This window comes from Apostichopus japonicus, chromosome 8 (assembly GCF_037975245.1).
Source record: "Apostichopus japonicus isolate 1M-3 chromosome 8, ASM3797524v1, whole genome shotgun sequence".
Classification (NCBI taxonomy): domain Eukaryota; kingdom Metazoa; phylum Echinodermata; class Holothuroidea; order Aspidochirotida; family Stichopodidae; genus Apostichopus; species Apostichopus japonicus.
This window is the reverse complement of record NC_092568.1, coordinates 965,623-1,542,338: the sequence shown is the minus strand read 5'-3', so window position 1 is coordinate 1,542,338 and position 576,716 is coordinate 965,623. Positions and strand designations below refer to the sequence as shown.

General features: G+C 37.8%; 17 protein-coding genes and 4 long non-coding RNA genes across 41 annotated transcripts; 15 read left to right on the top strand and 6 right to left on the bottom strand.

Moving 5' to 3' along the window:
• Positions 1-24,803: 24,803 nt before the first annotated feature.
• Positions 24,804-34,025, top strand: LOC139970462 (uncharacterized). Its single transcript, XM_071976193.1, has 6 exons — positions 24,804-25,264; positions 27,318-27,433; positions 28,049-28,105; positions 28,279-28,423; positions 29,403-29,863; positions 31,048-34,025. Exons 1-6 carry the CDS (start codon positions 25,201-25,203, stop codon positions 31,126-31,128), a joined length of 924 nt encoding a protein of 307 aa, XP_071832294.1. The 5' UTR covers positions 24,804-25,200; the 3' UTR covers positions 31,129-34,025.
• On the bottom strand, positions 32,004-59,592 carry LOC139970460 (molybdenum cofactor biosynthesis protein 1-like). Of its 4 annotated transcripts, XM_071976192.1 has the most exons (12): positions 57,065-57,228; positions 55,503-55,681; positions 51,908-51,927; positions 51,678-51,835; positions 49,902-50,069; positions 47,112-47,276; positions 46,512-46,645; positions 45,798-45,950; positions 44,895-45,005; positions 43,951-44,071; positions 41,603-41,650; positions 32,004-39,256 (listed from the first exon to the last, which is right to left on the bottom strand). In XM_071976192.1, the coding sequence occupies exons 2-12, from the start codon at positions 55,665-55,667 to the stop codon at positions 38,247-38,249; spliced, it is 2,253 nt and encodes a 750-aa protein (XP_071832293.1). In that variant the 5' UTR covers positions 55,668-55,681; positions 57,065-57,228; the 3' UTR covers positions 32,004-38,246. The 4 variants fall into 4 exon arrangements, with proteins under 4 accessions (XP_071832293.1, XP_071832291.1, XP_071832290.1 ...); XM_071976190.1 differs by lacking the exon at positions 57,065-57,228 and adding an exon at positions 59,288-59,592 and having other exon boundaries at positions 51,678-51,927; XM_071976189.1 differs by having other exon boundaries at positions 51,678-51,927.
• A 3,330-nt stretch (positions 59,593-62,922) lies between these two features.
• LOC139971210 (uncharacterized) lies at positions 62,923-71,572 on the bottom strand. The gene is made up of 4 exons (XM_071977488.1): positions 71,135-71,572; positions 69,320-69,438; positions 68,827-68,894; positions 62,923-67,869 (listed from the first exon to the last, which is right to left on the bottom strand). The coding sequence occupies exons 2-4, from the start codon at positions 69,405-69,407 to the stop codon at positions 67,117-67,119; spliced, it is 909 nt and encodes a 302-aa protein (XP_071833589.1). The 5' UTR covers positions 69,408-69,438; positions 71,135-71,572; the 3' UTR covers positions 62,923-67,116.
• A 3,025-nt stretch (positions 71,573-74,597) lies between these two features.
• LOC139971207 (protein farnesyltransferase subunit beta-like) lies at positions 74,598-88,017 on the top strand. 2 transcript variants are annotated; one of them, XM_071977481.1, is made up of 12 exons: positions 74,598-74,833; positions 75,811-75,890; positions 76,168-76,332; positions 76,536-76,585; positions 77,598-77,694; positions 79,018-79,101; positions 79,721-79,807; positions 80,698-80,827; positions 81,947-82,118; positions 82,558-82,627; positions 83,581-83,695; positions 84,444-88,017. In XM_071977481.1, the coding sequence occupies exons 1-12, from the start codon at positions 74,726-74,728 to the stop codon at positions 84,534-84,536; spliced, it is 1,251 nt and encodes a 416-aa protein (XP_071833582.1). In that variant the 5' UTR covers positions 74,598-74,725; the 3' UTR covers positions 84,537-88,017. The 2 variants fall into 2 exon arrangements, with proteins under 2 accessions (XP_071833582.1, XP_071833583.1); XM_071977482.1 differs by lacking the exon at positions 74,598-74,833 and adding an exon at positions 74,983-75,094.
• Positions 88,018-89,635: 1,618 nt separating this feature from the next.
• On the top strand, positions 89,636-108,158 carry LOC139971211 (protein max-like). 2 transcript variants are annotated; one of them, XM_071977490.1, is made up of 4 exons: positions 89,636-89,776; positions 100,537-100,644; positions 102,574-102,697; positions 107,023-108,158. In XM_071977490.1, exons 1-4 carry the CDS (start codon positions 89,738-89,740, stop codon positions 107,274-107,276), a joined length of 525 nt encoding a protein of 174 aa, XP_071833591.1. In that variant the 5' UTR covers positions 89,636-89,737; the 3' UTR covers positions 107,277-108,158. The 2 variants fall into 2 exon arrangements, with proteins under 2 accessions (XP_071833591.1, XP_071833590.1); XM_071977489.1 differs by having other exon boundaries at positions 100,537-100,646; positions 102,567-102,697.
• A 441-nt stretch (positions 108,159-108,599) lies between these two features.
• On the bottom strand, positions 108,600-114,195 carry LOC139971215 (uncharacterized). The gene is made up of 2 exons (XR_011794336.1): positions 108,784-114,195; positions 108,600-108,697 (listed from the first exon to the last, which is right to left on the bottom strand). It is a non-coding gene; the product is annotated as an uncharacterized lncRNA (long non-coding RNA).
• An 18,080-nt stretch (positions 114,196-132,275) lies between these two features.
• LOC139971204 (solute carrier organic anion transporter family member 5A1-like) lies at positions 132,276-157,706 on the top strand. 4 transcript variants are annotated; one of them, XM_071977470.1, is made up of 10 exons: positions 132,276-132,427; positions 143,982-144,649; positions 150,488-150,820; positions 151,387-151,551; positions 152,180-152,408; positions 152,738-152,894; positions 153,469-153,665; positions 154,350-154,414; positions 155,297-155,511; positions 156,360-157,706. In XM_071977470.1, the coding sequence occupies exons 2-10, from the start codon at positions 144,010-144,012 to the stop codon at positions 156,402-156,404; spliced, it is 2,046 nt and encodes a 681-aa protein (XP_071833571.1). In that variant the 5' UTR covers positions 132,276-132,427; positions 143,982-144,009; the 3' UTR covers positions 156,405-157,706. The 4 variants fall into 4 exon arrangements, with proteins under 4 accessions (XP_071833571.1, XP_071833573.1, XP_071833572.1 ...); XM_071977472.1 differs by lacking the exon at positions 132,276-132,427 and adding an exon at positions 134,977-135,456; XM_071977471.1 differs by lacking the exon at positions 132,276-132,427 and adding an exon at positions 141,574-141,735.
• Positions 157,707-161,990: 4,284 nt separating this feature from the next.
• LOC139971212 (uncharacterized) lies at positions 161,991-166,966 on the bottom strand. Its single transcript, XR_011794331.1, has 4 exons — positions 166,386-166,966; positions 165,387-165,563; positions 164,563-164,720; positions 161,991-163,233 (listed from the first exon to the last, which is right to left on the bottom strand). It is a non-coding gene; the product is annotated as an uncharacterized lncRNA (long non-coding RNA).
• A 280-nt stretch (positions 166,967-167,246) lies between these two features.
• On the top strand, positions 167,247-210,721 carry LOC139971203 (solute carrier organic anion transporter family member 5A1-like). Its single transcript, XM_071977468.1, has 9 exons — positions 167,247-167,404; positions 177,705-178,440; positions 179,464-179,811; positions 181,056-181,220; positions 200,515-200,716; positions 206,246-206,417; positions 207,274-207,476; positions 207,751-207,815; positions 208,502-210,721. The coding sequence occupies exons 2-9, from the start codon at positions 177,753-177,755 to the stop codon at positions 208,708-208,710; spliced, it is 2,052 nt and encodes a 683-aa protein (XP_071833569.1). The 5' UTR covers positions 167,247-167,404; positions 177,705-177,752; the 3' UTR covers positions 208,711-210,721.
• Positions 210,722-211,910: 1,189 nt separating this feature from the next.
• On the top strand, positions 211,911-222,234 carry LOC139971202 (uncharacterized). Of its 3 annotated transcripts, none has more exons than XM_071977466.1 (6): positions 211,911-212,091; positions 213,883-213,912; positions 214,518-214,799; positions 215,450-215,524; positions 217,616-218,012; positions 219,450-222,234. In XM_071977466.1, the coding sequence occupies exons 2-6, from the start codon at positions 213,897-213,899 to the stop codon at positions 221,419-221,421; spliced, it is 2,742 nt and encodes a 913-aa protein (XP_071833567.1). In that variant the 5' UTR covers positions 211,911-212,091; positions 213,883-213,896; the 3' UTR covers positions 221,422-222,234. The 3 variants fall into 3 exon arrangements, with proteins under 3 accessions (XP_071833567.1, XP_071833566.1, XP_071833568.1); XM_071977465.1 differs by having other exon boundaries at positions 211,912-212,082; positions 219,450-222,233; XM_071977467.1 differs by lacking the exon at positions 211,911-212,091 and adding an exon at positions 212,109-212,295.
• A 4,124-nt stretch (positions 222,235-226,358) lies between these two features.
• LOC139970769 (netrin receptor UNC5A-like) lies at positions 226,359-237,239 on the top strand. 3 transcript variants are annotated; one of them, XM_071976741.1, is made up of 6 exons: positions 226,359-226,386; positions 228,810-229,288; positions 230,175-230,404; positions 231,261-231,407; positions 232,041-232,199; positions 233,973-237,239. In XM_071976741.1, the coding sequence occupies exons 2-6, from the start codon at positions 228,823-228,825 to the stop codon at positions 234,660-234,662; spliced, it is 1,692 nt and encodes a 563-aa protein (XP_071832842.1). In that variant the 5' UTR covers positions 226,359-226,386; positions 228,810-228,822; the 3' UTR covers positions 234,663-237,239. The 3 variants fall into 3 exon arrangements, with proteins under 3 accessions (XP_071832842.1, XP_071832841.1, XP_071832843.1); XM_071976740.1 differs by lacking the exon at positions 226,359-226,386 and adding an exon at positions 226,415-226,589; XM_071976742.1 differs by lacking the exons at positions 226,359-226,386; positions 232,041-232,199 and adding an exon at positions 226,415-226,589.
• A 657-nt stretch (positions 237,240-237,896) lies between these two features.
• LOC139970770 (malate dehydrogenase, cytoplasmic-like) lies at positions 237,897-244,945 on the bottom strand. The gene is made up of 8 exons (XM_071976743.1): positions 244,786-244,945; positions 244,163-244,261; positions 243,471-243,567; positions 241,909-242,084; positions 241,497-241,619; positions 240,904-241,080; positions 239,902-240,015; positions 237,897-239,282 (listed from the first exon to the last, which is right to left on the bottom strand). Exons 1-8 carry the CDS (start codon positions 244,786-244,788, stop codon positions 239,070-239,072), a joined length of 1,002 nt encoding a protein of 333 aa, XP_071832844.1. The 5' UTR covers positions 244,789-244,945; the 3' UTR covers positions 237,897-239,069.
• A 1,839-nt stretch (positions 244,946-246,784) lies between these two features.
• On the top strand, positions 246,785-253,568 carry LOC139970888 (uncharacterized). Its single transcript, XM_071976947.1, has 8 exons — positions 246,785-246,963; positions 247,910-248,000; positions 248,492-248,594; positions 248,917-249,049; positions 249,832-249,953; positions 251,115-251,278; positions 251,485-251,689; positions 252,367-253,568. Exons 1-8 carry the CDS (start codon positions 246,921-246,923, stop codon positions 252,460-252,462), a joined length of 957 nt encoding a protein of 318 aa, XP_071833048.1. The 5' UTR covers positions 246,785-246,920; the 3' UTR covers positions 252,463-253,568.
• Positions 253,569-254,671: 1,103 nt separating this feature from the next.
• LOC139970887 (SUMO-activating enzyme subunit 1-like) lies at positions 254,672-260,848 on the top strand. Its single transcript, XM_071976946.1, has 7 exons — positions 254,672-254,865; positions 255,937-256,108; positions 256,821-257,077; positions 257,804-257,997; positions 258,893-259,037; positions 259,212-259,281; positions 259,462-260,848. Exons 1-7 carry the CDS (start codon positions 254,777-254,779, stop codon positions 259,552-259,554), a joined length of 1,020 nt encoding a protein of 339 aa, XP_071833047.1. The 5' UTR covers positions 254,672-254,776; the 3' UTR covers positions 259,555-260,848.
• Positions 260,849-263,730: 2,882 nt separating this feature from the next.
• Positions 263,731-269,856, top strand: LOC139971224 (small ribosomal subunit protein uS5m-like). Of its 2 annotated transcripts, none has more exons than XM_071977501.1 (8): positions 263,731-263,878; positions 264,921-265,046; positions 265,688-265,813; positions 266,194-266,421; positions 266,905-267,030; positions 267,618-267,785; positions 268,043-268,179; positions 268,761-269,856. In XM_071977501.1, exons 1-8 carry the CDS (start codon positions 263,830-263,832, stop codon positions 268,977-268,979), a joined length of 1,179 nt encoding a protein of 392 aa, XP_071833602.1. In that variant the 5' UTR covers positions 263,731-263,829; the 3' UTR covers positions 268,980-269,856. The 2 variants fall into 2 exon arrangements, with proteins under 2 accessions (XP_071833602.1, XP_071833603.1); XM_071977502.1 differs by having other exon boundaries at positions 263,799-263,875.
• Positions 269,857-271,211: 1,355 nt separating this feature from the next.
• Positions 271,212-283,554, top strand: LOC139971114 (ribosome biogenesis protein NOP53-like). The gene is made up of 13 exons (XM_071977316.1): positions 271,212-271,411; positions 271,999-272,069; positions 273,073-273,166; positions 273,366-273,565; positions 274,029-274,108; positions 274,876-274,971; positions 276,176-276,283; positions 276,544-276,747; positions 277,313-277,488; positions 278,165-278,231; positions 278,831-278,907; positions 281,826-281,879; positions 282,542-283,554. Exons 1-13 carry the CDS (start codon positions 271,284-271,286, stop codon positions 282,546-282,548), a joined length of 1,362 nt encoding a protein of 453 aa, XP_071833417.1. The 5' UTR covers positions 271,212-271,283; the 3' UTR covers positions 282,549-283,554.
• A 4,326-nt stretch (positions 283,555-287,880) lies between these two features.
• LOC139971471 (uncharacterized) lies at positions 287,881-295,060 on the top strand. The gene is made up of 7 exons (XM_071977977.1): positions 287,881-288,102; positions 289,147-289,270; positions 290,048-290,183; positions 290,614-290,710; positions 291,567-291,634; positions 292,135-292,285; positions 293,023-295,060. The coding sequence occupies exons 1-7, from the start codon at positions 288,016-288,018 to the stop codon at positions 293,173-293,175; spliced, it is 816 nt and encodes a 271-aa protein (XP_071834078.1). The 5' UTR covers positions 287,881-288,015; the 3' UTR covers positions 293,176-295,060.
• Positions 295,061-298,439: 3,379 nt separating this feature from the next.
• On the top strand, positions 298,440-422,724 carry LOC139971200 (serine/threonine-protein kinase MRCK alpha-like). Of its 4 annotated transcripts, XM_071977459.1 has the most exons (39): positions 298,440-299,368; positions 321,009-321,100; positions 323,682-323,765; positions 334,667-334,762; positions 347,247-347,489; positions 353,124-353,180; positions 364,316-364,459; positions 377,764-377,929; positions 378,771-378,933; positions 383,975-384,114; positions 386,946-387,074; positions 387,882-387,969; positions 389,629-389,769; positions 390,960-391,095; positions 391,506-391,616; positions 392,644-392,796; positions 393,120-393,326; positions 393,638-393,762; positions 394,507-394,612; positions 395,588-395,733; positions 396,751-396,854; positions 397,265-397,353; positions 398,044-398,127; positions 398,925-399,099; positions 399,530-399,601; positions 400,104-400,308; positions 401,234-401,315; positions 401,813-402,029; positions 402,503-402,658; positions 403,293-403,613; positions 404,024-404,134; positions 404,648-404,728; positions 405,342-405,439; positions 406,282-406,375; positions 407,184-407,256; positions 408,275-408,380; positions 409,884-410,142; positions 411,982-412,033; positions 414,859-422,724. In XM_071977459.1, the coding sequence occupies exons 1-38, from the start codon at positions 299,182-299,184 to the stop codon at positions 412,011-412,013; spliced, it is 5,073 nt and encodes a 1,690-aa protein (XP_071833560.1). In that variant the 5' UTR covers positions 298,440-299,181; the 3' UTR covers positions 412,014-412,033; positions 414,859-422,724. The 4 variants fall into 4 exon arrangements, with proteins under 4 accessions (XP_071833560.1, XP_071833559.1, XP_071833558.1 ...); XM_071977458.1 differs by lacking the exon at positions 411,982-412,033 and having other exon boundaries at positions 417,340-422,724; XM_071977457.1 differs by lacking the exon at positions 411,982-412,033.
• A 5,243-nt stretch (positions 422,725-427,967) lies between these two features.
• LOC139971201 (sodium/calcium exchanger 3-like) lies at positions 427,968-576,113 on the top strand. 3 transcript variants are annotated; one of them, XM_071977463.1, is made up of 7 exons: positions 427,968-428,230; positions 437,613-439,793; positions 487,780-487,865; positions 498,018-498,163; positions 561,722-561,821; positions 567,359-567,643; positions 568,972-576,113. In XM_071977463.1, the coding sequence occupies exons 2-7, from the start codon at positions 437,965-437,967 to the stop codon at positions 569,349-569,351; spliced, it is 2,826 nt and encodes a 941-aa protein (XP_071833564.1). In that variant the 5' UTR covers positions 427,968-428,230; positions 437,613-437,964; the 3' UTR covers positions 569,352-576,113. The 3 variants fall into 3 exon arrangements, with proteins under 3 accessions (XP_071833564.1, XP_071833562.1, XP_071833563.1); XM_071977461.1 differs by having other exon boundaries at positions 487,780-487,877; XM_071977462.1 differs by lacking the exon at positions 427,968-428,230 and adding an exon at positions 431,035-431,053 and having other exon boundaries at positions 487,780-487,877.
• On the top strand, positions 517,757-521,733 carry LOC139971214 (uncharacterized). Of its 3 annotated transcripts, none has more exons than XR_011794335.1 (3): positions 517,794-518,397; positions 519,829-520,004; positions 520,236-521,733. It is a non-coding gene; the product is annotated as an uncharacterized lncRNA (long non-coding RNA). The 3 variants fall into 3 exon arrangements; XR_011794334.1 differs by having other exon boundaries at positions 517,794-518,401; XR_011794333.1 differs by having other exon boundaries at positions 517,757-520,004.
• On the bottom strand, positions 549,937-556,092 carry LOC139971213 (uncharacterized). The gene is made up of 3 exons (XR_011794332.1): positions 555,533-556,092; positions 552,700-552,798; positions 549,937-552,260 (listed from the first exon to the last, which is right to left on the bottom strand). It is a non-coding gene; the product is annotated as an uncharacterized lncRNA (long non-coding RNA).
• Positions 576,114-576,716: the final 603 nt, after the last annotated feature.

Sequence of the window (576,716 nt, the reverse complement as noted above, 5' to 3'; positions counted from 1 at the left end):
TACTAGTTGTCAAACCAATGCGATCTGTAAGTTCGACCTGTAGAAATGTTACACTAGAGTCACATCCCACCCCCCCACCCCCTCTCACTGGATAGCAGAAACGTTCGCCATTTATGGTAAATTCCAAATTTTTCCGTATCATCATTTTATATTATTTTAGCTACGAGAGCCCCAATTTGTCGTAATTTGTAAACAAGCCTATTTATTCACCATTGACCAAATGTTCGCACCACATATACTTCCATGCATGCGCTACAACATACACGCCATGAAAAGCCCAACTAATAGTTGGTAGCATATCGTCTAAAATGATGTAAACCTGTTGCTTTTTCTTTTTCTAAATGTTTCCTTATAGGGAGAACAATCAGGAGTTTTGATATCGATTTGATATACTATATACTACACCAGACTACTATATTATATCAGACACCAGAGTACGCACTCGTATTCAGGGACGATTACCTGTTCTTGTACTCGGCCTGATGGATTTGAATTCGTACTTGAGGCATCATAGATTCTAGTGTACACTCAGATGTAGGGCAGATTTAGGTACTCGTCGCAGCTCTTAGAGCATTGTACCCTTTTTTGTTTTCATAAAAACGGGTATATATTATACTCATGCTAGTGTAGTCGTACTCAGGCTGTTGTACTCGTACTCATGCTGGTGTACTCATACCCACATTGTTGTACTCGTACTGATGCTGTTATACTTGTACTCATGATGTTGAATTCGTACTCATGCTGTTGTACTCGTACTCATGCTGGTGTACTCGTACCGATGCTGTTGTACTCGTACTGATGCTGTTGTACTCGTACTGATGCCGTTCTACTTGTACCCATTCTGTTGTACTCGTACTCATACTGTTGTACTTGTACTGATGCTGTTAAACTCGTACTCATGCGGTTGTACTCGCCATTAAACATATACCGTATATCAGACAATCCAGCAGCACGTATATGGATTTGTATTCCCCCCATCTCAAAGTTGGTGGGGTTTCTTTGTTGCAGTATATAATCGTCAGGTTTTTGCAGGATGCAAACCAGACTGAATGCCTTCAATAGTGGGTGATGTGGTCGATACCATTTTCATAAAATTGGAACTTCCCACCTATACCAAGTACTATACTTTTCTTTAAATCTGAAAATATCTGAATATATATATGCGACATGACACATAAGTTTACATATTAGTAAGATGTATAAGGCGAGGTTTTTTTGCTGACACCAACCACGCAATATTTTTGCAATAATGGCAACCTATATATTGTCTGATATGTTTTTCAATAGATTATATATATCATGAAAACAACGACGGAAAGTCCCGTCATTACAAACCTAGGAATAACATTCCTTGTACATGATAATGTTAAATGTGTCATTAGAGTACGCTGCCACATCCCTCGCTGTTTGACCTATTGTGTGAAACAACGAGGTGTCGACCAAGAAAATACATATCAATCGATCTCTGTCGTGTATATAACCACACATTTGCCGGTATTACTTCCAATCAATCACTAATTTCATTTTTGTATCTCATTCGAGATCCAGCCGTTTTCTAAACGACGGAAAATCCCGTCATTGCAAAACTAGGAATAATTCCAGTTTAAGCGTTTGAGTTTATATATATATATATATATATATATACAGGCGCGTATCCAGGATTTTCAAACCCGGGGGGCGCGAATTACTATCTAAGCGGAGCGCCACCATCGGTTGGCGCGCAGCGTACAAGAAAATTTCTTGTTTTGAAACCCCCCAGATCACCGGAAACGGCACTTCTCGGGCTTGAAATGACCAACCAGATGTACACTTTTTGCCTGAGAACCAAGTATTTCCTAATAGTTTTTTTTGCCATCCATAACCTTTTTGAAGATTGTCAACCCGGCACACATCATGTTCGACCTGATCGCATCTCCTGTGGGTCTTTGCTTTTGTAGGTGATTCTACGTCGCGGCCCACAATACCCGTCAGCCCCACTTTTCAAGGTTTTAAGCCCCATATTTGTTGAGAATTTGAAAATTCACATTTCTCGTGAATAAACTCACTTGAAAACATACCTATAATGTTGTACAAAATTTCATCTATGGACAACCAATATAGAAAAACTTCCTTCAACCCCTAACAGACCGGTCAAAATTGCACGAGTAGAGGGAAGTGTGATGCAGAATGTTGGTCAGAAATTTTCTAAACAGGCACAGTTAATTTATTGGTGTACAAATATTGCAACCTCTTATAACGGCTATTATAAAAGTTGGTTGAAGGAAATGAAAAAATAGCAGATATTTCCTTCAACCGAACACTACACACATAGGCGTAGGAGGTGCGGCGGCAGTGGCGGAGCTAGGGGTATTGGTCAGGAGTGGCGAGAATGGTCTGTAGGGGCGCTTTCGACACTATCTAAGCGGAGCGCCACCACTGGTTGGCGCGTAGCGTACAGACAATTTTTGAGTAAAGATATACTCCCTAGATCGCCGGAAATGACCCTTTCCGGGCCTGGCTAATTTGCAGATAAACGAAGAATAAGGTGTCATCGCCAAATTACAGCAAGAAAATGTGAGAAATGTCAATAAGTAGATGAGAGCGCAATAAAAAAGTCAATAATCTAGAATAAGTAAAAAGTGGTTAAGAGCCGAAAAAGGCGCCAGCAGTCCATTTGAGTCCGTCAGGGGGGGCATCGGCCCCCCTGACCGTATGGACGCTCCGCCACTGCGCGGCGGGGGTGCAGCCCCTAATTCGCCATTACTAATGTAAAAGAGAGTTTTGACATAATTGGACCTCCATGCTTTTTATACATCTACATGAGACATTTCGTCGTTGTTTACATTAGCATCCCGCGGTATACTGCACAATTTGAACGGACCGTACGGTACATGATGGCATGCGCTGTAATAACCGATGCTTGCTTATATGGTATTGACATGAACACGTTGAATGCGCGCTTCGCGCGCGAAAATTTTTGGTTATTTTTTCAGGCAAGTCGGACAATTTTGAGGCTTTTCATCCTGGAACGCCATTTTCATGCTCACTGATATGATGTGATATCTGCTGTTTGCGTTACAAATTCGAACAGGCGCGTAGCGAGGAATTTGCCAAGGGAGGGGCGAAGCCTGTAGGCAAATTATCTAAGCGTAGCACCACCATAGGTTGGCGAGAAAGCGTACAAGAAAATTTTGGCCGAAAATGCCTCCCAGATCGCTGGAAATGGCACTACCCAGGACCATTTGTTAGCGCGAAGCGTACAAGCAAGTTTTGGCCGAAAATGTCCCCCAGATCGCTGGAAATGACACTTCCCAGGCCTTGTAAGTTGCCTCTAAGCACTTTCTATTTTGAAATTACTTAGCGATATCATTTAAAAAAATGCTGAATGGGGGGAGGGGGGCGGGCGGTTGCCCCCATCCCAAAATGCGTCATGTTACCCGACGACACGGTCGAGTTCGAGACCAGCCACAGTTGGTTTCAGAGCACAATTCTACACACGCGTTATGATAGACCATATATAGTATATATATAGATCATTAGTGAGAGAGGAAAATGGAAACGTCAAAAAATGGAGTTGTCGGTGTAAGGGGTAGGGTGAGTCACACTTTTACGAAATCATTGATCCGTCACTGGCTACCCTTCAGCGCTGTAATGATGTCACTGTTCCTCTTTCTCTTCCCGGTGTCTTCGCGTTTTTCTTTTACTCCCTCCTTTTCTCCTTTTTCTCTCTTTCTTCTTTTTCTTTTCCCTTCCTTCCTCTCCTCCTCCTCTTTTTTCCCCTCTTTTTTCCTTTTTTCTTCTCTTTTTTTCTCTCCTCTTTTTCTTACCCGGGGGGCGCGCGCCCCCAACGCCCCCCCCTGGATACGCACCTGATATATATATATATATATATATATATGTGTGTGTGTGTGTGTGTGTGTATATATATATATATGTGTGTGTGTATATATATATATATATATATATATATATATATATATATATATATAGGTATTTTGATAATCCAACTTGTACTACTTTGACGCATCGACGAAGTGTCACAAACGAAAAGATACCAACAAACCCACGGCTCACACCATACACTGCCGATGAAATATTTTATATATACATCGTTATATATATATATTGTTTGGCAACTTCGACGTTTGACGACACATTTGACTCCTATGACGTCATTTGTGATCCTCGTCAGTATCGTTACTGCTTCTCCTTGTGATATCATATAATCGGATATCTGATGTCACAGTAAGATGTCACTATGGTGATTCTGTTTACGTCTCTTCCAATTGCGATACAGTTAATATATCATCTTCCAGATTATGGATTTGTCAACGAAAATGACACAAAACGAGAGGCTCCCAAGAAACCCACCGCTGACACCATTCACTCTCACTCGGTGTCAGTAAGCTTACTTTCGCCTTCTACTTTAAACTATTGGGCGCCAACCCTTTTACTGCAGTCTTGTGGCATTAGTCTTGTGTATGCCACTGAATGTTATACATTATTCGAACATTATAACACTATAATTAGACTGTATATATTGCATAATTTATAACGAAAGTAACGTTGTGCGAATAACATACATAGTTCACAATAAAATAAAGCAGAAACTTAGTGTTTTTCCTCCTGACTTGTAGTGAGGACTCGTATATTCTTCGGTATATATTACTCGTATATTCTTCGGTATTCGTATATTCTAATTAATCGTTGACTGTACCAGTATACTCTCCGTCATAAATTTGTACTCGTATTTCAGTGTACTCACACAACTCGGAAATCTGGTATTAGTTACTATAGTGTAATATTAAATTCTCGTACTCGCAGCTAGAGCTTTGTACCCCTCGTACTCGTACTCGTACTCATATCAAGGGGAACTCTATACTTGTATAGACTTTACTTGTATATACACTCGCACTCATCCTGTTGTACTCAAACTACAAGATATGTTATCCTCATTCTAATTATTTTGATAACATTTGTCATCTTTGGTAAATAATAAGAGTTACTTCGATAGCCCTTACGGTGTGCAGAATAGTAAAGACTTATCAGCACTGTATGTCACCCTTCCTTATCCTATTTCCTTTCCCCGACCCCCCCCCCCCACCCCCGCACTGTCGCCCCTGCAAATCAGTTGTTATTATACTGAATTATTATCTGATATATATTAATGACAATAACACTTTAGCCACATAATAGCCCTTCCCTCTCCTCCCAATAAGAGATCAGTGCCCTGGTTAAAGTCATCTTTACAAGTAAACCGTTATGTCACGTAGGGGATTCCTATGATGTTATACACTCAGTGGTGATGTAATGTTAGGATATGACAGGACAATACCTTTTTTGTTATATAATGTATCGCGCACCATTTCCTGCATTATGATCTCGCATTCTCACTTTCGGTATATGCAGTGATGACTTATTTAAGGCATTGTTGATAAGTTGTTTACATAGATAGCTCCTCCTTCCTTTTTTATTTGTTGTTTTTGCTTGTTAATGTGTCTCATACAATGAGAATATAGCTGTGACTACAGTCACCTTGGTAGATATAACAAGTGGGCGAAATACAACAAAACACAACAATGCACTGTTCAGTCATAACTTCCTCGGTTGACTATTATCTATATTATAAACAGCCAAATCGCAACTTAACAAGTAGAACTCTGTATGTTATATAGACAACAGAGAGAGAGTGAGAGGTGGAGAGTGAAGAAGAAAATATAGTATTAAGTGAATGTGACGAATATGTAGAATATATTAGATCATTGTGTACAATTGAATAGTCGTATAGAAACAACACACAGAGATTATATGGCTATCAATATTCATGATGGCTATCAATATTCATGACGCCATATACTGATCTCAGTTTGACTTTCCATCGAGTAGACGCGTGACATCTTTTGAAATTAATTTCTAACTGACATTAAATCCTCATCGCGAAAGGCACGGTATAGAACTTTATCGTTACTGCTTGTTTTATAATCGAGAGATCTATGGAATGTGGGGGAGGGGAGTGGTGTGTTGGAGGGGATTGGGGTGGGGCGTTGAGGGGTTTATAACTTGCTAAAACGCTTTCAAAAGTACCGTACATTCTGATCATTCGGACAGGTTGTGATATATATAAATATATGGGTGGGTGGTCGGATGGGCGCATGGGCGGATGAGCGGATGGGCGGGCGGGGAAATGCTCGCCCATACGCCCCTCCCCGTCCCCCTACCTATCTACCCTTTTTAGCCCCAAAAGGAGAGGCAGTAGAACATTTCTTCTAGGTAAACTGAACGTTTGATGAACAAAATCTCCACTAAAACAATTTCAAAGAGTTCCAGGCAATCAAATGATCAATCTCGGTTCATGTTAACCTCAAAATTACGAGAGAAAGTCAAAATGTCAGCATAAAAAGTCGAGATTTTTCAATAAAACACTGCGAGAGCGTTCGGCTGGGTAGTATGTGGAAAGTTCATCCTAAATAGTCACAATTTCGATAGAATTCTGAGATGAAAAGTCGAAATTTCAAGATAGTTACCAGATGAAGTATAACATGACAACATTAAAAAAATGTTGAAATTTCAAGAACAGCCTATATTTTGAGGGGAAGCAAAATGTAGATGAAAACAGTTGAAATTTCCAAAGACCAATATGATCAACCCTAGAACCTGCAAAAGTAGCATCCATCTGGGGTATTTACCCGAGCACCTTCGGTTTTCTGTACTCCCCCACCCCCTCCCTCGTCCAACCCCACCCCACCCCACCCCACCCCACCCCACCCAACCACACACACTAGCTGCTCACACACACACACACACGCATTTATTATCTTCATTTTAGCTCTATCTGAATTTGACTTTTTTTTTAGTTTACTGTGACTTACTGTAAGTTTTGATGTTTGTTGATGATTGTTGTTCTTGGTGTTATTGCTTTACCGCGGTTCTCGAAGATGTTCTTCTATAGTTGGCACAGACGGCTTTAATTAATCTCAGGGATTTATATAACACAGCAGCAACTTCCTTTTCTGTATCCCCCTCCCCTGTTTTTAATTCTTCATGATGTAATAAGGAAATGCTAGAAATGAGCATTCCTGTCATATGGAAACTTAAGTTATCAGGTGATCATGGAGTAGTACATGCTACAAACATTGCTTAATTTCCGAGGAAGTACTTTTACCCTAACGTTCCATTTCTGTTAATTTGACAGTTTTAGTTTCTCTTTTTACGCTTCAGTTTGAAGACATTTGTTGTCGTTGAAATCGATAACGTTGCAGTGTACGTATATTAGATGTACCGTCAATCTTTTATAGCATAGGCCACTGACACAACATTGTAATGTATACACGTAAATATGACTTACGTACAGCACAGGTCATACATTGAACCACATCGGTCACATGTAGGTCTCGCACGACAATTAATTGTTCCATTGACTTACACACTAAACTCGTGACTTTCAATACCTGCCTAAATCAGAGATAGAAGTTTCCAACTGGCATATCCTACCCACCAAATGATAGCTGAGATCTTGGTCTATCATGGAACTCATATCATGACCGTTTAGATTCTGAGCTAGAAGAGCAGTGACGGCGCCAGACATTCAATTTGGTGGGGGTTGGGGGGGGGGGGTGGGGCACAGCCCTTAACTAGGGGGTACAATGTTTATTTTTGAATGCCGTCCTGTGAGAGGGGTCTAAGGAGAGGGGTGTAAGAATTTGTTTTATCAATTAAGGGTCCTTAGATGCAATCTGGTGCTTTATTTGCAACTTGAAGTAATACTATGTTCATTAATTTTCGGGCTTAGTCTGTCCGATATTTATGTTTTAATTGGGGCGAATAAAAAAGTTATACAAAAAATAGAAATTAACCCTTTTGCTTTGATAATGATTTTAAATAGGAGTGTTTAAAATTGAAATTGAAATTCATGCAGGGTAGAATAGTGAAGTTTAAGCACTAGCGTTTCACGCCGGGCCTCTATGACCGTGTTATAAACAACTGAATATTGTGATGTTTGGTGGAAAGAAGTTTTACTGAAGAATATAATACGTTTCGTCATTTGTAAACAAGTTTTTGTTTGAGTAATTTTATTTAACACTACAAATCGCATCTGGGGGGCTTTTTTTTTGGGGGGGGAGTTTTTGTTTTTTGTGAGGGCACGTGCCCCCCACCCAGCCCCACCCCCTGGGCGCCGCCACTGTAGAAGAGGAGCCTGCAAGTTTAACATACTGAAACCAAACCCTTCCAACTGCTCGCTGGAGTAATACCAACAATTAACGAAAGGTTTTCTAAAATGGTTTATATCACCTTCAATTCTCCATATTTTCACACCGTGTATACTTTAAATTATGTTCTTGCACATAAAGGCAGAACAAGCAATGATGGTACTTGATAATATGCTAAAACAAGCCCTCCTCCCCCCCCCCCCCCCTTCCCACACACACACAATGGTTAAACCTTGCGAGGGGACGCACTGTAATTGTGGTGTGGTTCCTATATCAGTTCCGCGTAAGTAAAATTAATTCTTTGTATAATCAACTTTATTAACATTGAAGAGTATCGTATAATGAAAGTAACTTCAAGAATTAACCTCCAAATGCGATAAATAAAGTACCCCAGAGAATTGAAAGATATCTCTAGTTCGACTTGACAATATCTAAATTATTTCAATTAACAGTATCTGGAAGTGACAATGATTTCCAATAGCAACTGAAAATATCTCTATAAAAGCAATTGGTTAGAAAATAAAGGTATTACTAGATGGAACTAAGGGAGATACCTTTAATTGCAATGGAACATATTTATATCGAATTAAAGACATCTTTATTTTACTATTAGAAATATCTTTCTAATTGAGCTGGAGATATATTTAAATAAAATTATCGATATCTCAAATTTACTTAAACGGTATCTTGAATTTAAAACACATTTAATTCCTTAACTATAAAGACATATATATAACTAACTATATATAGATAAAGATATGTAATAAAGTTATATCTCTAATTCATTTAATATATTTTTTATATATTTCATTATAAAATTATATAAATCTTTATAACTTGGGGAAAACATATCAAACGGCTTGCTATATGCATGAAATACATGGGCGACATGTATTAAAATATTCAAATAAGGTGTGGTGATATTCCCTTTTTTTTGGATAACTATCAACAGGAGGGTAAAGAAAGGCACGATTGTGTAGATTGGATGTACAAAAGACCGACATTAACAGCTCAACGTTTCATTTCATTTCATATTATGGGTTTCGCAGAATTGTACATGACCCTTTGTAAATAAAAACCAGTCAAGCAAAACTTCAGCGTCGTCAAATATGGTACCTTCATAAGTTTCGTTATCGGTAGGACGGAAAGTCATGTGGTTTTAAAGGCCATATTATTTACGAAACATGATCGAGAAATATACTTGTATTGGCCGCGGTGGGTTCGGTGATATACTGCAAAATAAAGTGCACACGTAGGTATACAATATACAGCAAACAAAGTACACAGTGTTTGGACAACATTTATAAGATATCAACAATTATAATAGGGCCTATATAAATAACTCCAAATAGTGGAACTTATCAAACTTTGACACTTTGAAAACGAAACACAAATGGCTTGCCATGTATATGTTCGACAAGGTGTGGCATAACTTAGTTGCTTATAAGACAATGTGTGATTATATTCCCTATAAACGGCAAAATAAAGTTTCTTTTAAACACCAACAGTTTCAACAGGTTAAAAATAAAGATATTTGACCAGAAGTGGGGTGAACAAACGACCGAAAATTCCAGTTCCAAGTTTCGGTTCTTTTGTTGTTGTTTCGTTTCCTTCGAATTTGTAAAACAAACAGGGGAACAAATATGGCATCTAAATTAGTTTCATTATCGGTATAAGATGAACCACCAATGATTATTACTAATGTGAACTAATTGAAAAATAATTGTATGGGTGTTGGGAGGCTTTGGGGATGTAATTAAGCACACAAAAATGCACTATGTACAGCAAATATCTTGCAACTTTTATATGCCAATGTTAGCATACTACGTTCCTAACCCCTCCCCCCCCCACTTCCCCAACCCTCATCTAAAAGGGAAAATGGAACCAGGCTCACCTTCGGGTTGATTACATAGGCGTTAGTTCCGTGATACGAAGCCTTCATATCACAGCTTTGAGAAACCAAGTAAAACAAATTGATATCTCTGTATATGATGTCACGCCCTTCTCTTTGTCTTAAATAATGTAGAATTATCGAGGTTAAAGTAATCAAAGTTCAATCCGAAGAAGGAGGAAAAAGGCCGTTACTTGAAAGAGACCCAAACCCAATATTGCCATCCTTAACTTATAACGTTTGTGACGCAGATCATTGTGATGCACGGAACCGCACTTCCAAACAGCTGAGATAAAGCTTGCTCCACTTGGAAGATATCCTATGATATATTTTAAAAGTCGTATGTGAAATGGGCTATCAGTTTTTTTTTTTTTTTAAACTTGATCTGTAATGCCACAGGATCACTATAGGATCTGAAACAGTTTACTTTTCTCCAATTTCTTTTTTATTTCTTTTTCTTTTTTAAGGCAGAATGTAAACAATGTTGACAATGAAGCAAATGCCATAATCATTAAGTCATTTTTAAGAAGTTCGATATTTTAAAGTCAGTATTTACAAAACCGAACTCCATTACAAGAAGATAGGATAAACATTTTAATGAATAAATGAAGAAAAACATAAATAATTGATGCATGCATGTGGTTCTATGATGATATACTCAATTAGTCTTCAGCCTACTTGTTTGTGAAAGTAAACAAAAAATCAGATTACCTGTGAAATCTCCCATATGGAATAAATTGTTCTTACCTTCTTGGGGAAGTTGTTCTCAATTACAAATTAAATCCTATAACCCCCCACCTCTATATTATTCCTATTATTAACATGCCAGAACTGAACACTTGTACTAAACGCATGTAATTAAAATAATTTCACTGGGAGCAACAGTTTGCACCTTTTTGCCCTCATTCACAGAAAAAGTTTCTCACCTCGTTAAGTTCCCCCCATCCACCCCCCCCCCCAACCCATACACCTAATAATAATAATGGAACTTGGCTATACGGGCCTGATGATCAACTCTGGCATATACGTAACAATTATATATAGAAGGGAATCAATCCCCTTAGTAGCAACTTTTTCAACCATTCATGGCCGGTGTTTGCACACAAACGCTTAGAAATTCCATACAACCCACAAAACTTTGCCACAATTGTCTTTTTAACAATGCATTTATTGTGGAATTGTACAGGAAGTCAGTATATATTTAGTTATTTGTATTGTGAGGTTTTTATATCTGGCGCATCGTCTATATAGGCCTGACCGCCCATACCATCATGCAGATGAATGTATCAGTCATTGATTAAATGTAAGCATATTTACTTTGGTGGTGTTCTAGCGAGAAAAGAGTTATTGCTTAAAGGGCTGGGTGTGGCTGACGAAATATACTAATTAAGAAAGATGTATTTGTTTACAGTTGACAAATATGACGTCAAATGTTCAAACGGTAGTAAAGATTGTTAATATCGTTTAATTAACGATCTATTTTTTTTTTGGATGGGAGGAGGAGGGGGCGGGACATTTCACACAATATTGTAATGTCATAACTAAAAGACAAGGCTTCTAACAATCTACTATACGTTTTGTAACCATTACAAAGGTCAGGACCAAACTAGCACAAGATACGACCAGTGAAAGTAACCGCAGGTTTCAAATGAAATCATGGAAACATTGCGACATTCTCTGTAATTGATTTTACGTAATACCCTGACTTATGAGGAGCAGCCAAATAGATGAAGGATAACTTACAGTGGCAGAAGTAAATGAGGAGGGGTTTGGAGGGGAGGGGGAGGGGAGGGGGAGGAGAGGAAATATATAAAAGTAGAGTCAACTTTAACAAAATATTGCATGTATTGGCAGGAAGGTTGTAAAGTTACAGCCCAACTTAAAATGTAGCTTATAAATCGTTGATAATATCAATAAAGGCTCTAGAAGCTTTCATTTGACTCCCTTCCAAGTCACTGCCACCCCCCCCCCCCACCACTTTGTTTAAATGAAGCTACTCGCAGCGCCCCTATTACCCGTTCATCTGGCTATGCACGATACGTGTGATTGTGATACATACAGAAATAACGTAAATCATGTAATGTTCAAATTGATAGTATACGTAGCCTATACCTTGTTGAGTTACCGAATCTTTAGGTGATTTTTAGCCTATAAAATCCCATTCATGTATATCCAAGTAGCCATCCCAATTTCCCAATACTCTTCCCATTTGTTCTTGAAAAACCCCAAACCCCTCACAATTACTCTAAATATAGTACTGATACAAGAACATCCGAGTACAAGTACAATGCCCTTTGCATGAGTACTTTATACGTGTATAAAATGTATGTCTCGGATTAGTACCTAACTTAGCTTTCCAACTTGCGAAGAGTATATGGGTACGCGGAGTACAAATCAAATAGGACGGGTACAAGTTCAGGCAACTATGCTAGAATATACGAATACGGGTATGGAAGACTCAACTACAAGTCTGCACGAAGTATACAAATCAATCTTAAATATCGCCAACTGTATTGATATTTGATACGGTCTGTAGACACGTCTCCATATCTTCTTGCCATTGTCATTGTCGCTACCCTTCCCTCTCCTCCATCTCCTCATCCACTATACTTCACTCCCCCACCCCAACACCACCCCAACAAACCCCCATGTCGTTGGAAACGTTACTGCGTGCATTCATCGTTGTCATGAACAGGTGTCTCTTGAAGCTTCCGTTGTCGCATGCCATTGCATGGCCAATGTCTATGGCAAGGCATGTGGGACAAACACCGCATAATATATCCGCGTATTAATTCGAATATGTACGCGTATTAATTCGAATATACATGTGTTGTACATGTGTAAAGTTTCGCTTTTTGAAGCGATCTCGCGAGCCCGCCAAAACATTTATCCTTGGTAAATGTACACAGCAAGAGCGGAAATGTTTTTTTTCGTGTATATTCTAATTAATCCGTGCATATATTGGATTTAATACCCATATGTATTTTATTTAATACGTGTATATATTCGAATTAATACGTGTATATATTCGAATTAATACGCGGATATATTTAAGCCATATGATTGGCTAATAATATATTCGAGTATATATTCCATTTAATACGCGTATAAATTCCAATTAATACGCGGATATATTATGCAGTGTTTGTCCCACATGGCTTGCCATAAATGTCCCGTCCTTATTTATACACTCCCTCTTTCCATTTAAGAAATCCTCAGAATGCGGTTATACCATTCTCGATAATAGTGCATGGTTAACATTATATTGTGTTGAAGTCGGCTGCTCGAAACTGATTTGACAGCACATGATACCTGCCAACACTCAAGGGTTTTACAGTGAGACTCGTGGTTTTGCGTATCTTCTCATGGTGGGATCTCCAAATCTCACATCAACAAAATCCTACTTGATAGGTTTGTTTGTTTGTCTGTTTTAAGAAAAGTCACGAAATATCATAGAGCGTGGGCACGAAAACCATGGAAGTATCACTTCCATGCGAAAACTTAGCAACCACAGTGGTCACCTTACATTGGAACAGCGTAAACATGCGATCATAACGGTGTTTCGTCATCATTAGACCGGTGCTGTGGCCGAGTGCATAAAGGCGGTGGCATATGAAGCAATGAGGTTTAGCAATCGGGAGGCTCGGGGTTCGATTCCCGGCCGGGTCATATAGTAAGGTGGGTTTTCATCCAAGAGAAATCTACGGTTTTCCCCATCTGAAATGACTTTCTAAATTGAAAAGGTTCCCAAAATGAGTTTAAAATGTTGAATTGGAAACCACCCGACGTGAAAGTTGTTATCCATAAGCCCTTGCGGATTTTCCCCACATCTGTGATAGCTTAAGCGTCGTTAAAATAACTGCTGATTATTACTATTATTATTATTATCTGAAGTATCTACTGGGCGCCATGTGTTTTCAAAACTATCCAAATTGACATCGTTATGTCCAAATTTGAGATTGTGGTATCGAAAACGAAATCGACATGTCCAAAATGAAATCGGAGTATCGAAAATACTATTCAGTACAACAAATTTTGGACAAGTCGATTTCATTTTTTAAATGGTCGATTTCGTTTTCGATATGTTGATGTCACTTTGGACTGATAACGATGTCAGTTTTGGATACTTTTAATACAAACGGCGCTCCGTAAGTGTCTTCGGAAGGGAAATAGATATAATATATATACATATATGGTCTTGGTCAAAGGTTAAGAAGCAATATAACACTGTGTATTAAAAGAATGTACCCCCCCCCCTTTCATATTGTTACTTGGTTACAAATCAGATATATTGCCAGGTTGCGGTCATTAGCCAATATAAGTCCCCCCCCCCCACCTCTACCCAAGTATTAGTGCTATGAAAGCAGAGGATTAATTCTGGATCGTAAACTAGCGAAATGTGTCAGAGAGAGTTTCTAACTTATACCTCCGACTGGAAATGATGCATAAATGCGACTTTTTTTGTATGATATGACAGTGAACCACCGAATGGATCTCATACTTATAAGAAGTATGGAACTCGATTGAACTTTCTGTGGCCATCATCGAAGTGGTGAATACACTTCCCCCTTTTTGTTTTATTAGAAATGTTATTTAGAAATGCGAATCGAAGAACTTGTCATAACATGATTGTATAAGAAATATAAGAAACACGGATGCCAGGGGAATCCCCATATAAATTTTGAACGATTACGAGAGAAACTTAACTCCAGCATGACATTGTAGTTATGTCAAGGTCATGATATCTAATCGTACAGAGTTTATATCATTTTACTTGAATTGGCCGTTTATGCAATCATTTTTTCTTCAGATTATATTGCAGCCAGTATTGGACAATTTGTCTAATGCTAATATACCAATCTATATACTGTGCTCCCATACCATGCTTCAAGACGTCGTATATACTGTCCTCTGATATCATGCTTCAAAGCACCCCCTACTGATAGTATAAACAGTTCCTAACCTTTATCTGATAGAAAATATGATTTTCACTGCTCATATACTATCAATACGAGTGCTTTTAAAGTGTGACATGAAAATATATACAGTTTACAATAATATGGCCCCATCATGAATATTTACATAAGTAATATATAAATATTCATGATGTTATAGTACCGTTAAAAAGAAATGCTAGATTTTGATACTACGATGTTTTAAAGACATTCTAACGAAAATACCGCTATCTAGATATAACAGCACTAAATGGTATATATTTATCGAATCTTCATTAAACGTAGACGATCATGGCAACGTTTAGTTTGAAACTATATCAACTTCAGTGTGTCACATAGGCATAAAGGCAGGCCGGGCACATGGTGCCGTACTTCCTCTCCCACTACCGTATAGAATACTGTTCTCCCAATCTGTGTTTACATCGTGTGTACAACAACTGCACAAGTTACAGGCCACTAGCAACTCCACAAGTTACAGGCCATATATATATATATATATATATATATATATATATATATATATGTACCATACAATATCATATAGGGACAGTTTTTTCGATAAATTTAGAAAACAGTATACACGAACAAAACTATATTTATTCCTAGCAGGAGGAAATTTCCCCTTCTCTATATAGGCCTAATTAGTGATACAATGGGATTTTAATTAATAGAAACTGAAAGGATGGCCTCAATTTTAGTGTTGATATGGAAGAGGTCAACACGATTTATCCTGGCCATTTACAAGGCATTTGAAACATGTGATTTGAGGCTATATCAAAGTTTTGTTTTTCTTTTGACTATTGTATTCGATATCAAGAACAATATCTAATTAGCTGATGTGTGTTAGGCTCTGCAGTAGTCCGGTCAAATTTAATTAAGGAGTTTCATTTGTTTGGGACATTTCGAGGAGAGAAAAGTGAATAAAGGATGATAAAGTTAAATTTAACGTTTCAAAGGTTTACAGTATTGTGTCAAGGCCTTGCAAGGCCTTCTCAGACTATTTTCACAATAGTTAACCCTGCATGGTCTTTGGTAGCCTAACTTGTCCCAACCACACACTGGCAAGTGTGCACAATTCAAACAGTCGCTTTCGTGAGTGGCGGCTGTGGGACTTCCCATACATAGTGTGCAGCAAAACCAGTGCGCCCAACAATATATACAAGTTACTTCGCAGGTCCCAATGTATACACCTGGTGAAGAGAGGCAACGTATCTGGCCAGGACTCGAAACCGCAAGCCTTAAGGTGGCATACTCCTATTAGAGTCTGTATCAATCCGCCTGGATGTTCTCCTTCAGTACCAAAATGCAGTAGGAGAACATCTTCTTTGATATGTTATCAGTCAGGATTTTTTTTTTTGTGGCTTGTATGTTAAAGAGCCTGAATAGAAGTACACGTGGTGCAGAAATTGGGTCAATTGAGGCAGTTTTAGACCCCCTACAGGTCTCCCAGGAGCAGCTTACGAAAATTGTTTACATTATACTGAGTGAAAAGGTTTGTTTACAAGTGACGAAAACTTCAGGCTCTGATAGCACTAATATCTTCACGGTGATGATACGGAAAAAAAATTGATGGTGCCATGAATGGCCAACTTGTCAGCTATCCGGTGATGCCGGGTAGCGTTTAGCTAGTGAGAACTTCTATCTAGACTTAGAGACCACATTACTTTTGTGATTTAGTCTGAAGTCAATGGGGTTTTATTGGGCGTATGCTAGCTTAGATTGCAAGTCAATGGCCTTAGCCATTTTGACCACGACTCCCTGGTAGTGTTTCTTAACGGTCTACTAACAGTATACAATATGTTCAAAATAAATGTTGTGCCCGAAATCATCTCCTTCAAGGTCATATTTGCCCTGTCACTAATATATATATGCCATTGTATAGTATCGAGTCTTGTGGTTTGTTTGTAAATATCCGAATCAACAAAACACTCAAGCTTTTACACATTTCTAATCATTTGGACGGTAAAGAAAACATAGAAAGTGTGAATACCGTGTGCAAGCCGCCACATTTGAAAGCGACATGCCACCGAAGTTTACACATTGGTAAGATGTATAAGGCGGGGCTTGTTTGCTGGCACCAACCACGCAATTGGTTTACAACCATGGCAACCTATATATTGTCTGATATGTTTTACAATAGAGCATGAATATCACGAAAATAACGACGGAAAATCCCGTCATTGCAAAACTAGGAATAATTCCTGTTTAATCGTTCCTTTTAGATGATCATTATAAATGTGCCATGAGAGCAAAATTAAAGTGATCAATTCATCAACTTTCTGCAAACTGTCAAAATTCAGCTACAGTTTTAGCCTCGGTTAGCAGTTTCCAATTTGGCTTATAAATAGTTCAATTGCTTTGTGAAATGTGTAACCCGTAATCATGATCAAAACTAGAATAGCTCCCACATATTGAGAAATATCATTAACTAACTTTCATTACTGTAAACTTGATACTTATAGAAAACGAAAGCCAATAAGTGTATGCAATTTGAATCATTCCGAAATTTCATAATAAAAGATAAAAGGGGGAAAAATATTATAATAATTTCTTTTTGGTTTTGAACAAAAATGGAACTGTACGGGTATATAATAATGTATAGCATTAACATCAACAAGCAGCCGTTGAAGAAATAAGAAGAAATAAGGTGAGGATTAAAGTAAGAATGTCGTTAAAAATAAGATGAAACGAAGAACAGAATATACCTAGCACTGTTCGGGATACCTATATGATATGCACGGCACGCTCAATGGACTTTACCCTCGTGAAGTGTCCCCTACTGGCTTCAATTCATCGGTTAACGGTTATACGTCATGATAATGTCGCCTATTTAGGTGTTTTCCGAGAGTTAAAAAAAATGTTCAACAAAGAAACGTTGAATATGACTTGGGTGGGAATTGATTCAGCGTCACAGTTAACACAACATAGACTATAAAATAAATATTTGTGTCTGTTTTCACGACACGCCCATGCATGCAACCATTGTTGCTGATGGAATATATAAAATCATTTATTAAATATAATGTATGTACCTTTTAAAGTATATAGGCTACACAAGGGAAATTCCATGCTTAGCATGGTCGGCAATATAAGACAACTTTTTTTGCGTTAGTATATAGACCAATGAGACTGGTTCATCTCTAATGCAAAGACCGTTGACATTGTGTATCGCTGTAGTAATATTTAACCAGTTGACGGGTGAAGCAAGGACAAGTTAGGACGCTTCGGTAATACGACAAAATGACTTCAATCAAGTCTTATCATTTTCAAATTTTCAAACAGGCATAGTATGATGCTTTCGACGAAAAGGGCGAGAATCTGAAAAATAGAAATAAATTCGACAAACCAAAGTTTCTGTTACCACCATTTTTTACACAGTCAATGCAGAATGTATAAGTTTGGTTTACCAAATTGCACTCACCGAGTTTAAGCATGGTAGCAAATAAAACATATGTACTTCATTTGTATTGTGTATCAATAATTATTCTCCTTTTACAAAGGATAAAAATGATGGAACAAAAAGCTACAAGTATATACATCAAGACGATATTTAATGTTTATTTTTATTTATTTTAGGGACTGATTAGTAGCAGTGCAGCCTATGCTTATAGATCTTTATTTACTGCATTGGCAGCAAAGGAACGGATGATATGGTATAGGCCTATATTGGAAAGGTCAATTCATATAAAATGACAGGTTAATATAGGCGTAAGCGGTGGTACGGTGGGTGCATGAAGAACCTTAGTTATAATCGTATTCGCAGAAAGACTTGGTAATTGTCACACAATTAAAATACAACAAGGGTTTGGCTCTCTAGTACAGGGCCAGCTAGGCAAATATAAAATACAGTTGCTTCCGTTACCCGATACGTTGTTGACCCAATTCACTATTTCTATGGACGTGTAAAGACTTGTCGATTAAAGTCAGTTCACAGCAGACTAGTCTTGTAGTGCGAGTGCGACAACATGAGTAGAAGAACGTTTGGAGTACGACTGCACTGTACACTTGACATTCGCAGCTCTCCACAACCCCCCCCCCCCAACTCCCCTCGTCGATGTAGGAGTATTTACTGGTGTCAAATGGAGCATTCTAATTTCTAGGCATATTTAGATAATAAATAATTATAATAATACCAAACATTTATATCAGGCGCGATAAGCACCGGCATCAATGCGCTTTACAAAAATATAATAGATCTTAAAAACTACACAATTAACACATGATTAAAATTACACAAGTAAATACAATGGAAAGACCGGAAGGTTGTGCTTGAATTGTTTTGTGAGTTTAAAACGTGTATCGGTATTTCTCGGTGCCGTAGTAACCACCATGAACACAGAGGGATAAGCGCCCTCACATTTTCCCATAATCCAATTCTCATTATTTCTGTAAAGCTTGCGCGGTTATTCAAATCAGATATATTGCCAGGTTGCCACCTCCCCCCCTTTTTTTATGACATGACAGTGAACCACCGAATGGATCTCATACTTATAAGAAGTATGGAACTCGATTGAACTTTCTGTGGCCATCATCGAAGTGGTGAATACACTTCCCCCTTTTTGTTTTATTAGAAATGTTATTTAGAAATGCGAATCGAAGAACTTGTCATAACATGATTGTATAAGAAATATAAGAAACACGGATGCCAGGGGAATCCCCATATAAATTTTGAACGATTACGAGAGAAACTTAACTCCAGCATGACATTGTAGTTATGTCAAGGTCATGATATCTAATCGTACAGAGTTTATATCATTTTACTTGAATTGGCCGTTTATGCAATCATTTTTTCTTCAGATTATATTGCAGCCAGTATTGGACAATTTGTCTAATGCTAATATACCAATCTATATACTGTGCTCCCATACCATGCTTCAAGACGTCGTATATACTGTCCTCTGATATCATGCTTCAAAGCACCCCCTACTGATAGTATAAACAGTTCCTAACCTTTATCTGATAGAAAATATGATTTTCACTGCTCATATACTATCAATACGAGTGCTTTTAAAGTGTGACATGAAAATATATACAGTTTACAATAATATGGCCCCATCATGAATATTTACATAAGTAATATATAAATATTCATGATGTTATAGTACCGTTAAAAAGAAATGCTAGATTTTGATACTACGATGTTTTAAAGACATTCTAACGAAAATACCGCTATCTAGATATAACAGCACTAAATGGTATATATTTATCGAATCTTCATTAAACGTAGACGATCATGGCAACGTTTAGTTTGAAATAATATCAACTTCAGTGTGTCACATAGGCATAAAGGCAGGCCGGGCACATGGTGCCGTACTTCCTCTCCCACTACCGTATAGAATACTGTTCTCCCAATCTGTGTTTACATCGTGTGTACAACAACTGCACAAGTTACAGGCCACTAGCAACTCCACAAGTTACAGGCCATATATATATATATATATATATATATATATATATATATATATATATATATACCATACAATATCATATAGGGACAGTTTTTTCGATAAATTTAGAAAACAGTATACACGAACAAAACTATATTTATTCCTAGCAGGAGGAAATTTCCCCTTCTCTATATAGGCCTAATTAGTGATACAATGGGATTTTAATTAATAGAAACTGAAAGGATGGCCTCAATTTTAGTGTTGATATGGAAGAGGTCAACACGATTTATCCTGGCCATTTACAAGGCATTTGAAACATGTGATTTGAGGCTATATCAAAGTTTTGTTTTTCTTTTGACTATTGTATTCGATATAAAGAACAAAATTTAATTATCTGATGTGTGTTAGTCTCTGCAGTAGTCCGGTCAAATTTAATTAAGGAGTTTCATTTGTTGGTACATTTCGAGGAGAGAAAAATGAATAAAGGATGATAAAGTTAAAGTTAACGTTTCAAAGGTTTACAGTATTGTGTCAAGGCCTTGCAAGGCCTTCTCAGACTATTTTCACAATAGTTAACCCTGCATGGTCTTTGGTAACTTGTCCCAACCACACAATGGCAAGTGTGCACAATTCAAACAGTCGCTTTCGTGAGTGGCCGCTGTGAGACTTTCCATACATAGGGTGCAGCAAAACCAGTGCGCCCAACAATATATACAAGTTACTTCGCAGGTCCCAATTTATACACCTGGTGAAGAGAGGCAACGTATCTGGCCAGGACTCGAAACCGCAAGCCTTAAGGTGGCATACTCCTATTAGAGTCTGTATCAATCCGCCTGGATGTTCTCCTTCAGTACCAAAATGCAGTAGGAGAACATCTTCTTTGATATGTTATCAGTCAGGATTTTTTTTGTGGCTTGTATGTTAAAGAGCCTGAATAGAAGTACGCGTGGTGCAGAAATTGGGTCAATTGAGGCAATTTTAGACCCCCTATTGGTCTCCCAGGAGCAGCTTACGAAAATTGTTATACTGAGTGAAGAGGTTTGTTTACAAGTGACGAAAACTTCAGGCTCTGATAGCAATAATATCTTCCCGGTGATGATACGGGAAAAAAATGATAGTGCCATGAATGGCCAACTTGTCAGCTATCCGGTGATGCCGGGTAGCGTTTAGCTACTTCTGTCTAGACTTAGAGAACTTCTATCTAGACTTAGAGACCACATTACTTTTGTCAGTGGCGTAGGAAGGTACTTTTGAGTGGGGGGGGGGGGAGCTGAAGACTGATGGCCGGCCTGGGGGAGGGGTTTAAGGGGAGGGGTGTCCCCCTCCCCTTTGGATTTGTTTGCATTTCCAGGTGGCCTCAGATACAATTTGGTGCAATATAGCACACTTCAACATCCACTCCATTTTGTAAACTTAATTTTGTATTTTCACCTGGCCTTAGATGCAATTTGGTGCTCCAAATGAGATTTTTTTTCTCATTTAGAAATGAAAAAGGGGTTTTCTGACTTGCGAACCGGGGGGCGGAATGATACTTCCGCCCCTCCACATTTTTCACTGGGGGGCTGGCGCCCCCCAGCCCCCCGGTTCCTACGCCCTTGACTTTTGTGATTTAGTCTGAAGTCAATGGGGTTTTAATGGGCGTATGCTAGCTTAGATTGCAAGTCAATGGCTTTAGCCATTTTGACCACGACTCCATGGTAGCAGTGTTTCTTAACGGTCTACAAACAGTATACAATATATTCAAAATAAATGTTATGCTCGAAATCATCTCCTTCAAGGTCATATTTGCCCTGTAACCAATATATATATGCCATTGTATAGTATTGAGTCTTGTGGTTTGTTTGTAAATATCCGAATCAGCAAAACACTCCAGCTTTTACACATTTCTAATCATTTGGACGGTAAAGAAAACATAGAAAGTGTGAATAACGTGTGCAAGCCGCCACATTTGAAAGCGACATGCCACCGAAGTTTACACATTGGTAAGATGTATAAGGCGGGGCTTGTTTGCTGGCACCAACCACGCAATTGGTTTGCAACCATGGCAACCTATATATTGTCTGATATGTTTTTCAATAGAGCATGAATATCATTAAAACAACGACGGAAAATCCCGTCATTGCAAAACTAGGAATAATTCCTGTTTAATCATTCCTTTTAAATGATCACAGTGACTATAAATGTGTCATGAGAGCAAAATTTAAGTGATCAATTCATCAACTTTCTGCAAACTGTCATAATTCAGCTAAAGTTTTAGTCGGTTAGCAGTTTCCAATTTGGCGTATAAATAGTTCAATTGCTTTGTGAAATGTGTAACCCGTAATTATGATCAAAACTAGAATAGCTCCCACATATTGAGAAATATCATTAACTATAACTTTCATTACTGTAAAATTGATACTTATAGAAAACGAAAGCCAATAAGTGTATATGCAATTTGAATCATTCCGAAATTTCATAATAAAAGATAAAAGGGGGAAAAATATAATAATAATTTCTTTTTGGTTTTGAACAAAAATGGAACTGTACGGGTATATAATAATGTATAGCATTAACATCAACAAGCAGCCGTTGAAGAAATAAGAAGAAATAAGGTGAGGATTAAAGTAAGAATGTCGTTAAAAATAAGATGAAACGAAGAACAGAATATACCTAGCACTGTTCGGGATACCTATATGATATGCACGGCACGCTCAATGGACTTTACCCTCGTGAAGTGTCCCCTACTGGCTTCAATTCATCGGTTAACGGTTACGTCATGATAATGTCGCCTATTTAGGTGTTTTCCGAGAGTTAAAAAAAATGTTCAACAAAGAAACGTTGAATATGACTTGGGTGGGAATTGATTCAGCGTCACAGTTAACACAACATAGACTATAAAATAAATATTTGTGTCTGTTTTCACGACACGCCCATGCATGCAACCATTGTTGCTGATGGAATATATAAAATCATTTATTAAAGATAATGTATGTACCTTTTAAAGTATATAGGCTACACAAGGGAAATTCCAAGCTTCTCATGGTCGGCACCATATGACAACTTTTTTGCGTTAGTATATAGACCAATGAGACTGGTTCATCTCTAATGCAAAGACCGTTGACATTGTGTATCGCTGTAGTAATATTTAACCAGTTGACGGGTGAAGCAAGGACAAGTTAGGACGCTTCGGTAATACGACAAAATGACTTCAATCAAGCCTTATCATTTTCAAATTTTCAAACAGGCATAGTATGATGCTTTCGACGAAAAGGGCGAGAATCTGAAAAATAGAAATAAATTCGACAAACCAAAGTTTCTGTTACCACCATTTTTTACACAGTCAATGCAGAATGTATAAGTTTGGTTTACCAAATTGCACTCACCGAGTTTAAGCATGGTAGCAAATAAAACATATGTACTTCATTTGTATTGTGTATCAATAATTATTTTCCTTTTACAAAGGATAAAAATGATGGAACAAAAAGCTACAAGTATATACATCAAGACGATATTTAATGTTTATTTTTATTTATTTTAGGGACTGATTAGTAGCAGTGCAGCCTATGTTTATAGATCATTATTTACTGCATTGGCAGCAAAGGAACGGATGATATGGTATAGGCCTATATTGGAAAGGTCAATTCATATAAAATGACAGGTTAATATAGGCGTAAGCGGTGGTACGGTGGGTGCATGAAGAACCTTAGTTATAATCGTATTCGCAGAAAGACTTGGTAATTGTCACACAATTAAAATACAACAAGGGTTTGGCTCTCTAGTACAGGGCCAGCTAGGCAAATATAAAATACAGTTGCTTCCGTTACCTGATGCGTTGTTGACCCAATTCACTATTTCTATGGACGTGTAAAGACTTGTCGATTAAAGTCAGTTCACAGCAGATTAGTCTTGTAGTGCGAGTGCGACAACATGAGTAGAAGTACGTTTGGAGTACGACTGCACTGTACACTTGACATTCGCAGCTCTCCACCCCCCCCCCCTCCCCTCGCCGATGTAGGAGTATTTACTGGTGTCAAATGGAGCATTCTAATTTCTAGGCATATTTAGATAATAAATAATGATAATACCAAACATTTATATAGCGCGATTAGCACCGGCATCAATGCGCTTTACAAAAATATAATAAATCTTAAAAACCACACAATTAACACATGATTACATTACACAAGTAAATACAATGGAAAGACCGGAAGGTTGTGCTTGAATTGTTTTGTGAGTTTAATAGTGTGTCGGTATTTCTCCGTGCCGTAGTAACCACCAACCCCAAAATGAACAAGATGATAAGCGCCCTCACATTTTCCCATAATCCAATTCTCATTATTTCTGTGAAGCTTGCGCGGTTATTCGAAAACCAAACTACGTCTCCGATCAACAGTATAATATACTGGATTGTATATGTAGGTGTTTATCGCACGAGCTTCGAAGTTAAAACGATTAGATTATAACCAATTTCGGAACCACGCAATGACTGCTGTATTTTGTTCGTAATATCCACTAACTGTTCAGAATAGAATTTTAAAATTAAAATTTTTTAAATATCTTGAAAGTAGCATTTTCTCTCTAAATTATGATCCAAACATGGTGTTTCCATTCTGGCTTTGAAAGTCCAGGCCTCGTCTGAAAGCTGCTTTGAGTAGTTACCGTATTCGTTTAGACATTTATAACATCCTTGTCTTCCACTCTTCATACGCGTACGTACTACATGTACAGGATCTGCCTTCGCGAAACTGTATGAGTGCAACAACTAACAAAGTAAATTTTATTAAAATTAAGTAAGTTTTATGATAATGCCAGCAAAAAGACGCCAGAAAACGAAGGGGAAGTCGAAGCATGTTAAAAAGAAAGGTATAGAAAACGCAAGGGCTGAACAGTGTTGGCTATAATTGTACAGAAGTGCCAGCCTACAGTTGGCCTAACTTAGCATATAGGCTAGGGCTATTCCAACACCATCAGTTAGGATGCACAAGGACTAACGTTGAGTCTTACAGTTACTCTACAGTAGTATAACCCCCCATTCCTGGCATACTTAGGCTATGTTGAAAGTACATATGTTACTGCTTATCATTTACAAGTTACATGGCCTACCATTATTGAAGGTGGGGGAAGGAGGGGCAGAATAGGCCTCCCGCAACTGTAAGGCTCTGTTATGGCGAAGCTCCTTGGCAGTCATTTTGAGAATGACACATTCTAGGCTAGTCCTACCTTAGTACTGCTACAGTGCTATAGCACTGTAGCACTAACTATAGCCTAACTACTAACAGCTAGACTAACCCACCTAGGCTGGTACTGTGTGAGGCCTAACTTAGGGCAGGTAGTGCAACATGGAAACCTGAGTTTTTGTATTAAGGGGCCATGAATAATTCGGATCAAGTCCATAAGTGGTTGTCATGTCATTGTCAATGAACGTACCATTGCCAACTAGGTGTGCAGTAAGTGCCTATGACAGCTTAGGGCTTCACAATACTCTTAAAATAAAGAAGGTACACATTTGTATCACTTAATCACATATTTACTTCGCAAGTGATCATATTCTGCTGTAATTCCATACGCACATACTGAACACCTAGTTTGTATTAATGGTGTGTTCATTAACAACATTTGGCGTGATGACCACTAATGGACTTGATCCCATTATTCCACCCATTTACCAGAATTATACTGCATGCACAAAGTTAAGGACATTTCTCCATGCTTCAACTATTTTTGACTCATGGCACTGTCTCTTTCTTGCAGAATTAGATCAAAGTATCAATGAAATCACATAGTATAAGGAGAGAACTAAACCACGGAGCAAAATCAACGATATCATCGTTTCCTTTGGTTCGCTTAGTTTAGTATTGCTAGCCTAAAGCATGCAACATACCCTACAACTTGCAAGAATTTCAAACATAGGGAAAAGATTGTTGTCATGTAGTTCCATTCTGGTTGTCTGGAAATTCAGTGTATTTTATCATTATGATTTCCATATAGAAGTTTTGTTGTTGTTGTAGTAGTAAGACCTATATCAAATTAACTTTTTCAAGTATACTCATGTGCATTGTACCTATCAACTGACAATAAGTGATCAAGGAAGCGTGCATAATTTTCTTTAGTTGTGTACATGCAGTGATGTTGGCCGAGACAGCAGAGAGAAAAGCAGAGCTACACAATAACGCATGCTTCTAGCCATAGTAGCATGTTTGGGCAAAATGTAGCCACTCAATGAATGCATTCACTTCGTACATAACTAACAAATATATGGTATTTCCATAAGAATTTGGAGAAATTGATCTTTGATGCAACTCGTGTTCAAACTCTTTTATCATTAGTTAACAGCACTGATATTGGAAACATCTTATTATTTTGTAAACAAGTTGTATTTTCACTTTTGTCTTTGTCATATTTTGCTAGAAGTGACAGAAAATGCTATCAACACTGCTATTCTTATATTATCAAGGATATGTCTTTCTTCACAACTAATTATGAGATTCAGATAAAAAACAGCAATCACAATTTGCTAAAATTAGAATACTTGCCTGGGAACGCAAATGGCTACTGTACAACTAAAATGAACAATTTCCTGTGTGGGCATGCACACCTTACTGGGAGGAAATTTGCTGATATTGTTGTCAGTTCTATTGCTAAGCACTGATAATTAGGTAGCCTTAGTGTGAATCTCAATTGTATGCCTACATGCATAACTCAAATGGCAGTACAGCAGGCCTATGTTGACAATTTCATTTTTTACGCTATACTTATTGAAGATTCAAACAAATATTTGTTGTTCTAGTACAGTATGTCTTTACTGGACCAACATCTTGCTAGATCACAAGAAATAATGACTGATGAATTCAAAATGATCATAACGTTTGATGTATTTCATGCAAGTTTTGGTCTCCTTAAATCATCTTCTTGCTAGGCGCTCCATCGGAAGAGATGGATTCTCAGTCAACGCAAGATTCTGAAAACCAAGATGCATCAGCTAATGAAGAAATGTCCATTGTTCTAACCAGATTATCAAAAAGACACCTTTTGGTAAGATTTTGCATGTGAAGAGATCATCTTTCCTTCTATTCACAACCTCCCATAGCACAATTTCGATCAAGATTCCAATATGTACAAGCTACATAATAGTATTTTAAACCTGATGCTATTGACTGAAGTCACAGTTTTTTCTAACTTAACATTGTCAGTTTACACTACTGTACTGTGACCATTCCCTTCAACACCATCAGGTGTCTCTTGGACTCTTCTAAGTTCTCCCTCTCAAGTTCCAAGTAGGATACATATAGGAATTTCATCTGTTTCTTGCAACAGTGAAAACACTATTTTGTGTACTTTAGAGGTCTAGATTAAAATCAGGCGATAACTACTTCCAGTCCTCGATTGCAAAATTCTAAATGTGTGAAAACTTTCAACTGTAACCTACATCAGGATATATTCAGAACATCACTTTTAAAGAAGGTTGACTATTTTACCCAGTTCTCCTACGTGGCCTTGAACTTTTTTCTGAAACAATACATATTAAGAGGAAATGCTCATTTATTAATTATCCTGAAAATGGGTTATTTAAAAAAAAAAATTTTTAAACATTTTTATCTGGACTGTATACATATTTAAACTTGGCAAACCCTTCATTTCATTTTGCAGAATTCAAGTTCAGAAGCCTCAGACTATTCTCACAAAGAAAACATTCCAGCAAGAGTGGTAAGTGAACATTTCATACAAAGTCTTGGAACTTAGACCAGGTAAAGACAAAAATGAACACTTTGTTTAGCATTTAAAAGTTAGCATCAGGTACATAAAATCTAGTAAAGCTTGTTGGGGTTACCTGGTATCAAAGAATGACTTTAAGCTGGTTGAGTTTGCTTCAATGACAGGGTGATCCTTACGATGCAGACCTGGAGACAACAGATGCAGCATCAACTGCCGGGGAGAGTGATATGGAATTCTCTGCCGGTCATATCAAAGGGATTTTATCCCCATCCAGGTACTCCAACCGCAGAACCAGGCAGAATTCAAAAGGTATTATTGAATTTCATTTTCAGCTAGATTTAATATCCGATACAGCTGTGCGAGAAATAGAACCAGTGATGGTTAAAAAATATCCCTTCCGGCTTCCATGTCCAGAAAGGTAGCCTACTCTCACATGAACACATTGCAGTTGCTGCTGTCCCAAACAAGTAGTCAGGAACATCTTTAGTATTGTCATTTTCGTTAGCCTCAATTGGGCTTTTTTTACTACTTTTTCTCTGATATCATGACATGAAGAATGGTTCAATGTAGCAAATTAAATGAGAAGTGGATAGCGACTGATTTACTTTTCATTTCTTTGTGCTCTTCGACATCTTAGGATTGTCAGTTCTCCACCTCTCATAATTAAATTTGTTTAATACAATATGGTATGGTAAAGTCAGGCAATCTTAAATTTGTTTCTAAAGAAAGTGAGCTTGTTGCTGTTCGGAGTGCTGCTAATGACAAATGACATGTGGTATTTGTGCATCATTATGTTTATAATAAAAACCAAGCATCTAATGCATTTTTCTATCCTATTAAAACTTTGCATGTATATATGTAGCTGCTGACCTAGAAGACTCAAGATGTTTGATCGATAATGTAGCACTTTGTTTCCATTGTCCATTTCCATTGTCCATTTCCAAACATTTTCCATTGTCTTCAGCCTCCTTTGATTGACACTGTTACCAGATATGTACCCTTCAACATGGTCTAATCTGTTCATTAATTTAATTAACTTGAGACATAAAAGTTTAACATGATGCTTCTCTCAACTGACAGCTTGTGTAAAATATAGTGAAATAAACTTCTCCACACACACAGACTACACTGGACCACAATATCTAACCTTTGTCAGTCACAGCATTGGCTGTATAAAGTACGTAAAATAAAACTTGCAAACATGTGTTGAGTTTATTACATCATCTCACCTGACTTTTTGTTGTAAGAATGTTAAAAGCCATTAAAGCATCACTTCCGTCATTGGCAGGCATTAAGAAGAAAGTCGCCATAAAAGAGGAAGCTGGGAAAGATGAGGACTCCTCCACCCCTAAAACTGATTCAGCTTTATCCTTGGACACGAGTCTGAAACGTTGCTTCCCGAAGCTGTACGCATCCGACACTTCGACGCCGCAGTCCGCCGGAAGCGAATCCAAATCAGAACTGAACGACTCTGCCTTTGGCTTCGACGGTCTTGCCGCTCATGAAGACCTTCCATTTTCTCCAGTCCCTGCCTACACCCCAGATTATCAGCAGAGTGTATCCTCCTCTGCCACCTCGGGCATCTCGTCCAGACAGAGCTCCCGAACCGTCTCCTCATCCCTGTCGACCTCGGACAGATGCCACCAACAGAAGAGAATGTACACAGGGAACCTTAGTTGTCTGGTCGGCAGTGATGATGGCAGCAAAAGAAAAACCAAGAAGAAAAAGACTGCCACCGCCCGGGAAAAGGTACAAATGGCCCACATATTGTTCGTTTTTGTTTTGTTTTTCGGTGGGGTTACTCCAAAATAATACTAGTAATGTACAGTAATGCCTCACAGCTTGCAAAGCCCATTGGCCCTGTCTTACAGTGGTTGCTGAAGCGGTCCAAGAGCCAACCTGGCTGCAAAATTAATATGGGTGCATTTCAAACATGTCCTCAATAGTTTTATGTTTACTACTGTTCTTCCACATAATGGTTCATTTTGTGATAATCTTGATTGTCAGAATAATAGTGTTATCATTTATGATGTTGCTATGCACATACACATGTGTAAGTACAATGAGACAGTGATAATATGAATGTTTGATTTCCCTGAAAATGAGGACAAGTATGTGTATGTCATGGAACATTAAACTGATTGTTTGAGATTAGTATGCAGTATACAGTAACTTGTATTATAGTGTATGTCATGGAACATTAAACTGATTGTTTGAGATTAGTATGCAGTATACAGTAACTTGTATTATAGTGTATGTCATGGAACATTAAACTGATTGTTTGAGATTAGTATGCAGTATACAGTAACTTGTATTATAGTGTATGTCATGGAACATTAAACTGATTGTTTGAGATTAGTATGCAGTATACAGTAACTTGTATTATAGTGTATGTCATGGAACATAAAACTGATTGTTTGAGATTAGTATGCAGTATACAGTAACTTGTATTATAGTGTATGTCATGGAACATTAAACTGATTGTTTGAGATTAGTATGCAGTATACAGTAACTTGTATTATATTTACTGTCCAAAACATTTGACTAGATTCGTCGGGGGTGAAAAGCAGTGGTGCAGTATTCACAGTTTGATTATTGATTTGAAGGTTGTTTCGATGCATACCATGGCTAACTGTTGTATGATCTGAAGTGTGCATGCACAAAGGTGATACAGTATTTTATGTCACAGACAAGGAGGGTGACTGTAATCCTGAAATATGACAGGAAAAAATATTGAGAGTCATAAATACTGTTCAAACTTATGTCTCATTTTTTAGCAAAGTGGTGATTTGAATAGGAGGAATGACTTTTATGTAGGATATGTGAGTTGTCATGACAACAGCTCGAAGACAAGGCTGAATTAGTGAATTACAATCAGGACATGTATAAAACACAAAACACTTTCCTTTTCTTTCTTTTACAATAAATTACAGAAAGAACAGGCCGAAGACTGGGCTTTGAAAATAGGGGCAGAGTTCAACGACATTGAGATGCACGAACTCAGTGTTGAGTGAAGCAAACTCTCCCAGAGGAAGTTTTAAGATGTCCCCAGCATAAGAGCTACCATTTGGAATCTTCAATTCAATCCTTGGAAGTTAGTTTATGTTGTGCAGGACATGGCTTGCACGGAAAAACTGGATGAAAATAGCGCCATATTGTGTCCCTCATATGATAGCTGAAACCACGAGGAAAACGCAATAATGACCCTTCCCCGTTGAAAGTGTATCCCGTTGAAGGTGTATCCTGTTTGACGGTGTGGTGTATGCACGGTGTTACATATATTCATTGTGACAAAGTGAAGTGTGCATCATGAAGTGAAGAATTACATCATGTAGCAAGCTATCGATAATCGTTTATTTTCCGTTGTGCTTTTATTATGTGTAAATGCACATGGCAAGTACTTCCATGCCATGCCTAATGTGTATCAGTTTAGTTACACATTGACTTGTTTCTTACAAATTGTAATACCATATTTGAAACTGCAACATTTGGTTTCAATGGTCAGTTAAGGGAGACCTAAAGTATTACTGTTGAAAACAAAAGAACATGGAATGGTGAGGATGAGCCCATTTGTTGGGAAAAACCTGGAGTGTTTATTTCATCTATAATCCCCCACCCCCCCCCCCCCCCACAAGAATGTTTCTCAGTCTGTGATAGTCTAAAAGTATTAATCATGTTTGTTCATACAGCTCCAGTTCTTGGAATCATGTTCAAATTCTAGTCATTGTGTTAGGTGTCTTTTCATGTTCCTTGTATGATCAAACTTCCAAAACCCAGCAATTATTTTGGGGAACACAGTACCTCGTTTTTTTACATTTGAATCATGTAACTGAAATTCAAATTTTAGGCGGATTCCAAATGAAAAGCAAACTTATTTATTACATTCTTGCATTGATCTAATTTTTTTTTTTTTTTTTTTCTGTCAGTTTGTTTTGGATCACAGTGGATAAAAATTAAACAGGTGACTCAGTTTTATTGGAGAAATCAAAGTCCAACAGTTGTTTTCATCAAACCTTTCCAAAAGATATTAAAGCAATGTAATTATTTGTATTGAAATACCATGATTTATGACATAAGGTCTGTTTGTGGACGAAATTGTGATTTTTTTTTTTTTAATTTGTGGACGAAATGTCAGTTGTATACAGAAATATGTTTTTTAATTTTTTTTATTTATGGTTTGATGAATTTACAGTCTGACCTTTATGTATACATTGTTAATAGTTTAAGGCAAAAGTATTGGATGTGGTAAATGGATGAGTAGTAGTCATTTCATCAAGAAATCCAAATCTCCAATAAGCTAAATTTTGCGAAATGAGTAAATGACCATTGGGAACCAAAAAAACCCAGACCAATGGGCATTTTTTGTTCGTCATTAAAATCAGTGACTTATCTGAGGTTAAATGTGATACTTATATTGTCCTTCATTGAAGTGGGATTCTTTTTTTGTAGTTTGAGATTCCTGAAATCCAGATTTCATAAATACTGATAGTGGTCTGAGCTGTTTTAATTAAAATGAAATTTTTTAGAACGCTTCAGTTGAAGGATTAGATTTTTCATTTATAATCCGCAGCTTTGTTAAGCCGAATGCTTAAATTCAGAGCAAATTTGGATCATAAAGTTAATAGCAGTCATAGTACCTTCCCTATCTGCTTGGTTTTCAGTGGTTAGCAACAAGCATTACACCCTGAAATTCATCATCCATCTTGGCCAGGGGTTTTATTTGTACTAAGATGGCTGTTGATATGTCTAACTAGTGATGGGAGTTGATTTACAAGGTTTGAACTTCTTCTGTGACACGTAACCTGGCAGATGGTGATTCGATGTGTCGATACTTCCCGTTCCTCTCGTGGTAGTACTGTGCAGTGCAAGACTGACACTCTGGAGCCCGGAAAAACCACATATATGCCTCCCACTTCACAATTTTAATAGGTTTTTCAGGTTCAAGCCAAAGTAGGAAGTCATTGTCTGTTGCCAGGAAGTAATTACAGAGGGCCCCTTGACCTTAAGCATTTATAAGCTCATCAGTCTGTTGGATAACCTGGCACTGCAGTATAAGTTGCAGTGTAAGCTTGTGTCATAAAGTGAAGATATCCTGTTGGGACATGTATGCCTTGACGAAGCATTATTTAAGGTTTAAGAATATGAACACAGTGTGGATCGAGTCTCTGCCTTAAGTTAAGATTATATGCAGTATCTATTCTCTTCCCTAATCTCCTGATATTCAAACTTATTTGATTGGTACCCATTTTCACCTACCTTGATCTTCTGGGCGACCCCTCCAGTGGCACATGTTGTGACCTAGGAAGGGGTCTGCTAGGAGAGGTATCCCTCTGCCATTTGAGATGATTTGTTTCATGGTTAAGGTTGTGATGGGGGAAGCTGTGGGGGGGGGGGGGAGACAAGCCTGATTGAGCTGCAGGACGGCAGAAATAGAAAGGAGGAAAACTAGAAAAATGGTGCAAAATAGATGAGCGGATTATTCATTGTGGTACTTCACGTTTAGACTTTTTTCCTTACAAAATTTTTGGCATATCTGCAAAATACTTTGAGGATTCTTCAAATTATTTGGGACACCCAGAGTATACTCATGTATGATATATCATTGGACCTAACACAATAGGGATCACATGGTTACGGTCCCGACCCAACTAGACTGCAAGTGGATAAAAGGTGTCGCTTTTGTTTTGCTCGTGCTCTCTATCTTTCTTTAAGAATTATGTAGTTCCCTTTGACCGTCATCACTGAATGTAAAATGTAAAGAGGTTTAATTTATTCCTCATTTTTGTTGTGGTTCAAAATGTTTTACTTAACTTTATTATTTGTGTATAGATATATTTCATCCTGTATGTTACATACCACCATTCACTCCAAGTGAGTAGATTGACACTGTAAATAAAACTTGTTCTCAGTATCATCTTGTCTTTGAAGTCATATTTGAGGCTGTATTATTAGCAGGCAGCAAGTGGTGGGGGGGGGGTGTCCGTGTCTCGATTATGTCAGCAGTGGCCAAGGACTTGTGTTGTGTTTGTTCGGGGAGTGGCTGGGGTCACATTTGTGCTTCCCTTTCCCACAAAATGCAGTCACAAAATAACAACAATACATTTTCTCCAATTTAAACCCATATATTGCTGTAGATAAAAACAAAATTTATATAAAATTTTCTAATGATAACTTCAGAATGAATTACCACATTTTTGAATAAGGCTCATTATTTTGATTTTTTTTTTACTGGAGCAGAAATGCCCTGTTTGCATCTTAATGCCTGATTGGTTATCAAGGATCGTTAAAGATCTGCTTTATTGGCTCCAATTATAGCGTGCTATAGCTAAGAAAGTTTGGTGATTATGTAATCGACCTGCCATGGTCGTAAATTGACCTCTGGCTACACAATTAGCCTGCATAGCTTCTTAACACCATTAGACTCTTTGTGTAAACACTGTGGAAATATGTTCATATCTACAGTGTAGTAAATCACAGTGTTCACACAAAGACCCTCATACAAGAACAAATATGTGGCAGGCGTTGCAGACTAATTGGTAAAAAGAGGTCATTTAACGACCAAGGCAGGTCAATTACGATTACATGCCACCTTCGTATATAACCAAATAACAAATCAAAACCTTACAATTTAACAAGAAACACCTACAAACATAACCCTGTAATTTGAAAAGTTGTAAAAATAACATTACCCCAACTAATCCACATTATGTTAGTAATAAATGCATGCTTATTCTATAGTCCAATCACTCTTTTACAGGGCAACAAGTTTTGTGACATTTGCAATGTATATTTCATATTGTGCATTTATGAATACCTTTAGTATCTTTCACAAAATGCTTTAGAGTTAGAGGTATTGAAGACTCGCCCCAAATGGCATGCCACCCTCTGAAAAAGTTACCTTTCCGTAGCTTGCGAGTGAAGTTTTTTTCTTGTCGCTACAAAATTCAGACAGTAATGAAACGTGATACCTTGTTATCTTTTATCTAGACCTGAGATGTCCATCGCTGCTATGTACACTGTGTAGTGGGTATTGACCGCAGCTGTATGTACTGACTGTACACTAGTGTCTAATTACCGACGTAACGGTAGCAAGCTGTGTGTGTATTTTCTGGGATCGACGGTGGTGTTTAACACTTGTTTCACCTCATTCGAAACTAGGTCAGATTACTGGCATCAGATATGTCTTTGTGCGCGAGTCTTCAATGCCTCTAAAACATCCCATTTTCATCACACAAATATACTGTACAAATGAAACTATTACTGTTACAAATAATTGGAAGACTTAAACACAGTACTGAATTATGTAAACAATTCTTCTCCTTTTCTAGCAAACAGAATCAAGACCAATTTTGTTTGAAATATCATATGGCATATGCAGTTAAAGTATGCAGTGATTCACCAAAAAAAAATTATAATGGTATATTTCAAGCATAGCATAAGCTGACAACAGATTCAACCAGGCCATACACAGATAAAACTTCATGGTAAAACCTAGATTAATTTGTATATTAACTTCTCGTCTGAAATCTCATTGCGTGTATTAATAAATTAACATAATCGGTTGAAACCAATGCCCACACGGGGTGGAACTTTACATTTCTATTTGACTTCAAAGGCAACGGTGATAAATTGTAATGTCAATGACTTTTACTTAAATGAATGTCTGAAGGATGTGACCAAATGTTGGGGTGATTTAAGTCCAATAACAAACAGAACTTCTTGTCATTTAATTTTCTTGCAATTTTGCATTGTTGTTTTGTAAGATTATAAATGAAACTGCATCAAAACCAAGATTAAAAAATTTAAGAACAATATGAGGTAACATCAGTAATATTGCCTGCAACATAATGGCAACTTTTTATATAACTGGTATAAAAATAGTAGAATTCATCAGAGGTGAAAAGATCTTGTACTAAATGTCATAGATAGCATCATTGCAGCTCGAAACCAGAAAGCCAGCAGGCTTAGTGATTCCTTGCATCATAAGTTTAATTTGTGTATGGAATCACCTGATTGATAGAGCAAATGAGGAAAATGTGTCCTGAAGTCAAAGTACCAGAATATCATACCAGATAACTTGATCATTTCAAAGGTATTACCCTTCTGTATGTTGATGACAGATAACAGTCATTAGTGAGAGTGGAAAACCCTCTCAGCCACTGAAAAGAGGAAACGTCAAATCCTATGACAGTGAGTGACACAGAAACTCATTCATCATAGAAGTAATTGAGTTTGCAAACCTACAAGGTTTCCAGACTTTGTCCTCTGTTGCATTCAAATGACTGGAACTTGAATGCCAACTATGAAATGTACCTCATTTATCCTTCTGAAGTGAAGAGCGTTTACGAGCAAGTGTCACATACACACACGCCATCACCATCACATAGCATCACCTAGCATCACCATCACATAGATTCCTTCTGCCTTCGGCAAGAAATAACTAAATATTAAAATCGATTTGATTAAATAAATAAGATAAAATAAAATCTTAAACCATAACAGGATGTTTGCTCATAAAAGCAGGCGTAAACCTTACCACCATGTTAATTTATGGAGATAAAAAGTCTTGGAGATTTGAACAAATATATGATGCCAAGCTTGTGAAATGAATTAATTGGCCCAACTTCAGGCTTCATAGCTTCTTTGTTGATGAGATATAAAATGTCCTATTTCATCATTTTAGTTTGTTATAGAATAGTTATCTGTAACATTATTCTCTTGTTTTCCAATTTAGATTGAAATGAGTATACAATTGTGGGAAATAAGTCTTGTTTAATACCTTACGTTGGTAAGGTATAACTGTGGTTGGTTATCACTTTCATCAGTGAAAATCAAAGAGAGATTTATTTGTTGTCTGTTAATAGTGATATCACAAATGAATTCTGTTAGTGACATCACAATTGAATTGTACTATGTACTCAATATGAAAGTTAAAAAAAAAATGAATACATTTCAAAGGTTTGCATCTCAGAAAGTGAACATTGGTATCTTGACAGGAATGAGTTGGACCCGTGTGTTTCTTTGATAGTGACTGGATTACACAATTTTTGAAAATCTTACACTTTAATAGCTTTACTGACTACATGTGATGATGGTGAAATGCTCCCTCAAACAGCTAAGCTTCATACTTCCACTTGAGCAGTTAATCACACTTTCTGACAGGATTTAAAAAATTAACAGAATGATCTTAGAGCCAGTAGTGCCAGACCTTTAAATGTTATTCTTAGTTCATTATCTTTGAGTGTTTCTTCCGTACATGGAAGGAATGTCAGCCAAATTCTGAAGTTCTCATAATAGCTAGGTTGACATTGGTTTTCATTCCATGACACTCTCTCCCTCTGATCTACGGTTAGCAGACAACAGTAACCATTCAATTCATGGTGGTATTAAATGACATCACACTGCTTTCCTCCCCTCCCCCTCCCACCCACCCTCCTTCCCCCTTCATATAGTTCTCAGCACATCTTCAAACAGTAAAGAAATATAAATTATTCAAAGGTTTTTTGTCTTATTGTGGTATCTTCTTCATTCCGTGTAATAATGATAATAATCTTGGCAGTTTATGAATGATAGGACGACAGCTGCGTATTTTATTCCCATCTTATCTTAGACTACCATAATTTCTTTTGACAGATTACTTTCTTCCAAGAAGGCGAGATAAATACAATGTTGTTATGGATATTTGGTTACCGATAAATGAATACAATGCCTATAGATTGTTGCAAACTTAAGTTATGATGAAAAATACAAATGATGATGATTACAATAATTTCTCTTGATGGCAAAACGGTCAGAGAAACTTAACCATTTTAGCAACATTCGTAGACAACGTAGCAGTCTGGAGATATGTAACACTTTTAAGAATGTTAGAATTGAAAGCAGCATACTACTCATTCAAGTGGGAAATATCAGTTTTAAATAATGGAAAAAATGATCATATTGTTAGCAATCAAATATGTGATGACATGAAATAATACAATACCCTAGGCATGAAACAGATACACTAAAACATGTGGGTTAGCGATGCACGTACTCTTTTGGGCTGCTGGCCAAGTTTAGACTGACCTTGCAGTTGCAGTCCACAAACAGCTTTGCTACCAGCAAGAACAAACAATTCTATATTAGTTTTGCATCACCTCACAGGGTTTGGGGTTCTTGTAAAGTCTGACTTGCCCCCACATTTGGAGATGAGTTTCACGTCGGTGATTTCGATATCGTGGCTGACTGCTTTGCACATGTCGTAAACGGTGAGAGCAGCCACCGTAACCGCGGTCAGAGCCTCCATCTCCACGCCGGTCAATCCGGTGGTCTTGACCATGGACGTGAGCTTCAACTGCCTCCCCTGCCCGGAGACTGCAACCTCTAGACTCACATTGCTGATGGGAATGTTATGACAGAGTGGAATGAGTTCGCTCGTCCTCTTGGCACCGGCTATCCCGGCAATTTGGACGATGGTCTTGAAGTTCTTGTTCAACTCCCCGTTCTCCACCACGAGGTGGTAGACCTCTTCTCCCAGTACCACGGTAGCAGACGCTGAGGCTATTCTTTGGGTCGGTGTCTTCTGGCTGACGTCCACCATGTGAGCGTCTCCTTGAATGGTTAGGTGAGTCAGCTTCAGGGGTTCTTTACCGTTTGTCTTTACCTTTGAGTCACCATTTACCTTGTCATCCACACTGCTAAAGGGTCTGACCGATTGTACATTAATCCCAAAATGACGGTTACCAAAATTACTTGTACGACAGCCGACTGCATGCCAATTGAAGAGAGCAGGCAATGCAACCATGTGCATCTTAAAAGCATTCTTTTTATTTGCCACTGGGCGTGGGAAAAATTTAAGTTGGCCCCTTACAGAACCTCTTCTGTGTCTATAATTCTTTTGCACATAACATTCAAATCTCTTAAACTGATCTCTTACATATTTGAAGACATTTTGGAGTGGAAACCTCCTCTGTTTAATCTGATCATAAGTTATATTCATATAGATACACCGAAATTTACACTCAAGATTCTTCCATAGCATATATGAATTATACAGGTAAAATATATATATAGCACTATTGGAGTTGCACATTCGTATATTATCTTTTAAAATTGATATAGGGTACCCATTGGTTAGGAGAATCACACTGCTGGATGGCAATCCTGCAATAAAGAAAGCAAAAAAAATATATATAAATAAATAAAATGAAGTATGTAATGCAAAGACACCTTCATGTGTACATACATACATACATTACTTATATATACATACACACACATAAAAACATGCATATATTTCGCTAACATAAATACATACATAAATACATGCAAACTTATTTTTATTGGTTATGATGCCGAAATTGTCGAAAAATAGTTTGTGAACACCATATGTCAACAACCACAAGTTGAATCAATGTGATACCTTGGGAATATATGCCCCATGAAGAGTAGATGTGACCTGTGTTGCTTGGTTCAAATCTCATGAATAATAATGAGTGGGTGGGCTTAATATTAAATTTGGTTCAATACTGGTATGGTGATGTTCTACATAATAAGCACATTTTCATTTTATGTCATTAATATTCATCTAATTGCAAGAAATGGCTTTAAACAAAAGACAGTCCGAATGAAATGTTCCATGATTTTCTCTTTATTAGGTTTATCACACCACATTCATACAACCAACCGTATTAGTTTTTGTGTGCATATCATGAATATTAATCAGGGACCATAAAATTATTAATCAAATATCTCTGAAATAGTATGTCTAATCAGCTTTATACATGTAGCTGGATAATACAATGTAAGTATATAGATATATGCTTACGAGATCATAAACTTTGACTATGTATATAAACTATGTCACTAAATAGACTTTGTCAACTTTGATAACTGAATCTTGGTACCTTCATTTATATGTTGCTGCATTAGTCAATAGATAATCCTCTTCAGTTTGGTGTGTACAAGGTCATGAATATTAACATGTACAGCTTAATACCAAATTATAACTATGTTTAGGCATCGGAACCACTAAATGATTTCTGGTTGAATTAGCTACATCCGATGACATTTCCCATTGGTTTAACCCTGTGTTTGGACAACCAATGACTACAGTTCACTAGTGTTCAATAATTGGTGACAGGTCTACACAAGTACAAACATATCCATAGATACAAAAACATGCAAAAACATGCAAAAATCATGCAAAAAAAAGTACAACCTGTGAACATTGTTATGGTTGAAAATAACTGCTGTATATACTGTCAATGAATCTGTTCACCGCTAAACCTGGTGGTGCAAACACTAATGTAGAAAAAAATGTTAAAAACAGAAAAAATGAAATAACACCCAATTGATAAAGAAACGTAACAAGGACCTCTCTGTGATGTCATTTTTGTGGCCTTTTCAGGAAATGACTGAGTTCATGACACATATGGCATCAATGGCCTCAGCTGGGTTGTTTTTCATTCCATTTCTGTCTGTTTCTCCCAGAAACAGATTTGTTAAATCTAACAAATTCTGCAAACAAGTTTGTTTAATGGTCACCAAGTATGAACCCTTAAATATGCCAGAGAAGCCAAACATTTCAAAGCATCTTTGATCCCTGAATTAGTTGACCCCTGAATTAGTTGACCGTTCAATTTATAACACTCCGCTACGTCTAGCAACGACACAAAACATTAGATCCCTTGCTCACCAAAGAAAAACAAGGACCTTTGGAAAAACCTATCTGAAACTAATACTCACACATGGCATTGCTTCATGCAGAAAAAGTTGAAGTTAACTACCCACTATAAATTTATTTGGTGAGCTGTTTTGAAATAGGAATATTACTAAGACTTCGATTCTTCCCTTATTTTCTTCAATTTGTTTGAGTATAAATAAGTAAATATTGTTTGAGTGTATATATATATGTATTCCTACCTAAATTGTTTGAGTTTATATAGAGTATATATTGTTTGAGTATATATAGAGTATATATTGTTTGAGTATTTATAGAGTATATATTGTTTGAGTTTATATAGAGTATATATTGTTTGAGTTTATATAGAGTATATATTGTTTGAGTATATATAGAGTATATATTGTTTGAGTACATAGAGAGCATATATTGTTTGAGTACATAGAGAGCATATATTGCTTGAGTATATATAGAGTATATATTGTTTGAGTTTATATAGAGTATATATTGTTTGAGTTTATATAGAGTTTATATTGTTTGAGTATATATAGAGTATATATTGTTTGAGTATATATAGAGTATATATTGTTTGAGTATATATAGAGTATATATTGTTTGAGTGTTTATAGAGTACATATTGTTTGAGTATATATGTATGTATTCCTACCTAAATTGTTTGAGCATATATACAGTATATATTGTTTGAGTTTTTATAGAGTATATATTGTTTTAGTTTTTATAGAGTATATATTGTTTGAGTATTTATAGAGTATATATTGTTTTAGTATATGTATATATATTCCTACCTAAAACTTAACTTCACCCACCGATCAGAATCATTGGTCTGTTCTTCATCTGTGAGATGTTAAACATACCTGCGGCAGGTAAAGAAGACAAGAAAGTTAAACAGGTCACAAATAGGACAAAAAAGAGAGAGAGAGAGACTAAGAAAAGAATACGGGATAATGTTTCAACGGCTATTTCAATTTACATTTGAAAAACAGTTATGTCAAACGATGCTCCTTGACGGCTGATTGGATGATGACACTGGGTATTCAATCCAGTATTCTCAATCCAGTATTCAATCCAGTTATAAATAACAATCAATTATTATTCCATGGTTTTATCAAATTCTGTTAAATCAACAAGGAAATGTTTTTTAAATTTGTTTTCTTCATATGAGCAATAGAGCACCCATAGATCACATTCAACACAATATCCATTTTAAACTAGAAAGCCAATAGGCTGGAGTGATTCCTTGCAATATACTTTCAAATAACTATCTGACTAATGTGGAGCAAGTGAGTGATTTTTTTTTTTTAAAGAATTAAGTGACAACAAGAAAAGATCAGGAATTTCCAGCTCTTATTTGTAGCACTCCCTTGTGGGCTTCAACCATTTCATTCACTGGTAAGGATTTTACAGTAAAGAATTTTTATTCAAAAATGTTTCAAAATCCAGAAAGAACAGTCTTCCCATGTGCAATATAGACAAATATAGATATATATATATATATATATATATATATATATATATATATATATATATATATATATATATATATATTAATAAACTAAGCTCTGCCACCTTTAGTAGTTATTATTAATGAATGAGAGGTCTACATGACATTGTTTATACACTGTGAAATATTTTCACAACTTAGCCAAAACAAAAGTCACAAAGTATAAATCATAAAGAATATGGCTAAGTTTGAGTCCATTTGAGATAACCTGTTGACTCCTTAAAACTCAGAGGGTGAAAACAGATAACGGCCTGCTAAGTGTCTTAATGAGTCTGTTAAAGATTATCAACAGATTGAAGCAAATTTCATTTCCTGGATGACTGTATGTTTTGTTGAAGAATTATAGAGCCCCTTCACAAAACTAATCTGAACTGAATTTGAATAAACTATGTGCACCAAAAGAAAATTATAGCACTGGAGAATTCACATTTGACATCAACATGCCAAGCATAAGATTCATCAAAGCCTCTCCACTTGAGATATAATATTCACAATGTTTCCATAGTTTGACCTCTGGTGACCTAGTATGACCTTTGATCCCAGCCAAAAACAATAGCAGCCAAGAACTCACTATGTTGCATACATGTATATGCCAAGTTTGGAGTCCATCCAACTTATTAACACTAAGTGATCATGTTTACAAACCTTTTACAAGTCACCTGGTATAAATCACAAAACAAAAATAGCCAATTGGAGGCCAATTGAGATATATCCTTTTGACCCCTTGAGCCAATTTTTCCATCAGAGGATGAAACTGAGTGTGCTTGAGTGTGCTTAAAGCATTACTACATATAAACTTTCCTTTTAACTTTCCTAAATGACTGTATGTTCTGTTAAAGACTTCACAAAACTGAACTTTGTTAAAGCCCCTTCACAAAACTGAACTGAAATACGAACAAACTATGTTCACCAAAAGAAAATTGTACCATTGGAGAATTGAAAGATTTATTGTAGTTTGATTTTTGGTATTATCGTGTTTAAAAGGATTCCAAGCTTTTGACACCTGTTGACCTCCATCAATTTCAATCATGGGGCATCTATCTACCAAGTATGACATTGATTGAACTTATGGTTCATGAGATATCGTGTTTACAAGCTGTTATTGACTATTTACCATTAAACCCCCAACTCATGAATATTAATGAGGTAAATACTGTTGTTGCAAAGAGCACATACTTACTATGTAGTTACATCACCATACCAAATATGAACTAAAATCAGATACACTATTGAAGAGATATTGACATTTTAAACATATTTTGTTAAGCCGGCCCACTCATTAATATTCATGCAATGGGAACCACACACAATAAGGCACATTAACGGACATCTACCTACCAAGCATGACATTGACTCAAACTTGTGCTTCTTGAGATATCATGTTTACAAGCTTTTCACTGTGATAACACCCCTAGCCCATGCCCATTCATGAATAATAATGAGGATGTAAATTCTTGATTATATGACCATGTACCTATTATCAACTGACATCAACATGCAAAGTATGAACTAAATCGGACATACCACTGAAGAGATATTGCCATTATAACAACTGTACATAAATACATTAATATTGACACTATTATATCTTTCATACAGATTAGACCTTCACTCTATGCACATGCTGAATAAAAGTAGAAAACCAACTGATACCTGCATGCTGCTTTTTCTTCCGGTTAACAGCAGCGCCAATAATTTCAAGCAGCTCCTGGTCCGACGCACCGCTACGAAGAACATCTCTGAGGGACACCTCCGCATTGCCGAACAGACAGACCTGAAACATAACCAAGCAATACCCAGGTTGGTTCAATATGGTCATGTAAATTTACAGTCTGCATTAGTTCCCTTGAGTCACACGACTGAATGTGTTTTCAAGAAATACCAAACAAAGATTCAAAGTTGCCCATTCAGTTTGTAAAACAAGGTAATACAAAGATAATTGCCAGGCAAAACACCCATGTAACGCTTGCATGTAAATACGCTTGCAAAATTTTTGTTATAAATATGTTCTTGACTAGGCCCAGCAGAGTGACAAAACGTGGTGATCACACACCAGGGAATAGTTTATCCGATCACTGCATCATAAAGTGTTATACAATGTGGGCAAATTGTATACATATACAAAGTAAAGACTTGTACACAGAAACCGTGATACTTTAAATCAGACACACTTCAGAGAGTTCAAACTGCTACACAAGATTGGAAAACTACATTATTCCTTTCAAAACCTGAATATTTGGTGTGAAGAAATAACAAACTTGCAAATCAATTTTCTACAAAACCAAAGTGTAGTTTAAAAAAGAAAATGGTGGCAACACAAACTGTCCAAATCTGATAAACCCTTTGAAGAATTATTCTTATAAATAATTAACCCCACAAATAACCCCATAATTAACCCCATGCCTGTAACAGAAGTCTATCTAACTATAAAATAGAACCAAATTTGAAGACCCTTGTGAAAAGGTTCTGAAAATTTAAATTCTGCTCTTTAAACCCGCAACGACCCAGATAATGATTGTAAATAGTACAAGCCCTACGTTACTTTACAGAGCACTTAATATTGAATTCATTGATATATCAGCTAATTTAAGACTGACCTTTAAGTTGCCATCGGCTGTCAGTCTCACTCTGTTGCAGGTTCCACAGAATGGTTTGGTCATTGAGGCGACGAAACCTACTTGTCCTGCAAATCCAGGGACTCGGAAGGCCTGCCAAGAATGAATCAGATAAGTAATTTATGCAGGTAGGCTGATATTTGTATTCCATGCAGCATATGCACAGAAAATTATTTATAAATATATTCCCGGCTATTCGATTTAATATGCTGCTAGTTGCACAAAACAAAACCCTTAATTTTTATAGTAGGACTCAGATGAAAAAAAATTCTTGAAAATTAAAATTACTTTTGTCAACAATAACACCATCAAGGTGAAAACGAGGGCCACAAGCAAGTTTAAAGACCAGCAGATAAAGGACACTTATCGAGTGTTTAATGCGCTGGGTGTTACACTAGTTCAAGGTTCCACTTGTGCAGTTTGGCTGAATGAAAAAAAACAGGCTTTAGAAAAACATAAAAGGTGCTTAAAACAAGTAGTTTGACCTGAAATTTAAAAAAAAGATCTCATCTTGCACGGTAACAAATGAAATTGTCATGGTAAAGTTATGATGTACAGTCAGCGACTGCAGCATGTCAAGTTCTGTGGAACTAGATACGACCAATCTGACTGCGCCGTCTGTCGATTTGAGGCGTAGCTGGAGAGTGCCATTTTGGTTTGATCCAACTTGTCAATGTCCGGTCAGAAGCCATAGTACCTTGGATACCATGCACACAGGGACCACACCCCAATTTAATTTGAAACAACCTTGAAAGCTGCTGGGAAGGCATTTCAAGAGAAACTTTCAGGAATTTTGTTTTCAATTTTTGGTGAGTTCTTTGCTCTTTTGATTTATGTACTAGTTATATGAGAGTTTGATTATTCTGCAACTAGGATCTTACTTACCCTTGAGGTATCATTTGGCTGATCTGAAATTCTCTGAATGTCCGGCCATCTTGTCTTTATGTCTGAGATCATTTTATCAAAACTGACCAATTTTGAGTCCTTCCACTTGTTTCCATCAAAAGGCATGTACTCGATAAACCTCACATCGATGGCCTGCGAAATGTGGTATAAAAACTGTAGTACTATTTTTCCCTGTGCGATGGAAAATTGTATACACAATACTTTGTACGTACACAGTTCAAGATTAAAAACAAAACTACCCTTTACTTATCGACTTTTATTCACTGAAAAGAAATTGTATTTTGATAGCTTTACGATCCAGTTGCACCAACCTCTTCTTCTACTTTATTTTATTGCACAGTATTGAAATCAATGCAAAAAAAAAAAAAAAAAATTGCTTTAATTCCATATAAGTTAACCTGTCTTCTTCAGTGTAAACCCTATTTAACAGGACCCATTGCCAACAGTGGGGTAAAGGTTAATGGGAGCCAATGATTAGATGGGCCCAAAAGCAAGCAAAGTGAGTCCTCAGGCTCCACTGCCCCCCCCCCCCCCCACTCATACCACCAACCTTTACATTGGTGACAAATTTCACACCTTTCTACCAATTTGTTCGAAATTCATATAAGATTTCCCACAAAGGAACTATAAATATGAGTTCTCATTGAAGACCGAGAAAGAAACAACATCTAGAAGCTGTAAGCAATGACCCACCTTATGCTTTGTGAATTCAACAAAATCGCAGATTTCATCGTCATTGAGTCCTTTCATGATCACACAATTGAGCTTTAAGGGTTTAAAGTTCATATCCAGGGCTTTGTCTATACTTCTCATGACATGTTTATAACCTGTAATGAGAGGAGAAATATCACTTAAAGCAGCTTGTTGTCTTAGCAACAAAGTATCTTCTCTACCCTTTCTTCCCTTCATATATTTTTATCAATATATGTGTTATCAATTTAAACACCCATACAATTGCATTAAAAGTACAACACCTATGTGATTATGACTCCACTCACTAGGCTTCAAATACAAATACAATTCTCTAAGCATGAGTACAAGTACATATGTAAATCCTCTAAGCATGAAGACGAGTACAAATACAATCCTCTAAGAATGAGGTCAAGTACAAATACAAGTAGGCTGCCCAGTATTGGCGATGTTCTAAATACTGACCACCCTCACTCCTTCACCCCTCAGTAGGCAATTTTGAAAACTACTGGTTGCTGTAATAATTAATATTGCTGAAAGAATTCAACAGGCGCTTTGGCAAATATTGGACTCTACAATATGTAAATTCAATGCTTCACTCACCTTTTCTTCTGGTTATGAATTCAAACTTTGCAGGTTCTAGTGTATCAAGGCTGATATTGATGCTGTCAAGTCCAGCATCTTTCAAAACTGGTAATTTCTTGGCCAAGGTAATCCCATTGGTTGTCATTGAGATAGTCTTCAACCCTTCCAATTTCTTTAGCTCTCCTGAAAATGATCAATGTTGTCAAAATTGTCTGAAAAATTCTGAAGTTTAATTAAATGATGTCAAAGCTAAGAAGAAAATGATACACTCTGACTGTTTCCAAAAACTGTCTCTGTTAAAGAGGTGATTTCAAGCACAGAACTAATTTTAATATGTCGTAAGTACCGTGGAATACGGAGAAGGAACTATACTTCTTAGCAAGCATTCCATCAAAGTCTTGGTAAATAATCATAGTAAGAGTAAAGTACTACACACATGGGTGAAATAGAAGCTTTTGGAGTCTAGGAACCACTTTCTGGGAAAAGTGGCTCCTCGCTTACAGGTAGACCTAGGAGTCACTTGGCAGGGACCAGGAGCCAGTGTGTAATTTAAAGGCATATGTGTGTAGGTTGAACATATCAAAGGACAGCAAAAGTGTTTCAAAACTCCTCAAATTTTGTACATTGTGTGAAAAATAACAACAATCATGTAGAAAACATCCTAAACAATCATCACTGAGATGTTTGGCCACCTCTTGTGGATTTGTATGCTGTCACGAAACTTTTTCCTTATTCACTATTTTTGTGTTATCAAACCAAGTTCTATCCTATCATTAAAAGTGTAAGTCACAGTGAAAACCTAACCAACTCAACATTTTTCACGTTTCGTTAGGTATTTTTTTCATTGTGGCCATTTACCAAACGCTGGGAAAATACAGTTAGCACCACAACACGGCTCATTTACCCGATCACAATCGACCAATCATATTGTCAGCAGGGTGGGAATTTTACGGTACGCTAGCGTACTGGAATGAAAATATGGCTTACCAAAATAAGAAAATCAAATGGGCCTAGTACTACACACCCTTGTAATGAGCGTACCAAAAATTCTGACCGTAAGTGACTGCATCGGACTGTAGTAGGCTTACCTGCAATCTGCTTCTTAGTTACGGAGGATTAATTTGTCGCGCAGCTAGAAAAAAGCACCAACGAACAGGCCGCACACAGCTGGCTGCTAGCTCAGCGATCGTGCCTGGACCGTCACAATACCTACGACTAACTGTGTATGCATCGCAAATTATTCCAACTTCACACATAAACTAGTTCATACTGTACATGTGCTCAGAATTTTCCCAGGTACCCTGCCAAACAACTGTGCGCTCATCCCCTGTCTAACACCTGTTTGTTAACATTTTTCACTGGCACGTTTCCAAGAAACGTTTCATGGAGTATTCCCCATGATACACGAGGCACAGTTCATACACGCAGCACAAGATATCAAGCTATGGCCATCTTTGTGAAAGTAAACCTTGTAATAAAATATGTTTTAGGCCACACGGCATGATTAACTAATGCTTAAAATTATTTCTATGTTCTTGTAGAAAACATCAAGTTCGCAAAATACAATTAGTTGTGTTTTTGTTGTTACGTGAGATCCGTAACAGACGAGGTGGTTAGGCAATTTGCTATACACTTAACTATGGTAGGACATTATATTTTCCGTATTTTTGGAAATTCTAGAAAATACTTCCCCCCCCCCCCCCGCTTAACACCAGATGTGGTCTTACGGTTTATTCATAAATGGGTGTACTAGAGCCTTGTTTACATGACATTAGTTGCATGTAGCACGATATGCCAGTTTTGCGTGAATTTTTCGAAAGTGGTTTGCTGGATCTTTCGTAAAATTTGAAAGGACCGAACTTACTTTTCGTACACAATTGGTAATTTCTCTACTGATTTTCAGAGTTTTTTTTACGATCTCCAGTCGATACATTTCCTTTGATCATGTATTTGAATAACTAATACCAAGTCGAGTATTCGACCCGGTATTGTCTGGTCGGAGAGTTCAACATGATGGACAGGGATTGTAATTATTTCGATCGAACATGCATTGACTGGATTATCTGCGCCGCTGTCGGCTCGATATAAAGTACACTTGTGCCGCGAATCAGGAAGTTTTCACAAAAGGATAACAGCGTTCAGGTCATTGTGCTGTGCTTACCGATTCATGAATTGTGCTTTCCAACTGAGAAATCTTGGCTCATGTTGGTAAGCACATTTCATCAAAAAATGAAAAAATGCTTACCAACTTTTTTTGCCAAATTCCCATCCTGATTGTCAGGAATGTATGACATAATTGTATGGCCCTTTTAACTGCATGGTACTGCTTAGATACAGCTCGGTTATATGTGCGAGACTAAAATAGCTCACATCACGCATTACAAACGGTTCGTAAGTTAAAGATCATGTTAAAGTTTACAAAAGAATTTTGTCAGAATTGTGGGTGCCATTAAGTTGGAAAGAGCTGCGCCTAGCCTATCAGTTATGACATGATTATTTGGACACCAGTTGGGAAGCTACGGGCGCTGTTTGGCTGCTGGCGCCAGCATAGTTTCACATCCTTACAGTAACATATATCGGCTGATAGGTAATCTTGAAGTGGTCACAAAGTTTCAAATTTTGCAACACAGTTTCACATCTTCCATTGCTAATGATGAGACACTGAGCATGGGATTCTTCCATCAATTACGTACCATCAAGCTATGCTTCGGTTTGCTACACTCTTTCAGTTCCTTAGGCTTTAATAAGAACAGTCATCTTTTTCACTTTCTTGGAGGGTTATTTTGTAATATATTTTCAAATTCTCACCAATTATTTCTGTCACATCTTTTCTAACCAACGGTTCGCCCCCGGTCAGTCGGATCTTGTCCACCCCTTCCTGGACAAAGAGGCTGGCCAGTCGAATGATCTCTGTTGTGGACAGAAGACGTTGAGTGGGCGTGAGAGGGACTCCTTCTTCTGGCATGCAGTACTGACCTAATAGTGTCGATAAAAAACATTTACAAAATACACACGGTCCCAATCACTGCAAAAATATTACTCAAAAGTAAGTGTACCGTATTGCCATTGACAGATGTTTGAGGGAGGGGCAAACCAAAATTAAGGTGGGATATCTAAGGCAAAGAATTAGATTACAAGGCAAAGCATGTGTGACTACAACAATGTGAAAGATCTGGGACATTAAGACTAATGCGGTGGGAAAGCTAGGCAAAAGAAATGGGGTAGTAAGCTAGCAGAGATTGCTGCAAAACAAGGTTGGAAATATGGAAGAGCTGGCAAATGCAACGTGGGATAAACAATCTGTGAGACAAAAGTACAAAATCTAGGCTAAAGAATACACAGGAGAATCAAGAGTTGTGCAAAGAATGGAAGGATGCTTACACAAATTAATTGGAATCTTTACAAAGAATATAGGAAAGTGCCTGTAGGACACTGGGGGGGGGGGGGGTGTAAAAGATCAAGGTATCTATGAAATTATTTTAGTATGGTTGTTATCTAAATCATTAATTGTTTTACAATAAAACACAGACAGTTATTATCTGAAAATTACCAGATCATACCAATATTTAGCTTGAGGTACTGTAAGGCCAGAAAAAAAGAAAAAAACAATGGCCTTTGGTTCATTGCTTCAACTAAATTTGATGTTATTGGAATAGCTACAAATTGAATTGCAGATATATAATACAATATAAAGGAATGCAAACAAATTCAAATCTAAAAATAAATTTATTCATCTAATAAATAATCATATTCCTGCCTTTGCAATTTAAAAAAAAAAAGAAAAAACAGACAAGAGATAACAGAACAAGGACAATACCAAAAAAGGTTGAAGCACTTATAGGTCAAACCACAAAGCAAACTATATCTACTTTATAAAATTGTTCTTGGTCAGGTTTTATACAACATACTGTAAGATAAGTATGAAATATATAATAACTTGACCCCATCTAGCAGCAACAAGTCACGTTTCAGCTTCTTCATTATTTGAACTACCTAAAAACCAATATTATTTTAGCGCAGGTACTGACTTTATAGTGAACCAATGCCATGGCGTACCTAGTGGATTAAGTCAGGGAGTTATTAAAAGCAACACATCTAGATCTCAGTAAAATTGTGGAATATAACACTGGACAGGTAAAGTAAGGTACAGCAGCAGCAGTTCACTGTTTTCTCATCTAAAGTGCTCTTCTAAAGTTACTAGTAAAGTAAAAAAAATTCCATCCACACTAGCATCCAAAATGAGGTAAAACTTGTTGGATTTAGGTAAGACTAACCCTTCCATTTCCCAGGGTACACATATGCAAATGAAATTTGATTCATTATGGCGATACAAAATTTGAACTCTAAGGGTGTTTTTACACTAGCTCCGGATCTGATCTCGACGTTGAGATCAAGACTGTAGTTTAAATGTAATTCAGAGCCGGTATCAGATCCTCTAAGCTTGATGCTGGCTATGACCAGGATCTGATCTAGCTATAGGACAGTTTACGGGCAAAATTCCTTTAAATTCTGCCACATCTTCCCAGACTTTATGCAAGCTTCTGTAGATTACACATAAAGGTCAGTGGTCTGCGGTATACTTACAACGTAAATTACATTTCTCTGTCAGGGAGATTCTCAGGTAGTTATGTTGCCTTCCAAATGAATCTGTCAGGAATGCAGAGAATGGCAATATCCCCTCCTTAGCAGACGGTGGTGGGTGGCTCAAGATCCCCTCCTTAGCAGACGGTGGTGGGTGGCTCAAGATCCCCTCCTTAGCAGACGGTGGTGGGTGGCTCAAGATCCCTTCCTTAACAGGCGGTGGTGGGTGGCTCGACGACGACACCGAGCTGGTCTGTGAAAAGGAATAAGCACACAATGGACTATTGACTGACATTCATTGAGTAGATATACAATATTCTTATATATGATATCCATTGAGTATTTATACAATATTCTTATATATGTATCCATTGAGTATTTATACATTATTCTTATATATGATATCCATTGAGTATTTATACAATATTCTTATATATGTATCCATTGTGTATTTATACAATATTCTTATATATGATATCCGTTGACTATATTCTTATATATGACATCCATTCAGTATACAATATTCTTATATATGACATCCATTGAGTATACAATATTCTTATATATGACATCCATTGAGTATTTATACAATATTCTTATATATGTTGAGTATATACAATATTCTTATATATGACATCCATTGAATACAATATTCTTATTTGACATCCATGATTGAGTATATTTCTTATTTATGATATCCATTGAGTGTATACATAATACAATATTGTTTTATATGAAATCCATTGACTATATACAATATATGACTTCATCCATTGAGTATACAATATTCTTATATATGACATCCATTGAGTATGTAAACAATATTCTTATATATCCATTGAGTATTTATACAATATCCATATGTCATACAGTATATAAGATTATATGACATCCATCATTGAGTATATTCTTATGATATCCATTGAGTATCAATATTCTTATATATGACATACTGTACATTGAGTATATATATATACTTTTTATATATGACATCCATTGAGAATATATATACAATATTCTTTTATATGAGTATATGAATATATTCTAAGAATGCTTTACCAAACATTAGTTTTCCCCCATTTTTCATATTGCTCTATTATCTGGCACCTATCATGTTTATCTTCACCCTATTGAAATCCTACAAAAGAAAGTCGTTCGTCATGTAAACCATTCTGAATATCTTGAACACACCAGCTCACTTTTCAAATTGCTCAACTTATTAAAATTTAGGGATATTATTAGGCTTGGAATGGCTTACTTCCTGCAGCCTTTCATGACTTCTTTACTAATAACAGTGCCAAACATAGTCACTGCACTAGAAGTGCCGGTCAAGCACACCACAACTTATTTAATACAACATTTGGTATGTTTAAGTTTAAAGAATCGTGCTGTAAGGACATATAATTCTCTTACTGCACTCAAGGGCGGCAGAACCGACCACTTTTCCTCAGGTTAAAAATGTGCCCTTTTCTACATAAAATTTGAGGTGTCTGAAGTTAGCAAGAGGTCAGGGAACCAGAATGAACACTCGGGAAGGGCCGTTTCCGGCCATCTGAGGGTTTTGTAAAACCAAAAATTTTCTAGTACGCGCTCAGCGCCAACCAATGGTGGCGCTCCGCTCAGATAGTCGTGCATAAATCTTTGCAAATCCTGGCTACGCCCCTGACTTTTAATGAATTTCTGTTGGTCAAACTCAAAGCTATTTCAAATGGAAAAAATTTGTTAAGATATTAACAAGAAATAAACTCTAATTCGGAAGATTCCTACATGAGCAACTAGCATGATTTCACCTCATTTTATCTCAAAAGAAAACTTGTTCCTTGTTCCCCAATTTGCGCATTGGATATTGCAGTGCTAGTATGCATATTTTCCTTGGGGGGGGGGGGGGGGGGGCGTTGATGGAGTGATGTGTATATGCAAACAAGATAATACAATAAGAGTTATAAAGGGTACTAAATATAAGGCTGCATCAGTCCAAGCAAATTTCTGCAAAGTGCCCTTTGATGTCGGTGCCCCCCCAGATTGAAAGTGCTTCCGCCGCCCTTGACTGCACTACTACTGTATAAAATCTAAACCATCTAAAGTAATTTACAAAAACGCTAAAATAGAAAGTAATTTCACCGAACTGATACATCGTTTATATTGTATGTTATAAATTATTCCTTATTAAGACATGAATTATTTTTTCATTTAGGTACAGTATATACTTTTTTTTTTGGGAGTCCTTTTACTTTGTTAAGCCTGTATTGGCTTAGGACTTCCCTCCACATTTATATATTTATTATCTGTGGAAAATCAAATAAACAAACAAACAAACAAACATGTATGTACAGTATGTTTCATCACTGCAGCAGGACGATAGGTTTGACAGTACTCACTATTCATATCATTTACCTTCATTTACCTTCATTTACCTACAGTTACATTTACCTAATCTGACAGCACATGTTGGAAAGGTTTGATTCCATGTATTCACAAGTGCAGTCAAAGGCCTAACATTAAAGCAAATAATAGACTTAACACAAGTCACACTTCTGCTCAAGTGCAAATAATGACTGACTATGACACACATGGTATAGTCTGAACTGTTTCAGCTCAGATTGATTTCACATTGTACAGTAACATATAAACTATATGCACAAATCATAATGTTGAGCTGCACATTGAAAACTTGATTCTCTAAGCCTTTCTTCACATCTGGACAACCTCTGATGACAATGTGTCTGGAAATTACAGGTTTTTGACGTCTTGTTTCTTGAAATATAATTTCCCTTTAGCCTATTATACTGTAGGTATGGCAAAGTGACAGCGAATGCTTTTCAACTGTGAACAGATGACATGTAGGTACTCCACATGCGACAGCTTGTTTTTCCTAAGTTTGGAACGGGACTAGAAGCCTTTAAAACAGTCTGAGCAACTCAGTCACTTTTATAAATTATAGTACTAGAGTAGAGATGATGTTTCTTTTCTCTAGTGCATTTGAACTTCTTACCCATTGAAGTGGACTTACCTAATATTTTTAACCTGGAACTCTAATATCACATATCTCAAGTAGCCGGTGTTCTGAATCTCATTCAGGAGAACTGTTAATAATATATCCCTATATGGAATGGCAAGCCAATTAAACCTGATCTGCACCTTGTGTCAGTTTGTTTGGATTCTTGATACTTCCGTTTCCAATGTATACATTAGTGATCGCGGGGCGCAAGTCAACGTAAATCCTGCACCACAGGGCACAGAGACCCACCCAGCAGCTGATCAGATTTGAGCTTTATTTTTTATTATTTAGTAAATTTGAAGAGTCAATAGAAGAGTCATTCTGCTGCAGTAACTGCTGCCGAAAAAAGTGTACGTTAACGGAAATTGTTCTGCTGCAGTAAAGACTGCAGCATAATGAGTAAGATTTACGTTAGTCTTTATTTGACAATGATATTGCCGCGTAATTAGTTTATTTCTTTCTTGGTCATTATGTGACTGTAAAGATTGCCGCATAATGACTAAGAGTCATTTATGCGGCAGTAAAAACTTCATAATAAGGACAATATCAGTTTTGTCCAAAATGACGACCTTTCTGCTGACACACTGGCCAATAAATATTCAAGCCTTGGTCATTAGGCTGCGTAAAAAGAACCTCACATAATGACTTTTAATTGTTTTTCTCAAAATGTGGCACAAAATTTACTACCGTAGAAGGTGTAAAAGCAGCATGAAAAGTTACTGACTAATGTCCATTTTGGCGTTCCATACTCAATGACCTTTTGAAGCTTGTACACAGAACTAAAATTTTGGATGATTTTATTGACAAATGAAGGCCACGATGAAACCTACCTTATAAAAGGAACGTTGCTGGATTATGTGTCCATGCTCGGCTGTCCACAGTCCACCAAATCGGTGGGATGTTCGAAGAGAATTTACAAGTGAACTGCTACGTGCGCCATTGAAAGCTTTGGACGCTGTCGTCAAAGCACACTTGTTGACACCAAGGCTCTGCATAATGACAGTTGAATCTAAGAGGGAAATATCAGACCAAAATAACATAAGAGTAAATGACTTTCAGTTGGTGCAAAAAGTTGATGGTTGGTTGGTTGGTTATAAATCATATATAAAATGCACAAGATCTATTTGCAAGCAAGATATGTCGCAGGATAGTAAAATCCATCCTCTCACCGATTAATTTCATTCAGGTTATACTCCCTGGTTCCAAAAAAAAATGGAATGGCTTTGATACAATCCCACTATTTAATTCTTGATCTTAGATAAGTTTAATTCAAAGTCCAAACATCTATCAAGGTTCACATATTTGTGCAGCCGCAGAAATTTATTGAACTTTCTTTCAACTCAAGGGTTTGCAGAAAACTGGGAGCGAGCAATAGGGCAATGAAATCAACACTGTAAGAGATCTTTTGATTATTTAACAAGAAATTTCTGAAAACTAACATAAATTTGTGCATACCTCCACATGAAATGTGAACACAAAACACCAACTTGGCTATGTATAGTTTAAACTATATGTGTTATATATTGTTGGACTGAACATTTGTAAGAAGTTGCCAAATAGCTTTGGAATCACCTTGTTCTTAGAAAAAGAATCTCTAAAATAACTTTTTTTTTGCCCATCAAATTAAATTAACAACTTTGTTTCTCCAGAATCAATGTCTCTGGATTTTTAAATGTTGACAAATTCCTCATTTTAATGGCAAAGTTATCTCAGCATGGAACCACTTGGATGGATTTTTCATTTTGACCCTTTTCTTTGGGGGCGGAGGGGGGGGGGGGGAGGACACACTATGTAGAAAAATATTTCCCCAATTTTCTAATGACCGATTTGTATCTGCTACAGGCAAAACAGATTGAGAAAAACAACTCCTAAGTTCATTCTTCAATGCATTTGCATCTCATTTATTTGTCACACGATAGCCCGTCTTTATAGATGTTGGTTGGTGTGAGGCAGGGTGTTTCCAAGTGAAATATATCAGGTGACGGTAACTCAAATTAATTTTCTTCAGTTAACTTCAGTATTGGCAATTCGACTTTCCTTAAGTCGTATAAATATGATCAATTAATGTGCAAGATGAATTAGTTTCTCTAGTTGGTACCTTTATTATTTGCTTCAAGTTGTACATCTCCATCCTCCATCAACCTTTTGTAACTACCACGTAATAGATTAATGTTTAAGTCAGCAGACCTACTAACGTTAGTAACATGTTTATGTCATTAGGCAAATAGTAGTGTAACTGTATCCCTAACGTTACGGCTATATGAATTAACTATACTGTCGGGAGATGTAGGTAAGAGACAAGTCGTTAAATTGGGGACTAGTACTAGTACGGTTGTCCTAACTTAGTCCAAAGTACGCTAACGAGTGCCAAACCTTAATTACAACGTTTTACCTTCTTAGTCCAGCCGACACTGTCTTATGGTGTTGATAGAGCATGACTAGGTAATAAACTAAGTGGTTCAAAGTCAAAGAAGATCTGGTAACTGTCGACTGATCTCAGCCTGGTAATTATGGCGAAGGTCTCCATTACGTAGCGTTACGCATGTGTTTGTCTACTGGCTACACTGAAGTAACATTTGAACTATATAACGTTAGAATACCATATAATTTGAACTCAATATATATGGCATCAACTATCATCGTGGAAGTATAATATAAAATCCTATGGGGTGGGATCAGTGACCCTTCCCAACGGCAAAACTCATGGATTCATTAACAAAACAAAACAAATACTTTGATACTTTGAATAGTGTGTTTAAAACATCTAAAGCAGTTCATGTGAAATGAACATTAAAACACTCTAAAGGGCCGCTAACACTGAAAGTTGCCTGTGTATGTCTCAGCCCCACCCCCACCCATCATCACCACTTTTGTTACTACAGATACACTTCACGCCATCCTGGATCTCAGCTCCGAGTGCCAAAGTATTTCATTAAATTTCTACAAAAAGTCCAAATTGGTCGACATACTATACGCTAAGTCACAATAAATAGCAATTTTTGGTATGTCGACTTAAAACATGTATTCTTGTAATGACTATATGAGTCTGCAAGAAATACCTGTCCGGACTGTAGCTGTTATAATATCCTGTGCCCCAGGCATTTGCCCATGCAGAAAGGGGAGCGAGTGGCGGGGCATTGCTCACATCATTATTTAAAGACGATGTGATCCTCATTAGATATGTTGATAAATTTCTGTGGTTGATTACATATTTATTTAGGTTCACTTTAATTTTGGAGAATTTTGGAGCCGGGGTATCGGGGGGGGGGGCTGGGGTCAAGAAGCGTTAGGATATTTTGATGGAAATGTTGTACTGGTTTCAGTGGTTTCACAAATTGTGTTTTCTGTGGCAGTGTAAAGTTTTGCCTTAACATCCCTAGTTATATTACCACCGCCAAGCTGCTTGTAGCAGCAAACACAATCCCTCTCTTTGAACGACTTATTGTTTCAAACCAAACATATTTAAAAAAAAAACACCCTAGCTAGGCTCCTCGACCCCCTAATTCAACATCTCTTAGTACATACTTTATGAAACTTACTCAAGAAATGCTTTCGATATAAAGTAGTTTTTAACGGGGAGGCTCTCCCAGACTTCGGCTCTGGTAGCTGGGGCCAAGCTTCGGCTCTTGCAGAGGGAGGCGAACCCTTGTTTAGGAACCCGGTGCAGCTAGAGGAATTGTGGGTCAAACTCCGGTAGAATAGCTATCTTCCGGAGAACAGCCCAACCGCTGGGAATTGGTTTTCCTTTTGTCCCGTTTTCTTAGCTAGCATAGGCCTAGTTCCCATCCGGGAGGGTGGGGTTGTCGAGTCTGGAGCAGCCTCATAGTATTTAAGTTTCCCACGTTGTAGTTTTTAAGCTTCCACTCTGTGTATATATTGCTTGTCTTCTCCCACCCCCCCCTCTCCCGGCTCCTGACACTAGGTACCTTGGGCCCTCACTTGTTTTACGGCCCTTCAACAGTTCAAGGAAGTTCTAGGTGTTATCAACTTTGGTATAGTGCGCATTTCAAGTGTGCAAGATACTGCTAAATGCAGAAAGGAAGTTCCCAAAATCGTTGGGGTAGAAATTTGACGGGGTTGGGATCCCGTGGAGGTAAATTTTTGTATTTGCCCAACAATGGTGGCAAAGCCGAAAGGGACACTGGAAATAAAACACACCGTGGTTACAGACATTTCGAACTTTTGTTCTAATTATGTCGAAATTTTACCTCAACATTTAATCGATATAGAGATTATAGAGATCAAGAGATCTCGATCTAGAGATTTTGATGTTTTATTTCGAAATCTGTTACAAAGATAATATATAATTGAACAAAATTATCAAGTTCCCCCAAAATAGGTAACTTTTTGAGTAAGGGGATTTCAATATTGTACAGTTTGCCATAAAAATGGTCAATTATACAAAACAACTCAAGAGTGAATAATTCTTATTTTGTTAGCAAAACCAAAGACATTTTGGGGGTAAATATAGTGACCTTCCCAACTCCCTTGGCCTGATTAAAACGGAGAACCAGACAAGGGGTCCAAACTGTTCCACAGTATACGTATACCACATACAGTAGGTTATAGGCACATGCAGATAAACGTAGAAAAAAAGAAAAAACGAGGGCTTTACCGTCAGTTACTCCGATCTTCCAAATGTCTCCTTAGTAAGTTAGTATACCGAAACAAGTGGATTCCTTGCAAATATCTCGATGACAACAAACCGTCAGCGGTATATATATAGTTATATCTGAGTCGGGCGTTCGTTTCTATAGGCTTGTTATCGTGGACAGAAGCCTCCGCCCTTCGTTGAGTTTAAGTTTAAGGCAATAAGCGGGTACATGTATTTTACACTCGTTAGTAACGGTAGAGTGACACTCGTTCTTGTAAATTAAATCAGCATTTTGAGTTACTTTTTGTACGTTTAGATGGTTTCGACTTGAGTTTATTCACAAGGTGAAAGCCATGCCTGGCATTACACAGGGACCACGGTGTCCAAGTACGTAAACTTGAGAGCACCAACGGCAGTGAAGTATAGGTATTTGAAGCTATCAAAACATGGGTGGGGGGGGGGGGGGGGAGACGATGGAGAAAGAAAACCGGTGCAAGTTTGGGTATTTTCGCTAAAGACGAATTTGACTTTTGTTGATGCTACGGTAGCCCAGATGGAACATAGAATAGTTTCAAAATTTGACTATTTCATCTCAAAAGTTCGGTTTTAATTTCGAAGTTTTGACTTTTTGTCTGGCAGAATTTCAATCTGCTATACCCAAATTTCTGCTTTCAATCTCAAAATTTCGATTTTGGCCTTTATTCCAGGATCCAGCTGAAGCATGCAGCAAATGTCTTAACTTACAGGCCCTCTTATTTAACGGTTAAAGGCAAGGTGATTTTGCCAATTGCTATTAAAAAAGAAGAAGAAGAAGAAGGAGAAGAGAAAAGGTCATTTTTCTACCAATAGACACTTTCATAACATAAACTGCAAAAACAACACAAGAACTGATGTTTGAAAGTCCAAACTTGATCTTAGCAGTTGCATCATTCAATTCAAGCTGCAAAAATTGTGAAATTCTAAAATTGTGCCCAGAAACGTAATTTTGCCGCTTTTAAAGCGGGGAGGGGGGAGGGTCGGGAATCGTAAAAGCCCCTAGGTCCTCTCAACGTATTCCACTACTGCACCAACGGCAAACATTTGAAAAAAAGATAAAACTTGAAGGAGAAATGACATCATTTGGTAGGAACTGTGGTAACTGAATTGAAAGAAGTATAAACATGTAATTAAATAAGGGAGGGATCGCTGTATTCAGAACGGTAGGCCTATCTGAAACACTTATGAAACTCCAAAATTAAATTCTGGTGTCTATACGCAAACATATAGAACTGACTGTACTTAGAGTGAGAGTAATTCAATAGTCTTTCTGTGTAAATCGCTTCCCGGCCTTTTGGTTATGATCATGTGTAGTATCTGTTCCCTTTCGAGGGGAATGGTGATGCACACCTGACGATGATCACACAGTCACAGTCCCGATGCAAGGGGACTGGGGTTGAGAGCGGATCAGTCGTTCGGTCGTTTGGTTTTCGTGCCCAGGTTCTTTCCTGGGCGAATTGTTCTTAAAAAGTAGTAATTCAATAGTCTTTCTGTGTAAATCATGCAGGAAGCTGATTCTTGGCTCGTATAACAATGGTTTTCTGGTAAAAAAAAAACTATACAGCTGAACCAGTCTGAATTAACAATTGTTTTAGCTATGGTACTGTTACTTAATTTCCGTGCTAAACCATAAACAATTTCATAGATTAGATTTATGTAAAAGCATGTGGAATTTAGTCCGTTTCGATGAAAATGTGAACACATGCATGCTGCAAAACTAATGGTCTCAGTGGCGTAATCTGGTAAGTCGGAACCTTTATGAAGCACACAGACTAAGGAAAATTGTCTGCAATTCTTCATTTTCAAGTTAGTGTATTACGTGAAATATGAGATGTCTCTGGCAATTCTAAGTGCTCGGGATAGGATATCACATAAAATGCATCTACACCAACAAAAGTTGGTTCATAAAACGATATAACACAGACTACAACAAACATTCTAAGTGCTCGGATGGAATGTATAAAGCAGCACGGTATATAAAAGAGTTTCTGCAAAACTTGTTCTGTACTTTGGCAAGATGTGGGGATTTCTTACATTTTTGTTCGATTTGTGCAGGAGATTTTTTAGTACAGTATATAAAAAGTTGTTCTGATCACTGTTAATATTTTTAGCCACTCTTTTTAACTCAGTTCTTGCAGCAGCATTTACCCTTTCTGTTGTAGAATAATATTATTGAAAACACTTTCCTTGGCATTTTGGTTAAAGAAAGACACAAACGTAAGCCACGCGAAAAGGGCAAACTTATTTCGTTGTAGGCTAAACCATGCAGCTATAAACAGAGCTTCATGCCTAAACTAAATTTGTTGCTGCTGTTTTACCATGCTGTTGCTCAAACTCAAGTTGGTGTCTAAACTTAAGTAACTTACGTCGTTGTCTAAACTTACGTCGTTTTCTAAACTTATGTTGTTGCCATCGGCGCTGTTCAAAAATTGCTCAACCACGTGATGTAAAAAAATAACTTCCAGCAGATTAGCATTAGAGGTAGCCTTACAGAAGCTTATTTAAGACCCTTACATCAAGCCTATTTTTTTCGATAAGTGTTCAAAGGATAACGAGGCAGCGGTGTGCATTCGCTCCCATTCCTGCTCCCGGGACCGGACAAGAGTTGATTCCCCAACATCTGACCACTTTTCGTCGTTATGCAAAAACGCATGGACCTTAGACAAATCGTGTTACTGAGTGGTTATATGACGAAGGTACTATTCGTCAGTATGTGAAAATGAGAGTGGGCCTTAGGTGGGCATTCGTTAAAAAAAAAAACAGTCAGAAACATCTCAAAGACTAGACCGTTTTAGAACTTCTAATCCGGCCCAATCGATTCTTCACCCTCGAAACAGGTAAGAACACTATTGAACTCAATTTCGCCAGAAGTGCACATTCGCCACTATGCGAAAACGGGGACGATTTGTAACGCATCATTAACGCTCCATTGAATTGAACATGATTTGAGTTTAATGATGTTTTCAAAAAGTCGGAAAATGTTAATGTTAAATGTTTTTGAAACGCGGATGGATGTAACGTGCAGACAATTGCAGTGGAAATGGCTTTTCAATGGTGGGAAAATTCCCAAAAAGAGTATTCCATAGGTCTCATTGTTTTGCCGTTCTTGACTCCCGTGACTATCTTTTCGCTATTATTTTATGAAACGTCGAAAAGGAAATGTTTTATGTTTTTTGCTTTCTATGCTGTCTGTTTATCATGTTTTCTCTTTTGCTGTTGTCGTCTCCTTTGATGTTGTTGTCTCCTTCAATGTTGTTGGCTCCTTTGATGTTGTTCTCCTTTGATGCTAGCGGCGCTGTTCACTTTTATGATAACAGACAGCATGGAAGTAAACAAACATAATACATTGCCCTTTCGGCGTTCCATATCATTTGGCTTATATAGTCCTGTTGGATTGTTTACATTTCCAACTGCGCAAACGTAGGCCTACATCTCACGTGAAAGAGGAGAAGTATGGTAATTCTTTTACTCACCACACCAGGATTAACAGCTCTGTTTTTAGCACTAATGAAGACACGCTAAACTTGCTACAAGTCTTCAAAATTGAATTGGAAAAAAAATAGGCACTACATAACAAAAAATCTTTAGGTTCAATGGAAAGAGGGAACAATTCCAGAGGGGTTTTAATGAATCATATTTTAATTTTCAGTTAAAAAGTTTTACAATAGTGCACAATGTACAAGAAATGAACCAAAACGACCCAGGGCCATATACTGGCCTGTGATTTAAATAAGATATTTCTCCGATAGCTGGTGGGTTAAGAGCAACTTTTAGTTGTTGAATTTGGTAACCATATTCTTTTGATACTTTTGAACTAACATCCGATATTATCAATGCAATAGGCCCTCATCTAAAGAAAGGTTAGGGCGATGGAATCTCAAAATTCCAAGCCAATTATCCCATTACTAATTAATTTGAAGGAAACATTAAGCAATATGTTTTAGTTTGTTTCATCACAATTTTATTTCGAACAACACTCGGGAGTATTTTGTAGAAAAAATACAAATCCAACAGTATAATCAATATGAGGAAGTCCCATTAGGTTTCACTGTTGCATGTCTTTCATTTATAAGGTTAATCCAAGGTACTTAATATGAGATACTGCACAAAATATATTTCAGAAATTACCTTTTACCTTGACATGGATAGCTTTGCAAGCATTAAAGGGATAAGCCAGTGACAGACAATACAACACTTATCTTAAAGAGAATGTTTTTTTTTTCATATTGTTAGTTGAACTTCAAATATTATCTGTATTGAAACTTTCACCAAACAAGAGCCCAATGGGCACTATGGTTCCTTGCTTAGAGGAAAATAAATGTGTTGTATATGTCAATCACTCAATATTATCAGCATACCAACTTTAGTTCACACATGGTCAGGTATATAACATTTTGTGCCTAAATGGTCCCAAAATCATTTGGCATGGATTAAAGATAGGCCTGTATTTGCCAAACAATTGAACACCCAAAAATGTGGACCCAAATTGTTCCAAAAATATTGGGCCCCACAAATTTGGGCCCAAAGAATGTGTCCTAAAATGAAGATTGAGATGGATTAAAAATTGGGCCCACCCAGGACAAAAATGTTTTGGGACCCAGATGGCCTACATGTGCTAGCAATTAACCAACAACTGTATACCAAGTTTGGCTACAATCCAACTAAAGGTTGCAGAGTTATTGCAATGTAAAGAAAATATGGGCCCAAAGGGTCCCAAAAAATTGAGCCCCAGAAATTTAGGTCCTAAGATTGTGTCCTCAAATGCATATGAGGTTGATGTAAAATTAGGGCCCATCCAGCACTAAAATGGGGCCAGGATGTTTGGGGCCCAGATTGTCCCCAAAAAAACTGTATACCAAGTTCAGATACAATATGGTTTGAGGTTGCAGAGTTCTTGCAATGTTAAGATTTCTACGTTTAACCTCATAACCTCATTAATACTGATACGGTCATCATCAAAACACACACCAACCTGACAGCATAGGTTCCTTTGCTTCCAGCAAGGAATCAAATATGCAACTTTTATGTGGAAATATTACTTTCCTTCTTTGATAAATTCAAAAATATAAAGAAATATCAACATTTAAGATTGAAAGTACCAGATACATTTACAGAATATCAGCAAAAGGGAAAAAATGGTATCTTCTCCATACAAAATGCTATGAGGATGTAGTTGTTATGCAAAGACCTTCAGCCAATGAAATATCCCTTAAACTCATAACAACTTATGTCAAATTTGCTTTTATTTGGCACATGTTTTAAATATCCCACTACCCCCCCCCCCCATTAGGTAACATTTCTGATGCTCTTTGCCACTTATCATAAGGGGGCACATCCACTGCTGGATGAAGATGGAATGGAACACTCTCCCAAATTTACTTGAAATAGTACTGAATCCACAGCTTATAATGTATTACTTTTATGTGGAGGAGATAATAACAAAAAGGAGAGTGGTACCCAAAAATAGTTGACCTTTATAATGTAAAGTAATTATCAATTTACTACGTAATTGATCAGAAATGGTTCTCAATGACTACACAGATAATCCTTCTTTCAGGCACCAATTAAACAACACATTTCAGTACCAAAATACTCGGGAACTGCTCCCCCCCCACTCCACCCTACTTCCTCCCCCACACAGTATTATGCCACTGGTCTATGCATGTAAAAACAGTACAACATAAAAATTCATAACAATAAATCATAGTTTTCAATTTTCATGAGATCTTCATATTCAAATATCTGAACACTACTTAAGATGATATGATACTCTGAAACAAAATCTCAATATTTAAATATTTGAACATCTAGATATTCATATACAAAAATCTGAATTGTTAGTTAACCAGAAAGCCCACAAGTGATTCCTTGCCAAAGTTGATATGAGAACATGATTTCATGTAAACTGTGCACAACAATCTTGTACTTAATGAAGTAGAATCATATACCAAGTAAGAAGTGCATCTACTATGCCAAATAAGAAGTAAACCTGCCACGTCCGTTTTGCAGTATCATGTTTAGAAGCCATGTTGTCATATACACACATGCCATCACTTATAACATACAGTAGATTCCTTTTACCTTCAGCAAGGAATCAACAATGTGAGCTTCAGGAAATCACAATATTAAGATACAAGATTTGTAATATCCAACTATTTATTCTATAAGTAATTAATCCATCCCTTGTCTACTAATCCCCTTACATCTTTTTCTTTGTGTTCACCATGCCCATTAAAGACCAACTATGGAGACTTTTCGATGAACATAAAATCCCACCATTTTGCATGTACGTAATCCTTAACTCACTCCAATTACATTGCTGTAATTAACTTTACCAATTTCGGACGTTAAATACGTGAAAAATGGGAAGAAAAGTCAGCTTTTTATGAAACCTGTTTCAGACATTCCTGAAACATTCCGAAGACATCAGGTGACCATGTGACGTCACTGTTTGTATACCTCACTCACAACAATACTTTTAGTGTGTAAAGTTGTATACTTGAGCTGCCAAAAACATCAACGATATTACTCCTTTTCCCCCGAAATGCCACAATTCTGTGTTGTTGGAGGTTGCAGTTATACCTCATCCAACAAAAGCATCAGCTCTTTTAGATTTCCGAGTAAAAGAACCGATGTAAAACGCCGCAGACTTTGGATCAATTTTTGAGATCCAAGCGGAAAGATTTTTCAGCACCCGGAGTATCTCATGTCCATGAGTCCACATGCATGACCCTGCCTCTGTGTAAGCTGCAAATGTCTCATTCTGCGAAAGTTATATTCTGTCGATGGCTGTGTCGGACCATGGCTGGACATAGCTAATGTGAAATTGACCGTAAACAAGCTCTGGACGTCCTTACATGTAACATTATATCACGCAATTGACAGTATAATATTTACCGTAAGAGATGACCATGTATATACCATGCCTATAGGGTAGCATTGTTAGTACATGTACAGTATGGCTCACAGCATGTGTAAATAGTCATGCTATAGGATTTCATCGCATTTATCTATTTCCTTTGTTGTATTCCAGTACCGTGAGTTCGTGATACATTGTGTTATATTGTCCGTTATGTTTATTCCGGCATCTGCATGGTCCAAGGAGTTGAATAAAACGGTTCTATGTAGCGATCAGCGTTTTATTTCAGCTTATAATTGTCTTAAAACTAGTTGTTAACCTTCATGTGTTCTTGTTTTAAGCTAACAGCTTTTCAAACGCTCGAAATTGGAAGTCAAAAACAGTACAATTGATCGCTATCTGTGTACAAACAGTGCCTATATCAGCGTTTGATTTTCGCGGTATACAAACAATGACGTCACACGGTGACCAGAGGCTCCTTTGGGTCAATCTCTGTTTTCAGACATTCCAGAGGTTCATGTCATGTGACTACCCAAAATGTCCATTTTCGTGGTCGTTTTTTGATGGGTTATAGTAGGTTTTCGAAGATTATTTTTTACACATGTAGATTATGGGTATGTAAACTCCTAAATTAATGGAAAATCCCCCCCCAAAAAATTTGCCTCCATAGTTGGTCTTTAACCTGTCTGGATGCTGTGTGTGTTTTTGTTCCTTCTGTTACTGTTACTTGTCATTCAGCCTTTGAAGAAGATCCTGCTAGGATCGAAAACGTCAGGCCAACTTACTTTTACACATATAAATAATTAACACGCAACCTCTGTTTCAACTCTTGAATTGCCCGTCAATAGATTAATATTCAGATACAAGATTTCAAATATCTAACTATTTCTTCTATAAATAATTAATATGCAACCTCAGTTTCAACCTTCCAATTGCCCATCGATAAGATTACATCTCACGGGGCTTTACTTGTCTCCGATAGTATTGTAGTCAAATTTTGCATTGCTTCTTTGGTGTTTTGACTTTTCTCAAAGTTTGGATTCTCTTTACACAGTTGTAACATTTGGTTGTAGGTATTTGATGTCTCTTTCCGTAGGAGCATTATCTGTTTTTGTACCTGTCTGTTCTTCTCCATGAGTGAGGCTGTCTGCAGTGTTATTTCCATCAGCCCGCACTCGCGAAGCGCAGTGAATGTTCGGTAAAAACGTTTCCTCTTCCGCTCCATTTCTTCATCGCTGTCGAAGGCGTCGTCTTCGGGCCTGTACTTATCTTGCGTTCTGTGAAATGCCCTCTTAAGGTTAGCGTGACCCCGAGAGCTGTGACGCGATAGCCTCGACGAATGACCAAAGTTGGTGAGAAGCTGCTGAGGGGTCACTTGGTCAGCTTGCCCTGAGGAAATACCGGTGTCGCTACTCGAGTTCTTTTGGGAAACAATGTGCAAGGGAGTTCTCTTTTGCTCGACACGCATCTTACCCTCATGTTTCATATGTAAAGGCATTTCCACACTGCCAGAGCTTGAATCGGATCCACTGTCGTCCTCCTTGCTACGTTTGCGTTTCGTTCTAATGTGCTGCCTCTGCATCGCATCCAACACCACTTTGTCAAAGACAGCTTTGGTTTTCTCCTCTTGTTTCTCCCGGTCGCTGGTTCCTTCTCCCAAAGAATTAACGTAACCATTTGAACAGTTGGAGTGAGCATCTCTGAGAGTCTAGAAAAAGAATGCAAGATGAAACGTTGACTAGAGATGATGATATCTCACCTCACATATTAAACATACAATGGATGTCAAGGAGGAGATGGCAAGGAGGGTGAGGTGAATTGTGGGAAGGAAAGGGAAAGGAGAGAGCTCATTTGCCTGTGATCAAACTCAACCAATACCCCAAAAAAATGTTTGCAGTAGTAAGGAATACACTGGGGACTGGAGTTAATACTAGAACCAATGAATCACCAGCATACTGTTCAAATTCATTTCTTTGGACACATGGCTTTGACTATCTTAGAAGGATCTGGGCATAAAGTAGCAACATTCCATCAGTAAATGCACATACAGTATATATTTTCAAACAAATTTTTGTGCTGATTTAGAAAGGTAAGTTTTTTTCATACTTTCTCTTCTAAAATCCTCGGTATACACACTTCATGACCTCAACTAATCTGATACAAATAATGATGAAGAAGCCCACAAATTTGGAAATTTATTTATAGGTCTTCGACTATATGATGAACGTTCATAGACAAACAAGTACTGGCGACAAGGTTTTCAGACTGTAAAACATTCATAACTTCCCCGTTCGATGTATTTCTTGGTGCTAAAGCTATGAAAGTGCTGTAGTTTTGATTAACTGAATCTCACTTTGAGCAACACCATGTACAATCCATAGAATCAATTAACAAATTGTTTCAAAACGGTTCTTGAAAAGACTGCTCCAAAAGTATATGTTTGAAAGCATGACTTAAGGCACAAATAATCTGCTATGTTGCAGACTGATAAAAAGCCACTACCATCTGTCATGTTGGCACATTTTTTGAGGAATGACCCTTTAAGCAGTTGCGGCTCATCAATTAAAGGGACTGGACTACAAATTCTAAACAAACAGACCCACAGTAATTTATAATCTATAGATGCCTCCGATGCAAAAACCTGTTTTTGATTGATTGCTCTTACCGTTGAGGTGTTCCCTTGACTGGAAGTTGATATTGAAGAGGATTCCTCACAATCAGATGATCCATTCTCTGATGAAATAAATAACCACATGAAGATGAATTTTGAAATTTATAAAACATAAACATTCAATACCACATTGAACGCAGGAAAGGCAAAGTTATGTCTGCAGCAAAGAGAAGAAGTGGTAATGGTGACTAGGTAAACTTGTGGTGACCACGCAAACCTGTGAAGTGATGAGGTGAAATCCTTATCATCACGTACCCTTTCCACTGCAAATAAGTTACAATCACCAAATTAGTTTGTCTTACCACATCACTTGTTTACTGTTTACATCAATGGTCACCACATTATTTCACCTCATTTAAAACAATAGTTTGTGTAGGCAAAACTGTGTATTCATGAATGTTTACATTTATATCAACAAGTAACTAATTACTATCGTTAAACAAAAAATATCTTAATTAATGCTTAAAATTGCAAATGTTAGACTCACTCATTCCACTGGCAGGTGGTGATGGACTGGGTGATGTGCTTGGTTGATGTGGGAACCCCGCTGGGGATCCTGACTTTTCAGATGACATTCTTCTTATTATGTGGTACAGTAGCTACCATCTGAAATCAAACAGAGATTCAAGTAAACACAATGTTCTTCGACCATCTAAACGGTTCCCCTTCGCAGGCAACACAGTATCAGGGGGATTATTTAATGTTAATATTTAATATTTGAATAATTAGTGTGGACAAACATTGCAGAAAAAGACCATGTGTATTGTGTAAACTGCTACTGTTATCTAGATGTGCTTTGTGTAGAAATGAGATCAACCTGCAACAAATAACAAATGATTCTTAACAGCACTGTCTCTCTTGGTTTTTGCACAAACTCATATGCATAAATACAGTTTGCTATTATTTTGCATTTGAACCTCTTTTTTCAATTTGTGAAATGAACACCGTTTCCACGCACCAACTTCACATTATAGCTTCTAAACTATTGAATACAACTACACTGGTGTGATACATATATATTTTATATCAGAACCCTCATCCCCCCCCCCTCAAAAAAATTGTAGGGCTACAGTACTAATGATGTTATGTCACTGATCTGTGGTTAACATCAAACAGGACCGTTGATCAATTGATCTGATACAACTGTAAACAATTGTTTAAAGAAATATTCATGCATAAGATTACTTTAAATTTCTCTGTTCACCAGTGAACCTCTTAAAAAAAGTAAAGAAGTAATACAACCAGGACAAATGACAAAAAGATATGCAATCACAAGGTGACCATCAGAAGAGCTCTCTTTGAATTGTCATTGTCCAACTGTTTTAATGGGTATCGACTTCTTCATGATCACAATTTCTAACAGACCTGTACCAAACTTATTGTGTTTGTGGGGCTTCACCTTGCACAGTAGTTTACAGAAAGGACAGGTACTATGCAACTTTTGGAGCAAATTTATACAGTATGTCACCTGAAGAGATTTGCAACACCTGCTTATTAAGTCCTCATGGCAATATTAACTCTTTATACTGTCAAGATTAGGCTTCAGGGCAGGTCTTGCATAATTTCCTTCCAATTTCAATTTTATGACAATTACTGCCGGAAAACCACACCTTTTCACAAGATCTATTTTCATTAAAACTAATGATTTCCCCCGTTACTGTTAGGAAGATATGTGTCATTCTCAAGTGCTTAAACAAGTTATACAGGCCTATCTATTATGATTTCCATGCTGCGACTCCCGTAAAATAATCATGTAGGGAGGTTGTGTCATTCTGCAAAGCGTTAATGAAGTATCATCATAGGCCTAGAAATATATCAAATGATGATTTTCCCACCTGGCCTCCAACTTCATCAAAAAATATGCTTCTGGAAAATATGGGGTATTCTATGATTACTTCGCTTTCTACAGTTGAAGTCAGATGAGATATAATTCTGGGCTAATATATTCTTAGACAATAGTGACTAGCCTACTGGCATTGAACTTAATCGTCTAGGCCTTGCCTACCCTAGGTCAAGTGTTCAACCAAACACAGGCGCCTGTGGAGTGTGGTCTATCTTAACTAGTCTAACATTAGCAACGTTGTGTGGTAGTATTACTTATTAGTCTATAAAGCTGAAGGTACAGTATTAAGTTATGGAAACGCGTACAAAAGGGCAATTTATTTATTTATGTCGATGATGGCTCTCTTAAGCCTGGTAGTGGTACTCCATGGCACTGGTACTGTGTTAATTGTTACTTGTTTAGGACCAAACTTTTCTAGTAGACCAAGCCTTACTTTCAAAATTTAATTTAAAATCTTACCAACAATTCAACGATGTGCTTTTAACATATTGTGGAATCCATAGGAAGTCAGAAAGGGTTTCCGGATCATAAAATCACTTGTTTGCCGTCTGCTTAGCCAAAACTCGAACTGCTAGGATTTTTAACGAACTAACAATGGTAACTGGATGAATACAAGGCAGCGACAGTTAAAGATAATATTATTAACGCTAAATAATGTTGATATCTTTCTCCTGCGAAGTCCAGAATTCCAAATATACTTTCTAAACGGGAAAGGCTAGGCGATCAATGGTACGAAAGTATCTGCCGACTTATGATCGCGAAGTATATACGTACCACTGAAGTTCATTTGAAGAAGTGTTGTTGAGACATGAGACTCATATCGGTGAATATTTTATAACCGGTATGCTTTCTGCACGTACGTCACGCCGAGTTCGAGCAACAACATGTGAGGGAACGTGACTACGGAGTGTATGTACGAATGCCCGTGCACTTACACGTGACCAATATAACTAATATTGTGTTGATTCCCTGGGATTTACATAGGGATTTATAATAGGGATTTGCATACGTCTAAAGGCTAGTACAGCGGGACTCTAATATTGTGTTTTATTTCTGTTTGACGTGCAGATAGGTTGACTCTGTCGTTCATGGTATGTACGTTATAATATTGTATATATCGGTGTCTCGTCTGTTTGCGCTCCGGTGCGGCGATTTTCCCCCAAACAGGTTTGCAATTACGAAGTTTTCAGCCAATCAGATTGCCCGTGACGTCAGCATCAATAATGGCCATCGCTTGGAAGTTGGACATACGTTGAATCAGAAGAATGATAAGGTCCATAGGTCATAAATATCAAACACGAATGAGTTCATTGACGTCACTGAAGCATGGTGCTTGTGCTGAACAGATTATTTTTTGTTGATTGACCTTTGACACTTAGATAAGTCTAGTTACGGGGTTTCATTCCAAACGCCATAACTTTACACATTCTACTAACTTAAAGCAGGGAGTTGTTATGTTCCATAACAACTCCCTGCTTAAAGGCATTAATCCCAAACCGCTTGCCGTCGTCTGAGAAAATGAACTTTCCGTTGCTTGCAAGCGAAGTTTTCTGCTTGTCGCTACAAAATGCAGACAGTAATGAAACGTGATACCTTGTTATCTTTTATCTGGACCTGATATGTTCATCGCTGCTATGTATGTGTTGTGGGTATTGACCGTAGCTGTATATGGACTGTACACTAGTGTCTAATTATCGACGGTAGCAAGCTGTGTGTGTATTTGCTGGGATCGATGGTGGTGTCTAACACTTCGGTTACACCTCATTCGAAACTAGGTCAGATTACCGGCATGAGACGTTTCTTTGTGCGCGAGTCTTCACTTAATTCCTTTAATTATGATACATACGCTACATTCCATTGGGTTAGTGTTTACGTTATCCAAAATTCGTGAGCCGTTTTATTGAAATGAGTACTCTCGTTCGTTTCTTGGAATGAGTACACTTAAATCATATACATATATATATAAAAAAGAAACCACGTCAGGAATCTATAAGGGTTGAAAACTTCAATAATTGATTATCCTCGTCTCAAAATTCCAGGGAACCCTTCAGCATGGCGATTCCCCCAAATATATTAATATGCATACCTATACTTCAATTCCTATGGTGATAACTCTCTGTGAAATGTTCAAAAGGTCCAATAAGGCTCAAGATCACAGTTAACCAAGTTAAATCGACACACTGAGTACCAGCATGGTATATAGTTTAGTTTTGAGACCCAAAGATCAGGAATCCTTACAGTAGTTTAATTATTTGAGACACTATCCCGATCCGTGTTTGATTGCCCCGGGATGAACACCGGCGTATTTCAAGCCTTGTCTTTGCGATTAGTGTTCAGATGATATCGAGGCAGGGGTGTGAAATTGTGAATTCGCTCTCATTCCTACTTCTGGCACCGCCAGGGGCGGCGATCTGTTTCAAATATTGGGGGGGACACTTGCTTGGATGCAGGCGAATTTCTATCGAAGCGGAGCGCCACCATTGGTTGGCGCGCAGCGTACAAGAAAATTTCTGGTTTTGATAGCCCCCCACCCAGATCAACGGAAATGGCACTTCTCGGGCTTGAAAATGACCAACCAGATGTAAACTTTTGCCTGAGAACCAAGTTTTTCCTAATATTTTTTTTTTCATTCATAACCTTTTTTCAAGATTGTCACCAATCACACATCATGTTCGACCTCATTGCATCTCCTGTGGATCATTGCTTTTGTAGGTAATTGTAGGTAAGGCCACACAATACCCGTCAGCCCCACTTTTCAAGGTTTTAAGCCCATTATTTTATTCAGAATTTGAATAATATATTCACTTCAAAACATACCCATAATGTTGCACAAAATTTCATCTATGGACAACCAATATAGAAAAAACCCCCTCAACCCCTAACAGACCGGTCAAAATTGCACGAGTAGAGGGAAGTATGATGAAGAATGTTGGTCAAGGAATTTTCGAAAATTCAGACACAGTTAACTTATTGGTGTACAAATATTAAACCTCTTATAACGGCTACTATAAAACTTCGACATCATAGAAAATTCCAAAATAATATGCTCGAGGGGGAGGGCGGTCTCCACCCTTCACCCCCCCCCTCCCTTGGCTCCGCACCTGCGGTTAGAAATCTTGTAGGAAACAGGCAAAATGGAAACCCAGTGAACTCATATCGATGTGGATCATAATGATTGTACGTATTTACACTCATACAAAAGATGCAAACCAAATTTCATTACAGATGCGGTCCGTCTAGCTATTCATTTCGAGAAAAAAATGTAAAAACTATTTTCGGTCATATATAGTAACAAATTGTGACACGGTTAGACAGGCGCCTTGCGAGGAATTTGCCAAGGGAGGGGCAAAGGTTGTACCCAGACTTTGTAAGCGTAGCACCACCATAAGTTGGCGCGAAGCGCAAAAGAAACTTTTGGCCGAAAATGTCTCCCAGATCGCTGGAAATGGCACTTCCCAGGCCTTGTAAGCTGCATCTAAGCATTTTCTATTTTGAAATTAATAGCGATATCATAAAAAAATACAAATCATATGCTTAAAAAAAACTATGACACCAAATATTGGGGGGATATTAGATACTATATCCCCCCACCAAAAATATTGAGGGGGATATGTCCCCCCGTCCCCCCCCCCATGATCGCCGCCCATGGCCGCACCGCCATTTATAGAGGTCCCTTTCCGACGGACGAGAGCGAATACCCCATCATCTGACCGCTTTCTCAAACACTGAGTTAGGCAAAGGCACTACATTCGACATCACATTATATTATAGCTTACAAAACATGTTCTCGTCCGACAGTTCATTCTGTTCCTCCAAGGGCGAGCTTGGTCCATAACATGTAAACAACCGTTACACGGTAACCGTCCTATCCATATTACAATCATTTGATAGCACACTGGCTCTCCTGACTATATAAGCAAGGAGTTGTTATCGAAAACTCCCTGTACTCGTGAAATGTCCACTTCGTAAAAGCCGAGTCAACCGCCCTGTTGTGAACAAGAAATTAGTAGCAGATTTACGTACCTTGTTTGTGGTAACCTAAATAAGGTTATGAGAGTTTTCAAAATGGCAGCGCCCAGGTGTGTTATAGATTTAGCTGCTTTAACGCGTCAAAAGTTTGTTGACGATGGCGTTAGCAGTCACTCTGCCGACGAACAGGTATCACTTAACGAAATATATTATGTTTAATGTTTCGATACTGTCGGTATTTTCTTGTAGGGTGTTTTTTCATTTAGTCCCCGTGAAGAAAGGTAATAGCCTATGTCAAACAACCCTGTTGTTAATGTTACTTGTTACTGTTACTGTGTTAGCTTAACGGTGAAGGCCATTTGCTAACAATGAACATTAGGTTGAAACCAATGTTAAGCCATGGGAATGAAAGTGTTATATTTGCTTCCGAACATTTTCAAATGGCATGAGGTATTTTTTCACAACCAAAGAATGCAGCGCCACTTGAATGATGTATCTGAGCATCCGGTTGCACTGATGCCCAGCCTACTGTTGTTTTCCCATACTGCATCTAGGCTAGCCTAGTTCCTACATAATATTTATTTGGCCTAGCCTACTGTAGAATGAATTTTCTCTACTCCCCATGCATCTGCTTCAGGATGTTAGTCATGGACTTAGATGCCGTTAAATATACAAATGAATGAACAGTTATGAGAGATTAATGTTGGGTTGTTATATCATTTAAGCCAAGTTAGAGTTTTTAGATTGATTCAATGTACAAAGAGAACTTTATATGCTAAAAGCTGCTCCCTTTTGATCATGATTAGCAAATGATGTAATAGTTGATACACATCCCTCATACATTCTTCGTACATCTTATACCTATGTGGTTATATACTTAAGCTAGTTATATGTATGGTATTGCCACAGTTGAGACATGGATATATTACTACTTTAGACTAATACAATAAAAGAATGCCAAAAAGATGATCTGGATGATCATAAATTATGCAGCTTTCTGTTTAAACTATTTTATTTCTAAAATTCTTGCATAGTACATGCTCTGAGCAAGTACCAAGTTGAGTGTGCAGACATCATATTGGATAAAGTAAGATTTCCTTTCAGTGCTGGGTTTCCCACTAATTTTTCTAAGTAACCTTATTTTTCACTATCTCTTTTTTTAAAAGGAAAATGTTGAAGCCTCTGTGGAACAGAAATTTAATATCTTTCACCAGTGGGCTGAAAAGGAACCGGAAGAGTTCAAATGGTGAGTGACTGAGAGTATTCTCAATAGAAATAAAATAGAATATTTTATTGTTGTAATTTCAAAGATCAAACTGTGATTATAAGTTGTGGTGACAACAGTCATATTTGGGGTTCATGGCTCTTTGAATGCCCCGCCCCCCCCCCATGCACCGAAAAGTTATTGATGAGGTTAGAACACATTTAGCCTGACATTATGTAGGTCATCATTAGAGTGTAGGCTACATAAGAAACCCTTGCAATGAGATGCATATTTCAATATCTTGGTTCATTGCTTTCAGGCCCCCTCTAAACAAAGAAAAACATCTTCGCTACCTCCACAAGGGTCTCCACCACCTTCCAGAGAGTTATGAATGCCTGGATGCTAGTCGACCCTGGATTTGTTATTGGATCCTTCACTCTCTATATTTGCTGGGGGAGAAAATACCAGAAGAAGAAGCGTCCAGGTAAGATTTGTATAGATTGCCAAAAGTGATTATTTCAAAACAATACAAGAACATCCACACTGTGAGTCCTGTACGGGGTTGTACTGTACGTTTGGCAAATACTGAGTGAGATCTAGAAATTGGTGATCACTTGAATTGCATAACATGACCAAATATGAGAACCGATATTCTTCAATTTTCTAACTTTTCATTTTCTTTCACAGAGTTACACAGTTTATCGGTAAATGTCAGTGCCCTGATGGCGGGTTTGCAGGTACTTAAGTGTTTCTTGTTGGTTTATAAGCTTGTACATCAAACAATCCTGCATTGACGCCCTTTACAATTGGTATGTCTACCCTTGTGTGTGTGAATGTATGTGTGTTTGTATGTTTGTGTGTGGATGTGTGTTGGTGTGTATCGTATACATGTGTGTTCTCTTTTATGTGTCATGCTGCACGTGCTGTAAGAAAGGAAACTTTTGAAGAATTGTTCTAACTTCTATTTTGACCTGTGGTAATATATTGTGAATACTCGTGTGTACAAAGAATTGACCTATTTCAAGTTAACCTCTAATCAGTACCACATATACTGATAAATACTGATAACTTCTTTTCAAAATTAAGTTATCATTTCATCAATATTTGACTGATAACTGATGGCAAACAAGACATTTAACATTTGTGGTAATAAATCTTTCATGAAGTGGATTAGGGCTATGGCTGGGTGAGATTGGAGCAATTATAAGTCCCCACTGGTTCAAATCAAAGGCATATTACCCTCTGAGATTTTATTCTTTGTGAGCTTTAGGTAACTGTCTTTGAATCAGCTTTTTGAGTTGATTTTGATAAAATTCTTCAACGCTATCGGATGTAAGATTTGCATGACAACTTAGGTCAGTAACTTGTGATATTTCATTTGAATTTATACAGAAAAAGCCAAAGATTTTCAATTTGCTTTTCCATATTTACGTGTGTTTAATAAGAGAATGGAAAGTGATTGGGCCACAAAATACTGAGGATCATAGATTCATTAATTACTTGTTCACTAAGCTTTTTCTTAAAAAAAAACAAACACAATAAACCAGGAAATGACTGTTAGTGTCATTAAAATTTGATGTTGAGTAATTCTCAGTAGGTTTGATAAAATTTCGAAACCAAATGTAATTTATGGCTGTTTCAACATTCATTAAGCTTAGTCTGACTGAGAAATTTCAACAAATCAGTGCAAACAGTTTGCATGCTACTTAAATATCCTTCACTAATTTAGCCTTTAATCCTGTTTATCAGGGAGTCCTGGTCAACAGGCCCACCTGGCTCCAACATATGCTGCTGTACTGACACTGTGTACGCTCGGAACAGAAGAAGCATACAAAAGTATTAACAGGTGATGTTTAAGTTTCTTTCTATCCCTAACAAACTTGTCAGTGGCTGTGTCATCTGTTGATGTTTTACTGCAAAACATGTTTCAGTGATGGTGCATCACTGGATGGTTGTAACCATAGGCAGAGGAGCCCAATTTGATTTGGGGGGCTGTAACAACTTGCCCGTAAAATATAACCAAAATTTTTCGCGTGCTCCGCATACGTTCAACATCTCAATATGCATATCCTATAGGCATGCATCGGTTATTACATCGCATGCCAATAACATACAATAATTTGCAGTGTTATGAACCTTCCATATTGGTTATAATTATTGGGAAGTCGTTACAATAATAATGATATGAGTTTAGCCATTGAAAAACCCATTGCAAATTATTTTACTTTCAGTAGGTGCCTGAAAAATTCACAGCATATTGCCCAAATTTTCACAACATTTTTTTAGTTGGGGGCCTGCAGCCCCCCCGCCCCCGCCCCTCGCCTTCTACACCTATGGTTGTAACAACCATCTTACCAAATACTAATAAGGTGATAGTCAGTTGAGATGGTGAAGCAAGAATATGTTGTTGTTTCGTTTTGACTTAAAACTACATTCACTTTACTCCAGAGAACAAACAAGGGTTTTAAACAACAACTTTTCTTAATTCTGCCTGATACTTAGATTAACCTGATATCTACATATTTGTAATATAGGAGAAGAGAAAAAAACAGATGAAATGCAAAGATGATGGGGGGAACAAGGGCTTGTAGAACATATCACATTTTCATGAAAATGTTTTCAAAGTTACTGGGTTAATGTGTAATGATTGGTCTCCTTCCACAAAAGCCTAAGACAACTAAAACATACGTTTCATATGGAATTGCATCATTGTCACATTTAGATATTAATGTTTGTCTTTTAATACTAGAAGAGCAAGATAGTTCAACATTTTGCCTTCTATAGATGTGCCACACTTTGATGGCAGATGTGCCAAGAACTAGCCTGGACTGAAGTTGTTACATTCATGGAATAATAAGGCTAAACTACAATCTAATTGTCACCATTCTGGGTCAGAATAATATAAGTTTGTCATATTCGTCCTGCATAATATGCTAGCCACTTGTAGGAAAACCATTGGGCTTTGACCGGAAATGCAATATGACTGAAGTGATGCTTTAAATTAAGACATTGTTAGTTTAAAGATAAGATGGAATGAAATTGTATCCGACTGATTTATTGTGTTCCACAGTTAGGTGGTTAGTTCATGTTCTATGTATTTGGCCTTTGATATGACGTTGACTTTTTGAAATTGACTTTTGAGATAATTTGATCTTTGTGTTGCATAAAGGGAAACATTGCAGTCGTTCCTGGGCAGTATGAGGACGACCAGTGGGGCCTTTACTATGCACAGAGGAGGAGAGGTTGATGTCAGGTAAACTCTTGCGATGAATTCAACAAGTTTCTGATTGCCTTGAATAACATTTGCTTTCTTTGTTATTCGTGGTTCATGTGACATTTTTATGATGCGTTGTCATTTCTGTCAAGTTTTACTGTTGGAGTGTGAGTTGGGCTGTCTGGGAACCAAAAGACGGAAAGAGGATTTGATTGAATTATTACAAAGAACTTTTACTAAGGTGACGTAGGTGTAAGGTTAATGTGCCGCAGGAGTATACTTTCTAAAATATCTGTATATAAAGTACTTCATTATTGAATCTGGATCATGGCCAATTGGGGTAGAGGAGAGTTGGTTTCTATTAGAGATGGTTGAGGGGGGGGGGGGGATGGCTGAATGTTTCAGTTGTAGTAGACAAAAATTGACCCAAGAAAGATTATGCTATACTCATTAGAAAAGCTGCAGAAAATTTACAAATGTTTTCTTGTGTGCCTTCATTTCCTTAACACAATCCTTGAACATTTCCTTGAAATTCCTGAGTCCCCACTTCCCCCCACTCCCTTCCCCTCACCCCCTGTCCATGACCACATTGACATTTATAGTGAACAGTTATAATACAGAATCCAGTTTTAACAGTCCTCACTGTTGTCTTTATCAGAGGAGCTTACTGTGCTGTCGTTGCTGCCAGGTTGACTAATGTTTACAAACCAGAAATGTTTGAAGGAACAGCAGAATGGATAGCCAGGTAAGTTGCATATGTAGTTAGGTATGACAATTTGGGAAATATCATGTAATTCTTTGTTTCTATTCTATTTATATTTCCCCCTTTTTTTTGCAAATTAAGGTTGCATTCATTTGTAGATTTAATAAAGATTGACAAATGTTTAAAAGAAAAAGGCTTGTAGTCATAATTTGTTTTTGCTTTCTTTATGTCAAATGTCAAACTTGAATAAAAGATTCTGTTTGAGCCAATCATAACTTTGTCTGTTTCATATAAACTTTGGTAGGAATTTTGTTTGAGAAAGTCTTATGAAAGCGATGAAAAAGTTATCTTGACAAAAGTATGAACTTCAGTTTTCAAATTAATAAATCTTATTAATTTTTGTTTTAATGAAAGTGTCTGTTTCATAATTCAAATTCTTGTTTGCTTACTTAATTTCAGCCTTTTATTTCAAAATTAACTGTCTAATCTGCAAAATCGGAAACTATTTCATTTGTGTCTTTCCTAAGTACCTGGTCTCTATCTGTACTATGTATATTGCTTTTCTCATACCCGTTTTGTTTAATATGTTTTTAACAAGTAGCACCGATACTTGTTTGCTTTCCATAGTATTCCTTGTTTCTTGTCCCAAAGAGTCTCATTTCTACTAATGCACAATCTTTTGCTCGTAATTCTTGGACACATTCTCCTATAAAACACATAGTTTTATTTCTTTGATATATATTTTTCTCTCCAAAACATGTTTCCCTTCACTCAATGCCTGGTCTCTTCCCTAATATACCTAAATGTTTCCTCCCAAGTAACCTATATTTTGTGTCCCAAGCATATCTCGTTCCTCTGAATGCCTAGTTTCATCCTCCGACTCCTTTCCTGGCTTCTCTCCATAAATACTTGGTTTCTTCTCTCTTCTGTAGTTGTCAAAGCTATGAAGGAGGGTTTGCTGGACAAAGTGGTATGGAAGCTCACGGTGGTTACACATTCTGTAGCATAGCAGCATTGGTTCTCCTTGGCCATGAACGGTTATGTGATACCCAGGCCCTATTGGTGAGACACAATTCCAGACTTAACAGTTGTATGTACAGTATGTATGTATTGTAAATCCTCCTGCAAGCAGGAAACGTGAAGAAGCCGTCATTGGCTTATCAAAGCCGCAAGCTTACCGAAGTCAGCCTCTTAGATTCATATTTAGTGTCCATGATTATGAATTGTCAATTGTCAACAACTCTGTAACTGGACGACATACATTAATCTTGGAGTGATTCGAACTCGGGACCTTATGATTGAAAGGCACCGGCATTAACCACTGAGCTATCACTCCTAAAAGTTGCTGTTATGTAGCACTTGTACTTCATTTTAAAGATGATGACAGATGTTAGGAACTGGTCGATACTTTCCATCGAAACTAAAGAGAGTTGATCGGGTGGATTGCGGGAAAAGCAACTTTTTAATGGCTGTCCTAGACAACCAAATTCCTGTTAGAACAACCATACTCAGCTTTGGAGAGGTCACACGGCAGTCGTCCACTGAGTTGTTTACCCCAAGAAGGGTCAAAGGATTAAATTGGCATCCATTAATCCATCCCTTTGGAGATAAATGAAATAACAACAACAATAACAAAATAGTCGGTAGGCCTATGAGCCACAAGCTGGTGTTCAATTCACCAAATCCTGCAGTGGACATATAGGTCATTCTTTGTTATATTGCAACTATTTTTCAGACAACCGACAATCAAAATGTAAAATAATCGTGCACAAGTTGCCCTTGGGGATAATGCCAGGGTGTAACCAACATTAGATTAGAGATGGAGCTCTTACATGTTCAGCCACTGAGCTTACAGTAATGAAATACAAAAGGCCAATTATTTATTGTACTTCTTCAAGGACACTAATAAAATTGAAAAGTAAATGACATGTACTGAGATTACCATGCAAAATATTTTGACCTCTGTTCCTTCCGATGGTCACAGGATCAAATAATGTTCTATCCAATAATTTGCCCGCACTTTCAAATGTAGACTTTTTTTTATCATTTCCCATATAGTGTTTTGTTTATTATTTACATAGAATGTATAAAATAATGTTCATGTTTTTTTTCCTCGTATTATATTTCATAATTTTTTTGGACACTGCCTATATTCTTGCTTGCTGTGTTTACTTCCTGCAGAGGTGGCTAGCTCAAAGACAGATGCGGTTCGAAGGAGGCTTCCAAGGTCGTACGAATAAACTCGTAGATGGCTGTTATTCGTTCTGGCAGGCTGGAGCGTTTCCAGTAGTTCACAGCGTGCTCAGTAAACAGGACACCAGCCTTGATTGCACTTCCTGGATGTTCAATGAAGGTGTGTGTCTTCTTCAGATTAAAACAAGTGATTTCACTGAGCTTTGAGTATCATTCCCAGAGGCTAATGACATAAGAGTCACCATATTTAACGAGAGTAACATTTGTACTTTAACGATAGATATTGCATGATCATTAGCTGTGTGATACTGGTGGACTGAAGTATTAACAGATTATGTGTCCATGTATACACTTATGTTTTGCTTTAAGGGTAAATCACCGCTCCCCCAATTTTTGGTGAAGTCAACTCAAATAGTGCAGAGCTCTATAAAGTGTTATTGTGAGTCATTAGGGAATATAGTATTTCATAAAGTGTCAAGTCCACTTCAGTTCTGACCTCGTCTCTTTCTTATGACCAAGAACCGAGCAATCTCTTTGAAAGTCTTTTAACATTCACTTCTCTCTTGTCTCTCCTCTCTCTCTTTTTTTCTCTCTCACAGAAGCATTACAAGAATATATCTTAATATGTTGTCAAAACTTAAATGGTGGGCTTGTAGATAAACCTGGAAAGTGAGTATGAGGTTCTTTATGCTTAAATTAATTGTAGCTTTTTGCCATCTGTAAAAAATTGTGAAACTGATCAGAGACTGCCCCGACTGAACAGGACCTGACTCAACTCGACTGTTGTGGCCTAGCTTTTGATAGTCGTCAAGAAAAAATGGACTTACGACTACCCCTGTACACATTGAACGACTGATCAGCACACGCAGATACTGTTTTCTGTCAACAGTCTGGTGACTGTTAGGTCGAATGCAGATTTACATTCCTGTGATTGGTTGGATTTTTTTTTAAAACCAAGCAGTTCTTGTGCCATTTGGGAAACACTCCAAACAGTTTACCAGACTTGAAGACAACAGGATTAATAAAACTGGCAAACTGTCGATCAGTCGTTGGCTTAAGCATGCCCACACTGTCCACCGTTCTACACTTGACAACAGTCGAGTCGAGTTCAGTCATGATTAGTCAGGCATTGTGAGGTGAATTTTAGGGTTTAAATAAAACAGGTATAGTGACCATTATTGGTATGATTTATATGACATGTTGCTATCTGATCGTAAACAGAAGATGTCTGTACAATTTTTGCTCTCTTGCCGTTAGCTTTAGGAAACATCACATGTTGTGTGGTGCAACTTGGCTTAACCTCAAGATATTTTTATGTTTTTTTAACTATTGTGAACCTTAATGTTTAAGAAACCCAATTGTGATGCTCAAAATTAATCTATTAATTTCATAAGCAAAAAGCAACAAAACCTTTGGTAGCAGATGTAACTCACTTACTGTTGCATGTAAGAACCGTGGCTGAAGTCGATACTGTAGTTAGCTTTTAAGACTTGCTATGAGCTAACTGCACTTCTCTCGTGGAGGAGAGAATACCCTCAAAATGGAAATACGACCTTTGGCCCTTAGAGTTGAAAGAAATGTCAGATTTGAAAGTGGTTTGTTATTTTGTTCCTCTCTTTCAGACCTAGAGATTACTATCATACATGTTACTGTCTCAGCGGTTTATCATTATCTCAACATTATCTCAATGAGCATCACAGTTGCAATTATGTGATGGGTGGACCAGAGAATGAACTGGTAAGGAAGAAATTCCCAAATGACAATTTCTTTTTTATAATTTTTTTTAAATGTATGACATTTGTTTATGATGTGAAATGCAGCAGAACAAAGTGAAACTTTTAACCTGTTTATAGATCATGAGTATGGAGTTCCATATATTTCAATTCATGTCATATACTTTACATATGAACATGTACTTGGATCATTAATTTGTACAAATGTAGATGTGAAAGGCAGTGTCCTAGTAAGCGTTTGGTGAAATCCAGTGTTCTTACAAAGTAGAACTCTCCAATAGAGGAAAGGAAGGACAGAAAACAACTAAAAAAGAATAGTAAAAATCATGGTGCCTTTAAATAACAAACACAAAAATAATGCTGTAACAAAATACAGTAATCAGACTATATTGATAGTGTAAACACAGCCAATTTCAGGCAATAATAAACTTTTAAACCAGACTTGAACTAATACAAAAGCCTGAATCAAATGTGGTCACCTTTTTCCAACCACTGATTATGACAGGCCTGTATCATGGGTGTGATGGTGTCACCATCGATATTAGCAAAAATTCTGTAACTTGTGAAGGTACAGCCACTACAGCGCTACACTGTTATACTTATGGTGCACCAAATCAAAGCGATGTGTTCCCATAAGGCAAGCAATGTACTCTGCTATATTACAGGCCATATTCGATAGCTGCTTTAAAGACAGACCTTTTGAGACTGATAGGATATTTTAAGATTTTGAAGATATTTCCTCTTCCTTCCAGCAAGTGATTCATCCGATCTTCAACATAGGCTTAGACAGTGCAAAAGACGCTGTAGCATATTTCAGTCGGCTACCCGTGCCAAACATCAGGTGAATGTTGAGAGGACTCGTTTAGGCATCGCTGTAATAATCAAAGGAACTGTGGATAACTTGTAAATCATATTTTTTATTTTAATCCCAACTGCTTGCAAGAAATGTTGTCGTCTAAGATAGAAAGAAACCCGCAAACAATCAATTATTGATCTTTGTGGCCAGATGCATTACGTTTTGACATTGAAGACAAGCAGGATGGGATTGAAGCTGAATGGAGAATTTGCAGGGGTTTTGTTCTGACGTGCAGCTATGGATCTGAACGGTATAATTCATAACTAAAAATTTTTTTTTTTTTTGTATTCAAGTGATGCTTTATCAGGGGGAAGAAATGTCTGTATTCTTCAACTGCATGCAAAAAGTAAAACAAAGGTCAAAATTGTGTATTTGAACTTGATATCAGTGTTTAAAGGGATGAAATGTTTGTTGCTGTAATGAAAGTCACATCTTGTTATATGTTGTGTGTAACATGTTCTCTTCTTCATTATCACTCGTTCCGGTCTTTCGATGTCATTGTGTAATATGCAGCTTAGTCTCACGCAATCTGAGAGAGTCATGCACATGAGGAGGTGGCCATCCTACTGCCCAAGGGTGCCATAAAAGTCCCCTGCCACCGGGGAAATCTCTATTGTCAAAATATTGTATCATTCAAATGCTTTGTTGACAGAATTATGAAAATTTAAATTATGTTATAATTCTCTATGACACTTAATGACAGTTAACACCAGTCTTGAGCTGGGAACTCAAATATACTATTGGGTAAAAGTGGTTTTGTAACAAGTCATTTGTAACAGAGTCAAGTTATTTATGGTGAAGTGATGCAAACAAGCTTCATGAAGGTTATGTTCCCTAAAGATAACTGATATTTCCACTTGAATCTGAAAACTTTTCTGTTAAAGCTCTATGTATTACAACAGCATTGTGCTGTCAGAAAGCACACTATCCAAGACACAAGTAGGTTAATTTTGTGCAGATTTGATGCACTGTCTGCAATCACTTTTGAGCATCGAAAAAGGGCCCTCCAGTTTGGAAAAATTGTCCCACGTCAATTAGGATGATGTTCGTTTTAGCTCATCGAATGTTTTTTATTCTGTGAATTGCTACCAAAATAAACTTCATTCCTTCAAAAGTCTTATCGTGTTAACATTACATCTTCTACTTCATTTATTTAATTAAAGTTATACCTCCAAAGATAATGGAAACATTTTGCACTCTGTCTTTTTGCCAAAGATAACAACTGTGAAATCTCACATTCCTGATTTTCAAAGTTACTATTGAGCCCTTGCAATATTTTCTTTTGGTTTGGTTTTGAAAGAAGAGGAATTTGTGCTTGGAAAGTTCCTTATTCCATTCCTCAAATTGATGTCTAGAAGATTTTCCTTTTTTTGTGGTTAATTTCAAAGTTGAGTGTCAACTTAGCTCTGCTACTGTTTGATTTATTGTTATTAACGTTTTTCATCTTATGTCAACCACAGAATTCATATCATGTCAACAGTTGTTTACAAACAATCAAATGTAAGTGGCATTTTGAGTTAAATCTCAATACTGATATTAAAATGCAACTCGTTTAGTCGAATGCTGTATTTTACATTCGGTAGGATCTTTGTTTTTTCTTAACAAACTATGCACGCATAATTCCAAACCCCTCAATCTAATTAGAGATTTACATTATGACAACTGATTGCATATTCCTTTGTTAGGAGGTCATCAGTACAACAAATTTTATCCAAACAAATTTATGTAATCAACTCTCTGTGCAACATTTATTATTAATTTCAGGTGAGATTTTGATTTCAAATGTTGATTTTCAAAGCAATATTTGTTTTTTTCAGGTTTCAAATCTTTTTCTGTAAATAGAGGAGTATGGTTATCACCAGACTGCTCAAATTCCACTTTCCAAAAAAAGTCAAGAACACTTGTTATTATTTGAATCATTTTTCTTTTGGGGGTTCATGTCAATAAAAATACTAAAGAAACAAAAGTATTTTGGTGAATCTGGTTTTTTTTTTCCAGAATGACTTAGAACCATGATTTAGTCACAGATTAGTGTCCCTTTGAGTGAAAAAAAGATAGGACAGTGTCTCGTTTAGTTTACTAAGCTACAGTCGCATTTTTAAACTATGTTCTCTGTTTTGGTGAGAAAGTTACTGCCAAGAAGCCATCAGACTTAATATACTGTTGAAATGAAATGGTTTGTTTATAGTAATAATAAGAAGAAAAAGAATAATGAATGTATGTTCACCATGTAGTTGATGTGATTGTAAAAGTAGCATTTTAACTTTTAGCAGACATTTTATTATTAGTAATTATTTGTTAGTTTTTGTTCAATTGTTTGTGACTGGTCTTCCAGTTGCTCATCTGATGAGGTAACTTTCATATTAAGCAAATGATACATATTTTTCTTTAATACCTTGATCCATTATGTAACTTACCAGTAAGATCTTCTACCTTAATTTCCACCTTCTGGGTTTCGTGAACCTCATATTGTGAGAGAAATGTCAAATTGCAGTTCGTTAGTGATCAACTGTCATAGGTGACGACACTCCCTGAGCGTTACTTTATAAAGTGATATCAAATTTGGAAGAAATGAGAATCTCTTTCCAGTAACATTTTATATCGAAAAATATGGCTTTTAATCTAAAATTCTGAGCAATTTTCTGCAGCCATGCTATCCCTTTGTAATTCTATTTGGATGGTGTTTGTAAGAAGAAAAATGTAGCTCAGAGGAGTGATATAGAAAGCAGAGAGTAAAAGAGATCATTGTAGAAAGATGCAAAGTTATTGTTAGTAATGTTAGTGATCAAGCCAGTATGAAACTATTCATTCAGCTAGTGGACAATGGAAAGGAGGCAGGGAAAAAAGTATAGGGGAGTTATGTTTTAAAGAAGGAAGTAGACCTTGACCCAGGTATGAAGATTGAAACTCGACACAGGTCAGTAAGAACTCTGTTCCATTAGCTGTGTAAAAAATGCATTATTTACCACTGGTAGGGTGGTGAGAGGATGGGGCGGGGGGGGGGGGGGGAGATGGGGGTTTAGGGTGGCAGGGTTCGATTAAGTGGCCCAGAAAAATATGGAGGGAACCCCGAAAACTATGGGATAAGAAACAGTGTATTCTTATTTCCATAAAATATTGAATGAAAGTGAAGGATGTAAAAGCAGGGCCCAGTGACGTTTGTGCCCAGGGTGGACCTGGCTTTTGACCTCTCTGGCCACTGGGTAAAATTTGCAAAAGAAGTTGTTAAAAGCGCTGTTAAATGATGTGTTTAAGATCTTATTGAACACCAAGCAGCTTATAGCAGAGCTTCCAGTTGACCTTCAACGGTGGGGTTAGACCTGCATACCATGTCGCCAACCTGCAAATAACAGTCTAAATCCCGGCATGTGCGGTCAGCAAGTTTTTGGAGCTAAGTTATAGTGGTGCTGAAATTAATACATACGCTAAAGAGAATGAACAAAATATATTCAGTTTTATTGGAACAGAAATGGTTTTGTCTTTCTATCATAAATGTTCTTCTTTAAGGTAGCGTTTCGTATTGTTAATGTTGCATACAGGAGAAATAAGAACAAAAGTATAAACAACAAAAGAATTTTTGTGAAAGGAGTTGTTTGAACATATAACAATTAGAACAGTACAAATAGATCATCCTCACAGAGTTTCTCATTAGCTTGTCCAGGTAGTGTGCCATTCTGGCAATTATTTATTTGAGACTTGTTAAGGGAAATTCTGATGACCACAAATTGTTGTTTGTGACCCTCGGACATACGATTAGCATGCTAGAAATTGTCAAAAGATATCAAAATGTCATTTCTTTATTACTTTAAGAAATGATCAACCATGGTCCAGGAAACTGATGAGGTTCAATTTGTGCCTAAAGTCACAAGTTGATGTTCTCACTGTGAGCATGTGTTAGCTGCCGTTAGCAGCTATGTTTGGGTTGGAATAATTCTTCTTGAGGCTGACTGATTCTCAAATCGATAGGTTACTAAGCCGGACTAATAAGTGGAGTTGGCATTTTAACTCTGAATTATGTCAAAGGTTAAAAAAAAAACTAAAAATGTTTATTTCAACCATGAAAAGTGCAATGGGATAAATAATTAATTTCTCTATTAACGCAACACATGACATAAAAAAAAAGCTTCTAACTCTTTAAATTTTCCGGGTCAGCTAAATTGTACCACTCACTGGCAGTGGCAGACTAAATGTGGACTTCAGGTTATCCTGAAAGGAAAACATTTATTATCAAGTATCAAAGGATTAATATAAATAAATATAAATAAAATTAAGACTCAGAAGCGGATATATCATCACTGAGTTTTTCCAATATGTTGAACTACTGCATATCACCGAAATTTCTGTATAAGGCTAATTTAATTTAATAGTTTGAATTAGACTTAATTTTTCATTCCTTACAATCCGCACAACACATCACCTACATGTACCCCCCCCCCCCCCCCCCACCCCTCCTCAACAGCTTTCCCACCTTGACACGGCATATCCAGTTTTGGGTAGGCATATTCCACCAAATAGTTCAGCTTTGATTCATAAAAGTGCAGGCTACAATTAAAATCCTGTTTGGTTTATTGATATTGTTAAATTAAGGATTTGGAAGACGTTATTGCATGCACACAGTGTGAATGCGAAGACTATGGTGAAACTAACAATGGCTTTGCAATAGGCCGAGAGTTCATAGGTCAATTTAAACTACGCATGTTCGCACATTGTTTTCTTTTCTCTTTTAGCAAAACTTCAGTCAGCGATACGTTTGTTTACGTTCTTATTATAATGTAAGTTACGATACTTATCACTTTCTGACTCACAGTTTGCGAGTCAACATTGTATAGTATTACCTTATTACGTACGATCTAACATGTCGTTTGCGTAAGCCTCAAGTTTTATGAAAGATCGTTTATAAAGAATAAATGTAAAACAAAAGTTTTGTTTTGGATGGAAGGCCCCGCCCCTAAAAAACACGTGTGATTGTCATTGCGCGTGGCAACTATAGCTATGTACTGTGTGTGTAACCACACATTGTCATGCATAGCGTGTGACACTGACTGTACATACAATATACGTGCGAAATAAAGCCATTGGATAACAGTACTACGGTACGTACGTTGCGCCATATTTACAATCAGTTGAAAATATAAACAATAGTCAATACACAGTCTGTTGGAATATTGTTTGTAAATAATAACTTTAAGAATGAGCGACGATGACAGAGATATAGACGTTGAGACAACTGTGAGTAAACATGTTGAATATCCAAACTTTAAGACCTTAACAATTCTTAGCGTGTAATTGGGGTAATTCCCTACATATTTATGCATAAACCTAACACGATTAACGTAGCCTAAGTGAGGCCAAGTTAGATATAACCTAACACTAGGCTAATGATTACATACAGCTTAGGCTAAGTACTGTACGTCCTGGAACATTACGTGCGTTCCATACTAGCCTATGTAACCAGAATGAAGAATAGAGACTAAGGAGACTAAGTCCCCAGACCTTTGTTATGCATACATAAGAACCTAACATCTTAAGGCTAAACCAAACTTAAATCTAAGTTATGTTAAACTAGCCTAATAAAATGTTAAGGCCCAAGGGCAAAGTTAGGGCAAGTGTTAGTAATGTTACTGTTAGTGTTACTTGTTCAATGTTAGTGTTACTAGTTACTACTAGTGTTAGGGCCCCTAGGTCAAGTTTCTAAGTAGATCTACTGGCCTGGCTAGTAGTCATAAGTAGTTGCCGCATGAATTGTTGTTATCCGAGGTACATTGATCTTTCAGGGCACCTCAGCAAATTGGGTAGAAATATGTTGGTTTTAATCTTATATATAGCCTGTAGGTCCATACTCTGAAGCTATGTATGTGTCTATATAGCTTAGTTAGACCTACTCTTGTTTTCAAAGCAACTGCCCATCTCTGGCTCCCTATGGTTTCTTCCCAGACAAATATGTAACTCCAATATAATGTTCACCTATTTATCAGTCGGGCAAAAACTCCATCTTCTGATAATAAACAATAAAGTTTATGGGAGTTTATTAAGATGGAAGTGTATTTAGATGATGTCAATAGTAAGTCCTGTGATACCCACTTTTAAGCATTCTCTTTGTTTGCTAACAGTTTTGTTTTATTTGAATAGATAAAACCCAACAAATGCAATCATTGGTTTAAAAAAAGGTACTGTACAAAGGTATTGAATGCAAATATTATTAGGATGCCAAGTACTATATTAGTGCTGATAGTCGTAATGGATTAATTGCCAGTTGTTGCAAATTCACTTTGGAAGTTTGATTAATCATGCTCAAAACCTAAGTTGCGATTACTCGACTACATCTAGCACAACACGTAATGTGCTTTTGAAAAAAAGCCTAACCTATCAAAAACAACACTAAAACAGAATGTCAGCAAATATTGCAAAAGTACAGATTCTCACAATGCTATGCTAGAACTGTTAATGATGTTAATGTTAATGATCACAAAGCACCTGCTCCGGTTAGATTCATGCTAGAGCCTAGCCTAGAACGTTGAACGTCCTGCTACAGGAAACTCTTGCATACTAATCATCACACCGCTACAAGGTGTTACATCTATTTGTTGTTTGAAAGTTTGCTTTTATTAGTGCTAGTAATTGTAGTAGCCTCCGTAGATTCATTCGAAAGTTTTTATTAACTTTGAAGGATTTTAAGAAAAGTTGTAGATTGAAAGTTGTTCACAGGTTTTGTTTGGTAGATATTTTAACATGATTTCGACACCACACGTTATAACAAGAAAGAACAATAAAGACAGTGCACCATGGAGAACGATTTGTTTTGACTCTATTTCTGCAATGTAAAAATTACAGTGATGCCGTCATAACTGTAACCGAGTAATCGAAGTTATCGCAGGAAGAGCTAAGCGATTAATCGACTACAAAAGAAAGAGTCGACTATCAGCACTAATATTTATGTTCCTCTTTCATCACTCATAAATTAATTTAATCCTAGATTATCCCGCTAAAGCTTGCATCATATTTACATCAAAATAATTCATGCAAGGAATGGATCAGTCTGTTTAAATAGTTACAGAAAGAAAAATATGGAGTACTTAACATTTCAAAAGTTAGTGGCTTGTAAGGAACTTTAGGAGTGGAAATGTCATTCCTGACATTTTAAGGATCAATTATCTTGTGGGAATGAAAACAGAATAGCTAAAGTACAAGTATTGGTAAATGTTTTTATGATTTGTAACAATGAGTGTTACAAGATCAACATAGCAATATTCATTCAAATAATGGAGAGTTACAAATGTAATACCATTTTAAAATTTGCTTTTCTCATGTGATTAAATATTTAAAGTTGTTGTGATGACAAATTATGTAAATTCAAAGCAGCAGGTACATTTTGGTAGTTGTAGGTGTTTTTTAGTATTTCCTTATAGTTACAAAGCCAACAGATGTCTTTTTAAACCCCAACCTTGTGATGATCCTGGATGAACACCATATTACTGTATATCAAGTCCTCTCTTTTCGATGCATATTAAGATATTTACGAAGAAGGCATGTACTTGTCGCACCTTTTCCTTCTCCCAGCACCGCCAGTAAACGGACAAGAATGGACGAGAATTCACATTGGCATCTGACCCACTTTCTGAAATACTGTCAGTGAAGGCACCCCATTCATCATCAATGCAGTGCAGTAATGATTCACAACAAATTGTATTTGAAACAATTTAAACAACATAACCTAACCCAAGTTCCAATTCCATTCCAATCCCATTTATCATTTTTCCAGTTAGGCCATAACAGTGATGATTCTGAACTTAGCGAACATAACTGTAGACTGTGCAATTATCCTTATCATTGTACACAGTGTTATGATGGAAGAGGATAAGAAAAGTTAAGGAGTTTCAAGTGCTCAATAAAATGTAGTGCATCTGTGGAGGTCCCTAAGTTTAAGTCCTGTTGGGCCAAAGTAAAATGGGTTTCACTTCTTGAGCAATCCATATTTTTCCTCATCTGAATACGTATGCCTCTACAAGTCTTGTAAAAGTAAATGTAAATTAAAAATGAACTGATATGAACTGTTGTAAATGAATTGTCCTCCAACATTAACATGCCATTGGGCTTATCCCCCTCCCCTCCCCCCCCCCCCCTCAGAAGAGAGTGTACAGGTTGTCATCCTTAGGATTGGTATAGAACCATCTTTGAGGTCAGACTGATTATTTGTAGAAGGACTATAGCATACTTGCTCTGCCATCCAGTAATGCAAATTTCAATATTTTGCACATTTGCATTGTCCTGGTTGATAGGAAAATTAAAGCTTTATATTGTTTGCTGGGTTGTACGGTGTTTTCATCGCAGACCAAGTCCGGTGTCACTGTAAGTTACTTACACGTACAGTAACTGTCAAACTTAAACTATGCTTGTAGTTGCAACAATTTCATCAGCGCTTAATTAGCAAATTAATAACCATTTTATGCAATATATATCTATTAAAAAAGAAACTTCAAAAATAAATTTCTCTCAAAAATCAATTTATGTTTTACTGTTTCATTAACTTTCAGTTGCTTCCAAACTTTGTGGAATTCAGTAGTTCCTGTTGCCAATTTAGTGTACTACACTGTAAGGAGAAGAGATTATGTTATTCATCTCTCCTTTTGCACTCAAGCATTGGTCCATCAATTTGAGACATACTGACATATTAGTTTGTGATAGTTCCTGTTCCCTGTTGGACTGAACTGCAAATTAAATGACCCACAGTACATGAAGAAGCTTTTTATTTCCATTGAATAATAAAACTATTGTGTTAGAAAATCCTTTGTCAGTGGTGGATGACTTAGATCCAAGGATTTCTATTTTTATGTTTTGCAAGTCAGGAAATGTGGGATTTATTTTGTGGTCTTTCATTGGCTTGAAAACAATTTTATTGTAGACATTGTAGTTCCACTATCCCCAGTTACTGAACTGTATTTCACATTCCTTTGTTTCATAAAGTGACACTTGTCTTGTTGATGATGGTGACGTTATAAAGTGCTGGTACTGTAGGTAACTATATACTTGAATGTGTTAAGCATAGGATGTTAGGCCAGACTGATCTTGCAAGAGAGACCACTTCCTCGACAAGGATAAACTCATTTATACATACTGTAACACTAATAGAAACATGTGGAAAAGGTGAGGTTATAGTATTTGATAGATATTTGGTACAAGCTCTGTATTATAACTAGGCAGGGACGTAGCCAGGGGGGAGCAGGGGGAGCGACTGCTCCCCCCCTTTCAGTGTCGATTTTTTTTTTTTTTAAACTGTCTTTTTTTAACATGGTATTTTGTCAGTGCTCTTTTGATCTTGAATACTCGTCAGCTCCGTTAACTCGATTATAATCGTAGTAACATTCACGCCTACTGATTCAACTACTTACTAAGTTTGGCATATGCAATTAGCTAAATTTAGCCTATAGCCTATTACAAGCCTACAGTTGGCCACTGCGTAATAAAATACATATTGCCTACCTAACCTCACTCTATGGAATGTCACGAACCGTATGCACAACAACGTCGACAACGTTCGTTCTCATCCTTTCTATGATTCGTCCTAAGTTGTTGCACGAACAGCATGTTATGAAGCTAAGCTAGCAATTGTACGTGATACGCACTTCCTATAAATAATTATTACACTGCTAATACACTGCAATAACGATATTTGTTTTTAGGCCACTGCGTATCTGGCTATATTACAAAATATGAAAGTTTATATTGTCCATCAGTTAAGTTCCTCAAATGTATTAAAGTCCAGACATTGGACAATAAACAAGAATCATCCTACTGGAAAAATTGTAAAAGAGCACTATGTTTGTCTTCTGATATATTATGTAAAAGAACATGTGAAAGAATTCAAACAGGAAACAAAATCTGCTGATGATATCATATCATATGATCAGGGGCATAGCCAGTGTGTAGCACTGTAGGCCCGGGCCTACACTCTTTGGGCCAAGTTATCTTTTTTTTTAAAACACCCGTAATTCAAATCCATAAGCTTGCTGGACGAGTTTAAGAGTCTAGACAGGGAAAACTATTGAAATGAACGTAGCAAAAATATGGCTAAATTAGGTGACCTATACTTCTGTCATCATACTCTACCCGCCGAAAAAGACTAGGATCCGATCTTGTCAGTTTTTTAACATCTAGTTAAGAACCCGTTAACGCAGATAATATTTCAGTTGAGAAAACAGTTGAGAAATTTGCATTAGATGGCAATCGTCGGATAGCTCTCGCCTTCTCTTATAAGCCAACTTAAACATTTACTAGCTACAGTTGTATCAAAGACAATTACTGGCTATAGTTGTATCAAATACATTTCTGGCCTATCTTTGTATTTACAAGTATCAGAAGTTGAAAATTAAGACTATACTCTGTACATGTACCTTGCTAATTTTAAATACATTATGTAGTATTGAATTACATACTATTTTAACTTGTTTGTTTTGGGGGTTTAAAAGTTAGCAAGAGGCCAGGGAACCAGAAGGAACACTCGGGAAGGGCCGCTGGCCATCTGGGGGGTTTGTAAAACCCAAAAATTTTCTTGTACGCTCCGCGCCAACCGATGGTGGCGCTCCGCTCAGATAGTCTTGCCTACAACTTTGAAAATCCATATCAATCGCAAAAAGTGCTCCCCCCCTTTCAAATTCCTGGCTACGTCGCTGTAACTAGGGGAGTAACCCACATATTTGCCTAACTCACAAGTTAGGTTTCTCTCTTACTGTACAATCATTTGACTCGTACAGTAACTGATCTTTGATATATATTTTGTAAATGTAACTTGACCCGGTTCAGATCTAAGGCGTATTTTGCCTCTTCTCTTTTCCCATATCCTTCCCCATGCCTTCTCAGAAAGTAGCTCTGTTTACTATAGTGATTCCATCACTACCAAATGATACATGACTTTCCCTCCCACCCCCCCCCCCCCCCTCCTTCTCTACCTTCTCAGAAGCAAAACAACTGTTCTCGTAGAAATTCCATAATTACAAAACAGTATAATAGGACTTCCCTCTCTCCTCTACCTTCTCAGAAATGTAGCAACTTTTTAAGTACTGTTAGCACAATTTCTGAATAGTAAAACATGTTCCCCACCCCCCCCCCCCTCCTTTTTGTCCCTTCTCAGGAACAAAGCAGCTGTTTGCTGAATTTAATTCTTTAACTTCAGAAAAGTATAAATTGACTCACTCTTCCCCCTCCCTGCCCCTTCCACTTCCTCAACAACTCTCTATAAGAGAAACATATGTAGCAACTATTACTTCAGTGATTCCATATTTACAGACAAGTATACTAGACACACACTATACTGTATATATGCAATACATACTGTACAGTATGTCAATACAAAAGGCAAATGAACTTTTTGGGTTTTGTGTCCATGGATGAAAGGTTAATCTACAGTATAACTACCTTCTTAAACATACAGTCAATGCTGTGTTGGTACACCACCCTCTAGTACAGAGATGAACTCTGTGATAACTCTTGCTTGTCCAATACTTGTGTTGACCTTTGGTTTCCTTTCTGTTCTGACTAGAGGGTTTAGCATTGGAGGAGATGTGTGTCATAGTTATTTGTATTGTTGTTAATGGCATCTTGTTTTCTTCTCTCTCTTGTTTTAATAGTTATTTCACAAAAAAAAAAAAACATGATTGTTTTTATTTGGAGGGGAATGGCAAGAAAATGTCTAATTTGTCTGCATATTATTATATTGGCCTAGGAATTTAAGGTAGCCCGCTCTAGACAACTGTACTGCAACTGTGAAAAATGTATACAAATATACTGCCACTGTTACAGTAACAGTAATAATATTTGGACATCAGCCATACTGGCTTGTTGAAACTTGAAAATTAAATTTCCAAACAATTGCTTTTATCCAGAGAAAACCTTTGCATTAGATATACCCTAATATGTCTCGAACACTGTTAAGATACAGCAAATCATTTTCATGAATCTAGAGAAATAGGTGAATGTTGAAGCACTTCACAGGAAGATTGTTATAACACATTGTATATTGTACCCTTATGATATCATACTACAGAACTGAATGCTGGGAAATTCTTTATGGTTGTCAGAGATGAGCAAAATTATGTTCAGATTTCCAAAATCAGATTTGAAGGTGCTCTGATGGAAGACTAGTAGTTATGAATTTAATGTATTTATAAAGTGCATACATATGCACCGATAACGGTGCTCTAGGCCCATCACAATATTAACCTGGTCAACAATATTAAACCTGTCAAACATAGAGACAACCCCTCCAAATGGCAGTAGCTAAACAGCTCCCAACTGAAAGTCTATCTCACATTCCCTATTTATCCACCTGGGTGAAGATAGGCAATGGAGATAAAGTGCCTCGCCCAAGGACACAACGTAATGATCAAGTATTCGTGAACATCAAAGTCAGATAAGCGTTGTAACTCCAATACACCCCTGGTGTTCTATTCACCAAACGTTAACATCTCTACTACAGTGTACAAATAGGTCATTAGTACTTAGCAACATTTGCTGTTGGGAAATCAAGTTTCTGTTCGGACAACCAAGAATTAAGGCCTGCTTGTCCGAGCGACAACCAGAAAGAACCCCAACAAATTCTCCCTGAGTTCAGAATATGTCAGTATATTCAGTAACTGGTCTTGTCCAATTAATCCATGTTGTACTGCACTGGGCTCATTACACAGTATACTGTATCGATGGGCTACTGGCATGTTGCACTGAACTGGGCTCATTACACAGTATACTCTATCAATGGGCTACTGGCATGTTGTACTGATAGTAGTATCCATCACGCTGTTTACCTTGAACCTTGTTACAATTACTGGATTGAATGATAACCCGAAGAAATACACTGCATACGCAATGCACATGTCACACCAATGCAATTAAGTCCTTACACTGTGTGTAGTCAGCTATTTGATGATTCTCTGGGTAGGAAATCAATGTTAGCTTAAAAGTATGAAAGAAAACATTTGTGCCAAAGGCGAGGAAGCCTTTTAATATCTCAGTGCCCATGACGGATGTGGATTCTTGAGGTGTTACTGTAGATGCTCTTAGATTACCCTATTATTTCAGTCATTTAATGGTGTCAGTAAATACTATATGCAACCGGTCACTTGACAAAGTTTTGCCGGTTGTGAAAAATTGAGAAAGTTTGCTGGTTGATCAACCAACACACACCATGAACTTTTACAGGACAGTTGGCCATCTGACTAAAGTTTATTTTGCATGGTATACTAAAAAATGAAAATATTTACATAAACATGTACAAACTGGTCATCCCTTGGCCACAGGCAACCTAAAGTGTACCGTAGTCTTGGTTGACAGAGAAGTACTAAGATCATCTCAGACATGAATACGGTACTTGTGGTAGAAGCAGATTTATAGTTGAGTTTCACACAGAAAACTTGCTTTATATTTTAAGCCTTTGTTAATTTCCAGGTTAAGTTTGGCTCATATTTACACTGTTTTTTTGAAGAAACAATGAAATACAAAGTAAAATTAACTGACTTGTAGATGGGTTAAGTATCAAAGCGTACAATCAAGTGTTCTACTGTATATAGTGAACTCAAAATAAATAGGGTCATCCCAGCCCAAGCCTTTTGTGTGCAAATAAAATACATGCAATTTGTATGCATGTGTATTTTTAGCATTAAGTGTACTGTACCTTTGTTTCTCCCTTCCCTTAAATCCCCATTTTTCATAAACAAGAAAACAGAATAGATTTGTCTCCAGTCACCTACCTACCCCACCCCTCTGCAATCCCCCCTCACCTTCAAGACTACAATCTTAAAGGTCAGCAGTTGATGCCTGTAACTAACAGCATTCTAAAATTTGCAACAACAACAAAATCTTTGAAATTATCAATATAGTACTTTTCAAGAGAGTTCAATTACTCCAACATACTCCCAGGCATTGAGGAGTACAGTTAATTTGAGAGTAAGTTTATATCTGATAGTATGCAAATACATGTATGTAGTTGAAATTTGAACTTTAGGGACCATTTCTAGCAAATTTGAGGACAATAGTGATGACCTTGGTTACACAAATTTTTACTCAGTGACTGCCTTGTCTCCAGAGATTGAAGGAAAAGTTAACTACTGTAGATCAAAAGCCAACTGTTCTCTTCACCCTTTTGTATCATAGAACACATCAATTGTATCTAGCCCAATTATCTGTACAATTTTGGGCACAAAAAAATAATACCATATCCTGTTTTTTTCCCCCATTAATTTGGTTCATTGCCAAAGGGAAAGAAAAAAAGAAATGATATTATTGGTGAGCTGCCAGTTATTGTATTCCTACTAGTCTGTTTGTTGTCAATCATTTAGTAGCTCCCCCTAATGTCATTGCCTGGGGCTTCTTTGACAAATTTATGGTTGTTTAATTTTTAAAGTTGAAATTATGGAACTTTGGATGAGTTGACCTCCCCTCTAGGTAGTATGGCTACAGATGAATTGTGTCATCACGTAACAACATACCTTAAATTACACTCACCCATACCATCTATGTACGGTAGTATAGCACTCCTGTGTATACTGCGTTGGTGCCCCCTTTATTTTGATTTAGATTGGATTATACTCTGGCAGCACTGTCCTACTACTACTACCACTACTCCTATTGATCTACAGTGTTATGTACAACCCCACACAGGATAGACTACAGTACAGGTACTGTACTGTAGGTACATATAGTATTGCAATGTTCAGGGAAGAAATGGAATTGTGCAAGATGATTCTTCGTACAGTTGAATAGAGAGGATTGCAACACATTGTCCGCAAATATTTAGGGAAGTTTTTCTGTTGCTAATTATGGAACTTGGCTGGTAGCTAGATCTGTCAGATGTACAGAGATAGTGAACTTGCCTGTATTTACAGAGTTAGTGTATAAGTATAATATACATGTTTATATAACACATGTATATGCAAATAGAGCATTGTACAATGCACAATGTAGCTCTTATCTTCATACAATAGTGATGAATATGCATGAAGTGTACAGTAGACTTGTACAGTACTGGATGTATGCTTCATTGTGACTTTGAGTAATGCCCTTGTTTGTGTTGAAAGACCGGGCTGCTACTTCCATCTGTTTACATGAAGTGAATGTAAACAGATCTATAATGCTGCATTGGGTAGCTCAGCTGTGTGATTTGTTACAGTAGCTTTTGGCATCATGTTACATCCAAGATGTGAAGTCATTTTGCTTGACATTTTATAAGGTCCAATTGGAATTTAAACTATGATTTAACACTTGGACATCACTTCAGCAATGTTATGAAAATAGTGGTAGTGTTGCACAACAGTCTTGGGTGTTTATCATTTGTAACAGATATAACAATAGAAAATAGTTTCACATACAACTGGCTAGTCATACATATCCAGAGAAAATTTAAACCATGTAATTTAACACCGTTCTTCAATCGTAGCTTATAACCATGGAGCTATTTCGTTAATAGCTCCATGTTATAACCGAACCTTCAAGTTTTCTCCAAGCCAGCCTGATTAATTTCAAGTGCTGTCATAACCCTGTACAGTGTGTTAAAGAGTGTATAAATCTCCAGGTGGTAGTCAGGTGCAAGAGTGGAAAGCAACTTGACTTTTGACAAAGCTGCAACTTTCCAATTGTTCCGTGGATGTCGATTAGAGTGGGCAGGAGGCAGACCAGTTATCAGCGGTGTTAAAATTCATGCGCGCATCACGCCCGTGTGCAAATTGGGTCGTCCCTCCCGATTGACATTTTGCTATGTAATACCCAAGTTGGTAGTTTCAATATGTACAGTAGCTGCTTATTTTTCAAATTTTTTGATTCACTTCTCACCAGATTTTGTCACAATTTGGGAGTAGTGATGACCTGTACAAAATCTATGAAGCTTTTCTATTTTATTAGAAAGATATCTGTCGATTCGTTTAAATTACAGTAAACACGATTCTGGACAATAAGCTTGATTGTTTCATTGTTTCATGTTTTTCTTTTCATTCATTTTTTCCCCTCAGGCTGATAAGAGAGCTCATCATAATGCCTTGGAGAGGAAAAGGCGTGACCATATCAAAGATAGCTTCAACATGTTGCGAGATTCAATACCAAACCTGGAAAATGAAAAGGTCTGCTATGTAAAGATCTGTGTGATTTTGTAAACAGCACTAGCCGACACTCTGTTGGTTGAATCTTGTGTTGTTGGTGTTTCTGTGATGACTAAGAAAGTCCGGCATTTGTCCGAGCTGTTGGATGTGCCGCTGACAGAGTAGAGGGAAGATGGAAGGGGAGGCGGGGGGTGGGGGTTCATGATTAGAGGGACATTTTTCTCATTAAATATTGCTTGATGATAACCAGTAACTATAGCACATGTGACAGCGTACTCCGCTATACTTTCCAATCCAACGAAGTTATCAGCAAGAATCGTTCAATGATATGAACTAATTACCATTGAAATTATAGCAAATTATCAAACGAAGCCCCTTCTGAGTTTAAAGACTGCTCCACATAACTTACTTCAATTATTTCAATACCAGGAGTTCAATACACACCTCACTTTCCTGCGTCTGTTTCGTGACTTTTGTCACTGGAGACGTACTGTACTTTCATTGACTTTACCATGGCCAGCTTTGATTTAATACTGTTGTCATATATCACAGTGTATTGTGTCTTTTGTCTTCAAGTCTCTCTCAAACAATCACCCTAGTGGGCCCTTCTCTGAAATTCCATTCAACTGGTTTGGTATTGATTTCATTAATTCAGTATGCTGCCAAACAGCTAAAGGGTCGCTTTTGAATACTGCACGGATTGTCTCATTCATATCCTGTGTGAAAAACTTATAGTATTATTGTTTGTTGAAATTGTCATGAAAGAATAACAGAACTGTACAGTACTTCGTAGAGCGAAACTACTCTACACGAAAGCCAAAACTAAAGGAAAGGTAGAAACCTAAACAGCGATGATAAAACCAATCTCAGTGATAAACATACATGGTTTATATTCAGTTTCTGGCATTTGGATGTGTAAAATAGTGAATTTATCAGTTTCAGTATTAAAAGTGCATGTAGCAATAATTTTGTGAAGGATCATTAAACTGCTTTTGTTCTCTCTCATCATAATTTGGAAATCAGTATATTAACTTCAACCGCATCGGTATCTCTCTTCTTTCCTGTTTTGTTTCTTTCCCAAGCCCCCCCCCTCCCCTTTCTTTCTTCCTTCCCTACTAGAGGATGTTAGGATGTAATCAAGTTTATATTGAGAACTGAACAGTGACTATGATTGTCAATGAACCCCCCAAATGAAGGCGGAAGTAGAAAACGTTTGCCTTTAGTCTCCATTTTTAAGAATTGTTCAGTCATCTTTTCGATTTCACAAACAACCAAATGTAAATTGGCTGGGCCTTGGGAATATTTTTTCGTGGGAAAAGACTCTACACTGCATTGTGTAAGTTTTGAATAGAATTGCAATATAACATACAAAATGAACATGGCTGAGCTGTAAGAACATTAGGAGCCTCCTGTTGACATGGTTGATAACTCTTAACATTTGTGATCTGTGTCATACTAGTACTTTTTCTTCACACGATAATGTCATTGATTTCTGGGGTTGATGCTGACATTTTTAGGATCTGATGTTAAAGAAGGATGTTGTACTAAATATGTGTAAAACTTTTTGCAAAGTTGATACCACCATACCCACTGTTACTGCTTTCTCTTATGTAATTACTATCATAAAAAAAAAACGTACCCTTGGTGAAAAAGTTTGGCCAAGCAGTATTTAGTGGTTTAAAAAATTCATAATATACACATTTGTTTTACAGGTGAAAGTAGCAATGTACTGTAGTGTACAACTGGCTTCTTTAATGTAGCCACGGTACCATTTCCTTGGTACGTGCTGAATCGTCTAGTTTCATCGGCTACAAAGTTGCTGGTATGGATTATCTGAAGGTGATACTGTATATGGGTTGGCTTTGAAATTTCGCAATTGTATTACACACAGTTTATACTAAAAGCTGATACTGACTGTTTCTCCCTCTTTCACGTTTACATGTATTAAAGGCATCCCGGGCTCAGATACTGAACAAAGCAACAGAATATATTGAACATATGAGAAAGAAAAATAATTCCCACCAATCAGACATTGATGACTTGAAGAGACAGAATCATGTGCTGGATCAGCAAAGTAAGTACATCATTCTGAAGTAAGTACAGTATTCTGTACTAAGTACAGTATTCTGTACTAAGTACAGCATACTGTACTAAGTACAGCATCTGTAGTAAGTACAGCAGTCTGTAGTAAGTACAGTATTCTGTAGTCAGTACAGTATTCTATAGTAATTACAGTATTCTGTAGTAAGTACAGTATTCAGTACTAAGTACAGTATTCTGTACTAAGTACAGCAATCTTACGTAAGTACAGCATTATGTACAAAGTACAGCATTCTGTACTAAGTACAGTATTCTGTAGAAGTACAGTATTCTGTACTAAGTACAGTATTCTGTGCTAAGTACAGTATTCTGTAGAAAGTACAGTATTCTGTACTAAGTACAGCAATCTATTGTAAGTCCAGGATTCTGTAGTCAGTACAGTATTCTGTAGTCAGTACAGTATTCTGTAGTCAGCACAGCAGTTGATAGTAAGTATAGCAGTCCATAGTAAGTATAGTTAGTAGTCTATAGTAAGTATAGTGAGAGCATTGTGGTCGAGTGGTTAGGGCAGTGGACTTGTGATCTAATGTTTGCAGGGTTCGAGTCCTGGCCAGATCATTACGATGTGCCCTTGGGCAAGGCACTTTATCTCCATTGCCTCACTTCACTCAGGTGATATTGTGATGCCCAGCACAGTTATCGGTGGATGTGCTTGCGCTTCATAAACCCTCATTATTATAATTTACATTGTAGTAGTCTGTAGTAAATATTGTAGTCTGTCCCATGGAACATGGTAAACCTTGTGGATTGGTATTTAAAATGATGAAGGAGGAGGGTGTATATGTGTCTCGCAGTCTACACCCCACCGGGATAATTCGGGATCTTGGTGTGTATATGTTGTGTAGAATTAAATACTAGTTGAGTACTCATCAAGGCACCAGGGGCGAAGGATTAGATGGGGCCCCTAAAGCGAGCATGGGAATTAACCCCCCCTCTGAACCCGCTGTCATTACACCCCTGTTGAATACCAGCTTGAACAGGGGGAGAGGGGGAGGTACACAAATGCATGCCCGAGTATTAGAACAACATAGCTAATAGATTTTGATATCATTTAATTTCATGCAGTTCATTTAAGTGAAAGGGGAGAATATACTCCGGTAATGTATGTTTCTTAGAGCACAACACAGACATGCATATTGGGGTTGGGGGGATTTGGATGTTGCATTGCAGGCTGGAATCAGGATTGAGAGGGTCAATGCAATTTTTTAAGGGCAAATTAGAAAATTGCATTTGATTTTCATTGAAATTTCATAGTAACAATGCAACTGTTAAACTTTCAAAAGGGGGTACCTAGGCAGTTTTCAGTAATGTTCAAAGGGCACCAAGGCCTTTTTTTTTGGGAGAGTGAGAGAAAACAGATACAGATATGACAACAGAGAAACAGAATTGGTTCACCAGATCATTTGTAAGACTATGCAACCAGCAACTGTAGCAACATATTAAATACCAGCATCCTGCTAAAAATATTGCTGCAGTTTGGGACTAACTTTGAGCCTGTAAATGATAGAGATGAATATGCGGGTACCAACGGCAACTGTCTGTTGACAATTGATGACTCGTTAAGGGCAAGCAACTGGTAGGGACACCATCCTCAATTTACCATCTGTGCAAATGGGTTAAATCAAGCCCTTGAGCATATGTGTTTTACAGAACTCATTAGCTGCATAGGTAGAATTGGATGGGGGTGCTGTAGTTTCATGATCCTAGGGAGGGGTAGGGGTAGGGGTGGTGGAAGGTGATGGGATTAGGTAAACATGTTTGATAGAATGGGTCAGCCTCTTGCGTTAGGATATTGGGGCAAGTTGCTGTAATTTACACAATAAAACAAGTAAAAGTTTTGCTTGGAGAGGGAGGAAGAAATAAGGCCACATATATCTGTTAAAATCTTTCATTGCATCACATTGGAAATGGAAACTGTGTGTTGTAATGATGATAGTGTTGGAAGGTGCTTCAAGTGTGTCCATTTTGAGAATTTATTGGATTTGGATGGACAAATTTATATCTCAAAGAAACAATCTATAGCTTGGATGGCAGGGGGGGGAGGGGTGGGACATTTCTTATTGAGCCTATGACCCTCATGAATTGAGACACCATTGCATGTAACATACACAATATCAGCTTTGCCAATCGGCATCACTGCTCTGTCGAGTTACATCACACAAGATGAAGCCGAGTGAAGATAAATCTTAGGAGTATGTCCCGCACGAGAACATTAAGACTGGAACGACCAGTTAGAAAAATGTGTCATCAGCTCATCATTTACTGTTAAGAAGGTTCAAAGCTTATTAAAAACCAACTCCAGATATTCATCAAAATTTGGGTTTCTCTATTTCGAGACCGACACAGTTTGATAGAGCCTTGCAATAAATGTTTTTTTCAAAAATTTCAACCACTCATTAAAAGAGCAATCAAGAACAGTAGGACAAGTACTAGATGAAAGAGAAGCGTTCCCCTACTCTTGGAGATGAATACACAATGTTAGTGGTTTCTGTTAATTATTTATCAACTATGCGGCTGAGAAGATTGTCCTTAGGGGTTTTCTAGTAAAGTACCACACCATCAAGGAGTGAACATAGGGTACTTTTGTGCCAATGATACACTAGAGTAGGTTAGATTTATCAAATATTTTATGGTTCTTCTTCAAGATTAAATTGGATTGGAACCTATTGCGTATTTTGCAATATCTAGACAAGTGATCGTAAAACAGACTCTGTGGATTTGTTGGAGAATTATCAATATTGATAATAGAGTGGGACTGTAAGAGTTAAATGTTTCTATTTTGTTTGACGTTCGTGGTTTTGTGTTCAAACAGTTTGACGGTTGAAACAAAAGATAGCTTAGAAAGAAATGTGTTTGATACAGTGGTATGGGTTGGATGGGATCGCGATGACAGTCTCCAATGTTGAACAGTTATTTCTGTTGCAGAAATTGATTTCCCTCCTTTTCTCTGTATTCCCACCTGAAAACTGCATTAATGCTTGATGTCTTGTTTTATCGGGAAGATGTTAATTTGTAATGGTTCCCATCAGGGAATTCTACTTAGGCACTCTGTCAAAATGAAAAGCTGCAACAGCTGCAAAATCCAACCATCAAACAATTCTATGGAATCCCAATTCCTCAATCACTATATCTCTGCAAGCTAGCCGTGTCTTTGCTCTTTATGAGTAAAATTACGTTGGGACGTTTCGATTTTAACAGGATCTTCCTTAGAGGCTTAATGACAAGTAACAGTAACAGAAGGGACAAACACACGCACAGAATACAGACAGGTTAATTAGCATTGTGAACACACAGAGATGGATATAAGTTGATTAGTAGACAAGGGATGGAGAGAAGAAAGAAAGAAACCAACAGGGGAAGAGGAGAGATAAGAGATAAACAGTAGAGGGACAAAGAGAGGATTAAGGGAATGAGGTAGGGAATAAACTAGAGAAGGACAAAGACAGAAAGGTGTGGAGAAAAAAGGGTAGAAGAGAGCTATCAGAAGTGGAGTGACAGATGGGGGAGGGGGGGTGGGACTTTACTCTTTATTGTGAACTATGAAGCATTTGTAAAAGGTAATGTCCATACAGCTTGGCTGCAGGGATGTTAACCTTTGACACCCGGCCTAATGTATCTGGCAAAACAGCAATGCACTGTCAAGATATATGGTAAACTAGTTTTATAGCTGAAAATGTCTTTCTTTTCCTTACTTTGCACAAATCATTCCACCCCAGATGAGAAGGGTAACTTTCTTACAAAAAATGATTTTTGCAGTTGATGGCACCTTGAATTACTGCAAGGTTACATTTAATTTTACAGCGGGGCAAACATTTGCAAATTTCATACTTTGAAGGAGCCAGTGGTTTATGGTATCTGGCAAAGTAAGTAACTGTACTTTCAGGTAGCAGGAGCTAGATTTAGGAACAGAATATTTGATTCTGCTCAATAAAGGCGATGTGGAGTAGTTTTTTACTGCTCTCTATAACTGTGCCCCAAAATGTGAAAGGAGCTTTCTTTGGAACAAAGGGTTTCATTTTACAAACCATTGGCTGTGGTCTCTTTGAAGAAGCTTGACTTTGCTTCATACTTTGATGGCATCAAAGGTTTATTTGGCGGCCAACAAAGTCTCCTTCGGGTGCCAAGGCCAAATCAAGCGTTAGGTAGTTTTTGATTTTCTTTTTCTTTTCTCAATAATAGGGATGAGGAATAATAACCTTATTTTCTGGCCTCTCTTTACAACACTCCAAACTTGAAGGAGCTCTCCTCAGTAGGTATTGTCTAAGTTTTACCGTCTTATCCTACTTTGTATCTCTTCAGTTCGACTGTTGGAGAAGACTGCATCCGTTCCGGGTGGCAACGAATTGGAAACCACACAGCTAGTCAAAAATCCCAAAGGTTCAACGGTGTCCGCCTTCGATGGGGGGTCAGATTCCGAATCGGATTCATCAGACGGACCGCAGACCAAGAGGCTCAAGACAGACAATGCACAACAAGATCAACCAAACACCATTCTGGCGGGTACAGAGGGGTCAGTCGAAACCATAGGTCAAACACAATCTGGACATGAATGATGAAGAATCACACACTGACTAGGACGGTCAGACATAGTTTGTTAACCGTTTGTATGCTAACACTCTCCAGTTGGTCACGAAATATGTGTTTTCATCACCCAATTTTTTTTTTTTTGTATACAAAGTGTGTGGGTGTACCTGTGTGTTGTTGTTGTTTTTTTTTGTTTCTTTCATTTGTTTGTTTGTTCTCGTTGTTTTTTTTCTGTTGTGAATATTGTTTTGTCATTTTGAGGTTCGAATTGATTGGAATGTTAAGTTATCCGTGAGGAATTTTGTACTTTGAGGAGCAGGTCTGTGGAATAGATTCAAAGAGGAGATAACAAAATGCATTCAATGCATTCAAAGTGAATAATACCGAGTACTTTCGAAACGTAACCAACTTCGAAGGTTTGTTTATCACCATGCCACAAATGAATGCTCAATTTCCATTGGCCCAATGCTACCACCAAATATTCTCCTACGGCTTTATCTGCATCTCCTCTTGCATCCTCTAATTTATCCTTCATCTAATTTTATTTTTATTATGTGTCGTGTTGCTCTGGCTGTCTCCCGACCATCTGATCCCCCCAAGTGAGACCGGAAAGCGACTTGCAAGTCTTTTTTTTGTACAATTTGAATAGAAGCAAGTTTAATCGATTTAAATGGTGAAGTTTGATAAGTTATGTTAACTTAAAATATATATAATTTTTTTTGTTTTTTCTTTAAATTATGATTCATCTAATGCAGAGGACTATTAATTTCTCCTGATATGAAACTTATTTTAGTTTACATAGTCATCTAAAAACTTTGAGGAGATACATCTGCAATCATCATCTTAACTGTTAATATATGATAGAGATGCTATCAATGAAGTACTCAGAAAAATTAATAAAATGCTCAGGATATACGTTTTATAGATATCAAAAGTTAAAGACTGGTACTGGACTGGTACAGGGTCCAATGTGTGGTGGCCGTAGTGCTACCTGGACTGGTACCGGGTCCAACGTGTGGTGGCCGTAGTGCTACCTGGACTGGTACCGGGTCCAACGTGTGGTGGCCGTAGTGCTACCTGGACTGGTACCGGGTCCAATGTGCGGTGGCCGTAGTGCTACTTTACCGGGTCCAATGTGCGGTGGCCGTAGTGCTACTTTACCGGGTCCAATGTGCGGTGGCCGTAGTGCTACCTGGACTGGTACCGGGTCCAATGTGTGGTGGCCGTAGTGCTACCTGGACTGGTACCAGGTCCAATGTGCGGTGGCCGTAGTGCTACCTGGACTGGTACCGGGTCCAATGTGCGGTGGCCGTAGTGCTACCTGGACTGGTACCGGGTCCAATGTGCGGTGGCCGTAGTGCTAGCTGGACTGGTACCGGGTCCAGTGTGTGGTGGCCCTAGTGCTACCTGGACTGGTACCGGGTCCAATGTGTGGTGGCCGTAGTGCTACCTGGACTGGTACTGGGTCCAATGTGCGGTGGCCGTAGTGCTACCTGGACTGGTTTCGGGTCCAATGTGTGGTGGCCGTAGTGCTACTTGGACTGGTACCGACCCTTTGACTTTTGTCATTCTTTCATAGCATCTCTATCATTAAAGATATAATGACGATTGTAATTTTAACATGTCCTTTATTCTGATTGTGAAAAAACAATTCAAATAACAAGCAAGCAATGAGTTTTTTAATATGATATTTTAACTTTTATACCTAAGTAATGCCCCCCCCCCCCTTTTCTTTTAAAATACAGTCTGTATTTTTAGTAGTAAACTTTCACTTGCCAGTTACCAAAAACATTCCGGCCCTAGTGTAAGAATTCAGTATAATAGCTTGATTGCCACGGTATAATCTCTTCTGAATAAAATTGATTGTTTCTTGCCCCCCCCTCATTTAAGCCTTAAAGAGATTTAGTTTTTTGAACCTGTCACCTTCCCCCGCTCATCATGAAATGTGCAAACATATCTTGACATGTGTCCCCCCTCCTCTCCCCCCCCCACCAATGGCAAATATTGCCTGCCACAGTTGCCTGCCCATAGATGTGCTCTTCAGTTATTAGAACAAGAATGAAGGGAAAACTTCATTTTCATATTTGTCACTTGTTCAATTATTCGAGTTGAGAAAGTCCAAAATTGGTGTTTCTGCACTTTATTGAGAGTACAATCATGTCACTTTGCTTTAGCAGTCAGGGAAACCTGAATAAGATGCCAAGATTCCATGGTACTAATCAAAACTGGTGACAGTTTTCACTAAAATGTGACATTGTTGAAGTGTACTTCTATGAACAGGAAAGAAAACTTTTACGGAGTTAAATCGACGATTAGGCATTCGAGGTATTAAACTGAGATCTGAAATCCTTTAACAAGTTGTTAGAATCTATGAAAGATTGATGGAAAAACAAAGTCAGCTGTTCAGTTTTGCAGCAGATAAATGATCAATGCAGTTAAGAGTTCTTTTAAGATTGATCAATATTTGAATATCTATCAATATGATTGATCAAGTAAGGAGGACCGTTGAAGGTTATTTACCAGTTGGGTTATAGAAGGTTTGTGATGGATCGATTAGTCCTGATCGATAAGGCCCTGTTCCCCTTGGCATCTGGATTGAACCCACTGACGTGTGTCCCTACTGAATATGACACCATAGTGGGTGGTGTTTATCGTGTCTTTCCATTGTATATCTAGAACGCTTGCTGGAATGTGACAAGAAGTAACGATATTGTCGTAAAGGGTATGTGATGAACAAAACTACTCCGTTCAAGAAGCTATGAACAAGTTGTGTAGAATTATTGATATGATGGTTTTGAAAGTATAGGCTTGGTGTAACAGCCGTTTGTTTAGGCTGCAATATGCACCTAATCATTCAAGCGATCACACTCCTCGGGAATTAAAACGCTTCATGTTTAGACAATATTCTGCACTATTTCAGATCACTCAAACAGTTTTTTGCTTTACATCGCCTAGTATTGACCAATACATGGTACAAATATAAATGAAGAGGCTTCATGTTTAGATCCAGGGGTGTCCTTTTATACCGAGAGAGTTTAGATCCGGGTGTGTCCTTTGATAAGATAAGGTTTAGATCTGGGGTGTCCTTTGATGCTGAGAGTGTTAAAGTTGAATGTATCCTTGGCTACTGATAGTGTTAACATACGGTGTGTCCTTTGATACTGTTTAGATCTGGTGTGTCCTTTGATAGTGAGAGCATTTAGATCTGGGGTGTCCTTTGATAAAGATAGCGGTTAGAACTGGGGTGTTGAGCTTGCTGCTGTAGGAGCACGGAGTGTATATATATAAATATATATACTGGATGTTGTTTGGCAAGCTTATTGAAATGTTAACAACTATACAACAGTTTATGGTTTGTCAAGTGTTAACATCAGATGAGAACCAATGTCAGTCATGTTTTTGTTCGATATACAAGATTCTTTTCAGTGTTTTCATTTAACCATTTATGAGTTCCTTTTCATGGTTCCAGCTTTACCTATAAAAAATGTGTACAGATTTGACATGCTGAACCAACAGGCGAACTTTTTTTGTCATGAAAGATGGAATAAGTTTTCTGGAAAACTGTTTTGCAGTAGCTGATCAATTCTATTTGTGATCTTCTCTGCAGGTTATGTGTGATATAGAGAGTGGACAGTTGGTCAAAATAGCCCTGATTTTGGATTACTTATTTAACAGTAAGGGTAGTATGCTAGACGATTGAAGTTGATAGGGATTTGCATGTGGTTTATATGTTTGTAAGGTGATAAACTAGTTTTTGATGTCAAGGCTCTTCGACAAATGTTGCTAAAGTTCAGTACGTAGGTCATGATGGCGGCCTCATGGTAAACACAAAAATAAATAGGAAAGGGTAAGGTACTGTAAGTTCATAAATGTATATTTCATTTGTGTGTTAACTTAGAGGCCAAATTTGAAGCCCAAATCATATAATAACATGCTCACAAAATATAGAATTTTTAGGAAGCAAATGGGTGTGAATGTGATCATCTTTTGTTCGTTTAGTAAGCAGGTCTGACAGTTTATGCATATTTGCAATATTTGCAAATCAGAAACGGTGACCGCGCTCGACTTTTTCCTCCCTTTTGTTCTCTTTCCTTTCTTCCAATATTTCTTTCTTTATTCATAGAACTATCAATATATCGAGACAAAACTGTCATCTTCTTCTTCTTCCTCCTCTCGTATCCAATCTGTCTACGGTAAAGTTTGCAGACAGTAATCATTCAGGTTAAAAAAAGAAAAATCTGTTTTGAATGCATCAATGATAGATTGGTCTACTTGTCTCATTTTAAAGGGAAAAGTTGATTTTTGTCGTCATCAAAAGTGACTAAGGTCTGATTTGGTTTTTCTGTTATTTCATATCTGATAAACCATGTGATACCACTTAAATAGTCTTTACATAATGCTGCATTTGATAAACTTCTGGTGAATCGTCTACATATCTTTTTCTCTTTTTTTTTTTAATTTTTTTTTTATGATTTTGCTGTGTTGATTTACTCTCTTTGATCTGCTTCTAAGCATTCCAAATATTGTAATACCCATAAATATGGTAATAACCATGTCAAAGTTCATTTTATGAATATGCATGGCGATTGTGTTACACAAACAATTATGATACATCATGCAAGTCCTATCTCCACACATGATTTGTATGCTGCACTTCACACTAAAAAAACAAAAGGAAGCCTTGTTTATAATTATCAGGTTTAAATTAATCACTTTAATTCATCGGTATTGTTCTAATGTGTATCCATTATTTTTTGTCAATTTTGATTATATATATATATATAAAAAAAAAATTAATGAAAACAACAGTACATCTTGATTAAATATTTGTTGCTCTAAACTGATAAGAGTGTGAAAACTCAAAATTGTTGGTAAAAGAAAATATTAACTAATTTGAACCCTGCTAGTGACTATGCAGGATTTTATGATGGGAGAGTGACCACGTTTTGACAAACCAAATAAACTTTTTCAAATGTTTACCCACAGCCGATTTATGGCCATATCTCTGACTTCCATTATGTCAATATCTTCATTGACATGTTCTTCATTGTACCTTAATTTAATGAAACTTTCAAAATATCTATTAATATATTTTTATTTTTTTTTAAATAGGAAAATATTTGTTACAATAGCAGTATAGCACACAATATTTGTCAGGAAGGAAGATGTTGATTTGAAGAATCCCGAGCAAAAATGAAATCTCGAATTTTAACAGATTGCACCATCACATTTATTACCTCAGTCAGTGGTTTTTATACTTGACGACAAATGCAAGGTGACGTTACTTTGATTTCATGCTCTCGCCTCTGTCTCTCTCTCTCAGATTCTTCATCTCTCCATCTCGGCTGACTGTAAAGACTACTAACGTGCAAACTTGATTCTCTTTATTCTTTATTGTCTTGTACAGTAGTTCTTTCTTCTGCCTTTTTTCCCACTGTTTGATTTTGTTTTCTATCATTTTTCTTATTTTTTTCCCCCTTCCATGTCAGATAGAACAAAAATTTAAATATTTGAGGGAGGAGAAAGTTAGATTGGGTGGTTTAAAATTTGGCAAGACATTTGTATTCTTGTAGCTTGTGTTTTCTACCTGTTCTTGTAATATGAACCTGTAACATAATAAAATATAGTTAGGACTTATCATCATTTTAATGATTCTTCTTTCCTTTTCTTTTTGTTTAATTCATTTTTGTTTTGTTAAATTTTCTTTTTCGTTACTTAGTATACCTTGTTTTCATGCTGTGTTATGCTCTGCTGGAATATGCCAATGGGCTATATAGCGGCATGGGGCACAACCACATATACTTCTGAGGGGCTTTAGCCCCTCCTCCTCACCCATGCAATAAAACATCAGGGAAATCACACACCCTTCACCCTCCCCTCCCCCTCCTTCCACTGACAGCCATACTTAGTGTACAGCACATAAATATATAACATGTATATGTGGTACAACCTAAACAGTCAAAAAATTCTTCAACATAATTTCAAGATAAAGAATAAAAAATAAAGCACCATTTTGAGTCTAAGCACCCTCCAATTTGCCAAAATTTCTGAAAGGTGACGGACCACCTCTACCTTTAGACCCCTCTCTTGGAATATCCCCCAGTCCCATCCCTTGTTCAAATATTGTGGTTGTGTCCCTGATAGATGTTAACCTTTGACCCAACCAGAATGCATTTAGGTTGATGCTAGTATTGCCCAATTGATGTACTTTACAGGCACCAGTTGAAGCTTCGAGACGGCTATAGCCATCCAACCAAGTGACTTCATTTGACTAGTCAATTTCGGCAGAATATGTTCCACAGTCCTACTTGAGTAGGCTGTAAAGAAGGAACACAAACCAATTCTGGTGGTCCAAATGTGGACCATTGAAAAACCTTGTTTTTAGAGAATCATTATTCGAGATAGGAATACACTAGAGAGCTTCCCATAGCTTTATTTTGCACATAAGACAGCCTGCATCAATAAACAAAATTTTTCCGAGGGGGTCACATGGTCTTTTTTTTTTTTTTGTCTTCAAAGATTTGTTTACATTCAAAAAACCGGTCGTTTTGACCTTTTTTTCAAAAAAGTATTGAGAACAGTGAAAACTTTCAAGTCAACTGCCCCTATTTCATACAACTAGCTAAGACATACAAGGAATCAAATCAGGAGCCTCACAGGCATATGTAGAGGGATGGCTCTATATTTGGAGAAAATATGTCAAAAAGTACATTTTTTCGGTCTAAATTAGGGCCAAAACACGGAACATTTTCCGGAATTATTTCTCCAGAATGCCTCACCCTACAGAGTAGATTTTTAGCTCTCCAGAAGCGCCACACTGAAACGCTGGGCTACATAGAAAAAAATTAGCAATAGCGCCTCCACTTTGTGAGAAATCCATAGCAATTCAACTCGAGCATTTCTACGGTATAGAATTTCGGTCAGCCACAGTTAGGGTCAATGCAATCACTCACGATCTGGCTGAAGTTGGCGAACAATAAGAGCGACCAATAGTAGCGAACAATAAGAGCGACCAATAAGGGCGACCAAAAAATGCTAGAAAGTGCAAATGATACTACGGAGTTGTGTAGTGGCCTTCGTAATGGGCCATGTGGCAAAAATGATGTGTTTAAAGCAAATTGAATGATCGAATGCTTTCAATCGATTGCAATTAGGAGGGAAAGACAGGCTTTTGGACGTTCCATGCATTAAATAATTTATTATAAGAGATTCAAACCCGACAAACTCGTAATTATGGAACGGGGTATAAAATATCCCCAAAGTCAGGGTATGGCCTAACTCATTATCATGGTAAAGCAAAATTATAGCTCTTAAAATATCAGACCTGCCCCGAATATCAGCGAAAAGCGTAAGTTTAGGGTAAAAGATAATACATTTGGAAACAAAGCTTAATGGGAAACATGAAGAAGGGTGGGGTGAATGTTAAAGCTGACATTACACTCTACCAAATTATGTCAACAACCGTGAGGGACGATGTCGGGCAGGGGGTTATTAACAATTAACTCGGCAACTAAAAGTAAAACGTAGCATATATATACTGTTATTCAAAACCACATCTGGCAAACAAATAAAATCTGTAACTCAGTATCATGGGGAGCAAAAACGTAGCTGACGTCACCAGCTATCACCCCATACCAACAAACCTCGGGGGACGGTATCATTTAGGGTGTTATAAAACACCCAAACTCGACGTAAAGTCGCACTTACAGTTTAAATACGGTTTTTGAACACATTTTTTGGCTAACAAATCCAATCTGTAACTCAGTATCATTGGGGTCCCCATGGTAGCTGACGTCACCCTCTATCACCCCATACCAACAAACCTCGGGGGACGGTATCATTTTAGGGTGTTATTAACACCCAAACTCGACGCAAAGTCTCATTTACAGTTTAAATACGGTTTTTCAACACGATTTTTGGCTAACAAATCAAATCTGTAACTCAGTATCATTGGGGTCCCCAAAGTAGCTGACGTCACCCTCTATCACCCCATACTAACAAACCTCGGGGGACGGTATCATTTAAGGTGTTATTAGCACCCAAACTCGACGCAAAGTGGCATTTACAGTTTATATACGGATTTTCAACACGATTTTTGGCTAACAAATCAAATCTGTAACTCAGTATCATTGGGGTCCCCATGGTAGCTGACGTCACCAGCTATCACCCTATACCAACAAACCTCGGGGGACGGTATCATTTAGGGTGTTATTAACACCCAAACTCGACGCAAAGTGGCATTTACAGTTTATATACGGATTTTCAACACGATTTTTGGCTAACAAATCAAATCTGTAACTCAGTATCATCGGGGAGCAAAAACGTAGCTGACGTCACCAGCTATCACCCCATACCAACAAACCTCGGGGGACGGTATCATTTAGAGTGTTATTAACACCCAAACTCGACGAAAAGTATCATCTACAGTTTAAATACGGTTTTTCAACATGATTTTTGGCTAACAAATCAAATCTGTAACTCAGTATCATTGGGGTCCCCATGGTAGCTGACGTCACCAGCTATCACCCCATACCAACAAACCTCGGGGGACGGTATCATTTAGGGTGTTATTAACACCCAAACTCGACGAAAAGTATCATCTACAGTTTAAATACGGTTTTTCAACACGACTTTTGGCTAACAAATCAAATCTGTAACTCAGTATCATTGGGGTCCCCAAAGTAGCTGACGTCACCCTCTATCACCCCATACCAACAAACCTCGGGGGACGGTATCATTTATGGTGTTATTAACACCCAAACTCGACGCAAAGTGGCATTTACAGTTTATATACGGTTTTTCAACACGATTTTTGGCTAACAAATCAAATCTGTAACTCAGTATCATCGTTGAGCAAAAACGTAGCTGACGTCACCAGCTATCACCCCATACCAACAAACCTCGGGGGACGGTATCATTTAGATTGTTATTAACACCCAAACTCGACGAAAAGTATCATCTACAGTTTAAATACGGTTTTTCAACACGATTTTTGGCTAACAAATCAAATCTGTAACTCAGTATCATTGGGGTCCCCATGGTAGCTGACGTCACCCTCTATCACCCCATACCAACAAACCTCGGGGGACGGTATCATTTAGGGTGTTATTAACACTCAAACTCGACGAAAAGTATCATCTACAGTTTAAATGAGGTTTTTCAACACGATTTTTGGCTAACAAATCAAATCTGTAACTCAGTATCATTGGGGTCCCCATGGTAGCTGACGTCACCCTCTATCACCCCATACCAACAAACCTCGGGGGACGGTATCATTGATGGTGTTATTAACACCCAAACTCGACGCAAAGTCTCATTTACAGTTTATATACGGTTTTTCAACACGATTTTTGGCTAACAAATCAAATCTGTAACTCAGTATCATTGGGGTCCCCAAAGTAGCTGACGTCACCCTCTATCACCCCATACCAACAAACCTCGGGGGACGGTGTCATTTAAGGTGTTATTAACACCCAAACTCGACGCAAAGTCTCATTTACAGTTTAAATACGGTTTTTCAACACGATTTTTGGCTAACAAATCAAATCTGTAACTCAGTATCATTGGGGTCCCCAAAGTAGCTGACGTCACCAGCTATCACCCCATACCAACAAACCTCGGGGGACGGTATCATTTAGAGTGTTATTAACACCCAAACTCGACGAAAAGTCGCATTTACAGTTTATATACGGTTTTTCAACACGATTTTTGGCTAACAAATCAAATCTGTAACTCAGTATCATTGGGGTCCCCATGGTAGCTGACGTCACCCTCTATCACCCCATACCAACAAACCTCGGGGGACGGTATCATTTAGGGTGTTATTAACACCCAAACTCGACGCAAAGTGGCATTTACAGTTTATATACGGTTTTTCAACACGATTTTTGGCTAACAAATCAAATCTGTAACTCAGTATCATTGGGGATCAAAAACGTAGCTGACGTCACCCTCTACCACCCCTTATCAACAAACCTCGGGGGACGGTATCATTTAAGGTGTTATTAACACCCAAACTCGACGCAAAGTGGCATTTACAGTTTATATACGGTTTTTCAACACGATTTTTGGCTAACAAATCCAATCTGTAACTCAGTATCATCGGGGAGCAAAAACGTAGCTGACGTCACCAGCTATCACCCCATACCAACAAACCTCGGGGGACGGTATCATTTAAGGTGTTATTAACACCCAAACTCGACGCAAAGTCTCATTTACAGTTTAAATGAGGTTTTTCAACACGATTTTTGGCTAACAAATCAAATCTGTAACTCAGTATCATTGGGGTCCCCATGGTAGCTGACGTCACCCTCTATCACCCCATACCAACAAACCTCGGGGGACGGTATCATTGAGGGTGTTATTAACACCCCAACTCGACGCAAATTCTCATTTACAGTTTATATACGGTTTTTCAACACGATTTTTGGCTAATAAATCAAATCTGTAACTCAGTATCATTGGGGATCAAAAACGTAGCTGACGTCACCCTCTACCACCCCTTATCAACAAACCTCGGGGGACGGTATCATTTAGGGTGTTATTAACACCTAAACTCGACGCAAGCTATCCGATTTATATTCAGTGTAGAGAGAATGTGTCTCACATTATAGAAAGAAGAGAAATTAATTGAGAAAGCCGTAAATTAAAATGAAGCTATTAGGAAAGCTATGATTTTTTTACGGAATACCGTTTATTATATACAAAGATACATAAGTAAACTTAAAATGACCCTACTCATATAGAATCGTTGAAATGAAATAACAAGAAACTTCCCCGATCAGTATATTCGGACCAATTCGGAATAGATTGTAGTGTCAGTGTACAGTCACATTTCACCGTATTACAAGAGTTAGTCAAAATATAGTTAATATGTCTCCAAACTTCATTCAGTATGTGTGTAGAAGTTTATCGATATGCAACCGCAATGGAGAATAGAATTCTTAGCGATGTTGTATTCCTTTTAAATACCAAAGGAATTAATCGCCGTGAACTAAAGATGGATTTATTTGACAGACAACAAAATCAAGTCGACAGTATAAGTAAATTGTGAAAGTTCAGGCCCGATTTTCCTAAAATGGGATCCATAGAACCAATTTGAGATAACATGTGATGGGTAGTCTTATGACAATGATCCAACTGTAAATTTGGTTTAGACAAAACATATCATATAAATTGGTTAGCGATAAATGTTATCATGGCATTTTTCTCAAATTGTCTTCAATCAACCTAATTGCATATAAGCATGTGAAATGTTTTAAGACGTTGGACCACCGAGTTGCAAACACGATGATCAAATCCATGGTTTTTGGTTATTTCTCTCAAATACGTTTGCGTTAAAGCATCAATTCCGTCACAGGATATGACGTATCTGACCTCCTTGTTCAAATTGTGCCGAAAAAACTTATTTTATAAATGACTGGTTAAAGTGAATAAAAAAGAATAAACGGCTCATGATTCGAAATACATGAATTAACCTAATATATTGACTCGATATCTGGCATTTAACATTGACAGCACATATACAATATGTTTCTTGTATATAATAAGGGGAATGTATATATCAAGTATGGCTTTCAATCAAGGTTTACTTACTGTATAAGTAGTTGAGATTTTTTCATATTTTCAACAATGTTGATTTGATTGTGTACCAGTTTTTGCAATCAAACGCATAACGGCCAAAACTACGTGAAAAGCAGCTGGGCTGATATCTTTTCAAGTTATACGTACATTTCATGAAGTTTTAAGTTGCATTGACTTTTTTAGTTACACATACACACAACAAACAAACAACAAACAAACGAAGACAAACTCCACATGAATCTTCATAGATCTTCCGGCATTCAGCAGTAAGCTGATAAGAACCTAATTCTTCAATAGACATGCAACAAACGACAAGTAATGAAATTAATATCTAAGTAGAAGAGAAGAGAAAAGACCATGACTTTTTAAGCAAATTACAGGGTATACTAATTATGGATTACCTTCTTGAACTATAAAAAATTGAAAGTTTATTGAAAAATTTAGTCATATTTCTTTTAAAAACAACTTTTATTGCTGAAGAAAATCACAGTGTTGTACACAAAATCGCAAATTTGGGCCCCGGATGACCGTTGGCCCCAAATTCTTACCACTACTGTTCAAGTAACACTATGACCAACATTCTTCATAATCCAATGCAAACTGCACGAAAAGAACCTTCGGTAGTTACATACAACTTACTGCAAAAGATAAGTAGATGATCTTTGACATCCATATGTTGAACTCACCATAATTATGTCTCCATATTAAGTGAACACTATGCCCAGCATGGTGATCACCAGGGTTGTCACCACGCCGGGCGGCGCCGGGCGGTGCTACCCAGCTCTCAAAATTTCCGCCCAGTACTCAAGGTCAATTTCAGCCTTACCGCCCGGCACAAATTAGCCTACAGTACCGCCAATCAGTAACTTGGTAAAGATTAGCGCGATTCAGTGCAAAACGCAGCTTATCTGTAATTAACCCCGCTCCAAATAAAGGAACGCTACTTTCCCCGCACTCCAAATAAAGGAACGCAAATTCCCCTCGCTCGCTATTCACCACCGACACAATGGGAGTGAACCGATCGATACAACGCTATTCATAGCGTGGAGGTAGCGTAAATAGATCGCTTGTAACCAAGGGTACACGTTGTCAGTCCGACACGTTTTCAGTCCGAAAATAAAATACATGTTTTCAGTCCGAAAAAACGAGTTTTCATTCCGACACGTTTTCAGTCCGAAAATAAAAAACACGTTTGTAGTCCGAAAAAACGAGTTTTCAGTCCGACACGTTTTCAGTCCGAAAATAACATACACGTTTTCAGTCGGAGCTTAAATATATACTGTTCATTTTATATAGGCCTATATATTATTATATTATCATTATATATAAATATATATATATATGACTCACAATTGACAAAAAAATAGTAAAGTTTTAGAAAATATATTGGAATTTTCGGTCCCCCTGGGACCTTCGTCAGCAATACTTGGCAGTCGAATGAAAAGTACAAAATGTAACACAATGAAAGTATATGACGCTAGGTAAGTGTAAATTGCATTGATGGAATTAGAACCAAATAAACCATGACTATACAGGAAGCGGATTAAGGAGCAAAGAACGGATTACATATATGTTTGTAGAACTGGTAGTTGTTAAGGGGTCCCAAGTCTTTGTTGAGGCCGGTGATGTGAGACTTAATACGAAAGATCCAATCGATTTCTTTACTATCAGTTCGCACTATCAGTTGCACTATCGCACAATCGCACTATAAACATTCATCAATTGTATACTATCGTATTGTATTGTTATTATCGTGAAGTGATTGTGATATGATGACACACGCCCTATATCTGCCTTTAAGTCTAATATGCGCCGTATTTCATTTTCGGGCGTGTACTTAATTTTCGGACTGAAAACGTGTATTTCATTTTCGGACTGAAAACTTGTCGGACTGAGGGGTGTACCCCGTAACCAACACACGTTATATGCAATTGTTTATTGTAAACATCCAGAGTAGGCCTACGAGCACGAGTACGAAGTTTACGAACTTTGACTGAAAGAAAGTTTTAAACGAGAATAGTTTCATGTTGAAGGGCAAAACCTTTTTATACATGTCTATTTTATTCCCCGATATGTTCTGGTTACCAAAAGTAATACAGGCGCGTATCCAGGATTTTCTAACCCGGGGGGCGCGAATTACTATCTAAGCGGAGCGCCACCATCGGTTGGCGCGGAGCGTACAAGAAAATTTCTGGTTTTGATACCCCCCCCCAGATCACCGGAAATGGCACTTCTCGGGCTTGAAAATGAGCAACCAGATGTAGACTTTTGCCTGAGAACCAAGTATTTCCCAAAAGTTTTTTCCATCCATAACCTTTTTGAAGATTGTCACCAGTCACTCATCATGTTCCACCTCATTGCATGTCCTATGGATGATTGCTTTTGTAGGTTATTCTACGTCACGGCCCACAATATCCGAATGCCCCACTTTTCAAGGTTTTAAGCCCATTACTTGTTGAGAATTTGAAAATTCATTTTTCTCGTGAATAAAATCACTTGAAAACATACCCATAATGTTGCACAAAATTCAATCTATAGACAACCAATATAGAAAAACCTCCTTGAAGCCCTAACAGACAGGTCAAAATTGAACGAGTAGAGGAAAGTATGATGACGAATGTTGGTGAGGAAATTTTCGAAAATTCCGACACAGTTCATTTATTGGTGTAGAAATATTGCAACCTCTTATTATGGCTATTATAAAACTTGGTTGAAGGAAGAGAAAAATAGGAGATATTTCCGATATGAGGTATATCGAAACCGAACACTACACACATAGGCGTAGGTCCCGTAGGAGGCGGGAGCTGCAGCCCCCCCCCCCCCCCCCAATTGTTTTCCGAATTTTTCGGGCACCTACTGAAAGAAAAATAAATAGCATGAATAGCTTAAAATGATCTCCTTGGTAATTGAAATAAAGTTGTAAGCTTGGCCGACATTACTACTGTAAAAGAGAGTTTTGACATAAATGGATCTGTATGCCTTTTCTCCATCTACATAAGACATTTGGTTGTTTACATTAGCATCCGGCGGTATACTGTGCAACTTTGACGGACCGTGCGGTACACGATGCCATACAATGTAATGAGCGATCTTGCCTATATGATATTGGCATCGACATGTTGAATGCGCGCTTCTTGCGCGAAAAATTTTGGCTTTTTTTCGGGCAAGTCATTACAGCCCCCAAATCCAATCTGGCTCCTACGCCTTTGACTACACACATTGATAGTTTTTGAGGCTGTTCATCGTGGAACATGCATTTCAATGCTCATTGATATGATGTTATATCTGCTCTTTGCTTTACAAATTCGAACAGGCGTGTAGCGAGTAATTGCCAAGGGAGGGCGAAGCCTGTAGGCAAACTATCTAAGCGAAGCGCCATCATGAGTTGGCGCGAAGCGTACAAGACAAATTTTGGCCGAAAATGCCTCCCAGATCGCTGGAAATGACACTTCCCAGGCCTTGTAAGTTGCATCTAAGCATTGTCTATTTTGAAATTACTAGAGATGTCATAAAGAAAATTTGCTCGGGGGGGGGGGCGGTCGCCCCCTTCCCGAAATGCGTTATGTTCCCCGACGACTCGGTCGAGTTCAAGTACATTAGTGAGAGAGGAAAAACGGAAACGTCAAAAATGGAGTTGTCGGGGTAAGGGGTAGGGTGAGGCGCACACCCCCTCCGTAATCCTTGATCTGTCACTGGCTACCCTGTGTATATAATAGGGATCTTTCTCTTCCCGAGGTCTTGGCTATCTTCTACTCCCTCCTTTTCTCTCTTTTTTCTCTTTCTTTTCCCTTCCTTCCTCGTTTCCTTTTCTTTTTCCCCTCCTTTTTCCTTTTTTCTTCTCTTTTTTTTCTCTCCTCTTTTCCTTACCCGGGGGGCGCGCGCCCCCAACGCCCCCCTGGATACGCACCTGTAATAAAAAAGCAAGAAGGAAACTTCGTGCCTTATCCTTTCGGGGTTACATATCATTTTTAGTAGTAACATTAGGCCTCGCGTTTTGTGTGGACTTTAGGCACATTAGGCTAGGAAACGTTGCACTGAGTACTGTTCGAAAAACATGTCGAGACAAGACTCGGTGCATTGGATACTGTTCGCTGTTTAGCTATGCATGTAGAGACGTTCCACTGCCAATCGTTTCTTGGCGATTTGCCAAGTTTAACTAAGAACACGTGTTTCACGCACATTGTAAGAATGTTGTACAGTACGGTAGCATGCAAATCATCAGACGACAGCCTGCTGTACCAATGATTTCCCGCGTACACTGCCGTACAGGTAAAATGTGAATTCCTTTTTGGGGGGATTTAATGGTCATGCATACTAAATGAGAACAATGTGCATTTGGAACAATAACACTGGGGTGAGTGATGACGGGCTCTAAATACAAAAAATACCAAAAAAGATCCCAGGAAAATTCAGTGATCCACATGAAAAAACAAAGGTATCTCAGAAGAATTTTGAGGATCAAAACCCTTTCTAAATGCCACCATTTTGCATGTAGGCACCATCAGGATTTGAAAATTTTTCAAAAGGGGAGGGGGACACCCCCTCCCTTTACACCCCTCCCCCAGGGCGCGGATCACTGTCACAAATTACCCGGCTCTAAAACTGGTCTGGTACGTGACAACCCTGGTGATCACCCATATAGGAGAAGCATTTTGAGTGTGTTCACACAATTAACCCAGATGACCTCTGTATAACCTTTGGCATAAACTTACTAAACACCCATATGACCCACTACTCAAGGACACTATGATCAAGTTTGGTCATCTTTCATTGATGTGTACACATGCTCTAACTTCACTGGAATGAAAATTTAAAAAATAGCTCTTTCGACTTTTAACTATTGGTATATCATTTAGAGAGACCTGAATCCAGGTCAACAAAACGTACCTACACAATTCTGTGTAATCAACAGCCGATGAAACCTCAAGTTTTTTGTTTCAGTCACTATCGGTTTAATCCGTACTATACCGTTAACCAACTCCTTTAAAGGGCATAATCAACAGGCATGCAGTTACCTAAATCTTGTTTTCTATCGTCGGCTAAATTCTTCAATCTCCTTTTATGTTCCAACAAAGGTACCCTCGTGATGTTTCAGAAGACATATATTGGATATGAAGGGATCAACTTGTATTTTATAAGTTACAAACATCATATAATGAACAAAGGGTGTATGCGTGTTCCCTTTAAAGTGCACTCAACCAATGATAATGTTTCTCTACCACAGATCTAACAACTGCTGAATACAGATCTGATAAGATACACTCACCATCAAAAATACAAAAGTAGGAGCACTAATTCAATTAGTACATTTGTATCCATGCATGATAAGGTTTATCCCAGGTTGTGATGATCACTCTTGTTCCATGTTCTGAAGTTGCCCTTCATGAATTTTGAATATGTATTAACCAGGTAATAACGCCAGGGTTCTCGCCAGTCCGATTTAACCGGGCGGGGCTCCAGGTTTGAATTTGATTTTGGCTCTCGCCGATCGGTTCGAAAGTTGTGCGCCCTAGCTGTTTGAAAGTTGGGTGCCTGGTTTTATAGCTGTTATAAATGATCAACGTTAGCTAGTACTACTGAAACATTTTGACATTTTTAATGTGAATAAAACCATCGATTAAATATTCACACTTTTCAGTTCACTCTTCCTATTCCCAACTGCAACCACGGCAAATAACACATTCCAGGTATCACGTAAGCGCTTCAGTATAGTGATATCGCGACACGAACGATCCCTGCTTTTACACAGCAAAAGGTTGCGAACGAAGTTTGTGTTTTCTGGGTACTGAGAGATGCCAGAATGTTTGTATTTAAACATCGTACATAACCTAAACCAGGGCAGGAAAAAATGAAGTCACAACTGAATCACCGTGACACACAAAAAATAAATAAATAGTCATTCAGTTTATGTAGCAGTTTATGTAATGTTGACTCTAGTCAATGGTCAGCTGACTATTTTTCTTTATACTGTAGAGTATAACTAACAGCAATGTCCAGGTTATTGCCATACATTTGAAAATTTAAGAAATCATAGCTTTGTAAAGTAGTGCGAATTTCAAGTGGCTTGGCTGCTGGAAGAATCACCAAGACCAGTTTATTTTGTCTTTATTATTCGGCAGTCATGTATAACTCAAAGTTATTGAAAAAATATTTGAGCATTTATAAATCATAGCTCGAAAAAGTCAATTTCAAGCAGTTTGCCTACTTAGAAAAGACGAAAATCGCGGAGCTTCCGGGGACTTAGCCCCTTGGACCCACACAACGAACTTTGCCCCTTGACCACACGCCGAGAGTGCGATCGCTACGCTACGCGATCGCACGGATACCTTTGGCATCCGAATTGATCATCGGCACTTGAGACCTCCCGGTTTGACAAAAAAGCGGGCGAGAACCCTGCAGGTTTTAATTTTAATGAGAAATTCCAAAAGTAAGATTGATTTGTAGGCCAAAAACTGTGTTGAAAAACCGTATACTAACGGTAGATGAGACTCTGCCTCGAGTTTGGGTGTTAACACCCTAAATGATACCGTACCCCGATTTCTGTTGGTATGGGGTGATAGAGGGTGACGTAAGCTACCATGGGGACCCCTATGATACTGAGTTACAGATTTGATTTGTTAGCCAAAAATCGTGTTGAAAAACCGTATATAAACTGTAAATGCGACTTTGCGTCGAGTTTGGGTGTTAATAACACCTTGAATGATACCGTCCCCCGAGGTTTGTTGGTATGGGGTGATAGAGGGTGACGTCAGCTACTTTGGGGACCCCTATGATACTGAGTTACAGATTTGATTTGTTAGCCAAAAATCGTGTTGAAAAACCGTATATAAACTGTAAATGAGACTTTGCGTCGAGTTTGGGTGTTAATAACACCCTAAATGATACCGTCCCCCGAGGTTTGTTGGTATGGGGTGATAGCTGGTGACGTCAGCTACCATGGGGACCCTAATGATACTGAGTTACAGATTTGATTTGTTAGCCAAAAATCGTGTTGAAAAACCGTATATAAACTGTAAATGCGACTTTTCGTCGAGTTTGGGTGTTAATAACACCATAAATGATACCGTCCCCCGAGGTTTGTTGACATCGGGTGATAGAGGGTGACGTCAGCTACCATGGGGACCCCAATGATACTGAGTTACAGATTTGATTTGTTAGCCAAAAATCGTGTTGAAAAACCTCATTTAAACTGTAAATGAGACTTTTCGTCGAGTTTGGGTGTTAATAACACCATAAATGATACCGTCCCCCGAGGTTTGTTGGTATGGGGTGATAGCTGGTGACGTCAGCTACCATGGGGACCCCAATGATACTGAGTTACAGATTTGATTTGTTAGCCAAAAATCGTGTTGAAAAACCGTATTTAAACTGTAAATGAGACTTTGCGTCGAGTTTGGGTGTTAATAACACCTTAAATGATACCGTCCCCCGAGGTTTGTTGGTATGGGGTGATAGCTGGTGACGTCAGCTACTTTGGGGATCCAAATGATACTAAGTTACAGATTTGATTTGTTAGCCAAAAATCGTGTTGAAAAACCGTATATAAACTGTAAATGCGACTTTTTCGTCGAGTTTGGGTGTTAATAACACCTTAAATGATACCGTCCCCCGAGGTTTGTTGGTATGGGGTGATAGCTGGTGACGTCAGCTACCATGGGGACCCCAATGATACTGAGTTACAGATTTGATTTGTTAGCCAAAAATCGTGTTGAAAAACCGTATATAAACTGTAAATGCGACTTTTCGTCGAGTTTGGGTGTTACTAACACCTTAAATGATACCGTCCCCCGAGGTTTGATGGCATGGGGTGATAGAAGGTGACGTCAGCTACTTTGGGGACCCCAATGATACTGAGTTACAGATTTGATTTGTTAGCCAAAAATCGTGTTGAAAAACCGTATATAAACTGTAAATGCGACTTTGCGTCGAGTATGGGTGTTAATAACACCATAAATGATACCGTCCCCCGAGGTTTGATGACATGAGGTGATAGAGGGTGACGTCAGCTACTTTGGGGACCCCAATGATACTGAGTTACAGATTTGATTTGTTAGCCAAAAATCGTGTTGAAAAACCGTATATAAACTGTAAATGCGACTTTGCGTCGAGTTTGGGTGTTAATAACACCTTGAATGATACCGTCCCCCGAGGTTTGTTGGTATGGGGTGATAGAGGGTGACGTCAGCTACTTTGGGGACCCCTATGATACTGAGTTACAGATTTGATTTGTTAGCCAAAAATCGTGTTGAAAAACCGTATATAAACTGTAAATGCGACTTTGCGTCGAGTTTGGGTGTTAATAACAACCTAAATGATACCGTCCCCCGAGGTTTGTTGGTATGGGGTGATAGCTGGTGACGTCAGCTACGTTTTTGCTCCCCGATGATACTGAGTTACAGATTGGATTTGTTAGCCAAAAATCGTGTTGAAAAACCGTATATAAACTGTAAATGAGACTTTGCGTCGAGTTTGGGTGTTAATAACACCTTAAATGATACCGTCCCCCGAGGTCTGTTGGTATGGGGTGATAGCTGGTGACGTCAGCTACCATGGGGACCCCAATGATACTGAGTTACAGATTGGATTTGTTAGCCAAAAACCGTGTTGAAAAACCTCATTTAAACTGTAGATGATACTTTTCGTCGAGTTTGGGTGTTAATAACACCCTAAATGATACCGTCCCCCGAGGTTTGTTGGTATGGGGTGATAGCTGGTGACGTCAGCTACCATGGGGACCCCAATGATACTGAGTTACAGATTTGATTTGTTAGCCAAAAATCGTGTTGAAAAACCGTATTTAAACTGTAAATGAGACTTTGCGTCGAGTTTGGGTGTTAATAACACCTTAAATGATACCGTCCCCCGAGGTTTGTTGGTATGGGGTGATAGAGGGTGACGTCAGCTACTTTGGGGACCCCTATGATACTGAGTTACAGATTTGATTTGTTAGCCAAAAATCGTGTTGAAAAACCGTATATAAACTGTAAATGAGACTTTGCGTCGAGTTTGGGTGTTAATAACACCCTAAATGATACCGTCCCCCGAGGTTTGTTGGTATGGGGTGATAGAAGGTGACGTCAGCTACTTTGGGGACCCCAATGATACTGAGTTACAGATTTGATTTGTTAGCCAAAAATCGTGTTAAAAAACCGTATATAAACTGTAAATGCGACTTTGCGTCGAGTATGGGTGTTAATAACACCATAAATGATACCGTCCCCCGAGGTTTGATGACATGAGGTGATAGAGGGTGACGTCAGCTACTTTGGGGACCCCAATGATACTGAGTTACAGATTTGATTTGTTAGCCAAAAATCGTGTTGAAAAACCGTATATAAACTGTAAATGCGACTTTGCGTCGAGTTTGGGTGTTAATAACACCTTGAATGATACCGTCCCCCGAGGTTTGTTGGTATGGGGTGATAGAGGGTGACGTCAGCTACTTTGGGGACCCCTATGATACTGAGTTACAGATTTGATTTGTTAGCCAAAAATCGTGTTGAAAAACCGTATATAAACTGTAAATGAGACTTTGCGTCGAGTTTGGGTGTTAATAACAACCTAAATGATACCGTCCCCCGAGGTTTGTTGGTATGGGGTGATAGCTGGTGACGTCAGCTACGTTTTTGCTCCCCGATGATACTGAGTTACAGATTGGATTTGTTAGCCAAAAATCGTGTTGAAAAACCGTATATAAACTGTAAATGAGACTTTGCGTCGAGTTTGGGTGTTAATAACACCTTAAATGATACCGTCCCCCGAGGTCTGTTGGTATGGGGTGATAGCTGGTGACGTCAGCTACCATGGGGACCCCAATGATACTGAGTTACAGATTGGATTTGTTAGCCAAAAACCGTGTTGAAAAACCTCATTTAAACTGTAGATGATACTTTTCGTCGAGTTTGGGTGTTAATAACACCCTAAATGATACCGTCCCCCGAGGTTTGTTGGTATGGGGTGATAGCTGGTGACGTCAGCTACCATGGGGACCCCAATGATACTGAGTTACAGATTTGATTTGTTAGCCAAAAATCGTGTTGAAAAACCGTATTTAAACTGTAAATGAGACTTTGCGTCGAGTTTGGGTGTTAATAACACCTTAAATGATACCGTCCCCCGAGGTTTGTTGGTATGGGGTGATAGAGGGTGACGTCAGCTACTTTGGGGACCCCTATGATACTGAGTTACAGATTTGATTTGTTAGCCAAAAATCGTGTTGAAAAACCGTATATAAACTGTAAATGAGACTTTGCGTCGAGTTTGGGTGTTAATAACACCCTAAATGATACCGTCCCCCGAGGTTTGTTGGTATGGGGTGATAGCTGGTGACGTCAGCTACCATGGGGACCCTAATGATACTGAGTTACAGATTTGATTTGTTAGCCAAAAATCGTGTTGAAAAACCGTATATAAACTGTAAATGCGACTTTTCGTCGAGTTTGGGTGTTAATAACACCATAAATGATACCGTCCCCCGAGGTTTGTTGACATCGGGTGATAGAGGGTGACGTCAGCTACCATGGGGACCCCAATGATACTGAGTTACAGATTTGATTTGTTAGCCAAAAATCGTGTTGAAAAACCTCATTTAAACTGTAAATGAGACTTTTCGTCGAGTTTGGGTGTTAATAACACCCTAAATGATACCGTCCCCCGAGGTTTGTTGGTATGGGGTGATAGCTGGTGACGTCAGCTACCATGGGGACCCCAATGATACTGAGTTACAGATTGGATTTGTTAGCCAAAAATCGTGTTGAAAAACCGTATATAAACTGTAAATGAGACTTTGCGTCGAGTTTGGGTGTTAATAACATCATAAATGATACCGTCCCCCGAGGTTTGTTGGTATGGGGTGATAGCTGGTGACGTTAGCTACCATGGGGACCCCAATGATACTGAGTTACAGATTTGATTTGTTAGCCAAAAATCGTGTTGAAAAACCGTATATAAACTGTAAATGCGACTTTTCGTCGAGTTTGGGTGTTAATAACACCTTAAATGATACCGTCCCCCGAGGTTTGTTGGTATGGGGTGATAACTGGTGACGTCAGCTACCATGGGGACCCCAATGATACTGAGTTACAGATTGGATTTGTTAGCCAAAATTCGTGTTGAAAAACCGTATTTAAACTGTAGATGATACTTTTCGTCGAGTTTGGGTGTTAATAACACCCTAAATGATACCGTCCCCCGAGGTTTGTTGGTATGGGGTGATAGCTGGTGACGTCAGCTACCATGGGGACCCCAATGATACTGAGTTACAGATTGGATTTGTTAGCCAAAAATCGTGTTGAAAAACCGTATTTAAACTGTAAATGAGACTTTGCGTCGAGTTTGGGTGTTAATAACACCTTAAATGATACCGTCCCCCGAGGTTTGTTGGTATGGGGTGATAGCTGGTGACGTCAGCTACTTTGGGGATCCAAATGATACTGAGTTACAGATTTGATTTGTTAGCCAAAAATCGTGTTGAAAAACCGTATATAAACTGTAAATGCGACTTTTTCGTCGAGTTTGGGTGTTAATAACACCTTAAATGATACCGTCCCCCGAGGTTTGTTGGTATGGGGTGATAGCTGGTGACGTCAGCTACCATGGGGATCCCAATGATACTGAGTTACAGATTTGATTTGTTAGCCAAAAATCGTGTTGAAAAACCGTATATAAACTGTAAATGCGACTTTTCGTCGAGTTTGGGTGTTACTAACACCTTAAATGATACCGTCCCCCGAGGTTTGATGGCATGGGGTGATAGAAGGTGACGTCAGCTACTTTGGGGACCCCAATGATACTGAGTTACAGATTTGATTTGTTAGCCAAAAATCGTGTTGAAAAACCGTATATAAACTGTAAATGCGACTTTGCGTCGAGTATGGGTGTTAATAACACCATAAATGATACCGTCCCCCGAGGTTTGTTGACATGAGGTGATAGAGGGTGACGTCAGCTACCATGGGGACCTCAATGATACTGAGTTACAGATTTGATTTGTTAGCCAAAAATCGTGTTGAAAAACCGTATATAAACTGTAAATGCGACTTTGCGTCGAGTTTGGGTGTTAATAACACCTTAAATGATACCGTCCCCCGAGGTTTGTTGGTATGGGGTGATAGCTGGTGACGTCAGCTACCATGGGGACCTCAATGATACTGAGTTACAGATTTGATTTGTTAGCCAAAAATCGTGTTGAAAAACCGTATATAAACTGTAAATGCGACTTTTCGTCGAGTTTGGGTGTTAATAACACCTTAAATGATACCGTCCCCCGAGGTTTGTTGGTATGGGGTGATAGCTGGTGACGTCAGCTACTTTGGGGACCCCAATGATACTGAGTTACAGATTTGATTTGTTAGCCAAAAATCGTGTTGAAAAACCGTATATAAACTGTAAATAAGACTTTGCGTCGAGTTTGGGTGTTAATAACACCATAAATGATACCGTCCCCCGAGGTTTGTTGGTATGGGGTGATAGCTGGTGACGTCAGCTACCATGGGGACCCCAATGATACTGAGTTACAGATTTGATTTGTTAGCCAAAAATCGTGTTGAAAAACCGTATATAAACTGTAAATGCGACTTTTCGTCGAGTTTGGGTGTTACTAACACCTTAAATGATACCGTCCCCCGAGGTTTGATGACATGGGGTGTTAGAAGGTGACGTCAGCTACTTTGGGGACCCCAATGATACTGAGTTACAGATTTGATTTGTTAGCCAAAAATCGTGTTGAAAAACCGTATATAAACTGTAAATGAGACTTTGCGTCGAGTTTGGGTGTTAATAACACCATAAATGATACCGTCCCCCGAGGTTTGTTGGTATGGGGTGATAGAGGGTGACGTCAGCTACCATGGGGACCCCAATGATACTGAGTTACAGATTTGATTTGTTATCCAAAAATCGTGTTGAAAAACCGTATATAAACTGTAAATGCGACTTTGCGTCGAGTTTGGGTGTTAATAACACCTTAAATGATACCGTCCCCCGAGGTTTGTTGGCATGGGGTGATAGTGGGTAACGTCAGCTACTTTGGGGACCCCAATGATACTGAGTTACAGATTTGATTTGTTAGCCAAAAATCGTGTTGAAAACCCGTATATAAACGGTAGATGAGACTTCGCGTTGAGTTTTGGCGTTATTATCGCCCTCTCTGATGACATCTTTTCTCAAGGTGGTTTTGATGGGGTGATAGAGAGGGTTGCCAGCTATTACTTGCACAATTTGAAAACTTTTATTGTCTGATAACACACCCATGACTCTGTTAAATAAGTGTGTCAATTAGTTTAGTTTTTAAAGCTTTACTTTTCCCCTTGTAACATTGGAATTGCCCTTAAACTTCTCCGTAGTATCATTTTCCCCTTAGTGTTCGCTCTTATTGTTCGCTGGTAATGGTCGCTGGTAATGCTTAACGTTCGCTGCTATTGGTCGCTGTTATTGTTCGCCAACTTCAGCCCGATTCACTCACGTAATTGAAACGGTAACTATTTAGCACATATTATCATGGCTAAATACTTCTAAGAGGCGTTAGACCTTCTTTTTATGGGCAATTTGAACATCCAGCCGTTGGAGAAGAAGATTCTGACGATGAAATTCTGATACGGTAAGCCGCATAGTTGCACACTATGTATTGTGTATGTAGCGCAATTGGTATAGTCAGTATTGCGAAGTTCGCCATACTGCGAAGTTCGGGCACCCTAAGAAATACACGATTTTCACCATGAAAACCTACAGGAAGAGCCAAATTTCACCAAAAAGTACGAAGCTACAGTTATTTTCTCTCCAAAATGACCCGTGAGCAAGAAATTACTTACATATTTGTCAATAAAATGACGAAGATCTATGAAGTCTGTTATAATTACTGAAAGAGCAACAGCGCCACCAATTTTTACCAGCGCCACACTGTAGGTTGCGTGGCCGAACTTCGCAATACTCTAGCAAAGAAATACCAGTTCCACAATCACGAAGAATTTTCTTGGAAAACAACGTGAAAACAGTTTGCAGGAAAGAAAGTTTGGCCGTGTATCGTACTAAAACACAATTCTCCCACCATATGAAGTATATTTTCTGTTGATTTAGACCAGAAGATTTAGTTTTGGGGTTTTTTAAGTCTTAAGTGGCCGAACTTCGAAGTCACCATCCCATATATAGACTTACCGTTACGCGTGGCTACCATTGTATTACAGAATACATTTGTTTGTTTGGAGGGGGGAAAATCAGTCATATTCCTCACATTCAAACATCAAATTATATTTTACTTATGAAATAACATGTCTTGAACTCATCAAACTATCAAAAGTCCAGCAAATTTCATCAAAATAATTTCAAATGGGCAAAAAAAGTACGGTTTGTATCATAACCTCATTTGCATATTTACATATCTAATTAGCTTAATTATAAAAAAAAATTAAAAAAATTAAAACCTCATTTCAATACCTATCTGTCAATACTAGGGTCCCTATTGACAAAAATGAAAAGATTTTAAGTAATTACAATGTGTAAATATTTTCCCCCAGGGGTCAATGATATGGGGGGGGGGGGGGACATGGTATACAAGGAGGTGGATTCCAAGTTGAATCCACCAAAGTTAGTCAATGACAGTCAACTACAGACTGGGTATCTGCGGACCTCAAAATTTAAACCCCTATCAATTTCAGAAGTCTTTTCTACTGCTCACATGCAAACTATCTGCTTAGGGACACTGTCATCAAACGTCTTCTTGGAGTCGTGAATATCTGATATTCACATGTAAACTGTTGGGTGCTTCAGTCCATGTTTGTGTTCATGAACTTTCGCAACCTGCAAACTTCCACACATGAGGGCACGTGAATGCATAACTTACAGGCAGGTCTGGTGAGAGGGAGGTTTAGATTGGGCACAATATCCCGGATCAGTTAGTGGGCCTAGGTCAGTTAGGGGCCCGGGTCAGTTGGGGGCGGGGTGGCGGCGTATATGTAAGGATGGATCAAGTCAGTGCTTGCAATCACCCCCCCCCCCAAAAAAAATTGAAGTTCGCCCATGAATGTACCATGAATTTATGAAGACGTTAATAAAGGTGCTACGATTACTTATTTTACCCGGGTCCTGACCTGGATCCCGACGCTCATGCATAAAAGATTCCATTTCTCGAAAAAAAGGAAATCTTAAATTCATCGTCACGGCCATTCCCACAAGTTCAGTCGAAGTTTGCTGCAATACCGCCATCGCATAATCTAACCAGGGTTGACCTGACGTTCTATGGCCTCCTACTTTTTGTTTCCATGGAACATCCGACCACCATCTAAGTGCAAGTATGGGAGGACTTCGGTTTTACTGGCAGAGACATCGAGAGTCAAGATCCTGGAACAATTATGTCACCAGACCCTCTTTTGCACGCTTCGTGTTTCCTTACAGTATATTATGAATATGATAATACACAATTCTTTATCCCATATTATATTGGGCCCCTCCAAATTCTCCCAGGCCCCTTAATTCACCTCGGGCAGTATCCCCCTCTACCCGCTCCCTTCTCTCTCTTCATGCCGTTTGGGTCGTTTTTATCTCTATAATAAGGGCAGAGGTCGTATTCTTTTTTCTATTGGATCAGCTGAACGATGAAAATACCAAGTGCTGTTCGGTTGGATTTCAAATTATTTTACATTTCTTCGAGCATTGCTTAACTGGTCTTCGAAGCTTCGAAAGTTGAAGCTCTTGCCAAACATACTCAAAGCATATTCTCATACATCTAGTGATTTCTTTTGTGAGTTGTAACCAGTTTCTAATGGTAGTACCACTCGTTACTTCAAAGCATTTGCATTAACAATGATGAGATTTCGAACTTACGGTAATAGAACAGCTTATTCATACTTAATATTCATACCTTCAACATTCATAATTCTTATGAGATGTGTCATAAAAATACAGCATACTAAACAATGTCTCGGCTTGGTGGATTTCTGTGTAGTGATTAAGTTCATACTACAGGATTTTCTTAGCGTCGGGATACCCTTCTAATGCTGAGAGGAGAAGCGCCGAACATCACGGTCGACCATGGCTAAGCATCTCTCACACACTGTTTGTTAGTTCCATCATCTGTAGCTGTTGGTAATTTATGTGTGGTCGCTTCTTCGATTTTCGTTAATTAGACGTCTGAGCCGGAATGCGCTTCGTACAATGTAGGTACTAGAAGAGCGAAATAAGTACGAGAGTACACGGAAATATAACATTTTGCTTGAAAATAGTTTGAAATTTTATCTGGCGAGTAGAAAAGATGAAGTTTAAAGTATAGATATGGAAGTAAAGATTTCAGACTTGGTGGTAATTCTGTCTGTAGTTGGGAACTCGACCCGGAGTATTACGTAAGTGTATGATGGGTATGTTATGACGTATAGGCATACGTCTTATTTAGATAAAAATTGCAATTTCTCTCGGATCGACGAAAAGAAATAGGCGAATATTTAGGCTATATTTAAAAACTCTTACACCGGATTCCGCTGTTCTATCCGTTCTATACGAAAACATTGGAAAGCACAACATCGGCGCATGAAGAAAGACATTTTTAAGGTGACAAGCCGTTCGAAAAGACAAGAAATTAATGTCATTATTGTATTGGACACTCAATCGTTGCATTCGAAACTCAGAGGTCATGCAAAGGTACGTATCTTTATGTTTGTATGCGTTTGTTGTCATCCAGTCGTATCAGTTTAGTCGGTATGTAAAGTGTTAATTAATGAAATGCTTACCTTTCCTTTACATAATCCGCTTCTTCTTTAGTCGGCGACCGAAGTCAAGTCCATATGTGGAGGACAGTAAGGGGGCGGGGACGAGGGGGCGAGGGGGGTGGGGCACAAACTTCGTAGTACTCGGACTTGTAACTTGATTTGAATGAAGCAAATCGCCAAATCAGGCTCAAAATATCCCGACAAAAATGATCCTCTGTGCAAGTTGGTAACACAGCTTACAGTATTTGGTTTCGTTTCAACAACTCAATATAACTTACCAATTAACCCTTCTTTTGTTGTTTATTTTCAACATTTTTTTAATTATCCAGTGCATGCAACTCTCCACGTCAGCATGTCAAGTCTTGCTGACTGTGCTGCAAAATTCAGTTCGTATGTTCATATATAGATGCTTATTCAATAACGTTCGTTTCAGTATGTTGTAGTCAAACTTATTTCATATCTAATAACACGGAAATAATTATTTGTGAGTTTGTTCTCATTCTTCTGTTCCAATGGGAAAAAAAGGGATCCGCCACTTGGGTCACGTTAGTGACCCGTCACAACTACATATTCAGCTGACTGACGCGAAGAAAGTAAAATGATAAAACAACGATGCATATGTAAATCAGGACGTTAAGCTATAATTAACTGATTTACAGGTTGACATTAGGCAGATGAAACTACTGCTATTGGTCCAGGCTGTATCTCTTTGAAATGAGAAATGCCCTTTGAACAGCTGACGCTCCTCAATGAAAGTGACTCTGGACTACTTAGTCTAACAAAAAGACGTAAAATCAATCTCGATTGAAAATAATATGTTGTATGACCTCCAATGTACGGAAGCGTATTAATGCCGCACCAAAAAAAAAAAATCCGTACAAATGTATTACAACTTTCTATGGATGTCACCCAAAAGTGATTTGTCGATTTTCAAGTGAAGATACAATAACATTTCAAAATGCACTCCCATATGCAAAGTATATACACTCTTTACGTTGTAGAAAATGTAATTTTCAGAAGATAGTCCAATCCACGGTTGGTAAGACGTATAACAGTATCGAGTTGGCAAATTAAAATAATATTCCTGTCCTCTTTATATGAATACTAACATATTTTGTTCAAACACACTAATATCATATACACTTAGCTATAGAAGCATGAATACACACCAATATTATGTGCACGGTTATTCGGATACTAAGCAAAGCTATTAATTGAATAGCACTCCAATTTTTATGAGGGGGGGGGGGAGATATAACATATCAAGACTATATTGCTACCTTTAGCTATGCATCTATAGTGCTTCAGAGAATACATTTATATGAATTATATGGGGTTACATGGAGGGGGGGGGTGGTGATGCGGCGTCGCCGGTGGTTGAGGGTGCAGAGAACGATGTCTGGTAAGGTAAATGTAAGTTGGTTATCGTGACTAACCTGGAGTGCTTGAATGCACATTCTATTTGTAGAATAGATTTGTACATTTCCAAGTCACTTGGCAATTAGGCTACGATTAGGTTTAATAAACAGCAGCAACAACACAACAAAACAAAGAGGAACTAGCAAGGTAAAGCGTTCAAATAACCTGTTACACGAGAACATGTTTGTTGTATGCACATCGTATCAAACAATTGGATTTATTCTTACAGACACGCATGAGCAATTTCGTAATAGATTTCTTGAAATTTGTGAGTCAGTGCACTTTAATACTGAAAAACAATAATACAATTACTGTTTGCTCGTAAACTGCTTTGGAAACGCAAAATTGATTCTTTCGTGGTAGGAAACCACATCAAAGGATGTATTCCATTAAGCAAAGGTAAAGTCTATTATATATTTGCTAATGGCAAAAGGTATATTCCAGTATAAACAACACGAAATGACATTAGCCAGGTATTATTTCGGAAAACAAATAATTTCCCACAGCGAAATATATACGAACGCATTGAGGGGAGGCTTTGAACGGTGAATTTGAGGTCCATACATTTCCCATTAACTTATGATTTTGAATCATTATACAAACAAGAGGGAGGGTGGGGAGGGGCGGGTGGGGTTTGGAGGTGACTGAGGAATTGGTATCGCCACTGGTTTATCCCTATCGACACCTTTTGTAGTGCTTGAGAGGTCATAACCGCCTTAAATGTATAGGCCTAAATCACTGTGTGAAACCCAAATGCGTATCTAACTTGATAGCATGTATGTTGTTGTTGTAACTTATACGCTGTCTATGTGGTAGCCTAAAGGCCTATGTTGTATTTGTGATAGATTATATGTTGTCTATGTCATAGCATATACGTTGTCTATGTGGTAGCCTAAAGGCCTATGTTGTATTTGTGATAGATTATATGTTGTCTATGTGGTAGCATATACGCACGATGTTTTTGTGGTAACGTACATGTTGTCTTTGAAGTATCCTTTATGTTGTCTATGTGGTAGCATATAGGCCTATGTTGTATTTGTGATAGCCTATATATTTTCTTGTTGTATCCTATGTGTTATCTACGTGGTAGCCTATATGTTGTCCTTGTGATAGGGTATATGTTGTATATGTGGTAGCATATACGTTGCTGTTGTTGTAACGTATATGCTGTCTTTGTGAGTAGCCTATATGTTCCTGTAATATTCACAGAAATCGAGTATAGTGCTCAATTAGATAATTCAATGTCTGAAAAAGGTAATGCTACTTTGGAAGTGGCAGTGACAATGCTTGATGCTCTTAGTGGAGCACGAGTGACCATTTTTTGACTTTCTAGCATATCCGGGGTCAATACCTACAGCATTTTGTGAACCGATATATCGATTTTAGTACAACTGATAATGTGGGATATGCGAAAGAAAGGTGCACTTTCTATGACGAAATGTCACCACCAAACAAATCGTCCCAATTGCATCTTAGAGAGATTTAATGCTTCTTGGGCACATTGTTATGTAGCAGCTTTTAAGTCCGGATAATCTTCAGGGTCTTAGTCGTATTAACTAAAGGTTCACTCATTCATGTGAATTTTGGTCTCGGTAATTATTTTGTAATTCACTCAACTAAGCACCGTCCATTTCCGAGAATTTCTTTTTTCATATTATCCCTTATATTCTCCGCGGTGTGTTTTAGTGTGTGATGAAAGGGGTAGGCTGTGTCAACCGCAGGCCATGTGATAATAATGTATGAAACGCCAAAAGGGACAATCATATTCATATACTGTTGACCTTTGTAGCATTCTATACTGATGGGACCCGGTCACCCAGTACACACGGTGATGTACAGTTACATGTCATCCGACTGACTGTTCCTTACTATATAGATACATATGTTTGAAATTAACTTAAAAAGTTGCCCAGACATTAACTTTTTTAGATTAGATTAGATAAACTTTATTAAACCACGAGGGTAATTGCATGCTCGTATGAAACAGGATATGAGGTACAAACATTAAAATATAAAAACCTAAAACGAACAGTATCAAACAATTGTAAGAATATGAAAACATAAGACATTTTAAAACAGGATATGAGATACAAACATTAAAATATGAAACCTAAACGTACAGTATCAAACAATTGTAAGAATATGAAAACATAAGACATTTTAAACATGCAGTAACACCATATACAAAGCTCAGTACCCATAACATGGTTTAAAGTGATTGGGAATGTGGCATATTGCAAAAGTACCTAAAACGACCGAATTGGTCGGGCGCGAAACACCCCCTCACTCCAACTCTTTGCCCCTCTCAGCCCCCCCCCCCCCCCACGATGAAAAAGTTTGGTTACGCCACTGAGTCTACGATTTATGTTATATGTATGTGTGTATATATACCGCCGATAATGTGATGACAGGTAAAATTTGTCAACCGATGAATGTTACGTGCTAAATCGGTGACCTGTGAGGACCGTAAATTGTCGATAACTTGAAAGAAAGTGAATATTAATATCTCAATATTAGATAGAAATATTACGTGATGTAATTTGATCATAGTCTCAGTATACTATAAGTCGAATGATAATGAAAACAGGAGCAGCACCGCTGCAGAAGGTCAGCTAAGCTTCTATTTGAGAAATATGTTTTGATTGACAAAATGTCTGAGCAGTTTATCTAATTGTTTGTGTGGAAAATAAAAGACATAGGCGGGATAACGGTGTCATATCCTTTCCTCCTATCTCCCTTTCCCTTGCCTTATTCTCCTTCTTAGCAGACAAAGTTTGTTTCAATGTTAGAAAGTTGTAGACATTTGTTTTGAGGACATAAAGAGACATAAAGACAAATGAAATTTGTTTTTATTGAAATGAGCAATGATAAAAGTTTGATATAAGCTTGAAAAGTCAAATGGCTGTTATTACTTATAATTACTTGTAATATCTTTAAACCAGAATACAAAACTTGATTGAGGTTTGATGATTGCCTTCCTCGTAACAGAGTATGAGCCAATTTTATACTTAATAGAAATCATGAAAAAAAGTTTAGTTTATATGAGTTCTGCAGACACTGTTGACCCTTTGATGAATTTTGACCTTCACTAATATCAATACATTTATTATCAAAATGATACCCTCTCATGGAAGTAGACTTAGCTATGGTGGTCACAACGTTTACCCCCGCACACCCCCCCCCCCACGCCCTTATCTCCCTTTCTTCGAAATAACTACAATTTTAGACGTCCAAATGGGGTATTCTGTAGCATATTAGATCTATAATTAGGTGATTTGCTGCGATAATTATCGATAATATACAGAAATAATTCAATTAGCTTAACATATGTTTTAGGGTATGTTATATTTTCTATTGGTATGCTTAAACCGTTAAAAACTCTGCTATCACTCCGGGATGTATTTCTATAACACTTTGAACTTGTTGGAATGACCATCCGAGGTTTTGAACCAATGAAAGTGGTTGGTCAGGACAATACTTAGTCTGACAGAGAATATGTATATGATCAGTTTAACAAAACCCTCAATAAGAAAACCTAAGAGTTGTATGACCTCAAATAACCTGTTTTCAATGCATTATCAATATATCAATGGCAAATTATGTTGTATACCATCCAATTGGGTGCTCGTTTGAATTGAAATGATCATGTTTTTGGTTGAGTTATGGAAGTAATAAAACAACGGCATATCATTAACAGTAACTTTCGAGTTGACGTCATCATCAATTTAGTCTGAAGGGATCATTTCCAGAGATGGAGCATATTTTAAAGGTGGATATCATGAAAATCGGATAAGCTGTATAGAAACATTATAGCACTTAACCTTTTATTCTCTTGTGTTGGACTTTAGCATATCACCACTAAAATTCTGCATAAAGTTATGATCCTATAAATGTTTTCCAAAATTTGTTTCAAGCAATGAACTGTAAATTAAACACTTAAATTAGCTTAATTATTATTTTGTTATTATTATTGTTTTTTGCTTTGTGTTTTTTTTCAATTTGACTATTATGCGAGAGATACACACTAAAGGCATGATATGAAAAAGTGTCTGGGCGATGTAAAAAAAAAAGATCGAATTCAGTTCAATATTCGCTCAAGAAATTTCGTTTGATGACTTAAGAAAACGTATGGGAATTGGACGAAGAGTAACTCAGTATATACCGGTAGCTCGGTTGGTTCGTTTTTTTTTATATATTTGCCGACCAAACGCCATTGAAAATGCTGCTTCAAGTAAAATAAGTAACCCGATAACTTGGTCCGTGAATTAGCTTTTCCTTTGTGCTGATGTTTTCGTTAGCGTTATCTCCACCGTGAGCTCCGTGGGGTTGGGCGCCGAGATCAATGGGGTTAAGATATGTTCTGTGCGGCGCAACCATGCAGCTGGTGTCTGGCAAAAAAAAAAAAAAACACATATGGAAGCTACATTGTCCCATTGGGGAAGAGAAGGAGGAACCTGTCGACCTGGCATGTTGCGAAGGAGGTGCATATGTATATGTATATATACATATATATACACACATATATATATATATATATATATATATATATACACGCATGCGCTGAATGGATGCCGACCTATATCAAACATAAGCATACATTTTGAAGAGCTGCATGCGTGTAGACCGTTGTAAAGAAGATCTGCGCGCCTCGGCGTGACTGTGTTTTTTGAGGAATATTTGAAGGTGATTCGGTCCATAAACGCATATACTAGCGTACCCCTGTGTAGAACAGTCACCGTAGTAAGCTTACAGTCTTACAAAGTCGTGTGAACCTTGAGCTGCTTGTTTGTTTGTAAGTCTTTACACGCGATGCTTTATATTTAAGCAATCAGCTGATTGGTAGGTCTTACTATTGTTCGATCTCGTGTATCGTATACCATAGTTTCTGCTGTTACACAACTGGGACATGTTTTTTGTGTCTGTCTAGCTGTTAGCACGAACACTAACTAGTACTATACGGAATATGGTTTTGTCTGTCAAGGCTTAGCGAGAAGGATTGATTCATAATACATAATACTGGACCGTGACAACATGTGCAAAAAGTGATTTCCTTACTTCTTGCATTTCATATCAGATTTGTCAATAGAGGATATATAAGAATCACTGTGTGTTTTTTCTCTCGTGAAAAGAGGTAAGGGGAGCATTTCTTGTTCTTTATTTGCATTGATTGATGTCGGGCATTTGTTTTCTTAGAGTAGGCTATGCATAAGTCTCAGACTGAACTTAGAAAACACAATGTTTAGATTCGACACTTGACGTTATCTAGTGGGAGGGAATATCCACATATGGTTCGATCATATATATATTATGACCTTCCTTACCGGTTTCGAACCTCTGAACATACAATCAGCGTCCATAGCCTAGTGGTTTGGGTGTCCGCGTATAAAAGCGGGAGGCCCGGGTTCAAATCCCGGTGGAGGCTGGAAGTTTGAGAGAGTTCTGTGGACGAATCAAATATTCTATAGCACCTATTAGCCAAAATGACCTTCTCTATACCTTGTTCTTAGAGCTAATGTATTGTTTTAATGTAAACTATTACTAACCGAGAAATCCTTCCTTATTCCATGACATGGATATTAAAATGTCCTTGAATAGCTTTACTTTCCTACTAATATGGTTCTTGCGTAATCCTTCAAATTTGATCAATTTGAAATGTTTGCTTGATTTTTAATGTTAATCAATATGCATATTTTTGTAAGATTATTATTTGTGCTCAGTGAATCAATCATTTGGGAAATATTGCCAAAAAAAAAATACAGAGACATTTTCTGCTCGGTTTCCACAATGACATTACTATCTCTAATGTGGCCAGATGCATTCATCAAAGTTTCACAAATGAGCTCCACTAAGCAATTGCCATAAGGACGATGTTATGACATTTCCAGCAATAGTTTGTTAAACTGTGAATATCAACCACCGGAAATCCATGTAAACGGATTGGGAACAAAAACACAGACAACAATAGCGTTGTTGCTATACGGTATATAATGACAATCAAGGAACCGGTTGGATGTGGTTCAAACCACAGCCTGCAAAGCATCAGCCAATTAAAGCACCGACCCGGACCAACAACCAAGGGCGTAGGAACCGGGGGGCTGGGGGCGCCAGCCCCCCCCCCCCCAGTGAAATATGTGGAGGGGCGGAAGTATCATTCCGCCCCCCCCCCCCCGCTTCGCAAGTCAGAAAACCCCTTTTTCATTTCCAAATGAGAAAAAAATCTCATTTGGAGCACCAAATAGCATCTAAGGCCAGGTGAAAATACAAAATTAAGTTTACAAAATGGAGTAGGTGTTGAAGCGTGCTATATTGCACCAAATTGCATCTGAGGCCACCTGGAAATGCAAAAAATTCCAAAGGGGGACACCCCCTCCCCTTAGACCCCTCCCCCAGGCCGGCCATCAGTCTTCAGCCCCCCACACAAAAGTACCTTCCTACGCCACTGCCAACAACAACAACAATAACATGTAACTACATTTTAACCTATAAACCTAGTCACGGATGAGTCTGAGCGTTTATCCGCGAGACGAGCCTGAAAAGGGATGTGTGTAATGATGGGGGGGAGGGGGGCTACTCTCATGGGGTACAGCCCCTCAAAATGTGCTCAAAATGATTTGTCAGTGTATGCCCCCAATTACCGTTATATGAAAAAATTGTGGGTAAAGTAAACCGCTTCGAAATCTATCACGATCACCCCCCCCCCCCTACCCCACCCCAACTAAAATCTCCTCGCTCCAGTCTATCGCACATATCACAAAGATGGTCAACGGTATGATGGTTTTAATTTTTAATTTTGGTGTTTGTGGCACCCAGTAGAGATTTGCAAGTACCTTTCGGTTTAGCTCGGTACATCGGAGAGAGCACCAACAGAACTTCTGGAGCATTTTTTATTGAGGTTTGTTTAGGCTGGGGACAACCTGGTCACTGAAATTCTGTGCGAGGAGGGCGTGGTCCTGCACCCCACCCCCTTCCCCTAACCCGTAAACAACCGGGGATGCACCATTTCTTAACGGAGGATTAATCTTGCTTTTCGTTTCGCAGGTAAGCCAGTCCTTTGGTTCGCATCAAGATGTCTCAGAAGAAAGGTGCCATCTACAAACCAGTGGGGGAGATAAACATCCAGGAATGTGATGATGTTATCCCGACAACACGTCGAGGGTTGTTCAACAGCCCTGTTTTCTTTGCTGTAATATCCATGATCCAATCGGCCTTAGGCGTAGCCTCCATGGCCTACTTCGGCGCTTGTATCAGTACTATCGAGAAACGTTTTCAACTCAAAAGTTCCCAGTCCGGTATAATCGTCTCTACTAATGACGCGGTCGGTCTCATTATCCTGTTGTTTGTGATTCATTACGGTAAATCGAGACACCGGCCTAAAATCATCGGTGCTCTGTACGTGATGGTGGCGTTGGGCTCCCTCGTTCATATCATACCACATTTGATCTACGGTATCCCCTCATCCCTCGGTAAGGATATCAGCAGTGATGGGAACGGGGATGCATACGAAGCAGGTCTGTGCGGTGATGGGACTTCCAACGAAACCAATGTATGTACAGCTAATGAAGTAGAGGAGTCCGGGTCTCTTCTTAACCAGGCTGGTTGGTTGTTCGTCGGGCAGGCTATGGCGAGTTGTCTAAGCTGTACGTATCCACTGTACATCACGTATCTCGATGACGGGGTGTCTAAACGAGCACTGGCTGTTTACATGGGTAAGAATTTGATTGTTTGATTAGTTGAGTTTCAATTTGAAAAACAAATATTGGTTTTTTTCTGAGGGTTGTGAAATGCTATAACATGAAAGTAACTAGTTAATAATAACAAGGTATTATATTTGCTCAATTGTATTCGAATCTACAGTATGCACCAGAGACAGTAGAATATGTTTCGATCTACGTGGATGGAGAAGGGGGGGGGGGGCAAAATTGATCCCCGACAAATAATTTGGACCTTTTGTGCAGTCTTTAGCAGAAATTGTTGTTTTTGATTGTGTTTTAACAGAAGGTCACTTTCTAATTACATTCCTCGTAATCTCTCAACCGAAAGACAGACAAATTACAATACGCAGTTTTTCGTTATGAAAGTGGTTAAAAGTACGTTTTATTTGCAAAAGGGATCCGTCTTATTTATGAAAAGTAGCGCTCTTCAGGATTTCCACAAAACGGGGGACACCGATGCCCCGACATCCCTGGAATATGTGACGATTGAAGCTTTAAAAGCTGTTTACTGTTGTTGTTTGCAACATAGGATCACATAAATAATTGGGCCATAATTTGATACAGGTCTATAAATAAAACAAGATGATATTAGACGGTGTTTTTGCATTTAATCAAACTGATATATACGTCATAGAGCAAGGGATGTATACTTAGTTGATCCTGTCTTATTCTCTTATGTCACGTATACGTGTACAAAGACTATATACCAAACCTGCTCTGCATTCATGCATGCTGAACTTACATTCTGTGGAACCTTTACAAAGTACACCACGATTAGAATAAATGCAGTGATGGGGGATTAAACGCACCCTTGAAATATGTTTAGAAATATCCACAGATTCAGTCTTTAGTTAGTTTGTCGTTCTCTGATCACCTAACGTACCTTTCTTGCAGCTTTATAGGTATGACCTAAATCCGGTCAGTTGTGTGTTCCATTGTTGTGTGCAGTGTTAGTATCGTGCATATGTGAATAGTTTTGTGCACAATAATATGAACAGTAGTATTGTGGACATAATTGTATACTTGTTCAGTACTTGTGTACAGAATTGTGTATAATATTATGGATAGTATTGTGGACAGTTGTTTATACATGTTCAGCATGTATTGTGTACACTGTCTTGTGTAGTATTGTGTTACAGCATTAGTATTGTACATTATTTTGTATAATATTGTTTACAATATTATGTAGAGGATTATATACAGTATACTGCGTACATGTTCATTTCTTATTGTATGCGTTATTGTTTCAGTATCATGTGCAGTATTGTGTATAGTATTTTGTGCTGTATTGTGGACAGTAATGTTAACAATACTGTACACTGTATTGCATACAACATTGTGTATATTATTGTCTACAGTATGATGTACAGTATTGTGCACAATATTTTATGTATGTTCAGTATTTTGTGTACAGTGTGTGTACATTTTTGTGTACAGTGTGTGTACAGCAAAGGTTTATGAACAGTAATGTGTATAATATAGTGGACAGTGTCGTAGACAGTAATGTGCACAATATTATGTATAATATTGTATATATCTTCAGTATTTATTGTGTATAGAACAGTGTACAGCGTTAGTATTGTGTACAGTAAAGGTTTGTAGAAAGTATTGTTCATTAATTGTTGTGTACAGTATTTGATACAGGTTTGTAAAAGTTGTGTTCAGTATGTATTGTGTACATTAGTGTGACGTGTCTAACGAATTAGGCTAATTATGGTCGAATTTCGTCTTCAATAACAACTTTCTTTATATAGTACAAAGAACTTGCCACCGTGAATTTTAAAGAAATAAGGAAAAACAATGAGCTCTCAAAGTGATATTTCTAGTCCTCACATTGATGTTTCTATAATTTTACCATTTTTCTGTTAATTGCATGCACCATCACATGTCAAGACTTAACCTCTGTCTAAAGTTTTCCTTCAAAATCTATCATCTAAAAAGTCACTGTCTGGTTCAAGTATGATTCAACGTACACCTGTAACAATAGCGAGCGAAATGCAGTTTCCGTTCAATTACAAGGTTGGCAAAATACTTGCGTAAAATGTATTTTAGACCGTAAGTGTTACAAAGTGTATTCAAGAAACCTTTTGCGCACAAATCTGTTCGGGCACGGGCATTGTATTCCTTCATGTATTCCTGCATAAGAAAGTGTATTGTTGAAAGATTTAACCTGGAAAATTTAAACCCTGGATAAGGTGTGAAATGCAAACTTGTAAATTGTGGTAGTATTGTGTTTCATAACTATACGTATGGAACGCCGAAAGGGCAATGTATTATGTTGTTTACTTCTATGCCGTATGTTATCATGTTGTTGTCTCTTTTTATGTTGTTGTCTCCTCCAACGTTGTCTACTTTGATGTTGTTTTGTCCTATGATGTTGTCTCCTTTGAGGCTGGCGGCGCTGCTTACTTTTATGACGTCAAAATACGTATACAAATTCAAAGAATTTAGTGCTTCAGAACTAGCCAAAATGTCCGAGAGAGACCGACTAGCCCATCTTATAGGGCTAGGTTATGAGAACAAATTGATAGCAGAAATGATGGAAATCTCTGTAAAATCAGTGAAGAACCTACGAAAGTCTTTCTACCTATAACAAAAAAGAGATACATGTGGTCAGATTACAGGCACGGACCTAGCCTAACGTTAGGTGTATAATATATAGCCTTAGTATAACCATAGTAGTATTAAGTATATTATTATTAATATTAGTTTAGGTCCAACTGCAGCGAATATGAGCCATATTGGGCTTTGCTATCCTAGAACAACTCGAAAAGTTTATCGAGCTAGCGACCAAATGAAGCACAAAGAAAGACAGTGAAAAAAAAGTAGGAAAATAATGAAGAAGAAGGAAACTTACGTAAGGTCAGTGTAAACAAGAGAAACAGTACTTTAGCCTGTATAATTTTAAATGAAGTGATATCTTTTTAGACCCCTCCCCAAACACCACAATGACTCATGAGGCATGCACAGAAATGGGATAGCAAAGCCCACTATGGCTCACATTCCTTGCAGTTGCACCTAAACTAATATTAATATTAATATACTAAATACTACTATGGTTATACTAACTAAGGCTTCATATTATACACCTGACGTTAGGCTAGGTCCGTGCCTGTAACTTGACCACATATACCTCTTTTTCTACAGTTGAAAGACTTTCGTAAGTTTTGCACCGATTTTACAGAGATGTCCATCATTTCTGCTTTCATTTTGTTCGTATAACCTAGCCCTACAAGATGGGCTGGTAGGTCTCTCTCGCACATTTTGGCTAGTTCTGCAACACTAAATTATTTGAATTTGTATACGTATTTTGACGTCATAAAAGTGAACAGCGCCGCTAGCATCAAAGGAGACAACAACATCAAAGGAGACAACAACATCAAAGGAGACAACATCATAGGAGACAACAACATCAAAGGAGCCAACAGCATCAAAGGAGACTACATCATAGGAGACAACAACATCAAAGAGACAACATGATAACAGATAGCATAGAAGTAAACAACATAATACGTTGCCTTTTCGGCGTTCCATATGTACCACTTCGTGCGTGATTGCCCTACTGCCTTAGCATTCTGTATATAACATTTCGAGCACGAGGTGGATATAATTCTATGTGCTTCTCGGCCTTTTGGCTAAGATCATGTGTAGTATATGTTCCCTTTCGAGGGGAATGGTTATGCACACCTGACGATGATCACACAGTCAGAGTCCCGATACAAGGGGACTGGGGTTGAGAGCGGATCAGTAGTAGTTTGGTAGTTTGGTTTTCGTGCCCAGGTCCTTCCTGGGCGTATTTTTCTTAAAAAGTAAATTCTATGTGCACAGATGTATACGGAAGTAGACAGCGTGGGAATCTTGACATCGCGGACGCATACAATTCAAATAACATGAATGTAGCATTGTATAGTGAATTAGGAAAAGAGAAAGGTCGGGTAGCTTGGAGGTTGTCTTAGAATTTTTTATAGAACAATTGAACAAAACAAACAATTCCGACAATGACCGATTGATTAAAAAAATAATAGCAACCACTCCCTTCTCAAACACTAGACTTCTCAAAAACCGCTCCCTTCTCCACAATCCTCAGTACTTAAAAATTCCTCTCCTTTAGAAATCCCTCCCAAATTGGCTCTTCGACTCCGACCTCGGATATGTTAATGGCTATCTATACAATGTAATTATATAAGACTTCATTTACCAGCAATTCCCTGACTGAACATAGAAAACTTTTCCAAGAAAAAGAAAAAAAAAAGTGTCCATTCTATAAAACCACACTTGTTATCCCGTAGGACCTCTCGCGGTTTCGACCAGGGTTAAACTCATTTTGATTTGAAAGTGTGTATAATATATATGTGCACAGATGTATACAGAAGTAGACAGCGTGGGAATCTTGACATTGCGGACGCATACAATTCAAATAACATTAATGCAGCATTGTATAGTGAAGGAAGAGAGAAAGGTCGTGTAGCTTGGAGGTTGTCCTAGAATTTTTTCTCTCTATTTTTCTCATTTTTGTTTCTAGAAGTAGTTTTTCTAGAAGTAGCGATTCAGTGTTTTTATTATCATTATTTCAACAACAAAAAATTCTTACAATATTTGGGTACTTCATTGCCTAACGTTAAGACTACGCGTAAATAGCAGTGTAGGTTGACGCTTTGAGGGGCGAGATGTTGGTCTTCAAATTGCAGCAACCGACAAGCCGGAAGTAGCTTCTATATATGTGATCAAGTTCTGTGAAATCTGCATACAAAGTGCAATAATATAACAATACATGGGTTATTTAAAGTGACAGTTTGTCTCCGGAATCACGTAATACAGCATCAAACAGAAAGATGCATGTATTGAGACTACACACCGATGTGGCTTTACACGTTTACGTCTGTCATTTTAAGAAAGTACTTTGATTTGTGTAGTTTGTAACGTGTAATGAAATACACACCTTGTAAATTTGTATTACGCCCTCCCCCCCCCCCCCCCCTACCTATAGAGAATTTGAAGACGCAATGCAAGCGTGTTTTATATTACTCGTTTCATGTGTAAATACTAAATAACGTCACCTTAAGTTTTCCGCGTCGGCGCTTATACTCGCAACAGATTTGATATAGCCTAATGTCCAGATTTAAGACCTACTTCAGCTCGTTGTAACTGGGTTTGACACAGAAACCCATCTGAGCATAAATGATAAGACTGTTATATTACCAGCACTCGTGTAAACAAAACGTATATATATGTGTATATTTAGCGACCGTACTCTTGTTTTGAAGCAAAGGCGTGCATGAATGACGGGCGACACCTGTCCATAGAGTAACACTACTTAGAGAAAACAAGGCTTGGTCAAGACAGCATGCATAACGTTTTATGTGGTGAAGATATTTTGTGAGTGCACCTGGCAACAGTAGAATGAATGATGTCACCATGGAAAATGAGCTAAAAATGCTGTTGGTTTTCCTCTTCAAGTCATTTTCACACATAGAAGAATATAATTTCTTTTTACCAAGACCTTACATTTTGATAAATCTCTACAGAAGCTATTCAAGGATTACTCAAGAGGAAGATTATTATAGGAAAGTAAAACTTTTGAAGAATATCTAAGCCTGTCAAAATAAGTTACGTTCAATAAACCGTAAATCCAGCTGTGGACAGGATATTGATATTGGATATTCGACTAAAACAAAATTGATTACATTTTTCTCTTTTAAAGAGTTACGATTCAGATCATCACATGACGCCTTGATGGAGAGTCATCTTTGTAAGACGCATACTCTTGACAAGCTCCGCGAAATTATTTCCCTATATTAAAAATGTCCCTCCTTTTTTTCTTCTCTTCTACAGGTTTCTATTTTTCAACATTTGCCGTAGGCGCAGCGTTAGGTTTCGGCCTAGCAACAGTATGTCTCTCTTTCCCAGCATACATCAGGAATGAAGCCTATGTCAGTTCTGTCCAAAGCAACAAGGACCCCCGCTGGATCGGGGCCTGGTGGTTGGGCTTTCTGATCATCGGTAGTGTACAGTTGATATGCGCCATCCCTCTGTTTTGTTTCCCTAAATATTTACCAAAAGCCAAAGACGCCTACGACGATTCTAGTGGTAATGAATATTTAGCAGCTACTACCGAGGAGATCCACATTGTGCAGGAAGAGGCTGGATTAATTGGCTTTATGAAAGGTACACCCATGGTGTGTTTTGTATTTTTATTTTTTGGCTTGTCGAGGCAATTTGTGGGAAATTGGTGTGATGAAGGTGTCGGGGGATATCGATATCCACATTGTGCAACAACAGGCCTAGAGTGATAAGTTTTATGAAGGAGATCTACGATATGTGGTTACAATAGGCTGTGTTCTCTTGGTAAGCGCGACTTAAGCACCGAAAATTGTGTGTCCCACACATGTAATGTATCATTTTCTTCAGGTTTCCTTTGAAACCTTTGAACTTTATTCCTAACATTCATTTCTTCTAGGGGGCGGGTTGTGGGGTATTTCGAGTCGAGTATTGTAACGAATACAACATGCAACTTTCAATGACTGGAGTGGCGGAAGGTATGTGTGTGTGTTCGTGTTTGTATATGTCCGTGTATGCTTTAAGCTAATTGAGTTAGGTAAAGATGGCCAATAGAACTTAACAAACATATCAGGTCCCTCACCACCATTGTTGAATTCATAACTTAAACAATTTATTTTAACCTTTCTCTCTCTCTATCTCTCTCCTTCTCTCTTCATTTCTCAATTCTCCAGGTCTATTAAAGTCAGTTTGGCGAGTATTTACAAACCCGACCATTTTCTGTCTCATAATCTGCTTTATCTTCCTCTCTGGATTCATCTCCTCATTTCCCCTCTTTGGTACTAAATATCTCCAAATTCAATTTGGACTCAGACCGGAAGTAGCTGCTGTCGTCTTTGGTAAGATTTGATATTTTATGAAAATTTATGGAAATACCTGCAGCAAACAACGAATGAATAAGTATAACAAATAATGAAGGAGACGTGAGGGTAGTGTAGCAGCAAAGTTAACTGTTTTTAGATTATTCGACCCCGCGCATATTGTTCAATGCATCATGAAAAATCTACCCTCTTCCCCTCCTCATCCCTCTTTATAACCCAGGGGGGGGGTGTGTTTTTTGTTGGTTGCCTGGTCTTGATAAGCTCTGCTTCTGCCAGGTCTCCCCCACTTCACATCATTTGTATATATCAATTGATTAATTCCTATGGAATGTATTTGTATTGTATATTTAAATGTTATATGTTCACTTTGTTTATGTTATGGTGAAGTGGACATAAATTTAACAACAGGCGTATATTGAAATATTACCAAAGAAATTTCAAGTGCAAGGAATTATAAGGGCGGAAAAATTATATATATATATTGGGTTACTGTTATCTTCATAAGCTGGAACCTGTCAATTCACCTAGCCATTAGACATACCCATACAATAGCTAGAGACTGCAATATCCAGTAACTCTGTAATAGTCAATTTGTGTAGTCTCAGTCATATCTATTTGTATACATTTTTTATATTCCAACGTATAGGCGCAGTTCTCCTTCCTGCCGGGGTTTCTGGTAATATTTTCGGTGGTTTCTTGATTAAACGGTTTGCTCGAACCCGTCTACAGCTGGCGACCATTTTGTTGATTATCAGTACAGCTTGTGTCATGGTGGATCCGTTGGCTTTAGTACTGGGCTGTCAGAATAAGGATATTGCTGGCTTAACTGTACTCTATCCAACAGAAAACATCAATGCCAACATCTCAGATCTGGGGTAAATACACTGAAACCTTCACCTTATTGCCCGTTATTCCCAGGGGTGTCGGGAGCCATTACTTATTCATTATCCCATATGTTTCCTTGGCCCCATTAACGACCCTGGCTCCGGAATGTAGCCTCCTCGTCACGCTTGCTTATTCCATCTCCCTGGTAGGCACAGGGATTAAGTAATAATCAATGTTTAATCCGAAATGAAAGTGAACTTTAAAGAAACACATGTAACTGGCTATAGGGTCACTATATGCAAATTTAAATTTTGGTTTAAGTTTACAAAAAACTCTATTGAACATCTTAAGAGGACTCACATTTTATTCCTCCCTGCAGCTCACCAGATGGAATTGATTCGGCCTGCAATGATGACTGTGATTGCCCTGTATCGTATAATCCTGTATGTGGTGCGGATGGTATAACATACTCCACTCCCTGTCACGCAGGTTGCCAGGGGTCCTCGATATTATCAGAAAATGGCACAGAAGTGATTGTGAGTATATAATGTTCACACCATTTAATATCTCGTAACGTTAGGAATCATGTACGGACATCACGCGGATTAAAAAGAGAAATATAGTGGAGAATGCCCTAGCAACCATTTGAAGTCATGGCCTTGGGGTTGCGTCTGGCCCTTCTCAGTAAGGCAAGTTTCAATGGCTCGTTGCCTGTCGATTAGGAATTGATCGAGGAAAATAACAATGAAGAATCACTCAATAAGCCAATACTTTGATGTCGTGTGTTTATTCGGTCAGTGATTTGATCACAATCGGTTGAAGGTTAATTTTACGCATCTGCATCTGCATAATCATAATCAGGTTGAAGTGCAATCATACAGTGGATTTGTGATACACTGAACAGAGGGTGAGGAATGTAGAAGGGGGGGGGGTGGGGTGGGTAAAGGAGGAGGACCGAGTGAGGATATGGTGGGAGAAAGAAGATGCTGCATTTAGAATATATGAAATAAATTATAAATGGCAATTGTAGTTGTACTGAGCATGACGTTGAAATATTATGTTTATCTTTTCTTTTCTTTGTTTGTTCTTTTGTGTTTTGCTTTCACACAGACTTACATTAACTGCTCATGTATCACCCAGCGGTATGTCGGCAACGAGGGGAGTCCCCATTTAGGTGATGACGTAGCAGCCATTCACGGAGAGTGCAAAAAACCTTGTAATCTGTTCATACCGTATCTTGTTTCATATTTCGTTATCATGTTCCTCGGCCCGATGTGCGCTAACCCTGCTACACTTCTGAAGCTAAGGTAACTCTTTTTCTATCATCTTAGGTTGGGTGTGACTTCGAAGGTATGGGCTTGGGAGGGGCGTGGCTGGGGGGGGGTGCGAGGCAATTTGCTTCTAGATTGATTTTATTTGTATCGACTGATTGGGTTAAACCAAATTAAAACGATGACATCATCAAGTATACATGAGGTATAAGCTGAGTTTGCAGGAACACGAAACTGAGGAAAAGCACGAGAGGTATTATTGTTGCAAGCAATATCTCAATATGATGTTTCATTTCGTTGACTTCTGCCATTAAATAACAACGATATACATTTGATAAATATATTGTTATGAGGCAGCGGACCGGAGTTAAGATAAATTTTTGAGTATGGTCTCTTAAAGAGTAAACCGAGAGAAAAACAATGAAATATTAGATAGAGAAAAGAAAACATCAAGTAAACACATAGAAGAAACACACACATAGGGGTTTAACATATCTGGGCAAGGTAAGATTAATACAATGCTCATAAAAAGGCAGAACTATACGAAAATTATTCGTTGAGTAGATAATGTATAAGATGTCTTTTATAATATTTTAAAGTAGAAAATTCTGGAGGACGACACCAGAAGATATTACTTGAGAATGATGTGGAATTTGTTTGCACTTGTTTCACGAAATGTCTCGTAATTTCATTATCTTGTTTTGTTTGTTTCTTGAACAGATCAGTTGATCAATCCGATCGATCAATGGCAATTTCTATATCGGATATAACTGGCAAAATATTCGGTGAGAATGTCTTTTTTTCGTTATATACTATAACAACACGTATTTAATGATATTAATTATGGGGAGTGTCATGGGGGGGGGGGAGTAACTGCATTAAAAGTCCTTTTTCGTTATGACATAAATGAAGCAAAATTAAAATGACCCATTTATTGGTATATAAACGTTGTTAAATATATAACGTGTTAAACGTTGCGGACATGGTGGGCGATGGGGTTAGGGAAGGTGTGAAGAGATGGGTAGGGTATGATGGAATGAAGGGTCGAAATAACAGGCTTTCTTTGGATGTTTCGTTTACCGTCAGTAATTTTGGCTCTGGTGTCGCATTTGCTTCTTTATTTTAACTAAAATGATGACAAGGGCGGCACATCCGTTTGGGTGGGGGGGGGGAGGGGGGAATAGAATCACAAGATAAAGTGCTCCCAAGTTTTTTTTAAATACTTTCAAATTTGCCCTTTTCCTAGGTGAGCGGCCTCTTAGGTAATAAAAGACAGCCTGCTCTATTTCAGTAATTAGAAAGTGCGCTATCTCTAAAGTACAAAAAGAAAATTTAATTCGTGAGTGGCCTTTTGCTGCAAAAATGAAATGGAATTTGTGCAACAATTTTTAAGGTAACTCTGTGATTTGCCCATCAAATCAAGTCACATGCCCCTCGACTTTGTGCACACCCTACATATCACCGAAACCCCTCCCCAATGAAACCTTTTCCACCAACAAGAACGTTTGTGTCAAAAGTCATTATGATACGTCCATCATTTATACTTTGCCAAATGTACACGTCTAGATGCCTTCAATGTTGGTATACTCTTTATTTTTTTCCATAATAGTTTGATTTTGCTTATTTAACTATACCATTCCCATTTCGTTCCTTTTCACCGTGGACAGGATTTATACCGGGTCCTATCTACTACGGTGCTGCAATCGACACCGCATGTTTGCTCTTCCAGTCTTCGTGTGGCCAATCTGGAAATTGTTTGGTTTACGATATAGAGAAGTTTCGTTACGTCTTTAACGGCATAACTCTAACGCTCCAAGTGCTGGCCACTCTAGCCGTTTTTGCATGTTACTTAACAGTAAGACTAGACAGGAAGGATCGAAAGGTAAACCATTTTGTTTTTCGTCCCAAATATCCTACAGAGAATATTCATATATATATATATATATATATATATATATATATATATATATATATATATATATATATATATATATATATATATATATATATATATATATATATATTTATATATATTTATATATACATATATATATATATATATCTACGAATTAACGCCCGCCTCGGCTTGTTTAGAAAGTTGTTATTGGAGGACTTTTGATTACACCATCCCTTTTATCAATGTTTGTGACATCATGCATGACAGTGATAATTGTGGTGGCGGTGTTGATGGCGTTTGGCGATAGTGTTACGGTAGGTTCCATTTGGAATTAAAGTTGTGATATAGTGTGGCGGTGATAGCGACAGTGTTACAAGATTACATATATGGGATGGTGGAGGGCGTAATCATGTGAGTTTGTATGTTATAGATTTGCAAATGTGTGTTCACGTGTGTGTTTGTGACGTCAAGTTAACAACCACGGTAGCTCAAGAAACCACCGAATCGAAACTTAAAAGTACAGCATTCTTTACAATTTACCAATGTCTTCTTCACCTTTCGTTCGGTAGTTATTTCGACATTTACCGATTCTTGCCACCACCTCACCGCCAGACCAATTTCAAGAAATCCTAGATCCGACTGACATCTGTATATGTAACGACAAAGTTATCTTTGTATAATTTGTAGCTTATTCCTCGAAATCGTCTTATCTCCCTTAAACTTTGAGATCTTCTTGACATATTTACTACTTCATAGAGATCAATTGCCATTGATCATAAAAGAATAGTGAAATTTAATTGGTTGAGCCTCTTCTCTTTTCATTTCCTTCATAGGAAATAGTGGAACCAGTAGCTCTGAAGAAAGACATCGTAGATTAACACTAAAGCAACAGTCCTGAACCAAAGGCATACGTTGCCATGGCGATCTCGACGCAGTCGTCCGGGAACAGCGATCCAACTTGTTCAAAGTAGTTTTCCTGGTCCTGGTCAATTTAACCGTGTACGAACTCAACTCTGCGTATGGTTTGATGGCTTCGTTTAGCTTATATTGAAAAAGTTAATAAACTACGCATCTACCCGAAAAAAATCTGAAGGAAAACTTGAGTAAAAAACTAACAGCAAAGACGTCATGGTTTGTTTACTAAGAGCCTAATTGCTGTCTTCTAACTTTACCTCTTATGCTACTATTTTTTAATTTGCTTTTTAATTTGAATTCTTTTGGCTTTTGGTTCACTGCAGGTTCAGTCACCAATTCTAGATAATTTTTATCCCAGCTATCACTTAAGCAATTAATGTTAATTTATTGCAATTTTTAACAAATTTCATTGCTTCAATCATTTTGTAAAATGTTTGAACGTGGGTGACCAGTATTCGACTTTCTAGCATATTTTCGGTCATCCATATACTGCAGGACATTTTAGTGTATCAAATTCGGCGGCACAGTTTACAGGCATAAATATATTGTCACATCAACAGTTGAAACGAAATCTCGGCTTAAGTTTAATAAGAAAATAAAGCAAACACTACACAGAGAACCATAATATATTTGCTGACAATGTAGACCATATAGGCCAGGGCTTCCCTAACTGGGGTGCATGGACCCCCAGGAGGTGCGTGAGTCCATCCCATGGGGTTCGTGAGACGTTTCTGAAAGTCAAAACTAGAATACTTTTTGTTGAACTAAAATCTGATATATCATATAATTTAGTAATGTACAAAATTCGTACCATATGCTGCCATAGTAGTACCGTACCATGCATGTGATACTTGATCTATTACGAAGCACTGTTATGCATATTATAGTATAATAATGACTCAGATCGTGTCTCGAAAAGTTGGGGGTTTGTGGACAACTCTGACATCCACAGGGTGTTCGTGGGGGGGGGGGGTGTATAGTTAGGGAAGCCCTGATATAGGCATTTGCGTAAATATGCTTATTTATTGTGTTTGGATTCCTCCATGCGTTATGTTTTGTATCTTATCTATACGTTAGAGCTACTCGGACACAGTGTATTTCAAAAACCAAACTATTATCTTTGCTCTTTTTCATTTTCTCTAAAGTTATATGAAGTCGCTAAACTTTTGTATTCGATGTGTATACACTATATTAAACATGTAATATATATATATGGTTTGAATGATTATACTCCATTATCAATAAAACAGCTTTGCTAAAATGCAGTTTTAACATGTTTGTGTCGTCATTCAAGAGAAACTGTTTCGTGACATCACTGGGTATATTTTCGAACTAAATCAGTTTTTTTTTTGTATTGTGCATATACGGGCGTGTATATGAGAAGCCATTGTGGGTGAAGGGGAGGGGGGGTTGGTAACAATTAAAAATTTCTTCCGAGGACGGGAGACATATCCTATTCCTTTTATATACCTAATATCGAAACCCCACCCCATCCCCCCCCACCACTTCCTCCCATCGCCACACCAAACACATAGTCCAATCATTATATTTTAAAGCTTTTAAATTGGAACCGTGCCTTTTGCGTCTGCAGAATGCGTATTAGATGAGCTGCATTACTGAATGACACTACAGTGTAACACAATGTTAGGGAAACTATTAATAAACCACGAAATATACCAGCATTGTACCAAATTAATATCATCACCGGTTATGAACGCCAACAGGTTCACATCAAATTCAAAATTTTCAGCTTGAATAAAACTGTTGAACATATTCTTGACATAAGGGGCCGATTGATATTGAGTTATAACATCTTGATATTATTTCTGATATTCTGGTGGCGAAACATAACTGATGTTACATGCTGCTATTTTCTGGGAAACTGATATTTCTTCCTATCATTTTAACACAGATGGCGTTCCATGCTCTATATGAAATCCAATAAAGCAAATCCGTTTTCAATCACACATGAAAATCATTACCCCTCTAGTTTGCTTGGTCCTCGCATTTGGCTTCCGATTTTCTGCGCGCCTCCATGACTTTGGTATCGTACGTGTTTTGTTATAGCGCCACCGCTAAATTGAAGTTCTCGTTTGTACGGGAGGCGATTGTTTTTCATAGTACAACGCGGGAAGAAATGAATTATTCATATATCCTTGTTTGGGGTTCACATTCATAAGGCTGTAGGGAGATTTCTCATTGTTATGGTTAGCAAACTAGACTACACTGCAGTAGGGCCCAGCATTAGTACTAGTATTAGCAGTTCAACTATACCTCTAGAATTATGCTGACCATAGTTGCAACTATGTTGAAGGTAAAAATGTACATTTCCATATAATAACTGTAGAAATTTATACATTTCTCCCGCTACTAAGCTGACTCAATTCGTACTCTTCGGGTGTGTTCGGTTCACTCAAGTCACGACAAGTGAAAGTACGGTACGTAACCAACGATAACGTAACTAAGGCTACAACGTGTTATAGTCAGTAGCAGTCGCAGTGAGAGAATAACTGCCATGTAATGCGTATAGATGAATGCCACTGTGTCGATGTATACAAATATGTTTATAGCATACTCAACAATGACAAATTTAGATGAGATTTTTCCAGCCTTAATCTCTCACTCAGTACAATTGAATCTGTGAGGGTTACTATAGTCGAAGTCAATTGAAGTTTCTTGTCGGTTTGAATTAAGCTGGGAAAGGGAAGGGACGGGGGATGGAAGGAAAAGGAAGGGGGATGGAAGGAAAAGGAAGGGGAATGATACATAACGAGGAAATTGAAAGGAATCAGGGATTGGGACAAATATCGAGACGACTTTATTAAAACTAAAGATTTCAGCAACATCAAAAGTGAAGTTTTGGCAAACAGATGTATTTCTCTGCGTAGGAATCGAGATTAAGGACTGGGTACACCAGTTAAAAAAGTTCCGAATCCAAATCTAAGCTTTTTTTCTCAAATTTATCGTATATAAATGCCCGTTATAGTGGCGTTCTGTTGTCTACGGAACCCTAATCTCTTCGAACTGACAAAGGGTTAAATAATATGTTAGCAGCACATGGGAGCACGTCAAATGACCCTCCATGGTTGTTACGTTTTCGTACTGTGGAGTGAGTGATCCATCCAGTCATCTTAAATTCGATGGTCGGTGTAGGGTCAGGACGTATACAACTAAAGAATATTCATCGGGGTTAAAAATATGCTCCTAAAATCAATATTACATAAAGATGTCCAAAGCAAAGAACGACAAATATTATCCTTGTAATGTTCATATCGGACAATTCGTAGAAATGTAGATATCTTCAAAGTCTCACCGCTTCCTATCTTTTTTCATTCATCTAATGTTTAAAGTCCTAGGCTAGTAACGACTCTTCTTATGAGTGTTGAGACACTAAATCAAAGTCATGGCACTGACGATGGAAGCAAACAATATGGTAACTTCTGCATCGAAAAAAATACCAAGAACTCTCTGTAATGTCTTTCGGACTTAAGATATGTATATTGTATGGTTCGATCGCTGAAGGTTATAACATCGACACTTACATTGTTATTTGCACTTAACCTTGATTTTCTTTCCCATAATAATTCTTGCCCAGTCACGTTTTAGTACATCGAAGGATATGCCTATGCACATACAACGCTTAATGGTGGTTCTAATGTGACTGGTCAATGCTGATCGAGTCACCCAGAATGACAGTAAAAAATCTCCTAGTACGCGAGCACCTATTTAAACCAATTTGAACCGCCAATATATGCTAATCCAAGCCCCGACAGTGCAGTATACAAAGCTGCAACTTTCTAAAAGGGGACAGGGAGGGAGGATGAGAAAACCTACGGGGGTTTAAAGTCCCTTCCTCAGATAAACCTTATATTTGCAGTGTATAGGTGTCAACTTGAACAAGTAAATTTAAGCCCTCTTTTTACGTTTGAGTGAGCCTCTTAATTTATTGTATATCTAGTATATGATACTTCAAGGATCATGAAGTTTATGGATCTGTGATTGCCTCAGGTCTCTCGGTTTGTCAATTCAAAGGATCCAGCTAAATATAATGCCGAGGGTATAATCCAATTAAGAAAAGCAGCAAGGGAAGCTGAAACATTCTCCTGCTTAGTCACGTAAACGTTCTCTATTTCCCGGCCTCGTCATCCCCTTGCCGGTGTGACAGTACAGAGTGTCCCCCTGTACAAAATGTCTCCGCGGACACTTTGTACCAGCATATTTAGTCCGGTCGGACATTATCTGCTGAAAATTGTGTCCCACCCTCACAGCAAATATAGTCCCACCGGACGAAATGTCCTGGTACAGAATGTCCGCAAATACTTCATAGCATATTTTGTCCCGCATAAAATTTAAGCATTTCGATATTCAAAAGGCAATTGAGTTCATTATATCAATAATTAGAGCAGATGCATACGTCAGAGTTAAATGTTACAGGAAATAAATGAGACGTTGTGCGTTGCTGCAAAACAAAAAATAGAACGGGAAAAAAAAAGAAACAAGTCTTCCATCTGTAGAAGATGTTAATCATGTTTTTGTTGTGATTGCTGCTATGTTATCCTCCGTATATGTTGCATTTTGTATTCGGCAACTACATTGCGTTCATAGTCATCTTTACAGAGGGAGAGATAGTATAAACCTAACTTCCTCCCCAACGGAGGGCTGGTACGGGATAGGTAATGCAACAGCTACAACAAAATATGATAATTGCAGAGGTAAAATATTACGAACTTTAGGAGTCCAAACTTCATTTTTTCCGTATTTCCCTAACACACAGTGGGTAAGTTTTGGCAAGTATGGTAACTGTACTTCATGGGTCTACGAGAGTTGCCTAGCCAATATGAAATTTCATCCGTGCGTAAAGCTCATTATAGGACGGGAAGTTACCGAGAGTGTTTTCAAGTTACATCCTAAATGAAATCGGCAACGCTGTATACAAAGCTCAGGCCCATACACATAATTTTGAGTGCAAGGATAAGGGGGGGGGGAGTTGGGATGGTAAGTTATCGAATTTGTGTCATGGGGAGGGGTCTTCTTAAGTCTGTGACCTATCTGTGATGAGTTCCAAAATATTTTTGTTTGCTAATAACAACCGTGAATTAGCTGGAAGATACTTCTCTGACCTTGAAAATGTCAACACTGCCCAACCCTCTCCGTATGGGCTTGACACCTATTTATTGACTTTCATTACTACTTTATTGTTTACTTTTTAACCGTTCCTTATTTTTGTCACTCAATCGTCGAGTCAAGGTTTTCTCCCTCTCAACAGGGTGGAAGGCCATTCCCCCACCCCTGCCCCCTAAGCCCATTGTGATGGCCATGCGCGAAGCAAATATTCATATGTATAGACAAATGGCATTCCAGGCAATTCCAGTGATAAAGGTTCGTTGTTTCTTATTATGAAGGTTTCTTATTGGACAAAAGTGGTTCAAATTAGAAATGATGTATTAGACAATATTCTCTTCAAAAGAGCTGCAAAACATACAGGAAACAAAACAAAGCCAAACAAGGGAAAGAATAAAGCAAATAGGACAGAGCAGGATGCAATATGCTAGATTTGTTGTCTCATCATGTTTCTCACACTTTAAATATGTCATTCTTGTAGAGAAAAGTTTGTTTAAAGAAAGTTAATATAGTAAAAATCAAAACATGAAATTGGATGATAGTCATGCACAAACACAATATTCTGAATCTATATCAGACTGGGCAAAGAGTGAAAAAATGATTATACATGGGATCAGGGAGGCAGGAGCCGGGGGGGGGCACTGTCTGTACATACTATTTTTAAAATGGCATCCCATATCTTTTTATAGCAAGGTTAACAATAAACAATCTCAATAAATAGTATTGATAACATACTAACACATCATATATATTTAAGTGATATGGCCGGTGTGTATCGGTTTATAGCATAACGAGTGGTGGTTGTGGAATGAGAAAATGTCCCTCTGATGTTGTGTGCCCACACCCACTTCCTACCCCCTGCATGGGGAAATTTAACTGGAATGATGACTCTCCCTTTGTAGCTCTGATGCAACTAAAGATAATCCATACTTTCTAGAGCATCCTTCAAGCAGGGAGGTATTGCTTGGTTAGAATGATATACTACTGTCACTCTTCTTCAAACAATATGTACTTGAAACTCTCATAATCCACATGAAGAACATCCACTTTAGAGTTTGGTAAAGACCTCAATAAAACCATGCAGAAGTTTCCCTATTAGAATCCCCCCTTGAACTGCTTTCCACAAACAGTAGGATTACCTATAAAATGCTTTAATGTGCAACTTGATACCGTCAAAAGTTAAATCTTGATTGTAAATTACAAAATAAAATAGCTGATTCTCATGTATCCAACAGGTTTTTCGTTAAGACTTACACAGAAATCCATAACAGCAAAAGTTACAACAGGAAGCAGAATATGGTCGGTTATATGTTTTACTATGAGAACTTATCTTGAACACATTTTCCAGAACCAAGAAACACGCCTTCGTATTTTTTATTTAATGAAGTAATGAGGTGATAAAGAATTTCGAGCGTCACAACCCTTCAACTTGAACTGCAAATATATGGATTTCCACCGAACGACTGGCAGTGAAAAGTCAATGGCCTGTCTTTGCTTAAACATATAGCAGCCGACAAAGTTTTCTCTGATGATATGTTAGAGTGAAAGACAAGATTATTGTCGGTAACAAGTTAACTGCTAAGAAAATCGTCTAGACATGTCTTCTGTTAACTTCATACATACTCCCTCCATTGGTGGTCATGCAGAGATGAGATATCAGTACAACCAAATCTGTGCAAAATAAAAGTTGAAAGCAATATTATGAGTAGTGAATGCCACACTGTAAGTCATATATAAAATAAATTATCTTCTTGAAAGGTTATGTGTAAGCTCCACTACAAAGATAATTAACATTCACCATATTGGTTAAGTGTAGACTGTATAGTGTACAACTGAACTATGCTTAGGCATTGAGTTAATTGGATGATCTTTTATTGTGACACTTACATGTTTATGGGAATAGTGGGTCCATTTTTTTAATTGGAGATTGCATGTCATAATTTTGGCGCTATATTGTACAGTTCACTACCAAACCTGAAAAGTTTTAACCACATGAGCCAATACAACATTTGTGACATATTAATGAAATTTAATATCAGAAATTTATCAAATTAGCTTAAGCTAGGATACAACAGAAGTTTGATGCCTTTTGGTGCTCTATTGATGTATGTGTGCATGGCATGACTGTTTAATGCCGATCAAACATTAATTATCCTGAATCAGGATCCATGGGGGTTTAAAACACCCTCTCTATGACCCAAATGCAAAACCAAATAATGCTAGCTAACCATTATTATGGTAAAATGTACTATTATACATCATTTTGCATCAAGAGACCTAAACATTGCCCTATTTTGCCAAAACTGAGGGTCCCTCTTCCAGGTTTCAGGAAATATCCCCCCACCACACACACAAACACATTTAGCAATTTTCCACAACGGACCTAACAGAGAAATGGTACCAAAACTCAGTTGATACATTATCTCTCTTATCTTGTCGAAGTTCCTGTCAAAACAGCCAATCAGTAATAAGTTCACACTTTCTAAACAGAAAAGTTCCCTGTGGTTACAATATCAAACTGTCCAACACCTTTTTGAAAAACAACACACAAAAGGTGGTGTCTAGCTGTGGAATGTGGTCTTAATTATTTACTCATCATTTGTTTGAACAAATAAACTGTGTCTGCTGCAGTGAAACATGTCCAGCCAAAATCACTTTTTTGGGATGTAAATTAAATGACGACAATTGTCAGGCTATATGCTACTTAAAAACCAGAGGTGGAACCTTTGCAAGTAAATATAGGAACAAAAACTACTTACATATAAACTTGTTAATGGGGACTTAACCTGCAAAGATTTACAGTACACTTTCTCGGTTCTCACCTACCTTTGTGACCTTTCTGTATGCTTAATACCTATTTGGAAATGAGTTATACTCAAACACAGCATTCTGCCATGCACTACAAGTTATTTGCATGGTACAAATAACAGATATGATGCCATTCATATTGGAACTAGTTACTAACTACAGAAAATTGTTCACTTTTTAAGACATGCTTACCTCATCATCACATCAGTAATGAAATAAGAAGTTGATGCTGCAGTCTTGTCAGGCACTGCCTTAGTCTCAGGCCACTTTGAATATAAGTCAGACAGTGTTATCATGTACAGTCGATTGGCAGCTGTCACTGGTAGAGGACCAATAAGATCAACACCAACCTGTTAAGAAAGAAGACAGCATTTAGGTGCTAATTTAATTTTTTTTACAAGTTGTAGGCTTTGCCTTGACTGTTGTTCTATTCCATTGCTTCATGCTGTACACAGATCTAGATAAAAACAGTGGGATATCTGATCGAAACAGGGTGTTGGTGGATTTAGGCCAATTATTTTTACCTTGCAAATATGAAAATGTAACTTACACCATACTGTACCATATATTTACAATCGCTTCAACCACTAAACCAGTAAAATGATACGCCACTTTTTGCAACTTACAATTACATGCCTATATTGCTGGTTGCTCTGCAGTTAGGCCAGAGTGTGGCTTAAAGGTTTGCTGTATAGGCCCTAAATATGCCAAATTTTCACTTTGGACAAAATTCTGTAAGTATGTTTATATCCCTGAAGGAAATTTACCTCACTGGGACATTCAATCATCTCGTGTCATCATTTAGAATGTCTGAGCACAATTTAAAGGGTTATTACCCCCAGAAAAGTACTTTTTGAAAACTTCTAGCAACTAAAGTGGCCAAAATTTAGGGCCAATACAGACTACCGTTAAACTTGTAAATGTTTAATTTGTCCAGAAAGAATGACATTAACTAAACTAAACCTTCACGGCATACTGCGGACATCCTGTGCAATTAAAACAGATTGAATATTTACCTGTTTCCATAATCCAGTTACAGGAATGCTATGGAGACTTGTTCGTAGGTCTACATGACAATGACGCTTTGACATCCTGTTGAACATAACTTGTTACATCAACGTTGATAGTTTTCCAATAGAATCTAGACAATAGACATACTCTGTTGTCTGGTTTATCTATGCAAAGATGAACACCTTCAAAGAGATAAGAAAATTCATGATCAAAGGAGATATCATGTTTTTTTGCCCCCCCCCCAAAAAAAACCCACAAACAAACAAACACACACAAATATATGGGCTGCAGAATTGGTAGTTCTAGCTGAAGTGCCTTAAAATTGAATTACAACTCTATATCAGTGTTTGAAATGGAATATTCCCATTATTGTACACATTGCTTGGCCACAATTGGGGTCTATAGATATTTAAGAAGTTTTCTTCTGCAGTGATGTTTGGCATGTAGAGAATATGCCACACCTAAAAAAAGTACTATCAGGCCTTCAATATCTGTTCTTACCAACCAAAATTAATGAACGTGAATTTATTATGTACAGTATTAGTGCCACTTTCCTCTAGAAGTAGGCTCGGCTATATGCTATAGTCCAATAACTGCATTTTATAGTGTCCCATGCATGCAAACCAGACTAGCTCTCTAAGCTTTAGTAATCTGTTGTTATCTTTTATGCTAGGCAGGGCGATTAAAGGTGGAAATTTATAATAATTGTCACAAAAATTTGTTTGGGTAAATTTGTTTGGGTAAACAATTGGGTAAACAAAACGAAAAGAAATAGGCCCTAATAACTTTGCTCAAGCATACAACTGATTATAATGTTGCACAAGCAATTGCTTGACTTTTGCGAATGAGTGTTTACAACTAACCAAACGTGGTAAAAGAATATCATGATTTGTTCACCAAAAAGATCCTAGAGGCCTGGTTATAGTTTAACTGTGGAATGGCCGTTCGCCATTTAACAACCAAAGGCATATTGTGTATCCTATACTGTAAGTTACAGACATTACCTTATATATGTCACTAGTCAGTGTGAGCTGCTTCGATTTGGGCGAGTTGAGTAGCCCTAGATAGCAACACTTTCCTTCAATTTCGGTACGCAAGAGTTCCATTTTCAGCCAGTCTGAAAGACTGACTTTGTCTCCGTAAGATTCTTCTCTGTTTTATTCTTGTAAACCCACTTGGATAGCTCTCATCTCTTAGAATATCCGCAATTTGTCTCACGTTTTCTGCTAGCTTTTCCGTTTTTAGTTGTCGCACGACTTTACTGCAAAATATACGGAAGCCGAAATGCGACAATTTGCTAATAATACGGATACTGCCAGAGTCCATTACTAATTAAATTTTTGCTACTCAGACGTACATGCTACGGCGGACATTGTGTTCAGGGGGACACAATTTACAACAAAATATATGACCGTCAAATAATGTCCCCCTCCGTGTAACCATAGCATATTCTGTCTGGGGAGACAGTCTGTACCAACTGGCCTTGTACAATAGGTCCGGGGAGACCAAACGTACTGGTAAATCCAGTATAAACTGTCCTGTGGGACCGGGACAGTTTATACTGAATATGGAATATTTGCGACAGTTTGTACTGCTACACCGGCTGTTCCAACGCCTACCATCACACGATCCACTACACATACTAACCAAATCCTTTCATATAAATAGCAAGAGAATACCGCAGGCATAAACAAAAGTACAAGTCATCTTGTTGCAATCTGGCATGATATATTGTATAATACTTGTACTGTAGTCTATATACCCGGATCCATTGTTTACTACCGTCGCTCAGCGATTTCAAACGTTTGGAATGCACACAACCTATTATACACTGCTATTGTAGTATAGGGGCCCGAGTAAACAACAGTGCAGTGTTGAATAGCCATCGATATATATGTTGGATTAGCACAGGCGAGTTCATCGCTTTCAATAACAGATTAAACTGTATACGGACGTGAAAAGAAAACTGGTTCCAGAATATACCCGAAAATGCCATGAGTTGTTAATATAGACCACGGTTCTGGTAAGTTGTTTTTTATCCATTTACCGTTTTTAAAGTGTATCCATTTAGAAACCATATCTGTATGGTATAACGTATCGTTTTCTAATGTTCGCTGAGCGGTATAATATGCTATACAAATGCACACGTGTATGGTTGTTTAAGGTGGGTGAACAGGTTAATTTCGGATATCATATCTAGTTCGGGCTACTAACAGTTCGGTAGTATAGTTACTATATATAGGCTACCTGCCACATTATTAGAGACAGTGAATGAAATGAAATGTCAAGAAAGACTTTCGGCTGAATTTCATTGATGATATATGTCATGATAGTCCGGCAACAAAACATGAAGATTTGAGTGCTAGTATAATGTACCTAGGCCTATATGTAGCTATTTCGGTTTTCAACTTGATGACTATAGCCTACCTCTCATATAGATGTAGATAAATATAGAGATATAGAGATAAATTATAGATAAATATAGAGAGATACCTCTCAATAAATGTGAGGATTGCTCCTTCAGTTCAACTTAGGCTAAAATCAAGAATGACGTTTATTCTTCATTCCACACCTAAAGGTTTATATGTTAGGCCATTATTTTATCAATTATAATCTATCAATTGAAATGTTTTTTTCAAACAACATTACATTTACGGATAACATATAGGCCGACCATCACAATAACCAGTTGTTTTCTCACTAACAAGGTTACAGAAGCCCTGGCGTGAATCGCTAGTGTTTAAACTTCGCTACTACTAAATTTCTCAAAGGGAGGGGGACACCCCTCCCCTTACATCCCTTCTACAGCACGGCATTCACAAATAATTATTGTATCCCCACCCCACCCCCCCCCCCCTTATTAAGTGCTGTGCCTTCCCTGTGCCCCAAGATTGAAATATCTGGCGACGCCACTATATATAAGAGCGGTGCATTGTCACGTAGGCCTACTGTTGAAAATTATAGAAAATCCGGATAATATATCATCGTGTTCTGCCCATGGTGCATTGATTCTGACCATGGTGCATCGGCATCAGTTTACCGCATAGTCTCACTTACTGAAACCGTAGAAGTTTTCGTCAACACCGGTATCAATCAAAATCACATATACATACATACATACATACAATTAACCGACATGGCTCTATAAAGTACACGTAATCGGAAATTAGAGGGAAAAGATAGCGTTTTTAATAATCCAGGTCGTGTTCAATTTCAATAATGTTCTACACTTTCCTCACTTACATGTCCCCCCACACTTTTTTCTTTACTGTACTTACATACAGTGATCTGGTGTTACCTTTTTTATGCCCTGCCCGGATTTAATACAATTCTTATATATATTGTACTTAATTTCGAAATTCATGTCTAAATCTATAAACGCTGTATCCTGGAAGTTACAAATACAATTGCATACAATACATTTAGAAATTGAAACTATATTAACCTAATAACAGCATTTTAACTCAATTTTTTTTATTTTAATATTGTATGCTTGTCGATAGTAAGAATTGTATAAACATTCTATATAGTAATGTATATGTCATCATATAGTTTGAACATACTCAATTTGCACTCTGAGCAATACATTGACAATCCAAAACTTAGTTTGCTTCTTCTTTTTTTTTAATTCGATTTTAAAAATGTATAATAGTTAATCATGAACAATATTTACATGTGAATGTCAACTATCTATTATTTGTTTTTCGAGCTAAGGCGAAAACAATATGTGTTTGTCTAAAAATCGACCTATACGTTTCACCCGTTATATATGGAGGTAACTTTGGCTTACATATAGTTGAGTTTCACGACTGAGACCGAAACGTTTAAATGAAACATCAAAGCGGTGTATATGGGGCCTATAGCCTATGTATTTATGATTATTATTATGATTATGATTATTATTATAATAATTATTATCATTATTATTTTCATTATTATTATCATTATTATCATGATTATTATTATGATTATTATTATAATCATTATGACGGTTATGATTATTATGACGATAACGACGACGACGTTGACGACGACGATGACGATGACGATGATGATAAAAAATAAGAAATAGGGGAAAAGAGATGGGTAGATCCTATAGAATCGTTTTAAATGAACTTCGAGACTTTATGTACATACGAATTGTAAAGGTTAACTGCGAAATTGAAAGAAAATATTTCGATGATCTGAGTGTATCTTTTTCAAACGTAAATTACATATTGCGAAAACGTAGAACTTCATACGGGTACTATTGTCTTTTATAGCCTTTAGTAGCGAGAAAAAATAAATTGACTTGACGCTATGCATACGCCTATTAGAATCTAAAAAGATAAAAAAGCAAACTTGACCTAGAACGAGAACGAGAAAGATTCGTGAGACATTCAAGTTGATGTCATATGCAGTCATATATATAGTGAGATTATGATTTACACGAGGTCAAAGGTCAAAGTCACGTAGGTTAGCTGAGTGTAGAGTTTTACAGTGAATCTCAATACTTAGGAAACTTAACAGTATAGCTTATTTAAAACCCTATTGTAAATCAGCCGTTTGTAAATATTAGCATGTAATGAGTATCGTACCGTCCGCTTAGAGTCACGCTCGGAACAGTAACCATGTATTTACTGCAGAAAAGTTCGTTGACTGAGTAAGACATGTCAATCTATCTATCGTATGTACACCTATATTGTTCGTTTTCTGGCAATTAAGCAGAATTAACTAATTTGTGTATTTTCAAGAGCGGAGGATAATATTCTACAGAAAACAACAACAATAACAAACAAACTGTAATTGGATGAAACCTTGAAATCATTTCATCAACTCACAATGAAACATGATGAAGTGAAACCAAAGCTTTCGAAGAACATTTCCACTGAGAATATCACAGACCACTCAATATGTTGCTATTCTCGAATGGTTTGGTTTGGCCACAATTTAAATATTTTCAATTTCATTGTCACTATGTCTAGTGTCACGAAGAACAAAATGAGAACGTGTTTTCAAAACCTGGCAGTAAAATGGTGAAAAACAGACCTTACTTCTCTCACCCTATCCACCAACCCCTATCACACCCTTCACCCTTCACCCACCCAACCCACCCACCACCGTAAGTGTCACATTCTCGCATTCTGCTCTCATGTATATATATGTTATATGCAATTGTCTGTTGTTTTCGATAACGATGGTTGATGGCATACACTTGATAAAGGGTGCAATTAACTAAAATACATCTGACTGGATTTAATGGATCCGCGCAACAGTTGTTATCAAGTAGTTCACTGATATTAACTGGTCGTGGTCGATATAGGCACATAATTGTTATCATATCACTTCCCAAGGTGAGTTCATTGTTCCATATATATACTAAGAAGATCATACCAGTGTCCAGTAACATGATACAGTAGTGACATTTAATTAACTAGACATAGTTAAGCCTACAATTAGATGTTTTCTGCCTTCATACTGGTATAGAAAGTTCACTGATGCAAATTGAATCATGACACATGCAACCACCGTTGCCAGTTTGTCGTTTTAAACGCTCAAAGTGACAAATTCGGCGTTTTTTAAATGTCATTGGTCGAAGGAAAAATGAAAGTTAGGGCCTAACAGGGGGAGGGAGTGAAGGTAGGGGGCGTTAATGGTCTACTAAGTTAAGCGGTTTTAATTGCCCCAGACAAAACTGATTTCAACCATTTCATATTTGTTCAGTCAGACTCTCAACGTTGCATATATACCTATACACGTCGTCGGTGAGTGCTGATAAGTGACTTTCAAATTTAGCTGGCATTAGGCAGGACCAGGTCCGGCTATACAGTGCACTTTTCACCATCCTTCACGATCTCACACCAGATAAATGAGTTTGTCTGGTATTTCACAGAAAAGGATATGAAGTAAACCTTGAACACAAAAACTCTGTGTTCGATATTTGGCATGGTTCGTGACTATAGAAGCCTATCATCCTTGCATGCAATCTCATAGCTTCGTTGATGTTTGCAAGCCCGGTGAAGGGAGAAATATGGGATAAATAATATGGGTATAGATCTTAAGGCCAAAATGAAGAGCACAATAGGAGGCCAAAGTGACCCGGAGGACCAACCTGGCCCTGCATGGAGGTGTGGCATCCAGTTTGATGGCATGTCAGTGGCCACCTATGCATATTCTCCTATATAGTTACATTTGTTATGGAACTGTTATCGATCTAGGCCTATTTATATTCTGAGTCTCTTGTTTATTATATTGTTTTGAAATATAATGGACTTTTCCCGTGGCATGCACTCATGATCTTGAAAACAACTTCAACCCATATCACAGCGTAAAAACCGCATGTGTTGTAGACATTTCTGCATGGCAGTATATGCTTTATATGTGAGTGCCTGCAGAACCCAGCATCGTTTGTTTGTTTGTTTGTTTATTTGATTTTCCACAGATAATAAATATATAAATGTGGAGGTGAGTCCTTTAAAAAACCAATACAGGCTTAACAAAGTAAAGGTACTCCCAAGGGAAAAAAAGGATATACATAAATGAAAATATAATTGATATCTTAATAAGGAATAATTTATAACATACAATATGAACGATGTATCAATACTGAGAAATTACTTCTTCTTTTTAGCGTTTTTCTAAATGTTACTTTAGATGGTTTAGATTTTATAGTAGCATTAAGATAATTAGATGCCCTTATAGCACGATTTTTTTAAACTTAACGTACCGAATGTTGTATTAAATAAGTTGTGGTGTGCTTGACCGGCACTTCTAGTGCAGTGACTATGTATGGCGCTGTTAATAGTAAAGAAGTCATGAAAGGCTGCAGGAAGTAAGCCATTCCAAGCCTAATAATATCCCTAAATTTTAATAAGTTGAGCAATTTGAAAAGTGAGCTGGTGTGTTCACGATATTCAGAATGGGTTACATGACAAACGACTTTCTTTTGTAGGATTTCAAGAGGGTGATGATAAACATTATAGGTGCCAGACCAGATACTAGAGCAATATGAAAACTGAGGGGAAATTAATGTTTGGTAAAGCATTCTAAGAATATTCTGAGGAAAGAAATGTCTCAACTTAGAAATGATACCAACAGTTTTCGCCACAGTGTTTGCAATGTTTGATATATGTTCACACCAAGTAAGTTTACTATCAATATATAATCCGAGAAACTTAATACCGTATGTACATGCTCGATTGGCTCACCATCCATTGAAATATTTTTTTCCAAGAAAAAGATTTACTTTTATTAAAAACAATGTAACTGGTTTTTATTAATATAGCTTATTAGTTGCAAACCAGTCATAAAATGTCTTCAACTCCATGGATACTATGTCATGTAAAGTATTCACATTACTGGATTCGAAAAATATACTAGTGTCATCTGCAAATAAAATAGTTTTTGCAATATTAGAGATATAGCAGATGTCATTGATAAATATAATGAATAGAAGTGGTCCTAATATTGAACCTTGAGGAACACCACAGCGGATTTCAGCATAGTCAGACATGGTGTTCTTATAGTGTAAACGTTTCGATAAGTATAGCTGTCCATCCAGTTTAAGGTTGGTCCTCTAATGCCGTAACTTGTTTAGGAGAATACGATGGACAATGATATCAAAAGCTTTTGATATAGGTCTAAGAATATACCAATACATGTTTTCAGGCTTCTTATCAAGGATATATCGTATCATTTATAAATGGCATCTGCAAGGACAAGCTCAGTTAAATACAAGATGTATAGTGAAAGGTTCGATCTCTCATGATCAAACTCTGTCAGCCGACTGTGTTTGAAACGGTTTCATAAATCAGGTTAGGATAACGTCAACCACTTGAAGTGTTTGTCTCTCTGTAATATACGTTTAAAAGTTCGTTTCAAAACAATCGAGATTCCATGTACTTAACTAAATGGACGGCAATTACAGTGAGTGAAGGGTGTACCATAATAAATGTCCATATAGATGTGTTTTAAGGTAAAACGAAATCAAGTCTTACACATGGCTAAAATATTCGCACAGCGGTTAATTATACACTTGAAATGTACAATAATACAGGGAGTGAAGGGTTGCGAGATCGGAGAAATATGCACCCAAAAAAATACTGAAAAGTCTTTCTTATATAAGGAGCAATAAGTAGGGTTAATTGATTTGGAACTATCATTTGACCACGTTAATAACATGTTAAATATGCATGTTTTTGTTATAATTATGTAGCATATAACATGTTAAAAACACACTACAAGTTAAAGGAAATCACACGCGTATTATGAGTTAATTGATTTGGAACTATCATTTGACCACGTTAATTACATGTTAAATATGCATGTTTTTGTTATAATTATGTAGCATATAACATGTTAAAAACACACTACAAGTTAAAGGAAATCACACGCGTATTATGAGTTAATTGATTTGGAACTATCATTTGACCACGTTAATTACATGTTAAATATGCATGTTTGTGTTATAATTATGTAGCATATAACATGTTAAAAACACACCACAAGTTAAAGGAGATCACACGCGTATTATGAGTCAATTGATGTGGAACTATAATTTGACCACGTTAATAACATGTTAAATATGTATGTTTTTGTTATAATTATGTAGCATATAATATGTTAAAAACACACTGCATGTTAGAGGAAATCACATGTGTATTATGACTGAGTTAATTTGGAACTATCATATTGACCACGTTAATTACATGTTAAATATGCATGTTGTGTTATAATTATATAGCATATAACATGTTAAAAACACACTACAAGTTAAAGGAAATCACACGCGTATTATGAGTTAATTGATTTGGAACTATCATTTGACCACGTTAATAACATGTTAAAATCTGACATCACACTGTTGTAGTACGAGTATAAGTACAATTCCCTTGACATGATTACGCATTCGCGAGTACAGAGCTATGTAACCACGAGTACACTATTGTACTAGTACCTCTATACCTGTGTTTAAAATGAGTACATGTTTATGCGAGTACACATGCCCTGAGTACTGAGTACCGAGTACAATTAAGTCTGAAGGAAATATAGAAGGTATTTATGAAAAGAGTGATAAACCAAAATCTCCCATGCAGGAAGAATAAAATCATGGCTTATAAACTTACATGTCAGTCACAACATGCAAAGATAAAGCATTCCATGGACATTTTGTGTGACACAAAAATATTATTATGTACCGTAGCGGAAAAGGGGGAGCAGCCAACTAGTTGAAACTTCATATAGGCTACATCTCTCAGTCAAGCTGGATGTGTTGTTTACCAAATGTGTGTGAATATGACATATCTTATGTCATACGTTATTGTATCATGGTAAACTTGCAGTGTGTGAACCAATTAATGTGACTTTTAGTATAACGTGCACCGTTCGTGCCATGCAAAGTAGTGATATATTCATGAACATTTGACAGTGAAGCCGAGTGCAAGTTTCATACATAACGTCAGTGAAAGGCTGTATTGATCCATCTGTATCATCATTATATTAAAAATTAAATTAAAAAAATTAAAATAAATATCATTTTCAATGTCATGCCAATGCCAATTTGTACCCTACTATATGTAAAGTTCGAAAACGTCGAAGCCTGCATAGTTTCCATACAGAGAGGTATCACTCTCTCCTCGCCTTACTCACGCCCCTTTCCATCTACCCCCCCCCCCCCCTCCCCCAAATACATACTGCAGCTGAATACAACTACATTGATAGTTCATAGAAGCCCTTTGCAAAGACGACTGTCGAGTGAACTGACTGTGACTTTATTTTGTATTCATATTAGGAAAGAGATTTGTAACCATCTTTATACCTTGGACGCGTGACCATTTGCACTTGTGTGACATACTGTGATCGGTACAGTTGTAGCTGAATACACTTTATGAAAAGATTGAGGTTTTCATTTTTGGTGATGTCATTTGAAGGTCATCAGGAAATACCTAGAAGGTCAGAGCTGCCACCAAAATTGATAGCAACAAAGTAGATAGAAATTCATCAGTGTCGCTGCCAAACTAGCTAGAAATTCATCAGTGTTGCTGCCAAACTAGCTAGAAATTCATCAGTGTTGCTGCCAAACTAGCAAGGAATTCATCAGTGTTGCTGCCAAAATATAGCTAGAAATTCATCACTGTTGCTGCCCAAATAGCTAGAAATTCATCAGTTTTGCTGCCAAAGTAGCTAAAAATTCATCAGTGTTGCTGCCAAAATAGCTTGAAATTCATCAGTGTTGCTGCCCAAATTAGCTATAAATTCATCAGTGTTGCTGCCAAAATAGCTAGAGAGTTACGCAATGGGAGATTTCATCGTCTAATTGAATACTATTCATGTTAAAATATTAAAAGATGTCCACTTTAGGCGGACTGTATTTATACTGAATCTTTGTGTTATGCGTAAGTGTTGTTTCTTTTAGTTATGTGAACCCTCTAGTAATTGCGTTTTCACTGTTACAGATTGTCTAAGCGCTGCGGGTTCTATACGCACTGTAGCATGCCGATGAAGTTTCATGCCTGTAATTTCATGAAAATAAAGTTATGTACAAGGTATATAGGAAGTAATGTGACATCGTCTCTAGCCAGTTAACCGCTAAGATCCAATGCCTCGCCGACAATTAAATATCAGTTTTCGTCATCACAGGTTGTTGTTTAGGCTGTACAATTTGAGTTTATACTTCCCTTTCCCGATGTGTTTTGTAGCTAAAAATAAAAGGTTCACTGCCAAGTTAAGTAAACCCAGAACGTAACGTTGATCACAGTGTCTCTTGCTGTAAAGTAGGCGGTGTTGTTTTAGAGATACCGCCAGGAATTTCGATATGGTAGAACAAGTTTGAATACGTTTCCTTTTACAAAAGCACCTCAGCCCATACACAAACTATTGTGCCGTCAAGTTTTTGTTACACTTTTGATTAATTGAAAATCTGCACGTATCATGCCAGTCATCATGAGGTGCGCGTTATGCATACATTATCTGTTGTTGTTGTAAACAATGGAATAAATATGTACCCCCCCCCCCTCCAAAAAAAAAACTGCTTAAAGAAAATTTAGCATTTTAGTTTCTGGCATCACACCGTGTGATAACCTATAATATAAACGTCAGGTTGGGCCTGTTTCTCCTGCCACAGGAATTAACACCCCCCCCCCCCTTCATATTGCGACAAGAAATATACGTTAAAGATAGTTTATATGTTAAACTGTTGCGTGTATGTACGTTTCACTGCTTGCCAAATGATATTTTACCTGAATAAATATTTCTATTTTTAATAAGACCTAGTTCACGCTCAACGGAAAGATTAAAAGTGCCAGTAACGTCCATTAATCAATTAGGAGAAATCCTTATCAAATTGATCTCCAGTTCTTCGAGAACTATACTACTAATATTGGGATAGCATACGTTGATATTTCTGAAGTAACGTTGCACACTTCAAACCATTAATTAACAGGTTTCATCTCCCCCCCCCCCCCTTAATTTGACCCATATGACCCACATTGTGTGATCGCGAGTCAACCAACTATCGGACAGAAAGAAAGAAAAACATTAACCCAAAAATTGCTTGATACGCTAACAAAGTCAACAAGAGAACACTGCCCGAATAATACTTTGGCAATTGGAGAATATAATAATATATCTATGCGTTCACGCAGTTCAGTCTCTTATTTAGAAATGCAGACTGTGAGCAGCGCAGCCTTTCATAGTGGAAACAGTAAAAGAGGGCAGGGCGTCTTTTTACTTTGTTAAATTTCATTATGCGAAGGAATTACTAAGTCTTTGTAAAGGTCATGTTAGGTTCGGTATCAGCCACATAATTTAACGCCCAAAACTCAAGTATAGTTATTTACATTTCAGTCAACAGGGCTATACAAAGCAATGATTATAAAAAAGTCTGTGGAAAACAAAACATTCACATCCGGTTATTTTGGAAGGGATTTTCCCCAGTGTTATATATAATATATATATATATATATATATATATATATATATATATATATATATATATATATATGTATATATATATATATATATATATATATATATATGTTGAACAACTATGCTGCATTTAGAGAAAGGCTGGATCTCGAGTGAGATACAATAATTAAATTAGGTAAGTGATTGGAAGTAAAACAGCCAATGTTTGTTTTTTGCAGAGCTTTCGAGCAAAACTAGCTCTTCTGCAGTGCATGATCACCGCAAGAGACTTGTCTTAAAGCAAATTCTTACATCATCCTGATGTATTAAGTACCACACTGGTGTCAGCGGTGGGATCGATTGTAATGTGGATACTATGCTATTAAAGTGTTTACTTACAACATACCAGTGTTCTACTTTTGATTTTTTTTCTTCTACAGATCCTGGTTTTTTATTTGTTGCTTTGAATAATTGCACTGAATCACAAGATGAGTTCGGCCAGGGATTACAACTCGGTGCCGTCACATGGCAACGAGAGCGACGCGACGGGTGGAATGGATTCTGGATTCCCTAACAAGAAGAAGAAGCCATCCGTATCATCGGTGGAGCAAAAGTCATTCTTCGGAAGCCCGGTATCATTTGCTGTTATAGTTATGTCAGCGTCGGCTCTATGGCTCGCGGGACTGAATTATCTTGGCGGTACTCTAAGCACAATTGAGAAAAGGTTACAACTCAAGAGCTCCGAATCAGGATTATTTCCAGTTACCAACGATTGTGTCGGCATTTGCACACTACTCTTTATCATTCATTTCGGCCAACCAAGACATCGACCTCGTATTATAGCAGTCCTTTACTCAATTGCAGCGTTAGGGTTCGTTTTACACGCAGTTCCACATTTCGTTTACGATTTGCCGTATTCGTTGAGAGTACCCGACTACGATAACGGTAATTCAACTGGTAGTGCGCAGTTGTGTCGTCCGACAGAACAGGGGGAGGGGGAGCTAGAAGGGATGGTTTGCAGCGAAGAACAACAGTCAGAATCTGGTCCGTTGTGGGGCGAAGCTTCCTGGATCCTGATTGGCCAGGCATTGTGCAGCTGTGGCACTCCAGTCTATCCATTGTTCATTACCTACGTTGACGACGGGGTTAATAATCGAGCTATGGGGTTGTACTTAGGTAAGAACCCCCCCCCCCCTAAGTACTGCTTCCAGTATATAGGTGTTCTTTATGCCACAAGTAATTACCCAATTGACTTACACACTAAATTCGTCACTCTCCTAGGCTGCTATAGCAGATGTATAGATGTTCTCAACCTGACATGTCCTACCCTGACCACATGGGATAGCTGATAGCTTGCACTATCAATTATGACATTTACAAAATGTACACACCATACCCGTTTAGATTTTGAACATTTTTAGAATAGTTCTCCTAAATCGACCGTGCATGTCCCAGCTTCCATTGAGGAATCTATATATCTTACTGAATTTTTAGACTATCAGCTTTTATTTCATACTCATCAACATCCAAGTTTGAAAAATTTGTTCGTAATTGAAATCATATCAAAAAGATAAGTCAGTAGGACAATAAAGGAACTTCATCTCGTGGATGTCCACTACTCTAATTGTGGTTTACGATACCAATGATCTCTATACTACCAGTGTGCAACTAGCAATATTGTGCTGAAGTACTTTTTTTTGTACTTAACTGTTATGTAGCACAGGGAGAGGGGTGACCCATAACCTTTGAAAAGGTTTGGTAACATGAAGGGTGTTTTTTTATTTTATGAAACAGTGTTGAAGAATTTTCGAATTGTTAGGTTGTATCCGGCGGACACACATGTTATATTTTGATGTACTCTACACTAGGATGTGTTTGTAATAGTCTGTCTGCCAGTTGGGAGGGGGGGGGGTAATACCCCCAGTGGTATACGTGGTTACACCCCTTCTCTACTAGCTACAGGTAGCAGTCCTGGTTGAGTACTTGCCGAAAGGTGATCATGGCAGCGTGTATATGCGTGTGCGTGTGTATGTACGTTTGTGTGTGGGAAGGTTGAAGGATGGGGACGGATCATTGGTGACCATTTTCAAGATGAAGTCAGTTTAGGGAAGCGACCTTCAGCTCTGTTGAACAGGTCTTCCGGTGTGAAATGATGTACAGTGTTGCAATATTATTATCGATTATACATTTGGTTTACAGGTGCACTTTTTTCGACAATCACCATTGGATCGGCGATGGGGTACGGCATTGCCACTCTGTGCCTCAGTCTGCCAAGTTATTTGATATACACAGATGCTTATCTGCCTACGTCTCCGGATGATCCAAGATGGCTCGGGAACTGGTGGTTAGGGTTTCTCATCATCGGCGTTCTACTTTTCTTCGTCAGCATTCCTCTTTGGTTTTTCCCTCGATTTCCTCGAAAGACATTCGTCGACGAGGAGGAGGAAGATGGAGATTGCAAAAGCGACAGTTCCGATGATTACGTCGAAGCGGTGACTCAGGGATTGAAGTCACTCGAAAGCGAAGCAACCCACGGATTTCTACATGGTAAGACTGATCGATTGACTAATTAATTGATTGCATAATCCTTTGCTGAATTTATCGACTGCTTGCTTAATTGATTGACTGACCGTGAATCACTGATTATTGTGCAATTGATTGAATCGATTGACCAAAGTGTCGATTGAATGGAATATTGCTTGATTGGTTGATGGATTGATCGGTTTCTTAATTGATGAAGTGATTGAAATAATTGACGATCCACTTATTGGCTCCTTGATTGATTGATTGGCTGATTGAAGGATAGGTTGAATCCTTGACTGCTTGGTTGATTAAGCCATTCATTGATTGATCAGTTAATCAAGGAATTGCATGGTTCATTCATCGAATTCATCGATTGAATTGAGCGAACGATCGATTAGTTGACTGACTTGCTTCTTGATTGAGTTCATTCTTGATTCATTCAATCATTACCATTTGTTTGTTAAAGCTTAAGCGCAGGTTAAATATTATTTTGAGAATATTATCCAGTAAACAGGAATTGAAATATTGACAGTTGGATGTAATATTTTGGTGAACTTCATCACTCGACTAGGCCGTATATACTGCCACGAGATTTAAAATGTAAACTTTAAGTCTTTGCCACTTTGACATTTAATGACAATTCTCTGCAAATCCAGTCATTTTGTTTGTCCATTTTATCTCGCATTATCTCTTTGGTCTCCGAAACGTGCAACTTTTGGGCTAAAATAGTTTGTACTGTTTCTGAGTAGGCTGCATTTGACACTTTTAAAGGGTGTGAAGACTCGCGCAAAAAGAAACGTCTAATGCCGGTAATCTAACCTAGTTTCGAATAAGGTGTAACAGAAGTGTTAGACACCACCATCGAACCCAGAAAATACACACACAGCTTGCTACCGTCGGTAATTAGACACTAGTGTACAGTCAATACATACAGCTACGGTCAATACCTACAACACACATTACATAGCAGCGATAGAAAGAGATAATAAGGTAACACGTTTCATTACTGCAGGTCTGCATTTTGTAGCGACAAGAAAAACACTTCACTTGCAAGCAACGGAAAGTTAACTTTTTCAGAGCGCGGCACGCGGTTTGGGGCGAGTCTTCAATGCCTTTAATTGAAAATGGACGATCCTTTGCGTGCCATGTTCATATATTGTGGTTATAGTTATACAAATATGCAATTATTCCATTTCCATTCATTTTTGGTTTTATCTGTATTTTCCTCTTATAGTTTTTGTTTTGAATCGCATTTATTTTGTTTTCAGGTTTAGTTTTATCAGTGGGAAGGATCGTCAGCAATATCACCGTCGTATGTCTTATATTAGCATCCACTGCTATAGCAGGCTTCATCGCCGGATTTCAGTTATTTGGGGCTAAATATATCCAGTACGAATTCTCTTTCGATCCAGACTTTGCTTCCATCCTTTTTGGTAAGTTTATGTCAATTATCCTGTTTTTTTCGAGGGCTGGGGTGGCGGGAGGGGGTGGTGGGGGGGGGGGAGGGCGTGAGTGTACACGAAGATGGAGTTGGTATGGTAATGTTTCATGTAAGACGAAGCGGTATAATTATAATTCATCGCTTAAAAGTGATCGGATCATCCACTGGCACCAAATGTTAGCACAAAACTTGATAGAGCCCATATAAAGTAAACTTTTTGGCTTTGTCGATGGTTCAAATTATTCATTCCACAATGCAGAGAAATTGGTAAGATGATGATGATGATGATGATGATGATGATGATGATGATGATGATGATGATGATGATGATGATGATGATGATGATGATGATGATGATGATGATGATGATGATGATGATGATGATGATGATAATAATGATAGTGATGATGGTGGTGGTAGTGGTGGTGGGTGATGATGATGATGATGATGATGATGATGATGATGATGATGATGATGATGATGATGATGATGATGATGATGATGATAATAATGATAGTGATGATGGTGGTGGTAGTGGTGGTGGGTGATGATGATGATGACGAAAACGATGACGTGACGATGACGACGACGATGACGACGACGATGAAGACGACGATGACGATGATGATGATCCTAGAATCGTTTTAAATGAACTTCCAGACTGTCTGTACAATTGAATTGTAAAGGTTAACTGCGTAATTGAAAGAAAATATTTCGACGGTCTGAGCGTATATGTTTCAAACCTAAAATATATATATGCGAAAACGTAGAACTCCATACGGGCACTATTGTCTTTTTAGCAGAAAAACAACAACAAATTGACTTGACGCTATGCATACGCCTATTTAGAATCTCAAAAGATATAAAAGCAAACTTGACCTAAAACGAGAACGAGAAAGATTCATGAGACATTCAAGTTGATGTCCCTATATGCAGTCATGTATATAGTGAGATTATGAATTACACGAGGTCAAAGGTTAGTTGAGTGTAGAGTTTACAGTGATATTCTCTCAATAGTTAGGAAACTTAACAGTATGGCGTATTTAAAACGCTGTTGTAAATCAGCCGTTTGTAAATATGAGCATGTAATTAGTATCGTACCGTCCGCGTAGGGTAATTCTCAGATCAGTAACCATGTATTTACTGCAGAAAAGTTCGTTGACTGAGTAAGACAATTATCTATCGTAAGTAGACCTATATTGTTCGTTTTCTGGTTCTCTAAATAGACCTGTATTCGGGATCGCCGAAGCGAGAACATCATAAGTAACTACCTGTTGAATCTGCAAAGTTTAATTAAATATCTATGCGTAAGCGACTTATAGCGCCTTTATATTGAAATAACTTGAAATGACTGGTCGGTTTTTTTTTTAGTTTTTTTTTTAAGTTCAACTGTAATGAAGGTTGCTTTGCTCCCTTTTCAATCAATCCAAGTCAATGATGAATTGAAAGTCATAACAGATTTGCATATAATTCAAACTGTGTGAATTATTAAGTCAGACAAGTTCAGGGTGAACCTGCTGCTTTGTATTTCAAGTGATATATATATATATATATATATATATATATATATATATATATATATATATATATATATATATATATATATATATAAATATATATATATATACATATACATATATATATATATATATATATATATATATAGACATAGACATATATATATATATATATATATGTATATATATATATATAGACATATATATATATATATATATATATATATATATATATATATGTATATATAGACATATACATATATATAAGTGATATGATATGATATACGGTAATAGTTACATGTCTTGTCACACCTATACAACAACCGCAGTCTATATAGGCAGAATTTAATTCTCTTCACCAATTGGGTACACGCACGCCGTAATGTTCTTATCTTTGGAATGTACGCCATAGCGTCTAAAATCAACTAAAAATTATCTAAAATGACCTAATAAAATGCTTGATTTAGCATATTATCACTTTTCGTCGCCTTTACTGCTTATGTGTGAACGAGCATATAAGGAGGACTGAAGGTGATATAAATCAATTTAGAAATTCTTTGGTTAAATGTTGATATAACTCCGAGCGAGCAAATGGAAGGGTTGGTCGTAGGTTCAGTATGCTAAAGTTGCTCCTCTTCTAGCTCAAAATCTAAACGGTCATGATATGGAAATTTGCAAGTACCATCATGTCAGGCCATGTAAGACCTACGCTATCATATGGTGGGTATAATGTTTAGGTCCCTAGTGATACACGCCGTATAGCGCGTTCTTTGTGATTTACATTAACTGTGCCTTATCTCAGGCTCTTCAATTAACTTTGAGCAATTCTTCCAAAGCCTGTATGATTATTGTGCTGTGTGTGTTTTCTCTACCCACCATAACAACAATTACGGTAAGTAAGCATTCTCCTCAGAATTTCATAATTGACTCAATTAAGCCATGCGGGTCTTCCAGAGCTAACGCAGAATCACGTACCATTACGTATAGACGATAACTTCTATGCTATTTCACACAGAAACGAAATACTGAAGTAAATAGCACAACTCACACCCCCCTCCCCCCCAAAAAAAACCAGAACAATACGCCATTCTATATAGTTACCACGTGTAACGTGGTACACCCACTTTGTATTGCTTACATCAGACACGGATATGCCTTAACAATCTCTTTTGCAGAATCATCCAAAACAGTATATAGTTATCATAGACGAGGTTAGAGCATGCAGTTGTTATGGATATAACAACTCCCTGGTTAGAGTGTGCAAAATCAGCCTATGTGTCACAAAACCTACTATTGAACAAAATCCACACACAGGCTTTCATATAGGGATATACACTGTATGGATATTACAGACGTTAGGTATAGGCCTATATACCGTGCAAAGTTCCATTGTCGTATTTGGTCAGTATATGATATTATGATGTATACAGCACGTCATATAATCTTGTAAAGCTAGGCTGATTTAATTGTTATTATTATCATCATAATCATCATCATCGTCGTCCGACCTCCTCCTCCTCATCATCATCATCATCCTCCTCATCATCATCATAAAATAATAAAATAATAATACAATAATAATAAATAAAGTAATTATTATTAAATAATAATAAATAAAGTGCGAAACCAAAACATGCTCAAGAGCACTGTACAAAAGAACCACTACCTGGAATATAAAATTATCAAACTTAAAAAACCTAAAAGTAATAACGACAGCAATAAAAGTAAAAAATGATATAAGACAGGGTTATAAAACACGATAAAGAACATAAAAATAAAAATATACACAAAAATCATCATCATCATCATCATTATTATTATTAATATGGCACATTGCCTTTCTGCCTATATGGTTAAATATCCTATGACAAGAAGGCTCTGTAAATACAAACAACTCTCCAAAGAATTGCAGATAATCAAGTTTTCCTGACAAGAGTCCGCGTGCCGCATTAGTACGGGTTTGAACTTTTGTCCCCGGCGGCCATATACTTTGCCCGCTCTATCATGTATCTGCCATACAGGTTTTACAGGTCCAGTACTCAGTGATTTCAGCTAATATATATAGGTCAAAAATTGTTAGAAAAGTCACAAAAGGACATTAGGGCAACACAGTTAGTCATCGATGAAGGTGTGAATTAATGCACGAAGCTGAGAACGTGATATGTTTAATCTTTGCTGTGTAAGGTGTGATATTATTGAAGGTGTGATACTTGATAGTGCCCATGAGCCGGGAATCCCCTTCTACAGAAAACCACAGACGTAAGTGAAGTATAATAATATACATAGCCTGTATACTATCACTGTTGATCATGAAATGGTTACACCGTAACGCTGCTTTCATATATGCATTTGCAACACCCACCTGAAGTTAGCAGGATATTCTGCTAGCAGGATATTCTGTGTACAAAGTCAACGTGGAAATTTGGGAGTTGCAGCGTGTACAAAGTCAATGAGAAAACTTTTGTTGCCAGGGTGACCAGCGACATGTGACAAATAAACGCTAGATTTGCAAAAATAAAACCACAGAAAACACTAACTTGTGTACTGTTTCAAATAATACGTAGCACTGATTCATATGATGGGTGGTCAAGTGATCATTTTTAATAACAAGTTATAACGGTTTATCATGAAATTATCATGGCTAATTAGAGTCAAATTGCATAAGCTTAACATATTTATGCCGCACCAAACATACTAGAATTTGATAGATACGACCACTGGCTTCGTAGCAGGAAACATTTTGACCCCCTCATTGCCGTCCGTATCCCCAAAGAGGGCCCTATTCTCTCGATAGTCGTAATATCAGTATTGTACTAAGACTGGCTAATTATAGTCAAATTGCATAAACTGAACATATTTATGCCGGACCAAACATACTGGATTTTCATAGATACGACCCCTGGCTCCCTAACAGAATACATTTTGACCCCCTCATTGCCGTCCGTATTCCCATAAAAGGGCCCTATTCTCTCGATAGTCGTAATATGAGTATTGTACTAAGACTGGCTAATTATAGTCAAATTGCATAGACTGAACATATTTATGCCGGACCAAACATACTGGGTTTCCATAGATACGACTCCTGGCTCCCTGACAGGATACATTTTGACACTCCCATTGCCGTCCGTATCCCCAAAGAGGGCCCTATTCTCTCGATAGTCGTTATATCAGTATTGTACTAAGACTGGCTAATTAGAGTCAAATTGCATAAGCTTACCATATTTATGCCGCACCAAACATACTAGAATTTGATAGATACGACCACTGGCTTCGTAGCAGGAAACATTTTGACCCCCTCATTGCCGTCCGTATCCCCAAAGAGGGCCCTATTCTCTCGATAGTCGTAATATCAGTATAGTACTAAGACTGTCTAATTACAGTCAAATTGCATAAACTGAACATATTTATGCCGGACCAAACATACTGGGTTTTGGTAGATACGACCCCTGGCTCCCTGACAGGATACATTTTGACACTCCCATTGCCGTCCGTATCCCCAAAGAGGGCCCTATTCTCTCGATAGTCGTAATATCAGTATTGTACTAAGACTGGCTAATTATAGTCAAATTGCATAAACTGAACATATTTATGCCGGACCAAACATACTGGATTTTCATAGATACGACCCCTGGCTCCCTAACAGAATACATTTTGACCCCCTCATTGCCGTCCGTATTCCCATAAAAGGGCCCTATTCTCTCGATAGTCGTAATATGAGTATTGTACTAAGACTGGCTAATTATAGTCAAATTGCATAGACTGAACATATTTATGCCGGACCAAACATACTGGGTTTTGGTAGATACGACCCCTGGCTCCCTGACAGGATACATTTTGACACTCCCATTGCCGTCCGTATCCCCAAAGAGGGCCCTATTCTCTCGATAGTCGTAATATCAGTATTGTACTAAGACTGGCTAATTATAGTCAAATTGCATAAACTGAACATATTTATGCCGGACCAAACATACTAAATTTTCATAGATACGACCCCTGGCTCCCTAACAGAATACATTTTGACCCCCTCATTGCCGTCCATATTCCCATAAAAGGGCCCTATTCTCTCGATAGTCGTAATATGAGTATTGTACTAAGACTGGCTAATTATAGTCAAATTGCATAGACTGAACATATTTATGCCGGACCAAACATACTGGGTTTTGGTAGATACGACCCCTGGCTCCCTGACAGGATACATTTTGACACTCCCATTGCCGTCCGTATCCCCAAAGAGGGCCCTATTCTCTCGATAGTCGTAATATCAGTATTGTACTAAGACTGGCTAATTATAGTCAAATTGCATAAACTGAACATATTTATGCCGGACCAAACATACTGGATTTTCATAGATACGACCCCTGGCTCCCTAACAGAATACATTTTGACCCCCTCATTGCCGTCCATATTCCCATAAAAGGGCCCTATTCTCTCGATAGTCGTAATATGAGTATTGTACTAAGACTGGCTAATTATAGTCAAATTGCATAGACTGAACATATTTATGCCGGACCAAACATACTGGATTTTCATAGATACAACCTCTGGCACCCTAACAGAATACATTTTGACCCCCTCATTGCCGTCCGTATCCCCAAAGAGGGCCTTATTCTCTCGATAGTCGTAATATCAATATTGTACTAAGACCGGCTATTTACAGTAAAATTGCATTAACTGAACATATTTATGCCGGACCAAACATACTGGATTTTCATAGATACTCTCCATGGCCCCGTATCAGGAATGATTTCGACCCCCTCATTGCCGTCCGTATCCCTAAAGAGGGCCCTATTCTCTCGATAGTCGTAATATCAGTATTGTAATAAGACTGGCTAATTATAGTCAAATTGCATAGACTGAACATATTTATGCCGGACCAAACATACTGGATTTTCATAGATACGACCCCTGGCTCCCTAAGAGGATACATTTTGACCCCCTCATTGCCGTCCGTATCCCCAAAAAGGGCCCTATTCTCTCGATAGTCGAAATATCAGTATAGTACTAAGACTGGCTAATTACAGTAAAATTGTATAACTGTACATATTTATGCCGGACCAAACATACTGGGTTTTGGTAGATACGACCCCTGGCTCCCTGACAGGATACATTTTGACACTCCCATTGCCGTCCGTATCCCCAAAGAGGGCCCTATTCTCTCGATAGTCGTAATATCAGTATTGTACTAAGACTGGCTAATTATAGTCAAATTGCATAAACTGAACATATTTATGCCGGACCAAACATACTGGATTTTCATAGATACGACCCCTGGCTCCCTAACAGAATACATTTTGACCCCCTCATTGCCGTCCATATTCCCATAAAAGGGCCCTATTCTCTCGATAGTCGTAATATGAGTATTGTACTAAGACTGGCTAATTATAGTCAAATTGCATAGACTGAACATATTTATGCCGGACCAAACATACTGGATTTTCATAGATACAACCTCTGGCACCCTAACAGAATACATTTTGACCCCCTCATTGCCGTCCGTATCCCCAAAGAGGGCCTTATTCTCTCGATAGTCGTAATATCAATATTGTACTAAGACCGGCTATTTACAGTAAAATTGCATTAACTGAACATATTTATGCCGGACCAAACATACTGGATTTTCATAGATACTCTCCATGGCCCCGTATCAGGAATGATTTCGACCCCCTCATTGCCGTCCGTATCCCTAAAGAGGGCCCTATTCTCTCGATAGTCGTAATATCAGTATTGTAATAAGACTGGCTAATTATAGTCAAATTGCATAGACTGAACATATTTATGCCGGACCAAACATACTGGATTTTCATAGATACGACCCCTGGCTCCCTAAGAGGATACATTTTGACCCCCTCATTGCCGTCCGTATCCCCATAAAAGGGCCCTATTTTCTCGATAGTCGTAATATGAGTATTGTACTAAGATTGGCTAATTACAGTCAAATTGCATAGATTGAACATATTTATGCCGGACCAAACGTACTGGATTTTCATAGATACGACCCCTGGCTCCCTAACAGAATACATTTTGACCCCCTCATTGCCGTCCGTATGCCCATAAAAGGGCCCTATTTTCTCGATAGTCGTAATATGAGTATTGTACTAAGATTGGCTAATTACAGTCAAATTGCATAGACTGAACATATTTATGCCGGACCAAACATACTGGATTTTCATAGATACTCTACATGGCCCCGTATCAGGAATGATTTCGACCCCCTCATTGCCGTCCGTATCCCCCAAAAGGGCCCTATTCTTTCGATAGTCGTAATATCAGTAAGTACTAAGACTGGCTAATTACAGTCAAATTGCATTAAATGAACATATCTATGCCGGACCAAACATACTGGATTTTCATAGATACTTTCCATGGCCCCGTATCAGGAATTATTTCGACCCCCCGCCCCATTGCCGTCCGTATCCCCAAAGAGGGCCCTAATCTCTCGATAGTCGTAATTTCAGTATAGTACTAATACTGGTGTAATGTCCATGATATACAATGTGCTACCCCTTTAAGTAACTGCAGCTAGGCTCATTTATAATCTGTGGTCTCGTTGCTGTGGCCTTTTGACCTCTCTCCCTCCAGTAGTCATACTCTTATCTTTATACTTAAACAATGTATGATTCACCCTGTTTGTTCTCACTGTATTAAATTCATGTACATATTATTATTAAGAAGTAGAACTGATTTAGAAATAGAACCAACAAGTCGAATACAATATACTGTCAGTGCATTTTTTTGGAGTAGAGAACTTTACAACTCGCAAATTACGGTCAAATTGCATAACCTTAACATATTTATGCCGGACCAAATATTTGCACAATGCTGGATCAAACTGCTCCAACGTTTAATACAGGGGATTTTGAAATGCAGCGTTTGGTCAAGACAAATTGGTGAAAACGCGGAATACCATGTCCCCACCACTGAAAAAGTTGATGGGGACGCGTCCCGCTGTCCCCACCAGGATCTGCGCCCATGTATATAACACCCGTGCATATATTAGCACCCAACAAAGATTGGCTAATTGTTAAAGTCTGCATGCAGGTGCATCGCTGGAACATTTTCTATGGGTGTAGGGTATCATTTTGCCGACTGAACTTGAGTTATGTGCCGACAATCCGACAATGCGCGAATCGCCAACAGAGCGCGAAGCGCGACGTCGACAACGTGGGTGCTGGATTCGGTTCTATCACCACTGGTGGAGTTCCTGGGCGATTAGGATGATTAGTTCCTTAAAGAGGATTCCTTATTATAGGCGGTTACAACTGTTGAATCTCACCACACTGGAGCTTAGGAGGTTACGTGGGGACTTGATCCAGGTTTTCAAGATTGTGTATGGTTTCGACAATTTATCCTTTACCGACTTTTTCATGTTTGCTAACAGTAGTTGTACTAGAGGTCATTGTCTTAAACTCCAAAAGTCGCATAGTAGGATTAATATTCGGCATAATTTTTTTTCTAATAGGGTTGTGAATGAGTGGAATGGTTTGCCTGAGAAAGTTGTACTTGCAAGTATAGTGTCAATGGGTTTAAGAATGCTTTGGACAAGCACTTTAAGCATTGTAATCGGGTCTGAGTGTTTGTGTCTTCAGTTTTTTTTCCTCTCTCTATAGGGTCCTTGATGGGGACTTAAGTGTCCCTCCTGATCCTTTTTTCTACTAAACTAAACTAAACTAACCAACTAGAATAAGTAAACACAACAAGCACCGTGGTCGAAGGTGAACACATTTAAATCCTGACTGTGGTCTAGGGAGCATACTACTAATAACATCACTAACATCATAATGTAATAATATGATAATATAATATAATAATTATAGTTTCCTAATTGCATGATAGACAAAATAATATCAACGTATTGTAGCGGGAAAATAAATGTTAATGTTATTTATAAGGTTAAGGCTACGCGTAGCTAAAAAATTACTCAAGTACCGTATACGTAGTGTAAGCACTGACATGTGGAGAGAGTGTAGTCGGCAGTTCAAATGGTCATTGAAGGCCGGTTATTGGGCGTATATGCGTACAAGTTGACTTTGTTTGTGGTCACTCGTAGACAAATTCGGATCGAACCGCTGTTTTAGAAAGAGGTACTGGCAACATTTGGGAGCACTCATCCAGATGGGCCCGTGGAAAATGTGTGTCCGGCATGACGTAACTGGAAATTATAATGCAACCAAAGGTATAGCTTACCAAGTGGTGGCCAAGGGCATGTCCCTACTAGATGCTCACAGCAACCTCGCTACTTTAAAGGGTTTTACGTCGTACAATAAAACATAGTGATATGATGTTACTGGTTTATGGCCCGGTTGTTAATTATGCCAAATAATTATAAGTAGTTAAATAGTAGCAATTAAATATAAGTAGTTTTTTTTATCCTACATACTACATGCGTGTCGTTAACTGTGTACATATTGAAGTATATCATGTAGTATAGACAATTACATCCGACCTAGCTTATAAATGTTGCGATAGTATCGTGTATTTGGACCAATTTATTTATGTATTATAGACCATTGGCCCAGATAGTATGAAACAACAAAACTTCGTGAGCATATACTGGTACTCCAAGGTTTAACTTATGAGGTCTTTATTAAACCTATGGTAGTTTTTACTGAAAATCAAGGTAAGCCATTTCGACAAATCATCATAAATTGCCAATCACAATGTAAGTAAGTACTCAGAACTTCAGATCCATAACCAGAAAGAAGAGGTCAAAATAAAGGAAACGAATCCTCATTATTTTTTAAAATTTATTTTATGCACAGATCTGGCTTGCTCTTAAAAATTGGTCCCGTTTGGCGTTTACATGACCCTCTAAACCAATTTATGCTGAATAGCAATACTGCACGATTTTGAGTTTTCTATAATACTAAAGATCTTAAATGAAGTCATAGTGTATTTCCAATGTGTTCCCAAATGATCACCAAGGCAGTTATATTTTGTTCAACGTTGACTGTTAGCACCTATTGAGCTATACCCAATTCCATTATAAAGTACGTTAGGGCAAATAATATAGTGAGGCGGTGCAATTAAAATGAGACCATATCTGCCTATAGCATCTACCACGACGAGATGAATTTTATGTTACCATATCCCTGACCTTAAATAGCACCCGTTCAATGTCCCACCGTTGGGCTCCACGAAAGTTACTTAAGTTAATAAGATAAATGGATGAATAAACAATACAAAGAGATATATTACTTGTATGTTTGTTTCTCACATTTTTTTAATCGGTGTCGAAGGCGAACTGGCGAAAGGAATCTATGTAGTCATGATTGTATGTGTGTGCGTGTGTATGTCTGTGACGCTGCTTCTAAACACGATAAGTAAAGAACGCAAATGTCTACAATACCTGACATGTATGTTGCCCATATTGTTCTTAGTGCTGTTCCAAGGTCATTTGGGGTCAACAGATTCAAACAATGAAAACCTTGTAAACACGTGAACTTGATAAGACAAGGTCATTAGAGGCTCATATTTGGTATGTAAGTTATGAAAAATTTGGATGTAATCGGCAGCCGCTCTTAAGTTAGATTTATACTATTATAACCATCTTGGAAAGAATGGAGCCTTCTTTAGGGATATAGACGGCAATGAGGGGGTTGAGTTGTTCCGTATAGGGGGCTATAGGGGTCATATCTATCAAACTCCATTATATTGGCTCCGGCATAAATATGTGCAGGCTATTCCATTTGGCTGTAATCGGCCGCCAATCTTAGACTTTTACTTATATTACCACTATCGAGACAAAAGGGCCTTCTTTGGGAATACACACGGCAATGATGGGGTAAAGATATGTCCTGATACGGGGCCAGGGGTCGCATCTACAAAAATCCAGTATGTTTTGTCCGGCATAAATATGTTGAGGTTATGCAATTTGGCTGTAATCGGCCGCTAATCTTAGAGTAAAACTAATATTACCAATATCGATAGAATAGGGCCCTCTTTGGGCATACGGACGGCAATGAGGGGGGTCAAAATCATTCCTGATACGGGGCCATGGAGAGTATCAATGAAAATCAAGTATGTTTGGTCCGGCATAAATATGTTCAGTCTATGCAATTTGACTGTAATTAGCCAGTCTTAGTACAATACTGATATTACGACTATCGAGAGAATAAGGCCCTCTTTGGGCATACGGACGGCAATGAGGGGGGTCAAAATCATTCCTGATACGGGGCCATGGAGAGTATCAATGAAAATCCACTATGTTTGGTCCGGCATAAATATATTCAGTCTATGCAATTTGACTGTAATTAGACAGTCTTAGTACAATACTCATATTACGACTATCGAGAGAATAGGGCCCTCTTTGGGCATACGGACGGCAATGAGGGGGTCACAATGTATTATGTCAGGGAGCCAGAGGCGTATCTATGAAAATCCACTATGTTTGGTCCGGCATAAATATGTTCGGTCTATGCAATTTTACTGTAATTAGACAGTCTTAGTACAATACTCATATTACGACTATCGAGAGAATAGGGCCCTTTTATGGGGATACGGACGGCACTGAGGGGGTCAAAATATATTCTGTTAGGGAGCCAGAGGCCGTATCTATGAAAATCCAGTATGTTTGGTCCGGCATAAAAATGTTCAGTCTATGCAATTTGACTGTAATTAGCCAGTCTTAGTACAATACTGATATTACGACTATCGAGAGAATAGGGCCCTCTTTGGGCATACGGACGGCAATGAGGGGGTCAAAATCATTCCTGATACGGGGCCATGGAGAGTATCAATGAAAATCAAGTATGTTTGGTCCGGCATAAATATGTTCAGTCTATGCAATTTACTGTAGTTAGCCAGTCTTTGTACTATACTGATATTTCGACTATCGAGAGAATAGGGCCCTTTTATGGGCATACGGACGGCAATGAGGGGGTCAAAATGTATTCTGTTAGGGAGCCAGAGGCCGTATCTATGAAAATCCACTATGTTTGGTCCGGCATAAATGTGTTCAGTCTATGCAATTTGACTGTAATTAGCCAGTCTTAGTACAATACTGATATTACGACTATCGAGAGAATAGGGCCCTCTTTAGGGATACGGACGGCAATGAGGGGGTCAAAATGTATCCTGTTAGGGAGCCAGGGGTCGTATCTATCAAAATCCACTATGTTTGGTCCGGCATAAAAATGTTCAGTCTATGCAATTTGACTGTAATTAGCCAGTCTTATTACAATACTGATATTACGACTATCGAGAGAATAGGGCCCTCTTTGGGCATACGGATGGCAATGAGGTGGTCAAAATCATTCCTGATACGGGGCCATGGAGAGTATCAATGAAAATCAAGTATGTTTGGTCCGGCATAAATATGTTCAGTCTATGCAATTTACTGTAGTTAGCCAGTCTTTGTACTATACTTATAATTCGACTATCGAGAGAATAGGGCCCTTTTATGGGGATACGGACGGCAATGAGGGGTCAAAATATATTCTGTTAGGGAGCCAGAGGCCGTATCTATGAAAATCCAGTATGTTTGGTCCGGCATAAAAATGTTCAGTCTATGCAATTTGACTGTAATTAGCCAGTCTTAGTACAATACTGATATATCAACTATAGAGAGAAGAGGGCCCTTTTATGGGGATACGGACGGCAATGAGGGGGTCAAAATGTATTCTGTTAGGGAGCCAGAGGTCGTATCTATGAAAATCCAGTATGTTTGGTCCGGCATAAATATGTTCAGTCTATGCAATTTGACTGTAATTAGACAGTCTTAGTACAATACTCATATTACGACTATCGAGAGAATAGGGCCCTTTTATGGGGATACGGACGGCAATGAGGGGGTCAAAATATATTCTGTTAGGGAGCCAGAGGCCGTATCTATGAAAATCCAGTATGTTTGGTCCGGCATAAATATGTTCAGTCTATGCAATTTGACTGTAATTAGACAGTCTTAGTACAATACTCATATTACGACTATCGAGAGAATAGGGCCCTCTTTGGGCATACGGACGGCAATGAGGGGGTCACAATGTATTCTGTTAGGGAGCCAGGGGCCGTATCTATGAAAATCCAGTATGTTTGGTCCGGCATAAATATGTTCAGTCTATGCAATTTGACTGTAATTAGACAGTCTTAGTACAATACTCATATTACGACTATCGAGAGAATAGGGCCCTCTTTGGGCATACGGACGGCAATGAGGGGGTCACAATGTATTATGTTAGGGAGCCAGAGGTCGTATCTATGAAAATCCAGTATGTTTGGTCCGGCATAAATATGTTCAGTCTATGCAATTTGACTGTAATTAGACAGTCTTAGTACAATACTCATATTACGACTATCGAGAGAATAGGGCCCTCTTTGGGCATACGGACGGCAATGAGGGGGTCACAATGTATTATGTTAGGGAGCCAGAGGTCGTATCTATGAAAATCCACTATGTTTGGTCCGGCATAAATATGTTCGGTCTATGCAATTTTACTGTAATTAGACAGTCTTAGTACAATACTCATATTACGACTATCGAGAGAATAGGGCCCTTTTATGGGGATACGGACGGCACTGAGGGGGTCAAAATATATTCTGTTAGGGAGCCAGAGGCCGTATCTATGAAAATCCAGTATGTTTGGTCCGGCATAAAAATGTTCAGTCTATGCAATTTGACTGTAATTAGCCAGTCTTAGTACAATACTGATATTACGACTATCGAGAGAATAGGGCCCTCTTTGGGCATACGGACGGCAATGAGGGGGTCACAATGTATTATGTTAGGGAGCCAGAGGTCGTATCTATGAAAATCCACTATGTTTGGTCCGGCATAAATATGTTCGGTCTATGCAATTTTACTGTAATTAGACAGTCTTAGTACAATACTCATATTACGACTATCGAGAGAATAGGGCCCTTTTATGGGGATACGGACGGCAATGAGGGGGTCAAAATATATTCTGTTAGGGAGCTAGAGGCCGTATCTATGAAAATCCAGTATGTTTGGTCCGGCATAAAAATGTTCAGTCTATGCAATTTGACTGTAATTAGCCAGTCTTAGTACAATACTGATATTACGACTATCGAGAGAATAGGGCCCTCTTTGGGCATACGGACGGCAATGAGGGGGTCAAAATCATTCCTGATACGGGGCCATGGAGAGTATCAATGAAAATCAAGTATGTTTGGTCCGGCATAAATATGTTCAGTCTATGCAATTTACTGTAGTTAGCCAGTCTTTGTACTATACTGATATTTCGACTATCGAGAGAATAGGGCCCTTTTATGGGCATACGGACGGCAATGAGGGGGTCAAAATGTATTCTGTTAGGGAGCCAGAGGCCGTATCTATGAAAATCCACTATGTTTGGTCCGGCATAAATGTGTTCAGTCTATGCAATTTGACTGTAATTAGCCAGTCTTAGTACAATACTCATATTACGACTATCGAGAGAATAGGGCCCTCTTTAGGGATACGGACGGCAATGAGGGGGTCAAAATGTATCCTGTTAGGGAGCCAGGGGTCGTATCTATGAAAATCCAGTATGTTTGGTCCGGCATAAAAATGTTCAGTCTATGCAATTTGACTGTAATTAGCCAGTATTATTACAATATTGATATTACGACTATCGAGAGAATAGGGCCCTCTTTGGGCATACGGATGGCAATGAGGTGGTCAAAATCATTCCTGATACGGGGCCATGGAGAGTATCAATGAAAATCAAGTATGTTTGGTCCGGCATAAATATGTTCAGTCTATGCAATTTACTGTAGTTAGCCAGTCTTTGTACTATACTTATAATTCGACTATCGAGAGAATAGGGCCCTTTTATGGGCATACGGACGGCAATGAGGGGGTCACAATGTATTCTGTTAGGGAGCCAGAGGTCGTATCTATGAAAATCCAGTATGTTTGGTCCGGCATAAATATGTTCAGTCTATGCAATTTGACTGTAATTAGACAGTCTTAGTACTATACTCATATTACGACTATCGAGAGAATAGGGCCCTCTTTGGGGATACGGGCGGCAATGAGGGGGTCAAAATATATTCTGTTAGGGAGCTAGAGGTCGTATCTATGAAAATCCAGTATGATTGGTCCGGCATAAATGTGTTCAGTCTATGCAATTTGACTGTAGTTAGCCAGTCTTTGTACTATACTGATATTACGACTATCGATAGAAAAGGGCCCTTTTATGGGGATACGGGCGGCAATGAGGGGGTCAAAATATATTCTGTTGGGGAGCTAGAGGTCGTATCTATGAAAATCAAGTATGTTTGGTCCGGCATAAATATGTTCAGTTTATGCAATTTGACTTTAATTAGACAGTCTTAGTACAATACTGATATTACGACTATCCAGAGAATAGGGCCCTCTTTGGGCATAAGGACGGCAATGAGAGGGTGAAGATGTGTCCTGATACGGGGCCAGGGGTCGCATCTACAAAAATCCAGTATGTTTTGTCCGGCATAAATATGTTTAGGTTATGCAATTTGGCTGTAATCGGCCATGTATGCATACACAAAGGTTCAATTACCTAAAAATATATTAAATACAAATTTGGCCTTTTTTTTTGGTCCCAATTTGACCGACAATGTATCCGGAAAACTGGCAACCCTGCTTCAACCAAATATCCTGCTAGCAGAATATCCTGCTAACTTCAGGTGGGTATTTGCAACGCAACATTTCCACCACTCCATAGATAATTATACGCGTGGACACCAGGGACGTAGCCAGGGGGTGCAGGGGAGCGACGAAAAAAATGTTAAAACTGTTGTTTTTTTAGCATGGTTATTTGTCAGTGCTCTTTTGATCTTGAATACTCGTCAGCTCCGTTAACTCGATTATAATCGTAGTAACATTCAGGTTAGCCTATTACAGGCCTACAGTTGGCCACTGCGTTATAAAATATATATTGCCTACCTAACCGCACTCGATGGAGTGTCACGAACCGTATGCACAACGACGTCTATGGCAAGCCACGTGGGACAAACACTGCATAATATATCCGCGTATTAATTGGAATTTATACGCGTATTAATTCGAATATATACGCGTATATATTATTAGCCAATCATATGGCTTAAAAATGTCCGCGTATTAATTCGAATATATACACGTATTAATTCGAATATATACACGTATTAATTCGAATATATACACGTATTAAGTCGAATATATACACGTATTAATTCGAATATATGCACGTATTAAATAAAATACATATGGGGATTAAATCCAATATATGCACGGATTAATTAGAATATACACGAAAAAACATTTTCCGCTCTTGCTGTGTACATGTACCAAAGATAAATGTTTTGGCGGGCTCGCGAGATCGCTTCAAAACGCGAAACTTTACACATGTAGGCTATACAACACATGTATATTCGAATTAATACGCGTATATATTCGAATTAATACGCGGATATATTATGCAGTGTTTGTCCCACATGGCTTGCCATAGACGTCGACAACGTTCGTTCTCATCCTTTCTATGATTCGTCCTAAGTTGTTGCACGAACAGCATGTTATGAAGCTAAGCTAGCATTCGTACGTGATATGCACTTCCTATAAATAATTATTACACTGCTAATACACTGCGATAACGATATTTGTTTTTAGGCCACTGCACATCTGGCTGTCTTACAAAATATGAAAGTTTATATTGTATATCAGTTAAGTTCGTCAAATATATTAAAGTCCAGACTTTGGACAATACACAAGAATCATCCTACTGGAAAAATTGTAAAAGAGCGCTTGGTTTGTCTTTCTGATATAATATGTAACAGAACATGTAAAAGAATTCAAACAGGAAACAAAATCTGCTGATAATATGATATCATATAAAAATGATGAAACTAGCAAAAAATTGCACCAGATCGCATCCAAGGACCTTCAATTGTTCAAAAATATCTCAAAGGGGAGGGGAACACCACTCCCCTCAGACCCCTCCTCCCATATCAATCGCAAAATGTGCTCCCCCACCCCTCCTCTCAAATTCCTGGCTACGGTGGACACAAATTCCACACCGTATATTTTCGGCCATACGTCGATATATTCTACATGCCTAATCCGTTACATTACAATAATATTACATAAACGCTAGCTTGCAGAGGCCCGCAACCGTCAATTGGCCTATACAGGCCAAACCTAATGTGCATGTATATATGAAACTATTGGATGAAGTTATCACATCAGTGTCCGAATTAACCGAACGGATTGCAAAATTGACAGGTTCGTTTGTAACTATAATTATGATGGAGAGATCTCTTCAAACACTTTCCAAACGTTCTCATCATTTCTTTTAAGCGCATTAAACTTCTGCGACACTGTACTACGAGTTGGCACAATGTTATCATATCCCAGCCGATTATCCAGTAATTATATCCATACAAGACATACGGCGTAAAATATACGTATATACGTATATGATGTAAACAAAATTCAACGGCAAAATTGTTTGCGGTAAAATATTTTCGCAACTATAATTTTATTGAATAAATTAGGGCTCAACTGTACCATACATACGTGCGCCGGAAGCATGATAACACAATTCCTGAGGAAATCAGAGATAAGAAGGGGATATCATCGCTACATATATATAGGCCAATACGTGTATCATACTACAGCTTATATACCCTGTATACTCCAATGATAATCCAGTGAGACACTACTAATAATAGAATGTGCAACATACAATAACAACAAAACACTTGGAAAAGTATCATGTTCCATTTTCGAATTTATACCTGCTGTGAGTATACCGCCCGTCTTTCAATGTTGTGAAAGGAACTGGTTTAATAACGCAGGTTGACACACTATAAGCCTGTTCTTGCAAATCTCCACTGGTCATATTTGCACAAAAAAACAAAAGAAGACATTTCACTTCATTTCGCTAAATCCAAGGTACCATGTCTGTAAATTTGATACATGAACCCATGACCTACATGCAGATAAACACATGATGTTTTGCGAAGGTATGAAAAATATATATGGTGTAGCCAATTCTCATTGAAGGAATTTTTCAGACTTTTAAAAAAAACCCATATAAACAAGCCGACTAACAACAGTTTCCATGATATATGATAATGCTATGGCACGTAATTAACGGTATATACGCATTCAAGGATAGTTTGTTATACCTTATGTTATGGTTATTTGTTTATCATATACATACACTTAGTTGGACTGAAACGTATACAGCTAGGTGTAGGCTGTACGTGATATATATATATATATATATATATATATATATATATATATATATATATATATATATCACGTAGTTGTTACTCCGATTTTCACGCGTTGAGCGATCATCAGACAACTATATAAAAATATATAATTTGTATGTAAACGTCACACAGTGTATTAGAACTATTACAGGTGGTTCGCCTATATGAAACTTAGATAAACAATATAAATCGATGATAGAGGGCGCCAGGGTATTCAATTTAGCCTTATATTTATATGAAATAACTGTCTAATAATTGATTTTTCGTATTTTAGATGGTGACTGAAATATTGCTCTTTAACACCAGCTGTTTGTATAAAGATAAAATAAATAAATTGTGGGGGAAAAAATCTTAGATCACGTGATTTGGAATATATATATTTTTCATGAAAACTAAAAAAAAAAAAAAAAATCTTACTTGAGCTGACTTTTACTGATCAAATATGAGCTTTGGAACAATCTCCATCTACATCCACCTCTACCCACCCCAATACCAACCCCTACACCAACACTGCCCAACCCTTCACAACCCGTCTCATAATACTTTTTACGTGGTGTCATTTAAATTGTTGTAATATGTGTTCCTCTCTCACAGGTCTTCTACTGGTACCAGCTGGGATATTGGGCAATATTATGGGTGGATACCTCGTCAACCGTTTCGCTCATGAACGAAACGACATGGCCAAAATGGTTGTTACATGTGCCGCCGTATGCCTTATCCTTAGTCCTACTTTGCTCTTCTTGGGTTGCAAAAATAATCAAGTTTCCTGTCTGACGAGCCTTGATGATAAGAACAGGTAACTAAATCTACCTATCTATAGATAGATAGATATATCTATCTATATCTGTCTGTCTGTATATCTGTCTGTCTATCTGTCTGTCTATCTGTCTGTCTGTCTATCTGTCTGCCATGTTAAAGAATCCCTAAGGCAATGGTGTTGGCAGTGTTTGCGGATGAAAGTTTCATTTCATCGGTTCAACTTGTGACGATAATTTCGACGCAAACAACATGTACGTTCTCAACATGATGGAAATGTGTAGTCATGGATAATGTACGCTAACTACAGCGGAAAGGGTTTTAGTTTCTTTGTAGGTATCAAAACAAATTGTGTTAACGTATTAAAATAACAACGCGTTATGCGGATGCCTTATACATATATGTTTAATTATAAGGGGGAAATTCAAATGATCTTTTGAGAAATTTGATATTTTCAGGGAACTTCATCGGCTAGCAGTTCACTATAGTTTAAATATTGCGACGGGCGGTATATATATATACAGTTCACATTTTAAAGGTAACATGTGCGACATGATTTGCGTTCAGTGGCATTGGTTTGTGATGTGTATCTATAGGTACAAGTGTTTGTTCGCTTGTGACGCCTTTAGTCGTAAACAAAAACAATTCACCGTAGACCTGCTAGAGTACTGGACCAATGCTGGTGAACAGATCAGTCACAGATAAGAATTCCTTCCCTATCTATTGAAAAAGAAATCAATTTGCTGCTTAACTATGTTTCGACCCCTCGAGGATCCTTTGCAGATGTAATCTAGTTGCATGTCCACAGACAAACCTGGAAGCGCAATTTTCAAAGAAACACTTTTCATCTAGTTACGTCCGTATACTATGTGTTTGATGCTGTTGACCCATGTATAGTCAAATCTCTAATTTGTACCTCCCCCTCCCCCCGCTCCCCAACCGGAAGATTTAACTTGGCTATATTTTTATTTAGCCTAATAGCAGCATGCTGCTTTATTTCAGGCGCGTATCCAGGATTTTCTAACCCGGGGGGCGCGAATTACTATCTAAGCGGAGCGCCACCATCGGTTGGCGCGGAGCGTACAAGAAAATTTCTGGTTTTGATACCCCCCAGATCACCGGAAATGACACTTCTCGGGCTTGAAAATGAGCAACCAAATGTACACTTTTGCCTGAGAACCAAGTATTTCTCAATTTTTTTCCATCCATAACCTTTTTGAAGATTGTCACCAGTCACACATCATGTTCGACCTCATTGCATGTCCTATGGATCATTGCTTTTGTAGGCGATTCTACGTCACGGCCCACAATATCCGAAAGCCCCACTTTTCAAGGTTTTAAGCCCATTATTTGTTGAGAATTGAAAATTCACATTTCTCGTGAATAAAAATCACTTGAAAACATACCCATAATGTTGCAGAAAATTCAATCTATGGACAACCAATAGGGAAAAACCTCCTTGAACCCCTAATAGACAGGTACAAATTGCACGAGTAGAGGAAAGTATGATGAAGAATGTTGGTGAGGAAATTTTGGAAAATTCCGACACAGTTAATTTCTTGGTGTAGAAATATTGCAACCTGTTATTATGGCTATTATAAAACTTGGTTGAAGGAAATGAAAAATAGCAGATATTTCCGATATCAGGTATATCGAAACCGAACACTACACACATAGGCGTAGGTCCCGTATGAGGCGGGGCTGCAGCCCCCACCCCCCGCCCCGCAACCAATTTTTTTCGGGCACCTACTGAGAGAAAACTAAATAGCAATGAATAGCTTAAAAATGATCTCCTTGGTAATTAAAATAAAGTGCTAAGATTGGTCGACATTACTACTGTAAAAGAGAGTTTGACATAAATGGATCTGTATGGTTTTTCTCCATCTACATAAGACATTTGGTTGTTTACATTAGCATCCGGCGGTATACTGTGCTACTTTCACGGACCGTATGGTAGACGATGCCATGCAATGTAATGACCGATGCTTGCTTATATGATATTGGCATCGATATGTTGAACGCGCGCTTTGCGCGCGAAAAATTGTGGCTTTTTTTCGGGCAAGTCGTTTCAGCCCCAAATCCAATTGGGCTACGCCTTCGACTACACACATAGACAGTTTTTGAGGCTGTTCATCGTGGAACAGGCATTTCAATGCTCACTGATATGATGTTATATCTGCTCTTTGCTTTACAAATTCGAACAGGCGTGTAGCGAGTAATTGCCAAGGGAGGGGCGAAGCCTGTATGCAAACTATCTAAGCGAAGCGCCACCATGAGTTGGCGCGAAGCGTACAAGAAAAATTTTGGCCGAAAATGCCTCCCAGATCGCTGGAAATGACACTTCCCAGGCCTTGTAAGTTGCACCTAAGCATTGTCTATTTTGAAATTACTAGCGATGTCATAAAGAAAATTTGCTCGGGGGGGGGCGGTCGCCCCCTTCCCGAAATGCGTCATGTTCCCGACGACCCCGTCGAGTTCAAGACCAGCCACAGTTGGTTCCATATAGCACAATTGTACAATTGTTTAAGGCGTCCATACACACACACGCGTTATGATAGACCATATATAGTATTTATATAGATTCATTAGTGAGAGAGGGGAAAACACGTCAAAAATGGAGTTGTTGGTGTAAGGGGTAGAGTGAGGCGCACACCCCCTCCGTAATCCATGATCTGTCACTGGCTACCCTGTGTATATAATAGGGATCAGCGCTTTAACTATGACTGTTCCTCTTTCTCTTCCCGAAGTCTTGGCTATCTTCTATTCCCTCCCTTTCTCCTTTTTCTCTCTTTTTTCTTCTTCTTTTCCCTTCCTTTCTCTCCTCCTTTTCTTTTTTCCCCCTCCTTTTCCCTTTTTTCTTCTCTTTTTTTCTCTCCTCTTTTTCTTACACGGGGGGGGGGCGCCCGCCCCCAACGCCCCCCCTGTATACGCACCTGTATTTGGTAGAATTATACACTATTGATGCCAGATAGCTTATTACAGTCTATCTCGAAGTCACAACCATCTTTCAACGTTGAAGCTTTTTCTAGACTGACCTTAAGGTCAACTTCACGGCCCACGCCTTTTTAGCACTTGAGCAATGTTAACTGACATCAGCAGGTGACAATGTATGAAAACTGTCGAAACATACATAATAAGCACTCAGAGGCACGAACGTGACATACAGACATGTAAGTGTCAGGGTAAGGGGACGTAGCCTATATGGTTCCGTGGATTAGTGCAAAGTATGAAATTATACGTGTGGAGTCAGTCTTACTAGTAAGCTATAAGTTTACCACGTTGTCAAATGGACTGAAATGGGGACCACTTGATCCAATCAGGCCTGACGTGAGTGGTGTGGGTCCGAAAATTCTTCCTTTTGGGGGGGGGGGGGGAGGGGGGACGGAAATATATGTACAGTAAAAGAGGAGGGGCAGGGAGGTAATTGTCCCGCAGACCGACCTGATTCACAACGCTCCTGTTTCCAATGCTACACTTCGTCCATAAAATGACGTATGATGTCGATGTAGCGGGAAAGTATGTTGTGTGGAAATGCATACTGTGCGACAATAAACCAGGTCACCAGAGAAGACCATCAACACGAATGGTCACACAAGCAGTTTGATGCCACCTATACAGCATTTACTTCTCCTGAAATGTCCTGTATGAAACACTTCAATGTTTCGAGCTATAATTATGGAAAAAAATGAATATGTAGCGAGTGGTATGGTATGGTAGATATATATTGCATAATATCTAGTAATAATGTGTATTTGTATATCTCCGAAGTTTGAACGTTTTCAAAATTAAACATTTAGCAACGAGAAAAGTGGATTGGGGGAGAAATAGTGGGTATAGCCTATGTACAATTTTGTGGAGGAGTTGATGGCGTGTGAGCTGTTGGGTGATATGTGTGTGCATTCGTGCGTGTGGGTGCGTGCGTTCGCCTTTGTATGTATGTGTGCGTTTGTTTTGCTATCTGACCGAGGACTTGAACAAAAGAATTTCAGGTCCTCGGTTGTGATTTCTACAGAATCACCACGTCCTCGGAAGAATTCTATTGTATGGGGTATTGTTAAAGTTAGGGTACATGGATTTGAACAATGGAAAATACAATGGGGTCCTCGGTCTGAATGAAACACAAACATGTGTGTGTGTTTGTGTGGCTGACACTGATGACGATGATAATACTGACCAATGGGTGGAAGCGGTGTTCATCGCAAAGATAAAGGTATATAGCAGGATACGATGTGTGCTGGAAAGTATAGTCACCGAGGAATGCACACCGCCCCCTATACCTCAGTCACACCGCATAGTAACTCCACGTGTGTCTTTTCACTTAGTTTCAAATCGATCAATGTCAGGAACAGCCATTTCCATGTACACATAAATATCAACGTATACCAACCGATAGGTCCTCGTCTTGTATTACCAACCGATATATAGCAATCCCACTGAGTTTTCTGGAAAAGTTTGTTGACACTGATCCAAATATAACCGACGGTATACTTACGTCTGTGATTAATCTCTCAGCTCTTGACTTCTCCAGTAAACCCTTTGACCCGAGACCGTCTGAAGATGATCCGTGGAGAGAAAAAAAATCAGTCGTAAAATCACCTCTGTACCATGTTTTTATTTTCTTTAAAATGACTGGATAATTTCATAATTACTTTGGGAGAGGGTTTCTGTCATCATGAATTGAAAACAGACTGTCAATTTCACAGCATGTTCTGGTTCTAATAGATTGTCTGGAATGGATGACCGAGGGGGACGGGGAAGGGGCCGGGGCAGGGGAGTGATGTGCGAGAGAATAATGAAGGGCAGAGAGAAGCCCATGTGTGGACCGATGTAAAGATGAGGGCATAGTTTGACTATAGACACTGAGTATAGGACGCTAATTTTTAGAGATATATGTAGGACTGCAGGAAATTGCAAGAAGCTTAGACGAGTTTGCTATGGAAAACTGCAATTGCTGTCAAGTAATCGAAAAGGATTAGGATCTCATTAAAACTAGCAGTCGTAACTGATAACAGAAACTACGCGTCTGTCTTCCGCTTGCAGTTCACTCAGGTGGAAGGGTAAATTGTAAGGAAGGCGAGGAGGAAGGAAGTGGGAGGAAGGGAAGTAAGGGCGATGGAGGTACTCCCCATGAAATACATGAGTATAATAAAAACAATGAGTTTGAAAATGGTACGTTACATTTTCACTCTAAGAACTCCCAACGTCCACCCCTTCGCACATGAACTGAAAACAAAGACGTCTTGTGGATACAATCCTGTAAACAATGGTCGTTTTTCAATTTTTGTTTGTGCCTGAAAAGTTGGTCTTTGCATGTCATGATGGTGTTTGTATTCTATATATTTATTAATAAAATCTGTGAATCTGTGATAAATAGTATATGCATTAACCCGATTCATATGTAATGTCCAATATTTCTACGCTGAAATATCAAAATCAAGATAACGTGCAAAACTACAACTAGAACTCAGAGTTTAACAGACATTTTGTCGGTGAAGTCTACATCGGGCTATCAGTGTGACAAGAAAACCACTTTAAGAATCCTACTTTTTTGTAATTTTTCCATTTCCAGTACTCAGACACCTTGCGTACCGCAGCTGACTTCTCCGTGCAATGTCCAATGTCAATGTCCAGTGATTTACGACCCTATCTGCAACGAAGATAGCCAAGTTACATATGTCTCTCCCTGTCATGCTGGGTGTACGGAATCATATACAGCTGTAGTCAATGGAAGAAATAAAACGGTCAGTTTGTACAAAATTACAATATTATGCGGGAAAGTCATCTAAGATAGAACCTGAGCACGTTGAAACCTCAAAACGATGTTGACTGTGTTGATACTATTTTAGCCCACTCTCAGCCCATTCTCAGCCCACTCTCAGCCCACTCTTAGCCTCCATGCACTCTCAGTTTTCACTGGGTTGTGGGTCCATGATAACTTGTCGAGAGCATACTGTAGGTCATAAACACAACATGGACAGAAATAGAATAGATGTGCTGATTATGTATATTCCAAAGATATAACCCTTAACATCAAAAAGTTATCGTTCCAAGCAACTATATATAAAGTCACAATCTGTTCATGGGGAGGGGTGGTCGTAAGCGGATTTTGAAATTATCATAACAGCTGGGGAAGGGGATGGTGACATGTTGGACTCTGACTTCCTAGCTACTTGTTTGCCCTTTGAGATCAATTCGAAAAAGAGTTATACGGTAATTTGCCGTTTAGGCCTCCTTGTTGCTCTTTATACTAAAGTTGGTTGTCATAAATTAAAATCTAGATTCCCCTCTCTTTGAGTCATGTTATGTATCTCTTTATTCAATCATCATGTCACTCATTCTTCCTTCCAGTCACTTATTCATTCATTCATGCACCCAGTCACTCATTCATTCATCCAATCACTTATTCATTCATTCATCCATCCATGTAATCGATCCAAACATACATTCATTCATCCATCCAGGCAATCATTCTTTCATCTAGTCCCTCGTTCATGCTTTCATTCATGTATCCATCGATCCATACATTCATTCATGCAGTCATTCATTCATTCATCTACATTCATTCATCGTCTCCCTTTTTTGTCTACTATTCTTTAGGTCTACAGAAATTGTGCATGTGTTACCCACGAAAAAAATGCATTATCCCCCACGTCAGGGTCCGCCATCCAGTTTCAATATGACGCAGTGGAGGGTGAATGCTACACTAACTGCGTCCTCATCGTTCCATTTGTGATTGTCATTGTAGCAGTTCTAACCGCTGGGATTATGTGCGCTAATCCTGTCATTCTCCTGGAAATTAGGTAAGTATAAAGCCGAGAGGGTCAATATTGATATGTTTGGAATCATTCAAGTTTCCCCCTAAATCTTAGAAGGTTGCCGTTCCTTTGTGTATGTGCTTAACACTTCTTGTTAAGTTGTTTCTTCTTCTGCAGCAAAATGGTTTTTATGTTTTTAGTTGCCGTATATAAGCCATTCTTACAATGTACACATGACAATGTGCGTTTCAGTATACTAGAAGCATAATTTGGAAAGATTTCTTTTCATGAATTTTAATATTATCTTTATTTTTGACAGGTCCGTAGAGCCAAGAGATCGATCGATGACTATCGCAGTTGGAAATTTTCTTGGAAAAATCTTCGGTGGGTCTGATGTTATAACTTTATGGTTACAACACAATGTCACTTAGTAACGCTTATGCAAGAATATCTTACCCAGATGACGTCACATACCATGCACATACCGTGACACACCTCTGGGGTTAAAGATCATCAGTACCGGCCCATACATATGAATACGCTTAAATTTGCTAGAAAGTTTTCAAACGTATACTTTCCTAAAGGCCGCATTGATCATGTGAATTGTTCCCTGACATTGAGGATTGTTAGAATTAGACAATTAAAATACCACATTGTGGATGATTACTTACAGTATACATATGTTTGTTGAAATTTGAGCATGATTCAACAATAACTGATATTCTAGCATATTTGGGGGCAAACTGATGAGACAAGTAAAGTCGGTCAAAAAACATTACGTTCAATCGACCATAGCTCGGGTTAGGGACAAGATATTGATATCAATGGATATCAACTATAACAGTGTAGAATATTTTTTATCTTAATGCAAGGTTTACATTTTGTGAAGGCGGGTGAGGGGAGGGGTCACCAGAATATCCCTCGAATGAATGTGCAAATAGGAAACATTATGTTATTCATTTCACTCTTATCTTAAACTAATTCTTTCAAACATTTGTCTGCTACAATTATATCTGCATAATTAATCCTTAAATTTAATTTATTTTTTATATCATTTGATCTTATTTCAGGTTACATCCCGGGTCCTTTGTACTATGGTGCAATCATAGACACAGCTTGTTTACTCTTCCAGAAATCATGTGACGAGACAGGGAATTGTTTGCGATACGATGTCGTCGCATTACGGCATGCCTTTAGTGGTATCAGTGTTGCTCTACAGTATGTTGGTATATTCTTCATCTTTATCGCATTTTATTCCATTAAATACCGATCAGGATGAACAAACCTGTTTGATTCATAGGCGAGTAACCACTATCTGCAGAGTTGGTTTCAATTTCATTTTTTTTTTACAGTTTAATTTTGATTTAAAGGAGACAAGTAAGTAAGTAAGTATAACTTTATATATCCCAGAGGGAAACAATAATTATGGTTGGTGTTTTTTTTTCATTATAAATATGATTATTAAACAGCGTACCCATAGGCGTAGGAGCCTAATTTGATTTGGGGGGGGGGGGGGGCTGTAACGACTTGCCCGAAAAATATAACCACAATTTTTCGCGCGCCCAACATCCTAATGTGCATATCATATAGGCATTCATCGGTTATTACATCGCATGCAAATAACCGATAAATGCCTATGATATGCGCAGTAAGATGTTGAACGCACGCGAAGCGCGTGAAAAATTTTGATTATATTTTCCGTGTTATTACCCTTCCATATTGGTTATAATTATTGGGGAAGTCGTTACAATAATAACGATAATAATAATATCAGTTTAACCATTGAAAAACACATTGCAAATTATTCTTCTTTCAGTAGGTGCCCGAAAATTCTCAGCATATTGCCCGAATTTTCACACAAAAAAAATTGAAAAACACAATGCAAATTTTTCTTTTTTCAGTGGGTGCCCGAAAAATTCTCAGCATCTTGCCCGAATTTTCACCCAAAATTTGGTTGGGGGGCTGCAGCCTCCCCAGCCCCCCGCCTCCTACGCCTATGAGCGTACCCAGAACGACGAGAAGTTTCAAAAATGTATCCTATAGTTAACGTTTTTCGTTGACTGGAGATAATAGTTAGGTGCATGGGTGAAATATCCATCATTTACTTGCAGGAACTTAAGGTTACCAGTGACGAAGTTAGATTCAACCTGTGACGTCACAAGAGAGATATGAAAGATTATGACGCCAGGTGGTTTGTTTGTCAGTCCGAAAAACGGCGGACCATGATTTTCGCCGTCTTAAGTTACTGTGACAAATGCAAGGACCCCCCCCCCCCCCCATCCCAACCAGGCTCAACCTTTCCTTCATATATTTTCTCAAAGAAAGGGTGTGTGTGTGTCATGTGTGTGTGTGTTTGTGGTGTTGGAGGATGGGGTGGTGTTAGAAACTATATTTAGAAATATTTTAAATATATTTGACTCAGTCCATTGTATATGATTTGTGACGTCACAAACAGTGACATAATTTCAAAACTGTCTTTGTCTTTTGTCGTCTTTCTTTAATAGAAAATAGGATTTCTTCAAACTTTAATCCACTTTCTATAAGTTTGATGAAATCACTGGATCATCAATGGATCATTATACCTTTCTAACATAAAATAACATACAGTTGAATGGACTTTAAATATTTAACAATCATTTTAATCTTAAAAGGAAACAAAATCAGTTGTTGCTGTTGTAGCATACGGTGGCTCTGAAAGGACGGTAAAATAAAACTGTAATTTTGATTTAGCAATTTATTTTCTTTTTCTTTCCACGTCGCTCCAGAGCCACCGTAGTAGCCCATGTATATGACATGGTGAACTTTTGCGTAGTGTACTCACCTACGCTAACGTGAATAACATGTAAAATATTTCATATATCATGAACGGGAGTTAGAGTTGGATCAAGAAGTTTCAACCCGCTCTGTAATCATTTCGTTTTTCAATTTCATACTTTGTTTTAGGCGAATACTTTGCAACTCTAAAAGTACCATCATATCCAGAAAAACTTCCAAATTTTGAATAGGTATCAACAATGCTCGTATTTTTAGATGGCTTATTTTCATGAAAAATTTCAACCAAAAGAGTTTAAACTGCAGAATATTGAATAAAAACCGAAATATGGGTATTTCTTCTATATATATTTAGTTTTAAGTTGTACTTTCTACTTCATTAGTTAAAGAAAAAGAGAGCGATATTATATTTTTTTCCTTCTGTTACAATTTTGTGCAAGCCCTATATAATCATATTTTTCTACAAACGTGATATTCGGATTTTCGAAAATATAATAAATATTCAGAACTTATAACAATGTTGTGTTGCGTATTCATTTGTTGGTCAGTTTTATTTTTAATTTCGCCCCATGACACATGTTGAGATTTTGCCTCAACAAATATACCTCGGCTACGATTTCATAGATTGACGATCATTTGTGAAAGTGTACTTAAAGGGAAGGCCTGGGTCAGGGGTTGGCCTGGGTCAGGCGTTTTACAGCCCATGCCAGGTAGGCTAAGAATTTGATGGTCACGAAATGAGTAAAAGAATTGTTGCTATTTACGCGACTCACCCAGCGGAACCAAACAGTACTACGATTCTCACAGAAAACTAGACGACAGCAGTAAACAACACTACCCCCCCTCTCTCCCCTACCCTACCCAAATAATCTAATCAACAGAATCTACCGTAAACCATTGACGCCAAATATAATCGTCCCCAAGAAGAAAAAGTCCGCTTTAGTGATAATTTGCTGCAAGAATATGTTGCCACTCGTAGTGAGGGCTTTTAACTGAAACATTTTTTCCTGGGGATGACCATGATAATTGGAGATTTTGCAAACTTGAATTCTCTCGCAACTAAGGCTGCCACCTCAACAAGTCTATTAAAAGAATAGTCCAGGTCAAAATTTCTTTTTGATATTTTAAAGAGAAACATATTCTAAGCATTCTAGTGAAATTTTTATTCAATTCCTATGCACCGTTTTTGAGATATTGACAGTTGAATTTATCTGATATTCTACCAAAAGTGAACTTGAAGCAAACAGGTGTGATATCATAGTTTCACACTGACAAATAATGTTTTGTTTTTTCTTTATTTTTCAGTCTATTGATTTGATCTTGGACTGGATAAGGTTACTAGTTTGTCTAAAGGGAATGTGAAGTTTATAAAGTACCAATATCTATGTTACATTCACATTATGGATGCATCCAATTGTGGAGTATGGAAATTAGACGTAAATTGTAAAAACAAAACATTATTTATCAGTGTGCAACAATGACGTCACACCTGTTTGCTCTAAGTTCACTTTTGGTACGAAAGGAGGCAACTTCAACTGCCAATAACTCAAAACGGTTCATTGGAATTGAATGCAAATTTCACCAGAATGCTTAGATTATGTTCCTCTTTAAAATATCAAAAATGAGTTTTGGCCTGGACTAATCTTTTCAGCCGAGGTACGGGTATGCTCAGTACCATATTTCTTTGGCTCAGTACGCAGTTACAAACGTCGTCTGCTAGCTGCATATGTCAACACAATATCCATAGGTCAAATATCAGCGACACTGGCGATACGTTACAGTACAGAATACATCCCAGTACCGGGAAATACACATTGTCTAAGTTGAGTAGAAATGTTCCGACCATCGCTTACGAGCTGAAGTTGTCATCACTTTGAAAGTTAGTTTGGCGAGTATTCACCCTACTGCACACAATTAAACATTCAGTTATGTCTTTGCATTCCTACTTTACATACACCTAACACGTAACAGACAATTCTTCAGCAGTCTAGAAACGTTAGGTTAGGACCGTTACTTACATTATCTTAGGCTAAACCCATCGCCTAAGCTCAACTTGTCTACGTTAGTGGGTTAGCCATTTAGGCCTCACATAGTAAGTAGCGCTACTCGTAACATAGCTGAGGACGTGCGTTTTAGGAACGTTAGCGTAATCTAATATATTTACTTCTACATTGTTCGGGTAATGAAGATTGGAGGTACAAACCTTGTGCTCAAAACTAGTTTATACATTGCTTTAAAACATTCCTCCTACAACTTAGGCCCAACATAAGTTAGAGATGATACCAAAAACTTACCGCAAATCTATCACTTAAAGATGGAGTGATAACAATTATATTTGGACTGTCATTTTAAAATTGTCAATGTGATCAGTGGGAATAGCCTTGTCAAAGCTTACAATAATCTGTTACTTCTAGAACATCTGAGCGTTTAGTACCTCACATATCAATGATCATGTACACAATTTTATCAGCACCCACAGTAATCCTAGTTTGCCCGGTTTGAGTTTGCTTTATTTGGATATATCTTATTTGTTTTAATATATTTGATCATTTCAGGTGCCTTTTCATATTTATTTTTTACTCTTTACTGAAAACATACGCTTAAATTAAGTATGAATATATACTCTACTAACATTCCATTAGATTTTCTAGTGAACCTGCTATCTTGTAAGCACAACTGTTTTGTACATTTGACTGACTGCATGAATCTCGTGATTGGAATGCTTTATACCATAACATAATCTCTCTTCACATGAGTACACAACATTTATGAGAAAGATTGCATCAAACGAACCCACAGATAACCTTTGGGCAGGAGGAAATATAAACATTCTTATGAGGGGGATGCGTATTGGAGGAAAGATGTATTACAATAGCCACTGCTGCTGAATTGCAATATTTGACCTATCTCCTGTAGTTATCCCCCAAATATTTCTTAACTGCATTTTTAAATATTCTACCCTTCTAAAGGAGCACCTCTTTTAGCTAATCAGACTAGAGACTTGCTTGTAAAGGTTAGAAATTAGGAGCAATATTCAATTTTGATCTTGTATACTTCATTAACACTTTAAATACTTGCAGTTTATGAAGTTTGCCTATAAAGTAAAGAACAGTTAAAATTAAGGATATGTTTAGAAACACTGACCTTCCTTTCCTATTCCTACCGACTTTATCAATTTTCATAGAGTGTTTTTTTGAAGTTCTATCAACAAATTATTCTCAGTACCTTTTCACCCTCCAACTTCTTTCAGTCTTCACAATGCAATTCAAAACTTATATAAGAGCTTGTTAAGTACATCAAAATGGCCTAAGTATTTTGAGATCATCGAACTTCTGCTGTTTTGCAACTTGTTTGTCATTATTTAACATCACAAGCCCAGCCTACATTGGTAGTTAGACTCCATGGAGAATTGTTTCCTACTATTTGGATTAGTCTATTCAATTGTAACATGTCACATGATCAGATGTGTTGTGTCATGTCTGTGACAGATTTTGTCGATGTCATCCCCTCCCAAACCCACCCTAGATCTATGTTGATGTTTCATTGTCAGTGTCGGGCTCTAGCATAATGTTATAGCCTATTAAGCGGTATGATCATGTTCCAAGGGATGCTTAAATGTTATATGCCTGGAAAACTAGATTTAATGCACAGATTATTCTGTTGTTTTGTTTTATTACAGAATGCAGCACACAAATGGAGCCACAGGAAGGTACAGTTTTATCCTTCTTCAAATAGCCATTGGACTGTGTGTATAGCTGTGTGAAGTATATATTACAATAACAGTCAGCCTTAAAAGCAGTAATGTTTTAATCACAGTAAGCAATCACATAAACATGTCAGGAAAATTGAATGGCTTGTTGCTTCCACTTCTTACAGGTGACCATCTTCTTAAAACATTTTCAGTTCACATTGGATTTGTTTTTCAAAGTTTGGAATAAACATTTGAGGTGGGCATCTTGTATTGAATCATAACTCTTTGTCACACTGGGCAAGCTATGTCATCATACCTCAAATATAATTGAATATTACTGAATCTGTCTAAGAGATGTTTGTAACCAGAATCATATGGCTGTTTCTATTACCAAGTCTAATATATACCATATAACCCAAAGTGGAAAAGTTTGTCCCACAAAATGCAACATCAGTTCTCCATTTGATTTTCATCTTCTATGGTGCGATTTGGGTGGACTAAATTAACATGATACGTTCAGTTGCCTAACTTTTCCTTTATAGCTTGTGCAAGGTATCTTTGCTGTTTTGTTGACGAATGCCAAAGCAACTTGTTTAGAGAAGTATCGTTCTCATTTCCTGCAGAAAATGAAATCACTGTAGCAGTGGAAGCTTTGAGAGATTTAAGAAGTCAGAATAACGAAGGATTAGACTCTTCAACCACAGATAGAAAGTTTGTACCTACAAAAGAGAAGGCTAGTGTACCTACAACAGAGAAGGCTAGTGCATTGGCTTCTGTGCCTACAACAGAGAAGGCGAATGCACTGGCTTCTGTATCAGATCATAGAGATGTTATTGTGCCTGGAGTCTCATCACAGACTGTTAGCAAAGACACAACCACCACAGGGGAAGTCTCTGGTCAAGCAGGTAAGTTTGAAGATATGTCGCATAACTGCCATACAATAGGATATTGTAATGCATACTTAAAGCGAGTGCTTTTGTTATGCAAGGTAACATTTACTCTTGTCAGGTAGACATACTTGATCTTGAAGTATGTTAGTTATTATGTTTCTGTCAGAGGCTTTGAGTTTGCTTATATATATATATATATATATATATATATATATATATATATATATATATATATATATATATATATATATATATATATATATAAATATATATATATATATATATATATATATATATATATATATTAGGGAAGAAGGCACCCAAGGAGCAAATCAGCCTATTCTCTGCAACAAGACGTTCATAATTAGAACCTCTGCAATCCATAGCTGCTGTGACCGAAAAATGACTGATATTACATGCAAGGGAGGGTTAAAGTGAGCAGCGATAGGGAAACCGGGTAAATTCTTGTTAATGGAGCAAAAGTTCGGTGAAGCGGTTAGCAGACTTGTTTGCGTCTTGTTAGTTGTATTCTTGACAACAGTTTGACAACAATTTGAAACAGATGACATTGCCAAAATTTATTTGAATCTTGTTGTCATTTTTGAAGGTTTGAGACTCAGAAGCTTAATCAGCACAATTGCTATTCATTCTGTTTCTGTCAACAGTGTCAGATGGCAGTGGAAAGAAACGTAAAATTGTGGCCAAGAATGCTCTTCATAATACAACAAAGACTCTGAAAGGTTAGTCCTTTAGAAAGCTATAAGATACGGTAATAAAATTATTGTGTGATTAAACACTAAGGAAATAAAAGTGCTCACCTAGAGTTGAAAATATGTTATGGGCAAAGATGCAACATGGCATAGTTTTAAGTTATTCTGGAAGCTCTGAAGTTTTCAACATAATCACATGACTTTTGAATTTCTGTTGATCTTTGTGTGAAGCAAAGCAATTATTTTGATATAGGGTCATTGGGATGAATTATGTGAGGAGTTAATGTGATCATCATCTCAGCATTAAAAGGAGTATCAATGACCTTAAAGGATGACATAGTCCAAGAAATAAAAACAATTCGATAGCTAGGTTATGCTGTATCGCCTGAAACCCCTCCGTCCCTAATGGTACATTGAAGATGACTATGGCACCTCAGTGCTGGCCTAAATGTTCAATATGTATGTATTGTATGTATTTTAGATCCTCCTGCTAGCAGGAACTCGCGAAGAAGCCACAATGGCTTATCAAAGCCGCAAGCTGACCAAAGTCAGTCTCTTACATTCATATTTAACGTCCATGATTATGACTTGTCAATTGTCAACAACTCTGTAACTGGACAACATACATTAATCTTGGAGTGACTCGAATATTAAATCCATTGTTTATAAATCATGTAACAAAACTCTTGGAGAACATGTTCTTGTAACTTGTGTGAACAGAGCGCCATCGGATGACTTTCAACACCATTGGTCCCGGACCAATTTGTAACGTATTGTAAAATGTTGTTTCAGGCCATTTGAAGAAACTCTTATGGGTTCCCATTTAGTTTTGTGTTGCATCTGAGGATCTGAGCTAATGCTGTGTGTATAGACTAACTAATGCAGCCACTATTTAAATTTAAAGGATCATTTCTCCCAAAAAAAAGTGGTTTCGAAATACAACCTGGACTGCTAGAAGCTGTCTACATCATATTAAAATTAAGTTTGTCTCTAAAGTAATCTTTAAACATCTAGTTTAATGGTGAATGTCGTAAATCCAACAGTTAAAACAGATATAGACAGATGAACAGCACAAATTTGTGTTGATAATATTGGTAGGCCTGTAACATGACAGAATCAAAATTCTGCTTAGTATCATTCTTAAAGACAATTGGTGTGTTGCATTGCATAACGATGTATGTAGCCTAGCCTACTTCGCATGGAAGAATTGGGGCCTGAAGCTTTTACTATGAATAATCCATATCTACTGAGAATAATAATCCGCTACTTTCTTGGGTACCGTGAGATAAAATAATCATAGAGTTTGTAGAGACTATTGCTCTAAGTATTAAATTGAGTGAATATTGTGGGTATCGGGAAGTGAAATGCTGTCAAGAAACTCAATTGATTGTATTAAACATTCTAGTGGTTTGATACATGTTGATATGAACATGAGCATTTTGCAGACATGTTATTGTGAATTTATGTGCAAGTGCTGATATACTGTATGCAGCAAGATCATCCTTACTTGATCAGCTTTTTATATCGGGATATAATTATAATACACATTCACAACATTAATTGTAAACAAACCCCAGCCCGCTCTATTGTATTGCGTACTCGACCAATCCATCAGGATTCACATACCTACATACACACTTATAACACAGCTCACTTAAGATAATTATAACAAGGAAAATACATTGGTGTGGGAGTAAAAAGAAATGATAACAAGGCCGAAAATATGAGTATGATTAATGTGACAGAGTATTAACGAGGCACTAGTACATTATTTCTTCTTTCACCGAGCTCTAGTTGTGTGGTGTACAGAAAATTGTACTAGACTTTGAGTACTGATCTAAGTACTGCAAGCCGGGTAGAATAGTTATAGCAGAGACCACATGTAGTATGGTTTGTTGGTCTGTTAGAATCCTGGCAGTGGAGAGAAAGCTAGCTACCTCAGAAGCTTTGCTTTCAAATTTTGAAATTTGCAGTAAAATTGGGATAAATTTGCTACAAAGGCAGCGATTTGCTCATCGTTTCATGCTGATATCAAATCTATAGCACGTTGCTTTACAGGACTTATCACAGTCTGTGCCAAGCATAAGTTTCCAGCTTTGTTTTTCTCTGTTTTTTTATCAGGATTGTCCCTTCCATCAAATCTGCAAACTGTTTCTTTAGCCTTTCCTCTGCGGGATTCACAAAAGAAGCGAATACTGCTCCCCAAACCGACTGCAAGTTCTAACGTTGTCAGCATTCCATTGTCGTCCATAATAAGCCAGACCATAGGCGTGCCACAAGGAGTCCATTCCAAGAGCAGAGATGCCCCAGTGTCAGTTGAGGATACTCTCCACGGCAACCGAGAGAAGGAGATGAAAACAAAGAAAAGCAGGGAGAGGAGCTTTGCTTGCTTAAGATGCAGCACAAAGACCACAACTAGGCAAGCGTTATGGAAACATAAGAGAAGGTTCCATTCTCATGAACCACAGGAAGGAAAAACTGCTGAACGTGTGTCCTGCGATGAGTGCGATGCTTTCTGGTAGGTCTCTATCCTTTATACAACACAGACATCAAAATTGTACATCAAGGTGTTACATACTGCATACTTCTTGCATAATACTGCATAAACATTTCGATTCCTTGCCAAAGGCAAAAGGAATGTTTGTGATGGTAATAGTGTGTGTATGTGGGGGTATATATGTGTCTTTTGTAAACACTGTACTTTCAATCATGGTATGTGGATCTCATCATCTGCCATATTGAGTACAAGAACCCTTCGTTCTATTTAATTGTATGTAGGTTACAGGTGTTTCAAACAAGAGGTGGTGCTGTTAAAAGAAATATTGAATGCTGACTTTCATGACTTTTTTCTTGTACTTTCAACCTTGTAAACCTTGAATTAGACTCATCATCCATTGAAGGAACTTGGTTCTGAAAGCATCTTAATTAAAGCTTCATTCCAGTGGCCTATGATGTAACACTTATAGGGAAGACTATTCTACGTTGCTAGGGGAAATGCCACGTGAAGGCAACATATTTCTCGCTAGATAAACCCTTTAATACTCAGTGAAATGGATCACAATTAGGTGGTCAGTAATGTTTTGAGAAGCTTCATTTCTCTTGTATGATATTTGGTTGATCTGGTTAAAGTGGAATGTTCCCTTAGCTGTCAGTGTACACTGACTTCAAAGCTTTTTCAAAGTGCTATATAACCTTTCAGGAATGTTCTTTTCTTCTTCTTTCTCGGAACGTTTTGCATTATAAAGAGCGGAAAACATTTCCAACTCATTCACCAAGATGATGTAACTCTATCTGCTGTGGCCAGATATGCATAACTCTTCATAAAATTTAGAAATTCATATCTTTAAGATTAAACTTGCTTTCAAGGATTTCACCTCAACCTTCAAGTGTAACCAAATTTCAACATTATTCTGAAACCCAATGCTGACCACCAGGTTGTTGTTTAAAATGTAAGAGAAATTACGTAGAGATACCTTCATGTATAGAAAAAGTAATTGGAGGACCTGCAAGGCGTTTGAAGCCTCCCACCCCTCTCCCACCCCTTTTCCATTGGGTCAAACCTTTCCCCCAATAAATAAACGTTAACTATCTAGTAAGTACTATACATCCCTTCTTCAATGAATCACAGATAAGAACTACACTGTCTTAGATGTTAACCAATGGGGACCTGTATAACACGTATATTGATAGTTAAATTTTCTATCCCTATCCATTCAAAGTAAGTAAAATGGAAATGTAACTTCTTGTCTTCAATAGAGGCATATCATAGTTGGTTGCTACTAAAGTAGTAAAATCAAACTATGTCAAATTTAAACACTCAGTTCATTGTTTCTTTCAGTCCAGTTGATCAAATACAACCTGAACAAACTTTCACAGAGGTTTTGTTTTGCAATCATGTACTTGTAAAATTCCTACATTGAAGAAGTGATTGATTTAAATCTCTTCTCATTTTCAGTTGCAAAACCTTGAAGGAATTATTAGTACACTACAACAAAGCTCATGGAAAGAAACTGAGGGTTCTCTGCAAGGAGTTTGCTTCCAAGAGAGACTTTGAAGAATGGAAAAAGCAAACGGAGAAGTTGTGCGGCTCTTGGTTTGTATTGTCCAACGGGAAGAAAGTCTACGAGAACCATACGACCAGATACTATTACTGTAATAAGTCTGGCTTCTCCAAAGGGAAAGGAATAAGAACTTCGAGACGTGCCGCCAAAATTGAAGGTAAATGTTGTGCTTACATGAGGAAGAAGCAGGACAGAAATACTGGTCAGGTGACAGTAGAGTATTCATTGGATCATATCGGACATATCACAAAATTAGATCTGTCCCTCCTTCCCCAGGACATCAGCGACGTAATCAAAAAGTGGCATTCTAGCGGCGCCGACGTCGATACCGCGGTGAGTGAAATATACGCCAAGGCTACGGGTTTGGTTCCTGCCACAAGGCACCTTCCAGAAAGTCTAGCGTATCTCAAGCAGAAACACATACCAAAGGATCAGCTAGAGAGAGATGTACTGACTAGAATGGTGACAGAGCTGAGGAGCAGAAAAGATAATCCGGTCCTCATTTACAAACCGGAAGGAGACGTTGAATATGAGATGAGCAGCGAGGACTTTGTAATAGGAATACAAACACAATTTCAGAGAGAACTGCTCAAAAAACATGCTAATAAGATGATTTGTTCTCACATTAGCCAAGGCAACGAATCTTTCTTAATGACCCTGCTAGTCGTTGATAAGGATAGCAATGATGTCATACCAGTATGTTGGCTGCTCGGAAGTGTCCAAGAAGACAGACTTTTCCGACCCTTCTTGGAGGCTCTGAGAGCAAAGTGTGGTAATATAGAAACAGACCTCTTTGTTACCAATCTCAGTAGCGCTTTGTACCACGTTTGGGCCGACACGTTTTCTAAACCGTGGAGGAAACTCGACTGCTCGTGGCACGTGGATGAAGACTGGAGGAGCAATTTAAAAATTTACATTCCTGACAGGGAAAACCAATTGATCGTCTATGCCTACCTCAAGGCATTGCAGTACGAAGGCGATGAAATTCACTTTCGGAAAATTTTACAAGAATTCATGGCATTCCTTGGGGAGGCATCCTCTGAATTTAAATGTTACTTCAGTAAAAATTACCTGCAAGGAGACAGGTGTTCCCATTGGGCCCTTTGCTTCCGCAAGGGGCTGTCTTACGAGAATCACCTGGATGGAGCCCTCTATGAAGCTATCAGAAATGTCATGTTACAAAGTTTGCAATATCTAAAAACAGCAGACCTGTTGCTTGCTCTGTTGAAAGTTTCATGGGATATATCGGCAAGCCATTTTGCCAGACACCCAAAGAAGGGTAAGGGTAACCAGACAGCCAGAGAGATGAAATCTCATCATTCAAGGTCTGCTGCGATTCACAGCGATCACTTCACCATAGGAGATGGAGAATGGAGCGTCTCATCTTCTTCCGATCACTCTGTCAACTTCCTTGTAAGGAAAGTTCCCGGGACCTGTCACTGCAAGTCACGATGTGAAGTCTGTGGAGTATGTGTCCACATGTACTCTTGTTGTTGCTTTGACTTCTTGTTGGGTTATTCAGGGTGTGAACACATACATACAATACAGATGGCCAACGAAGGAGGTGCCACCCTAATTGAAGACTCATCCTCGGTAGTCGTATCGCAGGAAGGTGGAGAAACAAGAGCTTCCTTACAACATGTTCTACAAAATGATGAAGGTAATAGTGAACACTCGCTTCAAAAAGAAGTCTTGAAAAAGCTTAAGGAGCTAGAGAAATGCCTTAAGAATATCTCAGAAGATGATATTTTACACAAAATTCATAGTCAGATAAACGTAGCGTTAGTTACAGCTGGAGAGTCTCAGGAGCTTGATCAGACTGCAGTCAGCCTAATTCCTAACGTCTTGAATTCATTGGATCAGTAATTTCTGGCAGACTGTTTTAAAGGATGACTTCAGGCACAATTTGGAGGCTGTTAATGCTGTGAGTCCAGGTTGTACTTCTATACCATTTTTAATGTTCGAGAAAATGATCCTTTAGACATTGAAGTTCATCAAGTAAAGGCATTGAAGACTCGCCCCAAACCGTGTGCGGCCATCTGAAAAAGTTAACTTTGACGTTTTGTTTGTGTCGCTACAAAATGCATACAGTAATGAAACGTGATACCTTAATTGTTGTCTATAGCTGGACCTGAGATGTCCATCGCTGTATTGTTTGTATACTGTGCTGTGGGTATTGACCGCAGCTATATGTACCGACTGTACACTAGTGTCTAATTACCGACGGTAGCAAGCTGTGTGTGTATTTTCTGGGATCGATGGGGGTGTCTAACACTTCTGTTACACCTCATTTGAAACTAGGTCAAATTACCGGCATTAGACGTTTCTTTTGCGCGAGTCTTCACACCCTTTAAAGTGGCTGACTTCTTAGGCTAACATGTGTACGATAAGGTCAGTTCCTTGAGATGCAACACAAAAGTCAATTGGCAAACATGATATTTTTGTGGCCACAAATAACTGATATAGTTATGATGCATTACAACTTTGTTACCTACGAATGGTGTTGAGTGTCACCCAATGGTGCTCTGTTGTTCATGTTTTGGGCCGAGTTACTATAGTTGATCAGACATTGGATTAACGTTAACCTTTAGTCCTGCTCTGAGGAATTCACGTCATCATTTATTTAACCTAAAAGCAGCAGTTCAGAAATTTACCATATTTTATTGGTGAATATCTTGAAAAAAAGAATAGATATAGAAAAAAACTAACCACTCATTTGTTTTTGTTCTTTCTGTTATGTTGGGTTATATGTATAAAAACGAAAAATTCTGACTAAGTTATTCTTTTATAAAGTAAATTGCTACATTAAAGACACTTGCTGGTTTTGTGAGTATAAACAATGTTTGGTAGTTTACCTGTATAAGCTTTGCATCAGATCTATGATTTTAATCATTAAAACTTCTACTTGACCTTCATTGACAATAGTCAGTTCTCACTTGTTAAGTTTTTTTCTATGTCAATATTTGCCCCTCCCCTCCTCCCACCCCTCTCCAATCTTGTATTCAAATTAGATACTCTATAATTGCTTTAAAATATTCTTGTATGATTTTATTTTTAAAGTTTGATTATGTAGCAGTTTTTCAAAACATGATAATTACATTTTCGTTGTCAATCAGGCTTATTTAGGACTTTGAAAATCGAGGAAACCAAAACCCTTTTTATTGGGGGGGGGGGGGGTTGTCAGCAACACACAAGTTTACAGTGTAAAGGGCTCCTAGTATTCTCATATCATGTTCCTATTGTGGTCTCTTTTAAACATTGCCTTACTTTTCTCTACAGGTTTTCAATATTGGCCAAACTTTTGTATCATGCGAAAATTGCTGAAAGTTTACTTTCCTGAAGATTCCAACTTTTCAAAATTATTGCCAGATATTAGAGTTTGTCCGTTTAGACAATTAACATGTCTCAGTTTGAAAAGAATGCTATGATGGTTCCAGTAAAATTCTAAAATGAGTGTTTAAGATTGAGAATGAGTGACCATTTCTTGGCTTTCTAGCATAATTGATGCCAATACTGTTGGTTGCATACATGTACTGCCTACATCTTTTAGTATGAAGTTATTCTATCAACTACAGTGAATCACATTTCTGTATATATACAGTGTCACTTATGCTATCACAACTTTCAACAAAACCGTCATTATTTGCACATGGTTAAAGCTTGTGCCATTTTTTCCAGGAAAAGTTCTGTTCAACAGTAAGCTGCAGAATTAGGTTCATCATAGTAAGGTGTATCAAAATAGGTGACTGGAAGTGTTTTTGCAGACTTAGACCTGGTTACTGTGTACACAATATGGCCCATTTGTGTATTACACACTGCATATTGAAATCTCTAAATATACATCTTAACGGACCGAAAATGCAAAAATTTCTGGTGTTGTTTACATTGCGAAGACTACAAAAAGTTTCAGTTTGGATTTTTTTAAGAAAAAAAATCATCTGTTACTTAAGGTGGCATACTCCTATTAGGGTCTATATCAATCCGCCTGAGCGTTCTCCTTCGGGAAAAGTGCCAAATGCAGCCGGGGCACACCTTTCTTGGTATGTTATCAATCAGGATCTGGTTTTGTGGCTTGGATGTTGAAGAGAATGAATGGAAGTACATGTGGTACAAACATTGGGTCAATTGTGGCAAATTTTGAACCACTTGAGTCCTCCCAGGAGGAGCGAACGAAAATCGCTTACTACTGAAAGAGTTTCGTTTACAAGTGACGAGAACTTCAGGCTCTCATAGGGAAAAAAAATCTGCAATGAGTTTTCAAGTGTGCTCTACTACTGAGCTTGTTATGTCATTAAGATATTTATGTATTGTATCTTTGCCGGGTTTATTCGTTACTAATACAGCATCAAACCTCATTTCTTTGTGTAATTGTCGCACCATATCGTGGTGGGTAGTGTTTAGCTAGTGAGAACTTGACACTTAGAGACAACATTATTTTTATGATTTAGTGTATAAGTCAGTGGGGATTTTAATTGCGTATGCATTATACTTGGTAGACGGCGGCAACGATCGTAATACTGATCTCTAAATGATGACGAGATCAGTGGTTAAGCACAGAAGTTAATACATAGAAGCCACGGGCTAGTCGCTTGCAGCAAATTGAAGATCAACTGCTCACCCAAATGCGTCAACCTACACTGCTACTTTGTGTAGAATCTTTTAACGTTAGGCAATTCAGTGCCCAAGTTATTTTCCAGATTCTAAGAAAATCTTAAAATTAAAAAATATACAGAATTGTGAGACACGTCTAACGGTATATGTATGCGGAATGGACAGCGAATCATAACATCTCACAATCATGAAATACTTCACAAGTAAAGTAACAGCACATGATTATTGTGGCCCTTCTTTTGTTATTGGTGCCCCTCCATCAATATTGTTGGTGCCCTCCAACTCGGAGTACCTGCTCCCTATAGGGGCTCAAATATTTCTGTAAAGCCGTCTCCCCAACATTTTGGTCTGACATTTGCATGTTGCTAATTGTAGTTGCTCCAGAGGTCATTGTCTTAAACTTCAGAAGTTACAAAGTAGGATTAATATTCGGAATTACCTTTTTTTGGTGCTAATAGCTGGTTGTGAATGAGTGTAACGGTTTTGCCTGAGAAAATTGTACTTGCCAGTAGTGCAAGTGAATGAGTTTCAGAATGATTTGGACAAACACTTTGAGCATTGTAATCGGGTCTGCTTCTTTGTATCTTCAGTTTTTTCCCTCTCCTATAAGGTCCTTGGTGGCAACTTGAATGTCACTCCTGATCCCTTTTTTTCTACTAAACTAAAGTAATAGACGATATAGACGGCTGGGCATTTGGCAATGTATCTAATTAAGAGTCTATAACGTAAGATTGTACAACATTTAAGAACATGCTATAGGATTTTCTTCAACCAGTAAGAACAACTCTGTAAACAGTGGCTAAATACCCGGGAGTTGTAATTCGAGCTCATCTGGTGCATCAAGTGTTTCTATATGTGAAAATGAAAGATATTTGACGATAAGATCAGGATTTCATCAAAACCTCGTTACGTACTATAACGTAGGCACCGTTTGCGAGAGTCATTGTTTAGGTGTGACAAGATGGCGCCAGCGACCCTCCAAATAGATGCAAAGCGTATTGTTGTCAGCAGGTGTGGTATGGCATCCTTATAGGTATACGTCCTGACCTAGTACGGCCCAGCAGAGAGAGGCTGTGGATGCAATGCCTTCGGCCCATTCAACCTCATGGGCTCAACATTCATGAAGGACATGACTAACCTTCCTTCTGCCCCTCCATCCCCCATTGTTCCCCTCTGTCACCCCTCTCTTCCACATCTTTTTTCTACACTTTCCTGTCTTTGTCATTCTACAGTTTATCTAGCTCATATACCTCTCCTCTTCCTCTGTTGGTTTCTTTTCTTTCTTCTCTCCACCCTTTGTCAATTTATCCTCTTACATCAATCTCCTTTGTGTTCACCCTGCTCATTGACCTATCTGTATTCTGTGCTTGTATTTTGTCCCTTTTATTTTCTGTTACTTGTCATTCAGCCTCTGAAGAAGTGCCTGCCAGGATCGAAATGTCGGGCCCACTTACTTTTCCACATATTTATTTCTGTGTTAGTGAGTGTTCACATTACACAAGCATAGAACAAAACAATATACATTGACGACTTACACATATTGCAAACCTGTAAAAAGCTGAAAAATTACCTTTATCCCCACTTTCTGGTCAATGTACCCGAAAATCTAGTTTATACCACTTCATACCAATACTAGTTCTGGTTACTAACAAGCAAATGCCTAGTGCAATGAAGTCATCGAAACCTCAATGCATTTTACATCTGGTTACACTAGATCATAGCGGTATTTTGTTAAAACTTTTCTAGCGAACGTTTTGTTATTCAGATTTGGCAGAGTCTATCGCTTTTCGCCCAAAATTGGTAATTAACAAAATAAGTTCTAGTTTTCTTTCGAGACCAAATTACCAGTTAGCACTGACCCTATAAAATCTATTTATAGGTTTTCGTGCAATTTACACTACAATACTGTGTAAACTGTATTCACGGTTTTTTATTAGGCCCGAATCGGTCCGTTTGTTAAACCCACAGATAATTTTCTTTATTTCCGGATTATGATAAACTGTTACAACTTGTTATTAAAACTGATCACTAGAGTACCTATCATATGAATCAGTGCAACGAATTATTGAAAACAATACATAAGAAAAGAAGTTAGTCAAAAATGATATCTAGCGTTTTCTGGGGTTTTATTTTGGCAAATCTAGCGTTTTTATATCAGGTGTCGCTGGTAACCATGGACGTTAGGTGAGATAATTTTATTCCCCGATCCTGCTTATAACGGTAAGTGCGAAGAAGGGCGGTAAGTTTAATATTGCCCGTACTAGATCGGCGCACGCGCGTGTGATGTATGATGCATACTGTCTGCGTAAGAAGAAAAAAGAAGATCCAAAATATACCGGGACATTTTCCTCGATCAATAACTAGAATTAGCCGAACAACCCATCTAGTGAAATATTTAGGCTTGCTATCAAGTTGATGCTAAGGTATAAATTGTCATGTCAGTTTGAACAGGTGTAACTGCTAGCCATTATTTTTGTATAAGTTAAAAAGTCCCTTTAAATTTTGCCCGGACAAGGCTAATGGCGTAATGCAACTTCGACCTAGCCTAACTTAGGCCCTAGCCTAATTGCTGTAACATACAGTAGCCCTAACTTCTAAGTTCTAAAGTCTAGCCTAGGAATAGGATAGCTGTAATTTCCCTAGGCCTAAAGTTGGCTAGTAGTAGTACATTTAAACTTTTATAATTGCTACCTGTAGATCATAAAGCAGTTGTAGGTGATTCCAAAATAACAAGTTCTGCTGCATTTCATCTCAGAGGCATCTACAAATTACGAAAATATTTAAATGATAAGGCAACTGAACAAATCGTACATTCTTTTATCACTTCAAGGTTGGATATGGGCAATTCCTTACTCCTCGGTCTTCCACAAGAACAGATTCATAGACTCCAATTAATCCAGAGCTCAGCAGCGCGTATTGTTTAACTCATTCTCATAAGTATTGTCATATCCACCCTGTCTTAAAAAACCTGCACTGGCTACCTGTAAAATATCGTATTATGTATAAAATTCTCCTTTTTGTTTATAAATCACTTAAAGGACATGGTCCAATGTATATTTCTGACTTATTACATATTTTTGTCCCCTCTCGTAATCTAAGATCCAGCTCTCAATTTTTATTATCTGAAATTAAGTCCAAAAATTCTTGGGGGGGGGGTAGGTCTTTTATTATTTCAGCCCCTCGCTTATGGAACCAACTTCCCTTATAAATCAGACAAACATCTACTCTCTCTAACTTTAAGAAGAGCATAAAATCCCACTTAATGACAAAAGCTTTTATATGAGTTTTTCTTCTGTCATTGTCTTGTATTATTCTGTATTATTTGTATCATTTCTAATTGTCAATTGCGCCATGAACATTCTTTGAGTGGTGTGTGCGCATAATAAGTTGTATTATTATTATTATTGCATTGCTCAAATTTGGTTATTATTTGGAGAATTCAGAATATCAGAAAGTTTCTGTTATTGTTCATGAAAAAGTGGCAGTAGGCCTCGGCTGCTAGTATTCAACATCCTGAAGTAAAGCCTGTGCATTTGTGTTAGACTAGTAGTAACTGCAACTTTTGCACTACTAGGCCTTATTATTCTGTGTGTTAGCAACATACATTACTGATGAAGGGCTTGAAATTAACAGACAGCAGTGGATGCATGGCAAACGTTGCTATCATGCCCCTTTTTTTGCCATGGGTGTCACCGCCATCTTTCAGAGTTGTACATGCATTCTGAGAAGTAGCCTACACAAAGTTACACTATAGATTAGGCCAAAATTGTTGAACTGGTCATTTGGTACAGTAAATAAGCACTAGGGCTATGTTAGTGCAATGCTCAGGTAACCGATCATGGCTAAAATGAGCATTGTTGTAGTGCCTATTGAACTGATCTTCAGGAGGCATAGCTAGTCACTGCAGTGCTCATTTGTGATCTTCCTGTTAACAGGGTAAGCATTGGTTGTCATTGATTGTCATTAATTTATTGAGAAAAGAAGAGGTGAATATCCTGTGAAGTTCAATTGAACAATGTATGCTTACTATCGTGAAAGACATAGAAAAGTAAAGGTTTAGAAACATGTCTACCTGAGCCAGGTGGATTGCATTTTCGACACTTCCTGCAGTCTGATTTAATACATCTGAGAAAGTTACCTCATGCATGCATATATTTTCTACAGTGAGACAAAAGTTACCCTCAAGTTATAATGCCTAATCATGGTTCCACAAAGAAAATGTGATTACAAAGCTCTATTCCTACTACTGTAAAACTATACCACTAATTCTAAAACTGTGTGATTTCGGTTTAATTCTATTGTGTGATACATCCATGGTTTGAATTTTCCGCATCTGTTGGCTCACTGATTGTGTTGGGCAGAATGCCATCTTTATTAAACTGACAATCAGGCAAATATAATGAAATATCCGCAACACAAACTTCCATTTTTCAAGTTTTAGAATACTTCATCATGAAAGAGGCAAAGAAATTGGCTTGTTTTAATCCTCTATGCAAACTATTAGAACCCTAAAGCCATATATGCTAGGCTTTGTCTACAGACAGTACTGTTGGATCTCAATAAACTAAAATTTATAAAAATGTACTGTATGTGAAAGTGTTACCTATAGATAAGAAAGAACTTAAATCCTGCTTTCATTACAGTTTTACAAACCCAATGGATTCAGAGCTAGACAAAGACCAGAAGTCACAGGACCGCAGCTTTGGAGAAGACTCTGGTTTTGGATCAGCAGAGCCTCGCTCACTCCCAGATCATCCTTCAACCCAAGACCTGCCAGATGCTGATAGCACTGCTAGCAACCATGACTACTTCGATGAAGAGGGCGGTAAGCTTTTCATACCAGAAAGCGATACACATCTCACCATCCCACCTGGAGCATTGGCTTGTAGGCAGTTGATTAGGATAACTCTAATGGATCCTGCTGCAGAGGGCTGTCCACAGTCATCTGAGACACCAAGAATTACACCAGTCGTAAGATGTGAACCTGATGGAACAGTATTCAGGAAACCTGTAGTTCTCAGTATTAAACATTGTGGCAGAATAAAAGTTGCTAGTAGTGGTACTGTGAAGCCTCCAAAATACCAGGTGGAGGTTTACACCAGAGGTCATCCAGGGGGGAAGGGTAATGTACACTTTCTGGACAAATTTAACTAACTTGCTCTACATTAATCAGATACTGTAGCTATGTGGAATTTTGAAACAAATTGTATGGCAAAGCCAACTGGCTTTATGTTTTCTGGTTTCAATGATTATGGTAACCTTTGTAGTCATGCAGGCAAATGAGTGTTTGCGTGTGTGAGTGTCACCAGGGGTCAAACTGTGAAAACGATATAAACATGATATCTCAAGAAGGGAAGCTTGGACCAATCTCATGTAGTATGTAGTTGTGACACATTGAGTTCAAGGTCCCTATTGTTTTTGTGGAGGTCAAAGTTTACCAGGAGTCAAATTGTGAACACATTGTTAACACGATGTCTCAAGAAGGGAAGCTTGGACCAATCGCATATTTAGTATGAAGTTGTGACATGTTAAGTACAAGAAGCCTATTTTTTATGTCATTTGGAGTCACCAAGGGTTTAGTTGTGGAAACCTTGTTTTATAATCTACAGTATTCCCACCCACCGACCAGCCTATTAGATAACATATGTGTTACGCCTCATTAGAATAGGAGAGGCTGTTGGCAATTAGAGATTAGCCTAAGGGCATCCGTGGATATGAATAAAGAAATCTCGAACCAAATCTCCATGGACTTAAATGTGTTGGTAACTTAAGTCGCTGCATACATGCCAGTGCACAAAAGTGTGTAATACTAAAGAAAGTTGTACTGTTTGTACATGCTTAATGAATTGGTATCGACGATAACATTATGAATGGTCGGTATTATATTTTGGATTCCTTAGTTTTCTGTCATATTTTTTTTGGGGGGGGGCGGGGAGGAGGAGCGTGAGAACTCATGTCACATGTAAAGCATCACTCTTTCAAATTCCCTTTTTCTTCTGTATGGTCAGATTCAGTATGGGAGCGAGATGAAAAAGCATCTTCTGAGTCGACCCTTCATGAGACGTCCTGCAAAATATGGCTGACTCATTTTTCTGACGTTGATGTATTTGTTAAGGATGGAACCTGTGTTATTGGTAAGATGCTGCGGGCATTCCCACTTCTTTACCAAATTGATGACCCTGAGGATGACCTTATCATAAAATTGTGGATGTGCAATAGTGACAATGATATTTACAACGTAAGTTGAAATAAATTTTGTGTATATTTGGCTCTTAATTGCTTTTCAGATCAGGTGATAGAAGTCTTTTGCACTACTTTCTATACTGTTTATGAATTATGAATATCATTTAAAATTTTAGCTGGCTAAAGTTGCTACTTTATTTTCTTAGAGCCATGTTATTCCTGGAAATTTATTAGTTTTCTTTATTATTAGTGTTTAACTAGAGATATACTGTACAAAGTCAGTAGCTTAGTTTGGTCAAATGCTTTGAGTTGGTAAAAGGCATTACTGCAAATGAGTGACACTACAATATATTGACCAAGCTACTTAACATTAAGGATGTCACCATGGTACGGTTTGCGTGCGACCGCTCTCTACTCTGACGATCGTCCAACCATCGTCCACTAAAGATGATAATTAGCATCGTAAGCCCCGAATTAACCATGGTCCGACCATTGTTCAACTAATCATTTTAGCGTAAATACTGACCTCGGCTGGAAATCCCCGATTACATATATTATACTTACAACTCAAAACCCTGCAAAACATTGTCAAAACAGTTACCCTTGACCAACCCACCGCAACTGCTCATTATAGCTTTGCAAAAGCAAAATTAACTCACTGATGCAGTTGTCTGTGAATAATAATGAGCCAAATATATAACAAAGTTGTGTGAGTATGTGTGACCGCTACCAAAGTTAGTTTAATATGGTCGGACTATAGTTAAGAAACGATGGTCGGAAGATGCAATTTTATACCGTACGTGTGACCGTGGTCTCAACTTCATCAGTTACCAAAGTTGTTTAGGTTTGATGATCGTAGAGTATTCTTTTACAGTGTCAAATCATTCATTGTATTTTGCTTTTGTTTACAGAGATTACTTGCACAACAGACAGCTGACGGAAGTAAGGTGCTCTTAGATGAGAGCTACAGGGATTACAAACTTGACAAGTCTGGGAAATCCGTCACAGTCCATTACACAATTCACAGCAAGCAGTGTAAAATAGTGATTTTCAACACGGTAAGTTCATGAAGCTAGTATTAACAACCTCAGACGCAATGGAGGAAAGTCATCCATTGAACACTGTTTGTTAGCATGTCTGTTGTTAGTTAATTGAATCTTGAACATTTACTCCCAGTGCACACATTTTGGATGTACATATCCATGGTTAAAATGGACTTTCTCACTACACTACACTTCACATAGTACCTTACTATAGCCCTCCCATCTACCAAACTGATACAGACTTGTAGTAATTTCTATCATGTTATACCATTTTGTTCCTTAACTGCATTGACTTTTATATTCTTGTTTGTTTGTTCTTTCCTTGGAATGGTGAATTTCAGAGGGCATTTTGTGTCGTATTAATTGATATACCCTGCTCTTAGCAAAGTTCTAAAAATATCAACACTGCTGTTTCCTATAAAGGCAATTGCTGAAGATTACATGGCAACTAATTCAATGCTTCAAACAGGAACAAGCTGGGTCAAAAAGTTGGACATAACAGAGTTATTTTGTTCATCGTTGATGCACTCAAGGCTGGATCATGCTGATTATTCACCAGGCATACTGTCGTGTAATTATTAAATTAACCGTCAACATTCAACACATGAGAACACAGTTTCACTGAATCATTGTCTGTTCAACCATTAGGAAATAGGTTATGAACAGTTGTGGTTTGGAACCCGAGGTGCTGCTATCATAAGGTTGAAGAGGAATAGCAGCTCGACTAGAGATGAAAAGTTAAAGGGCACACTGAAAGCTCAACAAGAAGACAATAGGGAGAGTATCTCTTTTGATTTCCAGAAGAAAGTAAGTCCAAAGACCAATGTAACTGAATGTCAATGGGATAACGTTGACATTTCTACAGAAGTTGTAGCCAATGTTGTACAAATTGTAGTAATATACTTGTGGTCGAATGTGTCATTCATTGCTTTACCTGCTAGTTTAGATCCACACTGTTTCTTTGTTCTATATTTGTGAGTTAATTGCAGAGCGAAGCCAGGGAACGTATGTATTATTCACACATAGTGTCTCTTTTATGTGGGTATGTATAGACATAGCGGGATGTAATCTGATTGCGCACACTGTACTGATGGGATGAATGACATACTTGTATTACATTCTCCCCGTAAAAGCTCTGTTAAATCTTTGTATGTTCGGTTGTATTACACATTCATAAATGCCTGTGGCTCGGAACCACTTCAAAAACTGCTCATTCTCAGGCCCAGTAAACGTTTATTTGAACGGTTCATCTACTGACCAGAGATAGACGAGTTCTACTCAAAAGAATGTAAGCAACAGACAACGTTGCTAGCCTAACTGTTGTAGCGTTTACGGACTTTCCAGAACACACACAACTCAGCATCTGTTTATTGCGCAATTTGACCTGATAGGTCAAAAAAATGTTTTATCTTTAGAAATTTGTTCATCTGTTCTTATTGAATTTGCATTTCCCTCCATTTTTTAGTATTTGAATTGATTAAAGTACAAAAATTTAAGACCAAACGACACTGCTTCATTCGTATTTTTTCACTTTTTAATGTTCGTCGGATGAAAATGCTGTTTTACAAGAGGTGACTATTAAGTCATTCAGGAAAAAGATCAAGGGAGGCATAAGGAGAATTAAATACAGATCAGCAAAATTAGCGAAAAAATGCCGTTTCCTAACATTTGTGAGGGTCATTTATGATTGGGGATAAAAACAAGGGTACCCCGTATTAAATTTGATTTGAGACCTCTGATGACGCTATCGCCTCGGTCCGCTCAGCCTCCTCAATGACGTCATCATCGGTCTCAAATCAAATTTAAGACTGGTTCCCCTCGTATTTATCCCCTAAGTAGAATTCCCACAGTGAACGGCCATTATCTAACAACAATATCAGTGAAAGAGTTAGTGTGTTATGTTACCAGGGAATTCTAGGGTATGAGTGTCATTATTTGATTGAATGTTCTTATTTCTTTAGTGTAAGGAGTAACCTACTACTGTAGTAATTTTAGGTCAGTTTTTAGTTCTTCTTGTGTATACTTTCATGCGTTATACTCGCAGGTTGTTGTTGTGTCTTTTCTTTCTTTCCTTTCTGGTATTACATTGTCTTGTTTGTAATTAATGTATTCTATGAATGTTATTTGATATCTGTATATTTCATTGTATTCTCTTTCACTTTCTTTCATTTCATTGGAGGATATGAAGAGACATTATTAACTGAAACTGAACTAAAAGCTGCTATGTATGTATATGCCTCTAGATGGCTTCTTGGTTGCTGTTGTCTGTAGGTAGCGATCAGTGGTCAGCTTACATCTGGAACTCCTTACCTTATGGGCAATATACTTATGCATTTTCAAGTGCATAAGTATATTGTCCAGAAGGTAAGTCGTTCCCTCGTATGTAGCCCCACTAACCAAGTGGGAATAATTTAAGTCATGAGTGGTTAAATTAAGTATGTGACCACATAATTGTGACAAATCCAGTACAAAATGCAGTTCAGTTCAGGTAAAGAAAATCTTGACCTACTGTAAGAGATTTTACAAGGCAGATAACCTTATGCTGTTTTACATTCATTTTTGTCTCCCCCTTCATTGTAGGTGGCAGATTTTTTCCTCCCACATCAAGCACGATATTGCTCTGTGAAGGAACTGGATGCAGGTCAATCTCCAACATGTCCACCGTTTCTTGACAGTTATATCATAATGACAGAACTATCTAATTGCTTGGACATTGATAATTCGTTAGGTAACAACTGGAAATTGCTTGCAGCTGAGCTAAAGTACACTTTAACCGAAATTGACGTTTTTGAAAAGCGCAGCAAGTATCACACTTCTGCTGTTTTGACTGATGCTTGGATATCAAAAAGGTTGAAAGGTCTTGATCAACTAGTGGCAATCTTAAAGAAAATAAAAAGATTTGATGCAGTAAAACTCATTGAAAAGTATTTAATCCAACTGCCTGAAGGAAACAACAACCATGGTTTGCAGGAAATGGATGGAGCAATACCTGGATCATCTGCAGTGGATTCCACTAAAAGATCATCTTCCGAGGGCAACAAAGCAAGTTCAAGTGAAGAAGGACTTCCTGAATACATGGATACCACATCAGAAATGGAAAGCAACGGCATCATGGATAACGACAACCAAAGTCAGGATGATTTCTCCCATCCTGTTTTTAGTTCTACGCCAACCAGGCAAGACTCCAATCTTTCCCAACAGTCTTTGACTAAATCAACTTCAGAGCAAGATTTAGACGACTCTGGCTATCGCAGCATCATTGATCCTTGATCCTGACCTAGGAGATGTCAGTTCTGTAGTTTCTACCTTTCATCAATTCTCCACACCTGTTGAAGACTCAGGCATCCAGTAAGAAATGTTTTCGACTAGCCTGCAGAATAGGTGTGCTTGAGGTTTTTTGAGCACCATAAGGTGACCATAATGTATTCTGTTCAATTCTGAAATTGGTGCACTGCAGCTACTTGCAGCAGTTTTGCAGGTTCCTACACTAGAGATTTAAACCAATGAATGAACATCCTTATTTTAAAACATTTCGTATTCCCTCAAGCATAGACCTGTCACACAGTTGGCACAGCATGCAGTCATTTTCTGTTACATTGCTTTAACCTGAACAACAAATAAGGTAGACAACTTGGTATGACCTCTGTGTCAAGTTCATGACCAAAGGGAGGGGTCAAGCAGATTACAAAAACAATATTCATTGATTGGGAGTGCTCCCATCATCCCATGCAAATTGGTGGCACCTGAACTTGCTAACAGCTAAACTTCAGCCAAACCTTCCTGAAGAGTGAACTAAGTTTACCTTGTAGAAGCCTAAACTAATGAGTAACACATGTATGTTAGTTAGTATCTGTATTGGATGTAAACTGTTAGTACTATCTACGTCACTGAGTTTATACTTGCCAACAGTGTCTATCACCAAGTGCCTGTAGTCCTCCACAAATAACTCCCAAAAACTTTGTCTTCTTTGGGGGTTAATAATTTTCTCAAGAGTTACCGATTTCATATTTTCTCATCGGCAAAGAGTAACAAAAATTTCATCGAGTAATAAATGATCAGGGCAGTAATTAGTAAATTTGAAAGAGCTTGATATGTGTCGACCATTTCCACATTGTCAGAGTTCCTGAAGATTCAGACTCTCCAAATTATGCACAAACAATAACATGTGTTCAATTAAACAATGATATAACCAGTGAAGAAGCAAATTGCTGTGAGTGTCACTGCCGTCAATGATTTAACAAGTTCAGTTTAAGATTTCTCAGTTTTTCTCTTTATTTTTTCTATAGCGCATTTCCTTCTGGCAAAAATAATTTGATGTCTTTTGATGTTCAATATGATGTTTCAATGCCGAAAGTCAGTAGTGACAGTAGTGTTTTGGACGATATCTCATTGACAGCTTGTAAATATTATAAAGTTAGTAAAACACATCTCTGTGTTGGAATGGTGACATATTTCATGTTCATGCAGGTTTTGCCAAATGTATCATATTTGCAACAATTTTTGTCTTGCCTTTATATCACTTCTCTCTCATTCTAGCATATGACAGAGTGTTACTGCTTTGCTTGAATCTAATCATGTCTTTGCAATTGATTTTAAAGTTACTTTCACATGCATGTTAAACATGTCACAACTACTGTAATATATTAATTGGGCTTCCATTTGTAAAGTCATCCATCTAATTGTCCTGTTGTGTTGACAGGACATTTATTTTTTAGTACAAAACAGTTTTATTCTTAAGTTTTTTTTTCACAAGAGACAACATTATTTTAGATAATTATCAACCGTTATCTGGTTCCGTTAGACTTAACAGTTACAATGAATTTATTAAAAGCACAAACTGCACTGTAGAGCAGCGTTTCCCTTTAGAACTTATCTCCCCACGGACCCCCTGTGGATGTCAGAGTTGTCCACGATCTGAGTCATTATTATACTACAATACGCATAACAGTGCTTTGTAAAAGTGTAATATTGTAGAGTTTTATCGATAATGCACGACTTTTGTACATAACTAAATTAAATGATATATTAGATTTTAGTTCAACAAAAAGTACTCTAGTTTTGACTTTCAGAAACATCTCACAAACCTCCTGGGATGGACTCACGCACCCCTGGGGATTCATGCACCCCACTTAGGGAACTCCTGCTGTAAAGTAATACCAATGGTTCCCAGAATCCACAGCGAACATCAAAAACGCTTTTACCATGGATCAATATGTTCCTGAGAAGACACATTTTTTGGATTTTTCCATTGGCAAACCCAACATTAACAATTTTGTAGGGGCTGTCATTGGTGAAAGAAAATATCTTTACACTTCAAAAGTACAAAGACTAGGGGCTTCCAATTTGTATACAGAAGGATGCAGGTAGTTTTGTCAGCTCTATCATGGTTGCTAAAACTTTCTTGCCAAAAATACCTTTGTGCTGTGATTCTATCAAGTGTAATTTATGATAGACTATTGATAGACTATATTCTGAAAATCCAACACTGTATGTGTCACAATTAATATAACACATGTAGTATTTCTTATATTCTTATCTTTTAATTGACATATCATTGTAAATTTTGTAAAGAAATCAGCCAAAGTATCAATTCACCTTTATTTGAGAGAATAATCTAGAAACATTATAATTGTTTGTACAATTATGAGTTCCCACAGACTTGATGTTTATGTTGGAACAAAATGTAAAAGCCTCATCATCAGGCATTCCATTATGGCAATCTAAACATTCTCTATTGGCGTTAATGTGGTTAGTAAGCTAATCATGCAATCATGCTTTTGTATAATGTTCCTTTTTTGCTAAAACTGTGGTCTCTTCATTGAGGTCAAATGAATCGAAAAGTCCAAATATCTTTGTCCTGTGTTTTGTTACAATTCTTCACACAAATTTTGGTTAAAAAAGTGTTTCCATATTGCTGTGTGGTTATTTAGTACATATTAATGCCAAAGAAGACTACGGGGCGGTAGTGATGGTTATTAGTATGGTTGTGTTTATAACAGAATGCATAACAAGCCTTTCAGATTGGATGCAAACCTTCTATGGAGCTAGTACATATCTAGGATGATTGATGTTTATTCCATCTTTAGTTTGGTCTTGTTGCTTGAAATAATAACACTTTTGATGCTCAAATGACCTTAAACCTGCACCAAAAATATGAAGGTTCTTATGAAGATTCTACGCAAAACATCAAACAGGCAATATATCTGTGGAAGTAAATCAAAGGGTCACACTTTGGTGACCTCAAAAGACCTTTCTAAAAACAATATGGTTTTCTTGTGGAAGCTAATTACAAAATATGAGATGAGCTTCTAGTTGATATCATGTACACAAGCTATGACATTATGCACTGTATTCCCATTGACTGGATAGGATATATCAATATAAAGAAGCTGTTGAAAAAGCCACACATTGACAAATATATCTGCAACACATGAAAGGGTAAATCCATGAACAGGTAAATCCTTTCACCAATGAAAAGAAACAAAAGAAAGGAAATTTTACAAATTTCATTATCAGTCACCGTTTATTCAACAGCTGCAATTGGAAACGACAGACAACTCATTTCTACTGTAAATGTTTAAAGGCTCTGTGAGCAACTTGTTAAAGTGTCGAGATGAGATCATCAAATGATCGTTCGATACGTTAATATTCAGTGATATTCTTCTTAATAGATCATGATCACTTGATCATTTAGATAAATAAACCACAATCAGTTTGACAAGAGGTTTGAAAGATACTGCATCAAGATTCAGAACAAATCTAGATTCAAATCAAGATTTAGATATCAATTCAGATCAAGATTCAAATCAAATCAACATTCAGATATCAAAGATTAAAGAGAGCCTTAGAAGAATCTTTGCGTTTAATCAGTATTAGCATCTCATTACATGAGAGGACATAAAATGAATAAATTTACTATCAAAGGAGGAGGAAAATAAATTAACACTACAAATTGGCTTTTTAGAGTTGAGAAATATGACAAGTAAAAGGTAAGGCAAATAGGCTTTATAGGAATGGATGAACTTTAAAGATTATACATCACAATGTGAATACTATATCGATGGCAGAAAAACATCCACTGTTAAATGGTTTTATTGTAAATCTTCTGAGATCATTTTCTGCTTTCGATCTGCAAAAAGTTCCTTTGATTGTGACAGATCTTTATTATTGAAACCCTGCATTTTACTTTCAAATACAAATTAATCACCCGGAAAAATATAGACTGTTTCATATGAAACAGAGGAAAAAGGAAAAGATAACTACTTTACTGGTAAAGGAAATAAGCTCATGCTGATATTGCTAATTGAAATATTACAATGACTAATTAGGAGACGATATCGGAAGAGAGAACCTGTCAAGTTTGAGTGGGAAGGGTTGTGGATGGGGGGGGGGGGTGTGAATTTGGGTAATTCTGTGGTTTCAGCTAAACAAAGACATGGAAAAGAGCTCTAAATGCTGTAAACAAATCAAAATCCAGTTACTGAAAATGAGCTGAGGGTGTACAGAAACGAGGGACAGATGCTGACAGAATATAGAGGCTTCTGGAGTAGAACATCAGTTAGGTTGAAAGCAAGACAGTTTTAAGCAGATAAATCACAGAAGAGATCAAACTTAATTTATCAAAGAGGAACCTCAAATCACTCAGAGCTTTGACACATTTCCTTCACCGGCAAAGAGTCAGGCGTTCAAGAAGTCCATCGCCATATCCTTCTCCTCTGCCAGTTCTTTTGCAGAAGTGTCCATCTTCTTGCGTGAGAAGTCGTTGATTTCCAGTCCTTGCACGATAGTCCACTGCTTGTTCTGAATGCAGACGGGGAAGCTGTATATGAGCCCCTCTGGAATTCCATAAGTGTTACCATCAGAACTGACCCCCATTGATACCCATTTATCCTGTGAAAAGGTGAAAAACACAGATTACATGAACATTGAAAGACTGTTTAATAAGCATGCGTTTCTACAGCCATTTCAATTATCTTCATTCCATCGTAAATATATATATTTTTTTTTTGGGGGGGGGGAGGGGCAATAGCCGCAATACCCATAAAACAAAAATTCCAATTTTTTACAAACATCTTCAAATAGCCGGTAACCTCTTGCCATTCTATTAATCTTGAGCATAAAATGTAGTTTCAGTTTGTTTTAGTTAAAGTGTCAAATCAGACATATAGAATCAACAGATAAACCCAGACTTAATTATCTATATGTAAACAGGAGTAGGTCGTATCTAAGGTGAGCCTACCATACCCTTACATCAAATGTATCTCGGTTAAACTGTCGCCCTACTTCACAAGTACATGAATCAGAGTCGACTTGTTGTCAGTCACTGGTAGGTACCGGCTACATGCGCCTTCTCTGCCTAGAATGGATACTTTATGTAGCATTTATGCAGAACACAGAACTATTCAAGTGGAGTGAAAATGGTGGGAATTGGAATCGATCTGGATATATTAATCAAATACGATCAGCTGGTTGAATACAACATCACAGTAGACAAGATAAGACCACTTACTCCTTGGGTGCCGAACCACCAGTCTCTCATATGGTCGCAAATGGCCTTTGCCGCCGACATGGCGCTAGAAAGCTTACGGGCAGCCAGGACTGCAGCACCACGCTTCTGTACAGTCTGTAAACGAAGAAAGGAAGAATCGCACGATTGAATATAATGCGAATAAAATAAAACATAATAAAATAACACGACCGTTAGCAAGAAGCAAGTCTGAAATCAACACAAAGAAGGAGAGAGATATTATAACTCACAACAATGAAACAGATTTACAAATGTTCCTGTTCACTATTAAGTATTTAAAGAAATGGGGGTTCCAATAAGTTGGTTAAGTAAACAAGAAAGCTCACTGCCAAGAGATTCCCGTGAGATGATTAACTTTCTTCTTTTGAGCTGGCACTGGTCAGACCATATTCATAAAGTTGACTATTGTTGAGCCAATTGTGAGCCTTTTTGTCCATCTTAACTGGAAACTATTATCTCTTATGACCTCTTCAAACAATGGACCCTTCAGACTTGTAGTACAAGTGCCGCCCCCATAAGCAGACGTAGAAGTAGAATTTCCCATTAGATTGGTACAAGTACAACGATCTAAAAACGAGTACATAATTATTGAATTAGCTGCTATGCTACTACGGAAAATGCCCACAGCATGATTACATATCCAAAAGTTGGATTACGAGTACAGGTAACTATGTTAGAATACTAACTCACTATAGGTCTGGGATCCATACACTCACTCACAGAGGGACCTACTACGTGACATCTAAATTACAACCAAGTTATACGTGTAAGGAGTTATTGTTAGCAAGCATTAGCACACTTGACTTTGGTTGACTTAGTATGACCTTTGACATCCATCAACAACATTCTCTTTTGCCAAATTCCCCATCCCTCTCCAAAGGTACTCTACCGCCTATTGATAACAATACTGCTTTCACTTCCTTCTTATGCCATATTCTATATGCTGGAGGTCTTTAAACTATCTCAAATCAGACGTGGTTTCACCTCAATGAAAGGTCCAGTCAGCCAGGCATCGTCCTTTACTGCTGCAAAGACAGGCGTAGAGACACCATCTATTTCTGCTTTAGCGTGTAAAGCATCAGGGTACTGTGTGGTGGAGTGGTTCCCCCAGATGGTTACATCACAGACCTTGTTGGTGGGTAAACCAAGCCTGTCGGCAATCTAAATACAGAATAAACAAACATTTTTAACTTTCTGCAACATATCCAACTTGTTTTTGTGCCAAGGTCAAGCTAGGCTTGACTTTAGTCTTTTCGCTTCAGATAACGGATTCGTTATCTGAAGAGAAGACATTACTGCCACAACTATGAAGAAGGAGTGTTTTATCCATTCAGTTTAAGAGGTTGTTTTGATAATTCTTTTGTCAACTGCAAGCACAACTTAACAAAACTTTTGGGTGTTGAATGTGGTTAATTTACAATTGGACTGGATTCTTAACAATGATGCTGCAGTTGCCCACCCAAGGCAAGTAACAAATAAAAAGGAGCGAGTTATTAAGTTGAAGAAGAAAAACTAGCTAAATTAAAGATGGGAGTAGGAAACGGCAACACATCCTCATAGGGACGTCAGAGCTTTACCTGAGCCTGGGCACGGTTCTGATCTAGCCGGGTAAGGCAGGTGAAGTTTTCTTTCGGGATGGACGGAGCAGATCTCTGGGCTATTAAGCAGTTGGTATTGGCAGGGTTGCCAACTACAAGCACCTAGAAAAATAAAAGAGATACAGTCAATAAAACCGTTCACATCCTAGCTTTTACCATGCATGAACACTCTGCCTACTTAAATATGTGACTGAGATGTCACCAGAAAATGGCATGGTAACAGAAGACCCATCTGCTTAATCCATATGGCCACAACATTTGCCTGGAAAAGAATTATGAATCAAATAGTGACACTTTTTATGCCCCATCACACTACCATCTCTGTGTCGCCACCACCTTCCATGAATAAACAAACCCAAAGAGTTCTTGAAAAAATAAAGAAATAATGTACCTTGATTGTCTTCTTGGCAAACTGGTCCATTGCTTTGCCCTGAGCTTGAAATATTCTACAGTTGGCTTTGAGGAGATCCTTTCTCTCCATGCCAGGCTTTCGTGGCATGGCACCCACCAACATGGCTGCATCAGCTCCCTTGAAGGCTTCATCTGCATCAGCTGTTGGGGTTAGAGCTGAAATGAAAATATTGAAATGACTTACCCGTGTGACAACTAAGAAAGTGGTCAGCGGAAGTAAACATAAAATGAGATAATCTTATAAACTGTGCTACATCTTACGATTCACATAAGTTTCCAATGGTCATTTTATCAGCCGTAGGTTATTTATATATAACATGAACAGGTCAGGACAGTACAAAGGGCAACGAAGGTCTACATTGGAAAATGCTGTATGTACCTTGTTAAACACATCTCAAGTAGGGAAAGGTTGTGATACCTTGTACTTGACATGAGGCTTTACGAATCCTACAGTTTTTGTGCTGTTGGTCTCTGGCATTTAGGCAACTTTGGTGAACACAAATATATTTCACATAGGGAAACACTGGTGTTATTTTATTAACAATTATTTTGGGATGGCAAATCACTACAGATGAAAGTTTCAGACCAAGGTAACATACTTGTTATAGGTTATAGCTTATTATATATATGTATAAACATACTTTGATTTGATTTCCTTGCCAAAGGTAGAAGGAATCTATGAAATTGTGTGTGTGTAGTTATATATGTTGGTGCATAATATGACTTAGCTTAAAAACAATGTACACCAAGGGTACATTGTGGTTCAACTTCATAATAATACACATAATTAGAAAAACCTTCGTATTATATCTTTGAAGGTCATTTGAGGTCACCAGTGGTTAAAGTCTTAGAAAGTTGTAATCATCAAAAAAGCAAAGTGAGTGCAAGACTGTGATAGTTTTTGTAGAACTTAAAACTTATTTGAGATTGTATAAAATACACTAGATCAAACTCAAAAAGTGCCTGTTGGTTCAACTCCATAATATGCTTTGTGGGTCCACCTCAATGAGTACAAGAAACATGTTGCATATTGTGGTCTCGTTAGGTCATGATGTACAATTCTATTGTCTGTGTTGTTTAAAAGAGACCTAGACAATATATGATGTCATCCACACACCACACAAAGACTAATGCCATAAGAATCAAATTGGCAACCTTCCAAGAGGTTGATCGCAACAAAATTTTGGCATTCTGTGGCATTCAGCTAATTTATAACACTAGATAAAAAAGAAAAACCCATATGTTAATCTCTATGGCAATACTTGGTCCACCATATCTTCATTCTTAAAAATCCAGTGTCCACCACCAAACAAAGCCAGTGTTCACCAAACATATCCAGTGTCTACCACCACCAAACATATCCAGTGTTCACCAAACATATCCAGTGTCTACCACCAAACATATCCAGTGTCCACTACCAAACATATCCAGTGTGCACTACCAAACATATCCAGTGTGCACTACCAAACATATCCAGTGTCCACCACCAAACATATCCAGTGTCCACCACCAAATGCTCCCAATGTGAGGCTTTTGACTTACAATTTACGAGAGGTAGAGAGCAATCCTGGAGTTCCATGATGACTCCATCAAGTATAGGAAGCATTTGTGGGATGTCAAGTAGAACGAGGTCCAACCTCTGTGTTAAGAAACAGTTAAGTATTAAGTGACTTGATAGAGGTAGAGATAAAAGAAACAAGCTGAAATAAATGAAACGTCTTTAATAGCAACTCCATGAACAGGAAAATTTGCTTGATATTAAATTCAATACATTTCCATGTATAATTATAATAGCTTTTGCATACAAAAACAACTTCACACAACACTTACACAAACACTGTAAAGAAAGGAGGTACAACACAGGCAGCAAACTATGCAGGGAAGCAGTTTTGTTACAAATTAAGGTGTTATTGCTGAGAAAAGCTTACTTTTGAAGTTTTATGTACACATGCATTTTAACTTTTTACTCAGTCGTACATCATCACCTCTTTTATACAACATTTTTTGTACTCAACAAATTCACTTTACTATAACTTACATGTTGGTGGCAAGCAAATAATTTGAAATATTTGAACAGAATATCTGGGCTGACTGACTAATTTACAAACAAGAATGGCCAAAATACTGAAGTTACTGATAGGGTATACATATCCAAATAATGTCTCAAGTATCCCCAGACTGATGAAACATATATATGATGACTGGTTATGCATTTGAAATTCTTAATGTCTCACCTGGTCTGATCCAAATACATCTCCCTTGGCGATGGAGTACAACAAAGCATAAGCAATTTGGCCTGCAGCGCCACTCACTACGACACGAATAACATCAGCCTGTTGGCAAATATTGTAAATGACACATTACATCAACCTTCAATATAAGCATCATAACATGCAAAGTGCAAATTAGATTTTGTACAAAAAAAATCGACTTTATACTTGTTAGCCTAGCTAGGCAAGTCTGAAACCTGCTTGCAGTGTATTCTCAATTGTCAAGAGAGCACAGCAGAGTGACCTTGATATTGACACTTGAATCCTAACCCCATTAAAATGACAAACTTTCTAAGAACTTGCTGTCATCCCTATTGAAATCCCATCAACTCCTGCTTTTGTCTATCCACCACGTTCCACACCCGCTAACGTACTTAACGCCTCTGTCCGAGTCTGACTGACTCTAAATACCAGCACAAATTTACTGGGCCTAGCCTACGTTGGTTACATAGCCTGCCCTAGCCTAACAAGTAATTATACCCTAATGAATGTCGGACCTGTACTCAGACACAGGTATTTAAACTAAAAAACCTGAAACTAGCTTTGGCTAAATACTTTGACTCAAATTTAGTACGATCGTTCCTCACCATTTCTGATAGGTATATGTTCTGCTAATGCGTATAACTACTTGGTTTTCCTGGTAGGATACACGTTTCCCAAACTCTTACTCCCTGACACAGGCCACACAGATGAATTGAATTTCTACGTACGTACCCGGCCTCATAACGTATACATCATCGCATGACAGAGACGCGTGCACAATTTTGTACATGGCCAGGGGTGAAGTACCCTGGCGAGGTCAAAGGTCAGTACAGCTACCCGTTCGATACATTGTGACCCTAAATAGTTCAGATTCTTGGCCGTAGTCTAAACCTTTCCCATCCCTCTAACCCCATACTACTCGAACAAACTTTTGCCACCTACCCAACCCCTACACACCTTTACCCAGCCGTCGATGAACGTTATTGAACTTACATCTTTCAGGAAATTTGTTGCCTATGCTTATAGTGGGCCTTTAGTTTCGCACCTCCTCAGTGAAATCTATCTCAACTTCCCTTAGGATCGATGTACGAGCAGTTCCCCAAGACAAAAACTGACTTTGAGGGTTACGGGCATGGGCTGAGATGGAAGATCTTTCCTTTAATCGCAACTTGGAACTTAGTTTCCGAAAATTAAGAAAGAAAATAAACCTATAAAGAAACTCAATTCTCTGCATTTATCGTTTATCATTCTGCTTTTATCATTAATGACCGAGGAACTTAATCCGCGCACTGAATCTGTAAAAGGGCGATCAAAAATAAACTGAAGTTGTGTAGCACTGTGTGTCAGCTATACTGAGCAATTTTTGTTAACGTCAATTAAACTTTATTTACTTTTTATCATTGCAATTGGCAAGGAAATCCCCTCCACTCCCAGGACTATCATTAGGCAATCTTTCCACCAATAAAAAACGACCGAACATGTCGACATATCGAATAAATATAGTTTAGATAACTTATAATCGAAATTTTCATATATAAAATGCTGTCGGAAATTCCATAAATTTCCATAAATACATGTAGAAATTTTTAAATGGCTAAATAGAATATCTAAATTGGAAGTCATTAGTCGAAATTTCGACATATAACACAAACGTTCGACTTTCTATATCGAAAGACAATCTCCTCAAACCTCGCCCTTTTTCACCTCGCCCTTTTTTCGCCTCCCCAGCCCCTCGTATAGTTGTGCACACTCTTTCATAGCTCCCTGCATGCCGGTGTCAATGCATAGTTGCAACTTCCCCGGCCAGCCACAGATATTTTTTTTCACATAAATATTAGGGTAGTCTTCTGAAGAGCCTATACTGGCTTTAAAAAAAAAGAAGACTCCAAAGAAGAAAAGAGAGAAAATATAGGAGGGAAAACAACAATAGTAATAATAATATAATAATAATAATAACAACAACAATGATGATAATAATAATACGTATATGTTACAACTATACTGTTATATTGAAACTTCGCTCCCACAACGTTTTTTGGTCCCATCAGTCATTGTATTCATTACCCTATTTGTTTCTTCAGAATATTTCATTTCTCTCAAATTATATACGAGTGTTTTGATCATCCAAAACATTTCACTATAGCCGCAGAAGATTTACGTGCGGAGACATATATACATATATATATATATATATATATATATATATATATATATATATATGCGGTGGGTCGTGGCCCCGCACATTCCTCACATATGGCAGGGGAGGAATCCAGGATTTTAAAAAGGAGGGACGAGGTCGTGAGGTGGTTGAAGCATAATCCCATGTAGGGCCCGGTATGTATGTGGGTTCTCGGCCCTTAAAATATTATATTAAATTTTATACTGGAAAATCGTGCATTGTGCATGAGGTATACCGTATTTTAGACTATAAAATAGGTATATAATTAGGAATACACAAAAGATTGTACTACAAACTACTTTTAATTTTAAGGCGCGCCAGTGTGGCACAGAAATGTATTAACTTCTGGGTTGTGTCGTCACGTCAGTCTGCATGACTCATTAGCATTTTTATCGGCTATTGCAGTTGAACATAGCAAGTGCGATAACCTTGAAAATGGTCTCTGATACGCAAATAATCAACTTCATTTTCTTGAGTTATGGTGTTTAACTTCTTACCTTGCATGATCAGCGGTTAGCAAACGGACTTGGAATCAAGAAACACCTATCAAAACTCCAAAGTATGAGGGTTGTGGTTCAAAGAGTTACGAAAGCGAGTGTAACAGGTAATTGATGTAGCGACGCATGTTCATTGTTCAGCCTAATTGTCCTAATGTGGCCATACCGCTGTAGGCCTACCCAGTACCTGACCAGTGTAAAGTAAACAGTACCACTGTTAACAGTTTCAGTAAACACAATAAATATAACACTAAAGTAACCGTTTGAATAATACTGCTGCTTCCAATTGACAGACCCGCTAACTAGTAAGGATTGCTAGGTCTTAGAAAGTGATACGCAAATGCTTGATAAAAAATACAACACTCATGGTTGAAATTCTGCCTGGAATCGGTGCAATTTCTTCTCGTTTCTTGACAAAGGAAAGGCATAAATATTTTATGTATATATGCATTAGTCAGCCAATTAGACCAAACCAATTGTTAAGTTTTTGCTAAAGTTAAAACATTTAAATGGCTATTGAACCCGAGCCCTAGCTGTAAAATTAATTTCTTCCAAATACTTTTAAGTTTCCTTTTTACCATAAAGTTGATCTGTGAATTTTATTTCAGGGATTTCGAAGAACGGTTTATGAACTGTGGTTTGAGTGTGAGAGTGTATTATGTGCAATGCTATGTACCTACCAACTGGGCATGGTAGGCTGAATTTGTACATTCGCGAGTGTACATGTATAATATATAATAGGCAATCACCTATGGTGTACACGGGAAAGTGTATTTGCTGCTGTAAAGTGAATGGTGACAGATGAACATACCAGAGATGATAGAGATGATAGAGAAAGGACAAATGAGAAATGGGGATGTTACTTTTAACGCATAGACTTTGCTTTCTACAGTTCTGTATGGTTTCATAACTTTACTTATATATGACCTATTAAATGCAACAGAGACAATATTTTCATAACCAACTGCAGACATCAGAAATTGCTGGATATTTACTGTATATATAATCTTAGAATTTTGTGAACATTTTCACTTGTTTTTAACTTATTTTCAGTTGGTGATGAATTGATCAGCTCCATTGGCAGAGGACTATGTGTCCTTGTTGGAATCTGTAGAGATGACACTCCTAAAGAACGAGAATATCTGTAAGTATCGGCTAAGATTGGAATAATTTTTCACGGGTGTATCACATTTCCGCCATCATCACAGGAAATTCATGTAATCCTTGGCAGCAAAACCTAAAAAACAAAAATGTTCCATTACTGCTTGATTGAATCATAATATAAGTCTGAGATTCCAAAAATAAATAATAGAGATATTTTGGAATGAAGTACATTCATCCAACTTTACAGGTTTTTTTTTCTGTTATTGAGTGTTGCAGTTTATCCAGTTAAAATTGCATGAGTGCATTGCACAATAATGAGATGATTTCATGCTTGATAAAAAAATATTGTGACATGCATATGGGAGTCAAATAGGAGTCACATTCAATGATCCCGAACTACTATCCTAATTTTTAGAAATTTGTATTGGCCTACAGCTTGTCCATAAAAGTTCAGTAGCATTGCCAGAAATATAGGGCCAAGTAATTAAAAAACAATGTTTTAAAATTTAATGGTTTCTTCCCTTTCTACAGGGCAAGAAAAGTGCAAAATTTAAGAGTGTTTGATGACGAGAATGGCAAAAGATGGTGCAAGAGCGTGAAAGACAAAAATTTTGAAATTTTATGCGTGAGTCAGGTGAGTACAACTTTGACAGCAGTCTATGCTCAATAAAAAATTAACATCCCCAGAAAAAATAATAGTATTTTAAATTTTCATGAAATCTATATTTTATGTGCTGTAGTTTCTTTGGTACCTTACAAAAAATGAAAAAGATTATTGATAAAAGGTAGCTGTTCATTTTACTGCAATTATACTGTATTAAATTTGTCCATAAAATTGTACATTTAATAAGTGACCTTACCCTGTCCATACCCTGTCCAACTTTTATTTCTGGCACTGATTGGTAATCATGATTAAATACTTCAACATTATCAACTATAAATCTTTCTCTTTCCAGTTTACTCTGTATTCGGTGATGAAAGGTAACAAACCAGATTTCCACAATGCCATGCCTGGTGAAGAATCTAAACAGTATTATGATGACTTTCTTGCCATCTTAAGGAAAGGTTACAATTCAGAAAAAATAAAAGGTAAATTCCTTGAGAATGTTGGAAAAAGTACTCATATTTATCATATATTTTCATATATTTTACAGTCTAAATCAGCTCTTCATTGTAGAGGCGGCCTCAGTCGGTGAACTGAGGCTTTTCTAGTGCTGATGACCTGATGTGTGCCTGTCTCAGATTCTAGGTCAATGCAATAGCCATATCAAAAGCTCTTTGATGAAAATTCAGCTACAGAAAATTATTCCTGTATAGCAGGAATCCTCAGTTAAGTTTATACTAGGACCGTGAAAAACTTTAATAAGGGCCAGAGAGAACCAAGGATTCCACTACACATACATTGAGCGATACGTAAGGTAAGCCAGTACGGTGCTGGGGGTACCAATTTGTTTCACAGGCAGGACTGAAATCTTTCGACGACCAGATTTTGCCCGTGCACTGCATATTGAGAACCCCTGCGGTATATAGCAAGGAAGATAAAGTGGTAGAGGGTCTATCTGGGAGGAAAATATCTGCATGCTATTCCAACTAAATGACCATAGCTAGAGATTTTGTGTTTCTGTTGTCATGATTTAATAAGTGGGGTGGATGTTTGAAGAGAAACAAAAGCAAATCAAGTTGAGTGGGACATATTTCTCCTCCCTTACCAGTCTCCCACCCTTCCCCCCCCCCCACATACACACCACCACCACCTTTCTTTTCAATAACCATTCTGTTCAGAAGTAAGAATTTAACTGAATATATTGGTTGAATTAGTTAAATAGTCGAGCTCCTACAAAAGACTGTCATGACATCTTTCATTATTACAGATGGCAAGTTTGCAGCTTACATGCAGGTACATATACAGAACGATGGGCCAGTGACGATACAATTAGAGGCTGTTCCAGATATCCATTTCCAAATTCCAGAGAGTAGAGTTGGTCCCAGAGCTGTAAGTACTACAGTATTAAAAAGGTATTCATCAGGATCCCTTAATAAAGTACTACTGACACCTTGCCAATTTGCCTCATATTCAGTGCGTTTGTTGTGTGTAAAAATCACCTTCAAAAAGCTTCTTTCGTTTCCAAGATTTACACATTTGAAGTTTTGATAATTGGAAACTTGTTAAATATGTGCAAACTATGACGTGTAGGGATGCCTGCATCGAGATTTCTTATGTTAGCCCTTAATAAAGTTAGCCCTTAATTACAAGCCAACATATATCTTTTGAATAATGTGATGTTTCTATTAACAAAGAAGACAACATAATATTTCAAAAAATCACCTTTGGCCACAAACTTGTGTTTAGCATCCTTGAAATGAAGGTTTTATATACAAAGGAATATTGCATTACAGAATATTAGGCAGTCACTCCCTTAACATCGTCAATGTGCATAATTAGCTAATGTTCATAAATAAAACTAGTATTAAGGTAAGACTTTTTAAATGGTCAATCTTAGATGGATTTGATGGGAGTTGCAGCTATTTTCTTGATTTCTAATGCCCATTAAAAAATATCCACATACCTGGTAAAGTAGTCTGGAATGTTTTGTGAAAGATACCTCATGGTTTATAGTCCTGTACAAGTTAAGTCCCACCATTGGCTCATCAGATTTATATAACGTAATATATTATAAACAATATAAAAATTGTTGGAAAATTCCTGTGTTGCCAATGTACGTGTTATGTAAATTCCCAGCAGACCACATTCATGTTTTATTTGTCCAAGCTACTTGGTAAACCAAGCTGGTAGCAGATTTTTTGTTTGCAATTTTGTGTAAATCCTGCCTCTTTGGAAGTTTTAAATATTCCTTGACACTTTAATGCAACAGACATTTGCAATTGAAGAATGGTGACAGGAAGACAGTTTCTCACCAGATAGAACATCTTGCCACTAGTGCGGTCCCTACTGTGCCTGGTGTATTGATACCTTGACATGGTCCCAACCATTTCCTCTTCTTCACTTTCCTAAAGTTAAGGGAAAAGAAGAATAAGATGTACTAAAGTTGTTAATACCATGTACCTTCTTCAATCATAGTTAGTTTCAGATAAAAAAGTATGAATGTGATTTTGTTAGTTTGGTATAAATCCCTTCTTCTTATCACCCACAAAGGCATCAGGGAGTAAAACACCAGTAGCAGTTGTAAGAGGCCAACCCCAGGACAGAACAATTGAAAAGGCTACAAGTTATATTGCAATATTCACTTCTGCATTCAATGGAGAAACTTCTAAACAAGAGGAATTCTTAAAGGTACTTCAGGAGTTCACACAAGGAAAGTAAGTACAACTCTCCCCCCCCCCTTTTATTTTTGTTGTTTCATGTCTGTTTGTTTGTTTTAAACTTTTTAGTTGACATTTACAAATGACTGTATGAATTTTTTTTTCTAAAGAAATGACATGTGCATTTTTTTATGCTAGGAGTATCATCAAGCCATTTATTTATATTAATATAACGTTGTTGTCTTCATTGTCTATTTTGCCAGCATCCATCACATGCCAGAGCTAATTCTCTCTGCTGTTGATATTCTTCAAGAGGACAGGCAGCTGCTATGTGGGTTTTCAGGATTTTTACCACAAGGTTTTAGTATATTCTTGGAGAATGAAGATTTAGAGCAAATCCGCATTCGGTGTCCCGCTGTAGAAGATATGTCGATCAAAGAGTTAAGAGATCATGTAGAAGAATTAAAGGTAAAGTTAATCTTTCAATTGGGGTGAGTGAAGGGGGTCGGGTGGGGTCAAGATGGTTTTTATCCGTTATATCGAATACAAGTTCAAAATGTCTTCCTTTTGTCTTGTAAAAATAAAACAATCTTGTTGCAGTAACCTGTCACCAATTGCTATATAATGTAAATACCAAAGCAAAGTGTCTCATGAAATATCCATACTTTGAGATACATCCCAAAAATTTTCATAACAGTACCGATCAAAATATCCCTTTCTAATTTGCATCAAAATCTTCTTTAATTTGTGACAGGCCATAGATTGCTTTACTCTATGGTTAGGACGTATTCTATAGAGCAGCACATCTATAAACTGCAATTTTCCTCTCATGACCTCACATGACTGTTTTTCCTGATTGTATATAGTTGTGCAGGTGAGGGTAGGGAGGGAAGTTAGGAGACAAATAGAAGATGAAGGGAAGTTGGAGGAGGGGGGGGGGTGTAAGAGAGGGGGAAGTTGAGTGGTGATAGGAGATGAAGTATGTAACTACATGCACAACCATGGAAGGTAGCACCTCTACTTCAATTAAATATCAATTTTAATAGAGATATATTTGTTCGGTACAATACAGGATTAGATATCATTGCAATACCAATATATGTTAGGGGCAAAATAAATGAGTGGCATATACTTTCTCTCTGCAGAGCAACGAAGCATCCGCCTCTCCTGTACCGTTAACCAAACCAACGCGGGCAATGGAGGAATTGATCTTACAACTCTCAAGACTTTTATCGAGTTGACCAGATGGTTAGGTCATTTGCCATGTTGCCACCTCTGAAGGCTCTTATTCAGTCCAGATGGGCACAATGGATACCTTTGTGAAAGAGCATGATCATTTGTAACAAGAAAAAAACCATAGACTGTACACTTACACAAACATCAGACTGAAATATATATATCTATATTAATCAAGATAATTAGCAAACTTATGGTACAAGTACAACAGCACAGGAGTACAAATACAAGTACAAGTGAAACTAAGCATGAGTACAATATGTACGCATAATTTTACACTAGTATCGATACTAAATTTCCAAAGCGCCCCCGAGTTCGAGTACAAGTGTAAATCCACATTGGACGAGTACAAGTGCAGGTAATAATGCCAGAGTATGATAAACAGACTCGCCAGAAGTCAAATTTAATAGTTTCCAGACAAAAAATGTCAGTTTTTGTATGTTTCATTGAAGCATCCTACTTTATAAGCATTTAATGTCATGCTTTGTGCAAAACATAGGCTATATTCAGCAGACCCCTAAAAGTGATGTAAAACTTTATAACATTTATAAAAGTCATTAATTTTTTTTTTTTCTTTCTGGCCAAGATCCTCTACAGAGGTAGAGGAGCATAGTCAAGATATTGGGGAGTTTGATTAAATTGACTCTCCTTCAAGGAATGTTTCTGCATTGACCATTATGTACTCCGAAGATGTCCAGACTCGCTCATAGTTACTTTCAAGTTTTCTTATTTATTAAACAAACTTGTGATGATTATTTGTTTTTTCTCCTGCTGACTGTAAAGTCTCTGTAAAGTACTGTATAATCTGTGTGCTCCAGACATTTATTCATACTCTTAGTTATGTTCCTCATAGTGGTAAATTCACTCAAATAGTCCAGTTTTATGGACAAAGAAATGACAGACTTGAGCCATATAAATACTGAATGTCTTTTACATTAATAACGAACTGAGAGCAGGTACAAAGTGGAAACAGGCTTTATTTCTCTGACACTCTCCTACAAAGCAAAGGGAGAGATTTTGTTGAAAATGGATTACCATCGAGTACCCATGGGATCGATATAGTAACTTATTTATCAGACAATTCTCTGCAATAAATCTTCAGAAAATTTAACATTTTACTGTTCTGTTTTGTTTTGCTTTTTTGCCTGTGCATACACCTTTCTTGATACTGAATGCCTGCTTTATAAGAACGCTTTGGTCGGTATATTTTCTTTTACAGGGATGGATTTCATGAGTTTGTGACAATAGGATAGAGTGTAGCCAGATGGCCAGTTGTGGTAAAAATTTCCTATAGATTACATTTGGGAAGGTGCAACAAAAGTCCTAACTTCTTTCCATCAGTATTCCCCACCTCCCCATAATTTGCAGCAATCCAGGTTAGGGTCATAGGTTATGAATTTGCGATCTTCAACTTTAAATACAAAAGCATGATTTAATTGAAAATTGTTTCCAATAATGCCTTTATTTGAAATATTCTCTGTTGGGGAGGAGGAAGGGCTCGAGTGCCCCTACCTTTTGTCGTCATGATGCCCTTGAAAATAACCTGTTACCTTCAGCAACAACTATGAAACGAGTTGCTGTAGGTGCCAGCCCTCCGGCAAAATGCCTTTCTATTTTCTTGATCGGAAGTCTGAGAGCATGCTAAATGAAAAGCTTGGAAGAAAGAAGCAAGGCACAAACATACTTCATGCATTCACTTTGCTGCTTTTACAATGTCATTTCAACGAAAGTTCTTGGCGTTTTCTAAAAAGTAGCGCTAAAATTTCCTCTTGACCTCATCGACTTCATTCGAACCATTTGGGTTGGCAGATATGCAGAAATTCATCCATAAAACAATGGTCGGCGGTTTATTGATCTGTCGTTTTGACCCACTGCTCCCGCGTCAAACTTCAGCGAATTCCCATATCGGAGTCTAGTCACTCGTATTAACATTTTCCCTATATAAGGAAACTCAAGCAGGCGCGTAGCTAAGGGGGGGCGAAGGGGGCAGCGGCGCCCCCCCCCCTTGAGCATATTTTTAAATTTTTTTTTAACGTTTTTATGATATCGCTAGTATTTTCAAAAGAGAAAATGCTAAGATGCAACTAACAAGGCCTGGGAAGTGCCTTTTCCAGCAATCTGGGAGGCATTTCCAGCCAAAATTTTCTTGTACGCTCCGCGCCCATCATGGTGGCGCTACGCTTAGATAGTTTGCAGAGCCGTATATACGGCTCTGATAGTTTGCAATGCCGAATCTACAGTTTCGCCCCTCCCTTGGCAAATTCCTGGCTACGCGCCTGAACTCAAGCAAAAGTAACACGAACAGGTCGCATTTGAAAAATGGCCAACCAAGACCAGCTTATTACCGAGGATGAGGCAGAGTTGTACGATAGGCAAATTCGATTGTGGGGTCTTGATGCCCAGAAAAGGTAAGTAAATTGAATATTTTCGTATCTTTGGCACTTCACTGTATTTACAAATTACACTACAGTCAAAATATCACTTTCGTTATTGGTCCTTGCGATAGTACATGGCCTACTTCCACGAAAAACAATTTTGTAGTGTTTTGCTCACTACTTCACTGCGTTTACAGTCAAAATATCACTTTCGTTGTTTTTAACTGAGATAGTACATGGCCTTCTTCCACGTAACACAATTTGAAGTGTGTAGCTCAGTACTGACTGCTATGAGATGAGGTTAGCCTAAGCTAAGTAAAATGAGAAGCAGCACTGAAAGTTATGTGTTGCACAGAAGACAACACTTGCTGACAGTGATGTATAATAAAAATGTATAATGGGAGGGGATCTAATTCACGTGTACAACAACAGGATTGTGCATGCCATGGTTTTGATATCAGATGGTTGTGAAGGTATGGAATGATACTTTTTGAGAGAGGTCACTCCAGATAAAGCCTCAGGGGTAAGAAAACCAAACAACTTGATCCCCTCTCAATCCCATTCCCCTTCCATTGAGACTGACCATTGATTTTGATGATGTTACGAATGGAATAATTTGAGTCAGTTGTTCTTTCTAAAATAGACAAAGGTTTTAGAAATGCTAAATTGGTTGGATATTTTTAGAATTGCAATAGGATTTGTGGTTTCTTCATGCATTCATATTCCCCTGGCTCACAAATCAAATGGGTGCAACCTTGAAATTAAAGGAACATAAAGGAAAATACCATTATTAGTGTAATGTGGTATGTTATTGTAGGGCGCTTGTGGTCAGATCAAGACTGCATTGAATTCCATGTACTTCATTCACTTCTTAAGAGAGGAAAGATAACAAAAAATGCTTTGAAGTACCATAATCAGAGTTGATCATAAGTTGAATCATAAGTTGAAAATAGTGCTCCAATATATACTAGTTGCTTGTGGGAATATTATCTGTTTAGCCATTAAAATAGGCCATGGACATGTGTTTCTTGATCAGCTAACCCTATTTGAGGGACTTAGACTGTACAATCCTAAGTGTCTACATGTCTTCCATTTCTTCTTCAGGTTGAGAGTCACCAAGATGTTGTTGGTTGGTTTGGGTGGACTTGGAGCAGAAGTTTGTAAGAATATTGTCCTAGCAGGAATCAAATCTATTACCCTGATGGATGACCAAATTGTAACTGAAGCTGATTTCTTTTCACAGTTTCTGATAACCAGAGAGGACGTTGGTAAAAATGTAAGAAACTTCTTCATTTGCATTGAAATTATGATCATTGTGTATCCAAATTAAATTCAAGTACAGCATACTGTACATAATGAGTTAATGTAGGTGCCAAGCCGCATTCTCTAAACATATATATGTAACAAACACTGTTGAAATACAAGAGAGTTAATCCAAGTTTGATTATTACTCATGGATCATTTATAATTATGAATATAAATACAACATGATCAATTTTGGCAAAATGTTGAAATGTATGTCTAATAGTTTATACAGTATGCAATTAATAATTGTATACTAGTAAGTTGTTCAAGGATAGTTTGCTTTTGAAACTATTCTCTGTTCCCTCATCACAGTACAACTCAATCAAGAAATAAAAATCTTAATGCCTACTAACATGTAGGGGAGAAAATTTATGAACTAAGACAGAACTGATCACTGCAGTGCGCACAATGCTGCACCTTCACTGCACTCTGTATCTTCCCACAAGAAATTTGATTTTTTTCTTCTTCTAGCAACCATACAAATTGCAAGGAGAGATCATATGACAAAATGTTTACCTAAATGAAAAACTTTATTTCTATGGTGGTATAATCACATTTAAATGCAGCTCATTAACATTCATTGTCTTTATGAGCACATTAAATGATTAACTGGGATGTTGCAAATCCTACAGAAGTCATGTCATAGAAATGAGTTCATTCATACATATCATTTTCCATCATAGAGAGCTACTGCTTCTGTAGCAAGAGTTCAAGAGCTAAATCCCAACGTCATTGTAACTTCGAATGAAACGTCTGTCACTGACAAAGAGGAAGCATTTTTCAAGCAGTTTGATATCGTGTGCCTTACTTACTGCAAACCTGAGACAATTGTGAAGGTGAACACTTTTTGCCATGAGAACAACATTCAATTTTTTGGAGGAGACATCTTTGGTTTCTACGGTTATTCATTCTCAGATCTCAATGAGCATAACTATGTTGAGTAAGTACCTAAGCAAGAAGTATTTAGTTTTAGTGGAATATTTTGTTACTTGAGAAGTTGAGATGGAGGGGTTTGGGGGGAGGGGGAATAATAGCAGGAATGATTTTTTGAAATTTTGTGTTGCAGTTTTGACAGGCTGTGAACTTGGTTTCATATGCTAAACATCTTTGCACTAGTATAGTGATTTTAACCTTTTACATAGCATTTCACAAAGTGATACCAGATAATTGATTCTTTAGGTGGGGTAACAAGGTACTAATTGTGCATACTCCTTAACATTTCATTTTGTAAATTTCAAGTAATTGTGAATGACTTTCTTTTGTCAAACAAAATGGAATACACCTGTGTCATCGACATAAGAAGTATGTTTGTTTATTAGCAAATAATTCTTAATTTTTTTTATCTAACCTTTAAAATGTTTCCATGTACAATGAATATTAATACCAACAGTGCAAGCAGAGAAGGTAAGTTTCTGCATCATTGCACTTACTTAAAAAACAAATCCTAAGAATCAGGAATATTTTTGGGAAGAACTAAATGTTACCATCATCTTAATATTGGAGGATATAGATACTTGTGATACAACTCCACAGAAAAAGATTAAAAAAAATAAAATAGACGTAAGGCATAATATAAAATACTTTAAACATTGTGAAGAAAGTTTAAAATGTTAAATATAATAGCGTTTGTACCCTAAATATCTAAGCTATTCTCTCTCAATTTCAGGGAAAAGCCTAAAAAAAATAAAGGGAGCAGTGGAGAAGGGCCCTCCAAGAAACAGAAAGTCGATGCCACAGAAACAGTATTTATAAAACGGACGATGCACTTCACAAGATTCAAGGAGGCTCTAGAGAAGAAATGGGGTGGTATACCCGAGAAGGAAATGAAGCGAGTGCCACCAGTGTTCTTTATGTTACAAGGTCATTGATACATTTCATAATATATACTTTATACAAAAAAACAATTGCCAGAATCACTACCAAAACTATTAAAGCAGTGTTTGTGCTGAATTTGTTCATTAGCTGAGATTCTGTTCGATTTTAAAATCCCAAAGAAAAATTCAGCTTTTTTCCTTTGACTAGTCAGTAGAGCAAAACTTGTTTCATTAAAAATATTTCAAATTCTGTTTAACATATTACATGTTATCAGTATTAATTTACAAAAGTGTCTGGGCTACAAAATGCTTTTTAATAGTTTGCAAATAAAACACGTAACTTGTGTTTATCAATTGATGTTTACATGGTGAAGACATATACAGAGGTATCTCATTTTCACCAGTTAAAACTTACTGTGAGTAATACTTGGTAAGGTTTGGTTATAATGCTGTAATGTGGTGACCAAGCACAGATACCTTAAGAATTAAGCAAGTATGAGCCTTTTGTGGAGTTGCCAATGTAATACTTTATTTTAAGGAGGAAAAAGAACTGTTTTATGAACTAGGCAGAGTGCCTGTTGTAGAATGTATGTTAGTGAGTCTATTGTAAGTTGTACAAGCTGCTGCTGATGATTGAAGGTTAAACTAAATCCATTACGCTCATTCACTTATCAACTTAATCACAGTAACATGACTGAAAGTAACTTTGATAGACCGAAAATGAACAAATGACATTGTATGATCATTTTGAAGATAAAGTTGGTGGGTTCAAAGTTTATGTATCAACCTATGTTCGTGTTCATTCTGTTTTCTCCTAGCATTTCCATATGTTGAATTAACAAATTTTATATCCTTTTTTGATTGTAATCATTTTAGAATAAAATGTGGAAACCATAATTTTGTGACTGTTTTTTTTTTTTTTTGGACATTTCTCTTTGCAGTGCTCCTTAAATTTGAATCCGTTATGGGACGGAGACCTAAACCTCAAAGTGCCGAGAATGACAGATGTAAAATACTGGAACTCAAGAAAGAGGTCCTTCAGAGCCTTGATGTCAAAGAGGACTACTTAAAAGATGATTTTGCAAGGTCTGTACTATAACACCGCAGTCAAAATTGATAATTTTCAGATCCAGAAAAAAAGAATAAAATCTCTTAACGGTGTTACAGTCATCCAATTGATGATAAACTCTAATTGCTATCTAGTGTGAAACTGTAAATGTGTATTGATTTTGTTTTTATTATTTTGTTTTATTCTGACAGTCTAGTAGCAGGAGAGCTTAGCCCAGTATGTGCCATTGTTGGAGGAATTCTTGGTCAAGAAGTAATCAAGGTAACATCGCCATTTTTGTATCCCTTGTATTCTTGTCTTGCAGGTATATTAGTTTGGGTTGTAAGTATTAACAATTATTTTTGCAGCTCTCTCCCGAGTCTCCTCACTAGGCATTTTGTGAAGATTGTATTCCTCCCTTTTAACAGTCCAAAATAACATGATTGATTCCTTTCCACTCAGGCTGCCTCACAGAAGAATCCTCCTCATAACAACTTTTTCTTCTACGACGGAGAGCAGAGCGTTGGATATGTCGACTGCGTTAAAGACAGCTGAGAGAAACTGGTACAGTAGCATTAACTAATAATAACGATGATCGTGTGTATGATAGAAGGATGAAGGACTTCGGAACTGATATGACCAAACTGGAAAGTGTTTGCTTTTAAGCTCAACTTGGGAAGAAATCTTGCCCTTGATGACCGGATATGAATCTCAGCAAGGAAATCTGAATGGCATGTACCTGGTAATAGAACTGATGACCTGTAAAATTAGCAGAATGTAGAGGCCTAACATACCATGAATGAAAACGTGTTTATGGGGTGCAAATGAACACCTAGTGGAAAGTCAACATTGGTAGGGTAATAGTTGAATCAGTCATTGCAGGGTAACATTCCAAGATTGAGGGGTGGTAGTTCCAGAAGAAGAAAAATCTACTCAAGGGACCATGATATATCTGAAGTATTTGATACTATGTGCTTGGCAGATGCTTTCTTGGGCAGTACAGTAGCAAAAAAAAAAGTACAGTAGCAATGATATACTTTCAGCATGTGTCAGGTGGTTTCAGAGGGTAGAAACTGATCAAATACAAAAAAGGTTTGAAGTGATGTATTCTAAATGATATCACTAAGAACTTCAATTCCGATCCACCCACAACTCCCTCCATATAATATTATACTCCTGTAGGAATGCAAGCTCTACATTTGAATGTTATTCCTTTCAATTAATGCCATAGCAGGTATTAAGACTTCAAGAATCTCTGTTACTTCAGATATTTTGTATGAAAGATTCAGTATGCTACATAAGAATTGGGACCAAAGATGTTATTATTATTTATCAAAAAGAGCTAATGTTTGCATCGGTAAGGGTATTGATACATCATTTTTAGAAATCAGTTTTTCTTTGAGTACAAAACTCAGAGAAAAGGAAAAATGAGAAGCAGGTTTGGGGAGGGTGTGATTGTCAGGAATAGGTGTCTCCCAATATAATGTTCTCAAATGGTGACAGCTGATTTCAGAGGTGTCAACTTAATTTCATCCAGAGCATGGAGCCGGCTTCCACATCTTCTGACCTCACCCTGTACCTCTCTCACACCCACCCATCACCCTGATGAGTTGAATAATTGACTACTTTGTCATTATTGGTTGTTACGTTCTACCAAGGCTTTTTGCCCCATTATCCCATTATCTCAAACCGATTATTTGTGTATAGTAATTTTGTTCTTCTTTCCTTTCCTTTTTTTGGGTGGTTGATCACTAAGGTTTACACATTTTGTAGCCAAAGCATTTGTAAAAATACATTCTTTATTTCTGTATTTGACATGAAATAACAAATAAACTTGAATTAAATTCAACTGGTTATGAAATCTCCTGATGTACTTTTTCAATCTTGTGGTATCATGTACACTCTCTGCCAGCAGAAATTATGCCCTACAACAATTACTATATGCAGTAATTAAGTTGAAATGTTACATGTGTGGAGGGGGTGGGGGATGGATGTTTGGGGAGTGGGAAACTTGGGTAGAATCTTTTGTACAAATGGCCATTAAAGGGTGTGATCATGCACTCGCGCAAAAAGAAACGTCCAGTGCCGGTAATCTGACCTAGTTTCGAATGAGGTGTAACAGAACTGTTAGACACCACCATCGATCACAGAAAGTACACACACACAGCTTGCTACCATTGGTAATTAGACACTTGTGTATAGTCAGTACATACAGCTGCGGTCAATACCCACAGCACTGTGTACAAACAATACAGCGATGGACATCTCAGGTCCAGCTAAAGATAACAAGGTATCACGTTTCATTACCAGGTGCGTATCCAGGGGGGGGCGTTGGGGGCGCGCGCCCCCCGGGTAAGGAAAAGAGGAGAGAAAAAAGAGAAGAAAAAAGGGAAAAGGAGGGGGAAAAAAGAAAAGGAGGAGAGGAAGGAAGGGAAAAGAAGAAAAAGGAGAACAGGAGGGAGTAGAAGATAAACGCCAAGACCTCGGGAAGTGAAAGAGGAACGGTCATAATTACAGCGTTGACCCCTATAATATACACAGGGTAGCCAGTGACAGATCGAGGATTACGGAGGGGACGTGCGCCTCACCCTACCCCATACACCGACATTTTGACGTTTCCATTTTTCCTCTTTCACTAATGTATCTATATATATATGCTATATATGGTCTATCATAACGCGTGTTTGTGTATGGACGCCTTAAACAATTGTACAATTGTGCTATGGAACCAACTGTGGCTGGTCTTGAACTCAACCGAGTCGTCGGGGAACATGACGCATTTCGGGAAGGGGCGACCACCCCCCCCCCACCCGAGCAAATTTTCTTTATGATATCGCCAGTAATTTCAAAAAAGACAATGCTTAGATGCAACTTACAAGGCCTGGGAAGTGTCATTTCCAGCGATCTGGGAGGCATTTTCGGCCAAAATTTTCTTGTACGCTTCGCGCCAACTCATGGTGGCGCTACGCTTAGATAGTTTGCCTACAGGCTTCGCCCCTCCCTTGGCAAAGCAAAGAGCAGATATCACATCATATCAGTGAGCATGAAAATGCATGTTCCAGGGTGAACAGCCTCAAAACTGTCTATGTGTGTAGTAGGAGCCCAATTGGACTTGGGGGCTGTAACGACTTGCCCGAAAAATATAACCAACATTTTTCGCGCGCAAAGCGCGCATTCAACATGTTAATGTCAATATCATATAAGCAAGCATCGGTCATTACATCGCATCGTGTACCGTACGGTCCGTGAAAGTTGCGCAGTATACCGCCGGATGCTAATGTAAACAATGAAATGTCTTATGGAGAAAAGGCATACAGGTCCAATTATGTCAAAACTCTCTTTTACAGTGGTAATGGCGAATTAGTCGGCCAAGCTTAGAACTTTATTTTAATTACCAAGGAGATAACTTTTAAACTATTCATTTCCTTAAGCTACACCATTGCTATTAATTTTTCTTTCAGTAGGTGCCCGAAAAATTCTCAGCATATTGCCCGAATTTTCAGGGGAAAAATCTGGTTGGGGGGGGGGGGGCTGCAGCCCCCGCCTCCTACGCCTATGTGTGTAGTGTACGGTTATCTGATATCGGAAATATCTGGTATTTTTCATTTCCTTCAACCAAGTTTTATAATAGCCGTTATAAGAGGTTTTAATATTTCTACACCAATAAATTAACTGTGTCTGAATTTTCGAAAATTTCCTCACCAACATTCATCATCATACTTCCCTCTACTCGTGCAATTTTGACCTGTCTGTTAGTGGTTGAAGGGGGTTTTTCTATATTGGTTGTCCATAGATTGAATTTTGTGCAACATTATGGGTATGTTTTCAAGTGATTTTATTCACGAGAAATGTGAATTTTCAAATTCTAAACAAACAATGGGCTTAAAACCATGAAAAGTGGGGCTTTCGGATATTGTGGGCCGTGACGTAGAATCACCTACAAAAGCAATGATCCACAGGACATGCAATCAGGTCGAACATGATGTGTGACTGGTGACAATCTTCAAAAATGTTATTGATGGAAACAAACTATTGGGAAATACTTGGTACTCAGGCAAAAGTGTACATCTGGTTGGTCATTTTCAAGCCCGAGAAGTGCCATTTCCGGTGATCTGGGGGGTATCAAAACCAGAAATTTTCTTGTACGCTCCGCGCCAACCGATGGTGGCGCTCCGCTTAGATAGTAATTCGCGCCCCCCGGGTTAAAAAATCCTGGATACGCGCCTGATTACTGTACTGTCTGCATTTTGTAGCGACACGAACAAAACGTCACTTGCAAGCAACTGAAAGTTAACTTTTTCAGATGGCCGCACGCGGTTTGGGGCGAGTCTTCAATGCCTTTAAAGTTCAATTTACTGAGAAGAATGTCTGTCTGCATTCCAGTGTACTTTATGTAGCATTAGCAATGTAGGAAAACTGTTCCTACTCCACTTTCTTACCATGCCCCGCAATTCCTCCCCTCCACATCTTCTATCCCTTCCTTCTCCTTTCTTTTTCTTCCCCATCCCCCTCCTTCCCTTTCCCTCTACCTTCTCTCTTGTCATTGTTGCTGCACCTTCTCTTGTGTTCCTTTTCTTCACCTAAGTTACAGTCTTGTTCTACACATGGAAGGAATGCGAAAACAATATGAGCAAAAGGAAGTTTTGCGAAATGTTTGGTATGAACTCGGGCTGTGAAAGTATTACACTGGTTTGTCAGGTATCTTCAAAGGTTTTTCGAACACTGCGGTGATATGTATCGTTTATTCATAGCATATAAGTTTCTCAATTCTGGTCATTCAATTAACTGCACTTCTCTTGCGGGAGTTCAAGAACTGGGAGACTAGTTAAAATGACGTCTCGGAAACTAGTTGAATTGTTCGGTCAACTGAGAATTGGTAGTATGTGTATTACCCGAAAAGGGATATTTATTGGCTTTAAATCATGTTTATGAGCATCGGCCTAAGAGTAGGAGTAAGATTACTCATTAAATAGACAGCATTATATTCACATGTTTGTCTCTTATCTAAATTAAAGTGTGGGGACTGCTTCTGCGAAAACTGGCTTTCTCATCACTCCAGTATAAATAAGTATAATATAGGCCTATGTACGTATTTGTTCAAGAAAGATTCTAGCTCAAATTCCTCCCAACTAATCATTACCGAGGATTAATTGCAGAATACCCAGTAACTTTGAAGCAACCTACACCCTTAAAAGGTTGGCTACGGCGTCTGTATGAGAGTCAAGGCTAGTAATTATACAAAGAGAAATACCCCCCAAAAATATATATCATGCTGTTGCGGATACAACGTTGGTTCATTTATTCATAGGAGAGTTCAATACGAGGTGAAATGCCAAAAATAACTTCAGTGTATTATGCTGCTATGGCTACACCGTCAGGAAGATTGATTTTTTGGCAATTCCTTTTGAGAACAACCCATCAATATTACTATGTGACCTAGGCCTAATTGACACTTAAATAATACATAGGGGACTTCAGTATGAGGAGATATGCCAAAACAAACTTAGTTCAATGTATTATGCTGTTGTGGCTACACCGTCAGGGAGAGCAAAAGTACTAGGTTAGCAAGGTATTCTGCAATTATGCCATTACCGACTACATATGACCCTAGCTTGTTCCATGATAAGTTATACTTCTTTAATTCCTTTTTGTATATTACTTTTGTTCTGTGAAATATTACTATTGTGCAAATTAATCAGTTAGCCTAAGAGTAACGTTACTGTCATTAGGCAATGTCATAAGGTAAGCCATAGGTAGAATGTTTACTTTAGTGTTTCACACAATACCACCTATTTCCCTCCTTGCATACTGAATCATTTGGGTACCAAATGTCAAATGTATGCATTTTGTTTGATTTCTAACATGTGACTCAGACATGACATGAGTATAATATGGGTTAGTATGATATTATTTTGCTTCAGATTTCACTCCAACACAACAATGCCGGTACTATGCATCACTCAGGAGATGCTACCAGGTGCTAGAATCACCAGACACAAGAGGTGGAACGTTAGTTTCTCAGAGATGCGCCAGTTGGTACAATAGGCGTAAGTGTACTATTTAACAATTTTAACGTTAAGAAAATATCAACTTTATTATGATTTTATAATGGTGCATTCTGGTTTGAAGTTTAAAGGGTCATCAACTTTGGCGCCAGCCTCATAGCATGTTAACTTTTCCTTCCTAGAAGCTCTGATCCATAAAATTATATCCCTGCTATTTAAGGTGTGTTTAGATGAATGGTTAAATATCTGGCATGTGTGACTTTTTTTTCTGTTAACTTTTCCTTCCTAGAAGCTCTGATCCATAAAATTATATCCCTGCTATTAAGGTGTGTTTAGATGAATGGTTAAATATCTGGCATGTGTGACTTTTTTTTCTAAGAGGGGTAGTGAAATACTAAAAGTTTGAGCATGGGTAACCATGTTTTCACTTTCTAGTATATTTGGTAATAAGACTGACAAACTTTTGTACGGTTATCCCAATAATATCTGTGTTGACACTATAAATTATTAAAAATTTACGTACTTAGACTTAGGAAATGATTAAATGTGTCGTTATCTCACACCAGTGTGCAATTACTGGGATCTGCAGCAATTGTCAAGTTAATTTACCTTCTTTACTCACAACTTTCTTTTGGAGAATTGTTTCGATTAAACTCTTATTAATTTTCTCTTTGTGATTTCAGTGACTGCCAATGAAATATGGAAAGGAGTGGTTGCTGTCACTGGCAAAGCTCAGACGAAAGCCAGAGGGAAGAGACCAGCAAAGAGAATACGAAAAGATCTGAATAAGGGTCAATTCATTGGTGATGGTAAGTCTTTGAGAATACACTAGAAAATTTGTCTTTCTTTGAATAATTTCAATACTCAGCTCTTGCCCTTATAAGATACCAACCAATAAACATTTCAGAAATGTTACTATTTATCTTCAAGAGGGTTGAGTGAAACTCATCTTCCATCTTGCTTCATTTTAATGTCTCATGGTTAGATATGGTCAAGTTTTTGTTATCTTTACATGGAGAATATTGAAATAGAAATATTTCAAGTTTTACAACTCCTCTCTTTTTTTTCTCTTTTTTTTCAATCTAGTTTAATGCAGATGCTAAGTAGTAAGTGTCATTCACAAGAAATGTTCTGTTTAAATAATGTGAATTTTAATGGAACAGAACAATTTATACTTTTCTTTTGCTAGGTAAATTACCTGTGAGCTGGCCAGGACTGAACTCTCCAGTTTTGATGGATAACAAGTTACAGAGCATCCAGAAACGAGAGTTAGATCCATTCCGAGAAGAAAAGCTGCAGGAGATCCGAGAGAGATGGGACAAGAAACGAAGGAGAAGAGTAGCTATGGAAGACAGAGGATGGACCTCAAAGAGTTGGGGAGGAAGACATCTTGGACCACCGGATCCCATTCCTGGGGGTCAGTAGAGTTGTCAAAAAGTTAATGCTGACCCAGGTTTTCATAATTGTTTGACCAAGTAGTTTGATGAATGGCTTCTGTAGCAGTTTTGTTGAAGTGAACCATAAAGGTGGTCGGTCAGTTACATAATTGTCTTAAGATAGTCAATCTTGCTTAAGTGGAGATTAAAGCTTCAAAGCCAATTTTGTACCGTTAATTACCTCACAGACCATCGTAGAATAAGGAGATGCACATCAAAGCTGCAGTTCTCCAGACATTGCTTTACAGATGTTGTCTAGCCTAAATTATTCCAGACTTTCTGCTGAGTTTTCCATCTGTTCCCTCAAGTTTGGTGTGCAAAGTATTTTTGAAAGTTATATACACCTCATCAACAGGATATTACTGATCAGGATCAGTCTTAACTATTTGTTTGCAAAGATACAATAATGTTATTTCCATTTTTGTGATATCCTTAAAATCCCTTCATTTTCATTATTTCTACAGAAACCTTTGAAGGGTTTGATTCTTGTGTCCTCCACATGAGACGAGTCTTTAATATGGTGGGGAGCATTGGGCGTAAGAGGAGCATGTCGGCATTGGTGGTAGTTGGAAACAAAAATGGTGCTGTAGGTAGGTGAATCCTGAAACTATGTCAAATACCATATGACAGTTTAGTAGTAATTTACAATTTTTTATTTTATGTTTTCGGTTTGGTAAATACATAAAGAAGACCTGTGATATATGAGGTATTTTACCTGTCAAAGCTTGTAAGGGCTTTAATAACCTGATCAAACTTTCCCAACCCTTGCCTCAAAATGACCTCATACTCTCATCAAAATGGGTTATATGCCCTAGTTATATTTATTTTCGCTATTTCATTTCTCATGCCTTGCTTCTCTTTGTTTCTACTCATTTTGCTGCCTTCCTCAGTCAAAGCTTTCTGTTGATGCCATTTCTTGACCTGTGAATTTGTCAATGGTGTCTGGATGACTGGTGATATATGCTGAAAGGTCTCATGCACTTTTGTGACCATGTTTCACAGAATTGACATGGCTTAAGTACTCTGGTTGTGCATCTAGTTGAGTGAAAGGGTTATTAAGTCTAAGAACCACATTTTACATTTAATTGGGGTCACATATTTCTTACTATATTGATTCCATCGTCACTGATTTCACCTTATCAGGTTTTCACATCTTTGTCAAATTTATCTCGCCTAGGTGTATCGTTAGGGAAAGCCCCTGATGTAATGTCCGCCCTGAGGAAAGCCAAGAACAGAGCAGCCAGCAATATCCAGTACATTGAGAGATATGATGATCACACAATATTTCACGATATAGAGAGCAAATTTAACGTCACTAGGGTACGCATGAAGAAGCAAAATAAAGGTATGCAGTTATGTTTCAAGCTTGCATGAAGCACAATAGACTCAGAGTTAACATTTTGGTTGTATATGTAATATAAATTTGACATTGTTAAATAATGCCTACTTTTATTCTGCAAGTTGTTTTCCAGATAATCTGTATTTTCAAATGTGTACTTCTGATTGTGAGCATAATTGTGAAACTTTCACCATATCTCAACACCATTGATAAAGAAATTTATCCACCAAGATTGAAGTTTACCTTCCCTTTCCTCGTTCTAGGCCATGGATTGCGTTGTCATCGAGTGATTCAAGAGATCTGTAAATTGGCAGGAATAAAAGACATACATGCCAAAGTGTATGGTTGCACTAATCCTATTAGTGTCACCAACGCAACCATGCGTGGACTCCTAAGTCAGGTGAGTCTCCATTAGCAATACACAAGCCTTCACAATGTATACTGTTTTCATTTCTGGAAGCAAAATCAAGTTAACTACATTTTCCATCAGATTCACAGATTTGCACATTTTGCAGTTCAGTAATTTGTGCTGCTTTCTGTATGAATACGATGAGGGGTTTTCTACGACTCAGAAAGAGAAAATTAGGCTGTATATTTTTGGTAGGGGAGAATAAAACTTATGATATATCGATATGGAAAAATCTCATACGGTAACAACGTTAATCTAACTACGTTTATTTCTGCCACCACATCAATTTTAGTGGGCTTCGGATTCACAGATTTGCCTTTGATGCAATCCCCTAAGTTTGTACTGTGTTCTGTCTGAACAGAAAACAATGACTTATTTGTATGACCTAACATGGTGTATTTTAGCTATATATTTGTGGGGAACACATTATGGTATATTTATGTGGAAAACTCAAAGAACTCTTTTGTAGAATTTTCAGATCTAATAAAATTGCATAACATATTTACCTAACTCTCTCCACCAAAAGAAAAACTTTTCTTGAGAACCCAGTTATTGATTATTCTTTGTGGCAGGAGACTCATCAACAGATAGCAGACAGGAAAGGTCTCCATGTGGTGGAGTTCAGGGAAGAATGTGGCAGCTTACCCATCGTGGTGGCTTCACCGAAAACATCACCACTGAGGGAGGATGTGGATAAAGACGAATGGCCTAAAGAGTTGCCTCTGGAGTACCAAGAGGAGAAACCAGCAGCTAAAAAGAATTTCAGTAGACCTGGCGTTATTGTACATTGATGAACTGAAAGGAATGACAATGGTTGGAAACTTCTAAAGACAGTATAACAGATTATGGCGACCGTTTTATAGGTCGATTAGCTCAATTCTGAGACGATAAACGGCAAAAAAGAGCACTTCCTTGAGGTGGTCGAAGTAATTACAAAACAAGAATGTATCATTTTGGTCATTCTAGCAGGAGACAGACCTTATATCATTCTCAGTAATGGACGTTCCTGCCCTGGCTATATCATGATCGAATGGATAAAAGAAAATATTATGAAAGAGTAATAAACAGTAGCATCTATTTTATAAACTCATGATGCAGAATCAGCCCCCCTCCCCACACCCCCACCTCCAAATCAAACCTTTAAAAACAATTAGATTAAATGAACAGTATTGACTGTGAATTTTTTAACAAATTAGAAAGAAAAAAGGAATTTACAAACATCTTCAAATCCCATTCTAGTCAATTATGTGGTTGCTCTTTTCACTTTTCTCATTTCAACAAATAATTGTTCAAATGCTACAATATGTAAAAGGAAAACTAATGAAATGAAAGATGAGATAATACAATGGAAATTTCATGACTTTTTATTTTCTAACCCATACCATAACATGAATGGTAAAAAAAAATTGTAAAGACATTCTGAAGAAGATGATACTTGAAGTACAAAAGTCATAAATTGAAAAGATTTCCTGAACATGTTGCTGGATCTCTCTATGACTACTGGATTCACTGTTTCAGTGCCACCAGCACTGCCTTCTTGCTTGCTTATAAATTTATTAACATCTTCCAACAAAATAGCTTACACTGCTTTATAGAATGAGTATTTCAAATTACATTGTTGCTCTTATTCTGTGCGGTTTTCAATACAAAGTTATGTGACATATGTTATCCTTTTGTACTGTTTTATATTACACGATGGAACTCCAGGCAGAACAGGGGAGGGGGTATAGATAAAAGGAAAGGTGCCAGATAGCAGTAGGAGAACATCTTTTTTCACATGTTATCAATCAGGATCCGGGTTTGTTTGGTGACTTGCATTTTGAAATGCATGAATGGTAGTACAGGTGGTGCAAAAAAATGGGTCAATTGAAACAATTTTAGCCTACCCCTTTAGGCCTCTCAGGTACTGTACAAAAATTGTTTACCATTGAGTGAAGAGGTTTGTTTAAAAGTGACGAAAAGTTCAGGCTCTCATGGCAAAAAAAGCTGCACGGAGATGATACGTGAAATTGATGGTACCATGAATGCCAATAGTCAGCTATCCAGAGAATAGTAGCGTTTACCTTGTGAGAACTTTTATCTAGACTTTGAGCCCACATTACTTTTGTGATTCAGTGTGTAAGTTAATGGGTCTTTTAATAGGCGTATGCTACCTACCATACTTCACAAACGCAAGAGATTGATACTAAATCTTCAGTCTTTCATGCTGAAGCCATTCGCTCACCGTGCAGCACAATTGCTGTTTTCCACTCAGTTTGCTAATAAGTCGATCCAACAGGGACGGCGGTTCGGACATGGGGTACGGCCCCTTTCACCCATTCGAAGTTCATCTGGTATATGATAACTGCGTTTTGTTAAGGAAAACTTGGAATTAAAAAGTGCCCATGTTTTTAGTAACATCAAATTTTGTAATTTGTGCTATGGAAAGCACAGAATATTTATCTTGCAAGGAAGTTTTGTAGCAATTATTTTTTTCCCTGAAACATAACTACTGCTTAAAGTTCTGCCCATCCCAGGTTGATCCTTCTTCCGCTGTCCGAGTATACATGATAACCACTAAAAACGAAAATAAGCGCACCTCTGTAATTAAGATGAAGAAGAGAGTTACATATTGTTCCAAGTGCCTGCAGAAGTATTTTCTTAATATCAAGGGTGACATACTGTTCTGATCCATAATATCTAAATTTAGTTTACTTTCCTTATGTAAGAGGATAGGGTGGTAAAGAAGAAATTAGACTAACTTGGATCCCCCACACTTTCTGTCCAGTTTCCCTTCCCATCCCTCTTCTTACTAATTATTATTATTATTACTAAGGCACCATTCCAAAGGCTCCAACAGGCATAATGAACGTGTTTCTTGAGAGAGAGGGAACGATATAATTGAACCAGGGAGCTGTTAGAGTAGTAGCTCCCTGCTTGGACAAAGTAATGGTAGTAAGATCATGTCTGCGGATTTGTTAGGTAAAGATTAGCTGCATTTGCAAACGGCGCATTACGTCACCATGAATCACTCAGGATTTAATATTCGTTATTAAAGAACTCGCAACGTGGGTTACGGTAAGCTTTCAACTGTTAGCACTTAGAAAGACAAAATTATGGCTACGAAGTCAAACTCAAAGCGAAAGAGGTTTTCGAAGAAGAACAAGAGGGACTGGCGAAAACACTCCAATATTAAAGATATTGAAGACTTTTTGGAAGAACAAAGAGTACAAGAACGAACCGGGTAAATAAAGTTTTACTAATGTGTTGTATTTCGCAATCCACTCCCTAATGTTAACATGGGTACCAAATGCACGAATTTATCGTGGTCAATACTTAAGTTGACAAGAATCATGATGTAATGACTGAGCTCAACAAGATGATCAAATTAAGTTACAACTTTAGCCTATTCTTATATTGAACATTGGTGAAATATTGAATGTCCATGGCAACATACTAGGTAACAAAAAGATAGCAGGATTTGAAAGGCATACATTTTTATATTTGTGTGGTGTGCTAATTTGAGCAATCTCATTCACAGTAACATTGACTTCATAATTAAGTGGTTCATATGATTTTCTTTTAGAAAATTTGTAGAAGAGTGCAGTCTTAGGTATGGTGGAATATAAAGCAATAATAAAACAGGTCTATGTGAAAGTTTCAAAAGCAAATAGTTAACATTTAGATCTACATCCACAGGAATTATCAAATCTTTGTGTAATGACAAAATGCACCTAGATGTCATGATTATCTTCCTCCTATGCCTACATTGTATCAGATACAAACATGTATCAAGTTAACCTTCATAATATTCCTGTTGTATGTTTACAGTGGTCTTGTTGCGGAAAAACAAGATGAAGATTTATTTGTTGTTGACAATAAAAGCTCCTCTGAGAAGAAAGGTAATATGATCACTTTCCTGTAGATTTATAATCTCCCTCCTTATTTTATTATATATACTTTCTTTTCAGCCAGCTAACTGGAAGTGATTTTGTTGTATTCATTCAGTCTTGACATAAGGTTTCATGTTAGTAACCTCACATTTACATTCTTACAGATTATATTATAAAGTGATGCCAAGGTATTGCTTGAATGCTAAACAAACAACAGCAGCTACCTTTACATTGGCTCCATAAACAAGGAACCAAACTGCACACAAGAAAGTGTAAACACATAATTACAGTGTTTCATGTATATTAATTATTTCAAACTGAATAACGATCATGGGATAACAGCTGTCACAAGTTTCTCAAAGGTTTAACCATGGGGATAGACATCTAAATTTGCTGTCATTAGCCCTGTACACACCAACTATTTTCATATAACTGTCTTCAAAACTTGTCATGACTTACAACTAATAACATCAACAAACATACCTTTTGTACTGATTGAAATAAGCATTACATGTGCAACATGTATTGAAGTCTGTACAACCATCAGCTGTCTTGCTTACTTGGCATGAAAATAGTTAATACCATGCATTATCTAAGGTGTGTTTATTTAACAATGGCTTGGAAGATTGTCACTAATTTTTACTTCATAATTACATATTGTACAACAAGTAATGCCAAGAAGAATGACAGCTTAAACAGCAGTTTCAGAGAAACACATATGGCAATGTATGGCATGTAATAAAATGTTTGTTTTCATATGTAATACCAAGAAATATATGTGAGAGAAATAGATTAACTAATAGATTCATTCAGTTTTATCTAATTTTATGTTTCAAAGTAAGCTAAATGAGCCATTCAGCCTATGAAGAAGATCCTGCTAGGGTCAAAATGTCAGGCCCACTTACTTTTACAAATTCTCTTACACAAGTTCTTTAGTGGATAAGCAGTTTGCTAACAGTTTTTGTTCTAGATTGATTTCATCTTATTTTAATTTACTTAACTTTCCTTCCAGAACCAGAGAAGAGAGACAAGTATGCCTTCAGAAACAGACCTCTGCGTACTTATGAAAATCTGAAACCGAATCCCCATATCCCTCCTGTTCCAAAGTAAGTTGATCAAGTTTGCCACTAATAGACTCTGTTCATTATGGACAGGGAGCAATCCCATAGTTCAAAGGTCAAAGATGGAGACTGGCTACACAAGCTTCCTGATTGCTTGTTTGGTCTTGTTTAATGCATGACATTTGCCTTAAAAAAAAAATCCCAATAAACTCTAAAGGTTATTCACTTTTCATTCCTTTTGAAGAGCTAAACCTCGCGGCGATAAACTAAACAGAAGTGCGAACACCCCTCGTCAGATAGAAAGGATGAACGGAATCCTGCCAGCAAGGGAAATCAGGAAGCTTAAAGTGGCAGCGGCTGCTAGACAGAAGAGGAAAGATGTGATCGATGAAGAGGACAAGATGAATGGACAGCTGCCAGAATCATATGACCTCTGGGGAGAAGGTTAGTCGAAATGGAGGGATGTTTCACTGCTATTTCAACAGATTATTACTCAGTTTTCATCCAAATGTTTATCAATAAAGATAATGACAAGAATGTAGGTACACAACCAATCATAAACTTTCACCAATTTGGCTTTCAAAGTAACCATTGTGGGTTGCAGTTATACAAGACGATGCCTTGGCAGAGCTTTTTTGGGGAATGATTGACTTGAATGAATTATGTCTATGATGGCCTCATTTACTTTAATTCTTTGACAACCTGGCAAGTACTCTGGATATAAACACACCCAGTACAGTACCTTGTAGCATAACTGATACATTTAATCATACCATCCTGTGAACAAAGATACAGTGCACTATGTTTGTTGCATTTTACCAGCAACTTGGTTGCAGAAAGAGCGAGTCTCCTTTGTATAAACAGCAACTAACAGTTCGTAATTTGGTTTTCTATTTTTTTCCTGAAGGTCCAAAAGAAGTTATCCCAGCTAAATTAAAGAATGCTGACCATCATTTCTTATTGTATACAAAGCGAGTCAGGAAGAGGGTGAGTAAAACTGTGTGATATCCCCACTTTACCCACTTTACCCATTTATCTCTGACCTTTGACTGAAATAAGTAACCCTACTCTGCCTGCTGATTGATGTAACAAATATTGGACTGATCATGTATTTAGCAGTACAGACTTTACTTCATTACAGCATTAAGATGATTTTGATCAACTTTCTTGATGGTGTGCAATACTAAAATCCCCAACTTTTAAAGGTTTATTTGAAGTATAAAGGTTTCCTTTATGCATATGAGTGATACTGATGAAGAACTGTCTAGACGATAAAATGTTGAGAATCTAATCAAATTAATTGATCAATCATTCAACTAATTTCCACTTAGTGGAAAATCAATCAGGATGGTAGTTTGATGAATTGCAATTTCTTTTTCTGTTACAGAAATAATTGGTAGGTTTTGTCAAATTTTTAGCCAAATACAAAACCCTACCTTAACCATAGTACATTCAGAGTAGTTTGCAACTTTTGTAGAAGAGCAGGAACTAAATATAATTGCCATGTGAGGACACACACTTTGAATGCAAAGAAGAAAATATTTTATCTGACACAAACACAAACCCACTATGGCTGAATTGCTTATTCTTAGATTGCAACCTCTTCTTTCTGAGATTATATTAATTAAATTTGTAGTTAGACTCTTTGACTCCTCTCCTTCCCACCCCCCCTCTCCCCTCCCCCTGCCCTCCTCATCTCAGAAGGTTGGACTGCCAAGTAACAGATTTGGATATGTCCTATTTACATTTGGTAGGTGCCAGGAAGCTATCACATTAAATCTTCCAAGATCGATGCCGTGGAGATAGTGGACCCTGGAGCTTCTTACAACCCCTCTTTTGATGATCATCAGGTGAGTGTAGCCTATGTCATGATATTCCTTCTAACATGCATGTGTATTGTATTAGTCTAGGTGTTTCATATACATACAGTAGCCTATGTATTGCATCATTTTAAAATGGGTTTGATATCCATATGTGTTGAAAAGTAGTGATCCTACACAAATTTTACATCTGAAAGTTTAAAAGATTCATTACACAGGGAACAACTTAGCACGGGCCATAGAAACCATAAAGCTGGTGTACTTCAGGGGGGTTGAATGGGGTAAGAGTGGTCAGTGGCCACTCCAAAACTGGGGACAAAAGTATGATGGTGCTCCCTCCAGCAAAAACCAAGTGCATAAACAAAGCAAGAGATATGATGATTTGCATTGCCTGTGTCAAATGATCTATAGAGAGTACATGTTAAATGAATATTAATAAACCTACCAGTATGGAATGAAGGTCTTTAAACACCTTGTTTAGAAGTGACACACGTCTTGCCGCAGACTAAGGAGCCTATGTCACGTTACGTTATTGTTAGATCATTGTTTACGAATAAATAATTGAATGTATTAATGAAATTTTGTGAATAAATACGAGAAGTTTCTTTCTGGAAAGGGGAGAAGCATGAGGTGCATCTTATGTGTGTATGCTTCAGATCAAGTACATTTGGATTCACTGAGGGCTTGTATCAACTAGTTTGAGTAATTGAGAACATAAATAGACGATTACGTTAATAAAGGTAGAAAAACAGTAACGAAATAGATATCTGTAACTTATTCCCTCCTACATGAACAATATCACTCCACATAGAAAATTAGCAACAGATTCAGAAGCTTTAGTACAGCTGTGGGATGCATCCTCACCAACATTGTCTTAACCAATATCACTAATGGCATCTGCTTCTGTCTCTCTCTAGTAGAATATCTACCAAATCTGATGCTCAAGCCACAGTATTGTAATGAACAACATTTGGACAATTTGCCAAAAAAAGTGCGATACAGGTTTGCTTTGCACTATTATGCATTAATTCATTGTGCATATTTTGTCAAAGCTTGTGGTTTTTTTAGCTGCTGACTTTGAGGCAATGAGAGTGAAAGCTTCCTTTTTCAAAAGTGGAATGTATTGGTTAGCTCATTTTTGTGTACTTATGTTAGAAAATAAAACATGATTAAGATAGAACAATTATATTTTCTATTTATATGCAATACTTTTGTTTTCATTTGTAACTATAAGAAACTCCTAAGGAAGGCGTTAGATGAAGAGCGGGAATACATCAAGGACAAGAAGATAGTGGATTCTTGGAGCAAGGGTGTGAAAAAGTGGCGAGCTAATGAATTACAGGTAAGAGATTAGTGATCCTGTATGCTAGAGATAACGTGAACTTCATCAAACACTGCCATCAATGTTTCCAACGTGATAGTTTCATCAGTTTTAACATTCCGATGCAAAATGTATTTCGAAAAAATAATTCGTTAGTTTCACCATAAATGCTTCCTAGAAGTAGACGACTTGTTTCTTTCACGATTCCAATTGTCATATTTATGGCTACTTATTATTCAAATGAATGAAATGATCCCCTTTCTCTTGAAAATTATTCGTAGGAAAATTACCTGAGTGAAATGTCGGCGGGTCTATTCGAAGAGGAACAGACAGATGGGACAGAAAAGAAAAAGGAAGATGGAGAAGCAGAAGAAGAGGAGGAAGGTGAGGAGGAAGAAGATGTTCCGACTCCAAACCCACCTACCACCGCAGAGTCAAGAAAGACAAGACAGCAGAGGAGGAAACAGGCCATGATCCAAGCAGCGGTGAGTACAATAAATGCAATAGCGGAACAAAATCATCAAGTGAGAGAGAGGAGCAGAAGAGTGACGAGGAAATTTGTAAACAAAGTTTGAATTTTTTTATATGAAGTGCGAGGATAAATTTAACTGAATATAATTTGTGCATCACTTTGATGATTCCCGGTCGCAGGATTTTGCAAGGAATAGTGCATTCTGTGTGGTATTAGGGTAAATAGGTCAGTAGGGATTTGACAAAGGTAGGAAGAGACCTTTATAACCCGTCAGTAGCGTAGAGGCTGGGATGTTGAGAGCCAGGTGGCGCCCCGAGGACACTTGTCGTCACCGGGTCATTCATATTGAACTTTTCATTTACGTTAAGTATTTTATGAAAATTGGAATATGCCATTCTGTATCTCATATTTCCCTGCCCCCATACCCTTATTGAGTTTGAGCCCTGTGACATTAGGTCCTTTACACATCATCCCATCCCCCTCCCCTCCCCTCTTCCTCATCAGGCCTGAGTAGGAACAGTGGTCAGTGACTAAGATAGGCAATTTGAATTTTGAATTCTTCTGTTCTTCGTTTTCAGGAACGGCAGCGGCGAGGCGCCAAAATGGCGAAAAAGCGGCAGAATGAAGTCTATAGGGTGAAAGCTCTAAGAAAAGAGATTAAAAAACAAAAGGAGAAAATAGCAGCAAGGAGGGAGTTTAATCTGCAGAAATGGAAGATAGCTGATGCTGGGACGAAACGACTCGGACGACATAGGTCAGTTTCTGAATCATGATCTAAGGGCTTAAATACTAACATATCACACTGCCCTATCAGATTGACTAATATGTTTCACTTCTGTAGTTAGTGCATCGTTCAGGAAGAACAATTAACTGTATTAGTCTAACTGTCTAACAGAGTGCAGTCAGATTGGTACTAGGCTGAATGATATGAAGTCAGTAACAGATTTCACATAGGGAATTACATGGGAATTAGGCTAGGCCTGAGTACATGTGCAGTGAAAGCATTAGAGGCCTAATTTTAGGCTATGAATATGTTCGCATTAACTCATCAGAAAAAGCAAACACTTTAAAATGAAACACTTCTCAAATATTGCCAATGTTGAAGTGCGACTGTTGGCTTTTTGCTTCATTTTTTTTTACCTTGTATAAAAGGTATTAAAAGTATTATGTAAGGTACCTTAGTACATGTTTAAACCTGCACACAAAATTATATTTGCTTTAGCAATAAAGAGGTGCATAATACCAATTTCCTCATTTTAGTTTCGAAAGTTTGGTGATAACCCTGGAAATTCATTTTTGCTTAAACCAGTCGATTTTGCTGAAATAATCCAGTGATTTTGAATAGAAAAATTGGTTGAAATACTTCTACAGTCTATCTTACTAGTGAGCACCTATTATGTCTGTTCCATTTGCCCGATATCTTCCCTCAGGTTTAAGACTCCTCCTGTGGATTTCAAGCTTAGCACAGAATTGGTCGGATCTCTGAGACAAATCAAGGTAAAGGGAACTTCCTTTTCTTATCTCTTTTTTTGCAGCTTAGGTACTTTCATTTGTAATAAAAGTTGGGTTTGTTTACACTCATTTCAATTACATGCTGTGGTTTGTGGTGTTATGATTTAGGAAGGGCTTGATAAATGTTGTAGCTATAGAGGGTACAAGTTCATGAAGAAGTAGAAAAAGATTGTTGCATCAGTTCTTTGTGAGGGGTGAAAGGTTGCAATTTGATGATCCTGGCAATGACTTAAATGGACCTATAAATCGAATCCCTAGCAAAGAAGATTCAAACACTTATTATATGTTACTGACCAGTTTATATAGATCCTCCACATGGCCATTAAAAATGCTCAAAAGACCAAGGACGGCCAAAAGTTTACTCTTCTTTGGTTGTCTCTCCATAGTATCCTACCACACTCATGCTACCCTCACCATCATGTGAGAATAAATTTACCAGAATTTTTTTAACATGCTAATAGTTGAGGACAATAACTAATTATGTTTAAAAATTTTGGTTAAAATATAATATCAGAAGTATGCCATAATGGAAATGCATTTCTCAATAACCACAGATAATACTTGTTTTGTTCTTCCATTGACAGCCGGAAGGATCTATGCTTAGAGACAGATACAAGCATATCCAGAAAAGAAACCTCATGGAAGCCAGAATATGGAAGAGGTATGTATGAGAGCACAATTGTCTCAGGAAAAGAGAATTACGAGATAATATTTGTATTTTGTAGAAAGATTTCGTTTATGCCTATTACTGTCCATTTCCAGACTGGAGCTCTAGAGCCATCAATCTGCCCATAATTAACAGAGGGCGCTGTTCGGTCGGTCCAATATTTTTCCTTGAAACTTGACAAACTGCAGTCTCCGACTGTAGATCGTTCCAGTTCGTAGGTTTCAATCGATTTTGTGTGTAATTATTGAGGGATCTTTCAATAATAGTTTTGAAAGTTTCAAGTCCGACTAATTGTTTTAAGCACCTTAACTCCGTTTGGTGTCAATCTGCACAAGTGGGACATTGAAGTAGTAAATCACCCAGCAGATCTGTATGCATGCAAGTTCATCCGGCATGCTTGTGAACACACAATTTTGATTCTGAGATCAGTAAACAGTGCAGACTACACTCATTAGGACTGATTAGATAGCGCCCTCTATGGAATTACTGGAGGGCCCCGTTAACTGTTCCTAGTTTCTGCACACAGCTACTCGTAACTTCACTCATTAACCCAGCACTCGTATAACATTTACGACTCTTGTAAATTTGATCACGTTTAGTTTGATCTTTAGAATTTTCTTAGAATCTGAGTAATGTGTGCACACTTATCGACTTTTATTATCATTTACCAAGTCTTTTAGTTACGTGTATCTTGTGCAAGTTTACAACTTTATATTGTGTTGTATGCTGTATTTTTGTGTGTTTTTTTTTGACAGTTTTGTTGATTGTGCAATTTTACACTTTATGGATGTGTGGTTATAATGTAATTTAACCACTTTAGTGACTTACCACTTTTAAGAAATGTTAACACAAACAGTATGATATTGTAAATTTAGTGCTCACTCTAACACAAACAGTATTTTTTTTCCCTGCTCTTTTCCCTATCTTGTTTGTATTGTATACTGTAGACAACAATGATTGAAATGCAATACCGTGTCAGTCGCAAATTATTTGTTTTTGCATTCACTTAGACTCTGGGTGGCAAACTTTAAAAAGTATAAAAGAAGGGATAAATGCTGCAATATTTTTTTTTTTCAGCGCTGTGTTGAATTAAAACCTACCCTTTGTCTGTGGTTGGTGGTCTTTGACATTGCAGTGTCCCTTCTGCACACAATTGATAAGAGTGCCTTTTCATAAGTTGTAGGGGAAAACCACATAAATGTACCTCAAAACAATATTTATTTATTTTTCCAGAAAGACTTCAAGCTTTTTCAGCTATTATTAAAACAAGATATATAAAAACCCACGAAGTATTCTCTTATGTAAAAAAAGTATAAAAGAAGGGACAAATGCTGCAATATTTTTCTTCAGCGCTATGTTGAATTAAAACCTACCCTTTGTCTGTGGTTTGGTGGTCTATGACATTGCAGTGTCCTGTCTGCACATACTTGATAAGAGTGCCTTTTCATAAGTTGTAGGGGAAAACCACATAAATTTACCTCAAAACAATATTTTTTTTTTTTCCAGAAAGACTTCAAGCTTTTTCAGCTATTAATACAACTAGATATTTTAAAACCCTTGAAATATTCTCTTATGTGATCTGAGTATATATCAGTATATAATTCTTTAGATACTTTTGGTGGGGAAAAGGATTGAGGTGTAGGAGGTAGGGTGGGGGGTCTGTATCACAATTTGTTTCCCTTTTTTGGGGGGGGGGGGTTGGGGGTGGTGTTGGTTTAAACAGTATTGTGCTTAATTGCTTTCCCGAGGGGGAAGGAGGGAGCTTGTGAGCAACTCGCTGTTGAAAAGGGAGTATTGAAGGGAAACCTTCCTTAACTGAAACAAAGTACTCATAAGTACAAAGATTACATATACATATAGAGTACTTCTTTGTACAGGCTTACATCATCATCCTCATCATCATCATCCACTTATAATAACCTCTGTGTAAAATAACAAGCTATTCATTAACAAAATGCAAACAATGGTTTTACAAAGATATTCTTAAAGGTGAAAATGGCTTGATTTATAGTGGTATTGGTTCTAGTTCTACTTTTTGGTTTTCTTTCTTTCTTTCTTGTTTTCTTTCTAATTTTGGACTTTGTACCCACAGCTAAACTTACCGTGAAAACCACAAGGTTGTTAATTAATAGTCGGCTGTTGTAGGATTTCTCCTCACTACAAACTGCAATGTCTGGAAATGCATATATCCATGCTGTAGATTGGTTTACTGTGTAGTGGCTACAGACTGTGTAGTCATCCTTGCTTTGTTCTCATATTGAAATAATTTGAATATGTAAAGAAACTTGAAGCCCCTCTTGCATTATTCAATTTTTGGTAAAATATTCTCACAGGATTCAGAAATCATTTTACAAATGCAGCTATATACATACATATATATATATATATATTAATCAAGTATTATTTTAATGATGGATGGTAATTTGAAAATTTCTGATATTATTTTGCATGTGATGAATATTAGATGAAAGGGTTACTTGCTAAATCACTTTTATATAATTAAAATAAAATCTAGGAGGGTGTTTAGTTTGATCAATTACAATCTTATATTCATATTGTGAGTTATAAGTCGGTAGATTTGGACAAACTACCTCACAAATATATGACCAGTGGCAAAATCCTGCTTTAGTGAAAGATTGATGAGAAATTAAATTAAAAATCAACAATAATGTTTGTACAATCATGGTACTGCATTGTTGGAAATTCTCACAGAATTATGTTCTGGTGAATTTGAACCCAATTTGTCACACTCTGCAAAGCTTGGTATTACATATATACATATAACTTTCAGTACTTTCCTGAGAAACAGAATTCGTACACCTCAAAACTGCTACATTAAGTTTAAGCAGTAAAATATTCTTGGGACAAGTGAATTGATTTTATATCTTATGTCTGTTTTCTTTCTCTTTCAGTGGACCAAAGAGGAGCCTAAAGGATTGTGTAAAGAGGGGGCACGAGGAATTTAAGTAAGTTCTCTACTTCAATTGATATATTATCATACATATTCATAACATTTTGTATTGGTTTAATTAGTAACCTTTTGTTGTGGCTTGCATATTCATATCCTTTTGTGTAATGTATATTCATATACACTTCATGATCATATTATTAGCCAAAGCCTTTCATGTGATAACCTGATGTGTAAGGTATGTGCTTTATCTTTCTAGTATTTTATTTATGACATTTGCTATGAGTTACATATTCATAACCTAGTCATAGACACCTGATCATCACAGTTGGTGCTGTAAAGATATATCGTGTTGAAAATTCATTTCCATGAACAAAAGTAGACACTTCCTATGAATATAGCATTCTCAATCAAGAATAATATTTCAAATAGGGTGGTGTCCCCCTGAGGGTAAGTTGGGTGTTATAGCCTACTATAGTGTCATGATTATTCATAACCTTATATATGATTTATTCATAACTTTTCATGCGATTTCTTTGACAGTGTGGTCATTTTGAAAACCCTTGTATAAACAAACAATATACTCTTATAAGTAACTGCACAGTCAAAAACTTGAAGAGAAAAAGTTATGTTCTACCTACAAGGCTACAAAGAGCTTTGTCAAAAGCAAATTTAAACTTATTGAAAGTTTTTTAATTTGCATTTTTTTTTTTTCTGCAGAGAATAAGTTAATGGTCAGACGTCAGAGTCATGATTAGACAGGTCCAACATGTGGTGTGACTTCTGTGTCCTCCGTTAGCCATTAACTAAGGGCAGATGGATCGTTGATGAGAAGTAACTTGCTCCCCGGTCAACTCAAGATCCATGGTGTGGATCGTCGACACCATGGTTCACCATGGACAGTAGTAGCTGTCACTTTAACTAACTTGCATCATCCTGGCACACCAGTAGGAGCTAAATGCAAACTGCTTTGACTTTACCCAGTGGACTTTTAATAGTACTTTCATGTATCTAGCAATTCTCAATGTGTTGAAATCTTCACATTTGAGGAAAATGTAGTACTGCACTCAGTTTGACATGATAATGTTCACATTTACTGAGTGAAGAGACTGGTTTGAAATTCTATCAACATTTTACTCAATTTAACAATTGTACTGTCATTTTGTTTGGGAAGGGTTGGGGGGGGTTGGGGGGAGAGGGTCCCCTCATTGACAGCTTAAGAAGTTGGTAAGAACATGGTAGTATTGGGGGGCTCATTCTCTTTCAAGCAAATGTAGAATACACAAATGGTACCTCTTGTGTTTTCTATTCCTTTTACACTAACATATGAGATGCACTGAAATAAAGGCATCTCTCTGCAGACGGATTAGCAGTTGCAACCTTCGAGTGGTGAAGCTGTTTACAGTTGGTTCTTCCTTGCCATCTGCATATATTGCTTTTATTGAAGGCCAAGGCATATTATATAGTAAATGTTATAATTATGAAGGAGTCTGGTCACTCAATTTTATTTCTTATTGATAAAGAGTTGTAAAATTTTTGATTTTTTTTTTGTGGCCTCCTTTTGTTTTGTTTGTGGGGAGGAGGTCCTTTTTGGTGGGGGTTTGTCATGTCTTGTAATTATGAGTTGTACATTATGAGTTATACAGTGCTCATATACCAGATGTGCTATAAAACACATTGCAATATGTGATAAAATAGTGAAACACATCAATAAAATACAAGAGGATCATGGACTATGGAATCAATTTCTTACTTTCTTCTTATGATAACACTTTGATAAGAAAAAAAAAGTAATACATGTGAAAGTGTTTAGTTATCTGTGTTGGTTTCTGAAAATTAAGATTTAGATCTAAGTAGCTGTGTGTTCATATTGACAGTTTGCCGCCCTTCGCTACTCCCAGACCCCCTGCACCCCCTCCCTTCCCCTTTCTCCCTCCATCCTTCCGTTTCAAGGTTTTCTTAAATGGAAACAATCTAATATCCCTTTTCAATAAACAACATGATTAAATATCTGCATGGTTGTCAGCAATAGTTAATTTAGTTTAAAATTCACCAGAATTGGCACCCAAATGTAAGCATGCTAACATTGCTATAAAATTTGAAAAGTTCATCCCTGCACTTCTTGGCACTCCAAGTTATTCCCAGACCTTGAGAAGTGTTAAATTACAAACAAAAATGTATACATGAGGAAATATGCTTCTGAGGGTGGTATAGTAAAATGCTTGTTGAAATTTGACAGGTGACCATTATTTGAACTATCTAGCATATTTCGGGGAAGTAGTGATGAGTTTTAGTAACAAGGAAGAATCTAAACTCGTCGTCTAGAATCCAGTTGAGGAACAGGAAAGTTACAGAAATCAAAACATAACGGCAATGTCGCAGATATTACCAAAACATACATTTTGACTTAAGTGTTACTCAATAAAGTGTATTCCCTGATAAGTCTCACGTACTTTAGATCTTTTCAGCCCAAGAATTTGAATTCGCGAATAATTATTCGAAACTACATTTTCGTATAGTTTAATCATAATCACCGTAGACTAAATCAGAACTTTTCCACTTTTTTGACTTGGACTGTTTGAAATGGACTTGACAAAGTCAAGCTTAGTAACTGAACTGTTATAAGATATTAAATATTGAATTCCTTCGAAATATACAATTCGTGCGTTTTTTAGAATAACATAGAATTTCAGCAGCAATGGCAGACGCGGGGGGGTTGCGTGTACATCAATTGATTTTTGAATGAATTTATTTTGTGTTGCATCCACGCCTGAGCAATTTTTAGTGCGTAAAAATTTGTAGTTAACAAATGGATTACCTTTCAAAGCTGTATATTTGACATTAACGGCTGTGTGAGGGAAAGGTGCATACGGGAAGAAGTTATAGTGGTCCAGCTTTCCAAACAAATCTCACAACTTCATATCGTTTGTCTTGCCATTGTTTCAAGATCATTGCTCTGCCTTGCTGGATAAGTTCGCGGGTAGGGGGGGGGGGGGCAATCGGTCGAACGTGGAAGGGATCCAACTCGTCCGTACTCAAGTTTCAATAATTCTCATTTTCATAATATACTTAATGAAAATGAAGACTTAAAGAAAAGGGCCCGTGTAGGCCTATATATTTATATCCCGTAGACACGGGGCGGGCATTCTGGGACAGGATTAATCCCCCCAATTTTCGACTATGCCCCCTCCCCCAATTTATGCTTTAAATTTATGGTTTCGGTAATGGACCCCTATAGTGGCTACATGCAAATGGCCCCTCAAACAAAAATTATGCCGCTCCAAACAAACAATCTACCCTTCCAACTTTGACAAGCTAGCTACGGGCCTCTCCCGTTGCTCGGCCTGAATGGTTCTCGACTCCACTGAACAGATGAGCCCTGTTGTAAGCCTGGTCTACTTCAGCGGGCTTTCTATCGCCGCTCCTTGGCACATATATCACTTAAAGGCGAGAGGTCGTTGTTTTTTATTTTGTTTTCAATTTGCACAAGACTTGTTAACTCGCAGATATAAGTTGGTGGTCTTTCAGACTGGTTTATCATTAACATAGAACACCGAAGTCTTGAAAACCAAAAAGTTTACTTTCCTGTTTTACTTGGTCGACCAACAGATTATGATACAAACATAATGTTTACATAGATTAGCTTACGATAGATAAGAAGCATCAGCAATTTGCATCAGTTAAAATTGGGCTTTTATTTTACCAAGTTGATGTTTTTACGTTATATATACACGGTATGTATAGGAAGGCGATCACTTGTACCCGTGACTGAAATTATAATAGCTTTGGGTTGTGTTCAACAAAGGCCTATTCCAGGGGCGTATCCAGGATTTTCCAATAGGGGGGGCGTCAGGCATGAATGATCGCCGTCCTGGGGGATGGGTCTAAGGGGAGGGGTGGACAATTTTTGCTTTCGAAGAAGGGCTGAAATGCAAAATGGTGCCATATGCATGGGCGGCGATCCGTACTTCCGAGTGGGGGGGGAGGGATATGACCTTTTTGACTATCTAAGCGTAGCGCCACCATGGGTTGGCGCGAAGCGTACAAGAAAATTTTGGGATTAACAAACCCTCTAGATAGCCGGAAACGGCACTTCCCGAGGTTTCCAAGCGGCATATACCCAACTTTAAAATACGGATGTCATGTCCGAAATATCTCATAATCAGGGTCCAAAATACCTTTTTTTTAATTTCGGGTGTTATTTTGGGAAAATTGCCCCTGTCAATCTTGTTTCAGGCGCAACGTTAGAATGTTCGAGAGCTCTTTTATACTATTCGATGAAGAAAATGGCCTCATGCAGGCTATTATAGGCCTATACACATGCAATACACAATTACACATAGTTTCATTCCTAGGTACCGATTGCTAGGGCATCCAGGTGAATTAAGCATTACCCTGGTAACATGAGATTCTCAGCTGTTCCAGGGAACATGTACGTGTGTAGGCCTACTATAGGGCCTATATGAATACTATGAGGGTGCATATATGTACTATATCAATACCGTGGGCGCAATAATACATTTTGTTGTTATAGGGCCAATGAAGCCTACAGTCAACTATTCTTGCTTTATAAAGACGCTTTATTTGAAAAGATCGCACTGCGTTTATGGTAGGCGAGAAATGAAGCTAAAAAAGAGCCGTACATTAACGATGATGCATAAATGTAGGCATGAAAATATTCTTATCCCTGGTATTTGGTGGGGGGGGGGGGATATGGTGTATTACATCCCCTCCACCCATTTTCATGGGGGATATATCCCCTATATCCCCCCTTCCCCCCAGGATCGCCGCCCATGGCCATATGTGATCCCTTTTTCGACCTTAATAATAAGCAACATTTCCAGTAAATATGGACACAAAATGCACAATTTAGTATGGCTGGCATGTCACTTAGTGTTTATAGTGATAATACAAACACAATTACCATCTATGTTTTTAAAACTATTATGCCGCCGAACTTCGCCAGAACCTTTTTTTGGCAAACAAAAAATAAAGCATACGGGAGGGGGGGGGGGGGTTGAGCGATCACCGACAACTCACTTAAAGGTCGTCATCAATTTTTTTTTTTTTTTTGCTAAACTTTTTTTTTTTTTTGGTGACGGCCAATAGGGGGGGGCGCGCGCCTGTTGCGCCCCCCTGGATACGCCCCTGTATTCTAGTCCGATTTACGTCATTTCTATTTGAAATATTTTTTAAATTGAAATGTATTCGCCAAAACGAGTTGCACCGCAGTGTGAGGGTATACGTTGTAATCTGAATTCAACTATACGACTTTGTTATTGTTTTGGTATAGTTTTGGTAACAGTTTATCTTCCTTCTTGTTGATAATACATGAGTTAATGCATGGATAAAGAAAAACAAAGGCATATTTGTAGCTTAAATATGCTTTGTGTTGCAAATCAAGAGTATGCTGTTGCCAGACACTTGAAAAGTACCCTCAAAACCAAATTTAACGTTTGAAAAAGAAATTGCTAGGATTTATTCCCATTTCATTGGAAAACTATTGGATTAGTTTAAGAATGCTCTGTAGTAAAATGTCGACCTTCAAGTCACGTCGGTTTAAATTTATTTAAAAGTGGGCTTTTGTGCCCACTCTGTATGGTTCTATGCAGATCTTCAAATTTTCATCGAAGTATTCCTTGCCCCAGCCCCTAAACAAAAGAGGCCCCGGGGGCAATATATATTGGCTAGCTTTCATACATTCTAAGCATCGATCCTGACTCGGGGTGGGGTGGGGTGTGGTGGGTCGTGTCTCAGTCCCACGTGAAAACTCCTGGGTCCTGAACCTTTAAGTTTGCGGACCACTCTCTGTATAATCTGTCCGACGCACAAGATTTAAGTCCCGCAACATCAAAACTCTGAACATATTTAGTTATGTATATATTGCTTCATCGTGTAATAATTAAATATGTCTATGCTTAATTTATACATAGATTCATTCCTTACTATTTATAATGAACGAGGAACTATTACGTTTTGTTTACCCAATTCATTCCCTCGCTGTGATTGGTCAAGTCACACGGCGATGATTTGCAGTTATGCCAGGGGTTGTTTGATGTTTTTCCACAAAGCGTTCACTCTGTTCAATGTGATAGCTAAATCTGATTCGGCAGCAATACAAGAACGAAGACTAGGTCTATTGCGTAGTATATTTAAGTTTGTTGCACATTTTGTCCAGTTCCTAATTTGCAAATATGTATAACGGAAGCTCTCTAACCTGGTATTGCTTCGCTGAAGCATTGCCGCCGTCTTTTATTGCAGATCTGGTGGTCCATAAATGGGTGAGTAGCCTACGTCGTCCACAGATATAATTCGTCCGGGTATCAAGGTTGGCCCGAAGTTTTAATTATTTTTCATATAGACCTGTTTTTCTTGAGGTTTGAATCCACCCATAACTCAGAAAAAATAGAGTGGGTATACGTCGAAAATTACATATCCCAATGAGTGGAGGGTTAATTAATTGAGGGGAGGGAGGTGACAATAAAAAGTGCTTGTTGCACGGGTGACCCATGTTTCTAGCATATCTGGGAGCAATCTGATATATACACTCAAGCAAACAATGTGTGTGGAACTATGTGGAAATGCGTCATAAAACATAATCCATAAACAAAATAGGGTTCGGGTTTTCTTTTGCATAACTTTTATTTCAAATAATATAGATAGAAATGCATTTATATTGTAAATACATGCTCTTACATGATTAAGGTCTTACAAACTCTCTAAATGGCCTAGTAAATGACTATGCTCTCCGATTCTGATCGAAATGATGGCTTCCTTGTTCGTATGGTGACTATAGTTTAATGTTGTAAGCCAGCGACCGTGCAGTGTTGCAGGAAGCCGATTATTTTGACGTTCAATATATAGTGTATAAACTACTTATACGTGTGCAGCTCGGAAGAGATTCAAAAACGTAAAATCCGGGCTGTTAAAAATAACACGTAAATTGGCAATACATTTGCAAGGTTAAATCGAATGAAAATACTATAGTTTCTAAATACTTCACTGGTGCAAGTTTTGAGTTAGCAGGCAAATATGTAGTCTTGTTAAGTCACATTCAGTTAATGTAATTGGCGTAATGTCTATAGTTCTGCATGTATTTTCATATATACTGTATCAGTTTCGAAGTTGTTAATATATTGTTAATCCTGTTCGACATAATATGCGGATATTTTTACGCGGTTGCCTCCATCCGGCATCCGCCAGAGGCTGGTGAACGCGACAACATTTTCTGTTAATGTGTTTGTCGCGGTGCTTGCACGGTATGAGAAATGGTTTTACAGGCGCATTTTGAGTTCTTTTAATAATTTGCTTCATATCTCCAACAGATTATGATCATTTTGACTGTGTTATACGGGCTACTGGCCATATCCTGGTTAGCAAGCCTGCTTATTTCAGGAGACACGAAGGCGACGGTGCTTCACGTCATCTTAGGAATGGTGGCGCTGTTTAGTAAGTCCAGTTGAAAATTTGAAAAACAAGAGATTAACTTCCCAGCCTTGTGTCATGCACATTATTTCTCATTTTCACGAACGAATTTCTGTATTATCTTCATTCTTCTTTGTTTTGACACTATCGGTAATACTATTCATAACGTACCTGTTAACATCCAACATAAACACAAATATGATGATCACTGCAAACATGCGGAAAAGTCACTTTATGTCTTTTGAAAGGTACTTTTCAGATCATGGTTAACCTTTCTGCATGGTGGATGTATACAATCATCTAATTGTGGTTCGGTTCCTCATAATCATAACGTATAAAGTAAAACAACACTGAAGGGTGGTAGTGGTTGGTCCGGGGGGTGGGGTTCATGTGATTTACCTCCATTTGAAGCGGCCATGTCTATTTAGCGTTGTCCAACCAACCAACCAACCAACCAAAAAGAAGTATTTTGCAGGGTCACGTGATACGTATTCATCATTGCGTTACCGAAGTGTGACAAAATGTCACACACATTAATGTTCACCTATCATCGAAATTTAAAAGATGTTAAAAAATCATCAGGTTTGATCAGAAAGGTGCAATGCAATGTTGTTAACATGGTTTTCAGCAAATGAGGTGATTATATACTTTTCGTGATATTATTTATGATTTTTACTGGATTCTAACTAATCACCGCGCACTTATACAAAATTATACGGTGCTTGCATGAGTTCGATCACCATGATATACTCTATAACTCACTATAAATTCATGCAACTTATCATGTTTTCTTCTTCCCAGGTAGCTTCGGAGCGCTCATTAGCGTGCAGGCATTGACTTATGCAGGGATTCCTGTCACGTTCTTCTTCAAAAGCGTATCCAAAGCCATGCTGTTGCTATGCCTGTTAATGACCAGTAATGGCAACAGCATTACGAGGTATAACACTGTATAATATATATATATATATATATATATATGTATATATATATATGTATATAAATATATATATATATATATATATATATATATATATATATATATATATATATATATATATTAATATTAGGAAGTTATAATATAATCTTAATGAGATATACTTATGCATGACCTGTAACTCGGTGAGGGAGATGAGGACCCCATACCCCTACAAAAAAAAAGTGTTACTATGCCCCTGTTGTGACTATTCATCTGTTATCTATATAGGACTATATGTTGACTGGTCTCCAGTTATGTGTAAATATAGCATGGCGTGGTCAGAAGCCATGCAACGTATGTTGCAAGATGTTCGTTCCCGTAATATATCAATCTCAATCAATTGTTGATTCTTTGTTGTTGATTCTTGTTTTCTTTTTTTGTTTCTTTATAGATCTGGGTGGACCCTGAACAAGAATCAGTGTTTTGCCATGGTTTCATGTCTCGGCTATTTTGGATTTGATTTGGCTGTGACCAGTCTTTGGCAATTGGTGAGTTGATCACATTGTAATTGAACCATTGTTTCGGCAAAACCATGCAATTCAATTGTCAACAGAAAACAGCTTGTATCGCTGAAGTTGTGAATTTAAGAATACCGCCAAAGCAGAACCAAGAAAATCATCTGTGTACTAAAAATGTTTTCTGTAGCTTGTTGTTCTTTGAGTGCAGCCCCACAAAAGATCGACAGCCCATGTTATTGGTCTGACAACAATGGCAATAGTTAGAAATCGTAAGAAGAAATGACAACAAATATGATTGTCTCAAAAATATTGTATTTTTTTTAATTACAGTCTAATTAGATTTTATAATAAATGAGTTTCGATACATTGAACGCATTTTGACAAGATAGAGCCCTTTGGGTTAATTGGTGACTATGCATTACACATTTCAACTTGTGTGAGTCAAAAACACAGAGAGAAATAGTTACTAAAAATGGGCATTTGGGGCCAAATAAAATTTACCCACGGAAAATCATAAATGCGTTTATGAAGCTCTTGGTGTTAGAGTATAGGTCATATATAGGTATAGCTCTCGAAAATGTACTACACCGATTAATTATTTACAGAAATAATCTACAAATATTAAGTTTTAAAAAGCCTGCAGTTGGGTACCGTGGATAAGCGCCAATTCCTTTTTGCACTGTCGTCCATACCCAAACCTCGCCCTTAACTTGTGGACGCTGCACGAGTGAAAAGGATAAAGGCAGTTTTCATGGGATAAAAAGCTTGCTTTTTTTTGCCCTTTCTTCTTCAATGCTCATTTTTCCGCTTGAAAGAGAGTATTTGACATCTCTCTGTATAAAGCGAGTAGTCTATATGTAATGGTTTCTCCTTTTCTCCTGCGCAGGGCTACTCGACCTCAATTATCCGAATGATCGGTTACCCGCTCTTCTTCATCGGATCGGTAACATGGATATCCTTTTCCCTAAACACTGTTTTTATCATGCATATAGATATAACTTGTTTCCATCTCAGCCAGTAGTTCAATAAAATGATATGAAACTGATAATCTGACAAGAAAAAAGTTAAATTTCATAAGAAATTGAATAATGGAAAACTGACTTGGAAAAATTAGACAATGGAAAAGAGCCCCCCCCCCCCCCCAAAAAAAAAATTAAGGATAATTTTAGGTAAAGCATGTAGAGGCCATGCATGGCATAGAACTTTTGTTATGAAACTCATCTTTTTCATTTATCTCGAAATTAATGTTGCTTAGTGATCTTGCGCTAACAGCTCCTCAATTAAGACACACACATACGAACACACTTGTACTCCATTCACCGTTGCATTATAAGTTTAATGACGAGAATTGATCATTTTCATTCCTTTCTAAACTAAAAATAATGTTCAATCTATGATTTCATTTTTAACGGTAAAACGTTCTCTTTATCATCCCTTGACCGTATCTATTACATCGTGACTAATTTATTCCATGTCAAGTCAAAGGTCAAAGGTCAACAGCCTCGTCAACTTTTCTTCCAACACTTTATGGAATTGCTCGGCATCTATGTCTTTTCTGCGGTGGTTCTCTCCCTCAGCAAATTCATTACGTGCCAGACCGTCGGGGTAAGTAATACAACTTTCTACCGAAATCCCAATGTATGACATGCAAGCGTAACATGGAAGACGAATATAGAGATATAAAAATAGAAACGACCAGTCTGTAGACTTACTAAAGACGATTTTGGCGCTGATAAATATCGGGATGGCGACTTAACAAAGTCTACAATGACATGATAGCGTGTAAAAGTGCTTGGAGTTTTCGAAAACCAACGAAAGAAATAAGCCATACTTGACCAAATTTTAATGTTTATTTTCTTTTTCTTCTTCTTCTTCTTAATTCTTTTTTCACCTCCTACTTTTCGTCACAAAGTGAATAGTTTTCGGGGAAATCTCGAGATCACATTTTAAGCAAGGAAGATACATCTGACATAGGTGTAACATAACTTAGTTACTTTGTGGTTCACAGGTAACGTGTTTACAATGGCTTCAGCTTGTCAAAGTCAATCTGTTGTTGAAATTCATTATTCAGAACACACTTGTTACTGGCATAAAAAACGCGACTTGTCAATTCTCAGTTGAGTTTCCTTTTGTCTTGCGTCTATTCACTCTCCAGGCTCCTGCCGTTATCATCTTCCTCTTCTTTGCATTTTTCATCCCACTCCCCCTCCCCCTCCCCTCTCCCCCTTCCCTCCCCCACTTCTTCTCATGCCATTCATATTATCCACGTAATAGCAAAATAACCTCTACAATGGAGAACTTTAACGACATTTGTCATATTGTTCTTTTCTATCTTTCTGCAGCAATCAGCTAGTGACATCATCACTGAAATTGAATTCTCCCTGACCTTTCTTCTCGTGGCGTTCCTGATGTTGATGTTGCGCCCATCGAGGATGCAACAAATTGGATTTACAACTTTCCTGCCTCTTCTGAATGAGAAAGAAAATTCAATTTAAAACAAACATCTAATTTCTGTTTCAGTGGTAGTAGGATTAATATTCGGCATAACTTTTTTTCTATAGGGTTGTGAATGAGTGAAACGGTTTGCCTGAGAAAGTTGTACTTGCAAGTAGTGTCAATGGCTTTAAGAATGCTTTGGAGAAGCACTTTAAGCATTGTAATCTGGTCTGAGTGTTTGTGTCTTCAGTTTTCTCCCCTCTCTCTATAGGGTCCTTGATGGGGACTTAAGTGTCCCTCCTGATCCTTTTTTTTTTCTATTAAACTAAACTAAACCGTATGTAAGGGTGTTAGCCGCTGAAAATAATTGCTTGTTTCTTCATCAGAGAACCCTGGGTTTGGTGTGATGACCAAACACAAAGCAAGACGCATAAAAAATGGAAAACTCAACTGGATTGGATTAAATTAAATTATAATTACGAATAACAAACAATATATATCACAGCTGATCTGGGCCCAGAATAAAAATTAAATAAAATGACTTACAGTTGTTAGGTGCGCACCCCATTTCCTGTGAGGGTTAATTCCCAGGAAGAACAAAGACAGTTGCTTAGCAGCCCAGAAGGAGAAATCTTAATCCCCCTTTTACTACCACAAGACAACATACAAATATACTGTACAAATGTATAGACCTCTGTACAGTAAGCACTGCACAGTGTACTAATAAACAAGTAAAACTATGGTACAAAAGAAAACTTTATGTAAGAGCTGACCATCTTACATCTATATCAGTAATCACTCCTCCCTCCTCATTGAAAGAAAAGTGGGGTTTAATTTTCTTGGGGGAAATCTTCTCTCCCCTTCAATCCACCATTATTTTATTTCAACGGTTCTACTATTTTAGTCTCACGATAAAATTAGTTATCATAAATTAAGTTAAATGTGTGTAAATTGCTTAATATTCTTCATCAATCCACGTTCGTAATTCAAACTGTGAAACATTTTGTTCTTTCGTTTTGGATAGTCTATTCATGAACAATTTTACCCCCAACGACCCCCACCCCTTTCGCAGCTGAACTTGACTATTCAATGCTAAAAGTAAATTTGCGTGGCCAGATATCCTGGCCTTCGACGTGTCCATTTCATGTTTTATGCTGTCAATTCAGCCAGTTTGGTGTTCCAGTTTTATTTTATTTGCCTTTACTTTCTATACTTCTTTATGAATCGATCACAAGAAAAGGAAAAGTTTTGTGTTTTGGTGTGTGTGTTAAATTCAGTGTTTCGACCGTTTAAACCGGGGTTCCCTAACTGGGGTGCATGAACCCCCACGGGGTGCGTCAGTCCATCCCAGGGGGTTCGTAAGACGTTTCTGAAAGTCAAAACTAGAGTACTTGTTGTTGAACTAAAATCTGATATATCATATAATTTAGTAATGTATAAAAGTCGTACCTATAACTCTTTTCGCGTTCCATATGTTGCCATAGTGGTACCGTACCGTGCATGTGATAAATAACTGAATTATGAAACAGACACAGGCCGCATGACTTTGGTGAAGTTGGTGTGAGCATGACAGTACGTCGTGAAGATTAAGAGCTGATAAAGTAACTGAAAGGTTGGCCAAAGTAATTATTATTATTTTGGAAATTCCAGATGACCTCAATTTTGCCCGACACAAAGCAAAGTTAGCATAAATTCATTCATTAAAGTTATAGCATAATAATGACTCAGATTGTGTCTCGAAAAGTTGGGTGTTCGTAGACAACTCTGACATCCACAGGAGGTTCGTTGAGGGGGGGGGGGGGTGATAAAGTTAGGGAAACCCTTGTTTAAACTATATATATATATGATAAGGCAACTCCTTGCTTACATTGAATTGAGGTATATGCTTGCATACGACTGTATGGTTGCTTTGTGTGTCATTTTACGATGTTATTAAATAAAGTGTTTTCAGTTCGATAAAGACATACGTTTTTTATATTGTGCCGCCTTTAGGGTCGAGAAGGGGAAGGTGATGCCAGCGTGTATGATTCATTCTTCTTTAAATATTATGAGTTTATTGTTCAAGTGTCCACAAACTTTCACACATTTTAGAGAGGATGAACACAGCTACAATCTTGTTTTTCCTCCACGGGACTCTTCATTAGTCAACTCTATACTATACTTAGTGCTAAGTGAAGTGACAGTGGCTGTCCTGGTAAATCTTCCCCTTCCCCTCTTCCCTTCCCTCAGTAAATTATCAACTTTGGCGAACCCTCAGCGATAAAGTGATCATCGAATCTCAAAAAATGGCATTGTCACCATAGGAAACTTATAAATGAGAATAAGGCAACTTCGCTTAGCGACATTCGGACAGTAACTTCGATGGGGAATGTTTTTTTCGCTATGTCTTCTTTTAAGCATTGCTATCTCAACTCACATGGAGGTATAGGGTTAAATTTGTGGGGAAAATGTGACTTGGGGAAAAATACATGCCATAATAATAATAATAATACATAATAATGTATTCTCATTTTCATAACATACTAATGGCAAAATTGGGGCCGGTGACATATGTAAGCCTGATCTAGCTCTCAACCCACTTGGTGGATATGTATATAGGCCTATCATTCTTGACACATAGAACTCGGTGCTTTGTTCTCGTTCATTGATATCGCTGTTTAGCATCAAATGGCACCCCTGTGGTTGAGCAGATCCGTGTTCAAACTCGTTCATATACTGAACATGATTCGTTCGTGACGCACACTCCAAATATATAATTCTTGTATACTTCCCTCTAATCTTAGGTATCGTTCTGACGGTGTAGCAGTTACATTACCCGTGTTCTCAGTTTAAAATGTGTGACTAGGCTTTTTACATGTCCAAATCACGTCCGTTTGATGTAACATAGTTGAATTCAACAATTTTGCGGAAATTGTTCAAAGCGAGAAAGTTTTTTAACTGGAAATTCTGTCCAGTCAGATTAATTGAAGGTTTTCGTTCTGTCACATCCCATGATGAAATATATTGTCTGATTGTATCATATAACCTAGCTAACCTTCTTATGCATGGAGCGTATGCAACGATCAATCATTTTTTTTGCATTTCAGATGCCTCTCTTATCACACCTTTGTGTCGTTCCTACTTCTTGAAATAACATACATGTTCCACAAACCAAGAGTGTAAATACTATGGGACATGCATTAAATTTTGTTCTTAGTCTCTGCTTAATCATGATGGTGAATATAGGCTTTTCGGTCTTCATAAATTTGGGCGATTCCTGGGAATGATATTATTGCTCATATATTGCCTCGTTTTCCTACTGGTGTCCAACACCCCTTTATCACCCCTCCCTCACCGCTTTCCACCACTTTGTATATATAACTACACTATTCCGTACTATAATCACACGTAGACATATGAAAGAAGCTGAAAACCGTACGTTCTTACTTTCTCTCGTCTCTTAATTATGATAACAGAATTTAATTAAACCTAAAAATATGCCTTCTATTTTGTTCTTCCTAGTACCAAAATAACAATCCTTTCACTGGTTAAATTGTCCATTAAAATTTCTTTTAATAGCATTTTTGCATGAAAATCATGAAATGCTATGAAAACTTATATTTCTTCAATTAATAAACCTGGTAGTCCTATTTATGTACTTGCGGAAAAACTTTACAAAGAAACTTTATAACGATTTTCAGTAGTACTCTCGGACATAATGTATGTAGGTTAGGGAAATAAGATTTGCAATCTTATATGTTCTGTCATGACTGAATATGCAGATGACACAGCAATGTTAGTTATCTAAATGCTCACATAATGTGGATCAAAGTAATTATGAATCTATGGTATCTCACGTTGTTACTGTCTGTGATAAAAAGAACTTACATGCTGAACCCAAAGAAATCTAAAGAGATGATTTTTTGAAAATGTAATATTAAACATGAGGGCCTACTCACTGCCAAAGCGAGGAAAACTGTAATACATGGTGCCGAAGTTGACCTTACTGAACAGACGATATATTTAGGGCTGTGTATAGACAATAAGCTTAGTTTACGCGTCATGTTTCAAGAACTGTTTTATATCATTTGTATACTTTTTCTTTTTCTGTGCCATATTTTAAGTTCAGAAGTTAAGGATCAGGCAAGAATTAGAGCCACCTTGCGTTACTGTGCCCAAAAATGCAGCCATGAGAGGTTTTAAAAGGCTTTCTCATAAAATTCATAGAGACGAGAGAAACCCACTCCATAACGAGCTGAAGCAGTGGTCGACTGGCCACACAGGCATTTGGGCAATGCCCGGTGGACCGGTGGCCCGGTGGACTGGGGAGCCTGGTAAAAATTACATCCCATTTTCACAGCAGTTAAAAGAATACAGACGGGCTGTGTAGAAATATATTTTTAACTGTGGGAATCAGCTCATGAAATCACCATGTTAGTTAGTCTGTTAGTTCGTAACAAAAGAAGGTGCAATTGGCAACCCGTCCGTGCTAATGGATTTTATTAGATTTTTTCCATTTTTTTCAAGCATGTTGTCACAAAATGCTTGGAAAAGTAAATAAAATCCAGTCTACAACATACTTTTGTCTATTTTTGTTTACGTTTTTAACTTTTCTCAGTTTAATCAAACCGTGCTTCTGGAAAATTATTTGTGGGTCTTTTTTAAAGGATTATTGTAACCTAAAAAATGGAGGAATATAGCACTACTTTGCATCTAGGCATTCCTTAACTTCCAAAAAAATCTCAATGGGGAGGGGGACACCTACTCCCCTTAGACCCCTCTCCCAGGACGGCGATCACTATGTAAATAACATATCAATGAAAAATGGGCCGGTCTAGGTGAAAAATGCCCGGGGCGGTTTTAAGACCCAGTCCGCCCCTGAGCTGAAGTCACTGCTTCAACAGACTCGTGATAATTTAGGAATAGGACAATCACGCCAAAATTTCGAACTGTACATTTTAAAAATGATTTTGTTTATAGGGATGCCATATTTATACAGGGTGGTGTTCCACAAAACTTACTTTAATTCTTTCATTAACTTTTGATTTATTATTTGTACATATTCCATGCTATTTTAATCATTTTAACTCTTAACTTTTTTCATATCCTATTTATAAATATGTACTTTCATTTATTTATACTGGATTTCAATAAACTTGAAACTTGAGTATATACTATTACACCTTTTATTCGGTCTTCTCTATAGTTGAATTTTTACGGCGACAGTATTGGTATGAGGGGGCGCACTCCAGAAATATTTCACAGCAGAAGTGAATGTCGCGATAGCTAGCCTAATGCAAGTTTGTACATACTAGCTGTACAGCTACTTGGAGCTTGAGCATTACTGCTGGAGAAATTGTACACAATCAATATAAAACACCCTTAATTATCCTAACGTACATGATGAACACGGTGATACACTGCTCTTGACGTAGCTAGCTTATACTAGTACACTGAGGAAACCAGTACCACTGCAGTACTTGCCCACTGCAACTGTGAAATTATAGCTTTTGTTCTCTTCTTGGATTGGAATTACATTAATGTGTGGCGAAATATTACCAAATATGAATCGGATTATATTTTAACCGAATAATGCGTTTGAAATAAGCTGTTTTGGATTTTTAATGGAAATTTCGTTGAAGACCGAGAATGCAGTGTGATTCTCCTGGACTGGAGGTTTGCAATTAGCCTAACAGTTGAGTTAGGCTCGTCATACATGTTATTACCGGCTATTTATATTTATCTGAAGTGTATTATTATTAAACTTGGTAATGGTAACTTTGTACAGTTGCAGGACATGATGACCATTTTGTGACTTAAGGTCAACATTTCAATTAAACACATTTGAGCCCAGACATTTTGGAATGATGGAAGAGTCTTTGTCCATACCAAATCTTTGACAATTGGTTATACTTATACTAGGCTACAAGTTATATAGCCTAAGCCAACCTTACTTAGCCTAGGCATAGGTCAAAAGGACTGGCTTTAGTCCGGCAAACTTGGCAGCCAGTAGGCAATTAAAGTGCACAGTTGATGCTATCAACATATATCTTTCTCAATAGGAGTAACAAAGATAAAAAGTCGCAATGTCTAGAATAGATGTAGAGACCCGGCAGAAGATGCTGGAAAAACTATACTTGAATGGTGTACAGGAGAGTGGAGGTGATGCGGCGAGTATGGAATCTTTGTTGGATATACTACTAGTACTTTTCGATGAGTGTTGCAACTCTACTTTACGGCGAGAGAAATCTGTCCACGACTTTATCAACTGGGGTAGGTATTTTTGAAATTCCAATGTAATACAAATCAGATTATGATAAGGGGGGTGGGGTGGCTGGGGGTTACATTCACACTTACAGTAGACCTAGTCTAGCATAAGACATACACTAAATAGCAACACATATTCCAATTTTGATATTTGTGTCTACAGCCTTGTGACAAATATGTTACACTTTTACGATAACCGCTGTACAATCATGTTACAAACTGTTCAAGATTTGGAATTCATTTTTCTAGAAAGTGCAGGTTGCAAACTGATTTCCAGGGGACAGTTACTATCATTGGCATGCCTTGATCTTGCAAGATCCAAAATAAATGAAAAAATAAATTGAACATTACAGTTGTATGAATTTAGTATCATTCATGAGCATATGATATCATGATACATAATAAATGATCATGTACTGTCAGTTACAGTTATTGTACGTTTCTATAAATTCAGACCTGGGAGTTTGTTGTGAATTGCATTGTATGTTGTATAAAACCATGTTACAACCATATTAGACCTGTGTATTCCAATGAACATACGGTCCTTCGGTGTACCGAAATACCGCTACATTCGATTCTAGTCGGATTGAAATCATAGTCATACCAATGGTATTGCCGTCCACGTATTACCGATATACTGTACAGAACTATGGGCCCTACTCTCAAACATAACATTAGACACTGCTGACCATACATATATGTACACACTACACAGCTTTCATTGCTGGAAATCTGCCATTATTCCTTTTTACACATTCTCAGAGGTGTTTTCCGTTGGTTAGAAAAGAGGAGAAATTCAAGGAAAATGCAACATAACATCAGGGGATGTGCCCAAAAAGTGTGGGGCAGATTTGTGCGACCCACGTTTTGGGGGAGGGGTCTAACGGATTGGGGTATATCCCTTCCCTTTGGAAAACTTTTGCAAATGAAGTATACTTAGATGGCAAATGGTGCTATCTTTATCCAAATGCTGGAGCTAACTTCTGTGCCAAGTATTCACCCATATCTTGATAACATTTGGTAAAATTTGTTAAATTAATCATCAAAGCTAGTGCCGGGCGGAAATGGTCAAAATACTGTTTGTGCTGGGAGGCATTCAGAACTGCCGCCCGGCGTGAGCACATCCCTGAACATCCCCCAATAATAACCAACCACATCATTCATAGTTAAATTGTTGACTGCTTCCTAAACATCTTTATGTGTGCTTTGTTTGGAAACGTCCATTCTATGAGACATTGGGGAGAGCAAAACTGCAGCCAAGTAGAGCAATGGCAGGTTGGAAACATGAACCCCTGGTGTTTTAACCAATGTCTATGGGGTCAAAGTCAAAGAATCAATATACTGTATGCTGTACAGTACCTTATTGGGTCTTGCCCATCTTGAAGGCACCAAGGTATACAAAGATGAGATGAATGCAATTTACAGGATACAACAGTATTTCTACTGTGAAAAGTTGTTAACAACTTGAACTGTACACAGGTGAGTAGAAGGGGGAAGCAATGTAACTTGCAAATGAAAACAAAGAAAACAGATGGAGTTGAAAAAGTAGAAAAAAAAAAGAAAAAAAACCCTTGCTCTTTTCGTGCACCAAGCTAATACTGTATATTTGGAAAAACATGCTGAAAAGCTTCTCATCAACTTCAAGTGTCAATTACTCAATTTTCAAAATGAACTGGGCTTTGTTTACTTTTTCATCATGTTTGGGAGGGGGGGGGGTGGACTCGAGGGAGGGATTAGGGGACTAGTGTAGTATGGTTAGCACACTATTGGAATTGCCATTTTGAATCAAATTTGGGCAGATTTATGTGTCAAGAGTAATAATCATTGATTGGCTATTGAATTGCAACCGATCAGACACTAATCATTTGTTGCCCAGTCCACTGATCCATGTCTTGACAATTTCATCTATGAACTTAAAGATAAGTACTGCACCATGCCACCACTACACATTGGGAGTGTTTTTAATCTAGATGGTTGATCCATCAATATGTTTGATTCATAGAAGTATAATTTCCTTCTACCATTTCTCGAAATGTAACCGTAGTTCCACACAAACAGAGACCTTATCCAATATCCTACATTCCTACTAAGTAATGTTTTTTTTTCTTTCCCATTGTCATTATTTTATTTACATGTGCAATGCTCATTGATCAAAACTTTGTCAATTTTCTTACCACTTCTTGATTGCATTGTAAATTCTGCTTCTTCAACAATCAATATCAACATTGTTTTTTTGGTTATAAATATAGGAGACATCCTTGTCTTTATAAAAGAAAAGAAAAGTAAAAAATAAAACCATTACATTGCACTGAACTGTCTATTTCACACCACTGTGGTTTTTGTTTCCAATTTGTGAAAGTCTAAGGCCTTGACTCATTTAAAAAGTACTGTGCATAACCTCCATGTGTCTAGAAGCATACCATGTGGCAATATTCTCAATTTACCGCTAGGGTTAATTTAATACTGTTTGGGAGTACAGTACAGTAGAAACTGCTCTGTTGCCGCGTTCATTAGTTTGACTGGAATTGATTATTTTCTCTCTCTCATCGATGAAGTTTCTGAGTCATCATTTCATGGGAATTACCAGTCGGTTACGGTCTAATACTTGCTGTGTATTAGTAACTGTTAATCAAATACTGTCTAGTACAGTATTATTTGACTGAACTGTACCTAGGCTATCAACTTATGGAGGGAGTAAACCAGGGAGAGATCTGTTCTAGTAGCAATGGAGAAGAGTTTGAAATGTTTAATTAATTGGGATATTCATCATAAGTAAAGCAGCACTAAATTGACCTAGAATATTGCTAAAATCAATACCAGTTGGATCATGATACAGTAGTTTTAAATCAATTGCTTTATAGTTCTTGAGATTGGCTGTTCTAAATTTGTAATTTTTTTTGTCTAATTTCGGTGTAAAATTACAGATCGTGTGTAATGGATTAGGGAGTAGATAGTTGTCCAAGTTATTGTGAAGAAGTATCATTGTTGAAAGGAGATTTATTGCAATTTGTAATTAACCTTTGTATGATACTTCTGAAATATTAAAGGGCACAGATATACATTATAATCTGTATACCAGTCTTATGTGTGGTCAATAAACAGTTTCCTACTCGTGTAGTAATCACAAAAAAGATTAAGAAAACAAGACCCCCCCCCACAAATCAGTCTGTTTCTAATATCATAGATCTTCACAGATGTCACAGCTACTGTAGCCTTGGAAAAGACATCATGGCCTATTCATACTGTAAGCTAAAGGAATTGCTGGTCAGGATTTTTCATGAGCATTCTCTTCTGATTTGCATACAGTTTAAGAGCATAGAAGGGAAGGTTGATGCAAATGAGGAGAACTTGGTAGAGAAGCCACAGCCTGAACAGCCTGTACATATGGATCCAGACCTAGTGGAGGGGGGCCGGGAGGGGTCGGGGTGGGGCCGGGGCCAAGGAGGGGCATGGGGAAGGGTAAACTCAGTGTTAGCAGTTTGCCTACCTGTAGCAATTTGAGGATTATGAATTTACCAATTTGGCATATTATTGAGTACTGGAAATTCTGCACAGTCTGTACAAAACTATTAGTGCTCTTGAACTATCTTCATTGTATATAAATTTGTAGTAATTTTGCATGGAATGTTTGTGCAGTGTATGTGCATACCAAATGAAATAATTTCTTGGCAGAATGAAATAAATTGTAACCTGTGAATGCCAATACCTTACTGCTCAATCTGTCAGATACAGTATGTGATTTATCTTTATACTAATAATGTATCAAGTTATGACCATGGAGATGTGTTGAAATTATATGTCTACCATTAAAATATATTTACAAAGTTCTGTGCTTGAACTTAAAACAATATAAGAAGCACCGTTCAAAGCTACTATGGTACAGAATGCTGTGCAGGTATGCCATAATAGTTAGTAGTATAAGAAACAGTGCATACTACACAGGTAATGCCCTCCTTGTCCTATTTTTTTTCAAAAGGAAAAGGTCAATGACAGTTTATCACATGGCAGTGGCTTACATTGTTACCATAGTAACACAGGATCTTTTACACAATATAGTCATACTTAGTTACAGAAATCCTTACTCATTGATGCAGGATTCTGTAAGTACTGTATGAACAAACAGTTAATGTGGGTGATCATGTATCCGTTTGGTATATACTACATATTTTTGTTCCCATCATTAGTAATAAATTAGTGATTGAATGGAATTCAGTATATTTCTGCTGGTATTTTGGTCAATTGTGCAAGTCAGTGGTATCGTAACTCTTGCATCATTTAACTTTATTAGGAAACATTGTCACTGATAATATTGTAAGATTGTTTAAGGGCTCAGCTATTGAACTTGCTATAGATATATTGTTAAGGATATATGTATATGCAATTCTCACAATTGATGTATCAGTTCACTCATGTGTTGCATCATTGCAATTAAGAGAAAAACAAAACAAAATTGAAGCTTTTGTCTGGCTTTAGGTAATTAATAATAATAATACTAAATGAGACTTATATAGCGCCAAATCAGAAGACAAAAGTCACTGCTCAAGGCATTTTACAAAGAAAGAAGATTAATTTACAATTTAGAACAAGTGAAAAGATGGGTCTTAATAATAGCTTTGATAAACATTTTATGTTTTTTCTAGTATCCTGTATATACCATTAATGCGCTGTTTTGTATGTCTATGTATATGCAAAATATATTAACTGAACTGAACTGAACTTAAGTAGACTTTTGAATGTAGAAAGTTTAGAGCATGTTCAAATGTGATCTGGTGATAATTGTGGTAAAGGCATTGTATGTATATATATTACCAGCGGTAACAGTGGCGTGGCCATATTACAGTAGTAATGAGTAAGTATAAACCTGACGAGCCAAATTGTTGACAGTGCTCACCCTACAATGTGTAGCATCTCTATGCCTGTACAGTAACTTGGTTGAATTTACTCTAGCATTACCTAGTGATTATGCACAATCTCACACTAGGTTGGTTGAATCTAGCATTCCCTAGTGAGCATTTCACTCACACAAGGTTGAATCTAGCATTACCTAGTGAGTATTGCATTCACACAAGGTTAAATCTAGCATTACCTAGTGAGTATTGCATTCACACAAGGTTGAATCTAGCATTACCTAGTGAGTATTGCATTCACACAAGGTTGAATCTAGCATTGTACTCATCTCATCAATGCAATACATCTGTCTCTTCTCTCCTATGATGAATATTCTGCCCATATTAACTATAGATGAGGAGGAAACACCATCCTCCTCTTTTTTGTCTTGTCTCTATTGAAATGATATGTGAGGTCTGATTACTCTTGTCTCTTTTTTGCTGACTCACACCAACAAAGAGTAGTCAGAGGATCATTTATCTAGGATGATTCGAAAACCTTACCAAGAAAAAAAACGGTCCTCAAATTAGTCACGAAATAGGATATTTGAAATATCACTTGGCTTCTCAATGGCTTTGTAATTTTTTATTTTTTTTGGCGTGAAAAGACCACTTTTCCAGGGTATGGGTGGGAGTTGAAAATGGCAATATGTCAAGTTGTCTATAAAACCTGTAAAGGAATCCATTTGATGTTGATGAAAGTCAAAGATTGCTTAATCATTCATTATGAGATGCAAATCTATGTTTTCGTTTTCTCTCTTCTTTTGCTGTTGAATCGCTGTATACTTTGTGCATCTCTTCGTCCTATGGCTGGTTACTAATGGATAGGTCTACTGAGTCCAAAGTTCTTGGAATCCATGATCCATCCCATATATGCAACTGCTTTGTAGTCTTTTAGATAGTGCAATCAAAGCTACGATGACCTTTACACTAAAATGTTTCATAGTTTTTATTTCATTCAACCTATAGAGTGATATATATCTACTGTTTAAGGGGTGCTTAGCCAGTCTAGGGGGATATTTCTGAATATAAATGTAAACTAACTGCTTTCACTTTCAATTTAATGTCTATATATAATATGTACCTAAAGAACACATAATACCTGACAGGCTAGAGTTACTGTGCAGTTCGTCATGGGAAATCTCAGTGTGTATGATTTCATGTGTGTATCAATACAGTGTAAAGGATGAGTGCGCAATCATATCATTCTGACATTCTTATGTCTAGAGGAGACCGGGTAACTTTTTTAACACTGACCGCCCACAGTGACTGCAACTCCAGTTCTCTTGCCTCCTTATTCTGTACTATGTGTCTCAATTGTTGAAGAACTATTTAGGGAGGAAGTTAAGTTATTACTGTAGCAATATCTGCTAAATATTTTGAAAAATTAGAAATCCTGGATGTTCATATCACATCTTCAATAAATGTCAAGTTAAGTGCATTCTTGCCTCAGAAGGTATAAATGTTCTACTGTGTATGCCAGGGATAGCCAAACCGTGGCTCACAAGCCACATATGACTCTTTGGCACTCCATGTGTGGCTCGCCACACGCTGCCAAATAAGCTTCTGTAAATCAAGCCAATCAGATCAAGTATGGTATGGCAAACAAGCCCTTCGGTGTAAACATCCCATGGAAGTATGACGACCAAAATTTCTGAGAAAGCAAATTCAATGACCAAAATTTCTGAGAAAAATACAAAATTTTTGCCAGTAGAGTCTACTAACCATTGGATGTGAGCAACAATGATAATCTCATTTAACAATGCTGGCATTAATTTAATAGATATCATGGCGTTAAGCGGCCATCGAGGCAAAAATAGGCCTAACGTCGGTATCAGAAGGTTATTGGAGGCTTCAAATCAGCAAAAGAGGCAATGTTCAAATGTCCGGACAGCAGCAATCCAATGAATCAAACCAACGACAGACAGTGATACACCACAGTTGCCTAGCCAATGTCTTAACAACGTCGATATAACGCTTAGGTAAACGTTACGTCTAACTAATAGGCCTTCGCCTATACTGTTACTGAGCAGGAATACAACAGCAAATGTATTCAAGAAATACATGTAGTCAAGGAACAGTAAACATCGTGCGCCAAAAGAAGTGAAGTCCAGGAGCAGGAGGCTCTTGTGTCAATTCGTTATGCTGTTCAACATAGTGTTTCAGTTGCTCAAGCCTAAGTATTTAGAAATTCAGGAAGCTATTCAGCTAGGGCAGGATGTGGTACTACTCTTTTGGAGAATCCTTCACCACTTACAGTGTAACACAATAACCAGAAAATACTGTACATTGCATGAAAATACAACAACAGAAGACAAGCATTTCGTTTTTTTTAGTACTTTGATCAGTAGTCACCACGTAGTTGCTGTTAGGACAACCTTAACAGGAAGTTCATGTAGTCTTACGGCAAGAAACATTCTTCCTATGATAAAATTGACCTTGCTACAGTTGATATATACAGTAGTTACTGTATATACTTTACTGGATAGCAAAGAAACAGTCCCATCAATGAGCTTACTGTTTCCCCAAAATGTCCTCAAACCACAGTGAACAATGATTTGACTGTTCTAAACCAGGCAAAAAGTTCACCATAAATGTAACTGTGGTGTAGACAGTACCAGACATTTATACGGACAGACAACTTTTGTATTCAAGTAAAACAATTGAGTGATTTTATTGCTGACTATTGTTCTTTAAATTGTGCATTGGTAGTGAAATTCTGTTATTAAAGGACAACACTTATATTGATGTCTTGTGACTTCCACTGGAGAACGAAGCACTTGTAATAGATGTATGGCATTGGTGTGTGCTTCAAATTTAGTCAATTTTATTCTAAAATGAAATAATAATGGTATTTCCTTTGAAAAAATAAATATGAAATGAAATTTTTACCACCATCCTCTACCCGGCCTACGACATTCTTAATTCATAGTACACAACTAATTATACACAGACAGTACTTGTTCATACTGTACATTGCTATGTGTAGTTTTGTGCCCCGCCCCCCTTGATCACCTTGTATATATTGTTGGACTGCACCAGGCACCATGGTCACCTCCTCTTAGAACATGTGCACCAAGGCTATTGTTCACTCCCAAACCGATGAGGTCAGTGTACTCAACAATATGTTGTAAGCGTTCAGTTGAGTGTTGCGTTGTAAATACTTATGGCTACTGACATATTGCGTAAATCGACTACGGAATTTTTAGAAAAAAATTGCAAAATTTACATTTCTTTACAACAAATATGTACTGTAGTAATTTAAATAATTAATACTTTACATTTAAATTGGTAATGATATGCACTTGTGGGGGAATGATACATTGTTCTAGCTTGTTATCTTCTCTGGTTGTATAATTTATATATCTAAGCAGATAACAATGTTCATACATAGACTGACATAGAATTGAAGACATTAATGAATAATGATGAATAAGTTTAATATTAACTAGTACTTTCATGTAGTCACATTGATACTACTAACTATCCAGTTTGATACAAGTCCTTTTGGCTATAAATGTGATTGTTCACTGTGCTTCACAGAGGTTTGCTTGTTATAAGCAAGCTGAGAACTCGAGGTGTAATGTACATTACTGGCTCAGTGGTTACAGATAGTAACAAGAGTGCAAGTCACTGAACTGTTGGCAATCTATTGCTTTAGATTATTATTCTTTTTTTGCTCTATTCATCCAGTTTGGCAGGGCTCAAGGCTACACAGAAGGTATAGCCATTAGACAAAACTGTCTTGTCCAACCTTAGATACAGAAAAGTATCTTAATTAAAGCAGCTGTTTGCGTTGATGTTGGTCAACTTTCGATCGTAGTCGTTATTTAAAATTTTAAAGAAATGGAAGAAAGTTGCTGATTTGCCTTTGGAATGTGATTCAATACCGTTATGGTTATGAATGTCGCAAAAAAAATTTTTTTTTTTTAGAATCAAATGGAAAATAACTTTAATATGACATACTCATTAATATTAAATAAACTTCATTTGGTGGGTATCTGAGTCTGATCAATGGCAATCTTACGACATGTTGAGCTATATTCCGTATAAATTTTGGTCAGATTGTTTGATATTGATGAAAAACCACAAAGTCTGCTTTAAACTTTAAAATAACATTAATAGCCATAATCTAATCCAGGAATTGTTGGTGGTGTCAAGGAATTGTGTGAATTTAAAAAAAATATATATATATTTTTTATAGAATTTTTTTTTGAGTTGATTTTGGTACTTTTGGTCTTTGCTTTTGCCTAATCTCCAACATCGTAGACGATTAAGTTTGACATCAAATAAGGAAGTAATAGTTGAATAGGTCTTTTTTGATCAAATTTCCCTATTTGAGTAACAGCATGATTGATACTAAATGGGGAAGTGTTGGGATTGGTAAAATCGACAACTTATAGTAAATGCAAAACCTTAGCAGACCTTTGGTATGGTACAGTAAGTGCACAGTGGGAAGAACTGATGTTTTGGAGACACACAGTGGTGCTTGATATGGAAACAATGAGATAGATATTTGCTTAGTTTAGAGCTTGTGAACAGTTGTTTCCTGGTGTCATACTGTACTTTGTGAAATAAAGAAGCAAGTTAAACAACAGCTTTGTGTTGTTGTACTTATAGTAATATGCCACACCTTGGTTGAAATATATTGCCTTTCGTTGGTCATGTTCACTATATCGGTATAGTACTGTATGTTGACTTGACTGTATTGTTGTTTAGATTGTTTCTTCAATTCATAAATTGCTTTCTTCAGTGCATCTTCCCATTCATATTTTGCTGATTAATATTTTTTACCAATGATTACATATTGTATATATTACATATTGCAAATTGTGTACATGTCCGTGCAGGCTCAGATTCTGAAGTTTTTGAACATTTGCAATCGATTATTTTTGAAGGAAAGTCACCCAAGATTGAACCTGGGCCTACAAACTTGATTCATCTTCAACCCCAGTCCACTTACATTAATTAAGACTTAAAACATACTTTCAGGATGATGCTATGTCTCGTGGGTATCGGAAGTCCCTCAGAAAGGGAATACTATTATACTACCACAATAAGTACTTACTACACACTAACACACGATCATGTTAAAGGTCTGCCAGCATTTGAAATTAATACATTGTTAGAGATTAAAGAGAGTTTCATCATTTCTTCCCAATTGACTACTTCTGCACAACAATTACTGTAGGTAGGTAGGACCAAGTCCCAAGCAGGTTTCAGAGTCTTCACAGATGATTGTTGTTATCAGCTTAGGAGTTAATACCATTTAAGAAAAGTTGGAGATTTAAATTGCTTGTAGTCAACACCTCATGGCCTAGAGTTCCTATACAATTGTGTCTACTGGTTTAATCTAGTAATAGATGCTCAAGCATGTAATCCTTAATCTCTCTTCCTACTGAAGAAGGTGTGGGGAAAACTTCAATACAAAGGCTCAGTCTATACTAGTATTAGAAGCCAGTATGGATGAGTTTTTCACCTTCTGGCTATTCTGTGTGTACAGTATCTACAGTACTACAGCTAATGAAATGATCATACAGTATATATGGTAAGAGTCTCAATATATGGTGACTGGGCTTGAGAGTGGATCAAGCTGTTTGGTTTCGTGCTCAGGCGGGACAGTATCTTGGGTCACTTTTCTGAAAGAAAGTGTCTGTATAGCCACAGCTTATACTTTGTAACTTGAAATTGATTAACTTTGGAGGAAAGTCACCCAAGATAGAAGAATCTGGGCCTATGTCATCGTAGTGGAATAGTTCAGTCTTATATAGAGTGTTATAGTCTTTGCGGTCTCGTACACACTTGACCCTGTAGATGCAAAGGCCAGTTGATCCTCGTCGATGCAAAAAGTGTGGTAATTCTTGACGGCAGTTACACAAGCTAAATATTGTCATGATCATTTTGTCGCAGACTAGCAGTACAGTATGGACGAACTGGGTCTGAGTGTGTCGGGTCGATGAAATAATGTTGGGGTTTCATACCTGGGCCCTATCTTGGGTTATAGTGCTTTCTCCAGAAATGTCGGAATAGGGTTAAAGTGGAGAAGACCCTAGGATTTGCAAGGCTGTTTCCTTTTTCATGGTTTATTAATATAGCCTCAGACAAACCATAAGAAAATGAAAATTAAGTTTATGACATAACTTCTAGAGTCTCAATTAAAATTAACCTAGAGTCAGGAAGCCTGCTGTAATTTCCCCTGTCTTGATAGTTAAAACATCTGGGCAGGTGACTGTTAAAATGTTAATGAAAAACGAAAGAACATTTAACTAAAAGACTAGAAAAGCAAACACACTAAAAAGGAAGAGAATGAAACTTGCTGTGATCATGTTATCTACTCATTCAGCTATATCTGAGTTGTAGGTTGAGGTTGAAATAAGGGTGACTGCACTTTATAATTTGTGAGAGACAATATCCTTCCTTTGATACTTACTGACGTTACAAGCAGTAACAGAACTTCCCCCATGCCTGACAGATGAACATAATGAGCAAGTAAAATTCTCCAGATATTTTTCTTTCATGCTTGTAGGCATATGTATCCTTTTGTGTTTTTGATTACAACTTTTGTGGACTGAACCCTCCACCTCCCAGCAAGAAAAACACTGAGTTGATCTGATGTCTGCTGTCTTACTCCGAATAAATTTGGACAAAGGTATGATGTAAACATTGCTCATGTGGGCAACTTAACCCCCACCTCCCCACTCTCCCCCCACCAACAAAATATTAAAATACAAAGCAGAAAAAATATTTTTAACCATAGACAGCATCATCAAGAATAAAACCAATGGATGATGAAGTATTTAAAACAATAAACATTTCAATGTGGAGAGAAGCAAATTAGATGCTGCAATTAAGTTCACAGACTTAAAGAAATCAATACCCTATAGAGACCAATGACTGCCACGTGCAGACAGGGCAATGGTGTCTGTACTGTACACTCTCATACAGTAGTAGATATAAAGGGATTTGGAAAAAAATAATATAAATATATATATCTACAGTTCTATCATGTCAACTGTTTTGTCAACCTTTTGTGTGTTTTGTCTTTTATATCCATTCCTCATGAAGTTGACCATGACCAGGCAGGCTATATCATAGCATCCTAATAACTTGATTAATTTCTCTGGAGATTTCTATTCCCCCCCCCCCCCCCTTTTCCAATCAACTGGTTAGTGTCATTCTCACAAAGAGCCTCTTATGCTTTATACTAGCATTTTGTCCTTCCACACTTACATTAGTGTGTGCACTTATTACTATCCCACATTCCATTATTAGAGCACACACACAGGATTTGGATAATGTGGACAATGTGGAATGGGTTATATGCTGCTGCGGGGCGGCCTGAGCTTCTCTGTTTTATTGAGTCGAATCAAACAACGGTGCAATAAATTAAAACCTCAAGTACGATATCTCTCCCATTCCTTCCATGTACCTCATCATTGGAATGTTGCTCCTTTCTCTGACTGTTCTGTACAGTGACTGTCTGGTTTTCATGCTGTACATATTTTCTGGTAGCCTGCACTATATACATGGCCAGCCTGTCTATTATAGATGAGCTCTGCTTGAGTCATCAATGTTTTAAAGGGGTTTTGTGATTCTGATACCATTGAACAGACTTTTTCAGGGGAAATTAAGGCAGTGAGGAAATTCTTCATTAGTTATATAAAATATATATATATATATGCATGTTAGATAGGAATTTTGAGAAAGAATGATTGGTTTGCGTGGTCCAGGATGCTAATAGATGTAAAAATATGTTGGTCAGAAAAATTATTGTGTTATTTGTTCGACAGTTCTGGTACAGTAGAAGGTATTATCAACATGTGCAACGTTCAGTACCGAGTGTTGTGCATTGCAATGGCCTGTCTTCGGAGGTCAAATTGCAAAACCATCGGAAATTTCGGAAAGGGTATGGTTTATTTGCAAAATGTTCCGTCCGTAGGGCATTGTCAGCCTTGGACTACTATACTGTACATTTGTTGATGAAATATGAAGTTAATGACTGGACTGTAGTCACATTGTGTGTTGACAATATTAAACAAGATGAATGGTTGAATATTGGATTCCAATAATCAAAAAGACACCTGATAAAAGAGGTCAGGCTATTCTAGGCATTACCGTACAAATACTTAATTTTCACACGAATACACCTTAGTGCATACAGATGCATGAAGACACCTCTGCAGATTTGCAACAGGAATCAAGAACAGGTTGATGTAAGTGGGGAGGGGGGGGTGGAGGGATGGGCATATTACCAGACAGGGTCAATTAGGGGGCTTTAGAAAACATCAGGTTAAAATTAACATATTCTCAATTTTGTAATATGGCTAAGGAAAAGTTTGGTGGCCTGGTTCTGGCTGACATAATTGCCCCCGGGACCTAACCCAGCTCCTAACACCTCTGGACAAAGGGACAGTTTATGACTGGATATATATGGATATATATGAAAACTTTGCACAAAGTCCTTTATAATGCAGTGTAATGCTTTAAATTTCAGAAGGATGACTATCTGTGAAGGAATAAAGAAACAGGAAGTTGTTGAACATTAGCCAATTTGTTATGGTAATGATATCATCCACAATACATGTAAGTGGTATTCAATTGGAAGCCACAGTGTGTCATCTCTCCTCCATATCCTTCCTATTTAAATAACTTTGATCGTGGCTAATTATTTCAACATGGTATTATTTGCTGATAGTGGGATTTTTGTTTTTTCACTGTTGATAAAACTCTGGACCACCAACTTGAGGAGAACAAGGGGAAAAAAAATTATTTGAAAATTGTTCTTTTAAATTCCTAACCTATAGACGTGAAAGAATCATGGGTATTTTATTTTGTTGAAGACAAAGAATGCTTTGTTTTGCTGAAGATGATAATAAATGCAATTCTGGCTGTAATAAATGGTTCCTCTTTAGCCTGGAATTTGGAAACAAGTAGGAAGTGATTGATAGCTTACTAATAATTTAATAATATCTATCTTATTAACAAGTTCCATATGATGCAAGGAATGAGATAAATATATGACATATGACACCTTTTTGTCCAGTCACACAGCATCAGATCGACCTCCCACACTGCTCTCACAATTCAGACAAAAAGATGAGTAAAAATTTCAGATTAAATAAAATATCATCAGTCCGTCCGTCCGTGCTCGAAGAATGGTTATAGATACTTCTCTCCACTCTTACCTCTGTCCAATGTACGCAAGGAATTTCCCATCTAGCTTACATACATATGCAGTTGGTAAACTTTAAAAATAGTGAGCTCACTCCAACTTACCAAACTCTGCCGACTCTCTCCTTCCGTTTCACTCTTAACATCGGACAAAGATAAAAACACTCTGGAATTAAAAGTCAGGTTATTCATTCCATTGTTGTCAAGAAATGATCGATTTACTTGAGCTCATCTCTTACCTGTCTCCCACTCCACAATTGAACTTTTCTATCTACCTAAATACACATTTGGAAACGTTTTACTGTAGCACTGCGCCCTCGCTCCCTGGGCAACGCCCACTAATTCCTCCTTCCGTATCTACCACCCGGAAGTTACTACACGTGTTTCTCCGCAAATTCTTGCTTGTGATTTATACAACTGTTTTTGCGTTTTGGTTCTTATGTGCTCTATCTACTATGTTCATTTAAGAAAGATGGTGCACAGTGCAATGGTGCATACGTAATGAAGGAAAATAAAACCATCATTTTGACTGATCAAATGAATTACTAGATGTATATTGCACTGTGCTCTGATCTGTCTGAAACTCTACAACTACACAAGTTTTCCATGTATCTACCCTAGCATTAGATTAGTAACATTTCAACTGAGTTTGCCCCCCTGTTGACCCACTTTTGGGTCACACCACCACCCCTTCCTTCTGTAGCCATCCCCAGTGATGAAAGTTGTAATGTGTATATTCGTTTATTGATTTTTTCATTGTCTCAAAAACTTGGTTTTTTAGTCTATAATTCTTGGAGACATGACAGAGTTTTTTTTTTCATAAGCTGCGTAATGGCTGACTAAGTGTGCAAAACCCATCAAAAATGACTCATAAATAAATATCCCCGAGATCAGTTTTACACATTTGATCCAATATTTGTGTGGTTTGTGCAGTAAAAGTGAGCATGTTTGTTGTGGATCTACTTTCCTGTCCCGACTTGCCTTATGTAGATTTTGTACTGTACTGTATTTGCCTGTCTGAGAGCAGACATTTTGAGGTCAGGGGTCACATTCGTTCAGGTTAGTACAGAACACAGTCTTGTTCCTTGTTATGCATTCTTAATCTTAATATTTCCTGCTTTTCCTGTCTTTTGTTATGTAATGTTTGTGTACTGTAGGTCAACCATCAAAGACTCTCTTTCAAAAATAACAAGAATGGTCTCTCTGCCTATGAATTATGTTATAAACAGTTTGAACTTGTGGGGGGGATTAAATTCTTGAGGATATTGGAAAAACACATTAACTTGGGCTTTACATTTTATGGAAAAAGTTTGGATATTATTAAACAAAAATGTTCCATTCATAGATTGTGATGATTGATGGTGAATGATATGAAATGGGTCAGGTGTTGTGGTTTTGTACCCAAAGGGAGTAAAGAAGGAAGGGCTGTATACCTTGCTTGCAGTATGATGTATCATTTTAAATACATATGTATAGGCGTACTGTAATGTATATATGTACAGTATACACAGTATGGACTTTTTGTCTTCCCTGTGATAAAAGATGGTGTAAAATGTGGATGCTTGTAAGTGGTATTTAACTGGATGATGTTTATTTCCATACTGAATCGTCGCTTGTAAATCCCCAAACCAGTAGGTTTTGGGGAAATTACTGATAGAGCAGTTTTTAACATTTTCACTTACAGAAGGTACAGTATGGTTTGTATAATAGTTCAACAGAAAATCAAAGGGAGAAAAGTTAGGTGTTCACCAACACGTACTTTCAAAAGGAGTTGTGAACATAATTCACCATAAATATCCTACTTAAAAGTCATCCAGGCTCATTATGTTTAATATCATGAATTTCTTTTGAGAATGTTCTGTAAAATGTCTCAAAAAATATATGGTTTCCATGTACAGCAAATTGTTTCTTAGTGTTACTGCAAAAAGGGTGTTAACATCAAAAACACAATCTGTGAAGTACAGTATACTGTATGTTTTACAATCCAAAGGAAAAGTTAACCTTTCTCCTTTCTTACCTGTCTCTAACAATTTTCTATTACTACATGATTGGATTTTGATTTAAACCAGGCCCCCTATAACCCGCTTCCTGGACACTGCTCCTCCTTCCCAATCTTCCTTTAGGAAGTTGACTACGAGTGACTTTTTGTCCGACAATTGTTCACTTGGTTTTTGCATTGGTGGTTGTCATTTGAATCGTCAGTTGCTGGACAACTCCTCTTAAGGTGATGATGATGATGATGATGATGATGATGGTGGTAGGCATTTAATCGTTGAACCATCGGGATGTGCCTTGTTGATACTGAAATCCTGCCTCTGCAATCCTGCTGCATACTGTACTTGTACTGTATAGTACTGTCGCCCTTCCCCTTTATACAAACCAAGTGTTAGACATGTAAACTATTTTAGGTACTTTTTAAGAAATGTCACCCAAGAAGGAACCTGACCATGAGAACCAAATGACTCATCCGCTCTCAGTCCCCAGTCCCCTTGCATCGAGACTGTGAATGTGTGATCATCGTCAGGTGGGTATCACGACTCCATTCACCAATACTACCGAGTACCTTTAACTGTTGTTTGTTGAGTTTAGGTACAGGAGCAGTGCAGACCAGACTACTGCCACACTGTAGATGAAGTGTCTTCCTTTCGCAGACACTGCTCTCTCTCCTCTCCTATCACATCTAGTTTGAACAATGGCTATGAGAGCAAAAAAGAAAAAAAGAAGAAAGATTTAGAGTGCTTATGAGGGATTGAGAAACAAGTATGCAGGGAATTTGTACAGACTCAGGACATGATGGTACAGCGCTTAAGCATTGCAAGTTACAGTCCAATGACCATGCATAAAAGTAGTCTGCTAAAGGATAAAATACTTGTGAGTCATCTGAATAGCTGGTTCCTTCTCCCACCTCTTGATATCAAGCTCTCTGATCTATTCATGTTGCTTCAACCTTATCTTCTTCTTCCAAGACCAGACCTTTCTCTCTCTCTCTCTGTTGTGTTGATGGTTATGGTCTTACCCTTTATAAGAACAGTGTCATCTGTCTATTGATCGGATAATATGTCACCATCCTCTCTTTGATGCCCGGGTATTTTTTTCTTGGGTGCAGGAGATGAATGTTGTTGAAACAGGAAACCAGTTTTACAAGTCAAACATGATCCTCGCCTGTAATTTAAGAGAGACAGAATTATTTCGGGGAGAGTGGGTGTTTTAGAGTGGTCTCATGTATACCACATACAGTAGTATAGCAACAGTCTAGTGCATGATACTTCAGGAAACTTCAAGACAATTTTTCATATTCACGATAGTAACCCCGGTCCAGTCGAACTTGATACGTTTTGTTCATAACTGATTTAGTACTTTCTTTGCCAATTTACTTTGCAAAAAGTAGAGTCAAGGACCACAGTTTGTGGCCAGTTTTGAGACTGAAGAGACCTCTAGTCTCCACTGCATCGAGTCCAACTTCCTAGTATCATGATAAAATAAGTTTTATCGGGGACATAACTTTTTTATCCATATTGATCAGTGGCTTTCACATTGCAGATTAAACCCTTATTTACTCCTTAGATGCAAATATATAAATAACTGACTCGGTTACAAACTGTGCTCTCGCCAAGTTTTGTAGCTGTTAAATTTACTCTTCTGTTGTAAACTATTACTTACAGTATCCGTTGATAGTACCTCCTCAAGGTGAGACTTTCTATTTATTAGGTCAAGATTTTGCAGCTTCAACCTTTTATACAGGAAAGGAAGTAGATAACTTCCTTTGTGTTGAGCCAGCGCAAATTACAGTACTGTATGTATGGAACTGTTGGATTTGGTGCTGCACAAGTCAGACAAGAATTGTCGTAGTACTGTAATCCCTCCCGCTGGCTCTAGACATACGGAAGCAACATACACCATCCTCATGTTACATTAATGTAACACTGGTGGTGTTGTTTATGTTGTACACCCATCACATCTGGGGGTTTTTTCCTTAGAATTTTTTCTTTCCTCTAAATTGCCAACTTTGATTTCTCTTTGCTAAGGTGTCTCTTTAATAATAACTTTGAATAAGTTCTCTGATCTCTGTGATTTTGAAAGAAGTTTGTCTTCTCACTTGACTTTATAAGCTAATCTAAGAATGCTACAAATACATGATTAATACATCGTGAAGATACCCCTGGAGTTAAATAAACACAAGCCAAAATTAAATTTTGATTTTCGGCAGCAACCGTGTTCTTAACGTTTGTACACCAGTCAACCGATGATTACTGTACAAATAAAAAGGGCTCAGCACCATTTTCTGGTTCACTGCAAGGTCTAACTTTCATTCATGACCCAACTTTCATATGTGGCTAAAATTTCATTTATAAATGCTGTATGATTTCACAGTAGGAATCCATAGAATGACTATTATTAGAGCTATCATTCAAACTGTACAAAGAAAATCCAAGCTGCAGTTCACTGAAGAAGTGAAATTCATCAAACCTGCCTCGTTTTTTCTGGATCATGTAAACCAAAATACCAGGTCCAAATTTGTTTCTTGGCCCTTATTTTGATTAAGCTTTATAATTCCACAGCAGGCATTAAAATTGTTGATATTTTGAGAGCTGTATTCAAACCATGGACTGAAGGGTCTAGCACGGTTATAATATCCCACATACTGTGTATTCACATGTAGCACTATTTTGAAATTTTGAATGATGCAACGAATAGACATGAAGAATGATATCAAAATAGATACATTCAGAAGAGACCAATTACGTTTTTCAAGACCGTAAAGTTTGTTCTGAGTTTTTTACTCTTGGTGATCAGTTTGGTGATCAGTTTGTGACCAGAGGTCAATTCCCATGTTTATAGCTTCTGTGTTTTTGTACACATGCTATCGGTCATGCTTCATAAGGTTTTTGTACAGGTGCCGTTAAAACAGAGGTAATCTCCCAAATGGTATACAACTTTGCTTAGTGGGATTATCGTGGAGTACAGTAGGTCATCACATGCGTGGATTTGTACATATATAGACCAATAACGATAGTTGGGTTTGCTTCTCGTTGAAAGTTTTATGGCCATCTTGACTCGTCTGATTTATAATGCTAATTAAAGGCTTGGTTGTCATGAAAATCAACTTGAAGGACAAAATATGTAATTTTGAAAAATATGTGTTGTTGATTGAATTTTTTTTAAATTTTATCTTTAGCTCAGTCAGTGTACAAAGTTATAGAGCTTGTCCGCATTAATTACCTCAGTCATTGTATCGTACATACGGTACTGTATGGGCTAGTATTACAACAACAAAAAAGCAATGCAGAAAGTGCAATCAACTCTGTTCACAGTCAACATCAACTGTTTAAAATCCGTTGTCAGGAAAATGTGTTGATTAATTGTTTACTTACCGGTCAGTGTTCATCTTATGTAAATTCGTAAATTAGTTTCAAGTACATGTTGAGGATGTAAAGTATCTGTACCCCAATGCATTTACAGGGTTTGTGTGTTTACAGACATGCACAGTACAGAGATGGTAGTACTAACTAAGTACTCTATAAGTCTTACCAGTGCTAAATTCTGTGAGGTGTTTGTACCTTCATTTACATAGCACCTCATATTGTTCAACAAATATCTCCCATCATTTTGGGAGAACAGCTTTGTTTTGTACTGTACTTACTACTGGTAATGTGTGGCTCCTTGAAGTGTTTTCTCCATAAATATTCTAAAGAGAACATGTAGTATTGCCAGCATCAGGAAGCTGTCTGCTGGAGCATTAAGGAACCTTACTGTAGGTGGTTAGCTTGGTCAGCATTCCACACATTCTTGTTGCTCTTGTGAAGTGCAAGGTTACCTGCAGGGTGCTGTTATCCTCAGAGCAAAGAGATTGGTTTATATTGGCTGCCTCTTTTAAAACTGTCTTGACATTTTACTTATAAACTTCCATCAGTAAGGACCTCTGTAATTTCCACCCTTCCCCATCTCGTAACCACATTTGGGACCTCTAGCGATCAGCATATAGCCCACTTCAAAGCAATCGCTTAATTGGTCAATTTGAGAGGATGTTTTTTTCTTCTTGTTTGGAATGTGTTTGTAGATTCTTCTTTTGATAGTGGTATTTTTTAGGTAAATGTAAATAGATATGTAGGACTTAAATTGACATTTGGCAGTATAGATGGCAAAACATGATGTAGATGGCAAAAACGTTATGAGCATCTTTGTAAAATGCAATGACTGTATTGTTGGTGCATGTCACATGATTTTTCTATGCTGTATGTCTACGTCAAGTTTTTTTTTTCTAATTAAATTTGTCTTCATAGTAGCAGAAGAGGGGAACATGTTGATACAAGGAATATTTACTTCGTTCCCCACTTACCTGTCTCCCCACAACCTATGCACCGCATGGGTAGAAAAATGAAGGAAGGCCATTAGGGCCAATGAGGGTGTACAGTGTTAAAAGATTACCAGGGCATTCTAGACACGGTAGAATGCGGTGCATAGGTTGTGGGGAGACAGGTAAGTGGGTCACTCGTAAATATATAAACCAGTAAGTTTTATAATTTATTAGTGATACACATGAACTTGAAAATACTAACATCCTTACCCTCCTCCTAACATCCTGACCCAACCCCCCCTCCCCTCCCTTTCCTGTATGATGTCTTTGGAGGAGGGAGGATCCACCAAACTATGTGGCTCAAACTTTGTCTTTCATATAAAACATTATTATGAAGGTCAATAGAGAAACTGCATCTAACCCCCTCCCACCTCCCTCCCCCCAAAAAAAGCTTTGTAATGTGACATTGAACATTTCTTGCTCTAGTTATTGTGAAGTTACCATATACCGATTGTCCTAACATTTATTACTCATACTTGTGAGGATTGGTATTGGAATGTAAACATAGAACTTTGTGGTTTCATACAGAGTTATTTGGGTTAAATTGGATAGTCAGTTTAACACTAGAAAACAATTGATTATCAGCATAGCCAATAAACTTCTCACTTCAGAATTTAAAGGAAAAAAAAAACATTTTCCTTTAAAGCATACTTGACATGTTTTGCAAAAATATCAATAGGGATTCTTATGCATGTCCCAATTTTCTGCCAATTATTTTTCTTTAAAATATGTACTTTTTAGTAAGATTTATTAGAAAATCTAGTGACCCATTGGCAGTGCTCCTGGGAGGGCAACTTAAGTATTTAAATGGCTGGAAAGCTGTGAGAGGTTAGACTGTCCAGGTTGGACCATTTTTTACAAAGAATTGTAATAAAAAGTGACTTCCAGGATTATAGTCTTGTGGAGAGTATGGTCTTATGGATACATTGAGGTAAAAATAGTGATAGATTAGAAACTTTATCTCACCTTCAGGAAATTTATCCTCACCTTTAGAAATTTATCACTGTCAAAGTCATTGCATAATTTACATATGAAATCCCAGACATTTACTTCACTCCTCGCTTACCAGTTCCTCACAGGTTGTGAGGAGACAGGTAAGCTTGTCACTCGTAAATATCTTAACCAGTATGTTTGGATTATCTCTTGTCATTGCACAGAGGTGTCTTTGTACAGTAGCCTATATGTTCTGGTAGATTGCTATTTTTACAAAGTTGGTATGTTCTCTTCTCCACAGCTAAACCTTTGGTGGCCAGGGTGCGTGACCTCAGACTCAACAGGGATGATTTTGAGACTCTTGAAGTTATAGGAAGAGGAGCCTTTGGACAGGTAATTTTAGTCAGAATAAAATGGTCCAACCCTTTTTCCTCAAATTTAAAAAGCCAATGATGATAAAGTCTGAAAACTTGAATGTTAGACTTTCAGAGTATATAGGTACCTTTCGAAAGTTACACTTTCAGAGACTATAGGTAAATTTCAGATGTAACAGATGAGAAACCAACTTTGCACTTTGGAGATATTTGCTAGTTAATGCAAAAGAAATCTGTGATCAGGTGACCCTGCAATTACACACTCACACAAACTAAAAATTCCAGTATCTCTTCCGTTCGGAACTTGCACACCCCTGAAACTGTAAAGTCACCTAATGATAATTGAAATCTTATCCACCATACTAATAATCAAAAGGAGAGCTTTCTACATGAACTCACAATGTTGCGATCCAGTTTCACAGTATTTGTCTACTGTATTTCAAATTTATGCTATTTATAGCTGTCATGACCCTAGTGTTATTGTTGCCATGGCAACATACTATAAACCATACTTTGTGTACATATAATCATAACTGCTTCTTTGAACATTTGTCCATAATATTTCATCCATAATCAGAGTTATGAGTTTACATTGCCTGTTTGAAAGGAGGTATTGATATCGGTTTATATAAGAAGTCAAGATAGGAAATTTTGAGTTCCATCAGAACTTGAGCAAAATTGGAAGTCAACTGATTTGTTGTTGTAAACCTACCAGACAATTCTTCTTAACGGAAGGAGCTGCGACAGCATCGTTTGACCACTTCATTAAAATCGTAAAAAGTCCATTATAAATGCACTTTTGATGTAAAAGTATTGAGTGATGTCCGGGCGTACTTTGGCATTTACAGTAGTTCAAAATCTTTGGATGCAATCTCTGAAAAATTGTCAGTAAAAATCTTTCAATACATTCTGGCCTGCTACAGTATTTGAACATTTCTTCACATGTGGCATGCTTCTAGGACACCCGATTCGCATGAATACAATAATTTTGTATCATAGTAATATAATATAAAACATCCACAATAATATTGTTGGATATGGTATTACCTGTTTCACATAGTATCATTCAATAATATTGATCATAACAGTATAAAACATCCACAATAATATTGTTGGGTATAGAATTACATGGTGCAATGATGTATTATGATAACAATTATAAACTTTTGTAATATTACAGTACAATAGTATCATATACTAGCATGTGAATCGGCCGTCTACTGTAGGATGTGTGTGCTGTGTTAATGTGTTATAAGAACAATGCAAGTTGCAATATAGTTTTGCAGGAAGTACATACTGTACTATATGCTACTTATATTAATAAATTAAATACGTTTTGACCGGAAAGAACTGAAGACCTTAATTTTACCTTTGAGTCCATCCTCCCTCCCTTCCCTGCCCCTCTACAGCATTTGCTTTCTTAAAACAAATGCAGTGATTAAAATGATATACTGCATTCTGGCATCATGCTTTCCTTCAGTTCACTTTCACCAGTTGTGCCAGTGCAGGTGAATTTTCAATGAATATCATAGATGTGAATTATATGAAATTGAATTTGTGAGCCCAGCCTCATCCTTGTCCCTCCAGAGGCCCATCATTAATACTGAGGCACCTGGCAGCTGAAATTGATAATCCAAGGACAAACTTAAAGAAGCAATTCAAATCAATTTTTCAACATATTAAAGTGAGGACGGTAAATGCCTGCAAGTGCAACATGCACAAAAATGAAAATCGCCCCAAAATGACCATCTATGAAAGGACTTTACACAATTTCTAGTTCATCCTTAAAAGCAGGTTTGCTCACAAAGCTGAGAGACTAAGTTGTAATTTGACCGCCTCCGACGTTTCAGATCAATTTTGAAGACTGTGACCACCGGGATAATACTTGAACATCTCAACATGATCAACATGTTTTGGGTTGTTACAGCTTTATGGGGAAATCATTGCTTTGCACTGTCCATAAGTATAGGTTGGCACCACATTACTTTGATTTTGTGTGGAGGTAAGTTGTTTTGCCTAAAATGACCACCTCACTGTGAGATATGACAGGAGTCAAGACAGTCTGACAATGGCTATACTGCATTCTGAGCTTTGAGGGTTTCTACCGAAAAAAACAAAAAACCCAGTGAGGATCTCAGCCTAGAGGGAGATCATGACTGTACTGTAGGTCTCAGGATATGTTCTGGTCCTATTCCAGCCAGCAGTGTTTAGAAGCTACTTTGTGGCTGTATTGACTTCTTGATAAACAAAACCTTTATTTTGATTATTCTTTGCAAAAGGACTGTAGTAGTTGCAATGAAAGGAAAAAAAACCCTCCTCATAGTAATAAGGAAGCTTGTCAAAACTGAAAGAGATGATTTAGACCGTCAAACCGGCATTGATTTTGTCTCGTTAAAAAGAATTCATTAAAGAAACAGTGCATTAAACTATGAGATAAGTGGTGCATTTAATAGGTAGGGTTTACAATTCAAGTAATGAAATTCAGCTAAAGTTCTGCATTGATGTTGAGTAAAGGTTAATAATGAAGGTTGTAATTGTGAAAGTTGTGAAGAAGCTGATTGTCAGTATCACATTATGTTTCTCTTCTTACTCCCTTGCAGGTTTCTGTTGTCAAAATGAAAGATACAGGCGAAGTATTTGCAATGAAGCTCTTGAACAAATGGGAAATGTTGAAGAGGGCAGAGGTGAGTGCTTTTTAACGAAAACCGCTATGATTGGTAGTCGAGGAAATAGCCTGGAATGTGGCGGAAAGTGGGGGGGGGGGAAGGGGGAAAGGGAGGGAGATTATCATATTCATGAATAATAATAGACTTCACATGAACATTTGACAACAATGACAATTATAATAGAAATAAAGTTGTGCTGCAATGTGAGTATCTAGGCTTGACTGGACAAGGGCAAAAATGGTAAGTTAGGCAGTGGAAGGCAGCTGTCGATGGCAGACTGTGGCACGTAGCACTACAATTTAGATAGATAGCAGTTCATAGCAGGAAAGGTTTCAAGAAAAATCCTCCTTTGTGGCTGTGACCCATCAAACTTTTCACTGTATCCTCAATGTCACATATTAAACAGCTCAAACTGCAAATTTTATTTATACAGCTGAACCAAAGAGGTATTCCTTTGCAGGAGTAATAAATTATAAATAGTATTTACAATTTTTGTGGTTTGCCTCAGTCAGGGCAAACATTGCTTGCTCAAATATATTTGACAATGTTTTGTCAGCGGTCAGTACTCTAGAATGGTTGTAAAACAGCAGACGTTTAATTTAAGGTCACAACAGTCGTGCTTTCAGGTTTAAGCCATTTTCTGTAAAATATCAACAATTATCAGAATAGGTTTATTTACATGTTAGCTTACTGGTATGTCAGTTTTATAGCCAACACGTCTTCATCGATCAGTCTGTGGACTACATAGCTCTGTGAATTGACGCTACATCACCACTTGCCTTTCGTTCGGAGAGGAGAAATACACAAACATCCAGACACCTGACGGTATCATGTTCCACGCAAAAGGAGAACGCATTATCACCACCGTGGCTGAATTATTTAAGCCCATTCCGCGCAGACGACGTCACTTCTGCATTATTAATAAAATTAGCTGTGTGAAATATAATCTTCTTGCTTAGGTCATAGCTTTCTCGAGTCATGCTTTTGGATATTTACAGCTTTCATGGTTTACAGTAAACACGACACTAATTTAGCAGTCTTTGAGTCGCACCTGAATGTGTTCACATACTACAGCGAGGTAGAAGTACGTACGCTAGCTTTTTGTTTACATGAATCAAATCTCTGGTGTATTGTGAAGGGGGTTCTCAAAGGGTTGTATTTTGTTTTACAGTGTTATTAAATGTTATACTCTGACGATATTAGTCATAGGTTTGGGAGATACTGCTCAACTTTTGACATGAAAACAATGTGATAGTCAGGAAAGATGGGTTACAGCAGGAGAACTGGTGTGTGAAGGGGTGGGGGGGAAAGGGAAATGGGATATGGGAGAAGGGAGAATGGGAACTCGGGGCAAAGGAAGATGGATTACTCATTGGGTAGGGATCAAGGTAAATATTAAACTCAGCATGGAAACCACTTGTAAAGGGTTGGATAGTGCAAATCTGGTTTGGTGGGGAGGAAGAGGGGTCTGGGTTTGGGGGTGGGGGGTGGGTGGACGATGGATTAGTCATCAGTTAGAGAGTGTTTGCTACAATCAACATAGCATCCAATTTTTTGTCAGAAGAAAAAAATCAGAAGAAAAATCAGAAGAAAAAGAAAAGAAGTTTTTGCAGGAGTTCTGATGTGGGGAAGGGAGATACAGGATGGATTAGCCGATATATTTTATGAAGGTAATCCTGGAACAATGTGTTTGTCAGGAAGGATTGCTTGTAGCAGGAGAACTGATGTGAAGAAAGCTGTGGGGAGCAGGGCAGACAATTCCGAGGGTAGTAAAGAGTAGAATCCTCATGATTGTGTGCATACTTTACAACAGCACACACAGTACTGATGTCACTACAACCAGTTTTACTGACTCGGTTCCTCGTATCAGGGAAGCATGTACTGTGTACATGCTGTATTTTAATTGTGTTTGCTCACATCATTGTGTGGAGCAGTTGAAGTGCATGTTTGACAATAAAGTCCATTCAAAGTGCCATTTATTAAGAAGATAAAACGATAAAGGCAATGTCCTGTTTAAGTTGAACTAGGTGTGATATGAACCATTGCAGGTACAATACTGTACATGGGAGCGCACTGATTGTGTTTATTTAATGGTTAATCTACTTGTTACTGTTCAGTCTCCGGCTTTCCTGTTAATAAGAGCTGATACATGATCACATCAATGTTGGTTGTGTTGTCTGTTATAGTTTGTGCAAACTATTCGCCTGTTTTCAATAGAGGTTTGACTGTTATGGCAACTTCTATTTGTATGCTTTGGTGCTGCATAGGCCTTGTTCACATATGGATCCCCGGCAAGGGAGATCAAGAATATGGGGTCTGATCTTGAGTACACGATCGTCTGATCCTGAGTACAGGATCATCTGATCCTGAGTACGGGATCATCTGATCCTGAGTATGGGTTCATCTTATCCTGAGTATACGATCGTCCTGCTAGTATTTTGACCTTCCTTGTGTTCTCAAATGTGAACAACAGCTTAACTTCCCTCAATATCTAATACTATTGACGAGGTGGACATAATGCTCTTCTTACCAAAATGTCTGAAATAAGTTTTCCATGAACCTTAATGTGACTGTTTCATGTAACACTCATGGTGTTAGTAAACCATGTCGAGACAATAAATAAATAAAACCTATGAAGCTATATATTCCTCTTGCCCTCCCTGTTTAAGTACATTGCTTTACCTAGAGTTTCTTACAACAATTCTGATGGAACTGTCATTTATTGGAAATTTTTAATGATCTTTGCAACATCTGAAATAGACTTGCAGTGATCCTAAACTCATACTGGTATTTCTAGTGTAGTTTTCTGTATTTGTACTTGCTCCCATGGACTTTTATTTGGTACTCATGAATACTTGAGGCATTGTGGCAATCTAGTATATTCTAGTGCAAGATTAGGTACTGAACTCATACTTAGAACCCTTGTACAGTACTTGTACTTAGAACCTTATATTTACTTCACTCCCCGCTTACCTGTCTACCCACAACTTTAGCACTCTCGTTCTACCATGCCTAGAATTTATATTAGTTCCTCCTGCAAGCAGGAACTCGGGAAGAAGCCATCATTGGCTTATCAAAGCCGCAAGCTGACCGAAGTCAGTCTCTTAGATATCATATTTAAAGTCCATGATTATGAATTGTCAATTGTCAACAACTCTGTAACTGGACGACATACATTAATCTTGGAGTGACTCAAACTCGGGACCTTATGATTGAAAGGCACGGGCGTTAACCGCTGAGCTAACACTCCTTATGAACTGGTAACCTTGTACTCATACCAAGCAAAATTCTAATTGTACTTATTACTTTTGTTGTTGTATTACATATCTGTCGTGATGAATAATCAATGTACGAAGCTAAAATAAGAAACTCAATTCGTAAAATTTGCCACGTAACACTTACAATAAAAAAGAACGATGTTCGTATCATTTTAAAAGTACAATAATGTATGTTTTTTACTTTGTCAGACTGACTGATGAAAATGATCGAATGAGTCACAGAATTCTGCAGTCTCATTGTCAACCACTTCAGTTTGTTTAGATACGTAATTATAGAAACTTAACAAGACCTAATGGTATAATACGTACAGAGGGAGAGAGAGAGAGTGGGCATACATTATTTACTTCGTTCCCCACTTACCTGTCTCCCCACAACCTATGCACCGCATTCTACCGTGTCTAGAATGCCCTGGTAATCTTTTAACACTGTACACCCTCACTGGCCCAAATGGCCTTCCTTCATTTTTCTACCCACAAAGTGTCTCAATGTGTTTTTCGGAGTTAGAAAATTTTCGCGAAATTCGCCCGGATTACCTTGGATTTATACTCTAGAAGTTTCCTATCAGGACTTCTGCACTTCCAAGGATCTTTTCCAGCCTGATAAGTATCCTTTTCTTGTAGGGAAGGGTGTTTTTGGGGGCTGTTTTTAGTGTACACTCTCGCCCATGCGTTCGTTTTTTCTTACGTAACGTTTTTAGGGTAACAGGTAGTAGCTCTGCGAGACTACTTCGTTCGTTGCCTATACCGCCTTGTTTACGCGGATAGGCATATATTTTCGTATGTACATGTTTCAGCTTTTCTTACTTTAAAAGATAATATGTTTTGCATGTTTCATGTACCTTCGTTACTTCTTACGCTTTTGTGTGGGTTTTCCCCTTGTAGCGTAATTTGTAGCGTTGCCTATACCGCCTTGTTTACGCGGATAGGCATGTTTTTCCGTATGTACATGTGTTTCAGCTTTTCTTACTTAGCATAAGATGTTTTGCTTTCATGTACTTCGTTAATTTTTACGCTTTCAGTGTGGGTTTTCACTTTTGTAGCGTAGTTGTAGCCACGTTCCGATATCTCCTAACTAGTCGAGATAGTCGGCTCGTTTCGTTGTTTTTCATGTTAAGACGGGAGTATCCTTGATTTCATATATTGTTGTATATTTTCATGTTTCCTCCAGTTGTTGCTACGTGCGCGCCCTGAGTCTCATGACTTGGGGTGTACCTCGTAGCCTTGTTCCCCCCTCCGCTGGTTCGCGGTTAGGGGGTTCTCTCCCTTATATACATGTTTCGTCCTTTTACAAGTTTTCGATGCATATATGTTTAGTTACGTTCCTTCCATATGTCGGAAGTGTTTCTCCTTGTTACGTATCTTGTAAGCCGCGAACTCCTATCCAATACTAGGCGGTTCGATTACGTTGTTGTTGTTCTTGTTTGAACCTTCATATATTTGTACATATTTTCATGTTCTCCATGGGTTTCGCTACTCGTGCACCTCCTAAGTGTCGGGAGTTTTCACTTGGGGCGTATCTCGTAGCCTTGTTCCTCCCTTCCCGCTCTGTACGCGGATAGAGGGGTTCTCTCCCTTGTATACATGCTTCGTCCTTTTCCTTCATGTATTCTAGTTACGTGTTCGCTTCTAAGTGTGGGAAGTTTTTCACTATTGTAGCGTACCTTGTAAGCCGCGAGCCTCTAGCGGGGCGCGTTGTTTTTGTCACGTAACTTTACTCTCTGTTAGCATACTCCCACCCTACTTCCTCCTTATAGTCGTTCCGTTTGATACGTTAGACTATTTGCCGTTAGTCTCTCCTTAACGTGGGTTTCTCAGACATGTCTCGAAGCCACCTTAAATGTGTGAACTGTTCCGAGACCTCTGTCTAGTCTGTTTTGTTTTCACACCAGACAGTGGCAGCACATCGACACCTGGCTAGCAGGCCGGGACAGGTTAGATCTATCACCGAACCCACAGTTCCCCTGGAGGGATATCGGAGGAGAGACAGGAGATGAAGAGGAAGTGAGAGAGTTGGTGGGAGTTGAGATGGAGAGAGGCCAGGAGAGGGCCGGAGAAGAGAGAGAGATGGAGATTTGCCACCCAAGGTGCCGGCGTTGTCCGGATGTACCACCAAGGGCTAGGGCAAGGGCAAGGCTCAAGGCCAACCAAAAGCCCATGTGAGAGAGAGAGAGATGCAGATTTTGCCACCCAAGGTGCCGGCGTTGTCCGGATGTACCACCAAGGGCTAGGGCAAGGGCAAGGCTCAAGGCCAACCAAAAGCCCATGACAAAGACGGCCAGAGCGGACAGTCCGTCCGGGTCGCAGAGAGCGGCACCCGTTGTGGTGCGCGCAAAGAGAGGGGCTCCGGAGAGCCAGGGTCCGGCGAGACCTCAGAAGGAGCCCAGAACAGACGTTCCCCTCCGACCCAAGGAAGGCTAGGCTCAAGGCCAATAAAAAGCCCTTTAGAAGTTCCGACCGGAACGGACGGAATGTCCGGGTCGAGGAGAGTGGTACCCGGCGTGGTACGCACACAGAGATAGGCTCCGGGAGCCCGAGTCCGGCGAGAGAGGCCGGAGGAGAGAGAGAGAGGAGAAAGAGATATTGCCCCCCAAGGTCCCGGCACCGTCCGGATTCTATGACCAAGGGGGAAGGCAAGGGCAAGGGCAAGGCTCAAGGCCAATAAATAGCCCATTTGAAATTCCGACCGGAATGGACAGAATGTCCGGGTCGAGAGGAGTGGTACCCGGCTAGGTACGCACACAGAGATGGGCTCCAGGGGCCCGGGTCCGACGAGACCACGGTCCAGCGAGACCTCACAGGGAGTGCGGAACCGAGGTTCCACTCCGGGTCCCAGGAGTCGGTCCCGGAGCCGGGAACCGATGAGATCAACAACTGCTGGGCCCCCAGAACGGGGTAGTAAGGGCAAACGCCCAATCCGAAAGGAAAGCCGGCTGGAGCGAGGTTCCCATGGCAAACGGAGATATACTTATCCCCAGCCTCAAAGTTAATCCCGCCTCCAAGAGGGGGAAGAGTCTCTTTCATCAGGGGAGTGTTGCCCCCCGGAACTAGCAGCTTGAGCTGCGACGACAGGTTCGAATCAATTGCGGAAAGACACTGCAATCGCTACACCATTTATCATTACACATCCCGAATGTGTGTTTAATGAGTACCAGCAGAAACCAGGACATGACATAGATTTCCTGTGCATTCATGGGTCATATTCTCCTCGCTAATTATATTTCTCTCTCGTTATAATTCATCGCCATATGTCTAGGTTTGAAACCTTGCTTATGTTTTGTTGTTTAAAACGCTGGTGGAACCCCATCCAGAGCATGTTAAAAGGCGCAAACTGAAGCGATTCTAGTACAGTCTCGTTACTTAGTACCTTGGCAACCTGCCAAGAAGAGAACGTTCTCGAAGCTTGGCAAAGTGCCAGGAAAACGAAGCCTTCCAAGAGTCTTGGCAAACTGCCAAGACAATATTCCCGCGCTGTGTATTTGTTATGAGAGGAGGGGGGCCAAGCAGTCACCTGGATTGACACGTGTTTGCTCAACGTTTGCTGCAACGAGCTGTCGACTACGTGAGCGATCCCATGGAATAAACCTCTCTCTATATTTTTTGGGTGAATTTCCAAGACAAACGCGTTAGTAGTAAGTTGGAAAAGGGGTAGGATAAAACCCCAACAAGAGTTCAAGCGCTAACGCGCTCCGAGCATACAGTATGCGCTTCGTGAATAATGTTCGATGTTCCGACATTTTAAGCACAGTTGCATTTCGTAGCACCTGATAGCCTAGTCGTGGCTATGCGCTAGGTGGTTTCAATAGGAAGTTGGATACTTCTACTGTACTACACTACGAAATTGACACGTCTCGACATGGAGAGATTTGAGGAGTAATGGGTACGTTATCATAACATTTATTACGTGTTTATTACGTTAAATGTGGTGTGGTAAAAACGTCGACATAACGTTTCTATGAGATATTAATGTTGTATTAATGTTATATTATTGTCTTAACGTAAATCGTTTTGAAATATGAGCCTGAAAACGTTTTCGGTGACATACCTCTTACACCACTAATAACGTTGTCATAACAAAACACTACATGCTTAGTAACGCTTTTGTGTTTGCTGAGTAACTCCCCGGGCTCCGTTAAGCAGCCAGGGATTTATGAGGTGGATTTTCTACAAACCCACCCTCTCACCATCTTCACAGCCCCTGTTGGGAGTTTGTTTCTGATGAGTAGGTCTATAGCTCAGCTCAGGGTTAAAGCCTTTCACTCATAAGGTCCCCGATTCAGGCCACCCCAAGATTAGTGTATGTTGTCCAGCTACAGGGTTGTTGACTTTTCATAATCATGGATGTTAGATTTGTATGTAAGAGACTGACTTCAGTCAGCTTGCAGCTTGGTTAAGCCAGTGAGGCTTCTTCTCATGTTCCTACTTGCAGGATGATCCTAAATACGTTCTTAAATACATACATATAATTGTAGGAGTCACATAAACAGTAGCATTGTAGCTTTGTTTAAGATTCTGATGAAGCAAACTATCCATTCAGTACTCAGTCTCATTTTTTGTAGCAGGGTAGCATTGTTTAAGATTCTGTACTCACTCAGCAGAGTGAGATTCTGTACCTTCAGTACTCATTTTTAGAGAGTACTGTGGTCAAGTGGTGAAGGCAGTGGACTGGTGATCTAAGGCTTGCAGGTTTGAGTCCTGGCCGGATCATTCAGTTGTTTCCTTGGGCAAGGCACTTTTTCGTCAGTGCAGCTTCCCATCCAGAAGATACTTGTCTCTATGCTTGACAGGTTTTCGTTGACCGGAGCAATATTGTTAGGCGCCTCAGGCATCATTATCTTTCAATAGGTCTACGCCTTTTCTTTCCCCAATATTATGATTAATATTTTTTAGCATGGAAAGAACCTCCATTAAACCTCCCTACAGGGTACAGCTTAGCATCATCAGGACATTCCTTTTCTTCAGAGTTTTCTGATTGCAACGGGTTGATAACTGAAGGAGTCATCAACGGTACTGTGGTACTGAATCAGTACTGCGAGTGCGGCTGTCCTGCAAGCGCTAACAAGGTCACCAAGCAGACCGCTGTCCTTGACTTCTTTAGCAGCAGATACACAGGGTTGGGCTCTCTGGAGCCCTCCGGCGCCCAGGTACGGGGCTTTTGACTACCATCCTCTCAGACAACACGACGGTGGTAACATACTGTAGCTACGTCAACAGACATGGTGGCACCAGGTCAGAGAGATATTGCCGTCTGGCAAGGGAGACCCTCACCACAGCTACAGAATCTGGCATGGCCCTACAAGTCTCTCAGATAGCCAGAAAGGAGAATGTGATGGCCGATGCTCTGCCCAGGGGACAGCTCCACCCTGACGAGTGGACCCTTTTGCAACGAACATGAAGTAGGTTTTTCCACATGTTCAGCAGACCTCTGATAGACCTGATTGCGACACAGGGCAACAATGGGCTGCTCATCTTTGTTCCGGCCGGCCCACCCGCAGGCCTTCCACATAACGCCAGGTCCCTGTCGCGAAACGGACCGGAAGCTTACATCTTCCCCCTCTTGGCATGGTCAGCCATCATAGTGGCCCCGCTGACCCCGGTTCGGGCAAAAGTTATCCAGCTCCTAGCGGACGAGCCAGCGATCCTGCCGGACAAACCACAGTCGGTTGTCCCATAGACGGGGCGCTGGCTCACCCGGACAGCAAGGGCCTACAATTAGGTGCCTGGAAATTGTCTGGTGTTTCCTTAGACAGAAAGGACTTTGGCCGCCAGAGTGAGAACAACCTTGGTACTTACGTTTTCTGCCTACGGAGATTCGGAGTATGCCGAACGAGACAGACTCTGCCTACCATGGCCTTTCTAACCTTGATCGCCGACTCCTTACCCACACTGTTCCAAGAAGGGAGGCAGGGTTTAGACGATCAAAAACTTTCGTTCGGCTGTTGCCGCCTTCCATCAGGGGCTTCCCCTACGGCTCCACGCCAGGCAGCAACGGCTCGCCTTGACTAAGGTGCCTTCAGTCCTACGGGTTGTGGGGTGCTGATATTTCTCGACCCCTCCTTCTTCGCTAGAACCAGGTTTGGGCTCTCCTACCGGGAGACATCATCATCCCAGAGATCAAGACCTTCTCTTTGATCCCCGAGGACAGACTACAGTATGGTTTCCCATTAGGGCACTGAAGTGGTACCTCAACAGAACACAAGATCTCTTGGGTACTTCGACATCTCTGTTCTTCCTCCTTCGAGTGCCCCACTGAGCAGCCTGGGAGGATACCTTGTCCCGCTGTTTGGTGGAAGCCGTCCGCCCTCTGGCTACAGGTCCAGGCAGATCCATGGCTCACAACAGCAGGGGTTTCACTGCTTCTACAGCCCTGTTGGCAGGTTTTCCAATAGTGGACATCTGCAAGACGACGGCGTGGAAGACTCCAATCGCTCCGTCGCCTGCTACTTATCGGACATATTACAGGCCGATTTGGCTTTGGTCGCTCGATGATACGAGCTCCGGGGGTCCCACCCCTCGGGCCTCCCACCATCGGACAGTGCCACTCGGTGCATAGGTTGTGGGGAGACAGGTAAGTGGGGAACGAAGTAAATATTATAAAACTTACTGGTTTATATATTTACGAGTGACCCACTTACCTGTCTCCATTTCCCGCCACCCTCCCCCGAGGGAGGTGGGACGCAGCCGGACGGGGGAGCGGTCGTTCGACCTGACTCATGACTCCTCGCGTTTCGTCGATAGACATCGCCACCCCCTGGGTCGCCTGCGGCTACTTGTCTATCGGTGGGTGTTGTTTCCTTAGTTCGGTTTACCAGGTTACTCTTTACCATCTAAGGTAGTATGGGCCTCGTCCCCTTGTTCAATTAGGCCTCTGTAGGTGTAGGGGGAGGCACGCCTACGGGGTGACGGAGGGCGGACCCCCACCCCGACTGTTCAGGGTGGGCTCCACCCTCCGCCTGGAGGCGTCAGCAGTCTTGTTAGCGTTAGATTTTTCCTTCTCGGCGAGCTCGGCGGGTGGCAGGGTTTACCCGCCACCCTCCCCGAGGTCGCGTCAGGGGCCACTTTGTGGGAAAGTGGTCTCAAAATGAAGGAAGGCCATTTGGGCCAGTGAGGGTGTACAGTGTTAAAAGATTACCAGGGCATTCTAGACACGGTAGAATGCGGTGCATAGGTTGTGGGGAGACAGGTAAGTGGGTCACTCGTAAATATATAAACCAGTAAGTTTTATAATATTCACTATGTGCGACTGGTACCTGCTTAATGTGAGACTTCTATTTGCAAATTTATTCAAAGTGATAAACTGAGAGTCTTTTAGGGTGGATTTACTTTAAGCAATGTAAATAACAGTCTAGAGTGAGTGCCGTCCTTTGAGTGTCATGACGGACATTGTAAAAAGCTGAACATTGTGTAAATGTAACCATTTCAACTAAGGGGTAGGGTAAGGGCTAAAATTCCTTAAAATCTGTTTACACAAGACTAGAGTACTTTGCATTCACATCTTTATGAAGAAAAAATGCTCTTAGTTTTATCTCTTAAAAAGCAGCTGTTAGTTGCCAATTTCCAACAATTTTAACCAAATATAGGTTAGTAATTTTCGAAGTAAGAATGAAATTTACGCAAAGTTTTCCATTTTCCTAATTTTTACAGACGGCATGTTTCATCGAAGAACGAGATGTTCTTGTTTATGGCGACAGCAGATGGATCACAAATCTACACTATGCCTTCCAGGATGAAGATTACCTTGTAAGTATTTATCACTGGTGTAACCCCCCCCCCCTCTCAGTCCCACTCCACCCTAAAATCTCCTTATCCTGCTCACTCACACACCTGCTATGTTCTTTTTCCCTTCTTAGTCTCTTCAGCACATGCCACATAATATCTTCAACTTCATATAAACCCTTTTCTTAATTACTATTTCAAGTGACATTTATTAGTAAATGTATCCATGTTTGCCTCAAGTAAATGTGTAACTTGCTCTATTCTGTTTGATGTGTCTGGTGTGATCATTAAACTGTGATGTAAGCTGGGGATCAAACAAAGCCTTGTGCCAGACGGTTTGCAAAATACATGAAAATTCAAGAAATTTTGGGGTAAGACACTATGGAGCTAGCATGTCATGCACATTTGGTGGACCAACAAAAATTGAAGTGGAAGAGAGGATTGCCTCAATTCTCTCACAAAATACTCCGGCAGGGTTGACTGAAGGGTCCCAACGTAGCATTTATTCAGTTAAACCAAGTGAATTTGAAAAACTACATTGCCATTGGAAATTAAGAATCAAACCTCAGAGCCTGCTTGAAGCATTTGCCTAGAGAATGCATTATTCTATTATTTTATTTTAGTATTCCTTTCAAATTTGATCTAGCACGGAATCATACATATAAGTAGATCGACATTTACAGAGAGTAAGACTGACTAACACGGAAAGGCTACCCATCCTCCATCCTGAACAAGAATTTCATCCGTTCACCCATGAAATATTTCCTGTAACCACCAAAACCAGAACTTTGAGGGCTTGAATCATCCTCCAACACCATTTCCAAGGGCTTGACCCCAATAGTTCTGTCACAAGACTAGCCATTGTTCATGTTAGATCAGGCCATATTCAGGGGTATTTATTTGCCTTTTAAAGTAATTACTTTTCAATTCGATCTTCTTCATTAAAAGGGGGAGAAATCTGATGTTTTTTTTCTTCTCATTTTTCTTGATGGAGGAAGAAGGAAAGAAATTTTGATAGATTGTTTTTTCGTTGCTTTGGTGTGTATTAAAGAAGGTATTGGTTTTCAGTTGGTGCCACAGACATTATGGACATGTATTCTGCTGGCAGTATCAGTGTCTATGGTCTGAAACCAATTTGTAAACTTTGTCTGTTTTGTCCTTGACCAATTTGTTTTCTTTGAAGAGGGTACTGTTTCTCTTCTTTACTTATGAAAGAAGGCAACTATTAATTGAAGAAAAGTTCAATAGGAGGAGGAGGGTGGGTGCTAAGGTTGACTGTTATGTGACCTAACACAATAGTCTTCAGAGATCTAAAAATCTATAGTAATGCTATCAGTATCAGAAGGTTTATTGAACCCCATCGCTGCTATGGTATTAAACCTGCTATGAAAAGAACACAGATGCATTTATACCAAATGATGATTAGTTACCTCTTGAGACCTGCAGTGTGGAAGGGGAGAAAAAAGGAAGGGAAGAAACAAAACCAAGCTGTGTTTAAAATGATAATAAGTAACCCCAATTCCTAACCCTACCTCTCCCCCCCCCCACCCCAAGCCACCACCCAAAATACATAAGCACACCTTTAAAGAACTTTATTAGTTTTGTACTGCATGGGGGTGGAGCTCTGCCAGTCACAGTTTGTTAATACCAGTTGTATTTAGTTTGACAATTACACTACTTAGGTGTAGTATAACTGTATGGGGGCGCTGAATGTGTCAGAGAGAGTTCATTGCAGGAAGTAATACCTTTCCTAGAAGGTGACTCTGTAAAAGTTAACACACCAACGCTTGTTGCCTTTTGTATCCAAGAATGATCGTCTACATCCTGAGTGTTTCGATGGAACTTGCACTTGCGTACATGTATGTACATGTTAGCCTACTACGCAGCTCACCTGGAGGGCTAAGACACCCAGGTGGTGTGTACAGTATATATGTGTGTGAATGCATATATCTGTCCATTTCCAGTTTCCTTGTAGAAAGTAACTTGATGTGAAATGACCTTTTTCTACCACCAATTTAGCACCCACATGGATTCCTATTAGTGTGGTAATGACCTAGGTTACTTATTCAATATTTATCACACTTTTCCTGGAAGGTTGTCACAGGTATTTTATGACTCTTGTCTTTCCTACCTGTGATCAGGAGTACTGTTGTACAGTGTGTGCGAATGGCCCAGTCACAGGTTTGAAATGCCTTTGTGATTGAAAGTGTCAGGAGGTTTCTGTGCACAGCCCTCAAAAATAATTGGGTCAAACATATTTATCCATTACGCAAATAATGTTTACACAGATGTTTACATTAATACAAGAACTATCTTGCATAGTTTTGTATCATAGAAAAAGATGACTTATAAAAAGATGATAATTTATATCAAGAATGGCTCGATTGGAAAGCTGGTAGTACATACAATGGGGGATGCTTGCCTCTTGTATCTTAATGTATGTACATGTGACATTTTTGTTGTTTTTTGAGTGTGGTTCGATATAAGTTCCCCAAGGTTAATTTCATTACATAGTTGCTGACTTACTTGTCTCCTCACAAATGTTGTACTCATATTTAGTATGCAAAGTACTCGATATCCGGGGAAATAACTCCCTGTATTGAATGACCTTCCGAACCTTCAAAAGACCTCACCCTATTTGAAAGAGATGGACTATGAGAAATTAAAAGACATTGTTTGAGTGTGTTTCTCTCACGAAATAAAGTATAATCGTTTGTTGCAATTTTAGCAGTAGTATCATATTGGACATGTCTTCTTCAAGAATCTTTACCTACATTTTTTCCAGGATATTTCTCAAGTGGAATGAGAATTTGAGTTAATTCATCCCTAATCCACAAGACTTTTCACACCATCCCATCATCCACTGCCTCCACTTCCCTGCTCATTTCTCCAGCCTCCCACAGCCACCCGTCTTCCATCCACTTTCTTCCCCCTCCTCATCCCCTATATAGATATCAAATTATAAATAAGTAGTGACCAAAGTTTCACTATATGATGTCTCACTGTCTATTTTTTGAGCCCATCGAAATTTCTTATCAACCATATTTATAAATATAGACTACTTTAAATACAGTGATGCCTGTTCTTCTCGATTTCAACACATCCATCTTGCACCATGGTCTTGCACCACGGATATGTGTGACATACAGCGTTCTGTGAAGGCCTACAGTGAAATATGACATATGTATACATGTATCATCCATAAAAGCTTGTTACCTTGGATAACAGACTTTTGTAGTAAAGGAGTTTGATTGGTGTGAGTCAGAGAATATGACATCTTTGGCCATCTCCTTGCTAAAACAGTTCTGTCAGTCATTTGGGTTGTCTACAGAGTCTTCACACCTTTCAAGGTCTCACAAAGCACCTCTTTGGTTATTGTAGGACTTTGAGAGGAAGTATCAGAGATGAATTAAAACAAGAATAAAAATAAATGTCTACCTGTGTGAAGGATGATGCAATCGAAAGTCAAGGCTACATTAATTAATGCTATAAATAGGTTCATTTCTTCCTTCTGTTTTTTGTTTGACATATGATCAGGATCAGATTATAACTGCGAGAGTGAAATCGTTCGGCCTTCTCATTTGTCTACGTTTCACGTCAGCTCTGTCGTCGAAATTGAAAGTTTTCCGATCTTCATGTATAAAACCAGTCACAAAAATTGTCTGTTAGCAGTTAGGGTAGGCTCTTTACTTAGGATAAATATGCCTGCAATGAACAACAACTCCACAAAGAAATAAGAACTTTTCTTGTACATTGTGAGATATCATGGTGAAGAACAAGTGTCAGGGGCTTTACCATTTTGTTAGTGTGTGGTAATCAGAGTAGTATTAGATGGTGAAAATAGTTTTCCTTTCCATTGTTTTATCTTTTCATAATATTTCTTTGGAAAATTAAACAAATTTTGATAATGAAAACAGTGTCACAGTATTAATTATGTCACATTGAAAACATTGTTGTTTTGGAAACAGCATTTGGTAAAAGTCATATCTATCAAGAAAACAGATGATGGAGAATATTAAAAATTCGAGCACAAGTGCTATATGATACATGTGATATTTAAGACTTGCCCAAGTCCACTGTCTTGCCATTGAAAGCTAAGATATATTAAAATAGAATCAGATTCTCCCCTCCCCCCCACTGCTGTATGGGGTAGTTGTTCATCTTAATTATCACATATTATAAGCCAAAGATGATGGTTAGGTTTGCTTCTCTTTAAAGGGGTTTGAAACATTCAAACAATTAACTGGATTCATATTTGCTGAATTTACATTTTTAAAGAATGGGTTATTAACTTTATCTACACTTCTTATTCATCAAAGAGAATGTCAACATTTCAGTGTCTAATACTTTCCTGTTTGAAAGCTACAGTACCTGCTCTGTTAACATCCCTATAGTGTGCATGCACACGTACAGTACTTGCGTCAAAGTATGTTTTCTTTCTCATATGCTTGCCATAGTATAAAGGCATATTCAAATTGTCTACCTACAGTACTGTAGCCCAGCAACCTTTGCATTGCCTCCTGAAAGTTCAAATGTAAACATCTGTTGGATTAATTAAGTTAACTATTCATTGGTCATCCTTGAAAATTGATATTTAAAATACAAATGTCTCATTGGTGGACTTGAGTAGAGTCCATCAAGGAAGTTTGTTGTGTTACCTTGAAATTCAAGTACGTGCAACAAATGTGAGGGTATAGAAAACTCATTGGTGACGTCCCTTAGGTTGACATCTATTGAAATAAGGAAGTGAATTAAACTGTCATTTGTCTGTCCTTGGTTGGATAGTAGTGTATCCAACTCTTTCTGTACAAACACAGTTCCCTGGACCTACAGTACTGTAAACCGAGTCCACGCCTTAATTACCCCATTAATGTAACCGGGTCACCGTTCCCTTCTTTATGAATCAGTCATTTGTAAAGTGGCCTATTTGCCTTCATAATTTTTCTTGCCATTCAAAATGAAGAAAAGAAGAAAGAAAAAAAGTACAAAAAAAAAACCCAGTTAGATTATTGGTGATCGATAATGCTTAAAAAAAAACTATTAGGATTTCCAAGTATCCCAGAAAACAGAGGCAAGAAAGTATTGATTTTTTCCCCCATTTGTAGTGATACAAGTACAGTATTTTCAATATTGATACATTACAATATGTTTGGTGATATCTACAGAACTGTTGGGAAAGTTGGGAAATGTTCAAATTTAATAATTGAAGTTACCATTGACTATACACCTTTAATATGGTTAAGCCAATATTGTCCTCCAGTATCACTCATCTGTCTCAAACCAATGTATTGAGAATGGTTCATAAGCCTCTATAGGCAAATACTCTCCTTTGGTTTTGGTAACGAAGCATTGAACCTTGTTTTAGTAAAAGTCACAAAGTAAGTATGTTAGTACATATACAAAGACAACACTGTAGCCTTGAACAGCTAAACATAAACACTTACATTGTAGGTGTGCCTACTTTGCGTATAAGAGGTAATAAAGCTAACCCCCCCGACTGTGTCCGCAGTTGAGAACGGGGGTGGTGGGTCAACGTCGAAGGAAAGAACATTACCCAAGAGCAAAAAAGGTCACAAATGATTGTGTACAAAATCAATTAGAAATAGCTAGTCACTGTACAGTGCGTCAGCCTTGAGAACCGCACTGGTCAGCTGCGATGACAAGTATCCCAAGATCTCGAGCTTAATAAACCCTCCCACCCCCCCTCCAAGCCTTCACATTACAACCTTTTTTTGGGAGGAGAGGTGTAAGGGGAGGGTCAGGATCCACCCCAATAGGAGATCAACATTGCATGGTCTGATCCAGAGCGGCCACACTACGAACTTGATCCCCCTTGCTGTATCAGATACAGCTCGCGTTCTCAATTGTGAACAAGGCTATATTGGAAATAGTGTGGTATTGAAGGCTAAAGAAATCTCTCTAGGCATTACATTCACCTTCTTATGGAAGATTTGTTGTTGTTGTTACAGTTGTTACTTGATCAAAATGGGGGGGGGGGTGAAAATTGATGTTGTGTAATGTTTGTAATGAAAAGCAATGGCAGCCACTTTAAAGGGCTGTTACAATTCACTTCCATTTCAGTTATAAACAGACTTCTTTGAAAGTTTTGTCTTGTTTGCCTGACATGTGATAGTAGGTATCTCTACCTGATGGTAAAAAAAAATTATTTGTCAGGAATTTGTTTTCCTACAAAGATATTAAACATATTCTCTTGGATATGGACTAGTTAGTCCTCGGGTGAAACTCCACGACCTGCATGAAATAATTCTGTCAGCCCGGCAGTCATGAATTATGATCATGGCGGTCGGTTTCCATGTCAGGGGATGCTGGGGATGATCTTTACCCTACTGTAGAGCATGTTTACTTTGAAGATTAATGGAGAAAGATGAAAGAGCCCATGAGACAGCAGTTATCATCGTCATGAGCTCCGCATAGATCCATGTTATATTTAGAGAGCTGGCCTTCTTATAAATACCAATGTGGATTGTCACAGAGAATCACACAAAGAACCTATGTTTGCTTAAAGCAGCTGTGTGTGTTTTGGTGGCTAGTTAAACCAGCCATTTTGATCACTAAATTCCTACTGAGGGGGACACTAAAAATCTAATTGTAGTTGATGTGGAAGACATCCTCTCATATTAAGTTTAAGTTAACAAGAGTAGTTAGTGAATGATAAATGGTAAAACATTTGACCTGATTCAAGTAAATGATGAGAGATTAGATGTGGGTGGGATGATGAGGTACGGGGGGGGGGGGGGAGAGATAGGTGTGAAGAGCGCATCATTGTTATTTGTGAGTATTAAGAATCCTATCCATTGTCTCTCACTCTTTCATAACCATAGTTGTGCATACTACATAAATTACTTACATTTGCAGAAATGGTAATCCATATCAAAATGCTATGCAGTATGACCTAAGTGATATGTGCAAATTAGTTAATGCTAATTTGAATAATAGTATTTATACACAGAATCGTAACATGTTCAATTTGCGAATTTGCAGATGTAAGAGACACACCAATATATATATGAACACACAGACATACAGCAATGTGCCTCTACTCATGGATATGGACATTTGGTCACCATTCCCCCCCCCCATCCTAACTTGTATGTGTAAAGAAAAAATCAAACTAGATATATGTCAAACAGTAACACAACAGTTGTTTGCCAAGTTTACCTCTTTTTACATAAAAACATAGTTACATATATGTACAGTACAGTGCATACCCTGCTTTTAGTAAACTGAGAATCTGCATGAAGAAGAAACATTGTAGAATACTCAAAGCAAATTTCAGTTTTACATAATTCGGGTCCATGGCTGTTCTTGCGATTTACTTTATCGTAGTTGGAAATTATGCATTTTCTTTTTCTTTCTTTCTTTCTCTTTAATTTTTTTTCATTAATTTTTTGATATTTTTATCATAGACAGCTTCCGTTTTGTCTTATATTGCCGTAGGCCGAGCTAACAGATATTCATGTATTCATAATATCTGGGACTGAGCAAGTGGGATGTGCAGGGATATATAGAGGGTAGATGGTTTGTACTTTATAGGTCTGAGAGCATTTAACAAACTATATTAAGGGAGCCCTTATATATCCCAAGAGGTTCTTCTTAAAAACCATTGAAAAGGATCCCAGATGAGATGGTCATTGGAGGCTATATGTGTGTCACTAAAGATGACGTTAGTTGCCATGTTTTGCTGGCCATTAAATCACGTAGCGACTGAGAGGAGCATATATTGGTTTACTTTATACAGCCTTCACTTTGTGGTACTTGTTGGCATCTAGTTCTATGCAACAACACTTGTATTCCTTTGAAACCAAATGATGAGGACTATTGCCATGGATTCCTACTGTCACCTCACCACACTGCACGAAGCAAAGAATTTGTGAATGTGAAGTATGTAGTCAATCATTCTTGTACAGATCTGTTTGTCATTGTCAACAATGTGAAATCAGAAATACTGGTAGCATTCTGTCACAAGTAAAGGAGTAATCCCCCACCTGGACACGTCTCAATCTGCTTAGCGTTCGACACCCGAGACGAATGACATAAATAAATGACAGACCACCAAGAATTTTGCGAAATGATACATATAATTTATTTACAACACGACCAATGACTTTTTGGTCTCGACAAAAGAAACATATAAATACCCAACACAAAAATACACACGTCGGTTAGCATTCGCTAACCCGACCAACCCTTCCAAACAGCTCTACTAAGGATTTGCCCTATCGCTTAATTTTTCCCTATCGCTTAGATTTCTTCTCTATCGCTTAGATTTCTTCTCTATCGCTTAGATTTCTTCTCTATCGCTTAGATTTCTTCCGGCTGGTACCCTGCAGGAAGCTCCAGACGGTATGGCGAGCCCCTCACACCAGCCTAGCCGTCGGGCCCCAACACTGCAACCCTATATGACAAAAACACAACAAAACTACTCTCAGGCATGCGCCAAATGGCAAACACATGGCTATACTTATATCTATACCAACGAATATTGTCAAACTATGACGTCAAGAGCCCCTATCTGACGTAAAGTCAGCAAGCAACACACAACCAATATGGTGTCACTATTTACCACATAATACCAAGAACCTCCGGGTCAACCCTTACCATGAAACACATAATAGCTACCCGATACTACATATCACAATAACAAAATGGCGGCAGCCCGATGTTTGGAAACAGAGCATGGTTAGAACGCCCTCAAATTGGCGATAACTACCCGTTCCACTACATATGATAATATACAAAATCAATCAACCCAACCAAAGGCACTAAGGCGAACTTATAATTCCCACGCACTTATACGACCTAAAAATACCTTAAATGCTTTAAACGCATTTGACCCTAAACAATTACAAATTCGTATGCCTAAGCATGGATAAACATTTTAACAAACTGACTGAATTGCGAGCCATAGATCGAGGACTCCTTGAAATACAATACATTAATTTCTCCACAAACCCTACTGTGCGATCAAAAATACAGATACCAATTAAATGCGTAATACGGACAAAAAATCAACTTACGGGATCGTCCTATTAGTAAATCCCGGATTAACTTGGTCAAACGGCCAGGGACGTAACACACAGTAAAACGGCCCTTTGCGGTGTACATATACACAGAAATGTGTCCAAAATGATTTCGTCGAATAAGACAAGAACGGATACACACAGTAATCCTCAGGATACGCTGATATGGCTTAGGCTAAAACGCAACGCCACAAAATATCAACGTTCCCAGTCTTTAGGCTCATACAAAGAAGCCTAGGCTCATACAAAGAAGCCTGGATAACGGCTAACACACAGAAGCCGAGGAATAAGACGGCGAAGACCGGACGGTGGTGAGACTCACACAGAATGCCTCATCCAACCACACCCCAATCCTTATATAGCGACCTTAAGTTGACCCCTGCCCTTACCCGCCAAAGCACAATCTACGAATTCCGATGTACCCGTTTCCCATTATGCACTTGCTCGGATCTACATACATTACTCGAGAAGAACCCGTCTCCCCATTGTTCACCTCCTGGAATTTGCATACATTACTCGAAAGCAGAAATGAACAATTTGCAAAGGCCTAGGCTGCCCGGTGGAAATTTCCAACCACAAGGAATGCTAAAATACAATGCAGGCGTGACACATTCTTTTAGAGTTCTGTTAATTAATACATTTCACCAGGGTGTTGCTGTAATAGCTTGTTGAGACCTTTACAACCACACAGGAGAAATCATTATGCCCGAAAGGGAAAGCAGAAATTCACAAAATTTTGGCATGATCTTTATTTTCTGAAATAAAATTACACCTTTAAAACATCTTATAGACTGGATTGTCATGTGACTGTGGCATAGCACACAGTAATTAGGGCAAAGTGCAATCTCCCATGATCAAGTTGTCTGTGTCCTACAAGACTTTTTTCCAAAACCAATTTGGTGTGGCCCCAAGAAACATTTTAGCAAGGGAAAGCAAAATATATATACTTTGACAAGTTTTAATGGAAGAATCAAAAAGTTGGAAACTACAGAGGTAGAACTTTGTGATATTTTTATATTTCCCACAAAGGTGATATGTCAGTATTTGTCACAGGAGAAAATTTGTCACTGTCAATATTTGTTTTTGAATATTGATCAGGTACAAAATTAGACTGTGGCCTGTTAGATCAATTTCGTGCTGATCCCAGGTTTAGCCAAAAAGTTAGAAAAACAAACCAGATCAACATATGTACAGTATATATAGAAAGCTACATTTAATAGAGGACAATTTGTTTGATATTCGGCTTCATCTTTTGAATAATTCAACGTAAAGTTGCCTCTACAGCCTCTCCTTCTCCCATGAAAGGCCAGAAGTGATATTCCAAGCCACTTGAGTTGAAGGTAATGGATTAGTACCCATTACAGTCAAATACAACTCCAGACTTGTTTGTGAAGGAAGTAGTGTACTGTGCAAGTAATCATACAGCCTGAATTGACGACACACATGGGAGATCCTTAAGAATGGAGTACCGTACGATTATAAACAGATGAGGGATAGAACTCGTTGACTGTCGTAGTCGTCATGGAATGGATTCTTGAATGAAAGAGCTAGACTTACCATGTTCATTAATTAACCATCTCTTCTCACTCTCACGGTGTTATAACTGGCTTTGATCGTCACCGTTTGTTATGTTTACCTGTCAAGTATGTTTGTAAAGCTCAAGTTATGAAGTTGTCATATTTCCACTGCGGAAAGTAATATTGTCTTTGGCATTTCCTTTTCAAGTTCATGTGATTCCAATCTGGGGATTGTGATGCAATAGCGTTGCTATGTACATATTATGTGTAGCAATTCCATGTGTTTAAATCATTGACATGAATGATACAAGTCAAGAACACTCCTTCATGGAACTAATTTGCAGTCAAATCTTCTCTCATTCCTGATACAAGCATTTGACAAACCTTGGATAGACATGCCACAAAATGGAAACAAGGAAAGACATATGCTGTATACAGACATTTCTTGTTTAACCTGTAGTTAGCCTCAAGTTCATCTCACAGATCTGCAGCTCTAGGGTTGCATGATTTAAATTAACTATTTGTTTTAAGATGAATTCCACTGTGACTTAAAGCAGCCTTATCTTTGGAAATTAAAAAATATAAATTAAGTGATGCAAACAGTAAGTCCCATAATAGGCAATTCATCATCTTGAATATTCAACTTTGATATCAGTCTTTGTAAGATATCATGTAAACAATTATAAATGTATGCTGTATTGGCCCCAAATATGCTAGATATTCAAATATGGTCACCTTTGGTCAAACTTTGTAAACTGTTTTTATTACAACCTTCGAGGAAATTTTCCTCACTGGGACATTCAGTCATCTTGTGTTTTCCTTAAAAATGTCTGAGAACAATTTGGAGAGTAAAGACCTCCAGGAAAGTTCTATTTGTAAACCTTCTAGCAATTATAGCATGCTATAATTTGGGGCCTATACAGACTACCTTTAAAGAGACATCTTTAACATAAAACTGTCCAGAATGTTTAATCTGTACTCACCATAAATCAATGTTTATTTGGTGAAAAGGGCTAGGATTTTGTCTTTGATTTTAATCCCTAATTTGGAATCTTGTAAAGAGTCAGTATGTAGAAGGCATGGTAAAGAGCCAGAGTTTAGGTGACCATAAGCAAATGTCTGCAAATACTAAAACCCTTTCAGGTGAGAAGGGAAACTAAACTCTCTGAAGGAAAGGAATGTGTGTGCAAATGCAACAATAATGCTGTATCCTGATTTTGTGTTAAGAGGTACAGTGGCTGCTTTGAAACAAGGGTTATGTCAAGGGTTTGTAACTTGAACTACCTGTCTCCTCAAAACACTTTACTTTGGTACAGTCTGCAATGTTTCCCTGTGTTGTTTCCATAGGCAAGTTAATTTGATTCGGACTGTTCCAAGATAGTATGGGTTAGCAGGAATATTAACACACGTTTGGTTCCATTTGGCTGATCTGTTCTAAATTCTGCTATTATGTACAAGTCTTTGGCCTCATGTGTAATGTCCCCCCCCCCCCCCCCGCAAAGATATGCTTGACATAAGCATAGCTGGTGTGGACCCAAACTGATTACTTTATGATAGTTATATTGTTGGCTTTTAGCATGCTACTGTATCTATTCTATGATAGAACTGTGTCATCTCCAGTGGCTAGAAAATACATCAACGAAAAGCTAGTTTGTCACAATTTGTTTTAATAGAATCTATGAAATGTTTGTATTGGCCTATCTCTTGAGTAAAAAGAATAGATGAATATGACGGCTGTATTTTTCATCCGAACGGATCAAAAGGTTCGCACGTGAAGCTGCCATAGTTTGTTAGCATGTTTCTTACAGAGTGTCCTCCTTGCTCTCTAGATTCATCTGGAGTAAATCTGCTTATTATAATGTCAACAAAGCCCTCCCCCACTCAAACCCCCCTCTCCCTTTGATTCTTAACCATTCTTTAATAATTCTCTCATTTCTTCTTTTATTCTAGTATCTTGTGATGGACTACTACTGTGGCGGGGATCTTCTCACTCTCATCACAAAGTACGAGGACCGTCTCCCAGAGGAGATGGCTAAATTCTACATAGCCGAAATGGTGCTAGCAATAGATTCAATCCACCAGCTTAGGTACGTCCATCGAGACATCAAACCAGACAACGTCCTGCTAGATCAGAATGGACACATTAGACTGGCTGATTTTGGATCTTGTCTCAAGATGTTGGAGGATGGAACGGTAAGATAATTGATTTCTCCCAATTCAAGGAAATTTAAAAACTATTGTTTATTTTTATTCTCGTCTTTACCCTGTTTCTCCTCGATAAAGGCACTCTGATCTGTCTAGCCCATAAAACTTGGTAACATTTTAGCATGGCACCCCTATTGACCCACTGCCAGGTCACAGCCCCCACCTGCATGGAACAGGGCTCGAAATCCAGATAATTTCACCAAATGAAAACAAGTGGGCTGTGACCTTGAATTGGGTAAACAGTGGCACAGTGCTACAACTCTTGTTGTACGCTAGGTAAATTATAGTGCCTGCTGTATATAGGAAGGAGATTGGCAAGTATCACCACATACAAAGCATCCAAATCAACCAAGGTTTGGGGTTATGGGATGAGGGAGGGTGGGGGGGGGGACAAAGAGGAAGTTTGCCTATCTCAGAGCGTACTGATCAATTCTTATTACATCCATCGAATTTCATTTTGCAAGAAAAATTGTTTCCTCTAAATTTATCATATGTTGAGATGTTCTTCTCAATATGGCAAGATATAACCACTTCTTCTCTTGAGTTATTATAGACTTGAGAGGATCTGTGCTTCTTGAAGAGACTCATAATTTTATGACAAATTTTCTAGTCCCATTTGCTAATGAAACACCCTTGATGTGCAAATATTGATGACATAAATTAGTTCTGCTCGCAGCTGGGATAGAGAGGGATTCACAGCCAAAATGCTGCGTCCAATGGCGTAAGCCTCTTGGCAGAAGCATAAAGTATGTATCACTTGGCACGATTGCAGTGTGTAGGATGAAAATTCATGCTTTAACAGCGGGAAGAGGGAATGACTTAAACACACACAGGATATACTGTCACAGGATGTTGTTTGTGTGGCTTTAGTTGTAGACTTGACTGTAACCTGAAACTAACATTTCCATCAAAACACCTGATTTCCCCCCACTGGTATAGTTGAATAGATTTAGTTGGAATTTTGAGGTTTGCATTATAAGCTAAACCTCTGAAAGGGCATAAAATGATATTGCTTGAAGGATGTTCATCCACATGGACCCTCATGGGCCCCCTATGCTATTGTACCTCACCTGCCATTTTGGGTGGGAGTCAAAGGTCATGTGGGGTCAGCAGAGGGCAAAGTGTGAAAATCTCAATAACCCTGTATCTCCAGGACCAGAACATGAAAGGAACTCATGTGTGCATGGTATGAGCGCTTCTTTAGTGTAAAGATTTTGTGTAGGTCATTAAAGGTCATCAGAGGTCAAACCCTGAAAGCCTTGTAAGCACAATATCTAAAGATAGGAAACTTCACGAGATGTCATATGCGACATATTTTTGTACTGGTAGAAATGGGATACATGTCCATTATGGTGGCAGACTTTATTCTGACCAAATCTGACAAATTTGACAAAACTGCTATGATCTCTAGTGAATAAAACATGGTTCCTTTGGATTAATCGGGTCACCAATAATGATCTTGTTGACAGTTTTGTGTTTTGTGTCCATTAGATGATTTAGAAGAATTTTATTTTTAAAGAGTTAGTTCCCAGGTAGCAGTTCCCTGATATAACATTCTGCAAGACTTATATGGAATATACCAGAATAAGTAAATTATTTGAAAGCTTTGTTCTGCAAATACTGTCAAGGCAAGTAACCGCTGGGAGGGTCTTCATTCTGAATAAGAAATAGCTCTTGTGTGTGATGTATAGGTTGCATGACATTCACTGAACTTGAAATGTGATCTGCTAGAAGCTAGCTGTTGGGTATTCTTTATCAAGAAGTAGTGAAGTTAGTTCAGCTTCAGCTGTAAATCACCTGTCATCTTCAATGTGTTTGTTTTGCTTTCATTGTAAGATGAACACGGCAGCGGTTTCAGTGCCTGTGAAATATTCACCATCAGCGACTGTCTGTGATAAACGAGGGGCATATGAAGGAGAAATGAATTGCAAGGGTTGTATCTATATGGGTACTTACTGCTGTACTGTATTAAACTATTGTATGTTTGTGCATATGTATGTAGATATATGTGTGTGTGTCATGATTGTCCAGCCCTCTGTCTAGTTGGCTACATGTTTAGATTTATTTATTTATGATATTGATTCTTATGGGTCATATTTATTCCAAGAACTATACATTAACAGGAAAAGACAAACAATTTAGAGGCTCAATACTAGGGTCAAAAATGAAAACTTGAAAAAAAGGTTAATTAACCAGAAATATGGTTCATGTCTTCCTCAAAAGTGATATTGCTCCTTTTTTTTTTTTTGAACTTATAATATGTCCATCACTTCTCTCTTACCTGTCTTGACCCAGCTATCACACTTTCCCATCTTCCTAGTCAATATATGTAATGATTCACATGATTTTATGAATATTTCGCTGCAATGGTGATATCAATATTTAATTAGGAAAGGATGAATAGTTCCTTCACCCTTAAAAACTGAAGTCAGTATACTGCAACAACTTACTAATGAAATATAGCTCCATTTTAAAATTCAATTAGCTACTATTTATGAATATTTATTGGTTTTCTGCAGTATAAATACAGTATGAATAGAACTCTACCTATGAGTCATTTTAAACCTGTAATCTTTGCGCTATTCATGTTTTTTTCACAAGGTATTGATTTTAGCACAAAAGTTATGTTAAAGGAGATGTGCAAGCAGTAAAAGGAAATAGTTCTCAGAAACTTAGAAGTCTTAAAAGAGTTTAAGAAGACTGGATCTTTTAAAAAGCAAATGTAAAAGCTACTGTAGGTATGAAGGTTTTGCACCCCTAATGCACAATACTTAAGTTCATAACAGTGCTGCAGATGTAAATTTAGTACTAAGGAAGGAGGAACATATCCAACTAGTAGCCTTGTGAAATTTGCATTCAGTTCCTATTCGCCAATTTCAAGGTAGCAGGATTTGAATTTGACACATTTAAGATGGAAATTGAACAAAATTGGAGTGCATATCTGACAGTGTCAATACACTTCCCACTTCCCCTTGAAGGTAAAAACCCACTCCGAGATAAGAAAAAATAGACTGAAAAGCAAATCAAATCAAACCGAAACATTTGGCTGTCACCGTGTCACTATGATGTCACACCTGCGTGCCTTAAGATCACTGACGGTACAAACTGTGACAATCTCAGCTATCAGTATTTAAACAAATGCAATTAAACAAATGAATGAAAATATATTGAAAAGATTCCTCTTTCATCATGCAGTCAAAAATAAATTTTCTGCTTGGGATGATTACTCCGTTTAAATCCTGCGACCGACCCTAATGCACAGCATCATCATGTGGACTGGTTTCGTGGTGCGAGTAATTGTGCATTGTTCCGTTATCAATGGCTTGATTTACTTCCTCCCTAATGGCAATAGTAGAGAGATAATTAGTGTAATCACTAGGTGACAATAAACAGCTTATGCCTCTAAATTTCATTTACAAGTAAGGTTAGAGAACTAGATATATATCTGCAGTCTCAAGTGTTATACTTAACCCAGACCCAGGGTTGATTGTTTTCATATCTTCTTTCCAACTTAACTCAATGTATCAAACCACACTAATTAGCAGCACAGGAATGACTGAGAATAAATTGTATTGTAATGTATTTGTATGGGATGGAGAGGATGGGGAAGGGGAGGATGAAGAGTAAAGAGATGTTAACATAGGCAGCTTACAGAACTTTAAATCAATATTAACTTTACCCCTCCGAATATATAATTTCATCCTCAAGGCTATTCTATCCTAATGTAGGATATATCATGGTATCCTCTTGTTTGTCCTATCCTAATAAAATAGTGTATGTAACTATGGTAGCATCCCTGTGTCTGTCCTATCCTTACGAAGGATATGTGATGGTATCCTCGTGTCTGTCTTATCCTAATGAAAGATATATGATAGTATCCTCGTGTCTGTCCTATCCCAATGAAGGATATATGGTTGTATCCTTGTGTCTGTCTTATCTTAATTAACTATTGGATATATGGTAGTATCCTCGTGTCTCTCTTATCCTAATTAAGTATTGTATGTATGCTAGTATCCTCGTGTCTGTCCTATCCTAATTAAGTATTGTATGTATGGTAGTATCCTTGTGTCTGCCCTATCCCAATGAAGGATATATGGTAGTATCCTCGTGTCTGTCCTATCCTTATTAAGTAGTGTATGTATCTATGGTAGTTTCCTGTCCTACTGTATATAGTATCTTATGAAGGATATGCACATGGTAGTATCCTAGACGTATGTTCTATCCTAGTGAAAGGCTGAAAGCTATACACTTATGTTGTGTACCCTCACGTCTGTCCTATATAGTATCCCTATGAAGGATATGCGGTAGTAACAAAGGTTTAGTGTCCAGGATGTTGATTGAGGTTGTATAAATGTCTATGGTTATTCCAACTATTCATACAACAGTTACTCTCTAATGAGAGGATGTGGACAGTAATGGTTCACAAATCTTTTCCGTTCTTGATCGGTCAGTCCATCGTCACGATGAAAGACACAAGTACTATAGGGAAGCGCTTCAGATACAAACCTGAACCTATCTCATCAAATATTTCCTCTCTTGTGGCATCGTTGGTTGAGAAAGTTTTAAATAGAAACCACAATGTCGAAGTCATTATTTCGTTAAATGATCTTGTCCTTGTGCAGTACTGTTACATGGTGTGATATGATGAAAATTGTGAAAGCCTTGGAAGTTATCTTTATAATGTACAAACTTGTCCTTGATCTAGGAAGGAAATTATCAGTATGTTTACTAAAGACAATGGCAAATATTACACTTCTCCATTTGTAAGGATTTTTTCCCCCACAAAAGTGATCATTGAACTTGGAAAAAAAATACAGATATTTTTCTTAATATGTTTTTATTTTCTTCTAACAAATAAATGTTTTGTTCCTTTTTAGAATACCACAAAAATTTGTATACATCGATGTTACTTTGCAAACGCCATCTTTGATCTTTACTTCTAATATCTTTGAAGTTGATAGATGAAGGACTATTGGTAGAATTTTAGAAGAACTTTCTTTTCTTCAAGATTAGATACATTCCCAGTTTAAACTTTACTAGACAATTACAGATATTTTTCAGTACCTCTCCTAGCTATGTCACATAGTAAAGATCTGCTATAGTCTGAGGATTTGTCTTCTTTTATAACAAAAAATAACAAATTTGTGCTGGTAGTTCCTTTTTTGTGAAATATACACCGATCTTTCATTTCATTACAGCAATGAAACGAAACCACATCCTTTCTTTTGTGGAAGTTGAATCAGCATTCCCCGACCAATTTTTCTAATGATAGTAACACTCTACGTACACACTATTCCATGCTGTGCTTTAAAGCCATCATACTGACAGTATGAACAGTCTGAAACATCTTGACTGATAGAAACAGGATATCCATTCTGCTCAAACTGTCTGCTCAATTAAGTGCTTTGAAGTATGACTTGAAAGAAAAAGTACAACCTAAAAAAAATATTAATAAAATAATAAAATGGGTGGTATTACATCATCAGATATATACAGCTATCCCATTAGTTAATTAATTAATTACAGTCATTGATGACATATCATTAATTACTTGCACTTTCTTCGCATGAAGCATACTCAGGTTTAATTCATGTTTCATCTTTATTACTGCTTTACTTACAGGTCCAGTCCAAGATCGCTGTAGGTACACCGGATTATATATCACCCGAGATTTTAATGGTGAGTAGCTCCTCTGAATGTTCCTCGTGTGGTCACGTTCGCTTCCCTCCACGTCCATTTCCCGCTGACGTCAATGTGCGTCTAGCGAAGGGGGAAGCCAAATCTGACTTCCAGAAAGGAAGTAGCTTCCTCCCGATATATACCAATGTGTTGTTATTTGGGTATCAAAACATAGCGTGCGATGACAAGAAGGTGGGTCGTTTTAAAAGACGAGATACTCAAAGTTGTTTTTCGGTGGATAGAATCTGTTTTCATCTAATCTTCTTGTGAAGAGTGGTTAACAGGATTTGTTTATCCTTTATCTCTGAGGAAAATGTGTGGAAAATGTTTGACGTAATAAACATTTACCTTTACCATGTTCAGCCTGCTTGACAGATGATATGAAAATATGGTTCAGTTTTATGTTTCCTGTCAGTAAAGATTATGAAGTTTTGAGAGAAAACATCCAAAGCTGTTAATTTTGTTAGCACCCTAAAGAAAAAACAACGGTGACCTAAATGTGAAGAAAGCTTGCTTTAAACTAGCTTAAAAATAGATTTCAAAGACCTTTGTCCTGAGAAATTGTTTTTAAGTATCTTGATTCGAATTACGAGATGTAGATTAGCTGTACATAATACCTTGAAAATTCGGGAGACAAGACTGAAGACCAATAATAGCTGGACCTAGTTGCATGTTCTCTGACAGTAAACCGTTGTCAGTTTTAATCATTATGATGATTTGAATCGCCAAGGCCGAGTCAATGAAATTGCAAGATAGTAGTGTATTGTTATATACTGAATCATTTAAACTCTCAATCCATTCCCCATTTATCCACTACCTCTTCTTCAAGCCATCCATCTAATATATCCTAGACACATGATTGTAAGTAGATTAAGGTCCACCTGAGTTCTCCTCTCTCCCTCAACCCTCCCTCCCCTCCTTCTCCCCCTGCCTTTTCCCTTTTACGCAAAGGAGGAAAAGCTCTCCTGTAGATTTTTGCATTACATTCTAATGTCAGTGTTATCAACCTTTTCCACTACATCTTTTGTTCAACCCCCCTCTTCCCCCCCCCATATCCCTCTCCCCCAAATCCTCTTGCCATGCGTTCCTCCTGCCTCCTGTCATAAACTTTTCACACATAATGAGAGGATATATACCAGTGCATCTAACATATCACATTACTTAGATGTCCGATGTTGTCTTCATTTCGTCTGTTTTCCTTTTAAAAGGCTTCCTTCCCCTCCAGACAGTTTGTTAAACCATTTACCTTTTGATCATCAGCAGTAGGATATTGGACTGTTTACCCTTCTACTTTTAGATTATGTTGTTTATGTTCTTACCCAAGGAGTAAATCACCTCTACCATATTTCACCTTTCTTACCGTAAACTTTCTGTCATCTTATAAATTGTCTCTCTTGCTCTTGGTCGGGCCAGCTCTTAAAGCGGTTGTTTGATTTCGTTTTTAATAAATAAATTCTTATACTCTTAATATTTCAGTACCCCATAAAATTGTAGTCTGATAGCTTGCAAGACTCAAATCATGTTTCCCTTTTCAAATTATGATGTAAAAATTAGACAAGCATGGCATATATTTTCCGTTTGCATTTTACTTGTGCATAATACATGAAAGAAAAAGGTGTCTGGGCCACACAATCTATGGGCTTCATGGATTACTTGCTCATTAATAAACAGAAACATTAGATAAACAACTCTTGGGGATTTTGGGGGATTTAGTTTGATAAATTGCAATGTTTACTATTTTGAGGAAACAGATGCACAGTAAATTATTCTACAAACTTGTTGACCGAATTCAAATGGCTACTTTAAAGCAATGTCTTCTCCTGTTGGTTGGTAATGGTAGGAGCCATTTGACAGTTTGATATTCATTAGCATTTAAGTAAAAGCTGTTAAATTTAGAAAGAACCATGCACTCATCAACTGTACTACTGACCTGCCGTTATCTGTCGTCAGGAAGCAATACTTCCGGAGAGGTAGTTTACAGTGGGAGATGACAGTTATGAAAGGAGTAACTATAACTCTCAGAGATATCACACACAGACGTGGTAATGAAATAAACCAATAGATACGTTTATACCATTCTTATTTTATTTTAAGTGCGATACATGTTAGCCCTTCATTAAAACGTCAGGGACATGGTCTGCTCAGTTTTAAGAAAAATGAAGGAGTCTGTTTAGTATGAAATTCAGGGCTATCCCTTATAGAACATTGTTCTTATGTGATTTGTTTAATTTAATAGTCAGTATGAAAAAGCATCGTTAAATATAGAGAAGCACTTTTGAAAATGGTGATACTTTGATAGCAAACGAATTGGATCTTTTTTTCATCACAGTTTATAAAAGTGGGTAATTATTTTCCAAGAATTTACATCTTTTGGAGTATATAAAGTACAAGTGGACATGGTCTCAGTTGGTTTTGGGGAACTAAATGGAGCAAAACTTATGTTGAAATGCTCAAAACCAATTGGCACAAAGTCTAATGAAGTGTGTCTACAAGTTGTACATAGGGTAATTTTGTAATTGGCATTCTTTAGATAGACATTTTAAGGCATTGAACATAGTGGGACCTTGTGACAGCCGGTTTTATAACTTTATAATAAGTTGGCATAACTTGCCACTAATTTAGTGATTTATTGAGCCCTTGCACTATAGATATATTGATTATTTAATAGCGTATATAGATTGAAAGGTAGACTAAGGTTTCAAATTTGACTTGGAATTTGGTGTAGTGACTAGTATCGACTTGTATAACTTTGAAAGCGTGGTGTGGGGGGGGGGTGTGGGATGGGGGTTGAGGAGGGAGTGTGGAAAGGGGAGAGAAGTGCAAATGCAGGATAATACTGTTTCTAGACCATATTTTATCGAATATCTTTAATAACAGTAAGGTAGGTCCAATATGGACGGAAACATTAGTGTAACCAATTATTTTAATATGTTATAAAATTGTACTTTGTTACAAAGACCAGAGTTTCAGAATAGAATTACTTAAGAACAGTCACATTTTGGCCTTATCCATCCTCAAAAAAAGTTCTTGTTGAGGGCTTGGAAGGTAGGGGGTTACAAAATTTCAAGATGAGTATTAATTGGATTAATTAATTACTCAATTGTTTTTGCATGAAAATAAGATTTTGTTCCTCTCTCTCGTCTACAATCTCCCAGTCGTTCGTCCATGTACAATTTTTCTTTTCAGAGTGTATTACAATATAATCATAACCTTGACAATAAATCAGTAAGTATCCAGTTTTTGAACTCAACTAAAAGTGAACAATTTCTGACGTTCACTTCTTCTTTTTGTCTGTCATCTTTTCATATTTTTTTGACAAATATTTTATATGGCTCTTGTTTTATGCATTGATGTATGAGACACAAAGGCAATGATATCGAGGCCCAAGAGGGGGTTATACTTGAATGGTTAATTGCATCCCACACCTAACAAGTTATATACTGTACAGTAGTATAAGATGCATCTCATTTGTGGCCATAATCATTCTTTGCCCTATAGAGTAGTAGTCTTTTCTCATTTTAATAAGTCTGTGTGTGTGTGTGTTTTTTTGTATCGTTTGTCAACTGATATACTGTATGTTTGCCACAGCAGAAGAATAGCTGCAAATTATTCTGTCTGATGGTCTCTGGAGGGGCCAATAGAACAGTCTTTTTGAGTTTAACAGCACTGACAGTAGCAAAGATGTAATAAAAAATATGGCTAGAATATGAGTCACCGTTAAGTATTATAAATGGGATGGATTGCTTTGGCAGACTTTTGAATAAATGTTATAAGCAGCTATGTGAGATTCAGTCAGGCTTTGTATCAAATCAAACTCAAGTTGCGCAATACGATAAGAGCAGTTTTTGCATCAGTAATTTTTCTGCATTTAAGCAAAAACCCATGAATTGCAGGAGTTATTCTCTGTTCATTTCAAAAGTTGATGGAACCCCTCCATAAGTGTAATTTTTGGACGCTCAATATTTGTCTTTAGTTTCAAGCGGTTTGTAAAAATGTTAAATTCTGTAATTCCAATACTTTTGAAAAAAAAAACATGATGACTATGAGTATTGAACAATATCTGCTGTTAGAGCTATACTGGAGGACACTTCAATTTTGGCAAAATTTACAAATATTAAAAATTTGCATGTTCAAACTGATATGAATGGCAAATACTGGCCATAATCAAATGGCGGCAAGCAGAAAACGGATGGATGTAGTAGGTTTGACATCCCATCAGCCACATTGCAGATGTTATTTTCAGCGTTTGATGGGAAGACATTGTGGTTGTCGTAATTGGCAGTGCCATCAGTAAACAGTACCACATGATAATGAGTGCCGTTATTGCAAACTTCCTTTAAATTATAATCTCTAGGACTTGATATATATATATATATTTGTGGGACAGGCATGTCCATTCAATTAGAGGTAAAACTGGAACGGTGAGTGATGACTGAAGTACCCGTGTTCGCCGGCATGCACTTTGTGATTAAGGAATCAAGATTTAGACAGAATCTTACAGAAACCTACTTTAAGTAATTGACAAGAAAGGAATTGCTGTAGTCAAGAGAGGGTGTACAGTACGTTTGTTTGTTGCATGGGGCCCGTCCACGTTGTCCCTTGGAGCATTTTGCTCGGTTAAATTGCCGTGTAGCCGCTGTGGGCGATAAGAAACGTCTGGTACCGTGTATGCGAAACAATGTTGTCAGACATCATGCATATTCATTTTATATTCATTGCTATTGTTTGAACATTTCTTTGAACATGTGGAACAATTTGAGTACCTCTTATGAGTTTTCACCTTTTCAAATATTAAAGGTACAATATTCCAAAAACTTTGTTCCTTATTTTTATGGATCTATATATATATCTCCCAAAGTTATCTGATCATAAAGCTTTCCACCATGTAAATACGTCCCTTGCTACAGTTGTGCAAATTTCCAAAGCCATAACATCTTTTTCAGTTTTGGAAGAGAACTAAAAGCAATTTAATTTGTTGTTCTTCAGTATAACAGTAACTTCACAGATAACGAAACAGTTTATTCCAAATAAAATAAATACAGTTCATTATTTGATCCTTTAGCAATGAAATAAGCTATCAAGTATATACAACCGATAATATTTGTTTCCATTCAGTATAATACTGATAAATCATATAGTATTTTTTATCAATCTTAAGTTCCCCTTCAATGTTCTATACCTCTTCGTAGTGTACAACGTTTCCTATTGCCTCACCGCAACACTGTGAGGCATTTGATAGCGTTTTTGCAACCCTCTGTTCAAAGCTCACTGACAGATATGACTTTTATCATTTACACTTACGTTTTTTCTACAATGTTTGCTTTATTAACAATGCTGAATGAGACATGCATATTCTGTCATTGTATTTATTTTAGAATTTGATGCAAAATTATGTGATGGCTTTCTATAATGTTATTCATTCATCGCAAATATATCACAATTCATTCACTTCATGACCATACCGAACGTCAATCTGTTTTGTCTGTCAATCTTAATTGTTTGTCATTTGGTGTCAAAAAAATGATTCATACATTGATGACTATGGGTCTGTCGATCCACAATTATTTCAATTTTTACCATGAATTCACAATGTTTATGAATTATTATTACTGTTTTATAAAAACAAATATTAATTGATGGAGACAGATGGTACCAGAAATTTGGTGTCATAATTTAATTAAACAAACATCCTCCCGGAAAGAAAAATCTACCATTTTGTATATATGCTTGTCATTGGTAAGATAGCAAACTGTATATGAGCCTCAAAGGTGCCAAAATGTCTAGATGCCTAGCAGGATGGAAAGCACCCTCTTCATCTTATTCAAATGTCATAGCATCCCCTAGGTGATGTCCTCCTCTCATCTCTCATAAACTAATAACCTTGAACAGCTTTTTTTGAGTAATGTCTCTTTAAGTAAATACACAATTTACCCCAATGAGAGATGCCTAAAACCGGCAAAAGTTTGGTCTTTTTCCTTGTTGTTTTCTTCAATGTATCGCTTACGGTAGTTTCCTTCCTGAAATTGAAAGATCGGTGCCTAAACGAAGAATGCCGTCGACTACATTTGCGCCGAGACATTTGTTTGTAAACCAGAGAAGGCCTGTTGTGGCTACTTATGATCATTATTCATTCGTAATGGAAGGGATAGGCGTGCAGTACATAGTGTACTGTACTGTACGTGTAACCACACACTCTTACAGGAGAAGCACTGCAGGAGGTATTACAGTACATCTTCTGTGGATGATCAAAATTACACGTTACATTTCAGTATCTTCATATGGTTTAAGAATGCCTAATATATGTTTGAACCAAAGCTAGCGTGTAAACATTGCAACTTTATTATTCAGTGGTGTAACTAAGGAAAGGCTAATGAATGATAAATCAATGGTTTTTATGTTAATGAAAGAGATGAAATGGGCATTGTGTTGTTTTAGAAAAACAAAAAGTCAACAACATTTTCAACAAAAGATGGATTCAGGTGATGTGAGTCTTCAGATTGATATGTTTTGTAATATTAAGATGTTGAAAATCAAACCTGAGAAGATATATGAAACTATTTCAATTATCTTTGCTTTTTAACACCGAATGACAATTGTCTTAATATTTTGGACCTTAGCTCGCCTAGTCAGTAGCGTCAGATGCTTTCAGGAGAGGTTCCTGTACATAAGTAATGCCTTTGCTATAATATGTGGCAAAGTCATGCATGATTAGAATTCCAGTTTAACATTCTGGGAAGATTGCCAGAACCGAGTTGAATATTGACGTACATAATGAAAAAGGTCAGAGGTGAAGCAAGCAAGAGAGTGAATGCTTCACAAGTCTTGATTGTTGTTTTGTGATAAGAATTCTTAATAAAATAAAACTGTTAGCAAACTGCTTATCCACTAGAGAGCCTGTGTCGGAGAATGTGTAAAAGTCTTTGTGTTCATCATGCTCATTAACCTGTCTGTATTCTGTGCGTGTTTTTGTCCCTTCTGTTACTGTTACTTGTCATTTAGCCTTTGAAGAAGATCCTGCTAGGATCGAAACGTCAGGCCAACTTACTTTTACATAAGAATTCTTGTTAGAAGATTCAGTCAGAATATTCCACTGATGGAGAAAAAATGCAGCGACTGGAGCCATAGATCTGATTGGTATCAATGTCAGAAATTCCAATAGAAAAAAGAAAAAAAAGAACGAAAAATGAATAATTAAGTGTTTATCTACGTAAAGGTTCATTCAGAAACAAAATGTCCTTAAAATTGAAAAATTGAAATAGGAAATACAATTACCAAATACAGTCAGGGGAAGAAAGGACAGGCTTTGCTAAGTAGGCCAATAAACCGTACAGTTTGCCGTGACCTTGAGTAAAACCGCACGTCCTAGGTAGAAATAGAATCCGGCAGAAATGTAGTAAAATCAATAATCCATTAACCTGAGCTGGGAGGTAAACTAAAATGGCTGCCCGTATTGAGGAGGGAAGTTAACCAAGCATAAGGTGTCAAGTGCAAATCGGACTCTCAGTTTTAATATGGGATCTGTGACATCACGTCGATGCGACCCAAACGACGAAAAACTTGCTGCTTAGCGGTGTGAGAACACATGCATTGACTATGAAAATTAGGTGGTATGTTTGTTAAGATCCGTGAGTATTTGGCGAAAAACTGGAGTGTGGGAGAAAGTTAATACTATAGATGACACACTATCTAGTGTAAGAAAATTTGTCAGGTGGTATCTACTTTACTAGTTGAGTGATTTGTTTGTGGTTTGTTCCATTGGGTGTATTTGTATGCCTGTGTGTGGTGGGGGGGGTTTGGAGGTGGTGGGGGTTTGGAGGTGGTGGGGGTTTGGAGGTGGTGGGTGGTAGGATTATAATATGAGAGAGATTGTCAATTTCCATTTCCCACTTCGGGCAAACTTCCAAATCACATGATAAATTTGAATTTAGTAAAACCTAAAATTTCTGTTAGTTGAAACTTTTAAAAGCTACTTATTCCTGATGTTAAAGAGAAAAAAATTATCTATGGTTATTTGACTGACATCACTACAGTAGCAGTAGCTATGTACTGTGAAGTTGTTCTGATCACAACTATACTAAATTCTGAGTATTAACTAAATATGTTTAGTCCGTATTATGAGGAGGAATGTTTCATCATTTTGTTAGAGGAAAGCTATAGACTTATCGTGAAAGTTGTAGAAAACACATATGGGGGGGGGGGAGGGTGATGTTTTATGCTAATAGGATAGCACAAGAGTAGTGTAAAGCCATGCTAATCTGTGAAAATATTTCCTGAAATATGTAGTCTGTTTCCTACTGTGTGTTGGTCTGCTTTCCTTTCCATTACCCCCCCCCACCCTCCCCTTTCTCTCCCTGTGAAATCTTTCTATAAATTTGAGGTAATAATTCTTTCATAATGCCTGGTTTGCAGTGGACAAATGTTATGATTCTCCAACACTTTAATATTAAAGTTTCATTTTGTAAGTGATTGAAGATTTTTCAAGTAAAATATGTTCTGATATGCTTCCTATCCATTTGTTGTATGAAAATATACATCACCACCTCTCACTTCCTGTCCCCTCACACCTATTGCACTATTATCTGCTCTGTGTCATTCTCAGTTTAATACTTGAGTTCCCAAAGTTGAAAACAGTATGAAAATATACATCACCACCTCTCACTTCCTGTCCCCTCACACCTACTGCACTATTATCTGCTCTGTGTCATTCTCAGTTTAATACTTGAGTTCCCAAAGTTGAAAACAGTATGAAAATATACATCACCACCTCTCACTTCCTGTCCCCTCACACCTACTGCACTATTATCTGCTCTGTGTCATTCTCAGTTTAATACTTGAGTTCCCAAAGTTGAAAACAGTATGAAAATATACATCACCACCTCTCACTTCCTGTCCCCTCACACCTACTGCACTATTATCTGCTCTGTGTCATTCTCAGTTTAATACTTAAGATCCCAAAGTTTAAAAACAGTATGAAAATATACATCACCACCTCCCACTTCCTGTCCCCTCACACCTATTGCACTATTATCTGCTCTGTGTCATTCTCAGTTTAATACTTAAGATCCCAAAGTTTAAAAACAGTATGAAAATATACATCACCACCTCCCACTTCCTGTCCCCTCACACCTATTGCACTATTATCTGCTCTGTGTCATTCTCAGTTTAATACTTGAGTTCCCAAAGTTGAAAACAGTATGAAAATATACATCACCACCTCTCACTTCCTGTCCCCTCACACCTACTGCACTATTATCTGCTCTATGTCATGTTCAGTTTACTACTTGAGATCCCAAAGTTTAAAAACAGTATGAAAATATACATCACCACCTCCCACTTCCTGTCCCCTCACACCTATTGCACTATTATCTGCTCTGTGTCATTCTCAGTTTAATACTTGAGATCCCAAAGTTTAAAAACAGTATGAAAATATACATCACCACCTCTCACTTTCCTGTTCCCTCACAACTATTGCACTATTATCTGCTCTGTGTCATTCTCAGTTTAATACTTGAGTTCCCAAAGTTGAAAACAGTATGAAAATATACATCACCACCTCTCACTTCCTGTCCCCTCACACCTATTGCACTATTATCTGCTCTGTGTCATTCTCAGTTTAATACTTGAGATCCCAAAGTTTAAAAACAGTATGAAAATATACATCACCACCTCTCACTTTCCTGTTCCCTCACAACTATTGCACTATTATCTGCTCTGTGTCATTCTCAGTTTAATACTTGAGTTCCCAAAGTTGAAAACAGTATGAAAATATACATCACCACCTCTCACTTCCTGTCCCCTCACACCTATTGCACTATTATCTGCTCTGTGTCATTCTCAGTTTAATACTTGAGATCCCAAAGTTTAAAAACAGTATGAAAATATACATCACAACCTCTCACTTTCCTGTTCCCTCACAACTATTGCACTATTATCTGCTCTGTGTCATTCTCAGTTTAATACTTGAGATCCCAAAGTTTAAAAACAGTATGAAAATATACATCACCACCTCCCACTTCCTGTCCCCTCACACCTATTGCACTATTATCTGCTCTGTGTCATTCTCAGTTTAATACTTGAGATCCCAAAGTTTAAAAACAGTATGAAAATATACATCACCACCTCCCACTTCCTGTCCCCTCACACCTATTGCACTATTATCTGCTCTGTGTCATTCTGTTTAATACTTGAGTTCCCAAAGTTGAAAACAGTATGAAAATATACATCACCACCTCTCACTTCCTGTCCCCTCACACCTACTGCACTATTATCTGCTCTATGTCATGTTCAGTTTACTACTTGAGATCCCAAAGTTTAAAAACAGTATGAAAATATACATCACCACCTCCCACTTCCTGTCCCCTCACACCTATTGCACTATTATCTGCTCTGTGTCATTCTCAGTTTAATACTTGAGATCCCAAAGTTTAAAAACAGTATGAAAATATACATCACAACCTCTCACTTTCCTGTTCCCTCACAACTATTGCACTATTATCTGCTCTGTGTCATTCTCAGTTTAATACTTGAGATCCCAAAGTTTAAAAACAGTATGAAAATATACATCACCACCTCCCACTTCCTGTCCCCTCACACCTATTGCACTATTATCTGCTCTATGTCATGTTCAGTTTACTACTTGAGATCCCAAAGTTTAAAAACAGTATGAAAATATACATCACAACCTCTCACTTTCCTGTTCCCTCACAACTATTGCACTATTATCTGCTCTGTGTCATGTTCAGTTTACTACTTGAGATCACAAAGTTGAAAACAGTATGAAAATATACATCACAACCTCTCACTTTCCTGTTCCCTCACAACTATTGCACTATTATCTGCTCTGTGTCATGTTCAGTTTACTACTTGAGATCACAAAGTTGAAAACAGTATGAAAATATACATCACCACCTCTCACTTCCTGTCCCCTCACACCTACTGCACTATTATCTGCTCTGTGTCATGTTCAGTTTACTACTTGAGATCCCAAAGTTTAAAAAAACTCCCATTGTGGTGGCTACCTTTGCGGGCTCCTCCAGCCTTTGCTCGTCCCAGACCAAGTTTATCGTCAGTTTTCATTTGGTAAGGAGAATCATTTTTAACTTTTTCATCTCTTTGCCTCTCTCATTAACTTACAGGCAATGGAGGAAGGGAAAGGCAAATATGGCCCGGAGTGTGACTGGTGGTCCCTGGGTGTCTGCATGTACGAGATGCTATTTGGGGAAACCCCTTTTTATGCAGAAGCGTTGGCTGTAACATATGAGAAAATCATGAACCATAAGGTAAGTTGTATTTATATAGTGCTCACCTATGCGTGCATTAGTTACAAACAAAACCGAACTTCAACTTGAGCTATGTCATATAGGTACGGATCACTGCAAAAAACATTTGCACTTTTCAGTCGCAGGAAATTATGATGTGGAAAATTATGGGCTAGTATTTCCTGTTTTGAGCAGTGAGTTAAAGAGAGCCAAAATTAATAAGTCATAAAGTAATCACTTATGAGTCCTAATAAGGTTCTAAAACTTCATTTTGAAGATAAAACGAGCTGCCCTGTATTTACTTCATACTTCTTATCTGTCTCCTATAGTTATTAACTCCTATCTGTCTAGCATATAACAACTGGTGATGCCCCACAACCCCCCACACCCCCACCGCTCCCCCTCCTCCAACTTACCATCTCCAGGTCACCACCTTCTTCCTAGGGAGTCTACCCATTACACAGTTGTTATAAACTGGGTAGATTGGAGTTCATACAGTATGTATAGGACACAGGTAAGTATCGTCATTTGTTAATTGGGGAATTTACTGATGACTGTTTAAAGAGGTAACTTCTAAAAATATCAAGTAATATCTTTGCTTCTCAGACTTGAGGTTTACAAATTTTGCTTTTCATAAAATTACTCCCAAAAAAAAGGAACAAAAAAAAAGAAGAAATAAATAAATAAAGGATATTATAACCAAACACTCTGCTACACATCTGTAGTGTCAATTCTCTCATCTCCAATAGCATTTCTGCTATGCAGTGCCATATATATACATTATTTCCCCGCTTTGTCTCAAAGCACAACCAGTGTAATTAACATAGGACTCATTAACATAGCAATTAGTATCCCCAAGGGCACTCACCGTAATGAGTAATGGGCAATCATGTGATTCTCGACTGCATTGCTGAAATACACACAGCAACCCTCAAGAAGACTAGCAGTGGTAAAAGGAAGATTAGTTTTAGCTTCGTTTATAATAAACTGAATGACAGTCTGTCCAGGGAATTTCCCTTTTAGCTCTTCCTTGTCAATATTGAACAACCCAAAGTGGGGTAAGACTTTGACATGTTGTATGAGTTCTGCAGACTGGATTTGGAATGTACACTTCTTTGTAAAAGCAGTGTAAACGATTCGCAGGTGCTAGCACCAATTGTTTGGTTTTGTTCGTTTGTACTTTGCGCCCGAGTTTGATTCAGTCTAATCTTCCAACAAAAAAAAAAAATTCCATCGATTGCACTTCAATTCATCATGTACGGTGACACATAACGATATCACAGACAAACAGACTGAACAGTGTGTATGAGTCATACTGTTCACTGTGGCGTGTGCATAATATAAACGTGTCTCCAGTAATAACTGACTGATCTCACCCAGATGTAGGGAATTGCCTGTGCTGCTAACGCCGAAATCACCGGTTGAAACGGTACTGTGGGAAAGATTGGTGCTTGATCAACACGCTGTGATAGGCATGCAGATTTGATATTAAGACAAAGACAGTCAGCGTGTGCACTGTTAGTCATAGTGTACATGGGTAATTAATCCCCCATTCTTGTTCTTATATGTTTTAATATACATGCCCGGGGGGGGGGGGGAGGATGTGCCTACATTGTTTACACAGCAGTTGCATGGCAGCCAGTAGCGACATGCTCTAGGAGATAAACAGACATTTCTCTCTGTGTTACGTCACAACTAATCTTTGTTTGTCTTTGGGCCTCATTTTATAGAGGCTTATCCCATCTGCCTCTAAAATATTTGGACAATATTTGGTTTCAGTAGAAGGTGACTGATGACAGGATTTGTGAGATGAATTATGATAACATTTTAGTGTTTAAATGTTGTTTAACTATTTATCATTTCGCCCTAAAGTTGAACATATTTTAACAAAATCATAGCATGCTATATTTATAGAGCCTTTATAGAGTCTTTTCATGTAGCGTGAGGGATGGTTTGGATAAACTCGGAATACCAAATGACAAATTTAAATATAAAGAAATTTAAGATAATGCAAATTAGCCATTCTTCAGTAGTAAGGTCAGAGCATCTCATGTTGATTTCATCAGCAATGTATGTTTAGAAAGATTCATTATTTCTTTATGCAATATCCTTACCCCGCTAAAAATTCATTGATATATAAATTAAAGCTGTCAGGATTCACAGAATTTCGAAAGGTAATCGTGACAATAACACCAGTTCTATTATTGTACCAAATTGTTTATTTTTATCCCCATTACAAGATGATCTGTACCACTACACACATGGTCTCCAAATATTGAAAGAAAGATGGAATTGAATTAATAAGATATGTCTGTTAAAGTTTTGGGTGGATTTCTCTCCAAGAGAATCATTTATGATGTTGATGTCAAGTATAGATTGTTTCTCATGCAGAGTTGTCCTCTGTTTTTTGTGCTTTTTGCACAGATTTTGCATAGATTGCTGTGACTGTACTGTACTGTACTGTAAACATTGTATGAAAGTGAAACTGAGAAGTTGTCCATCTTCTTTAAACACAATAATGGTTATCTGTGGGTTCTGTGGAATGGATGAGGAATAATAGTTCTCTCTTTTAAAGGAAACTTCAAACTCTATCAAAGCTTTTGTGACTCGTGTTTTTTACCAAAGAAGTGGCTTGGTGAATGCCTGTGAAAGGTGCTTTCCTTTTGTTGTTGTGTTCGTTGTTGTTTTCTGATTGCTGATTGGCTCAGGAAAATTTTTGTTTGTTTTCTTATACTGGTTTTCATTTGCTTTTCTTGACATGTGTTAAAAAGTGATCATGATACGATTAAAAAAAAAGTTCTAATCCTTAGAGGTTGATCAGTCAACTTTGATTTCAAAACTTGAGGTCACTGTAACTTCCAACAAGTGCTTCATTAGACTCTTATCAAACAGAAAATATAACTTGAAGATTAAAAGTTTGGATTGTTTCGCCATCTTAACTTTGACATTTCATCTTCGAACCAAACTGCCGTCTCCGTTCCAAATAATTTTTGTAACCAGACCTGGATAGGAAATGTTATTATCTCCTTCTAAAGGTTACCCATTTGCTATAGTAACTATATCATTTGATCTAGTTATGTCCGGGATAATACTAAATTGGTTAAAGGGTCTTAAGGCCTTGTATTAAAGGCCTAACCAGACTAATGTAATAACGAATGTAACATTCTCCCTAATGGATCCTCCCGATATAGCTGGAAGACACGCGGTCGTCTTTACACAGACGCTACAATGTTCTCTGTGACATTCCTAATCCCGCAGATTAGTTTCATCTTTAATCCTGTTAAGGCACAAAAGTTTCATTTTAAGAAGAAGAAAAATCAAGATAGTGGATCTTGTAGCCTACTCGCTTTATTTGACTCGCAGACGAAGGTAACGTTATTTGTGAATATGAAAACATGATTTAGCCTGGGGATGATAACTCTGGGTTAACTTGACTGTTAGAATCTTAGGACTTGGTTCTGTGCTGCTGAAAGCTCCAGTTATATTCCAGTAGGCTTATTTGGATGATTTTATTCATTCAGGTAATGTAAGGAAAGCATGCTTGGGGCAGTGCAGAGAGGATGAATAAGATTTGTTTGAGGCTGTTCCTATGGCATCCTTTTTACATATTGTGGAGAAGGAAGCTTTAACTTAGACTTTTGAGATGCTTTGAGACACCAGAAAAGCTCTGCCCATGCCCTGAAAGGGTTGTTCAAACAAGTTACACATGTATGTTAGTGTACACAACATGTAAAAGATGTCAGAATTAATTAATATTAGCATGTTTAGTTGTGGTGCTTGAGTGTTGATAAGAAAAGGAAGAAAATTTGCCTCTGAATCAGTTTTGCCCTCAGATAATTTCAAGTACTTTATGCCTTTGACACTGTGTTTATGCACCATATTTTGCCCAATGTGAGTTTTTTTTTACCTTGCGTTCGTTCTTTTTAGCTGAAATTGAACAATCAGTTTATAAGAAATATCATCCCAAAATTTACTTTGTTCCCCACTTACCTGTCTCCCCACAACCTATGCACCGCATTCTACCGTGTCTAGAATGCCCTGGTAATCTTTTAACACTGTACACCCTCACTGGCCCTAATGGCCTTCCTTCATTTTTCTACCCACAAAGTGTCTCACTGTGTTTTTCGGAGTTAGAAAAATTTTCGGGAAATTCGCCCGGATTACCTTGGATTTATACTCTAGAAGTTTCCTATCAGGACTTCTGCACTTCCAAGGATCTTTACCATCTAAGGTAGTATGGGCCTCGTCCCCTTGTTCAATTAGGCCTCTGTAAGTGTAGGGGGAGGCACGCCTACGGGGTGACGGAGGGCGGACCCCCACCCCGACTGTTCAGGGTGGGCTCCACCCTCCGCCTGGAGGCGTCAGCAGTCTTTGTTAGCGTTAGATTTTTCCTTCTCGGCGAGCTCGGCGGGTGGCAGGGTTTACCCGCCACCCTCCCCGAGGTCGCGTCAGAGGCCACTTTGTGGGAAAGTGGTCTCAAAATGAAGGAAGGCCATTAGGGCCAGTGAGGGTGTACAGTGTTAAAAGATTACCAGGGCATTCTAGACACGGTAGAATGCGGTACATAGGTTGTGGGGAGACAGGTAAGTGGGTCACTCGTAAATATATAAACCAGTAAGTTTTATAATGTGACCTTACAGTTTGTGCATCCATGTATCCGATCATTCACAATTTTTACCACAGCAGTGAAATTCAATTGACGACCTCTCTCTGTATATATAGTGTTACGACTCCATTTTAACGCTGGCGTGCAGGGAATCTGTATTTCTATCCATCGTGTGATGATGCAGTTGTTCATTTCTAGTTTTAATTATGGTTACCAGCTTCTCCAAAAGGTTTTGGGTGATTTGTGAGCATCATATCCCCCTGAGGTATTTTCTCTCCCTCACTTTCACAAACATACTGCTAATGAGAATATTGAACTTGGATGCTGTACATTCCCTCAGATGGTCTTTCTGGTTGACTTTCACTAAAGCAAGAGATAATTTTTCACATAGCTTGATTTACTGATGAGGAAAGGAAAGAAAAAAAAAGGGGGGGGGGAAGGAGATAATGGGAGTATCAAATTGTCACACAAATGAAGGGCAATATGAAAATCAATGTTTTGTTTTTCGTGAAGGCACGACAGGAGTGATAATGTTTACAGTGTGTATATGCAATGATGGGAGGCTAGGCCAGTCCAATCTTCGATTCAGTTTATCAGTGAAATTATACAAGAGTGAATAAAAATTAGTGATGTGTAAAAAAGTAGCAAATGGAGTTTCATGACAAAGTGATAATAGATTGATAGACTGGTCTGCTATTTAATTCCCAAAAGGAGAGATTATTCTCAGAATTTACTGATGGGTTCTGGAATGTGAACTTGTTTGGCTACTTCATTGGAAGCAAAACAGTTACAACCAAAATAAACATCTCAAAACAGTGGGTTGCACAAGGAGGGGGAGGGGTGGATTTGTGGAGGAGAAGGGGGTTTGGCTTCCCAACTTCTTTTATCAGTTGGGGAAAAGTAATTCAGAGCTAATAACAGACCTAATTTGTAGTCTAACTATGCCTTAAAATGAACCCTTTTAAAAACTTTATCTGAGAGAGAACCACCAAACACCCCTGCATGGGAGCAGGCTTTATTGACCCCAGGGCCTGATCCCTCATTTTTCATAAAAAAATCCTTCATTCACTTCTCGCTCTTCTAGATAGGTTCAGCCGTTACCTAAATCAGTCTGAGGATTTTAGAATTTCGGCCCCCATTACACCCCCTAGCTCCACCCTCCACCTTTGAAATGGTGTACAGGCCACTCAAAAAAATACACTATAGCTGCAATTACAATCAAAATCAAAACACTGGCTATTGTTTTCTTTCTACGAAACTGAATCAATCAAAACTAAAAAAGACAAAGTGCTTGTAAACAGGTATGTATAGTTTCAGATGTTGTACAACACAACAGTATATCTGGTTGAGGAAATTGACAGCAACTATCATTGAAATAGTACTAGTTTATTAGTTTGTTTAGCCTATGGAACAGAAACTGATTGGGACTTAATTAACCAATTCATTCTGTTGGATATTTAATTGTGAATCGATCCATGTTGCTGTAATGAGGGAAGCCATTAATAGACAACACTAGCCGATTATCTATATCGAAAAGAAAACAAAATAGTGATTTGTTGGTATTTCAGTTAGTGTTCAACCGATTAACCTAATCGGAATTGGAATCAGTACGAATATTGCATAATCGGAACATAATCGGAATCGGTAAAATTACGTGGAATACCAGTTATGTCATACCGATTATTCAAAAGCATACAGAAGGTGAAAATATCATGATTCAAAAACATATGGAAGTTGAAAATATCAACTGATGTATTAGGTTTGTTCTTTTACTAAGAAATATTAAAATAAGACACCCTTTATACGTCTTTCACAGTGTATATTTTCATCAATTTACGCTGCCAGTGTCGCCGATTTTGCTTCCCCCGTGGTTAGTGACTTCAAAATTCTTGGCACAGTAAGCATAGCAGCAATACCAATTTCGCGAATTAACGAATGTGCTTGACAGGGTCGGAAATAAGCGGGGGCGATGGGCCATTCGCCCTCGCAAGTGATAAAAAGCCCTCCTAAAGCACAATTACGAGTGCGAAAAAGAAATATAAGAAAATCGCCCTCGTTATATCAGGTGTCTGTGTAAAATTAATTGTGACATGCGTTTGCTTTAGCTAGGAATTGCAGTTGCAGCATGAATCGCGCAAACAGTTTTCACATCCCGCATCAAATTTGAAGCAGTGCGGGGTGTCGCGCACAATCACCGGGGAGTTCCCGTGGCAAATTACGGCCTGCACGAAGCAATTTCAGTACCAGCGAAAATAACCTAAAATCCTCACAAATCTCCGACCACATGGTAGCCTTACTTCACACTAAGTCAACTGCATGGAAATCTAACCTTGCCATCTGTTTATTCGCTCTAGTTGTGTCGCAAATAAAAAATAAAAATATCCACGGAAACTGCAATCTTCGACCACATGTTAGCCTAACAACCACACTAAGTCAATGGGAAATGTAGCCTAACCATCGGTTTGCAAAAAAAAAAAAAAAAAAAAAATGCGTAGCTTACTTTACAACTTTCAATTTGTTTGGAAGGTACTGTAAGTGATATGTCTTAAAGAGGGAGTGTTATGTTTTACATTGGAGTAGTTTCTAGTTGTTATTATTTCTTTACATCAATCTGGTATTACATTTTAGAGTAATTTTAAACAAGTTACGATGGAACAATTTGCTTTTCAGTTTGATTGGCCTAAGCTTACATTTTCTAATTGAACCTGAATGGAGTTAAATAGGTAACGAATAGGTTTGTTTAACTTGAAGTTCGTAACATTTCTATTTGTTCATAAACGGTATAATACTGAAAATAAGTACAAAATAATGTCGGAATGAAGGCAATATGTCATTAAAATTTACACTTTGGTAAAGATTGGAGATGGATGGTTTGTCTGAGATACTTTTTGAGATGGATATTTTGAGAAACTATTCTTAGCCCATTTCAAGCCATTAACAGGTGACATTCACGTCGAGGTGGTTAGGCCATTCGCTTAACACAGTGCTGACTAGGTAGGATGTCATATTTCGTATTTTGGAAATTAAAAAAAAAAAAAAACTTCTTTTTCTTTCCGAGAAACTCCAGAGGTAATTTGGTACATACAAAATGATACCTTAGAGCCTTGTAAAACAACGAAGCAAAAGGAAACGGGGGAAATCACAACAATAATTGTTTCTGTCAAACTTTATTGCCGATTTCGTATATACGGGATATTTTCTCATTTTCAAATAATCGGAATCGGTACGATTATGAAAAAAATAATCGGTAATCGGTATTTTCTGTTATGCATAATCGGTTGAACACTAATTTCAGTAACTCCTGTTTTTTTTTCCTTGAATGTGATTTCATAATGTGGACAATACCATTCTACGTTTCTAATGTGACCGAGCTGAAGTGATTATTTATTTCTTTCTTTTTATTTATCTGGTGAATACTCATTGGATCAAGTTTGATCAAGTGTAATAGAATCATTAAACATAGCCTTTCAGCTGCTGTCGATGTATATGTGAAATCAAATGAGCAGATTTGACGATGGAATGAATACAATTTCCATGCTAGGCAGAGAAATGTGAAAGCTAGATCAAATCAGCTCTGCGTAACCTGAAATTTTGCTTGCTGGAAACTGCGTACACAGTACATGGTTTAGTCCCACGGTTTTAGGCAGTTGTGTTAAAGCGAGGCAACACTGGCCCACAACTTAAAGCAATACATTATTATCATCACATGGCTTCTCTCAATTATTGTTCTCTTAATTATTCCTCATGGGGTCTTCTATTGCTTTAATTAGCTTCTTAAGTTTTACCAGGACAAGTTTTTCGTCAAATTTGCTGCCATTATTGCTCAGACATGTGTTAACAGCACCAACTTGAACCAAGGATGCTGTCTCCGAGTGTGTGATCGACCGTCAATGTGTTTTAAAGTCTCGTGTACAGTTTAGCATAGCAGAACACATGTGTTAGAAGACTTTGGGAACAGATGACAAAAACGTGTTGTAATCCCAACAGAAGCAGCCCACGTGCCTATCTTTAACACACCGGGGTCTCCTCCCGTTGCTGTCTATAAACCCTTCTCTCAAAAGTGGATTTTATTCCCTAGGTCATCTAAGGGCAATTCAAACCCCCTGAGGGAAACACTGTTGAAATCGGCAGCATTCTGGGACGGTAGTAATCCAGTGAACATTGCCCAGAGCAGCTGCTTTTCCTGTCTTTGTAAGAGTAACCTAATTAAAAGACATTGGGTATAAACAAAAGAGGATTTCTGGTTCAGAAGCAGGCCTTTGTCTAGGAGAGGAAGTCTGTCAGCGAGGCCATCCTCTTAGAAGGTCTGATGGATTGATGAAGTATCAACTGGATTAAGAAAATGACTCATTGAGATCTGCTATATCAAACTGTTTCGGAAAAGTTCGGACTGCGGATTCTTGACTTTTAATTCATCAAGGGCCCTTGCTGGGTAGAAATCACTTGTAAGGATGGACACAGTGAATGTGAAATCCTATTAGTAGAGTGCTATCCTTTTGTAACAAAGCTAATCATTGACACCTCTCTTACTTGGCAGGGGCAAAGTTGGGAATACAGGATTCTTCTATCTGGTACTTGTTTTGGTAGTGTCTGTATGCATGGTAAACCCTGGTTTGGGGAGTCCACAGGGCAGGGGAATTAAGCTGTTTAGTGGGAGGGGGGGGGGGGTTGGGAGCAGGGAGTTTGAGTAACCTGTTAAGCCATATGTGGTATAAAGAAAAGAGGATTTCTTGTTCAGAATCAGACCTGTATCTTGAAAAGGAAGTATGTCCATAAATAGCTTGTGCTAGCTATGGACAGTAAACATTAGCCTTGAAATTCTCCGTCAGACTCATAGAGCATGTTATATAAGTTGAAATTTACTATGTGGCAGGAGCACATGTACATTGACTGTACAGTAAACTGTGTAGGACTAGGTAATTCAATGGAGCACCTCAACTGTGAGATGAATGATGCAGATGAATGATGATCTCACTCACATGAATGTCATCTCGCTCAGGGGCGGATCCAGGGGGGGGCCCGGGGGGCCCGGGCCCCCCCTTTTTGAAAATCCTGATTTTTTTGTTTTTGTTTTTTTTTTTGATTTTTTTTTACCGCGTTCGAGGGAAAGTGCCCCATGCGTGATCAGTGGCGTAGCTACGGGGGGCCTGAAATTGCAGACATGAGATCCATATTTTCAGGCTAGGTACATGCTGCTTAGAATACTCGGGAAGTGCCGTTTCCGGCCATCTGGGGGGTTTGTAAAGCCAAAAATTTTCTTGTACGCTCCGCGCCAACCGATGATGGCGCTCCGCTTAGATAGTCTTACGTTCAGGCGCGGCTGGACCAGTCAGACCCCCCCCCTGTCACAAATCCTGCATCCGCCCCTGATATGTCATTGAATATTCCACAAAACAACTTTTTATGTCCACGAAACTGTCGAAACATGATTTTCACTACTGGTAGAGATATAAAATATTGGGAATTCTGAATTTCCTGCAAACATGCGGCTGTGCCTGTTCAATACTCACTACTGTATCGCCTTAAAAAATGATGAGTGGAAATAGTTTCTCCAGGACCGTATCGTATCGTGGGTATCGAGTGCGTCTGATATACGAACGTACGTAGTACGTACGTACGTACGTCTATGATGATATGCACTGTACTGTACTGATAAAAACATAGGTGAATTTCACTCCATGGGAGTGATCACTGAGCACATTCCGGTATAAGAGTGAATTTCCACTCCATTGGAGTAAATCTTAACTCCTAATAGAGTTATATTCACTCATATTAGGAGTGAGGGTTAACTCCAATAGAGTTAAATTTTACTCTTAAATTGAAGTGCGCCGAGTGATCACTCCAATGGAATGAAATCCACTCATTTGTTTTTAGAGTGTTGCTAGATATATGAAGAAGAAATTTACATACCAATACATGTTATCGGTCATCGATTGGCACAAAAAGCCAGATTCTGATGACAGCTGCCTCAAGAAACCCAATAAATGGCCTAATAAGCACCGAGCCATCAATGTGGACCATTACCGAAACATCGATGCGTGTTAGTCTTCCACCCCCTTCCTCTAATGCTATTTAAGTCCACATGTGGGCATATCCTGCAAATCTACCGGTAGCCCACAGGGGTTTGAGTTGGGAGAAAGGCCTTGACAGCTTGAAACGACAAATGATGCCAACTTCCCTCAAGTTTAAAGTCTGGCTGAGTTGGCAAGGCCAGTCAGCATGAAAGAGAAAAAACTTTTTTTGCATTTCTGTCACCAAAGTTGCACATCATTTTGGTTGCTATTTTGCCTCACAGGTGCCATCTCCTGCGATCTGGGGGGTGCTGAAATCTCAAATTTTCTCTGTACGCTCCGCGCCAACCAAGGTGGCGCTCCGCTTAGATAGTAAACTCCGCCCCCCCACAAGAAAGAACAGCCCCCCATGCCCCCCACTCAAAAAATCCTAGCTACGCCACTGTGCGTGTAATTTTTTGTAAAATAAATTTGCAAAAAGAGTACACCATCATTCTGATAAAGTGAAGGTGAGAGGGGCACTCTGACTGCATCAATAGTCTCCATCTGGAAGGGGGCATCCAAGATGAAATGGCCTGGAGTAGCCTGGTAAAAAGTAGTTTTCATCACCACCTACTCCCCAAAGACGTAAATCCCAGCTCATTGCTCGAAATTGCAAATATATGCCCGGCAAACCATGAATACATGATTTATTGGAAATAAATTTTACTCCAAACTTTCACGAAAAGTAGCACCAGATTGCACCGAGGACCTCCATATTTTGTGAAATTTTCCCAAAGGGGAGGGGGCACCCACTCCCCTTAGACCCCTCCCCCAGGACGACGATTAGGCATTTCCCATCTGGGCCCCCCCTTCGGCGAAATCCTGGATCCGCCACTGTCGCTTCCTCTGACCTTTGTACTACTTAAAAAAATAGCGCTGGTTTTATGGTAATGTGAGCTTAGGTGATTCAGGTATATTAAGTGTTCGTCACAGCTTTGAAGACTAGTTGATCTAGTGCCTCCCATACATGTCTAGCTCTTCTTCATGTTTCCCAGCCAAAATCCTGTTCTTTGTTTAATAGTATGGGAATCTTAAGTCTTTGTATCAATGGGTGTATATCATTAAACAACAGTCCTATCATCCTGAAGTGCTATTACCATGCCAATGTAATTTAAATTCATAGCTTACGGCTACACTGCGGGACGGTTTATTATATCGATCAAATGCCATTGCAAACATTAATGACTCCTCCAACGAGCTGGATCTGCATCGAGGATCGATCAAGCTTTGAAAACAGGGTAAAAGAGTAAAATAGAAGAGCGAACCGAAGATCTAGGCATAGATTACGCAGTCCCTATGGAATGCCCGACAGGCCAAAAAGAAACGCAGCTGCAAACTGTATTTAGGTGTTCAGTCTCCGCCCTTCCCAAAGAAGGTGAAGAAGCAAATCCCTACAGACTAAAACCAACATTTGTTATCGCTTCGAACATGTTCCGAGGGTAATTTGCTTCAGCAGATGTCGCCGTTTAAAGGCTTTTAATGTTGCGTCGCATGCATGGCAAAGGAAGCGAGTTTAGTCAAGAAATTGTGTGCGATGTTGAAAGATATGGGCAGAGGGTGTTGTGATAACGTGAAGGTTTACCTTATGGAGAACAGATATAGTACAGCTGTTGAGGGATAGGTTATCTATGAAGTGGTACTTTTGAGTGTACAAACTAGGGTGCCTTTTTTGTATATATTAGAGATGACTTAAAAAGTATTAAAGTGGGATTGGGGATGGGGGGGGAGTTGGGGGGGAACAGATTACACAATAGTTATAAGAAAAAGGGAAGATCTAAATATTGAAATAAAAGAGATGATGAGAGACCTCTCTTCAATCATCGTCTTTTATACAAGTATTTCAAACATTCCAAAGAAATTTAATAGTTTTACAGATTTTTCAAGTGATTTGTGAATCAGTGCTCAGTTCATGCGTACAGTTTAATATTAGTTGCGAGTGGCCATTGGAAGTCTGCATACTGGGTAAATCATGAGAAAACTAAAAGGTAGAATGTATCAAAGTAAAAGACTAGGAAAATGAAAAAAAAAAGTGTTTTAGAACTACTATAAAGCTATGATTGATTGTTAGCTAAGTGACTATCAAATGTAGCCAGCAGATAATCTTGGGATGTAAGACACTGTCAGTCAAAAGTAGGAATTGAGTTGTTCTACTAATTTTGAGTATGGATATGTTTGGTTGTAAATATCTGTGAAAAACTCATGTAGGTGTGTGCTTCTGAGTCGTTGATCTGAAAGAAGGAGGAGGAGAAAGATGGCGGTGTCCTGGAAGTGGGATAGGGTGCGTAGATGTTAGAGCTAGAGTAGATCAAAGATAAAGCATCATCCCCCGTAAATACAAAAACCAGAACTCTTTTTGGGAATTAGTGCGAACTTTATGATGTTATTAATCATACTGTACCATGGTATACTAGCTCTACTATGGGTACGAGACTTGTCCAGCTGAACCCATTCGTTGTTGCTAACTAAGGCAGTGTCCCACTGTATTGGGTCATCAGCAGTGCCCACTCCTATAGCAATTGAATTCCTTCGCTGAGCTTAGCTGACTCTTCAAATTGATCAAAATGATTGGAATATGTCCTTGACCCTGTACATATTCAAGTATTAAAAAAAAAAGATTTAAAAACAAATCAAATAAAAAAAAATTATTCTCATTTTTCTCATTTCAGAAATACTTTGAATTTCCTCAAGATATAGACGATGTTTCTGATGCTGCCAAAGAATTGATCAGGAAGCTCATTTGTCCAGCAGCCCAACGGCTGGGAAGCAATAACCTGCAAGAAGTCAGAAACCATCCATTTTTTGAGGGAATTGATTGGAATAATATAAGAGATAGTAAGTTTAGCTTAAAATTTAGAATTTATTCAGATCAAAATTCCTATAAATGCAGTTTTATCCTTTTCTTTACATGACAAGTAACCATGGAGGGTTTTCACTCTTGTTTTTCATACCAAAAGGATTTTCTGATGAATTCAATTTAATTTGTTGGTGTAACATACTGTTTGCTAGAAGTTTGAACAAGGTTTTGACAAATTTTAGTCAATTTTAATGTTATGCAATGTGACATTTCAGATAAATGTTTATGGTATATTAACACTCAGGAGACCCATCATCATGGTTTTATCTGATAATCTTTTGATTTTACATTAGCCTTTTCCTACCTGGCTCCTAACAGCCAAAAGGGGTTTTACGATATTTAAGGTAGTTTTCGTAGGTCCCAGGCCAAAGAAAATGAAATTTTTGAAAAGTGGCCTCTGAGTCATTTTTTGGCTTTAGAAGTAATCTTATTAACCTAGTTAAAAATCTTTTTGTGCTGATCGTTAGTAGTTGGTTATTGCAATACTGAAAGTCCCATATTAGCTCATTAACCTTGACGAGTCAAAACAAAAAAATCATTCCAATAATTGGACAAAGAAATTTCTAGAAGTGATGTGACTTATTACTTTCTTATCAATTGATTAAAAAATTAGGAAAGATTTCATAGTTTGACTACTTTCAGCCAGATTTTGGCAAACTTGAAAGAACTTTAAATCAAATTCCCCCCCCCCCCCAAAATAATAATAATAATGATAATTTTTCATAATTCTTTTTTTTTTCCTTTTCAAATTAAGCTGTTTGACCCATAAATTTACCTTTGGCATTATTGTGAATTTTTTCTTGATGCTCTCCGTTTCAGTGATTCCTCCCTACAAACCTGAAGTCTCAAATAACGTCGATACCTCCAATTTTGATGTAGACGATACCGATCTGAAAGTCTCTGACGCAGTTCCACCTAACACCCACAGAGAATTCACAGGGAATCATCTGCCATTTGTAGGTTTCACGTTTACAAGGAATAGGTAAGCGGAATAGCTCTTGACTCATCATAAAAACCTTTCTTTTTTTTCTTTTCTTTTTTCGGATGAAGGAGGTAGAGTTAGATTGCTTTCACATAAATTATTATTTAATTTCTGAAAGTCTTTAGGGAGGTCCTGTGAGTCTGTTATGTCTTCTTGACTGTTGTCTGATGTTGCACCTGGGGGTGACAGGATTTCCAAACAGTGCAACCATGACAACATGATGACTGTTGTTCATGTTGGAACCTTGGATTGATTGATTGATTGTGTGATTGATTGGTTGTAAATATCTAGGCTTGATAAATTAGTAGAAACTTTCTGTTTTTCTGTCTCTAAAATTACTGTCAAGTAGAAAGGGCAAAAGAAAGGAAAAGAAGACCGTAACCATGGGCTTTTAATGTCTGTATATTGCTTCCAACACTTACAGAAAGTACTATGAAAGAAAACATGCCTTTTAAACTTTTGTTATTAGCTTTTATTTGCAATAGTTTCGCAGTGTCCAGACCTTGAAGAGTGCTTAATGTGGTCTGTATTTTTATTAGACAAGTCAAAATCCATCTTAACGAGCGATATTTTAATTCAAACAATGTCACGGTCCTGTGCTGGTGTGTTATTGGTCTGAAGTATTTCTCACGAGATTTGTGAAAGGAATTAAAATTTCCTCCAGGACATGAAGTCAAAATTGTGTTGGTTACCTTGATGTCTGTGCTCTAAACAATGTTATCATGCTCATGAAAATACTTCAGACTATTTAGACGAAGATTTGATTAATGATCTATTTCTGCTGTAACATACATGTTAAGATTTTCTTCAGGCATGGAGAAGATCTGAAAAGGATCAATATGAATTGATTTTTGCTCCAGATAATGTGTGCATGCTGTAACTGGTTTGTGGTGTATCCAACATATCTGACATGTAGATATCAGTTCACATTAGTAACAATACAATTAAACTGAGTCACATGTAAGAATACACCAATGGGTGTGTTTTCATTAGAGAATAAAGACATACCATGTCTGTGTGTGCGATCAGCCTCGTGACACACACTGAATGCTGAGAGCCCTTTGTAAAAAAAGCCGGATCGTTAGAGCGTGACCCTGTATATAGATAACTATAATTCTTAGATATAGCAATAATCAATGCAGGCGATGCGTCCATACTATGAACTACCTTGCATTAGTGTGTCCATCATTACAGCATATTAAACAAGATATTAATATGTAACAGCATACTTGATGGGTATATTCATTGGATCGTGAACACATATATATTATCATATCTTCATATCTGGTCAGCCTCTACCTGCTGAAGGGTCACCAGATTTAATCAATCCAGGCGATGCGTCCATACTATGAACTGCTTTGTACTAGTGTGTCCATCATTACAGCATATTAAACTGAGTCTAATATGTAACAGCATACTTGATGTGTGTATTCATTAGATCGTGAACACATTTATATTATCATATCTTTATATCTGGTCAGCCTCTACCTGCTGAAGGGTCACCGGATTTAATCAATCCAGGTGATGCGTCCATACTATGAACTGCTTTGTATTAGTGTGTCCATCATTACAGCATGCTAAACTGGGTCTTATGTAACAGCATACCATGGGTGTATTCATTACATGGTGAACACATGTATACATTAGCATATCTTTATATCTGGTCTTCCTCTTGACACACATACTGAATGTTTCAAGCTTACCATGCATATATAGCAATGCTCTAATTATCCAGTCATACTGGGGAACTGCTACATACATACTACATCATGATCATCATGTATTGTATGGATCAGTTACTTATGTATGCTTAACTGTGCCACATATAAGGTTACATGATGGATGTATCCACATGAGTGGTGGACGTATATGATCTATCACACAGCCTCTTCATATCTGGTGAGCAATTTTCTATTCATAAAATACTATTGTAGATAAATGTGTCAAAATTTGTTTCCTTAAATCCAACTACCTAGAGCTGTAACTTCTGGGTTGGTGTCATTTTATTTCATTTTCATTTATTCATTCCAGGATAAATATATCAAATTTATAAAGAGGAGTCATATAATATGTTAACAGGAAGAATGACTGATATAAAAGGAAAAGAAAAAGCAAAGTTAAGATGATAAGATATCATATAAAATACAATCTACACATTTGGTTTCCTCATCCCCAGTTGCCATAGGATTTAAAAAACAAATGTAATATAAAAATATTAAAAAAATTAAGCAACCCAACATCAACTAAACAAAGTAACCTAATATGATTGACATGATTCAAGTTAAATCCCCCTAGCATGTTATGAATGTTATTTTGAACATCTGTCCTTATGTTGTGTAACAACGTTTGTTACAGTATGCTCAGGTGAATTGTGTTGGTAAAGAGTGCATCACGGTCACCATCATAAAACGTGTTCTTAAATATCATTAAAGAAAAAAAAAAGTCATCTGGTAAATTCTTACCGAATTTGGTCAGTCATTTGAACAGTCTGTTTGTGATGTGTGTGGCTCAGCGGTTCAACTTCAGCTGTACATTAAACCAAATATATGTTATCCATTCTGTAGGGATCCAACAGAACATCATTTTTTTTTGATCAGAGAGATATCACCGGGGAGCTTTTCAGTCTTGCTGTGTTAACCTCATTTTCTATCTTGTAAATGTGGAATGTAGATAAGGAATGTCGGCAGGGATTTATCTCATAGACAGCATTGTCTATCTTAGGAGGCAATCTTATCTAAGTACCAATAGCTTCCACTAAACTTAATTGTGTAGAAAGGTAAAGCAACATTTGGTGTCTCATCACCACGTTCAATTTCCCGTGACACTTTTCTCTATTTTACATTTGAAATGTCTCTTAGTTAGTCTAAAGTCTTTTTCTCTCAATAAGGAACAATAAAAAGCTGGTTATTACCCATTAGAGTTCATAGCTAGGACAATTCCAGCCTAGAAAGTTAAAGTAGGATGTTGTGTTTCATAAATATATTTCTATTTTCCATCATTTACATGTGAGATCTATAAAGTCTCTGTAAAGTCTTTCTCGAGATACAAAGTAGCCGTTATCTGGTTATTACCCACGAGAGTTCATAGCTAGGACAACTCCTGCCTAGAATGTTTTAACAGCAACTTTTGTTTCATAACTATGTACTGGCCACATTAACATTACAGTTATGACCCCTCGCTTGGTTTTTAGTATTAAAAGCAAGATAAACCTCTTCGCATTTACATCAGAGCTTGCACTTTTGATCAACAAACCAGAAATTGAGGTTTGTCTCCTAGAAGAAAAGGTCCAAAAGTAAACTGTGATATGCAGTGATGTTGCTTAAAAATGCCTACTACTATTGTGTCAAATTACAAGAGTACCAAACAACAACGAAGGTCAAAGGTCATCGTTGTACCCTTGGTCAACCCTGAGCTACTTTTACACTACAAATTTAGCTCTGAGCATAGGGCCCCAATCCTCTCTTGATCCTAGCCTGTCACAGGGTTCAATTCGCGGGGTCTGATCCTTGTTTGCACTACAGATCGGACCAGGAGTGCAGGGTTTGACACTTTGTGTATAAAAACAGGGCTTCTGATTCCCACCAGATTTCATACCAGTTATGTGAGCAATGTCCTGTAACCAAAAACATAATAACAAACATGATGTCAACAAAATAAGTGTGTGATTTGTGGTAAATTTTCAACAGCAGTCAGCCAGTCAGGTCTAAATGATTATAAAATTGTTCATTAGGAACATCCCAACTACCTTTAGAGCCCAACTACCAACTAGAACTGCATTTGCCTGCAAACACGCAATATTGTAGTGCGTGTGGAATGCTTCCAGTATTAGGAAGAACTTTTCGGTTGTTCGGTTGTTCATGGTATTATTTTTTGTGCGGACAACACACCAGGAATTGTAGTCATGTAGGTACCTACAAAGGTAGGGCGCTTGTGAGCGCGGTGACAGGCTCAGAAAAAGTTGGCTACGCAGCTAGCCTCTGAAACTTCAAATGTACAGGGACTTTATGAAACTTTAAGTTTCAACATGCAGTCATGTAGGTATCTTTCACTTGGCCAGTAATGCAAATTTGGAGCGTGCACACGCACTGCAATAACTACCAACTTCCAGATAGATCCCTCTAGTTAGATTCCAAATTGTGTGAATTGTCAGAATGCTACAAAAATAGAACCTAGTATATAAACTGTTGCTTTAAGATCATTGAGCAAAGAGACTGTTGTTTTAAATTAAGTTCAGTTTTGTGAAAGTGAATCATCTATGTCAAGGTCGTTTTTTTTTCCTTCTTCTTCTTTTTGTGTGTATTTGTTTTGTGATCCTTCACCTTCAGACAGTGAAGGCACAGGGAAATCAAAAGTAGACAGACAGTTAATTGTTAATGCAGTGTAGTCTTTGCAAGCTGTAGCTTAGATTAATGAACTCTGGACTAATAAGTTATTACATCGTTAAGATTTTAATCTAAGATAGAAAAAAATATTCATATATGAGCAGTTTAGAAGAATCACTCTGGAGGGGAATAAAATCAAGACTTTTTTGCATTATTTTTAACTCTTATATTGTCTTGACCCTGGACAGGGAACAGGTTCTAACGTGATGAACAGGGTTTCGTAGTTTACAAGATACCACTGAACTGTGGTGCATTCATATTGTGATGTATGCAATTGCAATTTGGATGCAAATATTTAGTATTATGTGTTTTTATCACTTGAAAATGAGTTTAACCATTGGACATATTTTTTTCATATTTCAAGATATTAACCCAATTTTGATATGTTCCTCTTGTGCAAATATGCAGATCACTATCAAATACTGTGTCAAGAAAGGACTAATGGATAATATTCCTAAAGTTTTGTTTCTGTTAAAAATGCTTTTTTTTTTTTTTTACTATTGTGTGGTGATAAAAGCATGACAAGCATAATTTGGCTGGGTACCTTTGTGGAGATGTATGTATGTCATTACCGAGTCCCTAATGTTAGGGGTTATATATTTCGGTATTTTAGCTGCAAAGCATTTGAGCATTTTTCTTTCGATGAATCTCTTTTCCAGTAAATTATCTGATGTCGGTTCCCTAATAGAAGCCAAAGACAGTGTGATCGATAAAGACACAAGACTCGACATTGATTCCTACGAGAGGAAGATTAAAAGACTGGAAGCAGAAAAGAAAGAGAAGGAGAATATTATTTCAAGTAAGTTACCAACCTAAAACCAAAACCAAAGTTTCGTAAAACATGAAAATATATATATATATATATATATATATTGTAGCACTTTTTAGTGTTGAACGTTCCACATGTAGTGTGATGTCGTTCTGAGGAACGAATGAGTATGTTTCAAAGACAGACAGTTATAAAATGGACATCTAGGAACCAATCAAACATGACCAGGGAAGTCCTTGCCAACTACACCAATGGGTATGAAATAGGTCAATTATGCAGTGGCGTCACCAGACTTTTCAGTCTGGGGGGCACAGGGGGGCACCAGCATTTGATGGGGGGCACTTAGGTGGATACGGATCGCCGTCCTTGGGGAGGGGTCTAAGGGGAAGGGTGGAAATTTTCGCATACAGAGGATGGGCTAGATGCAAATTGGTGCCACATTTGATGCTAAATTCGATCTGAAGATATCTCCAGAAATTGCTATTTTTGAGGTAATGATTTAAACAATGCGCAGAATTTTGCAGAGGATATGAACCACATGCTGTCGATATTATGCCTAACCCTATCAATAGAACCTACATTTGTTGAATTAATGTGTGCATGACCCCCGATTCCTTTCTTGTCCTTCTCGTTTTCTCCCATTATCTATTAAGATGTAACAGGTTCCAGCATCGTTATTGGCTCCTATCAGGGATCTCACCATGCAATCCAAAGTTTGATCACACATCAAGTATAGCTCAGTATGCAGGTGTGAACATTCGCCATTTGTTCCTACAAGCATCTGACCTCAAATGACCTCTGCACCCCCTACACAACAGGGTTAATATATGGGTCCACAAATATAGGCAAGTATGGTGCCTGTGGACCCTCACATTCTCACATTTCGTCAGCTCCTAACCTGTCAACCTCAGACCAAGGCAACATACTGCAGTACCCTCCCTTCTCACAGCAGGTCCGGATTTTCGGCATTTCACAGGCATCCAATTCACGAGTTGTGATGGCACGGGTTACGACTTCGATACCCGACGGTCAAGGATAAACTTTTTCATTTTTTCGCAGCTCATTTGAAGAAAATACGAATTACTGTGCTTCTTTGTCCTTATGAAAAACCAACTCAGATGATGGGAGTTGAATATAACAAAATATATATATATATCTTTTTTTACCAACCCAAATCTCAGATGGGGGGCACTCGGGGGGCACTAGGTTTTCCAGGGGGGCACGTGCCCCCCTGGCCCCCCCTTGGCGACGCCACTGCAATTATGTCCACCTTCATCCTTCCCTGTTCCCCCTACCATTTAATCATCCGATATCCTTTTCACGCAGATATCTGAATTTTGCACTCTAGAATATAGGAAAGTGTGATCATGGGTTCCTTGTCAAGTACAGACTGCCCAAGTTATACATTTACTTTCACATAGAGTTTTATGGGTATATAAGTCTAGCTGTATTAAATAACATCCTCCTATCTTGCTGGATGGATCAATGAAAAGTTATCTAAAAATAGTTGATGGAGTAACATTTCAATAGAAGTGAAAGTCTGTGTGACGTTTGTCTGATCTTCATGTGACGAAATTCGCATTCACCTTTCGTTTTTTTTATATGCAGCGAAAAATTGTCCACGTATTAATGCTAATATTTGTAAATGTCATTCTTTCTTGTTAAACAGTTACCATGTTAAGTGGTTGGTTTGAAAAAAATGTCGTCATTGTCTGTCAGTTTCGCTGCTTTCCCTAAGTACTCCCAGTAGCTCCCATTATTATTGCAGAAGGGAAGACGAAAAAGTAACCTTTTCCAAAAGAGAACACTCATCAATAGAAATGAAAGTCTGTGTGAGGTCGTTATTTTTTTAAGTGACAAAATTTTGCTATTGCACTTCTTTCTTTAATCCGATGAATATGTCCGAAATAAAGCTAACGTTTAATTACTCTATTGTTTCTTGTTTAGTAGTTTATGATTTAAATTTGAAAGTTTGCAAAATGTCGTCATTGTCTGGTAGTTTCGCTACTTTACGTTTCACTGATTTGCGTGCTGTTTTCTTTTTCATAGGAAGATCCATTGATCATGTAATGAAAGGCCACTTTCTAATGTTTGGCTTCTTGCCACACAGTCACGGTGTCGAGTTAAAAGATTGCAAAATGGTCGTGATTTGTCTGTATAACAGATTTACAGTTTCCCCCATGTTATACCCTGTGTACATCAGAAAGTAGAAAAAAAAAATTGTTTTTGAAAAATAGAAGACAGAAATTTGCGTTTTCCAAAAGTGTTCCTTTAATTCCTAAAAGACGAGGAAATGTCTCCTTCGTTCAGACACGTGGCAAAAGTTAGATATGGGTTAAAGGGCACATGCCTTAAAACTGCACACATGGTTTGTTGTACATGATTGCATTGGATGCAAGTAGTCAAGATAAGGAAAGCCTGTAGATTCTTCAGTGGAATATCGTAAATCTGAGTACCCCTTTAATCGCTCCAGTGCGACCATTGTTATTATTTTGTTGTTGTTTACAGGTTTAAAGCTAGTTACAAGATTCTTTGTCCCATGTGTACAATGGAATATTGTTAACCTGAGTATCCCTTTAAGTACCCCAGCGTGACCATTGTTATTATTTTGTTGTTGTTTAAAGGTTTGAAGCTACAGTTGCAAGATTCTTCATCCCATGTATACTATGGTATATCATAAATCTGAGTACCCCTTTAATCGCTCCAGTGTGACCATTGTTAATATTTTGTCGTTGTTTACAGGTTTAAAGCTACAGTTACAAGATTCTACATCCCCTGTATACAATGGAATATTGTTAACCTGAGTACCCCTTTAAGTACCCCAGCGTGACCATTGTTATTTATTTTGTCGTTGTTTACAGGTTTAAAGCTACAGTTGCAAGATTCTTCGTCCCCTGTATACAATGGACAATTACCGTTAGATAAAAACCGAGAAGAACAAATCAACAAGCTACAAGATGAAGTCACACATTTAAAGAAGAAGCTAGCAGGTAGGTCTTCTCGGGTGCACGCTCTGTTGTATTGGTTTGGTATTATCCGGTGTGCATTCATGTTCTTTGTGGTAGCTTTCTTTAGAACCTTAAAGGGAAAGAAAGATTGTGAGCTGCTCATTCCTTCTGGCTTTCACAAAACTTTTAAACTGGGAACACAAAAATGAGAACACAACAGTTTGTAAACGAAATGTTCATTTGTATGTATAGCAGATCTCACGTAGTGATGTGTTGTGACTATGGATGCCAGGGCAAATTTTGAATGGACATCTCGTTGTCCGAGATAACTAAATTTCGGTTCAGACTAACCAAAACTTCGGAGGTCATCGGGCAGATGACTTGATTGTTGAACTGAAATTCAGATTGCACTGCAACTGCACTGTAACTGAATACCCCACAGATAGGTAAAATGATAAACCATCACTTTGGAGACACTGAAATTGAACAAAAACAGTGGAAGGCCTATGATCCACCAAAAGGGTTTTTCTGGCCCAAAACTGACCAGTGCTCTATTCACCAAACCTACACATCTGTCCTACAGTGTACAAATCGATCATTCTTTGTTATTTTGGTGTAATTTTTTCAGAAAACCAAATTTGCTGTTTGTACAAGCAGAGAGGTAAAGGCCTGGTTGTCCAAGGGACAGCCAGAAGAAATCCTGTAAAACTTTTGTTCTGGATGGGTTGCTAACAGGGGTACATCTTAAGACCTTACATTTTTGAAGGGATGTGGTTTGATATTTATTCAAGGTTACAAAGCCATATAGACTTGGAAGAGTCCAAACAATACCTTTAACTTTCATTGTAGATTCTGAGAAGAATTCTCAAGGTCGGATTCTCGATGGAGGTGACACAATATCCAGCATCAAAGTTCGAGAATTGGAAAGAAAAAACAGGTGAGTTTAAAATAAAACCAAACACTGTTGACAAAGCCCTTTACAAGGCTGTGACTCTCTTAGTCCTAATACTCAGGAAGGTAGATCTGAAAGCGAAGAGGAAGAGAGATGTTTGATAAATGCAGTGCTGAGAAAGTGCGATTGTTCAGTGGAGGCAGGTAAGCTTTGTTGGTTTGAATGGAATTTCCAAATTGGTGCGATGGCTGTGCAGTATTAAATTATTATCAACGTTTGGGACTGCGTTTATGAGAAAGTGCACGTTTAGTGGGGACAAGTCATTTTTTGCTGTTCATATTAGCCAAAAACCAATATGTTTTGAAGTTCTTTTCACCTTGTAGAGAGAAAGGCCTCACCCCTCAAGTCTCGGCCTGGCAGCGATTTTTTTAAACCTCACCGGAGTTGAGGTATTGTGCACAAAGAAAAGAGGAGCAAGAATGTTTCTATTTATGAACTTGGCTCTATGGATCATTAAAATGTTTCCTGGTAATAGTTAATCATGCTTTTAGATTACTACACAATGATGCTCATTTATCAATGCTTGGCAAGGCAAAAGAAAATTATCAATGTTTCATGTTTACTAATGGCATCATCTTAGTCTCAAGTTGTTAATTAATGTTTTTTTTTTTTTAATTGCTTCTGTTTGGGTGTTTCTTCAATCGATCTTGTGTTTTAGGAAACAGGAAGTCATAGTGCAGCTACCGATTGAATACTTCCTCCTCACTTACTTGAAGTAGTTTTGCCTGTTTGGTTCACTTGCAATAGGTAGTCAAAGTCATGTCTGTAGTCTAGGTGTGTGTGTGTATTTGTCTCTGTGTGTATGTATCTGCAGTTGTTTTGTATTCTGATTGAGGACTGAAACAAGCGATTCCAAGTCCTCAGATGTGGTTTGAAAAGAATAGCGGCGCCCTCAGAAGAATTCTATTGTTTAGGGGGTATATTGCTCAGACTATGGTATGTTGATTTGAACGATGGAAACATGCAATGGGGTCCTCAGTTTGAATATGAAATACAGCTGTATGTGTGCGTTTGTTTTGTATTCTGACCGAGGACTTGAACAAAAGAATTTCAGGTCCTCGGTTGTGATTTCTAAAGAATCACCACGTCCTCGGAAGAATTCTATTGTATGGGGTATTGTTAGGTTAAGGTACGTGGATTGAACAATGGAAAATACAATGGGGTCCTCGTTTGGAATGTAATACAAACATGTATGTATGTGTGTGTGTGACGTCTTTGTTTGTCAGCACAATGTAAAACGTACATGGTGATTGAGAAAGTAGCTGTATAGGTTCACCTCAACCAGTACAAGAACCCTGTTAATTTTGGTGGTCAAAGGTCAGTTGAGGTCAAACAAAAGTACAAAACAGTTCAACTTGAGTCATACTAATCTTACGTTGTTTACCCTCAAGACAGGTAAGGTAGTCTTAGGTAGCCACAAAGGTTTAGATTATGCTCTACAACAGACCATACCCGTGCTGCTATAGTTTTAGTAGTTGTCTAGCATGACATTAAGAAAAAAAATTGTATATTTCATCTCCTTGTTGGTTGCATTTGTAGGAAGGAAGTGCAGTTGCAACTACAGTTGTTAGGTCCATCTGGTGTTTGTCATTTCAAAGTTGTTTATTTTGACGTTTTTTTATCATTTTTCTCTCCTCCTTACAGGCAATTCAAGGCAGAGAGGGATGACATTGAGAAAGAGTTGGAGGAAAAGCAGACCCTGATGAGGCAACAGAAAAAAGACTTGAAGGAAGCTCAGTCTCAACACAGATTAACTCAAAAAGAGATGGAAGAAGTTAATAACAAGTGAGTGAGCTTTATCGCTAAATTGATCAATTAAATTACCGTAACACGAGTTTGAAGTCGCTCTCAAGAAATGTCTTTGCGTTTAACTGGAGGAAGAGAGCAGGCAGCTGTGATTTCAGTCTTTTTCTGTCTTATTGTTGTCGTTCATTTGCAATGATGTCATAGGACAGCGATACGCTCAACATCTGGCCATCACTTCTCGTCCTTATATGACATCTCATAAATAACTAGCATTTTGAGAACGATGCGAATCAACGCACATTTAGATATATAGATTGCCATATTGCATTTTTTGACGAACGTTGTCTTTTTAACCTGTAGACATTGCTAACCACCTAGTAACCGATTTATTTGTGTCTGCGTTGTAAACTACAATGACGAACTGCTGACTGGAGTTGCACATTAGTAATGGGAGTTTTGGAATAGAGCGTAATACAATATTTGGCAATCAGTGGGAACATTTCAATGTGTGAATGTGACGTATAAACACTATATAATTAATAATGGTGCTATTTATATCCATCTATAGTGAAAGAAAAAGTACTATTTTTTGCTATCAATGGCCCTTAGTTCATTTGAGTTGCATACCCATTTAGTTAATCATTTCCCTTACAATTTCCTTGTACGTACATCACAGGTATCACATTGATCTGAACATGTAAATGATGTGGAAAGCAATACAGACATCGGTAGCATCGAAAAATTCACAAGGGAAAAAAAAAAGATGAATAGAGCTGTGTACAAAGAAGGAATTGGTACAAGAAAAATAATTCCCTGGATCATTGCAAGTTGACAAAGATGAAAGTTGTGTGATAAATGATTCCATCAAGTTTTCTTGATTTAGGTTGCCTCTCTTCTTCTATGTAATTTCCTCAGCATTTTGGGGTTTTTTCAGGTTTTTTTCCTTAGTTTTCTACTCCTCCAACTTTCAACTTAAAGGTTTCAGACTCAGTGTGGGATCACCACCTAGTTATCATCCCAAGCCCGCATTTATTTTCGAGCATAATGCTGCCACGCTACAAACTCCTGGTACATCATGTTCATCATTTTACTTTACTGATATTAACTGGATGATGTAATTCTCGGTAAAATGATGCCCCACGAGGGCTCCCCCTCCCCCACTTCATTGTAAAATCTGATTGTGGTCTGTTTTTGCTGAAGATTCTGTCACTTGTTTCTTGAATCATCAGATATTCTGAGTTGCAGCTTGAGAAACAGAAATCGTCGAGGCTGGTCAAAGAGAAGGATGAGGAGATCGATAACTTGATGCATCAGCTGGATAAAAAGAGGCAGGATCTTAGGAAGACAGAGAAACTACAGAAAGAGGTAACTTTAGTGGATGAGGAGGTTGAAGGGGATGAAGAGGCAGGGATGGATGGATGGAAGGGGTGGGGGGAAATAAGGATAAGGAACCCTCAGTTAGGTAGGGGTTTGTATATCAGAGTATAGAGGTGACATGAGTGATTATGATGTGGTAAAAGCAAACATATTGGGGGTGGGGGGGGGGGAGATATTTCTGTCGTCATTGAGTACCGTTGGAATTTGTTGTTAACTTGTAAAAACTATAATGAATATATGTCACACCTATTAGAGTGTAGGGAAACGATGTTTCTTATATACCTGAACTGAAATTTGAACAACGATATAAGAACACGAAGTATGTCGTCAGTAATGACATGAAAAATCGTTCATGTATTTTTTGATAACAAAATTGTTTTTGAAAATGTTCTTAACAGCATGAAACGGAGCTTGTAGAGGTCCAGTCAGAGTTGGCCAGAGAGAAGAGGTTACGGCAGCAGAGCGACCAGTACAGGAAAAGATTAGAAGAAGAACTAGAAGTAACAAAGGTACCTCATAGTTAGAAGACAAATATTAACATATCTTCAGCAAAAGATTAAACTAGAACGGTACCTCCGGGTCGAAAGATGAACTAGAGATAAAAATAAGTATCTCACATCCACAGGTGAACTAGAACTACTAAAGTCCCTCATGGTTGGAAGATGAACTAGAGATTAAAATAGGTATCTCACATCCACAGGTGAACTAGAACTACTAAAGTCCCTCATGGTTGGAAGATGAACTAGAGATAAATATAGGTATCTCACAACCACAGGTGAACTAGAACTACAAAGGTGCCTCATGATCAAAATTTGAACTAGATAACAAAAAAAGGGTACCCTTTAGCCAAAAGATGAACTAGAAATAATAGAGAATATGAACGAAAAGTCTATGTTCCCCATAAAAAGCTCATAAAACGTAATCCATCTTGAGAGTCAAACGAAACGTTTGTGAGGTAAGGCACGATTAGTCTCTGCCCATTGGTAGTCATTAATTTAGGCAAACATGACGAATGCCATAGTATTCAGGAAACGTGTTTGATGCTAGGAGCAGGTCCTTAATGTCATTGCAGGAAACCGATTATCAATGTCGAGTGACATCTGAGAATGTAAAAATAGATCAGATAGATGGGTTGAAGGTCACGAAACAGATAAGTATGCCAAGGTGGTAAAGAGATTTCTCCAATTATGCTAACTTGAAAGTTATCATAATAAAATAAATTAGGAGCCAAAGGTGGGTAGGGGGATGTGGGGGGGGGGGAATCAAACTAATGGATGATAAGGATAGGAATTCCTTCCATCCTTAAATACTAAATGTTAGCAATGTTTTTGGTTTTCTTTCCAACATACACAATAATTTATTCTGTTGATATCGGTTATGGAAGTCAGAAGAATAAATCAGTTGTTGTGTGGAGAGAGTGGTACATGGACAGGGATGGGTATGCACTTCAGAACTAAGATTAAGATAATGCTTTCCCATTTTCTTTTTGACATATCTGATTAATTGGTTTTGCTTTGATCTGTTCTACATCTTTAGATTAGAGAAGTTGGAAAGTCCAGTCAGTCAGCCGAGCCATCCCATGAACTTCAGTCAGAGGTCTCGAAATTGAGAGCGGAGCTTAACAGGAAAGATATCGAACTGGAAGACGCCCTCGCTAAAGCCAAGTCCAGACACGCAAACGAAGAGCAGGTCTGTGTTTTAACTTCTGTCGAGGAATGGATATAAGAATTGATAAAACAGTTTAACAATTGATGTTTGGTTTCTAAAATACCAGAGGTAAGGGTGGTAAACAAGGATGCAGGATTTTATATGTTTTGCTGAGAGAAACTGAATTTTCACCTTTACATATAGTATAAATATTGTGATATGTTATAGCCTATCCATGCAGCCTTCCCTGTTAATGATATTGATTTTCACATAAGCTGGGATTTTTCTGTTCCTTTTTACTTTTCTCTGTTAAAAGAAAGTTACTATCTGTGGAACATCTTTTCCTTTTTTTGAATTCTTTTCAGAGTCTTCGAGATCAAATCCAAGAGAATAACCAAGAACTGGAGAAGCTGAAGAGGAACTTGAGTCGACTTCAGGAGACGTCGGACTGGAACCAGCAGATGAGATCTCAGGAACAGTTAGATCTGGTCTCTGAAATCAAGAGGAAATATGAACGAGAAAAAGCTGTCCTCATGGAAGAGAACAAGAAAGCAAGGACAGACTTAGAGAAGGTACGGGTATACCCTGAGAGATGGTTCCTCAATTATAACATTAGTCAGAAACATTGAGAACTAGGTTAGGCCCAGGGCCCCCCAAGGGTCCCCCCCTCCCAGGAACAAATATCTCACCGGGTGCCTTTTACACTCTTTTTTTTTACACTCTTCACTTCCTGAGGTAGATTATGAAAATGATAAAAGACTGCGCTTTTATCTCGTATTTACCTACCCCTTACCCCTGCCAGCTGCGACTTGGACCGTACCCTTCTTCATATTCAGAACCCTGCTTCTGTTGATTACGTTCTCTGTTTTTTTCCTCCCTTCAGAATATTTCTATTCTAGAGAAGTTGCAGAGAGATCACAGAATCCTGCAGGATGAGGTTCAAGATATAACTGAAAAGAAGGATTCTGTGGCTCATTGGGAGGCACAAATTACAGAAATAATACAGTGGTGAGTCAAATTAATTTTGTCTGGTCTTTTCTCCAATCTTTCTGGATCATTTAAGGCATGAACAATTCTGGAGGAGGTCTTAGAATTTGGTCAATTTTTCATGTCTGGGCGGTTAACTCTTTTATTATGGGTACCCCTTGTACTACATTCTGTTTAGCATTATCGGGTTTCAGTCGTCTGGGCAGATTTGGTACCATTGTTTGCTCGGTCTATTATTTGTGGTAAATTCCTAGCAGTGTTTCTGGATGTTATGTGTGACATCACATCTGTTTGTGCCAAGTTCACTTTTTGGTACAAAGCATGCAAAGTGAAAATGTTGTTATCTCCTTAACATGTGCTAAACGTTGCACAGGGGTTGTTGATTCAGCCATTGTCGGAACTCTTGAGTCTGATCAACAATGGCGTATAACTATACTCTCCACTGTAAAGATGTGATAGGGCTGTAACCAATCTGTGGGTGCTTTCTAAATCTCATCGGAGGAAAATGCTTCAAATGCTCCGTAGGATTGTTCAAGAGACGTAACATATTTCCAACAATATGTAACCCAATTATCTACCAGATAAGCTGCTTGTTAGAAGATGGTGTCGGTAGCGTAAGTTGCGCATGAGGAAAATGTATCGAAGTTTCATCGAAGGAAAAGCAAAAGAAGTCAACGTCCAGATTTGTTTTCTTGTATTAAATCCAGCTCTGCCAAGTTCATGGTTCATTTTTTATTTTTTTTTATTTTCTTTCTTATTCTCAAGGGTTAACGATGAGAAAGAAGCAAGAGGTTATTTACAGGGTCTAGCAACAAAGATGACAGATGAGTTAGAATCAGTTAGAGCACCAGGTCCCCCTGGTACTGGAAAGGTAAACTGTATTTCATTTCTTAGTTTTATTTTGCATTTGTTTTAAAAGCTGTTTTTTGCAATAATGTCGGACATTTTTTCTTTACCCCACCCTGAGGAAGCTGTGTAGTATTAATTATTGACTGATAACTGAAATACCTTTCAGCTTAACTAAGGGATGTCATGTGGGTACAACCGATTAGCTACTCCGAATTAGCTGGTCATATGTAGTTTAATCTTATACAGAAAGGTTTGTGCTTAACATTTGTTTATAATGAAGTTAGCAAACCTTCAAACTTGTGGATGTTTTGTCCTTGCACCACATTTCGAATAACCCTTTCTTTTCTAAACCCTGCTTTGAACGAAGTTTTCTCAGTTAAATCAAACTGCAAATCCCCCAACACCAAATCTCAGCAGATTTACAAAACCCTGACAGATTGTGACTCAAAATATGAACCAAATTGATCAAATGAAGACAAATGAAGAAAAAAGATTTTGAATTCTTTTTGTACACAGACATTGATATGTTATTTAATGTATATGAATATATATATATATATATATTATATGTACTATGCTATTTTATATAGTGTTCTCATAACAGTTTTGTTTTTTTCATTTTTTCTTTAATACTCGATGTGTAAACTAAAGTTATTCATCATTATGGATGATGTATTGTCAGTGTGAAAAAGGTAATAGCCACTTGTGCCCAGATTATTACATCCAGAAAAGGCTAGGACTATATTCAGTTTAATGGTACCTGCAGTAATAAAGTGTAAGGTATCATTCACAAGTCACTTTTAGGGAATATCAGCTGACTGTAATGTGACTCAGTGGTATGTACAAGTTGAGAGTACAAAGGTTGATTACATTGTAATCTCCTGGAGATGTTACTACACTTGTGTAAAAAGTCAATTGTAACATAAGACTTACTGAGGCGACTACAAAGTGAACTTACCATCCGTATCATGTGAATCTGTTTCGTCAATTGACCCAGGCAAATTGGCAGTCGAGGCGATCTCACAAAATGGACAAGATGGAGTTATTAAACCTGCAATCCAGTCTTCGTAGCGAGGTGCTTGCCAAAGAACAGTTACAGAAAGAAATGACTGAAGTGTCAGCCGCCCGGTCTTCGGCGGAAAGGTAAGACAAGATGGTTCGAGTGTTTCTAACCGAGCGGTGTTTCTATCGTCAGAGTAAAGTGAAAGTGCGGAGTGGGGAGGGCACAACGGTCAGTGCAAACGAGGTGCATTGATCTGTTAATGAGTGCTTGTAACAAGTTTTACTTACTCTTTCGTTCAGTACATTCAAGTTAAGGTTCAACCTCCTGTTTATGTCTGTAGTGCATTGTATGGCATTGATTAGTCTTACATGCACAGGTTTAATAAGTTAATGCTGACATTGGTTATGTTGAGATGTAGTCATTGTAACAAGAGCATTACACATGAGGTTATTTTATATATCTTAAGGCAGTTTCATGTTACTTTGACAAACCGATGATATGTTGCTTCCTTGTCGTTGAATAGACTACAAGATTTTATTGTTTTATTAATAAGAGCTGCCAGAGAAATATTCTTGTTTTGTTGTTGTTGTTGTTTTTGCTGTAAGAATGAGATGAATCTAAACCCAGAATTTTGTATTTTACGTGATGCCCTTTAATTCATAGCATAGTGACTGCACTGAATACAAGGAATATATCCTACCATGTATCGGTATTACTAGATCAATGTGTCGGTAATTATTAGATCAATATATCAGTAATTACTGGAACAATGTATCGGTAATTAATAGATAAAGGTAACGATAATTACTAGATCAATGTTTTGGTAGTTACTAGATCAATTAGATCATAGTTGTTAAAGGGAAACATTTCAATTTTACAAATATCCTACATAAATTCACTAAAATGTCATTTAACTAAGCTCCTAATAGCTTAGAAACACTTCCAGGCCATTATTTTTTAGCTTCAAATGACAATATTCAAACGAGGGAAAAAATTTTGGGGAGAGGGGGTGGGGGGGTGAGACAGGTGGCTCATGTTATCTCATGGTGGTTATTAAAGGTGGTCTGTGCGAAAAGGTTACCTCTTGGAAGAGTCGGTTGGAGACTAGACAGATATGTTGAAATTTTGTGTTGAACTTTCCCCTTCTCTTTTTATAGCAAATTATCATCGGCAGAAACTCAAATCACAGAAGTAAAACTGGAAAATGAGAAACTCAAAGAGAGAATAAAAGAATTAGAAGATAAACTAGAGTCCAAACAAGGTAAGTTGAAAGTTTATCCAGAATGGTTGTAATAAAAAACAGAACAATTGATAAGTACTTTCTATTGATGCCAGTCCCCCTCCCCCCCCCCCCCACAGCCTCAATAGGCCTCTAGATATGAATTACAGCAATCATTCTCCAAGCAATTTGTTGTAATTGTTGAGATCCATGTGAAAAGAAAAATATGGTCAAACCTAAAAAATAAAAAGGATATACTCAAAACAAAACAAAATTGGGAAACTTGATCAATACTGTAAGATTCCTGACAATCTTTCTAACGCCTTTATCAAATATTTTACTCTTTCATTCTTTGACTTTAAACATTCCTTCTTTGAATTTCTCTTCTCTCTGCCTTTTTGTCTCATTTTTGGGGGCATTTTTACAATTTTGGTTTTCTTTTGTTCTTACAGAGGTGTCTTCGATAAACCGGCAAGACTCAACAATGAATCTAGATTTCTTTGTTGATTTCTTAAAGAGTGACGTCAACGTTCCGCCGGTGGTGAGTCCGATTGTCTATGATTTAATTATTAATTATTATTTATCAGATAAAATCGTTTCTTTGCTGTCAGCTCTTCTATGGTAAACTTGAAAACATTTCATCGGGCTTGAAGATACTTCTGAAGCCATGTGAGATGAAGAATTTCCAACCGAAATATTTGCCACAAGAAAACCTGTTTTTTGATGTTCAATGACAAAACTTGGAATGCATTGTAGGGAAATGATATACTTATTTTGAATTATTGAACAAAAAGCTGATTTGCTTTTGAAAAAGGGGTTTACTGGGTTGTAAGAAAGAGAGAGGGGGGGGGGGGAACAAACTAGGGTGTAATCTCTTGTTATATAGTGTGGCAGGTATTGTGGCTGCTGATGGACCCCCTCAGACTATGTAATGGGTATACAGGGATAGCAAGCTTACTCAGGGCTGGACAGCTCAGCTGGAATCGCACACAGACTTTGATTTCTTTGGTCACAGGTTTGAATCACGTTTCGGCCAATCGTTTCATTGCTGTCTGATTAATTGGTATACATTTTCCCAGCATTCTGGGTATAGTTTGCTTTCATGAATAACATACAGAATATCTATGGAGCAGAAGTGTACTCATTTCAATCAAGAGATGTAATAAATACAGTAATAATTGATTGTTATATAGCCCCCCTCTACGTTGACATTTGTTTTTATTTTTAACAGCAGTCGGATGAGGAGAGCGAAATGCCAAAGTCTAACGAACCAGCGGTTAACGAACCACCCCAACCAGAAATAGAGAATAAACCAGTAAGCACGAAATAAATGGGAACCAGGGCTTAGAGATGGGGCAGGGGGGAGGGGAGAAAGGGTAGGGGTGGGAAAGGGAGTGACAGCATGTATGCATAAATCTAGCTATAGTACAATAACTAGATGGTAAACTTATTTGCTAGAGTGTCTCCCACCACGTTCCTCCCCCTTCCTCTCCCCTTTTCACTCCCCCAAGTTCCTCCCCCTTCCTCTCCCCTTCCTCTCACCTTCCTCTGCCCCTTTCACTCCCCTTTCCACTCCCCTTTATCTCCCCTTCCTCTACTCCTTCCTCTCCCCCTTCCTTTCCCCTTCCTCCTTGTGGTACAGCTTCTGATCTTTTCGTTTTCTTTATACGGTTGATGCTCCAAACAGACTTTTTCAAGTGTTTCATCAAAACTTAAAGCTGTGACAAAACAAAGTCATTTTCAACATCCTCTTAATACTTTCTGTGATTTGTGAAATGCGTTAACACTGAAAATAGTTATTTTTCTGCTTTGGCACGTTCTGTGTGTGGTAGAGTGCAGAGTATTGAAGATCAGTTTTGGTGTGAAAGCAGTTACTTGGTATCTATTATTGTTAAGCCAGAATTATTTAGCTCTTTTCATTTACAAAGGCCTAACAGCTGTCCAGTATACCAACCCAGTTAAAGTTTTTCATGAGACCACATCCTGAGCTAAAATTTCATTCCTCCATGACCTGAATAATGCATCACACCTACTCCCCTGATGCTCATATTTTCTATGTAAATAGCATTGTATATTTATTGTTGTGCCTTTTTCTTCCCCCCCTTTTTTCAGGTGAATAACAACAAATCACCACCGAGGCAGGTTAAGCCCAAGGTTCCACCTCCGATGTCTCCGCCCAAACCCAAAGCACACAAATTAATATATAAGGATTTCAGCACCCCTCTAAAATGTAGTCACTGTACTTCCCTCATGCTAGGTCAAATGAGACAAGGCATGCTCTGCGAAGGTGAGTTACACGGTCAACACACGGTTGAGATATTTAACCTAAAAAAACACTGCAAAATTTGCATTTGGTGTTCACCTTACTTTCTTTGCACCAATGTTAACCGTTTTTTGAAAATCCTGATATGGGTCGATACCGATCCAATACGAATAACAACGATAATGATGATAAATAAAACATCTGTAGTCTAACGTCAGGCCATAACTGTGTACATTTCCCTCTTCATTTAGACTTGCGTATTTTGATCTAATATGACAACTACCGATTGTTCATTCAAATGTTGTTTCTTTAATGCTAGTCTTGTATTCTTAACATGAATTCTGAATTAACTGAACTCATTAACAAAAATTACAAAAAGACTGGATGAATGAAGTGTTATACATGAAATGTTCCACCAATCCGGTCATCTCACGTCTCTCTCCTCTGTCTCTAGTTTGTAACGTAGCCTGTCACGTGGCTTGTGCAGAGAAAGCATCCAGCGTGTGTCCAGCACCTGCTGACCAATGTAAGTTTGAACTATTTTCAGTCGCTGCAATTTCTTCCCCACAGGGGTTTTGTCCTTATTCATGATATTTTTTTTTTAATACAAGTTACAATTTTAAATGGCACAGGAATAACTCTGGGGATGATGTCACTGCATTGTAATAATCATTGGTTTTGTTTTTTTCAGAAAATATTAACAACAAAAAATGTAACAACAAGAATAGAAAATTGACCGTGGAATTATAAACAATTTGAGACCCATGAAAAGAGTTTCTTGCTAGAATGGGATTCCAACTTTTGACCTCGGTTTTACAAGTCATGTGTTCTTCCAACTTCCTCAGTCCCTATGTAACCATTGCTCTTTTTGGGGAAGGGTGGGGGGGGGGGGTCAGATGCCAGTGCCTTGCATACCATGTATCCAGAGGATCACACTACTGTGTTGTTCATTCAACCCAGATATCGTATGAGCGCTAAATTCTAATTTATTATGATAATCATCATTCTTTTTACTTTCCCAATTCCAGTCGCTAAACCTCAGGGCATTGATCCAAACCAAGGCATAGGGACGGCAATCGAAGGATACCTTAAAATCCCTAGGGCAGGCGGAGTCAAGAAAGGTTGGATGAGGCAGTTTGCTGTCGTCTGTGACTTCAAGTTCTTCCTATTTGACGTCATCCAAGGTCGTAACGGCCAGCCAATCAACAAAGTAGTACATGTATTAGATATGAGGTAGGCTCAATGAGGATAGTATCAGGTCAGAAGGTCAAATATATATATATATATATATATATATATATATATATATATATGTATATATATTTATATGTATATATATATATTTATATGTATATATATATATCGATGTGTGTGTAGCAATGCTAATATGGTATTAAAAATATCTGTATTCTCCATGGCAACCGTGAAGAAAGCAAATTAACGATCAGACAGTTTATGTTATCATAATAAACCTCCACAACTACAGATGAGGAAACGTGAAACAGATTGTGTTTTCCCATCGGTGTCATAGGTCAAATAGGTGTTAGGATATGGAAGAGAGGTTGGTCAATGAAGGCTTATATGATATAACAGTAGGAATATCACATGACAATGGCTGAAGAAAACACTATCACACTATTCATGTTGTGAATAGCATTGACCGATAGTAAGAGAGGAACATAGTGTTAGGGTTCTCTCTTTGACCAACTTACTCATTATATCAACTTAATGTGGATTACATTATGAAGATTTTGCACAAAATTAATTTGTTCGTTCACTTAATTAGAAGCCCGGAAATTTGTTTTGTTTATGAGATTATGACAAAGGGCATTTTGTCCGATAGCCTTATGTTGCTTAAAGGGTCAATGGTACTTCATAAAGTTAGTATGGTGGAATTTCAGTTACGTTATAAAAGCAACATATAACTTTGTGTGTATGTGGCCAGGGAGGGGGGTAGGGTGGGGGGATATGTGGTTGTTTCATGTCCTTTAGTATAGCATGGAATCTGTCAGTGAAAAACAATTAATTATGATTATAATCTTGAGTTGATAAGGTTGAAGTAACAATTATTTTAAATAATTAAAAAGACAATCTTTGGTAAAAAAGTGATATTTTCATTGATAATTTATTCAGTTTGTATTTATTTTTTTTTTTGCAGAGATGAAAACTTTGAAGTAGCATCTGTCCAAAAAAGTGAAGTTTTCCATGCCGATGATAAGCACATACCTTGCATATTTATAGTAAGTTGATTTTTATCAGCTTTCAGTAAAAGGGTTATATTTCAATTTTCAATTTCATTTATGTTCCTTTCTTGTTCTACAGTAATTTTGACCACAACTCTTGCTCCTAATAAGATTTGCAAAATTCAATTCAATTCAAGACACCCCTATCAGATATTTTTTCACCATAAGGAAAATTCAGTGAAAAGATTCTAAACCATTAGCACAAGCCTAGAAGCTGTTTCCGTATACGTGTTAGTTACATGCTAAAGACAACTCATATATTGAGGTGTTAATCGTAGGTATCAATTTCCAAAAGATGGGGCATAGTTCTTTGATGGAGTTCCGTTATTTATGTATAAGAAGTGTATAGCCTCTAATGCCTCTGAGATTTGGTTCATTTATATCTATAACGTTGGTTCCCAACGATGCGTCTGGTTTTCCGTATCCGTCTGGCCTTGTTATTAATATCTATGGTTTCCTTTCATCATTCCTCTCTCTCTCTTTCTGCATCGCAGGTATCAGCGTCACAGCTGAACCCACCTGTCCATAAAGCACAACTGTTGCTCCTAGCAGAGAATGCCACGGAGAAGAGCAAGTGGATCAAAGCATTGACCGAGTTGCGAAAGATCATCCAGAAGAACCTGTTGGCGGATCGGTCAGTCTTTAGGGTCAAGGAGGTCATCAGCAACCCACCTGTTCCCCTGCCAAAGGTCCAGTGTGCAGATATAATAGGTCAGATTTTTTAATTTTTTGGGGAGAAAAGGCAGTAAGAAACCTGACTTTTTCTTTAAGGCTTAGAAAAAAAAATTACAATTTCATCATTTTATGGTAGTGCTTTTATTTATGGAGCGAATGAACATTCTTGATGTACAGATTACAAAGTCTCATCTCTGAGCAATTGGTTGAAGGACAACAGGGGTTCTCATTTAATTTCTTTTGAGGGCCAATGAGGAAACACAGGTTGGAGTAAAGGGCGGGGGGGGGGACCTCTGACCAAATTAAGATTGCAAAATCTTAAGGGTCTGTATTCCTGATTAGTGCAAGGTAGTGGACCAATTCTATAGGGAAACTTTCAAAGCACAATGGACTTTAAAGGAAAGAAAACAAGAATGGTTATTTTGGGATTAAAACACCAGTAAGAAACATTTCATATGTGATATAGTTCTGACATTGTTTTTTTGTTTCTTAACTTTTGCATTTTAAAGATTCTAATCGGTTCCTCCTTGGTACTGAAGATGCCCTCTGGAAGGTGGAGATCACCAACGAGGGTAACAAAGCTACCTGTCAGATGACAAAACTGGAACCCAAGAGAACCTTTCAGGTTAAGGTGTTGAGAAGTGAACAGCTAGTGGTCGTCAGTAGTAAGTCTTCTTTCGTCCTCTTACCCTTCCTGCTGCCTCGCTCCCTCCCTCTCTCCATCCACACCACACCCGTTCCCCCCTACCCATGACAGTTAAAGAAAACATAACATACCCTAAAATATTGTTCGCTTAAGTTACCTTTAGTTTTTTTTTTTAATTAATTTATAGCAAAAATGCAAAAAGGTTGTGACATAGACTGTATAAAGTTACATTAGCAGGGCCCAGTTCGGTGATTAAAAATTATAGCAAAGATAAACAGTAAAACAGTAAAACATATCATAAAACAAAATATATTTGTCAAGTAGTTACCAGCAATGATCTTTGATATTTAAACAAAGTATAAAGATTTAGGGCCTAATATCTTGATCCCAGCTTGGATTGCTGCAGCAGATGTGCAGGGACTGTGTGACAGAAAACACATGTTTAATGTAAAACGGATAGACGAACAGAAGGACAGGTTCATTGCTGCAGTAACATTGTGTGTAGATATATATATATATAATACATATATAGATATAAAGATAGATATATATAATAGCATTAGATGAACAGTTTGTGCACAGTTTCTTCTTTCTTCTTGATCATGACACCAATGTCCATCACAGTTGTAATGTTTCCTTCTTGTCTATTACAGTGGGTAGGAATCACAAAGTTCACCTGTACCCAATCAGCATCCTTGAGAAGAGTACACGATCGGTCAAGTTAGAGGACACACGCGACTGCAGCATGTTTACCACGGGCAGGATACGGCAGGGTTCCACCACGGGTCTGTGCGTAGCCGTCAAGCAGAGCATATGCGTATACGAATTCAACATGACGAAAAATAGGCACAGAAAGATCCGAGATATAGCAGTCGGGAAGCCAGTTCAGTGCTTGCAGATTGTTAGCGAGAGGCTATGTGTGGGTTTCCAAACAGGATTTACTATCTTTGGTATAGAGGCCGAGGGCCAGCAGCGTAAGTTTACCCCACAAATATCTTCTTTTTTTATTTAATTTTTAATTTTTAGGGTTATGCAGTCTTAAGTCGAAGGTAACAGGTTCATTTACTCTGTGACATCGAATGTATGGTCACAATCTGCTCATGACGGTGAATTTCATGTCGCGAGACAAAATAGAGGCCTTCATGCATGGATGATACGTTATGTGAAAGTGCTTAACTTTCTAAACAAGACAAAACCAATCTCGTTTGACAGACAGTTAAATATTCTGTTAATGATATCTTGAATTCTGTCAATATTCAGTATGCTTCATGTGTCAGTTTAGTTATAAACCGAGATAAGTAAGGTGAAAGATTGCTAAAAGTAAACCCTACGAAGAATGTCATCCCTTTCTCTCTCTCTCTCTCTCTCTCTTTTGCGTCTTTAGAATTAATCGTTGTGGACGAAGATCCCGACCTGGCACAGGTAGTGTCGACGCCTATGGATGCCCAGTGTGTAATTGAAATCTCAAACAGGGAATTTCTCCTTTGTTTTGCAAGTGAGTTGGGAACGATGCCTCTAAAATTAACGCCATACCTTTTTTTTTCTCTTATGAGAGTGCCTTGGATTGTAACCTGTGTGTGATGTGTTGTTATTATTTTTTTCATTTTTTTGAAAAGTACCTTTATCCAGCAATTCACAGTTTTTTTGCTGTGTGAAATTGTCTCCCAAAATTACCCAAAACAGTCCAAACTATTAACGACCCGGTGTGAAAAGGATCACCTCCCGATTTGAAGTGTTATCTTTTCCACTTATGTGGCTGCTTGGCAGTTACATTTGGGGAAGATCATTGAACATACATACAAGTAAGTTATTTCTGGGATTGTTTCTGGGATTCTCTCTTAAAAGTTGAGTACCGTAAAGTTTACTGCATGGCTAAGTTTTGGTCTGTTCCTTTATCCGATGAATTTCTGAATCCAGGAGAATAAAGTTGAGAATGTTTGATTTTAAGAGGTAAAATGTTCCGGTAGCCATGTCACAATAATCACTACCTCTGAATCTTTGTTTTCAGGACTTGGTGTCTATGTTGATCACCAGGGTAAAAAATCCAGGAAAAGAGAACTTATGTGGCCATCTTTACCAACCTCTATCTGTAAGAATTTATTTGCCTTTTTTTCTTGGCCTGATTTTTTTTCTTTGTCAGTGTCATCATTGTTGTTAGCATATTATGTCAAATAAGGGAGAAATTATTTGTATTTTAACAGTAGTTATTGTCTTTGATTCCTTCCCCTTCAATGTAATTCCTTTTGTAGTAGTTTGTGTGTAAAATGTTAAATACATGTGAACTTTAATTCTTGAACCTTTTGCAGTGTGAGGATGTGCTGTTCAGATTTTGTAAGATTTGCCAGTTATCACTGTAAATACTTGGGACATGCAGGACTTATTATTCTTCATAATCAGTGAAAACAGTAAAAATAATCAGTTAAAGTATTTGAAGCCGAGATGAGTCAGGCTTTGTCCTTCCAAACCTGTTCACTCTCTTTTGAAAGCATCTCTTTGGCTGCCTTTATTCATATGCACCCCTCCCTGGGCTTCCAATACCCCCTCTGAAATCCCCTACCCTCCCATCAGGTCCCTCCCCCTCCTCCCAAGGGTAGTTTGGAGGGTTGGATAGCTTGACAGATTAAGTTATTTATTTACCTCCATCTGTTGATATAATTGGTGCCAAACACATGTGTTCTAACGTGAACTTCTTTTCCACACAGGTTTCAATGACCCTTACCTGATAGTGTACAGCCAGATCGCAGTCGACGTGTTTGATGTCCATTTAATGGAATGGGTACAGACGATACCGATTAAGTTTGTAAGTCAGCATTTTGTGTTTTGACGTATGTAGGTTATTGGAAACCAGTATATGTTGTTTAGTAATGTCTTAGCTCCAATTACTTTGCAACCCTTCTTTCTCTCGCTCTCAAAACAGGGCTGTGTATCTATCACCAGTTTCCTTCAACATATGTGTATTTACTCGGTCAATTTGAAGATCAAAATTTTCAGGCTCAGTTTGACCTGGATTGCCGTTCTGTCGTGAAGGGTGTTGCTATCGTTGGTATTGTGCTTTATAATACAAGGATAACTCGGCCATTCATTCTGCTTATTTCCACTTATTCAGCTGTTGTTATTGAGTACTGTAAGCCGCCTTCTATGTTGATTATCACATGTTAGTTGATGGAATGACTATTTGTTAAAAACAACAACAGCACAAAATGACATGGAAAGTAGCAAGCACACTGTCCAAGCTGTTAATTACCTCTCGATATACATCAACTGCATTAGCACACCTTTATGAATACATGCATAGTGGCTCATTTGATATACCCACTATGATGCCAATGGGGGCTTTTTTACCCGCTATAATGCCAACAGTGGGTTTTAATACCCACTATAATGTCAACTGGCTTTTAATACTCACTGTAATGTCAACAGGGCTTTTAATACCCACTATAATGTCAACAGTGGGTTTTAATACCCACTATAATGTCAGCTGGCTTTTAATACCCACTGTAATGTCAACAGTGGGTTTTAATACCCCCTGTGATGCTTCTCTGCTGGTTATTATTCATCACCTTTAATACTCTACTACAGGCATCTTAAGATTAAGATTATCAATATGTTTTGTTTTTAATATCATCTCCTTTGTTTTTGTAGACAAAGATGTTATCAGCTGATGGTGGTCTCAACCTGTGTGTGGATACCAACTTACATGCACCGAGACTCGTATACTTCCAGAACTTACACTCTGGTAATTAAACAAACAAATATGACAATATCAGGATACTTGATGTACTAACCTGTTCAGTGTGTATGTATGTGTGCGTGTATGTATGTATGTATTTATATGTGCATTGAACCGGTCAAAGGTCACACAGTTATGGAAAATTTTACAAATCTGGAAATGGAAGGAAGAAACATGCCTGCATTGCAAGAGTAACAAAATCCATAACAGAACATGCCAAACCATTCAATGAAAAGTCTGGGCTTTTTTGACAAAGGGCAACATTGTGGTCAGTTTATGAGTCTGCATAAGCTTTATGGTTGATCTTGCTAAATAATGACAAACCGGGGGACACCTGTACTGAAGTCTGGCTTCTAAAACGGTCAATGCATCATTTGATGGTTTTGACCACCATCATCACAGTGTTGCAAAAGTCAAGAAATTCATCTCCAAAACGGTGCAAACTAATTTGCTCGTCTCCTTCACAAAGCCAGCTTGAAGTTGAATCATTGAAGTTGTAAAACTGTGTTCACCAAATTTAAAGAGTACAGAATGTTTTTGAAGGTACAAAGTTTGTCTACTATGTTTGTGTTGTACATTATGACATCTTAATTTTTGTTGAAATGAGGGATCACAGTCATACTTTGATTGGAAAGTCTGCAAGATACAGCCCGAAAGCGGCTTCTCTCAGCTCAAGAAAAGTATTTGGCCATTTAATGCATCTGATCGATTGATATGGCTTTAGACCTCAAAGTGCAGCCTCAGGTTTTTGAATGTATTTCTTAGATCATCATACAGAACATTACAATAATGTTATCCTGGTTTGTCTCTACAGAAGAAGCAGTTTTGAACATCCCTCAGAATGGAATACACAAATACGTCACCAAACGGAACGACGACAGCAGGAGGTAAGTAGTCGTGGGAGCACATTATTAAAAAAACTACCCTATAAAAAGATTCACTTTGGGTAGAAACCAGAAAAACCGAAAACACTATACCGTGTGAGCAGCACCATATTTAAATAAAATCAGGGCATTTTACTTGGCATTCTTTACAAAGCAGGTAGCATTTGCACTGGGGACAAAGAAATTATCTTGTTTCGATTGTCACGCTGAATATATTACAAGCAATGTTTTTACACATCTTTTAATTTGGTAATTTTAATTTTAACATGTCATTTCTGTGGAGGGGTTTTCTTCTTTCTGTTCATTAATTTCGATGAACATACGTAATCAGTTTTTTCTTGCTGCAAAAATAAAACCTTGTATCTCACCTTCATCAGCATCATAAATATGTACACAATATATATACATATATTTAAAAAATAATATACAAAAATGCTTACTTTACTCCCCCCCCCCAAAAAAAAATGATTGTAATGGTGCATATGAGGATGAAAACCTCCAGATCATATCAGGAGATACCAAAAACAAGCAGAACTATCAATTATTACATTGCCACAAAAATCATAAATGGATGTTTTCTCATTCCCAGTAAAAACAAACAAATTCTGGATTCCATATTGTCAAAGATAAATCTAACATTCTGATTAGTTTTCCATTTCATATCATGATTGGGAACGGTTTAATCAACTTTGGCAGACGAGGACAATTTAAGTCTCCGGTACAATTTCGCTCTGTTATTTGTCCCATTTGAATCATGACTATTATATAAAACAAACGGTTCAAATTTAGCACAACTGGTACCTCAACTTCCTCACAACACATGGTATGGGTTTTACTTACGCTCACAATCCTGTCAGGATTTTTTTATTTTTTTATTCGAATTTGAAAAGAGCCAGACAGTTGTTTGCTCCTTTTTCAAATTATGTCAAATGCACATCAGAGGTTTCTCACATCTGGATGTAAACCTTTGTTTTTGTTTTTGGCATCGTTTTGCTTTAACCTTTCTGCCATGTTAAAACAGAGGCACAAGTGAGAGTTTACGGCCTGTCATCTCCAAGCCGCACAACTTCAACCACATATCTCACATGGGCCCAGGAGATGGACTCCAGAATTTAGTGTCCTTACCGGTGAGTGGTGACAACCTTCTTTTTGGTATCATCTTTAATTCTATTTGGCTTTTGTTCTGGAAAATGAGTCTCTGTATATGCCTTTTTAGTAGCATAGAATTTTGGACAACATGTGGTTATACTTTGATTATGAAATGTCTTTTTTTGGCTTTCTCTTGTGTGTGTGTGTGGGGGGGGAGGGAGGGGGGCGGCAGAGGAAATATGATTTTTGAGGTTGTCCTATTGTTGTCATTGAAGTGTTGTCATGGAAGTAAAACAATGTCACTAGTGTCAAATTTCATTCTAGCTAAAAAGTTATATTTGCTCTTTTGAAATTTGTTCATACTGTCCCACGAAGGTTTCTTTTCATCTAGCTAAAAAGTTATATTTGCTCTTTTGAAATTTGTTCATACTGTCCCACGAAGGTTTCTTTTCATCGTTCGTCTGCTGGTAAGTTTCTAGAATGGTAGAGGTCTTCTGTAGTAGCCACGTTTAATATTCAAATAGTTTAGAGATATGTCAGCCATCCAGGCCAGTCCCATCTGGTGACACTGTTTTCAGTACCATCATATCTGTATGACACTATAAAGGATAATCAGATAAATCAGATAAAAGGTAATACATGAGGTAAAACTAGTCTACACCATATTACAACAGTTTCAACATTTCAGGTTGTGAATGGTCAGAAAGACACGACTAAATATGACTTACCAAATCATTCCACTGAACAAGTTTCAATTAGAATTCTGTTTAGATTTTGTTGACTCAGTTTATAGGTAATTTTATACTTTCAAAGCAATTCATGATCCAACGTGACACATTCCGCTTTTCGATAATGTATTCTAATACTTCTGTGATACTTTCACTTCATTGTTTGCCCAACAAAAGACATCTTAAACCTCACCCAACCCCCCCCCCTCCCATCCCACCCTCACCTCACTTGTTGGTAAAATCTTGCACATGATATCATCTCCCTCATAGTTCCTTAACTGATTTCCTGTTCATAATTTGTGTCATATTTTTGTGTGGTTATACAAGGCAAGGTTGTCAATGATTTCATTATCATCGCATAGTCTCTCGTTATTTCTAAGAAGCCAAACTGTTCCAATTCAGTCTTTGCCTCTTTTCATTGACTTTGTCTGTTCCATGTCTGCAAATTGCTTTTTCATTTCCTAATCTTTCAAAGGAGATTTATAAAAAATATAAAAAATGAATCATTATCCATAATATACTTTTGGAGTCTTAATACTAGTAAAGTTTAACATCCATTACCACCCCTTCCCCAAATTTCCAGAGGGCAAACCAAGTTTTAATCCCACCTGTGAGCTTCAGTCCTCACAAGTCTATTTTTTTTAACAATAATCTCTTAAACTTAACTCAGAACGAGTGAGAGAGTAAACTTTAAAAAAAGTTCAGTAAATTCAGTCTTTCATGAATTTCCCAAAATGTGCAGAGTCCAGAACTTTGTCTGTTTTGTTTTGCTTCCATCGAAATATTATGGTGTCACCGGGGTTTCTTTTTCAGGTGAGAAACCCTGAGGAGAAGCCGAGGGCGAAGAGCATGTACCAACACGGGGGTAACCATCTCAGCAGACAGCGCCCGACAACCACCATCAAGGCATTGTCCGAAGAGTCCGCCAGCAAGAGCAGTCTAGGCAGCGGGGCGTCGTCCGACGCCAGGAACGCCTCTTGGGATTCGCAGGGATCCCTGGCTTCCTTTAGAAGCAGTAGTGACGGATCACCTGAATTAACTCCTGATCCGCCCAGGCAGTTATCAGGAGAAGGTAGGCGAAAACTGCTCTCTAAAAAGTACAGACATTCATTTATCACATAGATGGCCCTTGGTTCTCTGGTTGCCATGGATACCTGCTCGTCACCACTGGGTGAGGTCGGCTGCCGCTTGCTGCATATGTCAGTACTTTGTCACTATTACAGTCGACACGGAGAGAGACAGTGTGGGCCCGTTGCGAGTCATCTAATAATCGCTGTTTTCCTAATCCATTGAATGGCAGCATGCTTGTGGTGGTTGTTTTTTTTTTGCATTGTGTCATTATGTTTACACCACTAAGTGCTAGGATGCAATCCAAGCCTGTGGATGAAACCCCCAGATGTTGTGACTGCTTTCTGTGTGACATGACATGCATATTCATGAATTAAATCATTCTGTAGCATAGGACAAAAGGTTGTTCTTAACCTATCTTGATAAAAAAAAATCAAAACCAAAAAAGTTGAACTGGTTGTTTTTTTACTTTCAGTTTTTTTTTTTTTTTTTTCGTTGAAATTATTTCAAGCAGAGAAATGTAATGGGCCAACTCTGACTAGATATTCGTTAGTCGTGAGTGGTTGGGAGTAGAGAAGGATATTGTCCTTTGAAACAAACAATTGTTCACTGTCTTAGAACCTCAGTTTAAAATGTCCAAGTTATTGCTTGTTACTGGGATTTGAATGGTTCATTTTTCAAGATCAGTGTGTTTTTGCAAATTTATTAACTCATTTCTAAACATTTGACAAACCCTTAAATAGCAGCCCTGCAGTGGCATTATTTTTCAATCCTCGTTAGCAACGCCAATGAAGACACACATTCAAGTATGATAAATTTTACCTAAATATGTTTTGGTGCAGATGTAGCATGCTCTTCTAACTAATGTCTCCTTTTTTATATGCTTTGATGCCCTCTTTGGTTGCTGAAGCACTTGCACCAAGTTGGGACAAATTTTTTCTACACTGTACTGTCATGTCCCGCTTCAGAGCACTCGTGGTGTCAGTACGAACAGTATGAATATCGTGTTTCTATCAGATAAAAGTTAGGAACTGTTTGTACTGTCAATACGACTGCTTTGAAGCATGATATGGGAGGATAGTTTAGAGAGGTATTAGCATTAGAAAAACTGTCCCAACTGGCTGGCACTTGCAGTAATGCCATGTTTATGGATCCATGTTGACATATATTGATTCATGTTAATTGATTTTGATCTCTTAGTGTGTTTGTCTGTGAAACATTCCTTTTCAATACATCAAAGATCCTTATCTTGATTTCTGAAAATCTTAATAGGATAAATTTGTACGTATCAATTCTTTAACCTGTCAGGAAAGTTACTAGGACTACTAGTTGCAAGTCTGAATTTTTAGGTCAGCTTATTACTTTGAAATGTGCAGTTGCCATGGGAACTCTCATTTCTTCCCGACAGCCATATTTTGTTGTCAAATGTTTTAATTTCCTCGTTGGAAGTTATGCAATACTAATCTCCTAGGGCTTTTTCTAATAATTATTTTTTGTTATAAAATGCTTCTCAGAATCATAAGCATCATATGAGACACTTTTCAGGAAGTTATATCTATGGCATCCTAGACCTCTGTTTTTCTAATAAGGTTTTTCTTTTCATTCTTTTTTCCCTGATATGATTGTTTTGACCTGCAAAACTACAGTGGATGCTTTTTTGTTGTTCTTGTTATTTTCTTCTTGTTTCCAAACCCATAACATTTTGAGAAGTTGATTTTGATGTCCTCTCTCTTTCATTTGAGTATCTAACCCCCCCCTTGCCCCAGCCCTCCCCCAATTGTTTTTTTGTTTTTTGTTCTTTTGTTTGTCTTTGATATATTTTGTTTTACTTTGTGTTTTAAAGTTCAAAGGAAACCAAGAATGTGGAGAGACTAAGATGAAATGGCTCACTACAAGTAAAAACAAATTATTTTTTATTTTTTTAATGTTTCTTCCTTCGTAGGTAGATTAACTTTAGTCACCTGCTTCCCCTGCTGTTGGTAATATTTCATGCACTATTTCCCTTTCTAGGTTTTATCACAGCTCTGCTAGGAAAAAAGGCACAGTCATACCTCTATGTATGCCCCTCAGAGCTGTCTCCCCAAAACGTGTGCAATTATTGCTCTCGTAGTAGTGTTCAGTTAAACATATTTTACCAGTCTCAGTAGTAAAATGTTGCCTGTCGGAAGTGCACACTTTAAATCATCATGTTTATAGAAAAATCCATTTTTGTTGAATTAAACTTTTGGTTGGAGGGATTGATTCTGTTTTCCTCAGTGTAAACTTTAGATATTACTTTTTTTTTATCAAGGCATATTTGATCAATTTTTAAAGGAATATCACAATTTTGTTGAGAAGTACCTCATTTATCTTATTTCTTCACATTTATAGGATATATTATCTTTTGAAAGATTGATTGATTATTGTGAGTGGGATATAAGATATTAATTATAGATGATAAAATACTAGTTTGAAGAAGTAGTACATAGTTGGACACCAACTGCTTAACCTGTGTAGTTCTGTCAAATTGTGTCAATGCAACCACCCACCCCCTCCCATCCCCTCTCCCTCTCCAATTTGCCTTGTCAAACACACATAACACCTTAGAAATGTGTCGCAGAAAGCTGTAGTCACAAAGCAGTAGCAAGTAAAGACACGAGCCACTTTTAGCTGTTATATTTCATCTTCCTTATTATTGATCATCGTTAAACTACGTCTGTCTAAGAAAACTTGTTACCAGATGTTACTTAGGTTCCTTGAAAGGGGCAGATGAATAGATATTAAATATTATCCGAGAGGAGCTCCCATAGTCCTGCAAAATAAGAAGTACTGCTCTAGATGGTATCGGTCACTCCTCTTATCCTCCCCCCCCTCCTTCCCTCCCTCATTGTTTAAGCATTGGTTGGTACATAATAGATCAGCAGGTTCTCAGGTTAAATCTAAGTTCTGCATATTAATGAAGTAGATCTGTCATCTTGGACGAAAAACTACCAAAGAAATCTTATTATTTCCTCTCCCTGTGGAAAATTATTTGCACATGTGACCATAACATAAGGACAAATGACGATTGTGACTTTATGAACTCTAATTCACCTTTTGGGAGAAATACATTTTAGAATGGCTACAAAGATTTAATTACTAAAAAACCAAGATTTGGTCAAAAGAGCTTATTTCTTTCTTTCTTTCTATCTATCTATCTATCTTGCTTTTCCTCACAAAAGATGCTCCTACTTCTCAAAGAAGAAAAGATATCCCCCCAACCCCTTCACTTTTGGAGAGGCATGAATTTACCATTCGAATGGAGATAGAGTGCAGAACCATATAAGTTGGACATCTATAGAAAAAATTCTCTTTTTGCAATACAATTCGTTTTAATTGGCCTTTGTGTGCTTCCTAGAATGTATCCTGGTTATGATATTTTGATGTTGTTTAATATAATCACTTTAATAGATTTTCTCTCCTTTCCCTTCCTTTGTAAACGTATTCCTCTGAAAGGCTTTTCTACTTAGTCGATGGACATGTCTGTCAGATAATTGAGGATGTTAGTTTGTTTTTATTCATTATCAAGTGTTTGTTTTACAAGGAAGGCAGGATTCACAAAGTTAATGGATATAACAATAATTGCATCACAAAGATCAACTGTAGTAATAATGTAAATATGAAGGTGGTTTTTTGGGGGGGTCTCAGAAATATTTATTTTGTACAAAGCCTTGTATATGAAAAGAAAGAAACCTGATTAGGAAATTAGAAACAGATTTTGGGAAATAACTTCTTGGAGTTTGATTAGAATTGGGTCAACACTATTGGCCTCCTCACCACAGGACCTCCGTTTCTGAGGATTCAGGTTTGATTCTATTTTCTAGTCAAATAAAATTCTCAGGTCTTTCTTTTATTATATCCTTTTATAATATTGATAAAATCGGTTTTGACGTCATCTCCTCTTGTCTACACACTTCTTCTTCTTCCTTTTTTCATTGCTCATTTGCATGGTTTGATCATTTTCTCACATCCTACGAGTTTTCTTCTCAATATGCATGAATTAACCACCTCATAAGCTGCTCACATTATTTAGCTGCCTTTAACACACATCATACTTGGTTTTGGTTTTGCTGGATTTCAAACTATTTCCATTAACCACTCACTAGCCAGTGTTTAGTCAGACGCACCAATGACTACGAAGTCACAAGTGGATTGCACCTTGTCTGTATTTCATCTTGCTCATCGAATTGAAATAGCTTTTGAGAGACTTTCCTCTCCACCTATAAACAACACCAAAGATTTGACTAAAGTTGCGGAATATTGCTCGTCAACTTGTCGGTTAGGGTTTTCAGTTACAGTTGTTGTGAAATTACAGAAATACCTAGTAGGAGGAAGTGATTTGTCTGATAGTCTATGTATGTGAATGATGACCAATAGTGGATCCTTGTGATACTGGCAGGCAAAACAAACAAAAAATACCAAGTGATCCCTGGCAAAATTATGGAATTCATGTAGAAAGTAACTTTAGAATGAAATGGTCAAAATATGGACTCTCAGAAACAAAAAGGAAGCCAAGATATGAAAAGAGGTTTCTTTAGATAGATAGAATGATAGATAGATAGATAGAATGATAGATAGATATATCATGGCACTCCCTGGGTGTGGGGGGGGCAGGGGGTGGTTACAAGCTTGTAAAACCTTCCTTCCCTTCGACCTTTGACCGGCCACCATCTTATCGCCTTCACTCACCTTATTTTTTCAGCTTCTGGCTCAGGAACTCCACCGACTTCTCCTCGAGGTAGTTACGGCGAGAGTGATGGTTTAGGGATTGATTGGAATTTTTAACCTTTTATGTTCTGGTCACGTCATGTCATGTGTGTTATCTAGCCATTTCATTTGGATCACGGCCACGGGACACTAAAAGAGGAAGAAGGCTTTAGTACTCCATAGATGTCATTTTTCGGCTTAGCTCACAGAGGTCGAAGGTCATATCCTCTGTCTGTAATAGATTCATGACCTGCTTCTGGAGGTCGTCCTCTCCGTCCACTTCTCTCCATCTCATCCCAGTCATCGTCAAGTTTTTCCTCACATTCATCTCGGAAACAGTCCCGCTCTCAGCCGATCCTCCCGAGATGAATATGTTTCCTCTGCCAGTCTCTGAACATGTTAACCCTGTCTGTGCAGTGATGTCCTCCTCTCTTGTAGAAAACTGTTCCTGAATTTATTTCGATTATTCCAGTTTTTATTTAACAGTGGAATGTGTGCACTTTTTTCAATGTATTATGTTTTGGAATTAATTTTAAATGCAATCCTTTGTACTGCATGAAAATACCCTTTTATATACTACTTTAATATTAAAAAGTGTTCCATCCTTTATTTATTTTTGACTCCTTTCAGCTCCTATAACCCCTGTAATCAGGTTCTGTTCTGTATTTATTGCTTTTAATATTTCAAGCAAAAACCTGTAAGGACGGAAAACAAGAAGAGAGAAAAATGACTAATGCAGCAGAAAGCAAATTATTATTAAAAAAACAACCCTTTCACCCTGATTTACATAAGGTTTCGGTAATGAATGCTAACATTGGCTAATCTTACCTCTGAATATTAACATGGACTTGATTTGTCAAAACCACCAATACTATAGTATCTTTTCTGAATAACATTGGACTTGTTCCGTCAAGAAAGAAAAAGGGAAGGATTACAAAAAGGTTTTATGCTTAGCAAAGGCTCAGTGAGCGTGAATTCGATCCTAACATTTGACAAATGCGAATGTACAGAGCTTATTACACAGAATACAAAGTGCTATAACAATGTCAGAAGCCGAAATTAAATGTGAAATTCAGAGACAGGACATAAATGTGAAATTCAGAGACAGTAAGTAAATGTGAAATTCATATTTAATAATAGAGGAAAGAGGAAACTTGAGATTGGATTGTGAATACTTTTTTCTTCTTTAAACAACAACAAAGTGAGACATTAAGAAAAACATCACAGACATACAATAATGCCCATTAGAAGTTTTCATTAGAAAACTTCATGTATTTGTTGCATTCTTCTGGAGCTGCCCGTAATGAGTTCATAAATATGCTAGAGACTTTGTGACTTCAGTCAAGTATCAAAATGTGTGTTTGGCTATTTGCGATTGTGTCGAAATAGTTTAACTTTTGCTTACAGAAACACTTTTCCCTGTGATTGTTTTAACATAAAAGAGTAATTTCATTGATTTATTAAGAACTTTGAAAAGTGTCTTTTGGTAGAAGAATTTGTTTGGAAACAATGAAATATGACCTTTGATAGGCTTATTAATGTGTTGTTATTTTTTTTCTTTTCTGGCTTTATACATTTAATGCCTTGCCATGAAAATTTTGATTTGGTTTATATGTTATTATTAGAAGGGACAATATTTACTCATTTTTAAATATATTATGTTTGACACTTGAGGGTATTTCTTTCTTTTTTGGTTTCATAAGTTAATTAATGTTAATTAATTATTTCAATTTCATGAGTGGAAGTGTTGTTTTTGACTAGTAAACTTTAAAATATTGTCCTTCATATTGCTTTGTCCTGACTACAATCATGGAGAGTCTTTTTCTGTTGAAGTACTAGTTTGCAATTTTGGTAATTTCTTGATGTTTCCAAGAATTTTAATTTTGTGTTTCTCTCTCTTTTGCCTAATTTGCAACAGGTATTTAAACATGTAGTCCAATACACATTGACTATACTTAATACAATCAAGCATGCAAGCCAAGCGTTACATTTGTAACACAATGAAGTGTCTGTCACAGTCTTATGAATATGAATTACTCAGTTTAATGAATATGCATTACTCAATGAATTTGCATTCTTGATAAACAAAAAAACTTCACCTTTTTGTGTTTCTTGCTTGAAGTGAAGACCGAATGTGATCTGAATATATTCAAAGGATTAAGAACTTCCCAGCTTCAAATTGGGCGAAAGATCGATAGAATTGTTGAGATAGAGTGTAGAGGTAACCTTCCATTAATGCAGACTTTCCCGAAACCTAAAATTGTTGAAAGTACATTTGTTTTTGACCCTTTAAGTTTAGCTTAAAACAATTTTGTCAAAGAAATATTAGATATCACAGTCTTTAAAGAATTGGTAGAATTTAGGAGATGGCTGGGAGATTTGAGAAAGGTAGGAGGCAAATTTTTGGTAAGCTGGTTTGTTCTGAGACTAACACCATTAACTTCATCTATTCATCTTTCTCTCTTCATCTCCATAGGGAGCAGGATAAAGGATATGTTAAACAGAGTCAGTAATATGTTGTGAGTATGGGTAAACTCTGTGCTGTGTACTACTATCACTGTCAATCTTGCGTTGCAATAAGTGTTTATATTTTAATGTCGAATCAAGCAGCTGCAGTATCATAATACATCACCCACTGAGAGCATCATGAGTCATGACAATCAACAGAAAATATAGAATTTAAAAAAAAAACAAGTTTTTCATCTTCAGTAAGTGTCTCTCAGAGTTTTTGATATTCATTGGCTGGAGTCTATGTATGCTTCTGAAACTTTTCAAAGTATTAGAACGTTGCTAATTTAGGACAGGTTATTAGTTTTAAAACAGACTCTGGACAATTTTTCAGAGATGGGGGATTTTGTGAAGACATGTCAGGATACATCATAAAAGTATCTTGTCTGTTCAGAAAAGAATGATAATGTTGTAGCATCAATACCCTTTAGTGATTTGGTTATGAACAGTGATAATACTCTTACAGTGTGAAAGAATTTGCCCTTTGAAGGTATATCACAATGTCATATAATTGCTAGCCTACTGCACAAACATACCAGAGGAATTGAGCCTAACTGTAATTAGAAAGATTAAGAGAAATATGTTGTTACCATGTTTTATATATGTAGTAGCATTTGTGCACATTGAAACACACTCATGCCAGTTGTTCCCACATATGGGCAAATCTGGGGGGGGGGGGAGGGTGGGGGGTTGTTATACTTCCCATCTCAAAAGATAAGTATTGTTGGAATAGGCAACCTATTGGATAAATTAATGCAACCTGAATGAAAATAATCCTTCACTGTGAGTTTTTCATGTCCAAATTTCATCCTGTTTAATATCACCCTCCATTTGTTTTTATCGATATGCATGTTTAGCCATTCATTACTCTGTACAGTACTTGGTAATTGTGTTTGTGTAGTTTTGTCAAAATGCATGATCAGTCAAAAGGAAATAGCAGGCTTTTTTGGTGAAAAGAAACATTTTAATCCCTCCTTGAAATAACAAAGAAATGAGTGGTAGTGCCAATAAGAAAGCTATGTTTTAAAGATTAAAAAAAAAATGGAAGAGAAAAACAAATTAATTAAGTATAGGGTAGAAGGAAATCTTTTGTTCCTGTGAAAAAAGAAACTTGAAGTTGAAGTTAAAGAATAGAATATATAAGGAATCCTAGGGATGCCAAATGTTTTCAAGGAAAGAATACTTTGCAAGAAGTTTTTTTTTGAACATTTTAGCATCGATGCCCAACTTGTATCTTGATGCTTTGGTTTGAAAGCAAGTTTTAGAAAGAATTGTCGAGTTGTTTTAATACTAGATGCCAAGTGATAGTCAATTATTTTGCGTTGCCTTGTGTGTGCTATCATATCCTATATATACTGTCTGCATTTTAAGCTTTCGCTTCTGTCGACAGCAAAAAATGCAGGAGTATTTTTTTGTGTTTAGTCCGAGTCCTTTCACAGTTTTTTTCAGTTTTACTCAACTGTTTGAGTTTTCAGAATCTTAGGTGTTTAGCGTCCTGGCTGACATTAGTGTTTTAAATGTTCAGTAAAATATCATTGTTGTGTAGTCTCTGTGTGACCCCATGGCACGAATGTTGTTATCACTTGATATCACCAGTCAATTGTTTGTCAATGGCCTGATCAGAATCTTCCTGAAAGAAGGTGGGAGGGGTGAGGTGTGGGTAATAGGGACCAGCAGGGAGAGGGGGGAATGGTAAGGGACAATCACCTTGTCATAGTTTCAGTAGGAGAAGGGAGACCGGTCAGCTGGTTAAGTCACAGTCAAAGTACACCTATCCAGTCCTCACTCTCTCAATGCTAACAAGGAAAGTGCTCAAAAGAAGAAGATAGAAAGAAAAATAGCATGGCATACCTCAGCTACCATTAAGCAAGCTTCAAAGTTTCACAAGGGCAGGAAACCTGTTTCCCCTATCCTCCAATTGGTTTCGTTAGCATTTAGCTCACATGCCGTTTGACCTATTGACCTTCTAATAGCCTATTTCACATGCATTGTGTAAGATTATACGTAGCATCAGGTTCGAGGAGACATGTCATGTTTCCCATAGGAGAAAAGAAATTGAAACCTTAGCAGGTGTTGTGTTATGCATATTCATATAACTGAATCTGTCCATTGAACACTGAAACTGGCAATTTCCATTGGGAAGTTTAACATACTATTTGTTCTGAACAGCTTTGTGCAAATTTTATGCTGTTCCTACTTGAAGATAACCATGAAAGAAAGTGTGATAAGCATGAGAGAGTAGCAAATACTATAGAAATGTTAGCATCGCAACCTTCAGTTGAGCTTTCATTCATGCCATAAATATTCATGTAGGACTTTAAGCCAATAGCAAAGAATCGCTACATTTTTGTGACAGCAGAAATCACTATTTGAGGCTTTTATGTCTTCACATGCTCCATCACTGCTTGAGGTTGCTGTTGTTGTTGGGGTCTTTTTACGCCATCTCGGTAAATAACCACGTTTAGTCTGTAGCAACTTCCACCAGGAAGTTTAAGATTGTATTAGTGGCACACTCACCAATCATAATCAGCTTTGGACTAGCCGACTTTGTTGCAAAAAGTCAACACACATGAATATTTATTAATGTCTATTCATCGCATAGAAACAGTTTTCTTTGTTGTCTGAGTAGATATGTGGTTCATCCTTTTCATCCCTATTCTCCACAAGGATTTCTTTCTTAATATTTGTAACAAAACGTTTGTTGATCTATGACTGCCCTTTTGGTGTTGTTGTATCTATGCTCATCTTCTCCATGCTTTATCGCTCTGCTGACTTTTGATGCTAGATAAAGGGAAAAATTGTCCATGAAATCTGGAGGGAAAAAAAGAAGGAAAAATTTGGGATCAGCAAATTATTTCTCTTTCATATACATTGCAAGGAGTCGACTCTTCATCTGCAGTATTATCTTTGAATGAAGAGTATCATTTCATCCGCTTGAAATTCTACATTTTTTCTTTGCATGTACAGAAAATAAGTTTGGTATTAAAAATACTGCTATTTTTAGCTGTTTTTTGTGATCAGTGATTTTTCACTCCGTCCAGTGGAGAAACGATGGTACAAGGCTGCATTTTATTTCGATTCGCTGACAAATGGCAACAGAATTTGAGATTTGTAGAAATCTTTCAGAAAAGGCCTTTTTAATAAATTGATTAGGATAATGATACTGCATTGGTCATCGATGCTAAACTCAACAATGTCCCATATGCTTTGTGGCCTGTACTCAGTCGGTGTTTCTTTGAAAAACCTGATGTCAAAGGTTGACTGCTTTCTCTGGGTGGATCAGGGTAAGGAGTGGAACATAAAATTGTTTTTAGTCTGAGAGAGATAAATATGATACCATGACATGGCTACCTCATTTATGGTGCTTAAGCAAAGACTTCATGGGCAGGCCTGCTACAAAGTCTTGAAAAGTTTAAGATGAGAGATGGGTGCAGCAGTTTTTGAGAATTTTTTTTTGAAGAAGCCTTTACATATGTTAAATAGTCTATCAGTTGCAGTGAAACATTGTTTTAAGTCAGAAGCCAATAGTGGAAGACCATCTCTCCCTACCACCAAGTTGAATTTTTTTGCAGATTTGAGAACTTAAAATGGTGTCTATCACATGGACAGATTATGGAAAGTTTTAATATCAAAAAGCTGAGACTTTATACCAATGAGAAATGCATTGACAAGTACATATTATGACTTGTCAGATAACATTGAAGGTCCAAAATTTCTTTGTTACAGCGAGACAACTTGGTTGTTTTTTGCTTGCAATAATTAATAAAAACTGAATTTGTTTGAAGACAGTTTTTTTTTTCTTTTTTTTAAAGTTCGAAGTATACGAGTAGGTGAAGTTGTACGTAAATTTGTAATATTGTCCATATATATTTTCTGTCTTTTTTTTTCTTCTCCTTCCCTCTTAGTTATGTTTCTTTGTATTAATGTATTTAAAAAATGTAAATTTATTACTCATGTAAAAATGACTTGTACAACCTGTGTATCTATCGAAGATGATAGTGTTGCTCAAAGGAGCAACTCGGAGCAGCCAGTCAGTGTTTTGATATCGCTTGTTTCGTTTCAATAGTTGAGAGAAGCACGTAGTTGGTTTTTTATATCTTCCTGCTGTACATATGTGCTATGACACCAATAGCATATGGGTCCAAGCCCTGTCTATCCCATTTCTGTGGGAAGCTGGGATGGGAGACTATATATTATTTTTGTTTAAAATCAGTTCAACAAGTATTTGATCTTTATATGTTAGTATTAATACCAGTGTTTGTTTTTTATTATTATCAATTATCATTATTGAAAACATTGTGGATAAACTTCAAAACATTTAAAACTTTATGGACTTTGTATTTTCCAAAGTAAACGCCTTTAATAGTATTATTTTCCCCACTTTTGAGATGCCTGAGCAGGGTACGAAGAGTCTACAAAACTTGGCAGGATTCTACAGTGTGTCAGCATTTTAACATATTCAACCAAGTTCGTCAACATAAAACAACACAAATTCACATTTCCTGCTCTCGAACTGGAGAGCCCCTCCTGAAGCAGTCACATTAAATGTGATTCCATTAGTGACTTTGGGTGTGGACTGATTTGCCCACCTTATAAAGCAAAAATATGAATAAAATATTACATCAAAATGGTGTTTGAATGTGAATTTATGATTTTAATTTGTTGTATTGATCTTAAATAAAGAGTTGTTTTCTGGAGAACCCTTCAGAGCGATGGTTCAAAAACGCTTTTTGCCTCATTAGCAAAAATTTCTGTTCTATGGAGAAATTCAACACAGTTGCGGATCTTAACGTGACATATAGCACTTCCTAGTGTTAAGAATCCTGAGTGCATATATTTGAGGCTTTTTTATTTATTTATATTTTGGGGGGAGGGAGGGGGGAGACGATGGGGGAGACTATCCAGATTTGATTTAGAATTGATACTATAAATCCTTGCTTAAATTATCTCTTTTTTTTTTTCTTCCTTTAATTGTGAATGGTAATTTTGTTTTCGCACCAAAGGTGAGAGGCATTACGTGTTGTCTGGTAATCAATCTTCTGCTTAATGATAAAAGACTCTTGTATTGCTGTGAAAGTATTAAGAAAAACAACAATAATTTATGGAACATTGAAAAAAATTTACAAATATGTGTTGCTGTAAGTAACATTGTTTTTTATGATTAATTATTATAATTATTATTATTAATATTAATATTGCTAGTGATCATTTAATTTTTGAGATGTTTTGGGATTTGTAAGAATAACTATCATGTAGAAATGATTTGTGGCATTTGTTCCCATCTCATTTTGGTTGTACTTTTGATTCTTCCATTTGATGCAAAAACAAAATAAAATTTGTTGGCAACAAGTGACCCTTGCTTTATTTTTGTGTCGTTCATTTTGGGGGTTTTTTTGGCAAGCAAGCAAACTTTTCAAGCTCATTGTGATAAGTGAGCTGCACCTTTATTTAAGTGCTATGGAACAGAGGAGAGGAGTTGGCATGGATTTTGTATTCACAACATGTAGGATCCTAGGGAGTCTTCAAAAAGTGGGGGAGGGAGGAGTGGGAGGGAGGGGTCAAGGGGGGTCAGAGAGCCAGTGGGATGTGAGTCCCATTATCGGAAGAATTTTGTTTTTCTAGCTACCCAGCAGGTGATTTAAGTGGGCAGTTTTAGCAGTCTTCTAATGTTTGTAAGGAAAGTTACTTCATTTCATTTTTGTTTCAATCAAAAATCTAATCTACATGTTAAATTAAGGTCAATTCAAAGCATAGTAGTGGAAGAAGCTTCAGGGCTTAGTACAACACTCATACTGCTGAAAAGAAATCAGAAAACGAGAAATAACAAAATCAGAACACAACAAACAAAAAAATGTTACATGTAGTATCCAATAGTTTTTGTGTCTTCTCAAAGCTACTTGAATGATTATGAATTATACAAAAGAAACTTGTGTGATGATTTGATTAACTGGCTATCATTTTACTAATTCAAAGGATTCCACCTGGATGATTCAGCAATGCTGTGCTGGGGAATCTCTAGTTAGAATAGGCAATGATGCCAGAAACAGAACTCACTTCAAAATGTGGGGACAGCTGCTTTTTATCCTATGCATGTGACATGTATTGATTCCACATTCCTATTAACCCCTCCCCCCTCCCTCCCTCCACCCCTCATCATTCCACCAAGCATAGACTTCCCACCCTAAACAATAAGCATGCAAACTTCTGCATTAGATTTTTTGCTAGACCATAGATATTCATATCAAGAAGCACTAAGTGTATGTAGAATGAGAAAGATGTCTTTGACAATGTTTCTGACATTATGGCTCCCATCTTATCAACTTTTGAACAGACCTTGACGAATGCAATGCCACCTATAATGGTCTGCTTGTGTCCTTTCTAAATCTTTATTAACTCGGTCTTCATCTGTAGGGGGTATGTGTTTGGCCTCTGCACAAAATGGTCCGCTGGGTATCAGAAACTTGCAGAAATAGGTAACGAGGGCGCACTTGATATCGAATGAAATCAAAGTTTACGACTGTAGAGGTAGACGGTAGAGGAAGTCATACTACAATTTTAGACCAAGTGTGGCACGGACGGGTGAGTGAGGGGAGGGCAGTACCATCCTCAATTTGGTGGTAACAATGGTTTAAGTGCCTATACGTGACATGTTTCCAAGGCATGCTGAGTGCTATATGGTCTTGCATTTAAAGATACCCTCGCAGTACTTGGTAAGAACTGCTTCAAATTGTTTTCAAATACCCCACTTAAGTGTAAGACTTATTTGTAAATATCATTTTCTTAAAACAAGTTACTTCAAACTCGCACGATGTAGTGATGAACACTGACCCCTTCCTGCACGTAGCACACAAACACCAACCTCCGTACCGTCTTTAAAAAAAACATCGCCTAGATCTGTTCAAAGATATTCGAGAGGCCATTCTGATGAAAGTGAAGCATTCTAAGAATATTGGTGAAATTTGCACTCAATGCCTTCATAGCGGTTCGAGATTACAGCATATGAATTTGACACGTTTTGTAGCAAAAGTGAACTGGAAGCAAATGAATATGACGTTTAAGTTGAAACCCTATCCCGTCCAAGGTCAAGACAATGAAGTGAAAAATAGAAAGAAAGAATAATAATTTGCTGCCAGTACGTGCAACTATGATATCACACCTGCTTGCCGCGGGTTCACTACTCTTCAATTCCAAACAAATTGTGGGGGGGGGGGGGGGGGGAAACAAATGAAGAAGGATAGGAAGAAATAATAGCTTTTGATCCTGAAGGCAAGGTGGGCATAAACATTTCTACACGGCGTAAAATTCATCTCCATCTTATATGAACGACCATCAAAAGACGCTTTTGGGGATCCTCCCTGAAAATAGGTCCATGGATAGTTCACACTTTGTAGTATATGAAGCCCTTTCCATGTAGGTTTGGCCTCGAACATTCACCACTACCCATCCAATACAATTCCTTCTTAATAAACCCTTCGATGTTATGTTATCTTATTATTCATATACCTATATGCTGATCAAAATCGTTTTTGCTTTACACATCGATTTAAATTCGACCCACTTTGTGCCCGACCTATACCGACGTGAACAGTATATTTACATTACGAACAAGCGAGGAGGAGCATACACATATGATGTGCTCAGTTCTGTCCATATATATAGTCTAGTAAAATAGACCGTACCGTACCGTAACTATAACTGAGGTTGAGGGCAAGGGCCCGAGAAGAGGACTATTATCATTATTTATTGTGACAGAATTAATCAGAATCAGTAACGGATTGGACAGTCGCGTAGCCAGAGGAGGGGAGTCAGGGACTGGCAAAGTCCCCCCCCCCCTTAAAGTCGAATTCGTAACTGAGCGTAGAGTCTATATGTATGGTATCTGCATGAAAAGTAATATAAATTCCAGCTGTAATTATGCTTTAAGTACGTATCTTAAAATGGGGCAAAAATTTGTCATTTGCCCCCTCATACCACGAAGGCTGGGTTCGTGCCTGGTGTAGGGATGTCCTTAATTACTGGTCTGTTCTTCAAGATAAGAGCATCCTATGAGCTGAGTATACCGGAGCTACGCTGGAGATCATATACGTGGCCGCAAATGGTACTGGCTATCATTTCACTCGAGCGCCAACACTTTTTGAAAAGTTTGTCAGAAAAAAAACGTATTTTACCTGAAAAAGGTTTTTATTTCTTCCCAGTGTTATAAAGTTACTTTTACATCGTTTGTAAACAGAACTAGCCTTATTTGCATACGATTAATCCAAATATGAATTTACTACATATATATATAATATTACATCTATCAGGGTGAGGAGAAGAACTAGCGAAGTCCGTATGTATATATGTTATAGGAACCGGTCAACGGGATAGTAGGCTACTCTGTGATATGAGGGTAGGACACTGTGGTTGAATAATGTTACTAATAAAGATATGAAAATGATTTCATGTTGAACTTAGTTTACAAAAGAACGTTACACACCACTTGCTGCAAGATCCTCAAAATCCTCAACTCTTTCTTACCGAACTGAAGAGGGATCGATGACATGTAATCATTAGGCCTATACCGTTTCGTATTCAAAGCCACAACACACCTTCACATATGCAAGGGCGTAGGAACCGGGGGGGGGGGGCTGGGGGAGGGCGCCAGCCCCCAGTGAAAAATATTGGGGGCGGAAGTATCATTCCGCCCACCCCCCCCCCCCCGCTCAGCAAGTCAGAAAACCCCTTTTTCATTTCCAAATCAGAAAAAAATCTCATTTGGAGCACCAAATTGCATCTAATGCCAGGTGAAAATGCAAAATTATTTACAAAATGGAGTGGGTGTTGAAGTGTGCTATATTGCACCAAATTGCATCTGAGGCCACCTGGAAATGCAAAAAAAATCCAAAGGGGAGTGGGACACCCCCTCCCCTTAGACCCCTCCCCCAGGCCGGCCATCAGTCTTCAGCCCCCCCCCCCCCCACTCAAAAGTATCTTCCTACGCCACTGCACATATGTATTGCGGAAATAATTCGGCCATTAATATTCAGAGATGGAGCAAAACTAAAGGGGTATAACTTTCTCCTGTGCACTTCCCCTAGACTATTATACTTAGACACTTGGCCTGGCCGGTCACCTCAGTTTATAGAAAACCTTCACACTGATTGGATTGGAGATCTTACAGAAGATATACGGTAGATCACGGACACGTCATCGTGCAACTCCGGAAACTTACCTTAGCCCCAGGGGTGGGGTCTGTAGGACTCCGATTGATCTTCTACTGGCCGCCGTGAAATCATTTAGCAACTCTGCCGAGCGCTACATTAATTTGACACTACATGATCGATACTTATATCGTATGTGGGGAAAATCTCAGAAGGCCCTGTGAGTACGTACCCCACCCCTCAATAAGTATAAAATATTTAAAGTTTTGCTTTTCTCTCAATGAAATTCCGATGTTTCCCCATACAGTGATTTCTAGTTGTATAAAAACATTGTACGGCCCAACATACGTTGAACATACATTTCTGCGGGCCGCTTTTTGAAAACCACACTGGCAGTATAGAAAATGTTTCCGCCGTCCCTGAATATGCCTTAGATCTGCTCCGTTTCCTAGCAGCTAAGTGTACTGCAGTGGTTCAATCGCTCGAACTGTGCCAGATATGAATTGTGGGGCACTGCTCTAGCCGTGGGTAGACTTGCGGCAACCGATGCAAGATTCCATTTGATTATAGGTCATCGGTATCATTTGTCCCAAATATGCTAAAAAAATCAGAATAATCGTCGCTCATGCAAGAATTTTACTGGGCCACTAGTAAAAGTAGCCTACCTACGCTGACACAAGTATAACTGTCTATTTTACAAAAATCCTCGGCGTCTGTGAATAAATTGAACCTTTACAAGAACCACCAGAAAATACGGTACTTTGAAACATCGAGCCATTTTAAGTGTGCTGCATATGGGAGCCACTATACTGATGATTTTTTTCTCCCTCCTTAATTTCGGGACGGCCCTCTAGATTGGAGTACTGGCCCTGGGATCATCGTACCCTTTTGTTAATTCAGTCCCGGAAGTATGGAATGGTCAGTCTTGTAGGCTATTATAGTCGTTTGATGAATTGACGATGGCACGAGATGCTACATATCACCTGAACACGTCATAAAAATTTTAAAAAAAAATCATATAGGCCTAACACTACAACAAACACCGCGTAAAATAGGTTACAGACTTACGGGCGACATTGAGCATGTATAGTGTATATCGGAAATTATTTAAGTGCTATGAACGCCGTGATATCGGCTGTCAAGTTACACTTCCTCTCTATACGTAAGCTCCTCTCTAAATATTTGACATTTTCGCGGCATGAAATCTTTTGCTATTAGAATTCTCCTCGAATCTCCTTTTATCATGTGCTGAAGAGTAAACTCATCGACACAAAAGCAAATAACGGAATTAGGTGGATGACGTCAATGTAAGTCTTTTGTTAGGGAGCGTTTATAATCGATGGGGCCAGAGACAGGTCCCTGGATAGTGTTTACTAACACACATGTAACCGAACGAATATCCGGGATAGGCAGATCATTAATATAGTACTAAATGTGCTCCTCGTGAGTACAGTGTTACAACCTTTAGTTGCAACGAGATCGTACAATATATTAAAACAATCACACTATTACAGTTTTTCAGCCACATGCACGTAGGCAATTACGCGTGGCTTTCCGTATAGTGTACGGGTATAGGTACGCGCATGCTGCGAGACACATTTGGCAATTAATGTCTGAAGTGGGAACAGTGTGAGGTAGGATTTTTGAGCAGAGCAAATTTTTTTCGAGCGGTTTCTGGATATTTCTGCTGGATGTACTTCGTGGAGTAACTCTCATAGTGTAAGTAGTTATTAAGTAAAATGATAGAAATTTTTCACATCAATTGTACTAGCTAGCCTACTGAAAATATTAGGTAATCTACAAATCTAACGTTACATTTCTCAAAGTTTGTCTTGTTACAGACGCTATTCCATTTCCGTTGAATTAAACCAGCTATGTAATGTTTGCACTGCTCAGTAAATGACAATAAGGTTTCGAATTGAGGCTGAGTGGGGGAACTGGTTAGGTTCGATAATGCGTAACGGTTAAGTATGATGGTTATTTTAAGTTATGCCGTTTTAGATATGATCATAGGTCTACTAGTTCTAAGAATTGTAAGGCAGGCATTTGGGATTATAGCAGTTATTGATCTACTACCAATCAAAACTTTCAAATTCGAACTTTAAGCGACAATTTGGGTTATTATGTAAAGCAATGTCATTCATTGTCATAACTTGAATACACGATGGGTGTCATTGGTAGTGATTGACTTATCATTGGTAGAAAGCACAACATTATACACTGAAATCTTAGCTAAGAGAATTCTGAAATGAATAAAAGATAAAGAAAATTAGGGCAGGAAAGGAGAAAAACAGAGACAAAATGTAGGCTAGCCCTTAGACTACTAAGTACTATTATATCTAGGCTATGTCGATAGGCATAGAAGTACAATTGTGTCAGTATATAGAGTGTAACACTGTGTTAGCAATTAAGTTAGAAAGAGTAACTTTAACACCAGTCCTCTGAGAAAATCCAAATTGCAAACTTCAAACATTCTTGCAGCTAGCTGGCTTAAGTAATTAAGGTCACACTCACGTATAGGAGTAAAAAGATAGGCTAGGCTATAAACTTGTAACTTTCGGAATGATTTTGTCAACATACATCCTTGAATAGATTCATAATATATATGAAAGAAAGAAAGTTGCAAGTTCCATTCTGATACACCAGGGGCAAGTTAGGCTAGTGTATGTAGCAATTTGTACAAGTCCCATTTGAGGGATTAGGCCTACAGACAGGCAAGACTAGATAAAAATCTTAGGTGGGCCTGCTGTAAGTGACTGCATGACTTCAATTATACTTTTAGTTACTATTCAGATTCAGAGTTTATTCCTACATTAATTGGTACTTATATTAGTTGTTTTTTGCAATACTTGTTCTTTACCACTTTGAGAAGTTAAATTTGCCTTAGAGTTATTTCAGAATAGGTCTAATAAATCTGAAATTTATTTTGGAATTTCTATATGGTAATGTATAGATAGTGAGAAGTAGTCTGTGGCTGCAACATGGATATTAATTTAATCATATATTCCCAGAGAAACAGTGATTTCTAATATCTTCCTAAAGATGAAAAAAGAAAGAGAAAACAAATATGGAAGCAACAGTTATACACATAAAACCATGTAGTAGGCCTACACTATCCTATTAAAGGCCTAAGTGGTATTTTGTTTGAAAACTGTTACTTGAATGAGTCATTTAATGACGTCTTACATAGGTACTGCTTGTAAGGTAGAAATGTCCACATGGCTCCAGTTCTATATAAACTTATAGAGAAGACAACACACCTGCAACTATGAATCAGATTCACCAAGCAGAACCAGAACGAAGGACAGTTAGTCACATGCTAGATTTATCAGGCTCAAGCACTGCAGGAAAGGAATGATGAGTAATTTATTGACCACAGTGCACTAATATAACAAACCACTATTACATGATTGGAATTCTTAAAACATAAATATAACATCAAAAAGTCTTCTAGTAACTTCTGCCTAGTAGATCTGACCCATTGATGATTATAATAAAGAAGAACTACAGTTTAGAACAATGGAAACAAAGCTAGCTGGGCGACAACGGGCGGCAAACGGTGAAAGTTCATAACATAAAGGTCAGCAGAAAGCTATCTGTCACTACATGCTAGCATAAGAAAGTCCTTGCTTTCTAAGTAGATCTAGCTATCTAGTGTTAATTACTGCACAACTAAGATTGCAGAGTCTACAGTAATTAGCAGACAATAGAGTGAACCTATCTGGTCGGTTCTGTGATGTTCTGTAATTTAGTCAGACTTTCTGTTGCCAAACAAATTGAGGCCAATGATACCGAGACAAAGTTAAAATGAGGCTGATTAGTAAATAGTTCTTCAACAAAATTAGGATACCTTCATTTTGTCTCGAGTAGTGTGTAGTCAATGACTAGAAAGAATAGGTCATATAATGTAAAAAAACAAATGCTATGGTGGTACCAGTAAGAAACATATAATGTTATAATGCCTATTATTTTCAGTTCGGAGTACATGTTTAATAAATGTCCCATGGTTTGAATGAGGTTTTTAGTGACGTCAATTTGGATATTTTTGACACAGATTTGAGTGTTCAGACTAGAGTTAGGTCTCAAAAGACATGAACCTTATATCGAGACAAGACATCAAAATGTTTCCAACACATTGGTTTCCTAAATTTACTCAATTATCAAAATGAAATGGCAGGATACAATTAATTGCCATTCTTTAGCATCTTGATTGAAATACACTATTAATACAGTAGTTTAAAAATCTTCTAGAAATGACTATTAACAGTTGTTATATGGAAATCAATTACATAGATTACAATAACAGAAACAATTGTGCCTTAATTGTTAGACTATCCAGCATGTTGTGAATATTATGGCTTTCAAAATTCTATGATTAGCATCCTCCACAGTCTAGCATGCTCAAGAAAATGCAAACACAATTTTGAAAAATATTTTCCTTTCAATAGGTTCAGTCCATCCAAGATATATACCATGTCTTTATAATGGGAGTCACTCATAGTTCATTGCTGCAAGTGAAATATGTTCAGAAAACTGTCATCTGTAAGTTTACATTGAAATTTATACATCAGCATGTTTATTTTCCCTTCCTCTTCTTTGAGGAAGTGTCATGTTGGTGTCAAAACTGAGGCATATTCTTGGAGATGTACAGTATGTGTCTGTAGGCTGTTTGCACATTAACAGGTAATGACATTTCAAATTGCTGGAATAATTGAATTTAACAACTCCCTTAAGTTAACAAGTCTTGGCATTCCATGTTACATCCAAGACAGATTCTTCATCCTCTCCTAGAAGTCATGGGGACCTGCCAAATCAATTTCTATCTTACATTACAGTAGGATCTACACAAAAAAAGAATTGTGGGGATCTGTTCTGTTTGATATCAGTGACTTTCAATGGAAAATCTTTATTCATATACAATGCACAGGTCTATGCTCATACTCAACGCACATACAATACACATTTGCACCACAAAGACCGTGCCAAAGTTCTCATACTGTTGATGAATAACTGGGGGCAGTACAGATGGCACATAGTCTTAGCATGGTGTAAAGGTCAACTTTATTAGAATGGTTTTTAAATTTCTATAAGTCTTTAAAATGTAACTTCTTTGCGGCTGGTCCTGTGTTTACAGTTTGTTTACTGCAATTTTACAGACAATTACAGGTAGTTACTGGTAAAACAGTTTCATGTTTAAGAGTTGCAACATTCTCTTTTATTCATAAAGTACAAGGACAGAAAATTATATTCAGAAACAAATTGCAAAAGTAATTAACACAAGGATGAATATCACAGTATTATTGCTTTAGTGGTGTGTATAACTTGAAGTTGATCGATTGGCCTATACCCCCAACAACTATGGTGAGAATCGCAGTGGAGCATTGCCAAGGATTTAACCTCCTATTATGACCTTACATAATTCACGTTTGTACAGATTTCCGACCTTAGAAGGTGCTAAAGCATTAAAGAAACAAATAAATGTAAAAACTTATTTGAAGAGACGGACATTACCGGATCAATAAGGTGTGAAACGTACAACAAGTATGTACTGTTATTATTATGAAACTTTTTGTCGGCATAGGAGGTTGTCAAACTTTCCTATTCCTGATAAATCTGTCCTCACATATCTGGGATTTTTTTCAAAGTCTGTGTACGTTGCACTGCCTCAAACTTATATGAAAAATTCAATAATATTCATTTTGTTCATAAATATCATATCATTTTGGTCGAGAATTGGAAGACTGCTGACCGTGCATCATCCAGCATATTGAATATTAGGAAATGTTTATTGATGTTTCAATATTTGGTTAAATTGAAAACTTTCCTTGACACACCAATGTGTATGCTATTTTAAGATTTTCTGTATGTATGAACCGAAGCTTGTTTGAATTTTTTTTTCATTCATAAAATTATATTGCTTGGTGAATTTGTGTCGTTCTTGTCATAAAGGCTATTGCTGGGAATAATGGATGGTCTTAACACAAATGATATCAAGCAATGCCCATTATTTCAAAATTTTAGTTTCAAATTAACATAGCCTTTATTCTAGTGTTGCGCCGATATTACCAATATCGGTTTTGGCCGATATCCGATATTATCATCCCAATATCGGTCCGATACCGATACCGATATTTTTTAACAGACAAAATAAAGGCAAAATCGTACTTTTAGTCATGCATACATTCACAAATAAATCTTCAAGTAAACAACAAAATATGGTGTTTTGTTTTCCTTTTGTCCTAAGTTGAAAAGAATGACTTTTTTCCTGATTTTGAAAAAGAGAATTATAATTGAAATCCAACCAGAATCTTTTTCACTGCAGCGCTGCACGCGATAATAAAATGGACGCAGTAAATGTGAGCCTTAACATCGTAAAGACTTACAAGTAGCTATAGTGTTAACGTATGCTTGCAAAATTGCATCTTAATTAGGTTACGAACTGTCGATCACAATGTAAAAATGATAATTTATTGAGTTTATACTCAATGTACAACTTATTCACTTGACCGTATAGAGAAGAAAAAAAATGAAAATCAGTAGAGAAATGACCAATTGTGTACGGAAAGTAAGGTGGTACACCTTTCAAATATTACGAAAGATCGAACAAAACACTTTCGAAAAATTCACGCAAAACTGGCATATTGTACTAAATGCAACTAATGTCATGTAAACAAGGCTCTAGTGCATCCATTTATGAATATACCGTAAGACCACATCTGTTTTTAAGCGGGGGATAAAAGAAAGTATTTTCTAGAATTTCCAAAAATACGGAAAAAATAATATCCTACCATAGTTAATTGTATAGCAAATAGCCTAACCACCTCGGCGGTTACGGATCTCACGTAACTGAAAAGTTCCCTGGCAACTTGCCAAAAAATGTTAACAAACAGGTGTTACACAGGGGATGAGCTTACAGTGTGTTTGGGAAGGTACCTGGGAAAATTCGCAGCACATGTACGGCGGTAGTTGGGTATAGGGTTAAACACCGCAGTTGTAAAAATGTACGCATTGTGCACGCTATTCATTGTTAGGCAGTCTAGAGACAGGGCTTTGCTGAACGTTGTTTGTTTCATAATATCGGAAGTTTTGTAAGTTGCACTTTTTAAAGATTGAAAGACAGATTAAATCTCTTTTCATTTTATAACATAATATAGCTACTCTAACTTGTCATTTTAAAATTTTCATCTGTTTCGTGACAATTTAAATAAGAAAATTATTTTGCATACTCAACTGCGATTTTTTTTTTTATCGCCAGACACGCAAAAAAAAGCCAATTTTTCGGGGCTTTATCCCCCAGGATCCCCACAAGGGGTTCTACCCCATGACCCCATCAAGGCCCTAAGGCGGGCCCCTGGACACTACGCCTTTATGCTCGCGTGCTCGGCGTGTTCGCTGGGCGAACACCGGCGGGAAATCGGCAGTGTGTTCGCGGAAAATTAAAAGTGCAGTTATGCATCATGTTCAAGGTTTTCACGGAGGCCTTTGAGAAAATGAATGGTTAGTACAGTACAGTGTATACATGCTGCACTAATGCTATGTGTAGGCCAAGGTTCACGAAGGTCATTGGTTATATTCGCGCGCCGTAGACGTGTTTTAGAGGTTACGGAGGGTCAGGTTTCCATGGATATTAATCGAAAATGAATAAGAGTTTAACTGACGCTAAAGAAATGGATCGTCTTGGGCAGATTAACAAATCATTGCAAGTATAAATAAGTAGCTCTGCTGTGAAAAAAAAGTTCAATATCGGCTTGCTGTTATCGGCAATTAGGCAAAATTTTACCGATACCGATATGCTGCCGATATTGCAAATATCGGCCGATACCGATATTGAAAACGATTATCGGCGCAACACTACTTTATTCTGATTTGTTCATTTGTATGCAGTAAAGGTATTGATTTTGCACATAATTTTTTTGGGGGGGGGGAGAGGGGTATGATAGTAATTAGGGAGCAAATTGGGGGGGTGGATGGAGAGAGGAGTTTGGCAATTTTTTTAAAGTGCAGGTATTTGTTTCATAGTTTACATTGCTATTGTGCATTACTGTACATAACTTTGGCTAGATATTTCTCTCACAAAGTTGATTTATTGTCTCTTAGGCAGTTAGTGATTGTGTCAACCTTATAAGTTCCATGGAAGGACTGGCACTAATTGGTAAATAGTAGAAATTGAAATTGACAACTCAAGTTAATGTAAAGTTGAAAGAGAAATGGACTGATGAAAACAGAATAATGTAAACAACAGTTTAATCATGATTTTGCCTTCACGATGATTATATAGCGTACTGTATTAAACTGATGAGCTGCCTGCAAACAAAGAAGAAGTATTAATTACTTTTGTTGTAATGGGAATGATAAGCATAAAATGCCATATCATTTGTATGACTTTGCAATCAGATTTGTTAAAGGGTGGGATGTGGTCCCAGGCAGTGAAAGATATCACTCTTTAATACTATTACTTCCCCTGGGACTATCGTCATGCGCTAACAATGACTCGAAAGGCAAATATTTGTGCATTTATACTAGAATCCCTCTTACTCATCTCCAAGAAAACCTTTCTAGGAATATTTGAAAGTAAATAAACGAATTCTATCTTTAAATTTTTATGCCATCTTGCACTGTTCATATTTGCAGTTTTGAATCGATATATCGATTGATCAAATATTCTCACGAAATTCAATCCTGCAGGCTGCATGGTAGTAAAATGTTAAAGCTCCGCAAACTACTTTTGAAAGCTGAATACTGGGGAAAATTGTACAGTTCATTCTGATTGAAGAAAAGAAAAAAAAACGATTCAGAATCGTTTATGAGCCTAAGTAAGAGAGAATCCGAGGCGGAACTTTTGAGACCGAACATTCATCTCGGTCGGCCGTCTGTTGTAACGCCTGTGCTCACCTTTCGTGTTCCTCTGTGTGTGACAGATGCCAGCGTATTAGAGCCATTTTATTGTGCCCATGTAAATTGCAATGTGCCAGCTTTCAGACTCCCCACATACCATTTATTTATTACACTGCATACAGCCTGTTTGTAATATATACCCTTTAACAGCAATCTATCTCGTAGCCACTATACGTACAGGCTGCCACATATATAGCTCTCTCTCACTCACAGATCTCTGTCCTACATGTAGTGGTATATATAATAACACAGCACTTTCATTTAGTGTGCTGTTGTGTATTACTATAACGTGGATGACAGAGTGAGTTAGTTAATCATAATGGAAACTGTACAAAGTGGAAGGACGGGGAGGAAAAAAATGAAAAAAAAGTTTTGTGAGAGAAATTAGGCCTTTCAGAAAAGAGGATGATTGAATTGTGAAGAAAGGGGCTTTCGAGAACAACAACAGAGATGGGTTTTGCTAAATTGCGTTTAAATTGTATGATAATGATGGAAGACTGTCAGTGTTGGTTAGTCACGGTGTTCATTAAAACCATACACAAATTGGAAGCATGTGCAGGATAGAAGGCATGGAAGAGGGATGTAATTATTTCTTATGAAACGATGGAAGTAATTTGAAACTATGAGGGCAGCCGTGCAGTCGATGTACTTCCCATGACATTTCAAAACGACATTAAAAGTCTGTCAACTACTTTATATGTATAATATAATGAGATTATAGATTTTACCTCTCTTTCCATTCTCCTTCTTCCCTTGTTCCTTGGTGTATGAACAAATTTGTTTGTAGCATTCATTGCTTTTTATCTTAATTTGTAATATCATGTCTACCCATTCTGTATTTCTAAATTTGTGTAAAATTTTAAGAAGATTTAAGATTATTTTTTTAAATATTTTTTTTGTATAATCTAAAATTGCCAGTGCTGCCTTTTCTTTGTTTGTACTGGCAAACGGCAAAAGTCCTCTGTCCTCTAGCCAGTAAAGAGTGGAAATATTGAGGCCGCCTGCAGTACTAATAATAACATTATAACATGTAGTATTATACAGACAAATCTGAACTAAATGTCCTTTGATGTCAATTTAGTTTACAAAACTCATTTACATCGTATATATAGTATTTGCAAATTATACACTTGTACTGAAAAGACAAAATAATACAGACATTTTAATGACATTTCTTCTCTGATAACATTCCAATCTACAGAGCTGGACATTTAATCTTAGCTACAACAAAAACACTTCCAAGAAGGAATGTCTTGATTAGCAATCTTGTTTATCAGTTTCTTATGATGACGGTGAAATACGAGCATGGTTCTATATATCAAACCAATGAATGTTACTTTACGTTGTGAACAGACTTTATAGCTAGCCAAAGAGGACTTAATTACTCATTTAAAGGATTGTTTGCCTTGGGAAAACTTTAACGGCAGTATTCCACCCTGCAGGACCGACTCTTTCAATTGAACCATATTTCTGTTTCAAAAAATTTACAGTTTCATTTTAATATCAAATTGAATGAAGACTGAAGAGCAAGAAAATATGTTTGAGAGCCTTTTCGAAACAACAAAAAACTATCAGCGGTAAAGACTGGTCGTCAAATCTCCCCAAAATCTTTAAGTTTTGTATCTCTCCTTTAAGTTTGGTTTGCAATAAATTTCAAGGCAATGTATCTGCTCTCGGTATTTTTTATTCTCCTTTTCTCTATCACGTCCCCATGGCAATATACAGGAAATCCACTGGTTTTATCGCGCACTTAGGAAACATTTCAAATTTCTTATCCTCTCGATCTGACGTGTGATGTTAAGGATCCTGTGGTTCATTTCCATTCGAATTCAAGACAGTAAAAATAAACATTTCTTCGCCGAGCCAAGAAGATAGCAGTGATTATTGCTACAGATAAAGGGATTATTTCTGCCCTTTTTAATTTTGTGCATGTTGTGGCGTCTTCTGCTCCATGTCATTTGTTGGCTGATTAGATGAGGATTGAATATATGGTATCGGTTGATAATTTACTCTGTTTGCAAAAGGAATATTCTTCCTCTTCTTCTCTAGAAGGAGATATTATTATTCGCGAAAGTTGCATTCAATTACTAGGTGACCGAGTACTGTGTCATACAGTTTATATATATATGATGTATTCTCTAACAGTCAATATTTGCCTGTACTCTGTTGTTGTTTTGCAATAATTCTTCTGTTCTCCTCATAACAGATGACGATCCTCACCGTGTCGTCCATGCTCATCAGCTCTGCCAACTACCACAGTCTCTGAGTGCGGCGTGCTAGAAGCTAGAGTATGTATGCTGTATCACTCTTCCCTGCAGTCACCATTTGATCAGCAACCATTAGATTGTCGGCCATCGCAGAGAAGCTGAACAACGAAGACAATCATCATCTTTCGGCTTCACACAGACAGATAAACACCCACACAAACACACACACAACAAGGTCATGTGGATCTGATAGTCCACCAAGTCTGGGATCTGTACAGTAAAGTGTAGAAAAAAATCCTCACGGAACAACCCTCTGCCATCTTTGACCGGAGGAACTGAATTGGCAGCAAAATGGGAAACCCCAGTCAAAACGGAACATGTTTTCCACTTGGACGGGCGCGGCTATCTGCTTGTATCGCTCTGTGGATGGTTATATTAATGTGCGGCTTTTCACCAGTGCGAGGACAGCATCCAGATTGCCAAGCATATAAAGATATGAATATTGTTTCCAATAGAACCAAATGTAACGAGCCTGGTGTTGTTCTTCGCTTCGTCTGGGGCAACTACTCCGCCGAGGCCAGGGAAGACGTCAGCCTAGCTGCGCTCACGGACAGAATCGCCCGTGCCACCGTCTTCTTTCTAGGACTAGTTTTCATGTTCTTGGGTGTGTCCATAATCGCAGATCGCTTTATGTCAGCCATCGAGGTCATAACTTCAAAGGAAAAGGAAGTCACCGTCAGGAAGCCAAACGGAGACATCATAACGGTCAGCGTCAGGATATGGAACGAGACCGTATCCAACTTGACTCTCATGGCTTTAGGTTCGTCCGCTCCAGAGATATTCCTCACTGTCATCGAGATCGTAGGTGACAACTTTATAGCGGGCGACCTCGGCCCCGGTACAATCGTAGGTAGTGCTGCATTTAATATGTTTGTCATCATAGCCGTTTGTGTATACGTCATTCCAGAAGGCCAGGTACGTAGATTGAAACACCTCCGCGTATTTGCTGTGACTGCTTCTTTCAGTTTATTCGCGTACCTCTGGTTATTGTTGATACTGACGATCACTCCAGGGGTCATTGATTGGTGGGAGGCTCTCATCACCTTGCTCTTGTTTCCAATCACTGTCCTCTGGGCCTACATCGCCGATAAGCGCATATTCCTCTACCGATTCCTTCGAAAGAAGTACACGGCCGAGAAAGTCGTCCGGCGTGGGTCTCAGACTCCCGGTAGCATGGAGTTGGGGTTGGCCTATGAGTCCAACAACCACTACAACCATGGAGCTGATGGGATCCAATTCCAAGGCAAGAAGTACCTCACGGTAGACGAACTCGATGACGTCAAGGACCTAGAGGACACCAGGAAGGAAGCCATCCGCCTCTTGAGAGAACTGCGTCAGAAACACCCCGAGGCAGATCTGCAGACCCTGGAACAGATGGCTAACTACGAAGCGCTGAATAACCAGTCCAAGAGCCGGGCGTTCTACAGGATCCAAGCCACCCGTAAGATGTGCGGCGCGGGTAACATCTTGAAGAAGACCCTGGATAAGAAGAGAGCCAGTGTGGCAGAGGTCAAGATAGAGGCACCAGAGGAGGACACCTGCGCTCACATTTACTTTGACCCTTCTCAGTACACGGTGATGGAGAATGTCGGTCTCTTCAACATCTCCGTGGCCCGGGAAGGCGGGGACATGAACAGCACCATCTACGTCGATTACAACACCGAAGACGGGACGGCCAACGCTGGATCCGATTATCACGCAGGGCAGGGCACTCTCATCTTTAGACCGGGCGAGACGCAAAAGGACATAGGCCTGACCATCATCGACGACGACATATTTGAAGAAGACGAGCACTTCTTTGTCCGTTTAACCAACATACGGGCTGGGGGACCGGATGGTATGTTCCATAGCTCGGCTCTCGGCCCTCAGGCTCAGATCGTCGAGCCGTCACTTGCCACTGTGACCATCCTCGACGACGATCATTCGGGTATTTTCCACTTTGAGGAGATGGTCACAAAGGTCTCAGAGTCCATTGGGGTGGCTCAGTTCAAGGTGGTGAGGTCCGCGGGTGCACGCGGGACGGTCGTCTTACCGTACCGTACTGTGGAAGGTACAGCCAAAGGAGTCATCGATTACGTCAACGTGGAAGGGGAGCTAATCTTTGAGAATGACGAAACCTGGTAAGTACTAAAGATTTCAGGACTACAGTAGTTTTTAGTCACTGGAATAAAACCATCATTCAATAGGTGTTTTTAGCTTTGTTAGTTAATAACTTGGTTTCTACTTGCATTGATGCATTCTATGTAATCTATTTGCACATAACTGCAGGTAGTGAGTCCAGCAGTGAGGACCAGCAAATGTTTACTTTAACAGCAAAAACAAAATTCAAAATCATTGGCTTTCATCGCAGTATGTACAGTAATAAAGGTATCTTGGAAACCTCCATTCTAACTTTTAGTCCATGGAACTCTATACTCCACATGCGAAGGGAATTTAATGTACCCTTCTTTTATGCTTCTCACTGCGGACTTAAACCTAGTACTCCAACCTCGGCTTTCAAGTTGGGCTAAAACTTCAGAGATCTGCCATTGAAACAATGCAACTTTTACATTTAATTTGTGAAAATTCTTTTTTATCTGTATTGGAGTATAGGTCAAGTGGTTTAACAGTTCGAGGGCGTACGGTATCCAATTATATTTGTATATTCCTCAATGCTTAGTGAGAGCATCGCAAACTCACAAAGGAATGCAAAAAGCAGACAGGCCCCACGCAGTTATGGTCTCAGTTGTGCGCCCATTGTGGATGTAAAGGGATGAGTGAGAGGTACCATGGGGGTCTTCTTATCTACAGGAGAGAGGTGTATAAGGAAAGGGATATTAAAAAGAAAAAAGGTTGTTTTGTTCTCTGAATTACAATGGTTTTTAAGAATATTGGTCATTTTAATACTATCGGACTATCGGTTCATATGTGACTGATCATTTTCCTTTTCGTGTGTTAAAATGTAGCCAATTGCATGTAGTCGGAACTATTTCTAGTGCAAACAAATTTCTCCAGTAGTTTTATAAATGTCAATCACGATGCATCGCTGTTTCTGTGCAAGTATACTGTAGAACCTAGGTAAAACTTTGCATGTGTGTTTGTATGGTAGGCAGCTTAAAAGTATAATCTGCTTTATTGGCTCCAATTATAGCACGCTGTAGCTAGAAAAGGTTTGTGATTACGTAATCGACCTGCCACGGTCGTCAATCCACCTCGGGCTCTAAGATTAGCCTGCATAGCTTCTTAACACTGTTAGGATCTAATTGTAAACACTGTGTGGAAATATGTTCATGTCTACAGTGTATTTAATCATACAGCGTTCACACAAAGACCCTCATATAAGATAAAATGTGTGGCAGGCGTTGCAGACTAATTGGTAAAAAGAGGTCACTTTACGATAAAGGCAGGTCGATTATGTAATCTCAAAAAACTTTCCATGATAGCGTGCTATAGTCGGGGTCTATACAGCAGACCATTAAATTACCATGTAGTATGCTCTGTACACCTGCATCTATAGATTTCTGTTAATACAGACCTACGAAAAACCAATATTGATGTTTGAACTACTCTGTCTGTAAAAAAATTGAGAATTAATTCAGTATATATATGATGGTAATCGAGATTGAGCAAATAACACAGACGGATTCACATGTATTATTGCATTGGAGGAGTGAGTTGTCACAGTGCACTGTCGATCAGAACTCATGGTTTTGAGAGAAATTGAAAAAAGTCCTGTAATGTTTGCACATAATTAGATAACCCATATATTAAAGATATATGTTAACATCACTTTTGCAGCTCGTTATAAGGCAGTTATTCACTTTTTTTGCAATCTAGTATACAATTTAATGTAATAATGTTAAGTCTGTTCATTTGCACACCCTCTAAGTTTTGTAGATTTTATCTAAGTTAAATCCTTTCTGGTGCGACTCTGCTGTGCTGCAGAAACAGATCATGTTTGGAGGTATTATTTATTTCCTTTGACTGGCAAATAGATTGCTTCCAACCGATATTTGAGACAATTTTTTTCAAAAGTTATACATGGAACTGTGCGGTGAATTCTCTCATCAGAGCTCTGCTCATATGAAATCCTTGCGGAACTTGGCACAAAACACCCCGTTACGCAGCAAATATCGCTACAAATAAGCACATTTCGCGCTAACTCTTTTCATAACTTTCTAAGTATAGCACTCTGAAAACTCTTTCTTATGTCATTTTGAAGAATATTGTGTCCTCTTTACAGTGATGTGTTGTTATTTATTATGTGTGTGAACTAAACCGGGTACTTTTTAATCTGAAAAAGTAGAAACCACTTTGGAAAGCAGTGAACCTCTTCAAAATGTCCCTATCTCTCAATGCTTACATTGTGCTTGCTGGAAGTGTGATTGCATAACCAATTTCTTTTCTATACCAAAGAAAAATTTGTTGACTCTTCTCTCTGGTGATATAAAATTTGACTTGCTTGGTCAATATAAAGGCTCATACTTTTCACCAGCAAATCAAAAGCATCGTAAGAAATTTGTGAAGTCCTCCTTTACGCGGCTAATCTGGACACAGTACAGTATGCAGTGCCCTCACAGCAATTCGGAGAGTGAAAACCGCAACACTTCCTGTGCGTATACAACAGCATTTAATTCTCCGACAACGGGCCATTTATAGAGCAAAAGTTCCCATATGTCTGAGACATTGTACAATAAGACGATACTGCCCTTAATTCTCAGAGAAACGAAAATACCTGGAGGGTACATATAGGCCTTACATATATAGTTACCTCGACAAGGCCAGGTAAACTTAACTGCCTTTATCATAGCTCACCTAAATTTACCATCCACTATTCTAGCTACCGCTACTTTAGAGCTCTTACCAACAATCTTGATAACGTTTTATTAATAGCATGAAGCCAGAGATATCCTGCAAATTTTTTTTGCTCCATTGAAGTAGTAAAGCCATTGATCGATCCGTGGAGACCAATTTGTATTCATTTTTCTCCCTGACCAACTCTGAACCGTTACTGTAGAAACCTTGCCATTTCTCTTGAGAAATCATCCAAATTATATATCGGCTTGGCCTGTTTGCTCATTCTTTCTCCATGGATGCTAGCGGTTGCCGTGCAGGCCAGTTTAAGTCTGTCCTTAGCTTTGTGTACACAGATCTGTTCAGCTTATAATACTGAAGTGAATGGTTATTATTAAAAAATTGTGAATATAACTGCGGTTGTTGGAGTAGCTAAAAGAGTTCACAAGAATGAAATGTTAGTGAAGTTTTAGAGCAGGATCGAATCAATAAATCGTAGAGCCCTTCAAAAAGTGCTATGAATAGGTTTAATATTAATATATATCTTGGCAGGAATCACAAAAATCATGTGAATCAATTCACTTAGACTTTTATAAGTCTCCTTTTTAGGGGGTGGGGTGGGGGTGGGGAAGAGGGAGTCAAGGGGGTAGGGGTGAGGAAGAGGGAGTCAAGGGAGATGGATAGATAGGAGGGAAGGGGAGGGGTGTGACAAGAACAAATAGAATGGCACTGATATTGCCATTTTCCAGCATTGTTGTTGGTAGTTTCTATTTCCTTGCTGAGGGAATCTTCAAAGTTTGCAAAAGCAAAAGTGCATTACGGTGCAAGATTTCCTTGGAAATAGGGAAGAACATGACACTTCTTTAGATTTTAAAGCCAACGTACATATCGCAGCCCATTTTCATACTTATACATGTGCATAAAACCATGAACTTGAACAGTACTAATAAACCACTGGTTCAGGAGATATCCTGAACACAGAATTTTTCTGGGAATAGGACTAAGTGGGTGAGGAAGGTAAGCAGTGAAGGGAATATGGGATGAGGGTGGAGATGAAGGTGGTAAGAAGGAGACTCAAGGAGTGTTTGGTTGCAATAAAGGGGGCATTATTAGGGATGGTGGGGGGTGGGGAGAGGGTGGGGAGAGGCATTACTATGACAGTAAACTTTTTTTGCTGGTATATGAATGGTACCGAAAAAATTTGCTGCATTGGAAATGGTCAAGTTTGTGGTTTCACTTCGGTGAAAGATCTTTGTTGTTTGTAGACGTTCCAGGTTAGAGTTAGTACCTTAAATGTTTGCACACTATTCATTATAAGTGCCGTACATCGAACTTGAAGTATCAATTTTTTAGCATATATGTATGATTTACATCGAATTCACAGTGTGGCTTTTTATTCTTCGGGTTAGGTATTTAATACAGAATAGTGAATGTCTAATGGGGCTCTCCATGCAGTCACATACAAAGTGAACAGACGTCGTCGGTGTCATATTACATGCCCTGGCTGATTCCGCGAATCTTGACATTCAAGTTGCAGTGTCTGACTGCAGGTCATAATGGTACCCAACAATTTCCTTTGTAATTCATTGGAGATGATATCTTTTGTAGCATACTTTTGAACTTTCAAGTTTCAGGTCAACCCAAATCGTTTTAAACACCTTAAAGGGTGTGAAGACTCGCGCACAAAGAAATGTCTCATGCCGGTAATCTGACCTAGTTTCGAATGAGGTGTAACAGAATATTAGACACCACCATCGATCCCAGCAAATACACACACAGCTTGCTACCGTCGGTAATTAGACACTAGTACAGTCAATACATTCAGCTACGGTCAATACCCACAACACAGTGTACATAGCAGCATGGACATCTCAGGTCTAGATAAAAGATAACAAGGTGTCACGTTTCATTACCATCTGCATTTTGTAGCGACAAGAAGAAAACTTCACTTGCAAGCAACGGAAAGTTAACTTTTTCAGAGCGCGGTTTGGGGCGAGTCTTCAATGCCTTTAAGTTGTGTTTTCCAAGTCACTTTTATTTATTTTGACCAAACTGCACAAAGATTTTGTATAGCATCGAAGGTGGCTCCGTAACATATACCTCTCTATTCGCATGCTCTTTGAGTGCTTTCACACAATCTTGTCGCATTGATTCAGAGAGATTTGTGAATAGTACAGAATTATGCTCATTATTATCGATATGACAGCGCCCTCTGTGGAAACAGTGGACCCTCCCCCCTCCCTACGTTGGTATCCGACAAAGATATATAAATGACGAGAAGTGGTTCTCTGCCTCTTCCTTCTCCTTAATCTATAGATGTAGTACCTTCTTGCAAGCTTCATCTTATTTTTCACATCTGTGTAGGGGCAAATCAATTATCCATTGGCAATAAATACAATACAAAGAACACCAGTTTATGTGCTACTCTGGAAGAATTTAACAGGACCTGGAGTGATACAGACTGAAAAAAAAGAAGAGAATACCAAGTACTTGCTGTGCATGATAAGCAGGAGAGTAATTGACTGGGTTGGGTATTTATGCATGGTTTTGATGGTTTGGATTGGCCGTAAGCTACAATTTATAAAGGGAATGGCAGAACACTGCTTCATATAACAACAACAAGAAGAAGGAAAGCATGGCCTGTAAACAAAATCAGCTTTCAACGAAGTAATGAGCTGAATTAAAGCAGATTCTGCATTTGGTCAGCAATTTGACATTTTGGAGGGGTCGAGCGTTACTCATAATAAGGCTGCATTTAATCAAATCACAGTTAGACAACATCCCGTGGATATTCTCAGCAAACGCAGGTCGATCGGCGAGTAAATGCATTCGTTTCAATCTTCGGCTTCGAATCACCACAGCAGTTGTTCCATAATAAGTTATTTTGGTCACATGTTAAATGCAATTTATCCGAATTTTACACAATTTTTTTTTTAATTATTTGAAATGAACTTATCAAACCAACCACCTACAGTTGCTTTGAAAGTAATTAAAAAACATTGGACAATTATTGTCGATATAAATAATATAGGCAGGGGAGGATATAAGGCTCACATATTATAAATCAGTTACCCTCCAAATTTTCTCACGGTGAAACTTTTTCCCAGTAGGCTATGTTGATATTATAATGTCCCTCCCTCCCACACAGAATTGACTCATTAACAAAGCTGAACATGCTATTAAAAACATGCATTTCCAGATTGGATTTATTGCAATGGTTTGCTTTTTTTTTTTTAATGATATGACTATTAAATTCCCTGTTTGATGATCTTGCGTTATAGACGTCCAAGCCTCTTTTTCATAAAGTGGAGTATGTGTTGCAAGAACCATATATGTATATATTTGTATTTTAAATTACCCAAGAATATTCTCGATTAACTTTCTATGTATATATTGCAATAATTATGTCACAGCTATAATTCTTGTTTATGAAGTATTTCATTATTATTAAAAACCAGAAGGCATATCTCACAGGAAAAATGAAAACTCAATTTAGAAATCTAGTGAAATTTTGCTAACCCTTTATTATTTTTCAAATTCTGCTTACATTATGTGTATCCTCGAATAGCAAAATTGACAATTTTTTGCAATCAAAATATATATATCAAATATATATAGTGCCCTTGTGTCCACCCATGTTGGTGACTTCATCAGTACATCAGGAAGCATGATGTTGTACAAAACAGTGTAGCCACTTTGCAAACTTTAAAACAAATAGTTGAGTGTAACACTAATTCCATGTCAATTATGAACCAATAGTAATTTGGTACATGCTTCAAAATGTGTGTTTTAGCTGCAAATTTTCATTTATTTTAATTTACAGATTTTGCAACTTTAGTTTATCTTTCCTTATTAATGTGATTCCCCCCTCTCCCCTATTAGTGTGAGTGCTAAACTATGTCATTTAAGCAGAAATTGTTCAAATACCCCTCTCACTATTAAAGTGTTTGTTTTATCCAACAAATTTGAATCATGTTATTTTATTCAACCATGTGTTCAATTAGTCTCCCTGTCCTGCAGCTGTAGTAATAACTTTACAATGTTATACCCAACCCCCTTCTCCCGCCCCTTCCAAAAATTATTTTTGTGGCCAAACTGCTGCTAAGGATAAATACATGTAAGAAACAATCTACAGTATTTGACCGGAGTCGTTCATTCCATCCTGAAGAATCATCTTTCGATTCCCAGTCATAAAGAAAGTAGTACTGTTGAATACTTTACTTGATATTTAGTTCCAGTAGTCACACATTTATCAGTTTTTCCTAGGATGTGTCTGAAAAATGTGAAAATTATTAAGTGCTAACTTCTAATCCACTTACCTTCCGCTTTCCGGGTCGTATTTAGAAAGAGTTTGTTCCCCCGCGGGAACAATCATATTTCTTAAATATGTCATTGAATTTTGTCCAATTTGAAATAAAAACAGCATTTATTCATTTCGGGTCAATAATTCGGCTCCAGCTAAGGGACCTGTGATGTTTTTCCTGCAAGTTTGTGACGTCTTATGAGCTTGTGCATTACTTTGTTACTGCAGTGATTCAGTAGTTGCCATGGGAACAAAGCATTTGCTCAGGGTTTAATTGGCAACCAGCTTCTAACATTTCCTTGTAGAGATTCATTAGTGTATCCCAGTGATTTTCATTTTATGTGCTTGTTGGATTTCAGCAGAGATACAACTTTAAGCCTCTGCAGTGTATTGGATTTGTGTTTTTATTGGGGTATTTTTTTCCCCATAAAAGTAGTCCAATTTGCATTTTGTCATTTTTCTTCAGCCACCTAACTTTTGTCATTAAAATTGCTATGAACTATGTACAGTGAGTGCAGTGTACAATCATGTTCCGCTCTGCACTGCGCCTTTTTTTCTTTCATCTGATGAGAAATATATTGAGAGTAAAAAAACATGTGTAGGAGAGTCTGAGGGATTGCGTGTGGCAAGATGGTGGTTGTCCCCACACTAGGGCAGGGGAGGCGGGGGGTGGTGAGTGGATTGGAGTGGAGAGGAGAGAAGAATGGGTGGAGATAAATGCTGTTACAAAGAAGGATGAAGTTAGCATATGTGTGTGACTACCTACCGTTACGGATTAAAATTTCAGAAAATATTATGATTGGCATTTAAGTTTAAATATTGGAATTGATAACCCAAACCAGCCAAGTTTTTAAGGTGAGATGGATCTGAAACATTAAAGACACCTTTGTATGACATTACTCATACCTTTTCTCTATCCTCTCAGCTGTCACTGTTTTATCGCTTCCTATCCCTCGAGTGGGAAGGTATTGACTATAAATTCTGTTATGTATATTAAGAATGCACCATAGACTTTCAAGTCAAATCATGGGTTTTATAAAAGGCTGATGAAAACAAATGGAAATTTATTCACAGAGCCAAAAAAAAATGCAGCTCTTTGAAAGACATATCGCGGTGCTAGCGCCTTCATTTATTCTCCAATTCATGATATTGTAAGTATGTCTATCGTGTCCTGGAGGTGCAAAAAGTTGAGATTTTCCAAAGTATTGAAGTTGATTTTTAATGCAAATTTTTCATGGTTAAAGTACAGTCAATTAAACTGACAACAATATCAATGTAAATGTGAAGTTAAAAATTTTGATATTTTAACGACATCCATTTCCTAATGATATCATCTGCAGCCAATCAAAGGAAAAAAACAAGAGGAATAAACATGTCTCGACTATGTGGACCATTTATTCAATGAATAGCATTTCTACCACAGCTTTAGACTAATGATGATGGGGGTAGGGTGGGGGTGATGGGTTGAGGGTTTGCTGATTACAGGGGTGGGTTATAGGTTTGCTGACAGTTTAATATTGTATGCTTTGACACAGACAATAAGTGTTGTTACTTGTTATTTACCTTGAACACTGTCACCTGTTTGTATACCTAGTATCTTTCATTGTTAGTAAACATGAATGTGAATGGATTGCTATAGCCAATCAGACTTGTGCCCAAAATTAAGAAGGGGGGGGGGGACAAAAATGCCTAGAAGGATTTGTAAACTCACAATCTGCATTGTGTCAATTTAAATAATGTTAATTCTCTTATTTTCTGCAACTTCTTGTTTACATAATATGTAATCTTAGCTTCGATAAGGTACTCGCTCTTTTCAACAAATTGAATTCAGTCGAAATATTGCCACCACGATACTACTCATAAGAAAGGAAACCATATCACTTCAAAAGCTGCAGCACATCAAAGGATTATAAATTATGGCCTATATCTTTAGTAGTGAAGAAATGACCATTTATATTGAAGCCTAGTGTGATTCATAAGTTCGTTTGCACTCTTGAAGTTAACTAGATGTTCCTTCTATCCTCTGACGTTTTTTCGTATCATGATTGATGGCAAATAGTGAGAACAGGTCTCTTTCTTTCAAATACTGACGAATTGGGTGGAAGGTTCATTACTGGCATTACTAAGCTTAGATAATCCACACCGGCCGATCCGATGACATATTTATCTTCTCAGCGATGCGGCTGAGCTCTATTTCCTGCGTAGAGTGCTGGCCGGTGCACGAGAAGAAAGTCAGACTGGTATCAGCTCAAATTACAATTCCAAAAATCTCTTTGATTTCATGCATGCAATTTTCATACCAGTTGACTTTATCTTTAATAAGCAACCATGAGGGAAACTGCGCTGCTCTCAACGGGAGATTAAAAACTCTCAGCATCACAGAGTAAAAGCAGTTTAGTGTTCCATGTTTGCAACAAGTCAATTTCTAGGCTTACCTGTCTCTTTCAAAATCTCAGCACTCTTGCTCTACCGTGCGTAGAGTGAGTCGGTATCTTTTTAACGCTGTACACCCTCAGCAACTGGTTGCTGCCGATCATTGAACCTCATTCTACCACCCAAAAGTACCTAAAACTAATTAGGTTATTACTCACAAGAATATCGGCCTAAACATACATGGTGTGACAGATCGTTCAAAGTAGCTGCTCCTAGCCTCTGGAATGGATTACCGCTAGAACACATTGAATGGATTACCAGTACTAGAACTCAAAAGTTGTGCTTCCCTCACTTCATTCAAGAAATTCTGAAAACTCATCTTATGTATCAAGCATTCATCAATGTTAACCAATAATTCTTTTGTTCGGTCGTTTTTGCTTTCTTTTCTCTTTTCATGTCCCGCGAGTTAAGCATCCTTCTGGGTAGATATGCGGGCAAGCGTTACACTTCACTTATTAGTCCTATTATTAGTAGTAGTTATTAATGATGGTGTATATAGTGTTAATAGTACAGTGCCGTTTTCAAGAAGTTATAAGATGTATATAATTGACATGGAAGGAAGTTCTTTTATGATGCTAAGTAGCAATACTGTATAATATGCGAGAGAAGCCAAATGGCTCGTCACTTAACACTTCAAGTCAGGTGGCGATCCAGTTTACAGTTTATTGCAGCTGCACATGGGTCTTATTAGCCAAATATCTGGAAGTTCAGTCCCCTGTAATTTGAATATTACACTATTGACAATATGCAAATTATGCTCTGGTAGTCTCATGATCCTTTCTAAAAATTTCTAAAATATTTTTTGAATCATTAAGTGTCCTCTTTAGCAAAATAAAGGACTTATAATAAGGCAGAGAAGAAACCTTAATTCATTATTTAATCCTTAATTTACCTTTGTTTAACAAATTGAAAGTTTTGATAATAATAAATATATTGATAATTCATCTATGTTGGATGGGATCATCACACATGCTATTATAAATCATTGGTGTACAGTAAGATGAATGGTTTGGCACATGAACTTTTACACAAAGAATAATTATAGCTTTCCTAAAGTTGCTTCCATGGTATCATTAAAATTCTGTTCAATATATTGTTTTGGATCTGTGGAACTTTTCAGTGCTATTCAGTGAGCAGACTCTTATTCATGCTGTAATGAAGTTTTTGGTTATTGTTAAACCTGATGAATACCATAAATACTACTAATATAGCTGAACTAAAGAACCTTGTTTTCCTTGCATGGGAAGCTTTAACTGTTTAATGGTTAAAAAGACTGTGTCCATTTCTTCATTGAAGAAACTAGTCGGCTGATGGACACTCTAACTTAATTGTTCTATTTTTTATCTTCGATTGAGATGAACGATTCAAGAACTACCATCCTCCCACAATGACTTGAGGATGTAATCCCTACAGTTAATTCTGGCATAAATATCACAAGTAATCAGATAAAATGGACACTGTCTTGTCGTTAGCAGGTCAAACGTTTCTTGCAAGGCTTGAAGATGATACTACATCTGTGCGGATGAACACAATTACAACAATTTTTAATTTCCAAAATGACTTTTGGAGACCGACTTTCTATGAAACCCAGGGAGAGACAAACTTCACTGCGAGTCTCTCACTCTGGGAAGGGATTCCATTTGCATTCCCATTCAATACCGGTTTAATATGCTTAGATATCCTTGTCTGTTTTCAGTTACAGGTAGATCCGGAAGTAAAAGTCTTTTTATAAAGTCTTTCTTAGTTTATTTATGGCAATTTATAGAATTGCTCGCATATCAACAGCCGTATATCGGCTCTGGAAGGCAAGCCTACGCCGTTTGCTCCGTGGGGACGCTGGATATTGCCAGATCTGGAATAAATCTGAATAATTGCTACACAAGCGTGAAGGAACTTCATACGTTCATGAAGATTGGAAGTCTTTAAGTACTTATTCGCAGCGGTTTGCGTAATATTTTGACCGATTCCCTAGATATATGGATTGATATTTTTTTTGTAATAATGAGAGATCTCAATCAAGCGTTAACGATGATTGTTTACATGTGTGACATACCTTATTATTATTTTAATGATGGGAATTTTTTATTGTCTGTCCCAGAACAAACCATTCTTTCTTTATATCGAATCACCTTTAATGAAATATGTGAAGATAGCTAGTTTATGTCAGGTGGATCACTATTTCGGTGACATGTGATAAGTATTATAAGAAATGTAAGTTATGAAAAGATAAAACTTTAAGAATTGAGTAAACTCTGTATGGAAATGTATCTAAAGAGAGGGGCAGTGGTTATAAAATTGTTTAGTTGCATTTTGACAAAGGGAAGAAAAAAATATAGGAAATATCTTCAAGATTAGATATTTTGCATATTCAATTTCTTAAAATCACTCTACTATTACATTTCCAAGCAGATTTGGGATCAGTTACAACCATTAGGCTTTGTAGGATAGTCGACTATAATGTCAAAGGTCATTTGTAAATAAACTCTCATACAGCACTGATATTGGTGTGGGTAGCCATGTCAGTGTAAATATGTTATACTCAGTCTGTAATACAAACACACACATTGACATCACACACTGTGAATGCTAAACTTGGAAGTTCTAGAATATTATCGTCATGGGTACACGTGACCTTCGAATATCATGTTTCCTGTAATTCAAGAATTATGGTAAGATGTAGGCTGGCTTTCACATCCATATTCATGTGGGTATTATTGTCATTGAAATGACTACACATGTATGGTACTGTATGTACGTTATTTCTGGTATTGTATATAGTCCAATGGTAAGATGAATGCAAACTGTTATACAAGTTTCAAGATATACGACAATATATTTACAATTCCTTTTACCCGCCTCTACTCAATATGCATGATTGCATCTACAGTAACCAGCATGCCAAAAATCTGTGACCTTTTAACACTTGCACCCCTGCTGACTCCCAGGTCACTCCTAAATCCACCATTTTGACTTTTAAGATCTACATTGCCTCCACATTCAGGCTTAATTTTACTTTTGCTAATTTTGGATTTAGATTTTGCTGGTAGCCTGTAGAAAATAAAAGGCACTTGTTATACTTTCTGCCAATTAAGACTGAAAAGAATATAAACTCATGATCATTAAGGTAAACAATGGTTTCCAACTAACATAAGCTCTGTATTTGACTGGTTATTGTCAGCAAATACTTAGCATAGTACACAATCAAAGCCTAGCCGAGTTATTAGTCCGATTATTTTATCGAGTACCTTCACTTAACAAGCGGACATTGATTGGATTATGTTGGGCGCAGGCCTCGAAATTCAGAATATTTACTGAGGCTAATTGCTAGTGGATTTTGCAATTTGACAGTACTTAGATGGAAAAAGGCTGATGCATTTTCTCTGCCAATGAAAAAGTAATACTGCATCTGTATTAATCCAAGGAAAATGCAAATGGGAAATTAATTTTAGCCAGTACAGAGTTTTGATGTACTGGCACTTTCTTTAGCAATTGGAATAAGTTGTCATATATTCTAGGCTTGGGATGAGAAGAAATAATTATATTGTTGGTATAGGGAACAGTACACTACTTATGTGAATTGTAAGATAAGTTGACCTATTGGGATGTGTGTGTTTAATCTGTAATAAAACTAGTGGTCAGTTTCATATAATCATCCAGCTTAACTCAGCTCCAATCTAGCCGAATATTACTCTGGTCACTCACCTGTGAATAGTTTAGTGTCCAAATTTTGCATATATAGCAGTTCTGAAGGCCTTCAAGAAGGCCAGTGGCGGAGCGTCCATACAGTCAGGGGGGGCAGATGCCCCCCCCTGACTGACTCGAATGGACTGCTGGCGCCCTTTTCAGCTTTTTACCACTTTTTACTTATTTGCGATTATTGACATTTTTACTGCGCTCTCAGCTACCTATTGACATTTGTCACATTTTTTTGGTGTCATTTTCTGACAAAATGCTCTAACGGCTATTTATTCTTCTTTTATCTGCAAATTAGCAAGGCCCGAAAAGGGTCATTTCCGGCGATCTAGGGAGTATCTTTACTCAAAAAAATTCTGTACGCTCCGTGCCAACCTGTGGTGGCGCTCTGCTTAGATAGTGTCAAAAGCACCCCAGTACAGACCATTCTCGCCCCCTCTGACCAATACCCCTACCTCCGCCACTGAAGAAGGCCCCATACAAGGGGTCCCTGTGTACATAAAAACCCAGCTACATATATGCATTTGCACTTGTACAGCATTTTGCATAGCAATTTGCAATGTGATAGCAGACCCTGTATATTATTCACTACAGTTGGAAAAAGAAGCTTCAAGTACAAACTGTAATATCTCGTTTTCTTGATCTCGGTTCCTTTATTTGGTTGATCACTTCACATATATAAACACGACAGATTCAAAATAACATAAATTTTAAATTACAGAAATTATATATATACATGAGGTGAAAGGAAGTGCACAGACACCCGACAGGGGCTTGAAGATGTGCACTCCCGTATACAATACACAAAAACATCGAATAAATGAACAGCTACGAAGACTAGCAGAAAAGAGAGAGCTAGGTTTAACACCACAAAGGCTAGTTTGCTACATTGACAAAACTAACATAGAATATACTGGTATATAAAAAATATGTCAACACTAATTGGCTACCTAGACAAAAAAATCAATAGAATATACAGATATATCAAAAATATATCAAAACTAATTGGCTACCTTGACAAAATTTATAGTAGAATAAATACAGATATATAAAAAATATATTAAAGCTAATTGGACAAAATGTAAAATAGAATATATTAAAATTAATTGACTATCTAGACAGATAATAATAGAATATATAAAAAAAAAAAATTTTTGTGGTTGTCAAGGTAACCAATTAGCTTTACTTTAAACAAGTTGAATTCATTAGTTTTAACCTTCTGTTTATGATCATACTTGTGGAAAAAAAAAACTCACTATTTTTTGTAGGATTAAAAGCAATTTTTAAGGAAATGTTAATTTTTTTTCTTTTTTCCATAAGGCTTGGCATTTTGCCTTATGATCTGAAACTACAATAGTGTTTAATATAGCGTAGTGAAACCTGCAACACGAGCAACCAAGCATTCTCTTTTGTATCTTAATCGTGTGGTAGGATGTACGTGTGTAAGCTTAAACGTTACGTTTTTTCTGCAACTTCCCGACTTTTATCTCTAGTTTCATTCATTTGGAACTTAACAAAAGACACAGCCAAAATTGAAAATATAGAGGTTGCTATTTATATCCACCACATTGTGGCTTTGGAATGGAATCATGTTTCAGTATAATACGGGCAGGCAGGAAGTTCAACTGATGTATGCAGAATTCATGTCTCCGAAATGCAGGCTGACGTAGATCAGGCACCTTTGTTCTAAACTTATATTAAGCAAGAAAAAACTGGCATTGACACTTTTAAGGTTAGATGAGAATAGAGTTGGTATTTGGTTTATGTCTGGTCTGGTGAAAATGTGGCCTTGTTATTGAACTTATTCGTCCACGTAAGTAGTAATGGAAGGTCATTTTACCGGTAATGGAGTCATGTAGAGCCTATACAAGCCTGGCTAATTAAAGTGAGTGTCCCATGAGATCAATATTACCGTATGTTCATAATGAGCACCTGGCTTGTGCAGGAGACATTTTTCTCTTGACATTTTTGAAGAGTCAAATGAAAGATGATTATGCCTATTTCTAGATTTACTCTGAAAATCAATAAGGGATGAAAGGTTACTGATAAAACAAAGGGCATTTGTTTACTTATCCCATCTTTTTCGGCTTGTTTCAAAATTAAATCCGATGATTCAAGAATCCTACCCTTTTTCTTACAACTCGAAGCTGCAAAATTAGAATTAGTTTCATGAAAATGAGTCATGCATAAATGATGAGAACAGAGCATTTTCCGGTTTATCTAATAAGCTGTGAAACTTATGAGTCACATGTTCAAATTTTCCCACAGTAGAGTGAGCAGACTGTTAGATTTCTTATACGTGTTGCTGAATCATGAAAACTCCAGCAAGGACAAAACAGCATCTGCTGAAATGGTTAGAAATAATGCTTAAAAGTATAAAGGTAGAAATGTCCTTTTCTTAAAACCAGGGGGGGGGGGGGGGGGAAGGAAATTAATATCTCAATGACTGATAATTAGAATTATGGAGTAAGTGCATCATGGGTGTAAAGAATATATCAAGTATCTAAAAAAGTATTCTAAAAACATAAAGAGAAAAGGAAAGTAGGGTCTAATCGCTCATCCCATCCCACCCCACCCCCCCCCCCCCAAAAGTATGTATCTAGAGTTACATTGTCACAGATAGATATATAGCTGTAAATAAACTTGAAGACATGGTCACACAAGTATGTAACCATGAGTCCAATATAAGTGATAAATTAGTTGTGTAAGTTCCTATTAGGCTTTCACTATACCAGTACAACAGCATTTAAGTATCAGTACAACACTGTTAATAAAGCAAGTACCAGGCAGTAGCCAGCTTGCACAAGTATCTATACTAGATTCCAAGTTGTACCGGGTATGAATACAAATCCATTAGGGTTGTTGTAAGTACAAATAATACCATGCATAGAATATGATCAGATTACGCATACCCATTACTCCATCACATGTATAAGTAAAAGTCAGGTTGTAGCTACCTCCAGCATCACATTAAACCGCAGAGATATCAATATCTCGGGTTAAAGGGATCATGCATGCAGACCGCAAACCAAACGAAAGGATCGTTTTATTGATAGTCCCGGAATATTCATTTGAAGACTGCATGCCTTTCTCAATCTTGACGACCATAGTTATTCTAAACCTGTCAAGGAAACACTGAAAAAAGTACGTTGAAATCTTGCGACCACTTTAGCATGTCTATCAGTTCAGGCACTGCGACGTACTTAATAGCCCCCCACCCCACCTCCCCCCTTTAACTAGAATCTATAAACAGTTAGAAATTTATGAGATAACTGCAGGGCCCGAGTTGTGTAGGGAGACTGAGTTAGGTGGTGTGTTTTAGTTTGATTTTATAATGTGAATATGAATTTTAAAGTGAATGGGGCATATTGATTTCATCTCAGACCTGACAGCCAATAAACATACAAGCGGGGAGAGCCTCGTCTGGAGAAATATTTTTTACGTCGGCGTAATAGAACCTGATAACAGTCTATTGGTTAAATGCTTCCAGATTATATTAGCTGACCGCTATGGCATCTCTACGACTACTGGAAGTATTATGCTGGCATAGTTTAATTACGCATGTATCTTACACTGACTGGGTTCCTGGGTGTATATGTATTAAAGCAGTATGATACATGATGTGTCTACTTGGCATGCATTTTTATCACATTTGAATATTCCCATGTTCTAGAACATAAGATTATTTTGAAATATTTAGCTTTTACTATAAAAATTTGGTGACTATGTGAGCTTTCAACTAGATAATTGACTATACTATTGACAAAACCAAAAATAGGCAATTTCTTTCCAGTTATTTTGCATTGCAAAATGGTCAAATTGCTATATAAGTTTAAGAGATGTATATTAGCATATTTTCTTTTACACAGCAACACAGTATTTTTTGGGCAGAGCCTTCAAACTGTTGTACACAAACTATGTTCCATGCAATAGACTGCACTGTGACAAAATTTTCCATGTCTATAAATTAAAGTAAAATGTAGTAGTGGACAAAACCTCTGTTCTAAAATATATTTGGAAAACTGGATCAATAGATCACAGCAATCTTTAGTAATATGGCCGTGCTAAACTGTAGGTAGTACTCTCATTCTACTGTGCCTAAAATGAACTGTTAACCTTTGAACTCTGTGCGCCCTCCATGACCCCCTCCGGTCAGTGCCCTTCCTTCTCATTCTACCACCCAAAGTAGTAATACTATTACTCTTTGTACGATACGATAAGTATCCAGGTTTGTCTCTGGAATGGGTTTTGATACCGAATTGGGGAGTGGTTCCCGCCCCAGTCATTATGAGACAATCGTATACTATCCCCCTTGTTTGTTGTTTGACTTTTAATTATAAACGATTAACAGTCCTGAGTGGGTGCATGGATGTGAGGATGCTGTCGTAGTACGTCAATGTAGATGACAGGCAGTCAGAGTTCTCACATCCTCTCTATTTCGATCACTTTAATGAGGTTGCTGACAATGGGTTCCAAATTTGCTTGCAGCCATTATTGACATTTACTACTTCAAAGTCAGGTCATCGAATAATTGAATGGCCAGCTCTCCAAATTAATCAGCTTTTGGAAATATTGGAATGTCATCATGCAGTAGTACGTATAGCACAGGAGTGCATCTATAAGAGATATAGACTGCATGTATATATGGAAAGAAGAATTGCCTTCCTATAAAGTAAAAAAAACTACCAATGGGATATTGATTTTTTTTTTTCCATCGGTGAAGATGCTTAGTGGTATAATCTTTCATCATAATTATCTTCGATTCTTGTGAAGTTGACGTAATGAATTGAAGGGCACCTTCTTGTGAAAACTGTACGTGTTATTTTGTGCCAAGCATCCAGATATAAGCTCTAGTGTGCAGCTATGCTCTACATGCATTTAACAACGCCACCCAAATCGGTTCAAGCATTTTGGGGTAATTCAAAATGGAAACGGGTCACATGTTGTACATTTACAGTGAAATGAAATGTTGAGGAAGATGGCTTTCGGTAGAGAGTATGTTTCTGGGAGGTCTTGGAATTTTGTTCCAAGACCACTGCCAGAACCATGCAAATGCTCTTTGGAATTGAGGCATTCACATGCTTTTCAGAAATAATAGTTCAATTTTATAATCTTGTATTTTCTCTTTTCTGCAATCCATGTTAAAAGAAGAAAAAAGATGGAGACATCAGTAAAATGTCACATATATATGCCACAAAATACAGTCTTGGAAGGGTGAAAACAAGAGTCTCTGTTAATTGCAAACTTTCTGCTCTCTGTGAGGGAATTTATGATCGTAATTTGATCTTTGTGTGGTTGCAGATACAGCTAGGTATTAAACAACTTCAATGGTATACATAGAACCTTGGCAAAAGTACATTTGAACAAGTTTTGAGGTCATCAATAATGGAAGTTTTTCAATCAAGTAAAATATTAACCGAAAACTCAAAAGTACTATGCACATTACTATTCTGTCGCTTTTCCTTGGCCTATTATTCAGTAATTAGACGGAATCACTTTTCTTCCTCTCAAGGATATTTCACAACTGATTTAAATATATTTGTAAAACTAATAAAAAGGGGAAAAAAACAGTTAGGAAAGAACTGCGTTCGGCAGGGTCTCCTAGTTTCTTTCCAGTCGATGGGTAGGATGGAGGAAAAGTTCATTAATTTTTTTTGCTCAGAGGGCAGCTAAATTGCACCGCTAGAAAAGCAATTTTGGCTGTACTTCCATGTCACTTCAGCTTCATTTCTCTTCAAATATTGACAAGAAAATTACATCTGGCAGAAGTGGAGCTTTGCCGTTCAAATTTCACACACACACATATATATCGAAGAAAAGTTCATGCCAAAGGATTTACCCCATTGCAAAGTGCAATTCTCATGATTGCAGCATGATATGCAGATAGTGTGAGAAATATTAACTTCAAGCGTGTTCGTTATATCGTGTAATATACGGAAATTTCATAAAAATGCGTTTATTGCTGTGTGACTTACTTAATTGAAAACAGCTGATGTACTCCTATATGTTTGGCAAAGTTTGCCAAGCCTGCAGCCACAAAGTATACTACTAGTTGACACTACAGCCTTGTGTGCTATCGTACTAAATAGATTTTCCTGGAAGTTATTGCTGTGTCTTACTACATGTTAACTTATTTGTACATTAGTTGAAGAACACTTGACTTGGGTCGTATTTGTGTATCACTCAGTATCATTATTTGCTTTCAGAGTTCTACATGCATGTTTACCGTATTTTCGATCTGGGTAGTGGAAGTAATGTGAAAATTTACATATTTAAAATGCAACCTGCATCTAGTGCCACAGTACCACACACTGCACTAGGGAGGCTTCACATACATACAACACTGTAGTCTGCACAGCGAAACACTTGAGAACGGAATTTGGAAAAGATTTTGAAGTACATTGGCTAATCAACAAATTGGTGTGGAAATGTTCATAATCAAGCTTGGTTCAAAATGTTACTTTAACATCATCATCTTTATTAAACTAGAAAAAGATCACATCATGAAATATATTGATCACTGGTTTAGCTGATAATGAATGTTAGTGTTGTAAGGCATATATATATATTATTATTAAAATTGTATTTCAAATGTATTTTACCCCCTTACTTCATTTAATACATGTACCTGTTTTGTCATTAACCTTATAGTGGAAAAACATAGTAATATATAGCCACTTCAAATCCAATTTTTTTATGCTACCTTTTTCCAAAATTATCACTCTCATTATTCATAATTATTCTCTTTTCTTTGCTCCTCGCTTACCTGTCTCCTCACAACCTCAGTGCTCATGTTCTAACGATTCTAGAAAGAACTGGTAACCTTTTAAACCTGTGCGCCCTCTATGATCGGACCCCTCCAATCAATGCCCTTCTCATTCAACCACCCAAAGTGTCTACAACGTTCCTTATGTACTCGGATTTCCTTTCGATCCAATTCGCTCGGAGCACGTGTTAAAAGGTTACCAGTTCATTCCAGGCACGGTAGGATGAGAGTGCTAAGGTTGTGGGGAGACACTCGTAAATATCCAAACCCGATAAGTTTTGGAATTTCTGTTCCACGGCATGTGGAATAAGATCACGTAAACATGGGCTGACATGGATTCAAATCCTATCATGTCATTAAGAGAAACACCCACTCTTCTTTAATCTAATTTAATAGGCGTTCAACCGAAGCAATCAGAATCCAGTCAATTTTCTAGAACATTTATGCTTTATATTTCATTTTTTTTGTGACATTTATATTTAGCAAAATATCAACTTAAAAAATTAGTGGCAGAATGAGCTCGTTGAGGGAAAACTCCTTACAGAATTTATTTGAAATAGGAAGAATAATAGATGAACCATGATGTGGAATAGAAAAACTAAATATGGAATTTTCAGATTACTGCTGTCTCCTCATACATGTATTCTTTGTCCTAATTGTATGCCATACTCGTCTATTAACCATACATTCAATGGTCTGCCAAGTCCATTAAAACCTTACATCGACCCCTCCGTATTTTTTTTTTTTTTCTGTAGATAAATATCATTTGTTTTTTAATGTTAAAGTATATAGTAATACACACCCCAAACCTCCACTTTGTACAGTCTCTCAGTCAAGTTTATAATGCAAACAGTAGTTCTTCCAGATGACTTGACTCCCATAACAACAATATTGTTTGCAGCCTCTTTGCGACACAAATAGTCTATATTTAACTTCAATTTGTCTTCTTTTTCACCGAAAAACCTCAGTCTGATCATTATCATAACTTATTACAGTTTAAGCCGGGGGAGCAACTCGCCGTGAATCATTATAGTTTGGATGGTACGTGACTCTAAAAATAATGTACTGTGCTGGAGCAATTACTCATGTGCTCATACCATCCAAGATTATATATACTGTTTTCAGATCCTGTGGATGGTATTTTTTTTGTTTTTTTTTGTATTCCTTTCTTTCTGCAACATCATTAAAACTACATCAGCCATAGGATTGTTTCACCGCCGTCGCTCGTGAAATGTGTTGCCTGTTTTATTAAAAGGGCAACTGACGCCAGAGGTCGCGGGTGCACCCTCTCGTATAAGCGTCGTCGGCGGCGGCAACGATAATTCATAATGAGCGCCTGTGTAGTGAGAAAAAGACCGCAATCTGTATTCATTACGCGCTGCCTTGACTTTGCGGGAGGGACTTGGCAATACAACACAAACAAATGTCTCTCTGTTTTGCAAGTGGTGGAAAATAGCTTTTGCACATGGCAATCAGAGAATTTATGAATAAAACGCCTGCCAGAGAGATATTGACATTTTGTCATTCCAGTCGATAAATTGCAAAATATTTGCGCTGAGATTGTCAAACAAAGGAGTAAATGCTTTCTTTCAAACTATCATTTTCAAAATGTATGAGAATGCAGTACTGTAGAGTTTGGTGCTATATATATTAGAATTGGGTTTAGTAGTACATTGTCCGTGTTTTCTCACTCTCTGAATCAATGGAGGAAAATAATAAGAATGTAATTCTCTGTTAATGTATGTTTAAGGTTTTTATCAAGGTTAATCAAGGTTTAATTTTGTCGCAAATTTCACCAAATTCCGGACATAATGAGGAAATCACTGTGCACGGAAATTAGGTTAGTGTTGGAATATTTAGGTTAACTGTTTTGGTAAATAGCCAAGTGAAAGTGAAAGTGATTATCATTCAGAGGTTATAATTATTGTATTTTTCTTTTCTTTTACATGATAGTTGTAGACTGTGATCAAAGGAAACATTTTAATAAACTTGTTTATCATCCAGATTTTAATTATACAAGTTGGTGGGAGATATGGAAACAAAAGAGCAGGGAATTCAATGTATTAAGTTTAATGTTCACTATAGATACAGTACATTACAATAGGGTTTGAATCGAGGAATCTGCAGCTATTCATGGACAAAGAACAGACAACAAAAGAAGCCTATTGTATTTCCTTCGTTCATCCCTTACCTGTCTCCTGTGCATGTAAACACTCTGATCTACCTACCTTACAATGTTTAACCTCTTTGCACTGACTACACTCCCACCAACCCCTTTAGGTCGTTGCCCTCTTACCTGCCGACTCTAACAATCTCTTCATCTTGCAACTTTTATTCTTACTGAGGTTCTTTCATTCACTCGAATCCAGTTTCTAAAGTTTGACATCTGTCCCAATTTCATAGAGAACAGAAATCTTTGAGGATTTGTCCAGGTTCACCTTCTTCAAGTACTTCATAAATATATCCTTTAAATATTCCTCTTCTTTTCTTCTTATGTGATTTTTTTTTTCAATGAAAAGTAAAATGCAGGCAATTTGGAACAATGTAGTACTTTTTGGCAATTCAAATTTAGTTAAACTGGCGTAATTTTACTTGTTTTGATGGCAAATCTTTATCCTAATTTGGTTGGATACATAAGTACCCACAGTGCTGGGGAAATATTTACCTGACCTTAATGTAGCCTATCTCCTAAACATACACACTCTGATCTAGCCTAGCCTATAAACTGTTAACACAGCCTCTGTGCCAGAATGTTAGCAGATAGACTGATAGACTATAGGGTAATCATAGTGCATGTGTTTAGGAGACCCAAAATGGTATCGAATAGCTTTGACAAATGTGTAACCAAATCATCTCAAAAAGCTGCTTTAAAAGCAATTTTGGGCATTTTGTTATTCAAGTTGATTTGCCTGCACTTTCTATTTTACCCATACAGGTATAGCTTTTTGTGATCAGGTAAAATTATCAGGTACGAGTTGCTATATAGCTGTTTCATCATGGATGAAATGGAAAGCATTAAATCACCTGGTAATTAGTGTGATTGTTGACTATGATGACTTTTGCCTTGAATCTGAAACTAGGTTACATCTAAGTATTGTACAAGTTTGCTGTGAGTCTAGGCTATACATTGGTGGAGTTATATAGACAGTAGATACACCTTTTATGCAAATGTTAGAACAAAAGTAACGGTAATACCTGTCCAAGCCAAGTACATTCAGAATTGTCAAAGTAAGTTTGTATACATTTTTTTTCTTGAAATTAATCGGCAGGATTCGATACCAAATCTCTATAAAGTATATGTAGCCTGCGAATAAAAGTTTCCTGCGGCTGTGAGTGTACCAACATAAAAATAATCATATTTATGGGAACTTTGAGTGCGATCTAAGAATTTGCTATAAATTCAAACAATGGTCACCGATCACTGACCGGATGGTCAACAAGCCCACCTTCAGAGACTATCGTGTGCTTGATCACTTCTCACTATCTGTGCAATATCAGGGCAAAGTTTTAAGGATTTTCTTCCCGGTTTTCCGTCAGACAACCAGGCCTTACTTCTTGGTTGTCTTAATATCGAATTGGCTCGTCCGAAAAGATGTTGCAAAACAACAGTGAACAATATGTAAAGTGTAGGAGAGATATGTAGGTCTGGGTGAATAGGATACCAGCCTTAGGGATGATATCAATTTATCATTTCACATATTTGAGGGTATGCGGTTACCATGCAATTTACGAATTTGTTGTAAACAACTATTCGTCGGTTGGACAACCTCCAAAGTAGCTGAGTTTTCATTGGCAGAACAGATATTTGGTCATCTAGGATTATTGGATCAATTACCATTATAAATTTGTCAGAGGATGATTTGCCTGAGTGAAAACTGAAGTTTGAATACAATACTGACTTGTCCTTTAAAGTATAAGTAAAGTCTTCGACCCGCTGCCCCGGATATATACTCAGCCAGAGTCAATTTGATCTTGTAGGCCCATATTTTCGACATTTTTGAAGAGCCATAGTCATATGGTCAATTCCATGATAAGGTCAACATCATACCAAAAAATTTAAAATCATTTTACATTAAAATTGTATAAGTTTCCAATAAATAGAATACTTGTAGTTACTAAAAATAATTTTTTCACCCCCGAAACATTATTTGTTTGATTATGGGGTCGGTAATAACAAGTGGTTCCCGTAGTAACTAAATTATGAAAAATACAGTGAAATTTCATTTTGTGCAGATTTGTACATATTAATCATAGGTATCATCAGTTTTATGGACTAATTATATTTGCTATAGCATAGTGCTCACTTAATAGCTTCAATTTTTTTTTGACATCAAGGCATTAGACAATAGTGGTGAATTGAAAACACCCTCAATTTACTGTCACGCGAGTCACAAAATTTACTGTTTTTGTTTTTTTTCTCCTTGCCTGCACAAGACTTTTACTCCAAATAATGAATATCAAGTCTTCACATAGATACCAAAAGGATTACTGAATTTTCCTTTCCAGAAGATATTCAAATTTTGTGGAAAATCACCCTTTACGAATGTCACGCGAGTCACGTCACGCGAGTCACGTCAATTCAAGATAGTGTTTCTACCTATTTACTGTGTGTTGGACTAATTATATTTGGTATAGCATAGTGCTCAGTTAATAGCTTCAATTTTATTTTGACATCAAGGCATTAGACAACAGTGGTAAATTGAAAACAGTAAACACCCGTGATTTACTGTCACGTGAGTTACAAAATTGACTGTTTTTGTTTTTTTCTCCTTGCCTGCACAAAAGTTTTACTCCAAATAATGAATATCAAGTCTTCACATAGATACCAAAAGGATTACTGAATTTTCCTTTTCAGAAGATATTCAAATTTTGCAGAAAATCACCCTTTACGAATGTCACGCGAGTCACGTCATGCGAGTCACGACAAATCAAGATAGTGTTTCTACCTATTTACTGTGTGAAAATTACAGGGATGTTATAGTTTGATGAATGAAGAACACTGATTAAAGATATCATAAATGAATTCCCCTTTAATTAGGCAACTTGAATAATATGTGCACACATAATGCAACTAATTATAATAATTTCATTTGAAATATCAGAATTTAAAATCATGAATATTTATTCGCAATATAACGCCTATTTTATCACCACATTTGGAAAGTTAGCACATGTCATTGATTTTTTAGTAAAATACAAAAACATAATCCATATTTGTATCTGGCAATGCCATGTGCTATGACTTGACAACCTTAAGGTTTTAACTGCTCAATCATTCCCAAAATCCTATGAGCGAATGTATCTTCTCAATATTACACTTTTGGTTTATTCAAATATGACAAATAAGAATCGTAATTTGAATCACATTTTGATAGATCTGTTTCTTCTATAACTTTCAAATGAGTGACTTCAACAGACTAAATATTGTTATAAATATTAATTGACAAGATATATTGCCTGAACAACTGTACTACCCGTACAGTATATTACCTACTGTCTGCAGTCATGAAAGTAACTCAGGGACATAAATATCATCTGGACATTCCCAAGGGAAGTACCTTTTGGACACTTTCTAGACCAATGAATGTTTTATTTCACTAGGCAAGATCTATACCTTCGATTCACTACTGCATTTGTTCTAGAACTATTCGAAAAGTGAACTTGTCACGCGAGTCACGTTTTCTTGTCACGCGAGTCACAATACATCTTCATCGTTATTTTCATGCGTTACAACATTTATTCAAAGTTGCATAGCAATTGAGGTAGAGGTGTTTTTCAACTTCGGTATGATTACAAAAAGTGATTGGAAAAATTTTAATAAGACATAAGAAATCGAACATTTGTGTGTGCATTCTGATTTTTGCTAATAGTAACTGTCACGCGAGTCACGTTTAGTTTTTCGCCAATTTCACCCCCAATACTTGAGGTATAAATATTTTTTGTCTACTGTTGTAAGCATTAAGGCGTACCTTCACTGACTACATGAATGCTTTTCTCCCAGGTAACTTCTTTACTTGTTTAATGATATCAAATAGAGAGGAATTTTAGTAAAAATGTCACGCGAGTCACCATGGAATTGACCATATACTCTGACTTCCACAGATGGAACGATGGATGAATAATACAGTACTATCTGTTTTCTGTGAACGACCAGTTCTCATTTTAGGTCAAGTGCAAAGTTATTATTATCTGAATTTTGTCTCTTATAAACGACTATACTGTAGTTTCTGTGTACAGAACAACTGCCATTGATGCCTTAGTACTTTTGTAGCAATTTGTCCAATTTGTGTAGCCATTTTGCAATGGGATACCAATTAAATATTCCCTGTACTAGTAAAATCTAATCGTCATGCGTACAAACATCGGAATATGTTTGAGATTCGTGAGTAGTGCTAAGTACTAACAGAGGTTAAGAGGAGCTATGGGTCAGTTTGAATTTAGAAAGAAGAAAATATCAGGGTATAGACATCAGTTGTGTGACATTACAATTTTGCAATAATGATCTTATGTGTTTATATCCAAATGCCAGCTATGGTTGGGGTGATATTTTCTACTTTTGTCTGTTTTTAAACAAATCTACATAAATTTGTGCACCACAGATGATTGCACTCTGTCTAATAGTTGAATCTAATTCGACCAATTTTCTCATCCATTGGAAGTTATTGTAGCCGGTTCTTTTATGTGCCCTGGGACAGATGTGAGCCAACATGCACCATCCTACATTCAAGTTTCTCTTAATTATTCAAATGGAAAAGTTATGAGATCAGAAGTGCTCTAAAGTTCTTGCGGCCTATTTTTCTTTCGGATTCTACAAAGTTTGGCCAACAGCATTCATCATTCAACATTCAAGCCCAAAGGAACAAATGTTGTGTCAAGTAGGGAGTCGATCAGTTGCAAACGGTCTCTCCTTTTTCTTGAGAGAGAAAGAGAGAGTGAATAAAATCAAATAGTAAAGAGTAAAACTATAAAATAATATCATAAAATTAGCAGGAAATAAGTCAAAAGATGTCAGACTTTCTCAAGATATATTTTGCATTGGTTTGTAAGTTTGCCTGAATGTTAAAACCTGTGATATATCTCCCGAATGGAATGTGATTTTTCCTAGCTGCTTTTGGGAAATTGTTCATGTCAGTGGTCTTTATCACATAGACAAATGATGATGGTTAGGTTAATGTATCTCCTACTTGGATGTAGGCCCCTCTACCTCGATCTCAGCTTAAAGGGGTGTGAAGACTCGCGCAAAAAGAAACGTCTAATGCCGGTAATTTGACCTAGTTTCGAATGAGGTGTAACAGAAGTGTTTAGACACCACCGTCGATCCCAGAAAATACACACACAGCTTGCTACCGTCGGTAATTAGACACTAGAGTACCGTCAGTACATACAGCTGCGGTCGATACCCACAGCACAGTGTATAAAGGATACAGCGATGGACATCTTAGGTCCAGCTAAGGATAACAAGTTATCACGTGTCATTACTGTCTGCATTTTGTAGCGACACAAACAAAACGTCATCAAGCAACAGAAAGTAACTTTTTCAGATGGCCGCATGCGGTTTGGGGCGAGTCTTCAATGCCTTTAACTAAGAGATTTGTTTGAATTTCAAAACGTGTTAGAACTCTAGCTGGCCAACGCACCCACCCAATGATATCTATGATTGGATACCAGTCAGTCTAACTAAGGGATCTACATGGGTTTTAACAATCCAATCCATTGTGTGACTTTGGTCACATACTGTCCATCACATCAATACTGACTGAAAAAAGGAAAAGATATAAATTTGTCATCATAGTGACTCGTCTATATACTGTAATATCATTCAGCAAATTGTATCAAATCAGTAGACATAAAATTAAACTTGAATCGATTGGAAAGACGTGAAAAGTACTTCGGTTTGCAGATAGATTATGAGGTCACGATAACCCAGGAAAACCACTCCTTTTCTAAATATCTATGCATGTGTGATGATGTCTCCTTCCGTTTCATATATTTTGTCTCATCAAGTTTGGCTATTCCGAGAGACATACTCACACTATATAACATGTGAGTATGGAATGATTCCCTTCCTCCCAAGATTCAAGAGGCTGTACAGTTATGATTCATTCATGAATATTTCATATCCGAAATTTAATACCTCTTACACGCTCCAGAGATCTACAAAGGCAATGTTAAAGGCCTTTCTCGCCGTGACTGGCATGGAGAGAAGTCACGGCAGTTACGCTTGCACAACTCTGTTGCGTTAATGTCTGTATCGTGGCAACGGGCGGCAGATGAGGACGCGGTAATGGGTTCCCCGAAGGAGAGATGAATAAAATGTCAGCATCTCGCAAACCGGTGGGGCAACACGAGGCCTTCGAGGGGATGCAGCATAGAAAGTAATAGCCTTGTTATGGAAACACATCCAAAAAAAAGGGTGACTTTTATTTTTAATCTCACAGGGATTGTAAAGAAGAGGGGATGCTCAAGGGTTAATCATATGATGTTGCTTATTGGAAAATTGCCTCGGTACAAACTATACACATTTGTACAGGAAATATGCAACGCAATCTATGTGACAGTATAAAACTGGTCGGTCATCAACATTTAGGTCATATCTCTTCTGCAGTGAGAAATGTAGTGTGAATCTCTGCAAGCTAGGTTTACAACCAAATTGTCTGCGCAGTCCGGAAAATTCCACTTTAATAAATACTTAATATATACATGTCAAGTGTTGTACCTGTGGACTAAACTTGTAGTTATTAATTATTAATTAAGTATTAATTAGGAGAGCTCTTGGTCTGAATATCTATCCTAGCTTGTGACCTGTTTTCTCACAATTCACTATACACTGTTATACACAACTTATGTACGAGCTATTCATTGCTTAGAAGCTAGATCTAGAAACCTGTAGGATGTAAACTGATTTGATTGACTGAATTAAGGCTATTGTATCCGGCCCCAGCCACGGCCAAAACAAGTGAAGAAAACACAAGGAACCTCTTGAACTCAGGTTGACAGCTCCTATAGTTGTAATAATTATTTTCTTATTTACAAAGAACGAAAGCTCATGGCTACGTATGTACATACATAACAAACGAATTAAATTGGTAAATTGATGATGCAACTATAGAGCTACTCTAAAGATGCTCTTTAATGTCTGTCTTGTTTGCCATTTTATAGAATACTGCACAAGATGTTATTATTCTGTTATGCAAACTATATGCAAACACCTTCCTACATTTGTCACAAAAATAAACTCAAATTCTCAATGTATTCCATTTGACCTCTGATTGACATTTCATTTCCCAGACGTACAGTATTAGCATTGATCACGTGTAGAAAATAGTTTCTTCAATTGTTGTCGACGCTTTCATCAATTGTTGGAAGTGAAGTGGTACTAGGTAAAGCATAAATGACCTAGATTGTTGTAGGATTTTGATGCCCAACATTTGGCATTGAAAAATTGATGAAAATCAACTGAGAAAGCTGTATTATCGTATCGTTGTCACGGTAATCATGCAATGGACCTAAATATCATAATAAAATCTCAAAGGATGCAAGTACACTTCAGCCATCAGCCGCAAGAGTCTGTACATAGCTTTTCATTCTCCCATATGTCACATGTGATTTTGTAACAAATTTTAATGTACATTTTACGCAATTAAGTCAATTGTGAAATAGAAAGAAGAGAGGGTTTAAAGCCACAAATTGATAAATGGCTTTTGGTTTTTAAATTTCTTTCCTTGCAATTTGTTTGAGAAATAATTTTTTTTTGGTGTGAGACAGAAAAACAACTTTGAACTCTCCAAATTTGGATCGAGGTATATAACAAGATCGACTCCACTGTTTGAAAAACTTGACTGTTCAATTTATTTTCGTCTTTCAGCAACGACAATCAATATTTATTAGATAATATGACTTGACATATTTATGTAAGTACCCGTTATAAGGTAAAGTAATATTAAAAGGATATGAGTAACAATGCTTTTAAGGTTTTTATATGATTGGATGATATAAGAGAGAGGTCCTATGATTTGCAGAAAGGGAATAAATGCGACTGAATGCGAAGTCTGCTCATCCTCCCACGTCCCTGATTTATGATTCCTCTATTCGTACGTACGTCTTCGAAAATCTGCGTCGTACCCGATTTTCACAGTCGCTTATTTACTGGATTTCACCCTAGGACTTGTCGTATCTTAAAGTACTGCAACTCAAGCATGATCAGCAGATCTGTTTAGAGGGGATCTGGAAAGGGTTAAGCGAGTCGTCGACAGATTCCCCGACGTGGACGAAATATATTCCATTTTAGAGATGATTGTGAGGAGAGGGTCTAGAGGGTTCAAGTCTATTTCTTGGTCACAGACTTAATTGTGATACGGCCTACCCTTGCTTAAATTAGACCATTGAAAAATCAATGTAATTTTGCAGTTCAGAACTGGTATGATCACCAATAGGTGTTCACAAGTACAGCATGGAAGGAGGGACAGACTTTAAGACATCTTAGCTGGTTCTTCACCCCCCCCCATCCCCCCTCCCCATCCCATCCTACCTCCTCCATGGTAGGTGTGCAAAGTCAATATTTTGAATTGCAAAATATTGCCAATGTCCTTAACAACCTAGGTATTAGTTTATTCCAATTTTTACTCTATAGCTAGACAACTCTATCCTCTACTCTACCCAGAACCCTACTCTATCCTCTACTCTACCCAGAACCCTACTCTCCCCTGAACTCTACCGGAACCAAAGTACCCAAACCAGACAGGGTTTTGAAGATGCTGTATCGAGGTACTGTACTTTTCTCATGTGTCCTATCCATCATCAGGTCTCATTCTGAGCCAGGGGGAACTAGATATTCATGACAGGGAATAATTTTGTGTTTAATTTTTGTGTACCACTTTTGTTGGCTCTGAATTTTGTCCCATAGAACATAATATGGTTCTTATAGACAAAAAAACTTAGTTTACATTTCTTCACTTGTATAAAGCAGTGTGGCTATATATCTTGTATGTATATCATTCTAGCTGTGAATGCTATACCGGATAAATTTTTCACAGAACGATGATACTTGTTTCTCCTTTATACACAATTAACTTTCACTAATTAGAAGGAGATTTCTAATCTTGTTGTGGGCTCATCATATAGGCATGTACTCAATGCTCTGGGTATCATGTACTGCACATAGTAACGTGTTTGCAGGGTTTAGCCGTCCCTTTCATCTGCTCATAACATTCACCAGGGCCGGCTAGATATGGTCATCTTGATCATAGCTTCAGGGCTTTGTTTGACCTTTTCATCCCTAAATTACAAATTGGTATACATCTCATCTGCATCTGGGTTCATCTCGAGATGAAGAGGAATTTTAGGTATGTTGCGTTTGCCAGATGTGCACTAGTGCAACTGATGCTACATTATCTTTCGAGCACCGAGGGTTGTCAAACTACGGTAGTTCAGTGCACCCTGGTTGCTATACAGCATGCTTATGTGTACATTGTTGCACATGTGCTGTCACTCTAGACTGCAATCACGCATGAGACTCAGTGAGCACTAACAAATAATCTTCATTTAGGTATGTTAAAGTTATTTTAAGAAGAAAGGATTTCAAAGCTCGTTATCTCATGAACGGCTGATTTTAATCGTTGCTTTAATTGCGATGTTTGACTTTCATATTTCTGTAGACAATTGATGAGATGCTTGTGGTAATGCAAGCCAACAGTAACTGCCATTACCTGCGTATCTAGTGGCATGGACCATAAATTTTACACCAGTAGGTTATTGACTTTACAGGCTGTTGTAAATTTCTGGTAGAGGTTGGTAGATATAGAGATAGTCTAGATAGATAAAAGTTTACAACTTGAATTGCTTCGGATGATTTCCATAACTTCAGTGACATCTTGCACTGCCTTCCTCGAAATTGATTTGAGCGACTCGTTACAATATTTTCTCTCGTTTACCAAAGTTTGAAGTATCTGGATTTTTTTTTGTAGCAATCTACTAGACATGCAGGTAATGGTAATAACAACCTTGAAGTCAAGCCCTGAATTATTATATTCACAGGTTATATGACAATCTGTTATATGGAATCAAAGAATTATGGCTTCTGATATTTTTTTCTTCTGCCACTCTACAGTAAAGGGCATTGTAAGAGCCCAGCTAAAAATCAACATAATTGGTCAAGCTCTGCACACTTAACCTCAGTAACAGACTATTGTTAATACCCTGTTGAAAATTCACCATCATTACTTGAATAGTTGGACTGACTAGACCAGAGTACTGAAGGGCACCCACATCTTTTAAAGAGGTTTTGAGGATATCTGCTAACCTAGTTAAGTAATTTAGTAAGTTTAAATCTTACTGTCGGTCAGGGCAATGTATGACACTACTACAATTGCTATTGTAAAAGCCAGCAGTGATAAAATAAAGCAGGTCTGTAGGTGTAGTATTAACATAGATGGACTGCTAGATTAGACAAAGCATGTAGTAGTTCATCCTCCCCCCACCCCCCCCCCCCCTCCACCAATTTTCCTCTCCCGAAATTCCCATAGACATATGTGGTATATATACAAGTGTTGAATATTTAGTTTGCACTTGAATTATTCCCTCACAGCTCATCTAAGCAAACATCCAGAACTATATATATGGGTCACCATATAGTTTGATTTGGTTATCATTTTACTTCAGGGTAGAAGACTGTAAATTTAGTTGGGTATAAGAAATTGAGATTGATAGGCGTCATTAATCATTTTATTATGTTATAAACTAGGTCAAACATTGGAATCCTATTGTCATGCCACAGCCATTCTTCATGTATGGTTTATGATATATATCATGAAAATAGCAGGCAAATGATATGTTAGTCAATGTATATAAACACAACAAGAATAGTGACCTTCACATTCTTTTTATCCACAGTTATATATCATATTGTGTAAACATAATGTAGTTTGGGTTTTGTGTGTCTGAGAGAAATTGTTTGCTGAAGGGCTCACCAACAAAAGATATCACTTCAAGTATAAAACCCAGGAAATAATTTGTCAGTTACAGCTAACGAAATGCTACATTAAGCAGTTTTTTGTACACAGAACATTTTGAAAGTATTTAAATGGAGTGCTCATAAACCACTCGGTATGCACAGCCATGAATCCTTTTTGTTTCAATACAGTATATAGGCCTATATCCCAGTCTCATAGCACTTTATATAGTTAACAATACAGTACGTGTATGATAATTATTTGGTACGTTCGGGCGGAAATAAAAACATACAGCGCCAACTATAAATCTGCCAATTCATTGGTCACATGATTACCCTTTCTCTTGATTTCCATGCATTGTGTGCAGTAATCTTAGTACTAATATTGTGTTTTAATGTGTGCAGATGTAAGTGTGAAATAGGTTTGTATGTCAATGTACTAAATGTGAGAACATATATTTTCAAACAGAATTTGTTGAATCGATGTAATTGTATATGAGGTGTTATTTGCAGTCAGGTTATAGGGTGTGATTATACCAATATAGATCTATTCATGTTTTGTTAACAGTACTATAAATAACCTTATACATTTGCCGATTGCGAACGCGCAGTTGAACTTTTTAGATTGTTAGTCCTGTTTTACTGATTCAATGGAAATTTACAAGTTACAAGTGTAAACTGAGAAGTACCTCGAAATTTACCAACAGTGTAGAAACAGAGTTCGAAATGAAGTTTAGTGACTATTGCCCCTAAGTTTTTTACATACTTTTTGATAAAGATCACTTAATGTTTTTCCAAAAGTACTTGATGGGCTTTTATGCTGTCACAAATATTTGCAGTAAAACGAGTGTGGTATAATTGGACATTGAAATAAGTTATGCTTGTAACACTGGCATTCTCGGGATGGGATGGGGAGAGGGGAGGTGGGTATCAGGGGAATGATCAGTAAGAAATCATGGTGAGTTCCCTTCTCATAATTTAGATCAGTATAATATTCCATATTTAATTAATATCAACCCTTAAATCAAAATTTTACTATTAAATTATTCCCTGTACATGTCAGGTAAAATTTGCATACACCATTCTCAGTAAAGCAAAATATATATATATATATTTACCCATTTATGTTATTAAAACATTTGAGGATGGCTGACAAAGTTCTCTACAGTTGTCCAGCCTTTTCCCTTTCCTCTTTGATGTAGATGGCCTGTATTAAACTGTCAGGGTTTGTTACTTGTTATTTTGATGTGCCTCTAGTTTAGATGGTGATAACTGCAGAGTTGTCAGTCCATGTCAAAACTAAGATGTCAGGTCAGATATGTATTATTGATATGACTTAGTTTTATGTCCTCTTAGATTGATATCAACAATTTAGGTGGGTAGCGTAGTTGTCAGCTCAATCCAGTATAAGATTTGTTGAGTTTAGTTGTCATTTGAAGGCCTGCTCCAAGTTTGAGGCATATGAGTTTAAACTGAGCTGACCTGCTTTTCTGTGGTATATCGGGCTCTATGCTGAGAGTTGAGTCATGGCCAGTTTAATGTAACAATTCCTACGATTGGTACATAAATGTATGAAACTGTTACTAATGGATTTTGGTTTTAGTGTTCTTTATCATATTCAGCAGTATTGAAGGCCCGCGATCAACTTCCCCCCATATAATATGATACAGTTCCTCTGCTTAAAAATCTGCTAAACAGTTTTTGTACTTGTTGAGCAACGTGCCCATTTTACGTAGCATTTTGCGATGCGATACCCGATAAATTATTGCCGATTATAACCAAGATCAATTCTGTGTCCAAAGCTGTCATTAAACTGTGCAGTGCATGATTAGACAAGCAGTACTGAAGCAAAAACATGTAGTTTACAAGCAGCTATGTAGTAGTGTAATAAACTGCATAGCTCCCAACTCTTGAGAAGGCAAATGCTGGTCCATGCCACGAATCGCCGTCCTGGGAGAGGGGTATAAAGGGAGGGGGTACCCCTCCCGTTTTGAATTTTTTTGGAATCCTGGTGATGCCTACATGTAAAATGGTAGCACTTAGAAAGGCTTTTGTCACCCAAAATGTTCTGAGAAATATGCATTTTTTGTGTGTAACATCAATAAATTGAATAGTAGGTGATAATTCATTCTTTCCCGTGGCATGAAAATGTTCGCTGCTCGCCCCAATGAAAAGAAATATAGGCTAATTTGAGGTTCAAATGATGCTGTAAAGGAGGTTTTATACTCTATTATGCTAAATGCTAAAGAAATGATGGCTGCTAACTCAAAATTTGATGCAATTTATTTTATGTATACTTGACAATTACAATGCGGGTTTTTCGGACGCTTGCGCGGGTCAGCGGGTTTGGGTGTTAGAATGCGGGTCCAACCCGCGAATTGCGGGTCAGTTGGGAGCTCTGAAACTGCTTTAATACTATTTGCACTTTTCATTAAGGTTTCTGAAATATTTCAGCTCTTAAGTGATAAGTGTCTATCCAAAGTATCCATGGAGCTCCTACCAGGTGACAATGCATTAAAAAGTCAGCATCCTTGTCTCCAAAATATGCTAGATTGTTAAGTAATGGTTACAGGTCATTCCCTAAACTTAAAACAAGTGTTTTGACTATATATCCACCCCCAAAACATTTTCCGTACTAAGACATTTGATTGTTTGACTCGATCCTCTGTGCATTTGGGATAAATATTTGCGAGGTCAGAATAGAACCTCTAGGAGAAGTACCATAACAGAAGCTCTTAGCATATTTAGTATATATCCTAACATTGGGGAGACGATACCGATGACCTTTAAGTCTGTCCACCCAAGGGATGCCGTTGGGACTATTAATACCAATGTCTCTGGTAAGATGTGAGGAAGTGACCCACCGAGCTGTCACTCCTCCAACCAACTTCAGTGTATAGTATTGCCTCTCTTTGCCTGTTACTGGCAAAAAACTAATTGCCTCCAATTATAAATTTCTGTTCTTAGGGGACTTACCGGAGTGACTCTCATGGTTTGATTTATTGATTTTGTTGTTTGTTAACTTTATGCAAAATACAAATTTATTTTGACAGAATGTCAGCCACGTACGGATGCTTTACCGTCTTGATGTATCATTGAAACATGACGGTTTGATCAACTAGAGAGAATTCTACCCCCGCGTGGAGGTATTTGATATTACACAGGACAGCAGCTATGCTGGTATTGTTAAAAACATGAGATAGTCAAGTGGTATGCGTTTGGAATAAACACATTTTTCTTTTCTTTACATTTTTGGGGGGGGGGTGAGAGGATATAGAGGGGGTGGGAAAGTGAGGAAGGGTGCTGTGGAGGATTTCTGCAGTTTCTATTTATTTCTTCTGTGTGTTAGATGTTTCCATCATTTACTTCTTCCCAATAGCTTACAGAAGCAATTTATATTGACGCATAAAATGATATATATATGCTAACATGGTCATAAAGTTTACAAATGTTAAAAGGACTTATAACCATTTGTTATGATAATTTCCTAAGGTAATCATAACTTTGTGATAAAGTTTACTGGATGGTAAAAACTGAGTATTAAAGGGTGTGAAGACTCGCGGACAAAGAAACGTCTGATGCCGGTAATCTGACCTAGTTTCGAATGAGGTGTAACAGAAGCAGTGGCGTAGGAAGGTACTTTTGAGTGGGGGGGCTGAAGACTGATGGCCGGCCTGGGGGAGGGGTCTAAGGGGAGGGGTGGAATTTTTTGCATTTCCAGGTGGCCTCAGATGCAATTTGTTGCAATATAGCACACTTCAACACCCACTCCATTTTGTAAGCTTAATTTTGTATTTTCACCTGGCCTTAGATGCAATTTGGTGCTCAATGATTTTTTTTTCTCATTTGGAAATGAAAAAGGGGTTTTCTGACTTGCGAACCAGGGGGGCGGAATGATACTTCCGCCCCTCCACATTTTTCACTGGGGGGGCTGGCGCCCCCCCAGCCCCCCCCGGTTCCTACGCCCTTGAACAGAAGTGTTAGACACCACCATCGATCCCAGAAAATACACACACAGCTTGCTACCGTCGGTAATTGGACACTAGTGTGCAGTCAATACATACAGCTACGGTCAATACCCACAACACAGTGTACATAGCAGCGATGGACATCTCAGGTCTAGATAAAAGATAACAAGGTATCACGTTTCATTACTGTCTGCATTTTGGAGCGACAAGAAGAAAACTTCACTTGCAAGCAACGGAAAGTTAACTTTTTCAGAGCGCGCCACACGGTTAGGGCGAGTCTTCAGTGCCTTTAAGGCATTCTGTCTTCACTGAATTTTTGGTACCATCAATGAGACTCTCTAGCCACATCCTACACCGACAGAATGCCATGTCATATCTGTTCTGTGTAGTTCTGTGATACTTGAAAAGCTCTATTCTCTGACTGAAGAAAGTTGATCTCTACCAATATATACAACTTTGTACGTTATAACTGAGGAAGAGATATCTTGAGACATGTCTTTTGAAGTTTTCAAGTCCAAGTAATTTGTTTCAAGCTTTTTAAATCATGTTTTCTAAATCCCTTTTTTGGTTCAGACTAACTGCACAAGTAGAACCTTGAACTTAGTCAAACACCCAGCGTGTCTGTATAAGTTCATTCAAGTTCGTTATGCTTGTGAGAGCTTTCATATGATCCATTATGATACCTTGATTCAGAGTTTTTACAGCCCTATGCCAAAAAAAACCTTGATTCAGAGATCTGGAAACAGGGTACAGGTCATGCATATGATTACAACCAGTAGGACAGCACCCTCTGTTCAAACACTAGAGAGCACCAATGATGCTCCCTTTTGCATTTTATAGTCACATAATAATCCCTTCAAATTATTGGTAGAATAAAATTGTTAATATATATGATTTTAATCACTAAACAGGCTTGATATATAAGTAAATATAACATGTTAGCCAAACAAAGATATTTTAAACCCCCCCCCCCCAAAAAATGTAAAAAAAATTTACACTCCTAATTGCATCATGTGGACGTTGTATTGGAAACTGACACTCATGCAAGCTTTTTTTTTTCGTTTTGTTGAATTTCACTAATATTATGAAAAGCAGCTGATGCAATTTCCTTGGGAGGCACGGATATAGCAGAAATCACAATTAGCTTATAGCATTATAAACCAAACGTTATCTTTGTGGAGTAGAAATTGGCAATCAACAGCTGTTGAAGTTTTGACAGAGACTATGTACCCCCTTTACGCTGATTGGTTTTTTCTTTCTCTTTTGTCGTTTTCTTTGATAAGAAAGAAAAACCCTTCGGGTTTGGTTTTGTGACGTCAAGCGTCTGGTCAGATAGCTCGTTGGATGTGCCACAGCCTTTTATCGGATTAAAGAGAACTTCTTGCAATCACAGCGAGACAGACATGCGGTCTGACAGTCATATCAATCCAGTGTGGATCCTCTCGTCTGGTTTGTGCAAGGGACCTTTCCGATCACAGACAGAAATAGCTTGAAAATAATGTATAAAGACTTTATGTATGTGCCTTCAAATAAATGGTCAGTTTTGGTAATGGTAGAGGCAGTAAACTAGAAAGCAGAACTCTCTCCATATTCTCAGTTTCTTTTTACGATATCCTCCTGATCGAGACAGGCTGTTTAAAAGCATCCACTTTGAAGTCATTACACAGGGAATGGAACTGAGCTAACACCCTGTATGCAAAAAAAAAAGAGAGAAAAAAAGGAATGATTTTGTGCTGTATGGACTTTTAAAAATAATTAACATGTGAATTTGGAGAAATTTTTTGGAACTTAGACCTCTTCCTTACAATAATTAAGGTTAATATATTTGTTGCATTCAGTTTTTCAGCCTCTGATATGAACTACTGATAAACAACAAATTTATTGTCAACCAGTTACAACAAGATCAGAAAAAAAAAAATATTTAGGCTTGCTGATGTTAGTTCTGTTCCAGTATTCTACCATAAATTTGAAATGATGTTAAATTTTAAGAAAGGCATAATAAATTATTTGAGAGAAACTGATCCTCTTCTAAGACAATGTAAAAATGTTAAGCATACATGTAATAAATGATAGAAAGGTCTATGTTCCTCACACTCTCCCCTCACACTCCCCCTACCTCTCCCTCCCACTCCACCTACCTCCCACTCCCCTTCCCCATCCCATCCCTACCTACCTCCCCCTCCCACCCCTCCGCCCATAGTATTCATCTATGATTAATATACAATCCTCTCATATCAAGTCCTATACCTTGTAATATTTGTGGACAAATTGTTAATTATTTTCCATATCAGACATATCTTTGTCGTGATTACAGCTCAGACTGTTGTTAAAGCTGGCATGACATTCAAAGTAAACATTTAATTCCCCGAGCTCTGTTATCAAGTTGTAGGAGAAAATCTGAAATGGAATGCACAGAGGTGTGCTAACATGATCATGGTTTTTCTCCTGTGGGAATCAGGCTGGTTTCTCAAGTAATTTTTAGATGAGGAATTTTTTCCTCAACAATCGATATTCAAGCTCTTAGGTATTCCTCCCGTATTTGTTGGAATGTATCAAGCTCTGTTCGTGTCGACACAAACCTGAAAGTATAACTGTGTTAAAGATTCTATGTAATAAATTTTGTTATACATTGTAGTCATTATACTGTAGAGTTTTCTGTTTCTTAAAGGAGGGGTAGATTTAATTTATCGTTTTTGCTACGGTTGCTTAAAATGTCATGTGGAATGAAGGGAGTATTTAGCGGATTAGCCAGATTAATGTTCATTGTTGAAATATTTTCAAATATGGCCAGGTCAGTACGGGAAATATGGTTAACATCACAAAAATATTCTCGTAAGAGATTCTCCCAAATGTCATTGAACTGATTCCTTTTCTGAGTTGAAATGTACAGGAACAAGATATCAGTATGCAGCATGGTGACATTCATGTCACAGTATTATCATGTTTTTATAATCTTATGATCTTGTTTTTTTCCCTCTCCTCTCATTAACAAAAATATAAACTACAAGAGCTTATGAGGGACTTGTTACTATTTCTTCAAAACTATACATGTGGCCGGTGTGACCGAAATTCCATTCGCCAAAATGCATAATTCAGTCGCCACTGATAATGCTATATTTACTTCGCTCCTCGCTTACCTGTCTCCTCACAACCTTAGCACCTCATTCTACCGTGCCTATAAAGTCCTGGTAAAATAATAACACTGTGCGCCCTCTATGACCGAACCCCCCCTCGGTCACTCCCCACTACTCATTCTACCATTAAAAGTGTCTTCACGTGAATTTCTTGTGGATATATTTCCCTTGGATTTCGTCTTGGTTTTCTTTAGCGATCTTTGGAAGTTTCTTTCCTCGGATTCTTAGGAGTATTGCAGTCCTTTCCAGCCCGATAAGTATCCTTTTTTGTTGAAAGGGAGGGTTTTGGGGACTGTTTTTATTCCTAGTGCGTTTCCGCCCTTAGGTTTTTGTTACTATTTGTTACTTGTTACTATTTCTTGTTACTATTTCTTGTTACTATTTCTTGTTACTATTTCTTGTTACTATTTCTTCAAACTATACTTGTGGCCGGCGTGACCGAAATTCCGTTCGCCAAAATGCATAATTCAGTCGCCACTGATACTGCTATGTTTCAGTCTCTGTAATTGTAGTAGTGTACAACTGAAGCACTTCTTAACAGGCATATAAACATTCACCTACATAATGTACACTAAAAAAGTGATATAGCTGTGCAATATGAAATTTAAACTTCCATAACCTAAAAGAAAAGTGATGAAAAGCATGTCACAGAATCATTGATAAGGTGACAGTTACACCCAACCAATGTTATCCCAAGCAATTCCCAAAGAACATCAGCTACAACTGATGCTGTTGCTATGGCTACAAAGGTAGCCTGTTTTCTGTAAAATTGCTGTAGTACTATAGTAGCTAGGCTTATAGGCGAGTAACCTGACTAAATAAGCTGTGGCTGCTTATTTCTTCCAAACTGCTTTCTTGCCATCCTCATTGCAAACAGTGTGCCAAAATCCACTATGACCCCCCCCCTACTATCAAGCTCTGATAAATGTTATCTTTTACGCAAATGTTGAAAATCGGGTATGAAAAGCATGCATTTGTACAGTAACCCACACCCAGTGGCGGACTGGCCACACAGGCATTTCGGCATTGCCGGATGGGCCGGTGCAGGGCTGGGGAGCCTGGTAAAAATTACAGCCCATTTTCACAGTAGTTAATACAGACAGGCTGTGTAGAAATATATATTTAACTGTGGGAATCAGTCATGTAAAGACTGCGCTCTCTGCTGCTACAAGGTGCTCCTCAAGTTGAACCTTTTCACCGATGCTTACAAGAGCATTGGGCTTGCCTACAAGCTGCTGGTAACGCTACCTGTGTCACAAGTGACAAGTGAACATTCTTTCTCTGCCTTGAGAGAATAAAAAACGAGAAGTACAATGACACAAGAACATCTTGAGGGGTTCATGTTGATGTCTGTGGAAAAAAGGATCTTGGCCAAACTTGACATTAAAAATATCATTGATGGTGTGGCTGCCAGGAGCAGCGAACTGCGTAGGCTCCTACTCTTGTAGACATGATGTGTGCTTGTGTTATTTAACATATGTTTTAGTGGATTTTATTTAGGTTGTTTTCAATTTTATCAAGCATGTTGTCACAAAATGCTTGAAAAACTAATTAAAATCCAGTCTAAAACATATATTTTTGTCTATTTATGTTTATGTTTTAACTTTCCTCCTGAAGTTTAATCAAGTGTTGCTTCTGGAAATTATTTTTGGGTCTTTTTCAAAGGATTATTGTAACCTACAGAATTGAGAAATATAGCTGCATTTTGCATTGCATCTAGGCATTCCTTAACTTCAAAAAAATCTCAATGGGGAGGGGGACCCCTCCCCTTTTCATGAGATGTGTGGCCACCTCTCGTGTTTATTATTTCTGAGAAGAAACGTTTCTCTTGTTCAGGTTTTCTTGTCACCAAACCAGATACTATCCTATCCGTTGTTAGTGTACGTATGTCGCAACGAAGTTTGTCTTCGAGTAAAGTCAAGCTTAAACGTACAAACATTTGTTATAAGAATAATATTACTGTCTGCTTTTTTTATCTTTTTTTTTTATCAGGGCTTAGTTTTTTCATCAGGATGTTTGCAATATCCCAACTCTCACAATATGAACTTGACTTTAATACTTGGCATTATGCATGTATATAGTGCTTTTTCCACGGTTGAATTTGCTGTGATGTTACATCTTGCTTTTAAGTGATCATATGGATACTAATGGATGACATTATAGTGTAATGAGCAAGTTGAGAACAGAATAACAGGCTTTTAAATATAAACCCTGGCAATGATTTCAGATAAAAACAAGTGATACATCTGCATTGGTGCATGCAGATCAAAAGATTTATATTCACAAATTACTGTGGCTTAATCACCAGATTTAGTGTTGACGGTATCATATTGCGGTTACAATTATAAAGTACAGTTAAAATAACATCGAACTTGAAATGGGGTACTTGTGTGCAAGTGAGTGTTGGTTGTATGTATTCATCTATCTCATAACAATATTGCATCCTGAGGTTTCAAGATATAACAGTAAATGGGTGCAGACATATATTATTTGTGTAAATCTTGTAATCATCACTTTTTCTAAACCTGGCAAATAGATATATAACCACACATAGCATCTTACATGCAGCCTTGCATAGAAGTCATTCATGTATTTGGTGCTTGATTGTTCATTAAACGTTGATGTAAATATACAGATTGATCCCTAGCCAGCCTACATGTTTACATAGGTGCTAAAATTAAGCCTTGTATAACCACACATACAGCCTCTCATAGCCTAATGGCAGAGGTCATACATGTCTTTGGGATGCTTGCTTGTTTAGTACATGTATTTGTATGTATTTTCAATCCTCCTGCAAGCAGTAACTCCCGAAGAAGCCTCATTGGCTCATATTAAGCCGCAAGCTGACTGAAGTCAGTCTGTTACATTCATATTTAACGTCCATGGTTGTGAATTGTCAATTGTCAACAACTCTTAACTGGACGACATACTTTAATCTTGGAGTGACTCAAACCGGGGACCTTATGATTGGAAGGCACCGGCATAAACCACTGAGCTAACACTCCACATTTATGACACACGTTTTTGACACATAGATGTATACAGACTGATCCCTTGCATATTAGCCTACATCTTAAATATATACTTGTTAAGGTTAAGGCTTGTATATCCACATGTATCGCCTCTAATAACCTTGCATAGAATGTCATACATGTCGTTGGTGCTTGCTTGTTTTGACATATAGCTGTATATTACAGACCGATCACTAGCCTATTAGTCTACAGCTTGATAAGTGGTGATAAACTCCTTAAGAAGAACTTAGTTTAGTTTAGTAGAAAAAAAGGATCAGGAGGGACACTCAAGTCCCCATCAAGGACCCTATAGGAGAGAAAACATGAAGACACAAACACTCAGACACTCAGAACTTATTTCTGTTATGGTTGATGTTCATCTTACCTATATTACAGATAATCCCTGGCCTATTAACATATGCCTTCACCACACGATCCTTGTATATATGGACACATGTATATAACAGACCAACCCCTCGTCTGTTGGCCTATAGATGTCTTAAATTCTGTAAACGTCTTGTATAATTATATATGGCCTCATATAGTCTTTACAACCTTGGATGAACATCATACATAGATGTATATAACAGACCAACCCCTCGCCTGTTGGCCTATAGATGTCTTAAATTCTGTAAACGTCTTGTATATAATTATATATAGCCTCATATAGTCTTTTACAACCTTGGATGGACGTCATATAGTCTTTTGGTGCTTTATTGTTCAACACATGAGATTCATATTACAGAGAACAGTCCCTATCTTATTAACCTACAAATTACATCATTAAGCTATATATATACATGCTTCTTTCTTCTACGATAGTTTCATATAGCCTCCTATAGAAGTAATTAACCCTCTGTATTTTTGTGCTCAATCTTCCATCATGTGTGGATGAGCATGTATTAATAATGTATGCCAAGGTATCAGGTCATGTGTATGTAAAGCCGGGGGAAAGGATGTTCGGTGGTGACATTCCTGGGGGGTGGGGTGATGGGAGCTCCGGGGTCTCTGCCGATGACGACAAGAAATACTTGACACGTTGGTTTTTAGTACTTGTCCATGTATTGTACTAGCTAGCGTGTACTCTGACACCGACTAGCGAGCTCTCATAGAGCTATTTGAGAAACAACTTCAAAGGTGCTGCAAAAGCAGACAAAAACCGTAGCTAAAAGGTAAGTATAATTCTTGTAGGTGTTGATATTACTAGTGAAAGTATCATAGTGTACAGAACAATGGATTTCAAGGCTACCCCACGCCCTGAAGGGTCTCCCAATCTGAACGGCAAGGGTTTGACCAGTTCCGGTGTCCAAATTCTAAGGCAGGCCAGCTATGCCAAAAGGGCATGGCTCTACATGTATAAGTTGATGCACATCTATCTACATGCTTTCACATCTTGTTAACAAATAGCTCAGAAACTTTGCTCAGTCCAATTTTTTTTGCAAATTTTATATGGAAACCAAATTTGTTGGTTCAGTGAACAAATTTCCTCTCTCATAATTCGAAAGTCGAAGATGAAACGGTCAACGTACACAGAAAATATAATTATATTTCCTTTTCTTCCTGTTTTGCCATTTTTTTTTTATTCATTCATCTTGATGGATTATATATCGCTGGTATTGAATTTTACTGTGTGTTTAAGATTCTATGAGTGATATACCTCATCAATATATCAGGCCAGGAAAAAAGAGGTAACACGGGAACCTCGTTCCCGGGAAATTTTAGTCACTCGCGGGAAATTTTGGAGCAGAGATAAAAATATAAATCTTCGTCACTCGCGGGAAATTTTGCAGCAGAGATAAAAAAAAAATAAAAAAAACAGACAGCAAAAACATAAAGGGGGAGGAAGAAAGAAAGAAAGATGGAAAGGAAAAAATGAAAAGAAATAAGACGTGTCCGACAATACAACATCGTATGTGAACCATTAAATTAGCACATTAAACTCTATTATTACCGATTTACCGTCAGTCACTATCTGCGGGTCAATATAGGCCTACGTGCACTACGTGACCTAGGCTACACCAAATATGGAACGTTACTTGGGCTCAGCATGTTACGGGTCTTCAAAGTTATTCTGAAATTTTCGTTATTTATTTTTCCTTCAAACGATGATTGTGAAGGTTCCCATGTACAAAATCTTACCCTTTTGCATTTCACCTCATTTTGTTATAATAATTATAACGATTTAATAAATTTTGAGCCAAAACCGCAGGGAGTATATCCAGTTTAAATCCATCTTCGCACGGGACTGTATATTATTATAGCCTAGGGTACGGTACTGGTACACACTGCTGTGCGGTACTTGAGAGTTGATGCTGTAATGAAATGGATTCGTTTATTAATGCGGGGGGTTCCACGATGTCATTTATAGTTATCTTTCGCCACTTTTTTAATTTTTAAGATTTTTGTACGAAAGATTGATATTGTACGTATTGAAAGTATATTTTCTGGAGTAAACAACAGCCGATTAACGATATGAATAAATCTGTACTATTCTTATGTATGTAGTTTATAATCCCGTATTTACGTAGCCCCTATGTTACATTCTTATTGTCTGAAGTTCCAAACACGTGGTGACTTGTTGATAGTTAAAATCTTTTCATTTTGAACTTGAAGGGGTTGCCCTATTCCAATATCATGGAATAGTGGGGAACTCCCAATTTCTTTTTGCGTACGGATTACTAGTTTAATCCATGTGTGAACGTGATAATCTAATATCTTACGTCGAGTATGAATGAAGGATGGTGTGGGTTGCTTTTTTCCAAGTTTTGTGCTTTTCTTTTGGAAGTGTATGTTAAAACACAACGGCAATAATATAGCGTGTTATTTTTTATATTTTTTATAACCGTGCGTGTAAGAGTATGTACATACTGTAGCCTAGGCTATGCATATTGAATTTATGACATTGACAGTCTCGTAACTAAGTGCTTTGAACCATAGACGAAAGTTGAGGAAAATACCGGTTGTAGTTACGATACCGGGATTCATGTTGCAACAAAACGACTCATGTGCTACCGTAACATGGTTTAACACATGTGTAATACACTGGCAATCACTGTAAAAATGGGCCACCAAATCGCGTCAATTAGGTCTTCAATTTTCAAAAAGCTTCAGCTTCTGAGGGGGCACATCCCCCCTCAGACACCCCCTACAATGCGTTCTGCGGGAAATCCGACTTTGTCGGATTTATGTTCCAGGGAAAAAAACATTTTTTCTGACCGTGCAGTATATATTGACATGGTCATAATAATCTTGTGACATAGCAGGCAGGCATGACCTATCCCTTTGGCAGTCACATCTCGTCCAGACTCTGATTTGTGTTGTTTCACCTGAGCTATGCTATAGTTCAATATAGGAGGTATATCATCTGCATACAGACTAATAAATGCGTTTTTGTTTGTAATATTCACCAAACTTCCTTGGTATTGTGGTCTACATCTATTGGAAATTAAATGGAAATGTGTGCATGGTCATACACTAAATGTACGAATTTTATAAGAAAAGGAAAGGAGGAGAGTGGGATGAATTTAACACCAGGTCCATAATAATTGCAAGCTTATCCCTCTAATCCATGGTATGTTGCTATTAAACCGTTACCAATAGAAAAGATGGGATATTGACAAATGTTGGTTTAGAGAATATATCTCATTGGATATTTGAATATAGAGAACATTGCAAGTTTCTAAAACTTAGATTCACTCCTGTTTCACCTGTGTCATAACAAACATCGCTTGCTCTCTTTCATAACCCGGAAAAAATGTTAGTAATTAAATTGTAGTAGCATTGCACCCTGATTGACCCTTAACCTTTTATATTTGGGTCACAACTCACTTCTTGCTAATGATCTTATCAATTCTTATCAATTCCAAGCCCACATAAGTGTTCCTACAGGCTTACTTTGAGAGGTTGCGTATTTATCTTGATTTTGGAAATTTACTAGTGAAGGTTTTAACATCCTAATGAGCTCAGGAGGGACATAAACAGTAACAACTTTAACTGGATGTAATTTGCATCCTTGTGCCATGATGGGAAGCTAATGAGTGGGCTTACCGTAACCCTCAGAAGTTAATTTTGAGCGAGAAATTACCATACTCTCTCGTCCTAGGGATCACTCAGTTTACGACTGACGGCGCTGGGACTCATTCGATAGACGACAGGCCCCTATGAACTCTTATTTCAAAACTGCAACATTGGAACAAAAACTTTATAATTTCATTAGATCGTATTATAGACAGTATCCAACATAAAATTTAAGTTGATCTCAAAATGAGTCAATTTTAATGTTAGAATAGAAAACATGATATGTAATAAAATAATGCTTTCTTTCAAGCTGGTTAGCATATATATTTCACTTTAACCATTTATTATGACTCCATTTACTGTAATTCTAGATGATAATCTCGTTAAAGATAGCTGATGCAGAGACAAAATAATATTAAAATTCACATCAAGAGTGTGTTCAAATGTAGGCTTTGCTTTCCACTGCAGGCCTTGATAACGTGTTACAAGAATTTACCCTGCAAAACATATCATTGGGCATGGATTTATCACTCTGTGCACATAGAGTCAGTCTTTGTAGTTTTACCTGAACATGTCTAGAAGTACTTAGCTAATATTCAACAGACACTGACAATACACCCATACTGTCTAGTGTTTGTAAGGCCAGCCTATATGTTGACAACTCTTGCAAACAGATACCTTGAGAAACATTCACGACTATGTATTAGAGTATTGACAGATGTGTTTTAGTAAAGTACCAATTTTAGCTTTAGGACATACTGAGGAGGCTGCAGCCATGCTGCATAGGATCTAATCCATTGTGTATAAAAGTTTCACACAATAGAATAAACCGATCTACGCAGATAATCCCTATTGTTTTGGATATCGATTCATCCTGGCTGAGCAGGATTTTGCAGCTGCTGCAGTTTTTTTCCTTTATGACATGGTGCCTCGATGTGTTTCGATTATCATTAACCATGAAGTACCCCTCCCTATGTAGTACATCAGCCCAATGGAACACAAACAGTATGAGGTCTTTAGATAAAATAACTATCAATGACTTCATCTTTGGTTATTTTCCAGGAAATTTGTGGAGGTCGCCATCGTTGACGATGAAGAATATGAGAAAGACGAAAACTTCTTCATCGAACTTGGAAAGCCCCGTCAAGGTACGAAAGATGGTAAGACACCATGCAATCGGGTTTTTTTTGGGAGGGGTGGGGAGGGGCTGGGGAGGTGGAAGGGGGTTGGAGGTGAAGAGGAGGATGTGTTTAGACCTGAATTGCAGAATGAACTGTTGTAACAATTCTTAGATGTAGCTATTTCACATCTAACATCTGACTACATCCAATTAAATGTCAATTATATTTTATGTATGCAACCTTTTCACTGTGAAATCTTAAATTTAACTTGTCTCAGTATCCTGTTTCCACACAACAAGTGCAGTCTAGCTTTCATTTATAGAATGCTGTTTTAAAGATGAAATTGCGTTATATTGGTAAAGTGTCGTAACTATGTTCGTTTTGAACACCATTTTACTGCTTAGAAATATTTACGATAGTGTTCTGATCCATAAATATGTAAACTTGTCAAGTTTCAAAATGTTATATCTATGATATACATCGTTTGGTTCATATTAATGAAAACATCACAAAGAAATCATAACATACACAATGTGATTTGTTACACTCAGCCAATCAGTACTTTCTTCTTTTGTTTTCCGTCAACATTTATCGTCTCAAATTTCAATTACGTCTGTGAAAATATAAATAATTAATATCTATCAGAATGCAACAAAACAGGATGCAGTCATTTCAATTTCCTGGTATCTCAGAAGGATTATTACTCAATGAAGATGAAAGCTCCATGTTCTTAAATGCAGGTGTGCTTGTCACCCGTCCCCCGTCAAGAAGAGAGAAAAAAAGCGGATCTAAAAATAGGCTCCCTATATTTCTTAGAGCCCAGATTGAGAAGAAATGTCGTAAATCATTTTCTACCCATCTCCGATATTGTAATTTGTCGCACATGCGGTGTGACGGCTTTAAGTAAAGCGTCATTTTTCTCGATGGCACTCGAAGTTGGGGCTGAATCGTAGAATTAGGCGGTTTGTTAGGTGTTGACATTTATTATATGGCAGCTGCTAATCAAATTGAATTGTAGCAAGCTGCTTTCTGCCACATTTATTTCAAATTCAGGCCAACTATTAAAGTAGTCAAAAAGACATTGATTATGAACAAAATCTTCTTGGGAAATAGAAAATGCAGCGAAACAGAGAGAAAGAGAACAAAGAAATATATATATATATAAAACTAGCAGAACATGAAGACATGGTCTCAAAACACCTTTGAAGATGGCACAGAACAAACGAAACCTAGCTCTCGCCGTCACACTGCTGTGTAATAATTGTTAGATAGACGTAGGTGCTATCGAGGGCGTATGTGTCTCATATTTAGAAACAAATCTTGCACTGCCGCACAGAGGATATAGTCAGAATTCATTGCATCTTTGGGGAGCGGAGATCAGGGAAATTGAATACAAAAAGATAGCAGTAGCCAAGATGAAAAAAAGAAACATTCCATTTCATTCTTCTTTCTTTTTTGGTCATGTATACAGTTTACCAAGGGACATGTTATCAAAATCCCTGGGATAAATGTGTTTGGGTACACACAATTCAATAATCTGGCATATTTTTTTCCCTTTCTTTTATCTAATTTTTGTTGGCCTTTTTAAAGTTCTTTATCAGATCAGTTGTATATCTCTCTTTTTGCAACTCGGTAGGAGCTCAGTCAATATCTGAAAAGTCTACTTAAGACCCATTTTTTCACTTGTTCTTTTGTAAATTAATTTACTTTCTTTGTAAAGCACCTTGAGCAGTGACTTTTTTTTACTGATTTGGCGCTATATATTATTGCATATTATTATTATTATTATAAATGTCTATTTTTGCATATATGTATGTTACTTCCAATAGCATTGCTGCCCTGAGTTTAATTGTTTGCAGTCTGTGAGAGATTTAATGACCAAATGTTTTGATTGCAATTATAACAGTCAAGATTTTGCCTAGCACGGTTTCCCTCTGTGATCCGTTTTGTGTTTGTCGTCGACCAAGTACATGGTGCATAGTTCTGTATATACGTCGGTGACTCTGTTTCAGACACAACTCTTATCTTCCCTGAACTGTGTATGAATTAAGCCTTGTACGAGAGGCATTAACCTCCTAAATTAATCTCCTAAATTCCTAGTCACAATTGCTGTGGGCTACTAACATGCAATTTATGAAGTTTTCAACAGTGTAGAGTCATTGTTGATCAATTTTGACTTTTAATTCAAAAGTGATTTTTTTTTTATTGACAACAGTTTTTGTATTTCTTCATTTATAGATGTATCTAGGCTTCTTATATTACAGAGATATGACTGATAATGGTCAGTTTAATGCTTGAAAAGGCCTACTTTGTGGAAATTTTTGGGTTAATTAAAGGTGTGTTAGGTACAAAAGAATGCAGTGTGCATAAGTTTGCCTGTCATGAGGAAATGCCTGGATGTTCGGCAACAGTTAGTTACGGCTTTTGATGAGTTGACTTCTGCCAAATAAAACAAAACTGCTTACCACTAAAGAGCCTATGTGTAAAAGAGAATGTGTAAAAGTAAGAGTGCCTGACATTTCAATCCTAACAGGATCTTCTTCAGAGGCTGAAGTTGAGTTGACTTCTTCACGGAAGTGTGACACCAACAGGCAAGCTGGCTGTAATACTACAGGGAAGTGTGGACATCATGACAGTTTACTGTTATTGTTGTTGAGCCTGTTATAGACCTGTTTGTTAGTATGACTGTTGTAGATGTGTCTGTGTCTTTCTTGTAGGCGTTTGCTATTTGATAGTATATTATTGTTTTCCTGACGCATCAGGTGTACTTAGAAATGTCTCAATTGACAACAACAACGTAGAAAACAAAACGAAAATAAGAAGAGTAAGAAATGTCATCGAAACCCTTAAGTCGTGCATTAATTAGGAAGAGTTTGATTTCGACCTTCTTAAAAGTACTGATACTTGGTGACTGCATCTTTTTCGAGAGGCAGTTGACCGGGTGCTGCAACAACAAAGGATCTTCACCCTCCCCCCCCCCCAAAAAAAAATCATTTGATCTATCGTCTATATGAGAGAAAAATGATGAGATCTCAGATATTAAAAGAGGATATTTGACAACCTGAAGACCAGCAATGTAGTCCAGGAGTATAGCTGTCTAGTGATTTCTACACAAGCAACATTAACTTAGTTTAATGATGATTCTAGTGGAAGTATAACAGGAAGCCAATGAAGGTTCTTGTATAAATATAGCTTGTGAGGAGTTTTCGTGCAAAGAATGTTTGCTTTGTATTGTTCTAAACTTAATTTGGGCGATATCATAAAGTAGAGTTCCCGCAATTCAATACATGACACGACCAGCATATTATAGATGTTTTAATGTAATTAATATGGAAAAAGAGAGATTTGGTACAGAGTAATAATGCTTCTTGCATTGCTAATGCGCCCACGCAATGGTGGTATGTTCCATGTATGGAGCGTTGTGACATCTGTATAGCTACATGGTTATGTCTTGTAAGGCAGAAATGCGAAGAGTTTAATCCAAATTGTGCATGGATGTATGGAAAGCAGGAACAGTATTTAGTTTGATTTTGTTATCTGGCAATATGAGGGCGATACTGTTTTGCAGTAGTCCTCCTACCTGACGGTGTTAATGTTATACAGTTACTTATAAAAGCCTGTTGGGTCCAGTTTTCTTGCACAATATTCTCTACAGCATCCAACGAACCCCGTTGCAGATCCGATCTCTGCATCTCAGAATGTAAATTATTACACTTTCAATCGACAATGATCCATCATTATTATATTGATGCTAGCAGTTTTGAAGTGTTACCTAAATTCTTTCACATAATTTTCAATATTGAAGGACATCATTGGTGTTAGAATTCATGCATCAATTGAAGCATGTTATACAGACATGCAATGGTGACAAAATTCTCGGTAATAAGATGTTAGAAGGTATTGGGGGGGGGGGGGAAGGATCATCATAAGTACAGATGGTATCATCATCAACTACGCCAGTAGCTGTGAACAGTGAACCTCTTCAGTGATTAAATCAAGAGGCATTATAGGCCTGGATGTTTCACCTTGCACTTATATACGCAGTTCATGCTTCCAAAGCTAGGTTTAATATTTGCCAAGAGGATCACTATGATTGCAATTTGAGGCACAGCAAAGTCACAAAGTAATGGCTCAATATGAGGTGGACAGGCATCTTTGTTACATGTATTTAGTTTGATGTGACAGTATCAGTAATAATGTACTATATCATAACCCACGAGTACATAAAGAAACATTCTGGTATATTAGAATCCCTTCATCATCACATGTAGTCATAGTTTGTGTAAATAGACCGTGCAGAATGTTTGTTTAACAATCCTCTCCCACTTCCCCTTTCCCTCCCAGAATTCCTTGCACATATTTTTTGCACTGAATCTTGCATTACTCACTTAACTGTCTGCCCACAACCTTAGCACCTCCTTCTACCGTGCCTAGAATGAACTGGTAACCTTTTAACACTGTTCGCCCTCTATGACCGGCTCCTCCAGTCAATGCCCTTCCTTCTCATTCTACCATCCAAAGTCCCAACATTGTGCATTTTGTAGTCCAGATTTCCTACAGCAATTTTCCTACGGAATTGAAATTGGAAGTTTTATTATCATTGTTGTTGTTGTTTTTATTATGATAGAAATTTACTTTGAACTGTTATTTCTTTGCTTTCCTTAAAACTCGGAACATCTTGTTTACTTTAACTTGATGTACTCTGAAGTGAAAAGGAGCTATCACCATCTAAGGATAATAGCTGGAGCTCTTATTGGAACCATATCTGTTCCATCTGCATTAAAAGCCTCCTGATTTGATGTACTCTTGTAACGCTGAAAATATTCAGCAATACGTATTTACTCCACTCCTCTGTTAAACTCTGTCCACTCTACATATTACATATAACATATATGTACTGTAGTCAGTGGCGGCGGAACCGGGGGGGCTTGGGGGGGCTCAGCCCCCCCCAATGAAAAAGTTGAGGGGACAAATGCATGATAAGCCCCCCCAATATTTACCAAGGCTCCGAAACGTGCATCTGTCCATTTTTCAATGCATACTTGTCGATCTGTCTGATGCACACGTATACTATATAGGTGTAATAATTTTAGTAATTGCTGGGGGACCCTCGGCCCGTCCCCTGGCTATAGACCACATTGTCAGCCCAACCGCGTCTTCACGCCCCGTGAAAAGTGGAAGCAGTGAGTGTGAGTACCGGTAAGCGTAACACAACTTCGTCTTAGGCCAATGACTTGCCTCATTTCAGCCAGTTCTCCAACATCCCCTTACTTAGTGGCGGAGCGTCCATATATAGTCAGGGGCGGATGCCCCCCCCCCTGACGGACTCAAATGGACTGCTGGCGACCTTTTCAGCTTTTCACTACTTTTACTTATTCGCGATTATTGACTATTTTATTGCGCTCTCATATACCTATTGACATTTGTCATATTCTGTTGGTGTAATTTTCCGACAAAATGGCGACGACACCTATTTATTCTCCGTTTATCTGCAAATTAGCAAGGCCCGAAAAGGGTCATTTCCTGCAATCTAGGGAGAATCTTTACTCAAAAATTTTCTGTACGCTCCGCGCCAACCTGTGGTGGCGCTCCGCTTAGATAGTGTCGAAAGCGCCCCTACAGACCATTCTTGACCCCTCTGACCAATACCCCTAGCTCCACCACTGCCCTTACTACACTCAAAAACGTCTTTGCGAGTACACTAAGAGTAATAGCTACTCTCTTAAAACACCATCGAATATACAAATTACAATATTTTTTACAGACTTTTACGTGCAATCTGAGAAATTGCAGGCTTGAGACCCATATTTTAGGGCTAGGTATTCGCAGCATTAAACACTCGGGAAGTGCCGTTTCCGGCCATCTGGGGGTTTGAAAAAACCCAAAATTTTCTTGTACGCTCCGCGCCAACCGATGGTGGCGCTCCGCTTAGATAGCCTCCACACATTAGCCCCCCCAATAATTTTTCCGTTCCGCCGCGCCTGACTGTAGTTTATGTTGCTGCTGTGAAGAGAGGAAAGAGAGTTGTCTCATCACACAATTAAATATGAGCCAGCTGATACCTAAATGTGATCAGAAAAATAACTCTTTTTTTCCCCTTCTTTTATCTATGGCGAAGAATGTATTTTAATAGTACCCTGCAAAAGTAAATTCGATCAAATGACCTAACACGTTAATTTTGACGGGTTCCTTTTCTAGAGAGGATCTGTTTGTCAATAAAGGGGAATTTAATTGATTGCTAACATTTGATTTTGGACAATAGCATTTCTGAGGGACTTTCACTGATTGCATAACAAAATTGATCAAGTTAGATTATATCAAATGGATAGCTCAGTACATTGTGTCCATTCTAAATGATAGCATTCATTGCTGAAATGTGCGCAAATATCTGTTTCAAAACGTACATTACTGCAGGTTATTATTCATCCAATTATGACAATATCACAATTTATGCCATGGCATGGACAGTATAAAGAAGATAAAAGCTTACATTTTGGGAGACGTAGCATATTTTGATGGGGGAGGGAGAGAGGAGGGGGGAGAGGGTTGGGATAGAGGAGAGAACACTGATAATTCTTTTAAATGGAGACTACAATGTACTTGTAGTAATGGAGTGCATACTGTTTGTTTAAAATTGCAGGTAAGTGCTATGTGTAAGTACCCAAGAAAGAATTTCTAGATTACAAATATATTAGAAACACAGCTGGTCCTATCATAGTCTACATACCTTAAGTGCCACATATCGTACAGCTCGTCAGCAAATGTCATATCTTCACAAAGGCAATGTTATCTTCGGAATGAACCATCGGTCGAACGTTACCGTGTCTCAGCGGTGTTATATGCCTCTATAAAATGCAGATAAGCCCTGGGGCATATGCGATTAAATTCTGTTTGTAGACATAATGCCTGCCTTTGTACATTGCATGGGATCAAATTAAATAAACGATAAAATATTACTTCATCGCAACTAGGTTTTCATGGCGTGAATTTGCTGCAACATTTTGTCAAGATTAACTCTGCTGAATAGACAGAAAGAAAGAGACGGAGAGGTAGGTGGAACGAAAAAGAGAGAGAGACAAGACGAAAGATAAAGAAAAATTCCTATGAGTGAAATCGAATACATCTTATAAGCTGACCTTTATAATTAGAGATGTTTGGCAGCTGGTTCTGTCTCTGTAACACATTAAACATACTGGTCAAAGTGAATAAGGTAAACATTAGAAGATACAAAAATGTGTTTCAAAAAGGCGTCTTAATTGCCACCAAATATGTTAGTGTCAACTGATGTCCCTATACTGGTGAGAATTTGAAAAGAACAAGCCTAGAGTTTCACCATTGTAGTCCCTTTAGGTAAAACAAAATACTATTACATGAAATATCTCAGTACTGGCTAAAATCAAATTTTCACAAGTGTGCATCTTCCTTGAATTAATGCAAAATCAAAACTACTTTGAACCGGCTGCCGGACCTGTTTTTCAACTGGCAAGCAGTGAAATTCAGTGGCAATCAGACAGTAAATAGGACAGTGAATTTCGAGGTCTGAATTAGGGTTAGGCTACAGTACATCTGAGTTGATTCTGCATGTTTTCCAAACCTAGCTAATACCACTCAAAATATTATTGCTATTAATAACAATAACAGACCATCATATCTCTTTTCTTACTAAATGAAGGATAAATCTGCGAATAATTGTTTGATTGATTCGCAACATTTAATTGCTCGATTAATGTTCAATACATAGATACCTCATCATCATTTGCCAACAAAGGTTTCCATTAGTTCATAAGTAATTGCCACAGATACTTTCCTAATCATTACAACTACCGTACATAGTAAACATTTGAGAACATTGACACTGTTAAATTTGTTTTTAAATGTGTTTTAATACCAGAAGTAAACTTGATGAGAGTGAAATCTCCTCAGAAGTGACCGGAACATAGTCATGTTATTTTTAGAGAGAGGAAACCTACAGCCCATTTTTTATGTACCTGTAGGCCTACACTGTGTAGTAGTAACCTTTTATTATGAACGTTGTTATGAATCCTACCGGCAGATCAGGCATGCCCAGTTGATGTATTGCTGTTGTGGGTGGGTCTCATTTTACAGAGTAAGTAATACTGAATAATCCCAGTGATACCCAGCACTATCTATCCTATAGGTCAAGTACCTGTTTTGCTTATTGGAGATATTCGTATATACTTGAGTGGTTCTTCCTTGAACAGAGGGAAAAGCTGGATAATATTAACGATAGGCAAAACAACTGGATGAGTCTTGCGAGTTGCTTTCAAACAAATAACGGGTTTGGATCTTTTTTTTTCATTTTTTTTTTAAATTTCAAAAAGACAGAAAGCCATCCTTGTAGTTTTAAGTGCTTTTGGCTACAAAAACTCTGCTTGAGCTCATCCTGATAAATTCAGTTATTCAAGCCATATGATACCAAAATGGAGTGCTCCCTAAAAAGATGGAAACTAACATGGTGATGGTAAAAATCCTGTCTCATTTAAATTATGATTAAATTCCTGAGGTTCTGGATGCATTTTTGCAGTCAAAATGTCAACTTGCCTGTTTGCATTTATAGGCAACTTGCGATTGATCATGCCAAAATGCATTCAGTATAGGAGAACAGTAACCATGGTGACGCCGCTAATTGTTCCTTGTTCTTGCAGCTAAGGTCAGATATGATTGTAAATCACTTCAAATAGAGTCAATTTTTATAATGAATCTCACTTTTTTGGTCTCAAGATCTAAGCACAGCTAGGCATATGACTTTATGAGAGTCATCCATCTTATCTGTTATTATGAGAAAAGTGAGGTAATAACTCAAATATTGTAATTATTTGACATTCCTACACAGTAACAAACAAAATGTGTCAGTCAATACTGTATTATACTGTACCTCACCTTACCTATTTTACATTTTTTATTTTAATGATTTTGAGAAACTGTGTGCATTTGGAATGGTTTAGGGGACTAAATATTCCTGATTTTGGTGATCCCTGATGCTTATTCCTGATGATTCCTAAATATTTGATGATTCTCAAAGCTGAATGATGTTGTCGGCCTAACTTGGTATCATTCTATCCAAGCCATATATTATTATTCGCACATAATTGGAGATCCTTCTCTAAGCAAGATATATCTGTGGTTAAAATTATTTGGCTTTTTCTAAATTATAATTACTATTGAATCGAATTTCAAAAGTTTTGGGTACCACAAATGTAATGAATTGCTTCAACGTTCCACTCCATACCTCATTTCATCATTTCCTGACCAGTGCTTTGGGAGTGTTGAGTAAAAGATTACATTTTCTATGACTGTTAATTCCTTTTTTTTCTTTTACTTTTGAGTATCCTACCTTTGGATTATAAGGAAAAAAACTTCAGTAAAATGCAGCTGTAAAGATGTGTAAGAATACATTGTTCTTTGAAGTGTAACTTAATGTCATAAATGCCATATGTCATTGCTGTTTTTTGTGTAATGATATACTTTTTTCATATCTAAATGTTCTCCAGCTGCCAGATTGCAGGGAATAAATTGAGTGTTTGAGATTTGTGTAGCAATTTTGAGCCTTTGAATTTTGTCTCTTATAATAATAATAATATTAATAATGATGTAGATTTATCTAGTGCCACTCCAGGAAACGAGTAACTGCCCATCGTGCTTATAAAATACTATGATTCCTGTCAACAGAAACTGTTTATTTACTTCGTTCCCCGCTTACCTGTCTCCCCACAACCTTAGCACCGCATTCTACCGTGTCTAGTATGCCCTGGTAATCTTTTAACACTGTGCACCCTCAGTGACCGGTCAAATCCGGTCAGTGACCTCCTCATTCTACCACCCAAAGTGTCTACACATGTTTTTTGTATTGGGAAAAATTTTCTTTCGAAATTCGCCCGAATACCTTGGATTTTTTACCTAGAAGTTTCCTTATAGGAGTTCTAGACTTCCAACAACCTTTTACAGCCTAATAAGTATCCTTTTCTTATAGGGAAGGAAGTTTTGGGGGCTGTTTTTTAGTGTTTTTTAGACAGGTAAGCAGGTCACTCGTAAATATATAAACCAGTAAGTTTTATAATATATATACATCTCTTACACCTGTATAGAAATTTGACCATTTTTGCGTCGCGATACCGGATAAATTATTCCCTGCATTGCTTCTCTCGTTTTTCCGTACAGGGCATGATTCAGAGCCAGAAGACAACAAAATGGACGAGCTAACTATGATGACCGAAGAAGACAGACGGATTGCCGAGATGGGTCGACCGCAACTGGGAGAAATCGCCAGGATAGAGGTCAAAATCATGGAAAGCTCAGAATTTAAGGTAAATAAGATATTACAACAGCAATTGGAAAGGGAATTCTGCTCCCAAAATTTGCTGGTTGTATCTTTTTTCACCTCTAATCAAATAACTCTTTATATGAGATTCACTCCAGATGCAAGTAGGATGTGCAGTGTACTAACAAATCAGATGCTAATTTTCTTTCTAAACTTCTTTCCACCCCAAGAATTTGAAGTGAAATGGACTGATAATTAACTGGCCTTCACAGTTCATGAAAAAGCTACAATTAGTCCCTTCTTTGTAAATAGTCAAATAGGCCTAGGTATAATATCTGCTATGAAATTGTGTAGTAGGCTAGGGTTTGCACTGATGTGTATTTTGACTAGTGTCCCATGTTTGTGGTTTATGCGCATTTGTTATAAAATGATTCATACAATCAAGTTATCAAGGATATGCTTAAATGTGTACCTCTTCAAGAAGTTACATTTAAGTCTTGTCCAAAAGTGTGCAAAACCTGCTATACATCTTCGCACTTGTAAAGCAATTTGTCAAATTTGTATAATATCTGGCTGTCATACCAGATAAATTATGCCGTGCATTTTAAAGCCAGTGTACAAGTTCTGTTGTTTGCCAATGTCTGTGAGATTTACCAAGCCTTCTGATGTATCGCTCAAAATAATGATCGCAGTGGGACGCTATAGCCACGCCCAAGACCAAGCGATGGTGCTGTCCTATCGGTCCTATCTACTTTCGCGAGAATTCACAAGGGCACAAATTAGCTGTAGTGAGTTGATCACTAGTAGTGTTATAAAGTTTTGTATTGTCATGATTGAAGAAGAGATGTTTGGACACATTTTTCAAGGTTCCAAGTCAGACCCATCATTTCAAGCACCTTAAATTGTGTTTTCAAAAGCCCTTTTTTTACGTCCAGCCAAAATACGCAAGCAGAAACTTGAACTTACAGTCAACCACCCAGCATGTTCATCAGAGGTGTTTGCGTGCTTGTGAGCACTTTCACACGATTGTGGTGTATTGATTCAGAGACCTGTAAATCGTGCAGATTAGGCACATCAAAAGATTGATACAACAGCACCCTTTGTTTAAGCAGTGGGAGCCCCATTGATCAAGAGGAAACACTCGGTTGAACTCTAACGAGTAATGAATGATTCCAATCGATCCCTGAAAAGTTTATTGCACTAATTATCTCGTATCAATATTATTACGTTTTATAATCACCGATCTGAAACCTTCCAAGTTTTGTTTACTTTCTGTCCATGAGGAGTCCAGCTAACGAACTGCACTGTTGTGGGTTTTTTTAGTATGACATAGTAAAGTGACATCGAAAAGTGACCAAATTGGACGCTAAAGTACAAAAAATAAATGCCATCATTAGTTCAGTAATGAGTGTATATTTCTTTTTCAGATTAGATTGAAATAGTCTTTGAATTATGTTAAATGTCTGTATCAGTTGCATTACCGAACTGGCGGCAATGTGCTGTGCCATCTAATTTCAGTGAGGATCATGTTTTGGTGGTTTGAAGGAAATCAGGTTACTGCACTTTTTAAGTATGCCTAACTTGTAGAACCTGTAACGATGATGGGAGAAGACTTAATCCTTAAAATCATTCGCGACTGATCTCTAATTTTATTCTGAGAAAAGCAAATGCTTTAGGCTTTGACAAGCTGTAGATAATGTCTACATGTATGAAATTTATTTCAATAAGTATTTTAGACTGAATTGCAAGTGTCCATGTTATTCCTGGAACAATATCAACCCCAAAAGATGTCATTATTAGTCAAAACTGTTGTAAACACAGGAGGCAGATATTCTTGTGGATGTTTTTGTCTTACATTTTCAAACAAACAACTTTACTCAGTATGGATGGGTTGACATGTTACTGAAACATATTGTAATCAGTATACCAGTAACTGTTCAAGGAACATAAATATGGGTATCTTTGTAGCTGTCTTATTTCAATGGCTACTTGAATAAATCTTTGAGATTTACGTGAGTACTTGGTGAGGATTTAGATACAAAGCATTGTTCCCAGTACTATGCTCATCTCTCAAGCTTTGGCATGGAAGTTGATAAAGGTTTGCTGTATGGTTAACGTTAGAATAGAAACTTATGAGTTGGGTCGAGGGCATGCTAAACATGATATCTAATAATAGCCTTTCAATAAAATCTGGCCTGCGAGTGGATTGATAGTGTATGGCCTGACCAGAACGGATTAACTCTATTTACTGTGTGTGTGTGTGGGGGGGGGGGGGAGCTGATCATGCCATTTATGGTAACCTTTGATCAATTGTGAGAATATTATGGACTTGTATTGAAGCAAACTGCGGATGGTGGTGGAAATTACCAATTTAGGGTCCTTCGCTTCGAACTCACAAGTTATAAATGAGGATGCAAGAGTGTTCTTGCGTTGAAACAATGGCTGACAATTTATTACAAACTCTTACAATATGAAAATGTATATATGAATAAATCATGATACATGACAATATTATGGCTTAATAAACTCTTTACTATCTTATTAAAACTATCCTTACTCTGGGAAAACTTATACTCGAAACTATGAAATATTAATAAGACATGAATACAATTGAAGAATCAATACCCGCAATACATACAAAATGTATAATGAACATAATGAAATAATCTGCACTTGGAAATAATACAAAACGTTTGCCAACAGACGAGGACTTTTAAGGCCCGGTCACACTACAGCGATATTTTATCGGAATACGGTCCGATTTTTCCGATTGTAGGCCGAAGAGTGAGGTTTGTGGTAGTGAATGTAATGAATGCAGTGGAATATTCGAATACCTACTCCAAATCTGAGGGGTTCTGGAACGGACTACATTCTGAAGTGATGTCACATCGAAAAACGATAAAAATCGGAAGAGTAATCGGATAGCTATTCGATAAAAGGAAACAGAGTCAATGTCAAAAGTTAGGAGAGGGCTATTCCACATCGGAATGGCTCAACAGATAGCAAATCAGGTCCTTTATCACTGTGGCTAGAAGACCCGAACGAAAAACTGGCTGTTTCGATTCCTCCGGGAAAATGCGGTAGTATTCCGATAAAAAATCGGTATAGTGTGACCGGGCCTTTAGCACCTTCATAATGGTCAGGGCAACACATGCCAGCTGCAACCCATTACAGGAATTTTCACCATACTGTTCCTAGACAGCAGGAATTTTCACCTCCTGAACCCACAAACTCTCAAGAGTCTTGTCACTCTATAGCTGTCCAGAATGGCTAAGATTAAAGGACAATCTCTGAGACAATAACTTTTAAACAACAGTAGCAATAATGTTCAAAATACAAAATACGAACACGCCCTTTACACCACGAGCAGTACAATACTAAAATACAGGTACAATAATCAACTGTCAATAATCAGTACAATGCAATACACTTAACTGTCAATAAATTTCTGTAAACTAAAACCCAACCTAACCGGTACTGTAACACTACAGTATAAAAGTACGCAATAAATGAAATGAATAGCACCCACATGCTTAATGATAAACACATGCTACGAACCCGCAGGACTAAGGTCCAAAAACACAACCTAACAAATGTACTTTGTACAGTAGAGTACAACCTAGCCAAACACTTAAAACTACAATTCAATTAACTAACAATGGGGTACGAACAGCATATCTGAACAATATTTACGAATTAAACTCTTACTAAACTGGGTACAACTCGCTCGCAAAAAAGAAGAAGACTCTACGCTCGCGGACATCGAGAACGTGGACATCAAGACTCCATCTCTCGCCAACCAGCTCGCTATATAGTATGTACTGAACCGCCATCTTGGAAAACCAGTGGCTTCGAGCCTGAAGCCGATAACCATCCAAAACCTGAGGCATCCTGCCTCTAAGAAGGGGGACATCTCCTTCCTGACTCCAGACAGTCCAGATATAGGTACAGTAACTCTGGGCTATTTACGACCCCAGATTAATAAATATTAACAAAATACGAAAGGGATAACGAGGCGAACCCCGGAGCTCTGCACAGACGCTGTTAAGCCATATCACGGCGGGTGCAGAACTCGCAAATGCACGTGCAAAAGCTATGAACACAAACTAACGCTGAAAACTGACTATTACATAACACATGTAAATATTCATAGGGTGCACACAACAAAATTTCACTTCACTACAGTATCCTCATCTCATTCTTACTCCTAATTATTATTCCATCCTAGCTGCTTTCTCCTTTCACCCGGTCTTAATAATTTTCCCAGACAACACAGCCACGTGTTGTGTTATTTTTTATACCATATATACGTTGCAACCCGACGCTGTGTGCGTACGCAGCTTGCTCTATACCTTTTTTGTCTTGTTATTCGTTACGAGATTCCTCGTTGATTAGTTGGATGATTATTGGATTCTGTTCAAGGCTTCCTACTGTGTAACAAGATTTCAAACCGCTCAATTTGCACATAGAGGTCAGCATTATATCTAAATCAACACTTTATTGAGGGGTGGATTGTTTGATAAAACTGCCCAGTGGTGAAAAAATTCAATTACTGTTCTACCATGAATCCATTCGAGACACCAGTGGGCTTTACGAAAAGTTGTCGTGCAATGTCAGATTATGCGTTGCGAGCGTTTAAATGATGTATTTATAGAAGCACTTCTCCTGGAGGCAAGCTAGTATCAGCTGCTGTGAGTCTGCTAAAGCCAGCATGTACGTGTAGTGTCTGATAGGAAATATTCATAGATGGCAGATGGGATATGTGACTCTGTTTAGTTTTAATAACGAAATTTATGAAACCGGCATGTTTTTGAGTAGCAAAAGAAGAAGGGGGGAAAAAAAACCTCATGCATGTGTAATAGGAAAGCAGATCAGTAAAATTGGTTGTTTGCATATTCGGTGGGTTTAAGTGTGGAGTAATAAAAATCACCTCAACAAAAGTGAGAGAACGTTGATATGATATCAATAAATAATGAAAACACATCATGGGAGTTTCTCTGTATTTTTGAGTAGTAGCACATATAAGTGTGTAGACTTTTATCATACATCGGGATGTACACAACTTGGCCGACGAAACACTCCATCAATGCCGGAAAATTCCAGATGCAGGTCGCAGTGATGTATCTAGAACAAGACATCTTTATCCAGTTGGCAAAAATTTGGGAAGAAAGTGGGGGGAAAAAATCAGGAAAATCATGGGTTTGAAAGTCTAGTGGCTGTTGGTTTAGAAACTGGGAGTATAAGCACCTCCCATTGGGTAATCTACTTCACTGTCGAGAAATACAAATTGTGGCTTTCAGATGAAAACTGTTACAGTTTAGTAATTAAACAGAACTATGTCAAGCACAGTTGTCAATATACTAAAGGCCTGTATTTTAAGAGTCAAGATTGACACAAATTAAACCATTCTTCCTCGGGAGGGAAAGAAAACACATTTGGAAGCATTGAAAGGAAGTTATAGAAATACCATGGACTTCTGTATTAAACATGGATATGCATAATTTAGTTTGTTTTATCTTCATGAAAGCATGTTATTAAACTTACACTGTACTAGAACAAAACAAATCTGGGAGAATAATGTTGATAAGTTAACCGAAAATTGCTATCTATTTGGCACTCATGAACACCTTCAATAAGAAAAAGGTAAACAAGGGCAAAAAAATCTGCTTCTTGAATTTATTTCAGTGAATTTATTTTATTGATAAAAGCTAAAACAATTTAGTTTGTTAAATATCAAATAATGACTGTAATGAGTCCAAAAATGTTGAACGTTGATAATTTGTATTTTCCATTTGCTTTGACATTGGAAAATGTATCTGGGAGAGGGGGGGGGGACAAAATGTAGAGAATTTATACAGATGCACTAACACCACTCTTGCATCATTTACCTTCACTCGGTGGATAAAAAAATGTAGGAAATTGTCTTAGTTTGATCAATAAACATCTCTCAGGACTTAGGTTAATTGTAAATTGAAGATTGTTCACAAAACTTTATTCAAACACTATATTAAAAGCTGGAAGCTGCATTCTCATTATGAGGAACTTGTACATGTGACATTGGCTTTGAAATTATGAAAATTCATATTTTTCAAGGCAACGTCTAGATCTCCATCAGATGGATTCTGCATTTTGTCTCTGTCGTCGCTGTTCTATCTTGTCTAGCATCTGGTCTAGCTAGACGTCCATTGCATATAAACCTCTGTCTCAATATGCAGTCCACTCTCGCTGTCCTATCTTGTCTAGCATCTGGTCTAGCTAGACGTCCATCGCATAGAAACCTCTGTCTAAGTATGCAGTCCGCTCTGCACTGAAACGCGACCTGAAACCGAAACCCTGCAGTTCAAAAGCTAATATTTCCGCATCAGTCGATGGCGTTCTAGGTCAGTTAACTCTGACTCCATATACATCAATATAATAAATCACTTTTTTCATTTAGTGTATTAGGCCTAAAGTCTATCATATCTAGCTGTGCAAAGAGACATTAATGCTGCCTTTGCAGATATAGAAAGGAAAGCTCTTCTGTTGGTTAGTAAAAGAAATAATCAGTAATTAATTTCTGTGATGCTGACACAGCTTGCAAAGGGAAGTACAGCTAGCTCAGTAAGGATTGTCTGCACCACAATCTTTAGGTTTCTGCTTCCTCAGGGAACATATCCTGAATCGCTTGGTTGGAAAGGCGACAGGAAACACTCAGACAGACCTGATGAGAGGCGGGGGGGGGGGCTGTTCAGAGATGGTTAGTGGGGCATGAACTAGGGGGTCCTGGAAACATGGGATACAGATAGAATAAAGTATTAATTTGTGACAATTGTTCAATTAATAAAAATGAAAGGCTCGTAAAGAGGGGACCTGGTGACATCATTTTCCTCTCAGGCCCTACCTGGATGTTGACACCCCTGCATTTAGTTGACGAGTTGGATGAGAGTAGGAGGAACAGGAAAGATAGTAAGCTGTGTGCTGATGCATGCTAAGCCAGCAATACTTACCAAAGGTAGGCTAAGAATAAGCTGGCCATCATCCAGGGTCCTTGCACAGAGAGTAAACTGTGTGCTGATGCATGCTAACGCAGAAATGCTCACCAAAGGTAGGCTTGGTATGAGCTGGCCATATGCCACATTCAACATTTTAATCTACATATCATATAGGAATGCATCGGTTATTACATCGCATGCCAATTACATACAATCATATTTTCGTGTTATTACCCTTCCATATCAGTTACAATTTTGCGGGAAGTCGTTACAATAATAATGATTATAATATAAGTTTAACCATTGAAAAACACATTGCAATTTATTTTTCTTTCAAAAAAAATTCTCCTCATAGTGCCCGAATTTTCACCAACATATTTGCTTGGGGGGGCTGCAGCCCCCCCCCCCGCCTCTTACGCCTATGTTTATAACCTTTCTTTCCTTTGTATTTTGAGATCCAAAATATTGCATTTTCTTCACTTTAATGTGCACTTAGTTATGCAGCAAATAATATTTTATGTCATAGAAGGGCTGCACCATGCATCTACTTTTTGTTGATCTTTAAAGTTGGAATGAATTTAATACAACCTTGAAAAATAATGCAACTGTTTGACAGCCCTGGATGTTATGTTTTGATATAGTAGGCTATCTTGGTATAATCAAAACAATCTAATATTGAGTGATATACTCTGAAATTAAGCTCACAATTCAAATATGTTGCTTTAACTGTACTGTGTAGCCTATTGTACTGTATATCTGACTTGTAGCCCACAAAACTGGCTTGGTTTTTGGATATTTGTGATTGCATATTTGTAGAGTAGATTCTGCAAAGTGTCTTAAATGTCATTTAAATGGTTTGGACTTGGGTTCTGTGACATAGTGCATAATATATTAGACTTAAAATAAACTGAAAAAGATAATTCTTCTATGTGGATGCTTTACACAATACCAGCATATCTGTCAGGAATTGCTATTTCCCTGGAACTAAATATTATATCATATTGTTATTTAATCTTTGGGTGTGTTGTCCTGGAATTGATCCCAGAAAAAGATGGTTTTAACTTACACTTGTAAATGTAGGCAAGAAAAGCAAGACTAGCTATTTCATCAATCGTGCATATATTTTGTCCCTCAGGCTGTTTATCATGTCTCTTCTGTCCCATTAGAGGTGTATTTGAATAGCCGTCCTTAGTCATAACCGTTCATCGCGCCGATCAAAACATCAAGCCGTGCTCAATGTTCAGACATTTGCAAACACTAGATGTGTAAGAATAGAGAAACTTGATATCACTATGAGTATACAGTCATTTGCCAGTTCAAATTAAAGTCTTAAATGCGCATAATTAATTGAGCCCATCATGCTTCCATCAACTGGAACGTTGGTGCCATCATGCAGTCGGTGGCAAATTCAATTAAAAATATGCAGAGCACTCTAGTTAGCATGCATGACATCAGGGCAGAAGACCATTTTAATACCCAGCTACTCATTATTGTTTGTTGTTTACAAGTGTTTAAATTGTTATTATCTGTAATGTTGCGGAGAACTTTTGATGGAAGGCTGCATGGAGCAATACAGTACTGATTTCGCTTAACTCCCGTTGAAAAAAAATCAACGATCGATAACAAACGTTGAAAATCGATAAAAATCGTTGAAAATCGGTTAAAAACGAATAATTTCGTTGACAAGATTTAGACTACTGCGGGCACGGTTGTCAACGAAGTTTCAACGAAATTTCCACGAAAGTTATCGCAATCGAAAACCGCAAAGGCAATTCTAGACATATCAAGGTTGTGACTTGCGTTGAATCCTTAGTTTTACTACAGCCGTTTTCAGACTCTACCAGAAGTTGCCGAGGAATATTACAAATGTTACAAAAGTTTGATTGTAATTGTAGATAGAGTAAGTTCTGTACTAGGTGTTTGAAAAATGATTTGGCTATGATAATAAAAAACTAGTCTTGATCGATCGTAATAAGCACATTCTACGACTCTTAAGTTATAGGCTAGTATTTACCTAAGATAAGTTTAAGTTAACTCACCAAGGAACGCAGCGTCAGAAAAACAAGAAAAAAAAAAAATATCCACAATGAAACAGTCGTAGCTGGATATCAAAGAGATTTTTATTTCCAATAAATTCCTGTGTTACTGACGAACTACAGTACCGTTTACTACGAACCGCGCTCACTTTCGAACTTTTCTGAGAGCGCATTCCGTCCATAAAATCTTCTTTTTTTTTTGGGACGTTATTGTTATTTTCCCCCTAACCCAAAGTTGCCCGCGAATGCAGATGGACTGCCCTGGTAATTAAGGTCGCAGCCTGGGTCTGGGTCACCTACAGTTTGCTGCTTACATGTGAATTCCCTACCCTGGATATCCCCAGCGACAAAACTTTTTGAGAGGCTTAGTCCAATCAGAAACCTGGTTTTGTCAAATTCACGCCTACCATCTGTTATTTAGCATAGTATTTATCTTCGTGGGGGGTTAAGCACTGCAGAACCTTCATGGCTGGCTGCCTCTAGAAGCAAACATTTTTTTACCCCTACTGTTCGTAATGGAATGGATGTAACCTGTAACTAAGTTAACTGAAAACCAAATATTCATTCATATATATATAAGTAGAACAATCCAGCAGGGATAGAAAGTTTATCTTGAATGAACCAATCAGAAGTCGTGCTATTAATAAAACTTGAAAACACCTGGCTAGCAAGAGAGTTGCAAACAATTGTTTCCATGACTACTAAGAAAATAAAGCAGTGGCTTGGGGCCCACCGTTGGGGAGAATCTGGGGAAAATGAATATATTATTTTCATTGCTTATTTGAGTATTGTATATTGGGCAGAGCTGATCAAATTACTGGGGAGGGCTTTCAACTGGCCTGACGGCATGTAAATTTAATTTAATGAGAAGGGGTGTTTTTATGAGTCTCCCGGTATGCGTCACATGAGAAGTACATGTTTTGTTTTTCGGTTTTATCATCGTTTTTCAAGTGGAGCAGCTCATAAAATCATATATATATTTGAATATCCTTCCTTAGTTTTACTAATCGGGAATGTTTGATAAGGCGTGCAATGCATCGTTCGAAAAAGGTAACTTTTAAGTAGAATTGAAAATGAACGACATAAAACAATATCTGTGAAGCGTGTGGAGCACAACTTGGAATATTCGTTGTGAAAGAAAACATAGCAAATGATGCTTATTGCGTACAGTAAATAAATTTCGTGGAACTGGTATAGCGAAATTACGTACTGCAGCTTACGTCAGAGAAGCTCATAAATGACACAGGTGGATAGAGCGCATCAAAATTCGGTTTAGAAAATCCCTCTACAGCCGACAAAAGTCGATATCTCCTTCCGTTTTCGGGTTATAAGCGATTTTGTGTTTTTGTGATATGGTTTTTAGTATATTTTCATTCAATAACGTCGTTTTAGGGTGTGACCTAACAGATATTTCGCTAACCGTTTCACCATATCGCCTGCCGGTCGGTTAAACGCCGTTTCCCGATCGCGGCTTATTCGACGCACCGTCACTCAACTTTTAATGAAAATAGGACATTATGAGTACAATAATTAAGGTTTTTTTTCCAGCAGGTAACAATTCAGGCAACAAGACAACGATCAATGTATGTTAATTACTAATTAGGCCCAATTATATTGCGAACCTTTCGTGTAATAATCGCTGAAAAGAATAACACACATGATCAGTATTCGTGGTCTTCAGAAGTTCAGATCTCTGAATTTATACAACTCGGCCTTTGGCAACATCGTAACTTTTGAAGAAAAAAAAACAATATGTTTGTCTATCTATCACAAGATTTTAAACAAAAACTCGCCTAAATTAGCAAACTTACCAACCTTTCCTGCATACTTATTAAAAGTCATGTTATAAGAAAACAAATTACGCACGCACGTGTTGTGCGATGGGTTGTAAAAATCAAGTTGAAACTGGTTTGAGCAGCCTCCGATTTCATTTTCTTTCTCTTGTGTCACAGAAATGATACAGTACCTTACATTTGATACAAAAGTTTTAAGTTACTTCAAAAACAGCTTCTCAAAATTTGTGTCGCAATCGCGTTCCGCAGTACCATTCATAATTGCATATAACATCAAAATTTACACTCGGCGTCCAGATGGCGGGAGATGTAACATCATGTTCAATGTGTTGTGTCGTTCCCATGGTGCGATGAACTTGGGCAAAGTTCAATGACCTACTTATGTTCTGTGACCAATGTCAGTGGGAATTATGTGTGTAAAATCTCGGAGTTTTCTATGTGTTAAATATATAAAGAAGTTTTACATAAGCGGAGCGAATTTTAGGGCGGCTCGTTGATTGTGAGGAAGCACTTATCTAAGCATCAATATTTGTGAAAAATATCGTAAGTTTTTCATTTTCATTCATTTTCTTTTATGTTTGCCGCAATCCCGCCCGCAATGCATGCACAGCATAATACCATGTGAAAAAATGGCTGTACACGTGCGGACCTGAGAGAGCAAACTGGCCTTGTGTTGTTAATGTTATGACGGTACTTTCTAGAACGACTATTTGCGTCTTTTGGGGTCAACATATTTTCACACGGGATTTCGATGTACACGGGTGATATATGTCGCAAATATAAACTGAGAAAACGAATTGACGACACTATCATGAGCTCATGACTATTGGCCTACTACTTTAGTTATATTGAACACATTATTCATGCCTAAAACAACGTTTTTCTGTGTTTTTTTTATAAATATTTTGCATTACATTACTCAGTTCTTCACATATTTTAAAATAATTTTCATGTTTAAAAAGGAAACAAAATAGAAAAAAAGAAAAAGAAAAAACGCCTTTTTGAAAAATGGAAGCGTCCTCGCAGAATGGGCGGGGCATCTTTATTTTGCTTCAAGTAACATGTTTTCGCTCGGAAACAAAGTTTCATACTTCAACTCTCATAAAAAACCAAATTTACATCTCTTAAAAATAACTATTTTTCGTAATCTGCAAGTAAACCAAGTTTATATGTCCATTCATTGTTATTTAAATGTTTAAACAGAACTTCAACTTATTTGGAAGGGTGCCTCGTTGTACATAGCTTGTACTGCAGCCTTAGTGACAGCCTGGCCAAGTTAAGACTTATGTCACTGTGTTTGGGGTTCACAGTCAGAAAACGTCCCCCGTCAGTTTAACTACATGTTTCTTTTGACTCATGCAAGCCTGAGAATGCTTTGTAAATATTCCCTCTTTCAAACGACTGTACCAAAGTCTAACTGATATTAATAAACGAAGTTACGCGTTTTCCGACGTTTCGCATAACCACATATTGACCTTCTATTTCGTTTAAAAAAGAATTTCAACGCATCGTTGAAAATTCCACGAAGGAAATGACTGAGATAACCAATCGTTAAAATTCGATAAAAATCGATAAAAATCGCGGAATTTCGATGAAAAACGAAGAATTTCGGTTATTTTTCTTTCAACGAATTTTAACGGGAGTTAAGCGAAATCAGTACTGTAGTCACAATATGGGCTCTCTTGATACAATGGCCACCTAATAAAGTTTGTATTCCACTGATAGACAATGTGACACTTTTTATAGATGGGAAAATTATTCTCAATATCACACTCCTAAATTACTCCAAATATAGCTTATATTTCACAAGATATAAGCGCTTCTTAATACACCAGTGAGTAGATTATATTATGTTATTTGCGATGGTATGATGGCAGAAATTCTTCAAACTTGATTTTTACTTCAATTCTTGTTACACAAGTTTAATATTACTTGCTTCCTCACTTACATGTCTCCCCGCAACAACTGCACCCTCACTCGACTGTGTCTAGAGTGACCTGGTAACCTTTGACCTGGTTACCTTTGCCACTGACCTCCCTCCCATTGTGACGTGTCACCTCAGGTCAACCTAAAGCTTTCTTCAACCTAAACCATTCAACCTAAACCAGGCTGCTTTTGTAGTCAGGTATAATCTCTCACCAGTATGCTTCTGTAAATTGTGTTTTTATTGGTAACCCTAGCGATCTACCATAACAAGGCCTTGAGTTGGACCAAACCATGAATTGTTTATCGAAGTGGATCCAAGTGACATCAAACAAGCTGTGTGGATGCCACAAAATTTCACCCGACGACGGTTGACATTGATGTATTTTACAGGTTATCGTCATCTTGGTAAATACTTAATACTGTTTATAGCAAGTACGAATTCACTACGTCCAGATGTGTGCATATAAAGTAAAGTATGAAGTGAGACACAAAGTTAGCTTTGAGATTTTGTAAACGGATAAAAATGTGTTGCTGTCAGTCCAGGATGTATCCTATATCAATTTTAAATATTTGAGAGATGAACTGTTAAACACCTGAGACTCATCAATTAAAGTGGTTACACAACCAATTCTAGCATCCAGACCAATTAGGTTAGTTCTCCAGTTGCAACAGAAAACTCAATAGGAAAATATGAGACCTCTATCGCCTCTATTAATGTGCAAACAACGCAGTACCAATTTGTCACGGAAAAATGGGGTTTGATGTGGGTGCTCTGTTGTTTACTGCTTGAAGTTGAAGTAACATGTTTTGGTTAAAATGTATGAAACAATGGATTAACATTAACACATTAAGGACCTGTAATGAAGAGCTGTCATAATCATTAAGTTCAGCCTTAAACAAACATTCCAGACATTTTGCATATTTTTTTTAAAGCTGAATAACTCTCAAAACCGGAATATTTAGCTATAGAATGAAACTTTATTATCAGTCAAATTTTTCTATAACATATCAGAAGAAAATTCTGCCTAAAGACATCCTTTAAAACGCAACTGTATACAAATGTCTCAGCAGGTGACTTTTCCAAACCTACGTCAGAGCAAAGCTTCTTTTAAAATCTGAATATATCTGGCATTGATAATCTGGCAATGATAATCTCCTTGAAATATTTTGATTTAATGGTTCTTTGAGAAGGGCTTCATGCATGCATGAGTTTACCTGTGTTATATATATGTAAATTCTTGCTGATACAGCATGTAGATACATTTAGTGCACATTTGGTAATGAAGGATTTCAAGGTTGTCTTTATCAAAATAAAGATAAAAAATTTCCTTCTTGCACAAACAAGACATAGCTTTACACTGATTTATTATTAGAAAAAAAGTCTGATATTGGGAATAATAGTAATAAATGCATCAAAATTTAGAATCCAAAACGTCAGCATCCAAAACGTTGTAAACAAGTTTTGTTAATGAGGGAGTTAAAAACAAAAAGAGAAATCTTTTTGTCATTAGAATGTATAAAATTTCTGTAAATTAAATACAAATGGAAGTTAGTTCATCAGTAAACCTGATCGCATTTGTCATTATAAATGTAAGTATTTTCGATGTTTGTCGTCAGGGTCAAATTCAGAGCTGCGCTGTTAGAAAATGAAATGCCCATCAAGGGAACTTTTTCTTATGCAGCACACTTGCCAAAGAGTGAGAGAGAGAGAGATTTAAAAAAAAAAAAATTAATCAACTGCGAAAAGATCTGTGTAGGTAACAGAGTAAACATTAAGAACAAGCAAGTCCATTTTGATGCTCCTTACCTCCTATTTACTTATGTATATCTCTATAAATTGCTTTCAATTATTATCTGGCAAAACTGCTAGTATAGGGGGCACTATCCCCTATTGATCTTCCTTCCTTCTTTGCCAGCCTGTTAGTTTTGGAGACATGTGTCTATTAGTAACTCAAGAAATCGTGCTATAGTTGAAACCCTGTAAACAGTTCAGTTGTCATAGATCTACATACAGTATTTGTGTTAAGCTGTATGTATACGTATCGTCTGTTCATAGTGCCTTGATATATATGAAGAAACTTGCTGGTATCCTTTGCTTCATGGGTTGAACAAAAATTACTGTGACAAAGCCATGAAATGTATCCCATTTTCTTCCCCTCCCCCAACTTAACTTTGTCTTTGTTTTTGACTTTTTGTTTATCATCTTATAAGCGTGGAAGTTGAAGTCTCTATTTTCATGACGGAAGTAACTTTAAGCATTGAGTCAATGTATTACGAGAAGGAACACTGATGTTGTGGTCCATAATAAGACAACTGGACTCGGCACTTCATTTTATGGTAAAAGGTATGAATGAAATTCTCAGAGCAGTGTTATTTTTTCCTAATAGGCATCTGCTGGCCTGGATAGAATAAAAAAAAATTTAAAAAAATTCATTTAAATTTTGTTTTTTTTAAAGAATTAAAAAAAAAAAATTGACTGATTGAACAGATCTGTTCTTGTAGTTATCCAACATATAAAGAAATCTTACACCCTCACTACAACTTTTCTAATCAGGATATCAACCATCTAGTGAATATTTTTTCCATAGTGTTTGCATTTCTTTTAGAGGAAACACACATTTGGTGCTATGATTGCCTCAGCACAAATGGTGTTGACCACTCACTCACTTAAATACCACGACAATAAGTCCTTGTAGTCAACTTTATCCTCTTTTAAGACAGCTAAATCGAATTAAAGTGATTTTTGTGGATAAAACACCATTGAAAATGAAATTATAGGATGACACAACGGAGCAAAGAATGGAAAAAATGCAAGTTACGTTTGCAGATGGCATGCCTCATCGTTAAGGGCACGCGGATATGGTATTACGTAATCGCAATACAAAGAAATACAAAGTGAGGGTTTCAAGTTTTCTTAGCCTGTTTCCAATTTGATGTCAAAATGATGAGGGATTCTCCTGTCCAATCAAATTGAATTTTACAAATGCTTTATGGAAAGAGATATAAATTATAAAACCGCTTGAAATGATTTGACCAGTGACACAGGGCAAAGAATTATTCCTCGTTTTTCGTGAGAGTAAGAGTTGTGTGTTTCCAATAGAAAATCATAGAATCACTTCTTGTTTAACTTGATGTCGATGAGGCCTTTCTCAAGATATGAGAATGAGACTGATCAACTGACAGTTTACCTTTATCAATGGTGAATAAAATGCGTTGATTTTCTTTATATGCTTCAAGGGCACGAGGGGTTCAGTTTCTGAGGAAATGTACCATCTGTGAGAGTGAATCACACAGTTAAGGGTGTGCACTAAACATTCCCATCTGCTCTCGTCCGATTCGGCTGCCAGTTACTGGCCGTTTGCGTCACAAATAAAATCACAACCCCCGACTTCCAGGTAACCGTCACATGGGTCCTGAGTGACTCACAGTTTGCTCGCATCATACGTAATGAGGTACTATAAGGACTTAACAGTGGAGATTTGTCAGCTGATTAAGAAGACACCAAAATATTCTGAAAACTTCTGATTTACATAATTTTCTCCTCTCATGCGTCGGCCTGTCTCCAGTCAACTTGTGCCCACCATGTCTGATCTACCAAACATACTAAGCTGGTAACAATTTTAGCACTGTGCTTCAAATGCCATATTCCGAACTCTGCTCACTTATTCCTCCTTCAGATTATATCCCTTCTCTGTATATAATACATAAATTTGCTCATAAGTTCCCAAATCGGTATTTTAAACGGTTTTAGAGATATGAAGTTTTTGCATGTTTTTAAACATGTAAAGAACCATCAGGGAGTGTCTCGCGCATTTTAGAATCGAAGATGAGCATTCATTACTGAGCAACTATCATTACAGTCAATAAAATCTAGAAGATTTGTCGTCATTTTCTTTATCCATCTTGTCTAACAAAAATCTCCAGGGATGGAAAAATCAAAACAGTTGATTTGACTCATTTATTGATGTTTTTGTCTTGCCTTCCCAGGGTGAAATCCTCTTTCTAAATGTCAATATCATCTACTTTGTTCACCCTGCTCTCATCCATCTTGTCGAAAGCACAGGTGTAAACTTGAAAGCAGATTTTTCTGCTCAATCACTTGATCTTGGAAATTTCATTTTTAACTGATCATGTACAAGTACCAGCCTAGCTGTTGTGTAATAGTTCTGGTTTTGTGTGTGAATTTACATGATTGGAACAGCGGCAGCATGTTATAACACTGAAGGCACTATACAGATACTTGAACTTCCTGAACACTCCTAAAACTTTTACAAATTCCTTGGATACCCTAGCTATAAGCAACTTAAGCATTACTATGTTTAGACAATATCCAATCTAGTATCAAGCTGACCAATCTGGCACTGAACTAAGTAAGCCTTTTTTTTCCTTTTTTTTTTTTAACCCAAGTGTCCAACGGTCTAGCTGACCCCGCACGATATAAAACAGTGGCTAAAACTTCAAATCCATTTTTTTTGGGGGGGGGGGGACAGTTACATCTCAGAAAAACTGGCAACCTTGCTTAAGCTGGCTGAAGTAGAGTATGCATGTTTATTTCAAATTTCATGTTGACAGAAATATCAGTATTATCATTTAAACCCGTCATCAGGTTTTTTTTGTGACTGATCTTGAACTAATGTTGTCACTTTAGTCCTATCTTCATATTGTCATGGTGATATTCGTTTCAGAATCAATACCAGACAGACTAATACTTTTGACTCACTGTCAAGTACCAGCAAAGGAAAATGGAAAAAAAACACCAGACCAAGCCAGACTGCAAAGTCAATATTTAATCTTTATGTTAAAAGTTTTGGGAATTAATTTCGATGAATTTGGTGTCTGCAGGGAATAAATAGGCCAACTCTATCAAGTATGTAATTAAAGACAGTTATGGATAAAACAAAATGTAAATTTATGTTGTGTGGCTGGCAAATTCACCAATGGCTTTAGGATTTACCCCTTACTCTCTAAATAATTCCCCCTGCCCGATTTGAAAACCTTGGATATTATTCTAGAAAAGATGGCTAAAAGATTGAGGATTTACCACGCAAGGTTCTTCTAATCGCCCCTCCCACGTACTTCCCCCACATCCCTCTAATCTAAAGAAAATTCATAATTATGTATAACGGTGAAACTTGGTATACATTTGAGTTGTGCCGCTTATGTAATTTCTTTGGTGGAAAGTTGTAAAACTTCAAATGCCATGCAGTAGTCAAATAATTGGACCTTAAAGAAACCCTATGCTATCCCTTGCAAATTCATGTTTGCATGTCCTTTCAGCATCAACTACCCCTCCCCTCCCCTCCCCTTCCCTTCCCATTCTAAATCTCACAGCTAGTGTCCACTTATGTTTAGAATGCGCCGGTAACCATAACAAAAAGTCCAAACTACATGTGTGCAAAGGAAACATGAAAGGTTTGGAATATTGATTCCATAAAAGCAGGATTGTTTAGCAACAACAGTAAAGATCGACCCAAAGACACTTCAGTTAACCTTGAACTTGTCTTCATCGGTGAAACTTAATTAATTCTGGTCGTGTCGCTTGTCACAAATTAGAGTGTCCATACATTTACATGACAAATTTTATTGTACTCGGTCTGCATATGCATTGGCTTAACATTTTTTTAACCCAACTATGTCCTACTTTCTATGAAAATTAGTTGTCAGAACTTATTGTAAATAAAGTTTCAACAAACATCATTGCAATTTCTGAAGCATATATGTACTGTATCAATATTATATATATATATATATATATATATATATATATATATATATATATATATATATATATGTATATATATATATGTATATATATATATATATGTATATCTATATATATATCCCTCAATACAAACAGTGTACATTTTGCTGGTATTGTTTCCATAAAAAATATCTTTAATTGCTCTGTTGTAACCACCATTAGATGTTAACAGGATTTTCGACCAGACTTCTTCTATATATACTAGGACACATAAAACATATGCAAGCTATGACAAGTTGTACTTGGTTAATGAAAATGAGATTAAACGCTGATAATTCAATATAGGTCATTACATAGCTTGAATAAGTCAAGTTTCATTTTGATCAATGAAGTAAAATTTGAAACTTTTTGACAGTGTTTGCAGAACTTCATCATCATCAATGTCTGATGAAAGAGTAGCTCTATCATCCTACTGTATGTGACAGTGTGACAGAGTAGATTCCTAGCTATCAGGTATTAGTCTGACCAGGCAAGTGATAATAATAAATACTTTTTTCTGATGACAGAGTAGCACTATCATCCTACTGCATGTGACAGTGTGACAGTAGTTTCCTAGCTATCACGTGTTAGCCTGACCAGGCAAGTGATAATAATGTTTTGTCGCAATCTGCATTTGCCCAGATCTCCTTCGCTACTGTTCAAAGTATATTTGAAATGGCCATCCTAAACGATTAAAAATTGTTTCTCTGTCAAACATAATATTAGGGTTCTCATACTTTGAAAACATGTTTGAAAATTGTCAATTGTTTTATAAGGTTAACTTCTAAGGTCTACCAGACAATCCTTGTAAAGAGTTGGGGTTTAAGGAAAGAATTTGCACAAGGCAGGGTTTTAATAAACAATGGGTAAAGAGTTCCAGAGATGAGGGACCACAGAGACAATTGTGTGCTCTCTCCAAAATGTGACCTTGTGACTGGTTGTCGGGGGGGGGGGGGGGGGGGTTGGCAGATTATCACGAATATTGTACTACAACATTATTATCACACCTATAACTAGCCTTTAGATGTAAACCAAAGTATTGACTTCAAGGTGTTTATAGCTTTGAATGAAGAGGACAATTTTGCTGTAAGCTCAATTTGGAAGTTAAATAATCGATTCAGGTAGGTCATGCAGAACTTGTAAAGTCGCTTGACATTTCTTGCCCAGTTTTTGGTTCCTTGCTAAAAGCAAAGGAACCTATGTATTCAGGTTGGCGTGTGTGTGTGTGTGTGTGTGTGCGTATGTACCCGCTGGCAACTGGGGACATTTACATGATGACACACCTTCCAAGTGTGGACATACTACCAATCGGGGACGTCCCCGTTTGGGTTAAGTGCAGATTTTGGAAGTTCCCGCCAAATGAAAGAATTTTTTAAAGTTTGAGCAATATCTGTGACAGTCCCCATTGGGTGCATTCATTACAGCCTAGCTGTGTCACTTTGTGTCATTAACTGGTGGGGCGTGTGTCAAGGTGTTGTCCCCATTTATGTGCAAGAATTTCATGTCATGTGACTGCTTGAAGCTGGTTAAATTAGTGACCAAATGTCCCCAATTGATGAGCCCCAATCATATGGGGTGTGTCTACTTTGACAATACTAACAGTGGACCATGTCCCCAATTTACATTGCTGTGAGATCAGCAAACATACACACTGTACTGCAGCATGCTTGTATACTGTGTTCGAATTTCATGTACTGCCACAAAGATAACTGTAGTACCTACTGTACCTGAGATAACTACAATATGCAGCTATAGCTACTAACATCCAGCTTTCATGAGACGGAGACAGAATCTTCTGAAGGAAAATAGATCCAGTGAGTAAGTTACTCTTTACTTATCATAATCCTGTGCAGTGTCCCCAATTATTTTTGTAATTTCCAGTTTGTTCGTTTATGAACTTCTATTATAGGCCTCTAATAGACTAGCCTACTGTACATTGTGGAAGCCATATGTGCTACCATTGTACTTAATGTCATATAGGTTAGGATCCAGTTGTGCATACATACTACTTACTAGCATAGTGTGTGCATAGTAGGAAATTAACAGTAGGTCTATATGATCTAATACATTATACCACATGGGTTAGGCCAGTTTGTGTGTAACATCACTAGTTTTAAGCCAGGCTTCAGATGATAGCTGCAGCATTATACACATAAGGAAAGTTGAGAAACTTTTTTAGCTAGTTAATTTAGATCTCAGTAGGATGTTATTGTTAGTAGGATCTAAATCATGTCTGCCCATTGGATAAATCATGAGGCAGTTGTTGGGCACTTCATCATATCAAACACTGAAACGTTGGAAGCAGTACTGACATTTTGTCATGATTTTGGCATTGCAAGATATGTATACCGCTTTTGTGACTTTCTGTCTGCATGGTGCTTTTTCGTATTCGATGACCAGACTTTTCATTCTATTGTTCTTTATTCATTTTTATGTAACCTGAATATTGAGGATGCCCATGTATAGAAAAGTTAATCTTAAAGAGTTATAGCTGCATGTATATGTGTTACAGATACTAGAATTGAAGCTATGTGAAATGAATGGAGCAAATGTATTGCACTTCTGAGGTAATTAAGAGGGAATATTGTGGTGTGACATGTTATCATAAGATTAGATGCATCATGTTATAGTCATGAAATTAGTATAATCTTTTCAAATTTAGTAGCTTGGTCAAGTTATGCTATGAGCTCATTGTTGGATTCAGTCACCTTACTTAATAATTGTAAAGATGATAATTAAGTCTCCTTAGAATTTAGTCGTTAAATTTTAATGTTGATATATATTATATAAACATTCTGAATTACGTAGTTTGGAAAAAGTTGTGCTGTCTGCTTTCTTGGGCTCCCTGGGTAATATGTAATGGACACTATCAACCTTCTTCTTGATTCCAGACAAAATTATGTCAAGACGTAGCACAAGGCACGGCCCAGGGTCAAAGTTCAAATAGGACTTTTGAAGCTGATTTGTAAAGTTTACATTAGAAATACTGAAGTGAGGAGAATGTATACCTGCTAAAGAACTGTAAAACTTGATATATCAATAATTTAATTGCCTTTTTAAATAATTGGTAATCATCTAAGGTGATACTTTAAAAAGTGTTTATCAAGTTGTAATTATGTGGGCTAAGGTGTGTCTTTGATGCAAGGAATGGTACTTGTCGTTATCTAACCTGTGTTTTCTACGCTACGTTTATGTGGTGCTGTCTGTACTACAAATCTAAGCAGTCATTGATTTTATTTCCACAGAAATTGACAACATAGAATCATCTGATGATACAGATGATAGTGATGAGGAGGAGGAAGAGGAGGAGGAGGACACAAGTAGGGCAGCATGGGAAGTGTAGGGTCTCTGCATCAAGCTAATGGCACCACTTTTGAAAGCACTAATTCCGAAGGAGAAGAACCACCCAGTATGAAGAAAGGTAATATTGTTCATAAATAAAACAAACCATTTAAAATTTGTATTTTTCTAGTTTTATTTAAACAACAAAATATGAGGAATATACTAGACAGATTGCAATTTATGCTGGAGACCAACCTCAAAATATTTTGATGTGATTTGTTTCTTTATATTGTAAACTATCACATGGCAACATTGAGGTGTAATTTTCAAAAGCACCACATTGTAATGTATATATTTGTTGTCCTTTCAGGGAGAAAATACCAAAGGAGGGTATGGACAGAAGATGAGAAAAGAGTAGTTTTAAAGGAATTCAGACGAGAAATAGCATTAAACCAATTGCCTGGAAAGACAGCTATTGATAGGGTGATGGAAAAGTACAGTTGTTTTGATGGACGGAAGTGGACCAATATTAAAGACTTCATAAGAAATCACTCTGGAAGGGCTAACAAAAAGTGGTATTAGAATTGGTCAAACTTTACTGTGTTCATATATTACTAGTTTGTTAACTTCATGTTTATTGACTTGCTAGGCAGATTTCATTGTTGTTGTTTATGGAATAAAGAGCTCAGGAACAAATGCCACAGATTTTCTAATCTGCTAAGTAGCTATGTTGACTGTCTTTTCAGCTCTAGCCTGATGTTGGCATAAAAGTGTGAATATTTTAGTGCTCTTGGTTAATGTTTTATTACTTGTTTGTTAAATTCATGTTTGTTGATTGTTAGACAGATTTAATTGTTGTCGTTCATGCAGAAAGGAGCTCAGGAACAAATGCCACAGACTTTCTAATCTGCTAAGAAGCTATGTTGACTGTCTTTTCAGCTCTAGCCTGATGTTGGCATAAAAGTGTGAATATTTTAGTGCTCTTGGTTAATGTTTTATTACTTGTTTGTTAAATTCATGTTTGTTGATTGTTAGACAGATTTAATTGTTGTCGTTCATGCAGAAAGGAGCTCAGGAACAAATGCCACAGACTTTCTAATCTGCTAAGTAGCTATGTTGACTGTCTTTTCAGCTCTAGCCTGATGTTGGCATAAAAGTGTGAATATTTTAGTGCTCTTGGTTAATGTTTTATTACTTGTTTGTTAAATTCATGTTTGTTGATTGTTAGACAGATTTAATTGTTGTCGTTCATGCAGAAAGGAGCTCAGGAACAAATGCCACAGACTTTCTAATCTGCTAAGAAGCTATGTTGACTGTCTTTTCAGCTCTAGCCTGATGTTGGCATCAAAGTGTGAATGTTTTAGTGCTCTTGGTTAATGTTTTATTCCTTGTTTGTTAAATTCATGCTTGTTGATTGTTAGACAGATTTCATTCTTGTCGTTCGTGCAGAAAGGAGCTCAGGAACAAATGCCACAGTCTTTCTAGTCTGTCATGGAAACTGTTTTACAAAACAGTTTGCTTGGGATCTTTAATGTAGGGGTACACAGCTTAATTATTTTTGAGCATTATTTGTTGAGAGGCAGTTTTAATGCTTCTGTATGTTTCATATCAAATTGTTTCACTTCTAGACTGAAATTAAAGTACTGTACTCACACTTCCATTTGCATATATATAGTACAAATACTGGTAGTGTACAGCATCAGTTTAACTATGCTATTCTTATAGGGAAATGTCTGCAAACTGTATTTTACCAGGCAACAGACATAAAAGCAATCAGTCAAAACATTTTGTTTTAGGAATTCCTGAAAACTGTAGAATGCACCTTTTTTTGTTGAAAGTTTCAGTTAATAAAGTTTTATTGTGCATCATGCACTGTGTATACTGCTACTTTTTACTATTCAATGTGTTGAATGAATACACTATAAACCCTTGGACCGTCTTGCCTTAATCCACCCATGTAAATATTAAAGTTGAGAAGGTGTTAAATGGGCAAAGACATTGGATGTTTTGGTGTACAAACTACTTCATAGCAATAATAGAATTTTATCATAGAATCAAAGAATTTGCCCCATTTTTGAGTGACCTTTGATTTTGGTGTGGTGATGCTTTGACATGTTACACAGTTTGTTTCAAGTTGTTTCTTTTGCATGACACAAGGAAAGTTTGTCCCCACTGCAGTTGAGCCCCCAGTGTCTCCCCAGTTGGTCGATACAGTGTGTTCCCAATTAGTTGACACTGGGTTTCTCCAGTTAATGAAAGTCCCCAATTTGTTGACACACCAAGTCCCCAATTCGTTGACACACCAAGTCCCCAGTTAGGTGACACCAAGTCCCCAGTTAGGTGACACACCAAGTCCCCAGTTAGGTGACACACCAAGTCCCCAGTTAGGTGACACACCAAGTCCCCAGTTAGGTGACACACCAAGTCCCCAGTTAGGTGACACACCAAGTCCCCAGTTAGGTGACACAGTGTGTCCCCACATGGTATGTGTAGAACCAAGTTCAATAATTCATAGAAAATGGACAAGAAACAGATTTTAGTGTTAAGCTGGTACCTTTAGTATTATTTAAGAGCTATTTTACGCAAGCAGTAGGAAGTACAAAGTTATATCATCATGTCCCCAATTCTCCTGTGTTGAGCAGTTGTCCCCATTTGGGAGCCTATACATGTATGTGTGCGTGTGTGTGTGTGTGTGACGCTTTAGCTTGTATGCACGATAACTCAACAAGGGATTGACTGATCATGATCAAACTTGGTGGGTGGGTGGCCCATAGTGAGTAGATGAACCCTATTGTTTTTGGTGCCCACAAAGGTCACCAAAGGTCAGTTATGGTCCAAAAACCCAAAATACTAAAACTGCAATAACTCCCAGTGCCAATGTGCGACAAGGTTGATATTTTGGGACAAGTTGTGAACTGGTTAGGGGAACATTTTGAAACTTAACGGTCATGTGATCTGAGGTCACCAAAGGTCAATTAATGTTAAAAAACTAGTATTTTTGCGATAACTTGAGAACGAATTGTCCGTTAGGGTTGGGAGTTGCTTCAGTGTAATCCAATTGTCGACCCACATCTGGGTGACCCTTGACCTCAATTTGACCTTTGGTGACCTTTTCGTGTTTTGGGGATTTTTACAGTTTCGATGCTATTTTCAGATGTCAAAGGTACCTTCCGATCATAAATATCGATAGGTTGACCCCCGTGTGACCTTTGTGTGCGAACTTATATGGGGTCAAAGTTTTCGGTCGGAGTTAGGATGGCTGTACAGACTTGTCATGTTGATTTTTGGAATCAGCAGATCAAACTACATTTGAAACCAAGGTCAAAGGTCACATTAGAAAAAATGTGCTTAGTTTGGGAGAAAACGGGCGAAAAAGAAAATGTTTGGTTTTGATGCTAGATTTGGATATCAAAGGTACCTTCCGATCAAAAATGTCAATGGGTTGACACCTGGGTGACCTTTGTGTGTGAAGTTATACAAAGTCAAAGTTAATTTTCAGACATTTAATGCAATAACTCCCAGTGCCAAGGTGTAACAAGGTTGATATTTTGGGACAAGTTGCAAATGGTATAGAGGAATATTTTCAAACTTAACGGTCATGTGATCCGAGGTCATCAAAGGTCAATTAATGTTAAAAAACTAGTATTTTGGGTGAGAAAATGGGCAAAGAAAAAAATGTTTGAACTTTTACAGTTTTGATGCTGTATTCACGTCTCACCAATCAAAAATGTCAATAGCTTTACCCCAGGTGACCTTTGTGTGTGAAGTTATATGAGGTCAAAGTAAATTTTCAGACATTTAGTGCAATAATTCCCAGTTCCAAGGTGTGACACGGTTGATATTTTGGGACAAGTTGCAAATGGTATAGGGGAATATTTTCAAACGGAACAGTCATGTGATCCGAGGTCACCAAAGGTCAATTAATGTTAAAAAACTAGTATTTTTGCGATAACTTGAGAACGAATTGTCCGTTAGGGTTGGGAGTTGCTTCAATTTAATCCAATTGTCGACCCGCATCTGGGTGACCCTTGACCTCAATTTGACCTCTGGTGACCTTTTCATGTTTTAGGGATTTTTACAGTTTCGATGCTATTTTCAGATGTCAAAGGTACCTTCTGATCATAAATGTCAATGGGTTGACCCCTGTGTGTCCTTCGTGTGCGGAGTTATAAGAGGTCAAAGTTAATTTTCAGACATTTAATGCAATAACTCTCAGTTCCAAGGTGTGACACGGTTGATATTTTGGGACAAGTTGCAAATGGTATAGGGGAATATATTCAAACTTAACAGTCATGTGATCCGAGGTCACCAAAGGTCAATTAATGATAAAAAAACTAGTATTTTTGTGATAACTTGAGAACGAACTGTCCGTTAAGGTTGGGAGTTGCTTCAATGTAATCCAGTTGTCGACCCGCATCTGGGTGACCCTTGACCTCAATTTGACCTCTGGTGACCTTTTCGTGTTTTGGGGATTTTTACAGTTTCGATGCTATTTTCAGATGTCAAAGGTACCTTCTGATCATAAATGTCAATAGGTTGACCCCCGTGTGACCTTCGTGTGCGAAGTTATACAAGGTCAAAGTTAAAAAATATTAATGAGGTCACGGGTCAAACGTGAAAAACTCCCAAATTGCAATAACTTGGCTACTATTTATTGGAATTTCGTCAAACTTGGTATGATGATATTGGTAGATAGTCTCCACACACTGAGGTGTGTTGCAATTGATATCATGCATGTTTATAAGGGGGGGGGGGAGGGCGCTAGCATTATTTCGTTATGAAAAGTTTGTATGCACAATAACTCAACAAGGGAATGACCAATCATTACCATACTTGGTGAGTGGGTGGCCCATAGTAAGTAGAATAACCCTGTTGATTTTGGTGCTCATTTCATGAATATTAATGAGGTCAAATACTCCAAATTGCAATTACTTGGCTACTATTACTAGTCGGAATTTCGTCAAACTTGGTATGATGATAATGGTAGATAGTCTTCACACACTGATGTGTGCTGCAATTGATATCATGGCTTACCATTACTTTGGCTACAAAAGTTTGTGAGCATAAATTACTGTTGTTGTATTAGGGCTTTGTTAGAAATTTCCCCATGAATGGAACTAATGAACAGCAGCAAGGAACCATGAAATGTTTTCATTCTGGTTAATTTCCATAAATTCAAGTTTAAGGTAGTAAACAAAAAATACTGTCACAGCGATCAAGAGTAACCTTTTGTCAGTTCTAGTGGGTGACATTAAAATCAGCCGTAGGAGAAGGTGGAAGCAATTCAGACCGTGAGTGAAGAGACCTCTGTGAAATGTGTGAATACGATATGAAAAAGGTCTCACCGAAATGATACATCGATACGTAAGAAATTTGATGTTTTGGTTACCAGTTGTATAATACTAGCCTAATAACAACTCAAGAGTTTTGCTGTAAGTAATGATAAAACAGAAAGATTAAACCCACGATGAAAGCCTGCGGGGGAGCTAGGGAGGGGGGTCCTGAGATTTCCAAAATTAAAGTAGATTTCCACTTCCTAACCGAAAATAGGACAGTATGCACTTTTCAGATAGTTTTAGTGAAATGCTTGTATCATTTCTTCTGATTTCATTAGTCATTAGAGTGTAGGCACGTATTGTATAGCAATGGCATTCAAAAGAGTTAACACAAGGTTTATTTTAACCGCTCATCACGTACATGCATGATCTTCCAAACGTCATTCGATTAATCCATATACTACGAAGAAACTGAACCATAGACACAAATTTGTCGCTCCTATTTGGGTTCATGCCATGAAAATGGTAAACTCAAGTCCTGTCCGTTTAATAAAGGGTATCCTCAATTGGTGAATAAGTATTCTGATAATGCATTTGTAATTGATATCACTGAATTACGTCACTTTGTTATTGTCTATTATCTAGACATATAGAATGTATGTGCATTCTAGATTATATGTGTTCTAAGTTAAGCTTTCCAAATTAATGCAACAATTTATGCACACCCCTCCTTGCTCAGTTCCCTCCTCAGTGTTACCGAATGTTTTGAAGCATCCTGAAGGAAATACATCACAGTGTTGAAAGCATCAAACAGCGCCCAAATAATGTCTTATCAGCAAAAATGTTCTCATTCTGTGTGACCACTATTTGTTCTTACATATTCTCATGACAAATTTCATCTTAGTTGTCTCAATGTTGAATATGTGCTGTGAAAGCCATGATGGCTTATTCTTTCTGTGGGATTACAAAACACAAAATCTGCCAGAATCTGCCAGAATGGTCACATCTTTTTTTATTACATCATTTAACTTCATTTGGATAGGAACCCTCCATCAAAACTTGATAATGGTTTTGAAATGCATATCTTAATTATGGAAAGATGACAATTTCAGGGTAGATGCAATTTTCACCCCATAATGAAGTTGACATTTTGCGTTCAGAATTCATTAGATGATAATTTCTACACCTACAGTTCTATCACCCATGAGCCTCCTTGTCGTTATACATCTCTCGTTATGCTTTCTCGATCATTTTACTTAATGTTTTAAAATTCAATTGGGAATTTTAAAAAATGCTGCTGAATACAGAATTATCTCTATGCATATACAGCCAACTCTCTGTAACATAACTGATTCACACATATATGTCTTGCGTGCTGGGAGATGTGTCTGCAGAATGTGACAAAATTCTGGCAAAATAGACAGGAATATTGATCTTATGTTAAAAGAATGTGCATGCGTTTCGTGTACTCTCACGCATGTAGATGTCCAAACTGTTTTGTTTATAACAGTGTTCTGCTGTTTGCAGATGATAAAGCAGCTTAAATGTGTAGCTTTGTGTGCATATCAGCTTTACCTTTCTAGAAAAGAATTGTTGGCATTATTTCTCACTGTGGAATGGATTATGCTTGTAATTCAGCAATAATAAATTTCAATAAATTTATGTAGAAAAAAAAACAAGTGTGCTCTGTAAAAATCTTAGAATTGTAATCTGCATAATCTTGTATTAACATTGCATGTGCTTTCACTGCAACTGCACTCCATCTACTTATATTCCCTTTGAGACACCAAAGCCAGTTTATAAATTAGATATATATCTAATATAGCGTTAGATTCATTTTGAATTGTTCTGAGTTTCTATTAATGCATTTTTGTTTTCAATCCCATTGTGCTGCTTGTTGTTTTTTGCCTGTTTAAACTCATTTTTGATCAAATATGTTCCTTGGGAATTGATATGCCACACAATGTCAAGAAACTGATCCAGAGGGATCGACTCCCAGGGATGTTTTCACGTAGTTGTATTGCCCACATCGTCACATCTACTTGTTATACATGTTGTAACCACAGAGGTCGGTCATCTTAGATTATGCCAGGTCACCTTCAGAATACACGATTTACGTCCACGACATTTGATTCAGAGCTCCTGACATGTGTCAATCTTGGTGATACCGGAATCTGGACGAAGACTTCTATTTACCACGCTTAAAAAGCTTGATTTTGCAGCTCTGTATTAAACTTGAATTTGAGCTCTGAAATGTCCAAAATCTATAGAACTTGTGTTAAAGGAGGGCCCCATGCATGATACTGTATTGTATATACTGAAACAAGAATAGACCAGCTGTCTGTAAAAGGGGGAGGGGTGGGAGGGTGGGGGAAGGATGGTTTAATTGATATTGGTTTTCTCACTTCACTAAAATGTATTTCTTGCTGTCATTATGAAACAATCCTGACATGACTGTTTTCATCACATACTATATTCACTTCGCTCCTCGCTTACCTGTCTCGCCACAACCTTAGCACCCTCATTCTACCGCGCCTTCATCACATACTATATCTTTGCTTCTACTTCAAGCAGGCCTAGCCTAAAAGAAATTATAGCATCAATACATCCATTTATCCATTCATTCATTTCTTCATGCATCCCTCCCTCCATCTACATCCATTCATTCATCCCTCCCTCCATCTACATCCATTCACTTATTCATTAATCCCTCCATCCAGATCCATCCATTTATTTGTTCATACCAGAAAGTAATATCTAATTGTCAATTACATTAACACAAAATATCATATCATAGTAGTTATTACACAGGAAACGAATATTGCTGATAATTGCATTTTTCATTTCCGCATTCAACATTCTGGCTCAAACCGATACTACAAAATAAAAGCCACGATAATGAAACAAAAACTGAACCACCTTTTATCTAATCAAGATTTGTAATTTCAGGTGTTTGTTAAATCAATAAGCTGCAGTGTTTATTGCCAAATGTTAGAACAATACCACATAGGTCTGTTTTCTTAGTTTTGTCTGTACACTGAAGTCATTTTCTATTAAGTCACATGACAGCTATTATAATGTGGTATGTCTGTATGTAAATATTAAGCAGTTCATTACAGGAAAGCCTAGCTTTGCTAGCCGCGGCCTATACCTTGTGACACATGCTGGTTGAGTTATAATCCCCACCGAACTTCATTTTTAGCAATCACACTAAAACTGTCTAAACTGCCATGTTATTCATGCTTCGGCAGTCACAGCCTTGTACAATGGAAACCTGTAATATATTGCCCGGCTTATTGGCTGGCTTGTCGCATGTGCTGAACACGTGCTGACAATAGCTGACTGGGAAATTCTTTTAATTTTAACCCCCGAAACAACACAGGCCTTTAGAGGTTAATCCATCCGGCGACGGAAGATGTAAGAATGTCAACGTCTTACGGGTGGGGGACGTTGAAGACGAAGACAAATGCATGATGCATGAACGCTGTGTCGTTATGTGTGTATACGAGGGGGGTGGGGGTGGGAGATATTGGTAAGTCTTTACATCTCATTTTAAGTTTCAATAATAAACTGAATTAAATGTATTATATAATAATCTGTAGACATCAACATCCTCTCTTTAACATAATAAAAAGTCTCTTAGAGCTGCCTCAGCCAGATAATTGCAAAAACCATACAAATTACATTGTCAAGATAACAGGTACGGGGTCTTAAAGCAGACTTTTGTAGATCTCTGGCCGGGCGGTTCCACGGTCTCTTTAACAGTCTCACACTCGATGTGGCAATGTCAAGTCTTGCGGATTAGTTTCAAGGCCAAAAGTTGATCGAGATACAGTCTTTAAATAAATACCGAAATGCTGGGTGGCAATTCTCGCTAGAGATTTCTACAGCCCTGAAAAGTGCACTCGCAACCTTACGGAATTGACTTCTCTCGCAGTCGAATATGTTATGGAATACTTCTGTAGGAAGAGTGACGCTATAAAGTGTATTAACCTCTGGCCCAAAGTGGGTAATTCGATCGGTAATTACCCTTTAAAAACCCTTGACGAAAATAACAATGACCGCAACCGAGTGTGTTTCACATACCTGTGCATATAAAGGCTTAACTATTGGTGAGGGTCGAACTCACAACAATAAATGAATGCCAGAATTTGCTGTACTGTAGGTCTATTTTTAAGTTGCAAACGGCCTTGATCCACGTTTTTATAGCATCCTTTACGAAATAATATCACAGAATTAAGATTTCCTAAATTCCCAACCGCATGCAGCATTCTGAACCCTCTGTAATATATAAATAATGGATTACTATGTTACGCACATGGAGGGAAGATAATATTTCCACTTAACGATCAAATGACCTAGATTTCAGCTTTCGGGATTTTTTTTTTTTTTGGCTATTTCTTTTCTTTCTATTATTTCTATTCTGCGGGAGTTTTGATTGAATTACTTCCAAAAATCACATATTTTGTGGGCGTTGCCCAAGGGAAGGCATAAATTTGATAAAGATCCACAGCTGTGTCAAGTATTCTCTGTTTTTCTTGAAATGCAGAGCTTTCTATGAAATGGAAAGAGACAGGAATTGAGCTTATATAACTCAAAACATCTTCTTGAATTATGAAATGTTGATATATATATATATGTAAGTATAGCCCAACTGGGATTGTTAGACGTGATTTATGTAATGTGAGCCGTTATAGCTGACAGTACAGAATTGTTGCAATTCAATTTTAACATTCACCAGAAACTCATCTTACATGTCTCTACACATCTTCTGCACATTGTATTCTTTAGGTGAGAATCCAGTGGTTTGGGAGGGGGTGTGTGTTGGGGAGGGGGATGCATATACTCTCCCTTTAAACCTCACATGACAATTTAAAAGTGGTTATCAGCACAACCTCATGTTGAGACTTAATTATGGACCTAATTTATAGTCGAAATACGCCTTAGAAAGCACCATTTCAATTTTTCCTGGGGTGGGGGTGGGGGGCTACACATTAGTCTGCTTCTGCAACCACAAGGACACTCCCCCTCAGTGGCGGAGTAGGGGTATTGGTCAGGGGGGGGCGAGAATGGTCTGTAGGGGCGCTTTCGACACTATCTAAGTGGAGTGCCACCACAGGTTGGCGCAGAGCTTACAGACATTTTTTGAGCAAAGATACTCCCTAGATCGCCAGAAATGACCCTTTCCGGGCCTTGCTTATTTGCAGATAAAGGAAGAATAAATAGGTGTCATCGCCAACAACATGTGACAAATGTAAATACGTATATGAGAGCGCAATAAAAAAGTCAATATTCGCGAATAAGTAAAAAGTGGTAAAAAGCCGAAAAGGGCGCCAGCATTCCATTTGAGTCCGTCAGGGGGGGCATCCGCCCCTCTGACTGTTTGGACACTCCGCCACTGCTCCCCCATCTTTTAGAAAATCCCAGGTCCACCATTGCTGTTGTTCTTTTGTATCCACAATTAAACTGAAATAATGAGTATAACCTTTAGAGCAATATTCCAGAAACAGACTGAATTCCTTCAGTGAAGGCATATTTCACATTACTAAGGGAAACTACATTTCCCAGTATCTAGATTCATCTCCCCCCCCTATCCCCTCCCACCTTCTTACATGACATATTTGAAGATTAAATAAATCTCCATTAAGTTTACAAACTAGATCACCATGGTGATGTTAGTTTTTCTTGTCATCTGCACATTGGTCTTCAACGATGTGTAATTTCTGTTATGTTATATATTTCACATATTTGGGATGTAATACTTTACCTTATACAATGCGTGGCTATACTCTGAATGTCAAAGCTTTCGTTTTTCAAAATACGGTCAAAATTTGTTTGTAAAGAATGTCAAAATTTGGAAGACAGAAATGGCTGGAAATCTTGATGCCAGGTTATTGTCCGGCCAACTTCTCCTACCCCTCATGATGATAATGGTCGACCGAGGTGGAACTGATGATGGTGAAAGAATGTCATGTTTGCTGTGCATTTTAAATTAATAGAACAAATTAGACGAGAAACATGGACAGGCCGTTTCCACTCCGTTGACACAATAAAATCAGTCATACTGTTTTTGTTGCCAGATACTGCCACTACAGTTTCACCAAATTTTGAAAAATTGACATGTGCTCAATGAATCAGGAATTTTAGTATGTGCATGGTTTGGCTATAAAATGACAGCAAAATTTTGACTCAAATCAACTCACGCCATGTCTCAGCCAATCCATTTGAAGAAACTCTTTGCATTTCTACCGTACATTTACCATATGTTTCAACTGAAGGCTTAAGTTTTGTCAGATGTTTCAATCTTTCAAATAGCCAAGTAACACCAGTAACTTAATATACACTCAATAACTTGTCAAAGAATCCAGGCATGCTATATGTTGTACACCCAGAAACTATCCACACAAGTAGCAATAATTTTTAAAAGTCCTACCTATGAACTGCTTTTTACGCGACTTTGCTGGTATCAAGTAGCAACAAAAGTTTTGCAAATTTAATCTACTGTTATACCAGTTATTTGGGATATAGAGTACAGTATAGCAGTGACTAAACATATGCCCTAGTCCTGCCATTATGAAGTGCATGGTTATGGGATTTTGCTAAATTGAAGCAAAGCATTTTCAAACTCGAGACAAAGCGTTGCTTTAATCCTTATGATTTGGAATATGGAATGAAGTAGTGACTAAAACATATATGCTATTCTACGTTGTTTCAAATGAGCTGTGTTCATCAAAGATAAGAACTGACGAGCCGTCTACTAGTCAGCTTGCACACCTGAAAATCCAACGGTGTGGGTAAACATGGATCAAAATAAACTGTTCTTTCACCCCATGAGATTCATGATGTATCAGACTATTTTGGTTCTCACTGTGAGGTTGCTAAGGAACGAACGATCATGTAGGATCAGGCCGACATCGCATGGTAGGCTTTCACACAACGTTTTACCCTATCTTGCATACTGCGACAAATCATGTACTCGTCTCGAGGTGGGAAGTGAATTACGAAACTTCATTCCAGGACTTTCGGGCCTCCTCTTAAGAAAGAAAACTAGAACAATTAGATGTAGAAACTTGACAAATTATCAATAATTAAGATGTTGACTGCTTAGTAACTAGAATAATTTGAAAAACAAGAAGGATGATCTTTCGACCACGTACGGCTTTGTTGAACCTCGAGGTGTAATTATAAATGAAAGACGACAGCAAGGTGTAGGTTGCTAATAGTATATAGTTGCATGGTCGTGTTAGTGTTTGGACAAACAACCTACGGGCTGTGATACCACTACACAAAAGAAAAAGTATACCCTCCCTAGATTGTCTTCGTTGTTGGTTCAGTCACTGGGTTGCATACATGTCAATTTACTTATATGCCACCTTTGGATGCTTAACTGACAACTGGTACATGTGTTATTATTTGGTGTAGTATCAGTCAATCAGGTAGCTGGCTTAAATAAAGAAGTGATGGATGTCAAGAAAGAGGCCAAAAAGAAGAAACACTTTCCAAAGAATCCGAGATGGTTTTCTAGGACTCTATGCATTTTTTTAATTTTTGTTTTTAAAGATTTTATCTTCCAGCTGAGCTGTGGTGAAATTAAGGAGCATAATTGGTTTTTTTTTAATGTATCATTTTAGTTTTTGTATTTTGCTTTTAAACTTTAAGTTAGCTTCGCATTAACCACTCTCGCTGGGTATTAATTGTTCAAAACAAAATAACAGTCGATAAAAAAAACTCGATCCCCATCTAAGCCTTTCTTGTTTTCTGATCCAAAATGATCACTAAAAAGTGAAATATTACTTGAATTTCATCCACCGTGAAAATGTCCTCACTCCGACAGTCAGACACTCGTATTCTTAAAAGTATAATAGTCACATATATGGAAGCTGTACAATGAGAAAAAGTTGATTTTAAACGCCAGAAAGTGAAGCATGCTAGAAATTGCGGAATGTCTTTAAAAATTAACAGTACTTTCTTGGAGGTAATGATTTTCATGCAACTTCCAATTAAATGTCTCAGAAATTATGAAAGACTTAAGATGACAATAATAAAAAAGATGAAATTAAAAAAAAAGACTGCCATGTGTGTGTATGTGTAACTGATTTGAGTGTTGATCTTTGAGCATGTGTGACCATTATTTGACTTTTTCTAGCATATCTGGAGTTAATACTGATGAAGCTTTAAATTCCAACAATGTTTTAAATAATTTTTTATTATGTGAAATGGGCAGTAAAAGCTATAAATGAACTGTAAATTTGTAATACAACAATGGTATGGAACAGCTGGGCCTTTTTTTCAAATTAAACCAATTTTTTTCTTTTAAATAATTCAATGGCCATGCAATGGATTATTTAGGGTTAACTTTACTGCACTGTATGGTTTAACATTACTGTTGTTTCAAGTGTTTGCAGGTGTGTCTCCAGGACAATATTAAAAGTAGTTATTATCACAAACTTGAATGTAGACCTAGCTAAAGACCTTATTTATAGCTTAAATATGCAAAATGAAAACTTGCAGAATGCAAACTTGCACATCTAAAATGAATTTTAATAACCTCAGGGCTTGCTAAACACCTTTTTTAAAACCCTGGAGCCCCCTAGCTTCCTCTGCTATGTTTACGTTTGCAAATGCTTTAGGTGGTACGGAATCAATCGACAAAGAGTAATGGCAACATTTTTACGTTAATTTATCCAAATTTAATTATCCAACATTTTTCTTGGTATTTTTAATTTTTTTTTAATTTTTATATGAAACATTTCAGGCATGAAAAGATCTGTGGCAGCTTATTTGTTATGTCAGCGGTAAGGTCCAATTTTTTTTTTTCACTCAGAATAGCAGAACCTCCTTGAAACTTTTGATTGATACAGGTTCTGAATTTTTGACAAAAGCAATGAATATTTAATATTCCTGGTAAATGGGATTGATACTGTGGGAGACTTAATTCTTAGCTGCTAACAAGGCTTAACATGTTAAGGTAGATGATTAAACAAAATCCAGACAATTTTCACTTTACACTCAACCCAGTACATGTTGACACTGAATAATTTACTGTGCAAAATTTTGTGTAGTAGTTTGAAGGCTCTGAAGTTTGTTTTTGCTTTCAACTAACACATTTGTCAGGGGGGGGGTAGGTATTCTTCTTATAAATATTCATTAACTAGATGTGTGCGCTTAAACACAGAACATAATTTCACTCAAAAATATCAATGACTTTTCTTTTCACCACTGTCATGAATATGCAAACATTTTCAGATATCCAAAAGTCATATCATTTTAAGGCTTTTCTATTATATCATAAATCAATGAAGTCAAGATATACTAGAAGGGTGACTTGCACACGATTCTCAAGAAATCCCTCCCGTTTATCTCTGTCAATTTTTTTCTTACTGATGAATCAATAATTTATATAATTTTTCTTTCTTTTCTTTCTTTTAAAACTTGTGGCGTAAATCATCTCTGAAAGGAGCAGAGTTGAGTTGCAAAATAACACCAGATGCAGTCTTTTGATCAGCCTGATAAATTAAATCCCTTTGTACTTTATTATCCCAACCTTTGCATTTATTCTTTTTAAAGCTGTGACTTTTTTCTCATTTTACTTTTTAACCTATAGAGATTTTATGCAGTATTGCCATCACATTGCAATCCATTAGCCGATCTGTTTTAAGTTTCATTTCAAAATTTATAATCAACTGGTAGTTATTTAATAGATACAAAAACTGACAATCTTTGAGCGGAGGAAATCTGGTCTTGTTTAAGTTGGTCTCCTCAACTGAGAATGAGGTTAACAGAGGGAACTGCTGACATATTGGTCCTATCTATTTTGCCACAAAACTTTGGAAAAAGCTGTTGCTATACTTTTAGAAGCATGGTGGTATCGTGAGTGTATTACAAGTAGTATATACCAGTTTGTTCACAATTATTGAAAAAGAGATCCATTCGAACGATACTTCAAAAGTTTCAAGCCCAACCGACTGTTTTTCTCATCTAAAGTTTTGTTTTCTAAAGCATGTTTTGTATTCTGGAGAGCTACAGGAACCTTGAAATAGTCAATCACCCAGTGCATCTGTATGCAAGTACGCCCAGTGCGTACTAGCACACTCCAGTAAGCTATATCATTTGATTGCACACGTTACTTCAATTCAGAGATCTGGAAACAGGGTACAGATCATTTGCATCAGGAACTCTATGACCGGGCCCGCCGTTGAAACATCGGAGGGCCTAATTAGTATCATCTGTTACAGTCTACCTTTTCATGTTTTTGTTTTAAATTTTATTAAAGCAACGATCTTATTCAAAAGTCTGTTGCAAATGTTGATTCTTACGGCACAGTTAGGATTTCCTACCAAAATTACCAATCAAGACAAGGAAGCCTTTTGCCCCAAGGCTAAGATTGTTTTAAAGCTGTTTAGCAAACATGTTTTATAATTTTTCCCACTTAATAAATAACATGTGAGAGAAATGGAGGTAGGTTTGGCAAAAAGGTCTCCTAATTTTGAGGGCTGAATAATAAATTGTCACTGCGGTCTCTCAAGTTACTTGTCAGTGTATCGTAAAGTCTGTTCGGCTTTTATTCAAGTCTTCAAACGGAAATTTAATTCAACAACTTTCCATTAGGGAAATTGAGCAATAAAAAAACAATTTAAATGTTATTTCCTGCGTAGAAATTGAGAACTCCTTTTGGAATCTTGTAAGTTTTTCTAACTGTGCCCAATATGTTACATTCTACCTTTTAAGTGAATGGCAGCCTCATATAATTTCCATTTTAGTAATATACACCCTCTATACTGCCACAGCACAACAATACGTCTGCGAAAAGAATATATGCATAAACTGAAACCCAAGAGCCTCACTCTAAGTGTGATGGCTGGAATTTATTTTCAACCTGTAAGTGATACTGTGTTTGAAACTATATATATATATATACATACATACATAGACACAAACGACTTTGTTCAAGTCCAATTTTAAATTAGTTTTCGTCGGGTAATCTTACCCCTAAATTCGGGAGTAAATGTGAAATGGTACCGCAAGTATATATTTATATAATTTACTTTTTGTTTTAATACTGATATTATACTGTTATAATGGTAAATCATAAATGAATAATGAACAGCTTGACTTTGTAAGCAATGAAGCACAAATGGACAGTTGAATATAGCTTGGTATACAGTCATTGGAGGATGGGGGGGAGGGATCATTGGAGGATGGGGGGAGGGATCATTGGAGGATGGGGGATAGGGAGGGGATAGGAGGAGGCAGAGAGGGGGTTGCATGTCTTTCTGCATTGGTTCTGTGCTGAAGACCCTGACAAGACAAGACCCTGCCTAAGACTACTGAACTAGCAGCCATTCTGGGTAATTTTCTAATGGTGAAACCACTGCAAACCCTCTTCATATCATGCTTCAAAGCACTTGTACTGACAGTATAAACAGTTCCTTTCCTCTATCTGATGGAAACACGATATTCATATTGTCAATAAGAGTGCTTTGCAGTGGGGCAACAAAGTACAGTACAGAAACAGTTGTCCCAACTGATTGCATCTAACTTAGCAAATATGAATATATATAGCGATAAATTATCATAATCACACCATATGAATTTGCATGAGAAAAACAAAAAATATCCTCTGCATATACCTTTCATCAACAAGAACATTATTGATGGATATTTGCAAGCGGGAGTGTAGATCATTGGACGCAAAATCACTACCACATAATTATATAATGTACACATTTTAATTAACCCACTTGTCTAAAGTTGATGACTATTTATCTTCAAGGTCAACCAATTTGTCTGGTGTATGCAAGATCAAAGATAGCAAATGAAGCTACATTCAGCCTTGACATCATAGGTCAAGGGGTATGGACATCAGGGCAGCCAGACACATTTGTTACTTTCAACTGTGGTGTTCATTTGCTCAAGGAATGAGACATTTCAACGAGGCCTAGAAATAGAAAGTATTTTATTAAAGCAGCATTGCAACCCTGATTAATATCTCAATAGAGCTATAGTTGTAGTAAGGCCAGAAGGGAGGGGGGAGGGGTATAGGAAGCCATACACCCTTCCTGAAAACTACTGTACTGCCACCACCCCACCTTGTCTGAGCCATCACCATGTGTACAAGTTTACAGGATGATATTGTGCCCTTCCCCCAACTACGAATTTATGGCACCAGACCAGCTGCTTGGAATAGTTGAAATTTAAGACAAATTTTTTCTTAAAAAAACCTGAAGTATATGACATGTACAACGATACGTGTTACCTAAATACTACCAATGTATTGCTGTATCACTGAGCATGATATGTACAGCAGAAGTTTTAACAGTGAGAATAATCTGGCTTGATATAAATTTGTCAGTTTTGCAATGGATTTCAAACAAAGCCATTCAATGAATGCTTGAGCGTGCTCAAGGCGGACACATGTTTGAAACATGACTCCGGAAACAGTTTGGCGAAGGTTTGTGATTCACCCGCGTTTAATTGCTCACCAATTCACAGCTGTTTGGCTTTGCCACAACACCTCATTATTATGTTCAGTCCTTTTTGAGTTTTTGACAATCATCGTGTTTGGAACAAAGTCATTTGAACCGTTCCACCCGTACTTTAGTTTTTTTTTTTCTTCTTGGGTTTTTGCTCTTTTTCCATCTGCAGGCACTGACAAATGTAATCAGTAATAATAAGAAAACAGTTATTTTTTGTTGTTCTGAATACTGTTACTTCAGTTAGCTTGTTAGTTAGTTGGTTAGTCATCAGTATTACGGCTAGCTACTTAGAATCAGTGAATTACTTGTTTAGTTAAATCTGTACCAAACTATTCGAAAAGTCAGTTATTCTATAGAGGAGAATATCAATTCCCATATGTATTTAATCCCAATAAGTCACTGTGACACAAGTAGGAGGCTGAGGGGGCTGCAGCATCACGGTGCCTAAACCAACTTCTTAAAAGTTTGATAAGAGAGGGAGAGAGATATATATTCAGATCAGAAACTACATGTGTACTTCCTTGAGTGATGTTAAAGGAGACACATGTGTGATGAATAAATAATACGCCATTTGTACAGCTAAGAGAAGTCTTGCTCCATTTGTAGGTTAACTAGGTTGTATAAAACTCATATCTGTGGCTGTCATATTGTAAATCTGGGACGTCATATTGTATTGAAACCTTTTACATTCTCTTTGATTTGCTTTTCATATTTTCAAAGTTGAATGTTAAATATAATTTCCACTGAAATCAATGCCATCCTTGGTGTCATATTTTTAAGAGCTTTGGTAATTTACATTCAGCATTTGCAGTATATACCCATCTCCATTACAGAACATAAACATTGTATATTGAATAAAGAAAAATGGCATCTTGTCTGTGCATGAATATTAAACCTGTGATATCTCTCAAATGGTATCAAATTTTGCATAGCTGTTTGTGGAATTTGGGTCTTCACATAATAACTCTATCATATAGACCAATACATTTAACTCTATTAGACCCAGACCCCCTGGATGCCTTATTGTGCCCTAAATCACTGCAGTGTTGTGTCGTAATCGTCAGGGACCCCCAAATCAGTGCCAACGCCCCCCCTACTCCCCGTGTACCCTGTAGCACCCCCCTGAGACTTCCCAACGCCCCCAGGGAGGAGGCAGGTACCACTTTGAGAACCACTGATAATAGACCAATGATGAGGATTACTTGTTTGCTTCTCATTCAAATGTTGGACATAGATCTCTCTCACTCCCTATCTCTCGCTTCTGTGTTCATCCGGTCGTCTCCCTGTTGTTTTAATGTATTTGCCACATGCTTTTGAAGCATTGAAAGCCTATCATCACAGATCATGCATGCGGACATTAGCGAGAAAGCTTATGGAACAAGGATTTGTAAAACATATTGCAATACAATAATGATAATAATAATAATGTGTCTCAACTCTTTTAGTTGCATAGTTGATAGTTGAAGATAGAAAAGATGAGAAATTATTGGTTAAATTTGCTATTGGAAGTCTTTGCAATTAACATTTCTTTCATTATTTTACCAACCTAAGATCATCTCTCCTTCTCCTTTACCTCCTCCTCTTTTGATATTGAAATCTGAATTACATTAACTTCTGTACACGAGCTGGTTCTAAGTTAAAGTTTGTTTTCTCCCATGCGACTTCACAGAAGACGCTGTTATAAGTTATGCCTCATAAAATGCAGGCCAAAAGGTACAGTACCATGAATGTTTGCGTGTCAGTTTTTAAGAAAAAAGTACAGGTACATGAATAGGACAGCAGAACTATATAATTACAAAAAAGCAAACCCCTTAAAGTTTTAATTACACATCCGATAAAGGGTGTGGATACACCGTGTTACGGTATTTTGTAATTCACAGCGCGTACTCCCTCACCTCATATAACCTATGCATTACCGTATTAACCTCGCTCTAGCATCTGGCAATTTGTCTGTATGTGAGTGTGGCCATCTCCCTTCCGTAATTGCCAGCTGTTACGCAAGTATCGCTCTCTTATTGCTCTCACTAAATCCTAAGATTTCAATTACTTCGTCTAAAGATTATCGTTGTTTTTGTAATTCTTTTTCATCTATTCAACGTCCTGCACGTTTGAACTGCTTTTTGTCTTTGAAACGTTTTTTTCTTTCGTGATTTTCGAACGTTTTTTTGGTTTACCTCGTGAACGTGGTTCACGTAGCGTGGCTAGGCCCGCACTTTAGTGTAGCGTTCTCCTAGCGTTTATTTACTTCCACGTACAGCAGTCGTGTACGTGGGCTTACTTGCAGTTAAGTAACTGCTTTGTTTAGTTCTTCATACTGTTTTCGTACAGCAGTCGTGTACGTTTTCCCTTTGCAGTAAAGTAACTGCCTTGTTTATTTTTCGTACTGGTTTAGATACGAATTTCTTACTGTTCACGTACAGCAGCCGTGTACGTTTTCATTCTGCAGTAAAGTAACTGTTTTTAATTTAGTTTTCACAGCTTCAGGTCTCGGAGATTTCTCAAAAAAAAAAAAAAAAAAAAAAAGAAATTTTCGGAGATTTCTCAAAAAAAAAAAAAAAAATTTTCGGAGATTTCTCAAAAAAACAAAAACAAAAACAAAAAAAAAAAGGATGGAAAACTGCCGTTCTTGTAAGCAGTTCCGTCCGTTCAAAGCATGGGATAAGCATGATTTATGCCCAAAGTGTCGCCCATGCGGGAGTAAGCAGACCTGCTCCATTTGCCAGGACTGGACCCAGGAGCGCTGGGATTTGATCGGTACCTGGCTGGCGGATAAAGCCGCAGAGAAAAGAAAGAAGGCGGCTTCCTCAAAGCAGGGGAAAAAGAAGCCGCCGGCGAAGGAACCCCAGGCGGCCATAAGAGATGGCATAAGCCCTAAACATGGGGGAACGGAGGGCGCCATACGAGATGGCTCAAACCCTCCTCAGGAACGGGTATCCATACGAGATGGAGCTAATTCCCGTGCGGCGTCAGCTCAGCCACGGCCGCGACCCCAGGAGGGTCCGTCCACTTCAGGCCACGTGGAGTCCAGAAGCCCCCGAAGACAAGCGGTGGCGGACTTATTTACTTCAACTCCGGGGTCATGGGACCACAACCGGAGAGATTTCTCGGGGTTCTCCCCGGAGAGTACGGAACGGCGCCAAAGCCGAAGCAGAAGCCGTACCCACAGCCGTAGCCGCGGTAGGAGCCGGGAAAGACACCGGCGACCTCGACGCAGGTCGAGGTCTGGCTCGTCGCCCTCGTCCTCGAGCGGACATTCTTCTGGGCGACACAGGGCCAAGAAACGAAAGAGGAGACAATCCCCAGATCCAGGGCAGGCTCTCCTTTCCCAGGTTAAAGACCTCCTGGGACAATTACTACAAAAGCCGAGTCAACAGGACCCGGAACAACAAGGGGCTCCGTCAATTCCACCACAACCGGCGCCACCGCCAGCACCGGTTACGGACGATCTCGCCCCTGAGGAGGCCCAGGCAGATCCCTGGGACGACGTCTCCTCCAGAGCTGATGATGCGCTGTCAATCGCAGCTAGTGCCCGCCTCCTCAGTGGAGACTCCGAGGCGGAGGATGAAGAACCCTTACGGGGTACAGAAATTTCGGCGGAGGCCTTTGAGAAGGCGACGGCAGTACTCCGCAGAGTCCTCGGCTTCGAGGAAAGGGTGGATGCGCGGGCCCACGAGGGGCCGGCATCCAAACTCACTTTGAACGCGGCCACCCAAAAGCCTCGAGCCTCCATCCCGGTGGATGTGGAATGTAGAGAGCGGTTCGAGGCGGTGGCACAGGCGAAACGCTGGACAGCCTTCCAGCGATCAGCCCATCGCACTTTCCACGTGGGCGACGAAGACTGGGAAAGTCTTTTCACGCCACCCCAAATCCCGCCTCAAGTGAAGGAGAGACTTCGGTCGGCGGGTGCCTTAGACGGCAAAGACAAGTTCAGGGAGAAGGGTGCACAGACCCTAGAATCCTCCCTGTTCGACGTAGATAGGGCCTCCCGCGCAGGGATGAAGTACTCGTCAGCCCTATTACTTTTCGCCGAGCTATTGAACAGATCGTTCCAACAGGCCCAGGCATCGGGTATCTCCCGCAAAGATACCGCCGCCATCATTGCCCTCCTGGGACCCGTTTCCAGGATGGTATTAGACCAGTTCGCCCGCGTCTCGGTTAAGGCTACCTTGACACGTCGGGACCTGGTTCTGAACTCCATGAATTGGTCGTCCAGATCCACGGCGGACGCGTTCCGCAACTTACCGATCCTGGGCAGCGACCTCTTCGGCGGCAAGTTCGATGACAAACTCCGGGAGGAGGCAGAGAGAATGAAATCTCTGAGGGAGGCGGACGAACACATGTCCCGCCCGACCTCATCCTCGCGCCCACGTTTTGACTCAAGACAAGGTAGCCGCTTTAAGCAGCCAAGATCCAGCTACAGTCAGAGTCGGGGCGCTCCGCGAACGCAGCAACAATCCGCTCCTTCGCGGCCCGAACACAGGCCGTACCGCCCGCAATACCGCGGAAGCCGCGGAAGCCGCGGGCGCGGTAAACGGCCCTAGGGATGCCCACCCCACCGTAGCGGCCAAAGCCAAGGTGGGGGGGCGACTAAGAGTTTTTTGGGCTCACTGGGAGAAAATCGACCCAGGAGCCTGGGTACTGGACGTGGTAAAAAGGGGCTACGAGATAGAGTTCTCGTCTACCCCACCCCAATATGGCCTCTTCGCAACCACGCCAGTACCCGAGATACCGGAAAAGCGGGCCGCCCTCGAGGACGAGATCAACAGTCTTCTCAAAAAAGGCGCCATTACGCGGGTCACCACCGCAAACGCGGACGGCCCCCTCTTCCGGTCCTCGTTCTTCCTCACGCCGAAGAAGAACGGGACTTGGAGGCCCATCCTGAACCTCAGACCTCTCAACAGGAGGTTTATCCGACCGGAGAGGTTCAGGATGGAGACTCTCACATCAATCCTCCACCTACTGCGCCCAGGGATGTGGGCATCCTCCGTCGATCTAAAGGATGCCTACCTACATATCCCCATCCGACTCGAGGACCAGCGGTTCCTCGCGTTCAGGTACAAGGCCATAGATTACCGCTTCACAGCGCTACCATTTGGCCTCTCCACAGCACCCAGGGTTTTCACCAGGGTAACAAGGGCGGTCCTGGCTCACCTCCGCCGAAACGGGGTAATGGTGTTCGCCTACCTAGACGATTGGTTAGTACTCGGCAACTCCCAACAAGGGGCTCTCGCCAGTACAAACGCCACCGTCTCCCTCCTGACGAAACTGGGGTGGTTAATCAATGTCGAGAAATCCAACCTCGTGCCCACTCAATCGATCATATACTTAGGGGCCCGTCTCGACCTCGCCCGCGGCATGGTCTACCCGACGGCCGAAAGAACGGCAAGCCTAGTGGCCACGGCCAGAAAAATACTAGGCAATCGGAATACCCCAGCGCTCACGTGGCAGCGCCTATTGGGGAAGATGGCGAGCTTCACAGACCTTCTAGACCTGTGCAGACTCAGAATGAGGCCGCTCCAGCGGCACCTCCTCAAACACTATGCCCCGGATCGGTCGCCGGCGGCAACGCCAATCCCACTTCCAACGGGGCTTCGCCCGTTTCTCACGTGGTGGGCAGAGTCGGACAGGATCGCGGCAGGGCGACCTTTCCGGAACCCAGCCCCTACAACGTCGATCACGACGGATGCCTCCCTCAGCGGTTGGGGAGCGGTATGGGGCACACACACAGTTGCCGGCGAATGGGCGGAGCCCGAGAGGGGTCTCCATATCAATATTTTAGAGACGGAAGCGGTCCTGAGGGCCGTACGTCACTGGGCAACCCACCTAACGGGCCACACTGTCACGGTCCGGTCAGACAACACCACGACCGTGGCGTATATCAACCGTCAAGGGGGCACTCGATCCCTGGCCCTCCTACGCAGGACATGGGACCTGCTCGTCCTCTGCGACTCCCTTCGGATCGGCCTACGGGCGTCCCACCTAGCAGGGAAAGACAATATACTGGCAGACGCACTGTCCAGGGGGTATCTAGACAATGGGGAATGGGAGCTCTCCCGAACGTGGTCCGACCACATATTTCACCTGTTCGGCAGGCCGTCCGTCGACATGTTCGCGACGGCCAAGAACGCCAAACTCCCGACGTTCTGCTCCAGATACCACGACCCACAGGCCTGGAAGACCGACGCCCTAGTCGTCTCATGGGCGGGCCTCTCCATGTACGCCTTTCCCCCACTGGGATTACTCCGCAGAGTTCTCACGATGCTTCGGGACGTGGAAGCGGACATGCTTTTGATCGCACCTTGCTGGCCCAATCAAGCATGGTTCCCACTCATCATCGAAATGCTGGTGGACCTACCATACAAATTCCCACCGGCCGCCAAGCTCCTCTCCCAACGGAGCGGCCACATAACCCACCCCGACATCACGAGCCTCCATCTAGCTGCGTGGAAACTCTCCGGCTCTCGCTCCAGACAGCGGGGTTTCCACCGGAGGTTGCGGACATTGCAGTGGATGCCCGCCGGCAGTCCACGGTTAAAACATACGATTCTAGACTGCACCGATACTATGTTTGGGCCGGGGACAACGCTGCTGATCCCGTGGAGGCCTCAGTAGACCAGGTGGCGGCCTTCCTACTCGAACTCTTCCGAGAAGGGAAGCAAATAAGTACAATTAGAAATTACCGCTCCGCAATAGCAGCGGTTCACAGCGGATTCTCGGATGGCTCCTCAGTAGGAACCAACCCGGTCCTCCGCCAGGTCTTAAGGGGCATGTTCCACAGACGCCCTCCCAGGCGCCGCCTGGCCCCGTCATGGGCCCTCCACGAGGTCCTGACAACCCTTGCGGGCTCTCCGTACGAGCCGTTACACAATGCTCCATTGGACAAACTAACACACAAAACTCTGTTTCTGATCGCGGCCGCCTCTGCCAGGCGCAGAAGCTGTCTCCACGCGCTCACCCTCCAACGGGGGTTCACGAGGTTTGAACCAGGAGGAGTCAGATTACTACCTGACCCTCACTTCCTCCCAAAGAACCAATCAGTAACCTTTACCCCGAACGAGATCTTCCTACCGAGTCTGTCACAAGCCTCGTCAATCACGGAAGACAAGCGCTGGTGCCCTGTCCGAGCCCTTAAGTGGTACATAGAGAGGACCAAACAGCTACGTACCTCGGACAGGCTCTTCATTTTACCGCGGTCGCCTTACACCCCGGCCTCAAAGGACACCATTTCACGGTGGATGGCCGACTTAATACGTGCCCACACCCAGCCTGGGGAACCCGTCCGGGCGCACGACGTCCGAGGCCACGCCACGTCCAGGGCGTGGTTCCGGGGGGTTCCCCTGGAAGATATTATGAAGGCGGCGGCCTGGAAGACCCCGTCTTCCTTTGTCGCCTGTTATCTCACAAACACCCCTGCCACGGAAGGGGATTTTGCCCGAGCGGCCCTAGGTCCGCCGCCCGCGAGATCCTCGACCCACCGCCAGGGCTCCTGTGTCACAAATGCATAGGTTATATGAGGTGAGGGAGTACGCGCTGTGAATTCCCCAAACCTTAACCGGTTTGTGAATTAACGAGCGACGTACTCACCTCATATAACATCCCGACCCGCCTCCCCACTATGGGGGACCTCGCGGACGGAACCATACAACCACGTCGGATACCCTCCTCGGATACTAGGGGAACTGGCCACACAGATATGATCATGTGACGGCCTTTCCCCCCAGGAATTTTCGAGGGATGTCGTGGGGTCCCGCCTACACCCACCGACGACCCACTCTGGACCCACTTCGGGCCCACTCAGGACCCACCTGTCACCCACCACAGCCCACCTAGGGCCTCTTCAGGTGAGAATGTTTTTGGTTGTATCCTCGGGGTTTCCGCCCCTTGGTCGATCCTCTCCCCCTTCTCCGTCCGGTGCCGCACCATTGCGGCCTGGAAATTACGGAAGGGAGATGGCCACACTCACATACAGACAAATTGCCAGATGCTAGAGCGAGGTTAATACGGTAATGCATAGGTTATATGAGGTGAGTACGTCGCTCGTTAATTCACAAACCGGTTAAGGTTTGGGGAATATACTCTACTGTGCTTGTACAGTACCGTTCACATTAAATCGGCCGTGGCATCGTGTATCGTGATGCCCTTATCTTGTTCTATCGTTTTCTATCGTGAAACCTGACTACTGTAATTTTTTTGTACACGCTACCACGATATAACGATATACCACGATCACACGCTATATCGTGATACCAAGCCTTCACGATAGCAAACATGACTGCTACATTCACGCTAACACGTTATATCGTGAGATCGTGATTTCAAGCTGAGCGCATCACAATTCGTAACTTCGTTTGGGCTTTGGGTTTTTATTATTCACGATATTTCGTTAAGTCGTTATATCGTGTATCATGAAGTTCCTACTCTACTGTGCGAAAATCGATCTTTACAGGAGTTCCGCCTTGAGAACTTTTTGATGTCAGTTCACAACTTTACACGTTTAACTTTTTATTTAACAACAGTAACGTTACGTACGGATAGCGACTTTTCTGTTACTAGTAGTGTTAGTTGTAGATTTTATGTTCCACGTTACTTTGAATAGTTGGCAACATTTTGAAGAATAATAAAGTACTAGTAAGCCTTTCTTGTGTTAAGTTTTTATATAATTTATCGTTGGTTCGAACAGAATGAAAAGGGAAAAAAATTCCACCCAACAACTTTGAAGCAGTGCCGGTTAAAAACAAAACATCTTCATCGTCCGCGCAAGGGGCCTCCCTTTTCCTGATTCCCGTGTCTCTATTCGGATTCAAGAAATCTAACTAACCTTAAAAATTATTTTGTTAAGGTTGCCACATATTCCAAACTAGTATTAGCGCATGAAAAGAAGAAAAACGTCAGCCTGTTTTTTTTTCAGATCTCAGTACGAGAAACATGTATTTTATTTGGATAATAGAAAAACTTTCTTTAATGTGGTTAATTAATATTTTCCTACCCTAGCTATATTTGATAAAACCTTCATTAAAACCGACTTTTTAGAAAATGGATTTTGAAGCTCAGTCAACAATTTAAAAAATGCTTACCTTTAAATACTGGCGTCAAAAAATACATTTCGTATTTATTCCAATAAAGATCCACAAAGGATAAAAATGCGAAGAACAGCTTACTAAATAGAATTGAAACTGCATGTACAGTACATGGTCATTTTAAGTATCCAAATACTATACAAAGAGATCGAGTTCACCGAAATACCCCTTTTCCCTACCACCTGAGGAAAAGCGTCTTTTATTAATTATAGTACCATACAGTACTTTACATTTGATACAAAAGTAACATCTACAACTTCCCAAAATTTGTATGTGTCACAATAGGTTAAGTTTTAACCGCACAGTACCATTAATAATTTGCATATTACATCAAAAGTTACACTCGGGCGTCCAGATGGCGGGAAAATGTACAATCATGTACAATTTGTTGTGTCGTTCCCACGGTGCAATGAACTTGGGCAAGTTGCCAAGTTCGAATGTCGTTGACCTACTTATGTTCCGTAAACAATGTCAATGGGAATTATGTGTGTAAAAACTTGTGTTTTTCCACGTGTTATATATATATAGAAGTTTTATGTAAGCGGAGTGAATTTCGGGGCGGCTCGTTGATTGTGAGGAACAAGGGCGGCGGAACCGGGGGGGGCACAGGGGGCACGTGCCCCCCACTTTTCCTCAGGTTAAAAATGTGCCCTTTTTCTACATAAAAATTGAGGTGTCTCAAGTTAGCAAGAGGCCAGGGAACCAGAATGAACACTCGGGAAGGGCCGTTTCCAGCCATCTGAGGGGTCTGTAAAACCCAAAATTTTCTTGTACGCTCCGCGCCAACCGATGGTGGCGCTCCGCTCAGATAGTCGTGCATACAACTTTGCAAATCCTGGCTTCGCCCCTGACTTTTAATGAATTTCTGTGGGTCAAACTCAATGATATTTCGAATGGAAAAAAATTGTTAAGATATTGACAAGAAATAAACTTTAATTCGGAAGATTCCTACATTAGCAACTAGCATGATTTCACCTCATTTTGTCTCAAAAGAAAACTTTTTCCTTGTTTCCCAATTTGCACATTGGATATTGCAGTGCTAGTATTTTCCTTTAAGGGGGGGGGGGGGGGGTGAGGGCGTTGATGGAGTGATGTGTATACGCAAATAAGATAATACAATAAGAGTTATAAAGGCTACTAAATATAAGGCTGCATCAGTCCAAGCGAATTTCTGCAAAGTGCCCTTTGATGTCGGTGCCCCCCCAGATTAAAAGTGCTTCCGCCGCCCTTGGTGAGGAAGCACTTATCTAAGCATCAATATTTGTGAAATATATCGTACGGTTTTGCTTCACAAAATATTTTTGACTAGTAATTTCTCAATGTATTAAGAAGGGGGACATACCCTATGTTCCGACGTCTCTATGTTCCGACGTCTCTTTAAGTTCCGACAACTTTTTGAACCCAATTTTTTTTGTTAGACCCAAATTCTGCCTGACTAATTTTTTGGGGGATTCAATTTTTTCGGACCCAATTTTTTTGGGGACTCATTTTTTTTTACCCAAATTTTGTCTGGCTTAAGTTATTTTTTTGGGGGGGGACTCAATTTTTTTGGACCCAAATTTTCTTTGTGGAATCAATTTTGTTAGACCCAAATTTGTCTCACTAACTATTTATTGGGGGGGACTCAATTTTTTCGGACCCGATTTTTTGGGGGGGACTCATTCTTTTTGGACCCAATTTTTTTCCGGCCTATTTTTTTTTTTGGGGGGGGGACTCAATTTTATTTGGACCCAATTTTTTTTTTGTGGAATCAACTTTTTGGACCCACAATTTTTCTGACCTGATTTGTTTGGGGGGACTAATTTTTTCGGACGCGCCAATTTTTATTTACGAAACAAAAAATAAAAGGGCCCAAAGTTTTTTATGACCTAAATAGTGCTTGTCCGAAAAAAATTGGTCTTAAAAAATTTTAGAGTAAAAACAATTTGTGTCATCAAAATATTTTGGTCCAAAAAATTATGGGTCTTAAAAAAAATTGGTCCGAACTCCGAAAACATATTGGTCAAAAATATTGGTCAAAAGAACTTCAGAGTCAAAAACAATTGTCGGAACGTAGACACGCCGGAACCCATAAAATATACTGGGACTACCCCTAATCATTGCATTTTGGGCGAATGTGTATTTAACTACGTTACATGATGCTTAAACACATGTTTGAACAAAATGAAAAATTCAAGTATTACCACATAAATATTCAAAAAATATACTTTTGTTGCATAGTATGAAGGATTTGGTGAAACCAAACATGTCTGGACTTGTTTGAAAATTCTACGAGGTTCGTGATCAACTTGACCGTCTAGTATTTTCAGAAAGTAAGGTTGCTACAGTACCATACAAAACTGTCCGGCCAAAAGCAATTAAATGACTTTATGACATTTAAATAAAAAAAAGCTTCTAACAGAAGTTATGACCAATTTTGTATAATTTTTAATGTGCGCGTCAATACGGGTTGCCATCAGGATCATATCGATTACTGATGCTATGCAAAAGAAACTGCTTATTTGAGCATATCATATGGTGCGGAAAAACATTCTTCAAGCAAACAATTTTCTCGAAAATCTTGCAAAATTCGATCGTGAAAACAATGTTCAAACATACTTAAAGGGGCTATACAATGAATCCAGCCAAGCAATTAATGTCAGGCGCCCTCTATTTTTCTCCAACTTCTGATTCTGTCCGATTAAGGGTTGTACCATTGTGTGTGTGGGGGGGGGGGGAGCTAAGGCAGTGAAAAGTACTGTTTCACCTCAATCATAGTAGAATGACTGTGGAATGCTGTATAGCCCTGGATGTTTATGTTATTGGAGAATGTCGAGGGAGTTGTTATATGTTCTACTTGGAATGACCTGTTACAATTTGTAGTGTTGGACATGTGGGTAATTTTTACACACATTGAATTTGTCTGCATTGTGAGCAAACAAATTAAATTTTTCGGTCGGCTGATTTATATTTTTAGTTATTTTCACTGATGTAATACATAGAGGTAATTCAACATGACATATGTATGGGTGTAATATTTTTCACCTTGAAGAGACATATTTTGTTGGGACATGCGTTCCCCTCCAAAGATCAACAATTCCGCTTTTGACAAAAGTGTGACACAGAAGCAGATTTTTCAGATTAGGGTATGGGGGGTTGGTGGGGATGGGGGGTTGGTGGGGATGGGGCAGGCCCATATTATCTACAAAATGGAAACATTTAGAAAAACAAAAAGGTGAAAAAGAAACAAAGGAGATCTAACAAGTGGTTCAAAACTTCACTTTTTTAATTTCAAATTGATGATTCAGGGGCCAAGGCTGGGGTGCTTACCAAGTACCCCCGGCAACCAGTCCGGCACTAATAATTGGTACAATTTTCCTACCATATTTTGTCAGAGTAAAGCCTACTGCAGGAGCAGTGTAATGAGATTGACTGGAAAGATCTGACTGAAACTTTCTTTCTATTGTGAAACCTTGCGATGGATCCATTGTGGGAGAGGGAACTGGGTTTAATGCCTCCCCTAATCCCCTTATTAATCCAATTCTGTGAACATTATACAATAACGACGAGGCTGATATTAGGGGGTGATTGACTTAACAACTTGTCATACATTTTTTTGTAGGCATATGTTGCAAACAATATCCATAAATCATATTATTTTGGAGAAGTGATCTTATAATTTAGTGAACTTTTAAGAATGTATATATATGGCAACACCAATGTGAGTCTTTGTGAGCGAATTCATCACATCAGCCATACAGAAAATAACTCCCTCCTATTATTTATGAGAATTTTATAGAGTGGACATCATTTTACAAAAAACATTTCATTTTATATAGTCTAATTTTAGAGTATTCCTGTACATAGCATGCCTCTGGAGTATTCATTAAAATAGTATCACAGCAGAGACCTTAATTGTACACAAAAACAACCGGTACTCATGGCTCGTAAGTAACTACTGCTCATGTCCTGATACACATGTTAGGAATACAAAGTAGTTATTGCTGTTGCACGGTTGTGGGAGAGTAGTTGCTGTATCCAATCATTGAGTGCGGGTTTTTAATACGTGATTGTAAAATGAAGTCGTATCTAGTAATTTTTGTTATAAGTAGGTCTACCCGATATACCCGAACATGGCCTTTCTTCGTTATCTTCATGACGAATTGGAGTCATTTAAAGAGAGGTGTAACTGTAATCAAGAGGTACTGTACCTAGTTACTGTACTAGCTATGAGTATTGGCTGACAATAATTGCTAAATAATATTATAGTGGTTGCAATAATTTTGCTACTTTTACATGCTAATTCATATTTGAGATTAGGGTTGCAAGAGCCCCTTCATAACATTCATTTAGAACTCGAGAACCAAGCAGATCATATGTCAAGACATTTGCTTCCTACATTAAACAAACGTTCATTTTCGGTCATTAATAATGGACCTGAAGTGTGAATCTGGCAATGGTCCAAAGATATGACCTACTGATACTGGGACACAGGACATGTAATAGTACCTACAGGTACACTGCACAAAGGGTCTTTTATATACTGAAAAGCCGTCAGAACTGGACGTTACAATAGTGTAGTCATCCCATTCTGTGCAGTTTGGTGCATAAGGAACATGTTTCCATCAGAGGGTTGTCACTACACAGAAATTAAAGTTGGCATATTTTAGAAAAGCATAATCAAATTAAAAACATTTATGTTTTTCAATGCATATCATGGGTTGCAAGATAACTTTCTTTGAGGGTACGGAAAGAACCAGGTATTGTTTAAGGAAAAAACAATACATGCTAGACATGTTTATTTTGACATATGTAGGCCTTTATAAATTGACCTATAGATACTACACTTCTCAATGTCATATGCATGAACAACTTTGAAAAACAAAGGATAGGTAGTTGTGGAAAATAGGGTAGTTTTTCTTCTAAAGCAACTATCCATACCTCGCCGATATATCCACAAAAACTGCCTCACGTGTCTCACTTTCACCAGAAATGTACTATACGCACAATTTCAGAAGTTTTATACCATTTTGGTGACTTCAATTGGTGAGATTAAATTTTATGTGCATCAATGACGAAGTTTGATGTTTGCTTGCAGTATTTTATCTCCTGTGAAATTAAAGAGCTTACATCCATAACATTTGGTCTAATGCAAGCTGTAATAACGAATGGGATAAAAAAAATAGCAAATTATAGTACGGTTTTGAATGTTCTTTTGTCAAACATTCTACCATCTTTTAACTGCCAATAATAATTTTACTTCCACTGTTTAATGATTTATTAATCATATCATATATTTGTGGAAATGAGCTTAAGAATCTACAACCATTGAACATGTGTAAACCCACTCTTATAGTGGCTCTGTAAAGTCTTCAACTGTTGGCCTATAGACGGTGGACACTCTTGGTATTATTTTTTGGTTCATCAAGTAGGGTTTTTCAAGCCTGTTTGGATGAACATAGATTAACTACCAGAAATTTCACGATGTTCTCCAGAAATGCAGAATGTATCCATAGGATTTACTGTAGGCTATTTCACAGGTACCGGATGCCATTGTTTGGTGGCTGTGGAGTACTTCACCTTGACCCTGAAAAGAAATCATAAGAGGTCGTTGTGATTTGCATATTCCTTTGTGCACCTCCAGATAATCACCTCACAGGGTATTTTAACAAATATCTTCATATGTAGCTATAAGGCGCACTGTCAATTAAATCTTGATTGTTTTCACTATGAAATACTACCTAGAAACAATTAACATCATCAAAAGGAGTGTAGAACTGTATGTTCATGTACTAGGTAAATACCTTGAAAGTATTTTAATTCAGTTATGCATTTAACCATTGGTTTAAGACATAAATGAATCCACAAACCACCAATTGCATCAATGGTAATCGTGTAAATATTCTGTTGTGAAGTGAGTCAGAAGTGTGCCTAAAAGGTATCATTTGAAATGGGTTGTACATCTAATGCCATTCACTACACATATTGAATGAGTATATAATGAGGGCATAGACAGAAACACTTACTCATCATTCCCATTTCCATCTTTCTTTGGGACGGTTTCTGTGAAAGTTGAAATCGATGGCTGCCAAGTACTTTCTCCCAACATACAGTATCCAACGTAGCTGTGATAAAGAATAAAAAGGTTGGGGTCATATGTTAATTATGAAGTTTGATTATGCAAACTTTTATCAGGGTTTCTTTTCCAGAATATATTTTATAGTAATATTTACCTTTTCAGTAATCGTGTTTGCAAGCAGTTGTCTTACCATGTACACAAATACACACACACACACAACATTTCCATCAAATTCTTGGCCTTTTGGCAAGAATTAACAATTATTCACAGACCGTCATGAGCCATTATTCTAAAAAAAATTATGTCAGCTGGCAGGGTAGTTGAAGGATGTCCATGCAACCCACTGTTGCCATGACAGGGCTTTTAGGTTTTGGCATGGGGCATTAAGGAACCATGATGCAATGCTACTTCTGCATGTATTGTCCTGACTCTCTAAATTCACTCTGACAAAGGGCCACATAGGCTGGATGTCCAGGAAGTTACTCACCATCCCATATAATATATATTTCTCCTTAAGGAGAGGGAGGACTTCCAGGTGTCAACATGGGCTATTCATTGTAATCAGCTAATGAGCTAACATGACTTGATACTGCTAACAAGAGACAATTGTAACTCTATGTACTGAAGGTAGTTTATATGTAGGATGACTTCCTGTCAATGCTCTCAACGCAGATGTTGTAGAAGGTGAAGTGGAGATGAAGGGCAAAACTGGATTTGAATACACTAGATGTATTACTTGCAAATATTACAACAATGACAGAAGGGTTTTCCATGCAAATAGACCAAATCTAATCCTCCTTCACTTCTTGTTGTAACAGTGCATGCCTTGGTAAACAATAAACACTGAATAGTACAGAACTTGGTGGATTCAAATTTGGCCAAGTATATATATAATTTGTTCCATTGGAAAGTATGCATGTAGCATTTAGTAGCATTGATAGATTTTATGAGAAGTTTGCATCTCTGAAGCATAGATCTACTGAAAACAAATACAAAAAATAAATGCTGAAGAAAACATGGCACAAACAATGTTGCATACCATAGGCTATATATTGCAGACTAAATTAAGTAGTACCAAAACAGAATGTGACTTTCTACAGTACGTTGGGTTTCACTGACCTTAGAATGAAGCTTAGCCTCTACATACCAAGCAAAATAACTAGATCAATAAAGGAAACTAGGAAAGTGAATGTGGTGGAAGTACAGCCTATACCTACCTTGCTATGCATGCATAGGACAAACAGGAAATTAGTTCAGTTGGCCTTTCAACCAAGTTAATAGTATCGTCAACTATCCTAGAAGTTCATACACATGTATGTTAAATTATTCTATGTCCATTGTAATATACTAGCCTTACCATTTTTTCAATCTGATACATATTCTCCATCATTATGAACACTTTTAAAGTTTTCTTTTGCGAAAATTCTGTTAAAAACTTTCTTGTTGCTTACTGTACTTATTATTTCATAAGCTACACTTATATTTATAGGCAGAATCATATGCTGGGAGTTAACCACAAAATGTCCATTCTTTGGAACATTGTTTTGTTGGGAGGTCTTTTTGCTGATTTTAGAGTGTTAGTCGCCTTGGGAGTAGGAGAAGGCAAGAAAACACCATCTACTTTCCATTAGTTTTGTACAGACGGTGCTTATATCTAAGGGTGAGTAGTAGTGCTGCATTGAGTTTGGTCATACTTCCTGCATTTTCAGCAAGCAATGTGTCAATTATATAACAATCATAATTTCTGAATTTTCAGTGGGCCATGAGTCAATTATACATCAATGATCAATAAGATAGGGAAAAAAGAAGTCACGTTAGTAATAAAGTAAGGCCTGTCCTTAGTCACCTATACAGACTACTAGTTAGTCTATGTTCCCTAACTACATGCACCCAAATGTTTGCTCCTAGCTAGGAAGGCATATATATTTTAACCACATGTACCTGCATCCTTTTCCTTCAAAATGATGACTCCTGATGTAAATATTATTTTGTAAAACTTAAAAATTATCCACTTTCTTTACGCTTCAATAAAGCATGTGGGCCAGGCATTAACTTTTTTTTTCAAAGTAAGCAAAACCAACAGAAAATAAAGATTGCTACCTAGTACTTTGATCTGTGATATGCTGTCTGTCATAGACCTGTGATATTGGGAAGACCTATCAAATGTTCGTATAATGTGTAGGTCGACATCAATTTATTTATCTTCTTGTGGATTTTTGGAGGACACAAAATACCATGAATGAAATCAGGTATCTTTGCCATTTGTAGAAATGTAAGGCTAACAGTGATGTTAACTGCACTAATAAACACAGGTAATATTTTGTAAGAAATTTTGGCAGGTAAGAAGTTGGAGACACGAAAGTTATTTGAAACTAGGCTAGATAAAAGATTCGCGCAGTAACAGTTAAATTGATTCCATAGCTGCACAAAGTTAGGTTAGTAAGGAGTAGCCTAGTAATAATATATTCCTATCCAACTCCGAGTCCTTGTTGAATACCCTAGCTGACTGTGGTGGCTGCAAAACACGATCGTCTAGACTAGATACAACTACATTAGGCCCATTTCAAATAGTCAGGCCAAGCCTTTGGCCATAGGCCTAGTCACATTATTACAGATACTTTTACCATGTGTCCTGACAGTGCCACTAACTGAGTTTACCTGAATGTTACTTGTAAATGTAAGGCCTAACTAACGTTACAGGCCTAGCCCACAGTGCTTGTAGCTAGGCAATCAACATCCTTACCGTAGTTGAATGGGTATTGAAAGTTATTTTGACTTACCTAGGCCTAAGCTACTTCAACTGCGGTAAAGCAAACACAGACCTCCTTCAGCGTTTTCCAGTTTTCAAAAGAATCTACCAGAGAGATTTTGCCGTCTTGTTTCAATCATTCTCCTAGTCCTACGTTGCTTTGTAGAGCTAGACACAATTTCGATGTGTATTTCGAGTAGACTGTGTCCCGGCCCTGTATATGCACCTAGACCAAGATATTTGTGTATAAGTATACTAGTGAAGCTGATTACGGCCGTGTGCGTACGAGCGGGGAGTTGTTACACACAATTCCCTAGTATAGTACGTACGAGCGTTACGACTCGGCAATCTATCTAGCGCTGTACATGTGAACAGTGTACTCGGCTACATACAGTACTGTAGATCAGTGTGTATATATATATATTGTACATACTGCGTGTATACTACTGTATCATGTAGATCAGTATCTGTCTACTGTTTACGCTACTGGGAGTCGAGTTTCAGTGTGTTGCCATAGGGATGATTTGCACACGGCATTTCGCTCCCATCAAGCGATGCTTCTCTCGGATTCATTCTATAGACCCTTTAAGTACAGTATGCCACCCTATGCATCCCGGACGGTGAAAAAGCTACTGTAGGCCTATATTCAGCGTTACAATGCATATTAACCCTATCGTAACATTTGGGACGATTTGCTAGTACAATTAAAGCCTAGGCTGATATTCTTGCATACAAGAAGTTCAGAACGAATGTTTTGTTCGAACTGAAAATATTTTGCGACCGCTATTTTTTTTTTAAAGAAGGGGTTTGTATGAAGGAGTTTGGATGAGTAGGCCTACAGTGTGTTCATTAGGCCTATCGTACTAGTTTTGCGATTATGAAACTTGTATGTCGATTGACACTTAATTTTGGTGACACACCGAACTTTTTGATCAGAATTTGCAATAAATCTATTGCACATTGCGTTGAATTGATGATTTCATCTACTGCGGGAAGAAGCCTACCCCAATTCTTTCAAATCACGATGAAACGATCGATCGTTCTGCAACGTGATTCACGCTATAACGATAACATCACGATAGTATACAGTGCCAGTGAAATGATGCACACATTATCACGATATTACGACCACGATGCGACGCACGATATCACGTTAGGTACTTGCTATAGGCGTAATGGAAACGATATCACGATAGACTCCTCGAGTCTCCTCATATTTTGTCACGATACACGATGCCACGGCCGATTTTATGTGAGCGGTACTGTAGGTGGGGTTTGCATTACCTTCCATCATTGAATAGTTGGACAAACATGATTTTACAAGCTTAAGAGTCAGACCAAAAGTGTGTGCTGAATACAGTTACAAATTAAAGCTCACGTCTTCGTGAAGGGGTCTATTGATTTGATAGAAGGATATATTATATATGAGGGTACTGAGCAGTTGTCTTGTATATATATATATATATATACATAGCTCTGTTTAATATGTGAAATCAGCTGGGGAATTAGTCTTAAATATTACCTTTTTAAACCTCTCAAGGTGGTGGAGTCAGTGTAACTTACTCTGCATTAATTGTCTAATATGAGATGCAGATTAGTGGTCGGTGCATTTCACATTCTCTTAAATTCTCAAATGACGTCCAAATGCATATGAATGAGGTGGCTATGGGACATGTTTTAATCATAAGTTCAGATCAAGTATGTTAATATGCTAGCTTCATTCCATGGCACATTGTTGTCAGTACACAATTATTGTTTTAATGGATGGGGAATATGTGTGCCCAAAATATTTTAAAACAGCCAATATACTTAAAACAGTTTTCTGAGAGTATTGGAATAAATTATGTCTATGATTCGTATAACTGTGTTCAAGATGTGTTATTGTGACAGATGTTGTACAAAGTTCATGAATAATGATACCGTCAAACATTGTTTCGCCTTTCTTCACATTGTTACTGTCGCTTTTCATATCCAATTTACTTTGAAAAGTGCTTCATGATAGGTATTGTGGATAATAGTAAAGATTTGCAAATGGTCGTAGGCCACAGACCTTTAAATCATCTGGGCTGTTTTCTTGGAAACATCGATGACGCTCTCTTTAGTTCAAAACAACGGGAAGAAGGATTTGTGGTAATGTGACCATTTTTCTACTGAAAGGAATTAAAGTACCACTCAAATGATATCCATTTTCAGAAATTGTCTAAATGTATTGCTGATTTTAGGGGTTACGATGAAGAAAAGAGAACTGCTCGGCGTTAATCTCTGCTTAAGGGGTGTGAAGACTCGCGCAAAAAGAACGTCTCATGACGGTAATCTGACCTAGTTTAGAATGAGTTGTAACAGAAAGTGTTACACACCACACAGCTTATTACCGTCAGTAATTAGACACTAGTGTACAGTCAGTACAGTCATACAGCTGCGGTCAATACCCACAGCACAGTGTACAAACCATACAGATATCTCAGGTCCAGCTAAAGATAACAAGGTATCACGTTTCATTACTGTCTGCATTTCGTACCGACACAAAAAAAACGTCACTTGCAAGCAACAGAAAGTTAACTTTTTCAGATGGCCGCACGCGGTTTGGGGCGAGTCTTCAATGCCTTTAAAGAATCAAATTTATCCAGACTATGAGCTGTTTCTTTGCTAGAGCTGAAACCTTAATGCAAGTTTAGTCTTTTTGGTCTCTTCTCTTCTCATTCTCTAATTCTGTGCATATACTGCAAATTTACTCTTCTCAATAATTTGGCATCTGTTTTATATCAATTCACATTCCTTTTTATCTATTGACAGTTATATGCAAGTGGGAATTCATCTATGGGTAGTTAAATGTCTCTGAAAGAGCAACCGATTGTAAGAATAAGGCTTTATCACACAAAAAACATAAATCAACACGTTTATCAAAACTGATTGCTTTGGCAGATCCATGGCATGATTTTAATGTGTTAAATATGATGATAAATATCCCAAAACTAGTCATTCAAAGTTGAGCCATTATAATACTTTATTCATTTTTGTCTTTCATGTGACATTTTGTTCGGACTTACATTTGATGATGTAGTGTATGGGTTTGGTCAATTTTGCTGTGCTCCCCTCTTTACCTATATCCAGTCTACTTATGCATTTTAAAAATGCTCCACCCCTCTCCCCTCCCCCTCCCCTCCCCCCAATCACACATCACTATTACCATTCTCATTCCTCTCTTACATGTCTCCTACACATACCCACTCCAATCTACCATGCAAACAAATTTGTTATATATTCTTACACTGCATCACAAGTAAACATCTGATTGGTTATCACTACCTTCCTGCCGAATCTACCATTCAAAGTGACTTACATCATATTTCTAGTAAGTTCTGTTGTGTTAGAGGGTGTCATTGGGGGCGCAGTACAAGAATGTTACCAATTTTTAGGCATGGTAGATCGGTGTGCTTTATGTTTAGGTGACAGGTATCGTCATTCGTAAATCCATAAAATTTGCGGTGTCGACAGCGTTAGTTTGTGCATTTTGAATTTGTGTCATTTATATAGGTATTATACCTATAGTGTTGGAGAGATGATTTGAACCTTTCCATATGTAATTTATGATTTATGAAATAACTGCAGGGACTTTTCCAATAATAAACTTAAGTGGCCATATATACATGCAGAACATCTCTATGTTCTTCGGCGCTGTCCAATATCCTCAATAGCCCAGCTGTGTACATTACTGCAGAGTTTTGTCGGAAATTCATCGCGATGTTGAGAGCATTGCCCGAAGCATCTTAATTTTTGTTTCCCTTTTTGTTATGGGGGGGGGGAGATTGGGAAGATAGAAGTTAAATATTGAGGAAGCAAATCTTGCCAGAAATTAAGTTATTTTGTTAAAGTCACACTATATAATAGAAAGTACCTAAAATCTTACAATTCATTCTTGATGGGATATCATTTAAATTTATTTCCTGCTTTTATCTATCAGTTGTTGATGATTTCCAACTACTAAGAAAAAAACAAAGAACATGTTTGAAGTGGAAAAAATATTGTCTGTCTTCTTACAGATTGAGAGCAGAATATATTCAGATTTATTAGTTAAACATTTGATGAAAATGCTGCCAGCGGGATAATTCATATCTATGAAATCCAGAAATTTGGCATTCGAGGGGCTTTCTGATCAGAGAGTGTAAAAAACGTTAGATATGATGTATTGGATAATTTATACTTAACGACATATTTGGGCCTGTAGACTACAAATGTATAATAATCTATAGATGAATTATTAATCCTTGATATGGTACAAAAAGTGAAAAATATGGGTTATTCATTAAAGTTTGGTCTTGAGTTTGTCACATTTGTTGGAGTCTCTGTCAACAAATGAGCCAGCTGAATGAATTCATGTCAGGCATTTTCTTTGTAAATATAATACTAATACAGACACAGTATCAGTAACTTAATAAAAATGTAACACAACACTTGTTGTTGAGTACTTTATCTTTAGTTTAACAATCAATTGTAGCCTGCAATATTGCAAGAAACCTTCCAATGATTTTGGTAAAAATTTACTAGAAACTAGCAAATGCTGTTGTTTGTTTGTACGAGCCCGTTGTTCTCCGCGGCCAGAACTGTATAAACCTATCATATTCTTTCCACTGGATTCACAAATTAACAGTAATGTTTTTGTTGTTGTAGTCTTTGCATGATTGGAACGTTAGATTGGGAATACAATAACAGTGCTTTAAAAATCGAGACTCTCATGTCTCGGTTTTTCCAGCTTGTTAAAATACATGGCCATATGTTTGTACAGGCACCCTTTATAACGATTCCAAAAGATCGCTGATTTTAATGACAAATATTTGTGTTTAATGCTCTTGACACATGTTTCTGATGAATCTAACATTTGCTACAGCTGCCAAAAGTAGAACATTTGGGTTAGTTAACCTCATGTTTTATGCAAATAGTTTAATTTTTTCCCCAAGTGAACGAAGAAACATTAAAGTTATGGAAATCGATTGATATATGAACTACTTGCAAATCAGAATTTATGATCCCAACATTTGAAGATGATACAATTTTTTAAGGAAGAAATTAATTTTAAATGAAGGCAGAATATCTTGTTATAATAATGTGATATTCCGCAAACCTCAGACAAAGCAATGAAATGGCAATCAAGAGCCGTTTGAAACTGACTATACAATCTCTTTTGGACACAAAACTTGATACTCTTTTTATTTATTTACAAAAAAAATTAGAATTAGATCAAGTGACAAATTATGTAAATTTGTCCTAGTGAGGACAACAAAGGTGAAAGAGGTTATCAGGTTTGCCCCAAAAATGCTAGAAAGCTAGATAATGGTCACTTATGCTCAAATTTGAACAAGAGTATAATCCTGCCTCGCCACAATTTAGTTATCCACACTTGCGATACTTTGTTGTTTCGTTTTGTATTCCTCAATGGCTGAGACTTAATATTGAGAGGTTCTTGACCTCTAGGAATGTACTACTTGAAAACTTCTAGCAATTTTGTAGCATGCTAAAGTTTTGGGCCCAATACTGACGACCTTTTCATTAAATATGAAACATTGATTGGTGGTGAAAGAAGAAATTGATGGATGTACATTATAAATGACAGTTAAATTTGAGATTCAATATGATATTTACATCGTTCCTCTCTCTGTCTCTCTCTTTTCTCCATAACTCACTTCTTTCTACCTAGCTTACAGACAACTGATAACATTTTTGCAATGCGCCCCTGTCTACTCTTCTTCCGAAAATCTACCATTGAAGGGTCGAAAGAATACTTTAGTCAGCGAAGAAAAATTCTTACGTGTCTTGCTTGTAAATAGGCCAAATTCAGAATGCATAAATAAACCAGCACAACTCAGGCGAGTCAGAAATCTAGGTCTTGAAATTTGTCCATAATGTTGGATGGTAGAGGATCCATAGAGTTGGATGGTAGAGGAAGTGTGAGTGACTTTGAAGTAGGGTATAGTGGGGGTTGGGGGAGGGGGATGGCACATGGTGCTAAAGTTGGTGATTCTTGCAGGTTAAATAGGATTGTTGATCTGAGTGGAGACAGGTTATTAGCTTCACTTGTACAAACAACAAAAGATATATACTGTGTGGATACAAGGGAGTGTATTGGCTGAGAATAACACATCAGATTTCACAAATTAAACATATATTTATATTTCTTCAAATGATCTTAAAATTAAATTCTCTCCTGTTTCTTTTCTTTTGACAGAACACAGTAGACAAACTGATCAAGAAGACTAACCTTTCCTTGGTGGTGGGCACGTCGTCATGGCGAGAGCAATTTGTGGAAGCGCTCACTGTCAGTGCTGGTAAGTGGATATTTTACTGTATTAATTGGGTTACAAGCTGTTGTTTCATAACATATGCTTTTACGTCTGTTATGCAACATTAACCTATTAAGTATATATATACATGTGTTAATCATGAAATGCTCACATGCATGTGAGCTGCTTGTAATGAAAGGTTGATTTATATGTTATTAACTAGATGGAGACGACATTAATGCACATCTTGGATTCAGAGGTACGGTAGAAGGTTGGAGGTTGTCTGAACACAGTACATTTCACTAATAAAGTACTGTGATTCCAACTGTATGTAATATGGGCATCTCCCAATTTATGGACATGATTTCTTATCATCAGCTTCATCTTTCACCTTCCTACTTCCACATTCAATCACCTCTCCTCCCCTCTCTCCTCCCTCTCTCCTCCCCTCTCCTCCCCTCTCTCTTCCCCTCCCCCTGGATATAATTTGTTCCCGTACTGTCCATAAAAATTAGAATATTTGCAAATTCATCAGTCTACTAACTAATGTCTATAATAGTGAATGGTAACAATGGTACTGACATAAATACACATTTTGGGGATTCACAGGTATGGCAAAGAGGGTTAGCAACCTATTTGTCTGGAGGTTTGGTTATAATGAATAGTTGTACATAATGACAAAGACACATTCATGTGTATGTCCCATGCAGTTGTGGATATTACCATCTACGTCATTTGTCCAATCCTCTGTGTTCCCACCCTCGACCTCTACATCCTCTCTACCTCTGCCCTCCTCCTCCTCCTCCTCCTCCAACTCCTCCTCCTCCTCCTCCTCCTCCTCCTCCTCCTCCTGCCTTACCCTACATTTTATCCAATGCTGTTTGAAAGTGAACGAGTAGAGTGTTAACATATAAAGTCTACTGCTGTGATATAAAAATGCTTCTTCAATGCAGGCAAACACTGCATTGATCTTTATCTTATATGATCTATATGATATTTATATATTATATATATATATATTATCTACTATGATAGAGATGAGTTTTGTGAACAGCTCCCCAAAATGCTGGAAAAATATAAATTTTGTTTCAAAACTTTTCCAAGATATGAAAGCTGATAAAGTAAATGCTATAGGCTCAGTGTAGTGTTAGATTTAAACATTTCATGCTGATATGAGCAATGGTAATGTTAGCGACGTTAAATCAATTTCACACCTTTGCAAAGTCTGGTATTTGCAGAAAGGGAAACAAATTAGCATACTAAATGAATAAGAAGAAACACTAAACGCTTTTGAAGTGTCCAGTGGCTCTGTGATTAGGTATTATAGAAGAAGGAACATTAAACACCTGATACTTCTTCCCAAATGAAAAAAGAAAAGAAAAAATTTAAGCTGTAGTCATTTTAGGGATATGTTTCAAAAGGTCAACAAATTTTGCCCCATTGCAGGCTAAAGTGTAGCATATAATCAGCTGACACTTTAGGTGTTGTGAATAACAAATTTTACCCTATTCATAATATTAGAAAGCTTGTATATTCCAGAAAGGCAGCCATATTTGTTATCAAAGTCTTAATGGAAGCAACTGGGCTAAATACTAAAAAAAAAAATTGACATTTGTGTTTATCTCTATTATTCTTGTTTTAGGTACGATGACCTTTTAAAAAAGTGTGCTTAGATCCACTTTGTGAAGCCAATAGATTAATGTATTAAGATGTAAGAGGGTTGACATTTCATTTATAGCGGGTTGCTATTAAAAGAAAAGACTAAGAAATCTGAAAGAGTTTAAGTATATGTTGTAGCAAGTATTTTGTGTGTGTGTGTGTTGTGCTTTATATTACTTACGTTCGAGATGTTTCCATGGAAACACAAAAAAGGTGCCTCGACCTTGACAGCACATCTTTTCACATACAACATGTCCTTTGGTCTGCAAACTTGTTATTGCATAATATTGTCTGAATTTGATCTTTACTTTTTTTTTCTTCTTTTTTTTTTGCTTTTTTATCATTTTGTTCTTTCTTTATTCTATCTATCTTACAACTGTCAAGTTTGCTGAGAAGAGCATTTTGACACTTGGAAGGTATCCCAAACAGTTACAATTATAACATGGAAACACAAAAAAAAAGGTGCCTCGACCTTTAAATTTGACATCACCGTTTTTCACTGCAAAATACAACATGTTCTTTGCTCTGCAAACTTGTTCTTGCATAACATTGTCTGAATTAGATCTTTAATTGCTTTCTTTTTCATTTTTTTTTCATTTTGTTCTTTCTTTTCATTTTCTGTCTTTTCTTACAACTGTCAATTTCGCCAGAAGAGCATTCTGACATTTGGAAACTATCCAAAACAGTTACAATTTTAACTATTGGTAAGGTGACCTGAAAACGTATATATACGTATGTTTAACCTGTCTATTTCTTAGTTTAACTGAGGTAATAATTGCAAAAGCTTTTAGTGAAAGTGTGATACCAAACATCTGTTACATTTTAAAACATTTTCTTTTTGGAAGGCACCAAACAAAACAGCTATGTATCCTTGTTTGCTGTAGAGATATTTGATACGTGATTGGGAACACCGTTTTTGGCTAGGCGGGAAACAAATTGGGCTGGAAGCTTTAAGTTTCAGTGTCTTGGGAATGAAGGGTGACAGGTACCGTTAGTTTTAAGCTAAAAAACTCCTCAAAGATCAAATCTAGGCCTGAGCAAACTTTACATTAATTCCTTCAATGACGTCAAAAACTAATTAGCATGGCTCTCGGTAAAGGTGTTTCAAATTAAGACGAATGAATACAATTTTTTAATGACTTTTCAATCGTTTGGCATATGAAGGGAAATAATTCTGGCTATAAATATCGTTTGGCATTAATCTTATAATGATATTAAAAGGAAACCAGTAGAAAAAGAACATTATTTTAAATATTTTCAGACATGTTTCCTTCAAATATTAATGAGAAAAGATTAAATGGACACAATGTTTTTTTGCTTTAATTTTTTTTTTTTTTGTACATAACTGCATCATCCTTTAGTGGATACTGCAACGATATCAGGTGCACACCTTGATTTTTCAGATATAAGTAGGTCTTCTCTTACTGGTTCAGAAAATACATATATGCATGGTGCTACCTGGAGATGTATTATGTAAGGTTCAATCCTATCAAAAGATGAAAAAGTAGCAGCTGTGCCAAGGAAGAAAGAGGTCACTATCTGACAATATTTGGCAACGGTCCCGAAAGAAAATTCAACGCTCTACGATTGCTTTTTCATACAAATTTTCCCCTTGAATATTTTTTCATAACAAAATTACACCAAGTATAGAAAGCTGTGTGATTTCCAACTTTATCAAAAATGGAATATCTCATATTATTCTGTTGTAATTAGTAGACGGAGATAATGTTAAAAAATGTAAAAATGTAATGTAGAAATTCAAATGGTGAGAGTATAGGACCTAGAATAGACATGCATCGATTGTGGTAGGCAAGAAATGTTTTGGGAGGAAAAGAACAAGAAGACTACTATTGCTTGTGTTATCAACTTGAGTAAACCTCCACACTATTACTTTGGATGGTTTTAAATTAACACCAATTGAGAAACTTTAGGGAGAAGAAGTTCTGTTTGAAATTTCTCTGAGTCATTGCTTTGCGACCCATCCAACATATTCTGCAAAATTGTTGTTTTAACAAATTTGTCAGTTAATTCGGTCTTTGATCTGAGTGACATTTTTGGGGGATATTACAAATTTCCAAGTGTGACAAAATTACAAAGAATTGAGGATGTTAAGATTTGAATAAAGTGCTGTTAAAACAGAAAGTGACAAACTTAGAATAGTGGCCACAAGGTATCTTGTGTATAAGAAGTAATGTTTGTCATGAAACCCAGCAAACGTTTTAAACAATGGAAGTGCAAACATTTTAATATTTAGATTAAAAATCATGCATATGATGTAGGAAGTGTGTTCAACTGTCCATGGAAATACACTTTCTATTGATTTGTGCCTAACTTTGACGATGAAAAGTGAAGTATTTACCTACCGAATGATCAGAAAAGAGAAGAAAGTCTAATATATAGAGTGTCCAAAAAATTGCCAGGAAGTGTGTTCTTTTGTTCATAGAAATGCATTTTCTATGGATATATCCTTACAAATTAGCCTAACCATCTAATTAGCCTATTATTAGCCTAACTGTCTAATTAGCCTTTAATTAGCCTAACCGTCTAATTAGCCTATAATATTAGCCTATCCATCTAATTAGCCTTTAATTAGCCTAACCGTCTTTTGAGGATAAAGTGCAGTATTTACCCACTGATCAAATGATTAGAAAATAGAAGAAAGTCCTATTTATAGAGAGTCCAAGAAAACTGAACAACACCAGGAAGTGTGTTTTTTTGTTCATGGAACAGCATGGAAAAATCAAGGATCCCTTCATTTGTAGAAGTATATTAATATCTTAATTTGAAAACATTTCCATTCGGGCCAGTGGCTTTACACGTTGGTCAAGTTTGGCATCTATTTGTCTCTTAAGAAGCAATGGTTGTATTTTTTTTTAATCATTCAAATTGAGAAAAGTACCAACTTTTTGCTGTATAGTTGTTCCATAGTTCTGTTTTCACATTCCTGATCAATACCAACTAGACTGATTTAATCATGTTTATAGCCAGTTTTCATTATCAGAGTGTGCATGATTTTAGATACCAGTCTAACAATATGGTCTTCCAGTTATTGCCGGACATAATCATCCGTTGATCAACAGACAAGCCAGCTGGACTACATCTAGTTGTTGCTGGTCAAGGTTGCTGGCCAAGATTTATATCCGATCGATAGATCTTGACAGAACAGATGGTTCCATTCAGTGGTCAATTAGTCAAGCACATAGATTGGAATTATTAGACAAAGATAAGATATCTTCTATGGTGAATTATGCTGGTGTCAAAAAACTATGAGTTGAATATTATGTTAATTTACAGCACTCCTCTTTAATACAGACCTGTATTGTCTCAACTCAGTGTATTACTGCCCTTTTTCCATCTGCCTTACTGGTTACCGGTAACAATGTAATACTGTGCTGCCATTTGCCCTCTTCCTTGGGTCAGTGAAAGTAGTTTAGAGAGGAGTTCACAGAGAAACATATTATTGGCACCATTTACATGACAGATTACATAAAAATAGTTAAATCAATAAATAATGATCAAATTAAGTTTACTTTATTAATAACTCCTATCTTGCCTGCATCTTCTCTTTGCTATGGCACTATTTTTTTTTCTTTCTCATCTACCAAATTCAGTGAATTTGTTTGAATGTACTGTTAACTGGCCTGGAATGAAAGGAAAATGACATCATGACATTTGTGGGACACAGAATATCAGTATTAAACATTAGTTACTCATTAACTGTATTTTTTTTTTATAGAACTGATTGAGAGGCAAATATGATACAACTAGGTCAGGATAACACAATAATTAATAAGTTTTTTTAAATTGAAAAATAATTAATACGTCTAGGGCAGGATAACACAAATAATTAATACTTTTTGTTTAATTGAAAAATAATTAATGCTCGTTATACGTACCTTCTCTTTCTTTTGTTTTAATTATAGGAGGAGATGATGACGGCGATGATGATGGTGATGAGGTGGAAGAGAAACTACCGTCAGTTGTAGATTACATTATGCATTTCTTGACAATTTTTTGGAAGGTCCTCTTTGCCTTTGTACCACCAACTGACTACCTGGGAGGATGGGCCTGCTTCACCGTCTCCATCATCTGGATCGCGATTCTAACGGCACTTATCGGCGACCTCGCCACCATGTTTGGCTGCACCATCGGCCTCATGGACAGCGTCACCGCTATTTCCTTTGTGGCGCTTGGAACCAGTGTACCAGGTATTAAACGCACACTGAAAATGCATGGACACACATGCCATCATCTTTGATCAAGCGTACAACTGACTAGCAGGCAAAATCAATGGCTAAATCGGGCCGCTGAAAAGCTGAAATACGAATTTGCTGTCATATTATGACAATTGACTCTGTGCATGGGTAGGAATTGTGTGGGTTTGCAATTGGGGTGTGGGGAGGGGGAGGCTATTAGACGTACATTAGGGACTCTGACACCTGGAAAAAACGTAAGTGGGGCTGAACAGCATGACGTGGTTGAAATCAGTGTTTCTTGGGGGAATTTATCAGTTTTCAGCTACTATTTCTCTTATACTAAGAATAAACCCAAAACAACTGTTTGGCCTGATGTGTCATTTGCCCCGCAGCCAATGAAATTTGAGAAATGCCAATTATGTCATTTTTTATGTTTAAAACCCCAAACTGGTAGCGCTGCTAGTGAAAATAAGGATGAACTCATATGGATGATTGTTATCAGATGAAAGAGATTAAGTATTCATTTCTTTGCTTGTAATAAAATTCCTCGTGGTCATACCCTTTACCAAATTTATCTCATCCACTTGTAAAAAAGAAAATTTTTCCAACAATTAACATTGACTTCATTATTCAAAATGAAACTGAAATTTTATTAAATTATTGAAAAAGGACTAACAGGGGCTTCTAGAATTGAATGGAAAAAAAAGAAGAAAAAATCAATTTGCCAGCACCAGCAAAGAAAGCAATACATATTAAAGAAAACTGCAATCTTAACCAATCTTTACCAAGAACAATTACTCAGTATTACTCTGATTCTGTTACCATGGTCTGCATTAAAAGTTGCGATTTTGTATTGATTGATTCTATATGGTGTTGCCAAGGGGGAAGGGGGGTGGGGTGTGTGGGACATATGCTTCCCTCCCCATGCCACACCCTAAAGTAACTTTGCTATGTCTCAAAAAGATACACATCTCTTTGACTTAATTATGTATGATATAATAGTTTTCTCAAATTCTGCTGATTTAAACCTAATATAAGTTTTGGAAACCAAGAATCCTGTAAAACGTCACAGGGCTTTCCACCCACTACCTTGAACCCTACCAGGGCCTCTACGGGCCATGACTGCCTCATGCTCCACACACACCCTCTATCATACTCAGCCATTTCAAAATGAACGGTCTCACAATGAATGGAAGCTTTAGAAAGTTAGTCATAGGAACTCTTTGGAACCTTGTGTAGTATCGATACAATTATTTTTTTTGGCAGTTACCATAGAGACGTGCCATTTGGGAATATTCAGAGCACTTGTATATAACTCATTCTTCCTCTCTGCCCTCCAGATACATTCGCAAGTAAAGTGGCTGCCGTGGGCGATAAACATGCCGACGCCTCGATCGGCAACGTCACCGGGAGCAACGCTGTCAACGTTTTCCTGGGTATCGGCGTGGCGTGGACTCTGGCGTCCTTCAAGCATCTCATGGACGGCAATCAGTTTTGCGTGGACCCCGGTTCGCTAGGATTCTCGGTCACTCTATACACCTGTTTCGCCGTGGTCAGTATATCTGTCTTAATGATCCGCAGAGTCCATCCAAAGATCGGTGCCGAACTGGGCGGTCCGAAGTGGGCTAAGATTCCTACCTCCCTCTTCTTCGTCTGCCTCTGGCTGTTGTACATTCTGATCAGCACCTTAGAGGCCTATGATGTCATCCAAGGGTTCTGAGGTACGATGACAGGATTCGAGCCAGATCAGGCTCTTACGATTACCTGCGGTCCAACCAGAAGGAGATGATAGCGGGCACGCTCCAGGTTAGTTTGATGTGATATAACGAGCTGATGTTGGCTGCAGATTGCAAGTCACGGTTAACATTTTTCTTTTTTTTGTATGTGAGCAATTGGAATATATATCGAAGCACAGATTTATAATTTGTGTAAACTTAAACGCAGCATGGGTAACCAACCATTCAGTTTAGTTTGGTCGTGTGAATTTTTTGGGGGGGGGGTGGGGGCGGGGGCAATCCCTAACATTCGTTAAGGTAATTTTGTAGGGGAACCCATTTTATAATTTTTTTTCTCTTCTGAAGTAGCCATTCATCGATATATTTAAGAAAAAATTTGATTGACACTTGGTAACACAGGAACAACACCAAAACAAATCTTGTGGTCCTGGAATAATTTTTCAGGAGGAGGAAAACTCGACTTGGTCAAAGTTTGTTCAGCAGCTGGTAGGACAAGTTGTTAGTTTCAATACAGGTCCCACATCCTTTTCCCCTCCATCACCCTCTAGGCCTATGTCTGTCCCGTGGTGACACCACTTAACTATCTTTGCCAGTCAGAAGCTCCTCCACGCCCCACCCCTCCTCCACCCCCCACTCTTGCTCCCTCCACCTCTAAAATGCTATTATTTTCCCTCCCCTTTTCACTGAAATCAGCAGGAAATCAAGATATGATTGTATGGCAATGCTGGTAGTATATGCTTAATTTATCACTTCTAAGCAGATATAAAAAATATAAAAAATTAAAAACTGGTAGAATTTAAGTCAGTGATGGTTACAATTTCATTCTTTCTTCAGGGTAGTTTGCATGATTGAGTAAATAAAATATTCGTTCATATCCTATAGCTATTACCTTTGTAAATTATCGTTAACAAAGAATACAACAGGTGCATGGCGTATACCTCCTTGCAAAAGCAAACACAGCTTTATGAAAAAAATGTGCAATGCAAAGCATTTAAACTTATCTCTTTCTTATTTTGCACACTAGAGCATCCCTATGTGACTTTATGTATAATTTTTGGTTACTTTCCTTTTCAAAAAGTAATGCTATTAATAATAATGATAAAAATAAAATTAAAAAAATTATGATAGAAAAATGCTTTCAGATAAGACCAATGACAAGTTGGCTTGCCACAACAAAGGGATTGGGGAAGAGCTAGGCAGCATTTTGTGTTTTTTACTTTGACAAGAAATGAAACAGTGTTTGATTAGTTTCCACTTGTTTGCACTTGGCTTAAAATTGCATAATTGAAGAGATGACCATTTAGGTTAAAACAGACATTTCTGTTTTTGTTTGCTGATAAGTGTCAGATGAAAATAGGAAAGCAATAGTTTTGTCGCGTCTTTGACTAGCTCCTAACCCTTCATCTCCCAATGCCCTCCCCCCGCCCTCCCCCCCACCATTTTCTATTTTTCGAATATATTATCCTCCACTAACCTTTTGTTTTAGCCTTAAGCCATTAAAGGACAGTAATGTCCTAGTTCTACAAAGCTAAAACATCATTATATATTGTAAAAAAAGTACTGACAAGAACTATTTATTTGAGAAAAGCTAGAAATAACCAACCATTGAATTTTTCCATTGTATTTCAAACTTAACTGTTTCCTCTTTCATAAATGTGCAAGTCTTAAATCTTATATTATAATTTTCAGCATGCTTTAATATGTCTCGTTGCAATAGATTCAAAATGGACAAGAATGCAATACAGAGAAAGCTACCAGTTGCAATCTTTTTTTCTTCTTTCCTACAATTTTCTTTTTTCTTTCTTCAGACCATGTTTGAAAATTAAAACTATATATATGTTTCAAAGCTAACAAAGATTAACTTGGTTGTAATTTTTGGGGATTGATAAAGGCAATAGTAAACTAGTATATATGTACTCAAGAATTTGGTTTTTGTTTGTTTGGAAAGGTAAGGAGGCAGTGGGGCGGGGTTTATGTTCTACTTTTACTTTATAATGTTTTTGTTTTTTTCCTTGGTTTTCTTCAGTCCTTTTGCTGATTATAATCATCCAATTTGCTGATTGTAATTAAGAAACGAGATTAACTTGTAGAAGTTTATATGTGAGTATTGCTATGTTCTGGACATTAATATTCATATTGAAGCAATAGAATTCTGTTTTATACATATCAGTAAAGTTTGTCTTTTTATATTACAGAAGGCATTCAGTATGTAGAATGTTTCTTGAATAACCGCTACCATTTTTGTTATGTCCGTTTTGATATAAATATGAAAGTTGTGAATAGATATGATCATAATCTTTATCGTGGACTGGAGACAACGTCTTCGAAACATCCAGATATATTGTATAGGCTTTGCTATAGTTTATGGTTCTCCAAGGAGCTCAATCTTAGAGTTAAGTGTTTTAAAAGTTATGATATTAAGTGGAAATATTTAGTGGAAAATATTTACAAGTAGATCATCTTTATCGGTGAGGATGGGAGGAAGAAGGAAAAGTCATGGATGGTCCATTATAATTGTTTACTATAAAGCTGAGGCTAGAAGTTTAACAGGCAACTTTAAACCAGTTACTTCTGAAAGTGGTATTTGTTTTAATTTAGCATTCCTCATTATCTAGGAGTGAATTTGGTTGTGAAAAAAACCAAGGAAAAGTATTTTGAAGACTTTCAGCAAATTTAACATCCAAAAGGGTGACCTATACACTGATGGTCTTTGATACTTGGTTCTGAATCAGCTCGGGTTTATTGTTTATTGAATAAATATAGGTATTCTTCTTAAGGTCCACAGAATAATTTCTTGGACTATGGTTGACTGAAATCACTGTTTAAAAATCTTGAATCTGTTGCATTTTTTAATGCTGTATTAGGTGGGTGGAAGGACTGAAAGGGGTTGGGGGGGGGGGGAGGGGGTGTGCCACATTATTTTATTGAGGCTGTAGAAGAAACCATCATAATTTATTATATCAAAGTTAAACAGTTGTCAAAGTGGTGTAAGGATTATACTAATGAAATGTGATAATATTTTGTTTCTTTTGTTTTGTTATATTGAAATACATTAAAACAGTTTGTGATCAGGAGACACTTTTTTTTTATCTCATCCTGGTGTAAACAAAACAAGTGATAATTATTTACTGATTTGTTTTGGTGGATAACAATGTGTATATTAAATTTTTACATCCACATAAGATAGAGGAGACAGGCTTATATTGATATATTGATTGCACGCATTAAAATATTGATCAGATCTTGAATGATGCAGTCCATAAAATGGGAACCAGTTACATTTCATGGATGCTGAACTTATGTCATCTTATTCAGATGATGATCGGAATGTTCGGCACATATGCCACAAAGTATCTTTACCTCGTCCAAACTGACGCAGATTGCTGTTGATTGGTCGCATGTACCTGTTGATGATAATAACGACTGACTTTAGCCCTGATTTTTATATGGTAATGGCGAGATAAAGCAGATGCATTTGCTATGAACCATGATCGAGATCGAGTTTCTCAAGCTTTGCTCAACTTTTGCTCAAGCATTTGACATGACACCGTTTGAGCTCATTGACGCAAGACATTTGACGCGAATCCAGTGAAGCGTGCCGACTTGACACATTTTCTTCAGCAATCAGCTGTTTTTGCAGTTCATTTAACAGCATCAAGTCAGTTTTATGGGAATATTCAGTTTTACTCGACTAATATTACTTTAGACGGTAATGTTATTGAGAGCATCGTAATAGCAAATACGTCAGAGTCAATATGTACAGTAATTGCTAACTATTACAAAGTATCATTTTAAATGGGGTGAAAAAAAAAACATACACTGATTTAGTTTCTCCTAGCTTTGTCATTTGCAATCTTGCTTTGAAAAAAAAAAGGAAAAAGTTGTTGAAAAGCAGAGTGCTTTAGTAGCAGCTTAAAATCTCTTTTTATAAGTTTAACTATTATATATGAGCTTTATCATGTACCACATGTTAGTTTTGTACAAGTTTCCTGCAGTGTAATATTAACTATTGCAGTATGGGAAGCAATAAGGTCATTAGCCAGCCAGATGATATTTATATATGTAATTCACCCTCTTTGACATTTAGACAAAGCCAGTTTATACACATTCACACGTCAGTAGAATCACTGTACACAAGTGTTACGGCCTTCAGTCTGTGACACAAAGGTTCGGGGTTGGATTTCTACCTTCGTCTGATGAGTCCCAAAAGGATGAAACCGGTCGTGAAGTGGAATTTTTCTGGTGTATTGATCTTTAGTAATTATATATATATATATATATTCTTATAAGTGAAGAAGCAACATGAACTCCAAAGAAAATCAAACAAAAAAAGGACATAGTTGACTTGACAAGAACACCAGTGAAACGTTTATATTTGAAGTTTTCCGTTCCCCTAGAAGCTTCCTCAGCAAATGCCGAAAGTAAAACTGAGTACAAGCTAACTGAACAAGAAAGAAGGTAAACAGGAAACGACATGGTCAATACAGTGAAGTACAAGACCTTCCTACAAACACAGAACCACAACAATCAGAGAAAAAACAAGGGTTACATGTATCCGTAAAAATGAACAAAGTAGACCTAGATCTACTTTGATGCCTACCCAAAATGTGATTTCATCTTGAGTATCCGATTGATTTTCAGCTTCACAGATACAATGTACACAGTATTCTACCTACACTGACACAGTATGGTACATCATTGACCTTTGACCAGGTCATGAGTACTACGATGTATCTATACCCTTTCGAAGGGTCCTTGTGATACCTTTACTCGATATAACAACATCATTCAATGATGACACACTTTACACTGTCTCATTGTATGAAAGGTACTGAGGTTGAGTGTGCATGGACAAAGTCAATTAGTTTTGGTGCAGATGCTCTTATCCGACCCCCAACCATCCCAATCATGATATCATTTAGATAAGCTATTGCCATTGTTCAACCTCTCCTAGCTTCTCTGTTCAGTCTCCCACTTGTTTGGCTTCAAACATTGAATCATTATTTATTTATTTGTTATTTGTACAATACAGAATTATAGTACTTTGCAACAGTTAGAAATAATTTTTGGCTTTCTTCTGGGGGAGAAAATTTTCACAAAATGTTTAAAAAATTGTATCACCAGTTCTGCCTGATACATAATTATATTAGGATGTGGAGTATTGGCCATTTGTTCTATAGTATAAAGATGCAGAACTATATCCAGGCAAGTTTTGTTAAACATTGAACTTCAGGCCACAAACGTTATTTATTCCCTTTAAAGTGATCAAGGAATAGTTCTCATTTTGGTTTCAAGTGATATGAGAAGATGCATCCATTCGGTCCGCAGGAAGTTGCCGCTTCAATCATCGTCGCTAAAACTTTTTCAAAGCTATAATAGACACCCGAGTGATGGAAAAGCAATAGTAATTAAAATGGATTGCAACTCTACCTAAATGAAGAAATCATTGATTTTCAATACACCAAGTGCAAAGAAGATGCTTTGACGGACGTCAGCACATGTCGGAGTCCAGTCACTATTGATTTGTCCAATGTGATTGCATTGAAACATGTATAGCAGCGTGGTGCTGTATGTATGTATGTATGTATGTACGCCTATGCTAAAACCAATGGAAGGACACGCCTGCATATTCCCACTGTCAAATTATTGACAAGCATTTCATTGCCAGTTTTAAAACACAACGGCCTATCTTTTTCATATTTTCAATTCTGTTTTTTTTTTCTTATTATGAAAATTGGCTTTATAAAATTGCCCTCTCAGGCTGAGATGTCAATTTGATGGCAGTTCCTTCTCATTGGAAATGTGATCTCTCTTCCCTGTGGAATGTTAAGTTGCTTGTACATTCTATTGTAACTTTCATCATTTTTTTTTTGACACTTCCACAATACTTTGCAATATATTATTCGTTGCGAGGCTCTCTGTATATAACAATACAGTATTTGGTGCATAAGGGTTAATGCATTAAACTCTGTGTATCTGTCTCCTTTTTATTTTTGGTCACACCATTTAACTTGCTGTTCGTCACGTTGGCTGTCGACTAATGCCTTCTAATTAAATAACAAAAAAGGGTTTTAAAATTCACTTAACATATTTCCTGCACAAAAACATTCTTTGGACATTGGTAATGTGTTATTTTCTTAACCAATGCGGGTAACTCATGGGATGAGAAAGCAAGGTCCAGTGGTTGTGTGTGGGTAATGCGTAGGAGGTGAGATGCTGAAAGCTCTGTGATATTTGCATCAAGAAATATCCCTGAATTATCACTTTCCTTGTAACTGCAAGTACATGAAACCTTTTGGCTACTATGATATTAAGTGCAATATTTTTGAAGAAATGTTCATCCCTCTCTCCCTCCCTTCCCCCTTCCCCCTCCCTTCCCCTCCCTTCCCCCTCCCTTCCCCTCCCTTCCCCCTCCCTTCCCCTCCCTCCCCCTCCCTTCCCCTCCCTTCCCTCCCTTCCCCCTCCCTTCCCCCTCCCTTCCCTTCCTCCTCCCTTCCTCCTCCCTTCCCCCTCCCTTCCCCCTCCCTTCCCCTCCCTTTTTCCAATTAAAAGGTTAGAGTTACAAAGGCCATTGTGATAATGCACTCTTTAATCTGTGGTGCTTCTGCCTAGTAGTAAATGCCATCTTCGAACAGTTTTGCTCTCTCCGTACACAAACATTTGGGCTAGCCTGCTATTTAGCCAACACTAAAAATGGATTCAGAAATCCTGTAGTGAGGTAGTTCTCTCTAGATTCATCTATTTTTTCAATAATCAGGCCCGAGCTTTGCCACTCAAATACACACATACACAAACACCCATGTTCAAAATTGTCATACTGAGATGGAAGATTTCTCATCAAAGAAGCTTATTTCCATCACGGCAGTTTATGTAAGGCGCTATATTTGCAGTGTGGCTTGGCTAAAGTGCATCACACTTTGAGACTTCCTCCAGTAAATATAGTCGGTTGTTTATTCACTCGTTGATTTTAAATTCAGCCACAGTTGCAGAGTTTATATACTAACTGAAACCTGGTCGAATAGGAATCAATTTTTTTTAATTATCCCCATGGTCCTGCAAAAAGGATAAGATGTATTCCCTAAATGCATGTGAACTATATATATAGATATGTATGCATAGTCATAGTAAAAAGTTTTAGGTGGCAGTTCGTCACACCCAGGCTTGCATCATCGACACCTTCGAATGGTTATCAGTTTTCATCTGTGCTACCCCATTTGTAAGAGTACCTCTGCAAAATTCTACATAATTAATTACTCTTTCTTGCACCAGTGCATTCCTCCCACAGTTTTTCTTTCCAATCTCTCGTCGTATTTAGTTTCAATGTTCTCATCGTGTTACTCCCTCGGTGC

Excerpts from the sequence above, each read along its gene's own strand:
- LOC139970462 (XM_071976193.1), top strand. The coding sequence starts at position 25,201 with ATGATAATGCCAGCAAAAAGACGCCAGAAAACGAAGGGGAAGTCGAAG. Across the intron at positions 25,265-27,317 it reads GAAGCATGTTAAAAAGAAAG|GCGCTCCATCGGAAGAGATG; the intron begins GTATAGAAAACG and ends TCTTCTTGCTAG. Across the intron at positions 28,424-29,402 it reads AACCAGGCAGAATTCAAAAG|GCATTAAGAAGAAAGTCGCC; the intron begins GTATTATTGAAT and ends CGTCATTGGCAG.
- LOC139970460 (XM_071976190.1), bottom strand. The coding sequence starts at position 55,667 with ATGCAGAGCCTTGGTGTCAACAAGTGTGCTTTGACGACAGCGTCCAAA. Across the intron at positions 46,646-47,111 it reads ATTCATAACCAGAAGAAAAG|GTTATAAACATGTCATGAGA; the intron begins GTGAGTGAAGCA and ends CTCTCATTACAG. Across the intron at positions 41,651-43,950 it reads GAAGAAAAAGCAGCATGCAG|GTATGTTTAACATCTCACAG; the intron begins GTATCAGTTGGT and ends TACCTGCCGCAG.
- LOC139971210 (XM_071977488.1), bottom strand. The coding sequence starts at position 69,407 with ATGTCATCTGAAAAGTCAGGATCCCCAGCGGGGTTCCCACATCAACCA. Across the intron at positions 68,895-69,319 it reads ACCACCTGCCAGTGGAATGA|AGAATGGATCATCTGATTGT; the intron begins GTGAGTCTAACA and ends TTATTTCATCAG. Across the intron at positions 67,870-68,826 it reads GTCAAGGGAACACCTCAACG|ACTCTCAGAGATGCTCACTC; the intron begins GTAAGAGCAATC and ends TTCTTTTTCTAG.
- LOC139971207 (XM_071977481.1), top strand. The coding sequence starts at position 74,726 with ATGAGAGTTTTCAAAATGGCAGCGCCCAGGTGTGTTATAGATTTAGCT. Across the intron at positions 74,834-75,810 it reads GTCACTCTGCCGACGAACAG|GAAAATGTTGAAGCCTCTGT; the intron begins GTATCACTTAAC and ends TTTTTTTAAAAG. Across the intron at positions 76,333-76,535 it reads CCAGAAGAAGAAGCGTCCAG|AGTTACACAGTTTATCGGTA; the intron begins GTAAGATTTGTA and ends TTTCTTTCACAG.
- LOC139971211 (XM_071977489.1), top strand. The coding sequence starts at position 89,738 with ATGAGCGACGATGACAGAGATATAGACGTTGAGACAACT. Across the intron at positions 100,647-102,566 it reads AACCTGGAAAATGAAAAGGT|ATTAAAGGCATCCCGGGCTC; the intron begins CTGCTATGTAAA and ends ACGTTTACATGT. Across the intron at positions 102,698-107,022 it reads TCATGTGCTGGATCAGCAAA|TTCGACTGTTGGAGAAGACT; the intron begins GTAAGTACATCA and ends GTATCTCTTCAG.
- LOC139971204 (XM_071977470.1), top strand. The coding sequence starts at position 144,010 with ATGTCTCAGAAGAAAGGTGCCATCTACAAACCAGTGGGGGAGATAAAC. Across the intron at positions 150,821-151,386 it reads ATTAATTGGCTTTATGAAAG|GTCTATTAAAGTCAGTTTGG; the intron begins GTACACCCATGG and ends TCAATTCTCCAG. Across the intron at positions 152,895-153,468 it reads AAAATGGCACAGAAGTGATT|ACTTACATTAACTGCTCATG; the intron begins GTGAGTATATAA and ends GCTTTCACACAG.
- LOC139971203 (XM_071977468.1), top strand. The coding sequence starts at position 177,753 with ATGAGTTCGGCCAGGGATTACAACTCGGTGCCGTCACATGGCAACGAG. Across the intron at positions 181,221-200,514 it reads CTTTGCTTCCATCCTTTTTG|GTCTTCTACTGGTACCAGCT; the intron begins GTAAGTTTATGT and ends CCTCTCTCACAG. Across the intron at positions 200,717-206,245 it reads AGCCTTGATGATAAGAACAG|TACTCAGACACCTTGCGTAC; the intron begins GTAACTAAATCT and ends TTCCATTTCCAG.
- LOC139971202 (XM_071977466.1), top strand. Across the intron at positions 214,800-215,449 it reads GGAAGTCTCTGGTCAAGCAG|TGTCAGATGGCAGTGGAAAG; the intron begins GTAAGTTTGAAG and ends TTCTGTCAACAG. Across the intron at positions 215,525-217,615 it reads TACAACAAAGACTCTGAAAG|GATTGTCCCTTCCATCAAAT; the intron begins GTTAGTCCTTTA and ends TTTTTTTATCAG.
- LOC139970769 (XM_071976740.1), top strand. Across the intron at positions 229,289-230,174 it reads AGGTCATCCAGGGGGGAAGG|ATTCAGTATGGGAGCGAGAT; the intron begins GTAATGTACACT and ends CTGTATGGTCAG. Across the intron at positions 230,405-231,260 it reads GTGACAATGATATTTACAAC|AGATTACTTGCACAACAGAC; the intron begins GTAAGTTGAAAT and ends TTTTGTTTACAG.
- LOC139970770 (XM_071976743.1), bottom strand. Across the intron at positions 243,568-244,162 it reads ATGTATTTGGATCAGACCAG|AGGTTGGACCTCGTTCTACT; the intron begins GTGAGACATTAA and ends TTCTTAACACAG. Across the intron at positions 242,085-243,470 it reads CTCTCTACCTCTCGTAAATT|CTCTAACCCCAACAGCTGAT; the intron begins GTAAGTCAAAAG and ends TTTTCATTTCAG.
- LOC139970888 (XM_071976947.1), top strand. The coding sequence starts at position 246,921 with ATGAGGGTTGTGGTTCAAAGAGTTACGAAAGCGAGTGTAACAG. Across the intron at positions 248,001-248,491 it reads CCTAAAGAACGAGAATATCT|GGCAAGAAAAGTGCAAAATT; the intron begins GTAAGTATCGGC and ends CCCTTTCTACAG. Across the intron at positions 249,954-251,114 it reads GTAGAGTTGGTCCCAGAGCT|GCATCAGGGAGTAAAACACC; the intron begins GTAAGTACTACA and ends TCACCCACAAAG.
- LOC139970887 (XM_071976946.1), top strand. The coding sequence starts at position 254,777 with ATGGCCAACCAAGACCAGCTTATTACCGAGGATGAGGCAGAGTTGTAC. Across the intron at positions 257,078-257,803 it reads AATGAGCATAACTATGTTGA|GGAAAAGCCTAAAAAAAATA; the intron begins GTAAGTACCTAA and ends TCTCAATTTCAG. Across the intron at positions 257,998-258,892 it reads AGTGTTCTTTATGTTACAAG|TGCTCCTTAAATTTGAATCC; the intron begins GTCATTGATACA and ends TTCTCTTTGCAG.
- LOC139971224 (XM_071977501.1), top strand. The coding sequence starts at position 263,830 with ATGACGTCTCGGAAACTAGTTGAATTGTTCGGTCAACTGAGAATTGGT. Across the intron at positions 265,047-265,687 it reads CGCCAGTTGGTACAATAGGC|TGACTGCCAATGAAATATGG; the intron begins GTAAGTGTACTA and ends TTGTGATTTCAG. Across the intron at positions 267,786-268,042 it reads CATGAAGAAGCAAAATAAAG|GCCATGGATTGCGTTGTCAT; the intron begins GTATGCAGTTAT and ends TCCTCGTTCTAG.
- LOC139971114 (XM_071977316.1), top strand. The coding sequence starts at position 271,284 with ATGGCTACGAAGTCAAACTCAAAGCGAAAGAGGTTTTCGAAGAAGAAC. Across the intron at positions 276,748-277,312 it reads AGGCCATGATCCAAGCAGCG|GAACGGCAGCGGCGAGGCGC; the intron begins GTGAGTACAATA and ends CTTCGTTTTCAG. Across the intron at positions 277,489-278,164 it reads AAACGACTCGGACGACATAG|GTTTAAGACTCCTCCTGTGG; the intron begins GTCAGTTTCTGA and ends ATCTTCCCTCAG.
- LOC139971471 (XM_071977977.1), top strand. The coding sequence starts at position 288,016 with ATGTATAACGGAAGCTCTCTAACCTGGTATTGCTTCGCTGAAGCATTG. Across the intron at positions 290,184-290,613 it reads AATGGCAACAGCATTACGAG|ATCTGGGTGGACCCTGAACA; the intron begins GTATAACACTGT and ends GTTTCTTTATAG. Across the intron at positions 290,711-291,566 it reads TGACCAGTCTTTGGCAATTG|GGCTACTCGACCTCAATTAT; the intron begins GTGAGTTGATCA and ends TCTCCTGCGCAG.
- LOC139971200 (XM_071977457.1), top strand. The coding sequence starts at position 299,182 with ATGTCTAGAATAGATGTAGAGACCCGGCAGAAGATGCTGGAAAAACTA. Across the intron at positions 394,613-395,587 it reads GTCCCCCTGGTACTGGAAAG|GCAAATTGGCAGTCGAGGCG; the intron begins GTAAACTGTATT and ends CAATTGACCCAG. Across the intron at positions 408,381-409,883 it reads AGAATTTAGTGTCCTTACCG|GTGAGAAACCCTGAGGAGAA; the intron begins GTGAGTGGTGAC and ends TTTCTTTTTCAG.
- LOC139971201 (XM_071977461.1), top strand. The coding sequence starts at position 437,965 with ATGGGAAACCCCAGTCAAAACGGAACATGTTTTCCACTTGGACGGGCG. Across the intron at positions 487,878-498,017 it reads CCGTCAAGGTACGAAAGATG|GGCATGATTCAGAGCCAGAA; the intron begins GTAAGACACCAT and ends TTTTCCGTACAG. Across the intron at positions 567,644-568,971 it reads GCTTGGAACCAGTGTACCAG|ATACATTCGCAAGTAAAGTG; the intron begins GTATTAAACGCA and ends TCTGCCCTCCAG.